The sequence below is a fragment of the Mesoplodon densirostris genome, chromosome 1 (assembly GCF_025265405.1).
Source record: "Mesoplodon densirostris isolate mMesDen1 chromosome 1, mMesDen1 primary haplotype, whole genome shotgun sequence".
Lineage (NCBI taxonomy): Eukaryota > Metazoa > Chordata > Mammalia > Artiodactyla > Ziphiidae > Mesoplodon > Mesoplodon densirostris.
This window is the reverse complement of record NC_082661.1, coordinates 39,044,077-39,620,792: the sequence shown is the minus strand read 5'-3', so window position 1 is coordinate 39,620,792 and position 576,716 is coordinate 39,044,077. Positions and strand designations below refer to the sequence as shown.

At 38.9% G+C, this 576,716-nt stretch overlaps 4 protein-coding genes across 6 annotated transcripts; 3 read left to right on the top strand and 1 right to left on the bottom strand.

The window, feature by feature from the left end:
• Positions 1 to 183,925: 183,925 nt before the first annotated feature.
• RNLS (renalase, FAD dependent amine oxidase) lies at positions 183,926 to 471,333 on the bottom strand. Of its 2 annotated transcripts, none has more exons than XM_060102407.1 (7): positions 471,109 to 471,333; positions 470,118 to 470,223; positions 469,372 to 469,514; positions 465,144 to 465,302; positions 246,127 to 246,300; positions 210,034 to 210,209; positions 183,926 to 187,231 (listed from the first exon to the last, which is right to left on the bottom strand). In XM_060102407.1, the coding sequence occupies exons 1-7, from the start codon at positions 471,224 to 471,226 to the stop codon at positions 187,079 to 187,081; spliced, it is 1,029 nt and encodes a 342-aa protein (XP_059958390.1). In that variant the 5' UTR covers positions 471,227 to 471,333; the 3' UTR covers positions 183,926 to 187,078. The 2 variants fall into 2 exon arrangements, with proteins under 2 accessions (XP_059958390.1, XP_059958400.1); XM_060102417.1 differs by lacking the exon at positions 183,926 to 187,231 and adding an exon at positions 193,592 to 193,713.
• Positions 471,334 to 482,820: 11,487 nt separating this feature from the next.
• Positions 482,821 to 496,550, top strand: LOC132501230 (gastric triacylglycerol lipase-like). Its single transcript, XM_060116830.1, is given in 10 exon segments — positions 482,821 to 482,890; positions 482,893 to 482,921; positions 483,139 to 483,250; positions 483,781 to 483,979; positions 485,084 to 485,193; positions 489,140 to 489,276; positions 491,059 to 491,205; positions 492,523 to 492,594; positions 493,226 to 493,297; positions 496,314 to 496,550. Coding segments are annotated over 10 exon segments (1,185 nt in total).
• A 30,063-nt stretch (positions 496,551 to 526,613) lies between these two features.
• Positions 526,614 to 543,207, top strand: LIPK (lipase family member K). 2 transcript variants are annotated; one of them, XM_060116698.1, is made up of 9 exons: positions 526,614 to 526,724; positions 528,940 to 529,054; positions 531,019 to 531,217; positions 532,421 to 532,530; positions 533,658 to 533,794; positions 534,689 to 534,835; positions 536,688 to 536,759; positions 539,160 to 539,231; positions 542,968 to 543,207. In XM_060116698.1, the coding sequence occupies exons 1-9, from the start codon at positions 526,620 to 526,622 to the stop codon at positions 543,205 to 543,207; spliced, it is 1,197 nt and encodes a 398-aa protein (XP_059972681.1). In that variant the 5' UTR covers positions 526,614 to 526,619. The 2 variants fall into 2 exon arrangements, with proteins under 2 accessions (XP_059972681.1, XP_059972593.1); XM_060116610.1 differs by having other exon boundaries at positions 526,620 to 526,724; positions 531,118 to 531,217.
• A 12,759-nt stretch (positions 543,208 to 555,966) lies between these two features.
• LIPN (lipase family member N) lies at positions 555,967 to 572,598 on the top strand. Its single transcript, XM_060116538.1, has 9 exons — positions 555,967 to 556,074; positions 557,353 to 557,470; positions 559,895 to 560,093; positions 561,741 to 561,850; positions 564,949 to 565,085; positions 566,867 to 567,013; positions 568,463 to 568,534; positions 569,068 to 569,139; positions 572,365 to 572,598. The coding sequence occupies exons 1-9, from the start codon at positions 555,967 to 555,969 to the stop codon at positions 572,596 to 572,598; spliced, it is 1,197 nt and encodes a 398-aa protein (XP_059972521.1).
• Positions 572,599 to 576,716: the final 4,118 nt, after the last annotated feature.

Genomic DNA, 576,716 nt, shown 5'->3' with positions numbered 1-576,716 from the left:
TCAGTCCTTTAGCCTTCTACCTTTCATGCAAATAACTAGGCTTCTTCTTGCTTTGAGGGGGCAAAAGGCTTTTGTTTCTATAATTGTGGTCAATAACATTTATTAAATTTAGGAACAGTATTATAAGATGGGGTTTAAAGAGATATTGGACCGAGTCTTTGCCCTCCAAAAACCCTCGTAATCCAGGGGCAGGGACAAAATGTAAGCGAGAAATAGTATTACCAGGCGGCAAGGGGTGAGCGCTACCTGAGTAGAATGGAATATACATGTTAACGGTGGTCAGAGGAAGGGGACATCTCCATATACTAGAGTGGACATGACATAAAAGCTTCAGGAAAGAGGTAGCATTTGGCTTCGGACCTAAAGGAAGTCCAGGGGTTAGAGAAATGGAGACGAGAGTTGGGAGGGAATGCCAGGCAGAGGAGATGGCTCAGGTAAAGGCTCTGCAGGTGGAGGGCAGATGTGCAAGAAGTAATGCTGGTGAATATCACAAAGAAAGGGTCAAAAGCATGAGTGTGTGGGGAAAAGGGAAGAAAAGTGAGAGACATTGCAAGGCTGTGAAGAGAGTCTTGAAGGAAAGATGCCATTGACTGCAGCAGGGATTTCTGGAAGGGTGATTAGTTTAAGGGAAATGATGACTTTGGGACTTGCTCAGTTGAAGGATGAGAATAGAGATAAAGGTGATCGTCTAGCTCCAGAGGGCAGTCAGAGGTGGAGAGAGTATGTGGAAGTCACATTCAAGCCTCATTAGAGCGATCGGACTGAATGAGGTCTCCAAAGATGGAGCAGCTGGAAGCCGTCATCTCAGTCTTGCTTATGCTCATGTGTTGGGTGAAAGGAGGAAGTGGATGTAGCAAAAGACGTGGGGTAATGGCCCTGGTGATGAGACTATCACTAGAAGGTTCACAACAGAAAAGGGAGAAGAGAACGTCAAGAAAATGGAGCCCTGTTCCCCCCTTGACTGCCACAGACAAGCCAAGAATGAACCCTGAGAATAACCCACTGCATATGGCAGTTAGAAGTCATGGTTGACTCTTGAGAAAGCTGTTGTGATCAGGTTGGCTTGGCGGGTGTTTGGAGTGGGTGTTGATGAAATAAATACAGTGAGGATAAACCAGTGTTGTTGGTTTTTTTTTTTTGCGGTACGCGGGCCTCTCACTGTTGTGGCCTCTCCCGTTGCGGAGCACAGGCTCCGGACACGCAGGCTCAGCGGCCATGGCTCACGGGCCCAGCCGCTCCGCGGCAAGTGGGATCTTCCCGGACCGGGGCACGAACCCGCGTCCCCTGAATCGGCAGGCGGACTCTCAACCACTGCTCCACCAGGGAAGCCCCACCCCTGCTTTCTTAAACTGATTCCAAATCAAGCTCGGTGTATTCTTCAAAGATTGACTCAATTCGCCTAAGAACCTTGTTGGGTCCTTCCTAGCACCTTGTTGAGCAAAGTACATGGCACTTTCGTCATGCCAGCTACACCCAGGAAATGCAGGTTATGAAAGTTTAGAATCATGAAATGACACAAGTTGTGCAGTTCAACATGAGCTTATCTTTTGAAAGTTTCTATTTCACAGCTTCTGAGAAGCTGCACTCTACATGACCTGTAATACCGAGGTTTTAGGAGACCAGCTCTAAGAGGAAGAATTGACCAAGTTACCTGTTGCAGCTCCAGGCGACAGCATCTGAGAGTCCAGTTTGGGGTTAAGAAGGGAACACTGTGGGTGCCGTGCCCACAGAGTTTGTTGAAAATGGGTTCTCAGCTTTGTGGCAGGAAGCACTAGGTCACAAATCACACCTCACACCTTTCTCTCGCCGCTGCCTGGGCTCCGTGTGAAATCTGGGTCTGTAATCTTCTCCTTCTGCCTTTCTTCTCCCCTCTACCCAGTGTCAGCACAGTCCAACTGTCATTTGCAGATTATCTTTGCATCCTGTGAAGCACGTCTCTAGTGTTCTTATAATAGCAATGAATTTACTTGTGCAGGTAGTGAATAGCAGCACTCTTTTGAACTCATCATGTGCATTTTATCTAGTACCCCCCTTTGAAATTTTCCTTGGGCACATTTCTATTTTGACATCCTATTACAAGGAAACAATCCTTTCTTATTGTGAAAGACAATACAAATATTATGACCAATAATAGCGCTCGCTGTATACCAGACACTGTCTCAAACATTTTAGGTATCTCCATGCACTTCAACCTCACAACAACACTGTGATGTAGTTATTCAGATTCCCATTTTACAGATGAAGGAATTGAGGCTCAGAGGGGTGAGACATGTTGCTTCAAAATCACATAGCTAATGAGTGGTGGGGCAGGGATTCCAACCCACATCCATCTGACACCAATGCCAGAGCTCTTCAATCGTAAATGATGAAATAGATTGAAATGTAGTTAACTAGAAGGGGAAGGCATCCTTGAGAGTTAAAACTACTTGTTCTGGGTGCTCCCTGATTTTTTTCAGCACAATATTGGCCGGGCATTCTTTAAACAATCTCAGCCGAAACGCCTGCTTAAAGGACTCAGGCACTTCACCTGAATCTTCCACGTGCTGGTCAGGTTTAGAAAAGCAAGTTGGATGAACCCCTGGAAGCCTGTAGTACCTTCCGTGAGCTCATAGAACATCAGAGTGAGGCAGAGGCCCACCCTGACGTATCTCAGAGTTGATAGACAGGGAGGCCGTTCATTCAGTTGAGAAACCATCCCCATAGAGCGCACCTCTGCATGCCATGCCTGTGTTTACGTAATGGAAACAGAAGTGTGGAAGCATCCAGTCCCAGGAGGGAATATTCTCAGGAGACAAAGAGGACTGGGGGGGAGTGCAGTGGGGAGTGACCACCTGTAACAGATGGAACAGGGCCCTAACCCAGCCAGCGAGGTGAGTGGGAGGTGTTAGTTCCTGTGAACTGGAGTTTATCCCTTGACTGACATGGATGAAATCCACAGATGGCAGACTTTCAGGATTCGGGGTAGGAGAGAGGTGCATTCCTGTGATGCTCAGATACAGGGTGCCAGTGACTGCGATTTCTTTCTGGCATTAGAGAAAAGTGTGACAGGGGCAGTTGCCCCATCAGCCGCCTTGTGAAGCCCTGATTATCTAGCAACTCAGAAAGAGCTGGGGACTGACCGTCAGGCTGACCTTGATTGGAACTCCTCCCCACAATTCACTGGCTGACTGATTTAGGCAAGTATTTACCCCTCTAACCCCTTATAAAGCTGGAGATAATACCTAACTTCCTGGGTTGTTGGGAGAATTATGGAGCCAATGGATGTTCCATCAAATATCAGCATCGCTTCTGGCAAATGCCCAGGAGATAGCACTGTTCTGTCGGTGGTTCTCAACCCAGGGTGATTTTGCCCTCCAGAGCACATTTGGCAATATCTGGGGACGTTTTCAATTGTCACCAGTGGGAGGAGGATGCATCAGCATTGACTGGGTAGAGGCCCAGGATGCTGCTAAATATCCTACATGCACAGGACAGGCCCACAACAAAGAATTATCCTACCCAACTGTCATAGAGACAAAGTGGAAGAACTCTGTTCTATGTTATGGGAACGCCCATAATCCTCATAGGAACCCCATGAAGTGGTACTATTATTATTCCTCTATTTTAGATAGGGGAATATTGGAAAGATTGAATGCCTTGGAAATGAAATGACTTGCCCAAGCACAGGCAGCTAGTAAGAGCTGGGATTTGAACCGAGCCAGTCCGGCTCCAGGGTTCTCACATTTAACCACGTATCTTAGGTTGCCTTCTGCTGCAGTGGGTCAAAAGCAGTGAAGGTAGGCGATCTAGAAGCTTCCTTTTCCCCTGTGATAGTGATTCTTAAACTCCAGCAAGCGTCAGAATGACTTGTTGTGCAAATTAAAATGCAGATCCCTGGACCCTATGCCCAGGCCACCCTGACGTAGATGTTTTTGAGGCACAAGGCTCCACACCAGCCCTTGTGAAAGCTTTCACATAGAGCAGCAGCATGATACCAGCCGTAAAATCTTGTTTTCTGAATCTCAGTTTTTCACGAAATACTGTGTGAAGTGCTTAACATAATTTTAGGATGTTGTCTAAGGGAAAAAAGTTTAATGCAAAAGCTTTTGAATCCGAATCCACTGATTCACTCACAGGTATTTACTGAGCACTGCTCTGTGCCAGGCACTGTTCTGTGGACACAAAGATAAATATGACCCTATCAGGTCCCTTTCTTATTCAGTGGTCCTCAGCTCTTTATATCATCACAAACTGGCCTCCTGTCCCATCCCCACATTTCCCTATACAGCCTCTCAGCTCTGTTCATTGCCCACTGTCCCCACTTGCTCATTGCTGCCTCTGTAGCTTTGTCATGCTCTATTCTACTCAAGGCCTCCTCTCTCTCTAATCCATATATCTAACTCCTATTCATCCTTCAAAACCCAGACCAAATCTCATTTCCTTAGTGAAGGCTTCCCTAATCATTCTACTTCAGGACAATTTCTTCTCTCCTATAGTCTCGCAGTATTTTAAGTCGCCATTATTTTTGGAACTGCTACTTCGTATACACATATGGATTCATTTTTATGCATGCCTGGTAGGGGAAAAAAGGTTGCAATCTGGAACAGTTTATTGTAAAGGATTTAGTCACTCTGGGCGGCATGGTAGATGTAGACGTAGAATAGGCATCAGTTTGCCAAATGTAGTTTAAAATTCCTGTGGGTGGATCTTAGAGCCCAGATCTGCAGGCTGTGTGCCTGGCTTACCCACTTGGACCAAGTGCTGCTGCTCAGAATGGCCAAAACCCACAGAGGCCCCAGTTAGTATCTGTGTCTGGCATTAATTCCAAGAATTTCTGGATTTGTCCTTCAGTGATTCTTCCCAGAGTTGTCAGCTAAAGAGAAAGAGGAATACTTTAGCAATAGCTAATGTTTATTGAGTGCTTACTATGTGCTGGTCATTGTGTTCAATGCTTTATTTGTATCGTCTTGTTCAACCCTCACAGTAACCATGTAAGGTAGAAACTATCTCCTCCATTTTACATGTGAAGAAACGGAGGCTAAGAGAGATTTAGTAACTTGCCCAAGTTCACACAGCTGGTAGCAGCTGTAGTCAGTGGAATTCAGGCCTTTCTGTTTTTATTCTTAACTTTTAACACTTCTATGCAATCCAGTGTTGGATGTAAAAACTATTAAGGCCACCCAAGGCTTTCCAATTTTTACATGAATGCTGGGACTCCTAACCTTTGTCGTCTAAAAGCTTTGTATTGAAATAAGGATTATTTAAGAACCAATGCAGTTCCAACTGAAAAGATGTTTTGTCGTATTCAGTAAAAGAAGATTTAAAATAACTGCTGCTTGGTCATACTCCCATTCTATCCTGAAAGCCCAGCTCTGGACAACTGGGAAGATAGGGTGTAAAAGGGCACATGCATTACAATGTTTTCTAGGAAAACTGGTGGGTGAAAGACTTCCTGAGAAATTTCACACTGGAAAGGAATACTCCGCTCTGCTATATTTAAAGGCAGATAATGAAATCTTTTCTTCTGGGCACATGTTCCTTGCCCTGTGTTTATAGTTGTCACTAGTTCAGGTGGCCTGAAATGCCTGATGTTGGAAATACTTGCCATTTCAGATTCCCCATTGGTCAGGAAGGGTGAGAAACGTCTCCTAATCTTATAAAAAGCAGAGTCACATAACTTAGAAAGATGGAGTTTGTACCCATTACCAGAGGGATAGATTTTATGGTTTTTTAGTGTCAATTTGAATAAGCAAACTTGATGGGGATAGCGGTTGCATAATTTTAAAAAACTGTTTTTGTTTTGTTTTATAAAAATCCAGATTTTGAGAGGCATGTGTAGCTGAGATGAAGTGGGCTAACATTTTGGTCCAGAAAGAAATGCAGAAAAGAAGAAGTTCTTGGTGATTCTGAATATTAAGTCTTTGCTTTGGAGTCAGTTGTAATTTTTATGTCAGTTCTTATTAAAGTAATAGCAGACACATACATAATGAAACTTTATTAAATGTGGATGAGTCCCTGAGAGAATCACTAGCGATAAGAAGAACAAAAAATGCTTCACTGGGCTTCCCTGGTGGCGCAGTGATTGAGAGTCTGCCTGCCAATGCAGGGGACACGGGTTCGTGCCCCAGTCCGGGAGGATCCCACATGCCGCGGAGCTGCTGGGCCCGTGAGCCATGGCCCCTGAGCCTGAGTTTCCGGAGCCTGTGCTCCGCAACGGGAGAGGCCACAACAGTGAGAGGCCCACGTACCGCAAAAAAAAAAAAAAAAAGCTTCACTGAACCAGCTTTTAAAATCTCCAATGGTTAAATTCTTCTAGTCTCTCAAAATTCAGCTTCCCCTTGTGACCGCCTGGAGGGGTGAGATGGGGAGGGTGGGAGGGAGGGAGATGCATGAGGGAAGGGATGTGGGAACAGATGTATATGTATGACTGATTCACTTTGTTGTAAAGCAGAAACTAATAAAAAAAAAATTCAGCTTCCCCCAGAAGAATGCCTCCCATTTAAAATTTTTCTTATTAATGTGAAATATCAAGTCATTTTTACTTTTGAAATATTTTTCATTTAAAAAATTGACTAAACCTCATCCTTCACATATTTTCACAGTTAAGATACTTATGATTATGTTGGGAAAGTGTAATTTTGATTTTGCTTCCTTCAGAATTTGCTAATGTGAAAAAAGCATTTTTAAAAAAGATATAAGATTTAACACTTCCCTGGTGACACAGTGGTTAAGAATCCACCTGCCAATGCAGGGCACATGGGTTTGAGCCCTGGGCTGGGAAGATCCCACATGCCGCAGAACAACTAAGCCCATGCACCACAACTACTGACCCTGCCCTCCAGAACCTTCAAGCCACAACTACTGAACCCGCATGCCACAACTACTGAAGCCTACGTGCCTAGAGCCCGTGCTCTGCAACGAGAAGCCACTGCAATGAGAAGCCCGCTCACCACAACAAAGAGTAACCCCCACTCATCGCAACTAGAGAAAGCCTGTGCGCAGCGACGAAGACCCAACGCAGCCAAAAATAAATTTAAAAAAAAAAGATTTAATGAGGGGTCATTTTTTTTTTCTGTTCCTCAGAAGATCAAAGCAAAATGGAATATAATGCCATTCTTCCCTAACTTGGGTTAGGTGTTAAACAGTGCTTCTTTGCTACCTTCTTGCATACTGTTCAGTACAAGGATACTATTTTGGAATACGTGACATAAGGGCTGAACCAATTAAGAATTACTCTTGTTTGCTAGTAACAAAGATCTAGCTACAGTGCTTAAACATATAAGCATGTGATTCTCTTAAAAAAAAGCACAGAGGTAGGGAAGTCTTTGCTTAGTACAGCAACTCCACAGTGCCATCAGAAAACCAGGTTCATTCTGTCTTTCTGACCCACCACCCTTAGTTTGTGACTTCTACTGTTAAGGACTCCTCATGATTTAAGAAGGCTGCTGAAGCTCCAGTCATTACATATGAATTCTTATCAGGAAATAAGGGAGGACTTCTTGAAAATCTTATTAATAACTTTTACTTATATCCCATTGGCCACCCCGAACTGATATATAATATAACGTAATATAATGTGATGTAATGTGATGTAATGTAATGTAACATAATTTTTCAGCTTAGGCATATTACCCAAGATTCTGTTAGTAAGAAATAAAGAAATAATGAGTTACCACCAGCAATCCCTGCCACAATATCTGCGTTTTAGTCTGGCTATTATCCAGCTAGCCTATATTGCAACAACAAAGTAACCCTTACATCTTGGTGACCTGTAACAAAGACATCTTTCTCACTCTTACAAAGCTTGATCCAAGTCCAGTGACTCTGAAGTATAGCTCTCCTCCATGTGATGACTGCTTCCTTTTATGGCCTCTTCTTCTTAGCATGGGGCTTTTGGGATGCTGAGATAAGGGGACGTATAACTGAAGGATCTCACAAGGTCTTTTCACTGTTGGAGCACGGAAGTGACACTCGTCACTTCTGCTTACTGTCTTATGGCCAAAAGTAGTCATAATGCAATGCGGCTAGGACTACCATCTTCCTAATACCCAGGAAGGATCCTATGATGATGACTTTGTCTATGCAATTCAGTCCTATTCCCAAACTAAGCCAGTTGGGTTCAATAGGTCCTAAAGCAATACAATAGCCTGTTTTTCAGTAACCATTTATCAAGTGGTTACTGTGTGCCAAAGCGTGGTGTCACATGCTCAAGGTACAGATAGGGAAAAAAGACACAAATCCTCTTTCAAAGAACTTATCGACTAATAAAAAAGACATACACACCTGTAGAATAACAATTGCAATAATAAAAGTAAAAACCAGGTGCTTTGGGAATTAAAAGTTGGGAGGATTCCTTCTAGTTGATGCCCAGGGAAAGGTTTTTGGAGGAAGTAATATTTAAATGGGGCCATGAAAGATTAGTAGAATTAACCTAGGTGATGTGGTCCAATCAACAGTGTCTCCCTCAAGGAGTTTTCTGAATTAGTAGGAATGTTAGGCAGTAATTTCAGTGTTGCCAGTGTCTAGCTGTTTGATCTTGGACAAGTTTTTCCGTTCTGTAAGATGAGAGAGTTGCATAAAATGGTCTCTGTTGTTTCTTTCACATCTAATAGTCTGCGATTCTCCATTTCTTAAACCAACATTCTAAAAGCCTAATGATGTGGTTGTGGAACACACAGACAGTGAAACCTTCAAAGCAGAAGTGCAGTCAATGCTCACTGACATACTTGGAAAACAGAGAAAAATAGAAGACAAAAAATCTAAATATCAGGTATTAATTGTAATATCAATTTCATTCTGTTGTTTTATTGCAACTTCTCCCAGGATTTTTGATGCACAGGTTTAAAGATTTTGTTTTGCTTTTTTCTTTTGAATATAGTCGCCAAAAAGAACATGGCCTATATTATAGCAGTCTTTATTCTCTTAGTATGCTACCACAAGCATTTTTTCCATGTTATTTCAAATTCTTTAGAAACATGAGAAAATAGGATAAAAATGATATTTAGGTCCATTTCTATGCCTCCTTCTGATAAGCTACTTAAAGGCCAAGTTTCCCTCGTGTGCTAGTGAAGCTTAGTGAAAATAAAATAATATTGTAGTAAGTTTAAACTTGTGGTAGCAGGCATTGGGTTGTTTTTATTATAGTTTGTTCTAAAAGTTATAGCTCACATTTGTTGGACATGAACAACACAGCAGTAACTCTAACAAGTGCTTTGGATAAGCTATTGACTCATTGCTTCCAGCAGCCGATATTATTGCCCCCATTTTGTTGACGAGAAAACTGCAACGTAAAGAGATTATGCAGCTTGCTTAAGGTCTCATAACTGGAAAGTGGCTGAACCAGGACCCACACTTTGGTTTCTGCACTTTGTGGTATCACTACTGCATGGTATTGTCTGTCTCCATTGCAAATGGCAGAAACCGAACTTAAGTTGGTGTAAGCGAAAAGGCGATGTGATTAAAGCCCAGAGGTATCTCTCGCTCCAGGTAGGCAGGATACAGGTTTCCACTGGGTCTCCTTCTTGCCTGTCTTGCTCTTGATCACCGTCTCTTGGCTCTGCTCTGCTCTGTGTTGCCTTCACCTACCGTGAGGCAATCCATGTGGTAGCCTCTGGTGGCATCTCACAGTTGGTGAGTTAAGTGACAAGAGAGCCTTCTTTCCCAAAACATCGCTGAAGTTCAGCAGTAGAGTTTCATTGCCTTGGCTTTTTCACATGGCCATCCTTGATCCCATCACAACTGGTGGGGGATAGAATATCCTGACTGCTCAAGTCTCAGCCACACGACCACTCTTTGAGTTGATGGGGGTTGAGGGGGGGCACAAATTTTAGTTCTGTCCAAATTTTATGGACCGAGAAGGGTGGGTATTCTTCAAAGGGCAACCACAGCACTTTTATCAAAAGAAGGTGAATGGGGGGCTGGGCAGGCAAAACCAACCACTGCCCTCCATGTTGGCTTCTGCAGTTTCTTCTCATGAACTTGTTTCTTTATCCCCCTGCCTCCAAAAGAGCTTACACTTTGCCATGTGGTGTTACCTCCCAAGAACACTTCACTTATGTCTTAGAAAAATAAATACACAGCCAATTTGCAGATTATACCTTCCTTAGTTCTGCTATAAATTATATGACTTGTTCTTGGCAAAGCCTGAAGTCAAAGCTGGCTTTTTCCCACCCCTTCACCAACTCGAAGAATGAGCGGCATTCACTGAAGTTGTGTGCCCAAGGATGGATTTGCCCACCTGAAGGGGATAGCTAAATTTATGGGAAGAATGGCAACTTTTCAAATAGTTCCAAGCATCCAGGCCAGGGTGAGGAGCCTATGGGCAAGTAGGAAATACATTTTTTCTTTTGAACCTGGGCCAAACCTTCACTTACGGTATTTATAAAATTTGTGATTCTGGAGGAAACCCATTATGGTCACCTTCGCCGCATTAAAATTCCAGAATTTTCTCAGCGTGTCCCATGTGGTTTGAGAACAACACAATGTATAGAATTTCAGCAGTGGGAAAAAACAAAACCAGAAATCAAGAAGTATGGGTTCTAAGCTCATCTCAGACCCTAACCAGAAGGGTGGTCTCAGACTGGTCCCTTTGTGTCCCTGGTTCTTGTTTTCCTCCTCTATAAATGAAAGATTCAGTTTATATGGGTTATGAAGTGCCGAACCGAGCAGTCCCAGCTCAGGTATCCATTAGAAACACAATTCACTGGGCCATTGGAACTATTCAAGAGGACTGAACAAGTCTCAGCTGATTGAGTCTTTTCATTATTGTTATGCCAAATCTTTTTGGAGTTTCTATTCCTGGATATAATTAGCCTGCTCCGTACTATATTCTCTTCTTTGCCTAAATATAGAGAATACATTCACTTTAACCATGTAAGGAAGTTCCAGTTAATTTTATTTTGAAAACTTTTAGATTTTAAGATTTTACTTGATGCAACTGACGGCATCTCAAAGTTTGGGTATTCCTGATTCAAATCATTCATTGAGTAAAACTCTCTTGAACTTCTTTAGCTTCAAGATCCCTCTGGTCAAGGATCCTGGTGCTTATTCAGTTTTGAGTTTTAGGCCACTATACTGATTCTTTCTGATTTGGGGAGTAAAGTCTGCCAGGCTTTCCTGCTATGTCCTAAGGTAATGTATTTAAAAAACAATCCTGTCTATTAGGAAACTGAATGTGAGGTTCTAATATACGTTCATTCATCCACCATGTGTTGAGTGCGTATTATCTACCAGGTGCTGTGAAAGGAATAAATTTACTGACACAAATTTAAATATAGTTCTGGCAGATGAGGACCCTTTTTAAAGCAGAGAAAGCATAACTGGGAACTAATTTCTTTAAGGCTGATTCAAGAAAATATAATTCCCCTCATCACTCCTAACATTCCTGTTTCTTACAGCCCGTTATATTTATATATTTTTACATTAAGATATAATTCACATAACATAAAAGTCATGAGTTGGTGGTGTGATGAATTGGGAGATTGGGATTGACATGTATACACTGATGTGTATAAAATGGATAACTAATAAGAACCTGCCATATAAAAAAATAAATTAAATTTTAAAAAAAGTCACGACTATTTTTTAAAAATGTGCACTTCAGTGGTTTTTAGTATATTCATTATGTTGTATAATTATCACCAGTATCTAACTCCAGAACATTTCCATCACCCCAAAAAGAAATGCCATACCCACTAGCCGTTTTCATCCCCACCCTCTCATCCCCTGTCAACCACTAATCTATTTTTTGTCTCTATGGATTTGTCTGTCCTGGACATTTCATATAATGAAATCATACAATATGTGGTCTGTTGTGTCTGGCTTTTTTCACTTAGCATAATGTTTCCAAGGTTGTAGCATGTAACAGTACTTCATTTTTTTTCATTGCCAAATGATATTCCATTATATGGATATACCACATTTTGTTTATCCATTCACCATCTGATGGACATTTGGGTCATTTACACTTTTTGGTTACTATGAATAACGCTGATATGAACATTTGTTTACAACTTATTGTTTGAATGTATGTTTTGAGTTCTCTCAGGTATATATCTAGGAGTGGAACTATTGGGTTATATGGTAATTCTACTGTTTAACTTTTTAAGGACCTGCTAAACTGTTTTTCCAAAGTGGCTGTACCATTTTACATTCCCATCAGCCATATACTTTTTTTAGTTGTTTTTAATACAAAATATTTGAAACCACCCCAGGAGTTAGGCTAGTAGTTTTCTTCCCAGTTTATTGGTGAGGACACTAGGGCCATAAACTGAAAAATGCTTTCTCAGGGCCCAGATCCTAGGTTTATTCATTTATTCAGCATTCACTGAGCCCCCATTATGTTCCCGGCATTGTTCCCAGTTCTGTGGATACAGAGATGAATAAAATATGTTGTCTGTGAAGTGTTGAATCTTGAGTCTGTGAAACTTCTGTTGAAATCTTTAAAATGGTAGCAACTCCCATTTATGTGACTTGGTTTAGATGGAATCTGCCCAGAGTCTGAGGATGGACCTAAACAAATATCCCTTAATACTGGACAATATTTGGATGGTGTTCCTAGTATTCACAGTAAACTATCAATTCATGTTTTATATTCTTAGTGGAGAAAATGTGTTAGCGTCTGGCATTTGCTGTGTCTCTGAAATGAATAATTTTATAGTGAAATCGTCTAATCCCAGGAGTTTGGGAATAAGTGTATAACTTAAGTTGAGAAAGAATAACAACCCTGAACATTTGTATAGTTTTTCACCTTTTCAAAAAAGCCATTTTGTGTATTGTTACTGTGTCTTTGACCACAGTCCTGTGAGGTAGGTCAGGCAAACACACATTATTTCCATGTCATGGATGATCACTGAACCTCAGGGAAGCAGAGTGATTTGCCCCAGGTCGCATGAATGAGCCAGAAGAAGACTCTTCACTAGAGCAGTCATTCCCAAATACTATTCCCTGGACTGGTGTCAGTGTGGGATAGAGTTCACTGATGCATGAGGAAGTGAGAAAAGTAAGGCAAAGTAGTGAGGTTTTCACATCACTAAATTTATTCAATTTAAAGAACTGTCTTTTATTCTAAAATTAAGTACCTCTTATTTCTATATTAGTAAAATGTCTCTTTACTGAAATGTGGTGCTGGTAGATCATAACATTTCTTTATTTTAATTTTTATTTGACAAAACCAAATGTTGGTAACCTTAATTAACAAACTTTAATTTTTTTTTTTTTTTTTTTTTTTTTACTGTTTCATGAAATCTGCCACTGCAGAGTCAGGCCTGGTCCAATCGTTCCTGATTAAATCATTTTATTACTTTCTCCTGGCCACCTTCTTCTAGCTAAAGTAGAAAATGTCCTTTTAGAGATGTAGCCATTTTTCCTATGTATCTATGTCACATGCAACTTTAGTATCCAGTCTTCTGGTTTTCAGCTAAACCCTAGTAGGCTACTATATAACAGAGGTTCAAAGTCTGGTGGGACACCCATGCAGGCAGAATGACATACTCAGTCTTTTGTTTTCTAACTGTAAGTATATATGTTTTATTGTTCAATTTGTTAATTATTCTTGGGATTTTTGGGTGGGGGGTGGTGGGACAGGAGGTTGGACAGGACATTTCTAGTGAAATGCAATTGGCTATATTTGAAAAGATGTAGGAATTATTCACTTGATGAATGGTTCTGCATCTGGTAGAAAGCAAGACTCAACCCAGACAGGTTAATTAACTGCCTACATCACATACAAGGAGAGGAGCTAGAAGTGGAAAGCCTTCTACTTCTAAATATTACTCACCTAGTTCAAAATGTAATCGTGGGAACGACATGCAAATTACCAATGGAACAATCCACTTGACTCTTTAAAACATCAAGCAAAAAGATGTAGCAGGATCAGAGCATTCTCAAGTCCCCTTGATTGCTGCCCTGGGTTTGTGGGAGGGGAGAAGTTGCTGAGTGCCAGATGCCTGCTCTCCTAAATCAGCCTTCCCCAAAGTGAGAAGACTTGTTCCAGGGTTAGGTGGCATGGGGTACTGCATTCACATACACCTGGAGAAAGAGTAACCACGCAAAGTAAATCCTAGTTCTGTAATGTAGGGTTTGGATTAATTACCCGACATTGTAAATATCCAAGAGTGGCACAGCTGCCACACTCCTCAAACTTTTGGACTAGAATCTTCCTCTTGTTGCTCTTGCCTCCCTCCTCCGGTATCCCTCAGAGCTAGCCTTCTGCAGAAGGTAGTTTTTTATGTATGTTCTAAGTACCTTCTCTTTCGATTCTCGTAACAACTTTATAAGTAGTGATATTCTTATTCCCATTTTACAGATAAAGAGCCAAAGGCACAGAGAGGTTAAGAAACTTGCCCAAGGTCACACAGAGGCAAGGTCTGTATTCAAACCTGACAATTGGGCATCAGAGATAGTCTGTGAGTCCCTGTTTCGTGCTGCCTCCTATGGCTAAGCAGCTTTCTTCCTTTTACCTAAATACAGTGTGTTTCCTTACATAAATAGTCAGTAATCTAAACTAGAAAATATACGGAAAGTTTCTAGTGCACTTGGCTGGCTGATGAGTCCATTGCAAGCATAATGGAAAGACCACTGACTTTGGGGTGAAACAGCTGAACTCACCTGTTTTTGCAGCCATTTCCTAACTGCGTGAACTTGACTAGTTGGTTCATTTTAAAAGCCTCAACTTTCTCATTTGTACATTAGAGATAATAATTCCATGATGTGTCCCGTGAAGGAGTCAACCTGAGAATGTAAGTAAAGGCTCAGGAAAAAGATGGTGTGTAGCACACTCTATGTGGTCAAAAAGTGTATGCCCATTTCCCTCCACCCCTCTTTCTCTCCTCACCTTTCTCTGACTCAAATGCTCAGGTAAGCTTGGCATGTCCTCCAACAAAATGGATTGCCCTATACCACCTGCAGCTTTATATGGAACGGGGCGAGAATAAATCCCATGAGAAGCTGCATGACATAGAACAAAGAATTCAGAAAGGAAGCAAGTGTCAAGTATAATGTACTCTGAGGAAATCGGAAACACCATCGAACCAAGAGAGCGGGTCTAGAGAACCCTGAATTATCCCCAATGAGTGTTTATACTAAAGGGAAGTAAAAAATTGAGATACAACAACAGACATTAGAAATGTCTGCTTCTCCCACCATGGAGCACAGGCTCTGAACATGCAGGCTCACGGGTCCAGCTGCTCCGCCGCATGTGGGATCCTCCCAGAGCGGGGCACGAACCCGTATCGCCTGCATCCGCAGGCAGACTCTCAACCACTTTGCCACCGGGGAAGCCCTGCACATGCTCTTGATTGAAGAAATAGAACTGTGGCCTGGCGAGTTCACTCCTGTGTAATGTGATCCCACCACAGGCCTAAAGAATACGCCCTCTCACCCTGGGGCCCTCTTCAGGTAACCTTAGGAATTTACCAAATTCAAGGAGATGCCCTTGCTTCTCTAGTTTTGTTTTAAGAATGTGAACATGAATTATAATTCTTTCTATTACCAAAATGAGTATTATCATAGGGATAGACAGCCTCATATACTCAATAGCTATATTTTCTTATGTCTCCTGGGCAAAAAAAATTATGTTTAGTAGTAACTAAATAGCAAAGGTGATGATTTGGAGAACGTAGTACTTAAAAAAATCCTTTAATGCTCTACTTCAAAGGATAAGGCAACAATATTAAAGACAATTTTGAAAATAGGATTAAAATATCAACCATGATCCTGTCCACTTAAATTTCTGTTTTCATATTTTAGAAAATTTATTTCATATATTTATGTCATGTATTAGATTTTGGTCTTTTCATATACATATATTTTGCATGATTTCAATCATAGGGTATATGCTATTTAGGTACATCTTAGGAATTTGCACATATATTCTGTATAATTGTCATTTGAATGGCTTACGTGGGAAAGGATAGTAGGGGTTCCTCTTAGGAATGGGGAGAGAATGGCTCCCAGGCACAATTATAACAATGTAACATCATTTGCTAAACCATGTCCCTACTGGTGATTGTTACCAGCTTTGCGCAATTATAGATAATGCTGTCTGGCACCTAAGCAAGCTTATACCTACTAGAAACAGAGACCCAACTATAGTATCTTAAACACATTAAAAGGAAAAAAAAAAAAGCCGATAGAAGGCTGTTTGGGGCTGGTCTGATGTTGTAAGAAGACGTCAGTGGCCAAGGCTGCTTCTGTTTTTCTGCTTTGCCATTCATTTTGCCTGCCTTCCAAGTTCAAAGTTACAATATGGCTCTGTGAGTTATAGCTGTAATGTCTGAATTCCAGGCAAGAAGTAGGAAGAAGAGAGAAAGGCAAAAGGTGTCTCTTCCCCACCTCCACTGTCTATTCCTTTTTAAAGAGCCTCCCCAAAGTTCCAGGACAAAGCACCTCATTAGCTGTGTGATCCTGGATAAATCACACAAACTCTCAGGGGTTTAGTTTCTTCATCTATAAACTGACAGCAATAATTCTTACCTCATAAGATGTATGTGAAAGAATACTGTAAATCCAAAAATGCTGCATAAATGCAAGTATTAAATTAAAATAGTATTTGTGGTCCAATGCAGGTTGCAATAGCTGAAATAGTTTGTATCGCTACGCTCTTGTTGCAAAAGAACACATTACAATTATTTATAATCACTCCCTTTCCCCATCCCGAAGTACTTTTGAGACAGAGAGAAAGCAGAACTGAACCATGTTTAGTTCATGTCAAAGGGAAGTTTGAGGATTATGAGATTCCAGACAGTGGAAGAAGTGATCAAACTCCAAAGCCACTTCCACAGGCCTCCATGTGATTGCCATCTGGGAGGGGAATAGTATGTTGGAGAAATGGGCCACCCCTAAACTCAGAGGCTAAAGAACCCTAATATAGGCACTTCCTCAAGAACTCACAGGCCTCTAGGCCAATGAACAAACTGCTGTGGGTAGAGTGGGTCCTGATCTTAGTAATTAGAATTGTAAGCTCCCTGACGGCAGGGATTCTATCTCTATGTCCCTATGTCTTTATTTTTACCTGAGTAAAAATCTATTTATTAATTCTAGCCCCAACTTGAAGACTGAGAGTCATTCTTACATGCGACTTATTTAAGCTCTTGTGCCCCTTAGCCAATCATTGTTGACTGGAGTGACAAAGGACTACCATGGATTGAAGCATATTTTTTTTTTTTTGCTGTACGCGGGCCTCTCACTGCTGTGGCCTCTCCCGTCGCGGAGCACAGGCTCCGGACACACAGGCTCCGCGGCCATGGCTCGCGGGCCCAGCCGCTCCGCGGCACGTGGGACCTTCCGGGACCGGGGCACGAACCCGTGTCCCCTGCATTGGCAGGCGGACCCTCAACCACTGCGCCACCAGGGAAGCCCTGAAGCATATTTTTGAACAAAAATAATTATAAGATAAGTAAGCATGTATAGCATGATTAATATAAATAACACTGCTATATGTCATATGTGAGAGTTGTTAGGGTAAATCCTGAGTTCTTGTCACAAGAAAAAAGTTTTTTTTCTATTTCTTTAAGTTTGTATCTATATGAGATGATGGATGTTCACTAAACTTTCTGTGATGATCATTTCATGATGTACGTAAGTCAAATCATTATGCTGCACACCTTGAACTTAGCACAGTGCTGTGTGTCAATTATATCTCAATAAAACTGGAAGAAAAAAAAAAAGAAAGAAGCAAGCAAGGCCAGAGGCATTTATTGCATCAACCAGGCAGGGGATAGGTGGTCAGGATGAAGGAACAATTATGCAAACCTGGACATGGATTGGAGGGTGGAGGAGGGGTGGTGAGGGGAACAAAAAATGAAGATGACTTTGAGATTTGAGGCTGGGTGATGGGAAGAATGGTTCTGTGACCAGAAAAGGGGAAGTTGGGGTATGAGCTGGGCTGGGGGAAGGAAGATGATGAGTTGAGTGTGCTGAATTTGAGATGCCCAGGGACATGGTGCACACATCTAGGAGTTAGGTGGAAATGTGTAGTTCAAAGGAGAGGGTAGGGATACACACAAGCAAATAAACAAAAACATAGTGAGTCAGCAGCATTGTGGGGTGTTGGCTAGAGCCTCAGCAGTAGATGAACTTTGTGGGAAAGTGAGTAGAGCAGGGATTCCTTGCTTAGGGTCTGTGGATGGGCTTTGTGGGCTGAACTCCTTAATATTTAAAGCAGAATATTATGTGTATGCAACAGTCCACAATTTCATTGGATTATTTATCCTAAACAAGGTTAAGAACCACTGGTATATATAGAAAGAGGTGGAATGAGAGGGTGCTTATGGAATTTTTACATAGTAGGTTCTGCCTAAAATAACCCAGTCAATCTCTGCGTTCCTGACTACCATACCTCAGACTGTGGTGGTAGTTGTCTTTACCATGGCAGACTCTTAGATCAGGATTATTTTTAGAATGTTTCTCCTTTCTCCTTTCCAAGATAATTCAGAAGGGAAAGAATAATCTTTTAAAAAAATGGTCCTGAGATAACTGGATATCCACAAGTGAAAGAATTAATCTGGACACTCTACCTCACACCATATATTTACAAAAGGTAACTCAAAATTGATCAAAGACCTAAATATAAGAGCTAAAAGTATAAAACTCTTAAAAGAAAAAACCTCCTAAAATGCATATCTTTGTAACCTTAGATTAGAATGATTTCTTAGGTACTATAAAGCACAAGAAACCAAAGAATAAATTGGACCTTATTAAAATTCAACTTTTGTGCTTCAAAGACACTACCAAGGAAGTGAAAAGACAACCCACAGAATGGTAGAAAATATTTGCAAATCATATTGCAAAGATCTGATAAGGATCTTGTATCCAGAACATATAAGGAATTCTTACAACTCAACAATGAAAACACAAATAACCCAATTAACAATGTCAAAGGACTTGAATAAACATTTCTCCAAATAAAATAAACAAATAGCCAATAAGCACATGAAAAAATACTCAACATCATTAGTCACCAGGGAAATGCAAATCAAAAGCACAGTGAGATACTACTTCATATCCACTGGTTTGGGCAATCATCATCATCATCATCATCAACAACAACAACAACAGATAATAATGTGTTGGCAAGGATGCAGAGAAATTGCAATCTTCTTACATTGCAGGTGAATGTATGAAATGGTACAGCCATTTTGGAAAAACAGTTTGGCAGTTCCTTACAAAGTTAAACATAGAGTTACCGTATGACCCAACAATTCCACTCCTAGATATAAACTCAAGATAATTGAAAACATATGTTCACAAGCTTTTACACAAGTATTCATAGCAGCATTATTCATAATAGCCCCAAAGTGTAAATAACCCAAATGTTCATCAGCTGATGGGTGAATAGACAAAATGTAGTGTAGTCATACAATGGAACATGTACTATTCAGCCATAAAGAGGAATGAAGTACTGATCCATGCTATAATATGCATAAACCTGAAAATATTATGTTAAGCGAAAGAAGTTGGACACAAAAGGCCACATATTGTATGATTTCACTTAAATGAAATATCTAGAATGGATAAATCCATTGAGACAAAAAGTGGATTAGTGATTGACAGAAGCTGGGGAAGGAGGAGAATGGGGAGTGATGACTAAAGGGTACTAGGTTTCTTTTTGGTGTGATGGAAATATTCTGGAATTAGTGGTGGTGGTTGTGAATATAATAAAAATCACTGGTGAATTTTATGCTATGTGAAATTATATCTCAGTAAAAAATATTTTGATATTCTGTCTTCTCTGATTCTGATTGTTTTTAAATGGGATGGAAATAATATCCATTATCCAAGAAGAAGGAATTGCATGAACAAAGTCACAGAGATAGGAAATTAAAGAGAGATGTCAGGGATACTGGATTTAGAGGTGTGGGTCTGGAGGAATCAGGAGATGAAGCCAAGAAGGTAAGTTGGGACCAGAGTATCAAGTCAGCCGGTCGCTGAATAAGTCATAAATATTCATGAGGACTTACTTGGTGCCAGCCACTACTTTGAGTGCTTGAACAAAAAGACCTGGTGTCTATACACACCAGGTTCAGAAGTCTTGCTCTGATGACATTACATAAATATATAATTCAAATTCAATTAAGGAGTTATCAGGGTGTGAAGGGCTGGAAGTTCAGAGTGCTATGGAAAGGTGATGGTGGGTGCTACTGGGTGTGAGGGAATCCAGGGGAGTTTTCCAGGGGAAGAGGAGGTTTAAGCTGAGATGGTCTGACTTCCAGGTCAGTGAATTCTGACTGAATGTGTCCATAATTGGAAGCCGTGTGTCTTGGGGAATATGTGATCAGAGCAATGCCACAGGAAGATTTAGCCAGCTGTGGTTCTTAAAGTCACCACGCAAGGTTCTTTTGGGTGCCAATCTTGCCCCAAACACCCTGTACTGCCAGCAAAGCGGGGGCAGGAAGAACATTTCTTCAACAGTGACAGTTTGCGAGCTGTACTTAGAGGAGTGTCCTTCCAGATGTTGCTGGAGAAAAGGCACTCGTGACTGTTCATGAAAGCCTGATGGGCTAGCACAGCAGGCTTCTCTTCCTCTCCGCTGAAAGCAGTTCATCAAGGGCCCTTCCTGGCTTTTTTTTTTTTTTGGTCAGGCAGATAGAAAAGTCATCATACAGCTTCATGTCCCAGGGTCACTTCTTTACCTTGAATTTGCTGCAAAGAGAGTTTTGAAAATGAGCTGCTAGATCATGACACATATATCCTTTAAGTGTGTGTGTGTGTGTGTACCTGTGTCAGGGAGAGGTGGAGAGCAGAGGTGAGAACAATATTGTCAAACAAATTCTCTATCTATATCTCTATCAATATCTATATCTATCTATCTCCCAGTCTCTGTGGGAGGTGCTAGAGGACACAAATGTGGATGACACGTGGGCCGGACTCAGGGATCTCCCCATCTATTGAGGGACATAGGTCAAACACTACTATAATATGTATCCAGGACCACTGGAATTCAAGGGAGGGACAGGCTAGTTCCAACAGATGGAGAAAAAAAAAAAAAAAAAGAATTTCACTGGGTAAGAATTCCCATGTCAACTTTAGATTAGAGCCAGAGGCTGACTATTTTTTCCCTTTCAATCCCTCAGAGCTCCTGAGAGGCTCCTGAGCCCCGTGGCTCCTTGCTGGATTCAGCTGACTCACTGGTAAGTCCTGCAGACCTCTGCTTCCTGGTGCCACCTGCATGCTGGTCACTGACGCCTCTTCACTCACATAGAACAACTCTGTTTCTAGGGCTGGTGCTTGTTAGGAGGTCTGGAGCAATTCTTGCCTTTATTTACAAGAACACACCATTGCAAGGAAATCTTGGTGAAAGTAGCAAATATCCTGCCTGTCCTTTTCATTCTTCTCCTCTGTCCCCTCCAGCCCCACATTCTCTTACACGCCATCACCCGAGGTCCTTAAGTCCTAGAACCATTACTTCCTGGGCAAATCTGCTTCTTGAAGAGATGGAGTTTGGCCTGCAGCCTGGGCTACCGGCATTCCTTTTTTTCTAGGGTTGTCTCTCTGGAATGGAAAGCGACCTCACCAGCTGGGGTGGGCACAGTGCTTTGAAAAAGTGGGAGCTTGGGAATGAATCATTGAGGAGCCCCCTGGGCAGTAGGAGTTGCCTCTCTCAGCCAGTAGGATGTAAAGATGCAAAATCACCCGGACCACGCTATTGTACTGGTTGCTATTCGTTCCTTTTGTTTAAAAAAAGAAAGAAAAAAGGCAAAGTGACTGTTTGTTAAGGAAGCTTTTGCTTGGTGGGAAAAAGTGCTTTTCTACCTTAGACAGGAAAGGCGTCAGCAACGGCAGGAGAAGGCGCTGGGCAGTCTTCTCATGGAGCCATCTGGTGGCTCTTCGCTGTAAGCACCGCTCCTGGAGCTGTCTCCCTGTGGGCTGAGCTTGCTCACTCCATGTTTCTCTCCTTGGAGAAATGGCCTCCCAGCTCAGGAAGGAGGCTCCTCTCCACAACAGTGTACCAGATGGCTGCCCACTTTGACTTTCCTCATTGTGGCTTTCAAGGGCCCGCAGGACCTGCCCCTGGGCTTCCTGCCTGCCCGTCTCCTCCCATCTCCAGACATGCTCCTCCAGCTTCAGGCCCTTCTGCTCTCCCCAGGCCCTTTTCACTCCCTTCCCACTGCTCAGGATGCCTTTCTCCAGCATCTTCTCAAGGCTGGCTCCTTCTCATTGCCCATATTTTAGCTCAAATGAGCTTTCCTCAGAAAGGCCTCTCTCTAAAGAAGTCCCTACACCACGTCACTCTCCATCACAGTTCTGGGCTTTAGTATACTCATAGGCTAGCGGTATCTAAAACGACCTCATTCATTCATGTACTTTCCCTTGTTTATTGTCTGACTTAAGTCTATAGGGGCAGGGCTTTGTCTGTTTCATCTCTGTATCCTTAGCATCAAGAAAAGTGCCTGACTTGTATTGGGTGTTCAGTAAATATACATGGAAAAAATGAATGAAACTGAATTCACAAAACATGGAAAGGTGGAAGCCAAAGAGCCCAGAGGGGGTATGTCTGAGGTTGTCCTCCTCGTTCGCTTTTCTTTCCAGATTACAATCTATCGAAGGGTCTATTTCCATGGCTAGCATCCATTTTTCTATGGGATTTTATTTTGGCTGCCAGGAATTTGGTTCTTTCCCACCATCCAACCCTGCTCTCTCCCTTTCTTGGTGCAGTTTTTCCTAATGTATATTCACATACTCTAATAGCTTTCACAGGGGCTGTATTTATAAGGGAAAGCTGTCTTCCACCTTGAGGTGCCATGGTTTTTTGACGTTTCCAAATATTCAATGTAAAAGCATTGAACCATCAAGAGAAATTCATCCCTCATCTGTTCAAACTCTCCTGGTCAGTTTCCCTCACCTTAGAGAGCACTGGACGTGCACATCCACACCCCCTCACAGCTAGCAGCTGCCTCTTCTCCTGATGACGACTTTTCATTTCCCAACCAGCAGCCAAGACTCTACCTGCTCAGCTTCTTCAGGGAATAGCCCTCAGATTCCAGGGGTGGGGTGGGGAGGGGGTGCAGGTCGTTGTTAGTCGGGCTTCCCGGGTCAGAGCCCAGACCTGGCCAATCGTTCCCTCTCAGTCTTTTCATTCTTCTCCAGTCCTGTGTGCGCATGCGTCCACCCTCCCCTGCCCCCAATCGCATGCGTGGACTCTTCCTTCCCATCAATATCTAGAAAAGATGAGCTTGAATCGCCAATCCAATGCACTGTGAATGTCCAGTGGTTTCTCCAGATTCTTTGGGGGTTATTTTCTTCTACTTACCCCTGGCTTCTAACTCCTTCTTTCTTATTTTGTGGCTCTGGTCTTTCTGTTATTCTGTTCCACATTTGGCTCACACCTGAACTTGAATCTCATCCCTGAGTTCTACCAACACAAACAAATAAACAAAAAAACCTGTTCACACAAGGAAGTTTGTAGAGGAGATTTTACAGCTGACATGAGAGGAAGATGTTTTGTTTTGTTTGTTTGTTTGTTTTTATCACAACAGGTTACAACTACATACTGGAAATAAGACATCCAAGTTGTGGACACCTTGGGATTTTTTTGACTGGCCGCTCCACCCACAGAGAGCTCCAGACTTACCCATTCTGATGACTTCTCTCTTTTTCTCATCCCCTCCTTCCTGGGTTCTCCTCACAATTTCCAATTCTTCTTATTAGTTACGCAGAGCAATTCAGCTCTGCCCCAGGCTCTCTTCCCACACTTTTTTTCCCAGCCCATTTTTCATATTCAAACCCATCAAGGTACTCCTTGGACCCAAAGGGTTTCCTATTTATTAAGAGCCACTCTCCTTAGAAGGCAATTGTGCTTAAAACAGCATTTTCTCCTCCTCTGAAAGTGAATTCTCCAAGGAAAGGCCAATGGGAACCTGTGTGCCCTCCCTGTGTGTCATCCAAAGGAGGAATCCACAGAATACCAAAACCGGCATTGCCTTTTAGAGGCCCCTCATTATCTACTTACTGCTCTGCTCTGAGATGATATATGGCTTGAGGATCGGTAGGAGCTGCAGAAATCAAACATCCAAAGTGTTTGGAGTAGTTTTATCTTCACAGGACAGCTGAGAGCCCCTGGGGCTTGTTTGCCCTTTTACTGGGAGTGTCTTTCCATCTTGCGTGAACTAGCAGGTTTCACGAGCTTTTCTCAGCCTGGAACTTAATAAAAAGGAAGCATCCTTCCACCTTTTATCCTGGCAATGGAAGAGCTGAGTGGGTGGCAGAGGACTTACTGGGGCTCGTGTTGTTTTCTGAGCAAGTTGTGCTGGGGAGGGAGCCCAGGAGGGAGAAAGAAATTCGGGTCAGGGAATGTGCATGCTCAGGGGTCCGTGGAGAACCTGTGGAGAAGCAGTCCCTCACTTTGTAGCTGCAGGATCCTGAGCCCAGAGCAGTAAAATGACTTATTGGCTCAAGGTCACACATCAAGGCCGTGTAATTTATGGTCCTCTGTTCAGTTTGGTTAGGCAAGTAGGAATCCCCTTGGACTGCCCTGGCTTAGGGAACAGGCCCACATAAGGGGCGTCAGGGCGGCCATAGAGAACCCGCAGCTCTTTGAATCAAGGAGAAATGAGTCAATTGCTAGTTCTTAACTCTTGAACTTTAAAAATCTGAGTTGTGGTTCAGTATTTGAGGTGGTATGTGACTTTGCTGAGGGGGTGGAGGGTGACAGGGAGGATTCGGAAATGATGATTAGGTTCTTTGAGCCCTCTGGGGGAGGGGAGAGCATGAAAGGGAGGTGGGTTTCTCCCCAGTGGCGGTGGAATAAAGCAATGTTAGTGGGTCAGTTGGATGTCAGTTCTTTCCCTCCTGGACTGCGGTGCAAAGAGCATCCAGTCGAGGTTTTCTTTGGCAGAATGACTGCTGTGTAAACCAGAATCAGAGGGGAAAAAATTGCTGCATAGGATTGTCTGTGACAGAAAATCTGTTGTGACCAACTTAATTCAGCTCAACAAGTCATTCTCAAGTATATGCCCAGCAGAAGGCCAGATGTGTTGTGGGGAACAGGAAGAAAGGCTTTTCAGTACTACTACAGTCAATCTTATTAAGAAATCAAGAGCCGTCTACATGGAGCAGACAGAAAATGAGATTGGAAATCTTAAATGCCAAAAGTCACGGTATAGACAATGTATGTTCTGGAAAATGATGAGAAAAGGGGTCTGGAGGAGGTGGACTGTGAGGGAGCTGGAAAGCCACTTGTTTGGGGGGCTGTGTCTTCTCCTGGATGTGTTTCCTGGTATGAGGCTTTGCCCATAGTAGGTGCTCAATAAAGACCGTCTCAGTGATGGAGAGAGGGCAGGGCAGACAAGAGCAGAGGAGAGTATGTGAAGGTGATCAGAGGGCTGCGAGGACAAGACCAACCTAGCTGAGCAGAGAGGGTATGTGACAGACTTGCAGGGAGGGTGGGAGAGGATGGGGAAAGTAATCCAGTGTCACCATGGGATGTGTGCAGAGTCCGTGGCTTTGTGTACAGAACTTGTGGAGCGGGATTCTACCTGTATTTATAAAAGAGGGTTTGCCAAGAAAATTAGTAATGTAAACAAGGGAAATGTTAGCCCATGGAAGAGGGCAAACCTTAGCAGCAACATTTACATTTTAATAATGCTTCTGCTAATTGTTAGTGAGTATGTCCTTTCACTAGAGGATTTTCAAGATTCTCTAAAGAGGGGCATGTCTGCTCTCTGGTTCATTTGACACTGTGGCTGCATGTGCTCAAACGAAATAAAACCACATTTTGTTTCAGTATTTGTTCATTCAATTCATTCATTGACTTATTCCACCAATATTTACTTAGTATTTCTTTTGTGTTAGGCACAACGCTAGGCTCTATAGAGACTACGGAGAAATACGAAAAGAAATCTGTATTCTTAGAAAATTTAAATAAAATTGTTTTATCATTACACTTATTTTCCTTACTTAAACTCGAACCACCACGTCCCCTCCCTTATACTTTCTCCACCAGCATCAAGGCCTTTTGACAGCTACGTATAAGATTACACTATGTTTAAAGTCCTAGAAGCTAGAAACAGAGACATCAGAAAGTCCCCATCAGGGCATTTCGAAGAGATGGCTGGGGACAGGAAAGATAGACTAGAAGGGCCGGAGAGAGAATGGGGGACTGAGAGAGGAGGGAGAGCAGAGAAGAGGGGGTGAGCAAAGGTGGGGGGCAGAGAGGATGGAGCAGAGAGGGAGGGGGAACAGAGAGGGGGAGCAGGGGGGTGAGGGGGGGACCAGGGAGGGGGGAGTAGAGAAGAGGGGGCAGAGGGGAGCCAGAGGGGGGAGCAGAGGGGGGGAGCAGAGAAGGGGGAGCAGGGGGGTGAGGGGGGAACAGGGAGGGGGGAGCAGAGAAGAGGGGGCAGAGGGGAGCCAGAGTGGGGAGCAGGGAGGGGAGCAGAGAAGAGGGGCCAGAGGGTAGCCAGACGGGGGACCAGGGAGGGGGGAGCAGAGAGGGGGGAGCAGAGAGGGGGGAGCAGAAAAAGGGGAGCAGGGGGTTGAGGGGGGGACCAGGGAGGGGGGAGCAGAGGGGGCAAAGGGGAGCCAGAGGGGGGACCAGGGAGGGGGGAGCAGAGAAGAGGGGGCAGAGGGGAGCCAGAGTGGGGAGCAGGGAGGGGGGAGCAGAGAAGGGGGGGAGCAGGGCGGTGGGGGGGGGACCAGGGAAGGGGGAGCAGAGAAGAAGGGGCAGAGGGGAGCCAGAGGGGGAGCAGAGAGGGGGGAGCAGAGAAGAGGGGGGAGCAGGGGGGTGAGGGGGGACCAGGGAGGGGGGAGCAGAGAGGAGCGATTTCGAGGGAAAGGGTCTGAGACAGGAAAGCAGAGAGCGCAGCAAGAGGCCAGAAAGGAGAAAGGAAGGAAGCAGCTTCCAGGGTGCAGGCGGGGTGGAAAGGGCCCAGAGGAGGGAGCAGTGAGGGCAGAGTGAGGCTCAAGGGATGTGCTTGCTAAGCTACGGTCCCCCCATCCCCCCACGTTGAATAAAAATGTTGAAATTACGCATGTGAGGTGAGGGGTTTTTCGTTTGAATCGCGGTTTTGTGTCTTCAGCCACAGCTAAAAGGAAAGCGAGGTGGAGACCAGAGCGTGGTGGCGAGGCTGGACTCCCAGCGCCACCCCAGGCAGGGCCTGGTCTCCATCCGCGGGGGGTCGCGTCCCCTGCCCCGGGTGACACTGCCTACAGCCCCTTGGGGACACCAAAGGAGCAGGACCCTGCCGGCCCCGTGCCTGCTGACCCTGAGTCTCCCCTGGCGGCCGAGGCCGCCTCCTGCAGCGGCTCCCCTGAGCCCTGCCAGCTGCCGCTTCCCCAAACTGCGACGGCCTCAGAACCGCTCTGGCGCAACCTTGACACCGCCCTTCCTCTTCCGTCACCTGCGGAGGGAGAGCGGGGTCAGGCCGCAAAGGCTGCCTCCTACTGCCTTTCATTTTCTTCAAAACGCCTTCCCCCTTTCCATTGTCCTGTGTTGTATGTCCCCGAGGCTTTCCTAAAGTAAGAGACTCAGGCTAAAAAAAGGCAGACCACACCCGGGGCCCCAGAGGCTAAGAAGGAAGAGTTGCGTGTAAATAATCAGTTCACTTTGCCTTGGAGAACGACCAGGCTGGAAGGGCCCGCAGACAGCATAGTTGTTAGCCAAGAGCTGTGGGCCAGAAGGTTGAAAAATTCCACAGTCTGAGCCAAGTGGTCAGATCACTGGCTGCCTCAATCAGCAAAACTCTGAGGCCAGGTCTGGCCAGCCCAAGAATGGTTGCCATCGTGGTGCGTCTCAGGAACCCCGCACTGGTTTATCTCTTGGGTTATGATTTCAAGGACAGAACCACTGTAGACTTGACAGGAAGCCATGCTATTGCATGTCAATTTGGGGGCTTTTAAAAAAATTACACCTAATCTATTTGAAAGATGCTAAGGTATTAAGTACAGTAAGTCAGGCAATTCCTCTCTGAACCGGGCTCTGCTGTGTACCTCGGACCCTTCTGAGTTCAGGCTTCCACGTTTCTGTGCCTCATTTTTGCTTTACATCGTTAGACTCTTAGGATGCTTTTAGGTATTACTCAACTGCCTGGACAGTCCATTTTCTGAACAAACTCACGTAGATGGCATCTGCCCAGTGCTTCCAGAGGCTCAGGGCTGGCTTGGAGATGATTACATTAAATTATGCTTGCATATCACGTAATAGTTTGCAAACACTTTCCCCATGCAGTATTCCACTGAAGCCTGAAACAACTCTGCCAGATGGGTACAATTATTCCCCATTTGTTGATGAGGAAATGGAGGTCCAGAGAGGTGAGCTGACTACCCCAAAGTCTCAGAGCTCGTGGCAGGTCCAGATTTCCTGCCTTAAACCGTAAGCCTTTCCACCACACCTGTTGCCTGTCAATGACAGAAAACTAAAGATAATAACTAATATGGATTGAGTTTTTACTGTTTGCCAGGCACCATGCTAAGTACTTTAACATGCATTATCTCATTTAGTTTGCTCAACAGATACAAGAGGGAGCTGATGTTATTATCCCTATCTTTAGATAAGAGAATGGAGGCTTAGAGGGATTAAGTAAATTCCTCACCATCACATGAAGTAGTAAAGGGACCTAAATCCAGCATGTTGGATCCTAGAGCTAGTTCCCTAACCCCTGACTGCTTACGCAACAGGCAAGAGTTAGGGCATCCAGGTAAACTTGGGTCGTTGTATTTAATTTTCTAAATGTTTCCTTGTCTCCTGTTTAAAATTTTCAGTGCTCTGGGATACCAGAAACCCTGTTCACCAAATCCTCTGCAGGCAACTCAATTAAACTGGTTGCTAGGTGCCCTGGTTTGGGGTGATGGAAGAGAGCAGGAGGTTTGGGGGGACAGAAGGGATCCTGAGTCTGGCATGGAGAAGGAGGAGGGTGTTTGCCTTTCTGATATGGCCACAGTGACAAGGACTGAAGGGCAGGATGGCGTTGGTGCCGTCACTTCTTTCCAGCCATATGTGCAGTCGCAGTCTTTTTTTATAGTGCCACATAGGGCACTTTCTTAATTGAATTTTTCATAATAATTGATCTGACCTGTATCATTCTGTTAGTTTTAGCAAAACAAATTCTGACAGGTTTTGATATTAGAACTAAAAATATGTTTTCAACTAGCTGAGGAGCCATAAAGCAGGCTGAAATCATGCTAATGATAATGTACAATCTGCTTGCTACCATAAAGTTCTTATTATTTACATGGAGCAAACCATCCAGAGATAATGTGAGCCTTGAGTCTCCTTCCAGTTTTTACTGATCTTCTCTAATCTACCAAATCTACCTCCCCACTAAGGGGAGGGCTGAGAAAAGGCTCCCCAGGTCACCTTGCTGTGCCCTTCCTGTTGCCTCGGTGTGTCACGCGGAGAATTCCTGGTGCCACTGCTCAGGAATCTGTGGGATGGCCATCCTCGATGGGGCTGGAGGGCTATTTCAGTTTAAAAAGCCCATGTTTCAGGGAGGGGAGAGGCACTCTCATGTTCTCAGGGGTTTCTTTTCAGGCATCTTCTCTGAAACAATCCTGGTGACATTCAGTAGGGTGGAGTGAGCAGACTGCCCTCACCTGGGCTCCACCTGCCCTGGCCTCTTCCCATCCACCTCTCCACACAGGGCAGAGATTCTGCAGGGCTGAGGAACTCCATTCCACTCAGAGCCCATGCCCCTCCATACTTCAGGTGCCGGAACCCCAAATTCCTGCCCAAACAGCCCCAAACCCACTTCCGCACCCAGGCTTCTCCTCTGGGTCTGACATCCTGAGGGTCCGCCATGCTGTTGGTATACCCTCCGAGTTCTGAGGGGTGTCAAGAGGCAGCTAAGGCAGGGGGCTCTGGGTGAAGCTTGGACATATGGTTCTAGGGGTCTGTATATATGTGAACAAGGCCCTTCACAGTGTGGGACAGAGCTGGGGGGTGGAAAAGATGGAGTATGGCCTTGGGCTAGGGGTCTCCTCCTACTCATGTTCACTGAGGAACTCTGAGGGGTTCGAAATTTGAACTTGGCCTTCCAGGTCATTATGAAGGTCTATTTGCTAAGGCAGGGGGTTAGAACATATTTTCTTCAGCAGTTTGTTATGTTTACTTATACCTGTTATGTACTTAGACATGTGATATGTGGCTCTCTGTTGTACTCTTGCTCCAGCCCATGAAAAGGTAATGATGGGCCTGAGAGGGTGGGGACTGAGCTTGATGGAACTTATAGGTGGAGGATGGGGTGGGCAGACATCGGACTCCTCCTTCTTTCCTCACTCTCAAGGTGATGGGTTCATGGAAAGAGTCTCACTAAAGAATGGGAGGAGCAGGGGACTTGGCTTCTCCATTTGGATTTGTGATCAAGTAGCCAAGTGTCCTGGGCCAGCTCCTTCGAGGGCCTCAGCTTCCCGGTGGGTAAAGTGAGAGAGGATGGATTAGCATTCCCCCAAGTGAGTTATTGGACCACTTGCCCTGCCACATGACCTATGAAAAAGGGGTTCCATGGTCAATTACATTTGGGAAACAAAATTCTTCTCTGAGAGTCTTAATGCATATTTGCATAATAAAGCCTTCTAGAAATCCTAGAGTTAAAAAAAAACTGGTTAATTTTAATTAACCTTGTTTCATACACCAAGCATTTATTGAGTGCTTACTGTGTGCTAGGGTCTATGTACATCTGTTTAATTATCACACCAGCCCTATGATATAGGTATTATTAGCATACCATTTCATAGCTGTGGAAACCAGGACTCAGAGAGACTGGGTAACTTGACCAGAATCAGGACTGAAGCCTTGCCATCTGACCCTGGGGCTGAAGTCCTCACTCATCCCCAAAGGCAGTCTTGTGATATCTTTCTTTCTTGTGAGTCATTAAGGAATCTTTTTTGTGATTTTCTCTTTTGGTGTTTATTACCACAGGCTAAGAGAAATCTTCAGTGCACTTCATTTTTATTAGAAAGAAACCTTTTTTCATTCTAAACATTTTTTAACATAGGATCAAATATACAAATGGCCAATAAGCACATTAAAAAATGCTCAATGTTATTAGTTTTCAGAGAAATACAAATCAAAGCTACAATGCCATTTTGTACACACTAGGATGGCTATAATCAAAAAGCCCACAAAATAAGGCTTCCCTGGTGGCACAGTGGTTGAGAGTCCGCCTGCTGATGTAGGGGATGCGGGTTCGTGCCCCTGTCCGGGAAGATCCCACATGCCACGGAGCGGCTGGGCCCGTGAGCCATGGCCGCTGAGCCTGCGCATCCGGAGCCTGTGCTCCGCAACGGGAGAGGCCACAGCAGTGAGAGGTCCGTGTACCGCAAAAAAAAAAAAAAAAAAAAAAAAAAAGCCCACAAAATAATAAATGTTGGCAAGGATATGGAGAAATCAGAACCTTCAAACACTGTTGGGATGAATGTAAAATGGTACAACCAATATGGAAAACATCCTTGTGGTTCCTCAAAATTTAAACATAGAATTTACACAGGACCCAGCTGTTCTGCTCCTTGGTATATGTTCAAGAGAAATAAAACTATTATGTCCACTGAAAAACTTGTATACAAATGTTCATAGCAGCATATTTCATAATAGTCAAAAGGTGGAAACAACCCAAATATCCATTAACTGATGAATGATGAACAAATTATGGTATAACCATACAATGAAATATTATTTAGGCATAAAAGTGAATGAGGTACTGATACATGATACAACATGGATGAAACTTGAAAACATTATGCTAAGTGAACAAAACCAGACACGAAAGGCCACATATTATATGAGTTCATTTACATGAAAGGTCCAGAATAGATAAATCTATAGAGATAGAAAGTAGATGAGCGGTTGCCTGGGGCTGGGGAGTAAGGGGGGATAGGTGTGGGAGGTGATCGTCAAAAAGTTTATAGTCCCTTTTTGTGGTAATGAAAATGTTCTAAAGTTAATTGTGGTGATGTTTTCACAACTCTGTTAATATATTAAAACTATTGTTTATTATACTTTAAATGAGCAAGTTGTATGGTATGTGAATTATATCTCAATAAAGCTGTTACCTCCCGAAACCTCCCACCATATTAAAGACAATTTTGAAGAAGAGAGGCTAGACTACCCCAATGCCACAGTCCTTCACGTTTCATCTTTCCTTCTTATCGCTGTTCACTGCACGGCATGAGCATGTGCATGTATTACATTACTCACGCAAATAAGACAGCAGCGTGGCCAGGAGCAACGCTGTCTATTGATTGATTTCTTCGCTGATTCGCTCACTGATCATTCTTTTATTTATCCATTCATCCAGTGCACATCTGTTGAGCCCCTCTGTATGCCAAGCACTAGGTGAGGATAGAGCTATGAGTAAAGTAGACAAGATCTCAGTTCAAAAGAAGCTCTCCCTCCTCTTGGGGCAACGGAAAAGTGCACAGGCAATTGCAGTGCAGTGTGAAAATGCTGAGAAGGGGAGTCTTGTTGCGAAAAAGGTCATGGAAAACTCTCAGAGAAGTGATGCCTCAGCTGACTGCTGAAGGGTGACACGTTTGGGCAATTTCTAAGGTCTCTAAATAGTCAGAGCCGGGACAGTTAGGGAGTGGGGTGACCAAACAAAATAGGACCTGATGGCCATTTTAAGGAGGCTGTGCTAAAACTTGATGGCAGTAGGGAGTCAGTGAAGGCTTTTAAGCAGGGCAATGGTGTTCTTTTCAAATTACTGTAATTGTAATATCCATACTTGCATGGTCTGAATGTTTGTGTCTCCTCAAAATTCATATGTTTGAAATCCTAATGCCTGATGTTATGGTATTAAGAGGTAGGCCTTTGTGAGGTGCTTAAGCCATAAGGGTGGAGTCCCCATGAATGACCTTATAACAGAGGCTCCAGAGAGATCCCTAAGCTCTTTCACCATGTGAGGACACGATGAGAAGGTGCCACCAGTGAATGAAAAAGAGGGCCCTCACCAGAATGCAGCCTGGATCTGGCGCCTGGATCTTGGGTTCCCAGACTCCAGAACTGTAAGAAATAAATTTCTCTTGTTAAAAGCTACCCAGGGCTTCCCTGGTGGCGCGGTGGTTGACAGTCCACTTGCCGATGCAGGGGACGCGGGTTCGTGCCCCGGTCCGGGAAGATCCCACATGCCGCGGAGCGGCTGGGCCTGTGAGCCATGGCCGCTGAGCCTGCGCGTCCGGAGCCTGTGCTCTGCAACAGGAGAGGCCACAACAGTGAGAGGCCCGTGTACCGCAAAAAAAAAAAAAAAAAAAGCTACCCAGTCTGCAGTATTTTGTTATAGCAGCCCAAACTAAGATGATACTATTTTGTATTCTCTAATATTTCATTCAAAATATTTTTCTAGGTTTCTATGCAGGTTTCATAATTATTTTTTATAAAGGCTATATATTTAATCAAATGGACACTATGTTTTATTACAATTATATCTCTATTGTTGAGATATGAAGGGTGTTTTCCCCAGTTTTTCTCTCACAACCCTTCTCTTGTTTTAGTCAACACAGCAATGGACATCTTCATTTTGTCATGCATAAAAACTACCCCCTCCTGCCCATTCCCCATTCTGGTTAACATTGCAATGGACATTTTACTCACATTATTTTTCTAGGAGTTATTTCCAGGATTGACTGTCAAAGGGATTGAAAATCTTTCAGCTCTGACTTGGTTTCACCAATGCACTTTCTAAATAGGCTGTGCTAATTGATACTCTCTTTACTGGCACAAGGTAAGTAGAGCATTTCTTCATTTTCTCTTTTCCTCTTTTTGGTGAAGGGACCGTCTTTCTGGGTGTATCATTTGTCTAAATTCACCTGCAGAACTGTGTAAAGGCTGGACTGTTCATCACCTACAAGACCTGACATACCCAAAAGTAAGAAAACCACATAGAATTTGAGATTATTAGTCAGGGATGGAGTTTGCTTGAGAAGGATAGGGTCAGAAACATGAGTTAAGTAAAGTAAAACCAAGCTTAAATCACTAGTGCTGTTCATGTAGTTTTGCCAAGTTCCTTACCCTATAGTTTTCTGTTAGAATTTGAATTTTTTCCTTGAGGATCATGGTTGTATTATTTTTTAAAACCATTTTGGAGGCTTTTGTCCATCAAGAGAATCCAATAGGGAAAGGCACTGGTCTTTGGTATCATAAAAACCTATTTAGATAGAATGTGGCATTAATGCTTTCCTCTGAAATACTGTCAAAATAAAAATGACATTTACACATTCTTGTTACTACAGCACATAAAAAAAGAATGACCTCTTATTCTGTGGAGCACTACAAGTAATAATGTATTTTTATAACAGCAGTAGCAGTTACTTTAGCTAGATTAATGTTTGTCTTTAGCAGGAAAAGTTGGTTCCAGCTGAAGGAAATTGTCTTGGCTAATGTTAGACATGTAGGAGAGGTAATATATAGCATGTTGGCTTCAGAATGATGGGTTTGAATCTTGAATGTGGAAGTGCATCACTTCCTCTTTGAGGTCTCTCTGCCAGAACACTGGGGTATGGGAAACTTCAAAAGAGTGGAATCTATGCTATACAGAGAGTCAGGAGAAGCAGGATCTAGTCTCTACTCTGTCCCTAATTAATTCATTCAGTATCCGTAAGGTCCTGGATAAAAACTTTTTGAGTATCCTGATAAAGCCCACATGGATTTATTGTAGGAAAGTAACAAGGGATGCTTTAGTACTTGCAAGGAGAAGGACATCGAACTCTTCCCGGAGATCATCTGATCTGTTGGTTAAAACATGTTGGCAATGTCTGGGGCCACCAATGCCAGGCCAGCTTGTTCAGGAGACTGAGGGATTTAGTAATGGGAAGACTTGATGACAGGTACTGTGGAGCATGGTGTAAGTGTCAGGAAACTTGAGTCCTGGTGTGGCTCATCTGCCCTATTATTGGGACTTGAACATCTCAAGTATCTTCCCTGGCTTTTAGGGAAGTATTGATATTTTCAACCATCAAGGGAGTTAGCTGGTTTTGTGGTATCTGTGGAATTCTTCCAGCTTGGGCATCTGGTGGTTCTATGATTTTTTCTGAGGAAGTTCCAGTCTCTGCATTTATTTCCACATGGAATTTTCATGGTCTTGAATGGACTAGCTCCTGGAATCTCATCATAAATAACTGTCTGTTGAGTTAAGGTGACTCCCCTGTGCTGTTTAGATCATACTGCTGAAGTGTAGTTGGGATGGCATATGTTATCATGTATTGTCAAGTGGAAAGAGAGGAAGAAAAAGACAGCATTCATATTTCATTCAGGTTTCTGTAAGGGGTTACACACAGTCCAATGAGTGAAGGGCTTGGAGAACTGGGGGCATTAGGTAGTGGTAGAAGGTCTCTTTTTGTGAAATAAACAGGGTATCAATAGGATATTCAAAGGTTAGGAAGTTGGAAATAAAGAAAAGTTGCAGGCGGTCCAGGTAGAAGACCTATGTCTCCTACTTTGTTGAAAATAAATTTTGGTTGATTCTTAGCTCAGCAGGAGAAGCCTAAATCATCCCACTGACAGGATTCAGGAGATATCGTGTCACGTGAATGTCTATTACTTTTCAGACATCGTGTTCAGCATTTGACTCCTGCACTTTGCCTTGGTGGGTATATGTACGTTATAAATATTATCATTTTCAGGAACAAAGAAGCCCCTCGTGATGTATGAGATGCTTACGTAAGTAGACACTCTGTGCTTGCTGGTTGCATGGTTGAATCAATATTATGAAAACTCCCCTTTCATTATGTTCTTCATTGCCATTATGATTTTTTCCTCATATGATTAGATTTTATTCAAGTCTCAGGGTTGTTTTAGAATGGAAAACAACCCTGAGACTTTTCAACCAGCTTTGTTTAAGAAAGGTGAGTGTGGAAGATTGGGATAGGGAAGTGAGGAGGGGTCACTTTGTCCTAGCTAGATCCTTCTCTCTGAAGAGGATTTGGATGTAGAATTAATTAGGCCTTTAGAGCAGAGCAAGTACATCTTCTTCTGCCCTTGTTTTCTACCTTCTGTTTCTATGAAACCAGCTCGCTAGTCCCAACCGCAAGCTCTAAGATTTAAGAGCTGGTGTGGAATTTGTAAACATCCCATCTTGAAGATGTTCTTCTAGGTTGCAAGAGCTCAGTTCAATGAAGAACACAACTTCCAAACAGCTTTTCTGGGTTCTTGTGACAGCCTCCCACCTGTGGGAGGAGTTTGTATTCATACATTGAGCCTTCTCTACAGACTCCGGTGACAGGTCACATTATTCCTTGGCCAAGGCAGTAGTTTCTTCCCACAATTAGTACAACTAAACCATAAGAGTAAGAGGCTTAGATAATTGTGGTTCATGTACCTGTGGTTTGTCTTTCTGGTTCACAGTCAGGGAATCCCTGGGATTTACCAAATATTCTCTCTATGTAGAAATTAGTTGCTGATACAGGGGAATGAAGATTACATACAGTGATCATTAATTTTACGTGTCAACTCAAGTGGGCTAAGGGATGCTTAGATGGTGGTAAAACATTATTTCCGAATGTGTCTGTGAGGATGTTTGGGAAGGAGATACACATGTGAATCAGTAGACTGGGTAAAGAAGATCTCTCCCATCAACGTGAGTGGGTATCACCCAATCCTTTGAAGGCCTTAACAGAACCAAAATGTGGAGGAAGGAAGAATTTTCTCTCTGTTTGAACTAGGATATCCATCTTCTCCTGCCCTTGGGCATTAGCACTCTCGGTTCTCAAGCCTCTGAACTCAGACTAGGATTTACACCATTGGCTCTTCTGGTTCTCAGGCCTTTGGGTTTGGACTGGAATTACACCACCAGCTATCCTGGGCCTCCAGCTTGCTGACAGCAGATGGTGGGACTTCTCAGCCTCTGTAATCATGTGAGCCAATCTCTCAGAATAAATCTCTTTCTATATATCTATATATATCCTATTGGTTCCGTTTCTCTGGAGAATCCTAATTAATTCACATACTAAAGCTTTTTAAAATTATTACTACTGAGAACAATCAAATCCTTTGATTAATGCACAAGCATTTATCTTCTCAGCATGTAAAATGTGTCAGGCACTGGGGATACCTCCAAATTAAAGAAATGACCCCTTATCTCAAAGCACTCTCTCTGGTGGGTCAGATTAATAAGCAAATCCCAAAGTACAATAGTGTAGTGGGAGCAGAGAAGGGCTACCTTTACTCAAAAAGATCAGGACAGGCTTACCCCACTCCTCACTGGGAGCCAGTCAGAGTTGAGCAGCCCCAAGAAGAACCTGGAGGTGTCAACAGGGAAAAGACCTGAAAAAGGATCCCAAACTGAGGGCAACACGTGCAAAAAGCACAGCCCTAAAAAGAACATACCTTTGTAAGAACCACAAATAGTATGGGATGGCAAATGTACAGTGCATGTGTGTACTTAGGGGTAAGGTTGAATGAATAAATGGTGAGGGATGAAGTTGGAGAGGGAAGCAGAGGCCGAGTCACAAAGGCCCTGCCTTGTGTACCATTTGAAGGAGTTTGATCTTTACTGATAATGTGGGGAAGCATCCAAAGATTTTAAGCATGAGAATGACATTCACTCAGTAATTCAGCAGATACTACCGGGTACCGACTATGTGCCGTGTGGTTTTAGGTCCTGAGTTTACAGCAATAGAGACTGCTGGGCTCGTGGCAGTCACTATATGACGTGCATTTGAGAAGAAGCTGTGTGGCAGCAATGTGAGGGGTAGATTGGGCTTAGGCCAAGTGAGAAGTGAAAATCCTAGACTCATTGTTTTACCTGCATGGAGACTGTCTGGGATGTGTTGATTGTTATTTTCAGCAGCCCCCAGAGTAAGAGAGTAGCTTATTTGCAGTACTTAAAATTTTTTTTGAAACACTGTGACCTGGCTAAGTGCTCATGAGAAGTCTGATGAATCAGCAAGCAGGACATTTATAGAAATAATAGTCACAGTTTTTATATAATAGGTGACTGAAAGATAGAAACACAAGCAAGACAGAAGTTGTACAAAGAGTCTGGGAAGTGACCTGAGGAGATACTTTCACTTAGAAAGTGAAGACAGGGAAGAGGTGTGTTATAGAGCCAGGTGCCCCCCTGGGCAATGGAGTCTAAGCCCACTGGGGAATTCGGGGAGACAGTGTAGAACATAACTGTTTCAACTAAAGGGCTAGGAGGCTGGAGTGTTTATTTCACCAACTCCTAGCCTCTCAGTGGGTAAGGGCTGCTTGCAAGGGCATCAACTTCCAGTTTGCCCTGTTCAGGGACTAACCATACTCCTAAGGCCAGAGGGTCCAGGTGATCACGGGAAGCGGCCATCAGTGAGTTGAGGTGGATGCTAAGGAGACGTAGGAGGGGCAGCGATGGCATCTGTTGTGGGAATTAATAATTCTGGGGTGCTTCTCATTCATTCATTCATTCATAGGTACCGTACTCTGTATTTGCAATAATATGTATAAAACAACAATCCTAAGGATTAGATTAGGTTAGTGGTTCTCAACTGGGCAATTTAGCCCTTCAGGGGACATTAGCCAAAGTCTGGAATCGTTTTTGGTTGTCACAGCTGGGCGGGGGAGAGTGCTACTAGTATCTAATAGGTAGGACAGGGGTGCTGTTAAACATTCTATAATGCGCAGCACAGACCCCACCCCTACCCTGCTGTCCCAACCCCACAAAAACGTATCCAGTCTGAAATATAAGGAGTGCTGAGATTGAGAAACTCTGGGTTATATTAATGCTATTTCAGAAATAAGAACTCCAAGTTTCAGAGAAATTGAATAACATTTTTGGGCTTATAAACCCAGTGCATGGCCCAGCCAGGATTTGAACCAAGGTTTATCTGCTTCCAAAGCCCGCGCTTTTTGATTTATGTTGGTTTGCCTTCCAGAGAGAAAGAAAGAGAGAGAGAGAGAGAGAGAGAGAGAGAGAGAGAGAGAGAGAACTTGAATACCAGAGGCTCACTGAAAAAAACCTCAGCATCAGTACTGGCCATGTCTTCTGGCCCAAGACTTCAAAGGAGCCTGGAGCTGGCTGGAACTGGAGGGAGGTGGGGAGAGAGAACACCTTTCCCATCTCTCCCTGGCTTCTCTCTCCTGGGCAAGTTGGGGCAGGCTCGGTGGGCACAGATCCCAGAACTGCATACCAGAGCTGGCGAGGCGCCCTTAGCTGGAAGCCCTGACTCCTTCCCAATGCACAAGGACGCCCTTCTCTGCCAAAGCTGGCTGGTGGTTCTTTCTGGAATGGCAAATCTCCCCATCCCCCAAGACTTGGGACAATCTTCTGGCAAGCATATGTATTGAAGAGTTACAGGTGGTGCAGACACGGCTTGGAAGAAATCCCAGCTGGGCCTCCTCCCAGGAGCCTTCTGATCACTCACCAGATAACTTTAGCTGTTTGCAGAATCCCAGGAATCTTCACTGCTCCAGGAAACCAGCTTCAAGGGCAGCAAGAGCTTCTGAGAAGCTAGAATAATTCTGGAAGCTGAAACCGATTTGTCCTTTTGTCTCTTTCGGTTAGGACTATTTTTGCAGTACCACTAAATTCTCCTTTATTTTTTTCTTATGGTGGGAATGAATACAAAAATTAAGAGGGAAAAAAATTAAGGAGTGGGAAATATGGAGGAAAGAAGGAAGGCTCAAAATCTGGTGACTTGATCCAGGTACTTCCATGTCTCTGAACTTGACCTGTTTCTTTTTTGGGATGTGAAGTATACATTGCTTTTCTTTAGGCATAGGATATAGGCTCTTTTCAAGAACTTTCAGCTCTGTAGTGTCAAGTCTTCTGGTTTCCAGACCTACATCCTGCCCTAGGGGGAATTCACATCCATCACACATGCTGTTCCTGGTCTGTTTAATCAAACTTTCATTTGATGTTGGTTGGAATTTCACATGTGGATCAAGTATAGAAAAATTAAATGATTCCAGAAGCTTTAGTCTAAAGGGAATCATTAACCTTTGGCATCAAATAAAAATTTAAAACCTAGGACATCTCAGTAATATGCTTTTGGAGGCATTGAGTAGTAGCTAGTTTACTTGCTTATTCATTATTTCATTTCTTGCACTTACTTGCCAAGTAGTCATTGAGTACTTATCATGTTGAAGGCTCTTAGTAGAGGCTGCAGGGATATTAAGGTACATATGATCAAGTTCTTTCTTGTCCTTGAGAGCTTAAAATCTAATGGGAAAGGAGAGATAAAAAGCTATCTCACATTGCAGGATATAAATGCTATAAGAAAAGTATGAAAAAGTGCAGTGATTCTTTTCTGTTCTATGCTATGAAACAACTCTGGCATGGTGATGAGGCAGCAAATGTAGGCTACTTTTTTAAGAAAATAGGTCCTGGAGAGGAAGAGAAAAGAATCCTTTAGTCTGAGGGGTAAAGTTTGGGGAACATATGTTGAGAGTGTTTGGTTCCCAAATAATTGAAGTTGCCTTAAAAACTTCTCATCCTATTTTCCCATAGGTGTCTCTTTAAAGCAGCTAACTTGTACTACATGTCACTGAACTCAAAATGTGGCCTGTGGACCACTGCTGGTGTGCAAACTGTTACCACTCCATGATGAGCTAAGTACAGAAATTGATGGTAATTGTTTAGAAACAGTTCGGCAATTTGACAGTAATTTAAGATTATTGATTCAACTATAAAAAATTGGGGCCTGTATTTTACATATCTTTAAAAATTTTTATTTTCTAGTAGTTTATTTTTATTGTACTTTTCAAAAGTATCGATCTGTAATACATTGGAAATAAAATAATAAAAAGAGCTATTCCTTACCATTGATCATTTGAGAAACACCGTTTAAGTGATTGCTACATCCGTCTTCCCACTAGACTATACGCTTCTTCAGGGAAGGAGCTGTATTTTTCATCTCTATTTTATTTATTTCCTCTCTGATATTTATTATTTCCTTTCTTCTGCTGACTTTAGGTTTTGTTTGTTCTTTTTCTAAGTCTTTTAGGGGGTAGTTTAGGTTGTTTGTTTGAGATTTTTCTTTTTTTTTTTTAACATCTTTTTTGGAGTATAATTGCTTTACAGTGGTGTGTTAGTTTCTGCTTTATAACAAAGTGAATCAGCTATACATATACTTATATCCCCATGAGATTTTTCTTGTTTTTTGAGGAAGGCCTGTGTCGCTATGAACTTCCAAGAACTGCTTGTGCTGCATCCCATAGATTTTGTTTGGTTGTGTTTTAGGAGTTGTATTTTTCATGTTTGTATTTCAGTCCCAAGCCTCTGAGTAGGTGCTCCTTAATTATCAGGGGAGTGAAATGGAAACATATATGGGATTTGTATCAGTCATCTGTGAGTTGTTTTCAACCTTTAAAAAGCCTATTTGCATTTTTCAGCTTGAATTAGCTCTTGGATTCATACATTCATTCCCCGTGAAAGTAGTGCTCAATTTTATTGTCCTAGTGAGACTTTTAAGCTTCAGGGTTGCTGTTTTGGATTTTAGTGTTCTATTACTCCGTGAATGTGTGCTCCTTCACCATATCCATGTCCTCCATGAGCCTGAAGACCAAGTCTTTACCATCCCTATTCTTTCTCCCTCACCTTCCAAACTTAGTATACTGATTGAACCTTTTCCAGTTTTATATTTTTCTTAAAAGGCAGAAACAGGGGCCTTATACATTATTGCCCTTTTTATAATGCCCACTGTTTTACTGACTTTTCATTCATTCATTCCATTGATTCATTCATTCAACCACTTATCCCCCAAACATTTATTAAATACCTAAGATGTGCTTGACACTGTGTTAGCCACTGAGGGTACAAATGATAATAAACAATCTTCCCACTCTTTAGGATTTATAGTCTAGTAGGGGAGAGAGGCCTATAAATACAAAACCATACTAAGGAATGACAGGTACTAGGATGGACAGCTATACAAGACACAGAAGAATCACAACATTCCAAGTGGTCTCTTCTAAGGTGGAATCCAGGAGTGGCATCCCAGAAGAGGTGTTTCCTGAGTTGAGGTGTGAATGTGAGAAGGTGCTTGTCAAGGAGAGGCCCTGCTGGCAGAGAGCACTCGGGGAAGATGGATGGTAGAGGGACTGAGATCACAGACTCTGTGCCTGGTGCAAATTCTGACTATGCCACGTCAAGCTGTGTGACTTGGGCAAGTTAGTTGTCTGAGCTGGCACCCAGGTTCCTTCTAAGTCAGAAGGGAATACTAAGAGCTGCAGCTTCAAAGAGCTCTTGTGAGTTTTAAAGGAATATATACATAGATATACATATATGTGTGTATATATACACATATGTATATAAAGTGCTTTTAACAACATGTGTTTAGGGAATTCTATACATTTTGAAATGAAGTTTTGAGGAGAACAACAAACCAAACAAGCCAGTAGAGTTTCACCAGAGCTCATATCATGTGGAGCTTTCTATATAAGCTAAAGAGTTTCCACTTTATCCTGAAGATTATGTGGGGTTACTGAAGACTCTTAGCAGGGAGTAATATGATCAGATGTGTGTTTTAGAGGGTTGCTTTGGCTCAGAATATGGAATGGAGTGTGCAATACCAGAATTAGCAAAATCACTTTGGAGACTACAGCAATCTTCCTGATGAGACACTATAAAAGCATGGAAAGGGGAAGGGGATGGATTTGGCCATTAACACTGAGATCAAACCAAAAGGACTGAGTGGTGAATTGCATGATGGGAGAGGGTAAGGCATGGTCTAATATGACTCTCCTAGAACCTGACATCGTGGGTAGTTGGGAGGTAGGGCGTGGTAGCTTTCACAGAGATAGGGGCTACCAAAGGGCCAGCTTTGATGGAAAGGTGATGAATAACAGTTTGTACCAGATATACCTTATTCACAAATTTATAACAAATATTAAAGTGAATTAGTGATAGAAATGAGGATTATGTCCTTCAGTGCTTCATAAGTATTAAGAATTATGCCAAGCACTTACTATGCATTAATCTCATTTAATTTTCTCAACAAATATCCCCATTCTTCAGATGAAAACACTGAGGCTCAGACTGGTGAAGTAACTTGCTACAGGTCTTATAGCTAGTGAGTAGAGGAGCAGGGATATGGTCACTCCTCTGGGTGCCTACAGAGACTGCATTTTTATGCCATTACTTAGAAATTGGAGTAAATAGTAGGAGAGTTGGAATTTAGGGAAAATGTCAACTTCCCAAATGGCTCTATCTTTCGGAAGTACTTATTTTATTTTGTCCTAGCTTTCAAAAGCCTGTAGAGACAAGGCAGAAGAAACACCCAGAAATGTTCCCTGTGCCCCAGAGTCTCTGAGCTACTTGGGGTGGTGCTGGCTCTTCCCTGTGGTTTTATAATGCCTTTTCCTCTCCCAGCCTACGTTTAGACTGCTCCAAACAAATGGCAGGTCTGTTATCCTTCCACTAAAGGGGAAAGTTGTCGACTTACTCTATCTTGACAATTGTCTTGCAAAAAACTTCTAAAAATTTAATCATTGGGAATGCTTAGTCACTGAAAAGAATTTTAAAGGGAATTTAAAAACAAATAAACAAATCCTGCCTTACCTACCCAATAAGATGTAGTGGGGGCCCAATGAGATGCTATGTTAACTTTTGAAAATTGTATGCATTTATTCAAATAAATATAGAATATGTTATTAGATCTTGACTCGTGCCTTATAAGCAAGGGCATCTTAGTGCAGTCGTTCTGAAGGAAGTTAAAGGAATAAAGTCTGGGCAGAGATGCTACAGAGGAGGGATGTATAGTGGGTGTGTTGTTGATCAGACACAGAAGATTTCTAGTTCTGTGACCTTGGGCTAATTTTCTAATACCTCAAAGCCTCGGTTTCTTTATTTGAAAGATGGGGATACTCATAGAAGCTCTTTCTAGGGTTACTGGGACTATTGAATAAGCTAATACGGTACTTAGTATAGGAACTGCCGCAGAGTCACAGCAGCAAAAATAATAGCTATTGTATTCTTTTTCTTTTTTTTAATTTTTATCAGGAATGTAGGTTTATTTCATTAGAAAACAAAACAAAACAGATTCATCCCCCCAAAGAGTGCTGTATCCTTTAAAGTGGCAGCAATCACAAGGCACATATGTACAAAATACCTCAAGCAAAATAGAAACTAAACATTAAAAAATATGTTATTTAAAAAGATGTTGAAGACCATTTGTTAATATGAACATATATTATAAAATGACATTTTAATATAATTTTATAATTAATATAATGAATGAAAAGTCAGTGACTCTTCTATTATTTTTCTTGATCGCCATCTTGATCTACCTGATAATTTCACCGGACCAGCTGGGTGAGTTCTTACTTGTCAGCTGCTCTGTGGCACAACTGTTCTGATAGAAGGCCAGGAGGCCGCCTGGTTGCTGACCAGGGATTTTCTTTTGCCCATTAAAGTGCTATCATGTTCTTTATGCAAACCATAAACACACTGGCAGGAAGGAGGCCCTCCCCCAGGAGGTCGCCCTGCATCGGTTTTCCTGCAGCAATGGCTCAAGAGGCAAAGGAGTGGTTTCACCTTACTTAGGGAGAAAAGATTCTGCTGAGTTTCTAAGTCGGGAATTCCCCAAATTGGCCAGAGTGCTGTCCCTTTCATCAGCCATGTTCTCAGGTTCTTCTGAGAAAAAAGAAAAAGAAAAAGAAAAACTAAAAAGGAAAAGGAAAGAGCTCAACTCCTCTCTTGTCCCAAATCGCTTCTTTAATTGGCTGGTTTGAACGTGGCCCCGAGTACCCAGTGGCCGCGTTAGGGTTTAATGACTTGATCAGCTGTTTGCACTAGCACTTGTCCTAGTTATTCGATACATTTTGCTGTAGGTCAAAGTGACTAGACATTCTGGTTTTGCAGGGACTGTCCCTAGTGACATGGCTCCCAGTGTTCCTTTTTAGCCACCGTATGATGTAATGTGGCCCCTTAGTATTCCCCTAGCCCCACGCAGACTGGAGACATGAAGTGATTGCTCTTGCAATATGTTCATTGGAAGGATTAAATATCATCTTCTTTCTTTCTTTAAACGCAGGCTGGAATTAAAATGGAGAAGGTCCAGGGTAGCTTGTAATTGCAATCTGAAAAAACTGGGGACTCAAAAACCAAACCGCAATGTAATTTCTGTAGAAGAGGAGGCACAGATTTGGTTCAACGAGTTTGGAGAGGCAGGAGAGCGGCTTATTAGAGCAAATTGGAAATTAAGAATCAAACCCCCTCAGGAAAGTGGGTCCAAGCCAGTGTTAAGAAGAAAATTAATCAGAGGAAAGCCCTCAAATCAAGGCAAAGAAAGTGGCTCATGAAGTAGAGAGTTCCAGCCTTGACACTCACTACAAAGTTTTGAGTAAACACTGTAACTGGATCTTTGCTGGTTGTTTTCAATTTGACTTCCTACACTTTAAATGTATTATTAGCCAATGGAATTCTAACACTCTAGGATCAGAAGGGATGTTGGTGGTCATCTAGTCTAACTCCCAGATGAGGACATTTTGAAAGTATGTGTACAGGCTGGGCTGTAACTGTGTCCCCATCCATGGTTATTATAATGAGATCTAGAGGATTACACTGGAAACTCTTTGTCCATTTGCAAAATTTAAAGTGTTCTTGATTAGTTTGCTTCCCAGAGCCTTTTTATGTCATTTAGAATAAGATAAACTATGGTGGGGAAAGGTGCTTGAATGTTATCATTGGGTTGCCTGCCTGTCTTTGAGATGTGGCAGTTTAAATGGTTCAGTTATGGGCAAAGTGAGCACCTGTCATTTTAGAAAATGGGTGGCGGGGGGTCGGGGACATCTGACTTAGCCTAGATATTCAAGGTCATCAGAAGCTCACAAAATGCTGAATTAACTGGTAATCACTGTGTAATTTCTGATAGACTTTCTTGGAATTTTTGTATCTGATATCATAGGAGGAAAGAATCACAGCTTAATAATAACAATAATGAAAGTTATTATTATGGCAGCTACTTTTACTGAGTGCTTACCAAGTGCCAAACACTGTTCTAAGTGTGTGTGTGTGTGTGTGTGTGTATACACACACACACACACACACTTTGTATGTATTCATGTAATTACTTGTTTTTTTGTTTTTTTTAAATTAGTTTCTGCTTTATAACAAAGTGAATCAGTCATACATATACATCTGTTCCCCCATCCCTTCCCTCTTGTGTCTCCCTCCCTCCCACCCCTCCAGGTGGTCACAAAGCACCGAGCTGATCTCCCTGTGCTATGCAGCTGCTTCCCACTATCTATCTACCTTACATTTGGTACTGTATATATGTCCATGCCTCTCTTTCGCTTTGTCACAGCTTACCCTTCCCCCTCCCCATATCCTCAAGTCCATTCTCAAGTAGGTCTGTGTCTTTATTCCTGTTTTACCCCTAGGTTCTTCATGACATTTTTTTTCTCTTAAATTCCATATATATGTGTTAGCATACGGTATTTGTCTTTCTCTTTCTGACTTACTTCACTCTGTATGACAGACACTAGGTCTATCCACCTCATTACAAATAGCTCAGTTTCGTTTCTTTTTATGGCTGAGTAATATTCCATTGTATATATGTGCCACATCTTCTTTATCCATTCATCCGATGATGGACACTTAGGTTGTTTCCATCTCCGGGCTATTGTGAATAGAGCTGCAATGAACATTTTGGTACATGACTCTTTTTGAATTATGGTTTTCTCAGGGTATATGCTCACTAGTGGGAGTGCTGGGTCATATGGTAGTTCTATTTTTAATTTTTTAAGGAACCTCCATACTGTTCTCCATAGTGGCTCTATCAATTTACATTCCCACCAACAGTGCAAGAGGGTTCCCTTTTCTCCGCACCCTCTCCAGCATTTATTGTTTGTAGCTTTTTTGATGATGGCTGTTCTTACTGGTGTAAGGTGATACCTCATTGTAGTTTTGACTTGCATTTCTCTAATTAGTGATGTTGAGCATCCTTTCATGTGTTGTTGGCAATCTGTATATCTTCTTTGGAGAAATGTCTATTTAGATCTTCTGCCCATTTTTCGATTGGTTTGTTTTTTTTTTCTTTTTTTTTTTTTGATATTGAGCTGCATGAGCTGCTTGTAATTTTGGAGATTAATCCTTTGTCAATTGCTTCATTTGCAAATATTTTCTCCCATTCTGAGAGTTGTCTTTTCATCTTGCTTACAGTTTCCTTTGCTGTGCAAAAGCTTTTAAGTTTCATTAGGTCCCATTTGTTTATTTTTGCTTGTATTTCAATTTCTCTAGGAGGTGGGTCAAAAAGGATCTTGCTGTGATTTATGTCATAGAGTGTTCTGCCTATGTTTTCCTCTAAGAGTTTTATTGTCTGGCCTTACATTTAGGTCTTTAATCCATTTTGAGTTTATTTTTGTGTATGGTGTTAGGGAGTGATCTAATCTCATACTTTTACATGTCCCTGTCCAGTTTTCCCAGCACCACTTATTGAAGAGACTTTTTCTCCGTTGTGTATTCTTGCCTCTTTTATCAAAAATAAGGTGACCGTATGTGTGTGGGTTTATCTCTGGGCTTTCTATCCTGTTTCATTGATCTATATTTCTGTTTTTCTGTCAGTACCATACTCTCTTGATTACTGTAGCTTTGTAGTATAGTCTGAAGTCTGGGAGCCTGATTCCTCCAGCTCCGTTTTTCTTTCTCAAATTGCTTTGGCTATTCGGGGTCTTTTGTCTTTCCATACATATTGTGAAATTTTTTGTTCTAGTTCTGTGAAAAATGCCATTGGTAGTTTGATAGAGATTGCATTGAATCTGTAGATAGCTTTGGGTAGTATAGTCATTTTCACAATGTTGATTCTTCCAAGCCAAGAACATGGTATATCTCTCCATCTGTTTGTATCATCTTTAATTTCTTTCATCAGTGTCTTATAGTTTTCTGCATACAGGTCTTTTGTCTCCTTAGGTAGGTTTATTCCTAAGTATTTTATTCTTTTTGTTGCAATGGTATATGGGAATGTTTCCTTAATTTCTCTTTCAGAATTTTCATCATTAGTGATAGGAATGCAAGAGATTTCTGTGCATTAATTGTGTATCCTGCTACTTTACCAAATTCATTGATTAGGTCTAGTAGTTTTCTGGTAGAATCTTTAGGATTCTCTATGTATAGGATCATGTCATCTGCAAACAGTGACAGCTTTACTTCTTCTTTTCTGATTTGGATTCCCTTTATTTCTTTTTTCTTCTCTGATTGCTATGGCTAAAACTTCTGAAACTATGTTGAATAATAGTGGTGAGAGTGGACAGCCTTGGCTTTTTCCTGATCTTAGAGGAAATGGTTTCAGTTTTTCACCATTGAGAATGATGTTGGCTGTGGGTTTGTCATATATGGCCTTTATTATGTTGAGGTAAGTTCCCTCTATGCCTACTTTCTGGAGGGTTTTTTTTTTTTATCATAAATGCATGTTCAATTTTGTTCAAATCTTTTTCTGCATCTATTGAGACGATCATATGGTTTTTCTCCTTCAATTTTTTAATATGGTGTGTCACATTGATTTGCGTATACTGAAGAATCCTTGCCTTTCTGGGATAAACCCCACTTGATCATGGTGTATGATCCTTTTAATGTGCTGTTGGATTCTGTTTGCTAGTATTTTGTTGAGGATTTTTGCATCTATGTTCATTGGTGATATTAGCCTGCAGTTTTCTCTCTTTGTGACATCTTTGTCTGTTTTGGTATCACGGTGATGGCGGCCTAGTAGAATGAGTTTGGGAGTGTTCCTCCCTCTGCTATATTTTGGAAGAGTTTTAGAAGGATAAGTGTTAGCTCTTCTTTAAATGTTTGATAGAATTCCCCTTGAAGGCATCTGGTCCTGGGCTTTTGTTTGTTGGAAGATTTTTAATCACAGTTTCAATTTCAGTGCTTGTGATTGGTCTCTTTATATTTTCTATTTCTTCCTGGTTCAGTCTTGGAAGGTTGTGCTTTCCTAAGAATTTGTCCATTTCTTCCAGGTTGTCCCTTTTAGTGGCATATAGTTGCTTGCAGTAATCTCTCATGATCCTTTGTATTTCTGCAGTGTCAGTTGTTACTTCTTTTTTTCATTTCTAATTCTATTGATTTGAGTCTTATCCCTTTTTTTTTTTCTTGATGAGTCTGGCTAATGTTTTGTCAATTTTGTTTATCTTCTCAAAGAACCAGCTTTTAGTTTTATTGATCTTTGTTATCATTTCCTTCATTTTTTTCATTTGTTTCTGATCTGATATTTATGGTTTCTTTCCTTCTGCTAACTTTGGGGTTTTTCTTCTTCATTCTCCAATTGCTTTAGGTGTAAGTTTAGGTTGTTTATCTGAGATGTTTGTTGTTTCTTGAGGTAGAATTGTATTGCTATAAACTTCCTTCTTGGAACTGCTTTTGCTGTATCCCATAGGTTTTGGGTCGTGGTGTTTTCATTGTCATTTGTTTCTAGGTATTTTTTGATTTTCTCTTTAATTTCTTCAGTGATCTCTTGGTTATTAAGTATTGTATTATTTAGCCTCCATGTATTTGTATTTTTCACAGATTTTTTCCTGTAATTGATATCTAGTCTCATAGCATTGTGGTTGGAAAAGATACGTGATAAAATTTCAATTTTCTTAAATTTACCAAGACTTGATTTGTGATCCCAGATATGATCTATCCTGCAGAATGTTCCATGAGCACTTGAGAAGAAAGTGTATTCTGTTGTTTTTGAATAGAATGTCCTCTAAATATCAGTTAAGTCCATCTTGATTAATGTATGATTTAAAGCTTGTGTTTCCCTATTTATTTTCATTTTGGATGATCTGTCCATTGGTGAAAGTGGGGTGTTAAAGTCCCCTACTATGATTGTGTTACTGTTGATTTCCCCCCCCTTTTTTAATTCAAACAGAAAGTCACAAAAATTATAATCATCCTCATCAGTTCACTCAGTCCCATGTAATTAATTTTTTTTATCTTGATGTTTTGTTAGTACTTTTATGAATTCATCAGTTTTCCATTAGAGTTCTGAAAATGCCTATTCATTCAGTTCAGCAGTATAGTCAGTTACCAGAAACCTGTACTTGTCAGAGTCTTTTCCATGAATTCCTTGAAGATGAAACCCTTTTATAGGAACATATTTGCAAAAGCATCAGAGTACACCCAGAATTGTCTGTAAATGACAAAAGACTTAAAAATGACCACAGTTAAAGATTTGATGAAAGTTCATAATAATGCAATTGACAAGGAAATTTAGTTATTTCTGAGATATACATTTTAAAGTAATAACTAGAATTATGACTTATTATACCAGAATATATAAGATTTTTAGAAATTTCATGTAATGTCTGAAACATTTATATTAACATGTTTCCATACAAATAACCCAAAGAAAGTTTAGTATTAGTTGTTTTGTTTGTTTGTTTTTCAACTTCCCCTTTTATGGCTGTTAGCATTTGCCTTATATGTTGAGGCGCTCTTATGTTGGGTGCATAAATATTTACAATTGCTATATCTTCTTCTTGGATTGATCCCTTGATCATTATGTAGTGTACTTCTTTGTCTCTTGTAATAGTCTTTATTTTAAAGTCTACTTTGTCTGAGAATTGCTATTCCCACTTTCTTTAGATTTTCATTTGCATGGAATATCCTTTTCCATCCCCTCACTTTCAGTCTGTACGTGTCCCTAGGTCTGAAGTGGGTTTCTTTTAGACAGCATATATATGGGTCTTGTGTTTGTATCCATTCAGCCAGTCTGTGTCTTTTGGTGGGAGCATTTAATCCATTTACATTTAAGGTAATTATTGATATGTATGTTCCTATTACCATTTTCTTAATTGTTTTTGATTTGTTATTGTAGGTCTTTTTCTTCTCTTGTGTTTTCTGCCTAGAGAAGTTCCTTTAGCATTTGTTCTAGAGCTGGTTTGGTGGTGCTCAATTCTCTTAGCTTTTGTTTGTCTCTAAAGCTTTTAATTTTTCCGTCAAATTCGAACGAGATCCTTGCTGGGTAGAGTAATCTTGGTTGTAGGTTTTTCCCTTTCATCACTTTAAATATGTCCTGCTGCTCCTTTCTGGCTTGCAGAGTTTCTGCTGAAAGATCAGCTTTTAACTTTATGGGGATTCCCTTGTATTTTATTTGTTGCTTTTCCCTTGCTGCTTTTAATATTTTTTCTTTGTATTGAATTTTTGATAGTTTGATTAATATGTGTCTCAGCGTGTTTCTCCTTGGATTTATCCTGTTGGGACTCTCTGTGCTTCCTGGACTTGATTGAATATTTCCTTTCCCATATTAGGGAAGTTTTCAACTATAATCTCTTCAAATATTTTCTCAGTTCCTTTCTTTTTCTCTTCTTCTGGGATCCCTATAATTCGAATGTTGGTGTGTTTAATGTTGTCCCAGAGGTCTCTGAGACTTCCCTTAATTCTTTTCATTCTTTTTTCTTTATTCTGCTCTGCAGTAGTTATTTCCACTATTTTATCTTCCAGGTCACTTATCCATTCTTCTGCCTCAGTTATTCTGCTACTGATTCCTTCTAGAGAATTTTAAATTTCATTTATTGTGTTGTTCATCATTGTTTGTTTGCTTTTTAGTTCTTCTAGGTGCTTGTTAAATGTTTCTTGTATTTTCTCCATTCTATTTCCAAGATTTTGGATCATCTTTACTATAATTACTCTGAACTCTTTTTCAGGTAGACTGCCTATTTCCTCTTCATTTGTTTTGATCTGGTGAGTTTTTACCTTGCTCCTTCATCTGCTGCATATTTCTCTGTCTTCCCATTTTGCTTAACTTACTGTGTTTGGGTTCTCCTTTTTGCAGGCTGCAGGTTCGTAGTTCCAGTTGTTTTTGGTGTCTGTCCCCAGTGGCTAAGTTTGGTTCAGTGGGTTTTGTAGGCTTCCTGGTGGAGGGGATTAGTGCCTGTGTTCTGCTGGATGAGGCTGGATCTTGTCTTTCTGGTGGGCAGGACCATCTCTGGTGGTGTGTTTTGGTGTGTCTGTGACCTTATTATGATTTTAGGCAGCCTCTCTGCTGATGGGTGGGGTTGTGTTCCTGTCTTGTAGTTCTTTGGCATAGGGTGTCAAGCAGTGTAGCTTGCTGGTTGTTGAGTGGAGCTGGGCCTTAGTGTTGAGATGGAGATCTCTGGGAGAGCTTTCGCTGTTTGATATTACATGGAGCTGGGAGGTTTCTGGTGGACCAATGTCCTGAACTTGGCTCTTCCACCTCAGGCACAGGCCTGACACCCTGCTGGATCACCAAGACCCTGTCAGCCACATGGCTGAGAAGAAAAGGGAGATGAAAGAAAGAAAGAAAGAAAAAAGAAAGAAAGAAAGAAAGAAGGAAAGAAAGAAGAGGAAAGAAAGAAGATAGAAAGAAAGAGAAAAAAGTAAAATAAAAAGAAATAAAGTTATTAAAATAAAAAATAAAAAAATTATTAAAAATAAAAAATAGTAATAAAGAAAAAGAAAAAAGAAAGAAAGAAGAGAGCAACCAAACCAAAAAACAAATCCACCAATTATAACAAGTGCTAAAAACTATAGTAAAAAAACAAAAAACGGACAGACAGAACCCTAGGACACATGGTGAAAGCAAAGCTATACAGACAAAATCACACAAAGAAGCATACACATACACACTCACAAAAAGAGAAAAAGGAAAAAAATATATATCTATGTATAAAAAAATTTTAAAAAAAGGAAGAGAGCAACCAAATCAATAAACAAATCTACCAGTGATAATAAACTCTAATTACTAAACTAAGATAAACATAAAACTAGAAACCAGTCAATCGCATACAGCAAACCCCAAGTCTACAGTTGATCCCATAGTCCACTGCCTCAATTTTTTGGATGATTCGTTATCTATTCAGGTATTCCAGTGATGCAGGATACATCAAGTTGATTGCAGTGCCTTAATCCGCTGCTCCTGAGGCTACTGGGAGAAATTTCCCTTTCTCTTCTTTGTTCGCACAGCTCCTGGGGCTCAGCTTTGGATTTGCACCCGCCTCTGTGGGTAGGTCGCCTGAGGGCGTCTGTTCTTCACTCAGACAGGACGGGGTTAAAGGAGCCGCTGATTCAGGGGCTCTGGCTCACTCAGGCTGGGGGGAGGGAGGGGGAGGGAGGGGTACGGATGCGGGGCGAGCCTGCGGCGGCAGAGGCCAACATGATATTGCTCCAGCCTGAGGCGCCTTGTGTTCTCCCAGGGAAGTTGTCCCTGGATCACGGGACCCTGGCAGTGGCGGGCTGCACAGGCTCCCAGCAGGGGAGGTGTGGACTGTGACCTGTGCCCGCACACAGGCTTCTTGGTGGCAGCAGCAGCGGCCTTAGCGTCCCATGCCCGTCTCTGGGGTCCACGCTGTTAGCCGCGGCTCGCACCCGTCTCTGGAGCTCCTTTAAGCGGAGCTCTTAATGCCCTCTCCTCGTGCACCAGGAAACAAAGACGAAAGAAAAAGTCTCGTCTCTTCGGCAGCTCCAGACTTTTCCCCGGACTCCCTCCCAGCTAGCCGTGGTGCACTAACCCGTGCAGGCTGTGTTCACGCCGCCAACTTCGGGATCCGACCGAAGCCCGAGCCTCAGCTCCCAGCCCCGCCCGACCCAGCGGGTGAGCAGACAAGCCTCTCGGGCTGGTGAGTGCCAGTCGGCACCGATTCTCTGTGCGGGAATCTCTCCGCTTTGCCCTCCGCACTCCTGTTGCTGTGCTCTCCTCCGTGGCTTCGAAGCTTCCCTGCTCTGTCACCCACAGTCTCCGCCCGCGAAGGGGCTTCTAGTGTGTGGAAACCTTTCCTCCTTCACAGCTCCCTCCCACTGGTGCGGGTCCCGTCCCTATTCTTTTGTCTCTGTTTATTCTTTTTTCTTTTGCCCTACCCAGGTACGTGGGGGAGTTTCTTGCCTTTTGGAAGGTCTGAGGTCTTCTGCCAGCGTTCAGTAGGCGTTCTGTAGGAGTTGTTCCACATGTAGATATATTTCTGATTACTCCTCCACCATCTTGAAGGTCTCCCTGTTCTTTAATACTTTTAATGGAATGTTTTGTTTTAATATTCTATCCAGTGTTAAAAATTGTTCTCAAGAAGAAGATTGTTCTGTTGTAATGGTGTTCATCTAGTATTTTTAAACTTTATTCCTTTTCAGCAGTGGAGATATTTTTTTCAAATTAAGTCTCAGATGGATTCATAATATATAAAACACATAAAAAAAGAGCCATGCTTAAAATTACACAGGTATCATTGGGCCATCCATCTCTCAGAAGCCATTTTCCTTGTGGCATCAGGAATTGCTTTCTGCTTCCTGTTTGGACCCTGAGTGGTCTATACCAGTTTGGTTCCATTATACCCTCACCTTACACCTTAATGACCCTAACCAGCACCCCTTAGAGGTCTTGCTATATTAAAATATTATCAGGAAACTGCCAAAGGGAATCATAAGTATTATGATATATTGAAATTGCTTATCTAAGAAATTAATACTGGTGGAAATGTCAAATATTGATTCTCCTCCTAAATAAAAAGCCTGGATCTCATGCTCTTCAGCTACCTTGATATGTCCTGTCTTAACTTTTGGTCACTATCCTTTTACTGCTATGAATCCTATTCATTGTCCTTTGCCATCAGACAAGTGGATTTACACACCTTGTCAAACACGTCCTTGGTGCCCTTCCTTCCTTCCTTTTAGTACTTTATTGATTTTTGCCAGTAGTCGAACAAACTAGTTGTAAACTAGGAAGTATCCTAAGTTCCCTGAGGCTCTACTCTAACAGAGCTGGTGAATAGGAATCTTTATAAGATGGTGAGTTGGCCAATTGAAACTCTTCCTCAGTGATGGAGCTAGAGAGTGTCAGGGAGGAAAGCACATTAACCCTGACCCAGAGTAGTTGGTGGCTAGGACCTATTTTCAATGACATGAAATCAGAAGTAGAGTTACCAGATATTCTTGCTTTATGAAGTGGGAATGTCCTATGCTTTTTGCTTCAAAAGTTGGGTGGAATCCAGGTGGCTGTGTAGGAATCTTCAATAATCCATTAGAACATAATTTATTCATATTTTTCTCCCTCTCAAGCCATTTAGGGAGAAAAAAAGCTTTGGTTTATTTCTCCTTTAAGTGAGGAAGATAAAAATGAAACCAACAAAACCAAACAAGTATCTGAAATCCAGTCACTAAAGTGACAACTTAGAGTTTTGCAAATGAAACAAGTCTTTGCATGGATTTGAGAACTTGGCTCCGGAATTAAGACTGAGGGGTAAGCTGATGAGTTCCTAATCATATGTATATATGGAGTAGCATTTCTTAGGCCAACGTTTTCATGTTCATGCCCTGCTAGCAAAGAAGTTATTGTCAAGCTTTACTTTCAAAGTTTGTATTATGAAAGCAATGTATTTCATTTTCTAAATAGAACATTGTATTATAATATTGAATGTGCTTTTTTGAAATACTGTTCCTTGCCCCTACCCCCATATTGTCCCCCGCTCTCCCTCTCCCTCTTCTTGAGGGTCACCAAACAGTGCAATTCAACTGCCCTGCTCATGATACTACGAATCTACAGCCAGTTCTGGCAAAATGTCTCAGGGTATTTTTCACAGGAAGTTCAACAGCAAACTTTGCAATGTTAAATAAAGTAGGGGAAGGTTTGGTAATTCTTTAAAAATATAATGCAAATGCAGCGGTTTAATTTTCTCAATGAGACACTTTTTAAAAATTGTCACTCTGACACAAATTATGTTGTTTGAGATCCATGAGATTCAAATGGACTATTGATATCATTATGATTTTTGACTGAGCAAAATCTTTCATTTAGGTCTCCCAAGCCATAGAAGATTCTAATTTTTTGTATTATGTCTAGTGGCTAGAAAAATAGATCATAGGAAAATGCGGGAAAAGGATACAGAGGCAAATTTTTCCTAAGTCAAGAAATATGCCAAAACAAGAATTCTTCACAACTCCTGAGCGCCTAATATAGAGCTGGGTGTTTAGGTGATGTTTAGTAAATATGTTTAGACCAGCAATTGAAATTTCCTGTATAGCAATATATATTTGAGGACTAGTCTTGCTGTTTTGTGGGGAAGATGTCAGATGAGGTAGCAGAGACACAGAGAAAAGTGGAATAAGATAGATGTTGGTTTTAAATGTGATCTTCTGCCTCTTATTATGTGATCTTGGAAAAATTACTTCCCTCCTGAGCCTCAGTTTTTTCATCTGTAAAATAGAAATTATAATACCTTGCAACATTATTATTTATAAGGATTAGAAAGAGTATGTGTATAGACAACAAGGATTGCCGTATGGCACGGGGAACTATGTTCGATATCTTGTAATAACCTATAATGGAAAAGAACTGGAAAAAGGAATATATATATATATATGTATATATATAAATAACTGAATCACTTTTCAGTACACCTGAAACTAGCACAATATCATAGATCAGCTATACTACAATAAAAACTAATAATAATAAATAAAATTTTAAAAAGAAATAGTATATGTAAAGTGCTCACCCATACTTATCCCTGATTAAGTGGCAGGCACTATTATTATTGGTTAAAAAATGAACAACAATATTAACTGCAAAATTCTTTCATTAGGGAAAGGCTTCCCTGAGCTAACTCCCTCCTAAATCCCTACAGCAGAGTCTGGCTTCACCCCAAATTTCAGAAACATGTAGCCTTGGTGTGAACTCTGGACCCAGTCCCTTTTCTGTAATCCTCATAGACCGCAAGTTCATCTGACCCCAAAGTGCCTTAGTCAAAGGGGAATTAATGGGACATTTGGCCAAAAATTCTGAATGGAGATCTTCCAGGGACGGAACATTCTGGAACCCACAGTGTTTGATATCCTCTTCTCACAGTGGCTGGGGTCAAAGCAAAGCTGGAGGGAAAACTGTCTAAGGAGACCTGGACCCCAAAAAGGCCAAGAGTTTTTAATTCTGAATCTGTGTTGTGAACAGTATGTACTGGCATCATGTTTAGATTCCTTTTGGCACATTGGCTGGTCTTATTAGCAATAAAGTCAGTTTAAAAAAAATGAAACAAATTTTAGCAGTTGAAAAGTAATTCTTTGAAAAAACTCACTTTAATGATTTTAATATTACTTTTTAATGTTATTATATTAATTTTATATGCTATAGCTCAAGTGAGAGCTGTTGTCCCATTTAAAATTTGATCATCTTATCTGCAAATACAATTTTTAAAAACATTGAGAGTCATATAATTGGTAGAAGTATTTTCTGTTAAATTCCCTGGGTGTTTGTGGGCGATGTTTTCTTAAATTGTCATAGAGGGGAAGTACTTTCTTCCATTCATCTTTGGATCAACAGAACCTATTTAGCATAGCGACTGATATACAAAAGGTAATAAATAAAAGTTTGTTGAATAAATGGAAGAGCAAACTAATGAAGTTTGTTTCCAGCATAAAGTGGTGGAAAGAACACTCCATGGAAACCCAGAAGATCTCCATTTGGCCTTGGCTTTATCACAAATTTTCTGTGTGGCTTAGACAAGTGACTTAACCTCTCTGAGGCAGACTCATCTGACATTGAGGCAAAGTAGTGTAATAATACTTATCTCATAGGGTTGTTCTGCTTGACTCATAAGACTGGCATGGGGTGCAGATGAAATAGTGAATATGCTTTATAAACCAGAATGCATGACACAAATGATGATTAAAAAATATATATAGAACTCTTTGCCATTTCTTAAATTCTCAGTCAAGATACCCACTAGTTTCTGAGAGGCCAATCACGTTGGGAATAGCTGATGTTCTCACTTAGGCTGTGTCGTATAATGACATAAATAATAGCAATAATATTGATAATGACTATCATTAATTGAGCAGTTATTACAAGCTACGTCTTGTGCTAGACATGGCACATTATTTTTAATCTTCATAACAGTCCTGTAAGACAGGAGTTATTATTGTCTTTATTTTACAGACAAGAAAATGGGGGCTTAAGTCATATCCATCACTTGGTCTGTCTGACACCAATATTCATACCCTTTCCACTAGGCCATAATGCCCTTTACAAAAAGTTTTACCAGGTTTTGAGCTCCACTGTGATATGAGTTTCTTAACATAGCAGATTTCACTGAATACTCACTACAACCAAAGGGGTAGGGTATTATTATTATCATCCTCATCCAACAGATGACAAAACTGAGGCCTAGAGAGGCTAGGTAACCAGGTCTGTCTGATTCCAAAGTGTGGCTATATTTACACAGTGCTAGAATTTGTGATATTTGTGTGTGTGTGTGATTATGCAGAAACACACAGTGGGATACACCTAATTTTCTATTGTCTGAAAGAATGTAGTCATAATGTGTAACATTTCTCCCCTAGCAGGTGACCTTTTTCTTTGTAGAAAGAAATTAAGGGTAGCATGGCTTCAGGGGAAACCTTTCTGTACAAGACAGAAAAGAAGTTGAAAATAATCTCAGTGGAATTCGAGGAGGATGCTTGCCCTCCAAATTTGTGCTGTCTCTCCGATTTGGGGAAATGCTCCTGTTATGAATCTTATTACCCCAGTAGCTGCAGAATTCATACCTAGCATGCAGGGTGGGACCCACGATCCCAAGCTCCTGGTAGAGTCATTCGTTTGGAGGGGAGGGAACACAGAACAAATGGGCTTGGTCTGAATGCGGTTCTTTCTTTTTTGCTGCAGTGGTGTCCGGCATTCTGTGGAAGCAGCAGCAGAAGCGACAGCTTCCTAGGGGGGTCTTAACATGCAATTCCTGATGCAGAAGTGGCTTTGGGGCTGGTGGAAGGGTCCTACAACAGGGATTGAGCAGAGTTCCTGCCTTTTAGTGCTTGGATTTTCTCATCCTGGTCTTGGGCAGTGCTATTGGATGCCTAACCTTGATCTGCTTTTCTAACACCCCAGATCTTCTGTGAGCCTTTAAAAAAATAAAATTCAAAATATCTTCTTCCTGATTAAATGAGCCAGGTAGATTCTGTTTCTGGCAAATAAAACTCGTGCCAGATTCAGTAGTCACAAAGTTTAGCGAGTAGGAGGGCTTGGCCACCTCAAGAGACTTTTGCCGTAGCTGTGCTCTGAGCAGAGGGTCAGATCTGTCCTCTCCACTGTTCTGTGGCACCAAGTAAGGGGAACCCAAGCCCTGTAATTCTCAGAGTGTTTCCGATGCCGTGGTGTGCTGGAGCCTGCTTGTACTGGCTTCTGAAAGCTGAGTGTTAAATTTTCAGGAATTTTATGAGTCTGTTGACAACACTGATAGCTTGAAATCAACTATGTTGGGAGTATTTATATTACAGAAATGAGCAAATGCTACAAATGAGGCCTCCCTCACTTCCCAGTAGGTTAAACATTTACCAGCCTATCACTGTCCCACTGTCTGGTAATTCTGTACACTTTGCTGCAAGATAGTTTGTGAATGTTCTGCTCAGCCTCATTCAACGTTGATAGCTTTCTAAGACTTTTACTGGGAATTAATCTCAAATCAGAAAACATGCCTTGTAAGAACTTTGCCAGTGTTGTTTCCTAAACCTAGAGAACCCTTCCATTGCTCTTTTGCCCGGCAAACTTCAAGAGCAAGAAACAATATCACCATTTTTCAGGTCTTAACTGACTCCCCAGACAGAATCAATTATTCCTTCTTCTGGGCATAACCTCCTCCCCCTTCAGCACTTGGCATATGAAGGCACTCACTTCATTATTGTTCTTTTTAAAACATTACATGATGCTTACACATGTCACGCTCTTTCCTAAGACATTCTAGTGCCTTAGATATATTCACTTACTAAATTCATATAACTGCCCAACAAGGGAAGTACAATTATTGGGCCTATTTTATAGACGAGAACACAGAGGCACAGAGAGTTAGATAATTTGTCCATGGTCACACATCTTAGAATTTACATAGTCTGGCTTATGGTCTGTGTTCTAAGTACTCTTGTTTTTATGTAGCTGCCTTCCCAGGAGATTGTAAAAGTTTATTGTTTGTCTTTTTGTTTAAGTGCATTTTGAGGGCAAGATCTGAGTCTTACCCATTTTTGGATCTATAGTTCCAAGGACAGAATGTGCTACCACTAGGCACTGTGCACTCAACCCATATGCAGTAGAGGAGGGGATACGTCAGCTCCTTCCTCCTTTTGAAGATTCCTACATGGATGCACAATTCAAAAGATGGATAGGAATAGAGATGCTCTGGAAGAAAAACGGCCCTGTGGACTTTATCATGCTTTTTTTTTTTTTTTTTTTTTGCGGTACGCGGGCCTCTCACTGTTGTGGCCTCTCCCGTTGTGGAGCACAGGCTCTGGACGCACAGGCTCAGTGGCCATGGCTCACGGGCCCAGCCGCTCCGCGGCATGTGGGATCTTCCCGGACCGGGGCACAAACCCGCGTCCCCTGCATCGGTAGGCGGACTCTCAACCACTGCGCCACCAGGGAAGCCCTATCATGCTTCTTGAGGCAGCCTCGTGGGCATCACTGTGGACCCTTAGGCTCTGACCACACCGTTGTGTGTATTACTGAGTTGGGCCATTGATCCCAATTTTCCATCTAGAAAATAAGGTCTCAGTTTCTGCTGCTGTTAGTGCTGAAGTTTTAGTGCTATTAGTGCTAGTGTTAGGGCTGTGATCTAGGGAGGGGTCGGACCAAAAAAGAACAGAGAAGGAAAGCCATTTAATAACAAAGAGATCCTCACTTCAAGGATAACCAGACACTTTCGACTGTGGGAGGTACCTTCAGGGACATTAGGATGGGAGAAGGAGAGACTGAGCTGAGATTTGGAAGGATGGAGCTCCACTCGCTAGAACACCATATTTGCTGGGCAGCACGAGCAGCAGAGGGCACCTCCCTTCCCTGCCACCAAAGCAACAACAGGCTATCTCCGATTAGGCCTTTCAAATGGCAGTCCCCCCCCCCCCCCACCGCCCTGGACTCCTCTTCTGGATGAGACACACTGCTCATCACCCATGATCCCACTCAAATGTCATTGCCTCGGGGAAGTCTTCTCTTTCCCCCTATGCAACACCCACTGCGTAGATTATCAGGGACTTTGTGGAATCCATAAAAGCATCTAGGACTGTGGCTGACACAGCCAGCGCTCAGTAATTGCCTGCTGAATACGTGAGTTAAGACCAAGAAAGAAAGGGATTGAGGAGGCTCTTCCTGTGATGACTTCAAAGAAACCATTCTGTTCTTTACTTGCATAAAGTAAATTCTCCACCTGGTTATGGTCTTGGGGACATAGCCATATGTGCTCCTTTGAGAGCTGGCTCCCATCTCCCATCGCATCTTTTTTTTTTTTTTTTTTTCCTGGCAGAAGATAACTGGGATGTGGGAGATGAAGTCAGGCTTGACCCCAGTGTGAAGTGTGGGTCATGTGTCGGGGGGAATGTTAACTGTCTTCCCTCTGGTGTCCCACCTCTCCAGGCACATCTCTGTTTCTGCCATGACAGTTTCTTTACATGGCCAGGGCAGTGTTTGCCATCCAGGAAGCTGTGGAGAAGAGCATATATCCCAGTATGCACCAAGTCCAAACGAAGCATGCCAAGGGACAACAAGTGATAGCCCCAGGAGCAAAGTTCTGGTCAATTTGGTCTGTAATTAGGCCAAGTTATTTCCTAATTCCACCTCTGGGGTGTCCCTAGGGAACAGTAGTTGCCTCCCATGGCTCTGTTGGGCATTCTCTGTTCTTCCTGGACAGCCCTGGGGTGCAGACTCTGAAGGAGACTGAGGATGGACACAGCCTATACAAGCACTCAGCTCACTGTTTAGTCTCAGTAATAGTAACCACATGGTGCTGCAGAGACCCTGCCATGCCTGGAGGGCTTGGGTCCTATTCTTATTCAACCAGATCTCTGACTACAGCCAGGCTGAAAGTGGCATGGCCTGCTTAGTAACCCTCAATATCCTCTTATGGGATTCTCTGACTCAGAACTCAGACAGGATGTGATCTCAGCTTCTCGCATACCTTCACACACATGGGCACGGTCCTGTGTTTCCTCCAGTTTCAACTGGGGTGGGAAGAAATGCTAAACATGTGTGTGTGGAAGACAAAGAGGAATTTCTTGGGGAGGATCTTTGAAGAGACACTTGGCTACCTCTAGAGGATTGCTTTTCCTTCTTGACTTATTGCCCTATTTGCCAGCTCTCAGCCTTTTACCCAGGAGTCACTACCCAGTAGGCACCTGGCTGGTCTCCCTTCCTTCAGTCTCTTAACTCCTTGACTGCACAGAGGTGCCAGAGCCACTGTACTCAAGTACTGTCCCATTACATCCAGCTCTTTCTATCAAACCAAGTCCTCCCTTCCCCATCCATTCTGGTCAACAAAGTTGTCCATCACCTTACCTGCATTCCCATCTTCCCTACCTCTTATCGTTCTTTCCTTTAGCTTCTCTGCTGCCAGCTGTTCGGTTTCCTTGAAGTTTATCCCATATCTTGTCAGTTCCCCCAACCTAGTGTTGAAGTTTATCCTTACTGGAAAGGCTGTGTGCTTCAAAAGACCCTGAAAATACAACCGTCATCACCATCAACACTATCATTACCATCTATTAGCACATCCTTTTCATCAGGCACTGTGCTGAGGGGTTTACATGAATTAATCCATTTAATCCTCAAGATAATCCTATGATTATCCTCATTTTACAAATGAGAAAACTGAGGATCAAAAACATTGAGTGACTTGTCAAAGGCCTCAAGTGTGTTAAGCTTATACCGCATCAAGGATTTGAACTTAGATTTGTCTGATATCAAAGCCAGAACTCTTAATAATGATAACGTACAGTCTCCCATTGATCCCATGCTTTCTTACCTTGAATTCACTCTGAGTTTATGTATGTAGTTTAGGGTCCATCCTTGGGCATTTGGGTATTGGAGACAAGGAGGAATTTTTTTTAGATCGGATGGTCCAACACCTTTTTTCAGTAGTTGAGAAAACTGAAGATTAGAGGGGCAAAAAAGCTTGTCAAAGAATCTGAAGTAGGTTAATGGAAGAACCAGAACCTGGTCCCAGGTCTCCTGACTGAGGCACATTCAGTGCTGGTTCCAGTATGGCACATAGCATCCTTTTGTGTTTTTGAAAATTTGTTCTCCATAAATTTCAAAATGATACATCTTTCCTACTCAATTATAGTACTAGTTAATTAAGGATAGAAGTCATATTTCACACTTTAAAAATATATTTCCAGTCTTATGTAAAATGTGGAAACTAAGTGGTTTACATGGTGGTCACTGAATGGAAAATGCAGAAGATGCTGGCAGTACCTGGCACATAGTCTTCTCAGTAAGTACTTTTCAAGTGAACGAGTGGATGAATGAAATGGTGTCAGGAAGACTAGAGTTGAATTTGAGCTGGGGGGTGTTTCCAGGAATATGGATGAAGTTTTGCAACAAAGGAAAAGCACCCAGCTTTGAATGCTGCTGACAAGCTGGTCTTTAAAGAAAATTACAACACATGTGTATGAAGAGATGAGTCATTGGAGAAGAGTTATTGAACCTGACAAGCATGGTGAAGAGAACAGCAGTGGTCTCTGACTGCTCAACAAATATGCTGAACATCTGCTTGGCATCATTGAGAGCATCTTTGCCTGCTGGCCAATGGGATGTGCCCCTGTGTCAAGTGGTGGCCTCTCATGTTTGGCATTGTTCATCCAGGGCTCTGAAAGATGTGGTTACTGCAGTGGGTAAAGTGCCAGGTGTTTCAGCACTTTAAGTGAATCACTAGAGCATCTTTTTAAAAGGCTGATTCTAATTTAATAGGTCTTGGGTATAGTCTAAGATTCTGTATTTCTTACAAGCTACCAGGTAATGCTGATGCTGCTGGTCTGAGAAATACTTTGAGTGACACAGTTCTAGGTGCTCCATGGAAAAATACTAGAGAATGCAACAAGTGAAAGTAGCTCTCGTTCACTTCTCAGCATTCTCCTCTGATCAAGGATCCCCACTCTGGACCAGCTTTCCAGCAGTGGGCTGGCCTCCCAGTGGGTTGGTTATGATGCTTCCTTGGGGTATGATTGGATTTAGGGGTCATAGAGATATTATGGGAACACAAATCAAAGAAGCATCAAAGCTCATACTTCCTAGAGATTTACACCTAAAATCCATGCAAGGAAGATCTAAGTCACTTAGAGATTCCTCTTCATTTCTAGGGCCTAGCACATAGTAGGCCATCCTACTAAAAATGCCAACTGAGTGAACAAAAGAAAAGGGAGGAGGCTTTGATAAGAAAAATCTAGAGACATACTACATCTCGCTAAAATTAACTTTATTTATAGGATTAAGAACTAGGCCAGAAAGTCAAGTAAACAAAAATAGATGTTTCAAGAACTGTACCTTAACTCTCAGGCTATTACTTATGGAAAAAATTCTTTCTAAGTCTTCACTCAGAGCCTATTTGTGCTTTTTTATTTTTAAATAAAAGAGTGAAATAGTTAATTATCAATATAAAGAGTGATGTGATATCTCACCTTTCGTAAGATTTTATAGTCTGCAGTTCACTTTAAAAATAGCTTTATTGAGATATAATTCACATATCATAAAATTTACCCTTTAAAAGTGTTATTTGTACTATTTTACAACCTATTTTACAGAGCATGGCTGTCTTTAGTAGATGAGAAAAGGCAAGTTAAAAGGGTTTGGAGAGAACAGGAGACAGATAAAGGCAGGCAAAGGAAAAAGTGCTCATGGTAAGAGACAAGACAAAAATAATATTAAAGGAAGCACAGAGATGTACCAAGAAATCCCAATAATCTGGAACTATTTAGTTTGGTGGAAACCCCTTTATACTATGCTTCAAAATATCCCAAGAGGATGACTGTATACAAGCTGGGATAATAATGGATATTCACGGTGATGTCCTTGAGTTGTCAAGGAGATGTTGAGTTATACTCAATGTACTCTGCTTAGAAAGCCCAGATAGCTGTGATCCATTAACAGATTTTCATTACAAGGGTGATAGAAATATATTTTTTAAAGTTTTGGGTTCTTTGAGGAGTAAGTCCTCAGCTCCACAATGAGTCAGTCCATGGGGATTCCAGAAAGTCAGTGTTTTTCGGTATGAACTTCAAAGCTCAGCCACATACACTTGACCCTGCTGGCTAATGAGAGGAAGTCTTCACCAGCACCACGTGTGTGATCAAGGGCATCTAGGCTTCCATGGTGGCACATCTTCCTCCCATGAGCACCATCCTTCCCTTCCATTTTTGGACCGGACTGTCTCCTGAGATCCTCCTGATCTTAAAACTTAAACCTTTCTAAATGGGAATCAGAATGGTCCTGCGTCTGAGATGCAAAGAAAATGCTGGAAGATTTTCTGTCAAATTTTCCTTTGGTTTAAAAATCTGAAACTCATTTGCTCCTCTGACCCATCCCCAGATGCCATGGGAAGCAAGCACATGGATACACGATGCCAGGATGCCACTGTCTTCAGTGCTCTTATTTTTGATTGTGCAGCAAGCTTCCTATTCTTTTTCTTTGAGGGGCTACACCATTGCAGTGTTAGGCAAGTCATTTTCTGAGCTTTGGTTTCCTCACCTGTAACATGAGGATGATAATACCTGTCCTGGGCACCTCACAGGGTTAGCGTGAGATTTATGGATAATTTAAAAAAGTAGATCAAATGTATTGAGTGCTTACTATTTTTTTCAGGCACCATGTGAAAGGCTTGGCATATATTATCTCACTTAATCCTTACATTAATGCTTGGAAGTCAATAGTTTTATTATCCCCGTTTAACTGTTAAGGATATTTTAGCTCATAGAGGTGACTGGCCTAAGATCACCATGACTAGGAACTGATGGAGCCTAAATTTGAAGACGGGCCTTCTGATTCCAGAAACTAAGTGGGATAATGCCTACAAAAGTGTTTTGGAAGTTGAAGAGGTCTTAGAAAGATATGAAGTTAATTCTGTCTAGGATTATTCTACAGGACCACATTGGAGTCCACCTCCCACCTTCATCTTCCTAACTTGGCCTTCCTGCCTGGCCCTCTTTCCACACCACAGTGGACTTCAGAAGCTTCACATCTTCTTATGCTGCTTTTTCTGATGGTTCTGGACCACAGGCATCTTTGGCTATAGGATCCTGGAGATCATTGCTGGGATTTGAGTCTTCGACATCACTGATACTTGATATATCACTTGTGTTGGCCTGAATCCTCACTGGGGAGAAATGCTTCCCCTGATCTTTGGAAAGGAAGCATCCAAACTGTTTTCTCCTTTATCATTGGAAAATGCAGCCACTTTGCTTCGAGGATCAAAATGACTCAGATGACATCTTGCACAGATCCCCAGTGGCTGCTATTTTTCTCTTCCCTTCCCTATGCACCATCTCATATGGAAAACTGCTGCCTGATCCTCTTAGGTAGGAAGTACCATGCTGATGAGGGCCCCTTAGGGTTGTTGGAATAGTTTCAGGATTTGTGAATATTTCATCTCTTGACTGCCCTTTTATTGCAAAATATCTGTTTCCTAGGGTATGCTTGCTCTACACAAGGAAAAAAAATCCTCAGCCTCAGGTTTCTTCCTGGCTACTTCTGTTTCTTCCCATGGTCAATTCTAGTCATCTTTGCCCTGGTGTGTGACTCAGTCTAAGAGCATCTCAGTTTTAATCAAGTTTATCTGGCTTGTAAACATATATTACTTTTTTTCCTACTATATCTCACACAGACTCTCCCAAACTCTTAGCATGATTTTCTATTTAGGCTCAGAGCCACAGTCAAGTTTACAGTCAAGGGCTGTGCTTTTGATTCCTCTTCTAGCCCTTCTGGACTTCCACCAACCAAAATCTCTGATGCTATCTGTCCTTTACCAACCATCACCCATGGAAGCCTCTGATGCTAGAGGATCTTTCTGACTGCCACGGCCAATTCCTCTTGCATCACCGCCTTGATAGGATGCCATCAGCTCTATACCATCACCATTTCCCTTCCAAGCCCACCATTCCACGTTCTGTTCCCTCCTTCTTTTAACTTGATATGTTTGCTTTTCAGACAAAGGTTAGGAAGAGCTGGTGGTGAGCACACAGCTGCAACCATGAAAGGAAGCAAGGCATCTAGATGATAGCATCACTTTTTCTCTAATCAATAATTCATTTGGAACCAGAGTGTTTGAGGAAATGGAGACTCGGCCTGACATAGCTCTTCACAAACAAAAGAAAATGAGCAGAAGTCTAAAACAAAATACAGTTTGGGACATGGACCAAACAAAATGAAAACATCTTCAGCGTGATAAAGACTGTGTAAACATCTTTACGTTTCAATGGGATTGCTTTTGCAAAATGCAAGAGTATGCCTTATATTTTCTTTTGAAATGTATCTGTGTTATGTAAATACAGCAACCGTGGCTTTTGACTTGTCCTTGTATGAACGGAAGCACCCTAAAATCTTACATAATTTTAATGCTGCAATTTAATGGAGGGCAAAGGCTTAGGGCACGATATCACAGCAAATAAAATGACCAGCAAAGGAGATTATTACTCTTACAGATGAGGATAGGTCTTATCTTCCTCTGGAGAGGACCACCAGGATCAGGAATTTCAGGAATGATTAACTGGCTTCAAAGGTCCAGGGTGCCCATATAACACTCGGGCCCCTTCTCCATAAATGCATTGTTTGTTCCCCATCAGGCCTGTTCCTTGCTTTTTCTGCTCTGTCTCCCATGCCCTAATTTTAGTCACTTCATACTCATGTTTAGTTGCTAAACCTTGGCCCTTTTCATGTCCCTCCCATGACAGGTGACCATCTCAACCATCCACATGAGTCACCCCCAGGTGAGTCCACCAGTTTCCCTACAGAATGGTCCACGGCTGCGTCCCATTTCACCAGCCTTGCTCCTAGGCCCTGCGTCATCAAGGCCAAAGCCTGGTCTGCTCTCTGAAGCCTCAGAGCCCCAGCCTGAGGTCTCAGGGACCTGTGCGTAGCTCCTCTTCCTCAACCCATCCCAACTGGATCCCCAACACCCCTCTGCCCATCTTTGCTCTGGAGGTTCGTTCCCTTCCTTTACCCCCTCCCCCTCCTTTTTTTTTTTTTTTAAAGTAAAACTGCCTTTGTTCTCAGGCAACATTGCCTATGAGGAAATTATGCTTTTAAAACATTTTTTAAAAATTTAACTATAGTTGATTAACAATATTGTGTTATTTTCAGGTATACAGCTTCAGATTCTTTTCCATTATAGGTTATTATAAGATAGTGGATATGGTTCCCTGTGCTCTACAGTAAATCCTTGTTGTTTATTATACAAAGAGTACCATGCCCCTCCCCCTCCCTTTTCCCCTTTGATAAATATAAGGTTTTTTTTTTTTTTTTTTTTTTTGCGGTACGCGGGCCTCTCACTGTTGTGGCCTCTCCCGTTGTGGAGTACAGGCTCCGGACGCGCAGGCTCAGCGGCCGTGGCTCACAGGCTCAGCCGTTCCGCGGCATGTGGGATCTTCCCGGACCGGGGCACGAACCCGTGTCCCCTGCATCGGCAGGCGTACTCTCAACCACTGCACCACCAGGGATGCCCAATATAAGTTTTTTTCTATGCCTGTGAGTCTTTTTCTGTTTTGTAAATAAGCTGATTTATATTATTGTTTTAGATTCGACATATAAGTGGTAGTATATAGTATTTGTCTTTCTCTGTCTGACTTAACTTCACTTAGCACGACAATCTCTAGGTCCATCCATGTTGCTGCAAATGGCATTATTTCATTCTTTTATATGGCTAAGTAATAGTCCATTTTGTATATATATATATATATATATATATATATATATACCACATCTTGTTTATCCATTCCTTTGTTGATGGATGCTTAGGTTGCTTCCATGTCTTGGCTACTGTGTATAATGCTGCTATGAACACTGGGGTGCATGTATCTTTTGGAATTAGAATTTTCATCTTTTCTGGATATATGCCCAGGAGTGGTATTGCTGGATCACATAGTAACTCTATATTTAGTTTTTTAAGGAACCTCCATACTGTTCTCCATAGTGGCTGCACCAATTTACATTCCCACCAATAGTATAGGAGGGTTCCCTTTTCTCCACACTCTCTCCAGCCTTTATTATTTATAGACTTTTTGATGATGGCCATTCTGACTGGTGGGAGGTGATACCTCATTGTAGTTTTGATTTGCATTTCTCTGATAATTAGCGATGTGGAGTGTTTTTTCATATGCCTGTTGGCCATCTGTATGTCTTCTTTATTCCTGTTTTTTTTTTTTTTTTAATATAGAAGGTTTTGCCAGAGTTGTGGGCAGGTTTTCTCACACTGCTAACTCTCTCTTTGTCCTTCTATTTTCCTTTGTGTGTCTGACTCTCAAAGTCCTACAGATGCACCTTACCTTGTGTGAAATATCTGCTGTGAAGTAGTATTGTCACTTTATAGTAAATAAAAACAATTTTTTTTTCTGTGAATATATGAAGGGGCCAGAGCTTGAAATTCAAGAAACACCTAGAACCTGAGAACTGTAGCCTGAATGGGGAAGGGGATGTAGAAGAATGGGGGAACAGAGTTAGGCTTAACGCTCCCCTTCTCCGAGTGCCCCCCACCTTGCTTTGTTTCTTCTTCCAGCTCTCCTCCGTTATCACTACTATTCCAGCCTATAGTTTCTAAAGAGCCACCACCTCCAGCCCTCCATGCAGTGCAGACCCTGGCCCAGCCCCAGGCAAAATCAGAGCCCTTTCTAAAAAGCAAATGCAGGTTAATTTTCACAGCAGAGGAGAAAAAAATTAAGAAATTAATTAATTACTGTTCTATCGAAATTTCTACTTTCAAAGATAAATATTTCTTTGATTATGCATTCTTGAGAAAGCATTTGCTAAGACAGGCTCCTGTTTATGAAACAGAGGGTTTGCAGACCATGAGGACCAATCTTCTCTTACGGATGACCATGAGAATGGCAGGACGTGTTATTTAAGGAACACAAAACAAAAATGAAAAAAAAGCTTTTGGAGGTAGAGACATATACTAAAGCAGTCTGTTAGTTGTTCTCCCTACTGTAGAAGTATAGAATTTAAAGCGTGTTTTACACACATACCTGCACACAATCAGCTATCCCTCCTCTTTGTGGCCACTGGAGCCATTGGGCTTGGGTTCTCTCTGTAGGACCACTCGTTGGCCATTTCGTTTGGGGGTGGAGATAGGGGTATTTTCTTGCAGGGGGAAAAGGGTCTCATATCAAAGGTTGTATATTCTAAATTTTCAATTGCCTTCATTAGAAGTGGCACACTTCTCACCGTTTGGATGACTTAAGAACTTTGGCAAGGCTGCTCTACATATATTTTTAGTCACATTCATCATGAATATTCCCATACCTAGAGATAAGTTTGAAACAAAGTATTTTGTCGTTCAGTGGTTCAGTGACACTCTCTTGACCAAGTTTGTCTGCGATGTATATATGTATTATTTCTTTGGCCTTGACTTTTTTTGGCATCTAGATTTAGCTATTGGCTCTGCAGATTCTAATAATAATTTAGATCAAATTTTAATTTACTTCTTTATTATATATTTGGGAACTGCTAAGAAAATAGCCTATTCATAGCAAGATCCACATACAAGATCGTCTATCTATATAGTGTTTTGTTTGCTGCCTACTTCTCTTCAAACAAAGTGATATCCAAAGGTACCATGCTTCATCCCAGTGACAGATGCCTTTTCAAGCTCCAATTTGACAAAGAAAACTTTTTTTTTAAATATAAAAACGACCAAAACCAAAAAATCAATAGCTCATACTTTCTTGCCGTGCTGTCATTTAGAAGTGATTGAACAGATATTGTTCATAGTGAGGTGGTTTGAGTTTTTTCCTGCCAAGGATCCTCTGTCAGGAAGGAAAATCCTCTGATTTCCTTTTTGGCTTTCTTTGGCACAGTGCCATAGTTCATCAAAAGAGAAGACTGTGATCAAAATAATGCTTGAGTTTTAAGGAAGATATTTCATTATATCTTTTACAGTGCAAAAGATAATTTTTGAATCACAGATGATGGAGCAAGAAAATTAGCAAAATAAAAATAAACAGACGTGTGGTTCTCAAATAGCAGATTACTGTTCAGGAACATTCTTGAGTAGGGTTTCTAACTATCTCAGGAAAAACTCAGGGTACAGGACTGAAGGCCACAGCCATGGACACCCTAGGCATGGTTGCTCCAAATAAATTATGGATTTTGCCTAAGGCAGTGACCCTCTAACCTAGCATTATCCAAATTACATCTGTACAACATTATTCCTACAAGATGAGTAAAGTTTCTATGGTCGAAGGTATTTGAGACAAATTCACAAAGCTGTTAGCAGTCAGGAATCATTTAAAATGTTGTTTAACCCAATATTTCTCAAAGCCACTCCCCACCCCTCTTTTCCCATATCAGACCTATTATTATCCTATGGAGGTAGAGCCCCACTGATGATACTTTGGGAAAAGGCTGTAACTCTTTATTCTTTGGCTCTCTTGTGTGGGTCCTGCAACCTGCATGGACCACCTGGTTGTTTTTATGAAGAGGGATGTTCTTAAGGCCAGACAACTTTCTTACAATTTGATTCTTACAATTTTGATTCTTCTACTCATTGGCCACATGACATTTATCATTTGTCATTGAAACAAAGAGGAAGAAAAGTGGAAGATGCCCTGATGCTACTAAAACATTGTGGCATCCTCATCAAATCACTGGGTATTCCATTCGCTCTTTCTTCAACAGTGGATTTTGGTGGCTGAACACCAGATTCTCTCCCTTCCCCATGGACTCTCCCAGCTCTGAGCTGCTGTGATTCTGAGGCACCGTTTCAGGTTCCTCCTGCCCTGCCCCACCAGCAACCCCACATCCTCATACCCAGGAAGCGTCTCTCTAGGGATTTACAGTCTGGCAACATTTTTTTTCTTGGAATCTTCAATAACTGGTTAGAGGAGGTCAGTGGGCCCTCTGCAAGTCTTTAGAGAGCTCCAGTGAACATATTTTTGTTGGATTTCTATCTTTAGCTTGCAATTTTCTGAGCAATCTTTCTTCTCTGCACCCGAGGCTTAAAGTTCATTTCCATGATATAAGTGGGCCACCAACCCAGGTGCAATGTCATCAGGTGTCAAAGTGCATATTTCTTCCAGACAGTAACTGAGTTTGTTATTCAAGGTTATATCTCAAATTAAATGAAGGAAAGAAAAAGAAAGAAAATCTCATGGCCATCTCAGCTACTGTCTGGAAATGAGACTTTCTTTCTTTTTCTTTCCTTCATTTTGTTTGAAATATAACCTTGAATAATTACTTTTCTTTTCCAATTTGATTTCAAATAAATTGCATACATATAGAAAATGTGAAAAATCATACACACACACACACATACACGTGAATGTATTCATGGAGGAAACTAAAAATTACCCATAATTTCATGACACGGGAATAATAACAGTTGACTTAGGGTCTTTACCTTTCATATAGCTCTGTATATATGAAAGAGTGTGCTTTTGCCAGGGACGTGGGGTCCCACTTGCTCTCAATCATGCAGCAAGCTTAGGGGTAGGTCTACAGGAGGTCCATGGAGAGGCTGGGTAGTTAAATTATGCTGGTTAGGAGTTCAGGATTAAGAAATTTGTTTACCAGCAGATGTAAACCACCATAATGAGAATTAGTTTTTGCTCAGACTTGCAGCAAGAAGGATGAGAGTTGAGTCTTCATCTGCCTTCCTCTTCTAGGTTGTCTCCAACCCGGTTCAGAAGTCAGCAGGAAAGAGGATTGTTGTTTATGGTCCCCTGGAACTCCACCATCTCTAACTCTAACTCTCCATCTCACCTTGAGTCTTGTTGGACTGGCTGAACTGAGGACTGGTGCAGTAAGTGCTAAAAATGTGCCCCCCACCCACCTCTCCCTTCCCTTGGAGTCTATTTGCACATTACAATGCAAGGGGAATTTTGTTTTATTATGGTGAGGAAGGGAGAGTTTGGATTGATGGGGAGAGCAAAAAAGCTGGTATGAATAATATAGTGTTTTATCCCTGCCCACCTTTTACTGGATTTGAATGTTTATGGTTAGAGGGATGAGGGTCCCAAATCACAGAACCATTCAAGAGAGACTGTCAATCTCTGGGCCAACCAGAGCTGCTTTGGGCCCTAGTGACAAAGTGTGGTCCAGAATTGGAGAGGAGGACATTTTTTCAAGCTCTGGCTCAAACCCGGCAGTAGTTTGGCACTCTAAGGATTGGAAGTGAATTCTGGGCACAGATGATGGGGTTTTGACTGTGAGCAATGGTGACAATGATGTTTCATTGTCAGAGGGCATTGACAAGTAGACCAGCATGCTGAATGCTGGGAGGATGCTGATGGTGGGATACATGAGACACTATTTTGGAAACTTCCTAAAATTATGGGGGAATATTTTAAGAGGGTCTAATTTCTAGGTATTATCCTGGTAAGGATCTGGGTTGTGGCAGCCATCCATTTATCTGATAACTATTATTGAATGCATACTATAAGCCAGATATTCTTCTAGGTTCTAAGGTATCAAAGTGAACAAGGCAGAAAAAGTGCCCTTTCCCCAAGGAAATCAGACTCTAATAGGAGAGTTAGGGAGATAAATTTGATGATGGTGTTGGTGATGATTACTTTTATTTGTCTGGTAAGGTCTGGGACATGTATATGTGTTTCTGTGTGTATTATATATGTGTGTGTATATATACACATATAGTACATATACCCATATGCATTACAAAAATTTATTTTTGAATTTTATTTTATTATTATTTTTTATATAGCAGGTTCTTATTAGTTATCTATTTTATACATATTGGTGTATATATGTCAATCCCATATGGATTACAATAATTTTTATAAACATAATATATCATAATAATTTTTTGTAATTAAATAATGTACTTGAGTACCATTTTTAATAGCTACGTAACATTTCTGCAGATAACCATGTTCTCCCTTCTATAAACCATCTTTTATGTTGGACATTCGATGTGTTGTATTATAAATGATGATGTTTAATCCCAATTTTCCTGATTACAGCCCCACCCCTCAAGGTCCCCAGGATATTCTTTGCACCCCTGGAAGTTGATTGGCCTGTGCTCAGGAACAGTCCCCCTCCCTCCATCTTTTCTGATGCCCAGTTGTTTTGGCCATTGGGATGGCCCTTCTACATGGCTTGAGGAGAACTGCAGCCTCTCCCACTGCTCCAGGCAGAGTATTTATTGGCCAGTGGCTGCCACAGTGCTCATGATAGCAAAGCTGTGCAAGGTCTTGCGCTTGAATAGGAAGAGCAACTCTCTCATCTACGTGACTTGCGTTCTCCGCAAAAGTTCCCCAGGCAGTGTTCCTTGGGCCCCAGAGTGTTGCAGAGTTTAGTGAAATTACTTTCTCAGTTTCCCCTTCTACCCTCCCTCTTCCTGGGCCTCAGATATGACTCTAAGGACTGGATGGGGATGGATGTTAGATAATAACCTTCATTCTGCCTCAGCATCTCTATACCCCTTGAAGGTGCAAGCCTTTATCCTAGGCTAACCTTGACCTGCCTGGTTTGTTCCCTCTGGCTGAGCGCTTCCCAGGATACTTTTCAGCCTCTCTCACCACCCTCAACCTGAACTTCTGTACCACTCGACCAGTGTCCCCAGACAAGCCCGGCTCTTTCTGATCCCCAGCAGGGAACACAGCTCCAGTTCTCTTGCAGCCAGCTCTACCAGTGATCCAAACATACCAGACCTTCCTGAACCCCCAGCAGTAAACATAACATGGCAAGATGATCTCCCTGCTCTGATGATCTTAATAGTATTCATATGAATTTATATGTCCCCGATTGTTTTCTTAAGCTAAAATTCCTCGAAGTGAAATCTCTGGGCCCAAGGCTATGAACATTTTTAAGGATTTTGATACCTATTGCCGCATGTGGCCAGACATCAGGCTTGCTTTAGTATCAAACGTGTAGAGAATACAGGCCCTGTTCTGTTTTGAGCAGAAGGGCATCTAGTGCACAGAAATTATGTAAAACTGTTAGCATCAGTCCTCTCTTTGGTAGAGTAACTCAATCACCAAAACTAACAATCTTCAAAAGCTCAGGGTCATTGGGGGAAAAAGTCACAAGCAAGTCTCTTATTTTTTTCCTTCCTACTCAACCGCCACCTCCCCTGCCCCACCCTAGTGGTCACACGGTGTCACAGGGCTTTGGTCCGGCCAGGTGGGAGGGCTGTTCTCTGACAGCCTGGGAAAGATGGGCTCAGAGTTACTTGTGCCAGACACACTCTGAGGGGCAGAGTCACTGTTCCGTGAATAGTCTGGAACTGGCGCTTTCATAGGACAGGGCTGCTGAAGGATTCCTGCGTGTCCCATCAAAGGACCAGGCCCTTTGAATTTCTTCATCTTTCTGGAAGCATTTGCTAGAGGTGTCCTCTGGAAATAGCACACATGGCCTGAAAATAGAGTCTGCTGATTGGAGGGGAGCATGGCTATCACGGGCCCTACTTGGGCTGGAAGTCCTGCCTGCTGTGGGGACCAACTCTCCTGGTTCACTCAGGACAGTCCTGGTTTTAGCACTGAGAGTCCAGGCAAACTGGGGCAGCTGGTCACCCTGTTCCCAGATAAGTGCCAGGCCCAAAATTTCCACTTTGGGAGACTAACAAGTTAGACAATTGGAAGGTAGAGATAATGACTCTGGGGCAGTCTGGTTAAAATGTGGTGACAATAATTGGAGGCTGGAAACCAGAAGCCCTGCGCTGAGTTCCTCTCTTCTTCTTGCGAGTTCTGAGATCTTGGGGAGTTCACACTCTTCCCTGTGTTTCATTTTTTTTTCACCTGGAAAACCCGAGTAGTAAGCTTGCCCTGCCTGCCTCACAGAATGCCTACGAGGATCAAGCGTGAGGTTGCCCAAGAAAGCACGCTGTAAACTGTAAGAGCTTGGCCAGCATAATGTGCTTTTATTGTTCTAAGGAGTTTATGGTTAATGACACGTGAGTCTCAGTGGTGATTGATTCTATTTTTTCTGAATTCCATTTCTCAGCCTCGCGTCTAGTTCAGGGTAAATGAACACACATGTCAAACGTCATAGACCGACTGGAGCAGTGTCTGAGATGGTGGCGAGAGGGTGGGTTTCTAGCAGAGCTGCAGCGAACCTTGCAGAGCAGCTCTGAAGGCATCCCGTGAAAAGGCGGGGTCATTACTTCCGGTGCCTCTGGGCACCTCCACCATCTGTGGGTCTTCTACCCTCTGCTGTCTCAAAGAAGGAAGGATGAGTTTGGGGTGAAGGTGGATTGAAGATTAGTTTGACTCTGTCAGTCACAGAACAAGCTTTTCCAAAGATCCATCAGTAAATGACTCAAGAATGGCAAAAGGAGATGGGCTGCCTTTTTCCTTTCTCTTCTTTATTTTTTCCATTTTGTAAGAGCCCAATTTAGTGAAATGGGTCTTAAGTGGGTTGTGTTTTAAATGAGACACTCTGTGGAACACAAAACATGGTGGGCCATGTGAATTGCTTTTTGTGTTCTGAGTTTTGGGTGCCCACATTTGCCTGACTGCAGTTCACTGCTTGAGAGAGAGAGGCATAGCATGGAAAATGCTATAGGCACTACAGAGGGCCCATTATCTCAGAATAATTCTTCCCTTTTAGAAAGTCACCACAGCCAGGCTGGGGGCACAGAACAGATGTGGCTCCTAGTCAAGAATACTTAGAACCCAAAGCAGAAATCCAACTATGGGAAGAGCTGACACCCAGGACGAAAGGCCATTGTTGGCATGGTCCTTATTGAGCTGTAGTGTCTAGCCCCTTGAAATGCAAATGCTGTTGTTTGCAGTACAAAAGCACTGATTTTCCCTTCAACAGAGCTTGTACTATTAAAATAGCATGTCTTGTGTGTAGTTGCCGCACATTCTTTCCATTTTTTTGTTTTCCTGTGTGAGTCAGAATGCAGATTCTCGACAAGACCAAAAAGAAAGCAAGCCATCTCATTTACATGGGCACGGAGTATCCACATCTGGATAGAGTTAGAGTGAGCGGGAATTATTTGCAGCATTTAAATATAGGCGTGCAGAGCTGCTTTCTCTTGACCATATGAGGCATTCACATATAATTCCATGAAAGAAAAACGTAAAAAGTCTACTTCTTATTAAAAGGGGCTGTTACCAGAGTGATTCAGCCATTACAGGAACGGACCCAAACTTACAGGAACTGACCCAAACCTGGAGGCAGACAATGAGTGGCATGAGGCCACCAGACTATCACCACCCCTCGGATGCCCAGAGTTATACATCATTGTTGGAGGCCTGCTAGAACCCACCGTGTCTGTGCCAGGATGCTTGCAGGATCTGAGTTCTGTCCTACTTGGAATTCCCAAGCCTGGTAGTGAGCTACAGATGCTGGGAAAGCCGGATGGAAATCATTGATCATATCAGGCCCCATGCTGGATGAATCTTGGGCATATTAATGCCAGCACCAACAGACATGTTTTCAGTTCAGATAAAATGGGGAAAGAGAGAATACGAATAGCAGACACACAGGTACCAGGAAAGAGAATATAAATAGCTGACATAGGCACTAGAAAGACAAGGGGAAAGATAAATGGCTGCCTTCTGAAACTGGGGCTCATCAATACCTCATTACTGGTATCTAAGGAAGAACTGTATGGATTTTACAACTGAGCAGATACCTTCATCAATGTGTGGATGGTGGTGATATTGCTAAAGACCTTAGTGAGGAAATTGGTGGACAAATATAGAAGATTATATCATTAGAGGGCTAACTAGGCAGAAAGTAAGTATCATTTCGTGGGCTTGTTCTCAAAATGACTCACAAAGTGTTAAGACAATGCTCAGCTCTATGGATTTGCTGAATCCCACTTTCTCTATGTTAGATTTGTGTCAGGTGCCATCTGGTAGAATTTTAGGCATCTGGCCTTGACTTTGATATCCTTCCCTGGGTCCCCAATAGTCTTTTGAAGCATTATGGTAATGTTATTGTCTTTACAGGTGACTCCATCAGAATTCCTTTTAGGGAGGGTATCTATCTTTATTTAGGAAAAATTCTTGATGCTGTCAGTGATAAAAGTGAGACTCCGAGGGCATAGTTCAAAGGGCCGAAGGAAAGGGAAGAGAGCGGACCTGCTCTACCCTGGACACAGGCTGAAGAATGAGAGAGTGGTGATGGAGGAGGGAGCAGAGAGGGTGAGGAGAGAGAAGACCACGAGATTGGAAAAGGCCCCAGCCCTGCGGTCGTTGGGTGGCAGGAAGATAAGAAGAGAGATGTCTACTATCCAATTTGAAGTTGCTGTTGTTGCTGTGATGGAAATCTTGCCTCCCCAAAGCCATGGCTTCACAAAGTCAACCTCCCAGATGCAAATTGACTGAGTAAGGCATTTGGGGGATCAATGAACTGATTGAATTTGATAAAATAATGAGTTGGGAGATAACGTATTAGCTGTGGAAATAGGAATTTGGAAGCAGAGGTACGGTAAAGGCTGTTAGTTCATTCTTAATATCCATTCTTTCTCTTTCCTATCATTAAAAAAAACCTGCTGAACTTTAGCTGGGAACATTGTTGTCCAGGTAGAGACTACATTTCTAAGCCTTTGTTAAAAGTTATGTATGAACATGTGATTAATGGATGGCTAATGGGTGGGGTAGAAATAATATGTATTATTTTTAGGTTGTGCCTTTAAAAGGAATGAACATGCACTTCCCTGACTCTTTCCTCATTTTTGTTGGCTAGTAAGTGTTGGAAGAGTTGGAGCACCCACCTCAGACTCAAATAGGGGAGTCCCACGTTAAGGGTGATAGCACTGCTCTACTCGTCCTGGACTGTCAGTGTCTGGACTGTTCTATGAGAGAGAAATCCAATCTGAGACATCATCAGTTGCAGAAGTCCTATTAAGTCAAGAAGAAAAACACACATAGCCAATTAAGCTACAACACAATGTGAAGATGCTATTGATTATAAGACACATTCCCACTTCAGAATTGCTTAAAAGTGAAAAGAATTTTATTTTAAAATTGTTGAAATGTGATAAATCTGTCTTGTTTAAGCCACTGCACTTTGGGTTTTGTTGTGACAGCAGCTTATGCTATATCCTACCCAATACAGAATGTGCTATCAGAAGGGGCGCTGCCATAACAAAGCCAAAAATAAGTGGCTAGTGATTAGATAGCAGGAGGCAAAGAAAAACATTGCAAACTAGGAATCTGGTGACTCGTGTTATGCCATGGCAGAATATTTGGGAAAATTGTCTACAATGAAACCTTGGAAGATAAAATGGTTGGTGATAGATCCAGAAATTTTAGTGAAACTGGTTGGGAAAACTCAGAATGTTGATGTGTTCAACAAACCTCTCGCTACTTCTAGACTGATGACCTCAGGCTAATTACAAAAAGTGACTCATATTCTAAAGGGGCAGCTTTGGCAGGTGATAATATAATAGCCTCCAGACTTCCCAGTCACATCCCAGTAAGAATTCTCATCCAGATAGTGGGAGCCGATTCAGAAACCAAAATCTGATGAAGGGTTTTCTATCCCACTGAAACATATTGTTTCAGATGATTTCAAGGGAGCTAAAATTAGAGACAGAGAGAGAGAGAGAGAGACAGGGGTGGAGCACAAAGATGAGTATAAGATCAGTTAAAAAACCCCCACAACTCTGGATGAGTTCTTTGGCCATAGTTACATATGCATGGAATCAACTGGAACCAAACAGCCAAAAGCATGTAATTCTTCCATTCCTCAAAACAGCCCTAATCCCCCAAATACATCCCAAGCAGGAAGTGAATTACAAAAGCTGTACAGCTCCCAAGGAAGGTCTGCTCTTCGACACTCATTTCAGAATAACAGAGAAGGAAGAACTTCTTAGTGGGCAGAAGCAGGATCAAATCAAGGACATTTATTCGGTCAGGGGAGGGGAACTTTGGTCATTGCTGTGGACAAGTGGCTGCTGTGTTTTTCCATTTTCCCTTTTCCTAATGGGAATTTTAAATTGCAGTCTGTTAGTTTCTACTCTACCACTGTACATAGGGTGAGTGTGTGTGTATGAAAGAGGCAGATAGAACTTTAGCGGAACCCGAGGAGCTGCATCTTGACCATGGAAAACATTGCTCCTATTGGACAGAGCCCAGACTTGGAGCTAGAAACAGCAACCAGATGGGACATTAGGCTGAATCCCTCAGGGATGGGGCAAGTATGTCCCAAGCTATTTGTGGGAAGAAGGGTGTGAGTGGATGTTGGAGTGGTTGGAGATGGGGACCGGGGCAGGGACTGCTGGTTGTCCTCCATCATCCATTCTCTCCTCACTTGACTTATAGAATGTCCTTTTTGCAGTCAGACCTATGACAGCCTAGGTAACAAATGCAATTCCAAGCCTCTTTTGCAGCCAATTGTGCAATGCAATAAGTTCTAGGTAATGAGATGCAAGCAGACATTACATGTACCACTTCTACGTCATGACTTTGTAAGGCATGAGAGTGAACTCTGCATGTCATTTCCCTCTTCCTGCTGCCTGGGATGCCGATGTGGTGGCAGGAACTGGACTAGTGACCTTGAACTCAAGCTCATGCATTGAAAATGGCAGAGTGGCTTTACCTTCCTTATTCTGGCAACCCCTGGACCATTACTTGAGAGAGGATATACTTCTGCTTCATTTAAGCCACTGCTGTTTATTATAGCAGCTTAGACTGAACCCCAAGAAACAGAATCATTAACCAAGAGCATGCCCAGCCCATGAATTCACAGAAATCTTCGGAAGGGCTTCTGCACTAGAGATTCAAACCAAATCTTATCTATATCTCAAGGGGCAGATGAAGAGAGAAGATAAAATCTAGATCTCCTGTGGGCCTTCCATGTCCCAGATCAGACCAGAAAACCCAGACAGGAAGTGGAAATGCTACTATTGCCTTAGCAGCTGAAAACTGGAGGCAACGTGACCTTCACTCTCTTCTCAAAGATGACGGTAATTTTTAGATGATGGTAATTTTTATATGCTAAGTGTCATCAGGCCCCTTTCTGCCTCTATTGCTTATAAGCTAATATTTTACTTCTGTCAGGGAGAGGAAAAGAGGTCATTTTTCTTTCCTCACAGAAAATTTTATCCAATAGTTTATAAACGAAGAGAAATGCAAAAAGATATTTTACTGCTAAATTTGTCAGTCACTGGACTAAACTGAGAAAGTTCTGTTATGGTTTTCTTGAGAGATCTTACACAAAACAATAATTAACATCTTGGGATTCTTGGAGCAGTCTCTCTATGTACGTCACCAGGATGCTGTAGCCACAAGTAAAATGGAAAATGTAACTTGCTTTGCTGACTCCAGACAGGCTTTGATAAGGGCGACTGAAGTAAGTCTGAGCATACGGCCGTGAAATAAATGCTGATCCAATTGCTTATTTTCCCCTCAAGGGAAGCTGGACTGACTTGATGGTTAGGGGCAGCAGTGGGACTGGAGCGTGGTCTCCCAACATCCAACTCACAGTTCTGCCTCACTCGGTCCCTTTAGAACTTCCACTGGGGACCTTATCAGGGAAGAGACAGTGTAGGACTCCCACTGAGATTTTCAACAGATTGCTTGAGAGCTCTGAGTTGAAGTTTGTGATATCCACCCCTCCTTTTTAGAAGAAGCTTCCGCTCTTGAAGGTAGGTAGCCTTCTAGGCATTGAACAGATATTTATAGAGCATCAACTATGAGTCAGGTCCTATGGTAGATGCTGTAGATACAGCAGCAAGGAACAGACAAAAATCTCTGCCCTCTGGAACTTAAGAGTAAACACAATAGATAAATTATATAGAATGTTAAACATGCAGTAGAAGAAAAGAAAACAGACAAGAGGGATGAGGAGTGCCAGGCTGGGGGTGGGGGCATAATTTTAAATTGGGTGATCAGGGCGGGCTTCCCTGAGAGGTTATTATTCCTGCAAAGTCCTGGAGGAAGTAAGGGAATGGACTGTGCCACTATTTCAATGAGGAAGCCCCTGGTTGAGGGGAAAAGCCAACTCAAAGGCCCTGAGGCAGAAGGGGGCCTGGCTAGTTAGCAGAACTTTAACTTCTTGCACGCTTTATAAATGGTCATGACTCTCTTAAGGATGCTTTCTTTTCTTTTCTTTTCTTTTCCCTTTTCTTTTCTTTCCTTTTCCTTTCCTTTCCTTTTCTTTTTCTCTTCTCTTATCCTCTTCCTCCCTCCCTCCCTCCCTCCCTCCCTCTCTCTCTCTTTCTTTGACTGATAATATCCTAAATAGTACTGATGCCTCCTTTACATGGTTCTCTTACAAGTGCCATTACTATCACATATCAGACAGTGTTCCAAATGCTTTATATGTTTAATTCACTTAAACCTCACAACAGTTCTAAGAAGTAGGTATTATTATATTCATTTTACAAATTGGGGCACACTGAGGTTAAATAACTGGCCCATGGTACAGCAGGTAGTAAAGATGAGACAAGATTTGGACCCAAGGATTATGGAACCCTAGGATTTTGGTAGGAAAGAATATACTTTTTTATCATAATGTTATAAGATGCCCCACCAGTCTGCTACTTATTGGACATAGTCTGCAGTCGAGTTTGAGTTGAGGTCAAAGGTCTTTGCTAGGTCTTCTAAGAATTAAGCCCACACTTGCTGACTGATTCTAAGTATGATCCCCAGGGTGGAAGTGGATCTTCCATAAACAGGAATAGTTGCCGAAGGGGAAAAAACCCTCTGTTTTTCTTTAGAACAAAAACATCCAAGTTTCATGGGAATGCACCACATGATTTTTGTGAATTGAAGTCAATTTGGCACCAACAGAAATAACCTTAGGAACAAAGTTTGTATACAGTGTGTTCTTACGGAAACCACAGTTAGAACGTAGAGTAAACTGTTAAAGATAGACTCTTCTTTCTGGAATTGCATTAGCTGTCTTTGGGTGGGGACAGCAAATTGTTTCGTTTATAAGCTTTGTACATCAAAAGCTAGATCTGCTTACACTTTAAAACCAAAAGGAGGAGAAAGACTTATTTTTAGCTATCTGAAATTTAAACCAAACCCAACATTGACATATGGAAGTCTCAGGCTACACCATGTCAGAAAATTTCTCAGAGATGACATTGAACAATAATATATTATTGCAGCTGTAGAAAGTCAGTGAGGTTCTTCTCTTATAACTTGGTTTAATGGCTACTGTGCCACTGGGGTAAAGATATTGGATGTCTCAGAGTTGGGGCCACCTGTGTGGAATTGGTGTTGTCATACGGAAACTGAGTTGAGTCCCATGAGAATGGGAATATCACTGGATCTAGGAGGAACATTTTCTTGCGTTTTGGGTGGGTCAATCAGCTGGCCAAAGGGCTATATACTGCATTCAGCTTGTAAGAGAAAGGTTTAATTTTTAAGTTGTGTGTGTATGGGGGGCGGTGGTGGGTAGAGGATATACTTAAGAATTTTAGGTAAGTTTAAAAATATATGTTAACCTTAAAAAATTCACCAGTAATCGTCAACCTCAAATAACCCCTCAACATTTTTGGCTAGACCTTTCCACCTAGATAGATATATAAATATTGAATAGTTGTAGAAATAGGAACAGATACATAGACATATCAAACTATAGATTATTTTTACTCTATAAAAATGAATGAAACCATCCATACTATTGGGCAGCCTTTTTTTTTAATGTTTTTCAATATTTCACTTAGCATTTTTCCATGCCATTAGATATTTTTCAACACCATTACTTTTATTTATACTTTTATTTAAGTCCGTGCATGTTCCATGCATTACTCAACTGATACCTATTTTGGTAGGCCCCCGAAGATCAACATGACCTTATCTCTGGAATCTGTGACTATGTTAAATTACATGACAAAACTAATTTTACAGATGGAATTACGGTTCCCAACTTTCAGATAGAGGGATTATCTTGGATTATCGCGTGGGCCGAATGTAATCACAGGGGCCTTTCTCAGAGCAAGAGGGAGGGAGAAGCACAGGTCATAGTGATGTGATATGAGAAGGACTGGTCCCACTGTTACTGCCTTTGAAGATGGAGGATGGGGGCCATGTGGGTGGTCTCTAGAAGTTGGGAATGGCTCTCAGCTGAGAGCCAGCAAGAAAATGGGGATTCAATCCTACTACTGCAAGAAAACAGGGACCTCTTCTCCCCTGCAACCTCCATAAGAGAATGCAGCCCGGCTGACACCTTGATTTTTAGCTCAGTGAGACTCGAAGCAGAGAACCAGCCAAGCCCACTGTACCTACTGAATTGTGGGACAATAAAATTGTGTTGTTTTCACCCACTGAGTCTATTGTAATCCATTATAACAGCAGTAGGAAACCACTACACCACTTGTATTTCTAGGTCATTTTCAATTTTTTACTAATGAAATAATGCTGCAGTGAACATCCTTTTAGCTAAACCTTGAGGTACATCTGATTATTTCCTTAGGATACGTTCATTGAAAGGGAACTACTGGGTCAGTGGTATATAAAAATTTCAGGCTTTTGATGTGCAATAAGAACCTTGTCAAGTTTAAAGAGCATGCTTTTCTGATTGGGTATGGAGCAAAGGGCTAAAGGAAGCCACCGTTCTTTTCAGCTATTGGTTCCAGCTGTTGGTTTCCAGTGTATACAAGTATAACTTTTCTCTTCTTAGCTGGTCACAGCAGCCTTTGTGTTTTCTGTGCAGGTTGAAATACCTGCTGCCTTAGTGGCATAATGGCCAACTCAAGAGCTGTTTGAGAAAGTCTCTATGGTGAAGCTGCTCCCTAAATTTGGAACATTAGTCCAAGTGCATCAGACCGAAGTTTGGAATCAAAACGGAATTTGCTTTGCTCTTCAAATACCACTTATGCAGGCATTAGGGAAGGGTGAGTGTGTGTGGGGGGTAAGTCAAATATCCATTACTAGGCAAACAACTTGAAGTATGTTTCTTTTCTGGGGTTCTCTCCATACATATTAGTCAGAGTTGGTCATAGGCTAACTGCCTCTTTTATGAGCCTCAGGGGTAGCTGCCCTCAGATACATTCAACCACATCAGAACTCAGAATTGTTATTTGGGAGGTTGTTCATCTGGATGAAGAATTTAGAAAAAAAAAATACCCCCAAGGTCACTGGATGTACCTCAGCCATGGTCCCAGGTCTAAGCCAGCACTCATCTTTCATGTTTGGGATAGCTTAAAGTTTAAATCAGCATTTGGTTTCAGATCACGTATTTAACATTTTGGCTGTTTATTCTTTTCTGGAGGCATACACTGATCACACTTTTTTTTTTTTTTGGATACAGAATGCGTGGGGATAAAACTTTAGGACTACTCAGCTATTTTCATATCTGAAATAATGAACAGTAAATAATGTAGTAGCCACATAAAATTTTTTCATTTTATAAAAGGACCCATTTCAGTATTCTTTTAAACAATACTGAAAGTCTCTGGGGAATCTATTGGGTTGGCCAAAAAGTTCATTCGGGTTTTTTCCGTAAGATGGAACATCACACTTAATTTACAAAACTCAGAACTATATATAAGTAGTGTATAGTGGGGGTACATCTCTCTCTTTTTCTCTCTACTTCTGTCTCTCTCTGTCTGTGTGTGTGTGTGATTTTTTTTTAACATCTTTATTGGAGTATAATTGCTTTACAATGATGTGTTAGTTTCTGCTTTATAACAAAGTGAATCAGCTATACATATACATATATCCCCATATCTCCTCCCTCTTGCATCTCCCACCCACCCTCCCTATCCCACCCCTCTAGGTGGTCACAAAGCACCAAGCTGATCTCCCTGTGCTACGTGGCTGCTTCCCACTAGCTAGCTATTTTACATTTGGTAGTGTATATATGTCTATGCCACTCTCTCACTTCGTCCCAGCTTACCCTTCCCCCTCCCTGTGTCCTCAACTCCATTCTCTATGTCTGCATCTTTATTCCTGTCCTGCCCCCAGGTTCTTCAGAACCATTTTTTTTTTAGATTCCATATATATGTGTTAGCATATTGTATTTATTCTTCTCTTTCTGACTTACTTCACTTGGTATGACAGACTCTAGGTCCATCCACCTCACCACAAATAATTCAGTTTTGTTTCTTTTTATGGCTGAGTGATATTCCATTGTATATATGTGCCACATCTTCTTTATCCATTCATCTGTAGATGGGCACCTAGGTTGCTTCCATGTCCTGGCTATTGTACATAGAGCTACAACAAACATTGTGGTATATGACTTTTTTGAATTATGGTTTTCTCAAGGTATATGCCCACTAATGGGATTGCTGGGTCATATGGTAGTTCTATTTTTAGTTTTTTAAGGAACCTCCATACTGTTCTCCATAGTGACTGTATCAATTTACATTCCCACCAACAGTGCAAGAAGGTTCCCTTTTCTCCACACCCTCTCCAGCATTTATTGTTTGTAGATTTTTTGATGATGGCCATTCTAACCAGCGTGAGGTGATACCTCATTGTAGTTTTGACTTGCATTTCTCTAATGATTAGTGATGTTGAGCATCCTTTTCTGTGTTTGTTGGCAATCTGTATATCTTCTTTGGAGAAATGTCTGTTTAGGTCTTCTGCCCATTTTTCGATTGGGTTGTTTGTTTCTTTTTGACATTGAGCTGCATGAGCTGCTTGTAAATTTTGGAGATAAATCCTTTGTCAGTTGCTTCATTTGCAAATATTTTCTCCCATTTTGAGGGTTGCCTTTTCGTCTTGGTTATGGTTTCCTTTGCTGTGCAAAGACTTTTAAGTTTCATTAGTCCCATTTGTTTATTTTTGTTTTTATTTCCATTTCTCTGGGAGGTGGGTCAAAAAGGATCTTGCTGTGATTTATGTCAGAGTGTTCTGCCTATGTTTTCCTCTAAGAGTTTTGTCTGGCCTTACCTTTAAGTTTATCTTTGTGTATGGTGTTAGGGAGTGTTCTAATTTCATTCTTTTACATGTGGCTGTCCAGTTTTCCCAGCACCACTTATTGAAGAGGCTGTCTTTTCTCCCTTGTATATTCTTGCCTCCTTTATCAAAAATAAGTTGATCATATATGCATGGATTTATCTCTGGGCTTTCTATACTGTTCCACTGATCTATATTTCTGTTTTTGTGACATTATCATACTGTCTTGATTACTGTAGCTTTGTATTATAGTCTTGTGTGTGTGATTTTAACTTCCCATGATGTAGAACAACTATTGCTTTTGGCACACCAGAAACTCATTTCTGAGAAGTAACTTTATCAACAGCAAACATTTTTATTATTTTTTAACTGGGACTCCAGTAAGTGAGTGCCCTTGGAAATGATACCATTAGCAAGTTCAGTGTGGAAAGACAGCCTAGTAGAGTGCCAAGAACACTGACTTGGATTTGGACAGACTAGCTTTGAATCCTACATCCCTGAAGTTGCTCAGATACTAATTGAGGGTAAACTGTAAAGTTCTTATTATTTAGGAATGTCACATCAAGCTAATCTAGTGATATAAGGATTCAAATTGCAATCAATAATGTATCTAAGTTTATCTGTAAAGCTCAGCATTCTGGAAGGCTCTGTTGCAACCATACATCTGCCCTGAGAAGTCTCCCTCTGTGACCCTGAGGCCCTCCAGGTCTCCCACCAGGGTACCAATGCTCAGAGGCTGTGGAGAAAAGGCAGAGTGTTTTCAATGACTCCATGTTCTTTGTGGATGGGTGCCCTCTCCTTGTTCAGTCTTGAGGCTATGGAGATAAGGGAAGAACTAGGTTTTTAAAATCTCCTGTTGCTCTGCCTTTCCTTCAGCATCAGCTGATCAGCAATATAGTCAATGAGGCCAAGGTTGTATAATAAATAATAGAGACAGAGTTTGTCAAAGAGCTCATAAATTCAGACTGGATGTGCCATCAAAAAAGTATTGGAGAAGGAAGGGATCTAGAAGTACTGGTTTTGCCATTAATATCACTCACATTCATTAATTAATCATTTGTCTCTATCAGTTTTGACTTTTAAGTCCCTATCATCTCCACTCCATTGGTCACTAAGATATATGATCATTTTACCTTTGAAATATCTCTCAGTCTATCCCTTTCTCTTCATTCTCACTGTCACTGGACTAGCTTTGATCTCATTTAAAATATTACTTCTTTCCTCTTTTTTATTATTGTCTTCTTTCCTCTTTTTTTATTATTCTTTCAATCCATTCTTAATACTGGCAAGGTTATTTTGTTAAAACACAGATTAGACAATATGCTGTCTCTGCCTCAAAACTTCTAAAGGATCTCCTTCTACATAACATATTCCAAACTCCTCACCCTGGTCCTTAGTATTTCCCATGATGTGGTCCCAACTTACTTTTCACATCTTATTTTGTCAATTTTGTCACATAAGGATTTAGTGTAAATTGAGTGTTGTTTTCTTTACTCATTGGTCACATTCTTTGACTAAGCCCTATGACTCAATCAAATATGTTGATGTCAGTGCTATCCTAGATATTTTGAGACCTGCTATGTAATAAGTTAGAGAAAAAAGAAATGTCAGGCTTAAGCTAACAATGAGAGGTCATTTTAAAAAATACAGTATTAAGTCTGCATCATTGGGCTCCAAAACCAATAAAAATTTAATCAATATCCTTGGAAATAAAAAAGGTGCATTGAAAAACATAGCCAAAAATATCTCCTGGTCTCGATTTTTCTAATCAGTTTTAGTGGAACAATCTTTTCTTACCAAGGGTCTGTTAATATTTCCAGGAAACAAGTCTCCAAGCTCTTCTTTGCTGGGAAGTATTGCTGAACTGCGAATTTCTAATGTAACAAGTCCAGAGATTATAAGTGAAGACCAGCAGAGATAAGGAAAGTCACAGTTTGAGGAATCCCAAAGTAAATAAATAAAATTAGATCAGCTGTTAAAATGAAATGAGAACATTCACCAGCTTGGTTGGCAAACACAAAGGCAGAGGGTTTAAGCAGACTTGAAAAAAAGCCATCACTTTTTAATAAACGAGCAGATACTAGGAACTTAAATAAGGGGTTCTGGGGACTGCAGGCAATGGAAGCAGTTATGTTAGATCATGTATTTCAGCAGAAGAGTCGCAGTAAAATCTGCTAATCCCATATTTTTAAACCATCAGGATGGAGTTAACATCTCCCATAAATGTTATAATGTATAAATGCATAGCCAAGCACTAACACCTCACTATTAAATTCACATAACACCCTCCCTTTCCTCAAAGAACATGTATTTTACACATGTCATGTCTGTTCATCTCTCGCCTCATTATGAAAACCCAGAGGAAAAATGATGAGTGACTCAGTCAAGGTCACAGCGTGATGACAGTGCTTGGGAGCTGGAAGGGAACCCAAGACACCCCATCTAGTGCCATACGCATGAATTTACACTGCTGGGTACGGCAATCACATGCATGTTTAAGTGATATCAGTGCTAAATGGTAACAAATGTAATGCTTCCCACTTAGGATATGTTCTTGGCTAACTCTGTTGGAAAATACTATATGGAGATTTCTCCATGGTAAAAAAAAAATTTTTTTTTGAGCAGTTTAAACAGAAACGAACAAGATCTGAAGCCCAGAATATACCCATGCCCATTTTTCCAAGGGTGGCAGTGGCTCTAGCAACCTCGCTTTATGGATGCTCTTACGTGTGAAAGCAGAATTGCACGGTTCAGGTATTTTTTCAAGAGAGAATTATCAAATTCACGTAAGCAAAACCACGTCCCGCAACAGAAAGTAACGCCACATCACGAACTGCTTGAAGAAGAACAAAACTCTTTTTACAACATTGTGCACTCAAGTCGCATAGCTGCCTAACCAGGTTGTCCCCAGAGCTGGGAAATGTGCAGGCACCGCAAGAGCTGGCAGCAGGCCAGCACATCGGAGCCTGATCCTTTTACAGGCTGAGAAATACTGAAGTCTGCTATGAAGGCTCTTCAAAAAGAAAGAGGACTTGAGCATCCCAGGAAGGTAAAGGGACTCCGGAGGAATTTGTTGTGGGTATGAACTAACCAGTTCTTAGCACTGATCAGAGTCTATATAACAAGTTAAGAGGGGGCTGGAGAAAACCTCCTGAGGAGAATGAGGGGGTTAGCCTTCAACTTCCCCCAGCATACATTCTGATGGACGCAGATGAGGGTGAGAGGGTGAAACAGACGTTTACTGCTCATTGTAGATACACATGCTCCCCACATCTCAGCCCCCCTGCAGGTAGATGGCCCATAGGCTGAAACATTTAAAAGCTGATACAAATGAACTTATTTACAAAACAGAAATAGACCCACAGACATAGAAAACAAATTTATGGTTACCAAAGGAGAAAGCATGGAGGAGATAAATTAGGAATTTGGGATAAACATATACAAACTACTATATATAAAATAGTATAGCACAGGGAACTACATTCAATATCTTGTAATAATCTATAATGGAAAAGAATCTGAAAAAGAATATATATATATATATAGATAGATAGATAGATAGATAGAGATAATAGAATCACTTTGCTGTACACCTGAAACATTCATTGTAAATCAACTATACTTCAATAAAAAAATTTAAATTAAAAAAATTAAATTAAAATAATTTTTAAAAAGCTGATGTGCTGGGCCTCCCTGGTGGCGCAGTGGTTGAGAGTCCGCCTGCCGATGCAGGGGATATGGGTTCGTGCCCCGGTCTGGGAGGATCCCATATGCCGCGGAGCGGCTGGGCCCGTGAGCCATGGCCGCTGGGCCTGCGCATCCGGAGCCTGTGCTCCGCAACGGGAGAGGCCACAACAGTGAGAGGCCCGCATACCGCAAAAAGAAAAAAAAAGAAAAAAAAGCTGATGTGCTTCCTTGAGCTTTCTCTTCCGTTGCCATGGTGACCTTAAAACTATGTGTTCCCAGTTTCATAGCTATGGGATGCAAGCAGACTGAGTCTTAGGCTGCCTTGGAGGACCCTAGTACAGGCAGAGGCCTTGTGGGACTGAGAAGTAAGCCTTTCTGGGCTAAACCACTGAGATTTAGGGAAGCGTTTATTATCACAGCACAACCTAGCTTATTCAGTCTAAAACACACAGGACTGAGATAACTTTCTTGTTGTAAGGGAACTTGAATAATTATGACTAATATCTCACTTTTTTTCTGATCTGTTTCTCACCTTCTCACTCTTAGGACACAGGGTTAAGTTTGTAAAATCTTGGTCAGTCCTTTCACATGGACAATAAGACGTACGTTTGGTATTAAATTTGCATAAAAACAAACATGTGCCCTTGCAATACTGGCCCTGAAATATTGGGTGTGCCTCTATTGGTCACAGGCCTTTTTCTTTACTTAAAAATAAATCCTCCGCTGTTTCTTTACCTTAAAGTCTTTTAAAATGTACTTTGATTTGCTTGACATTCTGTGGATTTCACTCTTCTTTTCGATAAATTATTCATCCATGGCATCTTTGAAAACATCCCTTCTCACCATGGCAGCATTAGGGACTTTTTTTTTTACTAAGCTGTTAATATGACATTTCTGAGGTCAGATGTATTCTACTACAATATCTATTTTTTAAAATCAGGCTTTACAAGCAGAGTATTATATCAAAGGTGACTGTGCTTACATGGCTTTTCCCTCTGGACCAAACCCTAAAAGGCACTAGAGCTACGAGGACGCACTATGTAAAAGGTCCACACAATACAACCAGTGGCTGAAGTCTCACATAATTAAAGTCTCAACACTAATTTGTATTCCTTTTTGGACTTATTTAAAAATGAATTAGTTAGCTTTTTAGAAAGCCAACTCCAAATTCTAAGAAATACACAAAAGAGACAATTATTATGACAGTCACCAGCTGAACAATATAAGTAGAATAATTTAGAATTCATTGTTCATTTGACCTTTATTTTGCTAGTTAAAATGATCACACTTTTGGAGTCTCTTCTTAGTTGCTCTATGAAAGCAAAACTGTACCTTTTCTAGATGCCAGAGTCTTACTTTTAGATTTGAATAGCCCCCTAAAATGATGTCGATAGAAACTTTTCTTTGCCGGTAGTCAACAGACATGAGTTCTAGTTCTTAAACTGAGTGTTTGATGATGACTAAGTGATTATCTGAAATTCAGTTTCATCATCTCCCAAGTTTTCTTAGTTCTAATATTCTCAGCTTTCAGAGTAGTGATGTACATTCCAAGGACACAAAGAAAACCACCTATATGTATGTATGTATGTATCTATCTATCTATCTAGATGAATGTGTGTGGATAGAGAGAGATAAAAGAATATACATTTTTAAAAACATTTCAGATATGACTTTAAAAGCTTTTAAGGGAGGTTAACATTTGACTACTATTTTCTTAGGTCCTTCACTTTATAATTATTTACATTTTTCACTTGTGATTTTGAAGTGTCAATAACATCCTTACATTCTATGTATTTTAGGTTGACCAACAAAGAAAAGTAACAATTTGGGTCTCTAAGGGGTTGTAGTAATAACTTTGCTATCGAGAAAACTTGTGATGAGATTTAACCTGAAACTATGAACATTACTCTTCCAAGACAATGGAAGTATATGGAAGGAAGGAAGGAAGGAAGGAAGGAAGGAAGGAAGGAAGGAAATTTCCATTAGGCTGGATGGGAAGCTTCCTGATGTCAGGGACTGATTCTTGGTTTTATTCCCCCACATTCACAGAGCCTTGCCCTGTGCTTGGTGCATAGCAGGCAGTCAATAAATATTTGTTGACTGAATGACAATTTCGTAGTGACTGACTGGAACAAAAGTTTTGGCATCGAAACAATGAATGACTGATTTTAAATGGTTCGTCTCTTTGACCAGGCATGCAATGCAGCGAAGTACTGGGGGATAGACGTTTATGACATCTATGCTGTTCTTAGGGTGTAAGAGATGTTTTTCTGTTTATTCTTTTATAAAGTTTTTGTAGTTTCACACTTATGTTTTTAGGACCTGGAAATTAGGGATATGGTAGGAGCCTGCTATTTTTCTTTCTTTTTTTTTTAACATCTTTATTGGAGTATAATTGCTTTACAATGGTGTGTTAGTTTCTGCCTTATAACAAAGTGAATCAGTTATACATATACATATATTCCCATATCTCCTCCCTCTTGCATCTCCCTCCCTCCCACCCTCCGTATCCCACCCCTCTAGGTGGTCACAAAGCCCCGAGCTGATCTCCCTGTGCTATGCGGCTGCTTCCCACTAGCTATCTATTTTACGTTTGGTAGTGTATATATGTCCATGCCACTCTCTCACTTCGTCCCAGCTTACCCTTCCCCCTCCCCGTGTCCTCAAGTCCATTTTCTAGTAGGTCTGTGTCTTTATTCCCGTCTTGCCCCTAGGTTCTTCATGACCCATTTTTTTTTCTTTTTTTTTTAAGATTCCATATATATGTGTTAGCATACGGTATTTGTTTTTCTCTTTCTGACTTACTTCGCTCTGTTTATTCTTTGCACCTTTACAGGTGTCCCAATGAAGCACAATGGGCATATTTAAAATACTGACCACCTGCGCCTTTAACACGGCACCCCGCACTCCCCACATTCAAAGTACCATAAGGATGCCCATGTCTGTCTCCTTCTGTGGGCCAGGGATGAACAAATGATAGCAGGAATGATTTCACACAAAGGCAGAAGGATAAGGGCCTCTGCCCTGGGATCGGCCCTAAGTTTGAGGTTCCCGTTCTGTGGGACTCTTTCTTCAACTTCTCTGACCTGCTGAGCTCTGGACCTTTTCTGCTTCCATTTTAGATACTAAACTCCTCAAGATACATTTGTCTCCCTGGATTTTCCACCCATCCTCTGCTCTGACATAGAGGGAAAGTGCCTCATTTTCTCTTTCTCTCTCTTTCTCTCTCCCTCCCCCTGGGCTTTTCATTCAACATCTGCTCTGATCTTGGTGATCTGACTGAGACTTGAGCCATGTCTCCTGCTGCCTACACCCCAACTGACCCAAGCAGATAAGACAAACATAGGCAGAGCCATTAGAGACTCAGGCACATAAAGGGAAGGTCTGTGTGGATTACAGAGATTAGGGAAGATTTTTCAAAGGAAGTGGAATTTCAAGGGTGGATTAACTGTTTTCCCTCTTGCTGCTGTTACAAATGTTGTGTGAACCCATGCATAGTAAAATGGGACCTCTTCTGTATGCTAGAATATTGAGGTTTTCTACTTTCCATATATTATAAGGTTTTTCTGTTTCCCTTGTATGCTATAAACATTTTGTGATTTGAATGGGTTGGGCATAGGATTCTTTTTTTTTTAACATCTTTATGTTATCTTTATGTTATGTTATTGACATATAACTGCTTTAAAATGTTGTGTTAGTTTCTGCTGTATGACAAAGTGAATCAGCTATATGTATACATATATCCCCATATCCCCTCCCTCTTGTGTCTCCCTCCTACCCTCCCTATCCCATCCCTCTAGGTGGTCACAAAGCACCAAGCTGATCTCTCTGTGCCATGCAGCTGCCTCCCACTAGCTATCTATTTTACATTTGGTAGTGTATATATGTCCGTGCCACTCTCTCACTTCATCCCAGCTTACCCTTCCCCCTCCCCGTGTCCTCAAGTCCATTCTCTACGTCTGCATCTTTACTCCTGTCCTGCCCCTAGGTTCATCAGAACGATTTTTTTTTTTAGATTCCCTATATATGTGTTAGCATACGGTATTTGTTTTTCTCTTTCTGACTTACTTCACTCTGTATGACAGACTCTAGGTCCATCCACTTCACTACAAATAACTCAATTTTGTTTCTTTTTACAGCTGAGTAATAACCCATTGTATATATGTGCCACATCTTCTTTATCCATTCATCTGTCGATGAACACCTAGGTTGCTTCCATACCCTGGCTGTTGTAAATAGTGCTGCAATGAACATTGTGGTACATGACGCTTTTTGAATTATCATTTTCTCAGGGTAGATGCCCAGTAGTGGGATTCCTGGGTCATATGGTAGTTCTATTTTTAGTTTTTTAAGGAACCTCCATACTGTTCTCCACAGTGGTTGTATCAATTTACATTCCCACCAACAGTGCAAGAAGGTTCCCTTTTCTCCACACCCTCTCCAGCATTTATTGTTTGTAGATTCTTTGATGATGGCCATTCTGACCTGCGTGAGGTGATACCTCATTGTAGTTTTGACTTGCATTTCTCTAATGATTAGTGATGTTGAGCATCCTTTTGTGTGTTTGTTAGCAATCTGTATATCTTCTTTGGAGAAATGTCTATTTAGGTTTTCTGCCCATTTTTGGATTGGGTTCTTTGCTTTTTTGATATTGAGCTGCATGAGCTGCTTGTTTATTTTGGAGATAAATCCTTTGTCAGTTGCTTCATTTGCAAATATTTTCTCCCATTCTGAGGGTTGTCTTTTCATCTTGTTTATGGTTTCCTTTGCTGTGCCAAAGCTTTTAAGGTTCATTAGGTCCCATTTGTTTATTTTTGTTTTGATTTCCATTACTCTGGGAGGTGGGTCAAAAAAGATCTTTCTGTGATTTATGTCAAAGAGTGTTCTTCCTATGTTTTCCTCTAAGAGTTTTATAGTGTCTGGCCTTACATTTAGGTTTTTAATCCATTTTGAGTTTATTTTTGTGTATGGTGCTAGGAAGTGTTCTAATTTCATTCTGTTACATGTAGCTGTCCAGTTTTCCCTGCACCACTTATTGAAGATGCTGTCTTTTCTCCATTGTATATTCTTGCCTCCTTTATCAAAGATAAGGTGACCATAGGTACGTGGGTTTATCTCTGGACTTTCTATCCTGTTCCATTGATCTATCTTTCTGTTTTTGTGCCAGTACCATACTGTCTTGATTACTGTAGCTTTGTAGGATAGTCTGAAGTCCAGGAGCCTGATTCCTCCAGCTCTGCTTTTCTTTCTCAAGATTGCTTTGGCTATTCGGGGTCTTTTGTGTTTCCGTACAAATTGTGAAATTTTTTGTTCTAGTTCTGTGAAAAATGCCATTGGTAGTTTGATAGGGATTGCACTGAATCTGTAGATTGCTTTGGGTAGTATAATCATTTTCACAATGTTGATTCTCCAATCCAAGAGCATGGTATATCTCTCCATCTGTTTGTATCATCTTTAACTTCTTTCATCAGTGTCTTATAATTTTCTGCATGCGGGTCTTTTGTCTTAGGTAGGTTTATTCCTAAGTATTTTATTATTTTTGTTGCAATGGTAAATGGGAGTGTTTCCTTAATTTCTCTTTCAGATTTTTCATCATTAGTGTATATGGATGCAAGAGATTTCTGTTCATTAATTTTGTATCCTGCAACTTTACCAAATTAACTGATTAGCTCTAGTAGTTTTCTGGTAGCATCTTTAGGATACTCTATGTATAGGATCATGTCATCTGCAAACAGTGACATCTTTACTTCTTCTTTTCCGATTTGGATTCCTTTTATTTCTTTTTCTTCTCTGATTGCTGTGGCTAAAACTTCCAAAACTATGTTGAATAATAGTGTTGAGAGTGGACAAGCTTGTCTTGTTCCTGATCTTAGAGGAAATGGTTTCAGTTTTTCACCATTGAGAACGATGTTGGCTGTGGATTTGTCATATATGGCCTTTATCATGTTGAGGTAAGTTCCCTGTATGCCTACTTCCTGGAGGGTTTTTATCATAAATGCGTGTTCAATTTTGTTGAAAGCTTTTTCTCCATCTATTGAGATGATCATATGGTTTTTCTCCTTCAATTTGTTAGTATGGTGTATCACATTAATTGATTTGCATACATTGAAGAATCCTTGCCTTTCTGGGATAAACCCCACTTGATCATGGTGTATGATCCTTTTAATGTGCTGTTGGATTCTGTTTGCTAGTATTTTGTTGAGGATTTTTACATCTATGTTCATCAGTGATATTGGCCTGTATTTTTCTCTCTTTGTGACATCTTTGTCTGGTTTTGGTATCAGGGTGATGGTGGCCTCATAGAATGAGTTTGGGAGTGTTCCTCCCTCTGCTATATTTTGGAAGAGTTTCAGAAGGATAAGTGTTAGCTCTTCTCTAAATGTTTGATAGAATTCCCCTGTGAAGGCATCTGGTCCTGGGCTTTTGTTTGTTGGAAGATTTTTAATCACAGTTTCAATTTCAGTGCTTGTGATTGGTCTCTTTATATTTTCTATTTCTTCCTGGTTCAGTCTCGGAAGGTTGTGCTTTTCTAAGAATTTGTCCATTTCTTCCAGGTTGTTCATTTTATTGGCATATAGTTGCTTGTAGTAATCTCTCATGATCCTTTGTATTTCTGCAGTGTCAGTTGTTACTTCTCCTTTTTCATTTCTATTTCTGTTAATTTGAGTCTTCTCCCTTTTTTTCTTGATGAGTCTGGCTAGTGGTTTATCAATTTTGTTTATCTTCTCAAAGAAGCAGTTTTTAGTTGTATGGATTTTTGCTATTGTTTTCTTGATTTCTTTTTCATTTATTTCTGATCTGATCTTTATGGTTTCTTTCCTTCTGCTTACTTTGGAGATTTTTCTTCTTCTTCTTCTAATTGCTTTAGGTGTAAGGTTAGGTTTTTTATTTGAGATTTTTCTTGTTTCTTGAAGTAGGTTTGTATTGCTATAAACTTCCCTCTTAGAATTGCTTTTGCTTGCATCCCATAGGTTTTGGGTCATCATGTTTTCATTGTCTTTAGTTTCTAGTTATTTTTTGATTTCCTCTTTGGTTTCATCAGTGATCTCTTGGTTGTTTAGTAGTGTATTGTTTAGCCTCCATGTATTTGTATTTTTCACAGTTTTTTTCCTGTAATTGATATCTACTCTCATAGTGTTGTGGTCATGTTCCATGTGTTGGTTTGAAAACTCACACTGTGGAGCCTTGTTGCCTGGATGACACAGGCAAATTTCCTTCCCTGCTCCCCCTGCTCCCTCACTGTGTATCTCAACTGCAAAATAAACCCATCCTATCTGCCTCTTAGGTATGATTCAAGGATGACATGAGCTAATATTTTGTAAAGTGTTTAGAACTGTCCCCAGTACATGGTAAGTGTTTGTTAAATACCTCAGTGCTCATGAAATGTTGGTAGGTGTGCTATTATAAAAGAAATAAATAAAAATATCTGCAAGTACATAAATTCATTTGGAAAATCTGGGTTGATCAAAGTAAAACACTTTTTTTTTCCTTTAGTACTTAAAACATTTAGTGTGCTGCTCTTCAGGAGAATTTTGAAACTTCCTTGGAGACTGTGGAAGTCATAAGGTATTATTTGGAATTTCCCAATCTTACTTGACTATGGAGTTGTTTTTGTGAAACATTTGCTATGGTCTCAAGGAACTCAAGTGTGTCTCACGGAACACAATTTGAAATGTGGCTCCAGATACATGGAATCAGCACCCTAGCTGTTCAACCTCATCAAAGGTCTCCTCTGTTGGTCTGGTCCTCAGACTCTCCTTATCCAGGGGGATGCCTGCCACTTGCTGTGCTGTCTTCTCTTTATTCTTTCCATATTTGTATAAAATCTTCCTTTTGTATTTATACTTTTACTTGAATAATTACTTGCCAATTTTAAAGATTGAGAATAGCTTAGATGGAGGCACCCTGTTGAAGGAAACAACCAAACATCAGTCTCTACTGACATGGAGTTAAACATACTGCCTCAGCCCAATTACATGGCTCAGTGAACTTATCTCTAACTATCCCCAACTGATAGCAAAGTGCTGGCTTTGTTAAGAAGGAAGGGTGGTCTGTGAGCTCCTGGGATTAATAAGAGCCAGAAATCTGGCTCCATGATGCTTAGGATGGTGGTGTTTTTGTATAAGCTAGAAATTCTTCTCCCCATACTCCTGCTATGACCTGCAAACAACCCAATGCTCTTACCTGTCACCCAGCTCAATATTCAACAGGCCCCCCCAGAAAGCCAAGTCTGCAGCTATAAAACGGATACAGAGCAGGAGGTGAAGGTGTGGGGCTAGACCTCCCCGAAGTCATATGCCTATTAACTCTGCCCAAGAACTGTTTAGAGCCCAAAGGATTGGATTAGGGGGAATTCCCTGTTGGTCCAGTAGTGCTGGGGCTCTGCACTCTCACTGCCGAGGGCTCAGGTTCCATCTCTGGTTGAGGAACTAAGATCCCACAAGCCATGTGGCATGGCCAAAAAAAAAAGATTAGATTAGGGATTAGAGCCTCCTAGGATCTAGGACTTGGGTGGCCCCTTATTACTTCCAGAATAAAGCCCTATACATTAACCAAGCAGTCAAAACTTTCCCAAAGTGGGCCAACCTCACTTCTCTCCCTCACATATCAATGAGACCTTCATCTTCACTCCTTTGGGATCACCACCCCCACCATCAACACCCAGTACTTTATTGGCTCTGAATCATTGCTTAAATAACATTGTTTCTATGCCTTTGGTCAAACTCAGACTTATTTTAAAGACCAAACTAAAAACTATCATACCTGCTTCCCCAATTCTTCTTCCTATGCCCACCTACCCCCTGCCCATCAGGAGATTCAAGATTCCCTGTTCTATTTACTGCGGTTTCATATGCTCCATTTTGATTCCATTTCTCTCTACATCATGGCTCTTGGTGTCAACATGATCTCTACTCATAGAAAATAATTTATTTGAGGGCAGGGACTGTGTGGTTTTACCCATGTCTCTGGCCACATCTGAACAAGTTTTAAAATATCTGCTAAAATCAATCATTTAGAATCACTGATCTACTATGTTGTGGTTTCCTTTGTGTCAAAATTCAACATGCATATGTCTACGGGGAGCCATTTATTTTTCTTTGACTTATGACTTAATCTCCTTTGGGCTAATTGTTTTGCAGGCACAGGTGATTTTCTTTATTCTTCTAAGCTTACTAAATATAAAACAGTGTTTAAATGCCTAAGAATGGCATTCAAGACCCTCTACCGTCTGGGATCAATATACCTTTTGAGCACATGGAGAAGGGGTGTAAACTCTCCACATTCCCTTTGAAGAATCGCTGGGTCTAAAGCAGAGTTTCTCCATCTCAGCATGATTACCATTTTGTGTGGGGTCACTTTGTTGTCGATGGCTGTCCTGTGCATTTCAGGAAGTTTAGCAGCATCTCTGTCTCTACCCACCAAATGCAGTAGCACCCTTCCTAACTACCCCCTCCTCCTGAGGTTGGGATAACCAAACATATCTCCAGAAATTGTCACTCCTGGCTGAGGATCACTGATCTAGAGGTCTCCAATGTTTTATTCTGAATCTTGGGATAAAATGGCTCATATCTACCTGTCTAACAACTCAGGTGATATCTTTCTCATCTTGAACCAAACTGGGAATGAATGTCACCAGGGTTAGGCAAATGGTTTCTGAAAAGCAGGAACAGGCAATGTACTGTCATTCACTGGTACAGGCAGAAATAGGCCACAATCCAAGTGACATAGGGGTAAACCAAAGAAAACCAGAGAGCAAGTTAGATCAGCGTTTTTGAGTCCTGTTCATCGTGAACCACATCTTTTGGAGAGAGGATTAAAAATGGAGATTGCTGGGCTATTCTCTGGACCTACTCTATTGAAATTTGGATTTTTTTACAACTCCCAAGGGGATTCTTATACACCCAAGAGTTTGAGAACCATTGTATTAGACAACAGTGCTTATTTATTTATCTTAAAAAATATTTATTTTTAAAATAACTAGGGACAGTGTATTAATAGCACACACAGAAAATTGAACTTGGCCTCAATATAATAAAAAATACTATACCTTAACTTTGTTTTCTTTCTTTCTTTTTTTTTCTCTCTCTCTCTCTTAACTTAACTGCCTCCTAATACAATCCATATGTCCTGGAAAAAAGAAATCATCCTCACCAGAATGTGAGGTTGGTCGGGCATACTTGAGTGAGTCTATCCACCCCTGACACCTGGTGGTGTTGGATCCAAGTTCCCTTCTGCACAATGTGGACACCCAGTGCCCTTGCCACTCCCTTTTCCAATCTGCTTGGTCTGTGCTGCTTCTTTTTTCTGACCCAGGAAGAGATATTTTTGAGACTTAGAAGGAAAAAGAAAAAGAAAAAGCTCAGATAAGGTGCTCTTTGGCAAAAGAATAGGATAAAATGCATTCTAATTGCTTCTAAATGAGTTATCTGATTTGGGTCTGTGTTTTTATGAGCAAAGCCCCAAACTTTTTTTTTTTTTTTTTTTTTTTTTGCGGTACATGGGCCTCTCACTGTTGTGGCCTCTCCCATTGTGGAGCACAGGCTCCGGACGCGCAGGCCCAGCGGCCATGGCTCACGGGTCCAGCCGCTCCGCGACATGTGGGATCTTCCCGGACCGGGGCACGAACCCATGTCCCCTGCATCGGCAGGCAGACTCTCAACCACTGCGCCACCAGGGAAGCCCAAAGCCCCAAACTCTTAACCCCCAGTTCCCCAGATGTAGTGCAACTAAAGTCACAGCAGCTCAGAACCTAATAAACAGATTGTAACTACTTTCTGTAACTACCTTTGTCTTTCTTTGCTACCTTCCCTTGCCTGGTATCAGTGCCAGGCCCACTGTAGGAAATCTGTAACTCCTTGATGATTGGAATTCAGGGCTGCACAACCCTGTAGGCCTCTAGTTTGGGGCAAAAAGACACCTGGATGTTGGATTTTCCTACAGTCTGTAAGAGATGGGGAGCAGGGGGGTACCCAGACACTGCATGGACCCCTAGAAAGTGTTTTCCTAGTGTCCTTGCTCCCTGGGAACTGAAATAATTGGTATTGTGGTGCTTATCTGAATAAGACAGAAAAACAGAAAGTGATGCCAGGGGAGATCTCTATTGAAAAAACAGAGCAATCCAGTTTTCTACTGGAACTGTATCTCCCTAGTTCAAAAACAACCCCGTCATTAGAACTGCATAGCCAACACAAGGAAATGTAAATACAGCTATATCCAGTAATGGGATACCACCAGAGGCTGACCCTGACTTCTGCAATAAAACCTGGCCCCAGTCCTTTCAGATTTATGTTTCTAGGGTCTTTCCTTTTTTGTTTCATTAGCATGCTTGTTCCTATTTGTCAAGCAGTTAGGCTGGTGTCTGGGTGTTTGTAGGTTATAGGGGTGTAGATAAAACATCAAACGGGGACTCTGAGACCCCAATGTAGAAGAACACATTTTTCACAGCCGTTTACCAAATGCTACTTTTATAGATGGTTGAAACGTGAGACTGGAGGGCTCTCTCTTTTTAGCCAGGCTTGCCTAATATTCTGGCATCCTACAATTTTGTATACTTTTTAAGGAAAAGGAAAAGGAAAGTGGGAGGGTGAGAGGGTTTGTCTTTCATTATCTCCCTTGGAGAAGTGAGGAAATGTGTTTTATTCATAGGCAAATTTTTCTAGCAAATCTTTTAAAAGTTAGTGGGATTTTATAGATCCTCTCTGCCCACTCCACCCCCTCTATGTTAGCCACTCCCCATTAAAGTCAGAAAAAGTCTTTGGTAGACAGAATTATTGGCCTTGATTCTTGTCCACACCCTTTACTGTGTGGCTTTTCAGTCCTTCCCACAAAAGGCAGAGTGAACTTTTCCACTGCTGTTGACTTACTTTGGCCAATGGAGTGTGGGTGACAGGGACCATGTTCCAGTTCTGCACTTGTGCCTCAAGAAGCATCATTGCTCCCATCTCTATGTGAAGAGATTTCCCCAGGGAGCTGCTACCCCTCTACCTGAGGCCTGGATGAATGCATAGGTAACCTGCAGTCCAGAGCCAAGTGCAGCTGGATCTAGAGCCACTTAGCTGAGCCCAGTAGCTGAGCCCAGCTGAGATGAGCCAATACCCAGTTGACCTGTAGACCTCTGAGCAAGAGTAAATGATTATTGCTTTAATCTGCTGAATTTTGGAGTGAATTACTTGTTAAGCAATGCCCTTAATCCCTTTATCTCCCCAATTCATGCATTAATTCTCAGCTTAGTGTGTTTAAGGGTGAATGGATAATTTTTTCTGGCTCCTTCAAAATGCTGCAAGAGCTGGTTCTATATGTTGGCTTTGGTGACAACACATTGTTAGCGACCTGCTCCTCTTTTAATGAAGAATGACTCAGGGGAAGGGACTACAGTTTCCAATCTCTATGTCCACAGCATTGAGCTTGTGCAGGAGACGGTCCAGTCTTGGAATTAAGTCAAGCTTCTGCCACTTAATCACTGGGTAACTTTGAGCCCACGAACCTCTCTGAATCTCCATTTTGCCATCCGTTGAGGTAGTTGGGAGAAAGTAGAGATAATATACATAAAGTGCTCCACACATCATAAGTGTTAAATAAATGACAGCTATTAAATTTGTGGAATAAATCAATGAATGCTGTTTTTTGTCAGTGTTGGTGACCCTTTATCAGGTATCTACCTCTTACTTACTGCCAAATAGGGCTCCTTCCCTGAGTTATTTCCAGTGCCTGTCTGTCTGGGTCTGATATTACATGTCAGCACCGTGTCTTCCTTCCCTAGTCCCTACTCAATAAACTCCTTCATAGTGGTGTCAAGCAGTAGACCTAGCTTTTCTGGTCAGTGGGTCCTGGTCAGCAGCTGCAAGAATGATAATAATAGACATTGAATGTTTACTAGGTGCCCATACTTTGCCAGACAAGGCATACCCCACTGCAGAGACAAGCAGGAACCAAAGCAGGATTGTGGGTCCCTCACCTCCCATTTAGATTGACTCCATTTTTGGTGAGAAGCAATGGGAAGGGACGATGTCCCTGATGACCTAAACAAGACGGCAACACCCAAAAAGAATTCAAACTGGGAGAGACTGAGACATCATTCAGTGACATGTTTAAAATCTTCCCTTTCCAACTACCCAGTGCAGTGGGGGAACTCCTGAGGAATATTATATCAGAAATGAAAAAATTAAGAAACTACATCTCCTTTGCACACCTGAAGAGCAGTATGAGTGTGTGTGAGTCCATGATGTGGTAATAATAGTAACAATAACTGTATAAACACATATCAAGTGTTCACTTCATGCTGAATACTCTGCAGGCATAGTCTTATTTAACCTTCAGCAAGCAGCCCTGCCAGGCAGACCTTTCTATTGTGGTCTTTTCCTTACTTCTGAAGACACTGAGTTGCAGCTAAGCTTAGTTATTGGTCCAAGGTGTCCTGGCTGGAAAGTGATGCAGTTCCCAGCCTAGATGACTCCAGAGCCCAGATGCCTCAGGATTCCAGCATGCTGCCTCCTTATTGCTGTAGCATTTTCTGTCTATGTCCCAAATGCATCCATTCATTCCTTGTGCCATACTTATAGGACAAATGGTGCCATTCCATTTCTTTTCCATAGCAATGCTTAAAGAGAGCATTTAATTTCTATTGAGCACTGATTTCTTTTCTCTTGGGAGCTCAAATACTCTTAAGACTGAGAACGAACTAAAGGGAGCATTTGTTGTAGTAGATTATTCATGGTAAAGAATTTGCTGCACCCAGAGCAACAAAGATCCATTTGTGTGCAGACTGCAAGGGTGGCATCTGTGTCACACTGAATACCATAAGCAGAGCACTGAGAAATGAGCTTCTCCCCAGGCCCCATGGAGTGGTCCTCAGTAACGATGCTTTGTAGATTGAGTTTCTGGATACTTCTTAGCCCTTCCCCTGCTGTTCTTTCTGAAGCAGCCAAGAACTCAGCAGTATCAAAGCTAAAAGTCAATTACACTAAAATGAGTCTTTTTTTTGCTTGTTTTTAAAACTTAAAAAAAAATTTTAACAGATATCAGTTTCTTTTTTTTTTTCTTTTTTTTTTTTTTGTGCGGTATGCGGCCTCTCACTGTTGTGGCCTCTCCTGTTGCGGAGCACAGGCTCCAGACGCGCAGGCTCAGCGACCATGGCTCACAGGCCCAGCCACTCCGCAGCACGTGGGATCTTCCCGGACCTGGGCATGAACCCGTGTCCCCTGCATCGGCAGGCGGACTCTCAACCACTGCACCACCAGGGAAGCCCCAGTTTCTATTTTAATATAGGTTTTTGGTCTGGAAACAGTGTCTTCATGAACCTGAGCTTCTTCAGCACTCAGCTTCTTGTTTGAGTATGAAGAACAATCATTGGATATCCAAAACAGCCCTCTAGTTTTAAGAAAGCTGAATCTTTGCAGCTTTGTGAAAGAACAAACTTTTTTTTTTTTTGGAGTCATTGCCATTGGGTAGATTTAATCATGTTGGAAATTGATTTTTGTTTACATGCTGACTGTGGCAGGTTGAAGATAGCTTGACATTTTCTGATTCTCCTCCCATGGAGCACAAGGTTCTAGTTCTCCACTTGAATCTGCACTGGCTTATGATGTTTTGACCAATAAAATACATGGAGGTGATGCTGTGCCAGCTCTGGGCTTTGCATTTAAGAGGACCAGCACCTACAGACTTGGTCTATTGGAACACCAAGGCCCCATGTAGAAAGTCTGGCTGCCCTGAGGCTGCTAGGCTGTGGGAAGCAGGAGGCACACGAATGTCTGGAGGGTGAGTTGCCAAGTAAGGAGTGAGAGAGAGACAAAGAGAGATGGAAGGAGGGAGGGAGAGAGAAAGAGAGAGAGCAAGCGAGCAGGGCACCGAGGCATCTATTAGGTGGGTGAGAATCTCAGAATCCCAGAAATGGATCCTCCAGCCCCAGCTGGAATCAGAGATGAACCACCAGGCTGAACTCTTCCTAAATTCTTGACCCACACAATTGGAAGCAAAATGAAAAGGTTGCTTTTAGCCACAAAATTTTGGAGTAGTTTGTTACACAGTAATAGATAACCAACTTTTCAACTGCTAATGATCATTGTAGCGAATCCTAAGAAATTTTTAAGGCGTATCTTGGATAAAACAATCATTCTTTGGATGTTAGAGCTGGAAGGGGTCAAAGACATCATCAGTTCCAATACTTTTATTTCACAGAGGAAACTGAAATCCATAGATGTTAAAACAGCAGGGCTGATAGCCACTTAGTGGTAGAGCAAGGGTGTTAACCGCTGTTCTAACAGCCTTGTGACGACTCTCCCAGATACGAATGTTTCTTGGTCTTCAAATTTCTTATGAGGATATTTACTGCTGCCACTAAATTCAGAATCTCTCATCACCCTCTTCCCCCTTCCCAGTGCCTGCGCTCCACGGCAGGGCTCCCCCCTGAGGGTCCATAGTCTAGTCTGGGTACCCAGAAACCTACCTTCCTTCTTCCTCCACCTCATCCAGGAGCAGACCTTACTCAACGTCAGATGTAGACAGAAAGGACACTGTGATTCACATTGTCAAGTTTCCCTCCTTCAGAACAGGCACCTGGGCCGAAAGCCAAGAAAGGGCAAACCCGAGGACAGCAGGATGAGGGCAGGCTGCTGTGTTATCTGCCTCGTGACTGGGTGCCTGGGTCCCTCAGGTTCGTCCCTCACTTTTCCACAGCTGCTCATGTGTCGCAAATGAAAGCCCCGGATCCCACGCCTGCCACGCCGGCGCACACAGCTGTGTTTCTGTGGCCATGTGCTCTGTCCCGAAGTTAACCACGTCGCTTTTAAGTTCACAGGACGTCACAGGAGACCCAGTTCAGCTGACTTCCCTCAGTTTAAACTGCTCTTGGTGGAGAAACCCCTGAAGAAAAGACCTTTCTGGTATTCTTTGTCATTGTTCTAGCTGAGATCCAGAATAAAGCAGTCTCCACTACACTTGCCCCAGCCTTACTCAATGAAAAGGGACTTTACCTTTCAGAGACTAAATAGTTTCCAAAACTGGAAAAAAAAAAAAAAAAACATCTGTGCAAATGATGGGACTCAGGCTTAGTGGGAAAATTGGGAAAAATAGTTAAAAATTACCCCCCAATGAACAGAAGGAAAGAAAAAAATATAAAGAGAGAAAAACATAATCCTTAGACTAGCATTTTTCAGAGTGGTTCAAGGACCATTTGCACTGGAATGACATGGGATGCTTGTTAGAAATAAAGATTGCAGAGCTCCATTCTGGACCTCCTGAATCGGGCTCTCTGGGGGTGGAAATATACATTTTCAGCAGCTCTCCAGGTGGTTCTTATGCTCACTGAAGTTTGAGAATGGCTGTGTTAGATTTATTTTACAAACAAATTTCATGAAACATTTTCTGAGAAGTCCATGCAAATTTTAGCTCTGATTTACAACTCCCTTCCTAATGCTTGCATGTGCATGTGTGTATATGTGCGCATGCGCCCGCACGCACGTTTTATAAACCTGTAATGGGGATGGGGGAAAGGGGTGGAGGCAGACTAATTTAAATCTCTCTATGTGTGGTTTTTAGACTCAAGACTCACCCCCCTCCACTTTGCCTTATCTTCTCCCTTTAACACTTCTTTTATGCATGAAACATTCCCCCCTTCGGGTTTTCTGGCCACAAGGGAAATTCCCAGGTGCAAGAACCTTCAGTCCGCAGCCTCAGGAAAGACTCTGATGTGGATCTTTGAAGATGGAGGAACTTAAATATTAAAGGATCCACCAGGTGCCAATAGAGCTGAGCGGGAGTCCCAAAGGGGAATTTATTTTCAACATAAATACTAATAATATAGTAATTGTGAAGCGAATATTTTGTAGTGTGTGGAGTGCTCTGATCAGCCTTGCCCTTGCTCTCTTGCGGGGATGTCAGGGTGGGTGAGGCAAAATAGGAAAATATGGGAAAGTGGTGACCTGGGGAATTTGTGCTGAACATGCATTCCTTTCCGTCCTTCACCCCTGACAATTTTTGGTTCCAGGCCTCATCCTCATTAACCCTTCAGTAAAGGAGCCTTCTGCAAGTGGTCCTTCACATTGCAGAAGGGAAAACCTAGAATTGATTACACAATTGGAAAGGCATCTGGCAAAAACACCTTTCATTCCTTAGACATAATGAAATAGCCAAATATTGCTTAAATGTATCCATTTTTCAAGATGGAGCTCGAACGCCAGATTCTCCATGAAGCACTTACCGCATTACAAATAGTATTATTATATTGTTAGCTTTTTATAGTTTATGTTGTTATACTATTTTATATATAATATGTATATTATATATATAGTTTGTAGTAATATTATTGTACTGATTAATATTATAACATTAACTATATTCTTATAGAGATATAATAATATGCTAGTTTTAATATGCTAGTAGTGTTCTTACCCTGTGTATTAATACCTTTAGCAATATTACTATTATCAAGTTAAAATAATAGTAGCTGGGTAATAAAAACAGCTGCAACAATAATGGCTAACATTTATTGAGCACTGACCAGATGTTATGTCCAGCCCCAAGCATTATCTCATCTAATGTTAAGCACCATCCTATGAAGTGAATACTCCAAGTACTCTCACTTTGCATACGAGGAAGTGAAGTTTCTCCCAGCCAGAAAATAGCGAGACAACGATTTGAACCCAGAGTCCATTTTCCCAATGAAGAGATCACCCCTCCCCACCCCTTGGGTCCAGACCACGATCTGCACTTTTGCTGGAACACTTGATCACCGTCTGCCTCTCTTTATAATGATTTATGAGTTGCCAGCTCCTGGAGGGCAGAATGCGATTTATCTCTGAAAGCTTCAGAACCCTTAGCCCTGTGCCCTGAACATACAGATAAGTGCTGTTCAAATGCCTGTCTGACTCGGTTAAAATTCCACACTCCCAACAGGGTCAGGCTTGCTGGTGACAGTGGCAACCCATCCTCTCCTGTGTGCAGCACCAGGAGAGCACTGATTATTTACAACTTATTTCTAGTGACAGTAGAAAGTATTTCCTTCATGATTTCCATGCTCGTTTCATTCAGCAAGGACCAAGGCAACTGTTATCCAAGCATTCACAAAGCGTCAATCAGATTTAAAATGAGTTCCATTAAACTATACAATAATAATGAGAATAGTGATCACTGAGCACTTACCACGTGCTGAGAACTATGCTAAACCCTCTGCAAAATTAATCTCGTAATCCTTATCGGAACCCTTTGAGGTAGATATTTTTATCTTTTTTCCATAGACGAAAGTTGAATAACATGCCCAAAGTCAGCCAGCTGGTGAGTTGCAGTGTTTTGATTTGAAATCCTGTTTGACTCCAAAGTCTATACTTTTAATCATTTAATCACTATTCTAATCAACCTATTCTTCCCTTCCTTCTTTCTTTCCTTCTTCCAAAAATATTTAATGAATGCTTCTTCTGCACTGGGCCTGTGTCAGGTGGGTAATGCACAGGTGAGCCGATAAGACATGGTCCTTTCCCTAACAGGGTATTAGGAGAAATCAGAGGTGAAATGAATAATGATAAAATATGGTGGTTAATGCTCTGATAGAATCTACAGTGTTTTGACAACAGATGCATAACAGCCATGACAGCAGCCTGGGTACCTGCTCAGACCTTGAAGCTCATTGAATCCTCACAGCAACCGTTTGGGCTGCGTGTCAGTAGCCCCCTTTGTATGTGACGATGCTGAATTTCAGAGAGGTCAGAATAATTGCTCAAGGCCACACAGACAGCAAGTGGCAAACTTGCTATAAATTCCAAAGCTTGTGCTTTCCTTACCAGACAAAGTCACCCGGAACTAATATAAAGTAAACTAACACGAAACGGCTGCCTTTCTCCATAGTGGGCAATGTGTTTTCTACTAAATAAAATGAAGTTAAATTTTTTCCTAGCCAAACTATCATCCCTCCACATACTTCAGAAAAACAATGTCCAAAATTCCTGCTTTTTGATAATTCTTTCTGTGAGGATATGAAGGAAACCCTTAAGTTAACAGATCTTATAATTTCTTCAAGTTCTGCCGTAATGGAGTTTGCTAGGACAGTTATTCCTCAGTTCATGTTTATTCAGATTTTAAACCTTCCCTACCTTGGATTAAAAGCAAGAAGCAGTAGCTTCATTTTGGGCTGTGATGAACTGATCAAGGACCAGTACTAAAGGCTGAAAAAAAATACAAAGAAATATAAAGGTCCTTGAAATACGAGGTACTTGATCGCTGGGGCAAAATTAAGGATGTGAGGTTCCACAGGGTACTTGGGCCTGAACTGTTGATACACTGGAAGTTTCAAGGCATTTAACCTCTTTCTGGTCCTCTGAATTTTCTTTTTTTTTTTTTTTTTTTTTTTTTGTAAAATAAGCACAACAGCATGGAATGGCTTCAGAGGAAGGATTAACTGTCCTAGTGCTTTGAGAATACCACATATGCCCTGGAAGAGGAGATGAAAGGGGTTCAGAGGCAATATTCTCCTGTAAGGGCAATGGAAAACTTTTACTTCTCTGAAAATGCTTTTTACAGGAGCTCAGGACTGCTTTTTTTTTTCCCCCTCCCTTTTTTTGTGGTACGCGGGCCTCTCACTGTTGTGGCCTCTCCCGTTGCGGCCCAGCCACTCGGCGGCATGCGGGATCCTCCCGGACCGGGGCACGAACCCGCGTCCCCAGCATCGGCAGGAGGACTCTCAACCACCGAGCCACCAGGGAAGCCCCAGGACTGCTTTTGAACCATTACTGAAACAATCAACAGAGTAGCAGAGTCACCTATGTACGTTTTGCAAGTTTTACAGTCATTGGTCCAAATCAGCATCTCAGCTGTAATAGAAATTTTATGCGTGTACGGAGCACTGGGACTCAATAGTTGTCTTTGCTCCTTTTGAGTTCCTGACATTTAATGCTGTAGTGGTTTCAGAGGGTCCAACAAAGCTTTTTCCCAATAGAAGTCTCTGCTAACTTCCCGCTCTCCCTCGCCTGTGGTCTGCCCATCCACCCAGAGACATTCTTAAGCCCCAGCACTCTCAGGACACATCACACATTCTGAACTGCACCCTGAATTTTCGTGGTATCTGATTACATTTTAAAGAACTGTTCTCGTGAACAGTATTTGGATGTGAGACAACTAATTTCCTGCATCATGTGTGGATTTCCAGAACAATGCCAGAGGGGCTAAGAACACTCTTTCTCTGTTAACTATACAAAAATGTTTTTAGCATCTGCCCAGGGCCAGAATTTTATCTTCTCCAACATATTAAAAACACTGCGCTGGAGAGCCTGTGTTAAAGAAAGAGCATTTAATTAGTCAAGTGCTTTTGAAATCATCTTTTTGAGTTCTGAGATAGCATTGAAGAATAAAGGCTCCCAACTGGCACTGACCCTGATTACTTGAAAGCAAAATTTAAGCGGAAAAGTCTGGTTTTCCTCTGCCTCTTTTCTTTTAACCCCCTTCTCTCCACGATTTTCTCATTAGTTAAAGGTCAGCAATAGTTGGCTGATGTGGTAGACTGTTAATACATTGTGCTAGTGAAGGTCATTTTCATCTGACCAGTGTCCAAGCTAGTTCAAATTCAGAAGAACTAAGCCATCATTTACTGTTTTTCTCATTACTCTATAAAAGTATTCAGACATCCAATATTTTTTTTAAAAAGAAGGCATTGATCTTCTGTGTAAGGAAAAGACAACCCTGAGTGAGACTTATCACAGTTTCTTGTGAGAGATGATGTGTTGTGAAAAAGTTCAGCAAGGAATTTGTTAGCCTTGCATGATATAAAATTTGGGATCTGAGGGATCATGTTATAAGTAAGAGGTTATAAACAGGTGACCCACAGGCTACATGGAACCCATAGATGTGTTTTGTTTGGTCTACAGAGAACGTTCATCCAGCCTTTTAAAATGGGAAGAAAGAACATATAGGAGAACATCATTATGACCTTGGGCTAGCCCAAAATTTCCTAGATAGAACACCAAAATCATGACTCATGGAAAAAAAACATAAGTTGGACTCTGGCAAAATTAAAAACTTGTGTTTTTGGAAGACACTGTTAGGAGAATGAAAGATGAGTCATGGATTGGGAGAAAATATTTGAAAATCACGTATCTGATAAAGGACGTGTATAGAGATTACATAAAGAACTCTTGAAACTCAATAATACAAAAATAAATAACGCAATATAAATGGGCAGAAGATTAAATAGACACTTCACTAAAGAAGGTATATGGACAGCAAAAAAACATAAAAAGCTATTCAACTGAAGTGGTCGTTAGGGGAATGCAAATTAAAACCACAATGAGATATCACTTCACAACTATTAAAATGGCTAAAATTAAAAAAAAAAATGGCTAAAATTAAAAAGACTGGCCATACCAAGTGTTAGCAAGCATGCAGAGTAATGGAACTCTCATACACTGCTGGTGGGAATGTAAAGTGGTAATAGTCATTCTGGAAACAGTTTGGTAGTTTCCTAAAAGGTTAAATATTTAGCCTATATATATATGCTTATAAAGTTGTACATTTTATTTTATTTTATTTTATTTTATTTATTTATTTGGTATGTGGGCCTCTCACTGTTGTGGCCTCTCGCGTTGCGGAGCACAGGCTCCGGATGCGCAGGCTCAGCGGCCATGGCTCACGGACCCAGCCGCTCCGTGGCGTGTGGGATCTTCCCGGACCAGGGCACGAACCCGTGTCCCCTGCATCGGCAGGCGGACTCTCAACCACTGCGCCACCAGGGAAGCCCTATTTTATTTTTTTAGTGAAGTATAGTTGATTTATAATATTATGTCAGTTTCAGGTGTACAACATAGTGATTCAATATTTTTACAGATTATACTCCGTTTAAAGTTATTACAAAATAATGGCTATATTTCCCTGTGCTGTATAATATATCCTTGTTGCTTATTTATTTTATACAGAGTAGTTTATATCTCTTACTGCCTATCTTGCCCCTCCCTCCTCCCCTCACTGGTAACAATTAGTTACCTCCAACCCCCTATAGCTATGTGGGCCTGTTTCTGTTTTGTTAGAGACATTCATTTGTTTTACTTTTTAGATTCTACATATAAGTGATAACATACAGTATTTGTCTCTCTCTGTATGACTTATTTCACTTAGCATAATACTCTCTAGGTCCATCCACATTGTTGCAAATGGCAGTTTTTCATTCTTTTTTATGGCTGAGTAATATTCCATTATATATACTTACCACATCTTCCATTCATTTGACATGCTTATCAAGTTGTATATTTTAAATATGTGCAATTTATTATTTGTCAATTACATTGCAATATAGCTGTTAAAAATTGGCATATTACATCTAAATTTTTTGGATATTGGGTTTCTCTTACAAACTAAACAGGACACCGACAGGCTAGAGCAGGGGAGCCATGGCTTTCATTTGACAGGATGTCTCTCTTGTGTTCACTGTGAACTAAACTAGTTCTGCTTCACTTATTGAGGTTGCCTGCTTGGCCTTTGCAGGCTTTCAACTCTAGATCCCTAGGCTGCCATGCCTCTTGCAGGCATCTGAGTTTGCAGATGTTCTCCTGCTTCCCAGATTAAGTCCCCTTTAGATAAGTTTTTCAAGTGTAAGCCTGGTGTCAAAGATCACTAAGACAGAAGGGAATTAGGGAATTTTTGAGGCTGAAACACTTGTCTTGGGTCCCACCTGCAACCTGAGACAATTGTTCCCTTACCTGCTCAGGAGGCTGATTTCATCTCTTCAGCTCATAAATAACGGTGGTCAGTATCAATCAAAGGAATGCTTTATTAAAAGAAAAGAAGAATTGATAAGGCATTTCTATCTTCCATAGCTAAAATCACAGGGCTTAAAAGTTGATCAGGGCATTTCCCAGTATGACACTCTGTCAGTCCTCGGATGAAGAGTCTCTTCATTCTGGGACTCGATTGGCCTGACAGTCTCCCACAGTCCCCATTGCTGCTTCTAGAATACCTGTTTGCTTCACTAGAGCCTCTGACGAATCGCCTTGTGTTCCCTAGATTTTGGCACAGGGAACTCAGGAATCCCTGTGCTGATCTGAGCGATAGTTATAACCCTTCCAGAACTCAGAGCCAGATTAAGACTTCCCTTTTTTTGAGCTCTATGCCTTCTGTTTATGGCTCAGCTGCCTCAGCAGACTTGGAGACCCCAGAATGGGGTCATCGTGTCTGCTCAGCCGGATACAGCTCAGTCCTTTGATGTCAGAACTTGGTCTAGACCACAGGCTAACAGCACACTAAGTGATTGAAACTCCCTCAAACCCCAGTGTGCTTTCCATCTGTCTATAGTGGAATTCTGTAACACTTCCTCAAGGGACCACTTCCTATTTACTCGGGTGCTGATTTATTCCTGGGTTTCTCTTTCAGAAGAGTCTCAGGCCTTTACCATCTTTGGGTATTCATTCCTCATGGAGCCTACCTTCAAGTTTCTACATCTTTATTTTTCTTTTTTAAGAGCTGATCTTGCCATGTTGACTACAAGGAAATTTCCCATCATTTTGAAAATCAAAGCTCTGCAGTAATCTCGGTTTTCATTAGGCATCTGCCTCCATCTAAAATCTGCCTTCTTTAAATTAAGGGATTTCATCCGAGACTGGAGAACATCCTTGACTTTCTGTTTCTATCAAAACATGTATAAATGCTGCCTATCTAAAGAAGTGTATGATATTTCTACAAATGCAAATGGTGTAACACAAAGCTTGGAGACTGGAAGTGAAAAGGGAGTAACTCAGCTTGAATCCGTTTCTGGCCAGATGAAATTTAGAAGACACCCCTTTTGTTATTATTATTTTATTCTTTTTGAGTGAATAGTTCTAGTCCCTTTGAAATGAGTGTCAGTTGGTAAGCAGAAGCATGCATGAGTACACTCTCTGTTCCACACTCATGGAGGGAAAAAACAGTGGTCTAACTAAAGCTTAAATCGTGAGAATGTATACACAGAGTCAGATATGATGGCTTTAAATTAATCACGATGGTGGCCACGTCATATTTTTCAATAAAGGGGTCAGCTTCCACTTTCTGAAACATGTCTGGAACTCTTCTTTTTTGTTAGTTTTTGTAAAACCTGCATTGGACTATTTTGAAGGTCCTCAAGAGTGTAAAACTCTTTTTTTTTTTTTAAGAGTTTGATTTTGGGGACTGTTATGGGTTGAATAGTGAACCCTCAAAATTCACATCCACCTGGAACCTCAGAACGTGATCTTATGTGGAAATAGGGTATTTGCAGTATAGTTAAATTAAGAAGAGGTCATAGTAAATTAGGATGGGCCCTAAACCGTATCAAATGGGAGTCATTATAAGGAGAGTAGAAGAGACACAGAGACAGAGATGCACAGGGAGGATGCCATGTGATGATGAAGGCAGAGATTGGAGACCTACGTCTACAAGCCAAGGGACATCAAGCATTATTAGGGACCATCAGAGCCAGGAAGAGGCAAAGAAGATTCCTCCCCTAGAGCCTTTAGAGAGAGAGCATGGCCTTGCTGAAACCTTGATTTTGGACTTAGCCTCCAGAACTGTGAGAGGATTTCTGTTGTTTAAGCCACCCAGTGTGTAGCACTGGGTGACAGCAGCCCTAGGAAATTAATATGGGAACTAAGTTGGATGTCTGAAGGAGTAATCAAGCTGAGTAATTCTGCTGCTAGTCAAAAAAACTCCATGATTACCTAACAAGACTGATTTTATCCTATCAATCTAAAACTGAACTTAGATGACGCAAGGAATGGCTGCCTTTGGTGGCCAGCATGCTAAGAATGGCGCTTTTTAGCATTATTTCATTGATCCTCCTAAAACTGTAGTGTAATAGCTTATTTCCATTTTATGAGAGTAAAAAATCTAAGGAGTTGATAGGTTAGGAAACTTGACTATGCTCGTGCAGCTGGTGATGGTCAGAATTCAAAGTTTATGCTTCTTTAACTACACCACCCTACGTCGCAATGTCTGAAGAAGCCTTCCAAAAATGTTTGAGCAATAGACATATCTCTGAACTAATTGTACCATACCCCAAGGTGATAGATTTGCAGAACAGCTCTCTTGAACAGTAAGTTCTGGTATTTTTGTTTAAAAGATTCCCTGTCATTACTTTATAACTACATCTTATCTATATTATGTTAGATTCTTTGCCTGCCTAACTTATATTATCACTCCCTGAGGAGGGACTGGGACTTCTTTTCCATCTTGCACAGAACTGAAGAAGCTGTCAACGCTTAGTAAATAATCAGTATCCAAGCCAGCACAGTGATCCCTACAAATTATGACCCTTGGGCTAGAAGACAAAAAAAAATAATTATCCTGTTGTGCAATTTTCCACTCTTTTAGTAATCTTAACAGTGTGGGTCATGTTAGTCCTAGTTTAATATTATAATCCAAACAACATTTAACTGAACACAGAGTGAGGCTAGGGGATCACCTAGGCCATGTATTCTAAGACAATTCATGGTAGCCAGTTGGGCTGTTTTGACCTTTCCAGTATTTGCAGACTGGCTGGTCTTTCTGTCCCTCCTCTGCCTACATGGCACATACCACGCACATAATAATAGAACAATGGTAACATTTTAAATTTTTTCTTTTTTAATCTTGTGGAGAAGGACCAGCTGAGCCTTGTGGGTTGGGTAAGTTGAGGACCAGCTTACGTGTTTGCTGGCATTCCAATCCGAGAGGAGTCGGGCTTAAGTGTGTCCATGTCCTCTACTCAAATGTGAATCTTTGTCATTCTCTGTCCCCAGAGAAATTGGCTCACCCCATGTGGAAGGGGTTATTTACAAACTGCCTTCAAGACTTCACATTTCCCTTTTTCTATGTGTGAGTGTGTCTGGGTGAGGCATGTGCTGGTGTTTATGACGTGGCGCAGAGGGAGGATGGCCTATGTTTGGTTCTAAGGACGAACTTTCAGTTGAGCTCAATCTGAAAATCCTCAAATATTAATAACTCCTCTAAGAAGCATTTCTAGACTATGCACTTGATTTCATGCCTCCTTCTTTTAAACCCTTTCTTTTTCTGAAATGAAACCTTTGGCTTCTTTTCCTTCATTCTCCAACCTTCCCTTCCTATAGAATCAGTTGTACCTATTTTTTTCTTGTGAATATCAATTTCATCGTCTCTTGTCACACTTTGTATTCAGAATGGTTTAATAATTAGTTGCTTTCAAGGTAAAATTCAGAAGCCTTGGCTTATCCTTCGAGGCCCACCATAATCCTCAATCGCCTCCTAACTTGCTTGTATAAAATTCATTCATTCATCCATCCATCCATCCATCCATCCATTCATCCACTGAGCAAAACTTTATCGAATATCTAACAAGTGTCAAACATTGTATTATGTGTGGATAACAGAGTGGCAACACAGAGAAGACTGGTCCTTCTTCTCATGCAGCTTATAGGCTAGTAGAAAAATGGAACAATAAACATGATCATGCAGTGCAACAAGCTCTATGATAGAAAGCATGGGGGGCTATCAGAGAACATAGGAGAGACATAGAACCCGGACGCTGAGGCTAAGGGACTCTACAGAGGAAGTGCAATCTAGGCTGAAATCTGACCTGTAAATAGGAGTCAGCCAGGTGAGAGCCAGGGGAAAAGTTTTCTTGGTGAGAAATACCATGTCTGAAGCCCAGAGGTGAGACCATAGCACACTTGGGAATTGAAAGAGGTTCAGTGTAGCTGGAGGGCAGAGTGGTGTAGGGCTGGAAGGTGGAGACTGGGGGCAGAAAACAGATCCTGCTGGACTTGAAAGCCTAGTGAGTTGGGACTTTGATCTAAGGTCAGTGAGGAACCACTTTAAACCCTTTTAAACAGGTGAGAAAACTGATAAGATTTATCTTTAAAAAGATTATTCTTGCTCCCTTGAGGAGAGTGGATCAGAAGAGTGCAAGATAAAGGGACTGGAAACCCACCTGCAGGCTACAATCCAGACAAGAGATGACTGTAGGAACCAGGAGTAGAGAGAGCAAGAGATATAGACAGATTAGAGATGTTTAGGTGTCAGGCAGGTCCCAAATATGTCACACAATTGCACTCACACTCTACGTTCCCTGCCAGGCGAGCCTCACTCCTTCTATCCACAGATTCAAGTTCTACTACATTGAGGCTCTCTCTATGTGAAGTCTTCTCTAACTTTCAACCCCAGTACGTGTATGAATGCTTGTAGGATTTTTTTCTTTTCACAAAGAAAATTAATTTACAGTGTCAGTTCTTGTTTCCTTAGCATACTTATTTTCTCAAGCGGATGGCGAGCAATATGGGCAGAAATCATGTTGATACATCTTTTTATCTTCCTCCCCCTCAGTATTTCCCACTTCATCTTGTGCGAGGTGGATGAACCATAAATATCTGTCCTGTTGACCAGCTGTGTTGCTACTCCACTTCCAAAAATTCTCCAGGTGGTTCTCTTTCAGGTTTCACTTTAAACGATGCAACCAACCAATCTAGTAGTTCAGTCATTCATTTATTCATTAGCTTGTGCTTTAATTCATTCACTCAGCATATACTTATTAAATGCATGATTCAAGAGCTGATCTTTTGCCTTTTACTAAACTATCCATTTTATTTGGGGTACTGTGCTTTTTATCACAGAGCCAGACCACTTCTCCTGTTTGCCATAAAAAAATGAGGATTGAATGTACTGGAAATGTTTTTCTGCTATAAGCATAGCTGAGCCCATGGTACCCAGATGAGCCATCTTATGGCATGGGAAGGAGCTAAGGTGTGGACTGATTCCTTTGGCTTCCTAGATGGAGCGTTAGCCTTCTGTAGTTAGCAAATGTTTTGCCCAAGGGGCTTAAACCTTGGTATTTGAATGTGTTAATTCTGAGTTAATCCTGTCTTGTTTTTTAAACTGTTTCTAATGTTTACCCAGTAGAAGCAGAATTAAATGGCACCAGATACTCCAAAATGCATGAATCGGAAGAATGGTAGAGCCCTAAGTCAAAGTTCTTAACGTAAAGAAAAATTTTGTCTTTTGCCCCTGCTGCCCGCCCAGCCCTCAGTCTGCCATCACCCTGCACTCCATCCTGCCAGGAACAGGCACCGGACTAACTGTGGTTTGGTAGTGAAGCTTCTGAGTTCCAAGATTCTTCTGAACTGTGCTTGCTGTGATTTTTATGCTAGCATTGCATCAAAGCTCTTTTTTGGCAAATAATTTGCCATATATGATTAAAAATAATTTGGGGGGCAGGATTTCTACCAGGAATTGAACAAACAATGTACTGTCTTATGCTGGTTCCAAATGCCTAATGCATCTGCTTTGTACAGTCCCTGTTTCATAAAACTACAATTCCTCATTTGTCTGAGTTCTTTCTGCTTGTGTGCTAACAGAGTCACACCCCTTTATTTTTGGACCTAAAGGCACCTTCCCAAGTTTGGGAAAGCCTCTTACTTGAAGTCACAGAAGCCCTAATTAATGCAGTTGTTGCAAGCTTCCTTGTTCAACATTTAGCAAGCTACCCCATCGCTTTTCCCGATCAGGGCAAAAACTCTTGTAAAACGGCTGACTCCTCAGCCAGTTGGCTGAAGAGACCTCCCAGTCCCCTATCCATTTTCCTGCCAGAGCCACCAGCTTGGAGTCTGATACCTTTCCTAGTTTCTCTCTAGAAACTCCCCAGTTGAACAGATGTGGCCACAGAGCAGAAATCAGATTTTATATGTTTAATTATTTTTATCTGAAGGTGCATCCTGAGTTTGTGAATCAACCTGTAGAAATTTCTAGGTTCAACAGGCTTTTGTGCTGGGCCTCAATCTCTCAGCTGCGACCCTAGAAGTTTTCCTGATTTGCTGATGTCTCATTTAAACTTAGATATTTCTTGATTTTGTTTGTTTGCTTTTGATACCAGATCTTTATAGCGTTAGGTCACGTTAGTTGGCACGTAACAAAATCCTAGCCTAAACTGGCTTGAACAAAAAGGCAATTTATTGGCTTACGTAACCTGGAAAGTTCAAGGGAGGAGGGAGGGTGCAGCTGGATTCAGGGCTCACAGGGGATTCTCAGGACTCAGTTTCTCTCCATTTCTGGGCTCTGCCTCCTGCTAGTTTCTTTCGTCCCATGTTTCACGCTCAGGAGTAGTAGCAGTTGGCAGTAGTACCGTAGATACATCCTCTAATTTTCAGGTCCTGTGGAAAAAAGTGTCCCAAGATGTTCAATAAAATTCTGAACCTATCATTAACCAGAGTTTTTTTCACATACTCATCCTGAACACATCACTTTGGCTAGGCTTAAGCTGGTTAATGTAGAACATCCTGATGTGGTAGTCCTGGTAAAGAGTCCTAAACACAGGCTTCCCTGGTGGCACAGTGGTTGAGAGTCCACCTGCCGATACAGGGGACACGGGTTCGTGCCCCGGTCTGGGAAGCTCCCACATGCCGTGGAGCGGCTGGGCCCATGAGCCATGGCCGCTGAGCCTGCACGTCCGGAGCCTGTGCTCCGCAACGGGAGAGGCCACAACAGTGAGAGGCCCGCGAACCCCCCAAAAAAGAGTCCTAAACACAACAAAACAGAAGAACTACCCACCTCAGCTCCCAGCTGGAGTGGGGAACCTCTTTTTCTCTTTCCTTTACCCACAAAGACTCCAGGTTGGCTTTAAAGGAGAGCCAACCCTGTAAAACCACTTAAAACCCAGTTATCAAGGTCTGAATGAACCATCATTATAAACGTGTATATTATTTTTACATTCATTGACACTACTTTGTTTTTCTGTTTCTTTATTGTAGCAGAATTTGTTTTTCAGTTTTCTTTTCAGTTTTAGCTTTCTTTCCATTATGCCATATTTTAAAAATGGGGTAGTCTAGACTACATTTGCAAAATCCTTCTTTTAGAAAGTTCATTTGTCATTTTAGATGCCATTTGTAGAGGCTGAACAAATGAGTAGAATGTATTAGCTTTTATCTTTTAATAAAGATTATATAAAATTCAACTGCTAAAGAGATCTGCTAGCATTATTTTAAATGTGACATTTTGTCTGAATTGAGACTAAGCAGAGATTAGCATTAAAAAGTCCTATAAAAGTGTTTGAGAAATTTCACTTAGTCAAGGTACTTTATATAGGCCTCCACAAAATTGACCAAAGCATTCTTCTTCCAAATCTTTGCTCCTCTCATCCTTATATGCTGGTCTAAGAGAACACCAAAACTTATCCATGGTAATTATTCTTAATTTTGTTTTATAGGCCTAAAATTCCAGTTATACCACACACATGAAATTTAAATAGAAATTTAAATAGAAGTGAGAAAACTCCTACTGCCTCTATTATTATTATTATTACAATTGCTATTACTAATAATTATACTAATGATGGCTACCAATTATTGATTGCCGACTGTGCTAGTGACCAGAGAAGGTACTAAGATTCATAATTTAATTGAATATTGTCAACAACCTATGAGATAGGTAGTATTTATTCCCATTCCTGGGTGAGGAAACCAAGGTTAAGAAAGCTCCTCAGATTTCACACAACCAGTAAGTTACAAGCCTTGAGAGTTAAATACAAGCTGCCTAATTTCAAAGCTCACGATTTTTATTCAGCTCCTGTTAACTGATCGACTAGTCTTTAGGTCTATGCAACAGAAATAACGTTGCCTTGGGAAGTCCTTTTCCCTGGCCCTGATTGATCCATTCTGGAGAGAGGCTTCACTTGGATGGCAGCTAATGTGTCCCATGTGGCTGCTCTTCACATTTAGACCCTTCTTTATGTCAGTCCTCACACAGGTAAGCCATCTGTAAATTTTGCTATTTGATTATTACTTTGTTATGTTTGCTAAGGAAGCGATTAAGGATCTTGCTTAAGATGAGTCGGGAATGGTTGTAGTGTTCACAAAAGCTACATATTTCTATCTTGTGTCTTAATTGCTGGATAAACAGGGAAGAATCAATCCATTCCTGGACTTCAACACACTGTTATGACCAGGAAGAATTCCATTAACAGTAGGCTCAAAGTACCAAAGCTTTGAGCTTTGGGAAAGGCTGGGAATGGGAAAGGCTCTTCAAGGAGAGCAGCTTTGCTCAAACGGCCTTAAGCAAGCAAGGGAGTTCTTTCAGCTAACATCATTGCCAAGTTCAGCAGTGTCAACTTCAGGCACAGCTAGGTCTAGTGGCTCAAATAATGTCATCAGACATATGGGTCTCTCTACCTCTCATCTCTGCTTTCCTCTCTTGGCTTAGTACTCCAGATGCCAGGAGGACCCAGAGAGGCCTCATACTCACATTCTATCAGCTTTCAAATCCAGCACAAAGACAGTATCTCTTTCCTAAGAGTACCAGCCAAAATCCTGAGAAAGACACTTTGGCTTCCTTGGGTCATACACCCACCTCCTAAGTCAGTTACTGAAACTGAGGGAGAGAAATGGCCGGGCCTTTGGTGTGTACTGTCCTCTGGAGCATGGGAGTGGGTTGAATCCCTCCAGAACCATAAATTCTGGAAATGTGTAGAAAGATGGTTTTCTAAAAGAAAGTCAGGAAGAAGGGAAACCAAAGCAAGAAACCAACCAACCAAACAACAGCCATAAAAACGCAGGTGTCCATCATACTTTTTCTAGAACACAATTTCTCTATCTGGAAATAAATCCAATGTCAGAATCCTGAGCTTCTCGGTACCCACTGCTGGAAGGAAGCAGGCAGAGAAAGATGTGGTATGTGGGCTGCTGCCCAACCATTAGTTAGGGTAACAGAGATGAACTCTGTGCATTCTAGTGACCCAGGAGGCCTGGAGGCTACAGTAACTAAGATGAGAGTGTGTTCCAATTGGGAATGTTTCCCAGTTAGGGGGATGGGTGAGAGAGAGCAGGATCTGTCCTGGGGATAAACAGATTTATGTTCAGGCATCCATTTGGGGTGATTATTAAACAAGACATTTAGAACACTTCCAAGCCCCTGCTGGGCTGTGCTCTTAAGATGTGACATTTGGGAGATAACACCCACTGTTACTAGTGACTAGAAAATAAGGATGAAGTGGCAAACTACATCAAACAATACAGGACAGTCAGGAACAGGAGTGATGTGGGTGGCACTGAGTTAATTAGAGGGCTTTTGGAAGGGTGTGGATTCACATAGTTGGCGGAAATCACTTTTTCATCAGTTGGGTAAAAATATTAAAAAGATTTAAATTTATGTTTCAACATTTTCAATAAAAAAGAAAGATAACAATCCCCGCCCCCCAAAATCTTGTTTTCCCACTGGTAGAAAGTGATCCTCACTCTATGAGTGGTATTTGATATAGAAAGCCAAGAAACCTTTGGTTCAGTGTAGGGGATACTAGGAACATAGTAATAAATAATAGAATAAATTACAGGCCATCCAGGAAAATAAAATAGATGGCCTCAGCTATAAAGAGAAACCCAAGTTAAGAAGATGCTCTTGGAGTAGAGTACGTATAGATCAAATAAAAATTCTTACGACTTTTTTAAACTCAGAAATTTAATTCAGTTGGATGTTAGAGAAAAACTTGTTGCTTTAAAATTTTAAAAAGGGAGAGAAAAAAATAAAAAGGTACCCTATTTTCTGGTTTCCTGTACTGTGAATAGTGCCAGAGATCTGGGCTCCAGGGCTAATGGATGCCACCTGGAATGGGTGCCCAGGCCACTTACAACCAGCCCTCAGCAGGGGCTAAAGTCAGCACCTCCTCCATCCTCAAGTGGATGTTGGCTAAAGCAACCAGCCCTGTGCCTGTTAAAATATAACCTAAGGATGGCGTATGGGATTAGAGTGGGAGCATAAGACCTCAGATGTTCCCAAGAAAAATGAATCGTATAAGGCCTGGCCTTGGATGATCTGCAGCTCATTAATCCCCCCTTTCCACAGTGGTGGGCGGGCTGCTGGCGATGTGGGCCGTAGATGGGAAGCACACTTTCCTGGGGTTTTGTTCTATTCTCCAGGCTCCTCTTAGGCACCAGAAGTATTCATTTCCTGGCACACGTGGGGATTTGGAACACGGGTGTCCAATTCGCTCTTTGGACAGCTTGGACAGCTGGCTGGGCCCTGGAATATTTGAAAGGGCCAGTGGGAACCCACTGTTATGCGAGATTATGCCTGACCCAGCCGTCCCGTCTTTCTGACTCTGCAACACAATCGTGGCCCTCAATTGACCTCTCCTTCCTCGATTCTCCTATTTCTGACCATTCCAAACGTTGCTGCCAGATACGTCTTCTTAAATCACCATCTAAAGTTGTGGACCCTTGTCTCGAAGGTTGGCAGGGACTCTTCTTTGTTTCCAGGAGAGTTTTGAATATCTCCATCTCAGTCAGGCCAGTGTCCCATCCCCAGCGTCCTTCAAACACTCTGCTCATGCCTCCCTCCGAATCTTTGCCCACCTCTTCCCCTGGGCTGGAATGTTCCCTTGCACCCCTCACCCCCCTGCATCTACCTGCCCTATCCAGACCACCCCAACTCTCAGGGTTTTCGTCAACAGATTGCTTACATTGTACTGTATCGACACAGCTCTTTGGACAATTAATTGTGCCCTTTTTCCCTTTTTATTTTTAGCACATTTTTATATACTTACGTTGATGAGACTATCAATTTCTTCCTCTCTTGTATCTCCCAGAGCAATGATCACACAGGAGATATTTTTAAATTATTGAGTAAATGAATACATAACTGAGGGGCATTGGGAGCACTAAAAAAATTCTTGTGATTCGAGTAAAACAGGTTAGAAAAATTACAACCTACCCTCAACCTTGCTATTTCGAAATCTGAATTTGATCTAGTAGTAGGTCAGTGTGCCCTTTGTACCACTTGTTTTAATTTGCAGCAAAAAAAAGATACTAGAAACATCTTTCATCAGCAGAATATTTCTACTGTCCATCCTTTACTTAGAAACCTCTAGTGATTTTCTATCAGTACAACATTAATAACAAGCTAGCTCCTAGAATTCTCTGTTCTCCTGACTCCTTGCTTTGATCGGCTCCCGCAAACTCATCTGGTTCCAGCCTCATTTTCAAGGAGGCTTGAGCAGCCATCGTTGCTGCGTGCGGACTTTCTCTAGCTATGGTGAGTGGGGGCTACTTTTTGTTGCGGTGCGCAGGCTTCTCATTGAGGTGGCTTCTCCTGTTGCGGGGCACGGGCTCTAGGCGTGTGAGCTCAGTAGTTGTGGCTCACGGACTCAAGAGCACAGGCTCAGTAGTTGTGGCGCACGGGCTTGGTTGCTCCCCGGCATGTGGGATCTTCCCGGACCTATCGGGGCACGAACCCGTGTCCCCTGCATCGGCAGGCGGACTCTCAAGCACTGCGCCACCAGGAAAGCCCCCCCACTCCCCCCATGAAGTTTTATCTTTAAAGCTGTGTAAAAGCTCCTTTAAAGCTGGAGTACCAAAGTGGGGGAGGTTCAGAAATCTGATTTACCATTCGGTGTCTATGACTTGTTGAGATTAAAAAAATAAACAAAAGCAGGCATATTTGAAACATTAAAGACACATCAATTACTTCCAGCTTGTGCTATTTCCTTTTGAACTCTCATCTTGTGAATGTTATTGTCTCCCTGCTCCTGAGTGCCTTTGTCCCCTTCTTGGGTCTGAGCCCACCCTTCAAGGGAATCTCCCCCAGGGAACAGGAAGCCAGGGAAAGTGTAGCCGTCCCTGAACCAAGCTGGCGCCCTGATGGCTTAGCAAACCTTGCCTGCCACTCCCTTCCCACTGACGGAGCTGGCTCTCCACATGAGTGTTGGAAATCAGAGCCACGGTTGGATGGAGCATCTTGACTTTCATGGCGGCCAAGCAGCCTAAGCCCTCCACCTGACGGTCCCTGATTCATAGGTGAGGGGGCCGAAAGCCCAGAAAGAGAATAGTGCTGGTGACAGCAATTGATATGCATGAGCAGAGGCTGGAATGCATCCCTAGGTCTCATTTTCGCCTTCGGTTATCCCTTGTTTGAAAATCTGCTTTCATTCGCTTGGAGTCAACTCCAGGAGGAAGGGGAGCCTTACAGGATCTCTGGGTGATCAGGGTCAAATCTTCAAGGGGGACTTAGCCCAGGGACAGCTGAGGTCAAGTGCTGAATTCTATGATCTTCCCTGGGACTTCAGTCTCGGCCAGGACAGTACCCAACTCGTAGTGGATTTGAGCATCTGTGAGAAATACAGAGGTTGAAAGAACAGTATTGTTTAAAGGGACCTGAGAAACCAGTCTTCCTTACATAGATGAAAAGACTGGGGCCCAACACGTATGTAAAATCCTTCCTGGATTTTCTTATTCATTCATTCATGTATGCTGCAAAGATTTATTTAGTGCTTACTACGTGCAAGGCAGAGGGTCCAAGGTCCCTATGCTGGTTTGTAGCACACTGAGACCAGAACTCAGGGATCCTCATTCCTGGCCCAGTATTGCAGTATTGTTTTCCCTACAAAATGTCATAAGCCAGCATGTTAATTAGTTACTTGGCCATTCATCAAGCTCCTACTAAATTCTAAGCACTCCTGTGTGACATAATTATTTCAATCAATTTTATACCATCCTGAAAAATGCATGATGAGGAAACAGAGGCTCTGAGAGGTAGCACACCATGTTGGGATCCTGCACTAGCAAGCGGTAGAGTCGGGATTCAGTTGGGAGTCCATTTGACTACAAAGTCCAGGCTCCATTTTCACCACGGGGCATTAGCTTCTCAATTGCTTCCAATACTCCATGCTCTAACGGGGTTGACCTCACTCCCCACCAAGGGGATCCCCTCCTTTTTATCAACAAACCTTTGGGAATGCAGTTCCCCTGCTCGGCATGCCCTCCTTTCTTCCTCTCTCCCTTAGTCTCACTTCTCCCTTGGGGCTCACACCTTGATTAGCTCATACTTCAGGAATGTTTACATATGATGAAATCTGGCCACCAACTTTTAACTTAGCTGAGCTTACTGTTTAGAGAGCCATCATTCCTTCAAATGTGTTTTATTTTGTCAGGTTTTACTGACAAGCCCGGGTCAGACTGGCAAACTGTATCGCTACATAAACGTTTGTCAGTGGCCCTTTAGAAAACGGAGGAAGACCTTGACCTGTCTTCTGTCCTCTTGTCTGGAACAAATTGCTACTTGCCTGGGGGAGGGTTATTTGCAATTATTCAGCCAAGTCAGGGAATGCTCAGAATAATCAGATATTCTGACGAATAGGGTTACATTACACGGATCATCAGCTTTCAAGGAATTAGAATGAAATACACTTAACACAAATACTGTACCAAACATAATATAATTTTCTTGCTGGGTTTGGTGCTGATCCTGTGAGCACCAGTTATCACTGTCAGGAGTTGAGGTGTTACGGAAAGAGCCCTAGAAACCACCTGCTAAGTGATTCTGAGGCATTCCATCTCTCTTTTCTGAGTCCTGTTTCCTCCTCTATAAAAAAAACATGTTGGATTAGATTCAGTTTGGTATACATGTTGCGTGCGTGCCTTCATACTCTGCTCCTGGGCCCATGTCAGACATCACTAATCAACTGAGGCACTTTTTCCTTTGATCCCTGACAACCTCAGGATTCCTTTACACCCAATGTTCCAGCAGCAGCACTCAGTGAACTGGAGTTGGCACATGAAATGAAGTCTATTTGCTATGGTCGAACTAGATGATCTCTAGGGTCTCAGCTTTTATAAGTTGCCTGGAGCAAGTGCATGGTGGGTAGAAAGCTGGATGGTGGATAGTTTGTGGTATTATCAAGCATTAAGTATTTGACCACTCAACTGAGACTTTTCCCCCCCTCAATCCACTGAGACCTAGGCTAATGTGGCTACTGAAAGCTATGGCAGGAATCGTATCTAAAATCCTGGGTGGGTAGGTCTGAGTGACTGGTGACAAGAGAGGTCTGTTCAGCTTGACTCAATGCCTAAGGCTGAAGTCAGCTGTTAACTTCTCTTGAAGCCCCCCTCCTAGAAATAGGCAAAAGTCATTAAGCCCACATCTGAGTTCCCTCTGCCTGCAGCACTAGGCTGGGATGTGTCATTCTATGTTATGGTTAGTGCGATGTGAAATACAAAACTCCTAGTGGATTATAAGCTTCTTGGAGTCAGGGAGGAGCTTCTAGTTATCTTTTGGATTCACAGCTAACAGACTGTTTAACCTCTGACAAGTTACTTAACCTTTCTCTGCCTCGGTTCTTAATTTATTAAACAGGGAAATAATAATAGTATATACTTCTGGGGTTCGTGGTGCCCATCAGACGAGATCATTGATGTAAGTGCTTAGAAGACCACCTGATATATTCTTGGTTTTTTTTTTTTTTGGTACGCGGGCCTCTCACTGTTGTGGCCTCTCCCGTTGAGGAGCACAGGCTCCAGACACGCAGGCTCAGTGGCCATGGCTCACGGGCCCAGCCGCTCCGCAGCATGTGGGATCTTCCCGGACCGGGACACAAACCCATGTCCCCTGCATCGGCAGGCGGACTCTCAACCACTGCGCCACAAGAGAAGCCCTAGACTCTTCTATCTTTTGAAGCATATTCACAAATCATAAAAGTACTTTTGTGAGAACACATCATTCTCATCTCATTGTGTCCTCAAACAAACTTGTGAGTTCAGGCTCAAGGCACTCACACCTACATGACTAATGAGGGGAGGCTGAGGCCCAGAAAGGTTATGTGACTTGCCTAAGGACACACAGCTTGTATGGGAGGCACAGAGCCTATGCTCAGACTCCCATCTCCACAATCTCCTCTATTCTCTCTCCTTCCTATTCTCTCCAGAAGCATAGTTCAGTTTTAGGTTTCCCAGCAGTTTTTTTTTTCTAAATAGCATCAAGAAAAAGCAATTCTATTAATATATTAATGTAAAGAATGAGTTGATGAGTGCCTTTTATCTTCCTCAAATCCTCCAACCAAAATATTTCCACAAAAGGAGTTTACAAAACATGCTTGAGCATGATTGGAAAAAGAGGACCGGAACAGCATAAAATGCTTAATGAAATAGATGCTTGAGCATGATTGGAAAAAAGAGGACCGGAACAGCATATAATGCTTAATGAAATGTATAAGGGATAGAACTGGGCTTTTATTTGAAACGCAATGTTCATTTTGCTGCCAAATAAAATAAAACAAGTATGAAACAAGAACAAACCACTGTTGGACGTGTTTCCCTGAAGACTTGGACACAATGTGAAACCAGGAATTTATATGTTGCCTTTTTTTTAAAAAAAAAAAGGAACATGTACCTTTTGAGTAGACATGACTTTTAGTTTTCTTTTCCATGGTGGGACTAATTTTGCAAGAGACCAAAATCGATTCATCCCTCATTCCTCCTGGAGACCAGGACATACAATAAACCCATTTTCCAAAATGGCACCCCACCATGACTTGAAATGAGTGGGACTGGGTTTGGTCACTTGAGAGCCCCCATTCTCCTCATCCTATGGCTTCCCTCATTAAGATGAGTTGACCCCAAGGGGAGACATAGCTGGCTAAGCCAACGAGATCCCTTTCTTTAGATATTTTCAATTGCAGAGAGGAGGATTCCAGCTGGTGTAAATACTTGAGTAGGGAGAACATGGAGATCAGAGCTAAGATAGCTACTTTGGGCCACGTTCAAAATGAGCATGCAGAGAAAAAAGGTGAGGAGAGAAAAATGGAGTAGAGACAAAAAGGGTAGTGAAGGCATGAGAAGATATGAGAAAGACTGTGTAGGTCTTGAAAAACAGAGGGACTATTTTTCGAACACAGATTCCAACTCCAGTCTAGGAGATCTGGCTGGACTTCTTGTCCTAAGAGTCCATAAGTTTCCATAAGTTGCCCTCATGTCTTGGGGCAGAGTATGATATTCTATTTGTCGGGTAAAATATTCATTAAATAACCCTGCTTCTTCCTTGGGCTACTTTGAGTGGATTTTTGCTCCTTACATCCAAAGAGGCTTTGGTTGGTATCATACAGCTTTCTCTAGCTGACGTACAAGTTGGTGGGGTTCATTCCAATGATCAGATGAGGGTTTTTTTTCCTTTCTTTAATGTGATGATTTATTGTACATTTTACATGTTCCAGAATCTGTGCAAAATATTTCACTGCATGATCTCATTTAAGTCACACAACAATTGAGGTTAGTACATACAATTTATTACACACAATCAGTAATAAATAGTACTTTAACCCAATTTTATAGAGTAGAAAACTAAGGATAAGAGTAAGAACAACTGGGCTTCCCTGGTGGCACAGTGGTTGAGAGTCCACCTGCCGATGCAGGGGACGCGGGTTTGTGCCCCCATCCGGGAAGATCCCACATGCCACGGAGCGGCTGGGCCCGTGAGCCATGGCCGCTCAGCCTGCGCATCCAGAGCCTGTGCTCTGCAGTGGGAGAAGCCACAACACTGAGAGAACCGTGTACCGCAAAAAAAAAAAAAAAAAAAAAAAATGAGTAAGAACAACTGGTTTGACCCAAGGTCATACAGGTAGTACATGGCAGAGCTACTATTAAAACCTAGAACTGGGCAGGTCATTTAACATTTCTTTTTTTTTTTTTTTTAATTAATTTTTCTATTTATTCTTGGTTGTGTTGGGTCTTTGCTGTGCACGGGCGGGGTGAGCGGGAGCTACCCTTCGGGGCCGTGCACAGGCTTCTCACTGCAGTGACTTCCCCTGCTGTGGAGCACCGGCTCCAGGCGCGCGGGCCTCAGTAGCTGTGGCCTGCGCGGGCTCCAGAGCGCAGGCTCAGTAGTCGTGGCGCATGGTCTTAGTTGCTCCACAGCATGTGGGATCCTCCCGGACCAGGGCTCAAACCCATGTCCCCTGCCATGGCAGGCAGATTCTTAACCACTGCGCCACCAGGGAAGTCCCATTTAACATTTCTTTGCTTCAGTTTCCTAACTGTAAAATGGGGACAATAGTATCTACAAAGAAGAAATGTTTTGAGATCTAAAGTCAAGAGGTAAAGACATAAAAGTGTCTAACATGGTGCCTGACACTCAGTGCTCAATGAATCTTTGTTTAAAATAACAATAAGGCCAGGGTTCTTAACTGAAGTTCACAGATGGGCTCCAGATCTGTTTACTCCCCACCAGGTTACATGCGAATTTTATGTATATGACTATGTCCACTCTTTTTTTTTTTTTTTTTTTTTGCTCCTTGAGAGAGTGTTTGCTTTCAACAGTTTTCACCCAGGTCAATGCTGCCTCAACCCCACTCCCAAAGTGAAAAATATGTACTTTAAAGGAAGATTAAGATCCTCCTTTGCTTCCACTCATTACTCACTCAACTCCAAGAAGGAAGAGTTTTGCAGAGTCACGGTGAGCTAGGTGGAGTTTTTGTGTGATAATGAAAAAAAACAATGCTTGACTTCTACGTGGGAGTCCTGGCCCTTTTGCTTATATTTCACACTGCTTCTCTCACTTGGTGATCTGTGTGGCTAAAACTGTTAACACTGGGCTGTCTTGTATTGGGAAGATATTTGAGGAGAGGTGGGGTCTCTTAGGCCTCCCCATCCCAGGCAAAATAAATCCTCACAGGTAGATAGGTCTGAGCCCACATGTTGGGAGATTGGGGCCAAAGCCTCAGGGGGTAATAAGTCTTCCTTTGTCAGCTCTCCTTATCACGCCCTCATTGGTGGTAGCTTTTCAGCAGGAGAGAATTTGAGGTCAAGATCCCATCTGATATTTCTCTGCCTCTCAATAAAATAGTTTAGCAATTTCTTATCATCCCTTGTGATTACATACGCACACGTAATAGCAAAGTCTCAAGTGGAAGGTTTCCAACCGTTTGACTGACTTTAGTTGATAAAGATCTAGATAACTTTATTTTCTATTATAGCTTTAAAATTTAGGAAAGTAATTCCATGAATAAAATCAGCCATTTTGTCTCTTTTTAACATATAACCCAAATAATAGCACAAAACATTTATTGAGCACTCATTTTATGCCAGTAACTAAACTAGTGTGTTACATGCGTTCTCTTTAATTCCTAACCGCCCTATGAGATTGGATATATTATTATTTCCACTTGTAGACTAAGAAGCCATGCCTTGAAGAGGATACACAACATCTCCAAAGTTACCTGATGGGTATCTGACTGGAAACTACAGGGACTAAACTGTTATTGCTGTGCTTCATGCTATGGTAGGAAGTGTGTGATGTGTGAGTGGAATCCCATCTGTGAGGACATTTGGGTTTAATTTTCATGTCTCTCACAGCTGGAAAAATCAATTCTCAGTTTCTCCACCCAACAAATCAGGTATCCTGATACCTGCCTCCTCCTACATCAAAGATGAGGCCTCTCTCTGAGTGTGCACACATGCTCCCCAAAGACAAAAAGTTATCTAGCTTAGTTTTTACAATCCAGATTCTTAGAGATCAGCCAGCAATGACATACTCTCTGAACTTGGTAGGAAAGAAAATCCAAATTTGTTACTCTCTATGGAGCCAGCAAGTATTAGAAATTAAAGTTTTACTAACATCCTCTATCTTCTTAGTTCTCTACTCATTACACTGTAGAATTGTTGTATTGGTCGGCTGGAGTTGCCATAACAAAATATCATAGACTGGGTGGCTTAGACGACAGACATTTGTTTCTCACAGTTCTGGAGGTTGGGAAGTTCAAGATCAATGTACTGGCCAATGTGGTTCCCGGTGAGGGCCTTCTTCCTGCTTTGCAGATGGCCACCTTCTTGCTGTATCTTCACATGGCAGAGAGAGGGAAATCTCTCTCTCTTCCTCTTTTTCTACAGCCACTGATCCCATCATGACCTCATTTAACTCTAGTTATTTCCCAAAGACCTCCCAAATAATATCTCTAAATTGGGGTTTAGGGCTTCGACATATGAATTTTGGAGGGCCACAACTCAGAACACAGCAACTGTAGTTTAAAACAACTGAGGACCAACAAAGGGTTAATAACATTATTTTACTGAGTAACTAATTATTTAAAATTAATTAAATTTCAGTATTTAACACAAAAATAGACTAAAGGAAGGTCCTTTAAATTCACTTAGCTATAGAAAATACACTGGTGTCCTTTTTATTTTCATCTCACTATGGACTGACAAAACTTTGTCATAAAATGAATTTTGTAAACCATTGCTGTTGAAAGGTTTTGTATGACTTTACAGTTGAAGAGACAGAAAATTTGCTTTATTTAAAAAGAAGTGTTTTGGAGTTCAACTAATTTGTGCAGAAAGTTTTCCTAATTTTTGAACTGTTGGAATTCTGCTCTGAGGCACTGCTTAGTGGCAAAGAAGTTGGGAACACTCAGTCATTGACAGACATTATAATTTAAGACATGTTTATTCAGCCCAAAGTCAAGGACATCAAAGTGGACAATTTTAGCTCTTTATCTATGCATGGTTCATATAACCCTTGGTTATCCAGTGTAAAATGTTAATTTTAATCTTCAACAAATAATACTAGATAAATAGAATATCAATCTTTGATAAGTAAAACTAGACTCAGAGGTATTAACCCCTGCAAGTAATGTCAACCCCAACTAACTATATATCTCTGGATACAGTTGGAGAAGAATGTCAGCTATTTAAGATTCATAAGGTCCCAGCTCCAGCTGGGACTTCAAATCATGTTTCCAGAGCACAAGAACACTTGACAAAGTTGGAGAGAAAAATTTTTTGAAAATATGTCACCAGGCAGCTTGGGAGTGATTTAACAGAACCATCCTACAGGGTATGAATTTAACCTTTGATCTCTTAAATGAAGGTCAGCAAATTTGTTTTTACTCTGCATCTCTTATAATCAACTCAGTGTCTGGGTAAATCAGTTTCTAAAGAGGAGGCTGTGTTTGCAGATAAGTGATACTTTCACCCTCCAATTTTTAACCACTTAACCCTCTCTTCCCTGAATTAAATTCTACTGCTATTCTCAAGTTTTTGTGGGAAGGGAATCTAAAAACTTAAGATGCCATATATTAGAAAGGGGGAAATGCCATACTGCTGCCTGCAAAAGAAATAAAATGTCCAACAGAATGTTTTAGGGAATTTTTTTTCCTTCTAGGAGATGAACACATGAAAAGATACTGGTTTTTACCTATCAGTTCACCTGAAGTCTTCTTGCTAATCTAGGACTGGCAAAGTATAGCCCATGGGCTAAATCCAACCCATTGCCTGTTTTTGTAAATAAAGTTTTATTAGAACACAAACACGCTCATTCACTTAGGTATTACCTCTGGCTGCTTTTGTGTTACAATGACAGACTTGAGTTGTTGCAACAGAGATCATATGTCTCACAAAGTCTAAAATATTTGCTCTCGGGGCCTTAACACAAAATGTTTGCCAACCACTGCTTCAAATCAAAGAAAGAGGCTTGGAGTGGTGACATTATGAAAATACATTCTTAGCCCAGATATGCCAATGGCTTGGGGGTAAATGAAGACGGACACCGGTGTTCATCCAAATATTCACTTTGCAGAAACAGTCTGAGAATGACATTAAGGTGATGAAAAGAACAATAGTTGGGGATGCATCCTAATGAGGTATAGACATAGTGACTAAAATTATTCCTCTGATTCTCCAGCAGTCTATCTAATAAAAATATGCTACGGTGGAGATGAACCCAGAATCTTCAGCTAATGTCAGCCATTTGGGAATAAGAGTTCCTTCTCTGCAGCAGATGTGTGGCTCAAAGTTCACCACGAGTGCACTCACAGAGAGAGCACAGCATGTGCTGTTCAGCGAGGGACCAGCACTGGCCTGTCAATGGAATAACTAATTTCGTTAAAGGACTTGGGGAAACAGTGGGGGTTGGGAGCTAGGCTAGAACTGGGAAAAAACAATTTTAACCCTTTCTGGGAACGACTATTTTACTTCTTAAATAATGATGATTCTGTCCAAGAAATGCCTATTGAATTTAAACCAGAAGAATGCCATGTACTCTGTAGCCATCCTTGCCAGTCATCCTACATGGATAGCTGCCAGGAGGTTGACACACAAAGGCGATCGTTGCATGCATGGTTATTTCAGTCATAGACACTCGTCATTCCTTGAAATTGCTCCACTCTGAGGATTCTAAACTCCAACCTCCTCTTGCTCATCTCAGAAGTCAAGTGCCTGGGCTGATGTGAGTAGGCTCCCTCGATTTCCTTCTCCAGCCCAAACTGCCAGGTATTCATCCTGGGTCTGGATTTTCACTTCTCTCTTGGAAGAAGAAGGGCAGAGACCCACCTCTGGGCATGAGCATTGCCATGTTCTCTGCCCTCTTTGGGACGTTGCTTTGTCATCTGCAGGTGCTTCCTTTCTAATGACTCTTTCTGTTTCCCTAACTAATATGCTTGGGTCTCACTTGCCCTAAAAATAAGAAAAACCAAAACCAAAAAATCCTTTCTTGAACTTAATGATTTTCTTTTGCCATTTTCCTGGCTTTCTTCCTTTTCACTATCTGTAGCAAGGATAGGACTAGGTCATGCTGTAGTAACATACAGCCCCTACATCTCAGCGGCTTTCCACAACCACCCAACTTCTGTAAGGATGTACCTACACTGCTGCCACCTACTTCCTCTGTCCACTCACTGTCATCCCCACCCACATCTTCTAAAACCTGGCTTTTGTTGCCATCATTCCACTAAAACTACATTTTGTTGTTGTTGTTGTTGTGAAATTTTTTTTCTTAAAATGGTTTCTTTGTTATCTAGCTAACCATATTTTCCCCGCTATTTCCTCCTTGGTTTCTTTGTAGAATTTGACCCAGACTTTAATCCCCTTCTTCCTGAAGCCTGTTCTTAGTTTGCATGATAGTGTTTTTAGGATTTTCCAACTTTCCCATGTCCTTTCTATATACTTTTTCTCTGTCTCCTTCACTCATTTCTCCTGCTCTTCCTCCTGCTCAGTGGAGGTTGTCCAGGCAGATCAGACTCTTCTCTGCACTCTCTCTGTGCTCTCCCTGAGGCTTTATTTAGCCTTTAGCTTGGAGCATGGAGCTCCTAGCTAATCCATCCATTCATCCCTCCATCCATCCATCCATCCATCCCTTTTTCCAGATCTTGAACTACATTTGAAACTTTCACTTGGATTACACTTGCAAATTAATGTAAATTCACAGCCTTTCTGTTAAACCAGCCCTTCTCCTTCCTGTTCATGGAACTGTATCAGTTAAAAAGCTGTGGCTACAAGTGACGGAATATCCCAACTCAACTAGTCTAAAATATAAGAAAATTTATTATCTTAAGTAATGGGAAGTCTAGGGGCTTCTTTTGGTTCTGACCTGCTCTGTGGCTCCTTTCCTGGTAGGGAGACTATTATAACATCCCTAATGATCATATTCACATACATTGGCCTCCAGAAAGAGGAGCCAAGTTTACTGTGTGTGTGTGTGTGTGTGTGTGTGTGTTTTGTTTGTTTGTTTTTAGAGCAATGAAATCTGTTCCAGAAGTCTCCCTAGCAATCTTCCTTTTTGGTTCTTTAAAAAAATTAATAACAGCTTTATTGAGATATCCTTTGCATAGCATATAATTCGTACAATTCAGTGTTTTTTAGTACATCCACAGAACTGTGCAGCCATCACCACAATCAATTTTAGAACACTTTCGTTGCCCCCAAAGAAAGCCTGTATCCATTAACAATCACTTTCGGTCCCCCTCTCCCCAAAGCCCCTGACAGGCACTAACCTACTTTCTGCCTTTACGATTTGCTGATTCTAAACATTTTGCTCAAATGGAATTACACAATATGTGGCTTTTTGTATCTGGCTCCTTTCACTTATCATTAATGTTTTGAGGCCCATCCATGTTGGGGCTCCATGAATCAGTATCTCATTCTTTTTTATTGTGGAATAATAGTATTCCACTGTATGGACATACCACATTTGTTTATTCATTCCCTAATTGATGAACATTTGGGCTGTTTCCACTCCTTTGTTTCTTTTTGCCAAGAATTTCCCCATATGCTCATGCCTAATCCAATCGCTGGGAAGAAAATGGAGCCACATGGATGTCTTGGACAAATCAATACCCACCCCCTGGGGCTGAGGTTAAGTGCATCTTCTCTTAAGCAGTGGCCACTTAGAGAAGGGTGAATATTTGAACAAAAGTGGAGGAGGGGAAGAGAGATAGGGAATGTGGGATAGACAAAAAACAGGGTCTGCTAAAGGCAACAATCAATACATTTTTAGTCCGAAAATTGGCTCTTTCTTCTTCCTGACCAGTGATAGCCAATTGGTAACGAAACTTGTATGTTCGATCTCTGCAGTTCCCTCTCTCTCTCTTTCTTCCCTCTCCCTGTCCCCTCCCTTGCTGGGTGTCCCCTCCCCTGCCCCTTCATTCTCCTATTCTCATCTGTTTTTTTCTAACAACCTCCTGCTTACACCAGTCCTTCTCTTGTACTCTTTATCCCCTCCAGTCCATCTTACACATCTTGGTGAAAGTACTCTTTTCTCACCAGCATTCATCTACTAGGAGTAATGTCTCAGCCCCTGCTCAAAAGTCTTCTGCAGCTCCCTTGCCTATAAAACCAAGTCCAAATTTATCACTCTCACAGTTAAGGTCAGCTTCATAATAACTTTATTTATCTTCTAAGTTACAAATCCCTTTTTCTATTTATGAAAGTCCTACCCACTCTTTAAGACATCTCAAATAATAAGAGCTAACATTTGTTAAGCTGTGGTTATGTCTCAGCACTGTTCTAATAGTTATTGAGATAATTCCATTGATTGCTCCTAAGAGGTCTATGAGATCCCTCTCTCCCTCTCTCGCCTTCTCACTCTCTCCCCCTCTCTTTTTCTCCCTCTCCCTCCCTCTTCTCCTTCTTCTTCTCTCTCTCTCTTATTTCCACTTCTTCAACTAGACTTCCTGACCCCTAGTACATTTTTGTGGTTACCTAATTCATATCCATTGGGTGATGTGATCATTGGCTTCAAAGGGGTTCAGTCTACCAGACTGAATGGGGCAGGATGCTGAAGGAGAGCGATGGCGCCATCCTTCAAATGAGTTATCCTTTCCAGGTGTACAGGGTTTAACGGCCTTCTAGAATCTGCATTCCCAGATTTCCAAGTCCCAGGCTTGAGTAGACTCAACTCTAGGTGTCACCTGTCATGTGTGACATGCCAAAGAGATACAATAATAACAACAGTTAATATTAAAGGAGCACCTACTATGTGTCAGGCATGGTGACGAGTACTGTACATGCTCCAATCTCATGTCACCCTCACGTCAACACTGTGAGTTCCTTCATTTTACAGATGTGGAGACTGGGGCCCAGAGAGGTTAAGCAACTTGCCTGATGTGTCCCAGGCAGGACATAGCAGAGCCAGAATTCCAAACCAAGCCCACTTGACTCCAAACTCCTTCCTCTTTACCTCTCAGACCCTCCACACTGCCTCCACAGTTGGCAAGCCTGATTGGATCGCAGTCTGCAAGCAATTAGCGAAAACAGCTCTCCAGCAAATCTAAGAAACAAGCCAATCTGTAAAAGGGGAGGGGAAAGCCATCTTAAAAGAGAGAGCTTTTTTCCTCTCCAGCTGGTTGAGGGGGAGCAGTTTGCCACAGGCTGCTGAGGGCAAGGAAGGGGCGGAATGTTCACTGAATGTTCATTTTCCCAATTGTTTTTCTATGACATTGAGCTCACACTCCAGGGAAAATGCAGGGCCTGAATTGAAATGTCGTCCAAAGCCATTCAGCCAGGGCTTTAAAAGAAGCTTTTGTTGGTGAAAATCCCTTTACTGTCCTGACTCTCCCTGGGCTTAAGGTTGCTTGATAAAATACAGGATAATCAGTTCAATTTGAATTTCAGATAAACAACAAATATTGTTTTATTATAAGTATGTCCCATGCAATATTTGGGACATACTTATACTAAAACATCGTTCATTGTTTATATGAAATTCAAACTGAACTGGGTGTCCTGTATTTATCTTGGTAAATCTGCCAACCCTGTCTGAACTTCAGGGAGAAGCCTGTTCCCTTCTGCCCTGATGGCCAACCAGAATCCAACAGGTTATGTCAGAATCTAAGGACGCATTCTAGAAGCTGCATGCTTATGCTTATTCTATGTTGTCCCTTTAAGGAAACTTTTAAAAAATGATGTAGGCTTTGTATATAATAATGACAATCAATAAGACTAATAATCCTTTCAGGATCTGGGAAATGCCTGGAGGGTTTGGGGAAATCAACTTTCCACTCAAGTTCTTGGAAGCTTCTCAGTGTAATTTGTATTTAATAAAGAGCAGCAGCATCGCTGCCACAGCATCTTGGGAGAGCATCCCACAGAGGAAGTGGGAGAAGGCCCTCACTTCACTGGAGCGGAGGCCTCTTCCTCGGTATTAGGGTTGAATTCCAAGCTCAGCAAGACCAAGTGACAATGGAGGACCAGGTACAGGAGAGGGAAATGGAGGATGGAGAAGGAAAAGGGTGCAGGAGAGGGAAGAGGCTTTGGTGCACATTCAACATCGGTTTCTCTCTTGCGGTGCTCCCTGCTTCCCTCTTAGTGATAAATCTGAGAGCACATTCTTGGCATTGAGACTCTCCTACTTGGACCCTTCTCTTTTCTTGGTTCCTGGCACAGTGAACTTGGCCATTTGCTGCAGGGATGGACCATTCCAGGGAGTGCCCCTTCTAACCAGCAGCAGCCCAGCTGTCAGAGCAGCTTCTTCAAAAGGGAAGACACCCTGGGAGGGAGACTGTTTGCCAAGCAACTAAGTGGCCATGTTTCCAGGTGTTTAGTGTATGTATGTGGGTGTGCGCAGCGGCGAATACAAGAAGCCATTGTGTTCTGCACGCTGAAGCTGGCCAAGAGCCTGGTAGCCCGGGTGGGTCACAATTCACTGCAACTCAACACATTTTTATTGAGCTTCTAAGTCCAATGCCCTGTGCTCAGCCTGTAGAAAATGTAAAGATAAGATTGATCCCTGCTTTCAAGGGACTCAAAATCTAATTGGGGATCAGGCAAAGAGACAGTAACATGACATGCAGAGCAGGGAAAGTATCCTCAGAGAGGTAAAAGCCAAAGCTTTTAAGATGTTCGAGAGAGTGAAAACATTTGCATGGAAGAGAGATCAGGAAAGATGCAATGGAGGAGGTGGCATTCAAAACGAGCCTTGCTGGATGGGTGAGATTTCATTAAGTCGGGCATGGAGAAGATATATTTGAAAACTGGTGTTTTATTGTGTTTCATATGGAAATAAATTCATTCTTAACAGGTCTAAAACGAATTCCACTAACGGTAAGCATGGTCATACCAGGGGGCAGTATTCAAAGCAGACTAGTTTGACCAATTTTATTATAATGTTTTCTCCTCTTGAAGTAGCCTTGGTGGTATCGATAACTGACATGGTTGGCTAGAACAAAGCACCAAGCCCATGTGCCAGACGCGGTGCTGTGTGGTTTATATACTGCATCTCAGTACGAACGAATGGCAGCCTCCTGGATAATATTATCATCTCAATTGCAAGATTAAGAATATGGTCGGGCTTCCCTGGTGGCGCAGTGGTTGAGAGTCTGCCTGCCGATGCAGGGGACACGGGTTCGTGCCCCGGTCCAGGAAGATCCCACGTGCCGCGGAGCGGCTGGGCCCATGAGCCATGGCCGCTGAGCCTGCGCGTCTGGAGCCTGTGCTCCACAACGGGAGAGGCCACAACAGTGAGAGCCCCGCGTACTGCAACCAAAAAAAAAAAAAAAGAATATGGTCAAGATGGACCTAAAGATTATCATACTAAGTGAAGTAAGTCAGAAAGAGAAAGACAAATATCATATGACATCATTTATATGTGGAATCTAAAATATGATACAAATGAACTTATTTACAAAGCAGAAACTGACTCACAGACATAGAAAACAAACTTATGGTTATGAAAGTGGAAAAGGAGGAAAAGGGAGTGGGGGAGGGATAAATTAGGACTTTGGGATTAGCAGATACACACTACTATATACAAAATAGATAAACAAGCTCTTACTGTATAGCACAGGGAACTATATTCAATATCCTGTAATAAACCATAATGAAAAAGAATATCTATATATCTATATATCTATATATATCTATATCTGAATCACTTTGCTGTACACCAGAAACTAAGATAACATTGTAAATCAACTATACTTCAATTTATAAAAAAGAAAATGATCAATTCAGTTTATACAAATCCATCCCATCCACCCATCCACTCAGATTCAGTTATTCTTCCATTGGCATTACAAAGCAATGTCTCTATTATTTTTCTTCCTTCAAGTGTTTTTCATTGAGATACAATTTTTGGCAAGGTGTAGATTCAGTAAAAATGACCAATATGGATTAATAGATAGCTAATTTCTGTATTTTTAAACTTATATTGTAAAAGTATTGCACAGGTGGAATCTTATTTGTAATGCATTTCACTAAAACACAGGTTTTGGTTTTGGGAGTCATGTGCCCTTTTGAGCTCTTGTTATCACTGAGGGCTGCTGTATGTATAAATATAACACATTTATATTAATTAAGAAATCATGTATAGTAAGTTTTTGGTAGTTACTGACCAATATTTGTCCACCTCTTTAGAAATTTTTGAACTTTCAGTAGAGTAGGTGATGATTGCTACTGAACACATGTATTATACTTTAATACTTTAATAAGATATAGGAAGGTTTCTAATATATTTTAAGGAAACTGTGGTATAACATTGTTTGAAAGTGGCTGGGTTTTGCTTAATTGTGGCATAAAGTTCTAGAAAAGAAAGGCCCTGGCTCCTTTAAGAAAGAGGTGGAGAGTTTTGGCAGCCTGTAAAAGCTGTTGGCACACTCCTTGGAGTAGAAGCCACTTTCCAAGTCAATGAAGTCTTGATAAAGAAAGGAGAAGTAGAGCTCTGAGCTGGTTTTATGGGGGCCTAAGTAACCATTTCCCGATTTAGAAAAAAAAAAAAGTTTCACAGGGAAACACTATCATATAGGCCTTGATGGTTTAGCTTTCTTTATAGCTAATCATCTTCAAGGGATCAAAAGAGTTTTTCATTTTTTTTTTAACTTACCGGCAAAAGGAAAGGATACCCTTGAAAGTAGCCCTCCAGATATAATGATGAGGGTGGGTACCAAGGTAGATGGTTGCCTTCTCGCAGGAGGGCTCAGCACAGAGGCTAGTCAGATAGACAGCGGTACAAATCAGGCTCTGCGAAGATCTCAGGCAAGTGACTTGTTCCCTTCACATTTGAATTTCCCCATCCAGTAAACTGGCCTCCTGCTGCTACTTCATAGGGCTGATAGGAGAATGTATTTTCTTGACAAATAGGTATTGAACACCTCTCATGTATCAGCCCTCCTCAAATAAAAGAGACAGCTCCTGCCTCCATGGAGTGATTAAATGAGACGATGCCTTCAGAGTCCACCGAAAGGAGTCAATACCTGCTGTGGGGAGGCTATTGTCCCAATGATAAGATGTGCAAGTGAATGTAAAGACCCATTTCCCAGACTTCTTTTGGAAGAACATCCCCATCTGAAGCACTGATAAGAAGAGTGATTTAGAAGTTCTAGAGTTTAGGTAGACTCCCAGAATGAGTTTTCCTTAGGCCTGGAAGTACGATGGCATTGGGCAAAGTGGGGCAAAGATCCCCAAATTATATTTCTAGGGTTGGAATTTCTTTTTTCCTTTCAACTTTCTTATATTGACATACTTGTTATGTGTACGAGTCATTAGCTAATAAGTGGTTAAATCACGTATGTGGATACTTTAACAGAGTTTCTTCCTTCCTTCCTTCCTTCCTTTTTCCTCACTTGCTCTCTCTCTCTTTCCCTTCCCTCTCCCTTCCTTTCTTTCTTAATACAAAAAGCATCAAGACTAGATCTTGTACTCTAAAAAAACCTGATTAGCTCATCTACCAAGGATCTCTCATAACTAAGGCTCCTCAGAAATGGCTGTCATGGGCCTACTAGAAATTAATCAACATCTCTGTAAACAGAAAATGTCACTGCAGTGTTGCAATATTTGTATACTTGCTGTCTTATTTTACTGCATAGAACACATTATTCCCTCTTAAATACTGGTGTCTAAACCTAACTTGAGACCACAGAAAAGGTCTTCTAAAAAATATTTTTTCTAAGTACAGTCTATAAAAAAGTAGCAGAGAATGACGCTTTTTGTGTACTGCAACTTCAGCTGCCATATGGTACAGACCAGACTGTATTTTTAATATCTATTAATGAACAAATTGATCTGTCAACAAACAGTTGTTGAGTATGTACTTTGTGCAAAAACTCATGTTGGATCCTGAGGGAGTTACCCCCAAGATTTACATAAACAAAAAATAAGACAGAATTTTCCCTTTGGGGACCATGAAGTTGGGAAGATAACAAAAAGTTAATTAACAACTCAAAGCCAAGTGATAGTTGTCCCCTCCAAAAATGACAAAGCAGAGAGTATTGGGAAGGCTTTGTCAGGGAAGTTGTTCTTCAAACGCAGGTAGGGTTTAGGGAATTCATTTTCTAAAACTTGTATAATGACAAACCAGGGACAAATGTCTTCTTAGCAATCTCAGCTGACATGTGGTACAAAACAGACTGTATTTCTCATATTTATCAGCTAACAAATTCCTCAGTCAACAAGCATTCCTTGAGTATCTGCTTTGTACAAGAACCAATGCTGGGTCTTTTAAACTTGTTTTTTAATTTTGGAACTTAATGAATTTCAGAACATATGTGTTGAATATTTGGAGGACAGATTTTTTCAACCTCTGTAATGTTCTGGGAGAACTTGAGCTCAGCTTCCAAGAGCCAGCCTCCTCCCCCACTTCCCAGAGCCTCTGAGGCGATGCACTCAGCACCCCCAGAGCATAGATCACTTGAAAGCCCAAAGTGTAAGAATGATGACATTCTGCTGAGCCCTTCTCCACTCACAAGCAATTTGCGTCTGAGTGAAAGGGAAGTTGAGGCTAGGAGACGTGTGAATCTTGAGGGGCTACTTCCTTAAACTTCAAAGCAAGCAAAGTTCCAGGCATCAGACAATGGAATTACTTTAGTTTAGAAGGAACTCAGTGCACAATAACCTGGTAACTCCCAAAGTGAAAATACGGACTTGCTCCTTGTTCATTCCCAGGTCCATGGATCCAAGCCATGAATGAAGAGTTCTTGGTTCATTAAGAAGGACAGATTTTGGGGTATGCTGTGGAGCCACCCAGGTTTTATGAGGCTGGGGGTGGGTTACACAGAGTGCCACAGAGTGAGAAAGGAAGATGTTTGGAAATATTTTTCTGCTTCGAGTGCTGAGATTGCAAGCGTTTTCTTAGCCCTGTGGAATTCCTCTAACAGCCTGGGGATTTCTAGGTTTCTAAGAAGTTTGAGGTGGTTGTTAACCTAATACACAGTTGAATGGAGCCAAGACAGCCTTCCTATGCCAGCCGTGTGGTAGGATGTCTTCGTAAAAGGCTCTTTAAAATCAGGCGTGTAAGGGAATCCTTCTTTCCTGAACTAGGGCCTCTGAAACTGGCTCAATGGTTCTTATCCTCATCTTCCTGCTTGCTTTGCTGAAGCACAGTGTAAGCAAATAAATAACAACGAATTGCTTAATGATTTTCATAAGGGTTCATATTTTCAAGGCAAGGGGCTCTCCTGAAATGTTTGATCTACTCCATATGACTCTGTTTTCCAAATGGCCAGCACATGTCGAGGCCTGCTGTCCTCTGGGTTACAGGAAGACGCCTTTGATGGGTTAACCACAGAGTAACTGAACTCTTTTTCAAGTCCCTTTCAAAAGTTCCTTTGTCCTGCTGTGGATCCTGCCACTTGGATGGTTTCAGCAGGAGACTGCTCCTGGCAAAGGGTTTAGTACATTCTCCCTCTGGGTTTGGTCCTTAGGTAATACAATCTGTAATCTGGTGTCCCAAAGGTTTAAGCACCAGGCAGTTATGAAATAATTACCAAACTCTAGATGGGTCACTCATACTTTTCTGGCACTTTCCACCCAACTCCACACCTGGATGAATTTCCTTAAAGCCCAATGAAGCCATCATCATTCTCGTAGGCAAGACTGATCTTACTCTTAACAAAACTTGTTGGCAGCTGCCTGATGCTGCCTTCTGTAGGTTGTGACTGCTTTCAAGGTGGCCCTCCATGCTCTATAGTCTTGTCCACTGGGTCCACTGCATCCAGCCTGGGAAAAGAATGAACAGTGGGATGTTTAACCAATGATTTTCCTGACACTTTGCATATACATAGCAAAGTGGTGATTTAGTTTGGTTTATTTCTATAGATTTTGATATGATTCAAATCACAGCATACTGAGTGGGACATAACATAGATATTAACAAGTTGGGAGGGAAAATTGAAGAAATGAAGAGGGAAGAAAAAGGCAATTCTTGTAGCTGCCAGCATGTGGACACAGTGCTTTGGGCACATGGGAATCCTTGAGGACCAAAGTATTACATTCTGTGATTTTCTATACAAATTAAATCTGTTGTGAACAAAGCTTAACTTTTAATTCAAAAATGTAATAATTATTTATAAAAACATAATGGAATATATGATAGAGCAAGATTTAAGAAAAATGAAAATATCTTTCCCTCTTTGCTCTGTTTTCAATGTTAAAAATATTTGTATCACGAATATTACCATTACTAGGTACTTCTTAACCCTAGATTAACTATATACTTCCAAGGTAGACTTTATTTTTTCTTGTTTGCTGTGATGCTGGGTACCCCAAAGCCTCAGCTCCTTACGCATTCATACAATCTGTAAACTGCTGGTAGCTTTGGCCTGGTTCAGTAAATATTTATCAAGTGGTGACTTTGCCAGGCCCAGCTCTAACGTGGGCTTCAAAAGCAGGTAATGCTTTTCTCTCTCTCTCTGTCCTGTTATTAATTGAAATCCAGTGATGGCAAAAGCTCTTTTTCAGGCTGCTGAGTAGTTCTCTTAGTTATGTTACCCTCATGCAAGAGGACTTGCTAATTTCAGACAAATCTTCAAACTGCATTTTCAATTTTGAGTAATTGAATTACCATCCACACAGCCACCTAGTGCAGAAAGCTGGGAGTCATAATGAACTCCTGTCTCCTCATTACGACCCTCCTCCCACGTCCAGTCAGTCAGCAGCTTCTATCCGTCTTCCTCCTAACTGTGGCTGAAATCTGCTCTCCCCTCTGCCTCTACCATCGGGACTTTCCTCCAGCCTCCGAAGGCTGTGTCTCATACCTGGATTTGTCATGATGACCTCATACTTGTTCTCTTTGCCTCCATTCTCTTTCCTCTTCTCATCCACTCATTTCCTTTTTTGTACAAAGCTTAGATTGTCTTTACCTGAATTAAAATTTATTAACGAATAAGTCATGGAGCTATGATTCATACCAGTTGGCAAAGATTTTTTTAAAAAATTATGAACAGGTGTAGAATTTCCCTGAATGTTTCCCATTGTGAATTGTAATATGTCAATGTGATAAATTATATGATTGATTTTCTAATGTTAAACAATTCTTGCATGCCATGTAAAATGTACTTTATATGACATTTGTATATACACACTCATTTTGGATTTCTTGCTTACATTTATTCAGTAGTTTTGCATCTTTGTCCATATGTGAGATTGATTCTTATTTTGTCCTTCTCTGGCTTTGACATCAGGATTATGACTTTATAAAATATGTTGGCAAGTTTTCTCTCATTTTCTATTCCCTAGCATGGTTATTTGTGAGGGGTTATTATTTCTTCCTTGAAGTTTTGGAAAAAAATTGTCCGCATACTCTTCTGGAGCTAGTAGTCTTTGTGGTGTACTTTTGACTGTGGAGTTAATTTTTTCCCCTTATTGGTTATGGGTTTATTCAGTGTCAATTTCTTCTCAAGTTTATTTCCATAATTTATGCTGTCTAAAAATTGTATGGAGTATCTAAGGTTTCAAATATATTGCTCTGAAGTTGTTCACGTGATTCCCTTATGATTTTTAAATATTTACTTTTTTCTGCTTCAATGTCCCTGTTCATATCGAGTACTGTTTATTTCTGCCTCTTAAAAAAAAACCAATCATGCAGGAGTTTGTCTATTTAATTACTTTTTTGAAACAACTGGCTTTTCATTTTGTTGATCAGATGACCAACCATTCATTCTTGACAGCACCACAAGAGTAATTTTTTGGAAACTCAAATCTGCTTTTGAAAGCCCATCAGTGGCTCACCACACCACATTCTAGACCCAGCCTCCTAACTACTTCGCCAGTTCATCTCTCCACACTTAGCCTGTCTGCTCTCTCCTCCAGCAATATCAGATTCCTTCTGGGCCCCAAAATGTCAGCTCATTTCATGCTCTGTGCCTTTGTACAGAGTTTTCTTTTTTCCTCCATTATGCACTTAGTCAAAGTCTTCAAATTCCAGCTCAAGTTTTCCTCCTTTGTGAAGCTTTTCCTCACCTTTTCCTTCTCTCTCTAGGTCATTATGTCCCCTCTACCCTGTTTCTGTGCCTTGTGCCTGTTCCTATTTTTCATCTCTCATACTGTTTTGTTAATGTGTCTGCTTCCACTTCTGGACCATGAGATCCCTGAGGGCAGGTGCAATCCATTTTTCATCTTTATTATTACTAGCACATTTTTTTTGAATTTTTGAGTTCTATTTCATTTATTTTTTTATACTGCGGGTTCTAATTAGTTACCTATTTTATACATATTAGTGTATATATGTCAATCCCAATCTCCCAATTCATCACACCCCTCCTCCCCGCCTTGGTGTCCATACATTTGTTCTCTACATCTGTGTATTACTAGCACTTTTAACTTGTTTTTCTTATCTCCATATCTTTCCTTTTTTCAAAAAGAAAGAGAAAAAAGTAGAGAAAAGATGATACTGTCTTTTTCCTCTACTTTAAGAAAGGTTGGCATCCACATCCTCCAACTTAGATGCTAACTAAATTAATTTCCCTCTTCCTGCTTTGTCAATGTGCACTTAGCACCAAGTCACCTGTGTACTAACATCTCTAACCTTCCAACTTTTCAAACCAATATTTTCCTCTTATAAGATCCAAACTATTTTATGTCTGGACATCTCAATGCATTTGAAATATCAGGGTATATATTGTCTTCTTCACAGAGAGTTTATTTATGAACATGTGCACTATTTAATTAAAAGCGATGCTAGTATTTCATGACCCACACCACTACCTTCATATTTAGGCGAAATATTGCAAGTAGGTAATTCAAAGAAAGCGCTGCTTCAGCTCATAGTTTTTCTCATCTAGGAACTTATACTTTACAGTAGTCGACCCAGATATGAATACACAAAATAAGATGTTATTTTTAAAAGGCAGTTAAGTGGTTCTGAAACATGGAAGTTAGAAACCTAGATTTGAATCCCAGTTCTACCACTTACACATCAAGCAAAAGACTATAATCAGTTTTAGCACCATCAGTAAAATAGTGGTCATGATACCCCCTAGCTACTTGTGAGGGTTAGATCACATAATGTGGGGGAAATGCCTTGCCCAGTGCCAGGAACCCAGCACAGTGATGCTCACTACCTTTTAGCTGGCATGATAAAAAATCACCAATATACCTACCGTGCAAATGACAATTTCATATTTACAGCATTATTACCGAGGCATTCAACGTCAGCCTAATTAAAGAAAATCCTACTTTCCTTGAGGCTGTGCTTGCTTTCTGAACTTTTGGGCCTGGAGCAATACCTTTTGCTAATCCATTTTATTTTCATTGTTTTAGTCAAAGGACAATTAATCAGACACTGGGATTTGGGAGTCTTGAGTCCCATTTTGAGCATGCACAGTCTGGTGACCTTGAACAATGAGTGGAATGATGCTGTTTTGGGAACATTTTTTTGCATCGCGCGGAAGGCAAAGCATTCGTCCTCTCTCTCCTTTCTGCCTGCTCAGCACTAACTTGTCAGGACATCGATGTTTTAATTCACAAGAAAAATCCAATTCATGTAATATCCTTATCCCTCTATGAACCGTGGGGGAAAGGCAAGTAACCAAGCCTAAATGTTCAGCCAAAAACATTTGCCAATATCCCTTTAAAGTAATAACCTCTCCACAAGGCCAGCAGCCCTTTAACTGACACCTCATTTTGCGGCTGGAAAGAAAACCTTTTCTGCACTCTCTGCTCCACCTAAACTGCTCGGGAACTGCAAGTCACTTTGTTTCTCCAATCACCCTCGGCAGCTACATGCACCTTACCCATCCCTTCACTGTCTAAATCAGGGGCTGAGGAAAAGTCCCCGTGGGAAGCGTGAATAGCTAGCAGCTGCGTTGGCCTGGCCAACTGAACTTCAGCTTGCTCCTTGGCTCATCCCCAGGACTGATAAAGCCTTTGCTAAGCTTTAGATTTCCCAGGCTTTTGTGAGCAAAACGAAAGACTGCTTTCGTCTGTCCTGATGGCCTCTCCGTGTTCTTTGGGCCTGTTAACTCTTGTCTCGGGTAGCAAGAGAGTGAGGGGGACTGGGCCCGCAGTAGGGTCCACAGGCTTCCAGCCTTCTTCAAGTTGTCATTCCAGTGACACACACCAGATCCGAGTAGGACAGAGCTGCCCAGGGGACCGCCCACCCCTCCTCCCGCTCCTTCCTCAGCCAAGAGGGCAGCCAGATCTCTTGTCAGCCCGATGGCATGACAGGGCTCGGGGTGGGGGGGGGATGAGGGGGGCTATTAGGAGATGAGACCCACGCAGCATGAACCTCGGGTCCAGCCCACACTCCTCCAGGGAGCGTAGCAATAACCAGAAGGGTGCAGACAAGCCCATCTCTTGGGTTTGTTCAAAATGATTTCCTTCCAGCCATTGTTTTTGGAATGCTTTGCTGCGTTTCTTTAGAGTGGGCAGATGGCAGGATCCTGGAGGTGTAAAACAGCTACAAAAAACAAGATGATTCAAACAGAAGGAATATGTATAAACCCTGCTGGATCATCCTGATATTAATCAGGAGAATTGGCTTTTTTTTTTTTTTGGTTTCTTTTCCAGGATGTTTAAAGTTTTCACCGCCCCCTGCCCTTTTGAAAAAGAAGAACACAATGTATAAATAGGCCACTTTTAGGGCTTTGGCTGGGAAAACTGGTGTCGTTTTTTGTACTCAGCTTATCTTGAGGATGAGCCCAGTTGAAAGACTTTAGAAGACCATTTGCTTTGAGTCGATGGAGGAAAGCGAAAATGGAACCCCCATAGAGGCAAGCTGAAGCTGGGCAGCCAGGGCTGGTGCCATCCAAAATACAGGAACCGTGCCTGAAAGAGATAATTTCAAGTTGAGCTGTGGTTTACCACAGTGTCCTCGTGATCAGTCGAGTGGTCAGATGTCAGGGGTGACTGAAAATAAGTTCATTTTCCCACAGTGAAAGAAAAAAGAAAAGAAAAAAAAAGAGCAGCTTTGCGCACACGAAACCAATACTTGCATATGTCAGAGTCTGGCTGGAGCAGGCTTGAAAATGTACCATCATCCTTGTGACTTTTGCGAAGACAGCTGAAGAAAACACAACCGTTATTTGCTTTTGATTAGCCTAACAGTCTCCCCACCCCACTCCCCCCTTTTTTCCCCTAAATGATCACAAGTAGTCCTTCCTGGTGTGATTGCTGTGTCCCATCATTCATTCTATTTGGAAGATCTTCTGGGAGCGAGGGTTACGCATTTGTCACGACGTTGCCAGTGGGGAGAAGAGAAGGAATCACAGACTGATCTCAAGTTGAAGGCTTTGGTGATCAGGTGCAGCCAGACCTTCCTCCTTCCATCTCTGGCGCAGCCTGACTTTAGGGCGGCAGCTGCCCAGGCATCTTTTCCTGCTGGGTGTGTGCAGGAGGACTCTGGGAATCAAAGCGTTAAAGTGTCATCTGCAATGGAAAAGATGGCTTAACCACAAATGCATCCTGTGCTGGCCTAGTTATGTGTTACTGTATGTGTGTGTGTGTGTGTACTTTTTTTTTTTTCCATTTCAAAACTCTTCTCTTTCATGAGCTCATATCCTAAAATGTCTCCTTTCTAATTCAGTGAGAGGGATTCCATCCACAGTTCACTGCTCAGAACAGGGTGCTTTCTCCCATCACATCTGCCAGAGAAGCACTGAACATCTCAAAGGTGAAAACCCAGAGCATCAAATCATTGACTGGAAGACCAAAGGCTTGATTTGGAAATCACACACCAGGCAACCGGAAATCCCACTGTCCTGGTGCCTTTTCTTTCTCTTTGTCTTTTCGCTCATAATGCATGCATCCTGACCTGATCTCACTGAGCCAGCAGCACCTTGAGCAATTCAGTGGCTGTAAAATCCCCTGCCGACTTTGTTTTGGCTGCAATTGCAACCCACATATGGGAGAATTAAGCTAAAACATCACAGAGCTAATAGCGCGCCTCTGTGCAGTGGTAGCAGATCAGTAGAAAAAGGTGACATCATGGATATTCCAGAACTTCAGGTCTGCAGTGTGAAGTGGCTTCCCTGCTGTACATCAGAGTCAAAACCTGGATTGAAGACAAAAACAACTCTCTCTTCTCATAAATATCTGCTCTGGAGCTCAAAAAATATTCTAAGTGCAATGGCTCAGAAATTGTCCCTTTCCTTGGAGACCCATCTGATTTTCCAAATCCAGTCACAAACTTTTTAATAGCATGTCATGAACCTCTCAGCTCATTATTTCTCTTCAAAGGCCTCTGGTTTGTCAGCTTAGAGCCTGTGAAGTGTTTGATGATGTGCTGTACCATAAATAAATGCATAGTACATGCTAAAATCCATCCTTCACTACTCTGGCTTTCCCACCAGGAATACTGCCATGTAATCAGGGCAAATCATGTATGATTTGCAGCAATTGCTCTGGATTGGTCTTTTTCTTTTCTTTTAAACACACCCAGTGTGTAATGTAGGTAATAGAACAGATTTATCATGTTTATCTAAATCCCGTTTTTTCTCTTCCTGTTCCTTCCCCTCTTCCCCCACCCCCCTCTCGTGTTTAGGACATTGGAAGTAAAGAGGGTAGGAATATAGACAGGCCCCCTAAACTAGCAATCACAGCTTTAACCATTCCTTACTGCAGGAAATCGACAGATTGGATAATTTACCATGTCTCTAAAGCCCAGTGTTCCCTCTGATATTTTGAAGTTGTGAGCAGACAACCATTTTACATGTGTAACCAGCCATGAAGGTTAGCATACAGAGTGGAGGTTATTGTTGTAATCAAATAAAGCTCACACAAGCTAATCTGACATGTGTTTTGACTAATTTTTTATTGCATGGTAATTAGGCAAAAATGGTAAGCAATTGACCCAAATAACTGTCATTTGTATTGTTTTGTTGCAAATAATGTGACATTAAAATGGTTTTGGGAAGGGGGGGCAGGGACATAGGAACACATGAATCCTACTCTCAGTCAGACTCCTTTTCCTGCAGTCACAGAGGGAAATATACAGGGAGGGAACAAGGGTGTGCAAAGGAGCTTTTTCTTAATACCTGGGGCTGTGGACACAAAGCCCATTGCATGGCCCAAGGAAGCATCGCTAGAAAAGTTGCCTTGGCTTGGGCTCCATGCTGTCCCAGGACTAGGACCCAAACAGTTCAGCTCTTGCTTATTGGCTGTGGACTAGCAGCAATGGCATCACCTGGAATCTTGTTAGAAATGTAGAATCTTGCAACTCCTCACTCCCCACCCCCACCCCTCAACCCTGCCACAGCCGAACATAGATTATAATAAGATCTTTGCTGATTTCTATGCCCACTCAAGTGTAGGAAACACAGGCCCAGTCAACTTACTCTGTCTTCCTTCTCTAGATCAGTGGTTATAAAAGTGTGGTCCCTGGATCAGCAATATCATCAACACCTGCAAACTTGTTATGAATGCATATTCCTAGGCCCCAACACAGACCTACTGAATCAGGAACGGAGGGCACGGCCTAGCATTCTGTGGTTTAAAAGGCCCTTTGTGTGACTCTGAGGCCATTAAAGTTTGAGAACGACTACTCTGGGCCAAGAGTTCTCAAGCTTTCATATGCACTCAAATCACTTAGGGACTTTGAAACCTTCTGATGCTCAGGCTGATTCCAGGTCAGTTGAATCAGAATCTCCAGGACTGAGCCCCTGGCGTTAGCGGTCGTTAAAACTTCCCCGATGTAGAGCCAAGTTTGAGTGCCAGTGCTTCTGAAACTTCGGTGACCTGGTAAAAATACGGAGCTCCAGGCTCTCTCCTAGTGCAGTGACCCTGGGCTTCAGGTGATGAAGCCAAAGTCTGAGAATGCTTCACCACTGCTTCTCAAAATGTGGTCCAAAAACTAGCCAGACCAGCACCCAACCACCTGGTTGGAGCTTGCTGAAAATGTAATTTTCCTGACTCCACTGCAAAGTACTATTTGGAAATCTCCTGGATGACACCCAGATGAAGCCCGAGTGATTCTGATGCCCACTGATGATTGAGAGTCACTAGTCTAGACCACCTTCCCTAATGTGTTTGTTTTTCAGGCTGAGCTTATCAGTGCTGGCCTCGTGAAAGAAAGACTGCTGAGAAACAAGAGGAGCTATCCAAGTACAGGTGTATTTATCCTCTTCCTACATGGCTCTTTCTTTAAGAAATGTGGTGCATCCAGTGTCTTTGGTTTTGACCAACGGTGCTCATAAAGAGTGGGGTAAGAAGAGTCATGAACTTCTTCTGAACATTAGAGGCAAAACCACTTTCCAGTTTTCCGGTATCTCTAAAGAGAAGTCATTTGAGTGTTTCCCATGTCCTCACATCCACAGCCAGGACAGGCTCACACACTGTTATTTAATTAATTTAGTACTCATTGAGATGCTACCAAACATGCTCTGAAGCGGTGGAGTTTGTATCATGGCAGAGATGGTTTTAAGCACAGAAATAACCCAAATAATCATGTAATTACAATCATGTGAGCACCACAAAGGAGAAATACAGGGGGCCATTAGAGGGCGTAATGCAGGCCCTAACTTACTTTTGAGTGGCCTGTGTAAAGCTGGGACCTGAAGGGTGAGGAATTACCCAAGCAAAGAAGCCGGAAAGCCAGGCTAGAGGAAAGATGTGTGCAAAGGTCCTGAGCTCGGGAAGAGCTTGATGAGTTCAAGGAGGTGAAGGAAGGTGAATACAGCTGGAGTGAGGAGAGCAAAGGGAGACAGTGGAAGGAGAGATGAGGCTGGAGTGGGCCAGGGGCTGGTTGATTCAAGGCCCTGATAAAGACTGGGGATTTAATTCTAAGAAGAGACTGAAATGCACACAAGTGATCAAGCATAACTATGGTACACCCAACAGAACTACTTGGCCTCATCTGTGGTAACAGAGAAGGCTCCCCTGATTGAGTGGCATGTGAGTTGAATTTGATGGATGAGTAGAAGGTAGCATGGTGACGAAGGGAAAAGTGGGTGCTAAACAGAGGCAACAGCATGTACGAAGGCCTTGAGGTAGGAAGAACATGGTGAGTTTGTAGAAATGAATAGCAGAGCTGGACAGGCCTGGCATGGAGTCCCCAGCCTGCCATTTACTGTGTGACCTTGGGCCAACTATACTCGCTGAATCTCAATCTTCTCATCTGTCAAAGTGGGGCAGTAATAACACCTACCTCATCGAGTTGTAGTGAGGATTAAGTGAAGTATGTTAAAACTATGGTACAGGGCTTCCCTGGTGGCGCAGTGGTTGAGAGTCCGCCTGCCAATGCAGGGGACACGGGTTCGTGCCCCAGTCCGGGAAGATCCCACATGCCGTGGAGCGGCTGGGCCCATGAGCCATGGCCGTTGAGCCTGCGCGTCTGGAGCCTGTGCTCTGCAGCGGGAGAGGCCGCAACAGTGAGAGGCCCGCATACCGCAAAAACAAAAAACAAAAAACAACAATGGTACATAATAAGTGTACTAGTCAGCCTTCTCCAGAGAAACAGAATCAATAAGGTAGATAGATGGATAGATAGATAGATTTATTATAGGAATTGGCTTATGTCATTATGGAGGCCAGAAAGTCCCACGATTTGCCATCTGCAAGCTGGAGACCCAGGAAACCTGGCGGAACAATTCAGTCCACGTCCAAAGGCCTGAGAACTGGAGAGGCAATGGTGTGAGTCCCCATCTGAGCCTGAAAGCCAGAAAACCAGGAGGACTGATGTCCAAGGGCAGGAGAAGTTGGATGTCTCAGCTTAAGTGAAGACAGGGGACGTGCCCTTCCTCCCCCTTTTTGTTCTGTTCAGGCCCTCAACAGACTGGAGGACGCCCATCTGAGGGCAACGAGGGCGAAAGTCTTTCCTCAGTCCTCTGATTCAAATGCTAAGCCTTTCCAGAAACACTGTCACAGATACACCCAGAAATACTGCTTTACCAGTTATTTGGGCATCCCTTAGCCCAGTCAAGTTGATCTATAAAGTTAAGCGTCACAAGAAGTTCTTGTGGTAGGCAGCATCATTGACCCACACAAAGATGTCCGCATCCTTATCCCCAGAGCCTGAGGGTATGTTATGTGCCATGGCAAGAAGGAGAAGTTTCCTAACCGCTGACCTTAAAGTAAGATTACCCTAATTACCTGGGTGGGCCCGATGTAATTACAAGGGTCCTTTGAATGTGGGAGAGGGAGGCAGGATTGTCACTGTCAGAGTGACGCGATGTGAGAAGGTTCCACCTGCCCTTGCTGTCTTTGCGGATGAAGAGGCCACTAGGCGAGGAATGCAGGCAGCCTCTGGAAGCTGTAAAAGGTAAGACAACAGAGTCTCACCTGCAGCCTCAAGAAAGCAACATAGTCCTCCTGATACCTTGATGTCAGCCCAGTGACACCCATTTCAGACTTCTGACTTCCAGAACTGTAAGATAAGAAATTCGTATTTAAAGCCACTACGTTTGGGGTGATTTTTTTTTTACAGTGGCCATAGGACACCCGGGAGCTAGAATCATCTGAAGGTTAGTTCCTCACATGTCTGTGCCCTGGCTGGGGTGACTCAAAGATGAGGACTGCCAACGACAGCACCCACACAGGGCTTGACACAGCACGACAGCCTCAGAGCACTCAGTCCACTTACATGGTGGCTCAGGGCTCCCAAAGAGAGTGTTCCATCCAGCATCAAGCAGAAGCTCCCTTTTGTGTCCTAGCTTCTGAAGTTACACAGCATCACTCTCCTCCTACTCTGTTCACTGAAACAGTCACAAGTTCACCCAGATTCAAACAGGGTTGGCTGCAGTGGGGGGTGGCAGGGACACATCCCTCAATGGGAGAAAGGTCAAAGAACTTGGGGGCCATGTTTTAAAACCACCCATTCCTGGATTAGCAATTGACAATAGGAAACTGCTCCATTTTCCTTACTTAGAATGTTTTCTGTTTTCCTGGTTGGACCCTGAACATTCAGTTCAGTTATTTTCTCTATTAAAATTCTTTAAATTCCCCTGATTAAAATTGGTCGCTCCCACCTTTGTGCTACCAGACTCACCATAACATTTGGAGAAACTGTTCTAATCACGTACATGTTTCTCTCCCTCACGAGTCCATGGGCTCCTGGAGGATGAATCTTATTTATCTCAGACTCTTTCATTCTTAGCACACACCTGGAACATAGTAGACAGTAATATTTGATGAGTGAATTAATGCATATTTTCCTCTAACTCCACTGATCACCAAAATCATTTTGCACTCAACACCTGGAGAAAATTGGTTGGAAGCCTCCACAGAGCTTTGTAAAGATTTTGACCCCTGATACTAAGCAGAGGTCATGAACTCAAGTGCCAGCAGGGCCTGGCATGTGTCTGAGTGAGTCAGGCAGTTATAGAGGAGAGCAGGGGTGAGGGGGGCTGTGGCCAGTGTCCTCCTGTCTAAAAAGGCTACCCCGTAGACAGCCCTTGTCAATTCATGCTGTCAGTGAGTGAGACTGTGGCTTGGTGTTTCAAGAACTTCTGACTTTGTAGGAGAAGCTAGAATCTTAACTTGTATATAATAATCTCCTGATTTTTAAATCTTATGAAGTAATTCAAAAATTTAAAAACTGCTGTGTGGGCCAACACTCTGCCAGCCAAACCAAATATAAACTTTGGCTGAGACCACACATCTGTGTCCTCTGATTTAAAGTTCCCTGGGAATGATCCACAGATAACTTCATTAACCCAAACTTTAATGGCTTGAGATCATCATCCTAAAAATACAATTTGTGAAAGAGGCACGTAAGTTTGTTAACTAGTTAGACTCTGTGACAAAACAGACAGTAATCTCAAAGGATAAAAGAGCAAACTGCACATTGATTTGCTCCATTCTGCCAACCTTGATTGTTTTAAAAGCTGTAACCCTAAAATTCATGATGGTTTTATCTGTTGAGGTCGAAATATTTCCTCCATGTTTTGCCTTTGATGAAAATGCTTGCATAGTCAGAGAGAAGGTATAGATTGCTATCTAGAGATTAGATCACCCTTCCATGATTACCCAGCCCCTCATAAAGATGGCAGTCAGGTTGATGCTTCTAACTTAAAGAGAACCAAAAACGTAAATTCCAGGTTATAAAAGGAGAGCACTGGACTGGAAGTCCGGATAACTCCCTTCAATGCCCAGCATGAGGTAGGCACTCAGTAATATTTGCATAAATTTGTACATGAAAGAATGAGCAGCAGCGGAATTTTGAACAGGTCATCTCAACTGGTTGTGTCCCTCAGTTTCCTTATGTGTACAATGAGAAATCTGAAACGGTTATTTTACTCATCATTGATAAATATGCCAAGCACACCCTAAGCCTCCTAACAAATAGGTTCTCATTTAATTTCTATAAGCTCTAAAAACCTATAAACAAGGGGTTCCAAAGAATGGATTGGGTGGTTGTGTAACTGCCTAATAGAGAGCACTCCCCTGTACTCTTGAACCGGGTGAGAGTGAGCAGAGATCTTAAATTCACCAAAAGTCAGACTGCAATCACCCCCATGCATGAGCTCACACACGCAGGCATGCACACATACACACAAGCATGCATGTGCACAAAGACTCTTAAAGCTGAAATGACACTTTTTCATGTTTGACGTCTTCTTGTGACTTAACTCTGTGTGTTAGGACAGATACTCTTGGAACTTAAATCTCTGAACCCCCTTTGAAGATTCCTTCCCTCCATAGTTCACGTAAGCTTTGTCACATCTCAGGTACAGGCTAGGGAGAAATCTAAGTGGGTCACCTAAGCTTTTGTCTTGCCTATAAATCCTCTTCCAACGGTGTGCCATACGCAGAGCATTTATCCCCCATTCGAAGCACGTCAGAGACAAATAGCAAGAAGTGCTTTATTATACAGAGTTGAATCCCTCCTTCCAAGTGTATCCACCCCTGTTCATCTTTATGGTTTTCTTGTTTGTTTGTTTGTTTTGCAGTACGCAGGCCTCTCACTGTTGTGGCCTCTCCCGTTGCGGAGCACAGGCTCCGGATGCACAGGCTCAGTGGCCATGGCTCACGGGCCCAGCCGCTCTGCGGCATGTGGGATCTTCCCGGACCGGGGCACGAACCCGTGTCCCCTGCATCAGCAGGCAGACTCTCAACCAGTGTGCCACCAGGGAAGCCCTTTCCCTGTTCATCTTGACAGAGATGAGTTTGCTAGTCAACAATCAGATAAAAATCAGCCAGTGAGCTTCTACTCGTAAGCAGCAGCTGGGTCACCTGGCCTGCCCCGTACCTCTTCCTTTACTTTTTTCCTCCACCCCGGACGCTTTCCCACCTCCCCTCTCTTCTCTCTCTGGTCTTGCAGGAGTTATTTATCCCACTCCCCCTGCTCCCTGGCACACAGTAGGTATTCTACATATTCGATGTATTATTCAGATTAACTTGACCAGTTTGTTCTGGCAGAAAGTTCTCTAAACCGCCTATCAGAAAGTCAGATTTGGTAATAATTCCTGGAAGAAGGAAAGCCTTTGTTTTCATTTCTGAGTGTCCAGCTCCTCACGCCATCCAGCTCTCCACGGAGACGTATAGGCTTTTGCTACTTTGGCAAACTCAGCTCACCACTGGGCTTCGTGATATGTGGTGGGTCAGAGGCTGTGGCTGGAGGGTCCAGGGCTATAGTTTTGTTTCCTGTCTTCCTCTGCCCACATCCTTAATTTCCTTTAGGACTCCTCAGATCTAATCTTTGCTCTCGGAAACCTTCTCTGACCCTTCAAGATCCGGTTAAGTTTCTGTCAATGCACTAAGTCCTTTGTCCTTAATCCCACGAGCATTTATCATCTTGTACTGTCATGGCTTCTGTAGGTATCTTTTTCCCTTAATGGACTGTAGACACCTTGGGGCCAGACTGAGTCTTATTCACCATTTTATACTCAGCTCCTAGTGCACTCCTGGGCACAGAGTAGGTGCTCAATTAATTGATGACCTCACTGAATGGATGCCTCTTTCATAAATGTGTTACGTCGATAACTTTGCAGGTCTACACTCCATAGGACACAGAGGCCTCAGGCTACAGATAAACACTGCTGAAATTTCACAAGTTGGTGATATTAAGAGTTTCAGTTAAGACAATAGTTGTGGACTTATGGTTACCAGGGGATAAGTGGGGAGGGATAAATTGGGAGATTGGGATTGACATATACACACTACTATATATAAAATTGATAACTAATAAGAACCTACTGTATAGCACAGGGACCTCTACTCAATACACTGTAAAGGTCTATATGGGAAAGGAATCTAATAAAAGAGTGGATATATGTATATGTATAACTAATTCACTTTGCTGTACACCTGAAACTAACACAGCATTGTAAATCAATTATACTCCAATACAAATTTTTTAAAAAAGACAATAGTTGTGGAGACAGAAAGGAAGTGTCTCTAGCTTGATCTTCTAATGCTTGGGCCTTGCTCCTTAGGGGGCAGTGAATTTCTCTGGAGCTTTGGCCTTATATAGTTTTGCTGAAGATAAAAGCAGAGTTTAAGGAAACATTTGGGCAATGTCTCAGGGCAGCCAACTTGAGCAATTTCAAAAACAATGTTTCTACTCTGCAGCTCAGGCTGTGGATGTGATTTGCCCACTGCATTTCAGAGCCTGGGGCACTGTCCAGGCAGGAGTCTCAGGGGTCTGTCTCTGGGGTAGGAGTGAAGTTCTCACAATGCTCTCAAAGTTGCTTCATGAGTCTTTGGCTTTAACATGACAGTGACCATCTGTCCTGCCCAATCCTTGGGGGAAACGCTAGGGGCAGCAGCGCACTGACATTCAGGCTGAGGAAGCCGGGTGCCAAAGCCGAAATGGAGAGACTTTTCCAGGGTTATCCTCACTGGGTCCAGGGGTGGGACCTGGGGACAGAGTGCCAGATGGGCCCAGAAGCTGCTGGGGTGAGCCTGGGCATGTTTGTTTCTATAGAAATGTTTCTAGAGGTCTGTAGGGTCTTTAGAAGTTGGCATCAGCCTTGGCCTGAAAACCATGTGGTGCGTTTCACAATGTTTCTGATGCCTTTTTATTTACCAAAGGAGTTTTCTGGTAGCTACCCTGTCTTGGGCCTGAAATTCACTGATGTCCTGTGAAAGTACGATGGAGACTTCAGAATTCTAAGCCAGGCATCTGCCTTTCCAGGAAGAGAGGGTCTGGTCGCAGTATTCATACACTGTGAGGAATAAGAAGCTTGTCTCCAGTGCCCTTGGCACGTCCCTGCTCCCTCCCTCCTCTTCCTCAGGCCTGGATCTGTCCCCTGGGGCCTGGCTCTCAAGCCAGTTAGCTGTCAACTAATCCTTGCTAAGGTGTTAGGTGGCAACTGGCTCAAGGGTTATTAATCCTTTTAGGAGCTTTCCACATTAAACAAAGTTTTGTTACTAAATCAAGGGGCATTAAAAAAATCATCACTGCAACATAAAGACAATTTCTTTACGTTCCCTATAGATCTTTACATTTATAAGTGAATCTAGTTGTGATTACAACGTGTATGCAATATTTGTTTTTTTTTTCACACAGAAGGACATTTCATACATTTCTTCACATTTCTAAATGCCCCATTTTCATTATCATAGTAGTTTGAAGGTACCTTTTATAACATCTGTACATCTCATGATGATTTCTACCCCCCCTACCCGACTGCCCTCCCTCTCTGCCAGCATCCCTGCCAATAAAGTGGGCCCCAGGTAGAGGAGGCCAGCGTATAGCTGTGACCTATGCCTGACCTACGCCTGAGCCCTGCCGTGGCTGAGTGAGCAGGACTAGCACCAGATTCAAGGGGTGTCCATCAGAGTCTTTCCCCAGAAACGTGAAATTAAGGCCAGGAAAAAAGACTTGTGTAGGTCTCTTTTCAGGGACCTGAATCTGCAATATGTCAGCTTAGGAGCTGAGAGGTGGGTTTTCTCCACCAATGACGTGGAACTGAGAAGAGAAGAGGCCAAGAGAGGAGAGGAGAGCAAATGTGCAGACCAGGACAGAGGTATCCTGAGGCCCAGGTACATTCCCCCCCTTGGTTTCTGTGAGACACACCTGTATTTTTTTTATCAAGGCAGGTTCATTCTTAATCATTTGCAAATGAAAGAGTCCAAACGAAGTATAGTAATGATATTATTGACTACATTGAACATTTGCCATGGGCCAGCTACTTTACTCACACTGGCTGATTTAATCCCTTCAACTACCTAATGAGTTAGCTCAGAGATGTTTAGTAATTTTCCCAGGATAGTACACCTTGGTGAATTATGGACCAGGATTTGAACCCTGATCTGTCTGGTGCTACAGTCTTTGGTTTTAACTATTACCTTAAGTGACCTCCTAAGGTAAGTGTGTCATCCCAGAGGTGGGATGAATAGAAGGAAGAACCAAAATGCCCTCAGGAATACATTTCAAACACTCTACTTACAGAAAGAAGACATTTTGAGGCAGAAGCCCCTCCTTGCTCAGCCCCCTCAAACAACTCTATGTAGATGGCAGTGCTCTTCCTGTGTCCTAGCCCCTGGCTGTCCTCTCCTGGGCTTTGGTACCTTTGAGAGGGCTACCCTCTCTCCAACAGCAAGAGAAACCTGTGTTGAGTCAGTTCCCTGCATACAGGTGCTATCCGTGTGTGGATTATCCAGGGTACATTTGCAAGGGTTCTCCTCATACCATCAACGCCACACCAGAACCACCTTTCCTTGCCTCTGGATGGTATATTCTTAAGCTGTTCAAACTAGTGCCCATCCCTCTTGCATTTATTCACTATCTAGAAAATGTCAGTTGGCCCCAGTCTCTGGGCCTGTCCTAATATTGGGAGTACAAACAGGACAAATTAAACGCTATCTCTGCTTCCTTAGAGATCACAGTGGCATCTGAAGACACTGCTTAACAAAATCATACATTCATACCAGGTGTGAGGCACCCACGGGCTGTCTTGGGAGCTCAGTGAAGGGAGTAACTCTGTCTGAGGAACTAGGGAAGGCTTAATGGAGAAATGGACTTCGGAGGCTGTGAGCTTTTGTACTAACCTAAGCAAAGCAAATCCACAAGTTGTAGTCCAATGTGATCAGTCATCTATTGGGAACCCATAGTGAGTTGCGAGGCTGTGTCTCCCCTTGTCTCCCTTCAAGGGCACCATGATCTCAGGAACTGACAGGATGGGTTTCAAAGCCCCATAATGCACTAAGGATTTCTAGCCAATCATCCAAGAGTATTGTCTCAGCAAAGAGAGAGTGTTTGAGTGAAGCCCTGGCTTCATAGTTCTCCTCAACAGTGGTACATCTCTTCAGACACATCCATCCAGTGGAGGGCGAGGATGGTTCTCCCATGCTTGACATCTTCAAAGATGGCAACTAGGAATCATGACTATGTGCAGAATTTCTCTTCCTCCAGGATGGGTACAGAGGAGCAAAGTTACACCTGCACCAGAAAGGGTAGAAAATAAGAGTTTCCGGAAATTCAGACAAAACGAGTCTGTGGGGACTTTTTTTTTTAATTCCAGGCAAATGACTGGATCAGAATACAGTCAGTGTTCCAGTGTAAAGACTCTCCCTTCTGGCTATTGATCTTGCAGTAATTCCAAAAGCTCTTTGCAGGGAAATGGTCACTCTTTCCCTTTACATAACGTTCATAAATGTGCAGGCAAATTAAATGTGTCATAGATGAAATTACCAACAAGAGTACCACCCAGCTGTCTCATGTGAGCTTGGTTTATGTATCCAGCGTTCTCCAGCAAGCATCACAAATCCACATAATGTTCCTGAGTGCTAAATCTGGAGCTCTGATTTAGCTGACAGATGTTTAAAATCACTTTTAGTTGGACAACTCCCTGAGGAGGACACAGCTGCAGATGTGAAAGAGCGCAAGTTCTTCCAGTTAAGGTCGGCGGGAACTCAGCCTGAAAGCCTTCCGTCTCCATCTGCCTTTCTCAGACAGGATAAGATGGGTGAAGGAACATGTTCAGGCTGATTCCACCCACCTTTGGCCAAACCTCATCCTCTTGTTGAACTGTTGCCAAGATAGATGCAGAAGTTGCTTTTGGGCGAAGTATGGGTGCTCCAGGCAGCCTTAAATGAGTACAGAGGGGGCTACTAGCTCTTTCAAAGCAGGCACAACGCCACGTTTCGGAGCCTGCTTTGCCCTTATGGTGGCATCTTAGGCCTGCAAATGAGTATGATTCTGGGATTTTGCACTTCAGGATCCGTTATTTAGATGTCGATGTCTCTGGGTAGGTTGAAGTCCACGTGCTGAAGGAAGATGGAGAGGAAGATGGTGCCATTCTTCTCCGCTCCCTCCTCCGCCATCCCAAACAGTTCCTACTTCATTTTTTTAAAAACAACAAATTTAAAATTATCCTAGAAATTTCTTTGCAGAATCACATATTTTAGACTTGTCTCAACACTCAGACTGAAATGGATTTGTTTAAAAAAAATTGTCTGTGTATTTGATGTGGGAGACTAGTGACCTTTGGTATTTCGTGTTAAAAAGAAATGTTTGATGTCTAAAATTTCCCTACTGAGCTTGCATTGTTTCTGGTCCCCTTCCGTGATTTTTCCATCCTCCATCATTCTCCACATTCAAAATCAGTTCTTTATTTACTCAACAGAGGTTTTGACATAGTTATGAGCTCATCCTGATGGCAGCCTCAAATCAATGTAAATCACATTATAATGTCAAAACTGATGTGATGTGAGAGTAAGTTAAACGACTGTAAACCAATTTTAGGACAGAGCCCAAGAGACACTCTTACACTGTCAGGAGAGCGACAGGAAGGGATTAGTGGATGGATCTGCTGCATTCAGGGATTTTGCACTTCAGGATCAGTTATTTAGATGTCCCTGTGTGTACCAAGACTTCACTCCCAATGTAAAGTTCTTGTACAGTCATCCTTAGGCACCACAAAATACCCTCAGCAGAAATTGAGGGGCAGCTGGCTAGGGTGACAGAGTGGGTTTGGTTCATAATTTTTATGCACAAGGATGAACACGTATTATGTCAAGTGGGTGAGAAACTGGGAACATACTGAACTCAACAAGTGCCAATTAATCCTGGGAGCCTTGTTTGTAACTGGTTAGGCTGAGAGGCCTAGAGCTAGGGATTCAGGCATGAGATGAGTAGGGGATGCAGCAATAGACTCTAGGGTCAATGAGGGAATCTCAGATGGATTCCTGTGCTAAAAATTATCAAAATCACACTTCCTGACTTCCTGGAGGACGTGCATTTTACTACATGACTCAGTCTATGATATTATCTTAGAAACCGTGGATTTTCATCGTCTGGAGTGAAAGTGGGAGATTATATACCAATCCATTGCCATGGATAACCTTGGGAAGGTGGAATTGGAAGAAGAATGAGGAAGGGGATTCATCTCAAAATCAGATCTGTACTGTTTGGTTTGTTACAACAAACACTGATTCTTTTACCTAAAAAAATCCAATAGAATAATTAAATCACACATGTATAAACACACATTCCTCCTCCCAAAAGAAATTTCACTGGATGAAGAGTCAGGAGACTTAACAATTGCCTAGGCAAATTCTTTGACCTCATCTCTCAGGAATCATAGTATTTCTGAGAGAATAAAATGCATCAGTTGATATGGATAGTACTTTGAGAAGTTGAAAGGGAGTCTGGAATGTAAAATGTTATTGTCATTATTCTTGGTAGGACATAAAGGGTAGTTTATAAATATCATTGACTGACAGTGACTTTAACGGTAATTACCGTAAGAGAGTCTTTTAGGCATACATTTTCAGAGGACTTTGGACACCGAAGATAAATGTTTAAAACTATGCATTCTGGATCCTATTACATAAAACCTAATTTGACTTGTAGAAAGAACAGTCTTTAAAGTCATGTTTGCACCCTGACTTCATAACTCATTTGTTTTGATACCTTTGAGCAAATTAGTTAATGTCTCTGAGCCTCAGTTTCCATGGCTATAAACAGAGGATATAATAATGCCTTTCTCCTAGGGCCGTAGTGAGAAATACATGAGATAATTAATATTAACTGTATAACCCTGATATGTATGCTAATCATGACTGCTCATTTCCATGCAAAGCACAATTATTATTTGATGATGGCAAATGGTCATTCTTCTCTTTTACAAGTGGACAAACTGAAATAATGGGGAAAGTGATAAACCCAAAGCTGCAAGGTGAGTTAAAGTGATGGTTAGTAATAAATCCCAGGCCTAAGATTTGGCCATTAGGTCATAATACGAACCATTTGATCAAATTCTGTAGAGGTACTCCTACCTTGGAGTGTTAGGGGCTTGTGATGTCTGGATGTTGGAAAAGACAGGCTCATCCCTTCGCCAGAGACCTGGGATCCTTGGCATAGAGGTCATGAGGAAGTGGGGGAAATAAAGTGCAGTCTCTGTTGCTCTGTTACCGATAAGCACAAATCTCTCAAGCTAAAGAGCATTGTGGATGCCCCTAGTTTCCCACACATGGGAAGCAGGTAGGGGAGAACTTGCTTAGCTATCCCCTGAAGGAATAGCTGCTCTACCAATTCCTGACAGTGGCTGGAAGCTGGAAAGGGAGCAACAATTGGGATGCTCAGTGTGGAAGAAGATTGATTTCTTTTCCCCTTCTCTATTCCTTAGTGGTCTGGAAGACAAGCTCTAATGTTATACTTAGCAGAGTTCGAATCCTCACTCTGCCACCTACCACCTGGGTGGCCTTAACTCATTTATAAAAAGAGGATAATATTAGACCCTCTTGGTATTAGTCAGAAAAGGCTAAGTCACACTGCAGTAACAAATACAAAATATCAGTGATTTAAAACCACAGAGATCTATTTCTCACCCATACTATATGTCCAGTGTGGGTCAGCAGAGGGTGACTGAAGCTTCCCCACCTTATGATGTTGCCTGTCCAACACAAGACTTTAGGGCCCACCACTGCAGGGGAAAATAGTACCTGTTCTTGGGTAATTCTATGTGGAGGTGACATATATCACTTCTGCTTAAATTTCATTGGCCAAAGCAGGTCATGTGGCCATGTCTAAATTTAAGAAGAGAACCAGAAGCCTTGGTGAGCACTGGTAGTATCCACCCCTACCACACCCTCCCTTTAGGATTATTGTAGGGATTGAATGTTACTGATATTGTTACAGTATTTTTAGTACCCACTAGAGCCTAGGCAGTAAGTGATTAAAAAGATGACCAACATTGGGTCTCTGACTTTAAGCAGTTCAGAGTTAAATGCAGGGAATAAAATTAAACCAAGAGCCAAAATAAAATGTGGCAAGTGCTAAAAGCCCTGAGAACTGTGCATTGAGAGAATAGAAGAGGAATCAAACTCATCCTTTCTGGATGAATGTGTGGGGAATGTGCAGTCTTCATGGGAAGTTTCACTGTGAAGATGACACACGTGAATTTTGATAAATGAAGGAATTCATATGGTGGTGAATAGGAAGAAAGGCAATCCAGATGGAGAAAGCAGCCTACACAAAGGCTCAGAGCAGTGAGAGTTGTTAGGGACTGAATGTTTGTGTCCCCCTCCCAAAATTCATGTGTTGAAATCTAATTCCCAAGGGGAGGATATTTGGAGGTGAGGCCATTGGGAGGTAATTAGGCCATGAAGGTGGAGCCCTCATGAATGGAATTAGTGCCCCCTCTTTCCACCTTGTGAGGATACAGCAAGAATTCGGCTGTTTGCACCCTGGAAGAGGGCTCTCATCAGAACCCAACCATGCTGGCACCTTTATCTCAGACTTCCAGCCTCTGAAACTATGAAAAATAAATTTCCTTTGTTTATAAGCCACCAACTTATGGTATTTCATTACAGCAGCCTGAGCGGAGACAAGAGTGCATAATGAGTACTTTCTGGGAAATATAAAGAAGAAGGGTTCATACTGGGGAAGTGCAGGAGATGATGGTGATAGGTAGGCAGAGCCCAGACCAATGAAAACCTTGTATGTGTACGTCATCAATAGAAATTTTTCTAAAAACAAATCACAGGATTACTGATTCTGTGCCCAGTGGTATGTCTTAACCATGGGGCAGCATGGGGCAGTGGAAAGTCCTCTATCCTAGCCCCATAATCAGTTCAATTAGTTTTCTGAATGAATGATGCTCATCAGCTCTGTGACTTTTGGTATTTCAGGGTCTCACTGCCTTCATCTGTAAATGAAGGGGGTTTGAACTAGATAAATTTTGAGTTTCCTTCAAACATTGAAGTCCAAGGAACGTGACTCAGATATGCACTCTCCATGGTGCTTCAGCCCCAGGAAGACTGCCAAGCCAGTTTGACCAGATAATCTGACACAACCTCCTTAGTTTCCTCAGGCATGGTTCCTGGTTGGCGACTCATTTTCAGGGGAAGCACAACTTTCTGATGTGGGTAATTTGATAATGACGAAAGAAGTATAAAACTTATGATAAATATGTAAATTCAGGCACTGCCAAGCTTATTTTTTGGGTTTCAACAATTGCAACCCAGGGGAAAAAATGTCTTTCTAATCAATTAAATCACATATTTCAAGGTCTCGTATGTCTCAGAACTCCTGACTTGACTTGAAGTATATGTTTGATCTTGCACTATTTACAGGTGCCTAAAGGGGATTCTGATCAAGGCATTAAGTCTGTGACTTACAGAACATCTAGCCTTATATTTGGTACTTTATCAAGACATTGTAATTATTGTACTCTCTTCTGGCCTCTGTGGAGTCTGCCTGCATTAACGTCTGATTGACCTAGGCTAATGGAAGCCCTCTGGCGTAATGGTTAAGAACACAGCTTTCAGAGACAAACTGTTTATTTTCTCAGGGTTTCAGTTTCCTCATCTGAAAAGTTTCTAACAAGCAATGAGAAAATTGCTTAGAGCAGTGCCTGTCACCTCTAGTAATGTTAGCTATAATTATAATTATTACTAAGAAATTGAAAGTGAGGCAGATCAATAGAGATACAAGGATAACGTGGAGAGGATCTGAGCAGGTGGGGTATGACTCAGATGCAGAGGAATTATATGGTGGTTGGGAAGGGAGCAGTTGGGGTCTCTAAGCACTCAGAACAGCTTTGTTTTCCAAAGTAAATACTAAAATCCTAATCCAACCAGATTTTCATATATTTGCATTTGAAGAATAATTATTATTCTTCACGTTAACATTGTTGGCAATAATGGCATTATCACAATCAAAGCGGATTTACTGGGAAGGTAACGGAGCTTAAGCTTCAGCCTCCCTCACCTGCATGGACCCCTTCTAAGGCCCTGTATTGAATTTTGTTTTCATATACATTTTTCTTTTTCTTAAAGAGGGCTGCCTCCCGCCAAACGTGTAAGCTCAGCCTCCCCCAGAGTCTGAATCAGCCCTGATCACAATGACTGGGAGATAGGGAAGTGTGGTTAAGGGTCCAGGCTCTGGACTCAGAATGGCCTGGGTTCAAGTCTCAGCTCAGCCCTTTGCTCCCTGGGTTAGTTCAGGCAAATAAGTTAAGCACACTGAGACTAGATATCCTCATTTCTCCAAAGAGGATTATAAAAATACTACCTTCTTGATAGGGTTGGTCTAAATATTAAATGGGATCATGCAGAAGTGCACAATTAATATCGGATGCTGTAACTGGTTTATCTTCCCTTTTGAGTAAGAGGGGGGTCTGAGTTTACTTGAGTAGAGAATTGGTCTGTCATCTCATTAGGGTTTGCATCATGCAATACTTTTCTTTGAATCCCTTTTCCCTCATCTCTCAGGCATCCAATGGCTCAGGTTAGAGAAATTCACATAGAAGACATCATAAAAATTGTAGAGATGATTGTCATTTGTTGGGCTTTCTGATATGGGGCATTTTATTGACAGAAGATAGGCTGGTACAATCTGGTGTGTGTAGCATTCCGAATGCTTTTTTTATGAGGCTGGTTAAGACAGGTGACTGTGAGCCATGAGATCCCTTGAATGGGCAGACAAGTCACTTCCCAGGAAAGTTCACCGTCTCTGATGACAAAGATCTGCTTCTCTGCAGTCTTCCTTGAGAAGGTGAACGTTGAATTTGTAGCAGATTTGTGCAAAAAAGCCCTATGGAGAAAGAAACACGGGCCAGTGGAAAAGGCTCTCAAGGCTTATGCTCTTCAGAGCTTTGGAACTCAAATGGAAATGTCTGGGTCACTGATGAGGCTGCTCCCGAAATAACTCCCCTGATTTCTGGCCAGAACAGAGGGCTTTTCCCCTTTATGATTAACACAGCATGTTGGATGCCCAGCAGTCCCAGAATACTTTGCACTCTTGGCATTCTAATTCTGTTCCTTTTTAAAGTGGTGAAATTATCCTCTTTCAACCAGGCCAACAGTCTAGAAGTTGCGGGTGAGACCTAGTCCTCCAGACAGAAAGATACTATTCTGGTTTTGATGGTTTTATCATGTCACAGTTCAGACCCCTACTTTCAAGGCAATCTTCTTTCTTTTAACTACACACCCCACACACCTTATGCCAAACTGACTTCCACTTTTAATATCCCCGCAATGCCATATGTGGCTGCCAGGAGGGGTATCACTCGGATCTGCCTTCCAGAGAACCTGCTGCGAGGAAGGTAGTTGGCTGGTGGTCAGTTGCTGAACTGAACAGATTGGAGACACGGGAGTTGGGCCGTTTCTGCCTGAGCCCTTTCTTCCTCTACCAGGCAGGTGGTCTTTGCTCTGGTGCCCTGGTGCTCACAGGGCCAGCCTGAGATAATCTCAAGGTTGCACTACCCGGTCTTCCTCCTTCCTTCTCTCCTTTCAAGGTGTCAGACCAGCATCGTCGTCTGAAAGCTCTCCACACCTGCTTCTGCTCCTTGTACTCTTTGCCCTTCACAGGCATTTTCCCTTCTATGTCTCATTGGATCTCAGTGTCTGCTTTTCAGAATGCCAAGCTGATAGGTCATAAATTCTGTGTTTAATGAATTAAAAATCTCACAGAGTGAAGACCCTGGTAGTTTGGCAGATATTTGAAGATACATTGCTGCCAACCCAAGAAGCCACATAGAAGCGAGGCTGCAAAACACAAGAAGTGGTTGGATTCCTGAAGGAAAACACTACCCGTACATACGCTAACCCTAACTAGGGAGAACGTGTAACCTACACACTGTAGACATTTGAACAATATAGTCAGACCTCCACATTTTGGGTTTGGGTACATTTTTAAAAGATGCCTAATGAGGGAAGGGAGGCATGAGAAGGAGTGAGGAGGAAGAGGGGAACAGAATCTGGAAACAGAGATGGAGAAGGGCAGACAGGACCAATGTCTTTTTAAGGGGTTCAGAGGCCACACTTGGAAAGGATGAGAGCCTGCCAGGGCTGGCTCTTCTCAGGGAAATCTGGATCTTAAATGTCTTGGGAAGGAAGGAATTCTATGTGCTTACCATCATAGGGAGAAACTTTGCTGTAAGATTTGCTCATAAGCAGAAAAGGGTCTATGAATGGTTGGCAGTGGTCAAAGGACGCACTACAGATTTACACTTTGTTTTAGTATGTGCTTTTCACAGACTTTTGAAATTTATTTTGATTTTTCTATTAAAGCAACCCTAATTGGATCTCTTTTTTACCTGCCACCAGTTCTAGGTTGGATTATTTCAATGTCTAACTTCACTGTCTAGGGGACTATTGACGGTTTGGGTGGGACTATTCTTTGTTGGGCAGAATAGGCCTGCACCTCTCAGCCTGTGTCCACTAAATGCCAGTGGTGCCCCTGCCAACCAGTCATTGTAAGAACGGAGAACTTGCCATACATTTCCAAATGCCCTCCCCTGCTTAAGGGATGTGGTACTGTGTCTGGTTGAGAAAAAAGCAACTGCCACTGACTAGATATGGCCCTAGTATGAAAAGGGGTGGGGAGAAGGTTGGCCCTATAGCTCCCACATGTTGTATATCTCTCTCACTTCATTGAAAGTTCCTTAAGGACAAGGACAACAGATGTCACTTTTGTCCTTAGTGCTGACCCAATGCCTGCCACATAATAGGTGGTCATGGGCCATGGGATCAGGCACATTGGGGTTTAAATTCCATATCTGCCACTTTCAAGCTATTTTACTTTTTATTTTATTTTATTTTATTTTTTGGCCGCACTGTGCAGCATGTGGGGACTTAGATCCCCAACCAGGGATCAAACCCATGCCCCCTGCAGTGGAAGCACGGAGTCTTAACCGCTGGACATCCAGGGAAGTCCTAATGCCACTTTCAAGCTATTATGACATTGGTCATCTCAGTGTTCTTATCTGTAAAATGGAGATAATAATAGTACCAATGAGCTGATGCATGGAAAGCTGTAGATACAGTGCCTAGGGGAAAACATTTTCAATAAGTAGGAATTACCATGCTACTACTAATAAGTAGTGTTGGTGGACTAAACATATACATCAGAAAAAGCAACAATTCTTCCTTTCTAGGAATAGCGCCATGGTCATTGCATAAATTAGAACTTGTTATGTTCCAAGTGATGTAACCTGAGTCAGGTTGGTTTAAGCCAAATAAGAATTTATTGATTCACATAACTAAAAAGGCCAGGGAGGGATTCGGGCTCAAATGATGGCTTCAGGTGTCGGTTCATCTCCATTTCTTGGCTCTACCTTCTAGTGTGTTGGCTTTATTCTTGACCTTCCTTTGGGAGTCCTGGCAGCTTCCTAGACCTGCCCTCTACAGTGACATGGCTACAGAAGCTCTGGTGTCAGATCTTCTCAAATCCAAGTCCAGTGGAAAACTCTTGCAAGGTCCCAAGCTTCAATCTGATAGAATGAGTTTATTTCATATTTATTTTACCTCGATCCAGTTTCTGTGGCCAACACAGCATGAAGCACTGATTAAGTCAGGCATAGTGGTGATGCCCCATCTTGGACCACATGGACTGAGGATAGGAAAAGAGAAGGTATTCAAAAGAAGTCTTTGGAAAGAAAGGCAATAGGTGTTAAGGAGACAATTGACAAATGTTCACTGGAGTCAGCAAATTGTTGGAGTCCACAATAAAAGATCAGTGAAACACAAGGAGGCATATCCTCTTTGGGGGAAAAAGCAAAATCCAGGTGAATCAAAACCTATCAGATTTCTTTGACAACTTTAAAGAATATTTTATAACCATGAGATTGAATAAAATGTTTTCATGCACAAGACTCTAGTTTAGCATTCACAAGGAGTGGGTGTGAATTGACAGTTCTCTGAACAAAGGAGTATTTACAATGGGATTCCTGAGAGCAGGTTCTTTACATGTGAACAGAATTAGTATACTAAACTAATGTCCTGTGCATGAAAGAGTTTTATTAGTTTTTTCTCCCTTAATTTCATATTTTTTCATTGCTTGTCTGATGCGGTGGCAGAAAACCAAAGCGACAGTGACATTAACTAGTTCTGAGTGGTCATTCTCACCCATCATCAAACCAAGGCCTGGGCGAGCTCACTTCTAGAGGGTGGATTTGCTGAAATAGGACACTTGGGGTTCACAAGGTTTAGATAAGCCATTTGGATGACTGCCCCATGATGGGTCAAGGACAGAAGTCACAAATTCTGAGGGGCACCTGCCACAGGGTCACCAAGTTCCAGAATCAGCCAGCAAGGATCTCAGAAGTCCTTCTTAGTCATGGTTTAAACTGTACTTTGAGGAACTCTCAGAGGAACCCAGGGGGAGTCCTGTTTCCACCTGAAGGGCTGCTCTTCCTGTATGCGATTCATTTTTATTTACAAGACGATAGATGATTTTGTCTGAAAAACAACTTCCATGACTAAAGCATACTTGGAAATCCACTTATTTCACCCAAATCCTTTATATTCTGAGAAGAGGACCCAGAAGCCTTCTAAACTTTGAGGCCATTGTAGGTTATGGGAGATAGATGACCTCTTTGACAAGAGGAGAGAGGGGTAAAAAACAAAAAACCCAACGACATCTATGTCTACGTATATAATCTCTATCAATTAATTGACCTTTGTACTGCCTGGTGATTCTAAAAACCAAGAGATGCAAATTTCATCTGTTTGAATCCCTCCTGTGGTCAAGGTCTCCTTCCTACTAGACTCAGGGTCAGGTTTAACTTCCAGCTTCTCTCCACACCTTTTATTCTGAAGATTTAGCTGACTTTGCCTCAGTCTTCAGGCCAGACACTCCAAGAGCAATTCGGGGCCACTCCCTGGCTGTTAGATACTGGCTTCCTTTAGCCTCAGTTGCTGTCTTGTGCCTCCGAGGTTTCTAAACCAAAAGTGGTAGCCAGGAGTGTCTTTCCTATGCTGTGACACTGTCTCGAGAGGGGACCCCATGCTTCCGTCTGCTCAGTGCTTCCCTCCAAGAGCAACTTGAGTCCGATTCTGCTCAGCATCCTCGGAGAAAGTTGCACAATCCTTGTCAGCTAGCAAACACTCCGTAATGTTTGCTGATTTGCATCCATAAGTGAAATCTACCAGGAAAGAAGGCCCTTGTGAGATCCTGAGGTTCACTTATTTGCTAGTTAGTGAGAGAACACATTTTTCAAATACTAATATCTCACACTGGATGGGAGATAGGCACCATCCCAACTCCCAGGCAAATACCTTTTCAGGGTGACCCTTGCAGAGCCCCAGGAATGAGCTCATTTCTCAGAAGGGGGTTCTCCACCTAAACAACAAACCCTTGCTTTGGGGAATAGAACAAGAAATTCCTTTGAGATTTCTCTTCTCACGCTTCTAGAGAGCCAGTCTTCTGCAGGCGGAGATGGCTTCCAGGCTGTTCATACATAAACTGTGGCTGGAGGGCTGGTGGCCTTTTTGATATTCTGAGGTCTAGCAAAGATTTAGCTCCAAGGGGTCACCAAGAGGTCATGGTCTCCATGATTTCCTCTGTTATTTATCTTTGGCTTGCGGTACTGGAGCCTGCTTTTGATAGAGGGCATTTCTACCACAACTGCACAGAATCAAGAATTTCAGTGCTTTGGTCTGAGGTGGGGAAGGGTTGGCTTCTAAGGCTGTGAACATGTCACCGAGTGTATCTGAGAGTATCTCATTTTGCCCTTTTCTGATGAGCAAATTCATTTTGGGGGGTTTACCAACAGCAATTCCCAGACTCGGGTCAGGAAAGGAATCGTCCTGGTGAGGTCAGCAGTTTTTAGTTTGAGTAATTCCATTTTTCAGTTCTTTAAGAGATACTCCTCTTGCCATGAGACGGAGATGAAAGCAGCATTTCTCAGGCCTCCACACTGCTGATGACTCACCTGTGACTGCCCTCAGTGCAGCCAGGGGACCATTTATGCTGCACTAGCCTTTGGATTTCTCTTCTTAGTGACAACAAAACTTGCGCAGCCAGCTCACAAGTCAACCGCAGGAGCATCCCTGGTCTGGTCAGTTCAGCAGGCTCTCAGGTCTCTGAGAGGACTCCTCAGCGCATTTCATGTGGGTTTGCTAACCCCATCCTGTTTCATTTTGATTTAAGACAACCGTTATCTCTCATCTGGGTCAGAAAGTATGGGCTGCATAGGATTTCAACCAGACACAAGGGGCCTGAATTAAATACCCAGCACTTTGGCCTGGAAAATTGGCTGTGTTATGCCCTGTGTTCTTGTTCCCCAAAAAAGCATCTCAGCAAGTGGCAGCATTTGGTCTCAGAAGTTCCTTTCTCGCGGTGGCTCTACCTCTGCCACAGAGTGCCAGGACAGACAGTGTGCTGTGCTATGCTGGGTCCTTCAAAGAAAACGATGTGACATGCTGGAGACATTGCCATCTGTGGGAGAGTGCAGCTCTGGGCTCTATGCAGAAGCAAAAGGAAGTGCCATTACGTCAGGAATATGACCAGTGAGTCAAATTCCCAGAACAGCCTGATGCTTCTCAAGGCAGTGGATGTGCCCCAGCATCTCAGCACACCCAGATTTGGATTAAGGGAGAATTGTTGGGTACAGGGGCTAGAGAGGAAAAGAGAAGTGATTTATTTTATATATCATTTTCCAGCAGTGGTCTTCTACATGAAACCCAGTTTACTCAGTGACCCAGGGCATGCAAGCAAAAGTTTTATGAAATAATAGTGACTCTTACTATTTGTCAGCCTTCTTATTTTCTCTTTCTGTTTTTTTCCCCTTTTTCTTTTTTCTGTTCTTTTAATTTAAAAAAAATCTTGGCATACTAAATTGCTATTATAAACCACTACGGGTCAAAGCCCATATTTTGGAAAACAGCACTGCATTAGTGTATATAAGCAACATCTCAGGAAATTTTGTATAATATGGATCCCTGGGCCCTTCTCCAGAGATTCTAATGCACTCAGTCTTGGGTCCTCCAAATCTGCATTTTATGTTAACCCAACTCTAACGTGACCAGTGTGAGGGCAGGAAAGTGTTTGGATCTCTGATATATATCCCGTGGTTTGAATACAGAGCCTAGTACAGAATAGGCCCTTGATCAATGTTGGTTGAATAAATGAATGAATGCAAAAGCATGCCTGGTGATTTAGATTTAAGTGGCCTAGGGATTACCATTGTGTTTGCTTTGTCTTTTAATTATCTTTTTTTGGGGGCGGGGGGTTAACAGTTTATTTTAATAAAATTTCAAGCTGACTGAAAAGATTCAAAAATAGGATAAAGATGTCCATTTATCTTTTACTTAAATTTCTAGTTTAGCTACATTTGCATTTTCTCATCACCTTATCTAATTTTTTTTTCTTCTGAACCATGGGAGAGTTAGTTGTAGACAAAAAATTCCCCTTTACTACTAAATACTTCAGCATGTATTTTTCTAAGAACAAGAACATTCTCTTACTCGGGTTACAACGTGAGGGGCCCCTAGACTGGAGGTTAAGTGCCGAAATTATTAAACACTGGGCAGTGCTGATCTTCACATGACTCCGCTCTCCATCCCAGCCCCATCCAGCATACTTCCCTTTTTATCTGTACTACTCTCCTTGGTTTTATAATGTAAATAGTCAGACAATCTCCAGACTTTTGAGTCTCAGACTCGCTTTGAGTTCCCACACTGGAAGCAACCTTAAATCTTCTAATCTGCGGATTCTCCAGTGCAGAAATTATCTAGCCGCCTCTGAAACCACTGGAGAAATTTAAAGAAAATGCACATTTCCAAAGCTCAGCCTTGGAGCTTCAATTCAGATAGGTGGGGGGTTGTGTGGCCCAGAAATCTGCATTCTAAGTCCTCAGCCCCCGTCTCCCTTGCCTTCCCCCAGCTGGTGATGGCTCAGCCAGAGCAGATAGAAGCCCCCAGAGGTCTGCTGCACAGGGGAAAGTTCTGCTTCTTAGAAATTTCTTTCTCATATCAGCTTCAGTTGCTTTTCTAATGCTACTGGTCTTGGTTTTGCCCTCTGAAGTACCTTAAAACAAGGTCAATAGGCAGCCTGTCTGCTCCCTGTAAAAATACAGAAAAAGTATAAAAGTCACTCAAAATCTCACCACCTTGAGAACTTTGTTAAGATTTTTATATTTTCCTATAGCCTTCATATGTGTATATATATAATTTATATATATATAAGCGCACATTATACACACCTTATGTTTTAATAGAATGAAGATCATAATACATTGTGGTTTTACTGTTATATATTTTGGGTTTTCTCTCTTAACATTATATCATAGAACTATTCCAGACAGGAAAGTATGCTTTGAGAGCACATTTTCAAATGACTGCACTAAATTCCACTGTTTTGATCTATTGGAATTGATTCAACCATTTCCTATTAGTGTTTATGTAGGTTGTTTCCAGTTTTTCACTATCCTAACTAATGCTTAAATAAACATATTACAAATTATTGTCTGCATCCTTGATTATTTCTTTAAGCTAGATTCCTAGAAGTATAAATATTGAGTCAAAAAACATGCTTTAAAAATGTGATATATATTGCCAACTTACTATGCAGAGGTTGTGAAAATTTTAACTTCGAACAGTTTTGATCTCTTTTTAGAAGTTAGTAATTTTTAAAAGATGTCAATTTGATAGGTTAAAACTTGCATTTTGCTGTGGTTTCTAACCTACATTCCTTTGTTTACTCATGAGGCTGAACATGATTTTTATATATTTATATATATATAAACACATACATATATACACATATGTATATATTTTGATTACTTACCAGGCAGAGCATATTCGTGTGTGTGTGTGTGTGTGTGTGTGTGTGTGTGTGTGTGTATTTTTCCCATTTTTTGGGCCATTTCTGTTAACTAGGAAATTAAGGGGTAAAGAAATGGACTGAATCTATTTTTCTGCTGGAGAAAGGGGGCCTCATGCTTCTCTTGTAGGTTTGTAAATATCCTCCTACCCCCTTTTTTACACGTAATAAATATCAATTTGTTCTTCTCTTTTTTAAAACTGTGGTAAAATATACACAACGTAAAATTTACCATTTTAAAGTGTACAGTTCTGTGGCATTAAGTATGTTCACATTATTCTGCAAGCATCATCAGCGTCCATCTCCAGAATTTTCCCATCCTCCCTAACTAAAACTCTGTACCTATTAGACACTAACTCCCCAGCCCCTGACAACTACCATACTACTTTCTGTCTCTATGAATTTGACTACTCTAGGAAACCTACATAAGTGGAATTGTACATTTATCCTTCTGTGACTGGCTTATTTCAGTTAGCATGACGTCTTCAAGGTTCATCCATGTTGTAGCATGTGTCAGAATTTCCTTCCTTTTTTAAGGATACGTAATATGCCATTGTGTGTATATACTACATTTTGTTGATGCGTTCATCTGTTGATGGAAGCAACTTGGGTTGCTTCCACCTTCTGGCAATTGTGAGTAATGCTGCTATGGATATGGGTGTACACATATCTATTCAAGTCCCTGCTTTCACTTCTTTTAGGTATATACCCAGAAGTAAGATTGCTGGATCATGCGGTAATTCTCTTTAAATTTTTGAGGAGCCATCATGCCATTTCCCACAGTGGCTGTACCATTTTATATTCCCACCGGTAATGCACAAAGGTTTCAATTTCTCCACATCCTCACCAACACTTGTTATTTTCTGGGGTTTTTTTGTTTGTTTGTTTTTGTATTTTTTTGTTTAGTTTGTTTGTTTGTTGTTTGATAATAGCCATCTAATGGCTTGGAAGTGGTGTCTCATTGTAGTTCTTTTCTCTTTAATCAAATAAAATATGACAGCCTGCCCTGATTTCCGGCAGCTAGATGGGAAATTCAATCTCAGTCATTTGGAAGGGGAGTCTCCCTACTTCCTAGAATCATACCAGTGCTTGGTGCCAGGAAATTAGAGGACAGTCAAGTAATATCAAGGTCACCACAGTTGCCTGTGATAGCTCCTTGTCCACACCCTTCATGGCTCTTTGCTTCCAGGGAACATGTGTAGACTTGAAATGCATTGGGTTCTGGTGCCATAGTGGTCTTGCTACCTCCTTGAGGATCTGCTACCGAGCAGGCTCCCCAGTCTCTTACCCCATCCCAACCTGGATGTACTCATTTTAATTATGGGAAAATTTCATCAGTTGGCTTTAAGGTATTGTTCACAATATTTCTTTTTTATTAATTTTCAAATTATTAAAAACATACAGAGTAGAAAAAATATATAACGTATTCACTTGAACCCACAATTTTAATACATTTTAACATAATGCCTTATAAAAACTCTTGCACAGGTGTACAAAGAGACATGTGCAGGACATTTATTATAACAATGTTTGCAAGAGTAAAAATTTAAAGCAACTTAATGTCCATCAATAGGAAATGGACAAATATATATATATAACAATTTCTTTATCCATTCATTCACTGATGGACACTTAGATTGTTTCCATATCTTGGATTGTAAATAATGCTGCAATGAACATGGGGCTGCTTATATCTTTTCAGTTTAGTGCTTTTAATACTTTAAAAGATATTTAAAAATTTTTTAATTCTTAAAAAAATTGAGCCAAAGTTTTAACATTTGTTAATAAGTTTTCTCTATATTAGGGATATTAATACTTTTACTATGAGCCATTTACAAGCGTTTTTTCATAATTGCTCTGTAAGCTTTTAGTTTTGTTTTCTGGGGGGTTTGAATATTTACCTAAATTTTCCTTTCTTTTTAAAGAGAAAATGTATATTTGTTTATATTTGCCTCTTTAATCCATCTAAAAATTATAGTAATATATGGTATAAGAATAGTATCACATTTGATTTCTTTTTTCTTTCTTTCTTTTTCTTTTTTAACCAAATAGTTAGTCAATTTTCCTTAAATCATTTGTTAAATAATTCTTCCTTTCTCATTAGTTTTGTAATGCTTCCTTTGTCACACTAAGTGCTTTTATAGCCATTATTTCCATTGATTTGTGTCAATTCTAGAATCAATAGTGAATTGTTTTATTTATCTAATTTTACAATATGTCTTAATAGCTAAGTTCAATGCTTATGACCTGCTTGCTCATAAACTTATCAGTTACGTTCACCTGTCAGTTTTTTCCAGATGAACTTTAGAATTATTTTTTCATATTAACAAAATCCCATTGTGATGATGTTTAATCTATAGATTAATTAGAGGAAAATGGAAAAATTCATAATATTCAGTATTTCCCTTCAGGGATATGGTATATATTTCTACTTATTCAAATTTTAAAAAATATTAAAAATTTTTAAATGTTTGCTTGTATAAATTCTGTGTATATCTTCCTGGAGATATTCCTTTGTATTCTCTGTTGTTTGTTAAAAATATATAAAGATATATTTGCATCGATTATTATGGCATACAGAAAAATTATCGAGCTTTGAGTATTTATAATTCAGCCTCTCTAGTAGTGACTAGAAGTGTCTTATTAATTCTAAAAATTAGTTCACCTGAGTTTTCTAGGAGTATAATCATATTGACAGCAATTAGTAACCATTTTGCCTTTCTTTTCCAATGTTCACATCTCTTAAATATGTTCCATGCCTTAATGCATTCCCTAGGAATTTCAAAAACATCGATGCAAGGATCTTTGATGTCTTTCCAATTTAATGTAGATGATTCTAGTAATTTGTTCTTAATTGTGACGTCTGTTATAGTTTTAAAATAGCTTTTATCCCTCTAAGATAGCATCCTCCTTTTATGAGTTTACCATAGGTTTTATCAGTAATATATGTTAATTTTATGACAATTTTTAGCATCTGTTGAAATAATTATAAGGTTTTCATTATTGCTACTACCAATATAGTTTATTAAATGAACAGATACCCTGGTTATAGGCACATTCTTTTAGCTCTTTCTTCTAATATAGAGCTAATTTGTCAAAGTGCTGTTCACCCCAGATAATAAACTCTTCTCAATGAAGTGACACGTGCCAGTTTTTGTTTTCTCCACAATGGCCTCTGTATCATTGACACTTTATTTTTTGACAATCTTTTGGTTTGCAGTAAATAGTTTAACTGCTTTCCAAAGGGTAAATAAACATGGTTTATTTGAATGGTTAAAATATACTGTGTGAGTTTGAAGTTGGTGACTTGTCTTGTAGAAGTGGGTCCTATACTAGATCTAACTCTTGTCACCTTTAAATCAATTCTAATAAAAAGAATACCAAGAAAATAAAAATGTGAGCCAAGAAACCCTGAAAACATGTTGTTGGGAGGTGATAAACCAGAATGCAGAACATACTGCCACAGGAGCTATGCTGATTGTTTACACAGGGAAAAGCATCATTGTCCTCCCCTCCCCACTCTGGCACATGTGTGCAACAAACACACCAACTACACAGAGAGGGCCTACTTAAGTATTATATTTCAAGGGTTCTTTCTCTTGGATTTTTTATAATGTAGTGCTCATTTTCACTTAAGCTTTCCTTTTTTCAATCATTTAACCATTCAACAAAAACTTATTCAGTGTCTACTATGTGACCTACTCTGTGCTAGGTTTTGGGGATATATTTTAGACAAGTTAGACATGATTCTTGTCTTTATGGAACTTACATATTAATAAGTAAGACTTGAAAGCTTTTTCATTTTCATTTTTTTGTCTCTTGTCAGACTTCATAAGCTGTTAGTTTTTCATTTCTTTTGTTACATCTTTTAATTATCTAACACGGCTTCCTAATTGCTGATGGTCTGAATGTTCTTGGATTATTCATTCAATATGTGACAGGCACTGTTCTGGGTACTGAGGATTCCAAAGTGAAGAAAAAAAGACAAAAAACTCTGTCCCCATAGAGCTTACTACATTCTAAAGAAATCCTGATTCCAAGGCTTTGCAAGATTCATTCAACTTTAATATGCCATGTATACCAGAGGCACTTAAAAAAAAAGAAAAAAGAAGAAGTGAACCAAGCATTCAGAAAAGACAGAAATGCAGAAGTTGATGCAAGAAAGGATTTCTAGTTAATAATGATTTAAATTGAAATTCAGTTAACCTCCCTCTCCAGGTAATTCAATTGTCTAGTTTTTAACAAATTTCAATATATATGACTCCAGCTTTTCATAAAAAACACAAAAGACTCATCAGGCTTCTTTAGTCTGGTGCATTTCTTTGCTCAAATTTTTGGCTTCATAGGCAGAAATCTTTAAACAAGAGGCAAAATGATAAGTGAAGTACAAGTGTTTATTAGACAGTTTCAAATGGTAGAGCAGCTCTCCCATATTCTCCCTCCCTCCAAAAAGGACTTCCCAAATAGTGGGAGGCAGCATAATGTAGGGACTTTCTGAGATCACCTATTGACTGAATAGAGACCAAACAGGGAGAATGTAGGTACTGTTGTAATTATCTCCTCTACTGAGGATAAGGTTGGTACATTTTTCTTCTATGAGATAATTCTGTATCAGCAATGTTTTACTTTGGTACCTGATGCAATTAAAATAAGAAATGTTCGTTAGTTGAATCCATTCATTCATCGGATCAACAGATGTTTACTGAGTACCTCCTATGTGCCCGCCCCTCTGCTTCTGTGGATCTTGCAGTTTTGGTGGCAAGTAGATATTGAACCAGTTAGTACAATACATATGTGATTGGTATCACAAGAGTGGGGAGACTAGATTGGCTGAGGAAAAACAGGATCCTGTGCAAGGTATGTTAAGGAGCATTACAATAAACCATAAAGCATTTATTCATTCATTCACTCAAGGGTCAGTAAGAATTTCTGAGGAAAAATGACTCTAACTAAGGCCAAAGTTACAGTGGCACTTCAGTACAGTCCCCACTGAGTTTAATGAGTAATGACCTGGCTTCCTAGCGAGATTTAAAGCTACCTAGAGATGCAGTGATGGTTATGAGAGGGAATGATTTTCCTAAGTCATATTTCTCTAACAATAATAGTAATAATAACAGCTCACATTTGTTATTTTCTATGTGCAGAGCACAATGCTAAGCACTTTACATAGCATATTCCAGAACACTCAGAATAACCCTAAGGCAGGTAAAATTAGTAGCCCCATCTTATAGATGAAGCTCCTGAGGCTCAGAGACATAAGAAACTGGTCCAAGGTTACACATCTAGAAAGTGGTAGGTTCAGGATGTCATAGAACTTACCAGGAGTTGGGCTTTTTATTTTTTTATTTTATTTTTTCTTTTTTGCAGTACGTGGGCCTCTCACTGTTGTGGCCTCTCCCGTTGTGGAGCACAGGCTCCGGACACGCAAGCTCAGTGGCCATGGCTCACGGGCCCAGCCGCTTCACGGCATGTGGGATCTTCCCAGACCGGGGCACGAACCCGTGTCCCCTGCACCGGCAGGCGGACTCTCAACCACTGCGCCACCAGGGAAGCCCGGAGTCGGGCTTTTTAAAATGAAGGCCAGGGACAGGAAATGAATCTGCATACTTAGCCAAACATGTCAAGAATGTGAAATAACTCACTCCCAGTTTTCACAGCGTTTCAGAGATTTAAGTAAATAATCTTCAGCAGAATCCAATCCAAGCGTGCAATTCTTTGCATTCAGCACACATACTTGCTGAGGAGAAGACACCGTTCATTGCAGAGAATGCCTGTATTTTACTTCATTCCTACTCCTGGTAATGACCTAGCCCTGGTTTCTTTTCAAGGACCACTTTAGAGCAAACCCCCTTTTCCCCAAGTGTCTACTTACCAAAAAAAGAAAAAAGAAAGTGGCCCACAGCTGGTTTCGGGTAGCCCCTGCTGTTCTGTTTCATGAAGGTTTTGAAGAAACCTAGAGCTGTTACCGAGTTGCACCATCATTTAATCAATGGACAAACTCTCCTTACCGTCAACTCTCCTACATGTCCTACGCAAATGCAGAGGAAACTGGCCTTCGCAGGGGCCTCAGAGGCACCAGGAGGATCTGCTTATACTTTCTTCCTCCCTTTTCTTCTTTCCCTTCATCATCACTACCATCATTGCTATCATTTATTAAGCACTTACTCTGTGTCCAGTACTCGCTTAAGGTTTTATATAGATTTAAGCCTCAGAACAATCTTACGAGGCAGCTACCACCAACTCATTTTTCAGTGATGAAGGAGGCTGTGAGGCTATTTAACTGCAAGGTCACACACTGAGGAGCAAAAGTCTGGATTAAAACACAGATCTATTTAACTCCAGGGGATGTGTTTTTAAGCGCCAAGTGGTACTGCTCCTCTAAAAGGATTTACAATGGGGCAGAGGATCGCGGAACAATGGACCGGATGTGTGGATCTAAGATATGCCTATATTTACATAAAGCAATAGGATGGAGATTGAGATGTTATTAATCTGAGGTCCATAGACCCCGGGTGTTTAAAAATAGATTTTGGAGGGTTTGTAACCCCCTAAAACAGGAGTCAGCAATTTTTTTCTTAAAAGACCAGACAGGAAATATTTTAGGCTTTATAGGCTATACGGTCTCTGTTGCAAACACCCCTCCCTACTGTTGTAGTGCAAAAACAGCCACAGATGATACACAAACAAGTGGGCAAGGCTATGTTCCAATAAAACTTTATTTACAAAAGCAGGCAGCTAGCCAGCAAGCTCTATGTGCATCGTTATTTTTGTTGCTGTTATTAGGAGAAAATCTTATAGCTTTCCATAGCTTCTCTAGTAGGTTCAAAATCCAAGATGGCTAAGAACTGGTCTAAATGGTCTCCAAGTTGCTCTAAATTTAGACATTCCAGGAGTCTATGATTCTGCATGCCTTTTCAATTAACACACTCTTTAGAAATTCTTTTTCCTTAGCAGGTTCATTTGATGGATTCTGCTGTGAACTCTTAAGTGGACTATAATTACTGTCTGTTGAGAAGGAAACACAGGACACGGTACCATTTCAACCCTCCCTGGCTTACCTGGCTGAAACACAAGGACATTCCAGACTGGATTATAGCAGCTCAGTCCTGAACCAGCTAGTCTGAGGTTTGCAAAGGCTTTTTCCTTTTCCCAGAGACTACATTCTGTGTTTCACTGAGCCTTCTCCACAGAAAGTACTCACTTATCCTGACCACTCTGATACACAGTTTGGATTCCTAGAGTCAGCCAGGTCTGCCCAACTATGGTGTGGAGGGGAGGGATGCTGTCAGAAGTGTCTTCTTGATGGATCTCTGCTTCTGTTTGGAGACCCTCTCTCTTCCAAGGAAACATGGTTCTTTCTCTTAGGATTCCCAGTTTCATGAGATACAGCATCTTATTTACTATCTGCGATTCCACCAACATGTACCTTTACCATGCCTCCTACTCTATGGGACTTGTCTTCCCCTAACTAGCATCTTTAGGTGAAGATGGCTAATTATATTCCATTGTGTCCACCACAGAGCCTGATACCATGATTTGCACATATATTTTAGGTTATTAGCACTGAGATCCCTGAAAGCTACAGATAGTTTTGAATTCTTGCATTACTTTTGAAAAATCAAAATAATGATTATCCTATCAACTTGAATAAAATGCAGCATTGACTGCTTTAAATTTTAGAGAAAAGAGATTATATTAAAGCAAAAAGTTACAAATGCTATGAGTCATAATGTGATGCATTTATATTCCAGATTTCTGAGAAGGGACACAGGATAAGAAGTGGGAGGGAAAAATAAGAGGGGAGAAAGAAATGGTAGAAACTAATAGAGGAGAGAATGAAACAAAGGGAATAGAGAGACAAAGAGGAATACAGAAGGAAATGCTGAATGCAGAGGAAGCCTGTTTGCTAACCAACTACTGCTGCGTTGAGATTCAGTGTCATTAGGATACAGCCATTTTTCACAGCAAGTGCCCCCCAAAGAAGGAAATAAACCAGCAAATGAAAATAACAGGAATGTAAATCACTTAGCCAGTACTTACGGAGACTTTATTCTATATTAGACTCCTGTATACATCACATCAGGATTAGTGTTAGCTCTCTGAAATGAAACATCAATAAGAAGACCACATGGTGCTGACTGCACCTCCAACTAATATTTCAGTTCAGCTTTAATTATCATGTTCATCTGGCACCGGCATGGTGCCACGTAAATAGAAATGGGTCATGGGAGGCCTGGGTTCTTGTCCTGCATTTGATGATGTGACCTTGGTTGGCCAATCTCTGTGCCTCAGTTTCCTTATTTGTCAAATGTGAATAAGAATTCTCTGCTCTGTTTATTTCACAAGATGTTAGGAGGATGGAAATATATGTATATAATATATATATGTGTATGTATAAAATGCCAGATAAATGTAAAATTGACCTTGTTCTTTTTACTTAACAAGGTAGTAAGTAGGCGGAGGGGTGGTGATGGTGGCATTTTGCACAGAAGACTTGGTGACTCAATGACATGTCTTTGTTTCCCTCAGTAATATATGGTCTGGGATTATTACTGCTTTCTCGATGTTTTTAGGCATACTTTTCCCCTTCAGAAACGCCAAAGGTGAAAAATACTATTTGACTGCTATAATTTGTCACCCTCGCTGCCTGAGCAAGATGTGTATAGACAGTTTAGTAATTAAGCTTTTCAACCCTGCATCATAAAGTTTTATTCCAGCAAAGTCTATATTTATCAGCTAACATGTATTAAATCACCCCACTGCTCAAGCCGTTTCTCACTTGAATATGCTCCTTTCAAAACAGAGCAGATTTCCTTGGCTGGTTTAACAAAAGTTCTTGTTTGGCAGCACTGTGGTGCTGTGGGGTCCTGTGGAGCTGACATACATACACCTTGGTAACTCTGCCAAAAGGTGCTGACCCCTATTTCTCAGGGGACTTAGCTGCCTTTGCCCTGGGTCATTTAGGGCATCCTGGCCATCTGAGGTTTGATGGCTTCTAGCACAAGATAGTCCCATATCCATTTCAATTTCTAAAAGGAAGAGGTAAATGAAAATAGAAAAACAAACTTTTGAAACATTTTCTTTCCTTATTTGAGCATCAGGGAATTGGTCTGTTTCTATCAGAGATGGATCTAAATGTAAAATGAATTTTAAAAATGATTAAATTAGCAAAGTAACAATGATCTACATACTAAGCAGGGTTGAGTGCATTCTCGCATTGCCATAGTCTTCTTTAAGCAGATGCACAATTATTAGGGAAACACACTTCGAATGAATAGATATTAAAAGTCATCAGTAATGGCTTAGGATAATTTCTGTAGGTAACCCACTCCACCTTAATAAATCATTTTCTCTCTCTTCTTGGGAGTATATACACTCATGAGATGAATATAGCATTGCTTTTAAATCTTCAGTATGCTTTCACTCAAATGGCTCCAGAATTATATTAGTTAAAAACAAAATAGTTACTTAATCTATTTGAATGTACTATTTTACCATATTTTAAGGGTATAACCAGAATAAAGACAGATGTTAATCAAATATAGGCCAAAATGATGAAAGAAATCTCAATATTTTTATCATATCATACCAGAGATCACAGTAATTTCCCTTTTCCTTTCTATGCTTTCAAAAATAAGTGATATTAACCACATGTAGGCATTTCAGTTTTCCATGAATTGATTGCTAATAGGAGATGTATAATGACATTCCATAGAATCACAAAAGCCACTCTGTAGTTACATAAACAAATTTTGCCCGTGCCTGTGTGTGTGTATGTATGATAGTGGGCACGTAAGTGTGAGATTTTAAATACTACCAAGCTACGGAGTCTTTGGTTGAACTTTTCTCAGTTTGAGAGGCTGCAACAATTTCTTTCCTTTCAAAATGGCAAAATGGAACTAACCATTTCACTTTCCAAATTAGCAACAGGTAGTTTGTTTGGAAGGCTGGGGATCAATTTCTCTCCAGCCAGCAAGTCATGGGGTTGTCACTGAAGCATGTGGGTGATATGCTGAACCGCTAAGTTGGCAAATATTGAACTGTTTTAAGTGCATCTATTTTCTGGTTCAGTAAATTTTTTTGTATTAAATTCATTAAACTTGACAGAGTCTAAATGCCACAGCACATACTGCAGAGGACATAAAAGTAACAGCACTAGCCACAAGAGATAGCAAAAGGTAAAGATCAATATAATTTCTCTCAGATTCTCTTTACTTTTTTTCTTTCCTATTAAGACTGGATTTTTTTTGCTAAGGTTAAAAAGTACTGTGTGACTTGGAAAGTCAAGTTGAATCTGGTTATTTTCTGAAAATTTGAAGAGACATTTCTTTGTCAGTCAAGTTGCCCTCCAAACCGCGTTCTTAGAGATGATGACATATGTGACCTACAATTCAGGATCATTTAATAACTTGGAAGAGAAATGAGAAACAAAAATTACACTCTGTTATCCACAGTTTGGAGGAATCTTGTAGTTTGGCAATTTGTAAAAATACTGAATCAAGGACATACTTGAAGATTTATAATGAGGTCTTGATAATGATTATTCTTCACTTGGGATTGAAATGTTCAAAAGAATAATAAAGGTTTCTGAACATGAACTGTTACTTTGATTTGACATAATTTTGGGGGAGAGTCATTTGTTTTTCTTAAGCACTACTTTGCCTCCAACAAGGAGTAGACATGGCAATTCAGAAAAGTGGAGAAAAGTATAAAGTACAAGGAATTTCATTCTAGCATGAGTTGTAACTATTGAAATTATAAAATTGATTTTATACTCCATATGAAAAATAACAATCAGTAAAGAACAATTTTCCGGTAATTTCTCTCAACAAAATATAAAACAAAATAATCAATGACAGAAAATTGTGAAAACCCCAAAGTACATGTAAAAAATAAGAATACAAGTACTAAATATGATTCTTTAAAGCTTCCAGAACACATAAGGCAGAAGTGATGCAGCCATCAAAGTTGGACTGAGTAAATCCATCCCCTCCACACACAAGAAAAGGTTTGAGATGAAGAGTCATTTGACCAGGAGAGTTGGCAGCAGCATTTGTAACCTGAAAATGTTAAAAAAATAATTGAAATTGACATTCTATGCTCTGTTGTGCTGTCACGTCAATGCCCACCTGGGGAACGTTCCTCTACCTGGAGAAATCAAGGTGTTTCACAACGAGCAACGGAAAACTAAGCCAAGGCCCCTTGGCTAAGTTAAGGATTAAGTGCAAACAATATACATTCACAGCTTGACTAGCGAGGCTACATCACAATTTATAAAGTGCCAGATTCGTGCTAATTGTCATTCAGCTTGAAATTTTTCACCATTGGGAGGAAAAAAAAAGTAAGGACCTCCTCCTTCCTCTATGAATGAAAACATTTTCCTCAACCAATCAGTCACAAGGGCAAGGACTACTTTTCCTTTATTCCCACTAAGTAGAACACCATATCCTTTTAATGTCAATTATGTACTGACTTTCAATCTTGGTAAAGAAGATAGCCTGAAAACATAGAATATTTCCAACTAGTTCCATAAATTGCTCCTCTGTGCAAATGTAACCATATCTGGTCTCCCTGGAAGAGCTCAAGAAGTGCATGATTCTCGCCCAAGTGTTTACATTGAAATTTTTAAATGTTTACTTTTTCAGTTATTTGATAAGATAACCAGAAGTGTATTGAACTTCAAAATTAATAGGTCATGATCTGCTAAATTAGTTGAAAGTACAGTTAATCTTTTCATTAGGGAGAACAAAATTCATGAAATCATTCACCTATTATTGAGAACGTGCTATGTGCCAGACAAGGTGGATTCAAAAGAGATTTAAAGGGTCATGTCCTTAAGGAGTTTCCAGTTCAGCATGACTGCTGGCATATAAGTGTCTACGGCCTAAGACAGAGTGAAAGGCAAGGTGCTATAAGAATATATGGGAGGAGGCCAGCACACCTGACAGAGGACAGAGAAAGCTTCAAAGGGGCATGGCTGGTCACTTCATGTGAGTTCTGATGGACACATAAAAGTTTGCCAGGGGAGGAAACAGGTATAGGGCTTTCCAAAGAGAAGGAGAAGCATGTGTAAACGTCACAGACTATGGGTGCTGTTTAGGAATCTGTGGGGCAGGTCACAGTGTCTGTGTGTGTGTGTGTGTTGGGGGAGAGGGCTGACAGGAGGAAAGGACATAACTGAGAGGCTAAATAAGAGGAATATTGTGTTTCAAATTTTAAAAACACAAAATTTATAAATAAAGTCTATTAAGAATTTAGAATTTACTATATATGCACCAAAAGTAGGGAGAATCAGCTGAAGTCTGGGACTTATTTTATTTTGTACAACCAGGTTTATAATATTTGAAATGATGAAAAAGGCATAGAGGTTATTTCCTGGAAAAATTATTCTCTAAATTGGAATGTATGTTGCTAACAAGCATTCAAAGCCAGTGGAATGAGCTGGAGATGAATGTATTTATCTTGGACACTGGTGGTTTGGCTACTGAAGCACCAAAAACTCCCTAAAAAACCAGATTACACAAAGCTATTATAAAGGCAATCTCACTTGGGACTACTTTCCCGCACAACTTCAGGGGGCGCCATTCACATAAACTACAACATGGCAGTTCTGGTCTCTCTTATACAGTGTTTTCATGAAGAGTAATAGAATAAGGCCCATGAGGATTTGCTTGTTTAAAAATCACACCAAAAAATCAAGAAATGTATAAATGCTATTTGGATTATGCAGCTGATTTAGGTTTTTGATAGGCTGAATTAGTATATGCTTTTATAATTTTTTAAAACCAGAAAATCGGGCTTCCCTGGTGGCGCAGTGGTTGAGAGTCCGCCTGCCGATGCAGGGGACACGGGTTCGTGCCCCGATCCCGGAAGATCCCACATGCCGCGGAGCGGCTGGGCCCGTGAGCCATGGCCGCGGAGCCTGTGTGTCTGGAGCCTGTGCTCCGCAATGGGAGAGGCCACAACAGTGAGAGGCCCACGTACAGCAAAAAAAAAAAAAAAAAAACAGAAAATCTTTGCATAGATATTTTTATTTATATGCCATATTTTGCTTTAAAAAAGGAGGTGGTACAATCATTTCCTTCTTGAATCACTTAAGATATAGACCTTTAAAGGCCTGTATCAGATACAAATGTTAAAAGTATCCCCTCACTTTTCTGGAGGTCACTTGATAGCAATATCATCTATCATAGACATAGCAGATAATCTTTTAAGAAAATTAGGTCATAGTTTTAATTTATGTTGAATAATAATTTCTTTTCCCCCCAGCTTTATTGAAGTATAATTGACAAATAAAAATTGTGTATATTTAAGATGTACAACTTGATGTTGTATTATATGTATACATTGCAAAATAATCATCATAGTCAAGGTAATTAATGAGATCTGCTCTCTTAGCAAATTTCAAGGGTACAATACAGTATAATTAACTATAGTCATGTTGCTGTACATTAGATTGCTAGAACTGATTCATCATATATAACTGAAATTTTGTACCCTTTGACCAACATCTCCTTATTTTCCCCTCCCACCAGCCCCTGGCGATCACCATTCTACTCTCTGCATCTACGCATTTGACTATTTTAGATTCCACATGTAAGTGAGATCGTGCACTATTTGTCTTTCCATAGCCAATAATCTTGAAATGGGTAGAAAAGATCTTTGAGTGGCTAAAATAGCACATAGTACAGACACTGAAGCACAGACTTGGGTGTTCAGTCGGAGCTTTTTAATCTCCTGCTTTAGATGGAATTTAAACAAGTTGGATGATTTGATTTGTCGGTGAAACACTAAGGGAGAAAGAAAACTGCTGGGCTCCTATATATTAGTGATTTTAGAACATGACAATTCGTAGTCTGAAAGCAAGGGATGCTGTAGAAACACTCAAAAACCAGACAGGGCTGGGAAAAAGCCTGGCAGTCTGGGGTCACTTAGTGGAGGGCAAATAACTTTCTGGCTCTTAATAGTCCCCCAGGGTACTAGCTATTAGTTTTCCTGAAATCATTAATGCTCATGATGAAGGCCCCAATATTCCAGAATCAACTCTAATATGCATAAAGTATTAATTGTTGGCATTTCTCGAATGTTCACTGCATACCAAATGTGTTACACGCACACCCCACTTAATTCACACAGCAACCTATGAGGTAGTTGCTACTATTCTCATTTTATAGCTGAGAAAGCTGAGACTCAGAAAGACTTTCCTGAGGACAGAAACCTCGGAGGTGAAGAAACATTCAAACAAAGCAGAACTCCTGAACTCGCCCCTCCAACCCCTTCAGAAATGTTTCCATAAAGACTTAATTTAAGTAAAATAAAACAAAAATGTTTAATAGTCATCTGGAAAATTCACATAAATGGGATAACTCATTCATACATATTCATATACATATACCTATATGTGTGTCTATGTTTATACACACACATATATAAGTCTCCATTTGTAGTAAAGTTTTGATACATTCCAGCTGACATCCCTGTATGGATAAACCATGGTACTATTAAACATTAGACAAGTATTAAGCAGGAGGTAGCTTAAGGAAAAACGTTCTGCCTAGGGGTGAGGTGGTAATTTATCGGTGCTGTGTAATTTCATTTGATGAGTGGTAAGTGCCAGATGCCAGATCACATGGCTGGAAAACTGGGCCACTGATTAGCCAGTCTGCAGTTGGGATGAAATCAATCTTGCTGCATTTAGGTGAATTCGCCCATTTTACAATTACCCAATGAGGAAAATATGAAAACATGAAGGGTGTGTTGGCAACCTCCTTCACCCATGTGAAGTAGAGAGACCTGCAGTGGAGCAGCACGTAATTGTCAAAGCCACAATCTCTCACAGTAATGCAGCCTTTGGCTTACGCTTCCAGCCACAGTGAGGAACCACAGCTCAATGACTGTGTTTAAGAGAGATGTCGGGGCTAAAACAACCCCTTGGAAATCCAGGATGCTTGGGCTCACATGTGTGCCAGGGTGGGTAAGAAAGAACTCAAACTGCAGAAGCTGATACTGCAGGTCGCTAATATAATGGTTCTGTATATTTAGGTGATGACTAGACTGGACATACAAATTCAAAGCAGAAAAAGCAGTTTTACAGCTAAGTGATTTAAACCCATGTGTGTCTTGTGACTCCTCTCCACCTGTAGAATAAACTGCAAACTCCTCAGCCCCCCATGGAAGGCCCTTCATAACCCAATCTTAGCTCCATCCAAGCCTCCCCTCTTGCTGCTTCTCTCACTTCTGCCATGTGTCCTATCTACATTCAAACTAAGGTTCTTCAAGCACATCCTCCTTTGTTGTGCTTCTGTGACTTTGAACAAGTCATTCTGCTTAGTGATGTTGTATTGTTCCCTCTCTTTTCTGCCAAGTAATTTGCTTATCCTTTAAGAACTAGCACAAATGTCACCTGCTCAGAGGTCTTCTTGCTCTGCCAGGCAGGGTAAGTGCCTTTTCAGCATGTTATTTATATCTATTATGTTACTTGCTATTTTGCACTGTAATTATGTCCATGCCTGTCTCCCTTCCTAGACTGCATGCTCTGAAAAGTGAGGACTGTGATGCACTAATCTTTGTACCCAAGGCTGAAAATGGTGCCTAGACCACATGAAGTGTGCAATAAATGTTTATTGAGTTTAAAAAAAGACAGAATATCGTACACATAGTTGATCAAATGGTGTTCATAGGGAACCAGCTACACAAGAAGTGTTGTTCAGTGGCTCCCACAGAGCTGGCAGAAGCTCAAATGGAAGAGCTATTGTATTTAGAAGGCTCTCAGTAATGATAAATGTCTCTGCGAACTGCTTTATGTGAATGTCTCCTATGTCATGTATTAAATTAAACTACAGAAATTTGCTGATTCTGTAGGTCAGAAATGGTAAACTACTGTCAACTTTTATATGATTTAACCTAATAGTTTCTTTTTATAATGATTATTAATTGTGAAAAGTCACACAAAAATAGTCCCTTGGGGGTGAGAATGAAATTAAAGATGAAAAGAAAGAGGGAGGCAGACAAGTAGGCTAAATGGGTATTTCCACAAAATTATAGTTGATGGTTAGCAAAAAAATTCAGTGACACACATGACAATGTACCTTCTTTCTTCCAAACCTATGTTGACAGCTAAAGCTTGTCCTTGGATTGTCAGAAGTCTACCCATAGAACAATCTCATTGATTTGGCCTACACGGTGGCTCTATTTTAGGGTGACCAGTTCTAGTTGGCCATTCAGCCCATTTGTTTACTTTCTGAAATATGGCACTAGGTGATATTCAAGTGAGCTAGGCAAGAATTAAGGTCTCATAAGCTTTAATCCTAGCTGTGCAACTAACTTGAAAGAACTTGGACAACCTATGAACAATCAGGTGCTTGCTGCAGCTTGTTATGGATGTAGATTATACTTCATTTCATTGAATCTAAGGCATCATCAATATTTTAAGTACCAATGAGAAAAATTTTTAAATGGTGTCAGCATGACACAAAGCTTTATTTTATACTTACTAGAGAAGTTCTTTTAGAATTATCTACATGTAGATCTTTTGCAAACATAAAAAGGAAATCAAAGAGGAATACGTTGGTTAGCTTTTCCAGAATCTTCACATTCAGAGTTTGACTTCTGTGAAGCACTCTTTCACTAAGGGTGTCAATGTCCATGCTCTTCCCCACACAACCTGTCCTCTGTGCAGCCTTGAGTGCTGGCCATGCACCATTTCTTACAAGAGTGCTCCACTGAATTGTCCTTTCTGGGGTTTTCCTCCAAGACGCTGATACCTGTTCTTCAAGTTCTGACTGTACACTTTCTCTCCAGTGGGAAAGAAAGGTTTTTAGGTAGCAACCAAGGCTCATATTCTTTTCTCAAATGGTCCTTAAATTATTTGTTACTTTAAATATCAAGGGGTTGCGGTGGTGGTCCCACTGTTAGACCACTAACAATAACCAAATTCACATGTGTGAACACTACATCCTGACGGTCTCCTGGTGCATACCGATTTGATGGCATCTTACAATTGATAAAATACGGCAAATATTAAATAGGGTAAGAGAAGAAGTACTTGTTATGCATTTACTAACTTACTAGTTAGTAAATGCATAACTAGGATAAAGATACTGAATGGCAGGATCCTTTAAGCAGGGCCTTTTCAGGAAAGAAGCATCTCAGTGTCAGGATTTCTAAGGTCTTCAGCATTGCTGGTTTAAACCCTCCATTTTCTCAATTCACCCAAATGAGCAGTCTCAGGTGAAACTGACAGAGATGGACTGGTTATCACAGAATCGATTTGTTCACTTACAAAGCTAAATTTACCGATTCCAGAACCGAATCTTGTTGTCTGCCCAGACCATTCATCTTAGTGGGCAAATTTCCTCAACTGTAACATAGATTATAGGGGTGACACATGTGCAGTATCTCCTGACAGACATCACTAATCGATTGTGGCATTCTTCTCCACTGAGCCCCGAAGTGGCCTCAGCATCCTTCTCACTTCATCGCTTCAGGCAGCCACTACCAGTCAATTGGAGTTGGCACTTGAGAGGAATCCTATATACCAATCCTGGATTAGAAGATTGCAGAGCAAACATGTAATTAGAAATAAGAGAATTAAATATTCTTTACTGTTTTTTCCCCCGCTTCTCCCGTTAAGCCAGGAGAGTCTGATGCATTGCCTTTGTCCAAAGCAGAGATATTTCAATGCCAAGAATTAGAATCACATCGGGAGCCATTTCCTCTAATGATGCTGGAAGCTCAATTCCAATTCCTTCTAATAACCTTCTAGTAACCTCCTTCTAGACCATTGCCCTTCCATGGGTCACATCGGGTCTTTAACTGCTGGGTGAAAATAAAATACATATATTTTGTCTACAACCATAGTTCTATAAAACTGTGTGTGACAAGTATCAGGGCTTGTAGGAAGATAGAGTTGGTGCAGGTAATTCAAAACCTAAAGAACTTTGAAAGCACTAACAAAAACAATAAAGTAAAGTGACTAGCAAGATTAATAACATTTTCCCAGCCTCTAAATCTAGGGACATCTTTGCAGCCTAAACTCTGGGGCTTATGCTTCCTCCTTTGAGATGTAATAGGTCCTGAGGGGAAGCTGCTTCTAAAAGAGACCAATTTGACCAAAATTAAAAATATCCAGGATATAGCCTTCTTCATCAGCCCATCATTTTACCAAAGGGGAAATGTTATTTCATCAGCACTTACACTTTTGCTGAAGAGCATAACGTGGAAAACCCAGTGGTTCTTGAGGCCTCTGTTGCAGCCACTATGGCACTAAAGGAAGAGACCTCTGGAGATTTTCAGTTTTTTTCTTAAGATTTTCATATTTACTGAAGCAAATATTTGTTTGCTTGTGAGAAAACGTAAACACGTACAAAACCAATACGAATCCCCTGTGGTACTACTGCCCTCCTATGTCTCAATTGCATTTGAAAGAATTCACATTAAAAAAACGCTCTGGTGTTATAAAAGACTGTAGGTAATTTTATTGTTTGCTTATGTTGCTCTACATTCTTCAGGGTCACTTTATTTAAACTTGGGTATGCCTGAGTCTTGACAGCAGATGGAGATGTCTAAACCATCACTTGTGCTTTTGATACACACACTACATCTTTTTTTTTTTTTTTTTTTTGCGGTACGCGGGCCTCTCACTGTTGTGACCTCTCCCGTTGCGGAGCACAGGCTCCTGATGCGCAGGCTCAGTGGCCATGGCTTACGGGCTTAGCCGCTCCGCGGCATGTGTGATCTTCCCGGACTGGGGCACGAACCCGTGTCGCCTGCACTGGCAGGAGGACTCTCAACCACTGCACCACCAGGGACGCCCCACACTACATCTTTTGAATCGGGTTTTAATCAATTCCAGTGTCAGAGGGTGACTCTCCTTAAACTGTCCCTGGATTTCAAGGGAATGCTATTGTCTCCTAGTTGCACACTAACTTGATTGGGGTAAGCTCTGAGTAATAATATCTTTGTGTTGGCATTTCCCCTGTCCATTGTGTTTGTGAGGTACTGACCACACTGGCAATGTGAATAGCTAGGAGGCCTGAGATGGTATGGAGCTGATTCATACATTTCCTCACTTCCTCTACTCTGCTGCCAGTGTAAACCTGAACCCATGCCATAGTACATAAACAGCAGAAATTGAATATTTGGTTAACTTATTCTTTTAGAGCCCATATGCAAAGCTCAAAGGTAGTGGTTCCCAAAAGTCAATCTATGGCAAGAAGAGAAAAAATAAGAATTAAGAACTTTTTCATAGAGCAAACTGTATTCTATTTATAAATTGTTATGAGGTGATATCTTTACTACATATTTTTGGGTGGGTTATTCTTTGCATTAAATGCTTGTAGCTATGTTTTACTTTTTAAATTCTTAATTGCAGAATAAAAAGATAGCAATATTATGTTGGTTCCCAAAATAGTTAGAGGGATTTTACTAGTCCATGAAGTAAACATGCTTGGAACCACTGCTCTGGGGTGAGGTGCTTGATGTGGCTCAGAGCAGAGTCTCTGTCAGCCTGAGGAATGTTGCCCATAAAAGAGGGGTTGGGGAGAAGCAAAGGTCGACTTTGAAAAACTATCAGTAACCTCAGGTAACACTGGACAACCTAAGTTTGGACTTGGTGAGTGGATGAGTAATTTTAAAAAATGGAATAAAATCTTGTGTAAAACTTATCTCCCAGAAACTTGCACAACCTCCCTTTTATACAAATATTAATCTAGATAGACCTAGAATCTGGGGTAAAACATTTTGTTTGTTTACCTGAAGCGAAATTTTCAGGTAGTAATCATAAAGGTGTGGAGAAAAATAGGAATGGGGGAAAAAGACTTAATCAAATGTGGAATACATACATACCTCCAAATTGCAAGTACCTAGAAGGTAAATGTGGTTTGTATTGATTCTCTGTTTACATCTTCCCACTGTTACCATATTCCCAAGGCATTGATTATAAGCATCTATATATGCCTGTTTACCAAAACAGGGAGAAATGTAAATAAATGAAGGAGAGACCATAACTTATGCTGATGTCAATTGAAATGTTTGTTTACATATTTATAGATGGGGAACTAGTCCAGGCACTCTGAAAAAGATGCGACTGTAGTGTTGTGACAATACTGAAAAATACTACTGACCCCTAAGTAAATTTCTGTGATACAGGAAAGGGAGAGCTGAGAAATGAAAGTTGAATACAGATTTTTTTAACAGTACAAAATGTTTTCTATTGGCCAAATTAAAAATGTAATATGTCTATCCCTTTCTCTTATTTTTTTTAAGGTCCCTCTGGAGTTTGATGAAAAGGCAGTAAGATGTCGTTGATTCCTCTACATTTAATTCACCAAATTATAACTTGGTAAGAGATATTTGATGTTTAAAAGCCTTTTGAGTCCTCAGAAATAGAAAGCTATGGGAACTGTGTTTTATTCATTCTTGTATTTCCAGCATCTCCATTTACATCTCCATTGTACATGGTTGGTATCGAATAAATGTTTGCTCAAAGGATGTATGTACACGGGCCAACAGAAAAACTAATTCAAACTTTTGAAAGCTTTAAATTCTCAGTGTTCAAGTGGTCTTTAAATGTGGTGGAATTTTTTTCTCTATGAAAATAACTTCCCTTGGTTTCTCTGTCTCTGAATTTTTCTTGTTCCTTCTGTGTCATCACACCTCACCATTCTAACTCCTTTCTTGAGCAACTTCATTGTCCAGGAAACAACTATTCTGGTGTCCAAAATCCTTGCACTGACACTTATGTCATCACTCCTGGAAAGCTGAATTCTCTGTCTCTAGCTCACATTTTGTGGAGTCCAGGCAAAGGCACTAGGAATATTTGAATCAGTCTGAATTTCAAATAGGTAGTAAAGATGGTTTCATACCCAGATAATTCACCCTCATCTCATAAAATGTCATTGTATAAAGAATACCTTGAAAGGGGTATAAAATAGAACTAGATGAGTGTGTATGTGTGAATGCCTATGTGTGTGTATAAAGGGATATACAGATGTCTGCCTTTATTTCAAAAGATGGAGACCATAGTGACACAGTCTATGCTATTTCCATAGATTATAGCTAAACTGCACTGAGACTGCACAGACATAAAGTCTAAATAATCCTTTAAATAACTTTTTCCCTTGGAGATGGTAAATACATTCTTGAAAGCTACAGGTGTGACAAAGGATAAAAAACACATTTTTTCTGGATGACCTAGCCAATTTATGTCTAATTTTTTTATCTTTTAAAAATTCTTTCTTAGAAGAGTCAACTCTCCATGTGCAGATTTTTGTGGCACAGCCAGAAATCACAGACATATGGAATATATTTTTTACATTCTTAAGAAAAGTGTTGATAAGGATTATTTCTTAACCATATACCGCATATTATTGAAGATAAGTGATACTCAGAACTGGGATAATAATGACACATTCAGGGTGCTGATGATACCACTTAATCTATTTTTAGGTATATTTCCTTAAAAAATATTGTACCTCTTTTGGTCACTCATGTTTGAGGCTCTCAATCCTATACTATGTTATAGTACTTAATATTCATAAAGAGCTTTATCAACACATGGTTGATTTCCCGCAGAGATGGTACATTTTAAATTGGTTCTTATGTGTTATGTGCATCATCTTATCTTGCCTCTGTTCTACTCATCTCTCCAGCGTTCTATTATATTTAACAGTGATTTCATAAACCCGTTTCTTTGTTGTGCTTTAGGGAAAAGTTTGCTTGTATTTTGGGCTTCTGGCTACAGAGCTCTGTATCTGGTACACAGAGAGCTGCTGTAAAATTACTATTGGTTGCAATATCCTAGGTGTGAAGAAAGTGATCTGGTTTGGTCAATTCTCAGTGTAGCTTTTCTCTTTATTGGTATTTGTCTATTCTATTTTAATAAAACATTGGGTAGATGCAGGCAGAAAGAGCCACAAATCAGTTCTATGATCCATGTAGCAGCTTTAGTGCGCTCGAACTGCTAAGGACATACTTTGCTGAAATTGTATATTCAATTGGTGATGTCTACATTGAATTCTTTTAGACCTATTCTGTCTTTTAAAGTCCTGAAAACACTGGAGCAGTCTACTTTGATGAGGACTTATTCAGAACAAGCACACAATAAAGAATGAGATACTGTTTTCTCTATAGTACTGTGGCAGTAATAATGGACAAAACAACAGTCGTATTACATTTCCCTTTAAAGTTTTTAATTTAATAGAAAGTCGTTCTGTCCTTCAGCAAGTTTTAGTATATTCATTCATTAACTCTTCGAATATTTGTTGTGCCCCTGGTAGCTGCCGAGCACTGTATAAGGTGTGAGGGTACAAAAACCAGTTCCTACTTACAAGGTGATTTAACAGACTTGAATCCTTTTGTTTTCATCTAAATATAAATGTTGCATCACAATCTCTCAAACTATCCAATTGCTTGGGCTCCAAGGATGTAGAGGGCCAAAAATGCTTTTGATTTTGAGTCGAGAGAGAAACTTAAAAACATCGTCTTTCCTACTCAGCTGAGCCTAATCACTACTTCTCCCCCACTTAAGTTAATAGCTGCTTAATTTCCCACTAATTCAATCCTTCTTCATCCCTTCTCCCATTCCCTTTCCCTTCTTCTTGACAACCCAGAAGCATGGCCATTATTTCTTTCTGGTTCTCATTCATGTTGAACAGACCCAATAGCTTTTTGGTTGGGTTCTGAAATTATGGCAAAAAGACTGCAGCCATTTTGATCATCAGGTCTAGAAACAACCTTCTTTCTACTTTTAATACTGTGAAAATAAAAGGGTCAATGCTTGTGCTCCTCAGACAATAATGGAGTTAAAAACACAAGTGGTTTTTAAAGTCAGATTAATTGAGGTATACTTTACATACAGTAAAATTCACTCTTTTTTATGTGTACTGTTCTATAAATTTTGACAATGTACAAAGCTGTGTAACTACCACTATAAAACAATATAGAGAACGTTCTCATCAGCCTCCCCCAAATTCCCTGTGCCTCTTTTTTTAGTTAACCCCATTCACCCAATCACAGCCCCTGGCGTGAGTGATTTGTCCCTACAGTTTTGCCTATTCCAGAAAGTCATACAAATAGAATAATATAGTATGTAGCCTATGAGTCTGGATTCTTTCACTTAGATAATGCTTCTGAGATTTACTCGTGTTTATTGCAAATATTATCAGTTTGTTCCATTTTATTACAGTGTAGTTTTGCATTTATGGATGTGCAACAGTTTTGACCATTACCAGGTAATTAATATTTGAGATATTTCTAGATTTTGCCTATTATTAATAAAGCTGCTACAAACATTCACATATAGTTTTGATGTGGATATATGACTTCATTTCTCTTGGGTAAATTCCTAAGAGTGGGGTTGCTGGATCATATAGTAAGTGTATATTTAACTTTGTAAGACACTGTGAAACTCTTTTCCTAAGGGGTCATGCCATGCTGCACTCCCAAGGTGATACGTGAGAATTCCAGGTGCTCCACATCCCTGTCAGCATTTGGGGATGAGTTTTTGATTTGAGCCTTTCTAGTAGGTGTGCCATGGTATCTCATTGTCATTTTAATTTGCATTTCCCCAAGGACCAATGATGTTCAGCATATTTTTGTGTGCTTGCTTGCCATCCACATCTTTTTTTTTGTGGGTGGTAAAATACACGTAACATGAAATTTATCATTAGTAGTCACTGGCAAACATTTATTTTCTGTCTCTATGAATGTGCTTATTCTGGATATTTCATATAAATGGAATCATTCAAGATGAGGCCTTTGTGTCTGGTTTCTTTCACTTAGTGTAACATTTTCAAGGTTCACCCATTCTGTAGCATGTACCAACTTCATTGCTTTTTATGGCTGAATGATATTCCATCTTATGAGTATACCACATTATATTTATCCATTCATCAGCTGGATTGTTTCTACCTTTGGCTATTGTGAATCATGCTGTTGTGAACATTTGTGTATACAGCTTTATGTGAACACATGTTTTCAATTCTTTTGGGTTTATACCGAGTATTGGAATAGATTGATCATACTGTAATTCTATGTTTATTTTATTCAGGAACTGCCAAACTGTTTTCCACAGTGGCTAAACCATTTTATATTCCCACCAGCAAGGTACGAGCATTCCAATTTCTCTATATCCTTACCAGCACTTACTTTTCGTTTTTTAAAAAAATTATAGCCATCTTAGTGGTTGTGAAATGGTATCTCATTTGGTTTTAGTTTGCGTTTCCTTAATGACTAATGATGTGGGCATCTTTTCATGTGCTTGTGGACCATTTGTATCTTCTTTGGAGAAATGTCTATTCAAGTCCTTTGCCCAGTTTTAAATGGAATGGTTTGGCTTTTTGCTATTGATTTATAAGAGTTCTTAATATATTCTGAATAGTAGACCCATATCAGACAAGTGATTCACAAATATTTTCTCCTATTCTAGGGTTGTTTTTTCACTTCCTTGCTAATCCTTCTGTGCACACAAGGTCTGAATTTTGATGAAGTCCAAATTACCTACTTTTTTTTCTTGTTACTTATGCTTTTGGTTTTATATTTAAGAAACCACTGCTGAATACAAGGTCATAAAGATTTATCACCTATGTTGTCTTCTAGGAGTTTTATGAGTTTAGTTCACATATTTATGTTTTCAATCCATTTTAGGTGAATTTTTGCATGTGGTGTAAGGTAAGGGTCCAACTTCATTCTTTTGTATATGGATATCCTGTTGTTCCAGCACTATATGTTGAAGAGACTATTCCTTTTCCATTGACTGTTTTGGGGAACCTTGTCAGAAATCAACTCACCACAGGTATGGGTTTATTTCTGGGCTCTTGATTCTATTCCATGATCTATATGTCTATTCTTATGTCATTACCACACTGTTCTGATTATGGTAGCTTTGCAGTAAGTTTGGAAATCAGAAAGTGTAAGTCCTCCAACTTTATTCTTTTTCAAGATTGTTTTGGCTATTTGGGGTCCCTTGCAACTCCATGTGAATTTTTGAATTAGCTTTTCCATTTCTGCAAAGGCCACTGGGATTTTGATAGACACTGTAATAAATCTGTAGGTCACTTGGGATAATATTGTCATCATAAAAATATTAAGTCTTGCAATCTATGAACATGAGATATCTTTTATTTATTTATTTAAGTCTTCTTTAATTTCTTTCAGCAATGTTTTGTGGTTTCATTGTAGAACTCTTACACCTCCATGGTTAAATTCACACCTATCCTTTGTGAAGTGCTCTTTCAAATCTTTTGCCCAGTTTTAAGTAATTGGGCCATTTGTTTTCTTATTACTGATTTGTGAGTGTTCTTTATATATTCTGGATACCAGTCTTTTACCAGATATATGTTTTTGCAAACATTTTCTCCAAGTCTATGGCTTGTCTTTTCATTTTCTTAACACTGCCTTTCAAAGACATTTTTAAAATTTTGATCAAGCCCTATTTATCAATTTATTCTTTGATGGTTTGTGCTTTTTGCATGCTATCTAAGAAATGTTTGCCAAACCAAAGATTGTAAAGATTTTCTCCTATGTTTTCATCTAGAAGTTTTATAGTTTAAGGTATTATATTTTGGTCTATGATCCATTTTTAGTTAATTTTTGTATACAGTGTGAAACTTGGACTTTTGAATGTAAAAGTGACATATTCAGTTTCTATTTTGCTGCTCACCCATTGTGTCATGTTAGGCAAAGCAGTCAATTTGAACCTCAGTTTCCTCATTTAAACAAAGATGCTTCCTGATCTGTCAGAATTGTTGTGAGGATCAAATGAAAACAAGTATAAAAGTACTTTCTAAAATCAGAGTATAAACGTTAATTATTATTTTTAACTGACAGCAGCCAACAGAATGATGGTAGAAGAATGTGTCATAAATGGAGGAAAGCCAGATCTCAATTACCATCAGTAGAGTGAGTGTTTAAAAGCAATAGATTTTAAATAGACCTGTGTTTGAATTACATTTTTGCCACTTCCTAGTGGATGAACCTCACACAAGGCACTGAGCTCTCAACTCCCCAACTTTCTGACCTATGCAATGGGGAAGGAGTATAAACCTTCACAGGGTAGAGATGAAGCGAGTTACATACAGAGCCTAGTGAGCTACACAGAGTAGGGGATTAATAAATGGAGTTTTTGAGAGAGAGAGAGAGAGAGAGAATGATTATGCATATACACTGTCTAATAAAATGATGATGTAGATTGTCATGGTTTATATGAATGCTATAACAGATGACGGCAAGATCAAGATGAAAAGCAAGAATGTATCTTGCACTCTCCTGCCTCTGGAAAAGTGTACACAATGTTAGAACATCATTCCAACATCATTCCCTTTGCCCCTCTGACTTAATCTTGTAGGATTTAGCTCAAATGACATGTTCTTTTAGGAAGCTATTTATTACCACTTTCTCCTCAAATCTGCTCTGTGTGCACACAGTACATTGTGTATCCCTTTCTTAAAACAAACTGTACCATATTATGATTATCTGCTTATTGGTCAGCCTTGTTGATTATATGGGAAGGTCCTTGAATGAAGGGAGCTGTCTTTGAGTCTTTAGAATCCAGTATAATGTCTGGCACATAGTAGGAACTCAATAAATGTATGCTAAATGAAAAGATGAATATATATTATTAATTTCTAATGTTGGTATAAATAGCGTTTGTTAACTGAACTTTTTAGTTCAGCTTGTTAGTTTTAGAGCATAATACTGATGTCTATTCTAAACAGACCAAGTGGACTTCCCTTTATGGGAAAGGCCTATTTCTTTTAGGTTGTCCACACCCATATAATAACATCCATCATCCAGTTTTCAGTAGTAATACTGGGCGCAGATGAATATATTTTGCATTTGTACAGGAAAAATGACACAGCCTCCTTTTTAAAGTTTTCTGTAAAGTAATGCTGTTCAAAATAGCTTTTTTGGAAAAGTGTGATGCTGACTACATGGCAGGGTAAGTTCCTGTCATGAGTACTTGAAAAAAAATGATTTAATTAAATTCATATGTGTTAAAACGTTGAATAGCTCATATAATATGGAATTTTATGAAAAGGGGAAATACCTGCCCATATAAACTTCAATTAAACTGTGACTGAACATCCCTAATTCAATGATCAGAATTTCTCAGCTGATGATCTCATGCATATGTAGTTACCTCAGAATAAAATGAAGCCACTGGCTAGTTCTGTGCTAGTGAGAAATAGGTGAGAGATTACTCAAAGGAATGCTCAGGACTGACACCTGTTAGATTTCCTGCTCTTGGTAGATTGGGTCATGCCATAGTCCATCAATCCCAAAGGGCCTGTTTTGGCTCTCCATAGGTTACTTACAGCACATAGGCAAGAGTGTTCTTGTGGCCATAATTTCATGCCAGGAAATTTTGACTCATGTCATAAATTGTGTTAAATTACCAGACAAGATAGTTTCGGAATGAATGGCAAGAAGCTGAAAAATCTATAGGCTGAAAAAAACTGACAAGAGTTCCTTGTCCTTGTGTCCACAGGGATACACCACTTTTATCTCATCTTGTCTGATGTTAACAGTCCCTATGGTATGACTTAGTGTCACAGCCCCTGGCATTGAGTCAGTCCTTCTGAAATATCCTTATCCAGAACTATCTGTGTATGTGAAACAAAGAGAAAAGACAGAGACTCTGAAAAGAGAAGAGAGTAAGAAAAAATTAAAAAGTAGGATAGCATGTGGGCATGAAGAGAGGTACCAGAAAAGAGAGCAAGAGACACACAGAGCCCATCTACTAAGAAATAACCATGGAATCACTCCTCTCCTCCTCCTCCTCTTGCTACCCCTATTTAATAATATTAATTGAGAACTTGCTTTGTGCTAGTTTTGTAGTAAATGTTTTCTACTGTGTTCTCTCCTTTTATTCTGACCACAACCCTATGAGGGAGGTTCAGTTGTACCATTTACAGATGGGGCCCTAAGGCTTAGAGTTACAGTCTAGCTTGCTCAAAGGCACTGGGAGAGCTGAGGTTTGAACCGAAGTCTGTCTGACTCCAAAGTCCAAGATCATAATCACACCACATTATCAAAAATCCAGGAATTACAAGACACAAATATGGGAGAAAAGTCTTAGTGGCAGAATGACCAAAAGAGCATGATTTTATCCTAGAAATAAATTACAAAACAAAACATCTAATGTATTTAACTGATAAACACAACTGATTATTGTCTTTCAAAACACTTATCCTAGAAGGCCTTATGGTTAAATCTGTAGTGCACTGGCCAATGTCTTTTAGGGGTAGCAGCTTTTAGAATCAGCTTACTAGACACATTAAAACAGATTAAATACAAAGAGCTATATTTCTTTAGTTCCATAAAAACATTTAAGAAAATTGTCAAGATTGGCCATCCATTTTATTAAAAAGATTTAAGTCCAAATGACTTTGGTTGTTTCTAAAACATTAAATTCAAGCTTAGCTTTCAAAGACCTGATTCAACTGATTACATGCTGAGGAATATGTGTCCGGCTCTGAAAGAGATGATCTTGTTAAAATAAGGGTGTGGCTTATTAGGGTGACTGACTATGTTGAAGGGGGCAATCATTTGGACTCATAATTTTGGTATATTCATACAATCAATCAGTCACTGCTTTTCAGTTTCAACCTGCCTAAGAGAAGAAAATGAGGATGAAATAGAAAATACGTAAGAAAGAAAAGGAAAAAATGGAAATATCAATTACCACCTGATCTTCCAATGCTGAAATCAGACACAGCTACCGGCCAGAAATTAATCTCATGAGGGAATAATGTAAGTATGTGGGTGACCTCAGGCTTTTCTGTGTACACATCCCCCTCTGCCACCAAACACAAACCTCTAAAGAAAATTCTGGCCTTAAGCTGTTGCACATTTCCTCTTTTCTCTTTTATTCCTTCTAACTCCTGGGCAGTACTATGTCAACCAAGGTAATCAACTGGGGAAGACCTGAGGAAGCCAAAATGGGGAATTTGCATTGAAAAGGTCTAAGATTTACTTATCTAAGAGTCGGAAAAAAAGAGAGTCAAAAGTGAGGAATGTGGGGCTTCCCTGGTGGTGCAGTGGTTGAGGGTCCGCCTGCTGATGCAGGGGACGCGGGTTCGTGCCCCGGTCTGGGAGGGTCCCACGTGCCGCGGAGCGGCTGGGCCCGTGGGCCATGGCCGCTGGGCCTGCGCGTCCGGAGCCTGTGCTCCGCGGCGGGAGAGGCCACAGCAGTGAGAGGCCCGCGTACCACAAAAAAAAAAAAAAAAAAGTACTGCTAAGGATGATGAATTTTGGATATTCTTTAAAGTTCTATAAAAGATACTAGTAAAGATGAGAATTACTTTACATTCCTTTTGGTTGTTGAATTTTGTTTCTTAGACCACAACACAAGACTGGGCTAATGAGGGGTTCTTGATTTGTTTGGGTTATAGGAGTATAACATTTACAGCAGGTGTCCTTAATGCTGGATTCATGGGAGGACTTTTAGGTTGTTTATATTGATACATTTTCATAATTAGATGTGATTTTGTGTTTATGTGTACATGTATATTTTGAAAGGATGAGCATCTTCATATTCATAGCTTTGATCAGATTCTTACAGAGTTCACCATCCTTCTCCTTAAAGAATATAAAAGGACTACCATTGAGGAGAGAGAATGTACAGTCTCAGGGCAAAAGACCAAGTGAAAAGAACATAACTATAGAAGATAACTAATTTCTAACTTTACAGCAAAAGCTTAACAGTCTAGTCCAAATCCATTTATTTTTGCCAAAGATACCAAGGTATTCATTTACCACCTGACTCTCCTCCCCCCCTCAAACTCCTCTCTTGATCTCCTTGGTATTTGAAATAGATTCAGTGATTTTTTAAAAATAAAGTAATCCATGAATGTGCTAAGTGAGAGAAAAAGCCACTGAAATTTTCAGGAACTACAGAAAGATGGGAGAAAATCAGCATTAAACTCGCAAGCAAATCATACATTTATTATAGTTTGGGAAAGGCATCATGATAGACTTGAAACAAAGGAAGGCATAGCAAATAATAGTGGTGAGAGTATTAGCGTTATCATACTGATTAAGTGGCCCCTGTCAATGTACATGGAAAGGTGTTTTCAGTTATTACTCTTCTGCTGAACGGATTAATATATCATACTTGTTACAGAAATCTTAATTCAATGCATCACAGCCTAGGCATCAAGTTATATTAACTGGATAAACATTTAAATAATGGAAGGCAAATATCTGCAAAAGGGAGGAACTGAGAATCATGAAAAATCTGCCATTGCTTTGTTATGTTTGTTTGAACACCTACTCAAGTGTTTTATTCAGACCCCAAACGGGAGGCACAGAGCAGCTCCCAAGTCTTTCAAACACTCCTTCTTTCTTGATCTGCCTCTTTCCTTAAAAGCAGCACCCACAAAAAAGCAGTGTTATCTTACTCAAGACAAAAAATTTGACTTAGTGTCTTAGGAGAAGGCTTTCAGCAAAGATTAGTCTCTAGGATTCCATGGGCAGAGTATTAGACATGTCCTAGGCATTCGTTAAATGCTTATGGAATAAACGACTAACCAAATGAATAAATGAACAACCATCTTTCACCCCCCCCTGCTGCCACTGTGGATATATGACATTAGAGGCAGGAGAAGGCACGAAGAGCATCATCAGGGAAACAGAAAACTGCCCCCCCACAAAATACTCCCTTACCTCTTTCAGAAAGCAGCCACTTCCTAAAGTGGCTGCTCTTAAAGCTTTAAAGGGCCGGTGGTCTCCCCAGAGGTTTTATGAGAGGAGTGGGAGATACTGCCTCATAAAGGAATCTACCAAAGAATTCTGGGGGAAAGAAGGGTGTGCTAGGCAGAAATAAGGCTCTCCCCACCAAGATGTCTACATCCTAACCCCTAGAACTTGTAAATGTTAAATGTCAAGAAAGAGTTAAGGATACAGCTGGAATTAATGTTGCCAATCACTGGACCCTGAGATGAGGAGAGTGTCCTAGATTATGCAAGTGGGTCCCATGTAATCACAAGGGTCCTTTAAGGAAGACTGAGGCAGGAGAAAAGGTCAGAGTGATGCAATATGAGAAGGACTTGACCTGCTGTTGCTGACTTTAAAGATGGAGGAAGGGGTCTCAAGCCAAAGATTGGGGGCAGCTTCTAGAAGATGTAAATGGCCAGAAAATGGATTCTCTCTTAGAGCCTACAGAAAGAAACACAGCCCTGCTGACACTTGGATTTTAGCCCACTGAGACCCATCTTGAACCTCTGACCTCCAGAACTGTACGATAATAAATTTGTGTTGTTTTAAGCTTCCGAACTTGCAGTGATTTGTTACAGCAGCCATTCAAAACAGAGGGTCAGTGAAGAGGAGGGAAGGACCTGAGAGGCAGGTAGACTAGTTTTGTCATTACTAGCCATGGGGCCTTAGGGAATTTATTTCCTGTTTTTGAGGCTTTGTTTTTCTCATGGCTGTAGTGGGTTAAAACTAGCAACCTCATAAGGCTACTTTTGATGTTAAATGAGATCACATCTTTGAATCGCCCAGCTCCAGGCCTGTTGCACTATGCAATGTGGGTGTTCATCATTGTGATCTCTCTTCCTTTTTTTCTTCCCTACCCTCCACAGTCACTGAGTGCCAGGATGCAGGGTAGGCAATACAAAAGAAGAGAAAAATAAAATGCATGGAGATGGGGAGTCCAGCCTGAGAGGCCTGGGATGGGGAATCCATACCAACCACTGCTTCCTGAGGCAGGGACCCCAGTCCTGTAGTCTATCTAGGATTTTATAAAATGAGGGTTTGAAGGGCTGTATCATTTGTTTGTCAGTGAGAAAGAAGGGAAGGAAGTGGGTGGAGTGGGAAGAACAGGAGAAGGTTTGGGTGAAGCAGGACAGAGGAAGGAGGAAAAGAAATGAAGGGTGAGACCCAGGCTGGAAGAAATAAAGGGCAGGATTCTCCTGCAAGGGGCATCAGAAATGAGGGAAACTTCAAAATCAGTTGGCTGTTCTTTCTTTTTTTCCCCTCTTTCCATACCATTCTTCCCTTCAGTTTAAGCACTATATAAGACCATATTCATACACAAACATTCATGAATTCATTTCAGGTAGAGCTTGTGTGCTGGGATGGCAAGGGAAAAGGGTGAATTGACATTTATGTTAAATTTCAAGGGTTAAGATGAACCTTTTAAGAACATTGGAGAAGCATTCTCTTGGGAATAATAACTGAACACTAACTGGCTAAATGTTATTAAGTCTCTGGACCTGTCACTAATTAGCCTTTTGCCTAAGGTGATATGGGAGATCTCTCTATTGAACAATGTAGGTAAGATCTCTGCTATAATGACGTTATGTTCTGTAGAATGTTGGTCAAGGTACTATGAATAGTGGAAAATACAAACCTCTAAATTTGAATGACATCTTATTCCCCTCCAGGCTTTGCAGCCAATGTAGATTCCATGACTTTAAATGTACTGGGATAATTTCAAGGGAGAACATCCAAATTGTAATAAAAATCATTGTTAGAGTTTGGATGTACTTTGTGTTCAAAGATTTTTTAAATTAAATTTTGTGACATTGCACAACTTTGACTAAGTCATTTTGTGGGCAAGTCATATCTATTTCTACTAACACATTAAATTTTAGGAAATAAGTAGATTTTAACCCACCTTTTCAGTTTATTAATAAATTATTTTGAGGAAGTCACAAGAAGAAACTCAGAAACTATCATTTCTTCTAAAAGAATGTATATAAATTGCGAAGTGACTTTCTGTGTAATATATCTACCTTCAAATTATATCAACAAGATTATTTCCTTGTTTTCTTTTTCAGGCCAATTTAAGATTAAGTTAAATATCACTTAAAGACATTAGCTATTGAGATTTTAAAAATTGTTTTAACAGGAAAAAGTAAAGTCTTTTAAAGTGACCATGATGTGTTTAAGTAAATATTTTCCCAGAAGGTTCAGTGTATAATTTAACTTGAGAAGATATGGGTAAACACATAGACCTGCTGCAATATTTTAGGAAGTAATTTACCATTTCCTCTGATTTTGGAAAGTCCTTTAAAATAAACAAAATCTGCTGCGATTTCTCACAACCACTTTTTTTAAAGGCTTCACAGCTTTGGTAATCAATAGTGCTGGTGGTAAGTCAGGTAATCAATGTGCTCCGAAATCTTCAGAAAAAATAGACAAGTCACTGCTTCTTTCCTCCTTCTGCCCTTTGCTCCATTGTCCCCAGATGACTTCACAACTGAGTTTACAGATCAAAAGACTTTTTCTATGAATACTCACAAACTTCTGCTGAAGTATGCAGAGATTTTCAAAAAAGTCAACATTTACTTAGTGTAAAGAGATTTTAAGTTTGAACTAGTAGAGTGATCAGCAGGTTTATCTAACCCTGAAAAACAGCTCAACTAGCTGTTGCAGGTATTCATCTTTCTCCCCCAAACAGCTCTACTGGCAGCAGTCAAAACCAAAGTGGGAACTTAATAAAAATGAAAATTGTGGTAGCAAAATACACTTACAAGGTTAATTCGACATATTGCAAAAAATTGGGAGGTTATAGTGGTTTCTATATAACCACAGTATTGATTTAGAAAAACCCCAGAGAAACAGCTGCATTTTGATATATAACCTGCTTTGCCTGCATAGGAAACCCCAGATCTTCAGGGTATATAAGTCTTGAGATGCTAGAATTTGAACATAACATTGGGGAAAATTATATGTATCTCTTACTGAGAAATAATGGGATAATAAAACCTGCATGTAAACTTCTTTATTAGGCAAACACATATTTGCTCCCAAGATCATGTTAATTTCTTTTACTAGCGAGTGTCAAAGGATGAGAAAAAGTAAAGTCAGGTCTGATTGAGAAAACCGTGCACATACCACTGGATTCTCTGATTACCTGTGAATGTCTCCATTTCTGGCATTTGGTAGCAACTGGCTGAGGCAAACCAGGCAAAATATTTTCCAGCTGCTGGAAGATTAACTCCTGCACATCTTCAGTGCTGTGTTCCAAGTATGTAACTCCAAATGGGACAGTGGTGTGAATCACAAGGGAAGGTCCGATTTCCGATGACTCTAGTGTAAGAGGAACATAAAGATACACTTTAGGGCTTCCCTGGGGGCGCAGTGGTTGAGAGTCCGCCTGCCGATGCAGGGGACACGGGTTCGTGCCCCGGTCCGGGAAGATCCCACATGCCGTGGAGCGGCTGGGCCCGTGAGCCATGGCCGCTGAGCCTGCGCGTCCGGAGCCTGTGCTCCGCAACGGGGAGAGGCCACAACAGTGAGAGGCCCGCGTACCGCAAAAAAAAAAAAAAAAAAAAAAGATACACTTTAAAGTGGGTAACATGTTAGTGTCTCTCAGCATTTCAATCCGGATTTAAGAGTTGATCACAATAATCAGACAATAAATGAAGGGAAAACAGATTCTAATCTTTGAAGCATAAAATTAGGCTACTTCTGAAATTCAAAATCAGGCTTTACTGACGTGGAGGACAGATTCAAGATGCGTTTTAGAGAACAAATTTTCAGGTCTTGTTAAAGAACCTGAAGGAAGGTAAAATGACCTAATATGTACTGCCTTGGGTATAATTAAATTTATTGGTATGTTTATCTCTCTCAACCACTAAATCATAAGCTTATCAGGGCAGGAACCATTTCTTATACATAGCCTATATTCGCTTTAAATTCTGAGAACAAAGTAGATGTTCATCTTCTTAATTTTATGTTAAATGGATTGCAAAAATATCTTGTTGAAATTATATAAATGCCAGAATAAAATACCTTAAAAAAAAACCTTTCTCAAAACAAGCTTGACCTCATAATGTTCTTCATCTTTTAAGCAGCATTAAAAATCTGGAAAAAAAAGTCTGCCTCATTCATAACATGGAGATACTTTCCTTTTTTGTTTGCCATTGAATTTTTTTTTGCTATATTTTCACAATGAAAAATAACAAGTGCTTCATATCTTTCACTCTTTAGTAGAATATAGAAAATTGAATAAAGTTTGACATTGAAAGCAAAGTGACTGAGGCATTAGAGGATACAACCTTAGAAGGAATGTTAACCAAGATTTCCTGTTATTATTTTTTGTTTAAATCATGCAGAAGAGAAAAGTTGAGGGAAAACTAAATAGATATGAAATGCATGAAATTATAATATGAAAGTTGGTGCTCCCCCCTGCTGAAAGAAGAAAATACTAAAATCTATAAGCTATTGACAGGGGTTGGGAAGACTGATACTGAAAATTCTTTAAATTGGGATTATAACATTCTTTTCGGGGTTGTTACAAAAGGCAACAATCTCTTTGAGATAGGTTTGTACATCTTTACACAGAAAAAGTAATTTTACACAGAACAAGCCACTTACTTGCTGTGTGTCCACTCAACCTCTTTACTTTGTGTGTATGTATGTAGAATGAGAATAAGTTAGCATCTACCACACTGTTCTGTGGTCTGGATTAAATGACATTAATGTGTGTGAAGTGCTTAGCACAGTTTCTGGCACAGAGGAGGTGCTTAATAAATGTAAGCTATGAGAATAAAAGCAATAAATCAGATATATCCAAGGGAAAAGTTCTCCTGGTGTTGTGCAAATGATAGGTGTGAGTTATTTTTTTTGTTAAAGTACTTCATTTTCCTGTTGCGCTCTGGCTTATGAAGTTTACAGCAAAATACTGTTAAAGAATTTGGGTCTCTCAGAGAGAATGCAGTGAGCACTTTAAAGTGGCGTGTTCTCAAACATTTTAATATATATGAAGTGGGAGATCTGACTTCAGAATCTGTGCTGTAAATGCAGCGGTAAGAAGATTGTCCAGTTTTCACCTCACAGTAGCTGGAACAACTTGAAAGGGCAAAGAGGGGACCCTCTCTTTGAACCTTCAGTGTTTAACCTGCCAGTGTCTACTTTACTGGTACCACACGGGAGTGCAAAATCTCAAATCTTTCACTGAATACCACCACTGTGAGAAACCTACTGCATACTGCCTCAGGGAGTGTTATCTATGTTGTCAGTTAATACATTCAGGGAGGCTTGTTCACAGAAAGGGGTGGCAAAAATGTCACCCCTCTTCCATGAGGTTCCCAACCTTCCCAGAGACAGAGAAAGCTCCTGGGTCAGCATTTGGAAGCAGGAGAGTTGGGGTTCTGAGTTGACTTATCTATGGCAGTCTTCAAAGGGAAACAAACTCAGCTGTGTGCATGAGGTTGCACTGACCCAGCCATTTGTTCTAGCCGGGAGCTCGTATAATTACTAAGGGTAGTGATGGTGCGTTGCCAGGTTTCTCCCATTTACATTAGCCATCCACTCCAAGGAGAGCAATAAAAAAGGAAATTTAAGACCAAAAATGAAACAGCTCTTGCATAACAATGAGAGAACAACCTGGCTACTTGTTTTTATTGGAATCAGACAAAAATTTTTGAGAATTTCAATTAAAATTTGAACAGCTGCAACCTAAGACAATGAGTTTTAAGGGAAAGACCCTCAACCCCCAAATTAAAGGGTATTTTCAGAAGCTAAAGTGCAAAAATACAAATAGCCAACTGGAGTTTAAACGTGACCAAGGCTTGGAACTAGAGCACTATAAAAAGCCACAAATATGTTAATAGGATTCAGAGCGCAAACTCAGTGTAATCATTATTCCTTGGTTCCTGAGAACGTAATGATGTTATCTTTCTTTTTCTTTTCTTTATTCAGTTTAACAAGCATAGCACTTTGCTTTTGGCATTTTAAATGTAAAGTTCATAGTAAGTTGACAACTATTTCTGTATGTTGGGAGATCAATGGCTTCAGTCAGAAGATAAGTTATTTGAACCTTTGCATCCTTAATAGCCCAGTGGTCTTGGACAACTTAATCTCTTAAGCTCCACTGTCTTCCATCAATTAGAGGGGTGTAATACTACTTACCTTATAAGGCTGTCACAGGATTAAATGGGTTTGGATACATAAAAGCCTTCTTCAAATATAAAGTGCTATACAAACATAAGGCACCCCTAGATAATATTTTTGTTTTGACCTCTGTGCTGTGGTAAGAACAGCTTTAGAAAGGGATGACAGAGTTGACTTATCTGAAAGTATTAAGACTGATTCTTATATTAACACCCCAGGAAGAGTGGCAGACTATTCCTGGGTAGAGGCACAGCAGCTTTTTTTTATTATGGTAAAATATATATAATATAAAATTTACCTTTTAAACCTATTTTAAGTTTACAGTTCTCTGGCATTAAGTACATTCACATTGTTCTGCAACCATCACCACCATCCATCACTAGAACTTTTAAAATCTTCCCAAATTGAAACTCTATAGGCATTAGAAAGTAATCCCTCACTCCCTACTTACCCCAGCTCCTGTCAACCACCATTCTATTTCTGTCCCTATTAATTTGACCACTCTAGGTACCTCCTATAAGTGGAATCACACAATATTTGTCCTTTTGTAATGGGCTTATTTCACTTGTCTCCAAGGTTCATCCATGTTGTAGCAGGTGTCAGAATTTCCTTCTTTTTTAAGGCCACATAATATTCCATTGTGTGTATATACAATATTTTGTCAGTGCATTCACCTTTTGGATATTGTGAGTAATGCTGCTATGAACATGGGTGTACCATTATCTGTTCAAGTCTCTGCTTTCACTTCTTTTGGGTATACACTCAGAAGTGAGATTGCTGGATCATACAGTAATTCTGTGATTAAATTGTTGATCAATCACCATATCATTTCCCACAGCAGTTGCATCATTTTTCCATTCCTACCAGCAATGCACAAAGGTTCTAATTTCTCCACACCCTTGCCAACACTTGGTATTTTATTTTTTTAAATAGCTATCCTAATGGGTATGAAGTGGGCACTGCATTTTTTTTTTTATTCTGCAGTTTTGGGTGGGGGTCAAGAAGTCAACTCAATTTGATTGCAGGTAATTCTTTCATATCTGGATGCTTATATTGTTTTCTCTTTGCCTTTGGTGTTTTGAAGTTTTACTTGAATATTTTGAGGTTTTAAGTTTCTTTTTGCTTACTTTCTTTGACTTCATTGTGTTTTCTGAATCTGAAGACTCATTTTTGTCATTAATTTTGGAAATTGTTCAGTCATTAGTTCTCTCCATTCTCCCTGTCTGGTAGATACAGTACTCTACTTAGAGATATGATAGATATTCTCATTCTATCTTCATGTGTCTTGATCTCTTTATAATGTTTTCCCTCTCTATGCTAGATTCCATGTAATTTCTTCTGATTTATCTTTCGGTTCACCATTCTCCCTATATATGTGTTTATTCTGATGTTTAATTTGTCCTTTTAATTTCAAATTTAAGTTATTTTGCTTTTCATTTTAAAACATTCTATTTTTCAAATCTGTGTGATCAGTTTTGATAGCTTCTTTCTCCCTAGTCACATTGTCAGTACTCTCTTTTACTTCTTTAAACACAATCAATATACTATATTATCTTTAGTTATTTAAAAATCTGCAATCTTTAGGAGTTTGAGTGTTTTTGTAGACATATAAACACACACCAATCTATTAACATTCTTCTATTAATATTAATAGATATATATTAATAAGTACATTTTTTCATATTAATAGGTGTAATCAATCGTTGTTGCTCATGATGGTGTGTTTCCTTATGTCTTACATGATTTTTTTTTTTTTCTATTGTGAGCCATGTTCCTATGGTGAGCCTAAAGTTCCTAGGAACTTTGTCTCAGAAATTCTTTGAGGGTTCCGGGTAAGATGGCGGAAGAGTAAGACGCGGTGATCACCTTCCTCCCCACGGATACACCAGAAATACAGCTACACGTGGAACAACTCCTACAGAACACCTACTGAACGCTGGCAGAAGACCCCAGACCTCCCAAAAGGCAAGAAACTCCCCACATACCTGGGTAGGGCAAAGCGGAGAGATCCCCACACAGAGGATCGGTGCCGAGCGGCACTCACCAGCCCGAGAGGCTTGTCTGCTCGCCCGCCGGGGCGCGCAGCGCTGGAAGCTGAGGCTCGGGCTTCGGTCAGAGCGCAGGGAGAAGACTGGGGCTGGCGGCGAGAACTCAGCCTGAAGGGGGCTAATGTGCCACAGCTAGCCGGGAGGGAGTCCGGGAAAACTCTGGAGCTGCCGAAGAGGCAAGAGACTTTTTCTTCCCTCTTGGTTTCCTGGTGCGCGAGGAGAGGGGATTAAGAGCGCTGCTTAAAGGGGCTCCACAGACGGGCGCGAGTCGCGACTGAAAGCGCGGAGCCCAGTGACGGGCGTGGGACGCTGGGGCTGCTGCTGCCACCGCCAAGAAGCCTGTGTGCGAGCGCAGGTCACTGCCCACACCGCCCTTCCGGGAGCCTGTGCAGCCCGCCACTGCCGGGGTCCCGGGATCCAGGGGCGGCTTCCCTGGGAGAACGCACGGCACGCCTCGGGCTAGTGCAACGTCACGCCGACCTCTGCCGCTGCAGGCTCGCCCCGCACTCCGTGCCCCTCCCTCCTGCCCGGCCTGAGTGAGCCAGAGTCCCCGAAGAGGCTGCTCCTTTAACCCTGTCCTGTCTGAGCGAAGAACAGACGCCCTCCGGCGACCTACACGCAGAGGCAGGGCCACATCCAAAGCTGAGACCCAGGAGCTGTGAGAACAAAGAAGAGAAAGGGAAACCTCTCCCAGCAGCCTCAGAAGCAGCGGATTAAAGCTCCACAATCAACTTGATGTACCCTGCATCTGTGGAATACATGAATAGACAACACATCATCCCAAATTGAGGAGCCCGGAGTCAGTGCTGTGCCTCTGAGGTGGGAGAGCCAACTTCAGGACACTGGTCCACAAGAGACCTCCCAGCTCCACATAATATCAAACGGCAAAAATCTTCCAGAGATCTCCATCTCAACACCAGCACCCAGCTTCACTCAACGACCAGCAAGCTACAGTGCTGGACACCCTATGCCACACAACTAGCAAGACAGGAACACAACGCCACCCATTAGCAGAGAGGTGGCCTAAAATCATAAAAAGTCCGCAGACACCCCAAAACACACCACAAGACGTGGACCTGCCCACCAGAAAGACAAGATCCAGCCTCATCCACCAGAACACAGGCACTAGTCCCCTCCACCAGGAAGCCTACACAACCCACTAAACCAACCTTAGCCACTGGGGACAGACACCAAAAACAACGGGAACTACGAACCTGCAGCCTGCAAAAAGGAGACCCCAAACACAGTAACATAAGCAAAATGAGAAGACAGAAAAACACACAGCAGGAGAAGGAGCAAGATAAAAACCCACCAGACCTAACAAATGAAGAGGTAATAGGCAGTCTACCTGAAAAAGAATTCAGAATAATGATGGTAAAGATGATCCAAGATTCTATTTCCCAGATCCAAAATCTTGGAAATAGAATAGACAAAATGCAAGAAACAGTTAACAAGGACCTAGAAGAACTAAACATGAATCAAGCATCGATTAAAAACACAATAACTGAAATAAAAAATACTCTAGATGGGATCAATAGCAGAATAACTGAGGCAGAAGAACGGATAAGTGAGGTGGAAGATAAAATAGTGGAAATAACTGCTGCAGAGCAAAATAAAGAAAAAAGAATGAAAAGAACAGAGGACAGTCTCAGAGACCTCTGGGACAACATAAAACGCACCAACATTCAAATTATAGGGGTTCCAGAAGAAGAAGAGAAAAAGAAAGGGACTGAGAAAATATTTGAAGACATTATAGTTGAAAACTTCCCTAATATGGGAAAGGAAATAGTTAATCAAGTCCAGGAGGCACAGAGAGTCCCATACAGAATAAATCCAAGGAGAAATACGCCAAGACACATATTAATCAAACTGTCAAAAATTAAACACAAAGAAATCATATTAAAAGCAGCAAGGCAAAAACAACAAATAACACACAAGGGAATCCCCATCAGGTTAACAGCTGATCTCTCAGCAGAAACTCTACAAGGCAGAAGGGAGTGGCAGGACATAATTAAAGTGATGAAAGAGAAAAACCTGCAACCAAGATTACTCTACCCAGCAAGGATCTCATTCAGATTTGATGGAGAAATTAAAAAGTTTACAGACAAGCAAAAGCTGAGAGAGTTCAGCACCACCAAACCAGCTTTACAACAAATGCTAAAGGAACTTCTCTAGGCAAGAAACACAACAGAAGGAAAAGACCTACAATAACGAACCCAAAACAATTAAGAAAATGGGAATAGGAACATACATATCGATAATTACCTTAAATGTAAATGGACTAAATGCTCCCACCAAAAGACACAGATTGGCTGAATGGATACAAAAACAAGACCCATATATATGCTGTCTACAAGAGACCCACTTCAGACCTAGAGACACATACAGACTGAAAGTAAGGGGATGGAAAAAGATATTCCATGCAAATGGAAACCAAAAGAAAGCTGGAGTAGCAATTCTCATATCAGACAAAATAGACTTTAAAATAAAGACTACTAGAAGAGACAAAGAAGGACACTACATAATGATCAAGGGATCGATCCAAGAAGAAGATATAACAATTGTAAATATTTATGCACCCAACATAGGAGCACCTCAATACATAAGGCAAATACTAACAGCCATAAAAGGAGAAATCGACAGTAACACACTCATAGTAGGGGACTTTAACACCCCACTTTCACCAATGGACAGATCATCCAAAATGAAAATAAATAAGGAAACACAAGCTTTAAATGATACATTAAACAAGATGGACTTAATTGATATTTATAGGACATTCCATCCAAAAACAACAGAATACACATTTTTCTCAAGTGCTCATGGAACATTCTCCAGGATAGATCATATCTTGGGTCACAAATCAAGCCTTGGTAAATTTAAGAAAATTGAAATTGTATCAAGTATCTTTTCCGACCACAATGCTATGAGACTAGATATCAATTACAGGAAAAGAGCTGTAAAAAATACAAACACATGGAGGCTAAACAATACACTACTTAATAACGAAGTGATCACTGAAGAAATCAAAGAGGAAATTAAAAAATACCTAGAAACAAATGACAATGGAGACACTACGACCCAAAACCTATGGGATGCAGCAAAAGCAGTTCTAAGAGGGAAGTTTATAGCAATACAATCCCACCTTAAGAAACAGGAAACATCTCAAATAAACAACCTAACCTTGCACCTAAAGCAATTAGAGAAAGAAGAACAAAAACATCCCAAAGTTAGCAGAAGGAAAGAAATCATAAAAATCAGATCAGAAATAAATGAAAAAGAAATGAAGGAAACGATAGCAAAGATCAATAAAACTAAAAGCTGGTTCTTTGAGAAGATAAACAAAATTGATAAACCATTAGCCAGACTCATCAAGAAAAAAAGGGAGAAGACTCAAATCAATAGAATTAGAAATGAAAAAGGAGAAGTAACAACTGACACTGCAGAAATACAAAAGATCATGAGAGATTACTACAAGCAACTCTATGCCAATAAAATGGACAACCTGGAAGAAATGGACAAATTCTTAGAAATGCACAACCTGCCAAGACTGAATCAGGAAGAAATAGAAAATATGAACAGACCAATCACAAGCACCGAAATTGAAACTGTGATAAAAAATCTTCCAACAAACAAAAGCCCAGGACCAGATGGCTTCACAGGCGAATTCTATCAAGCATTTAGAGAAGAGCTAACACCTATCCTTCTGAAACTCTTCCAAAATATAACAGAGGGAGGAACACTCCCAAACTCATTCTACGAGGCCCCCATCACCTTGATACCAACACCAGACAAGGATGTCACAAAGAAAGAAAACTACAGGCCAATATCACTGATGAACATAGATACAAAAATCCTCAACAAAATACTAGCAAACAGAATCCAACAGCACATTAAAAGGATCATACACCATGATCAAGTGGGGTTTATTCCAGGAATGCAAGGATTCTTCAATATACGCAAATCAATCAACGTGATACACCATATTAACAAATTGAAGGAGAAAAACCATATGATCATCTCAATAGATGCAGAGAAAGCTTTCGACAAAATTCAACACCCATTTATGATAAAAACCCTGCAGAAAGTAGGCATAGAGGGAACTTTCCTCAACATAATAAAGGCCATATATGACAAACCCACAGCCAGCATCGTCCTCAATGGTGAAAAACTGAAACCATTTCCACTAAGATCAGGAACAAGACAAGGTTGCCCACTCTCACCACTCTTATTCAACATAGTTTTGGAAGTTTTAGCCACAGCAATCAGAGAAGAAAAGGAAATAAAAGGAATCCAAATGGGAAAAGAAGAAGTAAAGCTGTCACTGTTTGCAGATGACATGATACTATACATAGAGAATCCTAAAGATGCTACCAGAAAACTACTAGAGCTAATCAATGAATTTGGTAAAGTTGCAGGATACAAAATTAATGCACAGAAATCTCTGGCATTCCTATATGCTAATGATGAAAAATCTGAAAGTGAAATCAAGGAAACACTCCCATTTACCATTGCAACAAATAGAATAAAATATCTAGGAATAAACCTACCTAAGGAGACAAAAGACCTGTATGCAGAAAATTATAAGACACTGATGAAAGAAATTAAAGATGATACAAATAGATGGAGAGATGTACCATGTTCTTGGATTGGAAGAATCAACATTGTGAAAATGACTCTACTACCCAAAGCAATCTACAGATTCAATGCAATCCCTATCAAACTACCACTGGCATTTTTCACAGAACTAGAACAAAAAATTTCACAATTTGTATGGAAACACAAAAGACCCCGAATAGCCAAAGCAATCTTGAGAACGAAAAATGGAGCTGGAGGAATCAGGCTCCCTGACTTCAGACTATACTACAAAGCTACAGTAATCAAGACAGTATGGTACTGGCACAAAAACAGAAAGATAGATCAATGGAACAGGATAGAAAGCCCAGAGTTAAACCCACGGACATATGGTCACCTTATCTTTGATAAAGGAGGCAGGAATGTACAGTGGAGAAAGGACAGTCTCTTCAATAAGTGGTGCTGGGAAAACTGGATAGGGACATGTAAAAGTATGAGATTAGATCACTCCCTAACACCATACACAATAATAAGCTCAAAATGGATTAAAGACCTAAATATAAGGCCAGACACTATCAAACTCTTAGAGGAAAACATAGGCAGAACACTCTATGACATAAATCACAGCAAGATCCTTTTTGACCCACCTCCTAGAGAAATGGAAATAAAGACAAAAATAAACACATGGGACCTAATGAAACTTAAAAGCTTTTGCACAGCAAAGGAAACCATAAACAAGATGAAAAGACAACCCTCAGAATGGGAGAAAATATTTGCAAATGAAGCAACTGACAAAGGATTAATCTCCAAAATTTATAAGCAGCTCATGCAGCTCAATAACAAAAAAACAAACAACCCAATCCAAAAATGGTCAGAAGACCTAAATAGACATTTCTCCACAGAAGATATACAGACAGCCAACAAACACATGAAAGGATGCTCAACATCTTTACTCATTAGAGAAATGCAAATCAAAACTACAATGAGATATCATCTCACACCAGTCAGAATGGCCATCATCAAAAAATCTAGAAACAATAAATGCTGGAGAGGGTGTGGAAAAAAGGGAACACTCTTGCACTGCTGGTGGGAATGTGAATTGGTACAGCCGCTATGGAGAACGGTATGGAGGTTTCTTAAGAAACTACAAATAGAACTACCATATGACCCAGCAATCCCACTACTGGGCATATACCCTGAGAAAACCATAATTCAAAAAGAGACATGTACCAAAATGTTCATAGCAGCCCTATTTACAATAGCCCGGAGATGGAAACAACCTAAGTGTCCATCATCGGATGAATGGATAAAGAAGATATGGCACATATATACAATGGAATATTACTCAGCCATAAAAAGAAATGAAATTGAGCTATTTGTAATGAGGTGGATAGACCTAGAGTCTGTCATACAGAGTGAAGTAAGTCAGAAAGAGAAAGACAAATACTGTATGCTAACACATATATATGGAATTTAAGAAAAAAAAATGTCATGAAGAACATAGGGGTAAGACAGGAATAAAGACACAGACCTCCTAGAGAATGGACTTGAGGATATGGGGAGGGGGAAGGGTAAGCTGTGACAAAGTGCAAGAGCGGCATGGACATATATACACTACCAAACGTAAGGTAGATAGCTAGTGGGAAGCAGCCGCATAACACAGGGAGATCAGCTCCGTGCTTTGTGACCGCCTGGAGGGGTGGGATAGGGAGGGTGGGAGGGAGACGCAAAAGGGAGGGGATATGGAAACATATGTATATGTATAACTGATTAAATTTGTTATAAAGCAAAAAATTAAAAAATTAAAAAAAAATTCTTTGAGGCCTGAGTTTAAAGATTATTCCTTTGGAGAGGTACTTTCATTTCTGCCAGATACCTTGGAGGCAATACTGCATATGACTACTTTAACTGCATTTTTAGAACATAGTAGCAGAATGAATTCTGGCACCAAATCTGCCTGAAGGTGGATATGTGGTTTGGCATTTCAGGGGAGACATTTTATTTCTTTTTTGTTTTTTTCCACTCCACTTAAAGATAGGCAAGCATCCCCACTGTCTCCCTCTGCCAGATAGGATATAGCAGATACCGATAAGTTCTTTAAAGCCAAAGAAGTGTACGTGTCCATGCGAATAAACTTTTAAATCTAAAAGAAACAGGCTAATTTTTCTTGGAAAAAAAAGTTACCAAAATTAACTCAATATAAAAGAAATCAGTATAAACTAAAATAAAAGAAATTGAAAACACAGTCAATAAATAATTAAAACAAAAAGACTCCAGGGGCCTCCCTGGTGGCACAGTGGTTGAGAGTCTGCCTGCCGATGCAGGGGATACGGGTTCGTGCCCCGATCTGGGAGGATCCCATATGCCGCGGAGCGGCTGGGCCCGTGAGCCATGGCCGCTGGGCCTGCGCGTCCGGAGCCTGTGCTCCGCAACGGGAGAGGCCACAACAGTGAGAGGCCCGCATACCGCAAAAAGAAAAAAAAAAAAAAAAAAAAAGACTCCAGGTCCTAAGTGTTTTACTTGTGATTTGTTTGAAATTGTCAAGCTTAGTATAATGTTGATTACAGACACACACATCACATTTACACATATAAACACACACCAAACTATAGGTCATTCTTCTATTAATGTTAATAGGTATGTTCTTTCATATTAATAGGTACAATGAAAAGAAACATGCTAATCTCAATATGTATTTAAAAGGCATCCATTAACAATTAATATCAATTCATGGAAAAAAGATGCAACATGAAAAAAAGTGACTTTCTCAGAATGAGACAGAATATCTTCCTTAAGCAGTTGGTCTATATCATACTTTACTATGAAAATAATATAGATTTTCACAGTAAAATCAGCATAAACCAAGGATGCTTAGTAATATCAATGATATTTAACATTGCTCTGGTTAATGCACTAAGATAAAAAATAAAAATAACATTTATAATTAATAGAAAGAAGGAAAATCATGATTTAAAATAATAATAAGCCAACATAAAATCCATGAAATTAATTTTAAAAATTTGATATTAAATTGATTTCCCTATATACCAACAATAACTAGTAAGAAAAAAGTAACTCTTAATTAATTCTACAAGTTTTTTGGAATTTAAAAATCAATTCTAAAGGAAAAATAAGGCAATGAGAATATTTAAAATTTAAAAAAAAGATCAGTGAATGGAGACTTATTTTGCCATATATTTAAATGCATTATAAAGACACGGCAGTCAAATCAGCCTAGTACTGGCTGACAGTAATAGTCAATGAATCAGAATACATCTCTCTGGAAAAAAGTCCTAAAAATATAGTAAGTATTTAGTATAGGACAACAAACTTAACAAAGCAATGGAGGAAGAATGTTTTACACTGTCTTAGAAAACTGGATATAAGGACAGTTTTAAATTAGAATATTCCCTTCCCACTTCTGACCCAAATTTATCACCATTTCTGACTACCTTCTTCCAAAATTATATGAGGAATCTACACTGTACACTCATATAGCAAGCTCAAACTTACTGAGACATCCTTATTTACATGCAAATACTTCAGAGACATTTTCCATCTGTTAAACTTTGTTTTTAGCCATATCTACCAAGGGGCAGAAGTTGGGTTCCCCTAAAACCAGCTCTAGATTCCATTTCTGACAGGGAAGTAGAAGATTAAAGAAACTTAAGGAATGGCAGACACCATAGCTGCAGACCAAGAGGATCAAAAAATGGGTAAAAATGTTTCTTTAATTACTGATTCAATCAAATGAGCATGTGGGTGTTTAGTGCAGTTTGGTACCAAGAGAAACTCTGTTAGGGCCTTTCAGAAGCCTACATCTTAGTGGGGGAAATGGCACCTAGGCAAAACAGTTAGAGAGCCATTATCTCTAACTGGTATGGTCTTGACAGTGTGTGCAAATTAAGTTCAGGAAACAGATTCCTGGGAAGAGAGAAAAGGGACCAGGCGTTGAGAGCCACACAGTTTGAAGGGGTGGGTGGTCAGCTCTCCTTCCTCCTGGCAGTGGCATTGGTGGTAAGTTTCCCTCTCCCTCCCAATGTGGAACTGGCTTAACTAGACTTGCCCTCTAGCCAGGAGAGCTCTTATTACAATTTAACTCCTTCATATGGCTCCGGAGCCCAGCAGCAAATATAATGGAGAGTAAGTCAGTCGCATCAGTAAATCCAACAAAAAAAAGTAACTCACTCTTGATGATGAAAGCATAGCAGAGGGAAAGGGAAGGAAAAAGAGTGGGGAGGGGAAAAGGAGATAGAGATGGAGGGATACGTACTCCTGTTGTCTCTCTTTCCCCTTCCAACCCAAACAAGCATCTAACAGTCTGCCATTTGGCATTCCACCTCCTTGGCAGCGTGTCTGCTGTTGTGTGTGTCTGCTGCTGCTGGCCCTGAATCAGGAACTAGGCCTCACTATTCAGAGGGACCACCTGCAGGTTTTATTTGCTTTTTAATAACCATCTCAAACCTATTTCTTGTATATAAGTTATAGAAGCTAAAATTCACTTACAAGAGCCCTACTCATGTCCTGGGCAACTTCATTACCTCCAACTTTATCTGCAGGAGAGACTTCTCCATCACTGAGTTGGAAATACTAGCTTAAAAAAAAACTAATATACTTATTAGTTTCTTCTCTTCTTTTGGTCCTTGACTTGTTTATTCTAGGCCTGTGGCTACTAATATATCTAGGGATGTATGCATTTGCCATTTTAAATAGAGGCTAGGAAGGAAAGTTTTAAAACTGATACACATGTATGTCTGTAATCCTTGTCATCCCAGGCTACATATGTTTGGATTTCTTATGTTTAAAAAGACACACAGACATTCTCTAAACAATTCTGTATAAGGTAACCATTCTGAAAGGCATTTAGTTAAATATAAACAAGTGTGTAAAACCCCACACGATGAATTGAAAATAAAATGAGAATTCCCCAAAAGTTCATACTTCCAGTTTCAGAAGATGTTTCCCCATAGCTCCAGTATAAACAAATGTATACAAATTCAGGAAATAATCTTCCAGCAAACAATGGAAAGTTGTTCACAGAAGAGTATGTTTGCCTTCTCCAGCCAGCTGAGAAAGTAAATGATAACATTCACCAGTAATCCAAACTACTTGAATAATAAACATGTTGCCTATTTCCTCAATACCTAAGAGGACTGAATGCCTGAGGCTTTGGGTTGGGGTCAGGAGGGTGGGAACAGGGGCTGGGATGAGCCACTGGGGATAATTCTACTGATTAGAGGGGCATCCCCCAGTCCTGAGAGTGGAGTAGGTATAAGCATCAAGGTTTTGAGCCAAATCCTCAAAATAGATAAGGCTTCAGAATAAACAAGGTGATCAGTGGAAAGGATGAGGGATGGCAGGCAGGGCTGGGCCTGGGGGACAGGCAGGGAGTACTCCTACTTACAGGGAGAAAAAAAAATACATTGCCTACAGAAATTCATTTTAATATTTCTTTTCCTACTGAATTGGCTTTGGGTCTCATGAAGGAGTTCAAGTCAGTTCACAAATGGTGAAGATCTGCCTGGTCATCCGCTTAATAGATTCAAGAGACAAGGCATGGTATAGTACAGTTAAATATTGACCTCCAGGCTAGTTATAAGGTTCATATGAGCGAATATCTGTGTGGTAGACATTGCCTGTTCAGTGTCTACTGGCTCTTCTGTGGCAACAGTAGCTAAGTTTTTGTTTTAGAAGATCAACCCTCCCCCACTTTCAGCCCAGATAAAAGTGATGGAAGTTAAACTGATCAATTAATCCATTCCTAAGTGATTAATTTAGCAATGGGTACATCACTCAAGGCAGGCCAGTCAAGTCAGTGAGATTCAATTCCTGGACTAGTGTTGAGCTTTTGAGGAAACAGGTTCTTTTTTTGTAAGACTTGGCACTGAAATGCTTGGTACTATGAATGAACCCAATCCGGAAGAAGGTAGAGTCAAGAAATAGACAGAAACTAAGTCTTCGTGATGTTGACTGAATCAATCCAGACATGTCTGCAGCTTTACTCCTGGATTTTTCAGGAACAATACCAATAAATTCCACCCCCTCCTATTTTGGGGGGGAGGGGATAAGCCAACCAAGTTGGGTTTTATGTCATTTGTAACCTAAACTAAGTTAAATGTGTGAAGATCTAGTACTAAGTCTAGCACATGTATGCTTTTTCCTACAAATGCGTTTCCTTTCTTTCTTTTCTTCTCCTCCTGTCTGCCCTTAATCTTACTTTATATCTCCAATATATAAAGAAGATTAGATTTTAGCAGTTTCTTTAGAAAACTTGACCAATAATTATGAAAAAAAAAAAAAAACCCAAAGCACAAAAACAACCTTCTTCTGGGCCTCAGTTTCTTCATATGTGAAGTAAGGGGTTATAAAAGTTTATTATCTTCAGATCCCTTTCAGCTTTAATTTTCTGTGACTATAAAATGGAGGTCCAGGCAGTGGTGACAATTTGAGAAGTAAAGCTCATCCTTTCCCTAACCACTCCATGCTGTTACTAGGGCAGAAACTCCTGGTCCTCAAAGAAGAGACTAAAACTAAGAATCCATAGGACCAATGTGATGAAAATACTTCTCTTCATCTGAGCTTTCTAAGCCTTGAGTTTGCCCTAGATTTTAGGGCTTTAATTTCCATCCCACTTTTGAGTTTAAATCCAGTGAGCTATTTTGTAGTATGGTAAGAAAACACACTACATTGTTTAAGAATTCCTTGGTCTGGATTCAGCTCTGCTACTACCTAGAACAGTTCTTGACATTCCACAGACTGGAATTCACACACTGAAACAGATAAATAATTCACAAATGTTACAGCTCTGTGGAAAATCATGTGTTAACTAACAATAGTTAAATTAACATATCCAGGATTGAGAATATTTTTCTTTTTAAAGATATATTAAGTAGGAATCAAGTTTATTCTGAAAATAACATTACTTTTGCTTACATGTATTTTAATATATGTGATCTTGAGTGTGAGAATGCTAGGCCTCTTGAGATTCCTAATAACTTGAGCTATCCTCGTGAAGTGTGTCATGAGTATGAATAGCATTTGTCATGTGAGTGATGGTAGGAGAACTGGATTTCCAAGGTTCTTTCCTTCCCAGGATTCTCAATGTTGGGCTGGTGGTAGAGGAAGGCACTGAGAATTTGGCTCACCCAAATATGGGAAGGGGGTGAGCGGAACATGTAAAATTTCAAATAACACATTTGATGTTATTATCTCATCTTTAGAAATGAATTTTAAAAGCCACTGTTAATTTAAATATACAAATGACAGAAAGTAAAGTTAAAGAAGAATATGAGAAAGAATCTAGTTTCCAGGTATCAATCAAACTCATTGTGTTCTAGGGTAGGTGCAGGGGCAAGAGATAAATCTCCATGGGGAGCTTTTATTAGTCTCTCCAGCAAAGAGATTTTTACTTTGATCAAAAAAGTATGATTCAGAGACAAACAAAGCTCAGGTTGAAGTCATCGTTTTATTTAATTTCTCTAAGCTTTAGTTTCTTCACTTATAAAAACAGGGATAATAATATTTACCTCAGAGAGTTGTTGTAAAGATAAAATGTAAAAAACAAACAAATAAACAAACATAAAAGCACTTAGCACAGTGCCTGGCTTAATAAAGATTATGGGTATGGAGTTTAAAAAGGTTGAACAATATTGTTCTGGTTTTTCTTTTCATTCTTTGTTATTGTTCAAACTCCTGACATAAGCTGTTCTAAATTCAGGCTATAGAAAAGTTCTCTTTGCTTCTTACATAGAAATATATTGTACTAGAGGAGAAATACATTTTCTTATTTGTAATTTGAGACATAATTAGCACACATACAAGCAAATATGTATACACTGACATAGCAAGAGGGAAGAAGAGGGTGACTCAAGGCTGTGGGGCAGACTCATGTTTTCCCCCCAAACCCAGATATACATTTTGGAAATCAGAGCTCAAGACTCATAAGTATTTCTACATTATGGAGGGTCTTAGATAACATTTTCCTCCATGAGACTTCTTGATTATTCCAATCACATTTAATTACTAAATTGGAAATTCCAGGTTTTTTTTTTTTCAAATAATTCTGACCTTTTCAGAGAAAGCAATTTCTTAAAGACTTCCATTATGGAAATCCAAGGAGGCAAGATTTCCAGATTCCATGGCAAAGATAAATCCTTGCAGATCAACAGAATCCCTGTGGCAGAGTGTCTCAGGAGGTTCTGTGTCAGGGAAGATTTCCACTTGGTCAAGAATTCATGTTTGAATCCATCCCTCTCCATCATTCCTTAGGCTCTTGCCTTTGTTTGGAGGAAGCAGATCTGGTTTTGTGAGACAGATCTCTCCAGAGGAGTACCTTTAGACAAGCTATACAAGCATTGCTCAGAGATATTGTGGGTTTGGTTCCAGACTACCACAATAAAGTGAAGATCATAGTAAAGTGAGTCACATAAATTTTTTGTTTTCCCAGTGCATATAAAAGTTATGTTTACTCTATACCATGGTATTAAGTGCACAACAGCATTATGTCTAAAAATATGTACATATCTCAATTTTAAAAATACCATATTACTAAAAAAATGTTAACCATCATCTAAGTCTTTAGCAAGTTGTAATCTTTTTGCTGGTGGAGGGCCTGGCCTTGATGCTGAAGGCTGCTGGCTGATCAGAGTAGTGGCTGCGGCAGTTTCTTAAAATAAGACAACAGTGAAGTTTGCCACATCAATTGACTCTTCTTTTCATGAACGATTTTCTCTGCAGCATGCACTGCTGTTTGATAGCATTTTACCCACAGTAGAACATCTTTCCAAATTGAAGTTAATACTTTCAAACCCTGCTGCTGCTTTATCAACTACATTTATGTACTATCCTAAATCCTTTGTTGTCATTTCAACAGTCTTCACAGCATCTTCACCAGGAGTAGATTCCATCTCAAGGAACTACTTTCTTTGCTCATCCATAAGAAGCAACTCCTCTAAGTTTTATCATTAGATTGCAGCATTTTAGTCAAATCTACGGCCACCACTTCTAATTCTAGTTCTTTTGCTATTTCTACCACATTTGCAGTTATTTCCTCCACTGAAGTATTGAAACCCTCAAAATCATCCACTATGGTTGGAATCAACTTCTTCCAAATTCCTGTTGATGTTGATATTTTGACCTCTTTCCGTGAATTACGAATGTTCTTAATGGCATCTAGAATGGCAAATCCTTTCCAGAAGGTTTTCAATTTACTTTGCATAGATCCATTGGAAGAATCACTATCTATGGCAGCTGTAGTCTTACAAAATGTATTTCTTAAATAATAAAAGTCAAAATTACTTATTGATCCATGGGCTGCAGAATGGATGTTGTGTTAGCAGTCATGAAAACAACATTAATCTCATTGCACAGCTCCATCAGAGCTCTTGGGTGACCAGATTCATTGTCAATGAGCAGTAATATTTTGAAAGGAATTCTTTTTTTTCTGAGCTGTAGGTCTCAAAAGTGAGCTTAAAATATTCAGTAAACCATGTTGTCAACAGATGTGCTGTCATCCAGGCTTCATTGTTCCATTTATAGAGCACAGGAAGAATAGATTTAGCATAATTCTCAGGGCCCTCGGATTTTCAGAATGGTAAATGAGCATTGGCTTCACCTTCAAGTCACCATCTGGATTAGCCCCTAACAAGAGAGTCTGCCTGTCCTTTGAAATTTTGAAGCCAGGTATTGACTTCTCCTCTCTTCCTATGAAAGTCCTAGCTGGCATCTTCTTCCAATACAAAGCAGTTTCACCTACATTGAAAATCTGTTGGTTAGTGTAGCCACCTTCATTCATTGTCTCAGCTAGATCTTCTGGATAACTTGCTACAGCTTCTGCAACAGCACCTGCTGCTTCACCTTGCACATTTATGTTATGGAGATGGCTTCCTTCCTTAAACTTCGTGAATCAACAACTTCTGCTAGCTTCAAACTTTTCTTCTGCAGCTTCCTCACTTCTCAGCCTCCATAGAATTGAAAAGAGTTACGGCCTTGCTCTCGATTAGGCTTTGGCAAACGAGAATGTTGTGGCTGGTTTGTACTTCTATCCAGACTACTAAAGCTTTCTCCATATCAGTAGCAAGGCTGTTTCACTTTCTTATCATTTGTATTCACTGAAGTAGCACTTTTAATTTCCTTCCAGAACTTTTCCTTTGCATTCACAACTTGGCTGACTGTTTGGTGCAAGAGGCCTACTTTTTGGCCTCTCCTGGCTTTTGACATGCCTTCCTCACTAAGCTTAATCAGTTTCAGATTTTGATTTAAAGTGAGAGATGTGTGACTCTTCCTTTCAGTTGAACACTTAGAGGTCACTGTAGGTTTATTAATTGGCCTAATTTCAATATTGTTGTATTTCAGGGAATAGGGAGGCCTGGGGAGAAGGAGAGGGATGGGGGAATGGCCGCTGGGTGGAGCAGTCAGAACACACACAACATTTGTGGATTAAGTTCACCATCATATGGGCACAGTTTGTGGCACACCAAAGCAATTACAGTAGTACCATCAAAGATCACTGATCACAGATCACCATAACAAATATAATAATAATGAAAAAGTTTGAAAAATTATGAGAAGTACCAAAATGTGACACAAAGACACAAAGTGAGCAAATGTTATTGGAAAAGATGGCACTGATAGACTTGCTTGACACAGGGTTGTCACAAACCTTCAATTCGTAAAAAGTAAAATATCTGCTAAGCACAATAAAGTGAAGTGCAATAAAACAAGGTATGGCCATATAAATAAGGAGGACAGACCCAGGAGACTGATTTCAAAATAGAGAATTGTTTCTACCTTCTTCAATGGAGCAGATATAGCCTCAGAGCTTATTACTGTCTCTTTAAAACAAGGCATATTTTTATATCCCTGTAAGTGTAACTCAAGGATTACTAAAGACCTGACTAAGAATACTGACCAAATGAAAAGACAGTGTGCTACAGAGATATCGATACTTCAATTCCACAAACACTTGCAGAAATAAAATAACAAGGACACAAGAGAATATCAGATTAAACACTGTTGAAATTTTGCTGATAAGGAATTCTAAGTTTTTATCGTTATGCTGGAATATGTTTAAATATTCCCTGTCAAAGGTAAGCAGTAGAAGAGCTGTCTTATTCACCTGAACACCTAGAACAATGTGTGGCCCATAGCTGAAATGCAATAAATATTCAATGTATGACTGATAAATAACTTGTGGAGACAATTTGGGGAGCAAAGAGAACATATAGATATTTCTTTTCTTATAAGGATCATTCCCTTACAGTCAAGTTCTGGACTATAATATTTTACCTTTGAGAGGAAATGTACCATAGAATTCTTTTAAAATGACCAAAACTTATAGATTATATAGAAAAACCATGGTCATAAAATGAAATTATTACAAAATGAGCATTTTCCTCTATTACACATTAAAAGTCTTTGTAGAAAAATGTCTGGGGGAGACATGAGAGTAAGACCCTAAAGATTACTAACAAGTGAGAATATTAACATAAATGAGGTAAATTAAAATTTAAGAAAAGCTTTTTTAATTTGGTAAAATATATCATCTATAGTATACCAATATGTGTGGTTTATAGTACCTTCATATAGCCAATTTTGTTTAATATTAGGAAATATATTTGAACTATTTTTTACACTCTCTGGCAGAGATAGTTCACTCTCACTAAATAGTTCATGTGCTCCCTGAGAATTCCTAGTCTATGTGGCAGTTAAGCTGGAGCCATATAACTAGTCTTGGTCAGTGGACATGAGGGGAAGTGAAGTGTGTTCCATCTAGTCCAAGGCTATTAAGAGCTATTATGTGCCCTCCATTTCTTTCTTACCTTCATGCTGACTTTAGGGGCTAATGCTTCAGTTAGCAGATCTGTAAGATGAAGTAGAGATGCCCAACCTGCAGGCGACTTTGTGTAAAAGCCACAATGTGTCAACCGCAAATGCCTTTGTAGTACCAAGATTCTGAGGTATGCCTATGAATTACACATCCCTTATTTCAAGTGTAGAACTTTAAAAATGATATACCTTGGAAATCAATGGACTTAAAGCATTTCATATTTTAGATCTGAGCCCAAATTGTTATCTTTTGTTTTCCTCTGTCATGTTTTGATTAGATCTCCTTAACTCATTATTCATTTAACACACATTTAATTGAGAAATTACTATATGTGAAGCACTGTGCCATGTGCTGGAGATACAAAGAGGAGCAAAGCAAATTCAGTCTCTCCACTCATGGACCTTACAATATGAAGGTGAAAAAGACATTAAACAAATGATTACACAAATCAGTGTGTAGTTACTGAAAATTAAAATATAAGGTGTTAAAGAAGAGTATAATAGGAAAACCTAATTAAATTAGGAATTCAGGAATGGCCTCTGTGGAAGTAACATTTAAACTGAGACAGTCTAGGCAGAGAGAACAAAATGGACCATGGTCTTAAGTGGGAAAAACCATGGCAGGAATGAGAGGTGGGACTGGAGAGCCAAGTAAGGTAGGGAGGAAGGAGCTAGTGAAATAGGCATGTGCTAGACCAGGGGCTGGCAAACTAATCTGGCCTCCACGTGTGTTGGTAAATAAAGCTTTACTGGAACATAGTCATGCCCATTCCTTTATATAATGTTTATATCTTGTGTGACACCAGCAGAGCTAAGAAGTTGCAACAGGAGACCGTATGGCTCACAGAGTCTAAAGTATTGACTAGCTGGCCTTTATAGAAAAAGTTTGTGTCCCCTGTATGAGATCATTCAGGATCTTGTAGGTCATGATAAGGATCTGAGATTTAATCCTATATGCAAAGGGAAAGCAATAAAGGGCTTTAAGTGGGAAAGCGAATGGCATAAACAGATGTGTTTGAAGAAGATCATTCTGGCAATGTGACAAATGAACTGGAAAGGGGCAAGTATGGAGAGACTAGTTAAAATAAGATGGTGCTTGGGTTGTGACAGCAGTGATGAAGAGAAGTGAGTTCAATGAAAGAGAAAAAAAAAGCAAGGATGATTCCTGATTTGGGGCTCAAGGAGCTAGGAGACTGGTAGCTCCATTTTTAGAAACAGAGAACAAGTTCTGAATTTCCAAGGCAGGCAATCAAGAGCCAGCGCTTCACATGTTAAGTTTGATTATAACATATATAGATTTTTTTTAAAAAAAGGAATAAAATAACTCTGGCAATCATATTCTGAATTCTACTTGCTTTCCAGGGCTGGAATAATCTTTCCTCCAAGTTCCTTGCAGTAATTCCTTTAAAAATTCCATAGATTCTACCCATTTAACGAATGGGGCCACATTTAGTGGGACTGCTTATATTTCAGGATCTGTTTTGGAGAAGTTTTTTCTTTGGTTAAGACCTCCCAAGTTTTAGGAAAACATCTATTTATCATGAGACACAAGGAAATTTTCAGCCTGTTGCAGCTTTTATTGGCACTGCCAAAAGGAAAAATGGAAGAGTTTCAATAGTCCTTTAATTGGGCCTACCCAGGTCCCCAGAGCAGGCGATTTGTCCTAACTCGCACTTGGTGTTCCAGACCTCGCTGGAGTTCTTCCACAGTGTGTAAGAAAGCCCTTGTTTTCTATGATGACAGTCAACTAAAATGTGCCACTTTCCCAACACTCACCAGCAATAAGCAGTCATCCCTTATTATACATCGTTATTCTGGCCTACTCAGCATCATGCCCTATATGAAATTTTGTGTGTTGAGTGGTATTATGATTGGACTCTTTTCCTGAAATTGGGCAAGCATACTGGTCTGCTCTAAGGATATCACTTTATCACTGTAGTTGCGTAATTGGGTTCAGCTTTAGACTTTTAACTGCTCAAAAGGATACCATGACCAGAAGAAATATATCTCTGGGTTGGAGGATTTGGCCTAATATCAATACTTTGCTCTAGTCCATTTGGTGCATTAAAGAGAAAGTTTTGCTTTGACATTATAAAATGTTGAATTTGAAAGACTGAGACTAATCAGATGAAGTTTTTAATTATGATGTGTCAAAATATTTCTGGTGCTTTTGATAGAGGAAATTTACCAGTTTACTGTAGACATTCTTATCTCCTTTACTAATAAGACCAGTGAAATTATCCTTCCTGTTATATTTTGACAGGAAAAAAAAATTGAATCTGGGTATTTTGGCCAAAGTTCTTAAATCAAAGGGACTATAATCCTTTTAACAATATCCTTTATGATGTTGTGAGCTACTCCTAAGAAACCAATATTATGAATATAGACAGTGGAAAAGGGAACAAACGGGCATTTTATTTTTAATAAAAAAGAGTGGATTAGGTTCAAATGAGCCCAAGGTTCTAAAATGCTTTTCCTGACTCTTTTAAATAAGGATATAGAATATCAACAACAAAGAATTCACTAGGTATATGTATAATAGAAATCTATTTCAGTGAAGAAAACTATATTTTAAATTCAAGGATGCTTCATTCTTACAAACATGAATTTGGAATATTTTATACTGAAGAATTCCCCTAGTCCCACAGAGCAGTTATAAATATTAATGGAATTTCAATAGATTCTTTTCAGATTCCGATGTTTAATATTCATTCATATTATGCAGGGAATTCAAGGTCCTGTGCAGTACGTGTAGATGCTTCTCATTATCTAAATGAGCACATATATGAAGTCTGTAGGGGCAATGATTATTAAAAATAGCAGGGTCCACATATGATCTTAAAGGGCATATCAAAGCCTTCTCAGCTCACTTAATAACAAGAAAGTCATTGGTAATAAAACCAAACGACTCTTTAGGCTAAATTGATTCAGTAATGTCACATCTGGGCAAAATGATGGATTGGTGATTCTGGACAGAGTTAAAAATGCTAACTGATATAAAGTATTTATGAAGCACAATGAAGCGATTTCCTGCGGTGAGATTCTGCAGTCACACTTTGAAACCTGCTCTTGAATTAGTCTCAGCCTTTGATTTGCTGACAACTTACTTCATAGTATCTAACTCCTCTCGGATATGCTGGAGTGTAAATTTGGGGGGAATTATTCAAAAAGGGATTTGAGATTCCATAAAAAAAAAAAGAAGAACCACAGTTAATTTAATGTTCTCTGAGTTTAACACCTTATTCGGGAAATGAGATATTGTTTAACTACCCTAACGTGTAAGTGTTTTTATTTTTAACAGAAGATAATATAATTTAACTAAGCTTGCATTATTGGCATTATCCTTCCCTTTTTTCTTTCTCAAAATGAAAAAACGTTTATATAGCTGATAGACTGAAACCATAAAATAATTTATGTGACAACTGTAAAGACAGAATTTACTATGTTCCTCCAGTGTGCTAGGCATGGGACTAGGAGTTTTGGATATACTATTCAACTCTTATTACATTTCTGGGAGACACTATTAACCTTACAGTACAGATAAGTGAAGCTCAGAGAGACCGAGAAACTTACTCATGGTTACAGAGCTATTAGGTTGAATCACATGAAAATGCTGGTATTTGAACATTTTAAATTACAAAGACAGCAATATAATATAGTTCAACCTAATTCTAAGTATAGAGTTATAACTTGAAACTAGGTTTGTGTGATTGCAAAGTCCATGGAACCATGGAACAGAAACATACTTGATAACACTGGTTATTTTTGACCATCCATGATAATAAAAACCAAATCATGAATTATACAATAAGGAATTCACCACTTACCAAGTTTGGGTTAATATGAACTCATCATTTGTGGCAAAGTTCCTATGCAAGATATCATTTTAATTCCATTGAGATACAAAAAAGAGATAACTGCTAAACCATGGAAGAGAAATGGCACATTTGCAGAGCTTCTCACATATTTTCTAAGTTAAATATCTCAGCTGGAGCACAGTTGTTCTTCAACCAAGTATTTTAAAAAATCTTTCACAAAAAGAATGGTGGGATCCTTTGAAGTGTAACCTTAGAAATCAAGGTCTGTGTTACAGGGCATCATTCAAAGCAGATGCATATTCCCTAGAGACCACAGTAAACTTGTTACCAAGAATACTTGGATCTCTTTGGGAAGACAGCTTGATAAAACTTCCAGGTCTTACTGGCAATACCTCTGATACTATGTAATCAAGTATTCCCCATGTAATAGGCATGGGACAGGGTCTCCAAAAGAGGCTTCTGATCATTCTAATTGCCAATAGCTCACATATGTTTTTTCAACAGCTTGCAGATTTGGCAACTAGAGAGCTCATTCATTTTATATGATTTAGAGGGCCGTAGTAACAGATACCTAGGTTGTCTTAGGGGTGAACAATTTGCTGACTACCATTACTTTTCCTTGCCTGCTAAGTGGGTGACCAGTGCTGAAGTATTAATTCTCAATGTTATTTCGGAACAAGGGAAGGGCATCTCAGAGCTGCATAAAGGGCGACCGGCTCAGCAAATATTTCCTGAGCACCGAATACACACTCCTGTTATGCCACGATGTTAGAGTCTCTCTCTTATATTTTCAATCTTGATGAAGAGAAGAGGGATTAATTAATGGATAGCACGTGTGATAGACAGCGGCATGTATTCCCGCTAAAGGAGAGAGCTGCTCATCTGGAGAACGCAGCAGCTCTGCAAACAGGGCATATCAACTCTTTAGCCCATGAGGCATTCAGATTGATCTGAGGAAGAATTCTTGACAGTGAGAAAAATGGTGAAATCTTTTCTGAGGGAGCTCTAGGCAAAGGAAAGTTTCCATCTCTTTGGTATAGTGTTGTTGTGGTCCCAGATAAAAAATGGACCAGAATGAAGACTTGTCAAGCTCTCATCCAGTTCAACAAGTCTTTACTGTCTCCCAGGACCTGAGGCTCACAAGCTGTCTGAGAGTTACACAGTTTTACAAGACTATTCTCAATCTGCAGAGGTTTTGAGATGCCTCCAGAATGATGAAAGCCAGGCCCTTGTCTGGGAAGCAGAGCAGAGCACATCATTTTGAGCCCTGGCTTAAGACCCACGGTGTTGACAGCTTCGCTTCAGGCTGCAGTAAGGACTTAACTTCAAGATACTTCAAAACATTCAGTCCCATAGAGAGAGCATTTTCCCAATTTCCAGCTCCCTCAACAGATTGACCTGGTTGCAGGTATTATGGAAACAGTAAGTTGAGCTTGCGTTACTGGAGGTCCAGAGGATGAGAAGTTCTGTCTGCATTCAAAATAAGGCTCTCGGGCCTCCCTGGTGGCGCAGTGGTTGAGAGTCCGCCTGCTGATGCGGGGGACATGGGTTCGTGCCCCAGTTTGGGAAGATCCCACATGCCCATGAGCCATGGCCGCTGAGCCTGCACGTCCAGAGCCTGTGCTCCGCAACGGGAGAGGCCACAGCAGTGAGAGGCCCGTGTACCGCAAAAAAAAAAAGTAAATAAAAAATAAGGTTCTCAAACAGATGTGAGGTTTTTCCATAGAGACAGCAGATTCCAAATCTCTGAACAGGAACTAATGTGAAGAAACCATAAAGTTCCTAATAATTTCACCCTAGATATTCCAAAAAGTGTCTGGACTGTGTTGATTTACAAAATAACTCTCCAATAAAAAGCACCCATCGATTTAAAACAATTGCTCAATCCAGAACTATACTGAGGTGGTAGGGACTTGTGGGAGGAGGGTCACAAAGTAAATTATATAGCAAACAAGTTACAAGTCTACATAGCAATCCCTCAGGTCAAGCCAGAGTCTCTACTACTCTATGTAGTATTCTCTTTCCTCTTTCCCTTCTCTGCTCCTTGCCCTCCCCTTAGTCTCAGAGTATCTGAAATTTTTTCCTCAATTAAGCAAAACAATTTAGCTCTCCTTGTTCTCACTCTCAAACTGGCATCTAATCTCTCCTAGGTGCTTGGAAGACAGAAGAGCCATCACTTAAAGGGATCATAATTACAAATAGCAAAAATTAGATGTCATTACATTTAATACAGCAGTGCCTTCATTACACGATACCTACATACCAAGTTACTTGACTTTTGTTAGTGAAGAGGTCAGAGGGACGGTGGCAGTTCCTACCTGTGCACCTCTGCTGATTTTTCCCTCCTTGAGGTAAACTGGCCTTCCTCACCTCCTTACAAAGCCAACAGAGGGTTTTCCTTTGCTATTGCCTTTCTAAATTGGCAGCAATGATGGCAGCCTCTCAGTTTTTCTGTTGTTCTCATCTATACCCTGTAAATTTCATATCCATACATTTATTCTTCATAAACAGTCATCTGATTCTCATTCCCCTCTTCTCCCCCTAATAGTGGATCCAAACTACATTCAGTCACCAACACATCTGGCTCTTGTGTTCTGGAGGAACTCTTGGACAACCTGAAGATCTTTTGTAAATCTCAGCCTGACAGCCACACGTTTAGGCCAATACCACAAGTGAAAATACCACTCTCAGAGGGCAGGGCAGGCAGAACACAAAGGTGGAATGTTGGCACAAGAAGAGACTTGCAGATGTAATGTTCAAGACTCACTTCCTAGTGTGGATGCTCTATACATCTGCATTTTGGAATTGTTTATAATTGCAGAAATACCAGGCAGCTGTAGACTCTAGACTTTCTTTATCCTTTTGCTCACTGCTTCTTGGACATTGCACAACTTATTTGTATTTATTAAACTTTTTAGCAGCCCCAGGAGAAAGTTAAATAATAGGCTATGCTAAAGTTTCTGATTTTTTCATGGATTTAAATGTTCCATAGTCCCCATTTTTCATTTCTTCACCTGAAGAAAGAAGATTATTAGATTCATGTTGACAAAAGGTCCCAGGTCTAAAGCATCCTTTTAAAAGATCATAATATCGTCATGAGGCAGCATGACTCTCCCCAGTTTTGATCATATATGTGAGTTGTTGCTCTCTATACTCAGTGCGTCTATTTATATTTATGAGGACTCATACTTGACTCCAAGTCACTAGTCCAACAGAGCCTCATGTATCAATTTCCTTCAGAATTTCTCATTTGAGTAGACTTCATAAACGTTATGTTTTATGAGGGCAGAAACTATGGAATCCTCATTTCCAAGCAAAGTGCCCAGCACACAGAAGCATCCAATACATATTTGTAAATAATTATTTGACCGAATAAACTGAGAATGGAAAACATATAAATAAAATATTTGTGAATTCAATTTTTCTGAAGGAAACTTCCATAAGATATATATTTTTCCCAGTAATATACTCCTTAGGATATTTTAAAGGTTTATTTTTGATGTTACATATTTAGCTTCTTTTCCACTTTCCCTCTGTCTCTGGCATTGATTTTCAGACTGAGTTCACTTGCTTGGCAAGTGGGAGGACAAGTGTTATCGTGGATGTAAATCTTTCCCATTGAGGATAGCTTGATAGGGAAACCAGCGGCTGAAAGGGATCTGTTTGTTTTTACTTTGTGTGCAAATGTTCTCCTTACAAAATGGACTGAGTTATCTCATTTTCTAAAGAAAACCTATTTTTAAAAGTGGCAAATATTATGTGAAATAAGATATTATGTGAAATAAGAGTAATCTATTTTATATTTGTGCCTATTACTTTAAATGACAACATATGATATTCATTTTTAATGTATACATATGTACATATGTTTTATGTAAGTACATTTATACATTACACACATACATATATATGTGTATATATATATATACATATATATATATACACACACACACACACACACACACATATTTTTTCCTTTCTGAGAGAGCAAGGAAAAAGATTTGATATTACAATCATGTAACATTCTGTGGCATCACTGTAATAGTGAGATGGATATTTGTAATTAGTATTTGACTGCTGTTTATTAAATTGCCTTAACAGATTCATATGGACAGCATCAGTTACATAATTGAATTACAAATGACTATGTCTATAACACAAAAAACCCAATATTATGAATTTTGTAACTGGTTACTGCTTGTTATTTTAAGATGATGATTGCTGTTTTATCTGAAAGCTCTGTTTCTGGAGTTGATATTTTAAAGAAAAAGCTTGAACTGGAAACCTGACAGTTTTTCATCATCCCAGGTCTTTTCCTTTCCTTTTCTCCCTCTCGTCCCTTTTTCTTCTCCCTCGTCCTTTTTTGTTCAACTTATAAAGTGTTACCTATCTGGATTGCATTTTCTGCAAATTTGAGGACAAATAATTGCACAATGTTTCAAATCCAAAAGCAGATATTTTGTGTGGTCAATTGCATGGCTATCACCTAGTTGGAATAATCATGTACTCCCCTAAGTGAAGACAAGGTGACTGGATTTATGGCCCCAGGCCCATCCCAATTATTTACAGAATTTCATATCATGCTCCTAACTTTTATAAAGAGTTGATGTAACAAACAGCTATATGGAATAATCTTTTGTAAAAGAGCCTTTAAATGCATTATGCATTATATTAGTGTTTGTTACTCAAGGATCCTAACAATACAATCCTTGAACGTATAAATTCCATGTGATGCAAAAGTTTATTCACTTGTTTTCTTTTTGGATGAGTCGGATTGTTTTCTTTAATGAGATATTTAAAGCTATGTAATTATGGTCATTGGCCATCACATTTCTAGAGTTGCAGATTGTATTAATCTCCTCAGATTGCTGCCTATTAGTGATTGTACTGATCATTAACACTCTTCTAGATGGTGAACAGGGAAGGATGCTAAAATTCTGACCAATCATTTTGAGGGTTACTTATACATTTTATTTATTTAAGCCACCCTGACTCCTATCTGTCCTGGTAACGTAGGGTTGCATTCACTTAAGTCAGGCTTTTATATTTATGCCTTTTGCTTTGGAGAATGTAATATCTGAATTAAAGACTGGAATTATTAATTATAATATTAGGCACCATAGATACTGACATTATTTGCTAAGTGCTATGTGAAGCTCTTTATATGTTTGAATCACTTCATCTTCGACCCTTTAGAGTTGGTATTATTTTCCTCATTTTATTGATCAGTAAACAGAGAGTTTAAGTAATTTATCCAAGGTCACACAGCTAGTAAGTGGTAGAACTGAGTTCAATATAGGAAGTTTGACTCCTGGCCAGTCTGACTCCAAATTTAAGATGTTGGGAAGGATCTCAGAGATCTTGGGAGTTGTGTAAAACTATATATATATATATATATATATATATATATATATACCATTTTCCCCTCAGTTCCTGGCACAGAGGTCCTAAATCCCTTGGAATTTCCTAGGTGATAGAAGTGTCTTTTGTTCTAATGAGGTAACTCGTGGGGGACTCCTAGATAGCTTCAGGATAGGGGATAGGGGTTGGTCACCAGAAAGACCAAGCCATGATTAGAAGCTTAGAACTTTCAGCCCCACTCTCTATCCTCCATGAAGGGAGAGGGGCTAGAGTTGAGTTAATGAGAGATCATGCCTACATGTTGAAGCCTCCATAAAAATCTCAATAGTATGGGGTTCAGAGGGCTTCTGGTGAACACATCCTTTCTGGAGGTGTCACACCCCAACTCCACAGGGACAGAATGTCCTGCACATGGGACCCTTCTGGACCTCCCTCTATGTACCTCTTCATCTGGCTATTAATTTGTGTGCTATATCATATCCTTTATTATACAATAAGTCGGTAAGTGTAAATAGGTGTTTCCCTGAGTTCTGTGAGCCATACTAGCAAATTATCAAACCCAAGGAGGGGTCATGGGAACACCGGTTTATAGTTGGTTAGTCAGAAGTACAGACGACAGCTTGAAACTTGCAATTGGTATCTGAAGTGGAGGCAGTCTTGTGGGGTTGGACCCTTTGCCTGTGGGATCTGCTGCTAACTCCCTAGAGATAGTGTCAGAACTGAATTGAATTGCAGGACACCAAGCAGGGGTTGCAGAATTCCTTGAGGTGTGGAAAATCCATACTTCTGGTGTCAGAAGTGTTGTGAGTGTGGTAGGAGTGTGAGAGTAAAGGAGGAACACACAGGAGTGTTTTCCCTATACAGGAGATAAATGTCTTTCACTTGTCCCACTGCTCCCCATGCCCTCTGCATGACAGACATTGCCAATTGTTGGTAGAATCCTCTTCTACTGAGTCTAGACCCAGTCTTGGAATTGTTCTTAGTTTTTGCCCCAGGTGATGATTGCCTGTTAAATGATTGGCACCTGTGTTGAAATCTATTTATCATCTATGTAGATCTAATCTGCCTCTTTCACAGAAGGACTTATGCTAAGTGCTCCAGCAGAAACTGGCTAGATGTTCACCAACCCACTTTTTATTCTTCCTACATGCACGGGTAGACTATGATTCCAGCTTTCCTTCCAAATAGGTATGGCCACATAACTGTTCTAATCAATAAAACATGACCCCTCCTGATATGTACCATTTCTAAGTCTAACGCTAAAAATATCCTATGTGCTCTCCTCCATTCTTTTCCTCATCCACTTGTTTGATTCCTATGAGCACAGTGACTCTATAAGCCACCTGAGGAAGCTGATAGAGTCAAAGGGTGGAAGGAGTCTGGGTCTCTGAATCACCTCTTTGATGAAAGCTACCTTCCAATCATAAACACCTGTTTGGGTCTTATGTGAAGAAGAAACAGACTTCTGTTATGTTCAGGCCATTACAATTTTTGATTGTGTTTGTTACAAAACCTATTGTTACAAAACAAGGGTCATACAAGATCACATTATTAGCAAGTTTCAGAGCCAGAATTTGAATCTGAGTCTTTTAAAGTCCAAATTCTTCCCACAGTGATAATCTTATTGATCATTTAAAATATTATCCATGATAATTCACATGACCTTACTTCAGACCTTATTTCAACTTAAATTGTCTCCAGTTATAACCCTACCAAGTTTTGAGTTCATCTGCAAAAAGTCTTCTTCCACCTCTAAAAAAACTCAGTATCTTCCCACTGATGACTCAGGACTAGACTTCCCCATACTCTCATCTGGCTTACAATTCCTGCCCAAGTACGAAGCATAAATGGTGACATCAAGTCAGGCTTTCTCAAGTGTGTCCTAGGGAACAATTTCTGTGGGATGTTATCAGGTTTGGTGCCTAAATAAAATATTCCATGGTCAAGTACATTTTGGAAATTCTAGATTAAATAAAGTGAGAAGGTGTCTTCTCTATAGGAATATCTTTTAATAGGATAATATGCCCTGAGATTCTCTAAAATGGGAGTAAAGTCAGTAGTAGCATTTTGCAAACTTATTGATGACAGAGACTCTTCACAAAGAGCATATCAAGGAACTGATGTTCCATTGAACACATTTTGGAAAGCACAAGCCTAAGTGTATTGGGTCGTACCCATAATCGCTGGTATGAATCTAATACATCTTGGAATTTAGCCCCTCTGCTCAAGGAGACTTTTGTTTCTGGTTTGTGTACTGTCTATTCCTGACATTTGACAAATGATTACTCATTGACCTTTGTCTGGTTTGGGCTACTAATCCTGTATCCTCTGGCTCTCTTCAAGACTTGACAACAGACTTTATTTTGTGGACAGCTCTGCCACCCTTTGTCTGTCTTGTTGCTGCCCTACCTGACAGAACACAAATGTTTCCCTTCATTGATTGTGTGTATTTATAGTATTAATTCTTGTTTCAATCGAACACCCCAAATAAAGGGTAGAGTTGGGTAGTGTTAGTAACATAAAGAGACAATTCTTACTGGCCTACTTAAATATCAATGTCAATTAAATACAGTGGAGTTACACTATATGAACATTTATATTATGTGAATTCAAGTAGATATACTTAGCACCCTGGCCCCAGATAGTGAGAAAAAATAGTTTAAATGCAAGGCAGTTAGTTAGATTTTATGTTAGGGAATGCCATTACTGGGGGTCTCCTATATTTTAAAACTTGCATAATCCAAAATTAATTTTTCATAAAACTGAAAAAGGAAGGAAGGTATTTCTTTGTTGTCTGAAGTGGCACCACCATGGGCTGTAGCAAAAACATGGTTCCCAATTCACCTGGTGCTCAAGATTTAAAATTGTATGATTGTTAATATAAAAGAAGATTCTTTTGGTATTTCTATTATTTCAAAAGCTGCCAATCTTGTGAGAATTTATTAATATTTTAATGTTGTACTCTTTCAAATTTGCATAACTCTGATTTTATAAATTGCTACTACATAGTAGTGTGGGTGCTTTCACTCACCATCCCACTCCATTTGCACAGCGATTTAATCTGTTAGGAGATATGACTGCTATTTCTTTCTTTCCTGTGTGCCTTTCATAGTAGAAGATATCACTGTCCTACAAATGCAAACCAACAATTTCATCTGGCCTCACCTGAATAAACTGAAATCTATTGAATGCTGGCAAAATGCTATACTGAATTTACTGAACATTATGTTAGTCTACAAAATGTCACGTAGTTTTAAGATATTTTCAAAGATAATTTTGAATATACATGATTCTTCTCTTTATGTGCCAACTTTACAATTTTATCTCTCACATAAGATATGAATCTACTTGAAGATAATGGACATTATTTGTTGCCAACCCAGCATCCACTATTCCCTCCTTTCTTCCTAACAAACCCCTATTTTAGTCAGGTATCTACCCTCATATGACTAAAGGGCAGATGATCCTGATACCAGTTCCAGGAGTAGATCTTGATTTGTCTAGGGTTGTAATGGTAGTCCCACCCCCCTGGCCAGTGGTTGGTTTCAGACTGGTTGAGTAACCCAGTTATGACCTATGAGATACAAGATAGTCAGTTGAGGGGTTTCTGGAAAGACTTCCTTAATTCTCAGAAAGGGACTAAGATAGTAATAGTCCCTCTTCTTTCTAAGCATGTTGCTGGGTCTGGATGTGACTCCAATAGTTATTGCCATCTTGCTACCAGTCCTCTGAGGATGTCAACATTAAGAGTGGAAGAGAGCAGAGATGGATAAACCTTAGGTCCTTGAAGATGTTGCTCTGTTATTGAATCAATCAGTCATGAAGTCTCCCCAACTTCTTCCTTTTAGATAATATTATCAGTTAGCTTGGGCTGCCATAGATTGGATGGCTTAAACAAAAGAAATTTATTTCTCTCAGTTCCAGAGAAGGGAAGTCCAAGATCCAGGTGCCAGCTGATTTGGTTTCTGGTGAGGACTCTCTTCCTGTCTTGCAGACGGCCTGCTTTTTAACCTTCTCACTCTCCTCATATGGCCTTTCCTTGGTGTATGCCCAAGAATAGGGTTCTCTCTCTTTCTCTTCCTCATTTTATAAGGCCAGCCTTATAATTAGGATTCCACCCTTATGACCTCATTTAACCTTAATTACCCCCTAAAAGCCCTGTCGCCAAATATAATCACATTGGGGGTTTGGGGCTTCAACATATGAATTTGGGGGGATACAAATCAGTCCATAGCAGATAATATAACAAATGTCCATATGTTGTTTAAACAAGTTTAAATTGGTTTTTCTGTTATGTATTACTAAATATACCCTAACAGATGTCATATCTTATGAAGCAATACACAAAGGATAATGTCTAATTCATGACATATAACAGAAGATCAAGGGCTATTTTCCTTTTCTCAGAACAAAGCAGTTGTCGAGTTAAAAATGGTTAGTCCATTGCTGTTACAGGGCATTTCATGAACTGCTGATTGTACATATATGTGGTATCATGTTAACATAAACAGTCCAGCCCTTAGGGAGTTTTAAGTTATAAAAGAAACATTTTTCTAAGATCATGTGCTCTGATATAAAAACCATACTCTAGCCCAGTTCTATCATTATAAAGTTCTGGCAAGCCAAGAGACATTAGTTGGTGATTTTATCAGGCAAGACTTCTAACTAATGCTTGATGAAACCATCACTGCACCATAAAACACCGTAACAAATTGCAGTGACTATTCCTTTCAAGAATTTAGTCATTTTAGATCATTAACGTTTATTTCACAAAAAGCAATTTCTTAGCAATCACTACAATCCTACAAATAAGAATATACTTTCACCTTTATGCATGAAATGAATCAGTTATGTTTATTCTTGCAATTCAAATCTAATTTTAATAACTATCTTCAACAAAGAAGGTGGGGTGTAGACTTTATCCCATTCTAGTAAAGCTCATATGAAACATTTCACCTATTATTTTAGTTACATTGTATACAAAGTAATTTTATGTAGTTTTCCAGATGAAAATTAAATAAATACAATTATATTGAAGTGAAGGATTTTCATAACATAGTAAAATTCACTTTTTATATCTAGCCTGGGATGTGGAAAGAGCAGCACTCGTCAAATTTTAAAAACAAAACCAAACAAACAAAAGCAAACTCCACCAAGAAATAAATGATGAGAGATAAATTTGCATATAGATGGATCCATATTAAAGCAATAGAACTTGGGCCATTTTGAAATCTTAAACCTTCTGACACTATTTTCATAAACTCAGTAATACAAACCATGTGGTGAATGATTTTCTGAAAAACTTTACTGGTTTCACTGTGTATTTTATTATTGGCCAAATGTGACATTAAATTTTATCCCCTGTGGCTTGGAGTTAAATGCTTGCTCTGTTCAGAATGGCAACACTCAATTAAACCGCATTTTTCATGATCTACACCCACCATTGTTACTGTATTTAAGGGAAATAATGGGGGTACTGACCTATATTGCGTTTCTTATTATCAATGGAGATGAAGCGAATGCAGGGATTACTGGTGATGTACTGCCCAGCCCAAGGGACATCAATCTTCATGCCAGCTTCATAAAAGAGGCCCAGCGCGTAGCGAGAGGAGTAGCTCACAGACTCCAGTTGCTGCCTTTGGCATTCACTAATTACTGTGGAAGAAAAAGTACAGGGCATCAAACTTTAAATTATCTTTCCTTTTAGTACATCAAATACAAAACTCCTTTAAACCAGTTCCAACTGTTTCTACCGACTCCAGCTCACTTATGATGAATTTTGAAAGGTAATGTAAAATAGCATCAGCTCTAATTTCTTTGCAGAGTGATTACTGTCCTTGGCACACTTGTTTTCATCAAGCTGTAGGTCCAAACTCTTTAGACTGACATTTAAGTCTCTCAAAATCTGACACCAAGTTGCTTTTCTAGCTTTGTGTCCTACTTATTATTCTGGGACTGGCTGGCAACATTATAGATTCCATACACTGAGCAGGGTTTTTGCCAACACTTAACACAAGCATTTCACCCTATTTTAACAACAACCGTATAAGGCAGAATATTATTCCCATGTTACCAGTGAGGAGACTAATGCTCCATCTCTTATGGTCTTCTTTAAGTTCTTCCATGTCATACAGTCATTTGTTTGCCTGTCATCTTTCTGTCAGTGGACTATCATAGTTTCTTAAGCACAGGGACCATACCTTAGTCTTTTTTGTTACAGTCCTCTACCCTATTAATTACAGAAATACAAAGGATGAAAGTATAAAGAGATAGAAAGGCAAACACAGACATGCAAAGTTAGTTAAAATGTAGGAGGTAAATAATCAACAAATGGAAAGACTGGGAAAGGAATTAGGCAGGTTTGGGTTCAAATCCTGACTCTACCTCTTACTAGGTAGGTGACCGTGGTCAAGCCACTTATTCTAATTATAGTCCTTTTGTCTGTAAGTGGCAAAAATAGTACAGGATGCATTAATCTGTTGTGAGGATTACATGAATATTGCATAGCACAGTGCTTGGCATACGGTAAGTGTTCATTAATGATTTTTTCTATTATAGAGAGAAAAATATTTAGCAAAATGGGACAATGTTCCATCCTGGGATGAAGAACGAAAAGACTTCCCTCATGTTTTAATTTCCATCTCCAGTCTTCCTACCTTTAAGGGTCTCAGGGAGCTGCTTGTTCATGTACTACATTAATAATTTGGGTTTCAGAGAAGGCAATAGTTCTATTCTGAAGGCTTCAGTCAAGCCAGTTCAGAAATGGAGCATATGAAAAATTCTCATTTAATTGGTGAAAAATATCCTAATCTAAGTCAGTAGGGATTGGCAAATCTCAAGGAGGGTGGTAACTTTAGCTAAACATTAGAGAAGTGGCTTTAGGAGGAAGAGAGAAAACAAGAAGGATACTCAAATTATTTAAGCACAATAATAATCCTACACATTATCACAGCATATTCTTGGCTACAAAACATTTTTAAAACTAAGACCTCATTTAATCTTCACAAAAGCCCTGCAAGATTTACCATTCTAATTTTACATCTCTGTGAAGCTGAGATTCAGAGAGGTTAAGTAATTTGCCCTAGGTTACACAGCTTCCAAGTCTGTGTCAAGATGAAGCTAGAATTCCCGCATCAGAGTCATGCCCGTCTTCTTTACTCCACACTTCCCCTCCTGATCTGTAAGTAAGTCTGAGCTTCAAAATGAACTTTAGCATTTCTTTCTCTTCTGACATTAATGGTTATTTTGCACTCAGAAGTAAAAGCCATCATTCCCTTTAAACATCATTTTCCATCTTATTAAAAGATTTATCTACTTGATGAACAAATGATCTTTTGACACTGGCCTTGTTACACTCAGTGTATCCTGGGCTTCATTTTATTATTTACTCTACTTTTAGAGTTATGGGGCCTGGTATTATGCTCACTGTTTTCTGAGCTGGAGGAGGTGAAGGAGACTAACACTAGCAGTTGAGCACGTATTGTGTATTTGGGGCGTTATCACTAAGTTTCCCATTTTTTCAATTAAAAAAAATAAACCTACAAAACACTGAAGTCAGTTATTTAGCAACTGAAAGGGCCTAAAACTCTTTTTTGAAAAAAAAATTTTTTTCTTTTTACCAAAACCAAAGGGTCAACTAGGTTGACAACCAAACTGGACCTTTTCCTCCCCGCCACACACATTTGCACATTTAGCTAGTTTTTAGACAAGCTGCCAAGTGGCAAATCCCACTGGGAAGACTTTGAAAAGGTAATTGATATCTATATAGAAACAGAGGTTAACCTTAAACACCCTTGTCTGCTTCAGGGGCTCTACAATTCATTCTGAGAACAGGGAGGTGAGACTTTTGACTGAAACAATTTCAACTTCTGAACATATTCATTTACAAAAAAAATTTACCTTCAGCGCCCAGAAAGTTTTTAATTGTTGCAGGACCTAACAAAATGGTTTTATTTTGTTTGAAAATTTTTTTAATGCAAAATGCTGGAAGGAGCAGTCCTAGGTCATGGATATACATATTTTGGCAAGAAAAATAATAGGTTCTTTACTATTGTGTGTTCAAAAGGGCCATATATCCACAAAGTAAGGCTCATATAAAAGTGCCTGATTCCAATATAATGAATCTTTACCTGGACATCATCCTCATTTAATTCTGAGCCACTAGGATTCTATAATCTCTGTAATTATATACACACAAACACACATGCATGTATTATATATATATATATATATATATACACATATATATATAATATATTTTATGGCTATCTGATGTAAATAAAGTGGCTATAAATTGCATTGAATGGGGTAGCTTACATTCATACTTCTGTCAGTTAGGAGAACTGTCCTTATCCCATTCTCCTTGTGCCTATGCCTGTGTGTGCACACATGTATGTACATGTGGGTATGGGGGAGAGGAAGAACAGAGGGAGAAAGGAAGAGGGGGGAGAGCAAAACAGAAGACCTGGACTGAACTCCTCAATAACATCAAGTGAGTAATTTCATTTTTTTGTTTTCTAATGTAATTTCAGTCTTTTAGTATCCTAACATATAAAAGAGGGCTAGACATACATATTCTGCCTTATTTCCTATGTGGTTTGGTGATGATCTCATTCATTAATTCATTGCCTACTTTATGATGCCAGGTATCGTTCTAGATGTGAGGGATATAATAAAGAAAGCTAAAGTTCCTGCTGTCAGGTAGCTTACATACTAGTGGTAGAGAGACCAATTATCAATAAATAACTAAGTAAATGGTATGTCAGTTGGTGATAAGAACTATAAAGAAAATTAAAGCCGGGTAAAGGGATGAGAGTGACAGGTCTGCGTAGTGAGGCTACTTTAAATAGGCTGTCAGGGATATATGTCTCCTCTGAGGATTTTATTCTGATTGACAGGGGAACCATTACTACTGGTTATAAGCCAAGGACAGATATGACCTGGCTTCCATTTAAAAAATTATCTTTCTGGCTATAGGTGAAGACTGCAGGGATGCATGAGAGGAACTGGGGCAAATAGCTATTGCAGTAGTCTTAGGTGGGAGGTAACAGTAGAGAAGGTCACAAGTGGTTACATTTTGGACGTAATATATGTGTGTGTATGTGTGTGTGTGTGTGTGTATACACATATGCATGTATAAATACATACCCTTGAATTATATATATTTTATAAATATATGTGTGCATGTATTATATATATACGGATGGCACACACACACATACATATATATAATGTAATTTTAATTGAGGTTTAATATACGTACAGAAAAATATGCCTTGAATTTTCATAAAGTGAATGGACCAGTATAATCACCAGCCAGATTAAGAAACAGATCATTACCAGAACCCCAGAAGCTACCTTCTTCCTGCTTTACAGGTACTCCTTGCCAAGGGTAATCAGTAATCCTGAATTCTAACACCATAGATTAGTTGAGCTGTTTCTGAATGTCACATAAGCAGAATGATGTTGTATGTACTCTTTGTGTCTGGCTTCTTTCACTCAATATCATGCTGGTGATATTTTAATTGCTGTTACATGTAGTTGTACTTAATTCTCCTTGTGGGATAGTATTGCTTATATGTATCTACTACACTTTATCCTTTCTACTGTTGATGGACATTTGGATTGTTTGCAGTTTTGGGTGATTACAAAGGTACTGTGAAGAACATATGTATGTGCTTCTCTTGGGTATATACTAGTATAGGAATTCCTGGATCATGGGGTTCCCTTATGTTCAGCTCTGGTAGCTACTGCCAAATGGTTTTCTAAAGTGTACCAATTTGTACTCCCACCAAGGGTGTATGAAAGTTTAGTTGTTCTACATCTCCATCCACAGTTGCTACAATCTGTCTTTTTAATTTGGGATGTAGTGATATCCCATTGTGGTTTTAATTTGTGTTCCATGACGACTAATATTTGGAAGCTCTTCCATGTTTATTTGGATATTCTTTTATGATTGCCTGTTCAAATCTTTGCTTATTTTTCTTCTCGGTTATCTGCCGCTTTCTTATTGCTACCTAGGAGCTCTTTATATATTCTGGATATGAGTCTTATATGTGAATTATAAAAGCTTTTTCCCCCTCAGTAGCCTGCCTTTTTACTCTCTTAATAGGTGGTTTGATGAACAGAGTTTTAATTATAATTTAGTACAATTTACCGTTTTTTCATTTATAGTTAGCCCATTTATGTTCTGTTTAAGGACTCTGCCTACTCCAGGGTCTTGAAGATATTCTCTTATTTATTTTCTCTCAGAGCTTTATTGGTTTACCTTTCATAGGATTTTGGATATATTTTGAAGATAAATCAGCCAGAATTCCTGTTGGCTTGAAAAGGTGGTGTGAGGGAAAGAGATCAGATGAGAATACATGGGACACTACTTTTCACCTACCCTAGTTAATAAACAACTTTGTTGTTCTATAATTTTAAAAGTTACAATATAAAAATAAGACACTACATTATAAGCAACTTGAGGAAAAAGACTGTGCCTCATGAGCTTTGTGTGTCCAGATCCCAGGACAATGACTGATGCAATGTGGGCATTCCATAAATATTGATGAATACATATCCATTTTAGAATATTTGGAAAGTACACATAGGTATAAAGAGGCAAAAGGGAAAATAATAAACACTATATTCTCATTACCCAGAGAAACAGCTATCAATATTTTGACACTTTTTCTTCAGTATATTCCTGACTTTTTTCCTCAAACATGGCTGTGACCATATCATACATACAATTTTATATACTGCATTTTACAAAATATCTCATTGTAAACATAATTTTTAATGCCCCCATACAATTTTAAGGAATGGATGTTGTGTAATTTGAATTTAACCATTTCATTAATGTTGGACATTTGTTTCCTTTTTTGTCCATTATAATTAAAGCTGTTATGTACATCTTTGTGCATAGATCTTTATTTACATTTCTGATTATTTCCTTAAGACAGAATATTGGAAGTGGAATTACTGTTAAATTGACATTCAGAAAGATGCACCAATTTACACTTCCAACAACAGTGTATAAAAGACCCACTTCACTGTTTCCTTGCCTGTGATTATTACCTTTTCTCTTGATAACTTAATAGGAAAAACAGATCTCATTTTAGTTTTAATATATATTTCTTTACCGACGAGACTAAACATTCTTTGTATATCTACTAGTGCACATAGTCTCTTTTGGAAAAAATCTGTTCATGTTGTTCTGCTAATTGGTCTATTAAATTCTTCATGTTTTTAAGTTGATTTTTATCAATGGGTGATATATTATAGAGATTCTCCATTTATTGTACATTATAAATTTTTTCCTATGTGCTGTTTAACTTTTAGTATTGTATATGATATCATAATATTTATTTAGATAATCTATCTGTTTTCTCCCCTTCTTTCTTTCCTTCCTCCCTCCCTCTCTCTCTCTCTATTTTTCTTTCTTTCTTTCTTTCTTTCTTTCTTCTTTCTTTCTTTCATTTCTGAAGGTCTGTGTTTTCATAAAAAAGTACTGCTCTCATCTGAATTTCTCCTTACCAAAGGCTGATGTTTTGGGGCATGACAATGAATATTTCAATATCAATAGTAAAATAAACACCTTTAGCATTAACTTGGCATTCATTATCAACATTGTAGTTAATGGTAAATGTTCACATTGATCATCACTCTGTGCTAAAAGCAGTAACCTCCTTCTAGAAGTTTTGTTGTATGTAGCCAGTTATAGAGGATTGCTAATCTCCCAATTTGCTACCATATATAAAGAATTTCAGCTCAGGGACAGTTGAAGTTAGGAAGTCAATTTGTATTCTAATTATTCAAGCTCTGCATCAGGGGATACTGGTTGCTCTTGATTTGCTTATTATTGCTTTTATCTTTTATACTGAATTCCAAGAATGTCAACAAGTTTTATGCACGAATTCAATTCCTAATATTAGACCATCTAGTTCTGTGGGTATATGAAGCCAATAGTATTTTAGCTAGAGTAGCTGGTTTCTCTTTACTCAAAGTGGTTGTAGCAATAGTGTTGAAAGACCCATTTTCCATGAATAGCTCTCCTAGCAGGCCAGTAGAATGTGAACTTTCACCATTCGTGAGTCACCCCTCTCGTGTACAAGCATCCCAGAGTCAGTCTCGTTTCACTTCACCTGGAATAAATTGAATGTTCACGTGGACTCTGTAGGTATAGAAGTCATAACTCCTGGAAGCACATTTTCAAAAGTAGTTTTCTCAAGCAATAAATCTAAAGTTTATTGGGGACAGACTTCAGCAGTTATATCTATGTGGGATTTCCCCAGGGAAATATTTCTTTCATCCTGAGAGGTATCTCTGGAGTCAGAAAAATTTGGGTTTGAGTTCTGGCTCTGACACAGAATCTGTGTGATCTTGGTCAAACTGCTTAATCCCTCTAAGCATCTGTTTTCCTATAAAATGAGAATGAAAACAGTGTTGGCCTAAAGGATTGTTAAGAAAATTAAATGAGATAATCTCAAGTGCTTAGCACAATGCTTGGCAAATAAGTGTATTGCAAAAACCCAACACTATAGCTCTTGAATTTAAAAGCCTTTAGAGGTGTCTATATGTATAACATACTTTATAAAAAGTTTTAAAAAAGACTTTAGAGGCAACATCCTAAGTTTCAAGCATATCAGGATAATACTAAATCAAAGATATCTCCTTGGTAAGTGGAGTATACATACTGGATACACTTCACTTTTCAGAGCAGAGGGTTAAAAAAACAAAGCTTTTCTTTGAAAAGTAAGGAGTATTAAAGATGCTAAAACCATTTCAGATAATAGTTTTTGAAAAATAAAATAAATTGTGGGCTTATTTAGCTATCTAATTTAGAATGCTGACTGTTTCAAAGGTTTATCTTTTGAAAGGAATGAAAACCCATATTTTGCGTCATCATTATTCTAGTATGTCAGCATTACATGTTCTTAATCCTAATCCTATCCCAGGATTATATAAAAATGAAAGGTGACAAACAAATAGACTTCTCTGTATTGTCTTTTGGTCACTTAATAAAAATATACTGATTAAAAATTTTGGATTAAGCTGGTTTCATACTCATGTGTTTAGGGAGAATGCTAATCATTATCTGAATACAAATTTTAACAGGTGCATTCCATCTAGTTGCTATATGTTGCTGTTTTTTGGAAGTTATTAGAGCATATTAAAAATCATAGGCATCTTAGGACAATTAAGTTCATATCTAGTAAGAGAAGTTTATCATGTTTCCCAAATTCTGTGGGATCCTAAAATCAATGCATTAAGTGGCATTAAAAGGGGGAGAAAAGAAAGATACTTCCTACTTGCACTTCACCAGATGAATCAGAAAGTGAAGGAAATGTAAGAATTTAGGTGCTGACGTTTATTTGTCCCAGCGGGCATTCCAGAGTTGTGAGGTATTTGAGGGGATAGATACTAAATGGCTGTCTGGGTCAATACTGCCTTAATGAGAACATTTGCACTTCTCACAATTGTAAAGTTTCCTTCCCCTCATCTTGGTGACCAGTTATGCCACTATAAAAGCATTTGGTTTTTTGAAGTTCACAGGGTATTAGTATGTTGGAATATTATGTAAATTTAAAGAAGTCATAAACAGCATTTATTGTCTTGGTAAAAAAAATTGCATAAAACACTGAGACATAAAGATACTAAAGTTTCTAAGATCCAATAATACTTAATTGATCGTGACTTTATCTTACTTCGTGGTAAAAATAAAAATAAACAAGTATTATTTTAGGAGCAAGTTCTTAGGCTTCCATGATTAAATAGGCACGTCTGCTATAAAATGTCTTTGCAGTACTGTGAAAGCCCAAACTGTTAGTACTGTTACCAGCACTGGTGATGAATCAGGTTCCCTCCTCCTCCCCAGTGATCCAGGAGGGATTTTTAATCCCTGCTGTTTCCCATCTCTCTAATCATAAGGAACAATCTGTCAAGGACAAAAAAAACATTGTTTTCTCTCTGGTCTCTGTTTCTGCTTTCTTGCCACTCTGTGAAAAAGAGCACTTAGCTATACAGATGTGCCTGTAGTTGGCTCTTCATAAAGTCTTTGACTTTCTTGCAATCATATGAAGTCTCTGCTGTTTCACAAACTCACTACCCACCCTCCTCTTTCTCTGGATGGAGGTTCTGTGAAACTAAAATGATAGTCAATTTTTTCTATAGCAACTAGTTCTAACTATGGGATTAGAAAAATAAACATTTTTTAATGTAGAAGCTGTTTCCTGAAGGAACGTGGGATTATCTAACTCAAGCATTGTTTACTCTAAGTCCACTATGCATCCAGCACTATGCCAGTCACCATAAAATACCTCTTAACAAAACAGTTAGAAGACTAGGATAGATTTTGGACCGAGACATTAAATAATTTTACCCTGGTTATTATCAATTTTATCCCTGGGAACCTTCTTTTTGGATTTCAGAATAGAAATGTGATTGGCTTTTCCTATTCTCTTTGCAGAACACGTACAGTAAGTCTGGAAACCACAATAATAAGGTTGGAAAATGCTTGCCTTGTTTCCATACATTCTAACTTTTTAGATTATTATGCCATCACTCTTATCGTAGGAAAAGTGCTGAGTTTCAGATGAGAAAGAATATAATAATAAAGCATTGTGTGTACTCTTACACAAAATGTCACAGAATATCATGCATATTTACAGCTGCTCTTCCCAGCCTATCCACTTAATTACTTTATGGCCATGCCATTCATGAGCAATATAGTCATTCTAAAATTCATAATAGTAAAAACTGTATTACATGTCACCTCATATTTTTATACAGATATATATTTTTATATTTATGGCTAGAGTTAATTTATACAGGGGAAATGACTTGGAGAATTAATATTGTAATTCAAAACTTTCATAGTTTTAGAAATTAGAAAGCAATATTTGCTAGGATCTGGAATCTGCAGTATTAAGGCAAAATGTCAGTCTGGTGGTGTAAGCTCTAGGACACTCAGAAGTATGTTCACCTTGTACTTTCCAAATCTGCTAGCATCTTTTCTGTTTACATAATAACAACTCCCCACAATGCTTAGCTAAAGCCAAAGCAAATAAAGTGGACTTGGGAAAAAAAACTGTAAGTGGCACCAGACTTCATTTAGTGGAAGTCTACAGCATTTTACTTATTTTAAAACCAGCATACTCCCATAACTAATAAAAATCTCAATTTGATGAAAAGCACAATTGTTTTAAAAGTTTTTTTGTTAATTTACCGGTAAAATATTGTTCATTTTTCTTTGTTATCTTTGTTTTGTTCCCATTTAAGTTTTTACTGCCAGGTTTCAATCATTTCCCCCTATTTCTCATCTTACCTTCACATCACTGCGAATGTTTAACATGAAAGATTTGACAGAGGTTATCCTTAACTGAACACTTGCATTTCTGAGCCTCAGCAAAAACCTTTCTTTGTATAAATAAGTGCATATCAATATAATGTGATACACATATTTCTCCTTACTGAGCGTCAGTTTCCTCAATCTGTTAAGTAGTGGTATGACCTAGCTTAAAGGGTTGTTATGAAGATTAGAAATTTTGTTCTAAATATTATTTTAAAAAGTTTTAGAAGTTTTATATTCTAAATATTATAAAATTATATATACGCTTGGCACAAAATAGGGACAAATAAAAAGTAATAATAACAAGTATTGTTCTTGTTCTTGTCTCAGGGAAAGGGATTAACAAGATAGCCTTAACTGATATAGAAAGGTACAGGAAAGTATAGGAAGATACAATTGTTAAAAGTACATTTAGAAGTGGGAGCAAGGAAGGAAGAAAACAAAGAATTTTTCCTAGTTCATCTTTGGAAAGATATAAGTTTTATAGCCAATTTTATAGACTCAAGGTGTTTGCTTCTGATCTATAACTTAACTTCATTTAAGCACTATTTTATCAAACTTATTAAAAAAAATTTTTACCAGGTATGGGTTTTTACTAGGTATCTGTTATTAATCAAAGTTAGTATATAATTTAAATCTAATACAGTTAACCAAAGTACCTCTATGGCCTGGAACATAGTAGGTAGTTTTCTTCCTTCTTATGACATATTCCAGACTCATGGTTCTACCATTTGTGGTCAGAAACATAAATTCCTCCTTTGCTTTCCTGTCCTCACATACCTGTTTACTCTTTGCTTGCAGGTAAATGTGTACACCTGCTAGGGCATGATCTCCATGATGGGATGACAAATGGGATCTTATTGTATTATTTAAAGAGCCACCTGTGTCTGCTAAGGGACATTAAAATGGAGCTAGTCTCATTGATTACAAGGAAATTTAGAGTAATATTATTGGATTACTTGCTGAAATCTTTTCAGACATATCTGGTTTCACCCTAGGTTATGGATGTCTCATGTATATGAGAATTCAATTGTAGATCCTTTTTCCATGCTTCCACCTACCCACCTCGTCCTCACCTCCAGCTTAGGCAGCAAACATGCTGTCCTGGTTAGATGGACACCTGATGACTTACACTTGCCACCTCCTTTCCTCTACTACAAACCCAAATACCTCCTCCCACTAGTCCTCCTCCTCATCCAAGTTGTCCTGTAATCTCTTCTTAGGTCACCAACTGCCTTCTCTTCTCTTCCTCTTTTATTCTATTTATGAACAAGACATGGGCCACTACCACAATAACAGAACAGAATAATTCCTTGAGCCCCATTTTCAATAAATTGAAAATGGCTTTAATAGTTGGTGATGGAAGGATAAGGAAAGTCACATGTTTTGTAGAGATATTAGAAGTAATAAATGACCTAACTTGTAAGAGTTCCCTGGAGCCCCCTTCAGAATCTCACAAATGTCTCCATCTACCTCCTCATCTGGCTTTTCCTCAATAACCAGTGTCCAATATAAATAGAACAATTGTATTGTTCTCTATTTTATTTGAGCAAATGAATAGTATTTCTATTTTATTAATGGTAAATAAGTTCTTGTGGGCAAGACTGAGATAGCAGATTAGAACATTGTTTCTATAAGAATACACATTCCTAATTCAAAACAACCAGATTACCAACAGAGAGTTTATAGACTAAGAACTGCCTGGAGTGGGAACTGATTTACGCTCTGGTTTCTCACTAAGTACCAATTTTACTATGCTAGCTTGTCCTCTTTGAAGATTCAGGGACATGGTACACAGGGAGAAAATCAGAATAGTCAGCCCATAAGAAAGTTAATTCACCTCTACTTCGAGTAATGCATATTGAGAAATTGAATTGAATGATGCAGTGAATAAAATATTTATTTCTTATATGTAATATAGATGAATCAATGTCACTCTGAGAAATTTAACTTTTTAATTTGCTAACTTGGTATTTGTATTTTACCAGCAAGTGCAAAAGAATAACCTATCGTTCTCTTGCAAGTGTCAAAGAGATGATATTGTGGGGAAAGCAGCTCCAGCTATTACTCCAGGATGGCTGGAAAAAGCAGGCACTCTTCATTTTTCTTTGCTAGTCCCTGAATCCCCTGTCTTTATTTCTATGGTGCCAAGAACCAAAATCATGGTGGGATTATGAATTTGCATAACAGTATATACAGCAATCCAGTTGTATGAAATCAATTCAAATCTTCTGCTATGTACCGTGTAGTTAACTATACAATTAACATTATGTAAATATCACAGGTGCAGTAAATAAACATAAAATCATACATTCACATTAATAATATTAAAATAACACAGATGGCTTTGGTAAAGAACACAAAACATTTTCTTTTAGGAAAAAAATTTTCTCTGTTCTAGTAGTCATGGTAAAAATACTACCTTATATGCTAATGCACTTAACAGGTAAAAAAAATGACATAATACTTTAAACTTCACCAGAAATAGCAACCCATTAGTTACAAATCATTTATTAAACTTAAGAAACTCTTTTATATAGGAAAATTCTCTTGAAGCAAAATGATATTTGTATGGCTTATTAAAATCATAAAATTATCTGCATGAGTTTCTTGCTTTCTTGAATACAATTCAAAAAATTCTTTAAAAAGCTCAAATACAAAATAAGGTGTATTCTGCATGTTTCTCTCTCTCTCTCTCTCTCTCTCTCACACACACACACACACACACACACAAACACACACACAAACCATTTTTGTTATTCACTTCTAAACTTAACTCCAACTATAAAATATGGCGAAAAATGAAATTTTATGTTCAGTAGTGTGTATGCTCTAATGTTGAAGAGTGAGTTAAGGACAGAGAATTTCTTTGCTTTTGTTTACTTAAATGTGAAAATGTATAGCTATTTAAGTGGAGTGTGCAAAAATAGTAATTTTTCATATTCTAATAAAATGGTCAGTTGTTTTTTTTTTTTTTTTGCGGTACTCGGACCTGTCACTGTTGTGGCCTCTCCCGTTGCGGAGCACAGGCTCCGGACGCGCAGGCTCAGCGGCCATGGCTCACGGGCCTAGCCGCTCCGCGGCATGTGGGATCTTCCCGGACTGGGGCACGAACCCATGTCCCCTGCATCGGCAGGCGGACTCTCAACCACTGTGCCACCAGGGAAGCCCTAAAATGGCCAGTTTTTAATAACATTTTGAGCAATGAAGAAATTCACCCAAGACCAAGTTTTTTGTTTTTTTTTTAAACTAGGGAAAAACACAATGATAAAATTTAGCCTAATGTTTTTATTTTTCTTATCTTCCTTTTTATCCGCCCCCCCCACTCTTTCTCCCAAAGAATGAATGAAACTGGGAAGAATTATCAATCTGTTGTGTGTAAATGGTCTCAAGTTATCTGATTTGCATTTTCCTGATAACCAGTGTGGTAGATAGATTTTCCCCAAATGGGTGTAACGATATCTCCCATCCTACATTCTCTTTTTACATCCCTTCTATCAAGAGGTAAGGTCTATGTGCCCTTCCCTTGAATTTGAGAAAGCTTGTGACTTTTGAACTAGGTCATAAAAGATAATATAATTTATGCCTGGTTATCTTGGGATGCTCAATCTTGGACCCCAGCCACCATGTTATGAAGAATCCCAGGCCACTTGAGAGGGTACATAGGTTTCTGGTGGACAGTTCCAGCCTACACCAGCATCAACTCCCAGACATAGGAATGAAGATGCCTCCAGAAAATACCATCCCCCAGCTGTAGAGTCACCAGCCAGCTTTTGAGTCTTTCCAGCTGAGATCCCAGACACTGGAGCTGAGGCAAGCTGTCCCCATTGTAATCTGTCCAAATTTCTGACCTGCAGAGTTGCCGACGTAATACAATGGTTGTTTTATCACTAAATTTTGGCGTGGTTTGTCACACTGAGACAGAAAACTGCAACAACCAGGGAGGTCGATCATCTTTTCATATGTTTATTGATCATCTGCATTTCTTCTGTGAAATTTGCCTTTTGACTCTTGGGCTGTTTTTGTCTTGTTTATATTTTCTGCATATAATCCTACACTTGTTATAGATATTGTAAATGTATTCGACCAGTTGCTTCTAGGTGATAGGAAAGTTTGCGTTTTATGTAGTCAAATCTTCCAATTCATTTTCTTTTTTCTCTTTTTTAATTTTCATTTATTTATTTTTTAAATTTTAGTTATTTATTTTTGGCTGCATTGGGTCTTCATTGCTGCGTGCGGACTTTCTCTAGTTGTGGCGAGTGGGGGCTACTCTTCGTTGCAGTGCACGGGCTTCTCATTGCTGTGGCTTCTCTTGTTGCGGAGCATAGGCTCTAGGCACGTGGGCTTCAGTAGTTGTGGCACGTGGGCTCAGTAGCTATGGCTCACGCGCTCTAGAGCACAAACTCAATAGTTGTGGTGCACGGACTTAGTTGCTCCACGGCATGTGGGATCTTCCCAGCCCAGGGCTTGAACCCATGTCCCCTGCATTGGCAGGCGGATTCTTAACCACAGCACCACCAGGGAAGCCCTCATTTTCTTTTTTAATTTTGAAATTTTGTAGCTTCAAGGAAAGGCTTTCCCAAATGAAAATTACAAAAATATTCTATATTCTCATCCTGTAATTTTATACCTTTATTTATGACTAACTCTTTATTTATTTATTTACTTATTTATTTATTTATTTTTTTTTTTGCGGTACATGGGCCTCTCACTGTTGTGGCCTCTCCCATTGTGGAGCACAGGCTCTGGATGCGCAGGCCCAGTGGCCATGGCTCACGGACCCAGCCGCTCCCAGCATGTGGGACCTTCCCAGACCGGGGCATGAACCCACGTCCCCTGCATCGGCAGGCAGACTCTCAACCACTGCGCCACCAGGGAAGCCCCTAACTCTTTTTTTTAAATTGAAGTATAGTTGATTTACAATATTGTGTTAGTTTCAAGTGTACAGCAAAGTGATTCAGTTTTATATATATATATATATATTTATATATGTTATATATATAAATATATATATTGTAATAACTTATAATGGAAAATAACTTATTATGGAAAACAATCTGAATATTTATATATATAATATATTATATATATTATATAATAATCTGAATATTTTATGCATATATATATATTCAGATTATTTTCCATTATAGGTTATTACAAGATTCTGAATTATGACCAACTCTTCAATCCATCTTTAATTTATTATTTTATATGGTATGAAGTATGGGAAATTGAACTCCTTTGAAGTGGATAGTCAGTTGTCTTTATATCATTTATTTAAATAATCCATTCTTTATCCACTGTTTTGGAATGCCTCTTTTATCAACTAAATTTTTAATCATATGTCGACTTCTGGACCCTATTCTGGCTCACTGATCAATTTGACCATTTCTATAAAAAATGCCATTTTATTTTAATTTCTATAGCTTTTTGGTATGTCTTAACATCTGACAGAGCAAGTAACCTAGCCTGGTTTACTCCCCATGCCTCCTGACACTCCAAATTTCTTGGTGAATTTTAAACATTTCATCTTTCAGATGAATTGCAGAAACAACTTGCCAACTGTCTTAAGAAAATTGTTCTGAGTTTATAGATTAATGTGGGGTTAAATGACATTTATTGTATTGAGTCTCTTCTTGACCATGAATATGGTATACTTCCTTATTCATCCAGGTCATCTTTTAGGTCATTCAGTAAAGTTTTAGCGTTCTCTTCATCCAGTCATGTACAATCCCTTGTTTGATTTATTTCTAGGTAGTCTACTGTTTTTGTTATTCTTGAGGATAGAAGTTGTTTTTTTAAATATTATATTTTCTAATTGGTAATTGTTATACTATAATAAAAATACTGAATTGTGTATGTGTGTATTTATACATATATGTATCAAAATATATTTTATATTTCTTATATTTAGCTTTCTTTTCTTTTATTTACTACTTTATTAGTGTAATAGGTTTTCAGTTGATTCCCCTTGAATTTCCCCTTGAATTATAAATGACCATCATGTCATCTACAAATAATGACAGGATTACCTCTTCCTTTCCAAAATGTATATCTTCAATTTCATTTCTTTGCATGATTGCATTGGCTAGTGTCTCCTTTACCAGTGCTTCTTGAACTTTAATGTCCATGAAAATCACATGAGGATCCTGTTAAAGTGCTGCTTCTAATTTTAATGAGCTGCCAAGTGATGTAGACCACATTTTGAGTGACCAAGTCCTCTACCCTGTTAAGTAGTAGTGATGATACTGGTCTCTGTGTCTTACTTATGATCTCAGTAAGAATTCTAATTATCTGCCCCGTTTATGTAGATGAACAAATTTAAATATATTAAGGACCTTGCCCATGTGGCAAATGTCAGAGCAAGGCTCAGCCCTAAATGAGCAAGTTCAAAGCCTTTGTTCTTTTTTTTTTTTTTTAAAGCTTCAAGTGAGGGCTTCCCTGGTGGCGCAGTGGTTGAGAGTCCGCCTGCCGATGCAGGGGTACGCGGGTTCGTGCCCTGGTCTGGGAGGATCCCACATGCTGCGGAGCGGCTGGGCCAGTGAGCCATGGCCACTGAGTCTGTGCGTCCGGAGCCTGTGCTCCGCAACGGGAGAGGCCACAACAGTGAGAGGCCCGCGTACTGCCAAAAAAAAAAAAAAAAAAAGCTTCAAGTGAGCTTTATTAGGGGGCGCTCCTGGCCGAGGTTCACTGGTCCTAGAGAAAGGGGCCAGAGAAGTCACCAAAGCCTTTGTTCTTAATATTTACTATACACTAACTTTCTGTGATAAAAGAAAGATTAGTATATGTCTAAGAGAGCCTGTTTTAAAATGCAGATCATGTATCATCTACTTTAGAAAATTTTGCATCAAATTTTTTAATTAACTTTAATATTTAGTTACTTAGAACAGGGGTTGGTAAAAGATATCCCATGGCCCATACCTGACCCCTACCTGTTTTTGTATGGTCCTCAAGCTGAGAATGGTTTTTAGATTTTTAAATGATTGAAAAAAATCAAAACAAAAATAATGTTTTGTGACAAATGGAAATATATGTATTCCAATGTTGGTATCCATAAATAAAGGTTTATTGGAATAAGCCATGCTCATTATTTTACATATTGTTCATTGATGCTTTCCTCCTACAGTGGCAGAGTAAGTAGACTGGTTGTGACATAGCTGGTATAGGTTGCTCTTATTTGTGGTGCTGCTTAGGTGCACTACAAACCACACTGATGTACTTATGATTTGACTTTAGGTGCCATGCTGTATTGTGACATCTTTTATTATTATTTTTAAATTACCACTGCATACTCATCATGTCCAAATAAGAAGAGAAATGTCAACTTCAAATGGCAAGCAGAGTGGTGTGTGGATGATTCTGTTATCAAATTAGATGGCAAATCATTGTGCTTATTGTGGAATGATACTACAGCTATGCTAAAAAATATACTTAGGCAATACTAGATTTAAATACTAATCACAACTAGCAGGAAAGCAATTGGTCATAAAATCAAAGAATTTTAGATGGAATATCTCATCACAGCAGAATTTTTTTTCCTTTTTTTTTTTTTTTTTGAGGTATGCGGGCCTCTTACTGTTGTGGCCTCTCCCGATGCAGAGCACAGGCTCCAGTCGCGCAGGCCCAGCGGCCACGGCTCATGGGCTCAGCCGCTCCACGGCACGCGGGATCCTCCCGGATCGGGGCACGAACCCACGTCCTCTGCATCGGCAGGCAGACTCTCAACCACTGTGCCACCAGGGAAGCTCCTTTTTTCCTTTTTATATAAAAATTAAAAGTGAAAATGAGGCTTCAACCAAAGCAAGTTTCTGTCTCCTTTGTTTCCTAAGCAAGGAAAGCTATTTGCCATTGGTGAGTAAATTAAATTGTGTTTGACTGCAACAGTTGAAGAAATTGTCTAGACAAAATAAACTTGTTGGGGCTTCCCTGGTGGCGCAGTGGTGGGGAGTCCGCCTGCCGATGCAGGGGACACGGGTTCGTGCCCCGGTCCGGAAAGATCCCACATGCCGCAGAGCAGCTGGGCCCGTGAGCCATGGCCGCTGAGCCTGCGCGTCCAGAGCCTGTGCTCTGCAACGGAAGAGGCCACAACAGTGAGGGGCCCGTGTACCGCCCAAAATAAATAAATAAACAAATAAAATAAACTTGTTTAAGACTCGGCTTTCCAGGGAGAACAGTTGCTTGAAGAGTTCAGAATATTGGGAGCAACATCAATAGTCAATTAAAAAACAAGGCAGGGACTTCCCTGGTGGTCCAGTGGTAAATAATCAGCCTTCCATTGCAGGGGACACAGGTTTGATCCCTGGTCGGGGAACTAAGAGCCCACATGCCGTGGGGCAACTAAGCTCACATGCCACAGCTACAGAGCCCACAAACCCTGTAGCCTGCGTACCACAACTAGAGAGAAGCCTGAGCCACAATGAAAAATCCTGCTTACCTCAACTAAGACTCAACGCAGCCAAAAAAATAAAGACAACAAATAAATATTTAAAAAAGAAAAAGAAACGCAAATGATTTTGGGTGGTTTTGCCTGGCTCTTGATGAATTGACATATGTTACTGATACTGCTCAGTTGTTATTTATTTAAAGAGTCAATCCTTTGAAGATACTGAACAATTATCTTCTATGAACTGTCTGCATTGTAAAAACTATAGGTGAGAATATTTTTTAAGAAATTGAGAGAACACTAATTCAGTACAACCTGAAGGAGAATCTTCTAAGATGTGTTCCAAATGACAGTGGTAAAAATGTTTTTAAGCAGAAAAAAGGCTTAGTTATACAAATTTACAAAGCTTATGAACTTGTAAGGCATTTTAAACCTATGGATATTCATTGTATTATTCACAAGCCAGTGGTTTGTGGAAAATATTTTAAGATACCATGTATAATTGAAACAGTGTTAATGGTGAGCTTCCTTTATTTTTGTAGACTTAACCATTATAAATTCTGTATTTGTCAGAGTAGAATTTAAATCTGCTATTTCTATACAATATAGCAGATTAATTGCTGAGCAGTGGTAATTTTTTTGTGATTTTTTTGAGGGTCAAGGTTGAAATTTTTGTAAATGGTATGTGCTACCATCAACTACTATCATTGGACATTGAATGGATTTGGAAATAAGCTTTTGTTGAAGAATTGATACTGCTTCTTAACAAATAAAACCTAAAATTACAAGGCAAATCAGCACTTAAAAGCAAAACTTATACTATAGTCATTTCAATGACAATTAATGTTGTTTGAATCATATGTAATGTCAAGCTGCTTTATACACTTCTTGTGCTGTCAAAAGTTAAAAAAAGGAGCAAGGCCTCCATTTCCACATAAATATGCACCAGATATATTTTCTGAGTTCAAACTACAGTTCCAGCGGCATTTGTTTGGACCTTGATGTAAGTGCAAATGAAATTTCCATATTTCAAAATCTACTTAACTGTGCAATTGAGGAGCTTCCACCTCCCCTTCAATTGGAAGTAATTAATTTAATGACATGCTAAAAAGCAAATATCAGGAGACGAATCGGATAGAATTCTTTAAATGCCTTCCAAGCAATGAATGTGCTCAATTAAAATCATATGTTCAGGGCCTCCCTGGTGGCGCAGTGGTTGAGAGTCCGCCTGCCGATGCAGGGGATACGGGTTCGTGCCCCGGTCTGGGAGGATCCCATATGCCGCGGAGCGGCTGGGCCCGTGAGCCATGGCCGCTGGGCCTGCGCGTCCGGAGCCTGTGCTCCGCAACGGGAGAGGCCACAACAGTGAGAGGCCCGCATACCGCAAGAAGAAAAAAAAAAAAATCATATGTTCATAGACAGATATTAGTATATTTGGCAGTACCTATCTGTATGAAAAGACATTTTCAAAAATGAAATATGTAAAATCTCATTATGAATCAGCATTAACAGATGGACATGGGCAACTGATTCTGATGACAGGAAACACTAACTTTGAACCCCAATTAAGTGAAATGATATCCATCCTCCACAATAAAAGAATTCCCTTCTTCTCATTAGGAGACCTATATTACAGAAAATTGTACTCAGTTGTTATTATTAAATTTTCAATTAAAAAAAAAGATTTGTGGAAATTTGTTCTTTCTCTTGTTATGAAACTGCCTAAATTATATGCTTGATTTTGTCTCTTGGCCTGCAAAGACCAATATATTTACTCTCTAGCCCTTACAGAAAAATGTTGTCAATCCCTGACCTAGAATATTCTGTTATGTCTCTTGCCACAAGTGCCAAGTAAAGATAATTCTCAAAATCATTTTATAAGCTCATGTGTGTTGAGTGTTCACTATGTACAAAGCTTTATCCTTGTGAGAGAGGCACTATTATTTCCAATTTATGGCATGGAGCCTTTCCTAATGTTGTATATGCTAATAACTGAATTAACCATGATTAAAACCTGGTGTTCCTGGCTGTAAAGCCTAGGCTGTGGGACCTTGTGGAAATTACTTAACGTCTCTAAACCTCAGTTTCCACATCTGTAAAATGAAGATTATAACTACAGTATCACCTATATCATAGGGATGATCTAAGTATTACATTAATATATGGAAAGCCCTTAGAATAGCTCTAGTGGAGAGAGCTATTCTTTTAGCATGTCATTAAATTAATTACTTCAGTCAGAAATGGACTGAAGGTCCAATAACAGGAAAAAGATCAATAAAATAGTTTATTCTTTAGAAGGAGCTGATGGAGAATAATTCCCAATTCAGCTGGCAATTAGAGCTTTTCACTTGTTACAGAATCTGTGCTATTGGTAGAGGTTTGTCAAGAAAAAAACCCTAATATATTATAAACATGCAAAAATTAAACATTACATTTAAATCTGACTAATGCAGATATACTAAAGTCGTTGAGAAAGCCAGTTGGGGTCATACCTGGCTTATTCTAACCTTTGCTACTTATTAGCTGTGTGACCTTGGCCAAGTCACTCAACCTCTTTTTTCCTCAGTATTCTCCTTTGTAAAATGTAGATTATAAGTAGTTTACCATTCAGGAATGATGTGAGGATTAAAAAAAAAATCATACATCAAAATAGCTAATACAAGGCTTGGTAAAAGAATGAACTCAGTAAATGCTAGTTCATTTCCCTTGGTCTTTCTAAACTGATCCAAAGCAAAACTAAACAACAACAAAATCAACCAAAGTGAAAAACTCCAAACAAAAAAACCCCATCTTATTGATTGGGTGTTGGAGGATTGGGAGACTATTGGGAAGGAAAAAAGTGAAAGGACCCTGCTAGAGCTGCCAGATAAAATACAGGACATCCAGATAAATTTGAATTTCAGCTAAATGCCAATTTTTTTCTTTCTTTTTTTTTTTAGTATAGGTATAACCCAAATATCGCATAGGGCATACTTACGCTAAATAAATTATTAACTGTTTATCTAAAATTCAAATGTAACTGGGTGCCAGGTATTTTTATTTACTAAATCTGGCAGCCTAGACATGACAGAATTTAGTAAGAAACCTCTTGCCCTGCACAGCCAACCACCCCCAGAATTCAAAAGAGCCGACTGTGTTTCCAAGTCTCTAACTGCAAAAGCTTCAAGGAAAAGGTTGACCCCACCCTCTCTGTCTGTGCCAAGCAAAGGGCCCAGACGGGAACCCCCATGTGACCGATTCTGCCTCCTGCGCGCGGCTCCGTGGGAGCTGGAGCAGAGGCTGCTGGGAAAACCGTGGCAGCCGGCCCACTGTCCCCTTGGGTCCCTCGGCCCCAGGCTTTCCTTCGGGCGGGGCCCTGCGGTTACAGTGCGGTGACTCTTTGTCACTGCACCCCTGCCACGCCCCAATTAGTCCACCTGGAGGTGGGGGCGGGGTGAGGAAGAGAGAAAACAGGTTGGAGGAGGAAAGAAAAGGCTTATCAATTTAACATTTTTCTTCGCTGGGTTGTGCTTTGCTGTTCTGGTCTGCAAAACTTTAATTATTACTTTGATGCAGGGTGGCTGCCGATTGTCATTGTCAGGCCTGATTTAGTAGCCTGCTTGCACAAAGTCCGATAGAGATTGCTTTTGTTGCACTTTCGAACAGCTCGTGAAGGTGGCTCTTTTACGTTGAGGAGGAAACTCTGTGGTTAAACTGTAGCCTAGGTATTTTTAGAGCCGTTACCATGTTAACCGAATTTCGTACATTTCACCTGCAGGATATGCAGTAGTACTTAGGGCCTTCCTTAAACTCTAACAAAAAATATGATTTAACAGTTATTAATGCTGTGCTTAGGACCAACTACATGATATTAGAAAAGCTACTCACCAAATACGTGGGCTGCCTAAGAATTCCTTTTTGGATGGGTGGTACTATGCCATCAGGGAGTATTTTTTTCCTTGATACGGAATTATTTGAAGGAACCTAACCAAAAGGCTAAATAAAACTGGTTAGCTCTAAAGGTCAGAGCCTGAAGGCAGTGACCCATTTGTTAATCATTAAGCTTTTCTAAGCAGGCTCTGACAGAATTCTGGCCTCCTGCCACTTCTCTGGTCATCTTAAGCTGCAAATTCTTGTACTGTTTCAGTTTTTAAGTAGGTAGCAAAGGTTATGAGAAAGACATCACTTGTTCGTTATTTTTCCTTATCAAACGTCTTTAGGGTTTTAGAAAGAGCTGTTCTATGTTAAGGGAATCTTCTTAACATCCCAGCTATACAGCATTTAAAGATGGACCAGCAGATCCTCTAAAAAGGGAGGGTCTCTAGCTATTATTCCCATGTTAATTAGCTTCCAAAGATAAACAGGAAGTGAGAGAACACCCACTTAGCCATTAGGTATTAGTTCCCAAATCACTGCTATCCATGGTTTTCTTCAATAATCCTAGCACTGAAAGTTGAAGAAACAGGAGCATGATAAGCACAATGTGTTTATCATCTTCTGTCATCAGTTAAAAATTGTAAGAGCTTTAAAATATTGTGAATGTATTTCGTGAAGCCCAATGAGGTTCGAGTGATATGATGTTTTCATTCCCAAATTTAATGCCAGTTTATGCTCTAGTCTATCTGAATTAAAATTGATTTGTACACCGAAAACCCCCATAAACAAAACTAAATTGTATGTAGCCAAGGGACATTAAGCTGCTAAAATACTTGCTACAATATTGAACATGGAATAGTTGTTCTCTATTTCTTAAGGGAAAAAATACAGTCAAATCTTGCTTATCCATAACCCAAACTTCCGGAAGGCTTAAGTATTTGGAATTGCTCCAAACCCTGAACGGGGAGTGGGGAGAGGGATGCAGAGGAAGGACAGGGAGGGGGAGAAGGGGCGAGGGAGAGGGAGAGGAGAGAGAGAGAGAGAGAGAGAGAGAGAGAGAGAATGAGAACCAGCAGAAAGCAAGCAAGTCAGCTTTTAGAAGTAGAGCTGAAGCCCTAGCAACACTGAAAAGAGACCTGGAGGTTACATCTGATTGGCTTACCAGCCAGAAGGAATGGTGAGCTCTGATTGGCTGGTGATGATGTCTCCAAATAACCAGCCTTTTTCAGGAAAGCAATTTATGTGGCAGAAGGGACAAGAGACAGAAGAAGCAGGCAAGAAGAAAGGAAAGAGAACAGGACAAAATGAATGGCAGATTATTTGTAGCAGAGGTGATGACTGAGATTAAAATGAGAAAAAGAATAATAACACCTATTTATGGTACTGCTTACAAGTTTACAAAGTGCTTTTACATGTAATCATTGATATTGTCTTTTCAAAGACCTGCAGGGCTCCCAGAAGTTAAAAAGCATGCCCTAGGTAGCTCAGCTACTCAGAAAAATAGTGGCGGTTTTCTGGTCACAAATCCAACACTTTTGATGCCACACAGGTGTTGTGGAGATGATTTGAAGTTGTCCTGCAGGACAGAGAGTAGTAAATGCTCTGAATGTAGAAAAGGAATCAGAAGCCACATCAGCCTGCAGTTTAGTAGGAAGGGTAAATGGAGGTCGTGGGGCGGGGGGCGGCTCTCTGCCCTTCATAACCTCAGACCTTGAAAACACAGACATAGGGATCATCTCTTGGGTATTTGGAAGAGGAGATAGTAATGGTACAAATGAGACTTGTGTCTTGTGAGCTCAGAGGGCAGTTCTGAATCTATTTCAGTGGGGTGTATCACTGTCTTCTTGCACTTATCATGTAGAAATTGGGTACCTAACTATTACTTCCCACCTCTTGCTTTGAAAGCCATTCCTTTCTCGGGCCTAGTAAATAGCATCCACATTTACCAGTTGCTCAAGCTAAAAACCTGAAAGTTATCTTTGTCTTTGTTTTCTCCCCATATCTAATTTATCCACCATGTAGATTCAATTTCCAGAATGTATCTTGAATCAGGCTACTTCTATCCATCTCTATGGTCACCACCATTTTCTCCTCCTGGACCAGTGCAATACCTTCCTACTTGATTTCTCTAATTTCTTGCACCCCATCTTCTCCAACTTGTGTCCCCTTCCCTTCAAACCCATTCTCTGGATCATGCCACCTTCATGCTTAAAATTTGCCCTGAGAGTATAACTCAAAATCCTTGGTATGATTTGGCCCCAGTTTACTGTGCAACACTCTGCAAACTCACCACTGTAGCCAGTGAGGCCTCATTTCAGTTACTAAAACATACTGCGGTCTTTCCAGCTGAAGAGCCTTCAGTGTTGCTGCTCCCTATCTCCATATCATCAATGGCTGGCTCTTTCTCCTATTTCATGTAACCTACACAGATAGGGCTTCTCACACAAGCCTGTCTAAGTAAGACTTTCCCTTCCTTCTCAGTCATAGTACCTTTTTATTAACTTCTGGTGACTCCTGAAATTACATATGTTTTTATTTGATTCCTTGCTTATCCTCCTCTTTTTATATGTCTTCCCCCTACTCGTCACCTAGCTCCATTAAGGCAAAGACCAAGTTGATTTTCCTCACCACTGTATCCCCAGAGCCCACAACAGTAGTATGTGGCAGATAGTCTTTGCTGAATGAATGAATGAATGAATGAATATCAGGGAATTAACATACCCTGTGTGCCATATCACCTATGCACTCATGGAGCCATGGGCACGGTACACTGTGTTTCCTGTTTGTGCCCTGTTATTTGTTAATTCCTGTTGGAGGTGTGAGCACTGATTCAGCTGCCATCATTTGGGAAGTTTTGTGGAATCCCAACACCATGAATTCTGAAAAAGGGAATGGAATCCTGTCTGGGTTGGGACTTGAAGGATATTATAAATTCACCCCCAAGGTCTATTAGTAGTAAACAATTGAAATCCATGCTGAAATTGGTGCTTTACCAAAGACAACTATTTTGTAGCATGTAGGAAAGTGTGAAATTGGTTTGCCTCCTAAGATTCATGTGCTGAAAGGCATTCATTCTTTTTTAGAGCTAGAAAAGTAGAGGTCCCCACTCCCCAAGTCAAGAAAACTGCCATTTTCTTGACAATTTGTGGAGCTCATACATTGGTCATGATAAAGCCTGTGTCTATTTTTGATTTGGCAAAGTTGTGCCTATGAATGATGAACACAATCTTAGCAAAATGAATCATTCTACAGAGATTTTAAAATCACAGTGGAATCAATGTATTGGTCAATATATTGCTGCTTTAATTACATTCATTTCAACATTCTCTTTTTGGGGACTTTCTTATCTGACCTACTGCAGGTCCCTTTCAAAATGAAGTTTACCATGGTGCCCTCTGGTGGAATCCAATCTGGACATTTTTAAAACTAAAGCCTTATCTAGTGAGAATGCATCCCTCTATGTTAAAGAAAAGGAGCAACTCTAAATAAAAATGTCCACAAACTATAAGAAGGGTTCTGTTGCTATTGAGGGACTGCAAGAAATACATGTCTCAGAATATCTGCTTGCAAATTCAGGGATACAGACTGCATGGATTGCAAAGGAAAGGCCATTATATAAATGTATGTAATTCCAGTTCCGTTAGAATGAAGGCTCGGAGCTACAGCATTTCACATCACCTGGCAACGTGGAAGCTGACTAATTAGGTATTATATTCAGAAGGTCAAAAGAAAGTTGTAGATATTTCAGCACTTGCAACAATATTCATAAAAAGTCATGAACCCAAAAGGGAAGTAGAATTTGGTTGCATTTTACTGAGAACCAGTGGAGATTCATTTCATAGGACTTTTGTTATTAGATTCCTCATCAGAGGTGATAAAACCATAACGTGTCCATCAAAAATGGCAAGGGTTACAGTGTTGGTTCCTTGACACTGTTGTGACTGTGAAATTTAGTGACTCCTTCATAAAGCAGCTCTCACTTATCTCCACAAGGGGACAAAGTGAAGGTCTCTTGGAGACAATCTGGGTTACATATCACAGGGAGCCTACTCAAGGCATCTCAGTACCAGCCAATTATAAAAAGATGTCAATGGAATTACAAAGCCCTTAGCTGAGGACTTAGGGTCTTAAGATGTAGGGAAACAGTGTTATTCCACATAAATCAGTTCTATATTTGTTCATTTGAATGTACTAAATAAAACCCTCATTTAAAATAAAAGTTAAAAAGGAAAAAAGAAAACAAAGTGATTGTGCATCAAAGTGTCTGCAAATTATTTAGTGATTATTTCAGCATTCAGTATTCCTGAAAGGTAGAATGTAGGGCAGAGTAAATAGTGAATTGTGAATATAGCACACTTGCATTTGATCAGCTTGATGGTTTTCTTACTGGGGACCTTTCTTTGAAAGTTTGTGCATATCAGATTAAAACAAAAACAAAAACAGCTACTAAATCCTCTAAAGCAGTGATTTACAAAGGAGTGGTACTGCCCCCTAGGGGGTGTTTGGGAACCTTTTTTGTCAGGAGGGTGTCTCAAAGAGTATAAATGATTATGTGGCTGTTACTGATATTCAGTTGGTAGTGACCAAGGATGTGAGGAGCAGTTCCACATCATGCTAGATTTTCCCACCAACCATTCATGTAGATTAATTTTTTAAAAAACCTGTATGTAATTATCTAAGCCTAGGACCAAATTCAGTTTTACATAAAAACACTAATATGCAAGGTTTTAATATACACTGAATTTTTCGGAAATGCTAGTCCAACGTAAATTGAGGAAAGACTGTACTTTGTTTTGTTTGGAATTTTATAAAGAATTGTTCAGCATTTTTGAAAATTGTAATATCAATGGTTATATGTGGTATGTGAGTACTCTAAGAGCACAACCATAATCATTTCTGTTTGTAATATCCAATTCAAAATGATTCTACAAAGACGTGTGTTTGACTCTTTCATTATATCTTCTAGTGTAGTCATAGCCAAGCATTTTCTATTATTCATATGTTCGTTATATTATAATTAATTATATTGATAGTTTTGAAGTTATGTGTATTGGTAGGTTATATTATCCATGAATTTCATTTTAGGAAGTAAAGGGTACCATTAAACATTATTTGTTATTAAAAGAGTATGCTGGAACACATGAAAGGATGCTCAATATCACTAATCATTAGAGAAATGCAAATCAAAACTACAGTGAAGTATCACCTCACACCAGTCAGAATGGCCATCATCAAAAAATCTACAAATAATAAATGCTGGAGAGGGTGTGGAGAAAATGGAACCCTCTTGCACTGTTGGTGGGGATGTAAATTGATACAGCCACTATGGAGAACAGTATGGAGGTTCCTTAAAAAACTAAAAATAGAACTACCATACGACCCAGCAATCCCACTACTGGGCATATACCCTGAGAAAACCATAATTCAAAAAGAGTCATGTACCACAATGTCAAGTGCAGCTCTATTCACAATAGCCAGGACATGGAAGCAACCTAAGTGTCCATCGACAGATGAATGGATAAAGATGTGGCACATACATACAATGGAATATTACTCGGCCATAAAGAGAAACAAAATTGAGTTATTTGTAGTAACGTGGATGGACCTAGATTCTGTCATACATAGTGAAGTAAGACAGAAAGAGAAAAACAAATACTGTATGCAAACACATATATATGGAATCTAAAAAAAGAAAAAAAATGGTTCTGAAGAACCTAGAGGCAGGGCAGGAATAAAGACATAGATGTAGAGAATGGACTTGAGGACAAGGGGAGGGTAAGCTGGGACAAAGTGACAGAGTGACATGGACATATATACACTACCAAATGTAAAATAGATAGCTAGTGGGAAGCAGCTGCATAGCACAGGGAGATCAGCTCGGTGCTTTGTGACCACCTAGAGTGGTGGGGTAGGGAGGGTGGGAGGGAGACGCAAGAAGGAGGAGATACAGGGATATATGTATATGCCTAGCTGATTCACTTTGTTGTGAAGCAGAAACTAACACACCATTGTAAAGCAATTATACTCCAATAAAGATGTTAAAAAATTCAAAAAAAATAAATTAAAAAAAAGAGTATGTTGGATAAAAAATAAAATTAGATTAATTTTTTAAAAAAAGAGTATTTTGGGGTGATATTGAAAAATACCAGAATAAGGAACTCTAAAAACCCTCTCCTCTATAAAAGCAATGAAAATACTGGCAAAAATTGTCAGAATAAACTTTTTCAGAACTCTGGGAATTAACCACAGGCTTGCAGCAATCAGAGAAGCTTTTCTTCAAGAAAAAGGGCTGAATATCAGTAAAAATAGTGAGATTAGTTTGATTTTACCTTGCTCTATTCCCATCACACCCCTTCCCAGCTCTGCAATAATCTTGAAAACCAAGAGCCTGCAATCATGGTAAAAACCAGCAGCCTGGCAACCAACGGAGGGCAATACAGGGTTAGAGTTCCTTCTAAGCTCCATTCCCAGAAAAACTATCATTACTTGACCTGTCTGATAGTTACCTGGAACCACCAGAACACTGTCTATATTTAATTTGACTCAGAGCTTACCCACTCACTGTAAACAGTCTTTTTCTCAGTAGAAATAGTTTTCTATTATTTGTAGAAAGAGTCAGGGGCAATTGTTTAACATTACAGCTGTGAGATGTGGTAGATAATAATTGGGGCAAATAACAGAAGCTTAAAATGAAAAGCTAGGGAAAGGCATGTGCATAGGGATATTTGAAGAGCACAGACATATTCCTAGTAATCCAGAAGGCCAAGCACATGCATAGAGATGTGACCACATCCAGGGCTAAGTTCAGAAAAGAGCTGAAAAGAATCTAAACTCTCACTTCTGCCTAACCTTGAGGCTCTGTGAAAACAGGGAGTAAAAGCTAAGGCAGAGCTGCTCACTGCCTGTTAGAGTGTTGAAGATTCTCCCAAACACACACAGAGCCTGGGGGGGACTCATTGGCTCCAGGCATTTAAGGAAATCTTTGTCCAATCATAAGCCAAATGCTAAGCTAGCCAGCAGAACCTCCAGTGGCCACCCATGACAAAGAAATCAGACATTAAAAAAGTTAGTTTAGAAAAATCAGCAAAACAAACAGCAACTATGACAAACCATTGGGAGGTGGGAGAATCTGATTTTTAAGAGTTGTCACATTATATTATTTAAAATGTAAGTTTTCAACACAAAATTAGGAGACATGCAAAGAAACAAAAAGTATGGCTCACATAGAGGACAAAGTCAATCAATAGAATCTGTCCCTGAGAAAGCCCAGACACTGTACTTACTAGAAAAAGATTTAAATCAGCTATTTTAGATGTGTTCAAAGAGCTAAAGAAAATTATATCTGAAGAAATAAAGGAAAGCATGAGAATGACTTCTCACTAAATAGAGGAGATCAATAAAGAGACAGAAATTCTAAAACAGAGTCAAATGAAAATTCTGGAGTTGAGAAGAAAAATAATAGAAGTGAAATTTTCACTAGAGGGGCTCAGTAGAAGATTTGAGCAGGTAGAAGAAAGAATTAGCAAACTTGAAGATAGATCAACTGATATTATCAAGTCTAAGGAAGAGAAAAGTAAATGAATAAAGAAAAAATAAACAAAGCCTCAGAAACCTGGGAAACACTATCAAATTACCAACATATGTATAATGGGAATCACAGGAGGAGAGAGGAGAGAAAGGAGTAGAGAAAATATATAAAGAGATAATGTCAAAAACATTCCAAATTTGATGAAAACCTTTAATCTACACATCTAAGAATCTCAACAAACTTGAAGGATAAAATCAAAGAGAGTCACACCTAAACACATCATAATAAAACTGCTGCAATACAAAGACAAAGAGAACTTTGAAGTGACAAGAGAGAATGACTCAACATGTAAAAGGGATCTTCGATAATATTAGCAGCTGATATCTCATCAGAAACCATGAGGTAAGAATACAGTGGCAATGACATATTCAAAACGCTGAAAGAAAAGTACATCAACCAAGAATTAAATATTCAGCAAAACTATCCTTCAAAAATGAAGGTGAAATCAAGACATTTTCAGAAAAACAAAAAACTGAGAGAATCCACTGCTAGAAGACCTGTCCTATTAGTATGAGTAATACTAATACTTCAGAATAAAATGAAAGGTCACTAGACAGTAACTCAAATCCACATGAAGAAATAGAGAACACTGGTAAAGATAACTATATAGGTAAATATAAAAGACAGTATAAAATATTTTTTTGTTTGTAACTGTTTATCTGATTTAAGACAGCTTTAGGGCTTCCCTGGTGGTGCAGTGGTTGAGGGTCTGCCTGCCAGTGCAGGGGACATGGGTTCAGGCCCTGGTCTGGGGGGATCCCACATGCCGCAGAGCAGCTGGCCCAGTGAGTCACAATTGCTGAGCCTGCACGTCTGGAGCCTGTGCTCCGCAACGGGAGAGGCTGCGATAGTGAGAGGCCTGCGCACCGCGATGAGGAGTGGCCCCTGCTTGCCGCAACTAGAGAAGGCCCTCGCGCAGAAGCGAAGACCCAGCACAGCCATAAATAAATAAATAAAATTAAAAAAAAAAAGCAAAAGAAATCTGAATGAAGTATGGTCTTAAAAAAAAAAAGACAGCTTTATAAAGCAATAAATTCTAAGTCTGTGTTTATGTGCATGCAATGTAAAATGTAATTTGTATGACCGTAACAGCACAAAGTAAGGGGGAGAGAATGGAGCTATATAGGGACAAAAGTTTTGTGTACTAATGAAAGTAAGCTTGTATTAATCCAAATTAGATTGTTATAAATTATAATGTTAACTGTAAGCCCAGAGAAACCACTAAGAAGATAACTTTTAAAAACCATAGTAAATGGGGCTTCCCTGGTGGCGCAGTGGTTGAGAGTCCACCTGCCGATGCAGGGGACACGGGTTCGTGCCCCGGTCCGGGAAGATCCCACGTACCGCGGAGTGGCTGGGCCTGTGAGCCATGGCCACTGAGCCTGCGTGTCCAGAGCCTGTGCTCCGCAACGGGAGAGGCCACAACAGGGAGAAGCCCGCGTACCACAAAAAAAAAAAAAAAAAACCATAGTAAAAGAAACAGCAAGGGAATTAAAATGGTACACTAGAAAATATCTACTTCATACAAAAGAAGGTAGTAATGGAGGAATTGAGAAACAAAAAAGACATTAGAAAACAAGTAGCAAAATGGCAGACATAAATCCTACCACCTCAGTAATTACACTAAGTGTAAATGGCTTAAACATTCCAATTAAAAGCCCAAGATTGTCAGATGGTTAAAAAACCTGATCCAACTCTGCTGTCTACAAGAGACAAACTTTAGATTCAAAGACACAAACAGGTAGAAAGTTAAAGGATGCAAAAAGATATATTATGCAAAAATAGAACTGGAGTGATTATACTAATACCAGAAAAAACAGAGTTTAAGACAAAAACTGTACTAAAGACAAAGAAGGATGTTTATAATAATAAACATATATGCATCTAACAACATAGTACCAAAATACATGAATCAAAACCTGCCAGAAGTGAACAGAGATATAATGGTCAGAGACATCAATACCTCACTTTTAGTAATGTATAGAATAATCAGACAGGAGATCATTAAGGAAATAGAGTAAGTGAACAACACCATAAACTGATTAGACCTGAGAGACATACTGAACACTCCACCTAACGAAAGTGGAATAACACATTCTTCTCCAGTACACATGGAACATTCTCTAGGATAGAACTATGTTAGACAATAAAACAAACTTCAGTAAATTTAAAAGGATTGATATCATACAAAGTATGCTCTCTGATCACAATAGAATGAAATTAGAGATCAATAACAGACAGAAATTCAGAAATATGTGGAAATTAAACAATGCACACCTGAATAACCAAAGACTCAAAGAAATAAGGGAAATTAGAAAATACTTTTCCAGCTTTATGGGATGCAGATAAGCAGTGCTTACAGGGAAATCTGTGTCTGTAAAGCCCTATATTAAAAATAACAATGACCCCAAATTAATAAACTAATCTTCCACCTTAAGAAACTAGAAAAAGAAGAGCAAATTAAACCCAAAGAAAGAAGAAGGAAGAAAATGATAAATATTAGAGTGGAAATAAAATAGACAATAGAAAAATGACAGAGAAAATCAATGATCTACAGATTCAATAAAATCTCTATCAAAATCTCAGCTGACTCCTTTTTTTTTTTCTTTTGGCAAAAATTGACACGCTTATTTCAAAATTCATATGGGAATTCAAGGGATATAGAATAGCCAATGCAATCTTAAAGAAGAAAAAAAACAGAGGATACACTTCCCAATTTCAAAACTTACTATGGAGCTGCAGTAATCAAGACAGTGTGGTACTGGCCATAAGACAGACATATAGATCAGTGAAATAGAACAGGGACTCCAGAAATCAATCCATGTGTCTATGACAAATTGATTTTGACAAGGTGCTAAGACCATTCAATGGGAGAAAGAATGGTCTTTTCAACAAATGGTGTTGGGGCAATCAGATATCCACATGAAAAAAAAATGAAGTTGTGTTTTGTTTTGTTTTGTTTTGTTTTGTTTTGTTTTTGCAGTACACGGGCCTCTCACTGATGTGGCCTCTCCCGTTGCAGAGCACAGGCTCCAGACGCGCAGGCTCAGCGGCCATGGCTCACAGGCCTAGCTGCTCTGCGGCATGTGGGATCTTCCCAGACCGGGGCACGAACCCGTGTCCCCTGCATCGGCAGGCAGACTCTCAACCACTGCACCACCAGGGAAGCCCGAAGTTATGTTTTAATATAGGTTTTATTATTATTTAGGTATGGCAAGACCAACAGATCAGGAGATGATTGTAACAGATAGTTTGTTATACTCACAGATCCCAAGAGAAATGGGCATGCTACATTATGGGGTACCACACAAGGAAGCATCAAATTCAGTCAGGAGGTAGAGGGAGGGGGGAAATTGTGGGCAAGACCATTTATTGTGGTTTCTCTGGTAAGTAACAGGTAAACCAGGATAAACAGGTTTAAAAGTGGCTAATTTGAATAATTTTAGCAGGCTCTGAGGCACAGGGGCTGTCCCTAAATTGTATGGTACATGGCCCTGGGGTAATTAAGACAGGTGAATAGTAGCCCAGAGTGTGAGAGCCTGATGAAAGATGTGGCTGAATATATGGGCTTTGGATTGGCTGGTTTGCATTTGAAAGGAACACTCAGGGGTGAATTGTTTATTATCTCTAAGGATTGGCTAATCCTGGGTGGGGCAATTTTTCTAGGATTAGCAAGACCCCAGATGCTGAATCATCAGAATACAGAAAATAAAAGACATGGTTAATACAAATTGGACCCCTATCTCACACCATACAAAAATTAACCCCAAACAGGTCAAAGATATAAATGTAAGAGCTAAAACGATAAACTCTTAGGAGGAAACACAGGTATAAATCTTCATGACCTTGGCTTAGGCAATGGTTTGTTAGACGCTAATAGTGTAAGCAACTAAACTAACAATAGATAAGTTGGACTTCATCAAAATGAAAAACTTTTGTGCTTCAAAGGACACTATCAAGAAAGTGAAAAGATACACACAGAATGCTGAACTATTTGCATATCATATATGATAGACTTTTATCTTAAAAAAATAAAGAACTCTTATAATTCAATAATAAGATAAATAACTCAGCAAAAAAGTGGACAAATTATCTGAGTAGACATTTTTTCCAAAGAAGATGTACAAATGACTAATAAGTATATGAAAAGATGTCAACATCATTAGTCATTAGGGAAATGCAAATTAAAACCTCAATGGAATAATACCACTTCATACCTCCTAGGATGGTTATAAAAAGGGACAATAACAAGCATTGACAAGGATGTAGCAGCACTGAAACCTTCATACTTTGCTGTTGGGAATGTAAAATGGTGGAATGCATTTGGAAACAAATTTGGCAGTTCTTAAAAAATTATACATAGTGTTAGATATGACTTAGCAATTCCACTTGTAGGTATGTACCAAGACAATTGAAAATATATGTCTACACAAAAACTTGTATATGAATGTTCATAGCAGTATTATTCATAATGGCCAAAATATTGAAGCAATCAAAATGTGGATCAAGTGATGAATGATAAACAACTGATGAATGGAATATTATCCAGCCAGAAAAAAGAATGAAGTCATGCTACAACATGGAGGATCCTTGAAAATATTACTAAATGAAAAACAGGCTGACACAAAAGTCCACAAATTGTATGATGCCACCTATATAAAATGTCTGGAATAGGCACACACATAGAAACAGAAAGAAGATTAATAGTTGCCAGAGGTGGGAATGGGGAGTGACCATTAATGGGCATAAGTTTCTTTTCAGAGTATGAAAATGTTCTGGAATTAGATAGAGGTGATGGTTGCAAGTCAAAATACAACCTTGTGAAGGTACTAAAAACACTAAATTGTAAACCTTAAAGGGTGAATTTTATATGTGAATTATATCTCAATTAAAAAAAGAGGACATTGGGTTGATATTAGTTTCCTATGGCTGCTGTAACAAATTACCCAAAGCTTGGTAGCTTAAAATAACAGAACTTTATTTTCTTACAGTTCTGTAGGCTACAGGTTTGAAACCAGTCTCGCTGGGCCAAAATCAAGTTGTTGGCAAGGCTGTGCTCTCTCCAGAGGCTCTAGGAGAGAAGCTGTTCCTTGCCTCTTTCAGGTTCTGGTGGCTGCCAACACAATGGTCCTTGACTTAAACTTGCATCACTCTAATCTCTGCCTCTGTGGTCACAGTGCCTCCTCCTCTTCTGTGTTTTGTGGTAAATCTGCCCCTGCATCTCTCTTATAAAGGCACTTGTGATTTGATTTAGGGTCCACCAGATAATTCAGGGTAACCTCTTCATCTAAAGACTTAACTTAAGCATGTCTGCAAAAATTCTTTTTCCTTATAACATTTACAAGTTCCAGGGATTAGAATCTGATATATTTAGGTATCTATTATTCAGCATACTAAAGGGTTTGATTGAACTAGGAACCACCAATCTATAAGATCACAGCTCCTTAGAATGATTTAGAGGAATCCCAATTTTCCTCCAACCTCCCTTTGCAGCTTCATCTCTTCCCCTTGGATTCTCTGATCTAGCCACACTGAACTTTATGCCATGCTCTGTCTTCCTTTCATAGCTTTGTGTATATTGCTCCCTCCATAAACATACTCTCCTCTCTTTGTCACACTCCCAATCTTTCAGGTCCTTATTAATGACCTCTCTGTAAATCCTTTCACAGCTTCTCTAAGAAAAAGTGACATCTCTATCCTCTTTACTGCCATAGCACTTCTATTTTGACACATATCACTTGGTATTTTATTAATCTGTTTACATATTTGGTTATCCTACTAGACCATGTTTCTTAAAGCAGGGACAATATGATGTTAATCTACATATGTGTTAAGCAAAATGCTTGGCATATAAAAGGCATAAAAACACATGTATTTTGAATGAATGAGTTAACAGTTGATTATCAATGGTCATTGTAAGTACCCAAGTAATCACTGCTCATTAAGAACAGGCTTGAATTAAATTTTACTCATTCAGGACTTTTGCTGCTTGTGGAAATATCTTGCTCTCTCAATTTTTGAGAGTTATCCCAATGGTTCTATGTGACCTAGATTTGTTTGGAAGAACATTTGATTTTTTTTACAAATATGGATATGTAACTCAAATTGCTCAGTGTGCTATTTAATATAATTTCTTGAATTTTACTTCTTGAATATTATCATATTTAAATAGCACTCAATCCTGTCCTTTAACAAAATGTTTTAATTTTCCTTCATAAAACAAGAATTCAAATTATTCTAGATGTTAAATTCCAGGAACGCCCCCCCCAACTATTTTTCCCTCTTTGTCCATCACCCAAAGACTACCATTGACTTGTAAGGTAAATTTTACCTTTGGGAGAGACATCAGTTAGCAGAAGTGTACTTCTGATTATTCTGAGAAAATAAACTGAAAATTCAATGCAACAAAAACATAAATAAAAATCAACATGCTTTCCATAAACCAGAAGGATATAAATTCTTTCTAAATATAGTAATATCAAATAATGTATCCATTCTCAGTAAATTAGCCATAATAAATATTGAGACAGGATTTTAATCATATATTTGGAATTTGGTCCCAGAAAATATTGGAATAGTTGGACAGAATTCAAATACCTTTAGCATTTACAGTCTCAGACTGTCAAAACACCACACACTGGAATGGGGGGTTCTAATTGAATGAATTCTCTAGTAAACTAAAAGTTAGGCAGAAATTCTTTTTTCCTGATAATTCAAGATTCTTCATTGCCCAAGTATCATGATTATCATGAGCAATTCTCTAACAGTTCTGCTATAGGATAAAAGGTGTCAGAGATATAATTGAATATGGCCAGGCCCTAGGAAATACCATATAAGATGGTGTTTTGCATCACCTTTTTGATGTTGATTTGCTTTTTTTTTTTTTTTCGGTACGCGGGCCTCTCACCGCTGTGGCCTCTCCCGCTGCGGAGCACAAGGCTCCAGACGCGCAGGCTCAGCGGCCATGGCTCACGGGCCCAGCCGCCCCACAGCATGCGGGATCCTCCCGGACCGGGGCACGAACCCGTGTCCCCTGCATCGGCAGGTGGACTCCCAACCACTGCGCCACCAGGGAAGCCCTGATTTGCTTATTTTTTAAAAGAAAATGCAGGGAGGATTCTGGGCAGATACAGCACAGAAGTAATTATGTTCTATAAAAATAAAACAAGTAGGGTAGCAAAATTAAAAGCCTGCAGACAACATCTCAAACAAAATGAAGTGACAAAGTATCACACAAATCCTCACATATGGCTGCTGAAACCGGGAGAATGCTCTGCATAATCCAATTCATAGTTAGTGCAAAGCATCTGTGATTCATTAGATCTGAAGGTGATGGACCCGTCTGGGCCATATAAATTCTCAAAATTAACAAATGAAAGCTACCTAATAAGACAGAGTCTCACACTATAGAGAAAGTTCTGGGAGGAGAACCCACTGAACACACAGGAAAGAAAAGGGCCAGTCAAAAGTGGGATAGACAGCAGAGAAGGCAGATCTCAGAAAGTATGAGGACATATTTTTGATCACACCTTTCAAAAGAAGGAGTTTCTCAAAATCTATTTTGCCTCACACCTCCCTTCTCAAAGTATAGGAAATCTCATTCACTGAAACTAAGCAGCAGAATAAAACTGTTCATACGACGTCATTATAAGACAAATGAGAAGAGGCAGAATAATTTCCCTACAGATGATACAAACAGGCCAGAGAGTTATATGATGGAAGTTCCAGAGGAAGCAAACTAGAACAACGAATAGAACAAATACTAAGCATAGTTTTTTAAAAAAATATGATCAAAACTACATATTGATAGAGTGCATAATGTCCCTGGAACAATCAACCAAGAACAGCCATTGCTGAGATATATTCTAGTAAAACTTCAGGAATTTAATCATCTTAAAGCTAAAAGTTTCTTTAAAAAAATAAATCTTTTGAGTATCCAAACAAAAAGACCAAGTCAATTATAAAGAAAAGAAACTCAGATTATTATCAGACTCTTTGATAGCAATATTTTATGCAGAAGACAATGGGGTATCACATTAAAACACTCAAAGGAAGAAAAATGTGAGCCACGGATTTTATAACCAGCCAAAATGATTTTCAAGTAAAAAGACCATATACAAACTGTTAAGAACATTCGAGAACTCAGAAAATATTAATTACCTACACTTTTACTGAGTAATGTCTAAGAGAAGAAGGTTTAGATAAGCAATTATTGAAGAGATATTGACACAAGTAATGATGAGCAGCCCACTAGTTAATGAATTGAATTTTCTTTAGAAATCATCTAGCCAATAGACTAAAATATCACATTTTCTAAAATCTCTAATGAATTAATGGATCTTGGCAATGATCATTAATAGTCGACAAGAGCTTACCTCCTGATAGAAGAATACAGTATCACTTACAAAGTGATCTCTCTAAATATAAATCTGAGTATGATCTGAATATGATCAATCTTCTCTATCTAACTATCAATTTATAGGAAACACTGGCTTCAAATGAACATGTTAAGTAACACCATGGAGATGCATTCAGCAAAATGCAGACTGTAGAAACTATAAAGGGTAAACACCCCTGGTTTCTTCAACAAAAAAAAGGCAAGGGAGAAAAAGAAAGGATTAAAAGGAACTTAAGAGACATATAAATCCATTGCTTATATTGCAATTGCAGTTATATTGTAAAATCTTATTTTGATCTCGATCAAACACACAAACTGTTACGCATACACAGATATGAAAATTAGGGAAATATGAACAGTGACTAGCTATTTGATAATATTAACTAATTATTGACAGGATAGTTGATATTTAGAAATTATTGTTAATATTTGTGGGTGTATTTAACTATTTTGTTTATGGTTTTAAAGAAATTCACACTGAAATACACATAAAACAACAAGATGCCTGAGATTTCCATAAAATAACTGTGGGGGACATGGGGACCTAGATAAACAAGTATGACCATGTACTAATGATTGCTGAATCTGGATTCACTATTCTACACTCTCTACATTTATATACATTTGCAGATTTATATCATAAAAATTAAAAAATAAAAGTTCAGTGGGGAGAACCTATTTTGATTAATTGAAGAGTGCTTGTAGATTTTTTTTTTTCTGGCTAACTGAAACACATAAAGTCTTCCCGTATAACATAGGATAGAATTCTAGTTTGTAATGCCTATACTATTCATTAGTAACATTGTGTAATTTACAATAAAAGCAATTTTCTATTAAACTCCTTCAAATTTACAATTTCCATACCTTTCTCATTTGGCAGTCTTACTTGGAAACTTTGTTAGTGTAACATAAGGCAGGTTTAAAGGCTTCAGTGAGTTGTAGAAAGGGCATGCAACCGAGAATCGTGTGACCTTGGTTTCTACCCTGTCTCTGCCCCTGGGAATCTCTGTGACCTGGCACAAACTGTTTAATCATTCTAAGTCTTAGTTTCATCATCTGTATAATGAAGGAGTTGGACTTAACCTTTTCTGCAGTTCAGACCTCTGCTATCTCTATTTTTTTTTTTTGGACATTTTATTCCGAAAAACTATGAAAGGATTTTCCTAAAAACAGATAGGAAGGAGTTTAAAACTGTTTTCTAAACCCTTAAGTCATGGGCCAAATAATATTCAAAATGGAACAGTAATTAACCCAGAGAAGGAAACATAATTTTGAATTAGAGAAAAGGGAAAATTCAACTGAAGTTTAAAGAGAAAAATCTGAAGATCATAACAAATCCTGATCTTATCAGGAAGAAGCAAAATGGTGCTACAATGGAAAACTCAAGCTTGTTAACACAAGGTACATAAGTAACGTAGTAAAGAGAAACCACGAGGTAACCTGGACACTTAACTCAGCATCGCCCCAATTCCACCTAGTTTATTCTTGGGTAATTTTAGTAAAATCCAGTATACTTGGGATTATCCAAAACACAAACATACAAGCATTGAAAGGGTTACAAAATAGGCAAAGCTAAGGGAACTAGGATCAGTTGGCCCAGGGAAAAGAATGCTGGAGTAGAGGGAAGCTATAATAACAACCTTCAAAAAGGCAAAGAAATATTATCCAGATGAAGATAAGGAGCTGTTTTAGTCAGCTGGGTAGAGTCAGGGCTTATATTACAGAAGAAAGAATTATAGTTAGGTTTAGGAAAAACTTCCTGGCACCTGGGAAATTGGAAATGTTTCTTCTCTGGAGATCTTTAAGCAACGGCAAGGCGACTGACTACCTTGAGATGATTTTAGTGTAGGCTTCTTGAAGTTGTGAGGATAACTAAATGATGCATGTCTAGTGATTTACTTCCAAATCTCATAGATGTGGGTGAAAATAATTGCTTTGGTGTGGACTGCAGATACAAATCTGGCAGACATAGATCAGGCCTCATTTCCTTCTCTGATTCTTTCAATTTCCTGCTCCCTTGAACTATCATAATTGTCAACATCAAAAAGTTCTTATTTAGCTCTAGGTGCACGTGGAATATGCCAGCCCACTGCCAATAAAAGAACATAATCTCCATCCTCTTGAGTATCTAGTTCCTCTCCCCAAGAAAAAATGCAACGTAGTCATAGGGATGTAATGTACAGCACAGCACAGAGCATAGAGTCAATAATATTATATTAACTTTGTATGGGGTATAATCTATGAAAATATCAAATCATTATGTTGTACATGTGAAAAAAAAACTTTTGTTATAAAAATGCAACACAGAAAGGCTGGCTTATGGTTTTCATTGCTGATTTAGTTTGATTTGTGATTCTTTTTTCTACAGTTACACTCTCTTAGGTTCCTTTATGGCTGAGAGGGTAAGAAAAAGAGAGATGACTGTGCTATGTATGACTGATGTGTTAGGAGAGAACTAATACTACTAGTGCAGAGGAGGAGAGGGGCATGAGAATTAAGATCATAGGTGACATGATCATAAGAGGAAAATGGAGGGAATATAGTAGGAGTTAGTGTAAATAAATGAAGAAAGGCCAACTTTAGCTTCTTTAGTAGGTCAACAAATATTTATTAAGTGCTAGGAACAAAATGCAAATTCACAGTTCTAGTCTTCATGATGCCTACCACTGCCCTGTTACAGCTGCTGGCCTAACCAAGGGGATCATAATTATTGGGGCTAAAAAGGACAGCCATGCCCCTGCTTTGAAAGTCATTTTTAGAGCACTCTGATTTCAGTTTTAGTATTTGACTCTGTAATACAGGGAAATCTGCTTTTTTGTGGGCAAAACATGAATGACATTGGTGACCTGACTTGCAGACTTGGTTAACACACAGCATAAAATGCTTCCATCTAAGGAAATAACTACTAGTATGAACTTTGGCTCTTCTGTCCTCTCTACTGCTTTGCTGAATTTTTTTCATACTTGCCTTTACCTCCGTCCCCTACTCCCAGTGCTAGCAGTGTACTCAAAAAAGATGAAAGAAGAGGCCAGCTGTTCAAGAGATGTACACAGATCACATAAATGCAATTGTTTAAGGTGTTTAAACTATACCTTCAGCACCTCAGGTAAGGGTGTCTGGAAAGTGGCCAAAATACATCTTAAAAAGATAATTGTGGTGACTTACAGGGAAAAGGGTTGTTCACTTAGATGTGAAAGTTTTTCTTTTCCATTTCTTTTTTCTTTAATCTGTAAGCATTATGCAGTGAGATGAAACTTCTCCCTTTCCACATTTTAGATACCGAATAATACTGAATTTTCAATTTGGTGTTCTACATAATGTAAGTTTTTAATTTGGAAAATTCTTTTTGGCTTATTGTTCAATAGTTACTTTTATAACTTTCCTTGTTCCAAAAAGGATTTGAGTGGGCTTATTGGTAAATTATGTTTCTTTATGAAAAGTGCGATTTGTTTTAATTGTGTGTGTGTGTGTGTGTGTGTGTGCACGCACGTATATGTGTGTTTTAATAATGCATTGAGGAGAAAAAACCATAGTGGAGACCCATGTCTGAAAATACAATTTAAATAAATAAAATAAAATTCAATTTACAAAAATGTTACTTTACACCAAATTGTTCAACTGTTCAAGAAGTTATCTACTATGTAAAATTATTTGCACATATGGTATGGATAAAAACAAACAAGAATCTATACACAATGTCATTTAGTCATTTGTTGAATGTTCACTGATACCACCATTTCCAATCAGAGGGATCAGGAATGACTTCTCAGTTTCAGGTATTGTTTGTGAACATTTTCAGAGTAATGCGATTAGGAAGTAATTTAATTAGCCTTATTTTCCATTTGGGATCCAAAATCAGGAAAAAGAACATGTGCAAGAACACACATCTCAAGGCATTTGAAAAGCATTTCTCCACCCTGTGCCATAAGAACAAAATTCATGTACTAATATTAGATGAATCACGATTCCTTTCTTACTTCTGCAAGAGCCATCACATATATGAATCATTAATTTCAGTTTCAAATGATTTAAATAGAGCCCAGAAAGATTTTATGAGTCATTAGAGCCTCTGACTTAGATAGTGATTTTGTATCTCACTCTCTACTTTCTTATAAGAAATCAATTCTAGACTGCAGGCCATCTCCCCTATATCTGACAATGAATGTCACTTATGATATTCAAATGATTAAATAAAGCAACAGAGCCAAATTAATCACTTACTATGCATATAAAATGCCCTTTACTTTAAGCTTCCAAACTGAAGGAACTCTGTCAGTTAGTTGTTTGAAAAATTGCTGGTGGAGTTGAAATTCATTTTTGATAACTGACAGCTTTTTGTTTTCAAAACTTTTTAGTTTTCATTTTTTAAGAGAAATTACCTGGAAGTCTGTCAGCTCAGTAGCTCTGGGTTCTACACTCTAAAGAGCAGGCTTCACTTATTGATATTTGTCTTAATACCTACTGCCATATCAAAGGTCAGCAAACTTTTTCTGTAAAGGGACAGATTGTAAATATTTCAGACTTTGTGTGCCATACAGACTCTGCTGCAAGGACTCAACTTTGACATTATAGCATGAAAGCAGTCACAGACAATACATAAATGAATGAGTGTGTCTGTGTTCCAATATGACTTTATTTGCAGAAGCAGGAGCCTGGCTGGATTTGGCCTATAAGCTGTAGTTTGCCAACTTTTGGTCTATATAATGGCAATATTCATGAAACAGTGGAGAATACAGGAAAGGTTCTATGCCAAATTTAAGGTCATAGGAGTAAAAATTCAAAGACTTTTTTCTTTTAAAATTTCTTTTTCCAGTTTTATTGAGATATAATTGGTATATAATGTTGTATTAGTTTTAGGTGTACAACACAGTGATTTGATATATGTATAAATTATGAGATGATTACCACAATAAGTTTAGTTAATATTCGTTATGTTGCATAGTTATAATTTTTTATGATAACTTTTAAAATGCACTCTCTTAGCTTCTTTCAAATATACAATAAAGTATTGTCGACTACAGTCACCATGCTGTACATTCCATCCCCAGGACTTAGTTATAACTAGAAATCTGTACCTTTTGATCACCTTCACTCATTTCACCCACACCCCACCATCGACCCTAGCAACCACTAATCTGTTCTCTGTATGTATGAGTTCAGGTTTTTTAGATTCCACATATAAGTGCTCCCAATAATTTATGCATGAACATTTAATCATTGTTCCATGTCCTAGAACTTATATATACTCCTATTCATTCTTTGCTTTTGAAAAGGTAGAATTTGTTTCCTCACTGGACCATGGGGAAAATACATGTTGCACGTGTGTTTGTTGTTAGGCGGACTCTAATTCCGTTTCATACCACCTTCATCATTGATTTTGCAAATCTGCCTACTTACTCCTGGTTGATGCATTTTCACATACATACTTCATACTGGCTCAAAGTCCATGCTTTGTTTTCTTTCCTTTTTTTTTTTTCACTTCCATTCCTGCCCAAACACTGAAACTCATTGTTTACATAATTAGGTCAACAAACATGTATTGATCATTCTAGGTGCCAGGCCCTATGAAAAAAATGGGATACAGATACAGTCCCTCATGGAGTGCATATGCAGTTAGGAAGACAAATAAGCAAAATTAATAGGTAAAACACAATGTATGAATTAGATAATGCTGAAGCATGTCAGAGGGAGAACTAACTATCTGCTTTAGGAAAAAATTTAAAAGATGTATTGATGAGCTGAATTTGAAGAACACACAGAAGTTATCCAGGCAGAAAAGGAGGGAAAAGTCTTTCCAAGTAGAGCAAAAGTCATGTGCAAAGGCATAGAGGTGTGTGAGCACACAGAGTGCTCTGGAAACTACAGGTAGTTCAACATGGCCAAAATGAAGGGTGTGGGAGGCTGTTATGGTTAATGATGCTGGAGAGATGAACCTGGGTCACACCATGCTTAGGAGTCTGGACTTTGTTCCACTGAAGAATTTTAAGAAGGAATGTGGTATGATCAGATTTGCATTTCAGAAAGCCTGCAAGTGAGAACTAAAATGGAATCAATGAGAGATGTAAGACAAGGGAACTGTTGAGAGGCCATTCAAATATTTCAGGGAGGAGATGAGAAGGACCTGAAGTAAGATAGTAGTAGTGCAGATGGAGGGAAGGGCAACCAAAATAGAACTCTTATGTTGATCTTATTATTCTAGTATGTACCAGGCATGATGCTTTACCTTCATGAAATCCTTACAACAATAACATAAGGAGGATGTTGAATGAAACTTCAAGCACCTCATTTTACAGACGAAGAAACTAACTTGGTTAAATAATTTGCTCAGGTTTACAAGACGACAAACATGAGATTTGCACTCCTATCTCTGTGGCTCCAAGCTCACTTTATAACTTTTTAGGAAATACTACACCATTGATAAGAAGACCAGGGAAGGTGGGAGTTTTGACAAATAGAATGATCAATAATATCAAATGCCTCAACAGAAATTAAAAGATGAAAGACCTGAACAACATCCAAAGGATTAGAGAGTCATGGATGACCCTAGAGGAGGGTAGTTTCCTTGGAGCAAGGAGGCTTGAGATCAGATGGCACAGGGAAGAGAGATGAATGAGAGGTGAGGTGGTATGGGAAGAACCACTCTCTCAAGACACTTAGCAATAATGAAAATAATCTTAAATATTCTGTAGCTTCCCAATTACTCTCTGTAGATTATACCTCAAACTACTGAGCTACTTGACATTAAAAAAATCTTTACCCATGCTTAGAAAGGTATCTGTTAAACAGTGGGTGCTCTCTAAGTGTCTGTTGAATGAATAAACTTTTCTTCTTTACAACTGATTCTGAAGAAAAACTAGAAATATTTAAAGTCTATGTTTTGGGTTGCATGTATCTTTTTGAATTATGGTTTTCTCCAGGTATATGCCCAGCACTATTCATTGCAGCACTATTTACAATAGCCAGGACATGAAAGCAAGCTAAATGTCCATCAACAGAGGAATGGATAAAGAAGATATGGTATGTATATACAATGGAATATTACTCAGCCATAAAAAGGAATGAAAAAGTGCCATCTGCAGAGATATAGATAGACTTAGAGACTGTCATACAGAGTGAAGTAGGTCAGAAAGAGAAAAACAAATATTGTATAATGTCGCTTATATGTGGAATCTAGAAAAATGGTACAGATGAACTTATTTGCAAAGTAGAAATACAGACACAGCTGTAGAGAATAAAGTTATGGATACCGGGGGGGGGGGTGGGATGAACTGGAAGATTGGGGTTGACATATGTACACTGCTATGTATAAAATAGATAACTAATGAGAACCTACTGTATAGCACAGGGAACTTTACTCAATGCTCTGTGGTGACCTAAATGGGAAGGAAATCCAAAAAAGAGGGGATATATGTATATGTATAACTGATTCACTTTGCTATACAGCAGAAACTAACACAACATTGTAAAGCAACTATACTCCAATAAAGTTAATTTAAAAAGTAAAATAAAGTCTACGTTTTGGACACAGATCTGTTGATGATGTCCAGCCCCAGAGAAGAATATTCATTCGCTACGGTGTTTGAGGAATCTCTTTGGTTCCTTTAAAGCGGGGAGAAAATGTCAACTCCTGTTATTAAGAAGAAAATATAAAGCCAGATCCTTCGCCTGAGGTCACATAATGTACCACGGCAGAGGTTGAAGACAAAGATCGCCTGGTTCCCATTCAAATGCTTCCAGATACCATGCTCCCAAATCCTTCTGCTCTGGCAGTAAATGTCTTTTTCTTTCCTTGATCTTCTTCTTCTGCTCCACTCCCCTTCACTAATCTAGATATTATGTTACAGTTCTGGTAATAGCTTTTGCTGACCTGCAGTTTTTTCCTTTTTTCTCACATACAAACTAGATCTCCATTCCCAACATTGCCTGACATTCACTCACTCATTCATTCTACAAATACTAAGTATCTGTGTACCAACATTGCTTTTGGCACTGTGAAAACAGCAGTGAATGGCAGTGTGTTCCCTTCCCTCACTTTAAAATGAGCCCACGTTTAAAGGTTTCCACCTACATGGTGTTACACTGACTTGATCTTACATCAACCTGATCTTACACCATCTCTGCTTTGTATTTATGGTCTTCTTCCAAGTAGCTGACCAAATGTTCACTGCTCTATTTGGAGCTTGGCCCAAACTCTTAAGCATCACTGAGGTGAAATGGTGGGGGGCATATTTTCCATTTAACCTTAAGGGCCTCTTCCTTCCTCTTTCAGATAGCTCCTTTCAGTGCTTCAGTGGTTTTTTTGGTTGGCAAATCAGACTCTTTTGCTTTGTCTCCAATTCTCATGTTCAGATATGTTTCAGACAATTTATCTGGTCAGATCTGACCCATTCTATTTTCTATTCCTTTTGCAGACAGTTACAAAGTTTTCCCATGTCAATATCTTCTACTCATAATTTGAGTTTAATAGGTCAGCCACTGAGAATTCTGACCTTATTTTGATCTTCTCATTTTATATTTCATAACAAAGGAAAACAGTCTCCACAGTCACATCTGTACCAAAATTAAAGATATAGAAAATACTTTCTATCTACAAAAATTAATACAAATAACATGTCATTTTCTTATTTAGGCTGATTCTATGTATATACACCTTCCACTTTAAAGAAACTGTAAGGAGTTTAGTTCTCTTAGTTTATTTTTTGATGTCTGGTTACCATGATGCAAGTATTCTGAATCCATTTGGAAAGATACACAGAAGGCTTACAGTTGGGTCTTCTGTTAATCTAAGTTTGTCTTGAGAGACTGTATCATTACCACTCCAGGAGTGTAATAAAAAGCGTTCCATGAGCATCAGAAAAAAAGATGGTCAAAAAGTCTTAGAGCTGAAGGGACATTACCCAAACTCCCTAATTATCTCTTCCCCCCTGGTAACCATAAGTTCATTCTCTAAGTCTGTGAGGCTGTTTCTGTTTTATAAGTTCATTTGTACCATTTCTTTTTAGATTCCACTTATAAGTGATATCATATGATATTTCTCTTTGTCTGACTTTACACACTGCTATATTTAGAATGGACAACCAACAAGGACCTACTGTATAGTACAGGGAACTCTGCTTAATATTATGTAACAACCTAAATGGGAAAAGAATTTGAAAAAGAATAGATACATGTATATGTATAACTGAATCACTTTGCTGTATACCTGAAACTATCATAACACTGTTAATCAACTATACTCCAGTATAAAATAAAGAGTTTAAAATAAGAGATAAGGAAATCCAAATTGCATAATTTTACATATGAGGAAACTGAAGCTGGAAATGATGAGGTTGTTATTTAAAGACTAGTTCAGGGCATAGCTTCCACTTCTTTTCTTTGCTCTACAACGCTTACTTCATGGGATCTTAAAATGCTATATCTACATGTGTGTGCGTATACATATCCCTCATCAGATTCTTGAAGAAGATTAAGGTTACTATTTGAGATTTATTTTAGAGGTTCAGCTTTGACTATGATGTCTTCTTCTGTGAAATCCTGAAATATATGTGTGTATTTTGCTTACTGTATGAACAGGAAAATTTAAAAAGCAGAAAGGCTCTTTTCAAGTTTTAGTCAAATGCAGTCACTAGCAACTTTTTGGACCTTGTTAACTCTTATTTTAATGACATATAGGGTGGGGGTTAGGAGTTGTAAGTATTGAAAAGACTCCCTTGCTCAGAAATGACCCCTCTAATCAACCTGCCCATTAAGGATTCATTTAGTTAACCAAACTTATCTTTTAAATTGATTGTGATTAGCTCACCAGATTGCTTCTGTGCCTCTTAGATCTAGTGCAATGAATACACTGAAGTTTGATCTTGGGCAGGGAGGAATGCTTTTGAGAAGGGCAGGCAGAAAATCAGGCTGTGGGTGGCTAGAACTCTGGGAGAGATGGATAGAAAGGAGACTACAAAAGTACCCCAAATCTCTAGTTTTCGAGGCTGCCTCCGACCAAAGTACCAGATGGAAAGCACACAGACAGTAAAAAGTATGTGTGAGCAGTTACGCAGATCATGCTCTGGGCATAGTTAAAAAGGTCCAACTTTGAACAAAGATATTCCATGGTGTTGGAAAGGCAACCGAAGATCAGGGTGAAAGTTCAAGAGCATAGGGGCAAATGAACCCATAATAGATGGTTTTATGAGATGGTAAAATATTTATTTCTCTTTGCCTGTTAATGATGTCAGCTCCCACCTCTCTCCAAATAAACAATCCATGCTGGAAATAACTAGAGCTCATTATGAGCATAGAAAGGGTATATGGCATTTGAAAGCACTGGAATTCAAGAGTGCATAGGTTGTGTTTATGTTCAAAAGATAAATTTTGACTGGATTGTCTGGATTGATGATATATCCAAAATCTCAACCATGCCATTTATTAGACTGAGTTGATTTGTACTTTTTTGAATGGCCTTTCCCCCCAATTCCATCAATAAGGTGACTACAGTGTCACTGGTTTCTGTGCCTATAGAAATACTTAAAGAATAAAAGTTGACTTCATATACATTTGTTGGTTATATGATTGAGCTAGTTACTTGATCTTTCTAAGCTTCAGTTTTACTATCTGTAAAATGGGAATAATAGCAGTCCTGTCTCACTGAGTTGCTGTAATTTCATTAGGATTAAATGAGATGTACACATACAAACCTTAGAATAGAATCTGGTACATAGTAAGCACTCAGTTAGTGTTAGCCCATTACACTCTATAAAGGTCATCTGTTCTTGTTCCCAGGCAAGAATGTACGTGAATTGGTTAATCTGAAAATAAAAACAGGTGGAAGAGAAGGACCTATTAATAAGGTTTCAATGGCAACAGTTCTGGTCCTCAAAGTTTCCCCATCCTGTGGCTGACCTGACTTCTGCACTCTTCTGTAAATCTAACCTGTGGGGCTCCTCCTGCCTTCCTCTCCTTGGACTTTCAGTATTCTGACCATGGTTAGCATGACAAAGCCTATTTCTGCCCTTCCATAACCCTGACCTTGATTTTTGTTTCTGTATTTGCATCAGAGCAACTCTATCTTAGAAGTTGAGGCACATTAAAAACTCCCACTCTCTTTTCCTTAGAGAAAATGCTGCAGTGAATTCTAAGTAGGTGAAGGTTTCAAAATTATTCAGTTGCCACCTGATAACCTGACCTCATTTTTTCTCTTTGCTCTTAGAAGAGGAACATGAGAATTATGTTAAATTGGCAAGGTCTATTAAATTTTTTTGATAACTTTTTTAAACTTTATTTCTACCTGTATTCTTCAAATGTTTTACAACAAGCCTGTGCCATTTTTTTGTAATGTAAGAAAACCTTCATTGGCAAATATAATCATATTACCCTTCTGCTTAAATTTGATATGTCCTATGTCTCCTAGCTCCCACCTTGTTGAAAACTGTATAAAAAAACAATGGGGCAATTTCACAAATATTCTTATGTCTCTTTATGACAGTAGAGTTGCTGAATGACCGAATGAATTCTTGGGAACCCAGGAAGCAGTGTATTGAAGCCCCAATATTATCTTAACCCTGTTAACATCTGGGGCTTAGTTGAGGGCAAAGATCATATCTTAAAGAATTTTATGTTTATTGTTTATAAACCAGATTCTCATCCTATATAGTTCTATGAGAATTTCCGCAAGGGAGGTTTCTGAATTCTTTCACAGGTTTCCCTGTGGGAATTCTCATGGAATTATATAGGACGAGAATCTGGCCTTCCTAGGCTTTATGATATGTTTGGAGAGGGGAGTGGGAGTTCAGCTAGGTTATTTTTATTTTCTGCTGAATTCTTCTGGGGGAAGTTGTACTTTTTGAATCACGATTGTATGTGTTTTAAAATTTCCAAAGACTTTTAAACAGCAGCGTCTAAAGAATGCAGTATTGTTTAACAGCTTAAAACTTGGATTTGTACATGTGGTTTGAGAAGATATTTCCCAAACCTTTTAAATTGGTCTTTCTTCTTATATGCTTTCTTTAAGTAGAAAATCTTGGTATAATATACCATATTTAACTTGGAATTTAGATTTAAAAGCCTTTGATTAATGAAGTAGTTATTTTTTTCACTGACAAGAGTCCACATTTATGGCGAATTATTATTAGTAAAACTTTACATTAGAACAGCTGTAAATAGTCTACTATGTTAATATGACAGGCAAATTAACAAATAGTGTAACAGCGTGAAACATAATACAGCATGTTTCCCAAAAGGTCAAAGTGCCAACAGTACTGAATAAAATGATCCTCTTGTGTCTTGAGATGACTTGAAGGCCAGCTCCTGAAATATGAATTGTAGCCCTTTAAATGTCTACATTATTATGGCAATGCTGAGGACTTCAGCCATAATTTCAATATCTCCCCTGGAGAACAGGAACAAAGAAAGTGCATTAAAAATGTTCTTCATTTTCACTTCATGAAATTTCAAGCTTAGGACCTCAGCAAGTCATTTTCTCTGGAATCTTTATGATTTGGCTTTTTGTTGCCCACATAATTTTATGTACTGTAGACAAATTCTTTTTAAGATGCAGATATGAATACAGTTTTATATTCATGTGTTATATAATTACTCACTTTCCCTTTTGGAGTTAGTGATCTGAAATGGATATCCATGGACTTTTAAAATACATGAAAATATCCATAAAACATGAAGCTAAGGTTCAGCAATCAACTAGTAAATTCAGAATGGAAACAATGAGGTTTTTTTTTTAATTCCTTGCTGGAGATGCAGAAATAGGTAGCCACCTTTTTGTCTTGATAAAGCTAATGATTCATCAGAATTTCCTTTATTTCATGCCTATATGTGCTAGATGCTTTCACATGTTATTTCATTTTCTTCTTGCAACAACCCTGGTAGGTAGGCATAATTAATCCTGCTTTACAGTTGAGGACATAAAGGTTCAGAGGTAAAATGACTTTTCCCAGGTCACTTAACTGGTGTGTGGCACGTTTAAGAACTGAATCCAACTCTAACACTGAGCTCTGTCATTATAATACCGCACAAAGCTTAGAGTATATTAGGGCTTCCCTGGTGGTCCAGCAGTTAAGACCCCTTGCTTCCACTGCAGGGGGCATGGGTTCGATCCCTGGTTGGGGAAGTTCCACATGATGCATGGGGCAGCCAAAAAAGAAGTGAGATAGTTATTTTGGGGGGATTTAGAAAGCATGCATTGTTAGTCCACCATATTGTGCCATGTCTGTGCGCACTTATTTCATTAAGACATTATTGAAAATAGCAGTGTGTCCTCAACTTTGGCCATCTAAAATGATGGTATTTGTTTCACCAAAGGCTTACAAAATCTGTCTTAAGGAATATCCTGAATGAATGGTTAAAAAGGCTCTCATTCAAGGTAAGAATCAAACATACACTCTCCATATTCTGTTTCCATTAGCAGGATTCTCATGGAATTGCACAAGCAGTGCAAGTGACCAGGATATTAAGTTTGTTAAAAACCTCCATCTACTAGTTCTTTTTTTTTTATCTTTGCACAAACTATTTTTAATCTTGAAAATAAGCTAATGCACTGATTCCCTACAGCCATCACTGTGACTTTTAAAAAGATGTTCCTGAGTTGTCTGTCATGGCTTTTCTGGTAGCTGTTGCAAAGGGAGTCCCTTTAATTGAGCCACAATGTCAGCTCAAAAGTGCAGAGATATCTGGGGTGGGTACAGTGACAGGAGCCATGGTGAAGCCCAGTGTCCTATGGTTGTTATTAGGGTTTCATCCTGTAAGTGGTTTTAGTCCGAGTTCTGGATTTAGAACCCTCCTTGCACTGTACCTCTTTCTTTGGAGATTCTGAGGCTCTTTCTATTGACCTGATTTCTTCTTCTTCTTTTTCTTCTTTTCTTTCTCCTTCATTTTCTTCTTCTTCTCCTTCAGACTCCTTCTTTTTATACTTCATCAATATTTCCTCTAGCTCTTTCTCCAGTTCTTTATTTCTTATTAAGGGTATAATGAAGTTTTTCATTCACATTATCAAACTTCTCCAATGCTTGTCTGACTCTGGTTTCAACCTCTATTAAATTCTCCTGCGTGCGTTCAATTATACCCACTGCATCAAGATACTTTGGGGCCAATGTACCTTCATTAGCTGATTCCCTCCAAGAAGACAATACATCTGTTCCAAATAGAGGTTGGAAATGGACATTTTCGTGTACTCCAATGACTTGAATGAATTTTTCCTTCTCTGTAGATGTTGAAGGTTTCTCTTCTTCCTTTTCCTCCTCAAGTTTCTTATCCTCCAAATTTTCTTCTTCATCCTCTTTAAGAAGCTTGTCTGCTTCAGGCTCAGTTAATTCTTTTACAGTGTCAATTCAGTGGACAAGAAAATGCTATGGCTACTTAGAGTCACAGAGTAGGAGCACTTAATCCAGATCTGGTATTGGGTGGGGGTGAAAGAGAAGGTTAATCAGGAAGGTTTCCTGGAGGACATAATGTCTGAGTTTCTTCACCATCTACTAGCTCTTGCTGAGCGCTCTCAGGTATATGTGTATACACCAAAGCATAAACTACACATTGGGTTTATGTTCCTGGGCTAAGGAGTCTTTACAAATGTAATGGAGAACTTTAGGAGTGATGCACTGAGGCAGATAATCTATGAGACCCAGAGAAGGAGCCTTTATGGAAAGGTCTGTGTTCTTAAGCACATGGACATCCCCTTAAAACAAATTTTCTTTTATTTTTATTTATTTTTTTCATCTTAAAAAATTTTTTTTTTTGGAGTATAGTTGCTTTACACTTTTGTGTTAGTTTCCACTGTACAGCAAAGTGAATCAGCTATACGTATACATATATCCCCTCTTTTTTGGATTTCCTTCCCATTTAGGTCACCACAGAGCATTGAGTAGAGTTCCCTGTGCTATACAGTAGGTTCTCATTAGTTATCTATTTTATACATAGTATCAATAGTGTATATATGTCAGTCCCAATCTCCCAATTCATCCCACACCCCCCATTCCCTCTTTTTATCCATACTTTTGTTCTCTGCATCTGTGTCTCTATTTCTGCTTTGTAAATAAGATTGGCTATACCAATTTTTTCAGATTCCACATATATGCGTTAATATACGATATTTGTTTTTCTATTTCTGACTTACTTCACTCTGTATGACAGTCTCTTTCTAAATGACTTTACTCTAAGAGGCTGGCGGGCTTACTCTCTCCTGCTGATCCCTGATGGCTGAGTCTCAGCTTAAGCAGAGCTGCTCAAACACCACACTGGTTGACCTCAAGGAACAGTGTCAGGGTTAGGGAGATTACTTAGGACTCCTTGTAAGTCTGACAGTTCCTTAGATTTTTTGCTAAAGTCTATTGCAGGGTGAATGTGGCTCAGAATAGGGCTTTAACGGCCCCCTCTCAGCCACAGACATGCCATCTAAGTATATACAGTGCCTTTGATATGCAAATGAAATTTCAAGGAGGTCTCCTAGCTCTTCCTTCCAAGCAAACTGCTGCTTCTAAAACCTCTAAGCCCAGAACTGGCACTGGCAAATAGGGAACATAATGCAAGAATTCTGCCTGAGAGATCAGTCACATTGCTACTGCCAGAAGATATACGTAAGCGGTCTGTGGTGGGGCCGTTCACTTTCTCAGGATCTGAGGATGCCGCTGTCCATCCAGAACTCTCTCTAACCTCTTCATGGAGGGTAAGAGGTGAGAGGAACAGAGGAAAAGAAGACTGGGCTCACACTTTCTTTTTCTCCAAGTCACTGTCTTTATCTTCCAGCTTTAATTCCTGTTCCTCCTTTTTATATATTTTTAATTTAATTTAATTTAATTAATTTTTTTATACAGCAGGTTCTTATTAGTTATCAACTTTATACATATTAGTGTATATATGTCAATCCCAATTCATCGCACCACTACAAGCCCCCCACCACCACTTTCCCCCCTTGGTGTCCATATGATTGTCCTCTACATCTGTGTCTCTATTTCTGCCTTGCAAACCAGTTCATGTGTACCATTTTTCTAGATTCCACATATATGCGTTAATATACGATATTTGATTTTCTCTTTCTGACTTACTTCACTCTGTATGACAGTCTCTAGAACCATCCACATCTCTACAAATGACCCAGTTTCGTTCCTTTTTATGGCTGAGTAATATTCCATTGTAAATATGTACCACATCTCCTTTATCCATTCGTCTGTCAATGGGCATTTAGGTTGCTTCCATGACCTGGCTATTGTAAATAGTGCTGCAATGAACGTTGGGGTGCATAACTCTTTCTGAATTATGGTTTTCTCTGTGTATATGCCCAGTAGTGGGATTGTTGGGTCATACAGTAATTCTATTTTTAGTTTTTAAGGAACCTCCATACTGTTCTCCATAGTGGCTGTATCAATTTACATTCCCACCAACAGTGCAAGAGGGTACCCTTTTCTCCACACCCTCTCCAGCATTTGTTGTTAGTAAATTTTCGATGATGCCCATTCTAACCGGTGTGAGGTGATACCTCATTGTAGTTTTGATTTGCATTTCTCTAATAACTGGTGATGTTGAGCAGCTTTTCATGTGCTTCCTGGCCATCTGTATATCTTCTTTGGAAATATCTATTTGGAGAAATGTCTATTTAGGTCTTCTGCCCATTTTTTGATTGGGTTGTTTTTTTTAAAATATTGAGCTACATGAGCTGTTTATGTATTTTGGAAATTAATCCTTTGTTCATGGATTCATTTGCAAATATTTTCTCCCATTCTGAGGGTTGTCTTTTCGTATAGTTTGTAGTTTCCTCTGCAGTGCAAAACCTTTTAAGTTTCATTAGGTCCCATTTGTTTATTTTTGTTTTGATTTCCATTACCCTAGGAGGTGGGTCAAAAAAGATCTTGCTGTGATTTATGTCAAAGAGTGTTCTTCCTATGTTTTCCTCTAAGAGTTTTACAGTGTCCAGTCTTACATTTAGGTCTTTAATCCATTTTGAGTTTATTTTTGTGTATGGTGTTAAGGAGTGTTCTCATTTCATTCCTTTACATGTAGTTGTCCAGTTTTCCCAGCACCACTTATTGAAGAGACTGTCTTTTCTCCATTGTATATCCTTGCCTCCTTTGTCATAGATTAGTTGACCATAGGTGCATGGGTTTATCTCTGGGCTTTCTATCCTGTTCCATTGATCTATGTTTCTGTTTTTGTGCCAGTACCATATTGTCTTGATTACTGTAGCTCTGTACTATAGCCTGAAGTCAGGGAGTCTGATTCCTCCAGCTCCGTTTTTTTCCCCCTCAATACTGCTTTGGCTATTTGAGGTCTTTTGTGTCTCCATACAAATTTTAAGATTTTTTTGTTCTATTTCTGTAAAAAATGCCACTGGTAATTTGATAGGGATCACACTGAATCTGTAGACTGCTTTGGGTAGTACAGTCATTTTCACAATATTGATTCTTCCAATCCAAGAACATGGTATATCTCTCCATCTGTTTGTGTCATCTTTGATTTCCTTCATCAGTGTCTTATAGTTTTCTGAGTACAGGTCTTTTATCTCCTTAAGTAGGTTTATTCCTAGATACTTTATTCTTTTTGTGCAATGGTGAATGGGATTGTGTCCATAATTTCTTTTTCTGTTCTTTCATTGTTAGCATATAGGAATGCAAGAGATTTCTGTGCATTAATTTTGTATCTTGCAACTTTACCAAATTCATTGATTAGCTCTAGAAGTTTTCTGGTGGCATCTTTAGGATCCTCTCTGTGTAGTATCATGTGATCTGCAAACAGTGCCAGTTTTACTTCTTCTTTTCCAATTTGTATTCCTTTTATTTCTTTTTCTTCTCTGATTGCCCAGGCTAGGACTTCAAAAACTATGTTGAATAATAGTGGCGAGAGTGAACATTCTTGTCTTGTTCCTCATCTTAGAGGAAATGCTTTCAGTTTTTCACCACTGAGAATGATGTTTGCTGTGGGTTTGTCATATATGGCCTTTATTATGTTGAGGTAGGTTCCCTCTATGCACACTTTCTGGAGAGTTTTTATCATAAATGGTGTTGAATTTTGTCAAAAGTTTTTCTGAATCTGTTGAGATGATCATATGGATTTTATTCTTCAATTTGTTAATATGGTGTATCACATTGATTGATTCGTGTATATTGAAGAATCCTTGCATCCCTCGGATAAATCCCACTTGATCATGGTGTATGATCCTTTTAATGTGTTGATGGATTCTGTTTGCTAGTATTTTGTTGAGGAATTTTACATCTATATTCATCAGTGATATTGGTCTGTAATTTTCTTTTTTTGTAGTATCTTTGTCTGGTTTTGGTATCAGGATGATGGTGGCCTCATAGAATTTGTTTGGGAGTGTTCCTTCCTCTGCAGTTCTTTGGAAGAGTTTGAGAGGGATGGGTGTTAGTTCTTCTCTAAATGTTTGATAAAATTCACCTGTGATGCCATCTGGTCCTGGACTTCTGTTTGTTGGAAGATTTTTAATCACAGTTTCAATTTCATTACTTGTGATTGGCCTGTTCATATTTTCTATTTCTTCCTGGTTCAGTCTTGGAAGCTTATACCTTTCTAAGAATTTGTCCATTTCTTCCAGGTTGTCCATTTTATTGGCATAGAGCTGCTTGTAGTAGTCTCTTAAGATGTTTTGTATTTATGCGGTGTCTGTTGTAACTTCTCCTTTTTCATTTCTAATTTTATTGATTTGAGTCCTCTCCCTCTTTCTCTTGAAGAGTCTGGATAAAGGTTTATCAATTTTGTTTGATAAGAACCAGCTCTCAAAGAACCAGCTTTTAGTTTTATTGATCTTTGCTATTGTTCTCTTTGTTTCTATTTCATTTATTTCTGCTCTGATCTTTATGATTTCTTTCCTTCTACTAACTTTGCATTTTCTTTCTTCTTCTTTCTCTAGTTCCTTTAGGGGTAAGGTTAGATTGTTTATTTGAGATTTTTCTTGTTTCTTGAGGCTTGTACTGCTATGAACTTCCCTCTTAGAACTGCTTTTGCTGCATCCCATAAGTTTTGGTTCATCGTGTTTTCGTTGTCAGTTTTCTCTAGGTATTTTTTGATTTCCTCTTTGATTTCTTCAGTCATCTCTTGCTTATTTAGTAATGTATTGTTTAGCCTCCATATGTTTGTGTTTTTTACATTTTCCCCCTCTAATTGATTTCTAATCTCATAGCATTGTGGTCAGAAAAGATGCTTGATATGATTTCAATTTTCTTAAATTTTCTGAGGCTTGATTTGTGACCCAAGATGTGATCTATCCTAGAGAATGTTCCATGTGCACTTGAGAAGAAAGTGTCATCTGCTGTTTTTGGATTGAATGTCCTATAAATATCATTAAAATCTAGCTGGTTGAAAACTACTAGAGTTAATCAATGAATTTGGTAAAGTTGCAGGATACAAAATTAATGCACAGAAATCTCTGGCATTCCTATATACTAATGATGAAAAATCTGAAAGTGAAATCAAGGAAACACTCCCATTTACCATTGCAACAAAAAGAATAAAAATATCTAGGAATAAACCTACCTAAGGAGACAAAAGACCTGTATGCAGAAAATTATAAGACACTGATGAAAGAAATTAAAGATGATACAAATAGATGGAGAGATGTACCATGTTCTTGGATTGGAAGAATCAACATTGTGAAAATGACTCTACTACCCAAAGCAATCTACAGATTCAATGCAATCCCTATCAAACTACCACTGGCATTTTTCACAGAACTAGAACAAAAAATTTCACAATTTGTACGGAAACACAAAAGACCCCGAATAGCCAAAGCAATCTTGAGAACGAAAAATGGAGCTGGAGGAATCAGGCTCCCTGACTTCAGACTATACTACAAAGCTACAGTAATCAAGACAGTATGGTACTGGCACAAAAACAGAAAGATAGATCAATGGAACAGGATAGAAAGCCCAGAGTTAAACCCACGGACATATGGTCACCTTATCTTTGATAAAGGAGGCAGGAATGTACAGTGGAGAAAGGACAGTCTCTTCAATAAGTGGTGCTGGGAAAACTGGATAGGGACATGTAAAAGTATGAGATTAGATCACTCCCTAACACCATACACAATAATAAGCTCAAAATGGATTAAAGACCTAAATGTAAGGCCAGACACTATCAAACTCTTAGAGGAAAACATAGGCAGAACACTCTATGACATAAATCACAGCAAGATCCTTTTTGACCCACCTCCTAGAGAAATGGAAATAAAGACAAAAATAAACACATGGGACCTAATGAAACTTAAAAGCTTTTGCACAGCAAAGGAAACCATAAACAAGACGAAAAGACAACCCTCAGAATGGGAGAAAATATTTGCAAATGAAGCAACTGACAAAGGATTAATCTCCAAAATTTATAAGCAGCTCATGCAGCTCAATAACAAAAAAACAAACAACCCAATCCAAAAATGGTCAGAAGACCTAAATAGACATTTCTCCACAGAAGATATACAGACTGCCAACAAACACATGAAAGGATGCTCAACATCTTTACTCATTAGAGAAATGCAAATCAAAACTACAATGAGATATCATCTCACACCAGTCAGAATGGCCATCATCAAAAAATCTAGAAACAATAAATGCTGGAGAGGGTGTGGAAAAAAGGGAACACTCTTGCACTGCTGGTGGGAATGTGAATTGGTACAGCCGCTATGGAGAATGGTATGGAGGTTCCTTAAAAAACTACAAATAGAACTACCATATGACCCAGCAATCCCACTACTGGGCATATACCCTGAGAAAACCACAATTCAAAGAGAGTCAGGTACCACAATGTTCATAGCAGCCCTATTTACAATAGCCCGGAGATGGAAACAACCTAAGTGTCCATCATCGGATGAATGGATAAAGAAGATGTGGCACATATATACAATGGAATATTACTCAGCCATAAAAAGAAATGAAATTGAGCTATTTGTAATGAGGTGGATAGACCTAGAGTCTGTCATACAGAGTGAAGTAAGTCAGAAAGAGAAAGACAAATACTGTATGCTAACACATATATATGGAATTTAAGAAAAAAAATGTCATGAAGAACATAGGGGTAAGACAGGAATAAAGACACAGACCTCCTAGAGAATGGACTTGAGTATATGGGGAGGGGGAAGGGTAAGCTGTGACAAAGTGAAAGAGCGGCATGGACATATATACACTACCAAACGTAAGGTAGATAGCTAGTGGGAAGCAGCCGCATAGCACAGGGAGATCAGCTCGGTGCTTTGTGACCGCCTGGAGGGGTGGGATAGGGAGGGTGGGAGGGAGACGCAAAAGGGAGGGGATATGGAAACATATGTATATGTATAACTGATTAAATTTGTTATAAAGCAAAAAATTAAAAAAAAAAGCTCCCTAGATAGTAAATAAATTGTATACGATGGGAAGTAAAAAAAAAAAAAAAAAAAAAAAAAGAGCCTTGAAAGCCAGTAGTTTTCATATTTTCCTTTCAGTTTATATGTCTTAAAGAGTGTTAGGTGACTTTGTGATGTCAGGTGATCTATGCTTTTAGATTCCCTACTCTTCCCTTGGAAGTAGGATTTCCAGGTAAAATACAGGATGTTCAGTTAAATTTGAATTTCAGATAAACAACAGGCTTTGTCTTAGTACAAGTTATATGCTAAATATTGCATGTATTTTTATTTGCTAAGTCTGACAACATTACTTGGAGAAAGATTGGCATTTATTTTCCTTTTCAAGTAAAAATAGTATAGATTATTCTTGTAGAGAGGAGTATTTGGACCTTTACAATTTGGAGGAAATTCCAGGATCCATGGAGGAAATTCCAGGATCCACGGATGAAGAGCCAAAAAGAAGAAAAAGGAAACAGAAGCTTCTAAAGATTCATCAACAGTGAAATCTGAATGCATTGAGCTGGGTATGACAATATATAGCATTGTATGCCAGTCATGATTGGTGAAAAGAGATTTGGAAAAGCTAGGGATAAATTGGAAATACGTGCTTTTGCCTTGGAAGTCTGTTGCTCTGTCATTGCAATAGCCTAAATGGTCTCTAAAATCGCCTTACCCATTACCAGTAGTAGCGTTGTGGAAAAATCTGTGCTGTACCCTAGCGCCCAGATTTTGGCTCCTTAAACTATTCTCCACTAAAAAGAACCAGGGCTCCTTGGAGGGTAGCTGGCACCAAATCTTGGGGCAGGAGAAAGCAAGATGAGCCTGGAACATCTTGCCATTTCCAGAAAGTGAGAATGCTGACTGGGGGTACAAAGGACAGAGAGACCTGAGGAAGGCTCTTATCAGGCAGAGTGACATAGTGAGTATTAAAAAACAGGCTTGCCTAAAGAAGCCTCTCACTGGGCAAAGAGTGAAAATTGAGCATCAAAAAAAGAAAACTAGCAAGAGTTGAGGTCAATTGGAACAGTTGAGTCCATTAAAAAAATGATAAATCCATAATGATACTAAAAATGTACAAGTAGTGTGACGCATGCTAAAAGATGCCTGTAAGGCATACAAGAATGTCTAATATTGTCTATTAAAATGCTATATATTGATGAATCCAACTTATGCAACTCCTACACTCAACTTTTTTGTCAGTGAAGAAGTTAATACCAGCGGTGGAGATGTGGACTCTATGATTAATTAATATATAAAATGTATTAGTTTGAACTTGAAGAGAGAAAGATGTGGTGGACTGCAAAGGCGAGCTTCACTCTGTAAGGAGATACAGAAGGACATATACAACAAGTAGGAGTAATACTCTTCAGAATAACAATTTAGAATTTAGTTATAGAATTTGAGATTCTGTTGAATTAGAGAGTTTGTAAAGGCTTTAAAGTATTTTGTATGTTATATTGCTTGAAAGGAAATGTTATAAATTAGTGGATTTAAGATTTCTTGGTCAGGGAAATACATGAAGATACAAATAAGAAGGAGGATTCAAAAAAAAATCTAGCTGGTTTATTGTGTCATTTAAAGCTTGTTTTTCCCTATTAATTTCCTGTCTGGATGATCTGTCCATTGGTGTAAGTGAGGTGTTAAAGTCCCCCACTATTACTGTGTTACTTTTGATTTCTTTTTTTACAGCTGTTAGCAGTTGCCTTATGTATTGAGGTCCTCCTGTGTTGGGTGCATAGATATTTATAATTGTTATATCGTCTTCTTGGATTGATCCCTTGATCATTATGTACTGTCCTTCCTTGTCTCTTGTAACATTCTTTATGTTAAAGTCTATTTTATCTGATATGAGTATTGCTACTCCAGCTTTCTTTTGCTTTCCATTTGCACGGAATATCTTTTTTCATCCCCTCACTTTCAGTGTGTATGTGTTCCTAGGTCTGAAGTGGGTCTCTTGTAGACAGCATATATATGGGTCTTGTTTTTCTATCCATTCAGCAAGCCTGTGTCTTTTGGTTGGAGCATTTAATCCATTCATGTTTAAGGTAATTATTGATATGTATCTTCCTATTACCATTTTCCTAATTGTTTTGGGTTTGTTTTTGTAGGTCCTTTTCTTCTCCTGTGTTTCCCACTAGAGAAGTTCCTTTAGCATTTGCTGTAGAGCTGGTTTGGTGGTGCTGAATTCTCCTAGCTTTTGCTTGTCTGTAAAGCTTTTGATTTCTCCATCAAATCTGAATGAAATCCTGCCTGGATAGAGTAATCTTGGTTGCAGGTTCTTTCCTTTCATCACTTTAAATATATCATGCCACTCCCTTCTGGATTGTAGAGTTTCTGCTGAGAAATCAGCTGTTAACCTTATGGGAGTTCCCCTGTATGTTATTTGTCATTTTTCCCTTGTTACTTTCAATAATTTTTCTTTGTCTTTAATTTTTGCCAATTTGATTACTATGTGTCTCAGCATGTTTCTCCTTGGGTTTATCCTGCCTGGGACTCTTTGTGCTTCCTGGACTTGGGTGGCTATTTCCTTTCCCATGTTAGGGAAGTTTTTGACTATAATCTATTCAAATATTTTCTCAGGTCCTCTCTCTCTCTCTTCTCCTTCTGGGATCCCTGTAATGAAAATGCTGTTGACTTTAATGTTGTCCTAGAGTTCTCTTAGGCTGTCTTCATTTCTCTTCATTCTTTTTTCTTTATTCTGTTCCATGGCAGTGAATTTCACCGTTCTGTCTTCCAGGTCACTTATCTGTTCTTCTGTCTCAGTTATTTTGCTACTGATTCCTTCTAGTGTATTTTTCATTTCAGTTATTGTATTGTTCATCTCTGTGTATGTTCTTTAATTCTTCTAGGTGTTTGTTCTTTAATTCTTCTAGGTCTTCGTTAAACATTTCTTGCATCTTCTCGATCTTTGCCTCCATTCTTTTTCTGAGGTCCTGCATCATCTTCACTATCATTATTCTGAATTCTTTTTCTGGAAGGTTGCCTATCTCCACTTCATTTAGTTGCTCTTCTGAGGTTTTATCTTGTTCCTTCATCTGGTACATAGTCCTCTGTCTTTTCATTTTATCTATCTTTCTGTGAATGTGGTTTTTGTTCCTCAGGCTGCAGAATTGTAGTTCTTCTTGCTTCTGCTGTCTGCTCTCTCCTGTTCCTTCTTATTCTTTTGCCTTTTTAAAGATGTAGCAATCAGAAGGGGGAGAAAAGCCTATTAAAACATTCAGATGCCTTTCGAAAAAGATTAATTTCTCCCCTTCCTAAATTGAAGAAGTGTTTTTCCCTTCCTTGAGATTCTGTCCTGTTGCATGTGTGCCACTTAATGGAAAGAGCATCAGATTTAGAGCCAGGGAAAGTCCTGGCGTGGCCCTAGCTAGATATGTGGTTTTATCATCGTTTGGTCATTATTTCATCATTTGTAAAATGGCGGTTTAAACTTATCTAATTGGATTTTGGGGAGAATTAAATGAGATAATGTCTAATAAGAGGGCCTGGTATACAGTAGGCACTTATTTTATAGAGCCAATATTATTAGCCTGGAGAGGTAACTGAACTTCGCTTTTCCTCTAAGGATACTCCCTTTTCTGAGTTTCAGGTGGACAGGAAGCATTATTAATATTGCTGATGATATTTTACCCATATCTTGTGGTTTTGTGCATTCTGTCCTTTCTGTGCAAAGGCCTACTCACTTAGAACAAAATGAAGCGACTCTTCATTTACTTCTGGAAGAAAAAAAAAGCCTTTAATCAAACTAGCAAGCATTAACAATTAAGGATCCAAATGACTTCTGGTTACATAAGCTTTAACAATAAGTCATTCGTAATATAGGTCTGTCTCTCAGGCAGAAACTCTCCAGAAAGTCTCCACACCTTCAAAAAGTTTCCCACATGTGTTCCACTGCCTTCTCCCTAGACTGTGCTGTCTACACACATCTGGAGTTGTGAACCTCTTAATTAGATCCCCTGCCTCCAATCATCCTCCTTTCTAATCCATACTGTATCTGATACAATATGTATACTCCTTTGCCCCCATTACACATGAGATTAATCAAGATCTCCGATGACTGCCTTATTGCCTACAGAAGGAAATTCCAATTTCTTAGCCTGTCAGTTAAGTCTCCATACAACCTAGACATAACTTTTTGTTTCAATATTTTTCCTGTTCTAGGCAGTCTGGTCCACTAGTTTGCCTCAACCATGTTTTCTCTGACCTTTCCTGCTGGCCACTCTTCTGCCCAGAATGTTCCTCATCTTCCCCTCCTCCTCCTTTAAGAAGACCTCACAAAAGCCCACACATCATTGTTCTGTTTACTGTTCGTTACACAAGGTCACACTGTATTGTAATTAATCTTTTATGTACATGTCTTTTTGCTTCATCTTGACTTGGTTCCTCAAAGGCAGAATTTTTTTTTTTTTGTAATCTCTTTCTAAGCCCAACACTTCTACCGTCCTTCATACGTAGCTAACTCTTGATGAGAATAAAGCTCTGGAGGGAAAAGCTCTACCTTTATTTAATTAACTTCTGCTCTATTTGAAACAGTCACTTAAATATTAAATGATAGCTCCAAATATTAAAGGTGGTCTTCCTATAGGATGAATAAGAATGCACTATTCCTTGCTATCTAATCTTGTTTTCTGCTAACCTTGCCTTACTCAACGCACTCATGATTTTAAAACTGTCTTATGTTTTTTTTTTATTAGTTTCTGCTTTATAATAAAGTGAATCAGTCATACATATACATCTGTTCCCACATCCCTTCCCTCATGCATCTCCCTCCCTCCCACCCTCCCCATCCCACCCCTCCAGGCGGTCACAAAGCACCGAGCTGATTTCCCTGTGCTCTGCGGCTGCTTCCCACTATCTATCTACCTTACGTTTGGTAGTGTATACATGTCCATGCCTCTCTTTTGCTTTGTCACAGCTTACCCTTCCCCCTCCCCATATCCTCAAGTCCATTAAAACTGTCTTATGTTGAAGGACGGGACATATGAATTAGAAGCCTAGAAGAAAAAAGTAGTTTCCAGGAGGTATATAATTTTACTTCAGATGGTTACTGTTTCAAAACAAATCTACAGCATATAGCAAGTCACTAAAAATATATATGGCCTTTTCAGTATTTCTTTCAAGGATTTGGAAATGGAGTTTTTTGTTTGTTTGTTTGTTTGTTTTTTGTGGTATGCGGGCCTCTCACTGTTGTGGCCTCTCCCATTGCGGAGCACAGGCTCTGGACGTGCAGGCTCAGCGGCCATGGCTCACGGGCCCAGCCGCTACGTGGCATGTGGGATCTTCCCAGACCGGGGCACCAACCCGTGTCCCCTGCATCGGCAAGCGGACTCTCAACCACTACGCCACCAGGGAAGCCTGGAAATGGAGTTTTTGATGGCCCAGATTTCCTTTAATTGAACATCTGCTGTTGAAGTGTGCTGCTTCCTTACACTTTCTTCCAGATATCTGGAAATTCTGAGCATTAACTAATTTAAGCTTCATCAGGGTTCTGTTTACTAATTGTCACTAAATGTCAGGACATATAGCTGATCTTTGGTTTGAAGTTGTTCCTATTTCATAATTCAGCATTCCTTAAGTGAGATGCTTGATAGAAATCCCACAAAAATAAGATAAAAAAGGCAAAGAAAGGAATGATTTCCTTTTTGTTTTGTTATGGCCATTTTTTCCAATTAGGTAGACTTTTATAAAGGAGACACTTTTTAAAAATGCAAGGAACCTTGGTGATAAATCCAAAATCACAGAATACTAGTTCTGTTTTAAGGTAAGATATTTTATTTTTTCATGCTTTCAGAATATTTTACGTAAATCTGATTTCTATTTTCCCTAATAGCACTGTTGATGACCCTGAGCTGTAAAAAGATGGCATGATTATGCTTGCGTTGAATTTGCATTTATGCTACACACAAGCTGACATGCAACCTGTCAGCATTTTCCAGATCTCTTATGCCGTGAGGACATGCTCTATTTATTTGGGCCCAGGAGTATTATTAATAGGGACTGTGATGCAACCACTGCTCTTAACACATCTTTAGAAACTAATTTTGTGGAAATGGACAAAGACTGACTTTGTTAAGGTTAATTACTTAGTATTTGCCACATCTGAAGGAACACTGACTGAGAGAGTTGCCTTATTGAACAAGGAGTGTGATCCTGAGGTTATGGATTTAAAACTCTCCTGAAATTAGCACTGCTTATAATTGTAATAGATAATTGTAATAGATTTAAGTCGTATACAACAGTTTCAAACTGAGACTTGTAAATGCTCACAAAGCCTACTGATTGAATAAGAGGAATGAGCTGACTGTATTGGCAATCTTGGTATTTATCTTTTAAACCTTATTTGTTGCTTAGTCTGTTTTCAGTCAACTGGGCTGTGCATTGGTATTGCACATTCTCCTCAATTCCTTGGGTTCTTGAATGTGAATTCCTGCTGGGATTGCAGTGCTGCCTACAGCAGGTATGGACTTTCCCCTGGAAATACTCTCAGCTATCCATAATAGGATGGCGTAGGATCAAGAGCACAGCTTGGCACATTGGTAAAGAGTCCGGGCTCTTGAGCCAGGTGGCCTGGTTTTGAATCTGGCTTGACCACCCACTAAATGTGTGACCCCAGGCCAATTATCTGTCCCTCCTGTGTCTGTTTTCTCATCTGCCATGTGAGGCCTTGCCTGAACACCCCACCTCCTGCCGCAACCACCCATCATTCTCCTTTACTCTGTTTTATTTCCATTGCTTTTATTGCCACCTGGCACATATGTGCTTGTCTATTTGTTTGTTTACTCTCTGACCCCCTCCATTGGAACTGAAGGTCCATGAGTGCTGGAACTTGTCTTGTTTACCCAATACATATAATCGTGCTTGGCACACAAGTCAATCTACATAAATTGATGGAAGGATGAATGAATGGATGAATGGATGGAAAATGGAGATAGAAGATGGATGGGCAAAATATCGGTTCTCTGTGATGCTCCTGGAAGACTGACTAGAGTAAGCAGAGAAAAACTGGAAGTTCATCATAGGAATAAAGGAAATAATCCAGGAATGGGATGAAAGAGAGCTTCATACTAATGGAAAGAAGAAAGGGATAGATGGCATTAAAGCAGTTTTATGGAAGCGCATGAACAGTGAGTCTCTCAGATGCCGGCCATAAGAAAGGCAGCGTGCCAAACTGAACCGAGGTAGAGGTTCATTGAAGGAGATGGCTCTATGCCTAGCTGATGACTTGAGGCAGCCCACACCAGTCCTAAAGTGTTCTGTCAGATCCTAAAACAAATGGGACGTTATTCTTTCCTCGGTGGATATACAATCAAAGGCAATGTTAATAAGGTGATGAGTGAAGGAAGCTGCTGATATAGCTCCATGCAATGCTGACACATTACCCAGGTGGTAATAGTCAGCCAATGAATAGATATAAAAAATTTTAAGGCAGGAATGCAGAGTAAGGAAAATGCATGGGACCAGATGCTCTTGGCAACTGGGGCAGAAGAAGTGTCCAGTGTCAAAGACAACCTTGGTCCTTGGCACAGATCAGCTATCATTGTGGCTGCTCTGAGATTTGGAGCAATGGTTGGTAATGCTTTTCCTTTCATCTGCGTTTGGGGAAGACTCATTCACCAGGATTTAAAATATGAACAAGAACTTACATGACCTTCCAGCATGCTGCTTATTTACAGTTCTTTACACTGCTTTGGATTTGGTAGCTCCATATATTGTGATAATCAGGATGCTCAAATATATTGCCACACACTGTAAATCTGGGTGATATCCACGCCACAGTCATTAGCACTATATTCCTGACAGGTTTGAAGAGGAGGAGGGAACTGTGCATATAACACTTCACCCCCATCTACACCTTCCCCACACTTCTTCAGAACAGATGGCAGAGAGGCATTAGTTGGCTCATGTTTTGTTTTGAAATGTTTCATTGTAAAATAAACAATTCTGCAGTAGAGTTTTTGTTAGCACATGCAACTAGATTTAAAGTTAAATATCCTTACCCCACTATGCTTGCCCCAAAGCATGAATCAAACAAAACTAAAAAGATGCATCAAACCAAATAAAGAGAAAGCACAGAATCAAAAGGAACTAATAAAGATGAAATTCTACCTGCAACTTACATCTTTGTCCTGATGTGTTTCAGCACATCGAATTTCCCTATTTGCTCACAAATTAATGTTTTAATTGTGCTGAGTTAGTTTTATTTTGCATTGCTGTCTGATGGTATAGACCAAGTCACCCCAGTAGCAATTATTTATTTATTATTGCACCAAGCAGGAGGTGCAGTGCTAGGTATAGAAGACACGGCCATTGCTTTCAAGGGATCTAAAATCTGGTTAAGTATTTTTCTTGAAAAATGATAATTAAAAATATGCAACAGTACATACTAAGTGACAGCTATTGGTTTAGACAGCAGCTGCTATAGTAGGTCAGAAGGTGAAACAACGTACACTTAGAATAGAGAAGGAAATGTTCACGTGAGATGTGAGTTGAGATTCAGATAAGTAGAGAAGGAGACAAAGGCATTCCAGAAAGAAAGGACAGTGAGAGTAAAGGCACAGAGACAGGAAAACACAAATTATGTTGGGGAGGTGGCAGACAATGAACTATGGCGGGAATGGTGACACTAGGGAGGTGGGAAGTCCCAAAATAGAATGCATGAGACTTTCCCTGAAAATTTAAAAGTTCCAGGATTATCCCAAAACTTACTTGGACATTTACTCTGTTGCTGAACAGAGGGCTAGCATACTATATTTTGAATGTGACTTCATTCATTCATTCATTCATTCAGTTATGTGGCAGTTTACTGAACATTTCTGGGTATGCATTAGGTGCTGTAGATACAGTGAAGTTAGGATATGGTCCTTTGACCTCAAGAAGGTGACAGTTTAATGTGGAATACAGAGAAATGCATGTGAATTACAACCCAGGTTGAAAGTCATAGCCAGGTCAAAATTGGAGTACCTTTGATAATTTACGAAAACCCTGTTTTAATGAACCCTCATGTGAATAATGAGGAAGCCCAGGGAGGTACTCATCATTATACCTTCAACAGAGTACAATTGTACTGACAACATATGGGGCCGGTATGTTGTATATAGATAACACTTTGCCCTCCTTCTTTTATTATTGGGGAAAAAAAAAAGAGATCAAGGGGAAAAAAGCCCTCACAATAGAAAGTCAGGACCCCAGAATAAACAGGTGCTTTCAGAAGAGAAACAATGAATACAGTCTGTTACTCCTAATTGCTAGCATTTAATCATAGCGCTTATCGAACACGTATTACTTTCCTGGCACTCTTCTAGGTGTTTTACATGTATTAACTTAATTATCACAATAACTCCAGGAGACAGGTATTATTATCCTTTTTTATAGGTGCCTAGTGATTAGATAAAGTTGCCCCAAGCACAAAGTCAATAAGAGGAGGAGCTAGGATTCAAACTCAGTTGTGTTCTTTTTTTTTTATTTATTTATTTTTCTTTTTGCGGTATGCGGGCCTCTCACTGTTGTGGCCTCTCCCGTTGCGGAGCACAGGCTCCGGATGCGCAGGCCCAGCGGCCATGGCTCACGGGCCCAGCCGCTCCGCGGCATATGGGATCCTCCCAGACCGGGGCACGAACCCGTATCCCCTGCATCGGCAGGCGGACTCTTAACCACTGCGCCACCAGGGAGGCCCTCAGTTGTGTTCTTAAGCAGTATGCCTTACAGCTTTCTCACATGTGGGAAGATCCCACAGGGTAATGGTGGTGCAGGGGAAGGTGGGAGGGACTTCAGAAAGATATCAAATAAAGATCATTTAAACCCAAGGAAAGTTAGAATGGGTGGAGCAAGTCGATGTGACAGCCCATAGTTTTTGCTTTGTTTTGTTTTTACATTTTCTCATTTTATAACACTGTAGTTAGAATTAAATGTAAACAGGGAATGGTCTCTTTTAGATAACTCATAATGGTACTTAATATTGATTGAACATCTATATGTGCCTGGTACTCCACACAGGTACCATTATTATCTCCATTTTACAACAACAACAATGAAAACTGAAGAGACTCCTATTACATAGAAAGAGGTTTGTTTAATCTTTATCACAATCTACACAGTTAGCAAGGACTGGAAGACAGGTGGGTCTGACTAATCTTTACCATCACACTACATATTAATTATATGTCCAGGTTATCGGCCTTGTTAATTTGCTGGGTTTGTCTTTCATCCACTAATCTGTTAGGATGCCAAAAGCCCTGTGCTGGAGTGGAGTTAGGACATGGCACTGAGCGGATAAGGGTAGCTGGCTCTTTATGGCATTTTAGAACCAGAAGAACTATTTGGGAACAATTTGGGACAATCCATACCTCTGCCTCTACCATAAGTGTGGAAAATTGTGGTCCTCTTTCCAATATCTAATATTTAAATATTTATCAATGAACTATTCTTTCTCTTAAAGAAATTTTACCTACCTGACACATTTTAAGTTATAAGTTCCAGAAACCGAACTGAAAATCACATCTTATTTCAAGTTCCAAAACAAAGAACCATAATCATCAAAAGTACAGGATTTGGAGGTTGCACTATTTCTATTAAATTTCTGATGCCCAAATAAGAATTTATTTACTGTTTGATCCAAATAATGATACATTCCTGAATAAACGTATACAATAGAGAGAAATTAGTCATATTCTTAAATTCATTAAGGGGAAAGTTAAAAATTATGCTTATTGGATGTCTCCTACATGTCTGTCATTTTACACATTTTACAGTAACTCATTTGGTTCTCACAATGACATGTGTATTGTGATCTCATTTTATATATGAAACACTTGAACTTCAGCATGGTTAAATAAATTCCTCCTGCCCAGGTCAAACAATTAACAAGTGGCAGAGGCAACTTAGACACACCTTGGTGTGCTCTCTCTCCCTCTCTCTCTCTTTTTAACTACGTTGGCCTCTACTAGGAGAAAGAGAGAAACCAACTCTCTTTTCTTGCCAGCATTGTTATAAAGACTAAAAACACCCACAACAATAGAGAAAGAATAGAGAGGTTTATAGGCAGAAATAATGCAAATCAAAAAGGATAAAAACTGTTGCTCGAGTCAGACAAAACATGTACATGAGGCACTTGAAGTAAAGTATTTTACTTCCACCCATAGTTTTCCAACCTCTTGCTCCATTTCTGTTTCTCCGGATGCCACACAAGTATGACACTAAATTTGTTTTCCAAGGGAAAGGACTAGGATTACTACTATTAAGAAAATATAATTTTGCATTTCTCTGGATAGCTTTATAAAATGCATCCCCCCTTCCAAATGTTAAATGCTGGGCTATAATGTGAAAGGCTCACTTTTTATTCATTTACATTTCTCAAATATTGTCTTTTGCAGTAAGTATACTGGTCTAAATTTGATAGATAGTGTCCTGTTAAGGACACTCTATTTCGGCTTTCAAATGGCTTACCCGTGTCTAGAAGCACAATTGAAGAATAATCTGACTGAGACTGATAAGACTGCTCATGTGGTTTTGACCCCTAGAGAGGATAGTGGGTGGATATTATCCTTTCTACTTTGTGCCATTCTCAGAGGACAGTCACAGATGTGTAAACAAATGTGAAAGAGAAATAAAGGGGACAGCCAGATTGTCAGAGATCCATTACTTTACCCCTGGGGTATGTGGCTATTACAGAACTGGGGCAAATGCCAAGAGCACTGAATTCAAAGGGAGGCTCCCTGAAGTGAGTCATCTATTTAGACAACATCAGAGGAATATCGGGTCAGCTCCTACTGGGTGAAGAGGTTACACCATGGGCATTTGGTAGTCACTTTGGGAATTGCATTAATTTACAGCAACCTGAGCACAGAGTGGCAAAGTGTCATTAAAGGCTAAGGCAAATTTATTTCTATACAAGATATAAAGGGCAGTTGGTCATGCATCTTTTCCTGTTAGCCATAGTTACAAACATGGATGGTAGCCATGATAGGTTTGAAAGATAAAGGATAGATATCTAGTTCACTAAGTAATATCCTGGTGTCTCGAGAGAGTTGATGCTGTCATTAATCTTCTCTTCTAGCAAAAACTGGCTTCGTTTTAAAAATCAGGGACCAATTCACCATTCTGTATAGAGAGGCAAAGTGAGACAGTAGAAAAACAACCAGACTCCAAGATCAGGGAACTTGTGTTAGAGTCTGGCCCTACCACTTTCTAACAATGTAACCTTGGGTAAGTAACTGAATCTCTCTGAGCCTCAGTTTAGTCATGTGTAAGGTGGGCATAATAAGATTATCCTCCTTATAAAAGTTGCTGTATAATTAAGATGATATATAGAAAGTCCATCTGTAACTTTAACAATGTTATTCAAAAGTTAGGCATTGCTGTTATATTTAAAAGTTAAAAAAAGAAAAAGGATTCTTAGGCAATGTAAGTCAATTTCAGTTTCCTAAACAAGAATGTTGAATGAACCTTGAGTTCAAGTTGATCTGTCTTCCAGGGCTAAGAAGGACAAGGGTGGTTAGAGTCATTTGCTGAGCTCAAGTCCCATTCACTAATTTGTTCTTTTCTGGATTATGCTTTTGGTGTTATATCTAAGAAATCTTGGCCTAATTTCAAGCCACAAATATTTTCCTTGAAAATTTTTTTATAATTTTAGGTTTTATATGTAGGTCTATAATCCACTTTGAGTGAATCTTTTATACGTTTTGAGATATAGATCAGAGTTCTTCTTCTTTTCTTTTCTTTTTAGTGTATAGCCATACAACTGATCCAGCACAACTTGTTGAAAAGGTTATCTTTTCTCCACTGAATTGTTTTTGAATCCTTGTCAAATATCAATTGTCTATCATAGTATGAGTGTGTTTCATGTTTGGTAATTTCAATCATTGTTGCTTTTGTTGTGGTCATCCATTTACAATGCTTGGTGTCAGTTTATTTATCTCTTGTAAAAATAAAATACAGTGTGTGTGTGTGTGAAAAAAAATCAATTGTCTATATGTGTGGAACTATTTCTATTCAGTTCCATTGACAAGCTTTCTATTTTCATGCCAATGTCACACTGTTTTGATTACTGAAGTTTTATGATATTCTTGAAATCAGGTAATGTTAGCTCTTCAACTTCATTCTTTTTCCAAGTCGCTTTCATTATCCTAGGTCCTTTGCATTTACACATGAATTTTAGAATCGGTTTGTCAATTTCCACCAAAAATCACACAGGGAATTTGATTGGGATTACATTAAATCTACAGATCAATGTGGGGAAAGTACCAAGTCTTCCAATCAATGAAAAAGGTGTATCTCTTTATTTACTTCGGTCTTTATGTCTGTCAGCAATGCTTTATAGTTTTCAGTGTATGGGTCTTGCATATCATTTGTCAGATATATTCCAAAGTGTTTTCTTTTTTATTTTTAATGTTACTGTATATGTATTATTTAATTTTTTTAAAATTTGATTGCTTGTTGTCAGTATATAAAAATACAATTAATTTTTGCATATTGATCTTAGAGTCTGCAATCTTGTTAATAAACTCACTCTCTATTTTTGTAGATTTTGGATTTTCTATCTAGATGCTTATATGATCTGTGAATAAAGACAGTTTTATACCTTCCTTTAAATCTAGATACTTCCTTCCAATCTAGATACTTCATATTTCTTTTTCTTGCTTAATTACAGTGGCTAAACCCTGAGTATAATGATGAATAAAAGTGATGAAAACAGTCATTTGGTCTTTTATTATGAAGTATGATATTGGCTGTAGGTTTTTCATAGATACCATCATCAGATTTAAGAAGTTATCTTCTATTCCTTGTTAGCTAAGAGTTTTTAATCAAGAATGGATATTGAATTTTGTTAAATGCTTTCTTTGCACCTATTGAGATGAGCATAGATTTTTTAAAGTTTCTTAACATAGTGAATTACATTGATTTTTTTGCAAGTTAAACCAACCCTGCATTTGGGAGATAATGCCCATTTGGACATGATCCTTTTTTTTCACAAAGTTGGATTCCATTTGCTATAATTTTGTTTAGAATTTTTGTTTCTATGTTCATAGCAATATTGGTCTGTAGTTTTCTTTCAGTGTCTTTGTGTGGTTTTGGCATTGGGGTAATAATACTGGTCTCATAGAATGAGTTGGAAACTATTTCCTCAACTTCAATTTTCTGGAAGAATTATGTAGGATTGCTATTTATTTCTTATTGTTTGGTAGAATTTCCTCAGTGAAACTATCTGAGCCTGGAGTTTTCTTTATGAGAAGGTTTTAAACTGTAAATTCAATTTTTTTAGTAGATCTAGGGCTATTCAGGTTTTCTATTTCTTTTTGAGTGAGCTTTGGTAGTTTGTTTCTTTCAAGAAATTTGTCCATTTCATCTAAGTTGTCACATTTACAGGCATAAGCTGTTAATATCTCTTTATTATCCATTTAATATCTGTAAAATCTGTACTGATGTTACCACTCTAATTACTGATATTGGTAAATTGTGTCTTTCTTATTTTCATGATCAGTCTGGCTAAAGGTTTATTAATTTTATTTCATCTTCTCAATGAATCAACTTTTGGTTTCATTGATTTCTCTATTGCTTTTGTTTCCTATTTCATTAATTTCCACTTTGATCTTTATTATTTCCTTTCTTCTGCTAACTTTGGCTTTATTTGTTCTTTGTTTTCTAGCCTCTTATAGTAGAAGCTGAGGTCACTAATTTTAGACCTTCTTCTTTACCAATTTAGGCATTTAGTGCTATAAATTTCCTCCTAAACACTGTTTTAATAGTATTTAACACATTCTGATATGTTGTATTTTTTAATTCAGTTCAAAATACTTTATAATTTCCCATTTGATTTTTCCCTTGATCCATGGGCTATTCAGAATTGTGTTATGTAGTTTCCAAATATCTGGAAAATTTTCAGAGATATTTCTGTTATTCGTTTCTAATTTAATTCCACTGTAGTCAGAAAATACACTTTGGATTACTTGAATCCCTTTAAATTTACTGAAAATATTTTAATGGCCCAGAATGGGGTCTATCTCAGTAAATTTTCCATGTGCATGTGAAAAGAATGTATTTTGCTGTTGTTCACTGGAGTGTTCTATAAGTCAAGTAAAGTTGATTGATAAGTATTATTCAAGTGTACTACATCACTGATGATTTTTTGTCTCTCTGTTCCATAAATTATTGACAAAGGGGCATTGATATCTCTGATAATTATTGTGGAGATCACCATTTCTCCTTGTAGTTCTACCAAGTTTTTTTTTCCCCCTATGTATTTAGAAACTCATTAGGTATATGTGCATTTAGGACTCTTTTGTCCTCTTGAATTGGCTCCTTTATCATTATGAAATAACCTTCTTTACCCTATTAATATTTTTTGCTCTGAAATCTAATGTTAATATAGCCATTCAGCTTTTTTTTTGATTAGTGTTAGCATGGTATATATTTTTTATCCTTTTTACTTTTAATATATATATGTCATTATATTTGAAGTGTGTTTCTTTTTGGCAGCATATAGTTGTGTCTTGATTTTTTTAATTCAATATAACAATCTCTGCTTTTAATTCGGGTATTTAAACAGTTTACATTTAATGTCATGATTGATATGGTTTGATTTAGGTCTTTCACCTGCTATTTGTTTTCTGTTTTTCTCATTTGTTCTTTGTTCTATTTTCTCTCTTTTCTTCTGGATTAAATGAATTTTTTTTTATGATTCCTGTTTCATTTCTTTTGTTGGATTATGGGCTATAACTCTTGGTTTTGTTATTTTAGAGATTGTAAAGCACTTTTTAAAGTCAAAAGTTTTCAATTCAAATACCAAGGAGCATATAAATCTGACCCCCTTTAAAAAGTCTGTGGTATGTGTTTTGTCTTCAATTTTTGAAGAGGTACTGAAATGAATGGGCTGAAAAGATCACACTAAAATGAATGTCTGCAATTTATAATCTTTTAAATGGAGCCAAAATGCCAGAACACACTTTACTGCTTTTAAGCCAAATTCATCATAGCCAGTACAGAGCTGAAGTGAGATTTTGGAACCAGCTGAAAATTCTTCTTTTTAAATAATATATAGCTCTTAGTGATGCCATGCTGAATTTCTTGATAAGTTCTGAATATCAGAAATTGTGTTTACCCAGGCAAAACATTAATACCTGACACTGAAAACAATGAACTAAAAAGTTATGTTAATCTAGTAGTCACAGAAAGCAAATTGTTATTTCAGTAAAATAAGGAGAAACACTAGATTCAATTTTACATATCTTTGTGATTTTCTGCTGAACATACAGATAGGTGTGATGAGTTGAGTTGGGTGCAGAACAGAGAAATTCCAAGAGTCCTGTGGTGTTAGTGAATCCTGAGACCCATATATTTATAAGGTGAACATCTTCATCTGAGGGATGAAAACTAGTATTAGAAAACCTCAGTGGTCCAGACTTGCTCTTCTGAGTATTGCTGGAGAAGCAAGGCAGTGTGGCATAAGCATGCAGATTCAGAAACAGATAACTGGAGTATGAGTTTTCCTTTCATCACACTTAATCTGTGTTTGTGTTACACAGGATGTCACTTAATTCTCAGAATGTTTCCTTACTTTAATAACTAAATATCATACTTTAGCTATAATCTAAAAATCATAATATTTACTTTACAATGTTTTGATGAGCATTAAAAGAGGAAATTTTATAGACAGCTATGATTAATTAAGCAATAGCAAATGTAAAGTATTGTTTCTATTATTTGCTTCCTTTGTTTTACATTAAAGCAAAAACAGAAGTAAGGCAGTAGGGATGTAATAAATAAGATAAAATTCCCTTCTTGGAGCCCAGATATTCATCTCAATAGCCCTGTGAACATATGATAATTGTTGTTATTACTAGTATTGTTAACAACAATAGCTAATGAGCTAATGAAGGGGTAAGAGTGGACTTAGATCTAACTTCTTTATGCAGAGGCAATGGAATTTCACTTCAGTGATGCCACTCATTGTTGATACCTAATGCTTTCTGCTTTCATACTCTCCTACCCAGAGTACAATGATCTAGGTAACAGTACCCAAATCAAAATAATGTAATACAGTGTGCTTACAATTGTTTCATTAAAGGCTCTCCATTTTTTCTCCAGTTGACAATAACAGTCTCTTAGAAGTCCTCAGTGCAATGTGGTTTGTGTTATTTGAAGTGTCTACTAGCACTATTAAAAATCAGCATGGTCTACTAGACCCCTCAGTTGATTAGACTCTTCAGTAAACTTCTGATCTGTCAGTGTTTTCTCTTTGATACAACTAGTTCTCTGTCTTTTATTTCCAAGTACATTGCAGAACTACCTTAAAACGAAGATGCAAAACTTTTGGAGATTTGAGCCCATATTGGAAATCTTTTGCAAACCTAAGGGCTAGTTCTTTGATGTATACTTGCATAAAACATCAATGCATTATTGGATGTAGTCATATCAAAAACAAGCCAGGTCTTGCCATTTGTAATATCCAATAGAGTAAGGGTATGTGTGTGTGTGTGTGTGTGTGTGTGTGTGTGTGTGTGTGTGTATTAACAAGATGACTTTGAAAAAGGGCTAATAACAGGACCAAGGAAATTGAGGTAGTGAGGCTTAGTATAAAGGTACCCAGAAAGGTTGAGAATTAGGAAAGCTGGGTTCTACTTCAGGTTCTATTCTGTGAGGTCTCGGAGTGCAGGGGAATAAAGCTTTTCTTTTATCCTGATTTCTTATTATGTACCAAACATTACTTGCTGCACATGTAGAAATATTTGCTACATGCCACTATTAGCTGTAAGTTCCTGGGCTAGGCACTTAACATTTCTGAGTCGGGTCCCTCATCAATCAACTGGAGACAATAGTCATAAAACCTTACAGGCTATAATGTGTGAACTAAATGAACTATTGAATGTGATTATATATAAACTGGAAAGCCTATAATGAAAATCAGAGTACATATTGGTTGGGAACACAGGCTCTGGCATCAGAGGACTTGATCAGAATAGATAGGATCTCAGATTTTTATCTGCATTCTTTAAGCTAATTATAGTTATTTCATCTGTGAGGTGGGAGTAAATATTGGTTCAAAATGTTAGATAGAATCCAGGAATCCTACTGTCTCCTATACAAAATCCTATGAAATGACAGAAAAGGTATTTTTAAAAAGAATTATAAAACCATGCAGCATTGGAAAATAAGGACTTGTGCTACCAAAAAGCTAGAGATTTTCAAGCATTCCTGAAAGTTAGAAATCAGAGACTAAGATTGGAGGAAACTATGCCCCAAAATATGCGGAGCGCACCCTGTGAAGATGAGAGCAGTTAAAAAATGTGCTCTGTGCTTAGGGAGAGATACATGTAGCAGAGGCATGTCTGAGTAATTTGCAAACTAACTTCTGATCAGCCATCTTGTTACTTCCCCACTTCAAATCCTCCATTTGCTGAAACAGTGAGAAAGGGCCCTGTGACTTGGAAGACAGGCACGACCAAAGATAACCAGAGACCTCTAAGAGGGGCAAGGCAACCCCAAGCCCAGAAAGAAAGTTCCCAGCACACTACAATGAGCATATATTTCTCCTTTCCCCTTCATTCAAGAGCACCTGTAATTAGAACCTGTATCTTCTTCCCTCAACCCTCCCCCAAAAGATTTTCAAACACAAAGTGTCAACACAAATAAGAAACAAATTAGTAAATACTTGGGGTAAACCAAAAGCAACATGAAAAATATGAACAAAGGTCAACAAATTATACCCCCAAAAAGTACATAAGGAAACAGAATTAATAGAACCAGCAGAATACTTCAATACTTAAATAAACATAACATTCTAAGAGAGAATCTAGAGGATAACAGCACCATAATACAAGAAGAGACTGTTATAAAAATGAAATAATTAAAGAATGTGGAATTAAAAATTTCCAGAAAACATAAAACATGTCTCTGTAGATGGCTGGAAAGCAAAAGGGACACAGTTTCAGTGCAAAAGGAAATGAATAAAAAGGTACAGAGTGGGAATAATAATAGTGGCTCCTATTAGAGGATTAAACAAGAGAAACCATGTAAGATTGCTTAGTTCAGTGGCTACCACATAGGAAGGTTACAATAAAGAGCTACTTTATAACTATTTTTATAGCTGTTATAACCATACTACATAATTCTTAGTTACTAATTTTACCACTGTTATTACATTATTTTATCACTAAAATGAGATCTCAATTGTTGATTTCTCTGCAAGGTCCTAGATATAACACCCTAAGAGCTGATGACATTGAAAGGAAGATAGAGGCAGAAAGGAGCCAAGAAATAGGATGCCAGGATCCTGGGGCAAGGTGATGACATCCATTAGATAGTTTAGGTGAGGGAATGTAGGAAGTAAGGTGTGAGGATAAGAAGGAAAGGGAAATGGGAATATAAAGAGGAATTCCTCCCCTGATGTTTAGGGAGGAGCATCTATGGGGCTTATGTTGTAGGTTCATTCTGGGCTCAAAAGTCTGATGGTACCAGGGGCCAGATGGAGGCCCCACGTCTGTCAGAGGCCACACAGAAGGCCAACATTAGACTCATCCTATGGCTTCTCATTCCCTGCCCACCAAAACATCCTGTGGATTCTTTGGATCAGAGATAACCTTGGACCAGATGGGTCTCCCAGGATGGTTCTGAATTAGAACAAAAATTTCAGGCCTCTGTCCTATAGCAATTCCACAGAGTAAAAAGGTTTTATATTTTATTTCCATCAAGGTTGACAAAGCCACTCACAATTTCTTAATCAATTAAAGCTTCTATCATCTAATATGGATACTGGCACCAAAGTAATCTTCAGTTTGCTTGTGAGAAATGCTGCCAGGCTACAAACCATTTTATGCATTCACAAATCCCTAATGCAGGCAAACTAAGTGCTTTTTAAGAGTTACTTCTTTAAAACTATCCTTTGGGCTTCAGGTTGGTCTTTGTCCCTCAGAATTCTATCATTTACACCATACCTAAATAACTTTATATCAAGAGAGCTATGCAGGACAGCTTGGGACCCATTTCTAGATGTTTTAGAAAGAACTCACTTAAGACAATATTATATTTCATTATCATTAAGTGTCCAATAATAAAATCAGTTTGCAGATACCATCTCCATTTCCATATATTATTTATACAAGCTTGAGGTTTGTAATTTCAAGACCAAAATTGTTGATAGAAATTTGCATCTTATTGAAATGGCATAATTTATTGATGAAGAACACAAATAATAGAGGTGATGCTTACAGCAGTTGGAGGCTAATGTATAATTTACAACACTAAACGACTTCACGAACAGGAGTGAAAAGTGCATGTTAGGCCCTGCCTGAGAAAATACTAACTATAAAACTAATGCATTTGAGCTTTATTTTTTGTAACAAGGAAAATTTGTTTGTGGGAAACTGATAAGACTATTGGCTTTCAATCTGTGAGTGTACAAAGAAGCATCAATTGGCCTGAAGAGAAAAGACAGGCACAGTCATCTTTTTGCCTACCTGCCTCTCAGTCCTCCAGCTATACCAGCCTTTCATTAACATCTGCATGTAGAAAGGACATCAATAAAAGATTGTGTTTAAAGCCTCATAATTGATGGGGCTAATTTTTGTATCAACAATGTTACTCAAAACTAGAAAAATTTACAATTTGAAATAATTTATTTAGAATCAAGATATTATAATAAGGATTGCTGCAATTATTGTATCCAAGGTTTATGTCTTAGGGGGAAATCCAATTCAAAGTTTACCCAACATAACAGCTTCCAGATCCCAGGATAACAGACTGTGTTGGACACTGTTGGAAGTCTTCCCAATTCTTACTCCCACACCCTACTTTCTGATAAAACTTTGATTCCATTTGACTACCCAGTTTAAGATGTCAGTCCTGTTGGCATCCTAACAAACACCTCCATGGATACACAGTGCTTTAGCTTAAAGCAGTCATTAAGGGCCAGGATTGCAGGTCTGGTGTTAGATTGGTAGGAGAGATAATCTGTGGCTGGTACTCTTCCAATCAAAGTACCTAGACCGACTTGGATTTCAATTATTTGCAGGGTCTGCCCAGACATGAATATAAAATGTTAATCATAATAGTATTATTCAAGATGCAAAGAAAGAAAAGCCCCATTCACTTTGACTTAAATAATAAGGAAATTATCTCACATAATGCAAGCCCACAAGGAGAAAAGATTTCATGTTTGGCTAATTCACTAGCCATACCATATCCCCCTGGGCTAAATTCCTTTTATTTGTCTCCTCTATAATCTGGTGTTGACTTGTTCCTAGGGCTGGTTCCTCTCCTCCTCCTTAGATATGTGCTCCTAGCAATGAGAACTACATACTTCCTTATTCATGTCTCGCATGAGAAAGAAAACCCCTGCCCCAACTATGCAATAAAAATCCTTCCTGTGGTCTGAAACTAGGTCACATGACCAGCTAACTAGACTTATTACAGTCATTACAGGAGAATCTGATCCTGCCTAGCTTAGAAATTCAAGACTGTCTCTGGACCTTGGGATGTGTTTAGCTTCCCTTCAGTCTCCTGGGCTGCTTGGGGGAGGGGTGGATACCTGAACAAATTCAGGTTCTGTTTGGAAGAAGGAAGGAGGGGTGGAAGCTCGGTAGGGAATCATCAGTATACATGATCTAAGGATGACAATTCTTTAAATTGTAAATTAGCATAAATAACCTCTTTTACGGAATTTTGAGTTAAGAGAAGGAAAATCACTTTTTCTTTTTATAAACAAGCATGTGGTAAAAATAATACAAATATGAATACTTCAGTGTTATTTTTCCTTTGGATTAAATGAGTTATATCATGATGACTTATGAATTGACAAATCAAGGAAAAATCCTTCTTTTTCATGCTTAGTAATGTACTTTTGGGAACCTATGACAATTTACAAACCCTCAGACTGAACAATTTCTTTCTCAGAAAATCCATTTGAATTTTCCCTTTGAAACCTTCCAAATTCCTATCTAGGCAGCACTAATTTAGAGTGAGCTCTTCCTTCCCACCTACTTATATAAAAGTTGATGGTGATTCACTGAAATCCTGCTATGCTGATCATGGTGATTAAGGGGGAGTGGAGTGCTGGGAAGTGGGCATTTTCTCCAAATTAAAAAAAAAGTAGATACTGAAAGGCAAATTGCTTATGGGTCTTAAAAGTCTCCCAGCATATTTGCAGCATTCAGTGCTATCCTCTCTGTATGGAGAAGGTAAAGACATGCTAACTCTGGAATGCCTGGTATTCCATGATTTGGAATATTAGGAATCAATTCTATTTCCACTGTCAAGCATAGGTGTGCTCTGTTCAGTCACAGCCTGCTTGGTGGGCACAGCAGTGAGGAGTGCATTTCCAAGTATGTGAAGTAATTCAAGGGGTATATGTTTCATGGAGAAGAAGTCATTTTCTAAGTAAACACAATCAAACAAACATCTAAGATGGGCTAGAGATGCAACGGCTGTATTCAAATGTTACTGTGTTTATTCCATGACTAATAAACATAGAAAGGAAATGGCAAACCTTGACAGGTCTTAATGGGGTTCCTCAGTAGCACAGCTCCCGGCTGTGATGCTCTCACTTACCCACGCAGCCAACTCGAACTTTTTGTGTGCAGGGAAGAAAATAGCTCCTTTGAGGCAGAGGCGGCAGGGTTACTATACCCTACGGTGATACCCTCGCAAAAGCTTCTCTGCCACAGAATGACAAGCTCACATAATATGACAAGAGCCTGGAAACATTTCTTTGGAGTTTGTTAACTGTTCAGAAGCCCTTCTGCAGAGATCCTCCTGGTCCTCAGTCATATGATATAAAACCGAGGAGGGGATATAATTCTTTTAACACGTAGGTTAATACAATTTTATGGAGGATTTTGTTGTTGTTTAGTTGTTTGGTTTTTTTTTTAAAGGACATCCAGAGAAAACAAACAGTTTACTGCTCCAGGACATTTCTCTCTTAAGTACCTTTTGCATATATTATACAAAAACATTATTCATTTAGGAAGGGTGTCTGTATATATGCCTTACTAAAATGAGTTTCCTTATATTACATGTCATAATTGGACATTTACCTGATCAAAACTTGGTTTTAACACCTCTGAATCTGGTTTAAAACGAACCCCCCCCAATTGATACATCACCCTGACTCTTCCTTCTTGTTAATCTTCTAGAAAAAGCAGAACTCAGTACTTATTCTTTCCTTAAGCCACAGAGTTCTGTGTTCATACTTTCCACTTGTTCCCTCATTACTTTTCCATCCTTAATTTACAGGAGCCACATCATAAGCACCTGCTGACTTAGCCCTCCTTCTTATCTCTTTTATCTCCTGGATTCTGTGCCTGTCTCTGCTGGCTCTCCTCTCCTCCCACTAGTTCCTTTTTACTGGTCTCTGAGGGTTCCTCTTCCTTGGCCTGCACCATGTTCCACAGGATTTTCTTCTTCGCCTTCTGTTTCTCCATGTTTTCACATTCCTCCTGATGGATCACCTTGCCCACACTCATGCCTCTAACAATCACATCAATGCTTCCAGCTCCACTGAGTCACAGATCCTAAGGTGAAGCTCTCCACTAGACACCTCTACTTCATGTCCCTCAGGTGTGTCAAATTTAAGACAGCCAAATTTGAACTTGATATTTCCCCTCAAATTTGCCCTTCCCTAATTCAGAGATTAAAACTGCTATTTTCATAATCACTGAGTGACTAGAAACTTCAGCATCATCATCCCTTTCCTCAACTCCCAATTCCAAGGCCTGAAGATTAGACCTGCTATACATCTTCCAAATCCTCCCCTCTGTATTTCGTCATCTGTACTCAGGTTCTTACCACTCATCTAAATTTTGCAGTAATCTTATAACTTTTGTCCTAATTTGAGATCCACCTAAATATGTAATTCATTCTCTACATTTTTGACACTGTGGCCAGAGTGACCTTTCTAAAATCCTTTTTAAGGATTTCCTTAAAAATCCTTAAATCCTTTTATATCTTTATAGAACTAATTTTCTTCATAGTTTTCAAAGTTAAGTTCTTTGTAATTCTTCACAGTTTTCAAAGTTAAATTCAAATTCCTATTAAGCATAAAAGGTCCTTCTTGAACTGTTTATTGAATACTAATCTCTCTTCTCTGATCACCAAAGACTCTTTACTTTTTCTAGGCACAATTAAATAGATGTAATTCCCAACTATGCTCCCATTTATTGATACATGTGGATCCCTATGGATGGAATAAAACTCTCCTTGACATGTTGAACTCATTGAATCTTTAAAACTCAGCTCAAGTGTCACCTCCCCTAGGAAGCTATTTTGGATCCTCATTCTGATTTATATTCTTCTCCTCTGAGTCATCTTGGTTTACTTTCCACTTTCCTTTTACTACTTAACAGTGATTTTTATTAACTCATGAACTCATGAAGGACAGGGACTGTCATTCACCTTTTTGTCAACAGCTCTTGGTATTCAATACATGTTTGCTTAATGAATGAATGAATGAATAAACCCAGGTGCTCTGAGGAAGTCAAAAGACTTTTCTGCCTTATTCTCTGCCCTAAATAAAAAAATTTAATACTGAGTCAAGAAGTTAGAAGACAATTTATAAATGGAAGGGCATATAATTAAATATGGAAAGTTGATATGGGCCACTTGTGTAGCAAAATAATATTATGAAATCCACTGCATTTTTCCTTTTCTTACTTAATTAAAAAAAATTTGGTCTTTCTAACAATAAACTAAAGAAGATTGAAGTTTTGTGCTTTAGGGAAGGGAGGACACAAAGGCAACATCAGGAACAAAAAGTGCAATTTTTGGCTTTGAGTTCCAAAATAGGTCCTTGAAATTAGAGTCAACAGTTTGAAAGCCAAAGAGCTTTTGATTCACAAGAGCTGGGCCTTTTGAGAGGAAAAAATATATATTTGTAAGTTGCAGTAGAGTCTGGAAGACTTAAAATGTATAAGTTACATCAAGAATATTATAGTAGGGGGCCTCCCTGGTGGCGCAGTGGTTGAGAGTCCGCCTGCCGATGCAGGGGATACGGGTTCGTGCCCCGGTCTGGGAGGATCCCATATGCCGCGGAGCGGCTGGGCCCGTGAGCCGTGGCCGCTGGGCCTGCGCGTCCGGAGCCTGTGCTCCGCAACGGGAGAGGCCACAACAGTGAGAGGCCCACATACCGCAAAAAGAAAAAAAAAAAAAAAAAAAAAGAATATTATAGTAGGGAAAGCTACAGACTTGATGAAAAAGGACAGAAAGAAGAAATCAACACCTTTCTTGGGATAAAGGGTGGGGCTTAGAGAGAGACAGGCAGAAGAGAGGAGAGAAGCTAGACATGAATATGGGATGCCTTTTCTCTGTCACCCATCCAAGGCTGAAATCTTTCAGAATTACATGACAAAAGATAAGTTGGTAGAGGCTGGGAAGCCTGTGCATATCAGAAAATTCCCATCTTATCATGCCATCTGTGAGATAGTGTCTATGCAGATGGATCTGAGGTCCGGTTAAAGGATTTGAATTACCCCAGCAAGAGGTAGGGAGACCAGCTGAGAGATTTCAGAGCCCTTTGTGGAAGGTCCACACATACTGAGAGGGCTATCAGACTAGAAGTCATGGGAGGACCATGAATATCAGAGGATGCCAACACAACAATACAGACCAAATGAAACCCCCAGAGTTCAGTGAGGAAAGAGGAGGCCTGCAGACAAATACCCTCCTTGGAACTCAGATCATCCATCACCCAAGAGAAAGAGAAGAAAAGGATGGAAAGGAAACTTGAATCAATAACCATGCTCACTGTTAATCAGCATTTGTGTCATTAAAGCACATGCTCTTTCTAAGGTCTTTCTCTATATCTCCTTGTTTGATTTGAGTTTGTTTGTTCAATGCTTCCCATATATTCTTTTGGATATTACCACTGTACTCTGTTTACATGGCTGCCTCTGCTACTAGTCTTTCTTAAAGGCAGAGACTCTTATCTTTGTATTCCCACTATTTACTATCACAGAGCAATTTGTCAAAAAATATTTATGGAATAAAAAAAAAGAAAGAATATATTGATCTGGAATATAAATAGTGCTTTGAATTAATGATGTAGATTTCCTGATGGCATATAGACAGGAGTAGACGCTATGGGAGTGGATGAAACTGCTGATGGATTATGCATAGAGTAAGAAGAGAAGATGGCTTTTCATAGAACCCTGAGAAACACCAACTCTTAGGGGTAAACAAAGAAAGAAGAGCCCATGAAAGAATGGTTGGTAAGAGAAAAGGAAATCAAGGAAGGGTATTATCCTGGAAGCCCAGGTAGAGAAAAATCCAAGAAGGGAATATTCAACAGAGCCAAATAACAACAGGAAATAAATTAAAATAAAGGTAAAGAAATACCTATTGGATTTGATAATTAGGAGGCCATTGGTGACTTTTTCCAGTGACATTTTGGTGGCATCATGGGAGGAAATACATTCAAAGTCAATTTTGTAGCTCAAATTTTTCCTATAAGTGGTTGCTGCACTGATATCTGGGAAATATGAGGCACCAACTTCAGCTTCCTGTTTAAGATGTTCTCTAATCCCACTTCAGCTGGGGACTTTGTTCTTTAGGAGTCTATTGGGGTTTCATTAATAATGCTTTTATATCCACATGGCTTTTTGATCTATTTTCAATGGTTAGAATTTAGAGAGGTCAGGTATATGATTATAACCTTCAAACCTCCCACAAGGTCAACTCCTTACTGAAAGTTATAAAGCCTAACCCAGAATTACTCAGAGCTCAAATAAACAGAGGTGGTTAAGTCACTCAAGGGAAACATATTAAAGTCAATTACAGCTCAATATGAGTAGGTTTATCAGATTTCTTTCCCCTGTGACCAAATAAGCAAGAAGGAGAACTTGTTCCAAAGTGTGGGGATAAAGGCGGGGGTGTACCCGGAGGTTGATGGAGAGCAGAGAAGCCAGGAACACAGATAACCTGTGCCTATTTCACTGAGAGTTAGTTAATCAAGTCTGGACATGTTTCTTGCATTTAAACTATTTGATTTATACAAATACAATTCAACAAATATTTCTTCAGTACTGTTATCTGTCAGGCACTATTTTAGGAACTGAGAAAATAAAAAATAAACAGGATGGCAACTGCCCTCAAGGAGCTCAGACTAGTAGCTAAGAAAACATACAAAATTACCATATGATTTTAAAGGTATTATAAGAGTGGTACCTACAAAGTGGGATGGAGACACAGAGAGAGCACTGCCGTTAGCCTGGGAGGGAGGTACAAACGGGAATGCTGCAGGTTGATAAGAACAGAGTGCAAACAGAGGTGAGAAAAATCTTTTATTTTCTAGGAAAATCTATAGAATTATATGTTCTAAACCTTGTAGGGCAACAAGTTCTGGGTTATTAAAACCTATTCAGAGAGGGAATTATTCCTGTAATTACCTCTAACTTCATGGCCTTATAATTCACTTTAAGCCCTCTCCTTTCCCTTTTTTCACAGAGGAAAAAAGTGGGAACAGATAGTTAACATGGTATTTACATTTCTGTTACAAGTGTCTCCCAACAATTCTGTTATCTTCCAGAAAACAAAACAAAAAACTCCCCAAATCACTTTATCCCAATGCACACCCATTCATCATTTAGTCTTTTTGTTTTAAAATGAATTCTAATCTACCTTTAGTGAAAGGCTCCCAAGGGGCTTTAGCTCCAGTGAACATGAAACAGTTTTACCTGATGGGTTTAAGGGATGGAAGAAGATGTACAAGAAATCAGCAAGAACATTCTTTGATAAAACTAGTCTTAATCAAAATTCGTAAGATTTGGAAAGGGCATCATGTTTGTCTTACTGCCAGGGGACTCTCTTATTTCCTGTTTCAACTAAGTAACTTAGGAATGGTTATTTCCACGGTATTTCTCCCCGTGCTAGGCACTAAATCTCAACTTACCCCAAACTGTGTTTCCAAGAGGGTTCAATAAGCACCCAAATTCTTTAGCAGAATTAAAGTTCTTACAGTTTTCATGAGGTACATTTCCAGCTTGCTTTTGTTGCTATTACATCTTCCCTTGATGAGATATAATTTTATATATATATATATTTCTTACAATATACTAAATTAGTAATTACTATGGAAACTGTATTCAAAATTCACAAAAATATTGAGAGATAGAGAATAAAAAGTGAGTATGAGATAACTTTAGAAATAGAAACGACTATAAGGAATATTTATTGGTAAGGCAAGACTAAGGTTCTATGGCTTTCCCAAGGTCAAGTAGCTATTTACCAGCAGAGCTGAGAAGAACCAGCTGAAGGAAACAGGTCCCCTGCCAGCTACATTATACGTAGGGATGCCTACTACACAATGCCAAGGGCAGCATTCACACAGAATGGCAACAACACACCCTGAATGTACAGCAGAGACCAGGCCTGGAACCAACGCCAGTGGGGACCTGGATGAGTCCTGTAACACAGTGGCCTCAGAGCCACCAGAAATCCATCAATTATTTCATTATTATGTTTAAGATGCCTTGCTAAAAAAAAAAAAAAATCAAGGTGGGAGGTATTCTGCCATTTCTGGTTCCTCAAGAGAACCAGGGTTGGTTTCCTCAAGAGAAGTGGGAGGTCTCGAGGTTTACCAGTACACCTCACCATAATAACTCTTATGATTTAAAAGTGTTTTTCTCACTGCTGTTCTGCTCAGTATCAGTGGCTTTAGGAAAGATCCTACTGAGTCATACTTGTAGGATTTATATAGCATAACCCTTCTAAATGGTTTGATAAAGCAGAATAGAAAATAAAGGCAGCCTTCCTCCTCCGCCACATTAAAAAATAATCCACAAGTTTTAGGAAAAGTCCCAGCTCTAGCTGAAATCCTTGAAGACCTGTGAAGACTCCGAGTTTTCCTCCCCCACCATTACCCAGGAATTTGTGCAGCAGCAGCTTGAAGAATTTAAATTTGAGGCAGCCATCCTCATTTGTGCTGTTGTTTGAGCGACATGGTTCATACTACACACCCCAGTGGCTGCCCCCACCAAACATAACATATAACGGTTGTTTTTATAAAGAGTTTGGAGATTTATGTAGCTAAAGGAGGTAATAAAGTGTAACAAAATCATAATACTAAATGTTACCTCATTATCTGAAGCCTTGGTCCACCTCAAGGAGGAGAACATCAGCAGGGGGCAGGAACAATGAAGATGAAGATGATGCAAATCATTAAAAAAAAACATTTGCTGCCTCAACTGCATAATAAAGCCGATCCAGCCTGCTGTAGCCCTACATTCACAGTAAACTTAATGAATTTTCTGCTGAATGAGTGCAATGGCATTCAGACCAATGTAATGCACTGTCTTTGGTGTGAGGTCCATTACAAGAAAAAGGATGTGGGATCTACGGGGTTTCTGCTGTTGATATTTTATGAACTTTAGCAGAGGGTTTATGTTTTAACTTGGACCCAGCGGGTGCAGTTTATTAGGATAAATTCTTCCATTAACTGTCAGTCCTCAATATCTAAATGTCTTTGTGAACACAGCGTCCATATTTGACCTCAGAGGCAGCAGGCGGTGGAGAGGACGCATGCCATCTGCTTGTGTTGAGTGCCCTACCACAGACGCACAGGCAATCAGTGTGCTCATCTTCCATTCTGGAGACTTTGGGGCCAACCAGACTATCTGAAGATAATACGCCCTCTTATATGCACCGTTCAGCCTGAATGGTAGCCTTCTGGGTATCTCTCCTGATTCCCCACCCAAATCCTTTTCCCCCTTAAGGAGCTTGTCCTCCCAGGACATCCATTATGGGGTAAGCATAAGAGGTGCCCCTGTGCCCCTCTGGACTAGCCTTGCCTTCCAGCATGGCATATTAGCCAAATGGGTTTCAAATTGTTTTCACTGGTCTTGCCCTACAATTCTCCATCTAGGTGCTTGGCCACCTCCATTCTGCAAACGCCAGGCACATGTGCAGCAGAGACCTAGCAAAATCTACCATGTGCCATATGAAACAGTTGGCTCTTTTTGTCAATTCTGTTGGGCAAATACCAAATGGAGTATGGAGCTTCTTTTTTATGAAGCAAAGGCCCTTGCACACAGTTCTTTCCTCCTCTGGTAAGACCTTCTCCCTCCTCTCTGTTCCTCTCCATCCTTCCATCTCCAAACACTTCCCAGGACCATGCCCACCCAGCCTCCAGGGCCAGCCTCTCAAGAGTTCTCCCAGCCTTACTCAGCATTAAGAACCACTGGGAACAGTTCTCCATTTTCTGCTGAATTCTTATTGTGCAGCAAGGACATACTACTTGGTTGGCTAATTTTCTTTTTCTATATAGACACCTTGAGTACAGTGTGCTAAAACTCTCTGGAAAATGGGACCTTGTCTAATTTGTCATTCTCTCTCCCTATAGAATACTGCACAAAGACTTCAAAGAACAGAACAGTATTTGTCTATTGATTAAGATAGAGAAAAAAACCTTGATAACAGTCCTCAATCTCGCTTTGAAAAGAGCAAATGTGATCCTCAATTCTAGTTTTGCCCAGGTTTATATTTTAGAGATGAGCCTCTGGCTAGAAGCCAAAGGGCACATTTCTCCAGGGATCACTAGAAGATGGCTTATAAAAATGAACAGCAGAAGGCTTTTTGAGTGAGGGAGTAAAAAAATGAAGGAAGGATGGAGGGAAGGAAGAAAGGAGGGAAGGAAGGAAGGGAGGAAGACAGGGAGGGAGGGAGGAAGGAAGGAAGGAAAGACTACACCGTAGCATGGGCCCACAGAGCTAGAACTCCCACTTAATGCTTCCAATATTGTTTCATATACCCAAAATTCACTGTTCAATGGAAACTTATGGTGTGAATCTTTTTCTTTCACTTTGTTGTTGTTGTTGCTGTTTGGATGGTAGGGATAGAGAAGAGAGAGGATCTGGTGGTGAGGGTGGAGGGTGGGGGAGGTAGGAGAAGAAGAAGGGGAAATGACTGTTTTCAAAAAGATTCGCAGTAGATAAGGGGTTTTCCCCTCCCTTTTCCTTTACTTTTTAAATTTTGCTATTAAAAGATGCATTTTACAGCATCCCTATTTTCCAGCAGTTATGTCCTTTGATGGAAACATGTTCTGATGTTTATAGTCATTAAGTCTGTCAGTGGGTAAATTCAGTGTTCAATTTAGAGACAAAGCCATGAGACCAAACCCACCACTTTTTATTGGAAATGTCAGGACTAAGGAAGAGAGGCAATTCATTAATTTTAAGCCTATATGGAGCAGTTTGCTCTTTTTTGTCTGTTCGGTATTATGCCAGAGAAGAACTGCTGTGTGTACCTCTGTTACTAGAACGGTCCAAGCATCTCGGGAGCTTGCTAATCAATTTTAGTTAGAGTCAACAGAGCCCCAAGACATGGTTAAGAAACTCCAGGTTTTCAGTGATGAGAGCTGAAAAGGAAAACAAATGACGGGGCCTACTCTTCTGTTTCCACACTGCTGGGAGGAGGACAAATAATGTTTCCTGGTGACAGAATGTGATGTACCAGTGACTTCTCTCCAGCCCATCTTCAGCTCTCAGGCCAGCCCTCTGTTCACTGAAAGGCACTTGTGTTCCTACATAACGGTGCTCACGATTAAAGGGCACTAGATCACTTCAGACATTTTACAGTACTAAATACAGTTAGGCACAACTGAAATTGAGGTGACCTCTACAATTCCCAGCTTGGAACTATATTAGCCACTGAATAATTACCTCACATCCTAGACACATTTTGGTATCTTTTAGCCTGGCCCTGGAAACGGAAGGCAAAAAGGGAACAAGCAAATACGGAGGGAGCATTTGTTGAGTTCAGCATGGTGCTGAGTCGTTTACCAGTTTATTTAATTCTCACCAAACCCCACTGAAAGATGGGTTTTTATGCTTCTTTTACAGAAGTGGAAACTGAGGGTCAGAGGGGTAGAAGAACTTTGTAACCCTACAAGCAAGTGGTGTGCCCAGGAAAGACACCTGAAAAGCATCACTCCAGGGAAATCTGTTCGTTAATAGACAAAACAGAAATCTGATCAGTATATTGTTTCTTACTTCCATTTTCTTTCTGGCTACATGAAGAACAATGATACCTACTTCAAGCATTTGTTACAAGGCATAAATGAAATAGCACGTGCTATCTCTATGTTTGTAGTTCCCTCTGCCTGACGTTTTTGCATAGCTGACTCTTTTTCTTTCTTGGCTCAGCTTAAATGTCATTGTCTCCAAGAAGTCAAGCCCTCCCAGGTTACCCATCTAAAGCATCCTCAACCTCTTGACTTGCTATTACATTTCCTCTTATCATCTTCATAACATCTATCACAATTTGTAATGATCTCATTATTATCCATCTACCCACAGAATGAAGCCTCCTTGAAAAAAGGACTGTTTCTATGTTGCTTATGCTCTACACCTAGGGCTTAGCACAGTGCCTGGCATGCAGTTGCTGCTCAAAAATACTGGTTGAGTGAGAGCATGGATGAATAATAAATCACCTAGACATTTAGAGCTACTAAATACACAGAAGTTCCCTTCTATTTCCTCTGACAATTTCTGGGTTCACTTCCGTTTGACCTCATTTTTCATCGTGGTGACCAGTGATCCTGAACCATGTTACACTGAGATCCAACTGAAGCAGGAGAGGAACGCTAGCTTTGCTCCTGCTCTGTAGCAAAAGGACTTGGGCTGTTTTTCTCTTGTTATGGAAAAGAGGCCTTTCTATTTTGGGCCTGAGTGGAGAAAATGTAAGTGGGTAGAAATCGAAGATCTGCTAACTCCTGTGTCTATAGAGGGGTTGAGAGACTTAATGATGGGAGGGAAGAAATGGCTCCTATTGTACAAAGAAACTTGCCCTGATGGTCCCCCATCTTCCTTAGAAAGCTTCTGAAATGCTTCTCCATGGTGCCAGTCTGCCCTTAGCTTACAGGTCATAGCAACAGTCAAAAGCCTTCCTTGGATCCTGAACTTCTAAACTTAGGTTCTTCCCTCAAGACTTGGATCTATCCAGAGCTCAGATGGGGAAGGGAGGGTTGCCTGTTCTCGGACTGAGGAGTGAGAGGAGGCCCTCACGTGCTTTCAGCTGGGCTCTGCAAATTCAAAGTCAAGTGGGGGTGAAAATGGATGGCCTGACCACCTCATTAAAGTGTCTGCCAAAGTTTAAGCAACAAGGCTTTCTCCATGAAAGTCATCTTCTCTTTTATTTAGGTAACCTTTCAATAATTACAGCACAAAGCATTACTCAAATGTTCGTGGTCCCTGTGAAGCTTTCCCTGGCTTTCCCAGGCACATAGAAGAGCTCTCTGATTCCCCACACCACCATCTCTGTGCCTTTTACAGGACTGACTTACCTTACTCATATTCTTATGCGTCTTGGACTAGTTTATGGTTCCATGGAGGTAATGTGTTTCATACATTTTTGCATCCTTTAATCAAGATCCCAGTATCTTGTCAGATGCTAGGAATATAGCAAGTGCACAATATATAGTTGTAGGATATAAATTTGAATAGTAGAATTTTGGAGCTAAAAGGGATGCCAACTAGTGGTTTGGTATTTTACAAAGCCCAAAGAAAGATGAAGTTATTGCCCCAGGTGGCTATAAAGTAGCAGATGGGAGATACTCTAATAAATATTATTTATTACTTGGAACTAAATCAGCATGATAAAGACTTCCCAAAAGTTTTAAAATCTAAAGCAATTCAAAATACTTTCTATCAAATTTTAGTGTTTAGATTTAAAAAGAACTTTCACAGGGTTTCAAAGATCGTATGTTTTATACTTCTGAGAATTTGTCAAATAATGATTGTCTTATAAATAAGTGTTAGTTTTTCTATAATCCTTGAAAATACCTGCTTGATAAATACTAATTTGGGTTAATATTCACTACTTTATATTTACATATGTTGATAAAATGTTGACAAGATACTAGGTGTATAGACTATATTAGATAAAATTTGAAGTGGGATCACTTCTAGTTTTAAAATGCTATGCATCTATGAGCTCTTCTATGTTGATTCCATCTTTAATGAGCTTTTATTGGCTGCTTAAAATATTCCAAACATTATGTGCTGGACACTGTACCAGTTACTGGGGAAATAAATAATATACTTTAATAAATAAGACAGACAATCCCAGTCCTCAAATTACTCAGTCTAATAGCAGAGTCAGGCATCAAAACAAACAAACAAATATTCTAATGAGTGCAGTTTTACAATGGAGGCATGTACCTAATACTGTGAGAACACAGAGAAGGGAATAATAACCTGCTTGGGAGGAGTTAGAGAATGCTGTCTTCTAAATAACCTCCTAAATAAATTGGATTTGGAAGTTGAGGATTAAGAACTTATCATAAATTAACTCAGAGTAAATGAAAATATTTGTCTTGCTGAGAAAAAAAATAGATGAGAGGAAAGCCTACAAAAATCAAGGTAGTATCTCAAGGTGATGAAACAATTTATTATATTCTTAATCTCCAGGTAGTGTGGTCTTGAATTATAGGGACTTTATTTAAAAGTACATGATGGATTTAATGGTATTAAATGATTAATTCAAAGTAAATACTTGTCATTTGTATTTTTTTTCTTGATAGATGGGAAACCATATTGCCTATATTTAAGTTTTTCTTGTTTGATGTAACTAATCAAAGAATTAACCTTTTCTTAAATAGACAGTGTTACGGGTTGAATTCACATGTTGAAATTCTAAGCATCAGTACCTCACAATGTAACCTAATTTCAAAACAGGGTTGTTGCAGATGTAATTTATTAAGATGATGTCATACTGGAATAGGGTGGGCCCCTAATCCAATATGACTGGGGTCCTTTGATAAAAAAGGGGAAATTTGGACACAGACATGCATACAGGGAGAATGCCATGTGAAGATGAAGGCAGAGATTGGGGTGACGTTTCTATAAGCAAAGGAATACCAAGGATTGCCAACAAACCACCATAAGCTAGGTGTTATGGACTGAATGTTTTTGTCCCTCCTCCTGCATCCAAAATTCATTTGTTGAAATCCTAACACCCAAGGTGATAGGACAGTGTTAGGAGGTGAGGCCTTTGGGATCTCGAAGAGATCCCTTGACCCTTCTACCATGTGAGGAGGCAGCCATCGTTTATGAACCAGTAAGTAGGCTCTCACCAGACACTGAATCCTCCAGTGTCTTGATCTTGGACTTTCCAGACTCCAGAAGTATGAGAAATAAATTTCTGTTGTTTATTAGCCACCCAGTCTATGGTATTTTGTTATAGCAGCCCAAAGAACTAAGACACTAGGGAAGAGGCATGGAATAAACTCTTTCTCACAGCCCTCAGAAGGAATCAACCCTGCTGACACCTCAGTCTTGGACTTTTAGCCTCCAGAACTGTGAGACAATAAATTTCTCTTATTTAAGCAACTCAGTTTGTGGTAATTTGCTACAGTAGCTGTAACAAACTAATACAGACTATAAATTCTTTTTAGGGACATGGTGAAGGACAATAGAAATTTTGAATTGGATTCTATACAATACTGGAACATTAACTCAATTGAGAAAAAAGTCTAAAGGAGTTAAGAAAGTACTACTCCTTTTCCGGTTTTTCTATCTAGTAACTCCCTAAAAGCATTCAAATATATAACATATACTTTTTAAAATTTTTAATTTTAGGTCAGTCTAGCATTTGGCTAGAAAATTAAATACAGTTTTTATATCTCTTCCTGCTAGGTTCTTGGAAAGCTACTCTTGTGGTTGTGTGTGTGTTATTCTTTGGAAACTTAAATCTGTGAGGGCTTTGAGCTCTCAAAATAATTGGCTTTTACCAAGTAAATTTTTCTTTAACTTTTCCTCCTAAGGTACAATATTGACCATTATTTCAAACAAATAAACTTTGAGGATGTGGAACAATAGAAAGAGCACTGAACTGGCTGTCTGGAGACCAAGTGTCTAGCCTCAGTTTTGGCCCTAACAAACTGTGTGGCATTGGACCAGTGCTTAATTTTCAAATAGCTATCAGATCAAGAAAAACTTGGGTCAGAGTAGCTTTTGATATTGGCCATGACCCACAGTTTGCAAAAATTTCTATTGGAAATGGATATGCTTCAAAAGGAGAAAGAACTAACAGAAAGCTCATAAGAAAGGCACTGCAAATCGATATCATCAGCAAGGAAAATAAATGATGGCGAGAAAAATATCCCTTTATTTTCTTCCTTTTAACAAAAGAATCCCTGCTTATCATTTCCCCCTCCTCAGTGTACAAAGGCAACCTTAAAATATGAGTGAACAAAAGCAAGTGATTCAAAGCTAGTGTTTTGTTGTCTTTAAAGTTACAGCAGTATCAAATGATTTTATAGCCCACTGGGGCCAGAAAAATCACTTGGAAGCAGAGTGTACCTAAGTGAGCAAGTTGTACTACATAAAGTGGCAAATGATCTTAGACAATTACAGAAACCTTTGTATATCAATCAGTACCCTGGAGACGGCTGACAATGTTGGCACATACTGCTAAAACTGTCAGCAATAAGATGTGAGGAAAACCCAAACCAGAACTTTTAACAAATTATGAGGTTCTGAAAAAGAGCAGAAACCTCTGTGGTAATGGCTTACATTAACAATACAGCTGCCTCTTCAAGATCCCCAAGTCATAAAACACTTAACAGTGAGGAACTGAAAGAAAAGCATGTGCACACTACAGGGAAAGCAAGATCAGGAGAAACTGCCTTCGTATGGGAGTATGGTGGCTGCCAAGCAAAATGTTGGAGACTGGCAGTCCCTGATGTGAAAACAGACTCAACCATAACACACTCATAGGTAAGGGCCACAAGGGGCCCTCATCGTCTCATCCACATAGCATGGTACCTAAAGGTGTTTCAAACTGGGATGTCTGGGTTTGAACCACTAGCTGCAATGACATGAGCAAGTAGCTCAGTTTCTTTATATGTCAAATATGGATGATAGCAGTAGTGAAATATTATGTAATACTTATATAATCCATCATATAGGCTGTTGAGAAGATCAGATTAGTTTATGTAGGTAAATCACCTCGAAGAGTGCCTGGTAATTGAATATCCAATAAATGTTAGCTTTACTACTTCTGCTCCTATTGCTACTACTAGACAATGTCCTTGTCAAATAAAACAAGACCATTTTTTCCCCAAATATTCAGATAAAACCAAAAAGTACTATAGAATAATGGCAAATAAATTCAAGAGTTGTTATTTAGGTTCAAGTCCCTATGTTTCCACTTTGTTCATGTATTAATTTTGATTTATACAACAAATATTTATTGAACATGGTGCTAGGGCAGTGTGCTATATACTTGGGTTCCAACAATGAATAAGATATATAGTCTCTAAACCCAAAGGCATCACAGCCTAGTAGGAGAGTAGACAGACAGAATTCTGAGGAGTTATGTTTGAGCCAAGTGGAGCATACAAAGGGAGTACAAAGAGTGAGGAGGGAGGAACACTTGGTCCAGATTGAGTGGGTGGGATGATGGTCAGGTGTCATTCCCTAGAGGTGACATCTGAAATAAAATGTGAGGCAATACTGTTTTAGTTAGAATAAAGATGGCCAATCAAATTGGGTAATACCCAGAACACCTTGGTTTCCCTAGTATCACTGACAAGGAGCCTAATGTATGGTTTTTAAAAATTAATTAATTAATTAATTGATTAATTAATTATTTTTGGTTGCATTGGGTCTTCGTTGCTGTGCGCAGACTTTCTCTAGTTGTGGTGTGCGGGCTTCTCATTGTGGTGGCTTCTCTTGTGGAGCACAGGCTCTAGGCATGTGGGCCTCAGTAGTTGTGGCACATGGTCTCAGTAGTTGTGGCTCGTGGGCTCTAGAGGGCAGGATCAGTAGTTGTGTCGCATGGGCTTAGCTGCTCCGTGGCATGTGGGATCTTCCCAGACCAGTGCACAAACCTGTGTCCCCTGCATTGGCAGGCGTATTCTTAACCACTGTGCCACCAGGGAAGTCCCTAATGTATGTTTCTAAAGTTAATGCCTACTTTTGTTTTTTCTTCTATTGGTGGTTGCTTATGGGATCTTTATGTGTCATGATTTTATATTTGCTCTTTCAAAGGAAATATTACTTTTAATGATTACAGCATATATTAGTAAAGAGTAATTTGCTTCAATCATACTTATGTAAGGTCTTTCTGGATGCATGAAATCCTATAGGGCCTGGGGTTGACCACTACTGACCAATAAATCAGAAAATTTTCTAGACTTAGAGCCCTAGGGCAGAGCTACTCTGGGCACCAGTGTATAACTGGGTCTTTGCTATGCCACAGTCAGGCAGGAGGTAAAAGTGATGATGCTTACATCCACTGTGAAAGGGAGAGAAAAAAGATAGGGAAAAGGAAACACTATGAGCAGATGGGATGTTAATGAGAGACAATAGATGATGTATTGTGAGAAGTCTAATATTGTCCTGCTCAGTATGCCATTGGAGGAACAATCTAAACCAGAGAGAGGAAAGAGTTCCTTTCTGAAAATGAGGAGAAGTTATCTCAGAAAAAGTCCCCAACACCAATAAGCAGAAATCAAGATTTTTGTCATGAAATTGACCAACATTTATTTTAACACGTACTTATGACAGAGACATTTTAGAAACTCCTTAAGAAATTTTCAGTGGAAGCCTACAAATAGTGAATAGGTTTTCTATTTTTCAATTCAGCTTTCTTCTTTTGTAACCCACCTTTTAAAAAATGTGCAACAGACTGAGGATCTTCAAAGAACAGAATTCTGTCCCACCTTAGTTCTGCATATAAAAAATAGCAAAGAACATTTTTATTCCTTCTTATTGAGTTGTGACTCTCAAAACGCATTTCCTTAATTCCAAGAGTCCACCAAACATTTGATAATTTAAACATTTGGTTTAAAAATATGCAAACATACTAGGTTTCATTTCTTAGAAATCAAGACCACTTGAAGAACAAATAGAGAGAGATGCAAAGAATGCCTGAGCATAGTAGATATTTCATTCCTCTTAAAACCACACTTCACTTGCTCAATGAAAAAAAATGTCCTTTTATTTTTAAAACCTCTTTCAAGCTGAAATTGCCTATGTCCAAGCCATAGCCTAGAGCAAAATTTTACAACTGAGTAACAAACCTCTTAAAACTTAGGTTTATAATGTAAATGCTGTCCAAGAGTTAATTACAGTGGGCTCCAATAGGGTATCGTTTTTTTCATCAGCTTGGAGTTTGGACACAACACCATCTTGAAGTGACCATATTTACCCCGAACTTCAGACTCTATTATTTCATTTTGTTGGGTTGTATGGCAAAAGCCTGTGAGCAGGGCCCTCCTTTCTTTACTTTATAGGCTCCGTTTGCCCAAAGGTTTCAGAAAAAGAAAAGTTCCTGCAAGAGAAGCTGGCATCAATAACAGTTTTAAATTAGGACGGTCTAAGGGCAAAAAAGAAGTCCTGCTTGCTCTTAAGGGAGAAATCACGTGTACACTCTTAAGAAGGACAAAATTTTTTTAAAAAGTTTAAATCTTAACTGTCTTTAGACTTCTTTTAGGACTTTGACAGGGTAGGGTTTACTCTTCCTAGGAGGTCTGTTTTCTGAAAGAACACCTGGCACTTCATCAACAGCTGTAGAATTTAGCCTGAGACCTAAGAGATTGGGCGAGATATTTACCAACCTTCTGTCCTAAGCCAGTGCTTCTCAAATACTAGAATCACCTGGGAGAATTAAAAAAAAAAAAAAAATCTGCCTGAGTCCCAACATTGGAGTTTCAGATTCAATTAGCATAGAGTGTAGCCTAAGGGTCAGGAGACTTAAAAGCTCCCTAGTGGATTTTAAGGGGCAACCAACACTGCTCTATGTCCTTCTACTAAATGGGGAGACCATGGACCAGCAGCGTCAGCATCACCTGGAAGCTTATTAGAAAGGCAGAATCTCAGGCCCCACCCCAGACCTGATGAATCAGAATTTTAACAAGATCTTCAGGGATTTGTTTGCACACTAAAGTTTAGGAAGCACTGTCTTTTACTACTACCATCCCAAATAACCTCCTGACAGTCTGAGAGTCAGTCTGACAAGAATTCTAAAGTACTCACTAAAAATATGACCTGCCTTACATTCTATGAAATAAAAATAGTAGATAGGGAGTGTTCTTCATCTGATTAGGAGTTGGAAGAGAACAGCAGGATGGGACTGAGATGGGTGTCTGAAAGCTTTCTGAGCTCTGGATACAGGGCAGATACAGAGCCAGAAAGTAGGACAATGGGAGGCAGGGGAGAAGGGAAGGGAAGCCAGTGGCTGAAATGAGTTATGACTCATCAATGTTTATAATGTAGCAGTCATTACATATTTTGAAAATCATCTCTGTTTTTCTGTTTCAGCCCACCTCCAGAGCATTCCTTGTCATTACCTGAAATATGCCAGGCTCTTTCCATCACAGGGTCTTTGCACTAGATTTTGCCTATGCCTGGAATGCCCTTCTCCAAATCTTTGCATGATCAACTACTCCTTAGCATACAGATCTCAGCTTGTCACTTCCACAGCAAACCCTTCCTTGACTACCGATTCTAAAGTGCCCACCCAGCATTTTATAACATCATCCTCATTTTAATTCTCTTCATTGCACATCTTACATCTAATAACTTTCTTATTTGTTGGCTTATTCTCTCTCTTCACTCTTTAAAATTTATACTTCAGGTGAATAGGGACCTTGTCTTATCCAGTGCTGTATCTGCATTCACTCACTCATTCAACTGGTATTTACTATTTATTGGCCATCTATAATGTGCAGGTACAGTTCTAGATGCTGGGGATAGAGTACTTTTAACAGTGCCTGTCCTATAGTAACTGTTCAATAAATATTTATTGTCAAATTAACTCATACTCTTCTAAATACAAACATTTTTTAAAAGGCCATTATAGACTATTCAAAGTGCTCTGAACTGGAGAATTGCAGATGCAGTTTCTAGCTATGGAGAGTGCATATTCTACTATAAACAATAGACATATATACACCTAACAATAATACAACCTGAAAAGCACTGAAGTAGCCTTCAGAACAAAAACTATGGGGATGAGAGGGGTGAGTCAAGAATTCTACTTAGGAAAGTATTCTAGTGTACTTCGAAAGGTAAACCAGGTGGCACCAGGCAGAGAAATGACAGAACATTCTAGTCACAGGACCAGGCTATGCAAGAAATGTTAAAGAAAGTGAAATGGGTGAAAAGGCTAATGGAGCTGGAGGGAAAGTTACATTCAGGAAGAAAGTGACAGAAATAATGCCAGAAAGTCATATGGGGCTCAAATGTGACAAGTATATCATCAATGATATTTTGATTTGGTGTACTTTTATGAAAAATAATTTAGCTGTATGTATCAGGAGTTTTTAAGTTATTCATTCTGTTTGACTCAGTATTCCCACTTTCTAGAATTTATTTAAGGAAACAATCACATATCTGGACAATAATTTATGTTTAAGAATGTCTTTGGGCCTGTGGTGACCTAAATGGGAAGGAAATCCAAAAAAGAGGGGATATATGTATACATACAGCTAATTCACTTTGCTGTGCAGAAGAAACTAACACAATGGAGATTGGTTCAAGATGGCAGAGTAGAAGGATGTTCTCTCACTCCCTCTTGCAAGAACACCAGAAACACAACTAACTGCTGAACAATCATCGACAGGAAGACACTGGAACTCACCAAAAAAGATACCCCACAGCCAAAGACAAAGGAGATGCCAAAATGAGACGGTAGGAAGGGTGCAATCACAATAAAATCAAATCCCATAACTGCTGGGTGGGTGATTCACAAACTGGAGAACACTTATACCACAGAAGTGTACCCACTGGAGTGAAGGTTATAAGCCCCACGTCAAGCTTCCTAATCTGTGGGTCTGGCAACAGGAGGAGAACTTCCTAGAGAATCAGACTTTGAAGCCTAGCGGGATTTGACTGCAGGGCTTCGACAGGACTGGGGGAAACAGAGACTCCACTCTTGGAGGGCACACACAAAGTAGTGTGCACATTGGGACCCAGGGGAAGGAGCAGTGACCCCATAGGAGACTGAACCAGACCTACCTGCTAGTGTTGGAGGGTCTCCTGCAGGGGCAGGAGGTGGCTGTGTCTCACCATGAGGACAAGGACATTGGCAGCAGAAGTTCTAGAAGTACTCCTTGGCATGAGCCTTCCCAGAATCTGCCATTAGCCCCACCAAAGAGCACGGGTGGGCTCCAGTGTTGGCTTGCCTCAGGCCAAACAACCAACAGGGAGGGAACTCAGCCCCACCCATCAGCAGACAAGTGGATTAAAGTTTTACTGAGCTCCACTCACCAGAGCAACAGCCAGCTCTACCCAACACCAGTCCCTCCCATCAGGAAACTTGCACAAGCCCCTTAGATAGCCTCATCCACGAGAGGGCAGACAGCAGAAGCAAGAAGAACTACAATCCTGCAGCCTGTGGAACAAAAACCACATTCACAGAAAGATAGACAAGATGAAAAGGCAGAGGGCTATGTATCAGATGAAGGAACAAGATAAAGCCCCAGAAAAACAACTAAATGAAGTGGAGATAGACAATCTTCCAGAAACAGAATTCAGAATAATGACAATGAAGATGATCCAGGACCTCGGAAAAAGAATGGAGGCAAAGATCAAGAAGATGCAAGAAATGTTTAACAAAGATATAGAACAATTAAAGGACAAACAGAGATGAACAACACAATAACTGAAATGAAAAATACACTAGAAGGAATCAATAGCAAAATAAATGAGGCATTAGAACAGATAAGTGACCTGGAAGATAGAATGGTGGAATTCACTGCTGCAGAACAGAATAAAGAAAAAAGAATGAAAAGAAATGAAGACAGACTAAGAGACTTTGGGGACAAAATTAAACGCAACAACATTAGCATTATAGGGGTCCCAGAAGGAGAAGAGAGAGAAAAAGGACCAGAGAAAATATTTGAAGAGATTATAGTCGAAAACTTCCCTAACATGGAAAAACAAATAGCCACCCAAGTCCAGGAAGTGCAGAGAATCCCATACTGGATGAACCTGAGGAGAAACACGCCAAGACACATAGTAATCAAAGTGGCAAAAATTAAAGACAAAGAAAAATTATTGAAAGCAACAAGGGAAAAATGACAAATAACATACAAGGGAACTCCCATAAGTTTAAGAGCTGATTTCTCAGCAGAAACTCTACAAGGCAGAAGGGAGTGGCATGATATACTTAAAGTGATGAAAGGGAAGAACTACAACCAAGATTACAGTACCTGGCAAGGATCTCATTCAGATTTGATGAAGAAATCAAAACCCTTACAGACAAGCAAAAGCTAAGAGAATTCAGCACCAACAAACCAGCTCTACAATAAATGCTAAAGGAACTTCTCTAAGTGGAAACAAAAGAGAAGAAAATGGAAACAAAAGAGAAGAAAAGGACCTACAAAAACAAACCCAAAACAATTAAGAAAATGGTCATAGGAACATACATATCGATAATTACCTTAAATGTGAATAAATTAAATGCTCTAACCAAAAGACACAGGCTTCCTGAATGGATACAAAAACAAGACCCATATAGGAACTAGAGAAAGAAAGAAAACACAAAGTTAGTAGAAGGAAAGAAATCATAAAGATCAGAGCAGAAATAAATGAAATAGAAACAAAGAAAACAATAGCAAAGATCAATAAAACTAAAAGCCGGTTCTTTGAGAGCTGGTTCTTATCAAACAAAATTGATAAACCTTTAGCCAGATGAATCAGAAAAAGAGGGAGAGGACTCAAATCAATAAAATTAGAAATGAAAAAGGAGAAGTTACAACAGACACCGCATAAATACAAAACATCTTAAGAGACTACTGCAAGCAACTCTATGCCAATAAAATGGACAACCTGGAAGAAATGGACAAATTCTTAGAAAGGTATAAGCTTCCAAGACTGAACCAGGAAGAAATAGAAAATATGAACAGGCCAATCACAAGTAATGAAATTGAAACTGTGATTAAAAAATCTTCCAACAAACAAAAGTCCAGGACCAGATGGCTTCATGGGTGAATTCTATCAAACATTTAGAGAAGAACTAACACCCATCCCTCTCAAACTCTTCCAAAGAACTGCAGAGGAAGGAACACTCCCAAACAAATTCTATGAGGCCAAAACCAGACAAAGATACTACAAAAAAAGAAAATTACAGACCAATATCACTGATGAATATAGATGTAAAATTCCTCAACAAAATACTAGCAAACAGAATCCGACAACACGTTAAAAGGATCATACACCATGATCACGTGGGATTTATCCGAGGGATGCAAGGATTCTTCAATATACACAAATGAATCAATGTGATACACCATATTAACAAATTGAAGAATAAAATCCATATGGTCATCTCAACAGATGCAGAAAAAACTTTTGACAAAATTCACCACTTATGATAGAAACTATCCAGAAAGTGCACATAGAGGGAACCTACCTCAACATAATAAAGGCCATATATGACAAACTCACAGCAAACATCATTCTCAATGATGAAAAACTGAAAGCATTTCCTCTAACTAAGATGAGGAACAAGACAAGGATGTCCACTCTCACCACTATTATTCAACATAGTTTTGGAAGTCCTAGCCACAGCAATCAGAGAAGAAAAAGAAATAAAAGGAATACAAATTGGAAAAGAAGAAGTAAAACTGTCACTGTTGGTAGATGACATGATACTATACACAGAGAATCCTAAAGATGCCACCAGAAAACTTCTAGAGCTAATCAATGAATTTGGTAAAGTTGCATGATACAAAATTAATGCACAGAAATCTCTTGCATTCCTATACACTAATGATGAAAAACCTGAAAGAGAAATTAAGGAAACACTCTCATTTACCATTGCAACCAAAAGAATAAAATACCTAGGAATAAACCTACCTAGGGAGACAAAAGACCTTTATGCAGAAAACTATAAGACACTGTTGAAAGAAATTAAAGATGATACCAACAAATTGAGAGATATATCATGTTCTTGGATTGGAAGAATCAATATTGTGAAAATGACTATACTACCCAAAGCAATCTACAGATTCAATGCAATCCCTATCAAATTACCAATGGAATTTTTTACATAACTAGAACAAAAAGTCTTAAAATTTGTATGGAGACACAAAAGACCCCGAATAGCCAAAGCAGTCTTGAGGGAAAAAAACGGAGCCGGAGGAATCAGACCCCCTGACTTCAGACTATACTACAAAGCTATAGTAATCAAGACAATATGGTACTGGCACAAAAACAGAAATATAGATCAATGGAACAGGATAGAAAGCCCAGAGATAAACCCATGCACCTATGGTCAACTAATCTATGACACAGGAGGCAAGGATATACAGTGGAGAAAAGATATTCTCTTCAATAAGTGGTGTTGAGAAAACTGGACAGCTACATGTAAAAGAATGAAGTTAGAACACTCCCAAACACCATACACAAAAACAACCTCAAAATGGATTACAGACCTAAATGTAAGACCGGACACTATAAAATCTTAGGGGAAAACATAGGAAGAACACTCTTTGACATAAATCACAGCAAGATCTTTTTTGACCCACCTCCTAGAGTAATGGAAATCAAAACAAAAATAAACAAATGGGACCTAATGAAAGTTAAAAGCTTTTGCACAGCAAAGGAAACTACTAATAAGACAAAAAGGCAACCCTCAGAATGGGAAAATATGTTTGCAAACAAATCAATGGACAAAGGATTAATCTCCAAAATAAATAAGCAGCTCATGCAGCTCAATATTAAAAAAAACAAACAACCCAATCTAAAAATGGGCAAAAGACCTAAACTGACATTTCTCCAAAGAGGACATACAGATGGCCAAGAAGCACATGAAAAGCTGCTCAACATCACTAATTATTAGATGCAAATCAAAACTACAATGAGGTATCGCCTCACATCAGTTAGAATGGCATCATCAGAAAATCTACAAACAACAAATGCTGGAGAGGGTGTGGAGAAAAGGGAATCCCCTTGCACTGTTGGTGGGAATGTAAATTGATACAGCCACTATGGAGAACAGTATGGAGGTCCCTTAAAAAACTAAAAATTGAATTACCATATGACCCAGCAATCCCACTACTGAGCATATACCCAGAGAAAACCATAATTCAAAAGGCACATGCACCCCAATGTTCACTGCAGCACTATGCTAGGTCATGGAAGCAACCTAAATGCCCATCAACAGACGAATGGATAAAGAAGATGTGGTACATATATACGATGGAATATTACTCAGCCATTAAATGGAATGAAATTGGGTCATTTGTAGAGACGTGGATGGATCTAGAGACTGTCATACAGAGTGAAGTAAGTCAGAAAGAGAAAAACAAATATCGTATATTAACACATATCTGTGGAACCTAGAAAAATGGTACAGATGAACCAGTTTGCAGGGCAGAAATTGAGACACAGATGTAGAGAACAAACGTATGGACACCACGGGGGGAAAGCTGTTGGGGGTGGTGGTGTGATGAATTGGGAGATTGTGATTGACACGTATACAATGATGTGTATAAAGTGGATGAGTAATAAGAACCTGCTGTATAAAAAATTTAAAAATAAAATTCAAAAAAAATATAAAATTTAAAAAAAACGAGAGAGAATTTTAATGTGCATTAATAGGGACTGGTTAAGTTATGGTGCAGCCATATTGTAGAATCCACGTAGCTGTTAAGATTGAAGTGGATCTGTTTCTACAGTGGATGTGGATCGATGTCAGTAATATTGTTGGGTGAATAAAGTTGCAGAGCAATGTAAAAAAAAAAAGAAAGAAACTAACACAACATTGTAAAGCAACTATAGTCTAATAAAAATTAGCCTATTAATGGAAAACAAAACAAAACAAAACCCCAAAAAACAAAAAAAAAAAACCCTCCAAAACCAACCAAACAAAAAAGAATGTCTGTGGTTAAATGGTTAACAAAAGCTTTCCCCTTTCTTCACGAGAATTTGATCTTTAGTTACCTGTGTAAAAAATTAATAAGCAGAAACCTAAATTAAATACAGTTGGGAGACCAAAAGAGGGGTGTCCTCATACCCTGTAATGATAGCAGAGTCCAACAGGAAGGAAGACTCCTCTTCCTTCTTGGCAAAGACTCAGCCAAGAAAAAGCCATGGCCTCTTTGTTTACCCTAGCCCTCCCAACTTCCTTTTCCCCTCTATAAAAGAGTTCTTCCCTTGCTACGTAGGGCCCTACACGTGCCTTGCCATGACTGCAGATCCTGAACTGCAATTCTCTGCTTATTCCAAACAAACTCATTTTTGCTGGAGAGATAACTGGCTGTCTATTTGTTTTAGGTCAACACCTGGTAACCTGATGAGGGGGCATGTCAAGTATGTTGACAACTAGTCAACACAACTTGTGGGAAAACTGACCCTGGACAGGTAAGTGGCATCTATACTAGGAGAACTATAAATAACTGATAGGAATCATAGCTTTGAGCTTCCCCGAGTGTGGCTCTTGTAACTGAACATGTCCTTTACAAGGCCCCTGAAACCTATCCCTTTGGATTTGCTGTAAGAGCTACTGGCTTCTTTGGGGGGGAATAAGGCCTTTAAACCAGGACAGATCCCACATTTACCTAATGTGCATCTCATCTTTTTGCACATGAACTACTATGGATCACTGTAAGGACTCCTATAGGAAAGGGATGACCATCACTGCCCTTCTAGCAAGCCCTGTTCCTATCCTATACCCTTTGGAGTAGAATGATGTCAAATGTGGCCTTGTGAGTCTGAATGTTGAGTTGAACCAAGAAGAAATCCTGATGCTGAATGTGCAACCTAGAACTTTTTAAAACCAAAACTGAGGACAAACTAAATGCCTAACAATAGTTCATTCACAACATGGACTATATGCAGCTCTAAAAGCTCATGTTTTTGAAGAATAATGTCAATGGAAAATAAATTTTCATGCTATATTAACTGAAAAAATATAATGTGAGAATAAATATATGGTATGTATATACAATATTTGTTTTTATGAAACCCACAAGGAGTTTCAATCAAAAAGTACAGAAAAAGAGAGTAAGGCAGCGTATTAGACATCCTGTATTTTGTCACCTTTTCCCTCCTCTCTTTTTCTTGGGCAACTAATTCTCCCCACTCTAATATTTGTGATTTTTGCCATTTTGGCCGTCATAGAGCATAGTGCCCTGGCCACAGTACTCAGTCTATGTCCCAGGCTGGTCAATCAAGATATCTTATCTCCTTTTCCATAGTGGCTGTTTGGGGCATGTTGCTCAGGTAGAGTCAATTAGAATCATTCCTGGGCATCTTTAATGTTCAAATTTTGGGACAACTAAATTGAGGCTCTTGATTCCTCTTTGGACAAAGATGAGAAAATCGCTGCTGCCAGTGACCAGGTTGCTAAGGTAGAAGAGGAGGCAACAGTTACCTTTAATTCTGTGGGCTTGGAGGTATAGACAGTCAAGAGGAGTTATATGGTCACATAATCCAAGAAATACTGAATAAAGAAGGGCTTTTTTTTTTGCAGGTCTTATTTAATAAACATATTTCCACTAGAACAAGGAGAGCATGCAACATGCAGTGTCAAATTTATTTAAACAACAAAACTTTTCTTTTTTTGCTTTTTCTTTTCTTTTTTGAGAAAAGCTGCTAGCATGTCTGCTGATAAGATTCATTTTTAGAACACAGAAAAGAAATGCTACTCTAAGAAAATAATGGATCAGTCTATTATTTTCTTCTTTGTGCTTTGCTTCACTTTCTAAATTTTCTACAACTAAAAAATTATATTTAATAAAATTTTCTAAATTATCTACAACTAAAAAATTATAACATATTTATATATAAAAATATAATGATATTTAATATATTGTCTGCTTCTATCTGTGAAAGGATGCAGGCACGCTTTCCTTTCATAAATATATTACTAGCATTACTAACATAGTAATACTTTTTTTGCCCAAAATTTAGGATCAAGAGTGTCTCCCCTTTTACCAATGGAGGCACACAATTTTTATTTTTAATCTGAGATCCCTGTCTTCCCTGTTTTCATATCCTTGCATGAGGCTAGCCAAGTTTCTCATGTAATCATCATTCTAGCATATTAGGAGAAAAGAAGTTGTTACCTGTTCAGTAAATTAATGAATCTTACTGCATTTTTTAGTTCCTATGCAAATGTGTGTATATATAGATATGGCTTACAAAAATGGTAACATATTATACAATATTTTCATAATTTAATTTTAATTTTAAACTTAATAATATATGATAGGCATCCTTCCATGCCAGTATACAGGGCTCATTAACCACTCTTTATTAGCCTAGTATGAATTGTAAGGATGGAGTCATACAGGCCTTAGCTACATGTCCTCATTTAACCTCTAGGTGCAGCAGTGTTTGTCTAAGTGGGGATAATTTACCTACATGGAAGAGTTGTTATAAATTTAAGTGGAATACTGTAAGTACAGCACTTAGCACAGGGCTAGAACAGAATGTGCTCAGTAAATGGGAGCTTTATCATTGGGATTAATAATAATTAAGGGATTATTCTATTAATATTGCCATCAATGGATGATTGGGTTATTTCTAATTTTTGCTTCTGCAAACTAGACAGCAACACATTCAGTACGCCCTTGTGTAAAGATTTCTATAAACGCCAAAAAATGGAACTGCTGGGTCGACAGTATGTCCATTTTAAGTTTTTCTAACACTGCCAAATTTCTTTTCAAAAAAGTGTTTTCAGTGGGCACTATCACCAGCAGAGGATGCTACTTGCTGCCTGCCTTTCTGGATAGGCAATGTGGCAGGGAAGGGATTTTAGCAGGAATTTGAAAATGACTAGGCTATGGTGAGGCAGAAAAGAGAAGGCAGTCCTATGGGGGTGTGTCGGGTTCTCAAGACAATCCTTTGGTTTGATGATTCATGAGAAGCACTCACAGGACTCAGAAAAGCTGTTATATTATTGGGTTATGTTTTACTACAGTCAAAGGATACAGATCGAAATCAGCAAAGGGAAAAGGCACAGGGGGGAAGTCCAGGAGAAACCAGGTACAAGCTTCTAGGTGTCCTTCCCAGTGGAGTCTCATGGGGACAAACTTAATACTCCCAGCAACAATATGTGACAACCCATGTGAAGTGTTGCCAACCAGGAAAGCTCACTTGAGCCTTGGTGTCCAGGACTGTTACTGGGGGTCAGTCACAATAGACATGTAGAGCCCACTTGATTGCTCTCAGCTACTCAGAGTCCAGCCACCCACTATAGCCAAAACAGGTTTTCACCATAAGTCACATTTTCAGGATACACTTATCTGGCCAAACTGGTATGCCAAGGCCTCAGGCATACAAGTAGGTTTTTACCATAAATATAGTAAGGTCCAAGGCCTTAGGCATACAAAAACACTTATCAGAAAGAAAATTTCAGGGGCAAAGAGGTTATCTCCCAGGAGCTGGCCATGGCCTAGAACTGAAGACAGGCATTTCTTTGGAAGGTGCATGGTTTGAACAACCCAGGCCTGCTGAGTTAACCCTTTTCTGCCCATGGGGGAATGGCATGAGCAAAGACAGGGAGATGGAAACGCATAAACCACAATTAAGGAAAAGAGTGTAAACTCGTATGGTTAAAGAGGAGAGCAGAGGGAGATTAAGTGGAAATGTAGCTTGGGTCAAGAGTCTTCAATGCAGATAAGCATGGGATTGGGGACTATTAATTGATAGTGGTTTAAAAACTGAGTTGGAGTAAAAAGAATCTGGATTCCAGGGAATATGCTGACAAGCCAGAAATAGGAGGTCCTAAAGCAGTGTGATAGCCATGGAGATTGAAAGGACCTGTGCAAGAAACAGTGAGAAGCAACCACAGTAAGACTTCAAGAGTCAATGAAAACCGGTGGACAAAGTATGGGGGAAGTAGTGTTAATGCATCTTCTAGGACTGTAAGTTCATGTGGTTATAGGTAAAAGCCTCTGTTGACAGAAATAAGGATGTCAGGACAGCCTTCAGATACATTCATATATCTGACAGCTATTTATCAAGGGCTCACTAAATGCTAAACCAGTTGTCTTCAAAGTACAGTCCATGAGCCACCTGCACTCCATCACCTGGGGAGCTTGTTGACAAAGCATATTACGCCCTTCAAGAGCTACTAAATTCAGTTCTCCAGGACAGGGTTTGGAAATCTGCATTTTCAATAAGCTCTCCAGATATTCTTATCATAACTGAAGTTCGAGATTCTCTGTTTTCAGCAGTTCCCAGAAAATCATTTGTATATCTGATTTTAAATATATCTCAAGTTGTGAAAATAGGAAGGAGAAAAAACAGTATAAAGAAACAGACACTTTTTTCTTTCAGGCAATTCAGGATGGGAGTTTCAAAGTTAGATACGAGAATGAAGCTGAAACTGCTACTGCACTCTTTTGGGGTGGCAAAAAAAATGGTGGTGGGCCTTGATGTTAGGAAAGGATGGCTAAATTGTGAAGACTTGGGCAAGTTCAAGTGTATGGTCCAGGCATGCAATCTATGATTATGAAAAGCACAACTCTCCTTTAGCAAGTGTAACAAGGTCATTTGCCCAGCACAGCCTAAAACTGCTACAAAAAAAAAAAAATGACATATATTTTGGAAATAAGCACATTTAAAAGATGCCTTTATATGTGAATCTTATTTAAATGTGGACAACGCTTTAGGATGTTTATGAAAAAGATTTTTAAAAAAGAAGCAGCAGGGGCTTCCCTGGTGGCGCAGTGGTTGAGAGTCCGCCTGCCGATGCAGGGGACACGGGTTCGCGCCCCGGTCCGGGAAGATCCCACATGCCGCAGAGCGGCTGGGTCCGTGAGCCATGGCCGCTGAGCCTGCGCGTCCGGAGCCTGTGCTCCGCAACGGGAGAGGCCACAACAGTGAGAGGCCCGCGTACCGGAAAAAAAAAAAAAAACACACAAAAAAGAAGCAGCAAAGATTACAAGTGACAGCTCAGAGCTTGGTATATAAGACTAATTAAATAAAAATCCAAGTATATATATTTTCCTCTCTACTAACCTCTTTACCTAGCTTTTCCCATCCCCCCTTTTTTCCTTTCCTAAATGAGTCCTTTCCACTCCTGGTAGACAGTAAAGAAGACAGGATGCTCCAGATAAGGCAGCTTTCTTCATTTAATATAATGTTGATGGTTTCTTTCATTAAGTTTTAGCATCCTTCTGAAAATCTGGCAAACACTATGATACATGCTGTCTCCATTAAATGTATTAAAAGAACATTCAATCAGGAAATTAGCTAACTATTCTTTAAATAAATTATATTTGAGATGTTACATATAAAATATGATAATTCTGAGAGGAAATCAAATTATGCATAATATTTTAATGTACTGTGTTGAATAGAGTGAAAAAAGCATAAGCTCTAGAGCCAGACAGATATCAGTTTGATTTATGGCTCCAGATTCAGGGAAGTTATTTAGGCTTTCTGAATCCATTATTAGATTCTCATCCATTATCATCGTTTCTGAATGGGGCATCACTGGCATGTGAGGCAGGATAACTCTGTTGCATGAGGTGGTTCTCAGCATTGCAGGACAGTTCTCACCACTACACTCTTTGTTTTAGCTATTAAATACTAGTAGCATTCCCAACTCCAGCTTCAGGACAACCAAATGTTGCTACAAATTTGCAAATGCCCCCAAGGAGGATGCCGATGCTCCTTGTTAAGAGCAAGGGCCTTAAATGGATTACAATATCTCTTCAGTTGGCAGCATTTTCCTGACACTTCTGAGTAAACAAAGAGGTAGTTAAGAGAATGCATTGAGGTCAGTCAGACCTGGGCTAAATCCCAGCCCCATCAATAGTGGCTGTGTTGCTTCATCTAAGCCTGAGCAACTCATCTATACACTTATGATAGGAGTAATACCTGACGCAGACTATTATTGTGAGAATTCACTGAAATAATGTGTGCTCAGCACTAAGCACTGAACCTGGTGCAGAGTAAGCCCTCAGTCAAGCCAGCCATAGTTCCTACAGTCATTATTGTTATTAAAGCCAGATGCCTGAGACTAAGGAGAGGGGAGGTGGCAAGGAAATAAGACACCTTGTTTAAGAAGTTCTGCAGAAACGGGAAAGTGGGAAATAAAAAGTAGCTAGAGAGCGTAGAGTTATCAGCTTCCCTCCCACCCCCCCCACCCCCTAAGATAGGAAAACGCTGTGTATATTTGAAGACAGAGGGAAGATAGAAAATGGTGAAAATGAGGCTGAGACTCAAGAGTATAGAAAGGGCGGCTATGTGAAGCAATGTGATGAGGAAGCCAGCAGGCTTGGGCACACAGAAATAAAAGAGATCACTGGTATTCCACTGGGGCTTTTCCAAACGTGAAGCTGTGGAGTCTGCCTACTTTCATGGGGATTTTCACCTATTCCACACTTTATTAGCACCTCACTCTCAAAGTGATGGCCAGCAATCAACAGAGCTGCTTTAATGTTATCAAACCAGGAGAAAAAAAATAATCTCGACTTGAAAGATGTGCTGCTTTAATAAGGGAGACCTATCTACTAGGAGGTGAAGCAATCTCGTCCCCATAACTTGTTCCTGGCACTGGATCTTGGCCTCAGAGCTGACATCTGATAGCCTTTCAAAGACCACTTTTACATCTTCTTTCTTTTCTTTTTTTTTTTTTTTTTGGATGCTTCCACTCCATTCATTATATTTTTTTAATTTTTATTTTATTTTTTTAACATCTTTACTGGAGTATAATTGCTTTACAATGTTGTGTTAGTTTCTGCTGTATAACAAACTGAATCAGTTATATGTATACATATATCCCCATATCCCCTCCCTCTTGCGCGTCCCTCCCACCCTCCCTATCCCACCCCTCTAGGTGGTCACAAAGCACCGAACTGATCTCCCTGTGCTGTGCAGCTGCTTCCCACTAGCTATCTAGTTTACATTTGGTAGTGTATATATGTCAATGCTACTCTTCCACTTCGTCCCAGTTTACCCTTCCCCTTCCCTGTGCCCTCAAGTCCATTTTCTATGTCTGCGTCTTTATTCCTGTCCTGCCCCTAGGTTCATCAGAACCATTTTTTTTTTTAGATTCCATAAATATGTGTTAGCGTACGGTATTTGTTTTCCTCTTTCTGACTTACTTCACTATGTATGGCACACTCTAGGTCCATCCACCTCACTAAAAATAACTCAACTTCATTTCTTTTTATGGCCTAATACTCCATTGTATATATGTGCCACATCTTCTTTATCCATTCATCTGTCGATGGACACAGGTTGCTTCCATGTCCTGACTATTGTAAATAGTGCTACAGTGAACATTGTGGTACATGACTCTTTTTGAATTATGGTTTTCTCAGGGTATATGGCCAGTAGTGGGATTGCTGGGTCGTATGGTAGTTCTATTTTTAGTTTTTTAAGGAACCTCCATACTGTTCTCCATAGTGGCTGTATCAATTTACATTCCCTCCAACTGTGCAAGAGGGTTCCCTTTTCTCTACACCCTCTCCAGCATTTACTGTTTGTAGATTTTTTGATGATGGCCATTCTGACCAGTGTGAGGTGATATCTCGTTGGAGTTTTGATTTGCATTTCTCTAATGATTAGTGGTGTTGAACATCCTTTCAGGTGTTGGTTGGCAATCTGTATATCTTCTTTGGAGAAATGTCTATTTAGGTCTTCTGCCCATTTCTGGATTGGGTTGTTTGTTTTTTTGATATTGAGCTGCATGAGCTGTTTGTATATTTTGGAGATTAATCCTTTGTCAGTTGCTTCGTTTGCAAATATCTTCTCCCATTCTGAGGGTTGTCTTTTCATCTTGTTTATGGTTTCCTTTGCTGTGCAAAAGCTTTTAAGTTTCATTAGGTCCCTACATTTTCTTTAAGTACTTTTTCAATGACTTCTTTAACCCTCAGTTGCCCTTTCGTTTTTCCTCTACCTTCATGAGTAGCACTAAAAAACCTTTTCATGTCTGATTTATTCCAATGTCCCTTCAGATCCTAATTTTACCTTTCTATGCCAAGAAGAATTTTCCAATCATCCCTCACATAAACTGCAGAGGTTCATTCCAGATTCTCTGTGATGACCAAGAAATCATAAGAAAAATGTAGTCTCTGACTTCTAGGAGGTGGGGCTTTGTCTTGACCAATCGGTCATATTTTTTTTTAACTAAAAGAAAAAAAAAAACATGATATTAGAAAAATGGTAACATTGACTACAGTGGTAACAGTATAGGCCATATTTCAAAAATTAAAAATAAGGAAAACAAATCAAGTTTGGAGAATCATAATGCTGTACTAAAGCTGTGTAAGAAATAACTGAAAAGTTAAAAATAGCTATGGAATATTTTTTTCATAGTGTTCTCTACAGGACACTCTGCAGATACTCTACAAATCCAGGGTTTTATGAGATCAGAGACTCTGCTTACCCTTCTCCTACCCAGGAGGTTTGCAATGCAGTCCCTGAGGAGTCCTGAAGAACCCAGACTTATAAGTTCTTCCCAAACTTATTTAAGGGTAGTATGCACTTTTTATGGAATACCTATTAATATCCCACAGAACTGGTGTTCTGTTGACCAATGTGGTGAAGGACCAGAATTTAGTTTTTGTTTTGGTTTTGGTTGTTGTAACAGTTTTTCATTTTTTAAAACTTCCAATCAATTGATGACTAAGATTTTTGTTAAATACAGAGGCATATGTTTGGATGTCATTGCAATGTCAAATTACCAGGAAAATTTCTAAGCCCTTACTTTCAATCTCTGACTTATCCTATCCTAGATTGGTAGCAAAATGTTTGCAGGTGGGCACTGGTCCATGGATTCCACAGAGAAGCAGCTGAGTCATTCACTGTGTACCACCCTTAAACTTGGTGGAATGCATATAGCTAGGAAGAGGACAAGGGAGTACATAAAATAAGCTCCCCCATAGTCCAAAATGAGTAGGTGACATTTTGAAAAGCAACATGCTTTTATCTTGAGGAATGTTCATCAAAGCCACTTTCTAAATCAACAGTCTCGTAATACTTCAAAGCAGAAGTCTGGACACAATATAAACTACCCTCATTGATTACTGTTTGAGAAGAATGCATCCTAAACATGAATCACTTCCCCTATAGATGTAGGTATCAGAGATAAAGAAAAGATAGCCAAATTCTTTCCATTATCTATTTTTTAAAAATCTGCATAAATGGGTTGAGAGGTGAGTGAGAGAAGCCAGTTCTCCATTTTTTGTTTGCTAGGGTACTGATGTTCACAAAACATGCAAGGCCAAGGCATGGTTAAACAGCAAATGCAATGTTGTTCCTTAACTAGTAAGGTTTGCTGGAATTCACATCTAATTAAATCTTTTTTGAACAAGGGATATGTCTCTGTAAGTGCTTTATGCTGTGTTCCTTTGCCACAAAAAGGTTGACTGCAATAATAGTATGACTTTTTTGCAGCAGTTAATTTACTATAATATACATGAAACTCAAATTTTTGGATTAACCCAAACAAGAATAACTTAAGCAAATTTTAGTTTTGTATCAATATCATTAAATGATAACTATTTATTATTAGAAAAAGAACAGGAGAATGGCGCAGTGTGGCCTAAACTGACAGCAACAATTCAGGGACATTCCATGTCTAGATTTGCCTCTTAAATAGCAATATTCAGTATTTGTTCACAGAAAAACTAATAGAGCAACAAAGCAGGTGCCTATTACCTTGAGGAATTTCCACCATGGAGGCTAAAAATGATGGTGATGATGGTGACCACAGGGATGACAATGATAACAGTGATGGAAAGGAAAACAGTGAACAGGGATACTGATGATAGAGATGACAGTGCTGATGGAGATAAAGGGGATTCAGAGATGATGACAGACAATAACAGCAGCATCTCACCCTCCCTGATCATCCTCTGTGTGCCTGGAACTGGCCTGAAGGTTTTATATGCATCGCCCCACTTAATTCCCACAATCTTCCTATGTGGTGGGCACTGCCATTGTCTCTGTTTCACAGCTGAGGAATTTCACGGTCAGAGAGGGTCAGTATTTTGCTGACTTCACACAGCTATCCTGTGCAGGAGCTGGGATATGACCCAAGTTCTGTCCAGTCCTAGAACACACACTGTTGCTTTCTAGTCTATGCCACCATCCACTAGGTAATACTCTCTACGAGTTCAAAATACATGTTGAATGCATGCATGGAATTTTATGAAGCCATGTGGTCCAGACAGATTAATGTTTAACCTGGTTAGATTTTATCTTTTTTTTTTAAACCTACAAACATTAAAACTTGAGAATCAGCTGCCTCGGGTTCTTTGTGGACTAAGGACCACTATCAATAGAGACTTTAGAATCTATTCCAAAAGACTCTCATATTATCTTTCAAACATTTAGAAAAACATTTACTTTCTCCCATTTAAACACTTTCCTTGTGCCCGTTTCTTAATGTCTGCTTCCAGTGCCACAGTCTTCCTAGTCTCCAAGTTTCCCTGGCTTGAAAACATGAGGTCATCTGACTCATCCCTCTCTCTTACTCCTCATATCCAATCAGTCTTTTTTTTTTTTTTTTTTTTTTTTTTTTTTTTTTTTTTTTTTTTTTTTTTTTGCTGTACGCGGGCCTCTCACTGCTGTGGCCTCCCCCGTCGCGGAGCACAGGCTCCGGACACACAGGCTCCGCGGCCATGGCTCGCGGGCCCAGCCGCTCCGCGGCACGTGGGATCCTCCGGGATCGGGGCACGAACCCGTGTCCCCTGCATCGGCAGGCGGACTCTCAACCACTGCGCCACCAGGGAAGCCCTCCAATCAGTCTTTGATACTTGGCAATATATTGTCAACACTACGGTCAGATTCCTTTCCTTTCTATTCCCACTGCCATCACGCCATCATGAAATCATCACCTCAGGCCCACTTGCTGATTTTAACTACATGGCTGGGTTTAATCATATGACATGGTTCCTCACTTCCTGTCATCTCAAGTCCAAGTAACTCACTCTGTCACTAAAGATCCCTTTACATGTGGTCTCACTTCACCCCAACATTACCTGCCTCTAGTCATCAAAGCATTCCAGGGCAGGTTGGTATCCTTAAAGGCTCCCCTCTCTTCCCCCAAATAAAGAATGAACCCACAATATGCAGGCCTCATCCATCCTCAACTCAGCCTTTCCAGCTGCAAATCCCTTATTACCGCCAATTACCTTCTGTGGTAACACTTCCATTACTCTGAACCATGTGACTATTCTCACATGCTCTCATACTTACCCTGCAGCCCCTTCTTGGATTGGTTCATTTGTACCTCTCCACTAAGACCCAGGAATAACAGGCTTCCTCTGTGAACTTCAGCTTATCCTCTGCACAATCCATCCTTCCTCGACTCCTCTTCTATAGCATTTATCACCCAGTGTTGTCATTCTCTGTGCTTGTCGAACTCTTATCTGCTGCTTTTTCATATCACAGCAAATGGCACAGTACATGGCCTATAGGAGGGTCTTAATAAATGCTTATTGAATGAATGAATGAACTGTTCACTCTAAATATGCTCTCTTCACTCCTATACAACCCACATATAATGTACTCCCTTCCATGTTCAGGCCATCTCTTTAAGAATGCTGGAACTACTTGTCTAAACAAGTGCAAACTGGCTTCTCCCTTTTCCTGACTTCACATACCTTTAACTACATTACCTTGTATTGTTTCTATCTATCTATATAGATTCTATCTCTCCAGCCATGTGAGGAGCCAGAGTACCTGGGTTTGAATCACAGTTCTGCCATCAACTAGATTCTATTGAATCCTTCTTCTGTAAAGTAAGGATAATAGTAGCTAGTGCATGGGGTTGTTGTGAATTTTACATGAACACATAGTACTTAATAAATGTTAGCTACAATTATTATTAGGCCATTCAATATATTTGATTTTTTTTTCTTTGTGTGTCCTATCATGGCATCTAGAACCATGTTAAGTATGTAGTATTTATTCAATTTAATTATATTTAATTATATCAGAACAAAATGTCAGTTGACTTTCTTTGGAATTAATTTTTCCTTACTTGGTCCTTAACAGTAATGAAGCATCTTCCACACAGAATGATTATAATTTTGGTAAACAAATAAACCCTGGAAACTAGAGTATTGCAAAGCATTTTCATGTTTCTACCTGAAGGAGTGAGACACATTTTATTAGCCTAGTTTTCACCTGATTAAAATTATATTCAGTTCCCTGATATGAAAAATGAAACTAATTTGGATATTCACCTCATAGCGTGATTGTGAAGGTGAAATAAGGTAATCCATGTAAATGACAAGCATCAGTCCTCTATAAATGTTAGTGGCAATTTTAGAAATATGAGTATCATCATCATCATTATCATTGGTTTTGTCTAAGCAAAGAAGAACCTGAACTAGAAATGAGCTGTTGATTCTTGGTTTAATTTTTAAAAATTATGCTCCCATGTCTTAGCCTTTCCCATTTCAGGAAAAGTAACCCAAATTCCTTTTATTTGCCCTTATACAGAACCTATTTTCAGAATGAAATAATGACATTTTCAGCAACATGGATGGACCTAGAGATTATCATACTAAGTGAAGTAAGTCAGGAAGAGAAAGACAAACACCATATATCACTTATATGAGGAGTCTAAAATATGACACAAATGAACTTACCTATGAAACAGAAAGAGACTCACAGGCATAGAGAACAGAAAGGGGGAGGGGAGGTGGGGGAGGGGTGGAGGAGAAGTTTGGGGTTAGCAGATGCAAACTATTATATTTAGAATGGAGAAACAACAAGGTCCTACTCTATTGCACAGGGAACTATATTCAATAACCTGTAATAAACCATAATGGAAAAGAATATTAAAAAAGAATGTATGTATACGTATAACTGAATCACTTTGCTGTACAGAAGAAATTAACACAACTTTGTAAATCAACTATACTTCAATAAAAATATTAAAAAAATTTTTAAAAACCTGTTTCCCATTCATCATTTTTTTCATGTCAGCCATTCTTCTCTGTACATTCCCTTAGTTTCTATCTAAGGGTATAATAGAAAAAAAGAATGCAGCATATGAAGAAAAATTCACCAACATATCATAATAAAAAGATTCATTTAAAAAACGTGTATATCACATTCTTTTTAATATATCCTTGCATTATATCAGCTTTTTGCACAACCCTACATTCATCAAGTGTTCACCCATGATTTAAGCTCTTTTTCTCTTAAATTTATGATTAGTCAGTCTTGATCCATCATATTCTTATATTACTGCATTTCTGCATTACCAGAACTTCATCTAATTTCTGTAGGCTTATTTTCCTATTTAATAACATATTTTGAATGTCAATTCTACCTTTGAGAGCATTAGAAATGTCACCTCATATGGGACCTTTAAATCTGGTAAGCATATTCTGTTTCTTAGGTCATCAATTAAGTACAAGTTCTTTGACATAGTTGTGGGTTGAATGTGATAGGTTCTTAAAGTTGATGACTAACCACTGATAATCATCCTTTAGGAGAAACCTTTAGTAAGATTCATACTTTTCTAATATTTTTATGAGACTTTGTCCCTAAGATTTAGGGGAAACCTTTAGTCAATTAACATTTTTCTATGATTATTTTGGAGCTAAAATCAGTTTTGTTCATTCCTGTATTTCTTGTGTATGTGTGTGTGTATAGTTTTTTCAAATATATTTGAAATAAATCAATCAAATATACTGAATGGCCTAATAATAATTGTAGCTAATATTTATTACTATGTGTTCATGTAAAATTCACAACAACCCCATGCACTAGCTACTATTATCCTTACTTTACAGAAGAAGGATTCAACAGAATCTAGTTGATGGCAGAACTATGATTCAAACCCAGGTACTCTGGCTCCTCACATGGCTGGAGAGATAGAATCTATATAGATAGATAGAAACAATACAAGGTAATGTAGTTAAAGGTATGTGAAGTCAGGAAAAGGGAGAAGTCAATTTGCACTTGTTTAGACAAACAGGTCTTATCTACAAGTAGTAGAACTCATATTTGGTAATATTATTTTTACCAGGACATAACTAGTAACATTTATATATTTTATGTTTTTTAGTTGATTGAAATTAACCAACTCGTTTCCATGATTTGTTCTAGTTCTACTTTAAATTCTGTCCATTTTTGCTTCATGTATTTTGGGGCTCTATTGTTAGGTATATGTATATATTTATAATTGTTATATCTTCCTGGTATACTGACTCTTTTATCACTTTGAAATATCCCTCTTTCTCTCTAGAAATATTTCTTGTTTTAAAGTATATTTTGTCTGATATTATAACTACTACAGCTTTCTTATGGCTACTGTTTGCATGACATATCTTTTTTCTATATATTTACTTTAAATAGATTTGTTTGTCTTTGAATCTAACTTGTGTCTCTGTAGAGAGTATATAGCTGGATCTTACTTTTTTAAATCTAATATGACAATCTATGTCTTTTAACTGAGATGTTTAGACCATTCACATTTAATAAACATGGGTGGATTTACATTTTTCATTTTGCTATTTGTTGTCTATATGTATCCTGTCTTTTTTGTTTTATTCCTTCATTACTGTCTTTTTTGTGTTAAGTGTATTTTTAGAGTACTATTTTAATTTCTGTGTTGATTTTTTTAAATGATTTTATTTGGAGTTATTTTCTTAACGGATGCTCTAGGGATTACAATATGCATCTTGACTTATCACAGTCAACTGCAGACTACTAATAAATGCATAAAATATAGAAAATTGGCTCCTTTATAGTTCCATTCCCTCTCCATTCTTTGTGCTATTATTGTCCTATATATTACATATATATGAATGTATATGTATATGTGTAAATGAAACAGTATAGTATAATAACTACCTTATAGAATATTATGACTTTTGAAGAAGTCATGAGTAGAATTATGCTTATATAGCCTTTTATATTAACATATATTTATCATTTCCAGTGTTTTTCATTTCTTTCTGTGAATTTGAGTTATCTTTTAGTGTCACTTCCTTTTAGCTGACAAGATTTCTTGTCCTGTGGTATTCTTGTAAGGCAGATCTGCTAGCAATGAGTTCTCTCAGTCTTTTTTTTTTTTTTTTTTTTAATCTGGAATGATTTATCTCATCTTCATTTTTGAAGGCTAGTTTTGCTGGATATACAATTTTTGGTTGGCATTTTTTCTTTCAGCACTTTGAATATATCGTTCAACTGCTTTCTGGACTCCATTCTTTCAAATGAGCAGTCAGTCATTAATTGCATTAATTCTTCTCATGTCATGGGCTGTTTCTCTCTTACTGATTTTAAGGTTTTCTTTTTTTCTTTGGCTGTCAACAGTTTGAATATGATGTGTCTAGGTGTGTATGGTTTTGCATTTATTCTTTATAGGATTCATTGAGTTTCTTGAATCTGTGGAGTAATGTTGGTTTTCAAATTTGGAAAGTTTTTGGCCATTATTTCGTCAAATGTCTTCTTTCTCTGCTGCTTTCTCTCTTTCCTCTCATTTGGGACTCCTATTGCATGTATGTTGGTATTCATGATGTCCCAGAGATCTCCAAGGCTCTCCTCATTTTTCTTTTCCTTTTTTTTTTTAAGTTTCATGAAATTTAATTTTATGTTCTGTCTTTGGGAAATCACATGAGGGAAAAATCTATTTTAGGTAATATTAAACATTACATTATCCATGCCATGAGAATGAGGATTTGCCCTGGGAAGTGACCAGTACTTGGCTTCTGAATATGGCATTCAAGTTCCAACTTAGACACTGAGAAATCTACCACACTGGACTGCACTATCTTCTTTATTCCTTTTTATTAAAGTATAGATGAAATGCAATATTATATTAATTTCAGGTGTACAACATAGTAATTTGACATTTATATACGTTACAAATTTATCACCACAATAAGTCTAGTAACCATCTCTCACCATACAAAGTCATTACAATATTATTGACTATATTCTCTATGTTGTATGTGTTATATCCCCATGAGTTATTTATTTTATAACTGGAAGCCTGTACCTCTTAATCCCCATCAGCCATTTTGCCCAACTCCCAAACCCCTTCACTTTGGCAACCCCAGTTTGTTCTCTGTATCTATGAGTCTATTTCTGTTTTGTTCTGTTTGTATGTTTTGTGTTTTAGATTCCACATATAAGTGAAATCATATGGTATTTGTCTTTCTCTGTCTCACTTACTTCTCTTAGCATAATACCCTCTAGGTTCAGCCATGTTGTCACAAATGACAAGATTTTATTCTTTCTTATGGCTGAGTAATATTCCATTGTCTATATATACCACATCTTCTTCATCCATTCACCTACCAATGGACAGTTAGGTTGCTTCCATATTTTGTCTACTGTAAATAATGCTGCAAAAAAACATAAAGGGCATACATCTTTTCAAATTAGTGTTTTCATTTTCTTTAAATATCCAGAAGTGGAAATGCTTGATTGCATGGTAGTTTTATTAATTTTTTGAGGGACCTCCATACTGTTTTCCACAGTGGCTGCACCAATTCACATTCCCACCAACAGTGCACGAGGGCTCACTTTTCTCTACATCCTTGCCAACACTTGCTATTTGTTTTCTTTTTGATAATAGCCATTTTGACATGTGTGAGGTATCTCACTGTGGTTTTGATTTGCCTTCCCCTGATGATTAATGATGTTGAACATCTTTTCATGTGTCTGTTGGCCATCTGTATGTCTTCCTCAGAAAATCAAAATCCCTTTGCTCATTTTTAAATCTGATTGTTTGATTTTTTTGATATTGAGTTCTGTATTTTATATATTTTGAATATTAAAATCTTGTCAGATATATCATGTGCACATATCTTCTCCCATTCAATAGGCTGCCTTTTCATTTTGTTGATGATTTCCTTCATGTGCAAAAGCTTTTTAGTTTGATATAGTCCCATTTGTTTACTTTTGCTTTTGTTGCCCTTGCCTGAGAAGACAGATCCAAAAAAACATTGCTAAGACTGAAGGCAAAGAGCACACTGCCTATGTTTTCTTCTAGGAGTTTTGTGGTTTCAGGTCATACATTTAAGTCTTTAATCCATTTTGGGTATATTTTTGTATATGAAATAATAAAGTGGTCCAGTTTCATTCTTTTGCATGCAGCTGTCCAGTTTTCCAAACACCATTTTTGAAGAGACTGTCTTTTCCCCACTGCATATTCTTGGGTCATTTGTCGTAAATTAATTGATCATATAAGTATGGGTCTATTTCTTGGCTCTCCATTCTGTTTCATTGATCTATGTGTCTGTTTTTGTGCCAGTGCCTTATTGTTTTCATTAGTATAGTTTTGTAATATAGTTTGAAGTCAGGGAGCATGCTACCTCCAGCTTTGTTCTTTCTTAAGATTGCTTTGTCTATTCAGGGTTTTTTTGTGGTTCCATACAAATTTTAGGATTATTTCTTCCAGTTCTGTGAAAACTGTCACTGATATTTTGATAAGGTTACATTGAATTTGTAGATTGCTGTGGGTGGTATGAACATTTTAACAATATTAATTTTTCCAATCCATAAACACAAAGTATCTTTCCATTTGTTTGTAGTTCTTCTCTGTTCCTTTCTTCTCTAATTCTCCTCCCTTGTGATTTGATGACTTGCTTTAGTGTTATGTTTGTATTCCTTTCTCTTTATTTTTTGCCTATCTGTTTTAGGTTTTTAATTTGTGGTACCCATGAGGTTCATGTATTACAACATATGTATACAGCAGTCTATTCTAAGTTTATGGTTTATGTTAAAGTGCATTCTAAAAGCACTGCATTTTTACCTCCACCCCAGTTTCATGTTTTTAATGTCATATTTTACATCTTTTTGTTTTGTATATTGCTTAACTAATTATTTTAGATATAGGTAATTTTACTACTTTTCTCTTTTAACCTTCAAACTAGCTTTATAGGTGGTTGACCCACTACCTTTACTATATGTTTACCTTTACCAGTAAGATTTTTTTATAATTATCTTGTTTCTAATTATGGCTTCTTCCTTTCCATTTAAAGAGGTCCCTCTAACATTTCTTGTAATGTCAGTTTAGTGATAATGAACTCCTTTAGGTTTTGCTTGTCTGAGAAACTCTTTATCTTTCCTTCAATTCAAAATAATAATCTTGCTGGGTAGAGTATTCTTGGAAGTAAGTTTTTTCCTTTCAGCACTTTAAATATATCATGCCACTCCCTTCTGGCCTGTAAAGTTTCTACTGAAAAATAAGTGAATAGTCTTATGGGGGTTTCCTTGTATGTAACTAGCTGTTTTTCTCTTTCTGCTTTTAAGATTCTCTCTTCAACTTTTTTTTTTTTTTTTTTTTTTTTTTTGCGGTACGCGGGCCTCTCACTGTTGTGGCCTCTCCCGTGGCGGAGCACAGGCTCCGGACGCACAGGCTCAGCAGCCATGGCTCACGGGCCCAGCCGCTCCGCAGCATATGGGATCCTCCCAGACCGGGGCATGAACCAGCGTCCCCTGCATCGGCAGGCGGACTCTCAACCACTGCACCACCAGGGAAGCCCTCTCTTCAACTTTTGACATTTTAATTACAATGTGTCTCAGTGTGGGTCTCTTTGGTTTCATATTGTTTGGAACTCTCTCTGGTTTTTGGACCTCGATGTCTGTTTTTTCACCATGTTAATGAAGTTTTCAGTCATTATTTCTTCAACAGGTTTTCTGTCCCTTCTGGAACCCCTATAAAAGTGAATGTTAGTATGCTTGATGTGTCTTAAAGGTCCCTCAAACTATTCTCATTTTTAAAGTTTTTCTTTTTTCTTTTCCAATTGGGTGATTTCCACTACCCTATCTTCTAGATCACTGGTCCATTCTTCTGTGTCCTCTAATCTTCTGTTGATTCCCTGTGACGTAGTTTTCATTTCACTTAGTATATTCTTCAATCTGATTGGCTCTTTTTTTATATTTTCTATCTCTTTGTTGAAGTTCTCACTGAGTTAATCCATTCTTCTCTTGAGTTTGTGAGCATCTTTATGACTATTATTTTGAATTCTTTATCTGGTAAATTTCTTATCTCTGTTTTATTTAGTTCTTTCAGGTATTGTCTTATTCTTTTGTTTGGAAGGTATTCCTTTCTCTCTTCATTTTGCCTAACTCTCTGTATTTGTTTCTATGTATTAGGTATATGAGCTACATCTCTCAGATTTGAAAGAGTGGCTTTATGTAGAAGGTGTCCTGTGAGGCTCCATGGCACAATCACCTGTGGTCACTGAAGCCAGGTGCTCCAAGGGTATCCTCTGTGTGGGCTGCATGCCTCCTTCTGTTGTGGTTGGGCTGTGACTGCTGTACGTTCAGTGTTGGGCAGGGCAGGCCCCAGCACAGCTGACTGAGAGGTCCAGCCATGACTGCTGCTAGTGCATGATTTGTGGGGCTGGTCCCTGGTGCAACTGGCAGCAAGGCCTTTTGAGACTGTTGTAGGCACACTGGTGTGCAGGACTGGCCCCTGAAGTGACAGCTGTTTTAGAAAGGCACTGGTGCCAGCTAAGGCTGCCTGTCAAGATAGGTTGTGTCTAGCCCCCAAGGTGGGAGCTGCTTTGGAGGGGGACCAGCACTGATTGGGACTGCTTTGGAGGGGCACCACCAGATGGAGTGGGGCTGGAGCTCCTTTTTTTTTTTTTTTTACTTAAAATTTTTTTTTTTTTACTTTTTTACTGTTTCCCTGGAGCTGCTTTGAAGGGGCCAGACAGGGTGGGGGGGTTGGGTCCTCATGGGAATGCCAGGGCGGTCACATGGTGTTAGGTAGGTTGAGTGAGAGTGACAGAAATGGTGCCTGCCAATGCCAGGTCAGCTAGGTGGAAGGAGAGTACAAAAAAATGGCACTCACCAGGGCTTATGTCTCCAGGGAAAGTTCCACTAGATCACTGCCCCTCAGGTACCCACCCTAATATTAGTCAAGGAATCTCCTTGTATGACCCAAGTGCTTTTCAAGCTGTTGCTTCTGTGCTGGAACTTGGAGACAGTGAGTTTGTATGTGACAGTCTTGGTTTCCCACACCCCTCCATCTCTCCCAGACATAAGCCCTGCTGGTTTTCATAGCCAGGCATTATGGGGGCTTATCTTCCTGGTGCAAGTCCCCTAGGCTGGGGAGCACCATGTGGGGCTTGAATCCCTCACTTTTCAGGGAGGCCCTCTATGGTTGTGATATCCCTCTTGCTTGTAGGTCACCACAATGCAGATGTGGATTCTGAATAGACTGCATCTCTTCTCCTCCTTTGTGCCCTTTCACTTATATCCTTTGCTGTAGAAAATCTGCTCTGCTAGTCTTCAGGCCTTTCTCAGGGAGAGCTGTTCTGGATATAGTTGTACTTTTGGTGTGTGCATTGGAGGAGGTGAGCTCAGGATTTTGCTACTCTGCCATCTTGATCTGGAACTCTCCATTTTTCTTCAGTCCTTTTTCTCTGTGTTCTTCATATTGGATAACTTCTATTGATCAGTCTTAAGTCCACTGATTCTTTATCCTGCCATCTCAAATCTGCTCTTGAGTCACTTTAGTGAATTTTTCATTTCAGTTGCTGTACTTTTAACTTCAGAATTTCCATTTGAATCTTTTTCTTTTTATAATTTCTACATACTTATTGAGATTTATTACTTGATTCATATTGTCATAATTTCCTTTAATTCTTTAAAAATGATTTCATTTAGCTGCTTTGAAGTCTTTGTTTACTAAATCCAACATCTGGGGATACTCAGAGACAATTGCTACTGACTGCTCCTTTCCTTAGTCACACTTTCTAGTCTTTTAATTTTTTGCTGAAAACTGAACATTTTAGATAATATATTGCAGCAACTCTGGATTCTAACTTCTCCCCCTGATGGCAGTGGTTGTTGTTGCTTTTTATTGTTGTTGTTTATTTTTTGTTTAGCAACTTGCCTGGGCTAAATCTGTGAAATCTGTCTCCCAGTGGAGCGCAGGCACTGATGTCCTTGCTCAGTTTTCTTTTATTACTCTTGTTCTAACTTTTAAACTTAGATCCCTAGGAGTCACCCTTGTGAATGAATAATTTAATGGTCAGCCAATGATTGGACTGAGGTTGTGCTCAAACACCTTGAGTTAGTAAAGCTTCTATTTTCTGATGGATAGATCTAACATTCAATAGTTTTTCAAGCATGAAGCTTCTCAGATTATTATATGATTTTGGTTTTCTACAGAACTTAAATGGTTTCTTGTTAGTTTTTTTTTTTTTTTTACAAGTTTTGTCCAGTTTTACAATTGATTTTTTTGGGAAGAGGATTTGCCAAGCTCTTCCCTTCGCCACAGCTGGGAGTCCTTGAAATCAGGATTTTTACTTCATCTTTGTATTCCAACACTTAAAACACAATAGGTTTGCAGTGAATGTTGGCAGAATTTCACTTTTAAATTTCCTTTATTTTAAGATGGATACATTTCCTAAAGGCTACGTAGAAAAACTTCCTGTTAACTGTGATTTTTCAAAATGATAGCTACTGATTCCCTGATGACATTTATAGGTTCTCTAAATGTCACATGAGGCACATCACAAAAGCTGCTTATTTGAATAAATTTAATCCTTCTTGGTACTCTCCCCTCCACCTATTTATTGATATATAACATTGTATAAGTTTAAGGTGTATAACATGATGGTTTGATACATGTATATATTGCAAAATGATTATCTTGGTGTTCTTTAACTATTTCTTCTTTTATTCCAGTTATGTTTTTTATATTTCTGTTTCTCAACGACCAAATACAATTTTGCTTGACAAGTTCTAGGTTCCATTCTGTGCTTACTTCTCTTTGTTCACAGCCCTTCCTCCTAGAGAATCAATAAACTCACTACATAATAAGAAAAAAATAACCTTCATATTTTATACTGTGCAAGTAATTTTACTCTAAGTTACACAAGAACTTTACAAACTGGTAGTAATAATGGAGAATCTTTTGCAAATTACCTAATTTTGCAAATTAACAATTAAGTGAATATAATAAAGATAATTAGGGATACTTATCACAATATGTATTCTTTATTTTATCAAGAGTAACATAGTTTTAATTATGCCTTGTTGAAGATACTCATAAATAATATTCAATTTATTATACTTCACAATTCTGAAAAGTATGTGTTGGTAACACACACATCAGCTTTAACTTATATCAACTCTCTTATAAGATGTGAACCGAAAGCAAATTTTCATAAGAATTATTAATCCTAAGTATGAATAACATAAAAGTTTCTGAGGGTTGTCAGTAATAGCTTGTTTTAATCTCAATATCTACCAAGTGAACTCTATTAGATAATTTAACAAATTTCAAAATTCTAAATCTTTATTATAATGACAAATCTTCTTCAAAAAGATAGGCTTCACTCTTGAGAAATGCACTTCACATATGTTGTGAGTGTTCACTGATAAAACACATTAACAAATTTAGAAGGCAGCATTTGATATTTAAATGTGCATATTTGTACTTTCCTACTATTGCCAATCATCACTTGTCTATGGAAATGTGGGGCACAGAATGGGGACAGGAAAGATAAGTGAAATCCCTAAACACAGCATTCAATCTCTTTTTCCATAAAGGCTTTTAATAACAGGGAAAAAAGAATTTATTAGTTTCATCTCATTTCTTCTCTCTACTCCTGTCTACCCCAGAAGACACTAATGAGAAGTGAAAGTGCCAGAAGTAGAGAAAAAAATTGCAGAAGAGAAAGAACAAAGTGCCTAGATAATACATACAGCAGCTAATGATTCTATGAATAATTTATTTATAAACAACCCTTTTCTAAACTTTCCATCCATCATTTTTTCATTAGTAACTGAAGGTAGAGACAAATAGCACACTTTTAAAGTTATTATATCTTAATTTCTTTGAAGTTGGACTACAAGCAGAGAGGGAGAAAAAAAAACACAAGGCAAATAAAGCATGACAAATTTTTTAAATGGCCAGGTGAAATATATGTATTCAGGTCTTTAATTTCTCTCAGCAATATTCTGTGGTTTCAGTGTATGTATCTCACACACAGTCAGATTTATCCCTGAGCATTTATTATTTGATGCTTGTTCATGGGTCAAAAGACTCAATATTGTTAAGATGCCAATTCTCCCCAAATTAATCTATAGATTAACAAAATCCCAACCAAAATCACAGCAATCTTTTTTGAAATAAATTGAAGAGCTGATTCTTAAATTTATTTGGAAATACAAAGAACCCAGAATTGAGAAAACAACTTCAAAAAGGAAGAACAAAGCTGGAGGGATAACATTACCTGATTTCAAGATTTATTATAAAGCTATAGTAATGAAGACAGTGTGGCACTGGTGTAAAGACAGACAAGCAGGTTAATGGAACAGAATAGAGGGTCCAGAAGTTGACCCACACATATACAATCAATTGATTTTTGACAATGGTGCAAAGGCAAGTCAGTGGAGAAAGAATAGTCTTTTCAATAAGTTGCTCTGGAACAACTAGATATCCATATGTAAAATATGAACTTTGTTCCATACCTTATACTAGATATAAGAATTAACTCACAGTGAATCATAGGCCTAAAATCTATAACATTTCTTGAAGTAAAGTTTGAGAAAAATCTTTGTGACATCAAAGATATGATTATAAAAGAATAAGTTCATAAATTCTGCTCCTTCAAAATGAAAAAACTTCTACTCTTCAAAAGATACTGTTAAGGAGAGGAAAAGATAGCCACAAGCTAAGAGAAAATATTTACATGGCATACATTTAATGAAGGAGTTGAATCTAATATATATATAAAGAGTTCTCAAGACTCAAAAATAAAAAAGAAGCAACCAAATAAAAAATGCACAAAAGATTTGACATTTTGCCAAAGATATACAGATGGCATATAAGCACATGAAAAGATGCACTGCATTATTAGTCTTTATGCAAATGTAAATTAAAATCACAATGAGATACACACCTATTAGAATGGCTAAAATGAAAAAGACTAACTATATTCCGAGTTGGCAAGAAGGTGGAGGGAAGGTGGAAGAACTGAAACTCTTATACACTGCTGGTGAAAATGTAAAATGGTATAATAATTTAGAAAACCATTAGACAGTTTCTTAAAAAATTAAGCATGCACCTAAGATATGATCGACTCATTTCACTCCCAGGTATTTATCCAAGAGAAAGGGAAATTCATATTCATACAAAGACTTGCACACAAATGGTCATAGCAGTTTGATATAACCCCGAACTGGAAACAACCCAAATATCCATCAAGAGATGAATGAATAAATGCACTACTATATACCCATACATAGAATACTAATAATCATTTAAAAGGAATGAACTATTGATACCTGCAATAATGAGGATGACTTTCAAAATAATTATGCTGAGTGAAAGAACAGACAAAAGATAGTACAGACTGTATGATTCCATTTATATAAAATTCTAGAAAAGGCAAATGTATCTATAGAGACAGAAAGCAGATCAGTGGTTGCCTGGGAATGCAAGGGCTAGAGGATGGGAGGAGGAATGGATTACACAGAATCATGTGGAAATTTCGGGGAATTATGGGTATACTCACTATCGTAAGTGCTTTTGTATATAAAATTTATACATATAAAATTCATCAGGTTGCACACTTTAAATATGTACAGTTTATTGTATGTCAAATATACCTCAATAAATTTGTTTAAGGAAAAAAATGGCCACATGTCACCTGTTAAAAACTTCAGGATAACTGTAAAGGAAAGACCAATGAATAAATTAGAGAAAATAAAATATTAAAATATGAGAAAGTGGAATGAAAAATGAAATAAATATGAAAAAAGAGAAGTTGAAGGCTAAGAGAGCAAAAGTACCAGAAGCCAAATTTTCTGTGATTACTGTCACAGCAATGAGTGTGTTACATTCTTATGTAAAGACAGAAAGTGAAGTAATTTGGCTTCAATTAAAACATTTAAGGGAGGAATTTGGGTCATAGTTGCAAATGGCAAAGTAGCCAACATTTAAAATAAAGTGTATGCATCTGAATATTTAAAAGATTTTTTAAAAAATCTTTGTAGTCAGTTCGGACTGCCTGGCCTCTTTTAAATTGCGATGTGCTCTTCATCACAGACAAGTGGTTAAAGTGAGGATCATTATATGTAATAAGACATAATGTATACAGCAGTCTTGCCTTGAAATCTGAGAGTTCTAAGTCCTGGTCACAATTCCATTATGGATCAGAAGTCAGCTTGAGAGCAAATGATTTGTCTTTATGATATCTTCCAATTTAAAAATGGGAAAAGAGAGGCCTGTGTCCTTTATGGGAGAGGTCAATTAGGGTTTCCAATACTTTCAGTTCCCTGGAGCTAGTCACTGCCCAGGTGAAGTTATTAATTAAATTGCATCTTTGCCTTTATCATTGCTATTCTCATAACATAAATGGTAAGTGTCCTCTTACTCCCGTTGCTTCTAAGAAGACTGCTTTTGTCTGTTCAGAAAAGAAAAGAAAGAAATCAATCCTCCAGTACACTGACTGATTACCTATGTATTTCAGTGGCACTTTATCACCATGGTACCCAGGTTCTCGAACCCTGGCAATAAATTGGGAACAAGAACATCAAACCATAGCTCCCTGTGATGAGGCCAGTATGAATTCTAGGACACGAGTCCTTTGAAGCTGTTCCCTTTGTGTAAACAAGTAGAAAGCCAAAATGGACGTGGAGCCTATGTTTCCCAAGGTGATTTAAATTGGAACTTAATAGCAAGGACCTCATCAATTTGAGTTCCCCATTTTCTCACAAGAACAGATACCTCTTGCAGCGAGGGCCACGTCAGTGCATTAGTCCTGTTGCAGAGATGCTCATGTCGGCAAATTCAACCAAACAGTCATATCTGCTGGATCTGTAAGACTCAGCTCATCCTCTGAGATTTTAAGACCATCAATTTGTATTCTAGTTTCTTTTACATCAGAGCAGGGTATTCAGGCTGTAATTTCTTGTGAGACAAGAGAAGAAAATTCAAAAGTCTGGCCTTGATTGAACTACAGACTCTTTTATGAATTACTGATTTTCTGTATTGAGCAACTAGAGGTGAGATATTGCTAGCAGGCTGTCCACTGTACGGCTACAGGGACCAGCTGTATTGGAATATTGATTAGAATAACAGGAGAAGTCTCTTAAAACTTCTGAAACTAAACTTTCTGTACGGATTTTTGGCTAGATTTTTTTTTTTTTCCGGTATGCGGGCCTCTCACTGTTGTGGCCTCTCCCGTTGCGGAGCACAGGCTCCAGACATGCAGGCTCAGTGGCCATGGCTCACGGGCCCAGCCACTCCGCGGCATGTGGGATCCTCCTGGACCGGGGCATGAACCCGTGTCCCCTGAATTGGCAGGTGGACTCTCAACCACTGTGCTACCAGGGAAGCCCTTTGGCTAGATTTTATAGGGAAAAATTATGTTGTGAAATGGTAATTTCAATTTGTGCTCTTAATAGTCATTCAAAAGACATGGTTTAAGCTGATTTTGGAGCAAGCTGTAGCAAAACATTTACCTTTAGAAACTGAATTAGTGAAATTATTTTGCAGTGCCTCAAGATAATTCTCCACAATGTGATCTCTAAGTTTATTAACTATCAAATAGTCTGAGGTTATTTTAAAAGAAGTATATGTATTACGCAGTTGCTTTAGTTGTAGCTAATTCTCTATTGCATAATTTTCAACTGAAGGACTTTCTCATCTATAACTTTTTAAGCTTATGAGTGGGAGCTCCTATAATCTTTACATAAAAGAACTGTGTGCACACAAAGTGAACGTTAGCCGCAACTATGACAACAAATTACTAAACGAGATCAGATAATACAGAAAGTTATTTTTTTTTAAGTCAAGAATCCTGTTTACTGTAGCAAATATAAACATACATTTTCCAGGCGTATATGTTCTAGCTCTCCTAAAAATAACTTTATGGATTGCAAGTTACAGTAACAACCTACTTAAAAATATGATATATTTACTTTTTAAACTTTATTTATTTTGATACACAGCCTTTTCAGATTCTCAGAATTCTAAGGTTGTACCATGGAGCATCAAAATATCAATCTCTTTTACCTAAAACTGGGATTTTCAAAATTTAAAATTTTGTTTTTCTTGTAAAATTTCATGAAGTGACTAAAGTTACATGATTAGGCCACAGCATGCAAACCACCTAGGAGTTGTAACATATTAAAGCCTAAAACAGGAGAGAAAAAACAACCAAAACCCTGGGGCATTTCAAAACCTTATTAGAAATATTTTCCTTTGTTGTGAACCCCAAAATTGGATTGAAATGGACTCTATTCTATCAGTTTCAATTGTCTCTTGAATACACATGAGCTAACTAACTAACTAACTAACTATTCCCAGAAAGCCTATTTAGTACTCTGGCCTGTATTTCAAAACTGTACTAAAGGTATCCAACTAATTTTTTATTAATAAATTATTCATTTATTAATATTTCCTCATCATAATCAAGCAGTGCTGAGAGTACTATATTGACAGCCCCCTGCATCTGTAGAATATGTAGAAGGAAAAGGAGCATTAACTACCCATTACAATTATCACTGATAGCATTGCAGATCTTGAAGAGGTAGTAATGATGTGAAAAGAAAGCACTGAAGGACCATGACAATGAAGGCTAGTCCAATGTTTCCTAAAGTGAGGGTGCTAGTTCTTAGAGATGTTAAAGGGTATTAGAGTAAAAGAGAATTTTCAAAATAAGGTAAAATAAAATAAAAGCTTAAAATGGTTTTAAAAAAAAGTAGGTTTGAGAAGAGTTGGGATAAACAAAGTTAAATAGTTTTCCATACAGCAGAATTTTATAAACAGGCATTATGTATGTCCAGAGGAAAATAGACTGTGTGAGAACCTCCCAATCTCATTTTATCAGGAACTCGACTCCCAGTCCCATCATCCTCCAGCCTGCAGAACATTTCCCAGGATACACTCTGGGAAAAGATGCTCTACTTCATTTTAGAAAGTAATGTTTGACATAGCATCTAGTCCTCTTAAGAAACATCAGAAAAAGTCCAAAACATGGCCATTAGGGGTAGCTCTGGGGAATGGCATGCAAGCTGCCAATGTATTCACAGGAGTAAAATGTAAAATATTGACTTGTTTTGGGGTTTTTTTTTCCAACATGACTTTTCTCCCAAGTTTTGTGGGTGTGCAGTTACCTAATCTTTTTCAACCTCATCATCCCCAAATATTTACTAAAAGACTATCTGTAGATGGTTCCTGAAAGAAGGAGAATGATCAAACTTAAAGACATGATATTTTCTCTTCTCTCCCAATGTTTACAGCAGTCCCCTTTCCTCCCTGGATAAAGTTTTGAGTTTAGGATTTTTAAATTTGGAAAGTGAATAAAAGTATGAAACTAGTTAAATATATTTCATAACTTAAAATATTTGTGGACAAGTGTTATCTACAATAACTGACATATTACATTAGTCGACTTTTTCTGTTATGTAAGAAATTAAATCAATGTAATGGACCTTTATTTTTCACTAGCTCACCAGCACAAGTCATCTCTGGTCCTGATATGTGTTTTTCTGCAAGCCGACTTTAAATAGACCATTATGATAATCTGATGAATAGTTAGGAGAGATGATAAATGGATATTTAATGGGAGTTACATTTATTATATTTTTTTCACCAATGGTGTATATTCTGATATCCTGGCAAATTAGATAAGAAATGTAGTAAATGGATATTTAATAAAGGCTTAAGCATATTATAATCTTGTTTTTCCCCATATCATGTAGAGTATCTTTTGATGTTAACAGAAACTATATACAGGAACAGAGGGAAGCACGTAAATTGAGCATCAGTTATTAGTCAGTGAATAGCTACAATATGACATCAATTATTCTGTGATTTTTTAACACTCAGCAAATTATTCTCCCCTAGATCTCTTACTAATTTGTAAGTTTTTCATTGTTTTTTTTCCCCTGAACATTTCTTTATTTTTTAAATGATGAGTGCTATACTTGTTCTTATAATTTACAAATCAGCACAAGACCACCGTCTTATTGCAGGGTTATATCTATGAATTTAGGTCTTTTAAAAAAATGTGGGTTAATAATTTCCCTTCTTTCTCTCTCTCTCTTTCCCCTGTCCTGTTTTCTGCCCTCCCTTTTTGTTATAACTGCAACAACTTGAAAGGCACAAATCTCAACTATCCTGATTGTCTCCTTAGGTGTAATGGAGGAGGTGAAGTCATTCAAAGTTGTATTTGTTCATGTTGCTTTTTACCGCTGCTGGTGACTGGGTTATAAAAATATTCCCAAACAGTTCTGAACACTAGCAGAACACAAGCAAGATGGAAAACCCTGAAAGACATTTAGATGACAATGTCTTGACCACTGATTCTAAAATTAAACTAAAATAACACTGATTATACCTTGTCGTTATAGTATAAAATGAATGCCAAGAGCTACCCCACATATGCCCAGTAGACACATACACAAAAGTCAGATAAGGGGATCTTGCACTGTTGGTGGGAATGTAAATTGATACAGCCACTATGGAGAACAATATGGAGGTTCCTTAGAAAACTGAAAATAGAACTACCATACGACCCAGCAATCCCACTACTGGGCATATACCCTGAGAAAACCATAATTCAAAAAGAGACATGTACCAAAATGTTCAGTGTAGCTCTATTTACAATAGCCAGGACGTGGAAGCAACCTAAGTGTCCATCAACAGCTGAATGGATAAAGAAGATGTGGCACGTATATACAATGGAATATTACTCAGCCATAAAAAGGAACGAAACTGAGTTATTTGTAGTGAGGTGGATGGACCTAGAGACTGTCATACAGAGTGAAGTAAGTCAGAAAGAGAAAAACAAATACTGTATGCTAACACATATATATGGAATCTAAAAAAAAAAAAAGAAAATGGTCAGAAGAACCTAGGGGCAAGACGGGAATAAAGATGCAGACCTACTAGAGAATGGACTTGAGGATACAGGGAGGGGGAAGGGTAAGCTGGGACAAAATGAGAGAGTGGCATGGACATATATACACTACCAAATGTAAAATAGATAGCTAGTGGGAAGCAGCTGCATAGCACAGGGAGATCAGCTAGGTGGTTTGTGACCACCTAGAGGGGTGGGATAGGGAGGGGGGAGGGAGGGAGATGCAAGAGGGAAGAGATATGGGAACATATGTATATGTATAACTGATTCACTTTGTTATAAAGCAGAAACTGACACACCACTGTAAAGCAATTACACTCTAATAAAGATGTTAAAAAAAAAAAAAAGCTAGCCTGACAGAGGACCTGCTTTCAAAGGCTAATATTACCAGTGATGATGGGGATTTATCAGAAGACCATTAGATCTGGGACTGGAGAACTTGGCCCAAGTCCCGGTCCCATTGCTTTACTAGCTGTGTAATTTGGGACAACTCTGACAGGTGCCTATCAAAATCAGTAATGAACTTTTCTCTAGGCCATACTTAATTGTTGATTCTTTTAAATTAAACAATCAAGAGGAAATTTCTGGAAACCAGCTAAACAGTTACTCTGCTGTCCTTATATTCTATATTCAAGAGAATAATAAGCAACATTCAAATATTACCAATTTCTTTCTTTGTCTGAACAAATTTGGACACAACCCTGCCACCCGCCCCCCCTACCCCACCTTAACGTTATGCAGGTTAGACATTGAGATTTGCCTCCAATTCAGCATCTGCTTTTATTGGGGAAGGTGTTCTATACCTTTTTAATAACCTTTCCTACAACAGATACAATCCAATTTCCACTATCTAATTTTAGATATGTTAAAACATCCTGCTCTGTTTTTAAGAAGCAACATTGGACAAAGATTTTTTATAGAGATTTTTCAATCATTGCACTTTTTACTTGCTGCAAAAATATAAAATTTATCTTTCTGAGAAAGATGCACACAGATGTTGGTATGACTTGAGAAAAATAGTTAATAGCTTGAATTTGTTATCTTCTTCTTTAGACCCAAGAAGGAGGGGAGATCATTAGATAAACTGAGTGTGACAAGGGAGCTTTGGGTCTGTAAGTCTTAGACAACGGGTTGTATTAGATGTGTAAGTTAAACATTCCAAACTTCAGTTATTATGTTTGTAAAATGTAGTACATAATACATTTGCTCTCACTACCTCCCAGACATTGTGTCAAAATAAATAATCTTCATTTAAGTGAGTGGAGCATACAGAAAAGAAGGGAAATCAAAAGGGGCTACCAATGGCGGACGGAGAGGAGGGAAATTTGGGGAGGAAGGGGAGAACGTAGAAATGGAAATGAGAGAGGGCAGTGTATGGGTAGAAGTGGGTATTTAGGAAGGAGTAGAGAAAAGAAAAGGGGAGAAATGGGAGGAAAACTTGGTCTGGATTTAGTTACGGGAAAGCCTAACTAACAAAGGAATTCAAGATCAAGGGCAACAGGAGTGGAAATGAGAGGGTGTACCTTAGCATTTTTTCTTTTGGTTTAGGATTTTGATGAGTGTCATCTTCAAGTGGGAATTTTGAAAGGAAGAATGGCAGAGTGTATTTGAAAAACTGGGGCAGGACAGAGGAAAGCAGCTTTAAAAATTTGTGATGGGAGATGCAGAAGACAAAAAGGGAAAGAAGGCAAACATTTTTAACTTGTCTACTTTGCCTTCCATATGGGGTGCAGAAGGCAAAGGGGATAGAAGGAAGAGGGGAGAGAACATTTATGCAGCTTCTGGAAGGGGAGAAGTACCCCAGAAGTACACTCTAAGGAAAAACTATTTGAAATTATCTATGAAAGCAGAGGGCAATTGCCCAATAGACAGAGTGATTACAAACTATATTGCATGAATTAAATGCAGTAATTAAAACCCCTGGAATTAAGGAATTGATAGGATTTTCAAATTGTACATCTGGGATCCCTTGGTGGATTATATTATGAGAAAAGGATCCAAAACTTCCAAGAAAACTATTTAGAATTTCATTAACCTAGCAAAGGCTAAACCCAGTGCACACTTCAGGAATAGCATAGGAGAAGAAAGACTCTGTGGCCTGATGATTTACTTCTTTACATACTGAAATGCAGAAAAAAATAGCCTGGTTGGCTTTTTGACTACAGACTATGAACTTGAGCCAGGACTTGAGAACGAAAGACAGAATGCTTTTAAGAATTTGATGAGGGCTTCCCTGGTGGCGCAGTAGTTGAGAGTCCGCCTGCCGATGCAGGGGACACGGGTTCGTGCCCCGGTCTGGGAGGATCCCGCATGCCGTGGAGCGGCTGGGCCCGTGAGCCACGGCCGCTGAGCCTGTGCGTCCGGAGCCTGTGCTCCGCAAGGGGAGAGGCCACAACAGTGAGAGGCCCGCGTAACAAAAAAAAAAAAAAAAAAAAAAAAGAATTTGATGAAACCATAAACTCTCTCCCAAGAAAAATGACTAAAATCTGTCACAATTTCAAAGCTTTCAAAGGCTAACTGTGATCATGTGCCACCTCCCTTTGCCACATGCATCACACAACAAACTAGATTCCTTTTCATTTTTTAAATTTTTTGGCCACTCCATGCAGCATGTGGGATCCTAGTTCCCCAACCAGGGATCGAACCCACACCCCCTGCATTGGAAGCCCGGCGTCCTAACCACTGAACTGCCAGGGAAGTGCCCTGGATTCCTTTTTAAAGTATACTTGATTTCACGGAAGAGAAAGGTTAAAGCTGGGAGAGGCAAATACATGCTAAATAGATCAAGAAATGGATCTCAAAAAAAATTTCAAAAGAGAATTTCCCTATGGTGTACAGCTAGGGAAGTTTTCAAGCTTGAGAACTACAACTTACCTAGTATTTTTTAAGAGGGCGACTATATGGAATTTTTGTGGGAATACAGATATAGCTATGGAGATGGCCAGACTGTGGGGCATTCTAAAAGGGAGGAAAGAATAGGTACACTAAAGGTTGAGAATCTCAAATTGAATATATTGCTTCCCTGGGAAACATATCAAAATGAAAATGCAAGGAAAGGGAAAAATGAATAGGCTATATAATGAGCCCCAGTGAGAATGAACTTGACTGCTAGCAGCTACACAGGCTGGGGGAGGATACAGAATATGAGGTAAATGGAAAATGAGTAAATTAATTTTAAAAAGTGAGTTCAAAGCTGTTTTGAAAGACAAACTGAACTTGTTGAAAATATTGGAGAAACACAACCTGAAGGGAAAAAAACAATAATACAGAAAAAGAACACAAGTCAGTTTGCTGGAAGCAGACGAGAACAGTACAGAATTAGCTTATTTTCATGTTTTAGCGTTTCAAGACAAAAGTAGGTACAACTATAGAGAAGCAGGCTTCAAATTCCAGTAGCCCATACTGAAAGAGACTTTAAATGGCTTGATGAAGGTAATTTTCAAAAGTTAAAATGGGAGAGACACAAAAAAGACATAATAAATAAAATGGCAGATTTGGAGAATAAAAGCTTTGGATTTAAAACAACAACTAACAACAGGAAAGTCTTTTACAAAGAAAGATGTCAAAGCCCTAAACTTGAGAAAGAGAAGTAGACATATTTGAGGATGTGGGCACTAAAAAGAAAGGTTTTTTTGTCAAAAACCAGGAACAGGGAGGAGAAAAACTAGGACAAAGCAGAAATGTCATGCGAAATATCTTATATAACAAACTGATGGCTTATGCCAGTAAAAGTTCTGGGAGAGAAGAAGCACCTGTCCAAAGGGAAGGTGTGAGGAGGAAGAGACACAACAACACCTGGACTCTTAATCTACTATAAAAAGATTTTTGGAGCCAGCTAGGATTTTGGAAGAAACTTTTAGTAAAGTAGATTTATAAAATAGTGTTTGTCTCTAATAAAGATGTTAAAAATAAATAAATAAATAAATGCAGAATTAAAGAACCAAAAAATAAAATAAAATAAAATAAAATACTGTTTGTGAGGCCATTCAGGAGAGAACAAAGTAAAGCCCTGGTCAAAGGAATAAAATGTATCTGGATATAATTTAAGCAAGAATCATTGATGGATGCTAAAACTAGTGAGTGGAAAGATGGTTAAGAAACAGGATATTTACATAGTCTCAAAGTATCTCCCTACAAATTACTTATTAATTACAAAAAGGAAAATAGTAACTTAACAGTGGAGAAATCTGACAAACAGTACCTGAACCAAGTGATCACCACCAATCAAGTTAGCATCACCAGTGATGGGATAAATCAATATCATGTGTTGTCTAAACATAATATTCTGAGAATGATACAATATCACATCCAAACCCAAAATGCAAAACCTGAATCTAATAATACGGAAACATCAGACAAACCAAAATCAAGAGGCACTTTGTATCACAGTTGTTCACAACTCTTCAACTTTTCAAAAATATCAAGGTCATGAAAGACAAAAACTGAGAAACCATTACAGATTAAAGAAAACTAAAGAGACGTGACAACTAAATGTAACATGTGATCCTGGACTGAATCTTGGAGCAGAATAAAATAATTTTTTTATAAAGGTCATTACTGAGACAATTGGCAAAATATTAATAAAATCTGTAGATTAGATAATCATATTGTATCCATGTTAATTTCCTGATTTTGGCAATTGTATTACAGCTATGTAAGAAAATGTCCTTGTTTTGAGGAAGTACACACTGAAATATTTGTGGATATGAGGCATCACCCTGCAACCTACTCTCTCTAACAGTTCAGAGATTGATAAAACAAATGTAGTAAAGTGTTAACATTTGGAAAATCCAGGTGAGAGATATACAGGGATTTTTTGCATTATTCTTACATCTTTTTTTTCTACGTTTGAAATTATTTCAAAATGAACAATGAAAAATTCTCTGGAAAGAACAAACTAATACAGTTGATGAACTTTGATTGGATCCCGGTTCAGGGAAAAAACAGCCATGAGACAATTTGAGAGAATTGGGGAAATCTGAATATGGACAAAATACTAGATGAAATTTGGAATGACTGCGGGTTTAACAATGGTAGTGTGGTTCTGTAGAAGGATGTCCATAATTTTATAAGATGAGGGTAAAAGTGCAATGCATGTGGAAGATTCCACTGTTGCTCACTAGTGGCATCAGCAGCAAGGCACTCACCAGTCTGCACTGCTCTGCTGGGCACAGTATTTCTTTTGTTCCTTAGCTGGGCACTACATTTCTCTGCCAGTGACTGTCTTGATCCCTGGGATGCAAAGGCTTCTATTTGATTCACACTATTAGATGGGTTTTAAAGCAGGATTTCTTGGTTCCAATGAGTTCCAAATTTAGTGAAAATAGCCATTCAGCATCTCCTTATAGTTCTCTCTCTGCCCCTAGGACTCAAGCCTGTGTTTGTAACAGCTAATATGTTACAAGCTCTTACAAAAAATATTTGTTATTGTGACTGCTTTGACAGGGCTGGCCTTTTTTTCAGGGCTGGGCATTGGATGTATTCTCCTCCTTTCCTACCCCCTCACAGGAGGTTTCACAGCTGCTCTGCAAAGAGATTTATTTGGACCACCCCCACAGTAACCAGACAGACATGAATCCCAGAAGTGGACATGGCCTGAGTTATTCCTCAAGAAGATTTTTAGGCTCCTCCCCTCCCCCACCATCTCAGCAATCAATTTCTGTCAGCTCTGTCCTAGCGCGTATGTTCTCATATGCCCGAAGCCCTCAGGGAGCCCTGCTTATCATCCAGCTGAGATCCTGAGAAGTACATATAAGAAATAGGCAGACAAGCAAGAAGGATGTACTACAGTCTAAAGACAAGTGTCAAACAGAAGGAGGGAGTAATAACCTTCTGCATATATTTATAAGATATGCAAATTTTTAGAAATTTTCCTATTGGCAGGAAGAGGCATGCAGAAAGAATTATGAACATGTATAATCATAAATATCCTTTACAATGAACCTGTAAAGATTTAATGAGAGCAAAGCTCTGGTTATGGTTAGAGTACAATTTTAATAGTGTTTTTCTGAGCAGCCATTTCTGTTGATGCACCAAATGGAACTTTTGACTAACAGGACATGAAATTTGAGGGCTCATTCTCAAATATATGTTAGCTCCTGCAGTCGTCTGAACAGGAGGCCATTGATTCATTATTTCACCAGAGGAATCATCTCCCACGCTAACTCTGCTAGAGACAGTGAGCAGGGCCACATGTCTCACTTGGAACATTGGAATTAAGACAATTATATAACTTGTTCCAGCACTTATGTCAGACACGTTCTAGAGCTGAATGAACTCATCTGCTCTTGGGAGGTCTGTATTTTCTAAACTAGAAGTAAACTTTTCTCTGGATAACTTTGGGCTTAACAGGAGTTAGTTCTGGACTATTGTTTAGGAATTCACAATGGGTTAATACTACTGCAGTCACCTGGGTTTTTTAGAGTTGCACTTCAACTTTATATCACTGTTTAGTTTCATTCAGGATAAAAGCAGTTCTTCAAAACTGCAGATACAAGCTAAGGCAAGCAAATCATGTTACTTAGTGTTGCCATTTCTCTGAAACTGAGAAAAATATAATGCTCAATCACTGGTGTTTAATCCAAAGACACATTTTAAATCACCACCCTCTTCAAAAAGTTTAGCTTGACTGTTATATTATTCCTATGATCTTACTCATCCCTTGAAGAAATTACTCACAAGCAGTGTAGTAGTAGGAGATATGTAATAAAAGTATAACCAAGTCTAGAAAGTAGATGAATTACATTTGCTTTCCCTTACCCTACATAAACAGCTATCTATATAGCGACATTATGGTCTTAACTCAGGAGACGATGCAAGATGGATTTATAGATACTAAATACTATACCTAATTCATAAGTACTCAATAAAAGTTAGTTATTATTATTTTGATGCTGCTGAACTAGGAGTATCTTTCTTCTGCTTAGCTATTATTAGAAAAACTTAATATCAACAATATTAATTAAATTTCATACTAAGGAGCAAATCATTTAGATCACTTGGGGATATATTTTACCTGATTGATAGTTATAAATTAGCTGTAAAAGTCATTACCTTTAAATCTGTGTCCTTATCATTAAAATGGGAATAATACCTATTTCATAATTTGGTTGTGAAGAGAAGTGAAGATTCACAGCATTCAATTAAATGTTAGTTTTCTCCCTAAACCCTTATGCCTTCCACCACTATGCCTAGCAGCATACAATCCTATTCACAAAATATATTTTAACTGATGAATGAGGCAACCCAATGGTAACAGCTGGGTTCTCAGCAGCGTAGGCTCTTAATAGTCTCTCTATCAGTATTCCTGAGCAGATCTGAAGAATTAAAAAACTGACTTTGCCCATCACATTCCTGAGCTTTCTCTAAGGTCTACCATGACATTTCAGTGAGTTGATCTTGTGAGCTACAAGGTGTTAGTTTTTAAACTACCTTTGTCATTTGCACATTTTATAGTCAAAGCATGTGGATTTCTCTTTAATCAATAACCTAAAACCCTGGCAATTATCAGAGCAGTCATCTAAAAATGAGTGATTTTCAGCACTTGACAAGACTAGCTTGAAACATCTGATCTTTAGAAAAGCAAACAATGATATTTTCCTTTATATTTTCAAAGCTCTTGTTATATTCTGCTCATCCAGACAGGAAATTTGCTCCCATATGATCTTCATTCCTTGCTGAGAGCCGGTAGCACAATGTGGAATCAGCCCAATTATTGATACTCCTGTTATAACACTTTGTGCATATCTTTCTGCTCTAGTAGTTTGCAAATTCCTTTAGGAAATACAGCATAGTGTGAGAACATCACTTCATCTTTCTATCTATCATACTGCTTTACTCATAAGAGTGCCCTCACTATAAATCCACAGAACAGTGTATATCAAATTGGAGTACACCTATCACTGGAATCAGAAACACCAGAAGTATTTGCTTAAAATGAAGAATTTTTTATTCCACTGATTTATTCTAAATTATAATTGCTGGTTTGGGGACCTGGGAAGATTTTAACAAGCTCTGTAGGTGATTCTTACATACAGTAAAGTTTGAGAACTCTCTCACAGAAGATGGGCTACATGTTAGGAACTTGAGGTTCCTTCTGATGAGCAGAAAACTTGATAGTTATCAGAAGAACTAGTCAATTTGTTTTAATGTTCAAAAACACTTATATTCCTTTACTGCAATAAATCTTGAAGGACAGAAAATTAAAATGAAAAGAGATAGGTTTTCTTTTTTTCCTCCTCCCCTCTGTTTTTTTTTTTTACTTCTCATTATTGGAACACACACACACATACACAACACATATATATGTATAATAGTATGAGCCCTCAAGTATCTTTCCATCATCCAGCCTCAACAATCATCAATTTACAGCCAATCTTTTAAATCAATCACTCCACCCATTTCTTCCCACTCTAAACAGGGTTTATTTGTTTGTTTGTTTGTTATCACTGTCCTAAAACATTACAACAAAAGCTAAGGTACTGAATAGCACAGATGTGTAAGATGATCTACTGAAATTTTATATTGGGAATAGTCATAGAAATTAATTTATAACCTGGAAAAGCATTAAAACTATAAAGCTGAGATTTGATAGAGGTGTAGTTCTACTCTGGAGCAGTACAAGATGGTTGTTAGGATTAGATGAGATAACAATTGTGACATTATATAGTACAAGTGCTATCACAGCAAAAGTGTTTTGAGATTGAAGTCTCTGTGTCAGACAATGTGGTAGTTTAAAGAATATCTGTATGTTCACAAATTTTTGACACTCCTCCCCCCAAGAGGTGGTGCTTATTCACCTTCCCTTTAGTGTCATCTGGACCCAGTGACTTACTTCTAGTTTAATAAAATATACCAGATATGACCAGATGACACTTCCAGTATTAGCTTATGAAAGGACTATGGTTTCTGCCTTGGACGTGTGCATGTGCTTTCTCTCATCATGCATTCTGGAGGAAGACAGCTCTCATGTCAGAAAGTGGCCCAGGGGAGAAGGAAGCCAACTGTCATGTCTTGAGGATACTCAGGTGCCTATGGAAAGGCCCAAGTGGCAAGAAATAAAGGTTTGTCAGCAACCATATAAGTGATCTAGGAAGTGGATTCTCCAACCTCAAGTGAGCATAAAATAACTGGTCCATAGCTTTATTGCGACATCATGAGAGACCGTAAATAAGGCAAGCTAAAAGCTGCTTGCATTGGTTACCACAGCAAAAATTTGGAAGCAACCTAAAAGCTCACCCACAAGACACTGATTGAATTATCTATAATGCAAAATGGGATATATGTACTTCTGAGAAAGAATGAGGAAGATCTTTATGAACTGGTATATTCTGATTCCCAGAATACATTGTTAAATGAAAAAAAAAAAGATGCCAAAGAATGTATATAATATGTTCCTTTTGCATAAGAAAAAGAGTAAATGTACAAATATTTGTTTACTTTTGTCAAAAGAAACATAGGAAGAATAAACCTGAAACTAATGAATACAAATGGGTTTGAAGCTTTTTGATTTTTACATAATTTTGACTTTGACCTTGTAAATAGTTTACATATTCAAAACATAAAATTAAATCAAAACAGTTGGAGAAACAAACCCTAAAATAGAATAAAAAGAGCAACAACTACAATAAACTATATCAAATTGATAACACAAACACAAAGAAAAATAACTTAAGAAACTTTTGAACACAGCCCTCAGACTACATATACTCTAATAAATTCTAAGGACAAAAAAAAATTACAAGGAAATCTTATTTTCTTAGTAGTTTTACTATTGTTGGTTGAAGTATCATTACTGTAATTCTCAATCTATTTTATATGGACTGGAGCAAATGAGCAAATATTTATGCATATACTTAAATTAAAAACATTTTTTGAATGTTTTGAAATTTTTTTTGAGAATCAGAGTTGTTATTGTGGATGACTATGGATACCAATGGGGACTGGAGGAAGATGAGGAAGAACTCTGGTACTGCATTTGAATTCATCACTTCTTAAAAAATTAAATCTTAGGTCTGTCCTCTGAAAGGGTGTAGGAGCAATGACACCCTGGTAGTAATTAAAACCTCCCAGGACCCAGACAATGGCTTCTAAATAATATTCCCAACAAAAAGAAACTAGTTGTCCTTAGAGAAATGGCTGATTCCAGGTCTAGAGCAGAAAAAGTACAAGGAGAGATTTGAACATCTTTTGCCAGACTACAAGAAAGTGCCCAGAAGGGGTTATCACTGGATAAACCTGGGAAAATTTGAGTCTCAAAAATAATAAGAATGGCAATAAATTATAACATATTGAATTTTAAAAATCTTGAACCATAGTGAAACTCAGAAGAGGGGTAAGCAGGTGGGAAGGAGAGGGAAAGAGGGAAAAGGTGAGGGAGAGAGCAGAGAAACAGTATGAGAGAGAGAGAAACCGTATGTGTATGTATGTGTGTGGGAAGGAGGAAGAAAGAGAGAGAAGGAGGAAGAAAAACAAAATATTATTTTTATTTTATTTATTTATTTTGTGGTACGCGGGCGTCTCACTGTTGTGGCCTCTCCCGTTGTGGAGCACAGGCTCCGGATGCGCAGGCTCAGCGGCCATGGCTCACGGGCCCAGCCAGCCCACGGCATGTGGGATCTTCCCGGACCGGGGCACGAACCCGCGTCCCCTGCCTCGGCAGGCGGACTCTCAACCACTGCACCACCAGGGAAGCCCTATTTTTTAAAGAATAATAGAACAGTGACAACTGATTCAGACAAGGATTATCACTAGATACTAAAACCAGACTATTTAGGAATAGAAATTCACAGTTTCTCCCTGCAGATTACTTATTACTTACAGAGTACCATTCCATAGATAACTAAGTACAAAGAAGAATGATCCTTTACAATGGAGAGACCTAGCAGTCACCAACTTAACCAACCAAATGATCAAATTATCATCGGCAGAGGAACAACCTGCCACCTTGTGCCCTTTGATGTGATGCAATTAAGAAGTACACATGTCATCTATGTCAAAAATGTTTAACCTGGTGGTTCTCAAAGTGTGGTCCCTAGACCAGCAGCATCAGCATTAGCATCAGCATTAGAAATGCAAATAGGTCCAACACAGACCTACTGAATCAGGAACTTTGGAAGTAGGCCAAACAATCTACGTTTAATAAGCCCTCCAGATGTTTCTGAAACATGTTAAAATTGGAGAACCAGTGGTTTAACCTGAATTTAATGAGAAAACAATGAGACAAGTTCAGATCATCAAATTTTCTACTGGCCTAAACTCTTCAAAAAAGTCAAGGTTGCAAATAACGAAAAAGTAGAGTCCAGGAGGGGTTGTAGGAGGAAACTTTAAGATTAAAGCTAAAGAGATTAACAAACTAATGCAATGAATTTTAATTGGGTCGTGAATTTAAAGTAATAAAAAATAACCAGTTATGATGTCTGCAACTTATCAACCTACTTTCAAATGATTCAGGAAAAATAAACAAAAACAACAAGCAAAAATAAACAAATACAAGATAAACAGGAATTATCTATATATACAAAGAGAAAATAAATCTGAAACAATGGTAACAGTTGATGTATATAGATGTCATTGAGCTATTTTTCAGCTTTTCTGTAATTTTGAACATTTTCATAATAAGATGGAGAAAAATTAATGCAAAAAATATATCTAGAAACCATAAGAAAGGTGAGTATTCTAAAAACAAAAAGTCAACACACAAAACAATTCCATAAATTCATTTTCACGAAGTGAAATAAAGTATTTTGAAGCAATAAATGCTTGACAACTGAAGTGGCAGAGTTGAGATAAGTGGGTTAGTCACTTACTCAGCTCTGACATAGTTTTCATCCCCATATTTTATAGCCACCCACACGTGGACTATATTAAAAAGTGCTGCACTTCCAATTTTCCCCTTTACTACAAAGGAAATGCAGAGAGAGTTAATAACATCATCAACCATAAGCTTTTAAGGTTCAGCATCCTAATAAAACTGATGAATCTTGACTTGCAGCCTCAGCAGTTAAATTACTGCTATGAAAATCACTGCCAATGGCCAAGTTGCATGAAAGAATAATTATACATGTTTACTGTTAACCATCAGTCAAGTCCAAGAGCTGTAAGATGAAATATGAAATGCAATGAAATGTGAATGCGTAATCTGAGGGCCTACCTGCCCCAATCTCTCTCTCTCCTCCCTACCTCCCACTCCACCTCTCTCTCTCTCTCTCTCTCTCTTTCTCTCTCTCTCTCTCTCTCTCACACACACACACACACACACACACACACAAGAAATGAGTATAATATTTTCTTTGGATATTTTTCCTGGAACTTTAAAAAAGCTATTGAAAAATACAAGACAGTAAGTCCTAAATGACATCCCTAAAAGAAGGGTCCAATCAACTGCAAACAAATCAATAAGGAAAGTGCTATGTTAATGGAAGTATTAAACCTTTCATTTTACAATCATCTGTTCTTGAGAAACTGTACTATCCATAGCAAGATGCTCTCCCCATATTTAAAGTATATGATTTATGGCTGACTTTCTTCTATAGCTTTTATGAGAAAGAATTTTTTAGCTATCCCATGTGAGTTGCTAACATCTGCACTGATGAAAGAATTGAAAAGAGCAAAATTCACCATGGATTACCACTATCAGATTTTTAAAAAGAGAAGCAATACATTGTAATTTGATGTACTGATAGTTTTTGAAGTACCTTCCAATGTAAACTTCAAAAGATCATAATGAATATTTAATTTCAATGTAGCACACATTGAGAGTTCAAAATTATTGGCCACTAGGAAACTAAATCCACTGACAAAAGAATGTAACCACTTATTATATCCACAGGCATGATTTTGAGCTGTGATTATATGTAAATCTAATGTCTCTACAATTGATAAGTGTAGGATTACTGGATATTTCTGCAACCTTAAAATAGAGTAAACAGTCAATAGTGAGAGGAGTTAATCAGTTAATGGATAGCAGTTGCAGCTGCAAAGTGAATTACCATTCTTTGAAAATCTGAATTTTAATCTTGAATGGTCTCTATACTATAAGGAAGAACTATTTTGAAGCCTTTTATTAAGTCTCTTGTCCTGTCTTCAGTTGCCAGCTGTATATCCATCAGACTTGGGGGGAAAGCGCAAATTCCAACTGGTGAACAGCTTGAAATTGAGGGTTCTTGAGTGAAGGTTCTCAAGTGAAACAGGGATCTAGAAAGAAATTGTAGCCTTGTGGCTATGACCGTGTTCTATGCAGACAGACAGACCTCTGTTTGAATAACTCCACCACCTACAAGCTGTGTAACCTAATGAAAATTACATCAGTTTTCCATGCCTTTATTTCCCCATCTGTAAATGGGGATATTTATCTCATGATTATCTCACGATTCCATGAGATAATGTAAAGTATATGCCAGAGTGTCTGACACATAGTGAGTATTCAGTATATTGCTGTTCTTGTTATTTACCGTTATTATTTGATACAATCCTAATGACCTCTACTAGTGTTTCCCCACCAGTAGCTTGTGAATCGTGGGTGATGGTGGTGGTTGTGATGATAGTGGCTGTAGTAACCGTGGGGGTGGGGAGTTAAAAGACCACAGTCTTGGAACTCTGTGTCTGCTGGTCAAAGCCTGTTTGCTAAATTCCCATCCACTGCTTTCCCAGTATTCTACCCTGTCTAGGAATGTCCCTTTGAGACAATGTTTACATAGAAGAAAACTATGCAGAAATTTAAAGAAACATTGGCATGGATAATGTCAAATATTCCCATTCTCAGCTTAATCCCTAAATATAACTGTTGATTTACTATCACTCTCCTCCATCCTTTCTCAAAGGCACTGCATATTTCCCTCTGGGTTTCAGGATGCAATAGTTTTCGAATGACTGTTTTTCCTTTGGCAAGACACTTTCTAAAATTTTTTGTGTGGGGGGGTGGGGAGGGGAGATGGCTCTTACACCTCTTCTAAGATTGCCCCTGTAGAGTTCTCCTCCTGTACTCCTGAACTAAATTCCTCTGTGGTTCTTATTTGGCCTCCAGAAGAACAAATGCAGAACTTCAATGTCACAACACTGATGAGTGACCAGGTGGACTCACCACTTTCTTCTCTATTTATATGATCATGATTTTTGTGACAAGCTGGTCTTTGACACTGGCAAACAAAGACAGGCAATTTTTGCCCATTGTCCTAAATAAAAGACAGAATTGCTTTTGTCTGTGAGCTCCATGAGAAAACAGAACCCATATATTTTGTTCCTCACTGCATTCTCAACACCTAGCATAGTGGCTGGTGTGGGTAGACATTGGGAAAGTATTTGTTGAATAATAGAATGAATGGCAGAAAGTAAGTAAGAGACAAAGTAAGAGAGAAAGGGAAGGCAGAAAAAAAGAAAAAGAGCAATTCTAGTCCCAGTTCGGAACTCAGAATGAAATATATAAAATTGATTGCCTTTTTCAAAAATGCCACAAAATGGTTAAGTTGAATGTTTAAAAACAGTTTAGGTTAAAAAAATGAAGGATTAGGGTACAACTCAAAAGTAAATGCAAAACGTGATTGTACAGGTGAGCTGTTCTCCACCAAGGACACAATTATAAAAAAGTAAAGAGGCTTAAATAGTAACATCTACAAGGAAGAATATCCTTACAACTATGATTATTAAATACCAAAATAGATGCCAATTGGTGATATAATCTTTCTTCCTCAAATATTTTTGAAAACACAAGAGTGATACCCATCTGCCTGGAACAATTTAGGAATATTTCTGCCAAGATGACTTATCAAACCCCATTCCAATGCTAATAAATTTTTCATAGTCTCCTTTCTAGCTATGTCCAAATGGCCAATGTAAGTAATCCCCTAGGATATTAACATTTGGAGTACATGTGCCTACTGAGGCTTTTAATATAAATGAACATTTAGAGAATAATTTAGGATTAGAAGTCTCAACCATTTCACATTTCATGAAAGTGTGTCAAGTTTATGTCAGATTTTTAAGTGAAGGACTATGTTTTCCCCAACAGAATAGCATGGTATGTATATAAATTGAATGCACACTTGGGATAATAAGCAACTGTATGGTGTAATAGAATAGAAAACACCACATTTAAAAAATTATAACAAAAAACATTTGGGCAGATAATTCTAACCATCCTGATAATAACAGGTTAAAAAAATAGCACAGAAAAAGAGAAAAGAAACCTTTAAAATTTTTCAATTATTCAAATTAGCAAGAAATTATTTAAAATTTTAATTTAAATAATTTTAATTATTTAAACTTTCCACTGACTCACATCACAAGCAGCTTCAGAATAAAGCTTTGCCAAACTTCTCCTGTCCCTAAAATGCTTCATTCCATAGGGATCAAATTATAGCAATATCTCTATTAATAAAGAGGATATACTGTATCATCCAAGAAGAAAATAAATAACAGATAAGCAAGTTAATATTTATTAAAGGCTTACCATGTGCCAAGCACAATATTCATTAACACCTAACATACACTTACAACTTTAATCCACATAAAAAGACTATGAGGTATATACAATTATTATGCCCATTTTACATATGAAAAAACTGAGGCTCTGAATGGAAACAATAGGAAACATAAGAATACAGATTAGGGTGAGGGAGAAATCTATCCATTGTAAAATGTGGATTCTCTAGGGCATTATCTCCCTCCCTCCCTATCAAGCCAATCATTGGTAGGTTCCTGGCCTTTAGCTGCACTGAGACGTTTAGGCCCTCATTTCTCAGGAGAATCATTTCTCAGTGATACACAGGCCAGGAGTGATTGCATCAGCTCTCTCACTTCCTGAGTGACCAAGATGTGGGGTGTGAAAGAGAAAAGTTAAGAATAATACCATAGTTTTTGGCTTGAGCAACTGGAGTTAGATAGTAGTGTCATTTTCTGAAATGCAGAAAACTGTGGGAGAAACATGTTTGCAAAGGGAAAAATCAGAAGGGAGTGATAGTAATCTACACTCAAGTACCCCAGGTAGGCCAAGTATGATGAAGGCTGAGGACTGATAGTTGGATTTTGCAACCTAGAGATCACTGACTTCCTTGACAAACTGATAGTCATGCTTTAGATAAAATTTTGTTTCCTATTTTTTTCATTTGCCATTAAACACTCTTTGAAACCATATTTTTAATGCCTGCATAATATCCCATAATATAAATGTACAATGATTTATTTAATCAAATTGCTATTGTGGATATTTAGATTATTTTCAATTTTTTACTTTTGTAAATAACAAGGCAAAATCATCCTTGAATGTAAATCAGTCATACTATATTTAAGTGAATTCAAATGAGTACTATAGCATGCGTTAAAATAGTACAAAATACAAGGGAAATTTTGCCACTAAATAGCATTTACAATTACATTTATTATTTATAACATTTATATTATTTATTATAATATTTAATTCTGTAATATTTAATATTAAATAGAATATTTATAATTATTATTATATTTACAATACAATATTGTAACAAAAAAGGTGGGAAAATCCTGTACGTAGTAATCCCTTGATAGTGCTGACTATTCTTATTAGCTATTATTATTTTCTTTTTTAAAGGAGGGTGAGATTTAGAGAAAAAAGTGTTTGCATACTTTTATCTCAGCAACAAGTCCCCTTCTGCCATAATTCTTGCTGCAGTAAACTGTCAGTGGAAGTTCTATTTGGGAGGTTTTTATTACATATAAATAAGGTTTTCTTCATATGTGCATATAAAATATAAACATGACAATTTATAATGAAAGTGCTCTACAGTTCACAAAACATTTTCCATTCCATTTCTTGACTGATGCTCAGAAAGCAACATGGGTAACAAAAGCTCCCCATTAAGCCCGTTGTCTGAACTTGTCATTTTTTACTCTTCTCTATCCTTCCCCATACATGGTCAAAAAGAAACTCATCTTCAATGTCATCCATGGCTCCTAAATGTCTGTAAGATAGAGTTCACAATTCTTAATGTGGCATCTAAGTTTTCTTCATAATCCAGCCTGTCATTTTCATTTTCATTCTCTCCCACTACTCTCCACAATGCATTCTGCACTCCAGCTACTCTGTACTGCCTGAGTTCTCCAGGGAGCACTTCCCTTCCCACCTTTGTGTCCTTTGCTCAGGCTGTCTCCTCTGCTTGGAATGCAGTTCTTCCTTGCACTACTTGGCAGTGCAAAAGACAAAGGTTTTGGAATTAGATAGACCTATGTGTGCCTTTTTCAGGTACTAGTTGTGTGGCCTCAGCAAATTTTTGATCTTCTCAGAAACTTTTTCTCAGCTGCAAATGGTGACAATAACACCTACCTTGCTGGATGGCAGTGAGAATTATATAAAGTAAGACATCAAAATTTCAAACTCTACTTTTGAGTAGATAGTAAATGCACATGACTCAAAACTCAAAAATGTATGAAAGAATAGATCTCCCTTTCATCCCATCCCCCAGATGAAGTCCCTTAACAGAGGCTATATTTTTTTTCCAATTTTTTGCACATACTTTAAGATATTATACACAAATGGCGGTGTACATACACAGTCTTTGACATCTTTCTTATTTCACTTCATAATATATCTTGGAGAGTCTTCCCTGTCTGTACATAAACATCTGTCTTTTCCTTTATTTATTTATTTATTTATTTATTTTGCGGTACGCGGGCCTCTCACTGTTGTGGCCTCTCCCGTTGCGGAGCACAGGCTCCGGACTCGCAGGCTCAGCGGCCATGGCTCACGGGCCCAGCCGCTCCGCGGCATGTGGGATCTCCCCGGACCGGGGCACGAACCTGTGTCCCCTGCATCGGCAGGCGGACTCTCAACCACTGCACCACCAGGGAAGCCCTTTTCCTTTTTTTAAATAGCTGTAATTAGTGCTCCATCGTATGAATGCACCATCATTAGATAAGCCATTCCCCTATGGATAGACTTGAAGATTACTAGCAATCCTTTTTTCCCAAATATTTTATTATAAAGGTTTTCAAACATACACAAAAGTTTAATTTTGCAGTAAACACTCATACACCCACCAGCTAGATTCTATAAATAACATTTTATTATACACTTGTGTTATCACATATCTATCCATCCCTCCTATATTTCTATTAATTTCAGAATATGTTGCAGATATCATCACACCTCCCTTGAAATACTTAATGTGTAAAATTTACTATTAGATATTAAAATTTTGCTGTTATAGTTAGTGCTGCAATGAAAAGCTGTATAAACACTATTTCACACTTGTGTGGATATTTCAATTAGAAATTGAACTGTTAGAAATTTGTACTTATAATTTTGAGGGATACTGCCAAATTTTCCTCTGTCAAGATTGTAACAATTGACACTTCCACCAGAAATGTAGGTATCTGTTTCTCTTTACCTTTATAATACGTTATCAAATTTTTAAATATCTGCCAATACCAAAGGTGAAAATATCTTTTAGTTTTATACTGTATCTTTTTTTTATATGTTTAAGAGCCACTCATATTTCTTTTTATTTCAACTCTCTAGTCCTTTGTGTATGTTTCTACTGAATTACTGGCCTTTTCATACTGATTAGTAGAACTCTTTATATTTTAAGGAAACCAGCCCTTTGTACTATAAGCTGCAAATATTTTTTCCAAGTTTTTCATTTCTATTTTGATTTTAATATGACTTATTTTCCCAAGCATAACTTTATTTTGTTAATTTACTTCCAAGCAGTACTTAATACTGATTTAGTGTTTCTGCATTACTTATTGCCTCAGTCTCACAACTGCTTCACTCAAACTCTACTGAATTATTTTCAGGGTCTAGGTGTCCTGTGTCTTTACCACCTATGGGATCCTGTACATGCTGTTTCTTTGTGGAGCATTCTCTCAGTTTTCTTCTCCTGGCTGATTTCTACTAGTCATTCAAAACTCACCTGAAGACTGCTTCTACAGTAAAGGTTTACCTTAATTCCCTAATTAAGTGAATTAATTCCCTAAATAAGTGCCTTATGTGCACACTGATCAGAACACTATCCTTCTGTAATGTAATTAACTACTTTCTTACTTTCCCCTCTAGATCTTTGGGGGAAAAGACTGTTATTTATTCATTCATCATTGTATCTTCAGCCTCTAGCCAAGTGCCTGGCATACGAGTAGGTGCTCATAAATGTTTAAGGAAAAAAGTAAGAAAAGAAAAAGAGGAAGGAGCGGGGAGAGTGGGAGAAATACGTAAAAGGTGTTATGGGCAGAACTGTGCCCCTCTAAATTCATATAATGAAGCCCTAACCCCCAGTACCTCAGAAAGTGACTCTATTTGGAGATGGGGCCTTTAAAGTGGTGAATAAGGTAAAATGGGGCCATTACTGTGGGGCCTTAACCTAATCTGTCTGGTGTTCTTATAAAAAGAGGAAAATTGGACACACAGAGAGATACCAGACATGCATGCAGACAGAGGAAAGAACGTGTGAGGACACAGGAAGAAGGTGGCTGTCTATAAGTCAAGGAGAAAGGCTTCAGGAGAACCTACTGATGCCTTGATCTTGGACCTGTAGTCTCCAGAACTATGAGAAAATAAATTTCCATTGTTTAAGTCACCCAGTCTCTGGCATTTTGCTATAGTAGCCCTAGCAAACTAATACACAGTCCTAGAAAACAAATGCAGAGGGTTAGAGGACATAGAAGGGAAGATGCCTGGGTTAGGGTCTATCTAAGTGTAGTGCATTAGAGGCATATGAAAGATTCATATGTCCTGGCAAGTATGTCAAACTGAGAAAAAAACGATTCTTTATTTTCCATTCAGAACAAAGAGGAGAGGGTGGTTTTAAATTAAAACCTCTGTTCTCTAGATTATAATGTGAACATATAATTAAATTTGATCTTGATTGGGTAAGGCTCTCTCAGTTATAATTCTCATGGATTTAACTCATAAACTATAATGGATTTACATGGTGTGAGAATTTAGTCTGATTATAATAAGCCACTCAAGCTTAGGGAGGCACATGCATTCACAGCAATATTGCATTGTTGGGACTGTTGAGAAATCCCTATAATTTTTAGTCTGTCTATAAAGTTGGATGACATTTTATGATTTAGTGTTTCCCTCTTCACTACTGAGTTAGTTTCAAAGAGATATTTTTCTTAGAAAATGAAATTTGACACACTGGCATACTCAACAGCATTATGAAAAAGGAAAAATTAATCATGGGACATGAAGTTCTTGAGAGCTTTTTTGTGGTCGTATGTTTCATCTCTTATCATGGCCATATTTTTGTATTAAAAACTATATGCTAACTTTGAAAAACTGTCTATTTCCCTTCATATTTTGGGTAAGTCAATATATCTATGACAGTATATAAATCATTAAGTGAAATCAAATAATATCTGGTTTTCATCTCAAAATATGATTGAAATGTGTGAAATTATATTCTGTCTGTATTATGATAACTATGACCAGGAGAAGACATGGTTAATTTCCCTGACAGACTATAAAATCACCCAGCCAGGAATGGTGAAAGCTGTTAATCAGGAAGATAACCTTTGAAAGCCTTGTGCCTTTCATAATGGTTGCTAGTTAAATATGAACATCTGGGAAATCATTATGAATTCATTGTGCATAAATCTATTGCCCTATGTACAGAACTCCTTTTTATCACAAACAGACTTTCCATAATAAGGAAAGAATAAATGTATCAACTTTTTTTAACCATACACATATTTGATGTACCATTTATTAACAAAAATTGACATTGCCCTTGGTTGTCCATAACGCTGGCTATAAAATGGGGATAATAATATTTAGCTGAGAATATATCTAAAAGGTTTGTTTTAACAATGCTTCAAGAATTTAAATGCTTTGAATGTGCTAATTTTTATGGTGTCTCAGAGGTTTACTTTAATATTTATTTTATGATATATGAAGTAAACTGAGTGAAATGGCCTTCTGTTTTACACATACATACATACATAACATAGGTTGATAAATTTTCGTGATCTCCACAAGCCAGTCCTTATTCTTCTAATATTTTTTACTAGTAATCTAGAAATAATCTTTCAACACGGGCACTTACACCATTCAGTGAAGAGGTTTCTTATAGACACAAATGCTGAAGGCCTAAATTACTTATGAAAAGTGAAAAGCCAAAGAGAGTCATATAATTTTTAACTGAATAAACATTCTCTCACCTAACAAAACTTGATTATCAATGCCAGAAGATTTTGAGAGGCAATTCTCATGCCATTTGAAAAGGAACACTGAATTTTACACAATGGGAAACAATGAACAGATTACAGCTCTGCCTAATGGTGTTAAGATACTAAAACTCTTCTGTTATAAATCTTAATTTGCTGAAGTATATAACTAGGACAGACCCTAATCCCAAATGAAACTTAATTGAAAGTTGTTTTTAAAAACATGGTAGGAGACATTTCTCTTTTTAATGCTGCCAAACAGAACTGACTCTGGACATTTCTTCATTTCCCTTTCAGCCAACTTAGACCATAATGAGAACCAGTCCTTTTGTTTTTTAATCCAACAGCTTACATAAAATTTAAAATCTAGATTCTTTATTAAAATACATGAAAAAAGGCTTTCAAAAAGCTTGGCATTAAGGGTATACATATTTATCCATAACAGTAAGTAACATACATATGTATTATATAACCCACAGGCAAAATAATAGTGTGCATCTGTCATTTATACTTGTGGATAAGGCATATCTATTCCCTAGAATAAGCTTTCCTGTATTAAAACATTGGAGAAAAAAATTATTTCAATACATCAGTATGAAAAAAAAAATCATAGCTGAAACAGAACGCTAAAATACTATGTAAATTAGGTCAGAAAATCTTAAGAGAGATCCTTATAACATGTCATTTAAAATTGTAATTGAAAAAATATTTGTGTAATTGGTTTGTTACTCATCTCCCCCATTAGTTTGTGAACTGAGGTGTTAAAGTACTTGTTTTGAAGAATCACTGTTTACATAGAGAGAGGGAAAAAGGGCAAGTAAGAACTAATATTTATTGCCTACTTACTACAGGTCAGCTCCTATGGTATAGAAGCTTCATTTCGTTTAATACTCACAATAGCTCTGGACAGAGTGTATCAGAGTCTCCATAAGCAGCTAAGAAACTGAGATAAAAGAGATTAAGGGGCCTCCCTGGTGGCGCAGTGGTTAAGAGTCCGCCTGCCGATGCAGGGGATACGGGTTCGTGCCCCGGTCTGGGAGGATCCCATATGCCGTGGAGCGGCTGGGCCCGTGAGCCATGGCCGCTGGGCCTGCGCATCCAGAGCCTGTGCTCCGCAACGGGAGAGGCCACAACAGTGAGAGGCCCGCATACAGCAAAAAAAAAAAGAAAAAAAAAAAAAGAGATTAAGTGGGGCCTCCCTGGTGGCGCAGTGGTTAAGAGTCCGCCTGCCGATGCAGGGGATACGGGTTCGTGCCCCGGTCTGGGAGGATCCCATATGCCGCGGAGCGGCTGGGCCCGTGAGCCATGGCCGCTGGGCCTGCGCATCCGGAGCCTGTGCTCCGCAACGGGAGAGGCCACAACAGTGAGAGGCCCGCATACCGCAAAAAGAAAAAAAAAAAAAAAAAAGAGAGAGATTAAGTGACCTTCTTCATTAGCAGAGCCAAATCTAGGACTAGATCCCAACCCAGTATTTTTTCCATTTGGCCATGGTACATCCTTAAGGAAAGCAAAGATAAGCCTTTTATAAAGGATTGGCTTTTGTTTTTATAAAGCAGAAAATCAGTACTTTCTCTAGCCTCCAACCAGTGGTTCATAAGCTTTGCTGCTCATCAGAATCATCTGAGGAGCATTTAAAAAGTACCTGGTGGGGCTTCCCTGGTGGCGCAGTGGTTGAGAGTCCGCCTGCCGATGCAGGGGACACGGGTTCGTGCCCCGATCCCGGAAGATCCCACATGCCGCGGAGCGGCTGGGCCCGCGAGCCATGGCCGCGGAGCCTGTGTGTCCGGAGCCTGTGCTCCGCAACGGGAGAGGCCACAGCAGTGAGAGGCCCGCGTACAGCAAAAAATAATAATAAAATAAAAAGTACCTGGGTCCCACAGCCAGAGACCCTGATTCAGAAGGTCTGGGGCAGGTATTTGTACTTTTAAAAATCTCCGTAGGTGAATCTGATGCTTATTCAGGCTCGAAGTTCTGTTCTTTTCCAAGTCTAGCAAATGTTCCATCCCTATCCTTTCCTAAATTATAAACATCTTGAAAGGGTAAGATTAGAAGTCTATGCAAACTAATATCTTCTGTACTTAAGTTCCAGGCACTGTATAAAAGGGTTTCATATATATTACTCCCACCCCCTCACATAATCCCATTTAGTAGGCAGTAGACACTGGAGCAATGCTTACATAGGCCCAGTTACCATTTCTTTAAACTTATGAAAACAATAAAGGCATATCTTATTTCTAAAGCACACCTTATATCTCCCTAAAATATTTCAAACATCACTGTTCAAGATTTAACAAATCTAAAAAAAAAAAAAAAAAAAAAAAAAAAACCCAGGGAAAAAGGCTTTCTCTAAGCCCAAGAAATTTAAGAATTCACATTGTGCTGCTCCCTGACCCTACCTATTAAAACAAAGTATCTATAATCTCTAATGCCCTGCAAAGCCCTTTGCAAATATTTATGGACCCTCAAGGGTTATCTCATGGGTGCTCTTGAACAAGCCCTGTCAGCTACTACATGTGGTCTGGCACTTTCCTCTTCTGCTTTGGATACCCCTCACCCTCATGATACCTGAAATTAGGCCTCTGAGGTCTTCCATGATGTGTAAATGTGTTTATCAGCTGCCTCTGGTTGACAGATGACTGATCTGCCACCATAACCTGCTGGACACTGTTGCCTCTGCCAAGTACTGTGCCCGTTTCCAATGAATACCACTATCTCCTGTTGCTTTCCTGCCAGTGAGCCAGTTCTTGAAGCTAAAGTTGCTTTGGGCTCTCTGAAGTTCACAACATGTAGAAGTTACTCTGTGTTGCATGAAAAGCAGCTGGGTGGCTGGGGATGTCCCATTCTCTGATTCAGTGTTGATTTTTCCACATGAGTACAGAAGCAGTACCGTTCCAAAGGCTTCCAGGACTTTAGTGGGGAGCTCTCTGCTTCTCTTTGTAGTTTCCTCCTCCCTATGTCTCCATACGATTCACATGGGAATTTAAGTGGGAATGGCTGGTAGATGAATCAAATGATAGACACAATATTCTCAGAAGTATCACTCCTAACAATTACTAAAGCTTTATTACTAGGTTAACTTTGTCTAACTTCATCTTCCCTGCAAAGGCGTTCTCTCTCCAGAAGTTCTATTTAGTCTCTCTTATAAACTGTCTTCTGGCTGATCAGTTGCACCAGTCCAACAGATGTGCCCAGACTGTCTGTGATGGGCCTGGCTTAGGTCCAGAGTAGGGACCACCACGATACCAACATCAACATGAGACTGGTTCGTAGAGTATGAGATAAGAAAAGAAAAAGATGATTGCAGTGGTAAAGGGGCACTTTACAGTCTTCTTTGCCTTCCTCTATATCTCATACATAGAATATGAACTAGCCACATCCCTGAATAAATATCTTCCTGAACACATATACAGAAAAACTTCCATCTGGAGGAAAAGTTCTGAATCCACAGTAGAATTATGCTCCCAGAACACTGGTCTATTGAAAACAAAGCTGGGAGAGCTGTAGTAAGGGGTGGGTTATCAGAGGCTAAGACTCTATGTAAACATCAGTTTTTACTAACTTATCAGACAGTCTTGGAGTTTTTTTTTTTTTTTTTCCTTCTATGGATCTGTTCTTCACTTTTGCCTCCATCAAGGTCTATCAAGGTCTTTGCTAGGATTTTTTGTTCTCCCTCATGGGTATCTTTATTTCTTGTCCATTTATGTTGTCTTTTTCAGGCCTTGCTGGGAAATGTGCTTAAATTTTTTTCTGTCCAAATCATTCTATTCCTAAGTTAGCCTTTTTTAGTTCAGATCCTAACCACAGGTACTCTGTTTTTCTTGTCTCAACTTCAAAGATACTGTCTTTTAGGGAATAGATTGGATGGTATTGAAGGAGAGTAGGAGCAGTGACAGAGGCAGGATTGTAAAATAATTGTGTTTAATATTGTGACCCTGCCTTGTTCCTGGGTTTGTGTGTCTTAAAATTTGGGGACTTTATCTTGTAGATGCTGGGGACCCACTGGTGGTTTTTGAGAAGTGTGAAGTGTGATACGATGAAATTGTCTGCCCATAATGGGTAATCTGGATTAATGAAGGGAGATGTCAAAACAGGTTATTAGGATACAATGGAAGGAAAAGGGGACAGAATTTTTAAAATGAGGTTTTAAGTGGAGGATGTATATGTCAGCAATAGAAATGCAGCTATCAGAACTGGCAAATAATTTGGAAGAGAATAAAATGTACTAAATTTGGAATAAAACACATTTCAGGTAATGGTGTTTGAGGTAGCTAATGATATAGAACTGGAGCTTAATAGAGATGGTATAAACATAAATACAGAGAAAAAGAGTTAAAATTGTTGCACAGGGTCACATTACCAAAGAAAAGAACATACAGAACCGAATACCAAGAACCAAATAAAGCCTGGGAACACCCACAGTCACCAGAACAGAAAGTGAAAAAAGGAGATTCAGATTTTAGCCAAAAAGTGGACATTAAAGAGTGACTCTTGTTAAACATAACAAGAAGCAGTAACTGTTGCTTCATTTTTACCCTGGAGTAAAGGCTCAAACAAGCTCTAGCAGGCTTAGTTCACTGGCTGGTACTACACCAGAACATCACGCTAATGTTGTCTTTGAAGACTCTTCTTCTGATTGGGTTTTTTTATACTTCATTAATTATATTTCCTTAAAATGAGTCCAATGCACTCTTGCCTTGGGCTGAAACAAAGTTATATTTATCGATACATTAAAAATGTGCATGGTAGGACAGGCAGTGCTTGAAATATAGGGGTTTAATAAACATATGCCAAAGGAATAAGTGAGGGATTAAATGTGCAAAGCTTTTTTTTTTTTTTTTTGCGGTATGCGGGCCTCTCACTGTTGTGGCCTCCCCCGTTGCGGAGCACAGGCTCCGGACGCGCAGGCTCCGGACGCGCAGGCTCAGCGGCCATGGCTCACGGGCCCAGCCGCTCCGCGGCATATGGGATCCTCCCAGACCAGGGCACGAACCCGTATCCCCTGCATCGGCAGGCGGACTCTCAACCACTTGCGCCACCAGGGAGGCCCGCAAAGCTTTAATTCAGCACAAACTGGGTGTAGAAATTGGAATACTGAATAAAATTCTAAATGGCAATAATATTGTAGAAGTTGGCCAATAGATGCAACAATAAAGACTGAATAGAGTAGATTTTTCTAAGTAAAACCACTCTGAACCAGTAAAGATTTAGCAATGGTATTGAATATCCATGACAAAAAAAAACTTGTGTCCCTATGAAAACTGCAGGTTAAATCTGAGCCAATGATGCTATGCTATAATTTAAAAACCAGGTTTTGTACAAGAGTATTTTGAGCATGTTACTGATAGGAAATACAGGATAATTACCCCTTTAGGCTCAGCACTGGGCAAGCCTTAATAAAGGTCCTGATTAGCTTCAGTTTTAGGCCCTGAACACATCTATAGAGGATTTGGAAGGAATCCCAAGGGGACTGATCAAAGAGATTAAAGGAATAAAAAATGATAAGAAAATTGGCCCCAAAGAGAAACACAAAGAAATGTGGTTTATTTAACCTAAGAAAGAGAAGGCTGATAAGCAAGTAACAGTCTTCAAGTATTTTGCCAATGTGGCGAGCAGCTGTTCTATTTCCCTGTAGGCAGGACAAGAGAAAATGAACTTCCACAGTGGAGGAAAGCAGGCTGCACCACTGGTTTTTTCCCAAAGAACTTCCTCCCTGCAGGGGCTGCAGTGTACTGTTTGAGAGGACCCTAACAGGCAGTGGCATTTCTCTTTCTCTGGTCCCTCCTTAGGGAGGGAATGTGCAGTTATGTATCTAAACAATTGTCCAGGGAAAAGGGAGAAATTCTATAAACAGACAAATCCTTTGCTAGATTTATAGTCCTCAAAATCATCTCCCATACACTTAGGTGTCAAGAGATGTGAGAAGGAATTTTCTTAAGATTCTTAAGAGGGTGAATTCTGAAACTTAAATCACATAAAATATTTTTTAAAGAAAATTTTGCCGTTTATTAGCTATAAGTCTGCTCTGCATATGTCCTACTGCGTCACTCAGAAAATAACTTTATTCAGTTAACTATATTCCTAGCCAAGGGTAAAAGGACACTCTACTTGCCATTATTCTACAAAATTGGAAGTTTGCAGACTTTTTGAAAATAAGTTACAACTCTTCTGAAAGGAATTATTCAAATGTCAGTGTAAGCCTATAAAGAAAAATGACTAGATGATGGCATTTTTATTATTGCCCTTTTCCAATTCTTTTCTCCTTTAGAAGTAAGGGATCACTTTACATCAGGTTCTAAGCTCAGGAACATTCGGCTTCAGTCCATTCTTCCCTCTGAGTTTAGAAAATTACAAGGAACAAAACGAAAGATGACTCTCTCCCAGCTCTTTCTTGGATTCCAGAATCTCAGATTCATGAGTCATTAGACTTTTTGAGTCACAGACTCAATTTAAAAAGAAGCCAAGGGGGCTTCCCTGGTGGCACAATGGTTGAGAATATGCCTGCTAATGCAGGGGACACAGGTTCGAGCCCTGGTCTGGGAAGATCCCACATGCTGTGGAGCAGCTGGGCCCGTGAGCCACAACTACTGAGCCTGCGCGTCTGGAGCCTGTGCTCTGCAACAAGAGAGGCCGCGATAGTGAGAGGCCCGCGCACCGCGATGAAGAGTGGCCCCCACTTGCCACAACTAGAGAAAGCCCTCACACAGAAACGAAGACCCAACACAGCCCTAAATAAATAAATAAATAAATAAATAAATAAATTTAAAAAAATAATAATAAAAAAATAAAATAAAATAAAAAGAAGCCAAGGAAAGTCCTTTGTGGTTATTGTATGAATCTCAAGGCAAGAGTGGCTTCAGAATCACCTGCAGAATAGCAGAATCACTATTCAAATTATAAATTCGCCCTTTCCTCCCTCTCTATTGAGCCAGGACAATACATAAGGGGAATGAGTGAGTAACAAGCTCATACCTCATTCGACCTACATTTGCTTGCTAGATGCATTTCATTTGGGGGTTATGGTCACTCAGCTGTACTTTGGAATAATGCTGTATCCTGGTTGAACAGCAGCTTCCTGGGATGTGCTAATCTTGCAATAATTTCTACTTGGCTTTGGCCCATGTTTCTGTTTTAGCTTTTTAAATTCTATCTTATGGTAATTTTTGACCATATATCATTTCTTCAAACTGATTAATTAAAACAAATTCTTTAGGTGTCTTGGCTTCTGCCCTCTTTCCTTGGCTGCAAGAAATGTCCCTGAGGGTTTCCTGTGCCCTGTTCTTCTTTCTATCCTGTTCTGTAACAGCAATAGAACCATTTGCCCCTCCAACCTCAATTGGTCAGTTTCACATATATGTTGTCATCTTCAAAAGGTTTCATGTATTTGGGGTCCAAATTAGCAACAGAAAACTTGTTTACCTTAATATCTAGCATAATATAGTTAAGTATAGTACAGTATATAGTAAGTACTTAATATTTGTTGAATAGATGTGTGAATGAATGACCTGTGTCATAGTCAAGCTACTGGCAATTTTCTGTTTTATAAAGTTCAAAATAATTTTACTCTGTTACCTATATTCTCAGGCAATTGTAAAAGAACATTCTATTATGTATTAGCTATTTAAATTTAATTGAAATTAAACAAAATTTAAAATTCAGTTCCTCAGTCACACTATTTCAAGTGCTCAATACCCACATGTGGCTGGTGCCGACCACATTAGACAGTGGAGATACAGAACATTTCCATTATCACAGAAAGTTCTACTGAACAGTACTATATTAGACCACTTTCAGATGTATCAATACAGTATTGGCTTTCTATATAATATTGTGCCAAATACTGGCTATATCTAACCTTTCAGTACACTTCAAGAACTAAAACTCCTTGCCCTAGTCCAAAGCAGATCACATAACAGTTTATTTCCCCAATCTGGCAACACAATAAGAAACATCTAAACTCCACATAAAAACTATAGCAAGGAGAAACTTCACTTGTCTAAGTCATCTAAGGAGCAAAAGACGTTGTTCTGTGTGTGTGTGCATGTGTATGTATGTGTTTATATGTGTGTGTGTGTATATAAGAGATACTTGAACCAAAGATTTAAAGCCATAATTAATTTTTTCATTCTATATTCCAACCCTAAATTTCCTGTTGATCATCCCTGGCATGAAATATATTCTACAGAACAGAAGGAAACCTGTGAACCTTTTCTTTTCACAACACAATAAACTTTCTTCACATTTATAAAGGACCTAAGAAAGCCCTAAATAACTTCATGTAGAGCACCTAAATAATAAAACAGTTCAGATGGCTGAATCTATGGCAATGCCTAAAGGCATTCAAAGCTAAAGGGAGAGTATTTTCTCTAAACAGGTTTTTAGCAGGCCTCATTTTTATTAAAAAAATTTTTTTGTTAATACAGAACTATGTTCACAAATAATGCTCCATGAACTTGAAATAGCTTAGATGTACAGTTATATAACTATACCTATCTATATTTATAAACACACACACACACACACACACACACACACACAAACACTGGCATTCAAACTGATCCTGTGATGAAGAAAGTGATCCTCAGGCTTCTAAGTCACTATATCTTATTAAATTAGATATTCAGGTTTGTTATTAAGATTTTACAAATAAATATTTACCCACAAAGAAGAATAATTCAGTTCAAGTGGGTGGTAAAGAATATTATTTTTTATTTATTTGACTAGAGTGCTGCTGTGGGGTACAACTAGGCTAGTAAAAACATTATATGGTCTGGTATATTTCTGTACTCGTTTGCAACATTAAATCACAGTTTTAGCAGACACTAGAGATTATAAACTTCCTAGTAATAATACAAATATGCATTAGCTGCCCAGGTCTCCTCAGTCTCTTAGGAAATCACAATATGACCTTCACTAAAAAGTCTGGCCCAACGCCTACAGAAGCCAAACAAGATTTGTGGGATGATGTGAAATCCAAGTGAATGTGCTTACCAAGGTGCAATGAATCTAGTGAAGCAGTACCTTAACCCTTGTTTAAATCTACTTCATCTTCATAATCTTGCAAAAGATCATAACACCTCAACCACTGCCAATGAAGGTCAAAAACAGATTCTGTCAGAGCAGTGGCTAAGACGGTGGAGTAGGAAGACCTTGAGCTCACCTCCTCCCACAGGTACCTCCAAAATTACAACTATTTACAGAGTCACTATCTATGAGAATGACCTGAAGACCAGAAGAAAAGATTTTCCACAACTAAGATATAAAGAAGGAACTATAATGAGACAGGTAGGAGGGGCAGAGACATGGTATAGTCAAGACCCACACCTCGAGGTAGGCAACGCACAAAAGGTAAGACAATCACAATTGCAGAGGTTCTCCCCAAGGAGTGAGGGGTCTGAGTCCCACATCAGGTTTTCCAGCCTGGAGGTCCTGCACCAGGAAGAGACCCTAGAATGTCTGGGTTTGAAGGCTAGCAGGGCTTGCACATAAGAAAGCTGGAAGGCTGTAGGAAACAGAGGCTTCATTCTTTTTTTTTTTTTTAAGATTCCTTTTTTTTTTAAATGGTACAGTTACTTTTTTATTTTATTTATTTGTTTGTTTGTTTGTTTGTTTGTTTGTTTACTTACTTACTTACTTTTGGCTGTGTTGGGTCTTCGTTTCTGTGTGAGGGCTTTCTCTAGTTGTGGCAAGCGGGGGCCACTCTTCATCGTGGTGCACGGGCCTCTCACTATTGCGGCCTCTCTATTTGCGGAGCACAGGCTCCAGACGCGCAGGCTCAGTAGTTGTGGCTCACAGGCCTAGTTGCTCCGCGGCATGTGGGATGTTCCCAGACCAGGTCTTGAACCCGTGTCCCCTGCATTAGCAGGCAGATTCTCAACCACTGCGCCACCAGGGAAGCCCAGAGACTTCACTCTAAAAGGTTGCACACAAAATCTCACACGCTCTGAATACTACTGCAGAGGCAGTAATTTGAAAGGAGCCTGGGTCAGACCCATTTGCTGATGTTGGAGAACTTCCTAGAGAGTCAGGAGGCAACCAGGACTTCCCCCTGGGTACACAGACACTGACAGCACTCACTTTTGGGAGCTTGTTCTACCATGGGGACGCTGGTACTAGCAAGCATGATTTTGGAGTGCTCCCTCTAGTTTATTAGTGCCAGGCGCTTACCCAAACCAGCCATAGGACCCCACAAACTATGCATCTAGCCATTCCAGGACCTGGCTCTGACTACCAGTGGACCAGTGCCAGCCCCACAATCCTCAAGGCTGCACAGTCAGTCACACCGGAAGCCAATTCTGCCCACTAGCAGAACAACAGCCACTGCACTTGTAGGATCTGGCAGCCAACTGGGCCAGGGAACAGCCCCACATAACACTGCTCCCACAGTAGTAAGCCCTGCCACAACAGAAGGGTCCATGAAGCCCACATAAGGGGCACCCATAGAGCATATAGCTCTGGTGACCAGAGGGGAGTGTGCTGCTGGGCCCCATATGACATCTCCTACATAAGACCACTTTTCCACGATTGAGAAATGTAACCAAGGTGTCCCGGGATCCTGGCAGTGACGGGCTGCACAGGCTCCCTGGAAGGGGGGCGTAGACAGTGACCTGCGCTCGTACACAGGCCTCTTGGTGGCGGCAGCAGCAGCCCCAGTGTCCCACGCCCGTCTCTGAGGTCCACGCTTTTAGCCGCGTCTCGCACCCATCTCTGGAGCTCCTTTAAGCAGCGCTCTGAATCCCCTCTCCTCACAAAGCGGGAAGAAAAAGTCTCTTGCCTCTTCGGCAGGTCCAGACTTTTCCCCGGACTCCGTCCTGGCTAGCTATGGTGCACTAGCCCCCTTCAGGCTGTGTTCATGCTGCCAACCCCAGTCCTCTCCCTGCGCTCCGACTGAAGCCCGAGCCTCAGCTCCCAGCCCCGGCCACCCCGGCGTGTGAGCAGACAAGCCTCTCGGGCTGGTGAGTGCTGGTCAGCACCAATCCTCTGTGCGGGAATCTCTCCGCTTTGCCCTACACAGAACACCTACTGAACGCTGGCAGAAGACCCCAGACCTCCCAAAAGGCTCGCCCCGCACTCCGTGCCCCTCCCTCCTGCCCGGCCTGAGTGAGCCACAGTCCCCGAAGAGGCTGCTCCTTTAACCCTGTCCTGTCTGAGCGAAGAACAGACGCCCTCCGGCGACCTACACGCAGAGGCGGGGCCAAATCCAAAGCTGAGACCCAGGAGCTGTGAGAACAAAGAAGAGAAAGGGAAACCTCTCCCAGCAGCCTCAGAAGCAGCGGATTAAAGCTCCACAATCAACTTGATGTACCCTGCATCTGTGGAATACATGAATAGACAACAAATCATCCCAAATTGAGGAGCCAGGAGTCAGTGCTGTGCCTCTGAGGTGGGAGAGCCAACTTCAGGACACTGGTCCACAAGAGACCTCCCAGCTCCACATAATATCAAATGGAGAAAATCTTCCAGAGATCTCCATCTCAACACCAGCACCCAGCTTCACTCAACGACCAGCAAGCTACAGTGCTGGACACCCTATGCCAAACAACTAGCAAGACAGGAACACAACACCACCCATTAGCAGAGAGGTGGCCTAAAATCATAAAAAGTCCGCAGACACCCCAAAACACACCACCAGACGTGGACCTGCCCACCAGAAAGACAAGATCCAGCCTCATCCACCAGAACACAGGCACTAGTCCCCTCCACCAGGAAGCCTACACAACCCACTAAACCAACCTTAGCCACTGGGGACAGACACCAAAAGCAACGGGAACTACAAACCTGCAGCCTGCAAAAAGGAGACCCCAAACACAGTAACATAAGCAAAATGAGAAGACAGAAAAACACACAGCAGGAGAAGGAGCAAGATAAAAACCCACCAGACCTAACAAACGAAGAGGTAATAGGCAGTCTACCTGAAAAAGAATTCAGAATAACGATGGTAAAGATGATCCAAGATTCTATTTCCCAGATCCAAAATCTTGGAAATAGAATAGACAAAATGCAAGAAACAGTTAACAAGGACCTAGAAGAACTAAAGATGAATCAAGCATCGATTAAAAACACAATAACTGAAATAAAAAATACTCTAGATGGGATCAATAGCAGAATAACTGAGGCAGAAGAACGGATAAGTGAGGTGGAAGATAAAATAGTGGAAATAACTGCTGCAGAGCAAAATAAAGAAAAAAGAATGAAAAGAACAGAGGACAGTCTCAGAGACCTCTGGGACAACATTAAACGCACCAACATTCGAATTATAGGGGTTCCAGAAGAAGAAGAGAAAAAGAAAGGGACTGAGAAAATATTTGAAGACATTATAATTGAAAACTTCCCTAATATGGGAAAGGAAATAGTTAATCAAGTCCAGGAGGCACAGAGAGTCCCATACAGAATAAATCCAAGGAGAAATACACCAAGACACATATTAATCAAACTGTCAAAAATTAAACACAAAGAAATCATATTAAAAGCAGCAAGGCAAAAACAACAAATAACACACAAGGGAATCCCCATCAGGATAACAGCTGATCTCTCAGCAGAAACTCTACAAGCCAGAAGGGAGTGTCAGGACATAATTCAAGTGATGAAGGAGAAAAACCTGCAACCAAGATTACTCTACCCAGCAAGGATCTCATTCAGATTAGATGGAGAAATTAAAACGTTTACAGACAAGCAAAAGCTGAGAGAGTTCAGCACCACCAAACCAGCTTTACAACAAATGCTAAAGGAACTTCTCTAGGCAAGAAACACAACAGAAGGAAAAGACCTACAATAACGAACCCAAAACAATTAAGAAAATGGGAATAGGAACATACATATCGATAATTACCTTAAATGTAAATGGACTAAATGCTCCCACCAAAAGACACAGATTGGCTGAATGGATACAAAAACAAGACCCATATATATGCTGTCTACAAGAGACCCACTTCAGACCTAGAGACACATACAGACTGAAAGTAAGGGGATGGAAAAAGATATTCCATGCAAATGGAAACCAAAAGAAAGCTGGAGTAGCAATTCTCATATCAGACAAAATAGACTTTAAAATAAAGACTACTAGAAGAGACAAAGAAGGACACTACATAATGATCAAGGGATCGATCCAAGAAGAAGATATAACAATTGTAAATAGTTATGCACCCAACATAGGAGCACCTCAATACATAAGGCAAATACTAACAGCCATAAAAGGAGAAATCGACAGTAACACAATCATAGTAGGGGACTTTAACACCCCACTTTCACCAATGGACAGATCATCCAAAATGAAAATAAATAAGGAAACACAAGCTTTAAATGATACATTAAACAAAATGGACTTAATTGATATTTATAGGACATTCCATCCAAAAACAACAGAATACACATTTTTCTCAAGTGCTCATGGAACATTCTCCAGGATAGATCATATCTTGGGTCACAAATCAAGCCTTGGTAAATTTAAGAAAATTGAAATTGTATCAAGTATCTTTTCCGACCACAATGCTATGAGACTAGATATCAATTACAGGAAAAGAGCTGTAAAAAATACAAACACATGGAGGCTAAACAATACACTACTTAATAACGAAGTGATCACAGAAGAAATCAAAGAGGAAATTGAAAAATACCTAGAAACAAATGACAGTGGAGATACGACGAACCAAAACCTATGGGATGCAGCAAAAGCAGTTCTAAGAGGGAAGTTTATAGCAATACAATCCCACCTGAAGAAACAGAAAACATCTCAAATAAACAACCTAACCTTGCACCTAAAGCAATTAGAGAAAGAAGAACAAAAACATCCCAAAGTTAGCAGAAGGAAAGAAATCATAAAAATCAGATCAGAAATAAATGAAAAAGAAATGAAGGAAACGATAGCAAAGATCAATGAAACTAAAAGCTGGTTCTTTGAGAAGATAAACAAAATTGATAAACCATTAGCCAGACTCATCAAGAAAAAAAGGGAGAAGACTCAAATCAATAGAATTAGAAATGAAAAAGGAGAAGTAACAACTGACACTGCAGAAATACAAAAGATCATGAGAGATTACTACAAGCAACTCTATGCCAATAAAATGGACAACCTGGAAGAAATGGACAAATTCTTAGAAATGCACAACCTGCCAAGACTGAATCAGGAAGAAATAGAAAATATGAACAGACCAATCACAAGCACTGAAATTGAAACTGTGATCAAAAATCTTCCAACAAACAAAAGCCCAGGACCAGATGGCTTCACAGGCGAATTCTATCAAGCATTTAGAGAAGAGCTAACACCTATCCTTCTCAAACTCTTCCAAAATATAGCAGAGGGAGGAACACTCCCAAACTCATTCTACGAGGCCACCATCACCTTGATACCAAAACCAGACAAGGATGTCACAAAGAAAGAAAACTACAGGCCAATATCACTGATGAACATAGATGCAAAAATCCTCAACAAAATACTAGCAAACAGAATCCAACAGCACATTAAAAGGATCATACACCATGATCAAGTGGGGTTTATTCCAGGAATGCAAGGATTCTTCAATATACGCAAATCAATCAACGTGATACACCATATTAACAAATTGAAGGAGAAAAACCATATGATCATCTCAATAGATGCAGAGAAAGCTTTCGACAAAATTCAACACCCATTTATGATAAAAACCCTGCAGAAAGTAGGCATAGAGGGAACTTTCCTCAACATAATAAAGGCCATATATGACAAACCCACAGCCAGCATCGTCCTCAATGGTGATAAACTGAAACCATTTCCACTAAGATCAGGAACAAGACAAGGTTGCCCACTCTCACCACTCTTATTCAACCTAGTTTTGGAAGTTTTAGCCACAGCAATCAGAGAAGAAAAGGAAATAAAAGGAATCCAGATCGGAAAAGAAGAAGTAAAGCTGTCACTGTTTGCAGATGACATGATACTATACATAGAGAATCCTAAAGATGCTACCAGAAAACTACTAGAGCTAATCAATGAATTTGGTAAAGTAGCAGGATACAAAATTAATGCACAGAAATCTCTGGCATTCCGAAATACTAACAATGAAAAATCTGATAGTGAAATCAAGGAAACACTCCCATTTACCATTGCAACAAAAAGAATAAAATATCTAGGAATAAACCTACCTAAGGAGACAAAAGACCTGTATGCAGAAAATTATAAGACACTGATGAAAGAAATTAAAGATGATACAAATAGATGGAGAGATGTACCATGTTCTTAGATTGGAAGAATCAACATTGTGAAAATGACTCTACTACCCAAAGCAATCTACAGATTCAATGCAATCCCTATCAAACTACCACTGGCATTTTTCACAGAACTAGAACAAAAAATTTCACAATTTGTACGGAAACACAAAAGACCCCGAATAGTGAAAGCAATCTTGAGAACGAAAAATGGAGCTGGAGGAATCAGGCTCCTGGACTTCAGACTATACTACAAAGCTACAGTAATCAAGACAGTATGGTACTGGCACAAAAACAGAAAGATAGATCAATGAAACAGGATAGAAAGCCCAGAGATAAACCCACGCACATATGGTCACCTCATCTTTGATAAAGGAGGCAGGAATGTATAGTGGAGAAAGGACAGTCTCTTCAATAAGTGGTGCTGGGAAAACTGGACAGGGACATGTAAAAGTATGAGATTAGATCACTCCCTAACACCATACACAAAAATAAGCTCAAAATGGATTAAAGACCTAAATGTAAGGCCAGACACTATCAAACTCTTAGAGGAAAACATAGGCAGAACACTCTATGACATAAATCACAGCAAGATCCTTTTTGACCCACCTCCTAGAGAAATGGAAATAAAGACAAAAATAAACACATGGGACCTAATGAAACTTAAAAGCTTTTGCACAGCAAAGGAAACCATAAACAAGACGAAAAGACAACCCTCAGGATGGGAGAAAATATTTGCAAATGAAGCAACTGACAAAGGATTAATCTCCAAAATTTATAAGCAGCTCATGCAGCTCAATAACAAAAAAACAAACAACCCAATCCAAAAATGGGCAGAAGACCTAAATAGACATTTCTCCACAGAAGATATACAGACTGCCAACAAACACATGAAAGGATGCTCAACAACTTTACTCATTAGAGAAATGCAAATCAAAACTACAATGAGATATCATCTCACACCAGTCAGAATGGCCATCATCAAAAAATCTAGAAACAATAAATGCTGGAGAGGGTGTGGAAAAAAGGGAACACTCTTGCACTGCTGGTGGGAATGTGAATTGGTACAGCCACTATGGAGAACGGTATGGAGGTTCCTTTAAAATCTACAAACAGAACTACCATATGACCCAGCAATCCCACTACTGGGCATATACCCTGAGAAAACCATAATTCAAAAAGAGACATGTACCAAAATGTTCATAGCAGCCCTATTTACAATAGCCCGGAGATGGAAACAACCTAAGTGTCCATCATCGGATGAATGGATAAAGAAGATATGACACATATATACAATGGAATATTACTCAGCCATAAAAAGAAATGAAATTGAGCTATTTGTAATGAGGTGGATAGACCTAGAGTCTGTCATACAGAGTGAAGTAAGTCAGAAAGAGAAAGACAAATACTGTATGCTAACACATATATATGGAATTTAAGAAAAAAAATGTCATGAAGAACATAGGGGTAAGACAGGAATAAAGACACAGACCTACTAGAGAATGGACTTGAGGATATGAGGAGGGGGAAGGGTAAGCTGTGACAAAGTGAAAGAGCGGCATGGACATATATACACTACCAAAAGTAAGGTAGATAGCTAGTGGGAAGCAGCCGCATAGCACAGGGAGATCAGCTCAGTGCTTTGTGACTGCCTGGAGGGGTGGGATAGGGAGGGTGGGAGGAAGACGCAAAAGGGAGGGGATATGGGAACATATGTATATGTATAACTGATTAAATTTGTTATAAAGCAAAAAATAAAAAATAAAAAATAATAATAAAAAAAGAAATGTAACCAAGTTACGTAATACATAGAAATAAACACAGAAAATTAGGCAAAATGAGAAGACAGAAAAATATGTTCCAAACAAAGGAACAAGACAAAACCCTACAAAAAGAACTAAACTAAATGCACATAAATAATCTACCTAATAAAGAGTCCAAGGTAATGATCATAATAATGCTCTATGAACTTGGAGGAAGAATGGATGAACACAGTGAGAAGCTTAACAAAGAGTTGTAGAATATAAAGAAGAACCAAACAGAGTTGAAGAATACAATAACTGAAATGAAAAGTACATGAGAAGGAATCAACGGAAGATTAGATGATACAGAGGAATGAATCTGCAAACTGGAAGACAGAGTAGTGCAAACCACCCAAGCTGAAAAGAAAAGAGAAAAAAGAATTTTTTAAAAAAGGATAGTTTAAGAGACCTCTGAGACACATCAAGTATACTATCATTCACATTATTGGGGTGCCAAAAAAATAGAGAGAAAGGGGCAGAGAACTTATCTGAAAAAAATAATAGCTGAAGATTCCTTAACCTGGGAAAGGAAACAGACATCCAGGTCCAGTAAGCACAGAGATTCCCAAATAACACCAACCCAAAGAGGTCCATACCAAGACACATTATAATTGAAATGGCAAATATTAAAGATAAAGAGAGAATCTCAAAAGCAGTAAGAGAAAAGCAACTAGTTACATATAAAGGAACTCCCAAAGAACTATCAGCTGTCTTTTCAGCAGAAACTTTGCAGGCCAGAAAAGAGTGACATAATATATTCAAAGTGATGAAAGAAAAGAACTTACAACGAAGAATACTCTACCTGGCAAGGCTATCATTCAGATTTGAAGGAGAGGTAGGTAGTGTTACAGACAAGAAAAAGTTAAGAGTTCAGTGACACTAAGCCAGCTTTACAAAACTGTTAAAGGGACTTCTCTAAGCAGAAAATAAAAGGCCACAACTAGAAATATGAAAATTACAAAAAGAAAAATCTCATTGGTTAAGGCAAAGATACAGTAAAGGTAGTAAACCACTTAGAAATTTAGTAGGAAGGTTAAAAGACAAAAGTAGTAAAATCGTCTATATCCACAATAAGTAGATAAGGAATACACAAAACAAAAAGATTAAAAATATGTCAAAAACATTGAATATTGGGGGGGCAGAATGCAGGGTTGTTAGAATTTGTTTGACTTAAGAGACCATAATCTTAAAATAATCACATATGTATACAGGATGTTATATATGAACCTCATGGTAATCACAAATCAAAAACCTATAATAGATACACATACACAAAAAATATAGGAATACAAACATAACACTAAGGAAAGTCATCCAATCACAAGGGAAGAGAACAAAAGAAGAAAGGAACAAAAGGAAATATAAAAATACCAGACAACAATTAACAAAATAGCAATAAGTACATACCTATCAATAATTCTTTAAATGTAAATGGACTAAATGCTCCAATTAAAAGACACAAAGTGGCTGAATGGATAAAAAACAGGGTCTATATATACCCCACCCATAAAAGACTCACTTCAGATATAAAGACACACACAGACTGAAAGTGAGGGGATGGAAAAAAATATTCCAAGCAAATGAAAAACTAAAAGAAAGCTGGGGTAGTGGTACTTATATCAGACAAAATAGACTTTAAAACAAAGACAGTAACAAGAGACAAAGAAGTACACTACATGATGAAAATGGGATCTATTAAACAACAAGATATAACAATTGCAAATACATGCACCCAACACAGGAGCACCTAAATATGTACAATAAATATTAATAAACATATAGGGAGAAACTGATAGTAACACAATCATAGTAAGGAAATTTAACACCCTACTTACATCAATGAACAAATCATCCAGACTGAAAATCAATAAGGAAAAACTCGCCTTAAATGACACATTAGACCAAATAGCTAATAGCTATATGTAGAGCATTCCATCCAAAGCAGTAGAATACACATTCTTCTCAGGTGCACATAGAACATTCTTTAGGATAGATCACATTCTAGGTGACAAAATAAGTCTCAATAAATTTAAGAAGTTTGAAATCACATCAGGTATCTTTTCCAACAACAGCTGTATGAGACTGAAAATCAACTACAAGAAAAAAAAAACAGCAAAAAAAAGAAATATGTAGAGACTAAACAAAATGCTCCTAAACAACCAAGGGCTCACTGAAGATCAAAGAGGAAATTTTAAAAATACTCAGAAACAAATGAAAATGGAAACACAATGATTCAAATTCTATGGGATGCAGCAAAAGCAGTTCTAAGAGGGAAGTCTAGCAATACAACCGTACCTCAGGAAACAAGAAAAATCTCAAATAAACAACCTAACTTTACATCTTGAAAGAGAATAACACACAAAACCCAAAACTAGTATAAGGAAACAAAAAATAAATATCAGAGCAGAAATAAATGAAATAAGAGACTAAAAAATAATAGAAAAGACCAGTGAATCTAAGAGCTGGTTCTTTGAAAAGATAAACAAAATTGATAAACCTTTAGCTAGATACATCAAGAACAAAAGAGAGAGGGCCAAAATACATAAAATCAGAAATGAAAGAGAAGTTACAACCAACACCACAGAAATCTCCAAAGGATCCTGAGATTACTACAAACAATTACATGACAATAAAATAAACATTCTAAAAGAAAGAGATATATTCCTAGAAGCATATACTCTCCCAAGACTAAATCAGGAAGAAAGAGAAAATATAAACAGAGCAATTACCAATAATGAAATTGAATCAATAATACAAAAACTTTCAACAAACAAAAGTCCAGGACCAGATGGCTTGACAGGTGAATTTTACCAAAAATTTAAATTAGCATTAACACTTATCCTTCTCAAATTATTCCATAGAACTGAGGAGGAAGGAATGCTTCTGAACTCGTTCTATAAGGGCAGCATGCTGATACCAAAACCAGACAAAGATACCACAAAAAGTGCTCTTTGTACATTACAAAAATTAGCATATAATTTCAATTATAACCTAAATTTTATTACAAGAAAAATAAGCTTATGTTTATAATTTGTAATTTTTAATTTCATTTTTCAAGTTAAAATCCCAATCAACCCTTTAATTCTTATTTACTCTGAAATTTTGGTCCCTGTTTGACGTGTATTCCCCTTTTCCCTAGTACCAATCATCCTTGGTTAGAGAGGACCACCAAGTTTTGTTTTTGGCTTAGGATATAAGGAAGTGATAGAAGGAGGGTATCTTGAAGGATGGACTGGGTCTTAACAGAAGTGAGGAAATGCTTTCTATAGAAAGAAAGAAAGTTAGGAAAAGACACAGAAATGGAAAAGTGTAGATATGTCAGAAGGAAAAGAAATAGATAAATTTGACCTGAAAGGTTAGTTGAAATCAGACATAAAGGGGCTTTGAGGGCCCACTTTTAGTTGGTAGGCACTGGGGAATTCTTCAAAGTTTATATGCACAGGAGAATAAAATAATCCGAGGTTGTCTTTTAAAGATTACTTTGGTTAGGAGCATTTTGTTTAACCTCCACAAACTTCTGTTTTCTGCAGGTTTTTTTTACTTCTTGTAGTTGTTGAGGTGAAGTAGGATTTGACTAGTAACAGAAAGATCCCTTAAGGGGCTTCTATAAAAGTACAGGCAAGAGGTAAGCAATACAGGGGACCATGACAGAGAGAATGATAAGCCAATGGGATGACATTGCACTACACATAAAGGGAGGAACAGGTTTGGTGAGGAGAGCAGATGCTGAAATTATCTTTGTACAAGTTGAATTCCCAAGCAGCCTGAACCCCAGGTCTAAATCTTGGAGAAATCAGGGTTAAAAATAAAGATTTGGGGTCTACTGCACAGAAAGGCTTGGGGTAAATGAAATTGGTAACAGAGAGAGCAAAGAAAAGGAGGGGATTTAAGACAAAGCCTTGTGTACTGCCTATATTTTAGGAGGAAGGAAGAGGAATAGTTAACAAAGAAGAGAGAGAAAGTGTGATCACAGTTAGAAGGAAAACAAGGAGAGTTCAGCTCCAGAGTAGCCAAGGGAAGATGAGCTTCATATAGGAGACACTGAAATAAGGAGGGCTAAAACTGAGAAAAACTTCAAATGTGATGATGAGGAGGTCATTGGGGATGGCCTTTAAGAGAATGACTTTACCTGAGGATTAATAAAAGAGGTTTAAATTTGTTGAATGGACCTGCTCATAGACTTATCTCCTTAAGCTGGAGACCTGCAGCATTATGTGACAGAGAAGCCCTGGACTAGGTGCCATGAAGCATGGGTTCTAGCACTGAGTCTCCTGAGTAGCCATGTGGCCCTGTAATGGCCATTTAACCCCTCTGGACATTAACCTCCTCACTTGTAAAATAAAAGATGGCAGAGACTTGGGAGAGGAGCTGGAATTGCATACTACCTACAATTACAAGAAATAATAAAAAATAAATTCCTTCTCCAATGAACAAACTTTTGAGAGGTTATTAAAAGCATTGGCTTTAGAGTCAGACACATCTAAAATTGACATTAGCTTGGACGCCTAAGATCTATAGTATTAGACAACTGATTCAACCTCTAAACTGTGGTTTCCTCTTCTGTCAACTGAGGTCAATACCAGTACCTCCCTTGCAGGCTGTAGTAGAAATTACATGAGGTATGAAAAAGTATTAGTATAGTTCCTGGAACTTAAAAAAGGTTCATAAATATTTGTTTTCTGAATGAATTAATGTCTGCTAGTATTCTTAGAGAGGATCAGAAACAAGACAGAATCATGCAAGGAAGAGCAGGTGAAGGGGGTGAGAGCTTGAAATAAAAAGTGAGAGGGAGAGGGCAGAGGTTTACAGAGACATGAATGAAGAGTCAAATATCAGCTGGGCTCAAATGCCAGCTCTGTCACATAGTTGTAGTGTGACTTGAGAAAGTCACCTAATTCTAAATTTTGGGGACAGGAAAAATTTGAAGCAAAAATGGCAGGCTCTTTACCTAAATTAAATCTGAGAATTGGGTCCATGAATGTTAGCTATATGGTTAGCTATATTGGCTCTTTTTTTGCATATTTGTAACACTTCATAATTTAAAATTTTATTATTTTATATAAGTTTTAGGTGTACAGAATTATAATGCACCATCTGTATACACTAAAAAGTGATCACCACTACAAGTCTAGATACCATCTGTCACCATACAGTTGACCTCCTTCACCCATTTCTCCTACTCCCAAACTCCCTTCCCATCTGGTAACCACTACTCTGTTCTCTGAATCTATTAGTTTGTTTTTGTTTAATTTTGTTTGGTTCTTTTTTGGTTTTTTTTAGAGTTCACATTTAAGTGAAAATAGTATGGTATTTGTCTTTCTCCATCTTGCTTATTTCACTTAGCATAATACCTTCAAGGTCCAACCAAGTTGTCACAAATGACAGGACTCCATTTTTTTATGGCTTAGTAGTATTTATCTGTGTATATACCACATATTCTTTATTCATTCATCCAATAATGGACACTTACATTGTTTCCATGTCTTGGCTATCACAAATAATGTGAAATTAACACAGGGGAGCATATATCTTTTCAAATTAGTGTTTTTGTGTTCTTCAGATAAATGCCCGGAAGTGGAATAGCTGGTCATTTGCTGGTTCTGGTATTAATTTTTTTTAAGGAATCTCCATACTGTTTTCTGTAGTGGCTGCACCAACTTACAATCCCACCAACAGTGCATGAAGGTTCCTTTTTCTCCACATCCTCTCAGACATTTGCTACTTCCTGTCTTTTCCATAACGGCCATTCTAACAGGTGTGAAGTGGTATCTCATTGTGGTTTTGATTTCCATTTCCCTAATAATTAGTGATGTTAAACATCTTTTCATGTGCCTGTTGGCCATCTGCAAGTCATCCTTGGAAATATGTCTATTCAGATCCTCTATTCACTTTTTAGGTGGATTGTTTGTTTTTCTGTTGTTGAGTTGTATGAGTTCTTTGCATATTCTGGATATTAACTCTTTATCAGATATATATCTCCTCTCATTAAGTAGGTTGCCTTTTCATTTTGTTGATGGTTTCCTTTGCTGTGCAGAAGCTTTGTAGCTTGATGTAGTCCCATTTGTTTATTTTTTCTTTTGTTTCCCTCATCTTTGGAGTCAGATCCACAAAAACATAGCTAAGACTGATGTCAGTGAGGTTACTGCTTATTTTCTCTTCTGGAAATTTTATGGCTCCAGGTCTTACATTCAAGTATTTAATCCATTTTGAGTTAATTTCTGTGTATGGTTAAGACAGTCGTCCAGTTTCATTCTTTTGCATGTGGCTGTCCAGTTTTCTCAATGAAATTTATTGAAGAGACTATTCTTTCTCCATCATATGTTCATTGTTCCTTTGTTATAAAGTAATTGTCCATATATGTGTGGGTATATTTCTGGGCTGTCAATTCTGTTCCATTGATCTGTGTGTCTTTTTTTGTGTATGCCAGTACCATATTGTTTTGATTACTATAGCTTTACAATATGGTTTGAAATTAGGGAGCATGATATCTCCCGCTTTGTTTTTCTTTCTCAAGATTGTTTTGGCTATTTGAGATATTCTGACATTCTATACAAATTTTAGAATTATTTGTTCTAGTTCTATGAAATATACCATTGGAATTTTGAAGGGATGCTTTGAATCTGTAGATTGCTTTGGGTAGTAGGAACATTTTAATAATATTGATTCTTCCAATACATGAACATGAAATATCTTTCCATTTATATGTGTCTTCAATTTATTTCATCAGTGTCTTTATAGTTTTCAGAGTACAGGTCTTTCACCTCCTTGGTTAAATTTGTTCCTAGGTATTTTATTCATTTGATGCAATTTTAAATGGGATTGTTTTCTTAATTTCTCTTTCTGATAGTTCATTATTAGTATCTAGAAATGCCACAGATTTCTGCATATTGATTTGGTGTCCTGCAACATTACTGAGTTCATTTATCAGTTCTAGTAATTTTTTTGTGGAGTCTTTAGGGTTCTTTGTATAGTGTATCATGTCATCTGCAAAAAGTGATGACACTTTTTTACTTCTTCCTTTCTGATTTGGATGACTTATGTTTCTTTTTCTTGCCTAATTGCTGTGGTTAGGACTTCTAAACCTCTGTTGAATGAAAGTGGTGAAGGTGGGCATCCCTGTCTTGTTCCCAATCTTAGAAGAAAAGCTTTCAGCTTTTCATTGTTGAGTATGATATTAGCTGTGGGTTTGTCATACATGGCCTTTATTATGTTGAAATATATTCCATTTGTACCCACTTTGTTGAGAGTTTTTATCATAAATGGATGTTGAATTTTCTCAGATGCTCTTTCTGCATATACTGAGATGATCATATAATTTTTATCCTTCATTTTGTTAATGCGATGTATTACATCGATTAATTTGAGGATGCTGAACCATCCTTGCATCCCTGGAACAAATCCCACTTGACTGTGAGGTACGATCCTTTTAATGTATTGTTGGATTCAGTTCGTTAATATTTTGTTGAGGATTTTTATATTTATGCTCAACAAGGATATTGGCTTGTAATTTTCTTTTATTTATTTATTCATTCATTTATTTATCCTTCTCTGATATTGATATCAGGGTAATGTTAGCTCTGTAAAATGTGTTTGGAAAGTTTTCCTCCTCTTCAGCTTTTTGGAAGAGTTTGAGAAGGATGGGTATTAAATCTTCTTTGAATGTTTTGTAGAATTTGTCAGTGAAACTGTATGGTCCTGGGCTTTTGTTTGTTGAGAGATTTTTTATTATTGTTTCAACCTCCTTACAAAAATTGGTCTATTCTGATTTTCTATTTCTTCATTATTCAGTCTTGGAAGATTGTCTGTTACTAGGAATTTGTCCATTTCTTCTAGGCTGTCCAATTTGTTGGTGTATAGTTATTCATTGTAGTCTCTTATGAGCCTTTGTATTTCTGTAGTATCAGTTTTAACTTGTCATTCATTTCTAATTTTATTTGAGTCCTCTCTCTTTTTTTCTTGGTTAATCTAGCAAAAGATTTGTCAATTGATTTTTATTTATCTTTTCAAAGAACCAGCTCTTAATTTTACTGATCTTTTCTAATTATTTTTAGTCTCTATTTCATTTATTTGCTCTCTGATCTTTATTATTTTCTTCCTTCTACTAATTTTTGACTTTGCTTACTCTACATTTTCTAGTTTCTTTCAATGTAAATTTAGATTATTTATTTGGGATTTTTCTTATTTCTTGAGGTAGGCCTGTATTGCTATGGACTTCCCTCTTGGAACCACTTTTGCTGCTTCCTATGGCCTTTGGTATGTCATATTTCTATTTTCATTTGTCTCTAGGTATTTTTGATTAGATAGAAGAAATTTCTATGACCCATTGGTTTTTCAGTAGCATGTTGTTTAATCTCCATATTTTTTTCCTTTTTTTTTCTTGTGAATGATTTCTAGTTTCATACCATTGTGGTTGATATGATTTCAATCTACTTGAAAAAAATACTATTAATTGCAACAATAATATCTATATAACATAAGTATTATGTGAGGGTAAAATAAAATAATTGTAAAAAATATTATAGCAGTGCTTTTTCCACACAGTTAGTTCTCAATAAACAGTTGCTGCTGTTATTTACTACTATAAGTATCATATAATTACTAAACCATTCTAGGAGACAGAAGTAAAGTAAAGAGGGAGGAGTAAGCATAAGTATATAATGTGTATTAGTAGGTATGCAGGGTGAGAGGAGGTCAGTGAAAAGGGCAGAAATGAAACTAGCTTGATTGAAACCAAGAGGGCTGGGTAACTAAAATGTTAAGTTTCTGTGATTTAGAAAAAAATTCTACCAACTCAACAGGGTACCTCTGGTTGATTCGCGCTGCTCAGAAATTCTGTTATGTAAATTTTTCATCAATAAAATTGAGAAATTAAAATATGTTGATGATCTCCTATGTATACACAAATTTCTCACCAAGTAAATGTACAAGACTCTTCATAGGAGCACTATTTGTAATAGCATCAACTAGAAAACTACCCCAATGCCCATCAACAGTGAAATGGATAAAGTGTGCTATATCTACACAATGTAATGCTACAGAGCAGTAAGATAGAATGATTTTAATAAGATAACTCTAACAAGTAATGGTAAGTGAAGGAAGCTAAACTCTTGTAAGGGCACATACTGTTTCATTTCATTTAAATGAAGTATATAACAGGCAAATAAAAAATCTAGAAGTCCGGGTAACAGCTACTGGGAAGATGGAAGAGTTAGTGACTGGAAGGGAATGCAAGTGAGGCTTCTCAGGGTGCTAATGTGCTCTATTTCTTGATAGGAGTGCTGGTTATATGTGTGTATGTTCCATCTGCAAATTCATCAAGATGTATACTTAACATATGTGCACTATTCTAGATGTATATTACATTTCAATAAAAAGGTTTTTTTTAAAGGCAGGGAAAAAAGATGGTGTTGATGATGACAATTTTATAGGTGAACTCTTTCCAAATCTAGGTTTCCCAGGAAACTTTGGAGGAGAAAAGAAGAATGATGTACTAGTTGAGCCACTTGAGAGTTTCAGTAGGAGAGAAATGTAACTGACATTCAAGAAATGGTTAATGTAGCACAACTGTATGATCACAGAATCATCTGTGATTCTGACTGGAAAAAAAATTTATCATCGGAGATTAACCTGTGACTTTCACAATTAATGAAAGTGTCTGGCATCCATATAGAGCAAGATTGATTCTGGGCCCAGAAGTTTGCTGATTTTGAAATGGATTTTAAGAAAGAACTTTATTTAAAAGAGTTGACTAGAAACAGCTGCACTTTGTCGTCAGAATAAAAATCCACAACTATTCTAAGATTTCAAAAAATATAACAAACAATGTGCCCTCATTAACCCTTAGAAAAGACATTTCTGACATGGTTGTATTTGATCACCATTTCTCTCTCCTCAAAACGTCTTGTAATGCCTGTCTTCAGAGATGTTTCCAGAGAAGTCTAAAGAAAGCAGAACTTGAAAGAAAGAATAAAATACTCTTTCATTCCTAGTGAAAAACAATGCTAGTGAAATCTGATTTCCTTTTTTTAAATGTTTTGAGCATGTCCAGTTGCAGTTTATCCTTAAGAGGACTTAACTATGGGTCGAGGCATTTAAAAAAAATAGAAAAATTTAGGAGATAGTTTTAGACATTATCCTGTCATTTCCTTTGTTTTCCACATGAAGGAACTGACTTAAGAAAATGTATGAAGAAAATGTATGTGACTGCTGACTTAGGTTACTTAGGGAAATTATAACATCTCCTTGTTAAAAAAATGTTTAAGAAAAAAGTTAACTGGCCCTTTTTAATTATTTGGAATTACTTCTCCCCAAAAGGCAGTGGCCAAATAGGGTGTCTTCCAGATTTATGACTTCATTTTCTTCTCTACTTCCATAAACAATATTGAGAGTCTCTCTTTAATGGGGTGACAGATTTCTGTGCCCGCCAGAAAGTCTAAGCTCTAAACCATAGTGAGCATAAATACAGTTTCAAGGGATTTAGAAATTGTTTCTACAAAGACTAAGTGATGTAGACAGTTGATAAATTAACTAGTTAAGTCAGGCAAAAAATAACTCTAATTTTTAAAATGGAGGGAAAAAAGACCTTCAGATAAGCTGTTTTCTTATTATCTGCAAAACTGTGTGATTGTGTGAGTGTTTACTTTGTTTAAGTACAGCTCAAATGCTTTCTTGTTGAATAATAACACTACCTTACAGTTAAAAAAATTTACAATCTACAAAATGCTCTCACATATAGTACTCACATATTATATTACATATTGAAAATACTAGGAATTTGGGGAATAGGGCAATAGAAATTAAGATGACAATGGAGAATTCAGAAAACCATAGCATAAACTCTAATCTGAAAGCTCTTTAAAGACCATGAGTCCAAATTCATCACACTTCAAAATAAAGAACAGAACCCAGAGATTTGGAATGAGAACTTTTCCATGCAATACGGAGTCACCACAAAAACTTTTAGTTTGGCCTCTTCTCTCCAGAGCCCTACAGTCACTAGAGTATAAGCTCATCTAGCAGGGGTGCTACCTGCTTTTCCACCACATAATCCCCAGCATCTAGTGCAACATCTGGAACCACAGTGGTTACTCAAGTAAAGTGTGTTGAATGAATTAATCTCTGTAAATATCTAACTTGCTTTTTTAGCATGAACACATCTAACACTTTCTTGAATCTAACTTCAGGTTCATAACTTTGGAGTTAATGTAACATACTCAAAAGTTAAATCATTTAAAATAAAGATTTACTAAAGTAAATCTGTATTTACCTTTAAATACCTGTCAAGCTATTATAATGTATCAAATGTTCATAATCTAATTTCTCAATATTCACATTCATTTATTCCATCAATAGATTTCTTTAACCACCATTTACGGACAAAATACTGTGTTATTATTTTAATAATATAAGCCACAAACTAACAAAGATGAGTTAAATTAGATACTGCTTCCACCAGAATAAAGTCAACATAATTTCAAATATGAAATTTATGTTGTGATAAAAAGTATTTCAAGTAATTATCTGGTTTTCAAAATATAGTTTTTTTCCTATTTTGTGAAGTCTTACTTTGTTAACAACACATTTTTACTAACAAAAGATGTAGTTTTAAAAAATGCCTGTGGAACTATTATGCTAGGCTATGCTATCATGACTCCTAAAAAATTACAAGATCACATACTCCTCCAAAAGTCAACAACAAGCATTTCATAAGCTATTATGGAGACTATCAGAACAGCATTTGTATTCAGGTTCAAGGAAGTGAAATTTTTATAAAACAAGGCATCCACTACTCACTATTGGACGTGTTGACTATGAAGTATTATATTTTGTCAACAAATGTAAGAACTAACACATACAGACAATTATGCTGTTTCAAAAGTGATGTTATTATACCAAGTTATTACTATTTTTGTAAACATTTTGAAAAGTCCCCTTCTGGAATTGCTTTTAGAGAACACAGCTCATTTTCTGAATATCTGCGAGGATAGCAAATCTTTTCCCTTTGAAAGTGGAAATAATTTTAGAGGAGTCAAAAATTATTTAGGCCATGGCTAGAGAATAGGTGTGTATCTAAAAGAATGTGTGGCTGCAACAGCAATTTGAAAATTTTTTCCAGGGTGGCTCCAAATTCCCAAATCCATTCTCATGCAGCTTCAAAAAAATACTTTGTTCTAGTTTTATTTAAAAGAATTGACTAGAACTTTCCAAAAGTTTCAAAAAGTATTTTGAGAATTGTGGAACAAGTACAAATTTCCAGAGGAACTCTCTCAAGGACAACACATGTTTTTTAATAAAGTATATATAAATAACTTAAAAACCAAGTCTCATTACTTTGTATTCATGCCACGTATAGTTTCTTCATGTCAAATCTAGATTAAGCAATGTGTGTGGTAATTTGCTAGACAGAAGTATAACTTCCTATCCTCAATCTGAAACAGAGTTTTAGAAACTACAGGTTGCTCTCTCATGATCAGGAATCACATTCTGATATAGTGTGGTCACTACAGGTCTCTTCTTACTGCATTTCTTAACTATAGGTCTCTTCTTACTGCATTTCTTAACTAGCTTGAAATTAAAATTCTAGAATATGGGTTCAATAAAAGAAATGCCAATTTCTACCAGTTGTCTCCCATGACAAGGTTGCTGACTGTGAAAACTGTAGTCTGAGTATTTCCATTACACAGAGAGGGAATATTTACACTTTGTGAGCAGTTTCAGAATGCACTATAAATCAATACACAAATTGAATTCTCTGAGTTTTCTAAATTTCAATCAAAAGTTTAATACTTTTTTAAAAAAACAAAGCTACTTAGATAACAATTGAAAGGAACAACGTGTCTGTGTACGTCTTAACTCTTTTTCATCATGATGCAATTCATTTGTTTCATGTTGATTTTGGCGAATTCTAGCTTTTCTCAATGAAAACAGATACTTGGCCATGTTCAGAAATTAAATGCTGAAACATGATGAAGCATATCCTTGAATTCCCACATATCCTTTTTTATTAATATGTAGTATGTCATACAAATGACCCACTGTGTCTGACACATTCAACCCCTTTGGACTTCGACAAGTAGCAACAAAATAAGAAGCACATGAAACTTTCTAGACTGTTCCAAGAATTAGTCTTAAGAACACACTGTACTATGGTGCACCAGAAATCAGGAAATCAGCGTGGGAAGGTTATGTTTGCAAAAGAAAATAATTCTAACCTTTTTTAGCTTGAGAAGACAACTGACCCTAATAGCAGCTCCTTCTTTGGCCTTACAATTTATATTTCTATATTCTGGTCAGATCCAGGTGTGGGTCAAGTTGACCCCTGAGACAAGGAGAAATATACTTGTTGTGCCACTTTGAGTCAACATATAGTACTAACAAGAACTTCCTACCTTTGATGTTTACTTGAGGATACTTTATGGAGGAGGAAGCCTCAGCGACTGAAGTGTCTATCTGGTGAGGGTGGAGGTTTGAGGGACAAAGGGGTAGGAGTGATAGGAGTGTTAAATGGAACCCTCCACAGCTCACCCAAGGACATAATGAGACATTTCTGAGGGTAGGGGGGCTAAACTGGGGAGAGACACCTTTGCATTTTGCTCGGGGAACAAGTCATGGGACTATCAAAGTCTCTTTCCACTGAGTTTCTGCTTAATTACAAGCCTTGATTAAAGATGGATCCCTGTGACATAAAAATCCAAGGTTACAGTGAATGGAGAGCTAGCACATCAGATTAATGCAGGTTCATTTTATAGTTCCCCCCTCTCTAAGTCCTTAAACCTAGCATCTTGGAATCAGCTCTAGAACTTAAGTCTGAGGCTGCATTCAAGCATGATTATTCTATGCTGCAGGCACAGGAATTCTAGTGAGAACTGAAGGAAGCCCAAGGATCCAAGCATGTGACTGGGAGTAAGAAGCATGGATCTCCCTTTTCAGTTCTGTTGTGGACTCATTAAGTGCACTTGAAAAGATATGCTCCCGTTTGCTTTCATTTCTTCATCTGAAAAGACAACATGTACATCTTCTGGAGAGGGTGACATTTACAAATCCAGCACAAACTTTCTTCTGTCATGGTGAAGCTTTACTTAGTGTGACACCAATGACCTCATAGTGAGGCCTGGGCATGGGGCAGAAAAGGTTAAATGATTAATTTGCCAAATTCAATTGCTAGGAAGAGATGGGACAATTCCAGGCAGTATAAATCAGCTATGCATTTAGAAACTATTATCAGGAGCACTAGACAGCACTGCATGATGCTCTGCAAACCACAAGTGATGTCAAAGCTGCGAGGCTGCAGGGCTGCCAAAGGCTCAAGCATGATAATAGATGCTAAAATTACTGCTGAAGAAGCATATTTGATTATGGAGGGACCCAAGAGAAGTAAAGTCCTTGGAAGGCTTCCCTCTGAGTTTTACAAGAAGTAAGATAAACAGCATCTCCAACTGTAATCATAAAACATAATAAAAATGCTCTGAGCTCTCATAGGACCTGCGAGAACATCTCCCTTGAGTGGTATAAAACCATTCCATTCCTAATACACAATGATGAAGACAAAGTTACCCCCAAATTGAGGCAAAGTCTAGTTCATGACACAGACAACTCCATGAGGAGTCTTTTAAAACTGTGTTTTTAAAAGCGGTGGACTTATTTAAATTGACCCAACGTATGTGTTCCCACCTCTCTGCCCTTTCCCTTTATCCTCAAGCCCCAGTTATACAATCCTTTTGCTCAATATTTCCAGCCTAATTCCTCATGATATTTGATGAACTGATGTGGCTGCTAGCTTTCTCCCAACCCCCACCCTCCCTCCATCCTCTACCCCCTCCCCCATTCTCATACCCAGCTCCCCATATTCCCACTCTAGGTCTTGCCCAAGGTCTCTCTCCTGTCATTTGTGAAGTGGAAAATCCAGACACTAATAACTGTCAGAAAGGAAAAGAAAAAACCCTACATGTGAAGAAATTCATTTCAATATTTTTTTTAAAAAAACTTTCTAAAAGTGGTTATCTAGGAGTTCCCATTTTCTTCTGAAACGTCTTAAACATCACTTCATACTTTCTCCTTATATATTTTAAAATTCAGATGGACCAATAGGTCATCTAGTGGCTGCCTACTACAACCCAATTTATCTTTTTAAGAAATTGTATCTAGTTAAGGAAAACACATAGGAGATGAAGAAGTTTAGATAAAATGTCTCTGGAAAAGCAAACCTAAAATTCACAAAGACATTTATTTATCAGAAACAATTGGTTAAAAGGTACTACACAAAAACACTTTATACACCTTATAAAATATTTGTAAATTAATCATAATAAAATGCAAGACATGCCAACTGCAAAGATTTTCAATGGCTTAAAATGACAACAGAAGGCACCTTAACCACTGGGTTCCTACAAGCTAGTCTACATGAGAACCAGTTCCTAAAATAGGTCACAGTGGCCAACTGATCACATGAAATCTGAATGACCAAAAAGGATTTAAACCCCCCTAAATAAAATATATATTATTTGCTTTGTTTGAGACACCATAAGAGTTTTGCTTGTAATTGGATAAAGTTAGGGGATATTAATAGTGTGATTATGGAGATAGCATTTTATCCAAAATATCTATTTTCTGTTAAGTCTGAAAAATTCAAGCTACAACAGTCAGGGGAAAACCTGACAAGGTTTGTCTAATTATTTTGCTATCAAACTAAAAGTTTTGATTTACAAGAATCTTTTCAGGGTTCTTCTGCATTCTGACAATCCAGAAATGACTTCAACTTAAAATGTCAAATGTGGCATATAAATAAACAACTCTGAGAAGAATGGATGCTCTGCTTTGCTTAATTTTGAAATAACAAACCACCATGGATGCCTGAATAACATACACCACTCTATGAGACAAGGCTTCTATTCCTTAACTGTACTTACATGAATGGTGACTTTTCAGTCTTCTTTCATGGTTTAGGTGGGAAATATCACCACGGAAAGGATACTTTTATATAGAAGACAGAATTTTGAGTTTGATTTTTTTTTAATAAGCATGCTGTTTGTGATGTACAGTGCAGAATGCAGAATTAACATTCCAATCTCACGACCTATACAGTGTGACTGGAATAATCCCCATTTGGCAGCTGTTTGATAAAGGCAGTAACACTCCAGGGTGTGCTATCCTGGATACCTCTGCTTTTTTGGGTCTCTACCATTAGCATCTTGTCTGATAAGGTCCTTTGCTGCAGCACCGTCTGACTGTAGAAGCCACCTTCTTAGCTAGAGCTGTCCGTCCGAACTCATTGTTTCTCAGGCATTTCACAACATTATCTCTATTTTCAATGCAGTAAACTACAAAGAGGCACCCTGTATCTTATCTCAAACTTCACTTTTTTAGAACACTCACCAAAAACTTAAATAAGTAAACAGAGAAAGACTTTTTTTAAGAAGGGAAAAGTAACAATGTAGAATCAATATAAATTTAACAGCACAAGTCAGCATTATACTGCTATTCTGTTAAAGGGCTGACACTTTAGTTCCCAGGAACTTCATTTTGTCAAAAACATCAGTTTTTCCATTCTCCCTAAAATCAATCTACAAATCTAATGAAGTTCTAAGAAAAAGCCTAGAAATTGGTATTCAAAGGCAGAATCAAGAATAGTCAAGACGACTTGTATCAAGCAAGAAGGGAGATGGATGTTATCAGATATTTAGAGTTTTACACTTTACAAATCCATAGTAATTAAGAAAGTATGGTATTGGGCATAGGATGGTTAAAAGGTCGATGGCAGAATAGAAAGCCCATTTATAAGGAGGAAATTTAATACCAGTGTTTTCCTTTTTCTTTCTTCATCTATACCACATTAGAACATTTTGAGGATGATTTTTTTTTTCTTAAAGATCCCAACAATTTCTTTTTTTTTTTTTTAATTAATTTATTTATTTTTAGCTGTGTTGGGTCTTCGTTTCTGTGCGAGGGCTTTCTCTAGTTGTGGCAAGTGGGGACCACTCTTCATTGCGGTGCACAGGCCGCTCACTGTCGCGGCCTCTCTTGTTGCGGAGCACAGGCTCCAGACGTGCAGGCTCAGCAGTTGTGGCTCACGGGCCCAGCTGCTCCACGGCATGTGGGATCTTCCCAGACCAGGGCTCGAACCCGTGTCCCCTGCATTGGCAGGCAGATTCTCAACCACTGTGCCACCAGGGAAGCCCCCTTTGAGGATGATTTTACTCAATTTATACAACACTGCTGTTTCACTAAAGTAGCATTTAATAGAAAATTTGTTTCACAATAATAAATTAATATCCTGACAACCACAAAAAAATCAGTTTTTGTCAGTTTCTGCCATGATATATCTATGTCTATATCTAATTAGAGACAATAAGAGACTTGCTGTTTCAGGAAAAAAATACTCAAATGGATATACTTCGATTAACTGGAAATTTTAAATAAAAATTTCTTTATCAGCAGCAGTAATAAATGATAACAGTTAGCTAAGATGATCATTCTGAAGTATTTCAAAAATTTCAATCACCTATTCACTCATTCAATAATTAATTATTAAATAAAAAATTATGTGTATGGTCACATGAAAGAAAGTGTCCTAAATTTGGGGGTGGTATTGAGAAAAAAATATATATGATAAGTACAATGCCATTGAGAATTAATTATAAAGAATTGAGAATATATTCAATATTTACATATTTTAATGGCAGGGAAATTCTGCAATTACTTCCACATCAAGAATGAAAACTAAAATCCAACCACATAATTATCCAAGTATTGTAAGTATATCTGTCTGTGGCATATTCATATTAATAGATCAAATTTCATATTCACTTTTTATATATACCTATTGTGAAGTCGTTTGTAAACACAAAGGACTATTTTGACACTGTTGCTTGGTCAGAACATTTTAAATTGTTATAAAAGGAAAAAACATGCTTTGCTGATCTTTCCACCTACTTGAACCAGATATGAAAAGAATAAAATTCTAAAATAAAGAATGGTGACTTTTAAAAACTCTCAACAGTTAAAATAAAGATAGAGTTCACTGGTTTAAGTTGAGAGCAACTAAGTAAAAGAATTAATCATTGACCTTTGTTTTTATTGCAGATAGACACAGTTTTTCTTACTTTCATATGAGAAATAATAAGTCAATGAACACCACCGCTAAAGAAACTTCTGATAATGATAGTGGTTAAAAATATTCAGTTATCAGCTTTATGTTAGGGATTAAATAGAAATTTTGTAGTCTAATCCATGAATCAGAAAATTTATGTCATATGTCAATGATTAAACAAGAAATTATCCAGGCAAAGAATGTTGAAATCTTTCTTAACTAGTCATAAACTTATTATTGAGCAGGCTAAATAAAATTTCAGGATAGTAAGTGTTAGAAAATCCAACAATATTACTTCAAAGACAACAAGAATTTTCAAATCATAAACTGATTGCTTACCAAGAAACAAAAACAATGGTTAGACAACAGACTGTATCATGTAAATGACAAGAAAAGAATTATAGAAGGATTATGCTGGACCAACAACAGATGTCTAATAAATACTTACTGAACTAAATTTATTGTATGTGGCTATGTGCATTAGTGTGTTGAGAATGAAAGGTTGAGGAGAAGTGAGTGTGAGCTTTTTCATTTCATTATTCTAAAGCAATGGTCCTTCAGGGGATATCAACACCTTGAGATAATCTTCAGAGATATCAAGTCCTTCCTTCAAGACTTCCTTATCCTATTTACTTTTAAATTGTTTTCCCTCTTTTTACATTGGCTTCTGAGAACACTAATGATCCAAGTACATGATCACTGAGCTCAAAGCAGAAGTAGATATGGAAGGGCTTCCTTCCATCTGCCTGTCCTGGCACGTGCATGTTAGTACTGGTATGCTATCTTGAACTTTATGAATTTGAAAAGCACTCTTCTCTTCAAATAATTAGTAGGGTTTTACAAAATTTACTAACAGACACATCCTTGCAACATGCTAAGTGAAACTAATTGCAGATAAAGTAGATTTTATCTCAAAGTAAATATCTTTCTAAAATATCAGCATTTTGAAACTTCAAAGCAATTTTGGCTTTTCCAATTATGGGTTAGAATATAAATCTTCTATGAAGGGGCAAGAGAATTATCTTATTCAAGGTCTATGCCTAAATAAATTCCTAGTCATTTCCAAGTGAATTGCTCAAAATTTCTTTTAAACAAGTTAGACTATCAGAACTTCACCTAGCAAAACTGTAAGGATGTAAAGATTACTTATTCCAAACTTTCAGAGAAAGCAGTAAACTGGAATTATTTATGAGAGAAGAGAGGCAAATTCCTCAAATTCCTACATAGAGTATTCAGTTAGAAATGAATATGTTCAATATGACTATCATTCTTAGATGAGAATGAGCTAGTTTCATGAAAAACATTATTACTAATGAAAACAATTACTGGGTTTATTAGTTTTCTCTTGCTGCCATAACAAATTACTGCAAACACAGTGGCTTAAAATAATGTATTATCTTACAATGCTGGAGGTCGGAAGTCTGAAATGGGTCTTAGGCTAAAATCATGGTGTCCACAGGGCTGTGTTCCTTCTTGAAACTCTGGAGGGGAATCTGTTTCTTGCCTTTTCAAGCTTCTAAAGGCTGCCCACAGTCCTTGGTTTGTAGCCCCTTTTCATCTTCAAATCCAGCAATCATATCTTTCTGAACTTTGCTCACGTCATCACATCTCCGTATTGGCTTCTGATTCTTCTCTCTAGCTTTCACTTGTAAGGACCTCCGAGATTACATTGGGCCCACCAGATAATTCAGGATAAACTTCCCATCTCAAGATCCTTAACTTAATCATATATGCAAAGTCCCTTTGTCCATGTAAGGTTCCAGAGATTAGGAAGTGGACATCTTTGAGGGGTCATTATTTTCTGCTTACTACACTGGATATCAAAATATGGAAAGTGAAAGATTGTCCATCATGCCTTTCTACCATGGTTCTACTATACTTGTAAACTCATGGTTCATTTGTTCAGTATAAAAAGCAGGAATAGTGAGAAGGAGCGCAGTGTAGTGGTTAAGGCCTGGCCCCTGGATTCAGCCTGCCTGGTGTTCCAATCCAAGCTCCCTCATTAACTCTGTCACCTTGGGCAAATTACCTAAATCTCAATTCCTTCATCTTTAAATTGGGGTAATTGTACCTATCTCTTCATGTTGCTTGTAAAAACTAAGTTACTAAAAAAAAAACCCAAAAAACAAAAAACTAAGTTACTTACCATTTTTGAAACACTATCATATCAGAAGTATATAATATCAAAATACCTATATTATATTGTATTGTTAAACATACTTAAATCTTTCTTTCAGGGTTTCAGGTCAGAGGAACTGTTATAATAGTTCACAATTTTTGCTCATCTTGAAGCTATGGAATCCTTTGAGTTACCTACGTAGGACACCAGTTTTACCAGGAATAACTTGAGATTTTAGTGCAAATTCCAAATAACCATCATATGCTTTGGTAGTAGCCTGAGAAACTAAGAACTGCAATATTGAATATGATCATGAAAATTTAAAGTTGAATCAGAGAATGAAGTTCCTTTTCTTATTAACTATCTTTATTTTAAAATATCTCCAAATCTCTTAAAACAGATCACATAGGCTCACAATTTCCTTATACTTGAATATAGAAGAGTGACTGATGAGGAAGGTAAGTTTCTGAGCCCTAATAAATTACACAGTTGTAGACATTTGTTTCTTTTTACACCTGGATCAATTGTTTTGTGACTCTTCTTTACTGTGCTGTTTTTAAGGACAGAGACTGTATTTAAATATATGACATAAAATATGTGTGTTCAAAATATAGACATTTGATAAATGTTAAATATCACGTCAGTCCCCCCTCCAATAATTTCAATAATTTATGTAGTGCATTTCATTAGAAGTTTTAAAAAATTGTATGAGTAAGCTACTATGAACAACATTGTGGAAATAAAAACAAAGTCTCCAGAGAAATGTCTCCAAAAGCCAAAGTATATTTATCAATACACTCCCTAATCACAGAATCCTCAAAACATTTCTGGAATTTCTTGGCATAATCTCCATATCAGATTTTGCGACTTCTAAGAAAATTTCTCTTATTACTTTCCAACCATATTTTATTTATGACCAAAACCCAGTTTCCTCTGGCTTGGAAAAGTCCACTTTACTTAGTCATCAGTCAAGACTGAGGGCCTGTCTTGAAATATCAAAGGGTGATGACCTATTACCTCCGAAGGTAATATAAGAGTAGGCAAAACTACAATTGTGGAAGAAGAATTCTAGATGAAAATGCTTGAGGAGGCAGCATCACTACAATGAGTCCTACATTAACTAATTTAAAAGATAAACTAAGTAAATTTTTTTTTTTTTTTTTTTTTTTTGCTGTACGCAGGCCTCCCACTGCTGTGGCCTCTCCCGCCGCGGAGCACAGGCTCTGGACGCGCAGGCTCAGTGGCCATGGCTCACGGGCCCAGCCGCTCCGCGGCATGTGGGACCCTCCCGGACCAGTGCACAAACCCGTGTCCCCTGCATCGGCAGGTGGACTCTCAACCACTGCGCCACCAGGGAAGCCCAAACTAAGTAAATTTTTAAAAATTACTTAGGTACATATCATGAGATAACTAGTTTTATTACATTTTTACATCATTATAAATACATCCCTACACATTTATGAGAACATTATATATTTTTAAAAGTCTACACATTCAAAGATCAACATTATAGAAGCATTCATTTAACACACCTATAGTATCTAGCATTCTGCTAGGCTTCAGAATACAAGAATAAAGGCACACTCCTGGCTGTCAAAAAGGTGCCACATTAATAGCATCAATCATTCATTAAGATATGGTTATTCAAAATCATTAATAAGGAGAGTGAACTGATACACATGAATGTATGGCATAACTCTAGTTTCACAATTAGGGGAGAGATACTGGCAGCACTGAATGATTAGATTCAGTGTATTAAGTGCATAATAGATTGTATTCAATGTGAAAAATCCCAGTGAATGCTCCCATGCACACTGGGACACAGGAACACAGGAAAAGCTAGAGTTTTTGTCATATAGTTGTAGCCTGATACTATCTCATCTCCTAAAACTTGGCCCCATATATAACAAAATAAAAAATATTGTCCATCATGTAAAACTATATTTGAAAAATATCCAAGGTGCCTATTATTTAATCTTTTTTCATAATACAAGCTACAAAATAGGGGGCTAAAAAAAATCTTGTTTAGAGGAGATAAACAGAAGGGAGTGAAAAAGCAGTGTAGGAGAGATGAATTTAAAGAGGTAGGGAAATGCCACTCTAGAGTCAAGCTGGAAAGCCAGTGTTACAGCCAACTGATCAACTGATTTACAAAATCAGTGAATGTTTGGTGCTGAAAAAACCTTAAACATCATTTATCCCTATCCTTTCATGTCATGGTTAAGGAGATTAAGGCCCAGAAGAAGAAATGGTGTTTTGTTTTGTTTTGTTTTGTATAATCACAAATTGAAATCCAGTTTTTAAACTTCTCCATGTATAAAACATTATCAGATTTGAAAACAACTAATATTGAAATGTATTATTGTTAGAGTTGGTTCTAAACTCATGAGTTGCTTCAGAATATAGCCAAATAACAATGTTTTAAATTCCATTCCTCCTTCAATACAATATCCATAGTCACACCCATCCCTCCCCATCCACACACACAATTCCCAAATTTTTTTTATTTTTATTTTTTGGTTGTTGCTGTTTCATTGTTGCTTTGGATATACCATTTTGAAAATGGGAGAAAAGCCCTACCCAAATTTTTGCTGTATTTCATTCAGTGGTTTCATTGTACAAGTAGAACTGCTTATAGAAATAAAAAATATTTATGTTTATAAAACTCCAGCTAGCCATCAAAAATATAGTAGTTTGCTTTTCTTTAATGAGAGTTCAGTGAAGGAACAGGATAAGTAGAGGATTCTTTTTTTCCTTTGGTAACTGATTTTTTTTTTCCTTTCAACATAATGTAGGTACATAGTAGGTGATGAGATAGTTGAGGCTAAAGAGAGTGCAAATTGAAGTCTTATTTTCTCACAGTTGTCCATAGTGGTAATCAGGTACACTGAGGATTTTATAATTCAATTAATTCATTCATTCAAGAAATATTGCTTGGGGCAGTGTAAGGTGGCAGAGATAGTATAAGACTCAAGAAACTCAAGTTCAATGGATAAAAAAGGCAAACTAACCATTATCTAAAAATAATAATAATAATAATTGAACCTTGGTTTAAATACAAGCCTTTTTATTTCCTCCCCCAAAATCTAATGTGCTCAGGAAAGGTGCAAGCTTGTTAACCAAGGTGTTTGTAAGCAACAATGAAGTATTTCTCTCTCACTCACCCACATTAACATTTTCTAAACATACTTTCTGACATCAATATTCTATGAACTCATGTTCAAATAACTCACATTTCAAACAGTGATCACACACACACATCTGCCTTTTTACAGAATCATTTTGGATTAGATTTAGATTGAGAAGGGATCTTGGAGTTCTAGAGGTCAATGGTCTCATTTTACAGAGGAGGAAAATGAAGTCCAGATAGACTGGCATTTGCCCAAAGTAACCATTTAGAAGCTGATATTGAGAATTCTACATAGAATTCTACATTCTAATTATTCTAATTCAATTTAAGAGTTTGTTCAGTTTCTCTATGGAAAATAATACCCGTAAGTTCCTCTTTCTCAAATAAGGAACTCGTGCTACACTGAACTCAGAAGGCAATGGCTCAGCAACTGAGCCATATGGGTCAGCTGTACATCTCCTTCATTGCATCATCTCTTTATGCCTGATGTCCTCAAGCTACCAGAGACCACAAAGCACTAAATAAAGACAGAGAACTACTCTACTAAAGCAAGCACAGATTGTCAATGTTTACCACTTATGATTAAAGAAAAGTCAAAATATCAAAACAAATCTTTCGTTAAAAATCAGTGATAGGGCTTCCCTGGTGGCGCAGTGGTTGAGAGTCCACCTGCCAATGCAGGGGACACGGGTTCGTGCCCTGGTCTGGGAAGATCCCACATGCCGCGGAGCAGCTGGGCCCGTGAGCCATGGCCGCTGAGCCTGCGCGTCCGGAGCCTGTGCTCCGCAAAGGGAGAGGCCACAACAGTGAGAGGCCCGCATACAGAAAAAAAAAAAAAAAAAATCAGTGATAAATTTTTATCAAAATTTTAAAAATATTTCCAAAAGCCTAAAGAAGGAAAGCACTCTCCCCAGTACCCCTCCCCTTAAAAAGAATTCTACTTTCAGATGATACAGAAAAATCAACTGATGCAGATGGCAGGATCTGAGAAGTTTGGGGGAACTTTGATCTGTCCATGGACTATCAGTCATACTTATTTATAAAAATGCAGATCTCTATATCTTAGCTTGTTAATGACATCATCGGGCATCCAGATTTTGAGAGTTTGAGATTGTGCTCAAATGAAAACTTCTAATGCTCATGATCAAAATGCACATCCATTTTTCACAAAAAATTTTTTAAAGCATTCAGAATTAGAACGGATCTTGGAAAGAATGTGTGGTAGTAAAATAATGATAGGCTTTGGAGTCAGTATTTTCGTTCTTCTAGCAGGTAGTTTCATCACTTTATTTTTTTAACATCTTTATTGGAGTATAATTGCTTTACAATGTTGTGTTAGTTTCTGCTGTATTACAAAGTGAATCAGTTATACGTATACATATATCCCCATATCCCCTCCCTCTTACGTCTCCCTCCCACCCTCCTTATCCCACCCCTCTAGGTGGTCACAAAGCACCAAGCTGATCTCCCTGTGCTATGCAGAAGCTGCTTCCCACTAGCTATCTAGTTTACATTTGGTAGTGTATATATGTCAATGCCACTCTTTCACTTCATCCCAGCTTACCCTTCCCCCTCCCCGTGTCCTCAAGTCCATTCTCTACATCTGCGTCTTTATTCCTGTCCTGCCCCTAGGCTCTTCAGAACCAATTTTTTTTTTAGATTCCATATATATGTGTTAGCATACGGTATTTGTTTTTCTCTTTCTGACTTACTTCACTATGTATGACAGACTCTAGGTCCATCCACCTCACTACAAATAACTCAATTTTGTTTTTTTTATGGCTGAGTAATATTCCATTGTATGTATGTGCCACATCTTCTTTATCCATTCATCTGTCAATGGACACTCAGGTTGCTTCCATGTCCTGACTATGGTAAATAGTGCTGCAATGAACATTGTGGTACATGACTCTTTTTGAATTATGGTTTTCTCAGGGTATATGCCCAGTAGTGGGATTGCTGGGTCATATGGTAGCTCTATTTTTAGCTTTTTAAGGAACCTCCATACTGTTCTCCATAGTGGCTGTATGAATTTACATTCCCACCAACAGTGCAAGAAGGTTCTCTTTTCTCCACACCCTCTCCAGCATTTATTGTTTCTAGATTTTTTGATGATGGCCATTCTGACCGGCGTGAGGTGATACCTCATTGTAGTTTTGATTTCTATTTCTCTAATGATTAGTGATGTTGAGCATCCTTTCATGTGTTTGTTGGCAATCTGTATATCTTCTTTGGAGAAATGTCTATTTATGTCTTCTGCACCATTTTCATATTGGGTTGTTTGTTTTTTTTGATATTGAGCTGCATGAGCTGCTTGTATATTTTGGAGACTAATCCTTTGTCAGTTGCTTCATTTGCAAATATTTTCTCCCATTCTGAGGGTTGCCTTTTTGTCTTGTTTATGGTTTATGATTTGTGACCCAAGATATGATCTATTCTGGAGAATGTTCCATGAGCACTTGAGAAGAAAGTATATTCTGTTGTTTTTGGATAGAATGTCCTATAGATATCATTAAGTCCATCTTGTTTAATGTGTCATTTAAAGCTTGTGTTTCCTTATTTATTTTCATTTTGGATGATCTATCCATTGGTGAAAGTGGGGTGTTAAAATCCCCTACTATGATTGTGTTACTGTCAATTTCCCCTTTTATGGCTGTTAGTATTTGCCCTATGTATTGAGGTGCTCCTATGTTGGGTGCATAACTATTTACAATTGTTATATCTTCTTCTTGGATTGATCCCTTGATCATTATGTAGTGTCCTTCTTTGTCTCTTCTAGTAGTCTTTATTTTAAAGTCTATTTTGTCTGATATGAGAATTGCTACTCCAGCTTTCTTTTGATTTCCATTTGCATGGAATATCTTTTCCCAAACCCTCACTTTCAGTCTGTGTGTGTCCCTAGGTCTGAAGTGGGTCTCTTGTCGACAGCATATATATGGGTCTTGTTTTTGTATCCATTCAGCAAGCCTGTGTCTTTTGGTTGGAGCATTTAATCCATTCATATTTAAGGTAATTATCGATATGTATGTACCTATTAGCATTTTCTTAATTGCTTTGGGTTTGTTATTGTAGGTCTTTTCCTTCTCTTGTGTTTCCTGCCTAGAGAAGTCCCTTTAGCATTTGTTGTAAAGCTGGTTCGGTGGTGCTGAATTCTCTTAGCTTTTGCTTGTCTGTAAAGGTTTTAATTTCTCTGCCAAATTTGAATGAGATCCTTGCTGGGTAGAGTAATCTTGGTTGTAGGTTTTTCCCTTTCATCATTTTAAATATATCCTGCCACTCCCTCCTGGCTTGCAGAGTTTCTGCTGAAAGATCAGCTGTTAACCTTATGGGATTCCCTTGTACGTTATTTGTTGCTTTTCCCTTATTGCTTTTAATATTTTTTTCTTTGTATTTAATTTTTGATAGTTTGATTAATATGTGTCTTGTCCTGTTTCTCCTTGTATTTATCCTGTATGGGACTCTCTGTACTTCCTGGACTTGATTGACTATTTCCTCTCCCATATTAGGGAAGTTTTCAACTATAATCTCTTCAAATATTTTCTCAGTCCCTTTCTTTTTGTCTTCTTCTTCTGGTACCCATTTAATTTGAATGTTGGTGCATTTAGTGTTGTCCCAGAGGTCTCTGAGACTGTCCTCAATTCGTTTCATTCTTTTTTCTTTATTCTGCTCTGCAGTAGTTATTTCCACTATTTTATTTTCCAGGTCACTTATCTGTTCTTCTGTCTCAGTTATTCTGCTATTGATTCCTTCTAGAGAATTTTTAATTTCATCTATTGTGTTGTTCATCATTGTTTGTTTGCTCTTTAGTTCTACTAGGTCCTTATTAAACGTTTCTTGTCTTTTCTCCATTCTGTTTCCAAGATTTTGGATATCTTTACTATCATTACTCTGAATTCTTTTTCAGGTAGACTGCCTACTTCCTCTTCATTTGTTTGGTCTGGTGAGTTTTTACTTTGCTCTTCATCTGCTGCGTATTTCTCTGTCTTCTCATTATGCTTAACTTACTGTGTTTGGGGTTTCCTTTTTGTAGGCTGCAGGTTCATAGTTCCCGTTGTTTTTGGTGTCTGCCCCAGTGGGTAAGGTTGGTTCAGTGGGTTGTGTAGGCTTCCTGGTGGAGGGGACTGGTGCCTGGGTTCTGGTGGATGAGGCTGGATCTTGTCTTTCTGGTGGGCAGGACCGCATCCGGTGGTGTGTTTTGGGGTGTCTGTGAACTTATTATGATTTTAGGCAGCCTCTCTGCTAATGGGTGGGGTTGTGTTCCTGTCTTGCTAGTTGTTTGGCATGGGGTGTCCAGCACTGTAGCTTGCTGGTCATTGAGTGGAGCTGGGTCTTAGTGTTGAGATGGAGATCTCTGGGAGAGCTCTTGCCAATTGATATTACGTGGGGCCGGGAGGTCTCTGGTGGCCCAGTGTCCTGAACTCGGCTCTCCCACCTCAGGGGCTCAGGCCTGACACCTGGTCGGAGCACCAAGACCCTGTCAGCCACACGTCTTACTCTCGGGAGGCCACGAGCTGGGCGGGTTGCGTGGGGTGTGTGGTCAGTTTCACCACTTAAGAAAGTAATTTTTATCTCCCTTGTCTTCTCCTATGTAGTAGGAATAATAATACTGGGTTGTTTTAGGATTATTGACAAAACATATAAAATATCTAGCACATAAAATATGCTCATAAATTGGACCTATTGCTATTTATTTTAGTTTTAAATTCCCACTGGCCAAATGTTTGAAGAATGGATAACAGCAAGGGAATGAAAGGGAACTAAACCTTAGCAATAAGTGCCAGACATGTGACAAATAGAAGTTAAACAACAGCAGCAGCAGTTTCCTTTCACTGACCACTGATCATGTGCCAGCAATTTATTAGGTGCTTTAATACATTATCTTATTTAATCTCCCCCAGTGCCATGATGAGGTAGGAATTATCACCTCAATTGTATAGAATAGGAATCAGGGAGTTAGAGAGGTTAAGTAGTGTGCCCAAGGACACATAGATAATAAGCAGCAGAGCCCAGACTAGGAAGAAGGGCAGAAGAAATGGTCAGAAGTTGCTCTTAAGCCTAATTATATATTTAAAAAAACATATTTCAGAAGCAACAAGAAGAGAAATGCAACAGACAGATATTCCCACTATGAGCTCCTTAAGAACTGTGGCTAGGGCTCATTAACCTAGGTGAACTCAGAATCTGGGACAATGGGACAATTCCTGGAATACAGAGAGTGCTCATTAGATGTACGTGTATGATAGTTAATTGGAAAGCAATTGGCAATGGGGGCAATAAGATATCACAGTGTCTCAAAGCAAAGTCTTTGGGATGACAGTAAATATAAAAGGTAGAGTAATGAGCACATTCATGCATAAGGACAATAGTCACAAACTAAAAATATCTTTATACATCTACTGTCTGATAATGACTACTGTCTATCCATAGAGCTTTTCCCCCATTATATTATTATATAAAGATTTCAATCACTACGAGTAGTATTATCTTAAAGTGTGTAGGACAATGAGGGGGATATACACACACACACATACACACACACACACAAACACACATCTGAATTTTGGGGGTAGCCTAAAATTCACTCCATTGTATATGGGAAAAAAGTCTAAATGAAAGAAAACTCTCTGTAAAAATTTTAAAAATGAATCAAGAGCTTAATTCTCTTTTATTCAAACAATATCTATAATTTTAAGTCATGACAAGATAAATTCATGATTATGTTAGATTTGGGCAACTACATTTATACAAGTGTAACCTCAGTAATTGGATAGCTTGCTCTTTCGGTGGGTGGGGTGGAATGGGAGTATTATGAAAACAAAGAGAACCTCAGTCTATCAAAATTTTCAAAGAAAATAACACTTTGGCCAAACCAAAATTCCCCACAGCAATAACCTACATACAGCCACATCCAGTGACTAAATTATGTTTATGCTTTTCTTAAGCAACAGAGTTCATTCTGACAATTTATCTACTAAGATTTGTGCCAGAAAACTGCCTATTCATTTTCTATATTCTGTTTGGCAAACAAAGCATGACACATAGCAATATAAAAGAAAAATATAATCCCAATATGCATGTGCAATCATTGTAGAGAAGTGTTCTAAATTGTCTTAGGCCTGTGGCATTGGCCTTCTGAACAGCATTTAAACACTGCCACATGCTGTTCATCTGTGTATCCTGCAGCCTGTGGGCACCAGCCTGGCCCCAACAGAAGAATGAATCATATGCCAAATTTATGAAGCTGTTAACTCTTCAAAAGCACCAATTGATCTTGAAAAAGGAAAGTATAACAATCTTGAGAATTAGTAATTCTTTAAGAATTAGTAATTTCTAATTAAGATTCTATGAAGCACGCAATTGTAGTCATGACATAGCACTCTCTGTGAGCACCCTGTTTTCTGTTAAACAGATTTTATAGATATTGTATTGAATTTACTTATATGTTTGAATTTTTTATTTTACAAATTTTATTACATTCTTTCTTTATCAGTTCTAATTGCATGTGGTACTACATAGGAACCATGTTCACTAAATATATTAGTTTGAGTATATCTTTTGTAGTCTAAAGTAAATTATATACACCTCTTCTAAAAGTAGTGTAACATCCAGATGCCTGTAATGTACTCCAAGGTAGAAATCATGTTATATTCAGTTCTTCTTGTGGCTGATGAAAGAGGAGACTCTGAGAAAATGCTTGTTAAATTAATAAATGGATGAATGAATAAGCATAGTTCAGAATTTCAGAAATTTCTAGCAAATGACTACCACATCCTCAAAGGAACTACCATTGACTTCTTGTCTCCTTTTTATAAAAATAATATATTTAGAAAGAGATTCAAATAAGTTGTCATTTTTACATCCTCTACCCATATTCAGCAACAGCATCAGCTAAAACAAAGGCACTAAATATCCTTGCTGATCTTAGCTACTTCGATAAGAAAACTTGAACCAGGGTGTGCTATACTATGTTCTTTTCTAAAGGCCTTAATTTTAACAAAATCAAGTATAAAACATTCCAATTAAAAACATGTCAGTTTAGTAAATTGAAAAAATCTTAGGTAGCAACAGCATAAACTCAGTATTCACTCACTTTAGTCATTTATTCATTAATTCAAATACTTAAAATATCTAATGTGCTTAGAGGAGATCAAGTGCTAGAGGGAAAAAAATATTCACTGGTCTCATTTTAAAGTCATAATCACTAACTTCAAGTGGATCTTAGTGCTGCCAGGCTACCCTCCTTCACTCTACTCAGTTCACTCCCCTAGATGACTATGTCACACCTCTCCTCTCCCTTTAAACCTTCAAAACCTCCTGCCCCTCCCCAATCTCAGCTGATGATCTTGCTTCTTTTTTCACTGAGAAAACAAATCGTTCAGAAAAGGACATCCACAGGCTCTCATCTCCAAATATACCATCCCGTCCCCACCTGTGCTCATGTGCTCTGCCTTCCCTCCTGTTATAGTGGGAGAACTGTCTGGCTCCCATCTAAGCCCCCATCCTCTATCTCCTCCTCAAGACCATGACTCCTGTAACTGTCAAATCGTGGTCTACAACATCAATTTCCCACTTTCTATTATATTCTTTCCAACAGCACACAAACATGTTATAATGCAACCCATCTTAAAAATATAAAACAATAAAAACATGATCCAACCTCCTTCTCTAGCTACCAGCCCAATTCTTTGTCCCCCTTCACAGAAAAACTCCTCTAATGGATTGTCTAAACCATGACATTCTCAGTAGGAGTAATATCACCCTCAAAGGGCAAAAATTGACTCTTGAAGGACAAACAATTCTTACTCTTTTTATATATAAAGCATATATATATATATATATATACATAAAATATGTAGCAAATATAAAGTATATCTATGATATTATAATTCCATTGGGGTGGGTGGAGGACAATTAGGAAAAAGTGTCTAAAAAACTCTTTAGGGAGATGATAATGAAAAAACCGATTGACAAACACTGGTCTACACCCACTATCTCAATGTCCTCTCTTCCTGTTTCTTCTTGAGCCTTCTCCAATCTGTTTTTCATTCCTAATACCCCATAGAAACTACTACTGTCAATGTCACCTATGCTTTCCATATTGCTAAATCCAATGACCAACTCTTACATGAAACTATAGGCAGCATTTGTATAGCTTATCACTTCCTCTTCCGTCAAACATTTTCTTGGCACCACTGATGCTTAGTTTTCTCCCTATCTGAACACTTGAGATCCTGTATCAGGAAGAGAATCGATGCAAAAACTATTGATTATTGTGCATCTGGCTTGCAACCATTTTTCAACACACCACCTGCTATAACCCAAGCAACCCTCATTTCTGCCCTGTATTTTTATAGTATCAGTCCATCTGGTCAACTCAACTCTGTTACAGTCTAAATTCCACACAACAGCAGGAAAACACCTCCTCAAATCTAAGTTAGATCACGTCATTCCTTCAATGGCTTTCTATCTCATGTGGAGTAAAACCCAATGTCTTTATCAGAGTCCACAAAGCCCTATATAATTGGGCCTCCTGCTTCCTCTCTGCTCTAACCTCTTAGCACTGCCCCGCCTTATGCACTGTACACCAGCAACAATGGCCCCCTTGTGAAACTCCTCATTCCTTGGGGCTTTTCTACTTGCAGCTACTTCTGCAAGGATACCCCTCCAGATAATCTTATGGCTCACATTTTCACTACCTTGAAGTCTCTGCTGCTCAAAAATCACTTTGTCACAGGTCTGCTCATACTATACACAAAAGTACTCCTGGTCACTTTTTATTTCCATATAGCAGCTTCATTTTCTTTCCCAGTACTTACTATTATCTCACACAGATATTTTACTTATTTTTCCTCCTCCCACTGGAATAGAATATTATAGAATAGTATGCCTCCTACCACTGGAAGAGGAGTTCCTTAACTTTTATTGTTTGGCTCACTGCTGTATTCAGCGTGTCTAGAACAGTTTCTAGCACACAGTAGATGTTCAATAAATATTTATATAATGAAAAAATAAATTCAACATCTGAATAAAATATTACAATTGTCATTTAAAAAAAATAAAACTGGATTTTAACTTCTCTCCTTGGAATAAAATTTTATAATCTCATATGCCTGTGGCAAGTAAAATTATAAGAACTCACAGAAATGGAAAGCAAACTCTGCCTTGGATATAGTAATTTTCTTTGTCTATTTCATGGTAGAAATTTTGGGAGAGACTGATATTTAAATAGCTTCCTCAAACCAACAGAGAATTCTACACTGGTAAACATAAAACGTTCTGTGCTAGCTACTCAAGTATTTTTTTAGATTCTCCCTCTCATTCTTTTCTAGAAGCAAACATTCAAGTCAGAATGAAAAATGTCAGACTCTGGAAACTAGATTTCAGAAGAGTGATAGAAGACCAGAATGTCTGGTCAGCAGATAGCCATATCTCATAGATCTGATGCAACAGAATAAGAAACTTCTTAAATTATATACATTGGTGGAAAAGAAAAACAAATTTGAGAAAAAGCTTATCCAATGTAGAACGTTGGTATTCTTCTATTCCTCTCTTGCTCTCTTTTAATCTTAAATGTTTAAGATTCCCTGTTTTGGAATTCCCTGGTGGTGCAGTGGTTGAGAGTCCGCCTGCCGATGCAGGGGACACGGGTTCGTGCCCCAGTCCGGGAAGATCCCACATGCTGCGGAGCGGCTGGGCCCGTGAGCCATGGCTGCTGAGCCTGCGCGTCCAGAGCCTGTGCTCTGCAACGGGAGAGGCCACAACAGTGAGAGGCCCACGTACCGCAAAAAAAAAAAAAAAAAAAAAAAAAAAAAAATTCCCTGTTTTAAAATTAGTAGTTGGTTGTGGTAATATGTTCTTATTTGTGTTTAGCACATTTTATTTGAATCTTCAGATTTTTCTACCAGAAAGCTAAGAATCTTAGTTCTCAAATTTCTTCTCTCTTTAAAATGTCTTTGTCAGCCAGAAAGCTAAGAATCTTAGTTCTCAAATTTCTTCTCTCTTTAAAATGTCTTTGCCAGCTCAGATGGGGAAAAGTTTAATTCAATTCAGTTGATGACTCAGTTGGTGATAATGACGCAATTCAATAAATTATAGCTCTCTGCTCTTTCATCTCACCCCATCTCTAGTTTTGACATTTCTTTTTAAAGCCTTTCTGTTATCGAAGAACTCTGAATGAAAAATAGAGTTCTAAGTTTGGAAGGAAGTACACAGCAGTAAGACAGCATTAAGAAGGGATCTTTTCTTCCTTTAGAGAAGCAACCTTCTGGCCTAGTTTCAAACATCATGCGTCTATTGACAGCATGTGCACAAGAACAAAAAAGTCCAAATATTTACATCATAGGTGCATTTATATCAAGCATGGGGAGATCATACACATTAGTGCTGGGCAAAGAGGCCAAAAGGTACCTTGCCCCAATTACTAGAGCCTAGAGAAAATCTGGATTCCAGATCTGCCACCCAAAAGATATGTGACATCAGAGAAGTTGTCTTAATTTCCCTGAGACTCACTTTCCCCTTGTATAAAATGGGATAAAATAATGCTCATAAGGTGACTGTAAAGAGTAAAAGACATACTGTAGGTAAAATGCTTAATAATAGAAATTCACAAAAACTCTGTTTGATGTTGGTTATCATCATCATCAAGTTAATTCTCTTGCTCTTTTTTTTTTCCCAACACAAGTAACTCGTTCCTCAGAAGGACATTTAAGTAGGAAAACTCCCTCTGTCCTGTCAGGATCTGGAGTGGGTAATAAGCACAAGTATTGATAATATCAGTGCCAGATCACTCTAAACTCCAAGATGAATGAAAGTCTCTGCCACTTCTGCTGACTCTCAAGTTTTGGGAGGGTGGCAGAGAGGCAAAGATTAGCTTGGGGTCCCTCTCAGGCACTTAGAGAGAGAATATAAGATTAAGTGGAACTCTCCGTGTCTAATATTTTGTAAATAATAATAAGGACAAGTAGATGAGGCAGATACAAAAGGTGAAGATCAAGATATAATAAATAAAAGGAATTTAATAGTAATAATTATTTTTTTGGTCTAAAATTGAGATCTCAGTTCATAAGCTTGCAGGAAGCCCAACAGAACAGCTAATATCTAAAGGAGTTTAGAAATTGAATTATTTCCCCTCCTATGGAGATGGTCTGCTGGAAAAAGCAATTAAGCATATTATTCAATGAATAAAGGACTTTTGTTTCCTGTGCTTATAATCAAAATCTTTTCATCAAAATCTCAAGGAAGAATGAAGAATTTAAACTTCTTTTAGTAAAAAGAATTGGTTCTCATTTTTCCATCAAGGATGATGGGAGATTCTAGAAGTTCTAGGAAGGAGGTTGAAGGTATTCATTATGAGTAATATTTTTTTTTTCTTTTTTTTTGCGGTATGCGGGCCTCTCACTGTTGTGGCCTCTCCCGTTGCGGAGCACAGGCTCCGGATGCGCGGGCCCAGCGGCCATGGCTCACGGGCCCAGCCGCTCCGCCGCATATGGGATCCTCCCAGACCGGGGCACGAACCCGTATCCCCTGCATCGGCAGGCGGACTCTTAACCACTGCGCCACTAGGGAGGCCCTATGAGTAATATTTTATCATTATATTCTATGGTACATAATAAGTTCTGAGATTATGCATTTTTGTAGTATAGATTACCAAAGTTCTAAGTTAAGTGTCTGTTTAAGGAGAGTGTATGTGTTAAGATTAGAAGCCTTTTGAACAGTGTTCCCCAAGTCCTCAAATGTTTTTTTCCTCCCAATCCAACTAGGTAAAGTTGTTTCCCATCTCAATGTATCTAGTCAGGTTTTAAAAGGTAGATGCCATATTTTTTGATGAACTAGGACCTCTGCTGTTTGTTCAACAGATGTTCACTGCATTCTGCCCCAAATCCACATTTCCAGCTTTATCTCCCCAAAATTCCCCACTGCAAAGCCTTTACTCCCACTAAGCCAATCTATTTTCAGGCTCCAATATATAAAACAAGTGTTTTTACTTCCAACTTTTTGCTAAGACCTGTTTTCTCCCCAAAGCCTCCTCTTCCTCTCCCTCTGCCTGTCCTTCATGATGTATTTCAGACTAGTCAGTCATCCACTCAGTAAATAGAGACTGAGGCATACATGTGTGAGGCGCTCACAAGCAGTAGGTAAGTCAGAACCAGCTCCCGTCTTCTTATACTTTATATTCTTAAATTCTACCAGGAAAGGTACACATTGCACAATGGATTAAGCCATTAGTTAATTACAATTGTGATAGTGTTAAAACATGAGGTGCAGGAAACTAGGCTAACATGTAATGGGAGAAATAGCCTGGTCTTGGTTGTCGGGAAGACATTATTGTGGAAGCAGTTTTAAACTGAATTTGAAGGCCGGACAGAGGGAGGTCAACAAGCAAACTTTTTTGATAGGGGCATGGTTATTATTAAATTGGGATATATTAATAAAAGCATAGTAAGGAAATTCTTGCCTTCCAGACATTAAAACTGCAATAGTATTTTTGCTCCTTTAATCTGGCTCTCTGTAAAGTTAGGGACAAAAAGCAATAAAGAAGCCACTGGAGAAGGATCTGGCCATCTGCTCTCAGAGAGTTCTGAGAAATTACCAGTAAGAACTGGCCTTACTGCTCTGAGCCCCACTACCCAGTCAATATAGGAAGAAGACTCAAGGGGATATGAAAGCTCTCTCAGGAGTGTCATATTCCAGGAGAGAAGTTTTTTTCCCAAATCCTGTGAGCTGGGAGGAGGTGATTCCTCTCCCTAGGAGGTCCCCAGAGGATAATTTAGAAACAAACCCTGGGGAGGGAGCTCCAGGAAGGTTTGACAAGGACCATGTTTTCTGACTACGTACTTGCTGAACTGCAGAACCTGCAGGGGCTGGGGCAAAGCTCTGCTGGTGCGCTGACTTCGCTGCCTCTAGGCTATAGGAGGGGTTTGTTAACAGCCCCAGAAAGGTTCAGTGTGAAGCCGAAATCTGCCCACTGGGCCAAGAAAACACACCACACACTGTCTACATGGAACCAACACTAAGCATCAGACAACAGGAATGAAGTGCAGGGAAGCCAAGGCCACCTTCTTACCACCAACAAGCTGCCAGTCATAGGAGCAATCAATGTCTCCTGGAGAATATAGTCTGAAGGGAGGGGTGGGTAGATATTCAAAGAGAGACTGAAGGGGTGTGTGTGTAAAACAGACCCCACAATTCACTCTGCCACAAGCCCCTGGTACAACATACAGGTCTACCTGGCACTGAAGTTCAAAAATAAACACAGCTGTGTCTTAAAAACCAAAATGAGACTATTCCAACAGCCAAAAGTGACTAGAAAGTTGGAGCAAATGATCAAGATGTCATTAAGGCACTCAATCTCTAGAAAGACATGGAGTTCAAATAGGGAAGTGTGAGGACATTTCCAGGAAAAAATAAAACTTCCTCATGTTTACACCCATATAGTTCAGACTCCTTAAAAGTGAGTTACAACCACAAAGTGATTATAAAGAAAATAGTGATGGTTTGGCAAAGGAGTAAATAAATGGAACAGAATAGATACCCAGAAACAGATGCAAGTATATAAGGAACTTATCATATAGCAAATGTGGAATTTCAATTTAGTGGGGAAAAGAAACTCTTATTAAATAAATGGTGCAGATAAAATTGGTACCACTATGGGGGAAAATGCCCACAAAGCTAGATCCATATCTCATACCTTATAAAACACATATTATGTCAATAGATAAAGATTTAAATGTAAAGCATAAGAATTAAAATTATTAAAATATAATTTATAATATTTATATGACTTTAGAGTGAGAAAAACAGTTCTTAGCAAGTCAGGAAATCCAGGAAATCTATAAAAGAAAAGACAGACTTGACTAAATAAAAATCTTAACAAATTATTATGGCAAATGACATAAACAAGAGCAAAATACAAATAAATGGTAGTCTGGTAGATATCTGTAATACCATATGAAAAACTTTAATATCTCATATATAAAATGCTCCTAAAAGACAAATAGCCCACTAGAAAAGATAGTGTTGGAGATGACCAGGACATTTACAAAAGAGGAAATCTAAATGTCCAATAAACTTATGAAATGGCTCAATCTCACTTTCAGTCAAGGTAAATGCAAATTAAAGCAAGAATGATGTACCTGTTTTCATTTATCAATTTGGCAGAAATCTTAAAAAGATTAATAAAAAATTAAAAACATCCAGTGCAAATGAGTATATAGAAAAACAGGCATTCTCAAACATTAAGAATGAGAATCATCACAAAATTTTTGGAAAGTAATACAGCAGTATGTATTAAAACATACAGAGCTTTTGACCCCCAAATTCTAATGTTGGTATTTTATCACCCAATTTAGCAATAAACAGGAATAAATAGGAAAAAAAAGAGAAACCACCTGAATGCTATCAATAAACAATGAGATGAAAAACTAAGTTCTGGTACTCCCAAACTAGAGAAAATCATGCAGCTGTTAAATAGAAATAAATTAGATGTATTTATCCAAAGAAATTAATTTAAAATGCAAATTTCAAACCAATACATTTAGAAAGTGCCCATATGCCTGAAGCAAGGTGTGGAAGGGCACTCACTAAACTGTTAACATCAGTTACCTCCAGGGAGTGGGAAAGGAAGACAGCACAGGGAATGAATTACTAATTCAACTTTGGATTGCTTCATTTTTTATAAGATTATTAATCAGCTTTGTCATTTAAAGTAATAAAAAATATATTTGGGGAGAGGAAAAAATAGGACTACTTAATTTTTTTAACTTACCCAATAAAATGTAATACAGTAGACATTCAAAAAATATTTGTGGAATGAGGTAGAGAGAAATAGGAGGGAGATGGAATATGTTTAAATTTAAGTGTGTTTGTAAGGGATAAGAAGATGACCATTAATGGAATGACAAAGCACTGTAGCTCCTATAAATAATGTGAGGAAAGGAATAAGAAATACTTGATAAAGCTGGCAAATAAGAAAGTGGAAAAAAGTGAAAAAAAAAAGTAAAATAAGTAAGTAGACATAGATGTAAAGGATAAATACAATATAGTTATTATTCCAATAAATGTAAAAGTGTTGAATTCTCCTATCAAAAGAAACAGACTTTTCATGTTAGATTTAAAAATTCAGCTAGGTGGTGTTCTCTGTAAATACCTAAATAAACATAAAACAACAAAAGTGATATTACTCACAATCTCTACAAATATAAAAGATTCCAGGGCTTCCCTGGTGGCGCAGTGGTTGAGAGTCCGCCTGCCGATGCAGGGGACACGGGTTCGTGCCCCGATCCCGGAGGATCCCACATGCCGCGGAGCGGCTGGGCCCGCGAGCCATGGCCGCGGAGCCTGTGTGTCCGGAGCCTGTGCTCCGCAACGGGAGAGGCCGCAGCAGTGAGAGGCCCGCGTACAGAAAAAAAAAAAAAAAAAAAAAAAAAAAAAAAGATTCCACAATAAGCCTAATAAGAAATGTGTAAGTTCTTAAGATAAAAGCTACAAAATTTTTCTGAAGGACGTAAAAATACCTAAATAGAACTTTGATTTTCTTGGATGAGAAGATGCAGTACTGTAAAGACATAAATTCTTCCTAAATTAACATTCAAATTCAATGCAATTCAAATCAGTAGTCCAACAGGATTTTTTAATGAAACCTTATTCTAAGGCACACAGAGAGAAATAAAACATTAGATTAACAAATAAAACTTAGAACAAAAGTCATCAAGAGGACCTTATTCTACTCTATATGAAAATAACTGTTTGCATCCAGTATGGAGTTTAGTGCAGAAAATTTTTGTTTCAGACTTGCGCTATCAAAGCTACACTTTGCAAACTTGGAAACCTCCTAAATGCTTATCAAACTGGTTTAATACATAAAGGTAAATCCAAAGAATAGAACACTATATAGTAAAAATTATGACAAACATGAACATTCACTGGCATTGAAAATTTTTTCCTAAGATATTATAAAGTAAAAAAAATATTTTATTTCTACCTTAAAAATACCTAGAAATATGTATTAACTGGGTTAAGATCCATGGGGCTGGAATTATGAATGCATTTTATTTTCTTTTTACTTTCAAGTTTTTCATCAATAAAGTGTATTAATTATAAAATAAAATTCAAATTCAAAAATCACATAATATTAAAAGAAGAAAGATACTGAACAATTTTGTGTACGTCAAGTACAGCATTAGGTGCAAATTAAGGTAGAATATCTGAAGCCAGAGTATGTAGCCAGGGGTTAGAAAGAAAAACAGAGTGAGGGGACAGCCTGAGGAGTTCTGTTTTGCTTGCTAGAGCACCGATGTGAGAAAAGAGGGGGATAGTACGTAGGTGACTACTGAGAAAGTGGTTATTTACTAGGACATCTCTAGAAAGTTAAAAATGTACCCCTAGGATTTTTAATAGTTCATTAAAAACCTACCATCTGTGAATTTACTGAAACTTTTAAATGACTACACTTCAGGCGAACAAGTGTTTCAATTTTTAAAATGTAAGCCAAGTAAGCATTTTTTAGATGCAGTCAAATGAATAATATTTTATTGGATTGAAAACTTCTGTACTTTGAAGTAAAGTGGCATTTCCTTAGTCTAAAACTATGTACCTTAAGGCTTGAAGGTTTCTGTTCTTCCTTTGGTGTTGTATTCTAGAATTTTAATAACAATTTCAGATTCTCCTAATTTATAATTAAATATACATGTATATGTATACATATATCTCTATTGCCATTGTAAATCTCCATTGTACAACTGTGGAGTTTTATATTTCTAGATAAAGGATTTTTCATTTCTTTTAGACTGTATTCATGTATGCATCCTTTAGTTATTATAGTTTGCATTCTTGAGACCTATAGGTTTATTACATCTTTGCTATAATATAGCAACCAGAAATTAAAGAACTCACCAAAAGAAGTCATTTAGGGAAAATCAACTCTCCTTTCTCCACCCTCCAATCTAGGAAAGAGATGCTCACTGTTGTGTTTCTAAAGGTTGGGATGCCTTCCGCCTCACATACAGACGTGCAAAAGTGAAGTGTCTTTCTTTTTCAGAGTCTTAAGTTGGATTCAGCTAGTGGATTCCTGAAAGTGGGAGTGGGTATGGAGTGGAGATGAAATGTTTAAGGGACAGGGAATTGGGGGAGAGAGAGAGAGACCTGGCTCTCACTTGTGTACCCAGCCCAGCTGGGATCTTGCTGCAGAATGCCTTTGAAGAATGTCTCTCACCCTGGAGAGCAGTGGAAAGATCTCAGTGTCAGTACAGTGTTATCCCTTGAAAGGCATCCCTGAGTCCACACAAGGCAATGTGTCTAACCCATGTCAGAGGACCAGGGCTGGCCCAGCCCCACACAGCAGAGGAGGAGCAATAATGATGGCAACCTTATGGACTTACGCCCCACACCTCCCCTGTTTTCTGGCACTACAAAAGCCTGAGGTTCCTGTGTGATCCCAAAGGGAAGGGAGGCAGCTCTAATGATGACTGAGGGTGGGTTTCCTATCAGGTGGATAAAAAGACGCTCTAAGCAGATAATTTGTATATTTAGAGAAATGAAGGAACAGACAATCCTTTGCACCCTAGTGCTGTAAATTCTAACTCAACATGACCATACGATATTCTGGATACAAATACACCATTGTTTTGCACAAGGGCAAAGTAATGTTTCTCACTGTGTTTCCAATATCCTTATTACTGATATCCAAAATCCTTACTAGGATTTTTCTGGCTGCCTTTTTGTGGGCACACATTTGACTGATAATAATGAATCATCTACAGAGACATCTCCCCCACTACCATTTGCTTATTCATAACCAAGAGCTCATTCATAATCAAGAGCTCAGACAAAAAGCACAGAGCCCCCAGGAAGCTCTGAAGAACTCAGAGGCCCAGAGCTGGGTCCTGAAGGACAGAGAACACAAAGGATGTGTCAAATTGTTCCAGGCAACGGGAGCTTTGTGAGTAAATGCACAGATGAAGAATGTGTGGTTCATTCAAGGAACCCAGAGGAGACCAGGATTCTTCAAGAAAGGAGGCCAGCTAGATGACTCTCCTTGTCTCTCTCGACTCTCTTTTTGGCAACTCTCCTGATCTGTGGCCACATGCTCAGCATGGACCACACTTTTGCTCTCATTTGTCTGCTTTCTGAAGTAATGTTAGGGGGCTTGAGGGCTTTGGTCCAAAATTAGCAGTGTTTTATGGGGTAAGGGTAGGGCAGGACTAGCACATTTTCTCCCCGGAGGGTTACTGACATGTTTCTGCTCAGATGAATATGGTTCTCACCTCTATGGATTCATCTGGTCAGAGCAGGAATGCACGTGAGTCTACACGGGGATAGAAGGAGTGGCTCTCACACGGGGAGTCCAGCTCCAGACCCAGTCTGTCTCCTTCTCTCTCTGTGTCTCTCTGCCTCTGTCTCTGTCTCTCTTTCTTTCTTTTTTCCTTCCTTCCTTTCCCCTCCCTTTTCTTCATTCCTTCCTTCTTTCCTTTTGTTTCATAAAAAAATAAATTAGCATTCTGGTTTTAAGGATGTGAGATAGCATACCAAACTATAAAGGAAGATTATTCATTAGGAGACCTTTAAAAATATGCACTCCTGGGCTTCCCTGGTGGCGCAGTGGTTGAGAGTCCGCCTGCCGATGCAGGGGACACGGGTTCATGCCCTGGTCTGGGAGGATCCCACGTGCCGCGGAGCGGCTGGGCCCGTGAGCCATGGCTGCTGAGCCTGCGCGTCCGGAGCCTGTGCTCCGCAACGGGAGAGGCCACAACAGTAAGAGGCCCGCGTACCACAAAAAAAAAAAAAAAAAAAAAAGAATGAGCGGGACACTGTGGGAACTCACAAATACATGAAACAATCAATAATAGGGTAGTCTGACACCGTGTATAACGGTGGTTACATGTATGGGCTCTGGAGTCACACTACTAAGGCTCACATCTCAGCATCACCACCAAGAATGGAAATAATAGTAATTAGGATTGTTGTGAGGATTAAGTGAGTTCGCTTTTATAATATTAATATATAGAGAGTAGCACTGTTATAGAACCAGATGGCAAATCATGAATCATAGAGGTTCACTATATAGTTCATAAAGCTTCCCTGTTCTCCTAACTGGGAGAATGTAGTAAGTGTAATAAGTAATTGCCAAAAAAAAACTAGCTCTGTTTCTTTTGTAAAAAGGAAAATAGGGAAAGGGAGGATGGATAAGGGAAAATCTAGACCACACTGTAATCAAAAGGGAAGTCTTTCATGTAAGAGATGGTACTATATTGATTCTAAGGAGTAGACATGATTTAAAAAGAGAGACAGAGAGAATGAAAAGACAAGCACAAAGAAAGCCAAAGACACAGGGCTGCTAATAGTTGGTATGAATGTGAGACCTGTAGCACAGCCCTAGTTCTGTCACTAATTAGCTATGAACTTTTGAGTAAGTTAATTATCATGGACCTAAATTTATTTCCTTGTGTGAATGGAGTTTTGTGAATTATATTACAGATAGTTTTATAGCCTATATTTCGGTCATCTTCATAGTTCTCTCTAGTTAAAAAAATGTGGAGGAGGACTGCAATATATACTGTGTCCACTAGATGGCAATAGATAGCTTTGTAAATGGAGGTCTTTCAAGAAACTGAAGATGTCTAATAAGCAAACAAGAGTGTATTTAAGGTTCTCGAGAAACAGAGAGATGACGCTAATTCCTCATACTGAGGTCCTTATTGAGATTTATAAGATAAATAGAAATCATATGTTTTTAATCCCTTTGTTTTAGACCCACAGGTATTCAAGGGTCATGTTAGGACATTCTGTTTTAAACCTTTACTGCTAAGATGGGTTATTTCATAACAACGAAGCAAACACAGAATTGCTTGCATGAGGTCCAATTCTGAACTGAGCCAGTAAAACCCCCCAAAGGTCCTTACTCTTAGTCAAAAGTACTAAGTCAATCATTCTTAAACTTTTTCATCATAAAGAGCCGACAATCCAATTATTACAGAATCCAAGGCAATAAATTATCCTACTTTAAAGTGACTTTGGCAACACACTAGAGGTAGACTCATGAAAGAGATCTTTGAAATTCGTTTTTTACTTTGCCTATAGCTATCTAATAAACATTCCAATCCTTTCTATATTACTGTCTCAGACTGTACAACAAAAGAAGCTATATATTGTTACTGCATGGTAGAACTGATACTCAAACTGCTTTCAAGATGTAATATGCAGCTACATTCTTCCTCAGAGAACAATCTCTATTACAGTTCTAAATCTAGGATCTATAAACCATATTCATTACTAGTTTTCTTTCTAACAGTGGCATAAAAGGCTATTTCTCAATCAAATCCAATATCACCTTCAGTCATGCCACAAAGTCAAAAGCTACAGGCATGTCATATCCCCAAAGCTTTGCCACCATCACCAGACTCTGTTTTGTTATAACTCATGGACTTCAAAGCAAGATGAGGTATCCTCCAGAAATCAATGACTTATGTGTCAGGGTCAGTCAGACATGATGAAAGGGAGGAGAATAATCAGTTAAACCTGGCATAGGTAGATACAAAGCAGAGCTATAGAAAAGCTTTCCTTAAGAATCCAGGTAGGGGCTTCCCTGGTGGCGCAGTGGTTGGGAGTCTGCCTGCCGAAGCAGGGGACACGGGTTTGTGCCCCGGTCCGGGAAGATCCCACATGCCACGGAGCGGCTGGGCCCGTAAGCCATGGCCGCTGAGCCTGCGCGTCCGGAGCCTGTGCTCCGCAACGGGAGAGACCACAGCAGTGAGAGGTCCGTGTACCGCAAAAAAAAAAAGAATCCAGGTAACAGGGAAATCTATAGAGACAGAAAATAGATTACTGTTTGCTTAGAGTTGGAGGCAGAGATGAGGGATGGAGGTGAGAGCTTTAGGATATGGGGTGTCTTTCTGAAGTGATGAAAATATTCCAAAATTGAGTGTGGGAATGGTTGCAGTATGTCGTTGGATATACTAAATACCATTGACATATACACTTCAAATGGATGAGTTGTATGGTATGTGAATTAGTCTCAAAGCTGTTTTTTTTAAAAAGGAGGTGGGAGAAGCCAGGTGAAAGGTGAGTCAACAAATCACAATCAGGGAAGAACATGAGACTCACACTCAAGAACAATCCAAGGTAAGGTTTACCAGGCTTGTCACATAATCAATGCTTATATCATAAAAACCTTCTTTTTTCCAGAATGGCCACAAAGAGACTGTTCTTCTTTTGGGCCAAACTACTACATCTCCATCAAAAATACTTACTTCTTAAAGGCAAGGAAAAAAAGAGAAATATTCCATTTTTAAGTGGGTTTTTAAAAATCTGGATTTCAATTTGACCTAGACTAATACAATGAACCAGGCCATAGTATCAGTTTTTAAAACATGCAAATCAGTAGAATCCCTAATACACCCTTTGCTAAGTCAGTTAAACTGAATTCACGCTCTATCAAAGGGAGCCCATTCCCTAAGGTAAACAGTGCAGGCTGAGACTCACAGTTGACGATGTCACCTTGAAGCTGCAGAATCTGAGGAGCTGGCATCGTGAGGACAACAATATCAAACTGCTCAGGGGAGCCTGTTTCCCTGAGGACTTCCCACTTGTCATTTCTCAGGTTGATCTGGGTCACACACTGTCTGAAGTAGATATCAGCACCTGTTCCAAAAGCAAAATCATATTCACATCATCAGGATTTTCCATACGAATGAGAGGGAAGAGAAGAGTCACAGACTGGATCCACTCAGATGAATAAAATGGTAAAGTGCATCTTGTACAGCCCCTGGGCTTCACTTTCTTTACTTTCTATCTCGTTTAATGGGAATCCCTCCCTTCTGGCGCCCTTGGACCTCCCTAACAATGCCTGCTCTGGGGGAAAAAAATACTACTACTACAACTAATAATAATAGAAACCATAGATATCTTTCATTAATCATCTACTGTATGTCAAGACTATGCCAAACACTTGATATACATTATACAAATTCATTTCCCAGATAAGGAAACAGATTTAGAAATGTCACGCCATGATTTAAATCCACATCCACCTGACTCTAAAGTTCATTATCTTTGTAGAGCAAGTATACATCTTAGTAAAGCTGTAAAGAATTCTCTCTAGTAATACCAAGAAAGAGCAATATTCCCTATTAAAAGTATCAATATTCCCTATTAAAAGTATCAATATTCCCTATTAAACCTGAAAAAAAAAACTCTGAAGAGAAATCCAAGTCTCATCGATAGATCGATTACCTTTATGACAAAGAATCAAAATGAAGAGAAATACAATCTGGAATGTTCTCTCATAGCATTTCCCTTATTTGCATTTATCACAAAGATATTTTAATAATTATTTGAGTAGTTATATGATTAATATTTTCTTCCCTTTTAACTTAAAAGCCACAAATTATGCCTGTTTTTTCTATATATAGCATATAGCATATAAAGTACTGGACTTGGCATGTACTAGGTATTTAATCAATATTTGTTTAAAAGACTGAATCATGAACCATAAACTGAAAGATAGGAAAATATAATTGGATCATTAAGTCTCCTTGGTATACTAGTACTTACCTCACATTCCAGTTGTGAGAAAAATATGATGTTAAAGCAAATCTACTTTTATTTGGCCTCGTGAATAGAAAAGAAATAAATAAAAATGGAATAAGGGGGGAAAAGCACAATGAAAGATCCTGTCCATCACTGCATGGGACACCTCGTGCTCCTAGCCACTAAACATCCAGCTTAAATCCAACCTTTGCCATGAAGCTTCCTTTCCGTAGCTACTCCAGCCCAATGTGATCCTTCTCATCTCGACAATCACTGCCTTTACCACTCATTCTGACATTGATCCAAAGTATCTCTATGCTTTAGGTGTGTCTTATCTATCCCAAAATACTCTCTTGGGCTCCTCCATGTCAGGTCTCCATATCTCATATACCTTTACATCTTTCACATTCCCTTGAATAACTCTACAACATAGTAATTACAAATTTTTTAAATCAAATGCAAATATGGTAGAAGGAATGAGGCCCAGGGGTCAATCTCTCAATATATGTAGACCTTGAAATATGTAGACTCAAAATATGTAGACCTTGAACTCAATTATATAAAAATTCATTTTTTAAAAAAGCAGAAAGTATGTCACAAAATGGACTTATTGTTGATTTATATATTATAGTGACACTTTCCCCTGCTATTTTTCTGTATTTTCCAAATTTTCTACCAGTAGTATGTAATTCTTTTTTAAAAGTTACTTTTGAAATAAATATTTTACATAGTGATAAGAAATCTAAAGTACTCACACTCTCAACAGACTGCACAAATTGAAAGAATAAATAGGTTTTTACTAAGAATTGGCTAAGTTAGAATGAATATATGTATATTTATATATCTTAGAAATCTAAAGCTATATCACTATACCTACCTACTATGTACAAGGTACTATTAGATTCTGTTTGAGCTACAAATAATTAAATATGACCTCTTCTGCCAAGAGTTTCCAAAGCAAAATTGGAAAATAAAGCATATAGTCCCCCAAACACGTAACACAAAAGGATGTAGGTACAATGTATTCAAGGAGTGTCCCTCAGCTATAAGAGGCAGGGACTTTGGTTCATGTATCATTAGTGCCTAAAACAGTATATAGTAAGCACTCAGCAAATGTTTATTGGATGAATGGATGTATGCATGCATGGATGGCTAGATATATAATACAATTAGTAAGTACTTGGAAATTTTAGTAAGTATGCACATCTAATTTGGATTAAGTAAAAATCATGATGGAAATGAGATTTTTTTTTTCAAGTTGTATGGTGGCAATATATGAAGCTGATGGTGACATTCTACAAAATATCCAAATGGTGTCACCATCTGTGATGGTTAATTTTATGTGTCAACTTGACTGAGTCATGGGGGTTCCCATATATTTGGCAAACATTATTCTGGGTATGTCTGTGGGGTGTTTTTAGAGGAGACTAATATTTAAATTGGTAGACTGAGTAAAGCAGGTTGCCCTCCCTAACATAGGTGGGTATCATCCAATCAATCAAAGGCCTGAATAAAACAGAAAGGCTGACCCTCCCAGGAGTAAAGAAGTCTTCCTGTCTGATAGCCTTTGAACTGGGACATTGTTTACATTGTTTTATTCTCCTGCCTTCAGACTTGAACTGAAACATCAGCTCTTCCTGGGTCTCAGGCTCACCAGCCTTTGGACTGGAACTGTACCTTTAGCTCTCTGGGGTCTCAGGCTTTTGGACTGAAACTAAACCATCAACTCTCCTGGGTCTCCAGCAGACCTTCAGACTTGCCAGCCTCCAAAATCACATAAGCTAATTCTATATGATAAATCTTTATATATATATATATATCCTCTTGATTCTGTTTTTCTGGAAAATCCTGATGAATACACCATCATAGACTAAATCCTAGATGGAGAAATGGCCTCACCCAGAATGGTATTTACTATGTCCTCATGTTGTATATTCAATCTCACCGGCCCCTCCCATGCCCAGTATCAGGGATTCTCAGAGTTCCCAATTAGTAATATTTGATGATGGAGACCAAAACAGCAACTATTCTAGAAATAGCTTATGAAACAAAACAAATACTCAGCCTTATACCTTTCCTCAGTGATCTTCAGTTGGGCAATTATTTATGATTCATCAAGAAGCCTATTTCTGTTTTAAAAAATAAATCATTTATCATCCAAGATTATTTATCATCTTTTTCAAAAAAATCCATTTTAAAACACTTATAATAAATATAAAGAACAAATGAAAATCCTCATAGAAAACGAGCAAAGGTTATGAATAAGACATTCACAAGAAAAAAAAGTACAGACGTGGTTAGTAAAACAAAGATGCATAAACTCATTCATAATTAAGTAAATGCAAATCAGAACACAAGGAAATACCATTTTAACCCATCACATGGGCAAAATTTTTAAATTTCCATAATATCAGGATGTGTGGAAAGAGACGTTCTCCTTCACTATTGATGAGATATTCTTTAAGAGGAAGAGATGGCACAACCTAGTTACATAAAAAATGCACATACCATTGACACACCTACTGTACTGCTAGGAACTGATCCTACAGATATGCTTTCAAAAGTATGTCAGGGTTAAACATTGCAGTAATATTTGTATTCGCATAAACCAAAACAACCCCTCACCACCTCCCCAAACAATCCACATACTTACCAGAAAGTTAACAGTTAACCAAATAACAATACACACATACCATGTAATACTGAACAGGCATTGAAAAGAATGAAGCACACTGAATTTGCTGATATGAAAATAGACCTAAGATATGATTCACTCTATGATTATGCATCAGTCAAGAATCTCCAGAGAAACAGAACCAATAGGATATATATAGACATAGATAGAGATAGAGATTGATTTATTATAAACATAGATGAGAAAAGTATAGAATGGCTTATGTAAAATAACCTCATTTATGTTTTAAAAAAGAATATATACAAATATATGAATAGGTAAATAGAGACAGCCACGTAGAACAATAGATAGATGCATAAACATTTTTCTGGAAGCATATATTGGAAACAATGATTACTTTAGGGGAAGTCAACTAGCTATTGAGTGGTGAGTAGAACATTTACTTTATTTTATAACTTTCTTTAGAGCATTAGTATTTAATTATGTGTATAACTTTTATTTTAAAATGCTAACTTTAAAAGAAGGTAGAAAAAAATCTATTCTCACCTGATTCTTTCAAGTAGTGGTTAATAATTGAAGAAACTCCTTGAGGTGCCACAAAGTTACAATCTCCTTCTTTTATCACCATTCCTTCAATAGGAGAGGTCAGAGGCTTCAAAACACCACGAGCTAACAGTTCATCATAAAAACTGAAATAAATCAATATGTATAACATAACTATATGCTACACTTAGCTCTAAATACTATATTCTCTTCCAAGAATTCTTAGAGATTACAATCCTAAATAATAACTAGAAATCTTCCTATGAACAACTCAACATATGTTTTGTGTTAATAAAAACTATAATTCAGGTGAAGAACGGAAATGTTTTGAGAATCCATAGTCTTTTGCTAATCTTAGTCAAAGGTCTATTTTCTCATATATTTCAAAATTAAAGTCAGTGAAAATAAAAAGAAAGGTATTCAATACACCAGTTTTAAAGCTGGTTAAGATTGACTTCCATCACAGCTATCTGTCCTCTTCCTCAGCACCAACATACGAACTCTTATTTATTGAGCCCTTACTATGTTCCATGCAACACCTCATCTGATGGTCACAATTGGATGAGGTATGTATTACAGTTTTCCCGCTTTACTCAGGTTAACCTTTTACTGCTAATACGATCAATGATGATAACATAATTTCACGATATTACAAGAGTCAAAGTTTAACCCTGCTAAAAATGGATGATTTGTATCTTTTTACATCCTACAACCAGTAAGACAGATTCCACCCCTTTCGACTAACTCACCTCTGGTGTTTTTTGGCATAATGAGAAGTGCAGGTGATGTACTGGGCACCCAAGTCCACTGTGCTCTGCGGATTATGAGGACTGCAGGCTGTGGTCATTCTTCCCCCTTGAATTAGTCCCCAGGAAAATGTCTTAGTGCATTAGAATGAACCTTTTGCAGTTGACGCTATTCACCCCAGGTTACCACAAATAGATTACTTAGAACTGTTTGAGGAAATATTTTAAAATTTTTTTTAAATTTTTTACTTTCATAATAATTAATACATTTTTAAATATTCTGTTTTCTCCAGATTACAGACATCTAGAAAACGTTTTTTTATACTGAAGATTTTGTCATCTAACATTGTCAGGAATTAATTAAGAGACAATTTGGTCACTGAGTGTGAGATTTGTTTAAAAGAACACATGAATAATGCGCCACCCTTCAGCACTGTGACTGAGGCATCTATTTACCTGAGTAAAAGGAATGAACGAACGGGCAAAAGAAAACAAAATAATGAATGAAATGTCAGAATGAACGAATCAACGAATGCTTTCCCTCTTGCAGTCAGATTTCAGGAAAGTGACAGGATGCTGTCAACTAGATCTTCGTAAAGTCTTGGTCAACGGGCACTTGAGGATTCTCATAATCTAGAGATAAGCCTCCCAGGCACAGAGCGGCCAAGAAAAAAATCCATTTCTTAGCGACAGCGGCAGGCCCAGGCTTTGCAAACTCCAGTCAGGATCCCTCCCAGGCCGCTCAGGCCGCCCTCTGAAGTGCTCTCGGTACTCCCGCCCCACCCCCCGGCCCAGCCGGGGTCGCCGCTTCCACCCGCGCGCCCTCTCAGGCCTCACGGGCGCCGGAAGTCTCCGATCACATGACCAGACGCCCGCCGAGCTGCTGGATTTTCTTCACAGACTTACTCCGGGAGGGCCCAGGCCACTTCAGAAGCCATGGTCCCCGCCGGCTTCTTTTCCCCGCGTTTCCCGTTTCGGCCAGGAGACGACCCACCTGAGTCCCCAGCCTTGTCCCACACAGCGAGGTGCAAAGGACGGGCCGCCGCCTTCCTCAGCAGCGCTGCGCACAGGCTTCCCGTCAGCCCGGCGCCCACGATCAGCACCCGCGCCATGGCCCGCTGTCTCCGCGGCGGGGTGGCCGGCCTGCAGTAGGTGCAACAGCCAAAGCTCAGCGGGTTAGAGATGTCGGCTCCGCGCTCCGGGCCTCACCCGATCCCTGAGCAGTTCCTCGGCTGGCCTGCAGGGGGCGGAGAGGAGGCGACCGGGGCTGAGGGGATGATCAGCGCTGAAGACCAGCAAACCTTGGCCTTCCCCTTGGTTTGAGGGCCAGGAGCTGGCTTCCAAGACAGGCTGGCCCCATCCGATAAGCTGTGAATTCCAGCCTGCCCCTCGCCCCCCAGAACCTGTAAATCATGTAGGTCAGAGTGTGAGACCTCGCCTCGCCACAGGGTAGGCACTGTTTTGCCTACACTGCTGCAGGCAAAAACTTTGAAATGTATATAACTTTATTCATTTCAAATCATTCCCTACATATTTTAAAGTATGTATCTTAAATATATCAAGTTAAATATCATATCAGTATAATACAATTAAATACACCAACTCACAATCATCTTTATTATGAAATGTTAGGACAATGAAAAGCTTATGCCTATAGAAATTGTGCTGTAAAACTAGTAAAAGTCAATCATAAAATGCTAAATCAAGCCCAAATGTGGTGTTGTCTTTTTGTGAAGTTAATGTAATGGATCGGACAAGCATGTGTAGCTATCAGGCCAAACATCAAAGGTCTAGCTTTAAAAACCAAAAACATCAAGATCCAAGCTAATGGTTTAAATCACTTGGTGATGGTTGGCCATTCTACCTTATGTAGCCATGAGAATGATTCGGGGTCCCATGGCTAGCTAGGATTTCAAGGCCATGTATAAAAATCCAGATTCTCCTCATTGGTTTATACATGTTTCCTTTTCTCAGTTTGAAGAAATTGGGCCTGGAGAAGATTGCCATCAAGGGGTCCACCTTAAGTCTCCTTGCTTTCTGAAACACTTGCCTCCTTTTTCACACTGCCCTCCACTACCCAACACCATCTGTCCATGGTAGATAAAAACTTAGCCAAGATGGGCCACAAATACGAGGTCTTGTTTAACTTGTAACTGTGTCCCATGAAATGTAAACAGTCGATTTGCATACATACTATATCTTCATCCTTACATTCAGTTAGGTATCATTTTTCCCAAAGGGATTGTGTAACTTCACCTCTGCCAACAAAGAATTCATGTCAAAACATATCAGATATGCCAAAATGTTATATAAGCTGACAATTGTATCCTCTATCGCATTGTCATTAACTACTTTTATTTTAACTAAAGCAGTTGAGAACATTTCATTTTACTTTTCTAGACCCTGCCCCACAGGTGCTTGGAAAATTTTCTTTCAACCTTTTGTATTTTCTATGTCACCTTCTATTTTACTCTCCCCTACCTCTGGTTCCCTCTTTCAACAGCTCCGGAATTCACTTCACGCATTATGCATCCCCATGGACGGCAGCACTGGCAGGAACTCTCATTAGCTATTCAGTAGTTGTTTGAACAGTTGTAAAAGTCTCCTGGATAGTTCCATGCATTTGTGAGCATCCTAACCTTTAGCTCCTAAAGACACTGTTGTCCAAATCTACACCGTACAAAGACTCTTCATATTACTGGTAATCCATTTGCTTATTTTGTATGGCAATAGCTTCTTTAGAAAATTTGCATGTGATCTCATTGAGATACAGTGAGGTGGTTCCCACATACTACAATGTTTTCCCTAGTTGACATTTTCTGGAAATCTGAAAATTGTACATCTGTTGAACTGAACTATGGAAGTGATTGTTAGTGTACTTGTTTTCTGACTAGATATTAATTGGAACTATCCTGATACGTTTTTAATATCTTTATGCATTTATTTTATCCTACAAGTAAACATAAAGTTTCTGGATCAGCAAGACTATTGTAGCAATAAACACATCAGTTCCTCATGCCTCAATCTGTTCCCCTTCTGAAGCTGTATTATGATTAGGCCCATGGCACAAAGGATTTCTCCTGTGCCATAGGAGAAGAACCCTAGACTTATGAATCCAGCAGTTTAAATAGGAATTGGACAGTTGTTTAGTTGCCACCTCACCTCCTGGGAGAGGGAAAGAAAACTGCTCCACTGGAATGTAAATGGCTGGCTCCATGACCCAGAGTTTCCTCCATCTTTGAATGTGAACAAATTTTCTCAGGAAGAGAAAAGGGAACGTCCCTACCACAGAATGAAAGCAACTGATTCCAGGGAAATAAGATTTATTACTCTTTGAATGGGAGCAAATCATTCTAGGTCTAACACTTTTTAACTTCCAAGGCTTGTCCTTTAATTCAAGTTGAAGATTTATTTGCTCAGAAACTACTAACTAGGCAGAAATATTAAAATATTCATTTCTGCAAAGTACCTTATGTACACCGAGTACACTTGAGTATAGGATCAGACAGCCATAGATATATTAGGTCGGAGATAAGTTAACTACAATCTCCAGATACTACTTTTAAATCTGAGAAGCAACTTAATCTTCATCTACTGAGCACTATCAGGCCACAATACTGAGTTCTATACCAGGTAGTGCAGATTACACAGGTCTAGCATTTTGTAAGGTCATATATGTCATACCTCACCTTTCTGCTAAGCATCTCTTCTATAAACAAGAATATGGATAAATGAAAAAATGATATGTTAACTTCTCTCCCAAAATAATAGTTTTCTCACATTATTTATTCCTTGACAGGGCTTTAAATTAATTACCATTATAATGTATCTGTAAGTCACACAATACAAACTATAAAGTCTTTAGAGTTCATAGGTATATTGCTATCTGTGACTCAGTAAACTATTTTCTCTGTAGGCTTATTCTTTTAAAAATGAATGAATAAGGGCTTCCCTGGTGGCACAGTGGTTGAGAGTCCGCCTGCGGATTCAGGGGACACGGGTTCGTGCCCCAGTCCGGGAAGATCCCACATGCCGCGGAGCGGCTGAGCCCGTGAGCCATGGCCGCTGAGCCTGCGCGTCCAGAGCCTGTGCTCCGCAACGGGAGAGGCCACAACAGTGCAACAGTGAGAGGCCCGTGTACCGCAAAAAAAAAAAAAAAAAAAAAAAAAAAGAATGAATAAGTTCAATGGATTTCATGAAGAATGTAGTCTATTTATATTGGGAGTTTATATGAAAATATGTCATGTGTAAACTAGGTCTAGAAAGATCACCATAATAGATGTTTAGGAGTTAAGCTAAGATAAACTTCAGAGAGTGGGAGAGGTCATAATCTTCAAGACCACGTGAGTGATGCCTCTGCTAGGGCCAGTTAAGTCAGATGGTATCAATAGCTACTGATTCAAGAAAAACAAGATCAAGACCAGGTATTCCAAAGAAAGATAAAACCAAGGTCCAGGCTTCATAACACCCACCCTATCTGCTTGAATTACACCTTTGGAATGAGTGCAAAGATCATTCTGAAAAAAGGCCTCTCTCGTATTCTGTCCACCTTGAAATATAATTGAAATACATTAATTTATACATTCTTTTCTCTTTTTTTATTGGAGTATAACTGCTTTACAATGCTGTGTTAGTTTCTGCTGTACAACGAAGTGAATCAGCTATATGTATTAATTTACACATATTTAAAAGGCAGAATTTTATGAGTTTGACTACATGTATACATCCAAAAAACTAATATCCTAATCGAGATACCAAACATTGTCATCACCCCCAAAAGCTTCCTCGTGCTCCTTACTAATTTATCCCTTCATAGTTGTCCGCAGCCAAACACTGATCTAATTTTAGTCATCATAGATCAGTTTTCACTGTCTATAATTTTATATAAATTGAATAACACAGAGGTATTTTTTTTGTCTTTTTAAGAATAATGTCCTACGTTTATTTGTATTGTATTCAGAAGCACAAAGAAAACAAAGTTTCTTTATTTTCAATTAACGGATGCAACGTTCACCTGAGGCGCCCCCCACCTCCACATACACACACACACACACACACACACACACACACACACACACACACACTCACTCCTGAGTGGCTGGGCAAAGGAAGGTGGTGGAGGCCAATACAGAGTAACAAATTTATTCCAGGATGGTAACATTTGTCCATTATAATAGATCGCATGTATTTTAAATTTACATATTTTCTTTCAGATCATTCAGTTCTCTCAGATCCACCTTGTCCCCTGCTCCTCTCGAAATCGGAGTGCTCCTCTCCAAGCCAACCTGGAGTGACTGTGAAAGTCACAAAGCTTAAGCTTCAAAACCCTCACTTGCATAAGTCCCTTCCAGGGCTCTCTAATTGACTCACAAGGTGATATATTTTTACAAACTTGGAAAATCAATACAGAGTAACCACATTTGATGAAGACCATTGGATGTTTCCACTCTCATTTCCTCTTTGTCACTGTTCCCCTTTGGTTTGCTAGTGCTGGCATGGCCATGGGAAATTTTGGAATTTGCCTATGGACACTTAGCTGAGAATATATATAGTGTAAATATAGGGGAATATATTTTTGTAGTTTGCAGTAATTTCTGTGTAAGTAAATTATTTATAACAGTCTTGAAAGGCTTCTAGGAAAAATGTAGTCAGTTTAGAGAGTACTTAGGTATTTAGGGCGACTTGAACTGTCCTGAAATTTTAAAGCACACATATGACAAAACCTTGACAGAGGGCTTTCCAGATTTGACAGCAATGATTTAAAAAACTCATGGTATTACTAAATTATAAGTTGTGAAGTCGAAACGAACTTTTCTTAAACTGATGCTATTTTTTAAGAAATTAATTTTAAATAGACAAATTTTGAGATATAATGATTCGATTTTTGTATAGTTTGCAAAATGTTCACCACAATAAGTCTAGTTAACATCCATTACCACACATAATTACAAATTTCTTTTCTTTTGATGAGAACATTTTAGATCTACTCTTTTAGCAACGTTCAAATATACAATACAATATTATTAACTAGAGTCATCGTGCTGTACATTACATACCCATGACTTACTTTATAGCTGGAAGTTTGTACCTTTTGATCCTGTACACTCATTTCACTCATCCCTACCCCCCATCTCTGGCAACCACCAATCTTTTATCTATGAGTTCAGTTTTCATTTGTTTGTTTCTTGAGATAACATATAAGTGAGATCATATGGTTTTGCCTTTCTCTATGACTTACGTCACTTAGGATAATGTCCTAAAGGTCCATCTATGTTGTCCAAAATGTCAAGATTCTTTTCACTTTTATGGCTGAATTTTTTAGATAGATTGGTAGGTAGGTAGATAGATAGATAGATAGAGATATCACATTTTCTTTATCCACTCATTCATCAATGGACTTATATTGCTTCCATGTTTTGGCTATTACAAATAATGTTGCAAAGAACATGGGGGTGCATATTTCTTTTCCAGTTAGTGTTTTCCTTTTCTTTAGATGAATATCCAGAAGCAGAATTACTGGATCATTAATACTTCTGTTTTTAATATTTTGAGAAACCTCCATACTGTTTTCCATACTGGCTGTACCAATTTATATCCCCACCAATGGTGCATAAGTGTTCCCTTTTCTCCACATCTTTGCCAAAACTTGTTATTTCTAGTCTTTTGATAATAGCCATTCTAATAGGTATAAGTTGATATCTCATTGGGGTTATAATTTACATTTACCTGATGATTAGTGATGTTGAGCACCTTTTCATGTACCTGTTGGTCATTTGTTTGTCTTCTTTGGGAAAATGTCTATCCAGGTCCTCTGGCCATATTTTTATGTTGAACTGTTTTCTTGTTATTGAGTTGTGTGAGTTCTTTACATATTTTGGATATTAACTCTCTATCAGATATAATTTGCAAATATTTTCTCCCGTTTGGTAGATTGACTTCATTCTGTTAATGGTTTCCTTTGCGGTGCAGATGCTTTTAAGTTTGATGTAGTCCTGCTTGTTTATTTTAGCTTTTTTTGCTTGCCCTTTTGGTGTTAAATACAAAAACATCATTGCCAAGATTGATGCCAAGGGGCTTATTCCCTATTTTTCTTCTAGGTGTTTTATGGTTTCATATCTTACATTAAAGTATTTAATCCATTTTGAGTTAATTTTTGTGCATGGTATAGTATAGTGGTCCAGTCTCATTCTTTTGCATGTGGCTATCCAGTTTTTACAACACCATTTATTGAAGAGACTCTCTTTTTTCCACTGTATGTTCTTAGCTCTCTTGTTGTGAACTGATTGAACATATATGTGTGCATTTGTTTCTGGGCTCTCTATTCTCTTCCATTGATCTATGTGTCTGTTTTTATGTCAATACCATACTGTTTTGACTACTATATCTTTGTAATATAGTTAGAAATCAGAAAGTGAGATGCCTCCTGCTTTGCTCTTCTTTCTCAAGATTGCTTTGGCTCTTGTGGTCTTTTATGTTTTCATACAAATTTTAGGATAGTTTATTTTATTTCTGAGAAAAATGCCATTGGAATTTTGATAGAGACTGCATTGATCCTACAGACTGCTTTGGGTAATATTGAGAATTTAACAATATTAATTCTTTCAATCATGAGCACAGAATATCTTGATGTATATTTGTGTCTTCTTCGATATCTTTCATTAATGTCTCATAGTTTTCAGTGTATAGGTCTTTCACCTCCTTGGTTACCTTTATTTCTAGGTATTTTCTTCTTTTCAATGCTATCGTAAGAGGGATTTTTTCTCATTTCTATTTCTGATAGTTCATTTTTAGTGAATAGAAATGCAACACTCTTTTGTATATTGATTTTGTATTCTGAAACTCTACTGAATTTTTTTATTCTAATTTTTTTGATGGAGTCTTTAGGGTTTTCTATATTTAATATCATGTCATCTGCAAATAGTGAAAGTTTTACTTCTTCTTTTATGATTTGAATGCCTGTTTCTTTTTTTCACTCCATAGAATGATTTTGAGATTCATCCATGTTGTTGCATGTAATAGTAGTTTACTCATTTTTATTAATGAGTAGAATTCCATTGTATGGATATAGAAATATTTTGTTTACCACACTGTCTTGCTTCTAGTACCTTTACAGTAACTTAAGTCTTGAAATCAGAGAGAAATACTCTGACTTGGTTTTTTTCTTTTATTTTCTTTGAATATTCTAGTTCTTTGCTTTTTATATTAATTTTAGTATCGGCTTGTCAATTTCTACCAAAAAGTTTTATAATATTTTTACTGGGATTCTACTGAATATAGAAAAAAATAGAAAAATTTAAGAAAAGTTGACATTTTAACATTACTAAAGTGACATCAGCATCAAGGTGATATAAAATGTCCTTCCTTTTTGTTCCCCTTTTTAACAACTAAAAATCAATATCCATCACAAACAAGAAAATCTCTTTGGGAGTTGTGGAATCCAGCACCATATTACCAGGGACCCAAGAAAAGTCTAACCCACCTGTGCAGCTGGTAGGCAGACACACCTCTGTATGGGCTGTGGAACCAGCAGAAGCCATTGAAACTGTCCCAACTCTTCATAGCTGCAAATGGGAAAACCTGGGGAATGCCGATGTGGGCCGACACCTGTGGATGAGAAAGGCTTTATAGAAGTCCAGCCATCTGGAAAGGAGATTCCAGCACACCACTGGAGAAAAGAAAAATACGAGTTTGAACACACTAGAGAGAATCCCTGTATACCAGTGCTGCCCCTGTACTGTATTGTACACATAACATTTTGGTTAAGGTGGTAGACCTCCTATTAAATGTTCTTAGTAAAACAACATTTCAATAAATAAAACTTCATTTTTTCACATGTGCAATACTTGGTATTAGTTATTTCATAATTTAGGTAAAAACAACCATCAAAACCTTTTGATATTGTACACATAACATTTTGGTTAAGGTGGTAGACCTCCTATTAAATGTTCTTAGTAAAGCAACATTTCAATAAATAAAACTTCATTTTTTCACATGTGCAATACTTGGTATTAGTTATTTCATAATTTAGGTAAAAACAACCATCAAAACCTTTTGATAAAAGTTGTTTTTCTCTCAAATTTTGAAAAGTATACCAGGGGGTCATACTAACTGTTTTAAGGTAAATATGATTCTTTATGGGTTCAAGTGTTCCTACCCAAGTGTAGGGAAAAAATTGATAACTGCCAGAATCAAGAAAACTCAGAGAATGAGGATGTTGGAGGCAGAGTTTCAGGAGGTGACAAATCAAAAAGAGTGAATCTCTAAGGACATATTGGAACCCTATCCTCTTGTGAATTTACTGCTTATGCAATATTTGACTTGCCATTTGGCAAATATGTGAGTTCACTGGAAATGCAGTGACTTCACATTTTTAGGAAAGGTCACCCAAAACACACACATGTATGCCTATATATATATGGGTATTTAGTGAAAGAGAGAAGGAAGAAGAGAATTAAGTTTTTCATTTACCTTCAAGAAAGCATTCAGTGTGGTGACAGTGAGTATGACTCTCTGGTGTTATAAAGTGTACTTAATATACTTCAAAATTAATATATTGATATGTTTTGTGAACTTTATTTCTACCTTAGGTAAAATATAATTTTCCATTGAATTTTTTAACCTTGATTATATGTATATAAAATTTTTTTTCCTAAGAAGTTTCTTCTCTCTTTTTCTCCTTTGGGGATTGATTTCAGGACATTTGAAAAAAAGAAAGAACAAGCAATGCTCTGAATGTATGACAGGAACAGGCTGTATTACCAATGGGCTCTACCTCCTCACTATTCAGTTTCTAACTTGAAATCAAACCTGACTGTTTCTCAACCCAATATGGGTAGAATGGGACTCTATTCATGATCTCTATGGGAAGTGGCAATGAATTTGAAAACATATTCTGTATTTATTAACATATTCAGTATTTATTAACAATATATGTGAGGTATTTTGGAAAAATTCATTTATTTTAGTAATTCAAATAACATTCAAGGAATGTTTATGGTGTTTATAGTTATGAAACAAGGCCAGTTTGGCAGAATTGACCAGATTAGGTCCCTCACAGTCACCAATCCTAGCATCCTATATAAATATCATTCTCCTTCACTCTCCCCCTCTCACCCCTACCTCTTACCTTCCTTTCTGCCTTCTCTCCTAGTCTTCTTCTACCGTCAAAACCTGAGAGCTTTGAATTGAGCTTTTTACAGCCTTGGTCAAAACAACATATACAAATTTGTTTCTTAAAGAACAAATAATCCTAATAAGCCTTGCTGAGGTTCATATAGTGAATGAGAAATAATTTTTATTTTAATTTTTGATAAAAGATAATGGGCCATAGGCAGCTCTTAGGAATAGTAGGGTCAGTCAATTTAAATTTAATTTTAGCTGTTAGTTACAAAGTATGAGGCTAACAAAGAGACTTATTAGGTTTGAGGAGTACTACTAATAGTATAATTAATTCTCATTTATGGAGCAGCAAATGTTTATGCAGCCATGGACTGAGCAGGATGCTGTATAGCTGCCTTGGTACCTAGTCATCCTTCTGTCTGACTATATCTAAAGCTTCAGTTTATCTATGGGATTTTAAGAGCAAGCACATAGGTCCTGAGTAGACCTGGAGTAGAAGGGAATGAGAAATGCATGGACAGTACAGGTAAGAGAGCAAGTAGAATGAGCTGGTACTGCTGAACTATCACTACATTGTAAGTCTCTTGAAGGCAGAGAACATGCCATTCCTTCATGTATCCCTCAGGCTAACCTTTTCCTTGTCGAATAAACATGTCAAGTTTAGAGCAGAAGACTGCAGCTGTGGAAACTACAACCACATTTGGATATGATGGTTTTAAATAGAGGGTAGGGGAAAATAAAAGTCTGAAACTTTGAAAACCTTACAAGGTTGCAAATGGAACACAGTGGAGAATTTCCAAGGTCGGGGTGGGAGCAGGATTATGCTAGTACAGGCATCCCTTAGGAAAAGTATCCATTATGGAGAGGGGAAGAGTTGATGGAGATCGTTGCAGTAGTAATTGAGAGGAATCAGGACACCTAGAAGTTCAAAACAGAGCAATGGTCACTGATTAAGTAGTATGCATCATGTGTAGTATAGCGAGTGAACAAGAGTTATTTAATAGGTCATCTCTGAATCCAGATACTTTAAGGCAATAATATAAAAATTTCTCTGTATTGTCATTGAGTAACATTTAGTCTGCCATTCTGCAGGAATTAAAGGAAGTTCTTACATACAAAACAGACAGACTTCCCTGTTTTATTCACAGTTTCAAAAAAGACAATCATTCCAGGTATTAATTTTCTCTCCCTTTTCTGACAGATGGTGTATCAGTTTCCTAGGACTGCCAGAACAAAGTACCACAACTGGGTGGCTATAAGTAACAGAAAATTATTGTCTTACATTTGGAGAGTCTATAAATCTAAAATCAAGGTGTCTGAAGGGCCATGTTCCCTCCGGAGCATGTAGAGGAATCCTTCATTGCTGCTTCCTGGTTTCCAGTGGTTGTCCAGCTGACTCTTGCCCCTTGGCTCGCAGCTGAATAGATTCAATCTCTGCCTTTATTGTCACATGGTATTCTCTCAGTGTGTCTCTGCCTTCACATAGCCATCTCCTTAAAAGGAGACCACTCATATTGGATTAAGTGTTCACCCTACTCCTGTATTTCCTCATCTTAACTTAAATTACGTCTTTAATAAGCCTATTTCCAAATGCAGTGACATTCGGAGGTATTGAGCTGAGGACCTGAACATATCTATTTTTCGGGTTGTCAGGGGGAAACCAACTCAAACCATAACAGATGGTAAATGGTAGCTCTGATATCAAGGCTACAAGGGTAGGTTGATAAATAAAAGGTCCTTTGGGAAAATAGAATCATGTACAAAGCTGAATAAATTACTAGAATAGCAGAAGTATTGTAAAAACCTACTAATTGACAAAGTGATGAGAAACAAGGAGAACAATAGGACAAATAAGGTAAGAAATGGAAAATCTATGAAGCAAATAGCAAGGCAGCTCAATATCATGACTTTATGTTATATTGTAACATTTACTACACACAAACATTTTTTTATTCCCCTGTCAATTTGTTTAGATTATTATTAAAGTGAAGGCACAACATTTTGAAACTCAGGTAGAGATTTTGCAGACACTCATGACTAAGGCTAGAAACCTGGTTTGAGAAATGGGTTGGAAGGACAGACAATCCTGGGGAGGTGAGCAGACAGGACTACACTGCTGAGTCCATTATGATGGGGCACAGTGTGGGGCTGGACTCCTGCCCTCTGCCTGCCCCATGCCTCAGCCCCCCAGCCCTCTCCCTGTGACAGGCAGGCCTGAGAGTGTCCTTCCTGTGGTTTTGATCCCATGGGAATCCACAGGTTCCAGACAGAAGTCAAAGTCCTTCCTTGATGAGGCCTTGATGAGGGGATCCTGGACTGGACATGCCCTTTTCTGGGCTTTGGTCTTCATCTGAGCACATGATGCACTCCACTGCAGGATTCTTTACACATCTGTCTCTCCCCTCACGATGTGGTGAGTTCTCTGAAGACAAGACCCTGTTGGATCTCATATACCAAGCACTGGATCCTCGGACCTGGGTTCTCCTGCCATCTGCTGGCCTTGATCTCTCTGTGGCGAGTCCTTGTTCTCAGGCTCTCCTTAAACACAAACATCATGCAATAACTTTTTTCCCCTAATAGGTTGAAAATGTGGTGGCTACTTGTAACAATGTGTTTCATCCACATGTCTGGAAATTCATTTTGTTTCCTTGGAAAAAAGCGATGAACCCTGAAGCCAATATGAATATTGTAAGTTATTCATATCACTAATATTTAAAAAATAATACTTCCAAAGATATTGACACTATTGCTCTCATTAATTCTTTATGATTTATTATAAAGTCTGAAAGATTTCTTTACATAGTACATGTTACCCCAACCAATAAGAAATTCTATTTTAAGAATCAAAAGTGGCCAAGTATACTCATGAAGCTAAATGTTTTGTCTTTTCTGCATTCGGAGTCAGATGATTTCCTACTGGGGTTACCAAAGTGAAATGCATAAAGTTATAACTGCAGATGGTTACATCCTTCAGCTCTATCGGATTCCTCATGGGAAGAATGATGCTAATCATTTAGGTAGGATTGGTGTGAGGGAAAAAAATGAGTGTCTCAAATCCTGAATCAAATACATTCCAGTCAAAAATATTCTAATCATAAAACACTACATTAAGTTACTCAAAAAAAAACCTGAACCACCTTGGTCTCTGAGATTAAGCTGAGGGTCTGAGTGATACCAGATTTACATTGGTTTCTCTGATGTGAAGTACACTGGCCCACGATTTTAGTTTGTCATGCTGGGTGGAAACTCACAGCCCCTGAATATAAGACCCACTTAATTAACATGAATTTCCTTAGAATATAATTTTTTCAAGAGCTTTTTGAGGTTTAATTGGCATACAATCAACTGCACATATTTAAAGTGTACAGTTTGACATGTTTTTTCATCTGAGAAACTGTCACCACAATTAAGATAACGTATTCAGAAATATTCACCTCACCAAGCAAACTTTTTTAAATTCTAGTCATATAAAAGCCTGTTTCTATCTTCATGTTTATCTGAGAATAAGGAGTGAGTTTATAAAGGTTTTAACAATTTTCTTCTGTAGGTCAGAGACCTGTTGTGCTTCTGCAGCATGGTTTCCTAGCATCGGCCACAAATTGGATTTCCAACCTACCCAGCAACAGCCTGGGCTTCCTCCTGGCGGATGCTGGATATGATGTGTGACTGGGAAACAGCAGAGGAAATACCTGGGTCAGGACAAATTTATACTATTCACCAGACTCAGCTGAATTCTGGGCTTTCAGGTAAAGAAAAGGGACAATTGAAAATAAATATTGAGTTAAAAAGCATGGGTATTCACTGCTTCCAGTCCAGCCTCATTTTAACAAATTACACTCCAAATAGGAGGAGAAGGAAATCATCTTCATTCTAATCCATTTTTGGATTCTTCCTTACACCTCATTCCAAGGGTAGCCTTTCCTCCAAACTGTCTGTGATTCCAGTAACCATTGTTACGGGATTCCCGGAATATGCTTTTCCACAAGGAATGAGCAAAATGACTGAAGCAAGGAAATTTGCTGCCCCCAGCATATTCTGAAGGAACATCCACAAGGATTACTAGAAGGTTAAACCCAGTTGGGGTTCATGAACAGCACCTGTCATCATCAGTATTCAAGTGGGGGTGGGGAAGACAATGAAATTCTGACACCATGGGGAAATTATCAAAGATTTCCTCTCACTGGCCCTCTTGTGCCATATTCCTAGAAATTACTAATGGAAGTGGAGAAGAGAATTTGTCTGATGACGATGAGGTGCAAAGGTGCTCTTAGAATTTCCAGGAAGTGAAAGAAGCTCGTGTGTCCCAAGTGTAGCAAGGAAGAGGGAGAGTGAGAGGAGAGGAGACTAGAGATGCTGACAAGGGCCAGATCAGGCCAGGCTGCATAGGTCTTGGTGAAGGCCTTGGAGCTCATTCTAAGTGTAATGAGAAGCTTCTGGAAAGTTTTCAACAGGGGAGTGGCATAGCCTGTTCTCATTTTCAAAGGGTTATTCTTGCTGATTTGTAAACAATAAAATAGAGCATCTGTTCATATTACATGGCAGTGGAACACAACATAAAAATGATTATTAAATCTGACATTCAGGTTCAAGGGTAGAAGTATTCCCCAGCTACAGGTACTATTGTGTTTGGATTAAATTGTAGCTGTAATGCTGTGCTTCAGAAAAGATGTCAGCTGTTTATGAGAAGCCACCCCAAAGAACCCCTGACACTCACTAACAGTCTATAAGCAACATGCTTAGAGAATCTAGTTTTCTATTTTTCAAAGGAAACCTTACCTTAAATAGGTTTGATTTATAGAAAGTATAGCAAGGAAATATATTCAATTTTATTTTGTCTTTTTTTCTTGCAGCTTTGATGAAATGGCTAAATATGACCTTCCATCCACAATCAACTTCATTTTAAGTAAAACTGGACAGGAGAAGCTACACTATGTTGGCCATTCCCAGGGCACCACCATTGGTAGGTAACAGCAGTTAGCAGGTAGTTTAGTTCATATAGACCCCTTTCCAGTTGTTATGCAGACATGCTGGTCATCATGCTAATTGCTTTCCATTCATTATATAATGTCTACAGCAACCCAATGATATAAGACCATTATTATTCCTACTATATATAGTGAAACTAAAGAGCAGGTAAATAAATAGTTCGTGTAAGGTAACACAGTTATTACAAATAGGGTAGCTCAGATAGCAGGTCAGGAAATCTGATGCCCAAGCCAATGCTCTGAAACTTTGTACCACACAGGTTCTGGTCTCAGTTTATTCCATTCATTCAACCATATTTATGGAGCACCTATAATGTATCCTAAGAATACAGAAAAAATTAATAGTTTAAAATCTCTGTCTTCCTACTACTTATACTCTAGCAGGAGAAGGTAGAGAAAATAATAAAAATTAAAAAGTAAAATACACACTATGCTAGATAATGATAATACTATGAAGAGAAAAATAAATCACGGGGTCAGATTAGGTAGCATCAGAGGGGTACACAGCAATTTCATACCAGGAACACCACCAAATACTTTCTAAGTAAACGTGAAGGAAGTCAGTGAGCCAAGCTCATACCTGGAAGACTGATATTCCAGGAAGAGGGAACGGATAGCACAAAAGATCTGACACTACAGCACATGCAGCACATTCAAGGAACAGCAATGGGGCTGTTCATTGTGTGGATGAATCAGATTGAGAGAGACAAAGATGAGTTGGGTGGGAACGGTGAGGAGGGCCAACTATTCAGGGCTTTTGAGGCTGTTGTAGGGATTTTTGCTTTCTCTCTGAGTGAAAAGGAAACCATAGAAAAGTTTGAGTAGAGGAGTTACATGATCTGACATGTTGTTGAAGGAAAACAGGGCTGGAGCAGAGAAAGCAGTCACTGAACTCTTCCTGTAACCCAGGGGAGAGGTCATAGTGACCTAGAAGAGGGGGTGGTAAAGATACCTGGTTACGTTCTAGACGTATATATAGATAGATATAGATATAGATATAGATATAGATATAGATATAGATATAGATATTGAGGGGGAACCAGCAGAATTTGCTTATGTAATGGATATGGAGTGTAAGAGAAAGAGGAATCAAGGATGACACCATGATTTATGGCCAGAGCACTGGGATGATGGAGATGCCATTAGCGAAAATGAGGGAGGCAGCAAGAACAGCTGAGGTCGTGGGGAGAGCAGGGGCTCAGTTCTGGACCCAAGTGTTAAGTGCTATTGGAGATCCAAGTGGAACGTCAAGCAGTCAACTGTAGATACAAATCTGGTGTTTAGGAGGGAAGATTGGGCTGAAAATACAAAATGTGAATCATCAGTACATGAGACAGGATGCAATAACCAAAGAATTGAGCTCAGACAGAAAAGAGGAGGGGTCCAAGCACTAAGGCCTGGGCCACAGTTGATTTGGAAGATGAGGACGAATCAAGTGAATAAACTGGAAAATAATGGTGACTGTGGTGTAAGGGAAGCCAGGAATGTCTAGTGTTCCGGAAGACAAGTAGAGAAAGTGTTATTAGGAAAATACTGCAGTCAACTGTGGAAGAGGCTTTGATCAATCATGTGAAATGAAGTCTGAGGACTGACCATTGGTTCTAGCAACCTAGAAGCTATAAGGGGACCTTTCTAACAGCAACTTTGGTGGAATGGTTGGGGCAAAAGTATAATCAAGGAAATTTAAGAGACCATGAGAGAAACTGTAAAGGGAAGAGAAAGGATGAAAGCAGAAGGGGAAATAGGGGATTATATGGCAGAAATAATGCCGTATTTTTTATGCTGATCCTCACTGTCAGCCAGTGACATTACTCCCTACTACAATTCTAAGCAATCTGAATGCCCATATATGGACATATTCAGGAAAGCGGATGAAATAATTGGTAGAAGCCTGTGGAAGTTCTCTTCCCACTGCTTGTTCATCCTAAAGCATGGATCCCACTGGTAGAATTTTAGACAGAAAAAAGTGTCAGCGAGGAAGAGCTTCCCAGTGTTTCTGTCATTGTGTAATATGTTATGGGCCCAAGGAGATGAGGATGTCTGCTATTTTTTTTTTTAATAAAAGCACTTTTAGAGGAAAGGGCAAAAAAGCAGGACTAGGCAGAGGGAGAAGTTGGGCAGTGATGCAGTCCCCAAAAGTCCTCAGCCAGCTCTGTATGAGATGGCTCTTCAGAGTCTTCATCAGTGGGACTAGCTGGCTGGTCCTTTACCCACTTGTTGACCAGTCATTCAATGCAGGATGACCCAGGAAGGGACCTTGGGTTCTCTTGAGCAAATGCAAAATCAAAAGTCTCCCTGCAGCTTCAGCTGAATAAATGCCTTGGACTCGAAGAGAAATCAGGGCAATGAAGAACAGCAACAAAACACATGGTTAACCATGAATTCAAATTCTTTGTTAAAAAGTGAGAAATGTTCTAAATTCCTAAAATTTACTCCTTTAGTTTCCAAAACTATCAAAATTTAAATTTAACCCTTTTGAATGGAAGTCTACCTCAACTTATGACCAATGCCCATGCTTTTTTAAATAGAACATGTTGAACATAGCTTAACTTTTTTTCAGTGATATAGGGCTATAAAATGATTGCATTTAGCTGAAATGCAACAATTTCCTTAGGAGTTATTGATATCAATAGAACTGCTTGTCCTGACACAAAATAACTCCAACCTACCAGTCTCTTGAGTATTTAAATTTTGCACTTTCTTTCATTTGAACTTCTTTTCATTCTTCTTTTTCACCATTGGAGAGTTTGTCATTATGTCACCATACTCATAAATTTTGGGAAATTTTTTCTGCCTTCTAATTTACATCTTCCAATCAATCTGCTGTGCTCTTGAAAGTTAGATAAGTATCCTTGATAAAATTGTGTCTAAAGTGGGATTAAGTTTATTCTGAGAAGTCACCTGTCCTGACCCTGTATGGACCCATGGACACCCACTCAGGCTCCTTGCGTGTGGTTCTTGCTTACTCTGGGTGATCTGTTGGCTGATATCTGCAGAGTTAGGCAACCAGATGAAGAATCCCTTAATAAACAGAGTGGTCTTGGAAAGACCATTCTTCCTCCATTGGGACCAGGCTGGATATTATGTAACTGAGGCCGTTGTATAATTCGGAAAAATTTTGTTTCAGGGCATTATTGAGTCTCGTCAATATGTCATTATTAACAGTAGGGAGAGATTGTCCTATGTAATTCAACAGTAAAGAATTTAAGTTGATAATTCTTTGATTAGAACCCAGTCTATTTATATGCTACCGTTCATGAAAACAATTAAAAGCAGACAGGCTGAGAATGTTTATTGTATATAGATGTTGGAATTATCTCGGCTTCTCATTTGTCAAGCATTTACTATGTGACTAGTTCCTAGTCACTTTACTTTACTTTACATGATTCACCTCAAGTACTTCCTAAACAACCCAAGGAAGCATTCATTATTACATGCATTTTTAGATGTGGAAACTAAGGCTCTTAGAGTTTAGGTGACTTTTCCAATGTCACAAAGCTAATAAATCACAGAACCAGGTTTCAAACTCTGTTTGGACACATTTCAAATTTGTGATTTAACCTTTCCACTTATATACCCTACTCATATTAAATGTTAATTATCTCTGTTATGAGATTAGATCATTTTAAACTGAACCAAACCTGTTGTAATATAACATTTTTGTTACCACATGATTATTCTAAAGTTAGCCTATTTTCTAAAATCAGATAAAACAGTTTATTATAACTTTCAAAAAGTTCTACCCTCATATTCCCAGAGAGAATCTATGAAAATAAAACAAATATACTAAAATCTGATCATTCTGTCAATTTCAGGTTGTCCCAGATGGCACCCTTAGTAAGTCCAAAGTAATGTCACATTGTAAAGCACACACACACACACACACACACACACCTTTCACCTTTTGTTGTTCTTTTTCAGGTTTTATCGCCTTTTCTACAAATCCCACGCTGGCTCAAAAAATCAAAGCCTTCTATGCATTAGCCCCAGTTGCCACAGTGAAGTATACCAAAAGCCTGTTGAACAAACTTTCACTCATTCCTCCCTTCCTCTTCAAGGTATGTGATTCCCTTTAACTGGGTCTAAGATATTGTTTGTGGATTTCAAAGTGATGGAAAGAGAACAAACACCTGGTGGACAATCATGTTTATATTCAAGGGTGGAAATTAACATGTTTATATTATTTCTTGAATAGCACTGACCATGGTCGAATCCCCATTATAGTTTATGAGATCCCCACCGATTTCTTTATTCTTGATTACTTTGTGTGGATTAGCAATGCCTCGGAGAGTTTTTGCTCCTTCCATGGGTGTTTCTTTACCAAGCACCCACACAGGTCTTCAAGGCTGTGATTCCCCCCCAAGACCAGAGAAAGGGATATAAAAGCAAAAGAATCAAATGAGAAGCCTAAACCACCTGGTCCAAGAAAAGTGGGAAGAAGAAGGATAGGAAAGAAAAGGAAGGGAAGGGAAAAGGAGAGAGAGGGGGAAGATAGCAATGGTGAAGTGAGGCAAGGACTTGGGGACCCCTTATCATACACCCTTGGCTTTCCAAGCCTTTTCCTAAGAGTTCCTTCCTCTTTAAATGGGGATTTCATAGGGCAGTAGCAGAGATTTCAATAAACTGTAAATATTATGGAGGCATCCATGGTAGGGAATTAATAATCTTTCCTTTTTCCAGCGTTTTATCACTGACTTCTCCCACCCACCGAAACCAACACGTACACACACATACACAGTCTCCTTTAGGAGAACAGTTTATCTCAGGCTACAAAACTTAGTGATGCCATTTTCTTCTGTGGTTGAGTGCTATTCTTTTTTTTTTTTTTTCACTCAATTAACACGCATGCCTAAAACCTAAGAGATTTTACCTACAGACCAACTACATTTGTAAAGCTTTTACTCAAAATGTAAAATTGTGTGATGACCCTGAATATGTTTACAGGTTGCATTGATTCAGAACTTGTTTGTTTCTTACTCATATTCAGATTTTCTGACAGGCAATGTAGAGAGAGGTTTTTAAAAAAGCATTAGACCTTAGGTCAGAGGCTTGAGGCTTAGATCAAGATTCTAGCTGTAATCCAGTTCTCGCTAGACCAAGATCCTGACTATTCATTAGCCTTATATTCTCACATGTAAAATGGGGATAACAGGGTACAAACTACCAGTTAAAAAATAAGTAAGTCACATGGATATAATGTATAGCACAAGGAATAGAGTTAATACTTTATAATAACTTTGTATGGGGTATAATTTTGAAAATATGGAGTTTCTATGTTGTACACCTGAAACTAATATAATATTGTAAGTCAACTATACTTCAATAAATTAAATAAAATGGGGATAACAAAGTGTCTACTTATTTTAAGAACAATTAGGGGGTGTCCTTTCAATTTTTAAACTACCAAGCCTCTTTGTCTTCTTAAAGGTTTTGCTGAAAATATGGCTTAGAAGTCACCACTTCCCCTCCTGATTTTTTTTATTATTTATTGCTGAAATCCCACATCTTGGCACTTAATTATGATATTCTACCATGTTGTTTTATGAGTTTATTCCCTTACTCCTGTGACCCCAACTAGACTGTAACTCTGTCTTATACTTCTCAGCAGCCAGTGCAGTTCTCAATGCAGCAATTAATACTCAATACTCATACCTGCCCTGTCCATTCCATAACTTTATTGTGGGAATTCAATGAGAGAGAGTATTTAAACCTCTTAAGACAACATATAGAAGTATGAAAATATAATGTCTATTCCCATTTGTACCAGTAAACAAGACAAATCAATGTCTTTTCTGCAGCTTGTTATTTGCAAATCTTTAATGATGCTTTTATTTTATCAGATTCTATTTGGTAACAAAATGTTCTACCCACAAAATTTTTTTGAAAAATTCCTTGGTGCTGAAGTTTGCTCCCGTGAGATACTGGATGTCCTTTGTAGGAACGCCTTGTTTGCCATGACTGGATTTGATAATAAAAACTTGAACATGGTTTGTATGCATTGAAATTTCTATTCTGAATATTTTGAGCAACCCTCGTGATTACTTGTCTCATCATCACTTAGGAATGGTACTTTATTAGAACCAGGAGTCACTTCAGAATTCTGTCCATGATATGCAGATAAGCCCAAGAGAAATCACAAGTCATTGCTCCCAGTTTTATTGCCTCCACTTTTCTTCCATCACCTCACTGTGCCCTGAAGTAAACAGCTTGTAGGAAAAACAAAACAAAACAAAAAACTCCCTACTCACTTCTGATCACCTGAATAATTGGTGTGACATTTAAATTCTGTGAGCGGAGGCATTGAACCAAGTTGTCAGGTTCCTCTGTAGGAAAAATATGTCTAGATATTGAATATTACTTTAAATATTTTTAATGCTGATAGTCATCTCCATAAACTTTCTAACACTTATTTCAGAGCATTTATGTAAGATCTTGTCCACACTCTTTACATTTTATTTCATTTGCTTTGCACCAAGTGGATGTTTAAAAGCACATATGAGGGCTTCCCTGGTGGCGCAGTGGTTGAGAATCTGCCTGCCAATGCAGGGGACACGGGTTCGAGCCCTGGTCTGGGAAGATCCCACATGCCGCGGAGCAACTAGCCCCGTGAGCCACAATTACTGAGCCTGCGCGTCTGGAGCCTGTGCTCTGCAACAAGAAAGGCCGTGATAGTCAGAGGCCTGCGCACCGCGATGAGGAGTGGCCCCCACTTGCCGCAACTAGAGAAAGCCCTCGCACAGAAACGAAGAGTCAACACAGCCATAAATAAATAAAATTTAAAAAAAATAAAAATAAAAAATATATATATAAAAAATAAAAGCACATATGACAAAATGCAATATCAGGAAGTAGTTAAGAATATGGATTCAGGGTAAAAGCCTAAATTCAAATCCTATCTTTGCAGCGCACTTGAACTCCTCCATCTTGATTTCCCTATCCATGAAATGAGTTGTTGTGAAGATTAAATGAGCTAACATATATAAAGTATATAGAACATAGTAGAAAACGATGCTCATAGTATATCACGTTTTGCTCATAGTATATCATGTTTTGCTACTAATAGTATTATACACTGACAACTATTCTCCCTCAAAATTGTTTAGTTTAGTTATATACCCTCGAGATAAGCCCATATAATCACAGTTTGCAAGCCATAAAGTGACATACAACTTTTTTGCTCATCTCCTGCCAGTAATGCTGCCCATAAAACTTGATCTGGATCAGAAAAAGTTGTCTTAGATGTTTGTGAGAAACTGAACATACATCTAAGTGCACATGTGTGTGCTTGTGTGTTTGCTTTCTAGGGTCGCTTAGATGTGTATCTAGCACATAATCCAGCAGGAACTTCAGTTCAAAACTCCCTCCACTGGAGTCAGGTATCATTTCAAGCTGCTAAAACTATTTTTGTGGGCCTAAACCATTAACAATTTACCTAAAGCACAGTCTTAAAATATTCTGTCAAATGCTTCTAAAAGGGAATTTTTCTGGCATGTGACTACCAGATGAAAATATCTATCAATCCATGTGAATGAAAATCCTACAAAAAACAGGTGCTTTGGGTAACAAGAAATAAATGATGATTATGACTTGAAATTATTTCAAGCAAAACTGCATTTAAACTTGAATAAATTGTTGTGGAGGATTAATAGTCTATTTTTGGAATGAGAAAAAAAATTTAAATAATATTTAAATTAAAAGTAAACTACTTGGGGGCTTCCCTGGTGGCGCAGTGGTTGAGAGTCTGCCTGCCGATGCAGGGGACATGGGTTCATGCCCTGGTTCGGGAAGATCCCACATGCCGCGGAGCGGCTGGGCCCCGTGAGCCATGGCCGCTGAGCCTGCGCGTCCGGAGCCTGTGCTCCGCAACGGGAGAGGCCACAGCAGTGAGAGGCCCGCCTACCGAAAAAAAAAAAAAAAATGTAAACTACTTGGAAAAGTTGGCATTTTATTATTTACATAGCCAAGTGACTTTTTAATTCCCTTGTGTCTTTAATTTCTCTACATTAGGCTGTTAAGTCTGGGAAATTCCAAGGTTTTGACTGGGGAACCCCAACTCAGAACCTACTGCATTATAACCAGGTAAGCATCTTAAGTTGAGGTTATTTGCATTTTGAAAGACAAAGATATAAAAAGTTAAAGATGGGGCTTCCCTGGTGGCGCAGTGGTTGAGAGTCCGCCTGCCGATGCAGGGGACACGGGTTCGTGCCCCGATCCTGGAAGATCCCACATGCCGCGGAGCGGCTGGGCCCGCGAGCCATGGCCGCGGAGCCTGTGTGTCCGGAGCCTGTGCTCCGCAACGGGAGAGGCCACAGCAGTGAGAGGCCCGCGTACAGCAAAAAAAAAAAGTTAAAGATGAATTTACGATAACTTTGCAGGTATTTTCCAAAGGAATGTTGTTGCCTAGACCTAGCGTTAAGGAAATTATAAAGTAGATGACTCAATCCTTTGAGTCTTTTTGTCATGTGGAACATCGCACTGGTCTCTAATTCTTCACGCTCCAGTGTCTGTGCTCATTCACGCTGCCCTCAAAGTACCACACCACTGCAGTGAGAACCTTCTCGATCTTATCACCCCTCGCTGCATTAGACAGATCTGCCCTGTATCCCAGACCCCCGCATGCTGTCTTCTCCTTTCCAAAGTGCAACTAACTGTTATAATAAACCAATAACTCCTTTTTTTTTTTTTTTTTGGCTGCTCTGCGAGGCTTACCAGATCTTAGTTCCCCGACCAGGGATCAAAACCAGGCTCTTAGCAGTGACAGTGCAGAGTCCTAACCACAGGACCGCCAGGGAATTCCCTAAACCAATAACTCTAACTGTTCATGGGATAGAGCTAGAATCTCTGGTCTTCTTAAACAATTTCCTATCCTTTGTTGATGGCCAGAGAAGTTTTCTCACCATATTCCCAGACATAAAAGAAGGATGGTATGCTTGCAGTTCAAGGCTGGAAATATTTTTCAGCAGACAAGAGCCTTGTATGCAGGTAGATATATTGAGCATTCCTCCTACTTGTAGTACAAAGAAGCCAGGCTTTGGAGTCCATCGTACCTGAGGTTAATACGAGTTGAGACAATAACTTTTCATCTCTCCCCCAGACTCAGGGAGTTATTGACAGTAATTAATGGGTAATGTCAGCTCAGGATAAACTCTCAGATTGTCACAGGCTAATTCTGAATGAGAGAATTACTCTGTGTTTTTCTGGTAACTCTTTCCCCTTCTACTTCACCCCACGTCCAATTTTTCCAAACAAGTAACAACCCTATTAATTTTCATCTGCTTCAATGACTCAGTATCTACAAGGGATTTATATCTTTTCAACACAATGCCTTTTGTGTGAAAAAGATGGCCCAGCCTCCTTGTTTTTACATCTCTGATGTCTTTAAAGAGGTCTTCTGAACACAATCAGATCAAACATTTGTTGTAAAGACTTTTCCCCCCAACCATCACAAGCTCAAACCCCCCAGACACAGACTCTATCTTTCTACTGGGCTCTAATAACAGTAATCAAAGACTCCATCTTGAAGGGCCAAGTGGGGCATGAAACACCCACTCCCAATTCCATTCTCCCTTCAACCAAGCCAAACTCAGGATGGTTTCAACTGACTGAGGAAGTGACACTAATTTAAGAGCCAGAAGCTAGGTTCTGGAAAACACTTTGAATAGTGGAATATGAGTAAAGAAAAGTAGGTTTATTCTTATGGTTATTCTCCACAATTTTCCCTTTTCTTCAACATATAAAGGAATATAGTAAAGTATTAAAATACTATGAAAAATTGCATATAATAAAATATTTTTCTTTGGTGAATTGGCTATTACATAAGTATAAAGAAAATATTCGTATATTGGATTAGAATTCTTGAGAATATCATCTTTAAAAAACTAACCTAATTCTCTGTGAACTGTGGGAAAGTTAGCAGTGATTCTCTTGTCCCCTTGGCCTGCTTTATGAATCTCTTTAAAATCTATGTGTGAATGGAGATTTTGTAAAAATAGGAAATGGGGCTACTGATAGATTTTCTCAGAATTTGAACGTATATTTAGTAAAATCAGGCAAGTACTTAACAAATACAGCTCCTTAAATGAAATGATTACCTATGGAATGACTATACTGGGAGGCCATACAAAGCAAAATAAATGACTCAGGACATTTTGAGTAACTGTTTGTGTAGAAACTATCTATCACAGTTAAAATTCAGTCAGATTCACTTCCTTCAGCTTGAGTCGAAATCTAAGTTTTTACTTTGTAAGAATTATTATCTAAAGCCTGCCTATTCAAAGCATGGTCCAGGACCAGCAACCTCAGCATCGTCTGGGAATGCAGAATCTAGGCTCTTCCTCCAGATATACTGGATCAGATTCTTCATTTTATTAAGATCCCCTAGTGATTCACAGGGCCTTTAGAATTTGAGAAGCACTGATTTAAAACATTGCATCCACGTTCCTCTGTGGATAAAGGTAACTCTGAGCGATAATTGTTAAGATTTACTTATGAAACTGGGTCATGCCATTTGTGACAACATGGATGGACCTTGAGGATATTATGCTAAATGAAATAAGTTAGACACAGACAGATAAATATTGTATGATCTCACTTACATGTGGAATCTAAAAAACAAAAAAAATTTAAAAACCTCATAGATACAGAAAACAGATTGGTGGCTGCCAGAGGCATGGGTAAAATGGGTAAAGGTGGTCAAAAAATATGAACTTCCAGTTATAAAATAAGTACGACCTGGAGATGTAATGTACAGCATGGTGACTATAGATAATAATACTGTACTGTATATTTGAAAGTTACCAAGAGAGTATATCTTAAAAGCTCTCATTACAAATATATATATAAAAAAACTACATGTGCTGGTAGATGTTAACTAGATTTATTGTGGTCATCATTTCACAATGTATACATGTATGGAATCATTGTAGTGCACCTGCAACTAGTATAATGCTATATATCAATTATATCTCAATTTTTAAAAAAATAGGTTAGTTAATGATATCTAATCTACCCACTGAGTAAGTATTGAGTTTCAAGTGCAGTTACTTATAAAAACTCTGATTCTTAAAACTCTGATTCTTTTCCTCTTATGTTTTAGGCCACACCTCCCAACTACAATTTGACAGCCATGGATGTACCAATTGCAGTATGGAGTGGTGACGATGACCTGTTGGCTGACCCTCAGGATGTTGACCTTTTGCTTCCAAGACTGTCTAATCTCATTTACCACAAGGAAATTCCTATTTACAATCACTTGGACTTTATCTGGGCAATGGATGCACCTCGAGAAGTTTACAATGAAATCGTTTCTATGATGGCAGAAGATAAAAAGTAGTGCTGGATTTAAAGAATTATTCATTTACTTTTCCCAAAATAATTTCTTCTCTTCCACATAGCTTTCTGTACTTTTTTTTTTTTGCGGTACACGGGCCTCTCACTGTTGTGGCCTCTCCCGTTGCAGCACACAGGCTCTGGACGCGCAGGCTCAGCGGCCATGGCTCACGGGCCCAGCCGCTCCATGGCACGTGGGATCTTCCTGCACCAGGGCACGAACCCATGTCCCCTGCATCGGCAGGCAGACTCTCAACCACTGCACCGCCAGGGAAGCCCTTCTGTACTGTTTTAAATGCAATGTTTCTTTCTGACTTTCAAAATATATTAGCATCAACAAACTTTTCATTGGTCATTTTTAATTGAAAAGAATTTTTTTTTTTTTTTTTTTTTTGGTGGTACATGGGCCTCTCACTGTTGTGGCCTCTCCTGTTGCAGAGCACAGGCTCCAGACGCACAGGCTCAGCGGCCATGGCTCACGGGCCCAGCCACTCCGCGGCATGTGGGATCCTCCTGGACTGGGGCACGAACCCGTGTCCCCTGCATTGGCAGGCGGACTCCCAACCACTGCGCCACCAGGGAAGCCCGAAAAGAATTTTTTTAATTAGATTTTTTTCACTTGAAAATTTATCTAGAAACTCTTGAGAGGACACAGTCTTGGGGAGGTGAAATTTCTCTTCCAATCCTCCCATTCAGTTTATCTTCTAAACTCCAGGTAGATAATGAGCCATGAATCATGGGTGTTGCCAAAAGACAGTCTTGGGGTTGAGTATTGATACTCAAGTATGCACACTTGAGATTGAGTAAATTGTTTTCTTTCTATTGTCTATTGTTGCTAAAGCTCAGTCTCTCCATCTGTGCTATGGGGATATCACTTGCTCTTTTGCTTGTTAAACTCCATGAAAAGGCAAATTAGACTGTAAATTGAATTGAGGTCAGCTCACTTTCCTTTTCTAGGGAGAAAAGAACAAGGGTAGCTTAGGAAGCAACAGGCAACCCCCAGTTCAAGAAGGTGGGAGGTAAAGGATTTCTTAACCTCAACATTATCGACATTTTTGGACAGATAATTTTTTTATTGTCCTGGACATTGTAGGATATTTAGCATCATCCCTGGCTTCTACTTACCAGATGCCTTGAGTACGCACACCCCCCAAGCTGTGCCTCATATATACCTCTTAACTTGCACCATCATATTGTTGCTCACATTCCCCTCCAAAATTCTTAATTTATTTTGGGTTTACAAGTACGTATCCATGCTCTGTGCATAACTCATAGGAAGACCAATATATCTGAACAGAGAACTGTGTTGTAATCTCAAGCCTACTAGATAAAATACAATTCACATTTTTAAAAGTCAAGATATTCTAAAATTAAAAGATGTCTAGGGGCTTCCCTGGTGGCGCAGTGGTTGAGCATCCGCCTGCTGATGCAGGGGACATGGGTTCGTGCCCTGGTCCGGGAGGATCCCACATGCCGCGGAGCGGCTGGGCCCGTGAGCCGTGGCAGCTGAGCCTGCTCATCCGGAGCCTGTGCTCCGCAATGGGAGAGGCCACAACAGTGAGAGGCCCGCGTACTGCGGAAAAAAAAAAAAAAAAAAAAGATGTCTAAGCATTACCTAGTTTAACCCCATCATTTTCCAAGCGAGGATATTAAAGTTCATAAAGGTTGAGCACCTTAATAAAGGACGTACAACTGGCATTGTTAAAATCCACACATTCTAGCCCAAGTACTCTTCTCTTTCTGCTGCACAAAGCTGATGTACATAGCCCTGTTGTACTTTCAAATTAAGTATTTCTAGAGTTATCTGAAGGAGGCAATGGGGTGAGGTGGTGCTGAGGTTTTTCTAAAGAATTATTCGGAGTAATACTTGATATCTGAGTTCCTAGGCTCTACACAGATATCTGGTATGAGAAAAATGCCGGTTGAATGTGAGCTTTCTCTGCTGGTGTGAAAGAAAGTAGAAGTAGCTAGATAGACGTTAGAATGAGAAAGAAGGAATAGAGGTGAGAAGAAAAGTAAAGAATGGAAAATATTAGAAGGTATTAACACATACACACTAATATGTATAAAATGGATAACTAATAAGAACCTGCTGTATAAAATAAATAAGTAAAATAAACTTCAAAAAAACAAAAGAAAAAAAGAAGGTACAGGAAGGGATTTGTGCTTTCAGATGCAAACCTCATCCTCATCTGCTTTGTTGTGTCTCAGTTGGTCATTGTTGTAAACCTAATCAAAGAGATCAGATTGCAAAAGCCATATATAATCTTAGCCAAACAGGGAAAAATGTTTAAGGCATACAAGGAGGATGTCACTCTAGAATTTCCTTTTGAAAATAGCACTTAGGAAAGCAAATTAAAATATAGATGAGATGGGGCTTCCCTGGTGGCGCAGTGGTTGAGAGTCCGCCTGCCGATGCAGGCCGCGCGGGTTTGTGCCCCGGTCTGGGAGGATCCCACGTGCCGCAGAGTGGCTGGGCCCTTGAGCCATGGCGTCCGGAGCCTGTGCTCTGCAACGGGAGAGGCCACAGCAGTGCGAGGCCCGCGTACCGCAAAAAATATATATGTATATATAGATGAGATGAAATATCTGCTTAAATAACCCCACCCTAAGTAGTTTTCAGATGGGTTGCTCATAATAGCAGTGAATCCAAAACCTCATCAAGGATATTAAATTATAGCTGAAAAAACTGTAAAGCAAGTCAAGGCATCATAACAAGGAGATGTCATAGTAAGTTCTACAGTAAGTATGGATCTATACTTCAACCTCAAAGAGTTGTTGTGAGGATTTCCATATTCATTTTGAATGACCATGTATTGCATGGCTACTCTGTGCCAGAGAGTTTAATATAATTAGTGTATGATTCATGATAGCACTCAACCAATATGAACCATTATTACTTTTACAGCTCCAAGGCACTATCTATTAAGTTAATTTTGTTGTTCTTACATACCAGACAATCTTAGCTTCAAGCTGGACTAACCTACTAAGTGAGAAGTTCATAGAACAGTCAATATTAAGTGTATGATCTACTGAACAGCAGGTAATTTCTCTGCACACATAAAGCATTGATATTCTGGTTCATTGAGCCCTTCTTGTGATTTTGGTTGGTATAAAGCAATTCCTCAAACCCGACTATCTTTAAGTACTGAAGTCATATTAAAAAAACACAGAAAGCCAAAGTTTACACATAATTATGGAGCCAAGTTAGACCCAATCTGCGGGACCAGTTGGCTTCCATCTAAAGATTTTATCTTACTATACATTTTGGAGCTTAATGAATTATATTTCTCTGAATGTTAACCCTCATATAATTATTTCAAGTTTTATTTCTGAGACTGAAAAAGCATTTGAAAAATACTTTCTTCTTCTCATATTCATGTGGTTTACCTACTCATTCTTCCGAAGTTTTCATCTCATCTATCGTATCATCCACTTGGCTCTCCAAACCAGGGCTCCTTAACTTGCCGTATCTGTGAGCTTGAGGTTTCAGTGAAACACTTATGCTTTTTTAAATGTCCTTAATTCAAGGTCTCTCTACAAGTCCCAACAATCTACTGCTCCTTACTGGAGAGAACACAATCCATGTATGTCAGCACACTCAGTAGCACCAGATTACTTAGCTTACTATTTTATTGTTCAACTTATGTCACTATAGCAAGGACAGTACCTACTAGGTGGAGATTTATGATACCTGGGAGTCAGGTGACTCTGCTGGTGAATCCTTATGTCTTCATCATAAAGATGTTAGATTAGGTTATAGAACACTGAAGAATATATGTTCATTGTGAGTGTAAAAATATTTACAAGTATACATACATATTTTTACAAATGCATATTATATATTTTATGTGTATAAATATATACATAATACATCATGTATAATATTATACATACAAAATTATGCACATATTTATGCACAAACATACATGATTTGCTGAGAATGTGAGTACACAGTCACCTAGGCACACAGTCAGAAAAAGAATTATTTTTCCTTGAATAAATATACTGCCAAACAATTTTAATCATTGAAGCATTAATATACCCTTTCTGAGAGCTTCGGATTTTTCATTTTAATGAGTTTAGGATTCTATGTTTCACACTTTCACTTTGAAACGTCTCATAGCATACATTTACTATTCTTCAGAATTCTAAAGGCTGATTGAATTTAAAACAGCTCAAAACACCAAAGGAAATTAAAAGATTAGAAGATCTGCAAATGGTTTGGCTCTAGAGCAAGTTCAAACCAAAAAAAGAGGAGAGAAGATTTGGAAGTGATATCCTAGAGTTATTTTTTTTTTTTTTTTTTTTTTTTTGCGGTATGCGGGCCTCTCACTGTTGTGGCCTCCCCCGTTGCGGAGCACAGGCTCCGGACGCGCAGGCTCCGGACGCGCAGGCTCAGCGGCCATGGCTCACGGGCCCAGCCGCTCCGCGGCATATGGGATCCTCCCAGACCGGGGCACGAACCCGTATCCCCTGCATCGGCAGGCGGACTCTCAACCACTTGCGCCACCAGGGAGGCCCTCCTAGAGTTATTTTATATGCCTTCTGCTAAATGCCTATCCAAGCAATGATACAAAATATGGCTGAACTTATTATCAAAACAGGGCAAAATTAATCAATTGGGTTCAATTTTTTTTTTTTTTTTTTTTTTTTTACTGGTATGCGGGCCTCTCACTGTTGTGGCCTCTCCAATTGCGGAGCACAGGCTCTGGACATGCAGGCTCAGAGGCCATGGCTCACGGGCCCAGCAGCTCCGTGGCATGTGGGATCTTCCCGGACCAGGGCACGAACCCATGTCTCCTGCATCGGCAGGTGGACTCTCAACCACTGCGCCACCAGGGAAGCCCCAGGGTTCAATATTTTTTAAAAACTTCTTGGTCTAGTATATCTGCCCTACTTGTGGAAAATATTTATATCCATTTAGTAAGCTTAAGTTGTGTAGAATACATTATATTGATATTCATTTAATAAATATTTATCAAGCTAGACACTGTTCTGGATGCAGAACAAAAGACAAATCTTTTGCCCTCATAGAACTTATATTTTAGTGGTGAAGGTTGATACTAAAATATAAACAGATAAATGTATGTATGTATATTATGTTATTGGGTAATATAACCACTGATAATAAAAATATAGCAGATAGGTGAGTAGGAAGCACACAAGGCACTATGTTAAATAAAATGACCAGGAAAGGTCTCTTTGAGAAGTGACACATGAGCAGAGAACTGACTAAAGTGAAAGAATTCCAATGTGTTTTGAGTGTCCTGGTCCAGTAGCTCTGATCTGTCACAGATGTGACTAGTCTTGCAAGCTGGCAAGGTAACCTGCCACAATTTCATGGATGCTGGCAGAAGACAGGAAACCCCCATTTCAAAAATAAAAGACTCTATTACTCATAACACACAGACTTTATGACCTTCACATTCCCCTTGATCTTCAAGATCCATAGGGATAATGTGAAAGCAGGCCTAGATGAACACTGGACATATAGTGCATCTATGTCACAGTGAGGATCCCCATGCTTAGGAAGCCCCCAGTCTCATAAAGGCGGCTGTTAGCAAACCTGTCCAGTCTCTGCCCCAGAGAGAGACATTTTCTTTATCATACTGGTCAAGAACAAACCTGCCCTCTACCCTGGAAAGAGACAGTACTTCTGTCTTTCCAGGCTGTTTGCTTTACAAACATCCTTGAAAAGATAGTCTGGAAAAAAACTGATCTGAGGGCTTCCCTGGTGGCGCAGTGGTTGAGAGTCCGCCTGCCGATGCAGGGGACACTGGTTCGTGCCCCAGTCTGGGAGGATCCCACATGCCGCAGAGCAGCTAGGCCTGTGAGCCATGGCCGCTGAGCCTGCACGTTCGGGGCCTGTGCTCCGCAATGGGAGAGGTCACAGCAGTGAGAGGCCCGCATACCGCAAAAAAACAAAAAAAAAAACTTATCTGAGACGTACAGAAATACTCTGGAGAATAGTCTCTCAACATCAACGTTTAGTGTACATCAGAATCACCTGAAGGGCTTTTACAAACACAAATTGCTAGGACTAAACCCCAGTGTTCCTGATTCAGTAGGTCTGGGGTGAGTCTAAAAATCTGCATTTCTAACAATTTCCCAGGTGACACTGATGCTTCTGGTCAGAAATACTTACTTTGAGAATCACTGTTCTAAATCTATTAAGAAGACACCTTGTGTTATGCTGTTGTTGATTTGCTTTCCTTTGGCTAGGCTTTATAATCCGAAACTCACATTTCTAAATACTTATACCTATTGTAATCTTTATATCATTGACTCTGGTAAGTAACATATTTCTTATTAGAGACACTTCTCATATCTTATAATGTGGTTCAGCTTTGTGGCTTTTATACTTCTATTTCAGACGGACCTTAGCTGTTATTGATGTTGAAAACTCGGCTTCTGTGCACCGGTGCCAAATTGAATCTCTGAGACAGAGTTTTGGGTGAAGTAGAAAGAATAACTTTATTGCTTTGCCAGGCAAAGTGTTAACGCAAGTTTGTGTGCTCAATGTACAGTGAGGCCAAACAAACTGAAACGTAGCAACTTGGAGCAGAGAAAGGTTTATTGCAAGGCCATGCAAGGAAATGGGTGGTTCATGCCCTAAAAGCCCCAAACTCCCCGAAGGGGTTTGGCAAAGCACTTTTAGGTGAGGGAAGGGGGTTGCAGGGTATGGGATCAGCTTGGACACAATTCTCTGATTGGCTGATGGTGAGATAACAGGGTGGTGTCACAGGGGTTAACATTATCAATCCTTAGGCTCCAGGAGGCCTGGGGCTATGTGCTCATGATCCTCAAGTAGTTAACATCTTACATTTTTTTTTGGGGGGGGGCGGTTCACATCTGCAAAACAACTCAGGAATTGGGCATCAAATACTATTATCTAGGTACTTCAGAGAGGAGCTAACAGAGGATACAGGGGAAGGCCTGTCCCGGGAAGGCCCCATAGGGTCCTGCTTGGTTACAAAAGGGGGACAGAGTGGGCTTGTGCCCTCAAAACTGTGTGTCCCAATGTGGGGGGGGGGATCTGGTGAGGAGTTTTATAGCAATGGTTCAAGGGCGGGGTTGCTGATAAGGATCAGAGTGTGTGCAGGGCCTGCATTCCTTTAATCTGGACTCAGGTGGTCTCCTGATGAGCTTCTGTGATTCTCAAGGTTATCAAACTGTGACCTTCTCTCTGGAATGAAGAATGCTTCACGTAGGTAACATCTTCCATTTGTTCAGGGGTTTAGTTCTGCAGAAGAGCTCGAAGATATTGTTATATGTATCCCTTGAGGCAGGACCAGGATCCTGTCCCAAGGCTGCGCTATTGTTTCTTGACTGCCTCTCCCTTGTCTCTGCATCCCCTCCCTTCCCTGATTCACAACTGTTTGAACTTGCCCTTTGGAACTCAGGGAAGGTCATGGAGGCTAAAGTCTATTTCCAACAAACAAGAAATGGTGTACAGAAAGGCTTCCATGCCCAGGAGCCCCACGGGGTCCTGCTCAGTTTCCTTATCAACTTCAGTTTATCCAGATATGAAACAAAGAAACAGTTGAAATAAAACAGAAAATTTTTGCTTGTGATATTATCTTAATAATCTTAATGGTAATTTCATGCCTAAAGTTGATATAATGACATTCCAGTCTATAACTACAAGATGCACTGATTGAAGCACAGAACTGCTGGAGATAAAAAAACTTTCCTCTACTCTTCTATGTTCTTTGACTGGTCTAATAATCAAACTGACATAAGACGTATAAACAGGAGAAAAACAAATTTTTTTTTTTTTTGGTACGCGGGCCTCTCACTGTTGTGGCCTCTCCCGTTGCGGAGCACAGGCTCCAGACGCGCAGGCTCAGCGGCTATGGCTCACGGGCCCAGCCGCTCCACGGCATGTGGGATCTTCCCGGACCGGGCCACGAATCTGCATCCCCTGCATCGGCAGGTGGACTCTCAACCACTGTACCACCAGGGAAGCCCGAAAACCAAATTTAATTATGTACATATGGGGACCCCACAAAGACAATGAAACCCAAGGACAAGGCAGACAATTGAGGCTTATATGCTATCTTGGGCTAAGGAACAGGATAGGGGCCTGGGGCTTCAACGGGAGGAGGTGACTCAACAGGTCGAGGAGGGCAGATGTTTGGTAATTTGATGTTTGTCCTGCCACACAGATAGATCACTCACATAAAAAAAAAGTTAGCTCTTGGTAATAGCTCTCTTTCTGAGTTAGACCCCCTATCTAAATTTTGTTTTACCTTGTTACAGGACAGATCAAATTGAGTCTGCTGGGTGTGGCTGCCTTCAGCTCAAAATAGTCTGCATAACAAAGTGGCATATTTTGGGAGGCTTGTTCTGAACCTCTTCAAATTCTTTCAAGAGTGATGATCATTTTCCATCTACTATAACATATTCTTGGTTTCTTCACCTATAAAAACATTTTGAAGTCAAAATTGAGTTTTAAATAACATAATAGTGATCTCGGAAAGGCAGCAGATCTTATTTCCGTGCCCAGGAATTGAACCTGGGTAGCCTGGATGAAAACCAGGAATTCTAGCCACCAGACCCCCTGGCCCTTGCCCCCAGTGAAAAATGCATTTCTCAAGGAGGCAAAAACTGTAAAAACAGGTGCAAAATTTATTATTAGAGACATAGCGCAACAAGTGGGAGAGCACACAGAGAAACAGCTTGTTTAGTTAAGACAGAAGCAAGGCAGAGATGCACACCCGGAGAGAAAGGGTGTGGGCGTCCTTCCTAATGGAGGAGTGCAGTAAAGCGGCAGTTAAGTCACTTATATAGGGCAGTTCTTCCGGGTCTTTGTTTACCTTTGGCCAATTATCTGGTTTCTTTTTCCACCTGACCCGGCCTAGCCTCCCCAACATTCATGCACAACTTTTTTCCAAGATGGATTCCAGCCCAGAGGCCTATGGGGGGCCTTGGCATCACACATTATGGGGTGGTGCCCCCTCCTTTTTGACCCCCAAGGAGCATTTATGCACAGGTGCAGTGTCTCCCTGGCCCCAAGGATGGGAAATATGTGACCTGTTGATCCTTTACTCAAACAAGGGTTAGCCCCTCTCTGTTCCTGCCATGACTATTATCTTAAGAGGTACACAGGACACAAAGCCTGGCTATTTAACCTGCTTCTGTTGTTACTTCCATTTCAGTGAGCGAACAGGAGACTGATTTTAAATGTCTAACCTGGAGCCCACCTATCTGCTGTTTCAGGAGATGCAAACAGGAGACTAGTTGTAGCTGTCCAGCCTGAAGCCCACTTTTTCCTGCCCCATGAAATGTAAATGGAAGGCCAGTTGTAAATGCCTAACTTGGGGCCCATCTATCTCCTGCCTCAATCGTATTTAGATATTTCAGATTACACACAGATCCGGAAACCTATGCCATTAATATAAAAATATGCTTAATGGTTACATGAGAATTCCTGCAGATCTGGCAGTGTTTTTTGTTTTACAGCTCTAAAATTTAACTGTTTTATGAAATAAATTCCTTAAGTGGCCAGAAGGGAACATGCAGCTAATAATCTTATGAGAAAAACACTTACTGTTGTTTAAAATAGTATTCTCATGTTGACAATCTATTTTCAAAAGAAATGTGTAGGAACTATGCAATTACCCAAATTTGACACTAGAGGGAAGATTTGGAAATTTGCTTCTGTTTTTCCTCTTAATCCAGGGCACATACGTCAATAGTGGTTATGCTCATTTTATGTAGTATGTTAAGACCCTGTGTAAAAATTGTGGAAAATTTATCTTAAAAAATAGGAATTGAGTTTTAGAGAAGTTCACAAACTTAAGGTAGGGAAAACAAGCACTTTGCTAAGCATTAATACTTGATAATGGCATCACAATTCCCACAAAAATACTACAAATGTGACAATATTATACCAATCTTAAAAAGTAAGGATGCTAAAGATAAATTTTGTGTGCAAAATCTTGCAGCAAATAGTGGAAAGGTAATTTTAATTCAGTTCTGCCTGACTCGAAAACCCAAGTTTGTTCAATATTCCACACCACCAAATTCTACACCCCAAATCAAGTCCTAATACAAATAAATCTTTCACATGATACCATGCTACAAGGTACATTTTTTACCTCTGTTATGTTTCTTACCATTTTGTTTTGCACAGTAGGTAAGTTTGATGTATTTTTAATCACTTCTTCTATGTTCATAAAGTCTGTAAATTCAGGGAACCCAGTTTGCTTCTTTTTATATCTTCTCTTCTGCATGGCACAGGCAGAAACATAGGAGCTTTTGTTTAATTATTGATGCTTATAATTATGTGCGTCTATAATTAATGCCTTTACTAATTTTGTGTAACAAAGAATTGAACAAATTTTTCTCCATGTGCCTAATCTGTCCATTTCTTTAATGTGCCAGATTCTCTTAAAATCACATATAATAGCAAACACTTAATCATTACAGCACTTATTCCTAAACTTAATACAAAACTTACAATTCTCTGAGTTTGATTTACTTCATCTCTTATTCGTTATTTTTTTAAAATTTTTTTTAAATTTTTTTTTGAAGTTTTCAAATGTAACACTTGAGAAAATAATTTAACCCCCAAATATCTATAGTCCAGCATAAATCATTATTAGTATATAGCCAATTTTGTTTCATTTATATCCCACCACACCCAGCAACAGATTGTTTAAAAGCAAACTTCCAGACATCATATCATTTCATCTAGAAATATTTTATTATATAACTTTAAGACATAAGGCAATTTAAAAACATAACCACAATATCAATATCACACCTAAACACCAAGCAAATCAAAAATTCCTTAATATTATCAAATATTCAGGCAATGTTCACCTCTCCATGATTGTCTCATAAATGTGTTTTTTACAATTAGTTTGTCCAAATGAGGACATAAACACTCCCGTACACTGTATTTGGTTTATAAGTATCTCAAGACTCTGTTTATCCCAGTTCTTCCTTCCTGTTTTCTTATTTCTTTCTTGCCATATATTTACTGATGGTATTCTCCAATCTCAATAATATAATCCATCCCTGAGAATACTTTATATTAATTCTTTTTTTTTACCAAGTGCAATCCTTTTCCTCTAAGACAGTAAGGTATAACCAATTTATAATCCCATTTTACTTTTTAATGTTCCCTTTTTTTTCCCCAACAATGGCCACATTAAGCTCAATCTATGCAAGTGCTATATTCCTAATAAAATTCCACTCCCCAGCCCCTCTTAAACACATTTTCCTACCATATAACATCAATACTCTTAGGCTCATCCTCAACCTCATGCTAGAGCTGGACTATTGAACCCTTAGTTTTTTGACTCCATCTCTCCTGATTGAATCCAACATAAGAAGCCTCTCACAATTTCCAGCTTTTGATTTAACCAACAGAGGCTTAATTTCTAAATCAGAATCAAGTTGATTTCTGAGTTTCTTTTTAAAAAGTCTTTTCCCTCATGATATGACAGACCTGTAATATTAATAATATCCTTATACAAGCATACCTCAGATATATTGTGGATTTGGTTCCAGACCACTGCAATAAAGTGAATACCACAATAGAGTGAATCACACATTTTGTTTGTTTGTTTCTCAGGGCATAAAATTATGTTTACACTATACTGTAGTCCATTATGTGTTCAGTAACATTATGTCCAAAAAGACAATGTACATTCCTTAATTTTAAAATACATTATTGCAAAAAAAATGTTAACCATCATCTGACAATGCAGGATTGCCACAAACGTGCAATTTGTAAAAAACACCATATCTGAAAAGCACAATAAAGACAAGTGCAATAAAACAAGGATATGCCTGTACATTTTTTAAAAAGAAGCAACAGGCTCAAAATGGAGTCAGTTGTGTTAAGCCCCATGTCTGCAATGAAGACCTAATTGCAGTTACAGCCTTACCCAGGAATAAGATATTTAACCACTCAGTCTGGAATTACCTGGCCAGCACTAATGAGGTAATCCATCCGATAAACCCCTGCCTTCACCCAAAGGAAGATGATCTTGCCTGAAATAATCCTTTCTTTTGTTTATGACTTCCTGCCCCAATCCCTTTCTGCCTTTAAAAACCCTTCCTTTCCTGCCACTCTTTGGAACTCCTTTCTATTTCCTAGATGGGATGTTGTTCAGTTCATGAATTGTTGAATAAAGCCAATTAAATCTTCAAATTTACTTAGTTGAATTTTGTTTTTTAACAGATTTTGTTAAACACAGATAAGGCACCCATGAACCCTTTTGAGTTCTTTGTCTTCTCACCATTTCCAAGGGCCGTATGTAAGTTCCTTTCGTTTCTGAGGTCCACTCTCTTTGCATGGAGCTTCTGATCTAATTGACTTTCCAACACAGGGCAGGTCAGCTTGAGCTGACAGATGGTTCTGATTGGAGCCCAAGCTCTTAACCTTTATTCCAGATCACAATTGTAATTTAATTAATTCTTAATTCTGTCCCAAAATCCACTTGGAAACTGTTAGTGGCAGTTCACAGTTCCCCACTAATGTGGAGCCCCCAGTTCGCAGTCCCCAATCCATCCTTTCCCCAGTCCAAGTTTCCATGGTAGGAGTTGGTGGTGGTAAACACAGGGCCTTCTCTTGGCCAGGATGTAGCAACATCTCTTGGTTACCTGATATATTAAGATACATGTGTTTGTTTGCTTTCTTTTGTATAGTTAAAGGCTACTGCCAATGGGAATCTTAAAAGCCAAAAAGCCACAAAAATTGGTGGGCATGGATTGAGTATTTAGAAGCTGTTAGAGCACTTACCACCTAATCTAAAGACTCCCATGTTAGGATATATTGATCACAGAGTGGGCTAGATTGACACTAGGTAACCCACCAACCTCAAGAAAAATTTTGTGCAACAAGTTACACTGTAAAACATCACACAATTCCCAACCCAGTGGTGCATACCTTTTAAGTATTAGTTTGGCTCTGAGAGCTCCCAAAACTTCACTAAAATAGATAAATAAATAAATAATAAAAGATGGGACCCTTAAATTCTAAAGAGTTAAGCATGCCACCTTCCAGCACACCTGCTTATTTTATGTCTAAGAACTATGGTCCTAGAAGGTATAAATGTCTATGAAAGTGACAAAATCTTACTCAGAGCAACTAGATTTTAGACAAGATCTTTGTTTTGTTTCCTCAGAACTTAGCTTGGTAACCATCAGGTTGGGGACCCCAAGATGTGGCTGGACAGACATATGGGTTCTCCTTATTTGCAGCTAAGAGTCCTACCAAATTACCGGCAGCCCTCAGGGAAATTACCATGGCCATTATGAGGAACATTCCAATTAAATAAGATTATTTAAAAAGCACACTTGCCCTCCCCATATTGGTGCTTTGTGACCACCTAGAGGGGTGGGATAGGGAGGGTAGGAGGGAGGGAGATGCAAGAAGGAAGAGATATGGGAACATATGTATATGTATAACGGATTCACTTCGTTATAAAGCAGAAACTAACACAACATTGTAAAGCAATTATACTCCAATAAAGATGTAAAAAACAAAACACACACTTGAAAATAAGATTCCCAAAGTAAACAAACTGAATGGGATTCTTCATAATTGAAATTGCTTCACTAAAAAAATTGTTGCAAAGGCTAATGAAAATTAAAGACACAAGAAGTACCCAAAACAAAAGACAAGAGACTGATGTCACTCCTACTGCTCTCCTCTATCCTCTTTCTTTTGAGTACTCATTCCAGTAAATCTCTGTCTAAATTGTCTGTCCATTCTAAAGAGACTACAAGATTGTAAATAAAAGGTCACCAAATTAGTGACAGTCATATCTACCCTTAAAGGCACCCTCACATCTAACCTTAAAGGACAGCCCCTGTATGGTCCCTCCCAGGGTCAACAGGACTCTGAAGGATTTTCTAGTAAACTGCTAGTTATTTCCTGAAATAGTCAAAAGAAAACTAAAATTAAAATTAATTTAAAAAACCTTTCCAAATTCTGGTGGGTACCTAAGCTACAGATGGTATCCTGGGAAAACTAACAGAAGCTCACAAAGGGTGAGAATTCTTACCAGAGTCAGCTGTCCCAGATCTCTGTCTGTAGTACCAGGTAGAAAGAGGAAAATAAAATACCTTTTGCATCCTTACTGGGGATATCACGAGTTCAAGATGTTGTTCAATACTACCGGTTTGCAGGGCAGAAATAGAGACACAGAGGTAGAGAAACAAACATATGGACACCAAGGGGGGAAAGTGGCAGGGGCTGGGGGTGGGAGGTGATGAGTTGGGAGATTGGGATTGACATATATACACTAATATGTATAAAATAGATAACTAATAAGAACCTGCTGTATAAAAAATAAAGTAAAATTCAAAAAAAAGTTGTTCAATACTGCAGAAATATTTATTATTTGCCCCAGCTGTAAACAGACAAGATATTTAAAAGAATTTCATTTAAATTTTTGGCCTTTTCCCATAACCTATAATGAAACTATGTTACTACTGCAAAAATATTACAACTCACTGAAGGCTCAGGTGATGGTTAGCACATTTTTGCAATAAAAGATTTTTAAATTTAGGTATCCATTGTTTTTAGACATAATGCTATTGCACACTTAATAGACTACAGTATAGTGTAAACATAACTTTTATATGCACTGGGAAAGCAAATAAAATCATGTGACTTGGTGTATTGTGATATTCACTTTATTGCAAGTGATCTGAAACTGAACCTGCAATACCTCTGAGGTATGCCTGCAAATAAGCTATAATCAGGAAGCCTTCCTTAACTCTTGAAAGTACTGGGAATAGCTAAAACAATAGCTGCCCAATGAAAATCCTTAGACTCACTGGCCAAAGTTGTTCTTGTAATACCTTAGCCCTGAATTATCTTTTAGCTGAGCAAAGAGTTGTCTGTGCTGTGATCAATATTGCCTGCTATACCTGGATTGATGCTTCTGGGGATGTTGAAATTCAGTTACATAAGATCACTGAGCAAACCAGTTAGCTTAAAAAGACTACTCCCTCAATGGGGTCTTTCTTTGACTTATCTGATTTTGATTGGTTTGGGTCTTGGCAACCATAGCCTCCAAGTGCACTCCAGACATCAGGAATTATTCTGTTTATAATAATCATGGTAGTTCTACTGGTGCAATGTACTCTTTCAAAGGCTTTAAATGCATGTTACAGCCACTAAGTTCAAGCATATGGTCTCCTTAAGACAGGAACATCAAAAATGGAATGAAGAGAATGATCAACTAAAACAAGAGTGAACCTGAAACTGTGACCTGGGACTACAACAGAGATTCAACAAAAAAAGTCATGACCTGTGAATACCACACTGAGGATCAGCAAAAACTGGGAGAACTCCAGAGCAGTAGCTGCAAGTGGCACTGGTATCTTAAATTTTGATCACATCTCTCCATTAGTTTGAGAATCTGATCAAAAGTGGTGAAGTGTTTTAAAAAAAAGGCTCAAAATGAAGTCACTTGTGCCAAGTCCCATGTCAGCAAACCAAGACTTAATTGCAGTTTCAACCTTTCCCAGTAATGTGAAATTTAACCAGACCATCTGGAATTACATGGCCAGCATTAATGAGGTAATCCACCTGATAGACCCCTGCCTTACCCCGAAGGAAAGTGGCCTTGCCTGGGGAAATAATTCTTTCATTTTTAAGACTTTCTTGTTCCATCCCCTTTCTGCCCTTAAAAGCATTTCCCATTCTGTAGCTCTTTGGAGATCCTTTCTATTTTCTAGGGAAGATGATGCTGATTCATAAATTATTGAATAAACCCAATTAGATCTTCAAATTTACTCAGTTAAATTTTGTTTTGAACAATATTTAAGAAGTTGTTGTCGGGCTTCCCTCGTGGCGCAGTGGTTGAGAGTCTGCCTGCTGATGCAGGGGACACAGGTTCATGCCCTGTTCCGGGAAGATCCCACATGCCGCGGAGCGGCTGGGCCCGTGAACCATGGCTGCTGAGCCTGCGCGTCCAGAGCCTGTGCCTCACAACAGTGAGAGGCCCGCATACCACAAAAAAAAAAAAGAAGAAGTTGTTGTCGTTCCCTGAATTTCCACCCTCTCATCAAAATATCGGGATATGCTTTCAGGAATAATTAGGATGTAATGAGGAGGTTTTCTTCCTGGACTTGTTTGGTTACTCCTTTACCCATGTCAGAATTTGATTTCATTTACATCACCTATGAGCCAACTATTCTTATTAACAATTAAAAGCTCTTTCTGGAATCTTTATTATATCCATTGAATAAACAACATGGTGGAATCAGAAAGACAAATCTTTCCAGAGGAGCCCTGATCATCAAGGATATAGGAAGGTGGTTAAAAATACCTGCCACTTGTTCTGCAAGTGCCGCAAGATTCCAGTACAGAGTCATTCTTATGTGTTCTCAAGTTATTAAGGCAAATGTGCTCATTCAAAAGTATTTCCTGAACCCAAGCTGCAAATGATCCAAGATATAGTTCTTCCTGTATTTTAAAGTTGAACTCAGTGCATTCCACAATTAGGGAAATGCATTTAGGCTGATTACTGAGCACTTTTGGGGATAACTGTGCTGTCAGTCTGAAGTGACTGAGCCAAATAGCACAGCCAAACATTTGAGCTCTTAATAAAAGTATTTTGACCATTAAAATATTTTAAAATACTTACTTATCTTAAAGTCTTGGTTAGTTTATACAGAAGACCTAAGCATAGGCTCATGAGATTTTTTTCCCCACTGTTTAATCCATATATTTTTTTCTTTATTACAAGGCAGAATATTAGAACATATGCTTTAGAGCTGGACCCAAATCCAGATTCTGATTTGTGACTAACGGTGTCAAAGGGTAGCAAAATTTGTCACCCCAAGATATGACTCTTTGGCATAATGATTATTTTAGGCTGATTATTTTTAAGAAACCGTACACATAGGAAAGGCTCTAAAAACTGAGTAGAAATTACCATTTTGTAAGAGACATTTACATTTATAAGGGAAATCTCCATTGGTAAGGCAGTCTCCCTCTCTGTAGTACTAGAAAGAGAAGAATGACTCTAAATCTCTAGACACTCTTAGGTATGGAGAAGACAACAACTTAACTCTGCATAACTACCTTCCCCTTGTTACTGTGTTTTGCTGTTCACCTCTCGTAATTGCTCCCCCCTTCCAAGATCTTGTTTTGTCTTTAGCTTGAGGTGGTATTTAAGGTCATGGCTTGAGCCATTTTGGGGAGTTACTCAGTTTTCCGGGGTCTCTCCTATGTTGTATACAGGAGGTATACATGTTATGAAACTTGTTTGTTTTTTCTCTTGTTAATCTGTCTTTTATTACAGGGGTCTCTCAGCCAAGAACCTACAAGGTTAGAGGGAAAAGTATTTTTTCTCCCCCTCAGTGTCAATTTTGGATAGGTTTTCTATCATCTCAAAATTTGAGAATGTTTTATAATGATTCTTTCTTTCTAAGTGTGATGATTTTCCTCTAAGATCCCAAGACCTATCCAATTTGTTTTGCCATTTTAGCCTTTAACATAAATGTACCTTTTTTTTCTCCACTGAATGTATATTATTTTTATTACATATCTTACAATGTATTATACATCATGTTTTTCTATTTTATAATTGCTTTTAGTCTATCTGTTCTGCTTTGTAAATCTGTGGTCAATTCTTATACTATGCTACACTTTTAAAAAAATTGATAGCCTTAAAACACATTTTAAAAGATGTAAGTGCCTGTCCCTCAGTTCAGGACCAAGGAAAGAACTTCAACAGGGCAACTTGGAGAGGGTAATGTATATACCCTGCACTTTGGGAAACAGCAACCTGATATCTGACTCCACCTGGAAGGCTAAAGATCTAGAGATTTCCTGACTGGCTGCACTTTAAGCTAGGAAAGAAGAAGTGGGATAGATGTGGGCAAAGGAGAGACAGTCATCATAGGCTTGAATGGCAGAAAATATTTGCAAATGATATGACTGGTTAATGTCCAGAATATGTAAACAACTCATACAACTCAACATCCAAAAAAAAAAAAAAAAAAAACTGATTTAAAAAAAAATGGGCAGAAGACCTAAATAGACATTTTTCCAAACAAGACATACAGATGGACAACAGGCACATGAAAAGATACTCAACATAGTTCATCATGAGAGAAGTGAAAATCAAAACTACTATGAGCTATCACTGCACACCTGCCAGAATGGCTATCGTCAAAAAGGAAAGTTGTTTATAAAAAAGGCCCTATAAAATTTAAAGAAGAGATATTTGGGGCTTGCAAAATCCTAGGTGATTTCACTTCATGATATGCCAAAGCATGCAAGTGTTTTAACTGGGCACTGTATCCCATCCCATTCACAAGCATAATACAGAGTAAGAAAAGCAGGGGACAGAATGAGATTTATTACAAAATACGATATGAAAAGCTCATACACGATGCTATGTTACAATGGCTCTTTTGGATAAAACGGAGGTTGAAAATGTAGGAGTGGAGATCGGAGACAAAGATTAAAGGCAAATTATATGAAATAAGAGTGAACAAAACAGTAGAGGGCCCTTACATGGATAAATAACTCATTCACTATAAAAATTTCCCAATGACAATGATCTGGATTTCCTTTGCCAAAGGATGCACTGCAGAAAATTTTGGTAAGATGTTCAATATCAACTATGCAATACTTGGAAACCTCACCTTCCCATTTCTTTTGCTCAAAATCATAATCTGATTTTCTAGACTGGATTCCAGTTGCTTATGTATTGCCAACATATGTGCTATCTTTCCATTTGGTTTTGTTTTTCTTTTAGAGACTCAAAATGACATGTTAGCAGAATGTATTGCTTGAAAGTGTAATTGACTGTTAAAACCATAGGGGTACAAAACTTTTCTAATAAAGCAAATAAATCTCTAAACAATTTTAATTAAACTGCTGAAACCATTAGAGTAACAGAAGCAAAACCAATTCCAACTACAATTTTGAATCAAATCAACTCCAATCTAATTACAAATTGACACAATCCAGAAAAACTTGAAGATGTTTTAAATCAGCCTCTTCCCACTAAATTCTGGCTGCCTGACCAAAATGCAACTTCTGAGACTATTTGCAGCCATCTCCTATGAGTTGAGTTGACATAGATATTCCTGAATCAATGATGAAAATTCAGGAAATAATTCCGGAATTCTCTTCCTCCTCTTCAGATGATTTTATGCATGTCAAACGTTAATTTTGGATCATTTTAGAAGTTTGATTGGTTTATTTTAAGCAAATTAGATCTGCACTCTTGTAAGTATGAAAGTGTAAAATAGAAATCTATGCAATTCTAAAATTTTTTACAGGTTATCTAACACCAAACCTCCTCTGCCCAGTGCAGACACAGGGGCTGCTTACATGGTAGGAAAGAGACTGGTTAGAGAGCAGGAGAAAAACTCTTTTTGTTTGTTTTGTTTTGTTTTGTTTTGTGTTTGCTTGTTTGGTTGTTTTTTGCCTTTAGCTAGATGGAGATCTTAAATGAGACATTGTTTTTCTAGGCTCTAGTTGAAAGGATTGGAAACAACATGTTCTGTGCTTCCTACCAGTTCTAATATGCAACTTATAGAGCAAGGTAGAGAAAATTTAGGAAAGCTAAAACAGTAATTGCGAATGAACAGCATTACAGGTGTTGTAGTTGGATGATGCAGAGGGTTTAGGTGCTTTATGGATATGCTTATATGACTGGGTCATTGCAGCCATCGTTGGGTGAAAATTATTTTCTGAATGGAGAGTCTACATTCTGCTGAGAAGCTTTCAATCCATTTAGCCCTTGAAGCACACAACTCAGGGACTGGCTTGGCAAGAGCAGGAACTTTGGTCCGTTACAACTCTTTTTTCATCACTGGCTAAGTACTCACCTAACAATGTTGTCTGGGTAGCATGTGTTGCATTTCAAGTCATGATTAATGTGCCTCCAGTTGAGAAATTTCTGGTTTTCAAGTCATGATTAATCTGCCTCCAGTTGAGAAATTCCTGGTTGCAACATGTTCTGGGCTGTATCAAACAGACCATGCTCTATTGACAGCTGTCTCTTAAAGGAGCTGAAATCTATCTGAAGCTCCCAGGACTTGAAGACAGACACCCGGAGACTTCAGAGACTGGGTAATGACTATTGATCTATTTGCAGAGTCTGGATCATGGTATTTCAGTGAGATGTGGAAAATATTTGGAGGTACAGAACTTTAATTGTTGGTGAGGAACATTGTGTTTTGATAGTAAAACATAGCAAGAGTAGAATGTGACCACTCCAGATGGAGAAGATATACTGGAGAGTTTTCCAGGCATGTTATGATGAGTTTCCCCTTTCAGAAAGCTGTAGCAGTTAACAAAGCAGACGTTGCTATTTTTGAATCTCAGTGACAGGTGATATCACATATGGATACCTGGAAATACTATTGAAAGATACTTTTAAGAATTTAAGAGACCTTTCTTTGGGATTGCATCTAGGACTTTGGGAAATAATATTTAAATAATGTTTTTAAAACGTTTAACGTTTTCAAAAAGCCCTTTATTGTCTCATTCCAATGGCCTTGAGCCTGAATATTCTTTCTTAGGAGCAAGGTCATCTGAAGGGAAATGTGGCAGGAATCAGCAGGAATCACTGTACTAAGTGATATGCCTGCTGATGGACCCTTATAGTTTGTGAAGGACCTGCCGTTTCCTTCCTGCTGCTTCACAATGAATAGCCTTGCTGAGTGTTGTGTGAAAAAGTGGTTCATATTAATGTTGATGTTATGTAAGAGTACATGCTCTTCCAGTCCTCATAATTGCAGACCTGCATTCAAGTCCAGGGAGATAAGGATGAGCCAACCTGATGGACTAATAACCCCCGGCCGAGATGTTGAGAGATCAAATGATTGTCCTTTAATTCTATATATCAAAGCCAAAAGGTTGTTATTTTTTGTTTGGTTGCTTTTACAATATACTTATTCTTTTTTTTTTTGCCGTACGCGGGCCTCTCACTGTTGTGGCCTCTCCTGTTGTGGAGCACAGGCTCCGGACGCGCAGGCTCAGCGGCCATGGCTCACGGGCCTAGCCTCTCCGCAGCATGTGGGATCTTCCCAGGCTGGGACACGAACACGTGTCCCCTGCATCGGCAGGCGGACTCTCAACCACTGCGCCACCAGGGAAGCCCCATTTTTTTTTAATACTTATTCTTTATTTTCTGTTTCCAGAATTAAGAAAGAAGTTGTCACCAGATTTTCCTCATGCCTGAAAAAGATATATAATCACATATATCAAATATATAGTCACTTTAGCACACTTAACACTTCAGGCAGGAAATATGATAGTGTGGAATTAAATTTGGGGATAGGAATATGATATTAAAGGAGTCATTTTACTATAAAGCAGCTTGCTTTAATATTTCTTCATTGGCCTATCTTATGTCTAAAAAGAAATTGAGGGAAATTTTATTTCCTCCACAGCTCCTCTTTTGCTATTTATTTTATATTAAAAATTTTAACACAGAAATCTTTCAGAGGCTATTTTGCCAAGCAGAGCAAGTGCTTCTTCCTTAATATTGTAGAAGAGCCATGAAAATTAGCGCCTTCTAGATATTTGCTATTTATTTTTCTTTTCTCTTTTGTGTCTGTTCTTCCCCATTCACCTTTTGTCTTCTGATGCCTCTGGGCTCTAAAAAGCCTCTCAGTGCTATTTGAAGGTCCTATCACAGCTGCCTACTCCTTCTTCCTTTGACACAAAAATACTTAGTCCTCAAATCTGAAATTTTCAGGCCTGGACATCCGATTGTGTAATCATTTCCTTTCTTTCACTTGTTCATAGCCTCATTAATCTTCCTGATTCATTAACTCTTTCACTCTGTGGGTGGGGGAATTCAGAAAACAGAGAAGTAATTTAAATCTAGATTCTGATTAACTTTGCTACCAATAGTTGTGTAACCTTGTGAGTCACTATACTTTGGTAACAGATGAGAATATCAGAGTTTTGTGAAGGACGCTGAGGTAAGGGCAGGACAGAATCTAAGTTTTTGTAAACACCCTAATCAGTTTTAGATTAAAAGTGTCAGCTAGAAAGAGAAATTGTGTCAGAGGCCAAAATATTTTAATTGACAGACAGCAGGCTTCTGGCAAACCCGGTTATTTGTGTCACTGACAAAAATCTCCTTATTAAGAAAAACTATGAGGAACTGCCAAAATGGTTATAACAAGGTGGAAATACTAAAACTTGTGGACTTTGCCTCATAAGAAGACTTCTAGAGCCTTTATTCAGAGTTCACTGCATTTAAATTTACAGCTAATTATTTCTAAGTATTTTTATTTAGTGTAAGTATATTATTATATTTTATATCATAAATATTCACTACAATAAATATTTTAGTATATTTTTATTGTAAGAATAATTCAAACTAATAAAGTCATTGAGGAAAACATGTAACCAAGAAGTAAATTAGTAGAAGAAGGAAAATTGTTATTCCTACTATTTGGATAAAACCATTATCATTTTGCAGTAATTCTTCCAGAGTTTCTGAAGATCATACTTTTTTGATTTGCTTATTTGTTGGAGATATTCAAAAAATAAAATTGTAGTTGTTTAAAATTTGGTTTTACTACTATAGGCCCAAACAAATTTTGCAAAACTCTATAAATGTTTACATATTTTTAGGCTGACATATGAAAAATTTTTATTGTAATTTTAAATAGTTTCAAAGGATGTACTTTAAGATACCTCACAAATATTGCCAGTTTAAATTGAAATTGTTATACAGTTTTAAAAATATATTCAATAGAGTAGTTTTTTAATATCCAAGATCATCCATTGAAAAAAATATTTTAATTAATGGATTAAAATTTTATATCTTGGGCTTCCCTGGTGGTGCAGTGGTTGAGAGTCCGCCTGCCGATGCAGGGGACACCGGTTTGTGCCCCGGTCCGGGAAGATCCCACATGCCGCAGAGCGGCTGGGCCCGTGAGCCATGGCCGCTGAGCCTGCGCATCCCAAGCCTGTGCTCCGCAACGGGAGAGGCCACAACAGTGAGAGGCCTCTGTACCGCAAAAAAAAAAAAAAAAAAAAAAAAAAAAAAAATTTATATCTTTTGCTTTCTTATTGAATTCATATTTCCATTCCACTTTTTTCTTACAGGTGTTTTATATATTTCCATAAATATATATTCTAGTGTCATTTATTTATATGCTTAAAAAGTCTTTTATTAATCAATTGATCTTTCTTCTCTGGAACTAAAAAGTGGATATACATTAAAATTTAAATTGTTTTCACTTCTTATAAGGTGGCATTTTTCTTTTAATTTTTTAATGATTTTTCTTTGTAATTTTTATTAGAATACAGTTGGTCAAAGGATCATAAATAGGGCTTCCCTGGTGGCGCACTGGTTGAGAGTCCGCCTGCTGATGCAGGGGACACGCGTTCATGCCCCGGTCTGGGAGGATCCCACATGCCGCGGAGCGGCTGGGCCTGTGAGCCATGGCCGCTGAGCCTGCGCGTCCAGTGCCTGTGCTTTGCAATGGGAGAGGCCACAACAGTGAGAGGCCCGCATATCACACACACACATACAAAATGATCATAAATATATTAAAAGTTCAATGAATAATTATTAAGCATTAAAATAAAATTTTAGTAGCAGTGAATCTCTTAATGACATGAATGAAACTTTTCCTTTTAATTCATACACCCAATGACAATTACTATTTATTCACAGATGACACAAAATTTAGAATCAATTCTTTTCCATTTATTCGACAGATGTAAATTGCTGAAAAACCATGTTTACCTAATGCCATTCAGCTCTGAACTTTTCGAAGCTCTGAATCACAAATCACAGTGATGCATCTACAAAAACAGTTTTTAATGATTTACCTCCTAACAACTCAAGTAGATCTTTTTTCAGTGTTTTGAAAGCAAAGAATTAGAAACTACAAGATTTGCAGAGATAATTGCTTTTGAAAAAGGATTGATACTTGATTAAACTCTCCTTTTCCCAATACCCATGTCAATATTGTGAAGTGTTCCTTTGTGAGGGACCTCGGATTTTTTTACAACCTGGGACAATTCATCATAGTTAAGATTCAAAAGAGGAGAGAGAGAGTTTCACCTTACCTTTGTAGAGTTAGAAAACAAGAATCTCCTTGAATTTAGAAATCTCGGGCCATATGAATTTTAGGAGAGAATATATATGAGAGTGAAAGATCTAGAATTTGATTTTTTGAAAACTATTTATGTGTGTATGTATTTGTGGAAAGTCATTGCATACCCTGGCATGAAGATTAACCCTCCCTCCAAGCAATAATTTTTCCCCATTTAACATAATATTACAAGTTTGTTTTCATGTTATTATATAGTTTTCATATACATTTTAATGGCTTTATCTACAAAATTTAATTAACATTATAGTTTATTTAAGCAACGCTTTATAACTAAAAATCTGTTTTTAATTTTTTATGATAAATAACAAGCATTAAAGTAATTTTATACAAAGGGCTCTCCTCCACATTCAAACTGAGAATTTATCCTCTTAGTATAAACTTATTGAGCAGAACCTCTGGGACATAAGATAAGGATGTTCTTAAAAACTCTGTAAATATAACAACACTGTTCTTAGTATTTTGGTGTTTTTTTTTCTTAATTGTAACAAATTTTTCCTTAAATTTTTTTTAATAAATTTATTTATTTTATTTATTTATTTTTGGCTGTGTTGGGTCTTTGTTGCTGCGTGCAGGCTTTCTCTAGTTGCGGTGAGTGGGGTCTACTCTTCCTTGTGGTGTGCAGGCTTCTCATTGCAGTGGCTTCTCTTGTTGCAGAGCACAGGCTCTAGGTGCGTGGGCTTCACTAGTTGTGGCACGTGGGCTCAGTAGTTGTGACTCGTGGGCTCTAGAGCGCAGGCTTAGTAGTTGTGGCACACGGGCTTAGTTGCTCCGTGGCATGTGGGATCTTCCGGATCAGGGCTTGAACCCGTGTCCACTGCATTGACAGGTGGTTTCTTAAGCACCACGCCACCAGGGAAGTCCTTTTAATTCACTTTTATCATAGTGTATAATGAATAGAAAAAGAAATAAATATCAAACTAGAATTTCCCAAGTGTATTCCTTGGAAAATATGGGTTAAGTTATGTTTAACTGGTGTTATTCAAATGATAAAATTCTAAGAGCAAATAAGACTATGGAAAACTAAATTAAATAAGTTAAACAGAGTCTTGATTGCAGGACCATATTGAGTCTTAATTATGATATTGTAAATTAAGACTCTCCAAGCAAGTCATGTATATAGCTTGTATATATACATATATATAGTCTAAAAAACATATATTTATGTCTAAATATTGTAATGTATGTTTTCCATGAGTTCTTTTTACAAATAGCATCTTATGAGAGTCATATTTTATAGGAAAGCAATGTGAAATGCTTTAGAGTAATAAACCAATACAGTCTGTGTAGGTTATATATATATATATATATATATATATATATATATATATATATATTATATATAAACCTATAATAAATAAATCTATATTGATTTAGTCTGGGTTCTTGAAGATAAGGGTCTCCTCTTTAAGGACTAAAAGTCCCCTGGAATTTACATCTTCTCTCTTCTTAGTCAAATATCCATATAAACATTAGTGTGAATCAGCAGGAGGTCAATGTAAGATGCATTCATCAGGAAGCTATCCTAGAAACAGGTCAAAGAGATTAGAGGATTGTTGGAGTATCATTAAGTAGAAGTGCCTGAATCAGGTGGATTTACCCAACAATTATAGTAAATATTGTGAGGCTCAGATCAGGCAGAGCAGGTAAACATGTTACAAAGTCCAAGCTCACTGCTCGCCACACGACAGACCAATAAATCGGGAGCCAAGGTGTTGAGGCAAGGAACAGCGGCTTTATTCAGAAAGCCAGGCGTCCGAGAAGATGGCGGACTAGAGTCCTAGAGAACCATCTTACCAGGGTCTGGATGCTAGCTTCTTTTATAGAACAGAGATGGGGGAGGTGAACAGGTAAAGTAAAAAGGCCATAAGTCTTGCATAATATCTCCTGGTTTCACCAGACTCAGGGAGGGGATGTGTTAATTTCTTCTTTCCTGCAGCCATTCACAGGTGGGCAGGGTCAGGATGTTTCCCTGTGAGCTGAACAAAGGTACTTTAGTTTAACATTCAGGCAGAGGGGGCAGGGTTCCCTGAGACAGGCCATTATGTATGCTTATAGCTGCAGACAACATCCTTTCAGTGATTACAGTAACTTGCAACAAAAGCAACAGAAAGCAAAGGTTAAAGTAAAAGAAACAGATCCAACATGGAGTCAGATTTGTTCTTCCCTATTACAAACACACACCTAGAAAACACAGGTAAGCACAGCCCTGGTGAAAAGTGCCTGAACAAAGGCTGTTTGGTTAGAACATACTACTCTTTAGAAAATATAACACAGAGACACCTCTTGCCTGGGTGTGTCACCTTTCCACACCCAGATCCATTACACAGAAGAACAAAACAAAGGTAGGTGAATGGGCTTTATGTCATGGCTGCAAAATACAACGTGTCATGACTAGTACACATTCTTGTTCCATCGCTGGGGACTAGACTTCAGCTCTTCCTATAAGCAGCACACAGCCCTCCTCCCTGCATCATTACAAGCCACACAAGCTCCCCAGCCTGCCCTTTTTAGAAGAGGGTCAGATCTGCTCTAACTCAGGGGTCCCAGGGTCACTTGCCAATGATTGTAACCTAGAGGCCTCAAGTATCAATCACTCAACAGATGTTGGAGCATCTAAATTGTAAATGTCTTGAGAGAAAAGACTAATATTTTTAAATTGCCCTACTACCTTCCCGTAAGATACAGACCTGAACTAAGGTATTAATCAGCTCTCACTGTCAAAAAGATAGTAGCAATGAATTGGGGTAAAATGAAAGCAGGCAAGAAAGATATGATACAAAATAGTGAGTCAATTTGGGATACTCTTTAAGATTAAATGATGTACTCATTCTCTCTTTCATCCATCTGTCTATTTGGCAAACATTTATAGGAAGTGTCGACTAAAAGATATATACACACCTAAAAGTTGAGAGTTATGTTTTATTGAGTGGGCATACTGAGGACTTCAAGCCCCGGAGGCAGCATCTCAAGTAACCCTGAGAAAACTGCTCCTAGGAGGCGAGGGGGGAGCTAGGATGTATAGGAGTTTTGCAACAAAGAGCAGGTAGTAGGAACAAAAGAAACTGTTAATGAAAGAAAACTAGACCTCTCAAGTTAAGGAATTTAGCACGTTTCTATTTATGGGAAGATGCAAGAGTCTGGGCTCACTGAAATCATTCCTTTGATATGCACCTCAGCTACATGGGGCCAGGATCCTGTGTTTTCATATCCTGAGTTTCCTCAGGGCTCACTTTTGGAATGGCTGCAGTCTGATGCCTGCTAGATGGCAGGTATTCTTTGTTTCCTTCCTGAGTTCCCTCAGGACTCACCTGCTCGCCATTGAAGGGCTGCAGTCGCTGATGACTGTGACATCCTTTGTTTACTGATATGGCAGGCAATATTTTATTTCTCAAAACCTTCATGCTGGGTCTCAGAGAGACGAAAGTGAGAATGAAACATTTTCTCCTCTCAAGGAATCCAGTCAGTCTGTCTTTCACAGGTTGGGAATGCACATGAATCCCTTGAAATGAGGGTTTAAAATGCAGATCCCTGGCCACACCCCCATAGATTCTCATCCGGTTTGGCTGGGGTGGGTTCTAAAAGTCTTTATTGTTTTTAACGGTGATTATGATCCCTGTGGTGTATAGGCCACAGGTAACACTAATCAGGTGCTTAGCAGAGAACCCTAGTGTGTCTATTCTGAATGGACTGAGTGGTTAACAGCATAATGATTCAGAGCATTTCCTTTAGAGTGAGACAACCTGAGTTCAGATCCTGGCTCCATCACTACCTCTTTGACCTCAGGCAAGTGACTTGAACGCAAGACCAGGTCTCACTTGAAATAAAATTGGAATAATATATCTTATCCCTTGGGATTATTTTGAGAATAAAATGAGATAATCACAATCATGTCTGATACTTTACTTGGCACATAATAGGTGCTCAAAACAAGTTGTAATAGTAACAATAATTATTGTGGTGGTATTATTATCACTACCATAATATAATAGAGTTTCACCAGAATTTGGCTATATTAATCAATATTAGTTATATATAAATATATTACATTAATATAAAATTACATATGTACTACCTAATTCATATATAGTTAATCATATTAATTATGGTATAGATTAATTATATTAATACATATAGTCAACAGAGATTATAACTTGGATAAATCCAAGAGAGGAGCTCATGGAATTTTCTGTAACAGAATAGTGAAGGCATAATCTGAAAAATCCTTCCATTTCCTACAGGGTGAGATTTGCCATCTCTCTCTTATATGTTAATTTGATATAAAAATCTATTCGAAATGTAGAATTGGAGCAATTTGACAAAGAAAGAGAAAAGAAAAAAAAGAAGTAGGGGAAGTGGTGTTGAAAGCACAGAGAAGAGAGAGAAGTGACTGTTCTGCTTTACAGAACCCCATAGTAGACATTCAGCCCTTCATATCTGTGAGCTCCACATAGAAAATATTCAGAAAAATAATTCCAGAAAGTTCCAAAAAGCAAAACTTGAATTTTCCGTGTGTTACAGCTATTTACATAGCATTTACACTGTATTTACAACCATTTATATAGCATTTACATGGCATTATAATACTTACATATTATAAGTAATAAAGAGATAATTTAAAATATCAGGAGGATGTGGACAGGTTATATGCAAATACTATGACAATTACATAAGGGACTTGAGCATCTGTGGATTTTGGTTTCAATGGTGGAGGTAAGTGGGGGAGTTCTGGAATTGATCTCACCCGGATACCAAGAGAAGACTACGTGTATACACACTTCTTATTTGCCTGGCCTAAGCAAACACATAATCCTGTCATAAGGGCATTTGCTTTGGAGCTAAACTTACTTTGGCTTAAATTTTGTCTTTATCTCTTTCTAAAGGAAAACAAAACAGATTAGCAGATAGTGTGTTTTCTAACATAATTTGAAGATCTTCATTTTATATAGTAGTTAATGGGAAGTCTCCTGCAAAATGTCCCCCTCTGTTACTTTTGCAGTTGTTGTTTGTTTTTAAACTGAAGTAGTTTCAAAGCCAAATGAGGAAAAAAAAAAAAGCCAAATGAGGAATACATGTCATCTTTTCCCCCCATAATTTTCACGATTTTCTATTTGAAAAATAACTTCCTTCTTATGATAAAATAATACTGGATATAGAAAATTTAGAAAGTATGGAGAATCCTTTAAAAATGAGAAAATAATCACCCAAACAGTTACCACCTAGATATAACCATAATTAAAATTTGATGCTTAGTCCTTTTTTCTTGTTATATTTTGTTATCAAAATGTATGTACAAGTTACATTGTTTTGCCCTTAATATTATATAATAGGAATTCATATATCACACAAAAACATAATACTTGGTGGCTGAATAATTCCTTTCTTCTGCTCCCATAATTTATTTTATCAATGTCTTATTTTGGCAAATTTCACTATGTTAAGATAGACAATAAGGGATAATTTTATAAATGATGCTTGTATATATATTTTTTTCTTTTGGATAGACTTTTGGAAATAGAATTATACTGAGTGAGGGGTATAAATATTTTAAAATTCACAATGCATGTTAATAAATCTCTTTCCATTAAGGTTGTGCTAGTGCTCACTCCCACCATCAGAAGAGTACTAATTTATCTGATAACTAGAGATATTAAATGTGCTTTGATTAATACATTTGCCATTACATTTTTCTGTGAATTATATGTCTCCTTTTGTTTGATTATCTATTGGAGATTTAATTGATGTTGGTTTCTTCTTTCCTCGCTTTCTTCTCTCTTTTTTTTCTTACTAAAAATTCACCATTTCAGATTTTTCATGGGATGAGTCTTGAATAATTAAGTATACTACTTGTTAAGACATAACCTAGAAGCATCTTTCTACTCCCTCTCTCAGTAGTGTTATAGAAAGATTACACTGAGTTTCACTTGTAGAATTCTCTTTGATGACAAACATATTAATATTTCCTTTCCCAGGCAGATTCCAAATGTGGCAGCTTTTAACAGCAACATGCTGGATGCTTCTTCTTGGACCTATATATAGTAGTCAAAATGAAGGAAGCTCAACAAATCCAGAAGCTAATATGAATATTGTAAGTCACTCATTAAGGAAAAAAACTAAGAGAAGGAATAATTAAGCTATTGTCATTTTAGATGCAATTGGTATGCCTGTCTAGTTTTTAAAAATTCTAAACTGATTAAATCTGTGTTTCCTCCCTTGTCCCTTGGCATAGCTAACTAACCAAAGAATTGAAAGACCTGACCCAAATTGGGTCAGTAATACTCCCTCTGCTGGTAGTTTGAGCTACCATCTCATGGTGGTTTCCTGAAGAGAAGATTCATGAGTTCCTACTGATGATCTCTATGGAGTATACTTGAGCTCTTCCAGAGGCTCTTTCTAGAGCAGTTCCTTTAATTTGTGAACTATATCCATGTAGATTTTCAGTTTAGTAAGCCAGATTTGGTTTGGGTTCCTTATAAACAAAAGTGTCTTAACATGCAGGAATTCATACCAGAACTGGACTGGAATAAAGTGAAATGGAACAGATCTAGGCAAAAAACAAAAACAAAACAAATGACAAATGTTTGCTAAATGCTTCATTCCAATGGAAATGTACAATTTCTTGTGTACATTGTGCACCCTGAAGTCCTCACCCATATCCAAGTTTGTATTAGAACTTTAAGAATGGAATTGTCGATGTTTTTTAATTAGTGTCTCTTCTTGTTTCTCTCTCCAAAGTATCCAGCAGGTACTCCTAAGCTTCTACCACACTACTGAGCTCACAGTCCATGAAAATATTTTCCTCCTCCTTCCACATTCACAGACACTTTCTTCCTCCCTGGTCTGGCTGCTTTTTGGCTATTCTCTAATGATAAGAAGAATAATAAACATTTATAGAGCACTTACTGTGTGTATAATCATCACAACATATCTGTGAAGAGATACTATTATTAACTTTATTTTGCAGTTAAAGTAAATGAAGCACAAAGGAGTTAAGTAACTTGCCCAAAGCTGCATAGCTAATAAGAGGAAGAGCTGGAATTCAATGTCATACAGCTTGTCTCTAGAGTCTGGGCTCTCATAACCAGTGCTTTATATAGCTGCACAATATGTGCACACCTCTTGTGAGTGCCCGGCCTGGGCAAATGCATAATCCTGTCATAAAGGCATATGCTTTGGTGCTAAACTAACTTTGACTTAAATTTTGCCTTTATCTCTTCCTACTGTTCAGTCTTGGACAGATCATTATTCTCCCTGAAATTCAGTTTTCTCAACTCTAAAATGGATATAATTCTATCTCAAAGACCTGTTATATGGATTAATAAAACAAGGGGGTATTAACCATCTTCTATGTGGAAGATGACCAATAAACGGTAGTTCCCCTCTTCCTTGTATATCTGTGGATGAGGTATCTTCTGTTTTTACCCCTTTAGATCCACTCTCTAGTCTTTACACCTTTCTTTCTGCCCTGTAAGAACTAGGTCAGTTAAATTCCTTTGACCTTTGGTTTTCAGTTCAGTTCAGCCTATGGACATATTGAGCAGGAGATCAGAAGGTGGGAGAAGAGGGAGACCAGATGGTTTACTGCCCTGTCTCCGTCCATAAGGTCATCTTGGGCAAGCTGTCTCCCTCTGCTAAAGGTCACAGCCCCTCTCAATATGGCCCTCTTTACTTGACTTTCTCATTCAGGGTATTGTAACCACTTTCTCCTATCTCCCTTCAGATCCAAGGTTGGTAACAACTCACTTGTTACTAGCCACAGGGTTCTGCACAATGCCGTATGGTTTCCTTCGTAAGATGAACGTGCCATTTTCCATCAAACATTTGGAGAGTGAACTAGAGTGCATTAATAATACCAGGCCAGGGCTTCCCTGGTGGCGCAGTGGTTGAGAGTCCGCCTGCCGATTCAGGGAACACGGGTTCGTGCCCCGATCAGGGAAGATCTCCCATGCTGCGGAGCGGCTGGGCCCGTGAGCCATGGCCGCTGAGCCTGCGCGTCCGGAGCCTGTGCTCTGCAACGGGAGAGGCCACAACAGTGAGAGGCCCGCGTACTGCAAAAATAATAATAATAATAATACCAGGCCAAGAAAACCAGCATGTATGGAAACCCACAACCTTGCCTTACCCATGCCTTTGCATGCATCCTCCTTTTAAAATCCTCCTCAAGTTATCCTGATTTTCCTGCTACATTCTGTTCCAATACAGAGATGAACAGTAGGTTGTGACTTAAAGTACTATATTGAAATGTGGGTATAAAAATCAAGAGATTACATCATGAGGTATACCTTTCCGTTTCCTCTTTTTAGAACCAGATTATTTCCTACTGGGGTTACCCTTATGAAAAATATGACATTGTGACAAAAGATGGTTATATCCTCGGAATTTACAGGATTCCTCATGGAAGAGCATATCCAAGAACAGGTAGGATTTATTTCATTATGAAAGGAATAGTGCCTAAGGAGAGATTCCTGGATGTGATGATAGCAGCAGGGCAGCTTTATTCTGAAATAGAGCCTATTCTCTTCCATAAGTGGAGGCAAATCATCACCACCAACTCTACTATTTCATTTGCGTAACACTTTGGAGTTTTTAAAGCATTTTCACATGCACTGTTTACTCTTTCCTTTCCTCCATCACTTTGTCCTCTTTCCAAACAAACACAGAAACAAAAGAAAACTTGGTCTTACTCTAGAGATACCACTTTCCAGGCTTAAAAACCAAAACTCTAGGGTCATTTGGATACTTTCCTCTCCCACGCTTCCTATACCCAGTCAATAACCAAGACCTATCAATTTTGCCTTCCAAACTTCTCTCTAATCTGAAAACTCTCAGCTTCACTATTGCTCAAGTCCAGGCTTCGACTTCACCATTATCTTGTGTTCCAGCTACTACAACAGCTTTCTAACTGGGATTATTTCATTTGTAATTAGTTCTCTATGCAAGTCACTGGGATTTTATTTTTTCAAGTAAATCTGACCCTATTCGTTCTATACTTCAATGCAGTTAGAGCCATTTCTAGCTCCCTACAATATAGGTTGATATCTATAGAGAAGAGAGGAATCCACTTGGCAAGAACTATTTGCTTTCTTCTCTCATTTCTTAGCTCCTTTTGTTCTTTGGAGCATTGTATAACCAAAATTTCCAATATCAGAAGGGTTAGGTATTTAAACAGACAATCTAGATTTTAAAAAAGAGAAAGAGGTGGAACGGTGCCATTCACTTTATAGAACTGACCATCCCCTAAAATAACTCCATTACCTTTGGAAATACTCACAAGAACTTTGTTTCCCCAAACTTTTATCTTATCAGTTCTGCCAGGTAGCTGCCCAAAGGCATGCTATGAAAGCTGTCTCTGCAATGCGAAGCTGCCTGAGGGCTCAGATGAGAAAGGGGCTATGGATTATGACCACTCTTTGGCTGTAATGTAGCAGAATTAGTAACGCCTCTTCTTTCTCTTTTTCCTCAAAAGATGGATTAATGGATATAAACTTTAGCCTCACCTCCAGATGGCTGAGGCTTTCTGAGAGGCCAATCCAGCCTACTCAATCTCAGGAAGCTGGTCTAGCTCCAAAGGTGACCTAAGGGAAAGTCCTGGGGTACCAACACAGCATCACAAACCATTTATAAAAGACAGAAATATCCTAGTCACTTCTCTTTCTCTTCTATGTTTTCAGCACCACTTCCCCATTTCCTTCTTTTTTTCTCTTTCTTTAGTCAAATTGTTCCAATTCTACTTGTGAGTAGGATGTTTACATCAAATTAACAATTTTACCTTGTGTAAATTTCACTTAAAACCTTGTGTTTTGCTGTCTGACAATGCAAATTAACTAGCATGATGCCAGGCATTCAGGAGACATTCAATAAATGGTATTTTTATTGTCTTTGTTATTATCTTGGAAAAAACTTAGTTTTGTCACCAGATGCTTTTTGAGAAATAAAATGTCGTTAATGTGAATAATTGTAGAGCAGATATTTACTGTGCTGGACAGAACTTTGTGTATTTTAATTGTAATTTAATTCTTATAACTACGCTATAAGATAGCAATTTTTATTATTCCCCATTACAAAATAAGTTAACTAAGGCACAAAGAGGTTAGCTCGTAGCAGAAGAGAGCTTAAATCAGGGCAATCTGACTCCAATAGCTGTATAACAATACAATACATTGCACATAATCCTGATTTTGCAAAGAGAAAAACAAGACATAGAGAAGGTAAATAACTTGCCCAGCTTCAGAAGTAGTTCAAAACCCTAGAACCTCGGCTTGCCTGGTGCCAAATTTTATCTCTTAACTTTCCTTCTGTATGGCAGGGAGTCAGGAAAAAGAATTTTCTTGTAAGCACCAAGGAAGTTCATATAAAAAACTCCTGTTACTTGTATTTTGCAGCTGCAAAGCCTGCTGTGTATCTGCAGCATGGCTTAATTGCATCTGCCAGTAACTGGATTTGCAACCTGCCCAACAACAGCTTGGCTTTCCTTCTGGCAGATGTTGGTTATGATGTATGGATGGGGAACAGCCGGGGAAACATCTGGTCCAGAAGACACGTGAAATTGTCAACCACATCAGCAGAATACTGGGCCTTCAGGTAAGGAGAATACTACCAATGAATAAAGTGTGTACGTTGCTCATTTATATGGATGACTGCTCTTTGAATTTTCCCTTTCCGTCCAAATGCACACTGTGGAATCTACAAGAAGGAAATGGACATTTCTTTTTCTACGCAGGTTTTCTTCACAAGCTCTGAAGAAATGCCCTTATTATTGCATCAAGAGTTGTTTTACATACTCCACTTGGCGTGTGTGTATGTAAAGTATATACGCAAGAACAAAAAATCAAGATGCAAAGATCAACTTTAGAAAGGTTAATTCCAGGACTATCATATTGTCAGTGTGCACCCCAGAAATTTACTTGGTACCCTTACTAAAGAGGAAAAATGAAACTGATCAAGAAATGGGACCAGGAACAAGGTTCTGGTTGAAAATCCTGGGAAACAGACATTCATGATAAGCCAAGATAAGCCAAGCCCTTTAGCATAGATGACACTCCAATTCACTGAGTAGTAAAGGAACTCTACCCTCCATAGGCTGGTGGTGCTGAAATCTGTCCCTGGAGCTGAGTTGCCAGCAGCCCCTGTGGACGCTGTCTTCCTTAGAAGTTAGGCCAGCTGAGTCACAGAGGCAAACCCAGCACCTGTAGTGGAGCTAAGAACCATTCCTTGAAGGTCACTAAAGCTGTTTGTTCCTTGGCCTCAGTCCTGGAAGCCAATTTGCATTCCCTAATTCCACATTCCAGGGCAGTTGTGTCATGGCACAATTGCAAATAACATCATGATTCCCTAGATGAGTGTTTTCCCAACTACATACAGGAGAGAAGCACCTGAAGTGCTTGATAAATATGCAGATGACCAGGCCTCTTCCCTGGACATTTTGATTCAGTCTGTCTGGGCTGAACTCTGCAAGTCTCTTTGCTTTATTCTGTTTTTAAAATAAGCATTCCAGGTAATTTTTCTTTTCAAGGGAGTTTGGTAAATCTGCTATAGAATTAAGTGAAAAGCCTCTGGAGGCTTTTGCAAGTCAGATTTTTCTGATTTCAGTTTCTTAATAAAGTTATTCTTGCAATCAAGGTGATATCCTCAAAAGTTGTACAGACGCATGATATCACGTATTGATTCCAGTATTACATTTGACAAAAGCTAAACATCTAGGTCTGCAATGAATATGTTTAAGTATTGCAAGCCTAAAAATGAGATGAGTTTTTTTCCAATGTTGTTGTTCTTTTTCTTTGGCAGTTTGGATGAGATGGCTAAGTATGACCTTCCAGCCACAATCAATTTTATCATAGAGAAAACTGGACAGGAGCAACTCTACTATGTGGGCCACTCCCAAGGCACCACCACTGGTGTGTTTGGGGCAGGTGTGATCTGAGAGTGTCAGGGGATCTTCTTCATATTCACAAAAGGGGGCAGGATTTCTTCCCTCTGTGCAGTCTCTAGCTTGGGGACTCTGAGTTGGGAAACAATCTTGTCTGGCTGGCTTCTAAAGAGTAAATAAAGTGTGGATGACTTAGGGATTTTCCTCCCAGGACTAAATCTGGAGATTGACGGATAAGCCTGAAAGAGAGACAATTATTTATTTATTCATTTGCATACCCAACAACACTTGCCAGACACCAGGTTAGATACTGGGGAACCAAAGATAAATAAATATGGTATGTATCTCTCCCTTAAAGAGCTCACAGTCTAGTGAGGGACACTTAAAAAAAAAGCAGAGGATTACAAATCTCAGTGATTATATGTCACAACCAGTGTGACTTTTAGTTAGTTCCCAGTGGGTGCTGGGGTAGGCTAGATGTGTGTGGGTGGGCTACGTTGGCAGTGCCATAAGGCACTCTATTCTCTTCACTGTTCTCTGTTCAGCTAGAGACCTTGACAATACCAACAGCATTTACACCAGTTATTTGAGAGCATTGTCATCCATATTTTACAAATGGCTGAACTTAGGAATCCTTTCTAATGGTGATAAAGCCAATTAGAAAGTGTGTATGTATATATATATATATATATATATATATATAAATCTAACCTTCAAAAGAATTATTCTATAAGGATTCTATTTTCCATATTTATAGATAGAGAAAACTGAGACTCATACAGGGGAGGTTAAGTTGCCCAAGTTTTCACATAGCTAGCAAATGGGAAGCCAAAGTTATAGCCCAGTTTTGTCTGATACCAAAGACTATCGTCAAGCTAGAATGGCCCTTGGAGTTTACCTAGACATGCCCCACACTGTATGTTTGAACCCTTTCTGCAACATTCTCTATAAGTAGATTTGCATCCTTCAGGGACAGGAAACTCACTTTATTCTGAATTAGCCAGTTCCACCTTCAGAAATTTAAAAATCCTTCCCTAAAAATGGCATTTACTCTGAGTTTCTTTGTTTTTTTTTTAATATAACTACTTTTACTATAATTTAAAATGAATTAAGAATTGTTCTACATCTATGAATTAGTATCTTCTTCCCTTTCAGCTTTCATAGCATTCTCTACTAATCCAGAGCTGGCTAAAAGGATTAAGATATTTTTTGCATTGGCTCCAGTCACCACTGTGAAATACATCCAAAGTCCTGTGAAAAAATTAACAACTCTTTCCAGAAAAGTAATCAAGGTATGTGACAACTTTCCCCCAAGTTTAAATCTGTAGTAACTAAAACTAGCCCTATTTCCATTGATTTCAAGAGAAGACAGCTTGAGACAAATAACATTTTACAAACATCTAGGAATGCTCGAGGTACACGTGTAGGTTTACTGATGATGTACAATTTTACCAACAGGGTTCAGGGTGCTCACTCTGCTGCCATTCTACCCTGCTGTCTTCATTTTTAACTTAGAGGCTTGTCTCTCATGTCATTCCTCAGTCACAGATACAGCAAAAGCTGATTTGATTGATTGATTGGTTTAATCTAGTAGGTTAAATTTCTCTTTGGTGCCCCCTAGTTTATCAGGGACAGTATCGTGTAGTAGTTGAGATCACAGCATGTGATTTTAGGGTGCCTGTGGGGAGAAATGAACTCAGGGTCTTCCCACTCCACCATTTTGCCTACTCCCCTCTGCACTAGGTGCGTTTTAAATGTGACCTATTATCTACAGGGGAGTTCTACTTAGTGCATATTAATTTTCTATTTTATAGTTGAAGAAATTCAGGATAATAGAAATTAAATACTTTCCTAAGGTATAAGAGACAGAGTCTAGAATCAAACCAAGGCAACCCTGACTCCCAAGGCTTACCAATTTCCTATGGGGACTAGTTTTTTAGGGGAAGTCCCAAAAAACACTCCAAGTAAAAGATCTTGGGAAAAAGCATCAAGAGGTGAGATGGGGGGACCGAAAAGGTGGGTTGGAAAAACTACAGAGACAAAGTTTAATGGGCCTCTTGGTTTCACTGAGGACTAGCACTGAGCAGGTATCACCTGTGTCTAGTCCTTGTCTGAATTACCACTCATTTTCCACCCTTGACATTCACGTTCATGAAAATTGATGGTGTCTTAAATCGATCTTGCAGGTGTTGTTTGGTGACAAGATGTTCTATCCTCACATATTTTTTGACCGATTCATTGCCACCAAGGTGTGCAACCGGAAGATATTTCATCATATTTGCAGCAACTTTCTATTTACTTGGAGTGGATTTGACCCAAAAAACTTAAACATGGTACGTGTAAGTAGTCAGATCCAGGAAAGCAATTGCTTTGTTGCACAGAGGTAAGGAGAGGTCATTCTAAGTTGCATGGAAACCACATTTCAAAGTCTCCTTTTTGTCTCCTGGAATGTAGCTAGCATGTTTATGGCTTCCAACCAAAGCTGAGAGTCCACCTGCTTTAGCAGGAGGATTTGAGAAGTCTCTGCCACTGAAAATTCTCACCAATTCTTGTTGTTGGACAAAGTGCCACCATTTAAAAGTCCTTCACTTAGGCTATGGTTTTGAAATTTATCTTGCTATGCCTGAGCCCTATCTCAGACAGACTGATGTAGAATTTCAGGGAGTGAGCCCAGCCATCTAATTTTTAACCAGTTTTCTACTTTCATAGGTGATTTGGATATAGTCATTTTGTGAACGACTTATGTCTTTTATCCAAAGGGGTAAAGGAATGTCTCTTCAGTAACAGCTACAGACTCACTGTTCAAGTGATACTGAGAGGGATAATTGTTGAGGTTCTTATCAAGTCCTTTCCAACTTAACTGAGAGCCTTTCCTTTCTTAGCTACCTCTAACTGACCCGAAGGGTGGGAGGGAGAAAGAGACGAAGCTACTGTCCCCAGCTAGAGTGGAGACAGGTTTGAAACCAGGGGTGGGACAAAGCTGAAGATGGTCTCCATCTGTCTCACAGACTTCTGCCTAGAGCCTTGCCTCCCTAGGTGGATAATGCTGATTAATATTTTCCTTGATTTCAAGCAAGATTTATAAAAGGCTGTTTATGCAAAGCATGCCTTAGCCACTGCCTTTCACATGACCTTCTTACTTTCTCAATTTACTAGGGAAACCATGCTTGCCTTTCGCTTAGATGGAAGTGTACCGTGTAGAGCTAAGTAAAAAGACCTTTAAGCAAACTCAATAGAGACAATTTCAAAAAACACCCTCTCAGCATGGCCTAAGAGTTTGCTAAAGAAAGACTTCACAAAATGACATCCTAGAACATTCGTTGGGGGCCCTCATTATACATGTATGTAGTCAGATTGCCCTTTTTCGCTCGCTGTTATGGACTGGATTATAGAATATTACAGTGCCTGCAAAGATGTTTACTTTAGTGGAGCATAACCAGGGATACACAAGTAGAATTTGTAGAACTTTCAAAAATTACACATGTCCAGAGCTCAACCCTAGAGATTTCGATATTGTTTCATAGGTTTGGGTAGCTCATAAGTAGCTATATTTTTTAAAGCTCCAAGATGTTTCAGATACTCACTCTGATGGAAAATAACTCTTTTGTATACTAAAGCAAACAAAATGCTGTTGGAAATATTTAAAAATCAAGATTTTTTTGATTCAAAAAGAAATCCAATCATTAATAGAGGTTTAAATACTGGATGGATTATGTCCCACAAACTGTCAAAGAGTCCTGCAGAACATTTACCAAATTTTTAAGAAGCCATGATAAAACATTGAGATCTGTTCTCAATCTTTCATGATGAACAACTTTCTGGTAAGTCTTAGGACTTACCACAGGGTGAAGGAGAAGATCACTGGAGATTTTGTCTCTTGACTGTCTATATTCTTGGACCTGTCTGAGGTAAGGCTGGAAAGAAAAGGTACATTACCTTTTGTCTTTGACCAGCAGGATGCCCTCTGTGGGCTTTACAAAGATACTGCCCAGGACAGAAGTATGGAAATGAGGGAGAAGAAAGTTCTTAAAGACGGGCTTCTTTGGTTAATATGTCTTTAGATGGTATGGTACATGTTTATTCCTTGAGAGACAGAGGAGAGAAAGAAAGAGAAAAAAATACTCAGATTTACTTGTGGTGTGATTATATGATTAGCCTTCAGGTAAGAATCTTTTTACTTTGCAGAGTCGCTTAGACGTTTATTTGTCACAAAGTCCTGCGGGAACATCTGTTCAGAATATGCTGCACTGGGCCCAGGTACATGCTCCTGTTCCTGATATGACACGCACGTATCTCTGCAAGATCCCTGAGGAGCACTCCCAAGAGAGCTCACTGCAGGGTTTTGCAGGTTCTGCTACTGTCAGGTGGATGTTTCTGGAATCAGCATCAACTCATGTTGATTTCCTTTATTCCTTTCTATTCTCCATGGCCTCTGTATCTGGTGTTTGGGTTCCCAGGTATTCTGACTGAATTCTGACCTTTAGATTACTGTGAACTGCCTTTTTTTAGGAAAAGCTTGTGTTTCCTCTTTTGCAAAATCGTTAGCTCTAATAGAGCTTTATATAACATGATACAGCTATTCCAAAAAGATCTGTTTATCCTCTAATTGGGATATGGGCAATTTCAGAGTGTGGAAATATTGCTTAATTCAGAAGGAAATTAAATGTTAGAGAGGGATTAAAATAGATTAAGTGTTTCTGTTTTTACTCTCAGTTTAAGGGTTATGTTTCTTTTGTTACTATATTACTCAATATTTGGCAAGTCAAATTCAGTTGGTATAGCTTTCTGACCAAGTATGTATGAGTGTGTGTATGGGGGGATAGGTCTTCCCAAGGTTTTAATACTTAATTACACATTTTGAGTTTTAAATACTTTAAAACATTTAATAGGGATCTGAGATCCCTAGGAATTTGAATTTTAACCTACACCCTGATAGATTTGTTCCATGCTTTAAAGTTGAGAATCACTACTATAGATAGTCTGAAATACTAGTTGAGGATTTCTGAAATTCTTTGAAGAGTTCCACCCCCAGAAGATAAGCCTTCAAGTTCCTACAGGAAGAAAGATATTCTGGACACAGGGCCTCCTACTGGTGAGGAGACAGGTAGACTCTGATAGGCATGCCTTTCCAGGAAATACAACTTCAATTTCACATTTATTGAGCACTTACTATGTGTTCTTGTTGTCCAAATATACAATTTAATTCTATCTCATTCTTTCTTATGAATTCTCATAACAATCTTTCAATGAAGACATTGATATTCCCATTCTACAGATGTCATAACCAACCCCTTACACATGTCACAGCTGACTCTTCTTAAAGATATCTCTTCTCCTTTGACAGAAAGTTCTGTTCAGAATAGAAATAACTGGGCATGGGGAGATAAAACATTTGGTCATAAGTTATGTAGACAGCTAAGGTACGGATGATGATGATAGTGATGATGGTAGTAATACTAATAAAAAGAGTGATTTCTTGACTATTCCCAGGTGCTACATGCTTTTTATGCATTACCATATTTAATCTTCACAACCCTATAAGAAGAATATTATTGTCATTTCCATTGCACAGATGAGACAATAGATTTAGAGAAGATACATATCTTGCCTGGATCACAGACTTAATAATCCATTAAGCTTGTATTCAAACAAGGTCTGTTTGATGCTAGAACCCAAGTTCCTAACTTGTACACTCTATTGCCTTTCATTGATGAAAACCTACAGAATTTCAACAGCTGCAGACTACTGCTTCTGTCAATATAAATCACGATGGGAACCATTTCAAACAAAAAATCAGAACAAAATCAATTAATCTGAAAAAAAATCTGAGATTCAAGTTAAGGGAAAAAAAAATCCTAGGAGTAGTCTGAGAATAATTTAATGAAGTGCTTGAGGTAAAGGTAAAAATTATCTGCCTCCTCAATCCAACATGGGTGTCAAATAACAGAAAAAGGAACCCCTAGAAGTATTAATGCTTCTACTCTAATATCTGAAGTCTAAAATTTTAAATGAAAAAAGGTTACATATGCTGTCTCAGACACTCAGTCCATGGCCATATTACTGACAACATGGCAGGCTGCTTGGCTCTACAGACAGGAGACAGACAAACAGAGGCTATACCTCAGAAAGCCCTGAGGGTGTTCTTTGAGTGAGCATTCCTTTCAAAAGTAACAAAAATGTTTAAGAATAAGGAATATAATCATAATATCTTAGACCATATGACAAGGATGATAAGGCATAAAGTTTTTAAATAATAATGGCAGTCATTTTTTACTGTAGGAAATGTATAGTTGGTGCCTTTTTAAAATATATATATATAAATTCCTGAAGCCAGAATATTCAAGAATCATTCGATTTAGCATCTTTCAAACATTTTCTATGTATATAACATTGTAATATTTAAAGCCATCACTGCTTGAGGATTTTTGTTGGAAAAGTATAGAGGGGAAGAAAGGATTGTAAGTCAGTTCCGTGAATTAGTATCCATTTTTATCATTTTTATTCTTTGACTTATTAAACTTTATTAACTTTTAGCTCATGTGCTACAGAGTGGGACATTATGTCAAACCGTTTTGTAAATTTTTTGTTAACTGTCTTTAAATGTATGTTGTTTTCTTGCATCATTTTAACATGTTTATTATTTTTATCTTATTATAGGCTATTAATTCAGGTCAGTTCCAAGCTTTTGATTGGGGAAATCCTGATCAGAACATGATGCACTTCCACCAGGTACAATATCAACAATAATCAAACAATTGCATACAGCAAATGAACTTAAAAAATAGTATCTACTCATCAAGCACCTACTAAGCCCCATTCACTATGCCAGATATTTTGTATAGATCAGATGTTGCTTATTGGGTTCTTACCATGTGCCATAACATTATTTTTGATCCTCAGAATGACCTTCCAAGGTAAATATTATTGTCTCTATTTTTCCAGAAGCTCAGAGAGTTTTAGGTAAACAGTCAAAATTATTTAGCTTATAAAGAACCAGAATATGACACAGGAGTTCCTGGATCAAAAGTCCATTCTTCTTCCACTACACTTATTCCTTTTCAAAAAATAGAAATTCTCAGCACTTAATTAAGACCATATTTTAAAGAAAGAATTAAAGATACATAATTTTGTTTCTGGAGCATATTCTCTGGCTTCTTAACTGTCTCTCATAAAATGAACTAACATTTTCCTAATAATTCTTTGGGATGTCATTTACCAGTCATTTTTTAAAAGTACATGAATTATTAGAGATATTCCAGACAGGAATATCACCTTTAGGGAGAAGCAGTCCTATCTGCAAGATAATGATATGTCAAAATATTTCTTGACATTATACATGCAAACTTTTGGAGCAAAAACTCTATATTAAAGCAAAAGTTGTCGTTATTACTTTTTTTTTCAGTGTGTAAGGAAATCCAATGATGGCTTTGGCTTCTTGCTGATAGACTGAGTTTAAATAAACAAATAGTCATCAAAGATACATGGGTTTTTCAAATCAAGGTTATGGACGGAAATTTGGAAATTTTTAAAAAAGAAATTTCAGTGCCACCATAACTACAATAGTGAAAATGTATAATTTCAACTAGTGTGAAAAATCTGATTTTTCTCCTAAACTGCTATAGTTGTATGTGTGTGGGGTGGTGTGTGCCCACACACACAAACTCACACACTGTGTCAAAATACTATTTACTCTTGCAATTAACCAATTCCTTGTCCTAGCAAGAGTATATAGTTGCTTTAATAAAAAGAAAAGCTTTTTATTTTTATTTTTATTTATTTATTTTTGCGGTAAGCGGGCCTCTCACTGTTGTGGCCTCTCCCTTTGCAGAGCACAGGCTCCGGATGCGCAAGCTCAGTGGCCATGGCTCACGGGCCCAGCCGCTCTGCAGCATGTGGGATCCTCCCAGACCGGGGCATGAACCCATGTCCCTTGCATTGGCAGGCGGACTCTCAACCACTGTGCCACCAGGGAAGCCCGAGAAAGAGCTTTTTAGATGATGACCTTACCCTATAAGACTCAAATATCTATTTGAATGAGAGTTGAATCACAAGTATTAACTTCATCACTGTGCTTACAGATTCTATCAAAATACATGGCCATTCAGGTTCAAATATGAATCTTTTGCTTGGAACTTTGGGGGTAAAAAAGAAAGCCTAAAACAGACTGAGAGTGAACAATATACAAGTTTTAAACATCAATAACCTTTCTCACAACTGTAAGTAATATCCCCATAAATTAGGCAGGTGTGATTACCAATATAATCACCAATCCTGTATAACTAAGAAAGTAAAAAAATTATTTCTTGACCAAAAGACACCATATATCATTTGGATCTTGATCTTGATGTTCATTTTTGCTTTGCCATCTTCTGGGCTCCCCTATTCATTCTTAGCAGGGTATTAAATTATTGCAGTAAATGTATTCTCATTTCAGAGGCCCCTGAGACCCACTTGTGCCTTAACACTTGCTAATAGTTTTGCCACGCTGTGCTGTGTTGTTTTTCTATTCTTTATGTCTCTCTATCCTTGCATTTGAATATTTATGCTTTGTATTATTCTGCTGAGAAAACTGTCAAGTCAGGAAAAGCATGCTTCTTCTTTCATCAGTTGCACTTTTGCATTGGGGCCTTGCGCCAGGCTTTTCTGAGTTCACCCTTCCCTCGAGTGTGCTACTGGTCAGTGCTAATCTGCACTCATTTCCTTCTTTGCCCATCACATTGCCTTCTCATAGCTACACATTCCCATTTACCACTTGCTCCTAAGCCCAGGTCCAAGGCCTCCCAGTATTACAGGGTAGGGGAATTATACTTGATATATTTGGTAATGCAAAGACCCATCCAGTGACAGTGAAATGTGGAATGACTATACCAGTGCGCTCTGCCTCATATGTCTCTACTAGGAGAACTCAAGGTGCAGAGTCACTGAGTCAGGGGTCTCCCCCAGGCACATTTCTAGTCCTCTTAGAAACCTTTCCCTAGCCAATGTTACTGTTTCCTAAGGATTTATAACCTGGTCCATGTTACCTTTTCTTCCTAGTCTTGCTGCCAAAATTAACTATGCTGTATTAATCTCCTTGGACTACCATAGACTGAGTGGCTTAAACAACAGAAATTTATTTCTAAGAGTTCTGGAAGCTGGAAGTCCGAGATCAATGTGCCAGCACAGTCAGGTCCTAGTGAGGGCTCTCTTCCTGGACTGCAGAAAGCCACCTTCCTCATGTGTATCCACATAGCCTTTCCTCTATGTGGTTGACGAGAGAGAGAGACATTAATCTCTCTCTCTTCCCCTTCTTATAAGGCCACCAATCCTATTGGATTAGGACCCAAACCTCATGACCTCATTTAACCTTAATTACTTCCTAAAAGCCTTGTCTCCAAATACAATCACCTTGGGGTTAGGGTTTCAACATATGAATTTGAGGGGAACACAGTTTAGTCCATAGAATATGCAACTCTTTCCATTGCAAGTAGTAGAAATCAACTTTATTTTATATTTTAAAAAAATGTTTTAGTTTTACTGAAATAAAAGGTATAGTGTTAAACGCACAATAGCTAGGAACTTACATACCGTCCTCAGGCTCTATCTTTCTCTCTCCCTCTCAGTCTCTTTCAATTCTGCTTGCATATGCTGTTTCCATTCTTAGGCTATTTCCAAGATAGTAGTACAATGGTAGCGGTGTGTACCTAGCTCATATAGCTTTTTTTAACTGCAAACTCAAAGAAAATGGCAATATTTTCTCAATAGCTCTGGTAAAAAGTTCCCGAGAGAACTCTAACCCAATTTTAATAATGTGCCCATCGCTCATGCAATTATACTGCGGCCAGAAGAATGAAGGACTAATTGACCAGGACTGATCATCCTGGACCACTCTGGAACTGGGGTTTTGGGATTTGTTGAATCAGCACAAGAAAGGTTGTGTTACCAGAAAGAAGGGAAACTTGCCAGGGGATTAACATCATAGCCACTCTATTTCTCTGTAACGGGCTGGCTCCTTTTAAACATTCTTTTCAAATGTCTTTTTTGTACATTAGTCTCAATGCCCCCTAAAGAGTCTTCTGAAGGGTTACTAACTCCCCTGAGCCCAGATTTCTGCATATAAGAAGGGGTATTTATATTTATTCTATCCAATATTTTGTTTGAAATGGATACACTCTCAACCCAAGTGCTACTAGAAAGATGGTCCCCCATAGAAATGAGAGCCTCTCTTCTTCTGGGATCCTTTTCTTTTTTTCCAAAAGTGAAAATCAGGAATATAATGGCTGTCTTTTTTTGATCCACAATTCATATTATTGCACAAAAGTACTTTCAAGTATTTTTAACATGTTAATGTTTATATATCATTAAGTATGTCCTAATTGCACATTTTTAACATTTGAAGAACTTCCTTAACAACTGACAGTTAACATTACTTCTATAATGTGGTTTTCTGTGAAAACTATTTTTCTCTCTCTTCAATTTTATTTAGAGTACACCTCCCCTATACAACGTTTCTAAGATGGAAGTTCCAACAGCAGTGTGGAGCGGTGGACAGGACCCTGTGGCTGATGTCAGAGATGTTGAGAATTTACTTTCTAAAATTACCAGGCTTATCTATTTCAAGTTGATTCCACACTACAATCACATGGATTTTTACCTTGGACAAGATGCACCCTATGAAGTTTACCAAGACCTAATTAGATTGATGGAGGACCATTTGCAAAATTAAATACACTTTCCTTTCTCTAAGGAAGCGGGTTTTTGTCATAAGAATGTGGCACACAGACCCTAAGGTGACCCCTCCAATAATTTTCACCTCCCAGTGTCCATGAATTTGTGTAATCTTCTCCCCTTGAGTGTGGGAGGGACCTGAGACTTGCTTCTAGACAAGAGAATTGGCAAACGTGATGAGATGTCACCCACTGATTAGATTCTATTATGTAAGAATCCATCTTAGCAGACTGGAGCAAGAGATTCTCCTTGTTGGCTTGAAAAGGCAAACAGATATGTTGAGGAAACCCACATGGGAAGGAACTGTGTGTGACTTCTAGGATCTGCAGGTGGCCTCCAGCTGATAACCTGCAAAAGATTGGGACTCTCAGTCATACACCTACGAGAAAATTAATTCTGCCTAAAACCTGGATGAGCTTGGAAGCCCATTCTTTCCTAGTAAAGCCTCCAGTTGAGAAAGCAGCCTGTCTAACACCTGGATTGAAGCCTGGTGAGACCCTGAACAGAGGACCCAGCTATGCCATGCTTGGACTACTGACCCATGGAAAGCGAGATAATAAATATACGTTATTTTAAACCACTAAATTTGTGGTAATTTGTTATCCGCAATGTTAATAAACTACTACTATTATTAATAATAATAAATTATTATTAATATCATTATCATTATTATTATTGTATCTCTGGTTAGAAGCTTGAGAAACCCAGTTTCTTAATTCCATTATTTCCCTGTGTCTTATTTCTCTTGTCATGATGAACTTCCTTGAATATTTCTTGTTTTGCAGATCGTTAATGCTTCATTCTCTCAGTGTTTGTCTAAGAGTCAATTTTGCATTTCTTTCTTTCTTCCTTCCTTTCTTTCTCTTTCTTTCTTTCTTTCTTTCCTTCTTTTTTCTTTTTTTCTTATTATTGTAGTAAGGACACAACGTGAGATTTACCCTCTTAATATATTTTTAAGTGTATTTTTAAGTGGATCATCTACCCAGGGGTGCAGGCCTTGACTATAATGCATCTTCACCCCTCCTTCCTGTCTTGTTCCTTTTTTATATCTTTATTTGTGGAAAATATTTTCTGGTAGTTTTCAGGTCATTATCATTGATAGTTGTTCTATAAATAGTTGTATTTTGGTGTGCCCATGGGAGGAGTAGAGCTCAGGGTCTTCCTACTCTGCTATCTGGGTCACTCCCCCCTACAACATTGTATTTCTTAATCAGGTAGGGTTTTCTTGTTTTTATTCCTACATCTTAAAAATATCCTATCTTAATTTATAATTTATTTTCAGTAGTAGTCTCAAGGTACATCACCATCATTCTCACCAATCATATCAATTTAATACTTTTACTTTGATTTTGTATTTCATGTTCAGGAATCTGAACTAGCAGCTTCTAAAGGGGAGAACACTTTAACACGGAACCATTTTTCAGTTCCACTCTAAGCCCACTTTGCACAGGACTTGGGGAGTCACAGTCTCCTTGGTGATAGGGTGTCTTTGTAATCCTTACCAGTCGTTAATATAAAAAGAAATTTACTCTGCACCTTTTGTGTGTTAGAGGCTGGAGATAATCTGATGAAACAAGGAAAACATGGTTCTTACCCTTTTAATTTATATTGAGTTGAAAATATGCTGGGGAATTTCAACCCAACAGGGATATAATAAAAATAACTAACATTACTTGGCACTGGTTAACTTGTTTAGCATTTATCAAAGGCAAGGCCAAAGCCATCTATTTCTGCCCACATCTCTGTGATACAGGTACCATGCCTATCTTATTTTAAGGAATACCACTGATGCTCAGAAGACTTAAATACTAGCTAAGGTCAAATATTCAAGAATTAGAATCAAATCTGGATCTTGAGCCCAGAGTTACCTGAGTCCAAATTCTAGCTCTTGTTACTTCTTTGTTTTGTTCCCCTTAAAGATATAGATGAGGAAACCCAATGTAGATTGTCCTGGTTGGGCAAGGTCCTGCTTGTTAGAGAATTTCTGAGGCTCTGTACAGTGGGTAAGGCCAGAATTTAATACATTTTTAAACTAAACAGGGACACTAAAGCAAAATCACCAGAGCAACAGAAAGGAGTGGTTGAACCAGAAACAGGGACAGGGGATGAGATGGGTAATGTCAGGACAGAAGAGGAATGTGGGTGAGTAAGTGAAACAGGCTACCCAAGTTCTGAGTCAAAACCAGGTTGGCCCAGAGCAAAGCCAGCTCTGGCAGCCTGGTTGGTATTTATCTGACAATCTGTTGATAGGTGTGTTGTTGTAGCTTTTCCATAGTCACAACACTTTAAGGAGCAGAGTCACGCATTTGACCCTACCCAATGTAATTCATATCAATGAAGCCCTGTCCTGCAACACTGGAGAATTACCCAACCCTCAGCATAACAATCCTCCTTTCTATATTTAGTAGAATCAGAAATTTTGGAAAGTCACTATTCTTTGTAAGAAAAGGTCTTTCCTTTGTCTTCAGACCTGAGATTTCCTACATGAGGCTGAACATTTCACACTTTTTAAGTTCCATCCTCCAGATCTAGTCCTTTCAGCGTTGGTTTCAACCAATGCGTCCTGCACACCAATATGGTGTTAGATGGATACATTTGACTTAGTGAAATGAACTAGTTCTGTTAGCCCTTCCTTTCAAGGACATCAAGGATAATACTAATAATTATAAAGATAATCATAACAAAAATCACTCTCATTTCTGAACCACTTCATGTTCTATTCAAAGTGCTTTCACAGCTATAATTACCTTCCTTTTTATTTTTGAGAGGTAACAAGGAATGGCCATGTATAAATGCTCATGTTAGCATTAGCCATTGGAAGTTCCAGATCTAGCTCCACAACTGATTAGCCATGTGACCCCGAAAAAATCATTTATCACTGATTCCAGCAATTTCCTTTTCTACAAAATGGTGACACTCTTCTCTGCCTACCCCATCTTCTGTCACGGAGACCAAAGGTGTACATGAATCATATTTGCATAACACAGCACATGGGCCTTGAAGTCACACTGTTTAAGTTTGGCTCCTAGCTCCATTATTATCTTTATATCCATAGACAAGTTAATTAATCACTCTAATCCAAATTTTCCTATCTGTGAAATGGAGATAATGTTAATACCTTTATTATTGAGTTGTTCTGAGATAATGCATTAAAAAGATTTAACACAATGCCAGTTACAGAGAAAGAGGTTAATGAATATTTTTATAAAATGCTATATAAAGATAACTGCTTGAAATTTTATTCATGAACAAATTCCCATACGGAAAAATAGAAACTTAATTTACATAGGAATTAAGTATTCCAGGACATTAAATGACATATGCAAAGTCATATTTAATCATAAGTCCTACTTTCTTGCCCTCTTGAGATTTTGATATATTTATCTGAATAACATTAAAAATAGAAATCATCTCTACCTATTATTTTGAAACACTTAACATTTGCCAGGCATTATACTAAGTGCTTTCTATACATTATCTTGTTGGATTCCCATAATAGTCCTGAAGATGAACTCCATGTGGCCTCCATTTTACACATAAGAGACTGAATCTTTGAAAAGTTAATAACTTCCTGAAGTGGTGTACCCACTTTTTTTCGGGGGGGAATAACTCCAAAGCTGCATCACTATAGGGGCCAGTGCTGTTAATTAACCATGATGCTATACTACTTCTCACAATGCAGTATTGCCAGAATATTAGTATTTGTTAATCAATTATTCTCCATTTATTCACACAATCAGTTAAATAACCTCTAATATTTTATCCAATGATGTGATCAAAATATAGTTGTTGAGTGGCTGGGAATGCCATCTTTGTCCTCCAGACACTTGATTGGGTCCTGTGGAAACTGGAATACTTCTAAGACATGTAATTAGGGCTTCCCTGGTGGCGCAGTGGTTGAGAGTCCGCCTGCCGATGCAGGCGACACAGGTTCGTGCCCCGGTCTGAGAAGGTCCTACATGCCGCGGAGCGGCTGGGCCTGTGAGCCATGGCCGCTGAGTCTGGGCGTCCGGAGCCTGTGCTCCGCAACGGGAGAGGCCACAACAGTGAGAAGCCCGTGTATCGCAAAAAAAAAAGACATGTAATTAATATATATTTGGCTAAGACTCATTTCTCAAAATTTCCTTAGCATACATAAATAAAGGGGCTGTAGAAGTGAGGGGGAGGGTATTAAATAAGATCTGAGACTTGACAGGGGAATGCTGGCTGGCAGGGCACCGAAAAGCTTCACAGGGAGGCACCTCTTCGGTGACTATGGCATAGCAGACTGGCCAATCCCAACACTTGACCTTGTCAGTGTCCTAGAAATAAATTGCACTTACACATGCTGAGTCATATAACTGAAGCTTACAGGAAGCTGCAAAACATAAACCAAAGCATGTCTTTATAATTTACATTTAAGACTATAATTGTTAAGAGAACTATATCAATTTTTTTTGGCCAAAATAGTACATTCTTTCCCTTTAATAAAACACGTGGGAAGTTCTAGTATAAAAATGTTACTTGTGGGCTTCCCTGGTGGCGCAGTGGTTGGGAGTCCGCCTGCCGATGCAGGGGACACGGGTTCGTGCCCCGATCCCGGAAGATCCCACATGCCGCGGAGCGGCTGGGCCCGCGAGCCATGGCCGCGGAGCCTGTGTGTCCGGAGCCTGTGCTCCGCAACGGGAGAGGCCACAGCAGTGAGAGGCCCGCGTACAGCAAAAAAAAAAAAAAAAAAAAAAATGTTACTTGTATGTGCAAGGGAATAAAACACAGAGGAAGTATGTGGTTTAACAAAAATCATCACCTACACAATCATTCAAGTACACTGAGCCTTTTTCCATAAGGAAATAACAGTGTAAGCACTTTACACGAATTATCTTATTTAATCTTAACAATAGCTTTATAAAATGGTATCATTCTTATCCCTACTGTATAGATTAAGGAATTGAAGTTTGGAGATATCGGGCCACTTGCCCCAAAATATCAATTCTCTAACTCTGGAATCTTGACTTTAGATGCCAAGCTCTTAATCTTTATGCTATAATGTTGTGAGTATTTATTATGAAGTAGCTAGGCATTCAGAACATGAAGAGTAATAAGGTAGACACTGGTCCTTCCCAAGTGGAACTTACAGACTAATGAAAAAGGCAAATATTCTACAGCTGCTTACTCACATAATTAAATCTTTAATTATAATTGTAATGAATCCACCAATAAGAAGTCTACTCTCATCAAGGGGGACAGGGAATTATTCTTTGAGGAAATGAAATTTTGGCTGAGATCTGTAAAATCTGCCAGATGGGACTACAGGCAGGGGACTAGCTCAGGTGGCAAGGAGCTAGATTTACCAAAGGAAACTAAAGAAGCACAGGGAGCCAGGTTGGAAATGGGACGAAATGAGTTTGAAGAGGTAGAGCCTAGTTATACACCTTTCTAGCCATTCACAGAATTTTGAATGTTAAGCCATTAAAGAATTTTAATCTCAAAAGTGCTTAAAACAGAATCAGATCTGTGATTTAAAATGATGACAGGGCTTCCCTGGTGGCGCAGTGGTTAAGAATCCGCCTGCCAATGCAGGGGACAAGGGTTTGAGCCCTGGTCCAGGAAGATCCCACATGCCGCGGAGTAACTAAGCCCATGCACCACAACTACTGAGCCTGCGCTCTAGAGCCCGTGAGCCACAACCACTGAGCCCACGTGCTGCAACTACTGAAGCCCGTGCGCCTAGAGCCCGTGCTTGGCAACAAGAGAAGCCACTGCAACGAGAAGCCTGCACACTGCAATGAAGAGTAGCCCCTGCTCGCCACAACCAGAGAAAGCCTGAGCACAGCAACAGAGACCCAACGCAGCCAAAATAAATTAATTAATTAATTTTAAAAAATAAAAATATAAAATAAAATAAAATGATGACAATAGGTACAATATGGAGAATGAATGAGGTGGTTCTGGGGAATTTAGTTGGAAGGTTGCAGTGGTCCAGCTAGTGATGAAGATAGCTTGGGCTATTATGTGGCTATTGAACTAAGCATGAACAAATGGTTCAATATTGAGGAATCAGCGCTCTTTTGGGTACAATTTGTGTTGATACCTATGGTCTCAAAGCAAAATCTCTCAAGTTAGCTGCTATGTTACTTATACACATATGTACCTGTTGCTCTTTATTCAATCAACACTCTCAGAAGCATTAGATCCAGGAAGCTGTCAAACGTGTAAATGATTTCTAAAAATAACAATTATTTTGGTGACATTTTCTCTATTAGGAAATGTTAAATCATCAAAAAAAACTTTTAAATAATAGTTTGGTGTTTGTTATTGGATAGAGTCAGTGTAACAAGCCATCCTTCCAGGTTTAGCGACTTCAAGAACAGTGGTGGATATCATGCTTTTTTGACAAAGGACTATAGCTAAATATTTGTGCATATGCCTTTTTGCTGGACAATAAGAACTCAAAGCTCATTTGGGGAGCAGAGATCAAGCACTTGAGAAGGTACGTTTGATGGTTCAAATAGTAGGAAGTTTGAGAGGCAGATATTCAATTCAGGTCAATCTATGATACAAAGATATATATTTGGGATGAGTACTATATGAAACAATAAAGAATGTAGTTGAAGAAACATTTCAACAACAAAAAAGAAAAAGCAGCATAAGACTGAGAGCACACAGCTACACTCTCCAATACATGCCATTAGTCAGATGTGGCTATTTAGCACTTGAAATGTGGTTAATACTAATGGAGATGTGATATCACTATAACATAATATTCAGATTTCAAAGACTTAGTGCAAAAAAAAGAAGGGAAAATCTCTCATTAATAATAATATTGATTACATGTTAAAATGATAATATTTTGGATCTATTGCTTTAAAAGAAATAAAAATAGAATCAAATTTTATTTATAAAATGAATTATAAATAAATAAAAATTTGATTTCATCTGTTCTTTATGCTTTAAAAATGTGGCTGTAAGAAATTTTAAATTGTATATGTAGTTCACATTACATTTCTATTGAACAGCACTGGTATAGAGAAAAGAGTAAAGGTAATTATCCCCAAAGAAATCTGGTTATTTGTAGAAAAATTTGAATAATTCTGCAGTTATAAGATTTTTTTAAATATATAGAGAAAATGAGAGAATATAGATTGTGTGAAAGATACCAGATTTGGCGATAGCAGTTACCAAGTTTAAGGATAATTTGGAGACTGAACAGCAGAAAAATTATTATTGAGTAATAATCTGTTATTGTATTAGTGTGCAATGCAATTTATGAATAATAGTGGATTTATTCCAGATTAGTACGAAGCAAGATTGTTCATTCCTATGAATTTACTGTAAAATTTATTATGTAACTCGTAAAAAATTTACTATATTTATATTAAATTAATATTAATTACTATATATTGATGTTAAGAAAAATGTCCTTTGAAACATAATTAAAAGGAAAGAGACCTAGTAGAATTTGCAGCCAAGCTGGTAGTGTCTCAAAGTAAAACATCTGACATGAAGTAAATACTCAATAAATAATTAAGAATTGTTAGTAATAACTTTATCATATTTCTCAGTAACTAAGCAACATTCTCTGGACGCCTAGATTTATCCACTAATTCATTTATTTACTCAGCAAATTTTTGATGTTGATGGTGATTAGGAAAAGGATGAAACACAGATACTATGATATTAAAAGTCATCTACCCATTTTCAGTAGTGCTGGGGAGATTTGAGGCGATTTAACTGTAATTTAACCAAATAAAAATTCAGGAAAGAAAGAGGAGCATATATCAAAACAGCCAGTGTTACCTTTTTACATATTCTAATCATCATTTATTTACCTCATAAATTGATGAAACTATTAATATATCTAAAACTAGATTCAGTTGGAATTTTCGGTAAGCATTCTGTGTGTGTTTAAAAAGAAAATCTCTATTTGAATATACCTCCTACAGGAATTCAAATCAAAATGAGCTGTAGAGCATACCATACATAAACTCTGCACATTAAGTAAGCAGTTAAGCAGTTAAACCTACTTGGAGGAATGGACAGTATAAATTTCCTTCTATTCAGTTGTATGACCCTTCCTCTTCATTCTCACAAGCTTTCACCTTTGCCATCAATTAAGTTCTGACCCTGCCACTCCAGGACCTGGATGTCCTTAAAGACAACCTCCTGAACTTTTGGCTTTTGGTATTAACTTCTCTTTAAATGTAAGTGATCTTTCCTTTGAGCATTTTGGATTGTGACGGGTGTACATTGGATTAGCTTATTACGGCCTCTTTTCAAAAACCTTAATATTTCAGTCATTTATGACAGATAGAACTTTGTATTTGTCATTTCTCTCTGTGCCTCTTTGTCATAGCCATACTGTGTTTGAAGGCGGGTGTAATAAAGTGGAGCTGAAATGGGGATTCATTGACACCAACCCTGAAGAGAACATGTTCTACTCTAGTAGGTAATCTGAAAAACAAACATAATTTCTTATAGATATCATAAACACTGCCAACCTTGCTTTATGAGTGAACAAAATTTTTTAATGTAATTTCAAGTGCCTTTTCTAAAGCCAAAGTGTGCTAATCTATCATTTTACACACACATACACACACACACACACCACTTATGGCTTTCTTGAGCCCTGTTGGAATTTTAGGATGCATAGTGGATTAGATAAATTATCTAGTGGGCAAGTGACAAGTTCCATGTTCCAGTTCATGCAAGATATTTTACTCAGGGCAAAATTTGTCTCAAAGGTGTAAGATTTTAAATTATTTCTTTTCCAAAATTCTCTTTAGTTTCTATTTTGTTGGTTATACCCTAATCTTTTTAACTTTACATTGTTTTCAAGGGGAAAATATGCCCTTTTGATACAAAGTCATGTGTTAAGGGAAAGCAGTCTTTGGGGAGAAAGAAGCAAACTAGTAAACAAAAAAATGAGACATTGTAATAGCAAATGTATTTTGAATTAGAACATTGGAAAGAAAATAACAATTATTTTCATAAATAAGACACCAAGTTCAAAGATTTATGTTCAACAGTCTATTTTCAGCCATCTTGATAATGGACTGGGCAGCCACCATTAACAATTTGTGATATGATCCTTGGGTCAAGATATCAGAAATACCACAGACCTTCTGAAAGGTTGTCCCTTAATCTACATTTTGCCCAAGATCCCTTTCCAGTTCTAATATCATCTAGTTTTATGAAAAAGAAAAAAAAGCAGGGAAAATTTGACCCTCTAGAGAATAGGAGTTATCATTTTACATTTCACAGCACGAAGGAAGAAGTTTCAATGTCTTTTGTTTTAATTCATTTCAACATATTGAATACTTATTCAAATAGCAAGGTTACATAAGAAGAATGACGAAAGCATTTGGAAAAGACTAGCTTCATTTATTTGAGACAACTTTGTGTCTGTACAAGAAAACAGATTGAAAGAATTCTCCAGATTATTTAGATAAACCTCAAAGTTGAGTAAGAATATGAGAAGGTAATGGTGTAGAAATTCTTCTGAGTTTTAAGCTAGTCTACAATCCATAAAGCCCTGAGAAGTTTAACTATAGTCATTCTATCTCCACATAAAGTCATGACAACAAAGCAACATTAATAATCTTAACATTGTGCTTCCTAGAACTCTCCAAAGAGTCCACTGAAATTTTCTTAGAAGGCATTGTTTTTAAAGTCCTCACCCATGAGAGGATCCAGGCAAGTCCATACCCCTCTGCCATTGACACATACCTTTGCCCATTGTCATTCAGGGCAAAGCATGGTTGTCTTTCATCAAAAAGACTGAATGAGTATGGACTGGTACATAAGCTTTCCACCTATTCCAGCAAGCTGAGTGCTTCCTTCCACCCCATATTTGTTTAATTGGCTCAAGTGGAACCGATCTTACGATTTGGACAAATATGAATGTTTGTTTTTGAAAGGATTTGGGGATGAGTCCAAACTAATAGAACTGAAACTTCTTCATGCTGGGTAGGAACTGACCCTTCTTCCCACTGGGAGATGAAAGAGATTCAGTTACTGCTTGGGCTTTACCGGCATAAAAAGTGAAGTAGAGGGCTTCCCTGGTGGCGCAGTGATTGAGAGTCCGCCTGCTGATTCAGGGGATGCGGGTTCGTGCCCCGGTCCGGGAGGATCCCACATGCCGCGGAGCGGCTGGGCCCGTGGGCCATGGCCGCTGAGCCTGCGCGTCCGGAGTCTGTGCTCCGCAACCGGAGAGGCCACAACAGTGAGAGGCCCGCGTACCGCAAAAAAAAAAAAAAAGTGAAGTAGAAAATCGGGGCACTTCTGCCTCCATTATCCAGTATTTCTGGTGGAGCTTATGTTGCAGCAAAAAATAGAAATGAAGTTTTCCCTCTCCTGAGAACAAGGAAAATAAAGGGAACAGTGAACAGGCTAGAGAAGAAACATAAACTGGCCTGAGTTAATCAATCCTAGTTTTAATTTACTAATCTGTAGTGTCTGTAGTTAGATTTGTCCTTCACAACGCTAACCTGTCACCTCTAATCCTGTGTAATTTAGACAATTTACATTCTGCACCTGGTATTTGCTCCCCCTGTAATCTCTTGTAGCAAATCACCCCTTGTAGCTGTTTGCATTTCAGAAAGGAGGTCGCAGACTGTTAACCCAGAGACTACTGGACCCAATTACTGGGTGGCCCAACTCCAGCAGTGACTGTTTTGAAATAATGCAAGAAGAAGAAGAATGCAAGACGTTCACCATTTGGATCCTTATCACTCACTTCGGACTGCGAACTTCCCTATAAGAATCCCTGTAATTCCGCAGGAAAGGGGGGCACCATTCTTGAGGTGCTAGCCTACTGTGTCTTCCCTTTGCCTGGCAAGGAAAATAAAAAGCCTCTCTATTTCTTATCCTCCAAATCTCTGTCTCCATATTTCTATTCGGCATCAGTGCACAGGGAGACAAAATTTGTTGGCAACACTTAGGGCTAAAATGTCTTCATCCTCCTCAGGTCTCTATGCCAAAGTTAACAGCAGGTCGAATCCCTTTGGCCTAAGGATTTTGTTTCCTCTGCTAGTTACACACCCTTTCTGGGCTTAAAAGTGAGTCAGGCTGGCCTCAACTTCCCAACGGAGTTATAATCAATCACTTGCCTGCACATTACATGGTTGACATCAGTAGTTTCACAAACATTGCTCCAGTTGACTTTCAGAATGAACTCTGGTGTTGAGAAGGTTGATATTGTTAACTCTGATTTTGTCTTAGGATACTGAGTACATACTTCCAGTTTTGACACCTTGTTTTGAAAATGTGGCTGAACCCTCCCAACGGTGACAGACGCTCGCTCAGTGGAAACGTGGAGGATTCGGTCAAACTGGTTATTTGTCCCTGGGCGTGTGTCACTGTCCAGGGTTTCTTCATTTCCATGGGCTTCCTGTCTCTCATTTCTCTAGTTTCTAACTGCAATCGTATCTCATTCTTCATTTTGTCGCATGCAAAAGTTCAGAAGTTCTTCATCACGAAGAGTCCTCGGGAACAAGGGAAGCTCACCTAACGAGGTAAGCTCAAAATGTATCACAATCGGGAGACAGGTTGGGAGTGGTAGCCAGGTGTAAGGGCTCTGCGCTGGGGCTGCCTTTGTTCCTGTCCTAGTTCTGTCACCTCTCTGTTCTGTAACCTTGGGCAGATCTTTCATCTCTCTAAGCCTTTGTTAATTTCATTGACAAAACGAGGATGATAACAGTAGCTGCTTTATGGCGTTTCTCTGAGGTTTAAATAACACAATGTGAAGCATTTAGAACAGTGTCTGACACAAGCTAAGCCCTCAATAGTTATTAGTTTCTAAATGTTTTTAATTCTATAACATTTACAAAAGTAAAATCGTCTTCATCCAGATAGCAAATTTATGGAAAGCTATTTAACTTCAAAAGTAAATTCTGAATTTCTAGAAGTCTGTCATTAATTTGTTACAGTAAAGCCTCTCTGATGTTATTCTCTTGTTCGTTCTTAGATTTTTAAAAAATAGTGAAAGCTCACACTGGGCTTAGTGCTTTGTGTGTCACTTAATCCTCCCTACAGCCCTATAAGGTAAGTTACATTATTATCCTAATGCTACCAGCGAGAAAACCAGGAGACAAAGCCACTGAATAACTTACCCAAGGTCAGAAATCTTGTTCATGGTGAGGCTGGACTTCAAACTCAGGCCATTGGACTGCAACTCCCCTATGATGAGTAATCTGCCTTGCGATTATGGTCAGGCTGGTTTGAGGAGACATGCTTTTAAACCGTGCCAAGGAAGAGACACTGCACATTTAAATGTGCAAAATTTGCCTTTGGGTGTCCACAAGAAGAGTAATCACATCACTTAAAACTGATCATAAGTCTGTTTGTTTGAAGCTTCATTTTTCATTGCTCTTGTTTTTTTGGAGGGCTGCTGGATGAGACCGAGGATAACTCCACTTTTAGCTTTGCCATGGTATGGAAACTTGTCCTCTGAATCTTTATGTGTTCTGGCAACTCACAGGTAAGCAAAGATTTAAATTAACTGAAAAGCTTGGATTAAAATAAAACAAAAAATAAGCCTTCATACTAGATTGAATTCATTTCATTTCTGGAAGTGGACTATGTCAGGGAAATTTCTATGTGAAAAAAATAGATTAATAGTGCTCGGAGTTAGCTCACTGTATTTACTCCCTTCCACACTGTCTCAGCTTTCTCAGGAAGTTAGTCAAGTTTTCATTAAGGGACTGTTTTAATTTCGTTAATCAACTTTGACATATAACATTAATCTGTGGTTATTAATTGTTTTATGCCAGGCATTCGCATGATGTGGCTGTTTTTAACAACAACCTATTTGATTTGTGGAACTTTAAATGCTGGCAGATTCTTTAATTTGGAGAAAGAAGCAAATCCTGAAGTGTGGATGAATATTGTAAGTGATGGAAAATTCCAAAGACCATCAAGTAAAGCAGATTAATTGATTGTGAGATATTAACTTCCTGTATGGCAGAAAAATCTCTGATAAGAAAACATAAAACATGGGTGATTTTTAACATTTCTCCAAGAGTTAAGCTAGGTAGATCTTCTTTTTTGGCTGAATAAGTAATACTTTCTAGCAATATAAAGCAGAATTATATTTTTTATAGATAACGTCCTCTTTTGAATTTACATTTTTAAGAATATTAAGAATATCTATTTTAAGCCCTCTGTATGATATATATGACTGTCCTCTACTGGACTATGGTTTTATTATCTTTAAACCAAGAGGGGTCTCAAAAGACAATTGACACATATATATGTATAACTTAATCACTTTGCCCTATACCTAAAACTAACACAACATTGTTAATCAACTATACTCCAATATAAAATAAGAAGTTAAAAAAATGTGGTATACACACACACACACACACACACACACACACAAAATGGAATTTTACTCAGCCATAAAAAAGAATAAAATAATGCCATTTGCAGCTACATTGATGGACATAGAGATTATCATACTAAGTGAAGTAAGTCAGAAAGAGAAAGACAAATACCATATGATGTCACTTATATGTGGAATCTAAAATATGACACAAATGAACTTATCTACAAAACAGAAACAAACTCACAGACATAGAGAACAGACTTGTGGTTGCTGGGGGTTGGGGCAGGGGACGGTTTGAGACTAGCAGATGCAAACTATTACATATAGAATGGATAAACAACAAGGTTCTATTGTCTAGCGCAGGGAACTATATTCAATATCCTGTAATAAACCATAATGGAAAAGAATATGAAAAAGAATATATATAATACGTATATATGTGTATATATATATATATATATATATATATAACTGAATTACTTTGCTATACACCAGAAACTAACACAACTTTGTAAATCAACTATACTTCAATCAAATATATATATGTATAGTTTAAAAAAAAGACAAATGACTTGAGAATATAGTTTTGTCAGAAGAGTGGGTCAATGCTAGATATTATCTCCAACCCCCCAAAAAATGTACTACTAGCAGACATTTTCTAATAGTCTACTTATTTTTTTATCAAGACTTTATGTAGTAAATTAATTTTACAGTTACCTGGGGCTACAGATTTCAGATAATTTACCCCCAAAAACACACACTAGTTGCTTTTTTCTAGTTCCTTTTGATAACCTTTAGAGAAGATGTTTAGCTAATGCTCATATTTTTACTGGGCAGAGTGAAATCATCACCTACAATGGCTACCCCAGTGAGGAGTACGAAGTCACCACTCAAGATGGGTACATACTTAGTGTCAACAGAATTCCCCATGGACGAAGAGACACTAGGAGCACAGGTAGAAGATGTGTCTCTCCTGAGAAGGAGAATTGCATATGACTAAAGTTTATTGCTGGCTGTTCATTAAGACAGTGACTGATTTATCAAAATTGGTTTGAATTTTGGATTAGTCTTTACATTGTTAACAGGAAGTCTCATTATTTTCCAATTCTCTGAAGACAGGCAAGAACCTAAAATTACAAAGAGCAAGACTGATCTTCTTGACTGCCACCAGGCTTTCTTCTTAGGGAGTAAATGCAGAGGTGGAGCCTACATCTTGTTAGCTCATTACTGATTTCTCATGTGGAAAATTGCTGTATTCCGAATAGTGGATTTCCTCACTGTTGGAAAGAGATTGGCTGGGTTGTATGAAGCTGGCTGCGCGGTATCCCAAAAGAGTCTCTCCTGCCCCCTCTAGAATCAACAGGCCTCCCTCTGCAGGATAAAAAAAAACCCAATTAAAAGACAGTGGCATTTGTGAAACTTTTTCCAGGAAGGAAAACTTTAACATTCATGTATACTTTGACCTAAGGAACAGACAGTTCATGCAATGAAAGAGCATGGGATTACTAAGGCTCCATTCTAGAATGAGGAACGAGCCATGCTAAAGCAGATGAATTACACTCTTTAAAAGGGGAAATATAACTGTAAAGCCCCTGAGGAGGGAGAGAGAAGAGCAAGCAAAATATCTGCAAAGGCCCAGTGGCTTTTATCTACCAAATCATTTACCATGAGATGATTCATGGTAAATGAGATCATTTACCATGAATCATCTTATCTCCCATCCACATTCAGAGGCAGCTAAAATCATGTAGTTCAAGAATTCAAGAGTTTCACAATAAAAACTGCGAGTGGGGGGCTTCCCTGGTGGCACAGTGGTTGAGAATCTGCCTGCCAATGCAGGGGACACGGGTTCGAGCCCTGGTCTGGGAGGATCCCACATGCCGCGGAGCAACTAGGCCCATGAGCCACAACTACTGAGCCTGCGCGTCTGGAGCCTGTGCTCCGCAACAAGAGAGGCCGCGATAGTGAGAGGCCCACACACCGCGATGAAGAGTGGCCCCCCGCTTGCCACAACTAGAGCAGCCCTCGCACAGAAACGAAGACCCAACAACACAGCAAAAAAAAATTAATTAATTATTAATTAACTCCTATCCCCAACATCTTCTTAAAAAAAAAAAAAAAAAACTGAGAGTGGGACATGGGTAAGATTACTATCTAAAATATGAGATGCCCAGTTAAAGTTGAATTTCTGATAAACAGCAGATGTTTTTCATGTAAATCTCACTTTATGATGTACTTATATGAAAAAATTATTCATTGTTAATCTGAAATTCAAATTTAACAGGGCATCCTGGGTCATTTTGTTTATCTTTGTTTTGGTTTTTGCTAAATTTTGCAATACTAGGCACGGGTATGGAGGTGTTATGAAACATAAAAGGAGAAAACTTTTACAAGAAAGGCTTTACTTAAGGAGGGAGAATTTGGGGAAGATTTGGAGTTAAAAGACATTTATTAGGTGTATCTTTCTAAATGCTTTAAATGAATTAAATCAATTAAACCTCCCAGAAACCCTATGAAGTTGGCACTATTAATAGTTACCATTTTACAGATCATGAAACTGAGGTAAAACAGGTTATGTAATAGCCTTGAAGTCACACAAATGGCAAATGACAGAACCAGAATTCAAACCCAGAAAGCCTGACTCCAGAGCCTGTGCTCTTAACTACTAAGTTATAGAATCTTCCATCCTGGTTCTCTTCCTCAGAAACTTGAGAGTTCACAGGAGGGCGTTGAGCTGATTTTACTGCTATAGTTTTCAAATACTTTTCAGTGGGCAGAGGCTGGGGGTTTGACTGGAAGTTTGGTGAGGAAATAGTCATTGTCCAGTTATGCTCACCTCCCCCTCCTCCTGGAAAAGGCATAAGACTCCATCAAACGTGATCATCTTCATGTCTCTGTAAGTCAAACCCGGGAGATATGTAAAAGCGAATACATAGTGAATAAATGTAAAAGTGAATACACAGTGCAGAGCAGTTACAAGCACACACTTTGGCATGAAACAGAACTGGGCTTGAGTCCTACCCATGTACCTTATTAGCTGAATGACCCCTTAGGAAAGTTGCTTAACAACCTTAAGTCTACACATGTATAAAATGAGTATCCTCAAAGTAGGAGCTACTTTATAGAGTTATTGTAAGAATTTAATAAGCTCATGCATGTCAACCAATCAGCATAACACCAGGTACAAAGTATATGCTCAAAAAACTTGTTATGTGATTACAACACTCTACACTAATGACAAGGGGAAAAGTGAATGCTGTTTTTGGTTTTTGCTTTTCCCAGTGTGAGTGTGTGTGTGTGTGTGTGTGTGTTTCTATCATGTTCCTGAGATGCTCTATTTATTATAAATTTCTCTCTCTTCCTTCCTCCCTCCTTCCAGGTGCCCAGCCAGTTGTATACTTGCAGCATGCGCTGTTTGCAGACAGTGCCTCCTGGCTTGAGAATTACGCCAATGGCAGCCTTGGATTCCTTCTAGCAGATGCAGGTTACGATGTATGGATGGGAAACAGTCGGGGCAACACTTGGTCAAGGAGACACAAAACACTCTCAGTGAATGAAGAGGAATTCTGGGCCTTTAGGTAAACTATATCTATGAAAGTTCATGAAGGCAATTTGAGACAAGTCCTTTAAATATAATAGTGTGGGTGGTATTAACAATAATGTATGGTACTTGGAGTCACACAGCTCCTTGTAATTTCTATTAACATCTCGAAGGAAATAAATAGCAAGAAGCTCTGATTTCTATTGATTCTCCCACAAGCGAATCATATCATTTCAACAGGGTCATTTTAACATACAATTCCATCCAATACTATACATTATAAGTATGTCCCAAGGGACAGCTTAGGAAAGTCCTGTGACCAAAGTATGCACTCATTCAACCAATGTTTATTGAGTGCCTACCCTATGCACTGTTCTAGGCCCTGAACATTCAAGAGTGAACAAAGTCTCTGCCCTCATGAAGCTTATGTTTATCCTAGTGATGCTATTACAAGTTTTTTCTCTTGGACAGCCAATCAGTTTTGCAAAGAAGATGTGTATCAGTACCATATTTTACCTACAGAAACTGTGGTTGAGAATGTATAGAATACCATTTTCAGGAAAACTCTAACATGAGATCTTTAAAACTTTAATAGGCAATAGAAAAGAATCTTTTGATATGCTGACTGCTTCTTTTAATGAAAGTGTTTTCTGCTGTCACCAAAGGACAGGCTGATGCCAACAGTGGACATCCTTTCTCAGGCTTAAACTCCCTGTTGGTTTAAAGCCTGCTGCTAGAGCAAAACCATATTAATGAAATACTCAGTACCCACTGACAAGTTGGAAGGAAAGAAAGAATAGATGAAATTGTTAGGGTCAGACCTTTTGCCCCAGGGCAAGCATTGGGAAATATTTTGTGTGGTTGGTCCTTGGCTGGGAGCTTGGAGCTTATTTACTATAAGGTATCACAACCATTCTCTTATACTGGAGAGTACCAATCTATATTTCCTCTCATGTTCTTCTAATAAGCAGACCCTTAGTTCCTGAGGTACCTAATTCTACTATATGTTATTTAGGCCTTTTTTGTTCTCTTGTATTAATGTTGGTTGAACTGGTACTATAGGATTTTCGTATATATTGACTATATCTCTATATGGACAGAAATATTAATAATAGCAACATCTGACTGAGTGTCTAATAGCAGCCAGAGTCATTCCTTTAATACTATCCAACCCCTATAGCAGCCCTGCCATATAGCATTATCATGTTCATTTCACAGATAAGGGAACTTAAGCTCAGAGCATTTAAGTAACTTATGAAAAGTTACTCAGCTAGTACATGGTAGAATCATGATTTACAACCAGTTCTGTTTCCAAAGCTGGGTATTAAGTGGCCCTAAGAGCCTTGAAGTTCCCTGGGGGAGACTGAAGTAGAGGCATGCAAACCAGGTAGGGAAAGGACAGCAAAAGAAATGCAAGAGAAGGGAACGAAAAGGAAGAATGACAAGATTAAACTTCAGATAATGTAGTTTACACAAGTCTCAAAATCATTCCTGTTATTAGAAAGTAACACATATAAGTGCAGCTACGAAAGGCTACAATAACCTGTATGTAACTGAATAAATAAAGAAATACAAACCATGTAAGTGGACAGCACAGAATTCTGTGTGTAAAAAATAAACAAGCAAGTGCTCTGAGTTTTGAACTTAGTTGGGAATATTTATAAGTCCCTGTTTTATTTTTCAGCTTTGATGAAATGGCCAAATATGATCTCCCAGGAATAATAGACTTCATTGTAAACAAAACTGGTCAAGAGAAGTTGTATTTCATTGGACATTCACTTGGTACTACAATAGGTATGTTTACAAGGGTCAGAGCCATGCAAAATTCACCTTTGAATTGGAACAGAGTAACTGTTTTACATTTACGGTGTCCTTAATTCTCTGTCCTGTATTGGGCACATAACCCTAGTGCCCTAAGTGTCTGTGAACCTGAATTCCAGAGACTGTGAGTATGTAGGACGAGCCTTTCATCGATTTCTGGTCACTGCAACACATTTGTAATGGTGATATAATTTCCCAGGAATAATGTGTGCTCAAAATCCAAACAGGTATTTCCAAAGAGTAAGTCTCTAGATCACTTCCAAGCTGAAAAAGTAAAGCCAAATGCCATGAAATATCCTTGAAGAACGTTAACTATGCATCAATCATACCTTCCTCACAACCCACATGGAATTTTAAAAAATAAAAAAGAGGGGCTTATACTCATATTTGAACAAATTGAAAAGATATGGTAGCATTTTGTTTGTGAATCACACCACAAAAGCTTACTACAATCAATCAACTGGGCTTATCCATTTAGTGTATGATTTAATATTTATGGAGTAGCAATTAATTGTAAGCACTATATAGATTTTTTTTAAAGCCCAGGAAATGTACTTTGTGTGTGTGGTTCCTAGATTTTTTTTAAAGAAATCAATAGTCTAGCTCCACATAAAAATTTAAAGGAACCCATACTATTAAAAATATAAATTTGTTAGTAATCTTCCACTAAAGTTTTCAGTTTTAAGAGACTGGGTTATATGAAAATGCAGTATTTTAGTTTGGGTGAAACTGTGCAAGAGACAATAAATATTCCTACAGTAGTCTTATTATCACCATTATCATCAAGAGCAAATAGGTGTTTACCAGTGCTTTGTACTGATAGGCAGTTTGCAAATTTAGACTAGGCAGTGAGCATGAGAACGAATACACTAAAAGAGGATCAAAGAACTAATAAGGGGACCCAACCCCATCCCCCAAAAAACTGTCACTAACAGGAAAATAATTACACCCTAATAGCTAACACTTAGGAGCTTTTACTATGTTTAGGGTCCTCTGTTCAGGACCTTTCCTACAATCTCTCTGTCTAAGCTTCAGAACAATCCTACCATTATTATTTCCATCTCATAGAAAAGGAAACAGAAGTTCAAAGGAATTAAGTGGCTCCTTCAAGGGCTCTTAATACATAAGAGGTGGCACATACATTCAAACCAGGTCACTTTGCCTTCACCGACGGGGTGCTTGGGCGCTGTGGAGAAACTGCAGGGAGAAGGACAACTGGAGTGGCGTCTAGAAAAGTGGAGAGGACTTAGATATGCTCTCATATCTGATGAGCAGAGAAGACAGTAAATTGCATCATCAGGGCTCTGCGTTGCATTTAGGGCATGAAATTTTTCAGTGAGCACTATGTGCCTTTTGAGCAGAGAAATTTTTATATGCGAAGGACCCACTCTTTATAGGACATTTAACAAGTCAGGTCTTAGCCCCTTAAATAACAGTTGGGCTCCCCAGTCAGTATGACCATCAAAAACTCACCTCCAGGGCTTCCCTGGTGGCGCAATGGTTGAGAGCCCGCCTGCCGATGCAGGGGACACGGGTTCGTGCCCCGGTCTGGGAAGATCCCACATGCCGCGGAGCGGCTGGGCCCGTGAGTCATGGCCACTGAGCCTGCGCGTCCGGAGCCTGTGCTCCGCAATGGGAGAGGCCACAACAGTGAGAGGCCCGCGTACCACAAAAAAAAAAAAAAAAAAAGTTAATGATATGTGTGTGTATGTGCATGTATAAAAGCCCAGAAGGTTATGCACCAGACTTTTAATAACAAACATGTTGTCAGAATGTTACCCTTTGATACTGAAATTAAAAGGATGAACACTTTTCATCTGTATGCATAAGAAAACAGAAGGTAAATAAAAGGAATATTGCTCATTATCTGGGTAAATTACCCTGTGTAAACAGCAGCTGAGGGCTTCCCTGGTGGCGCACTGGTTGAGAGTCCGCCTACCGATGCTGGGGATACGGGTTCGTGCCCCAGTCCACGAAGATCCCACGTGCCGCGGAGCGGCTGGGCCCGTGAGCCATGGCCGCTGAGCCTGCGCGTCCGGAGCCTGTGCTCCGCAACGGGAGAGGCCACAACAGTGAAAGGCCCGCGTACCGCAAAAAAAAACCTCACCTCCACACATTTCTAGACATCTTCTGGGGGAACAATTATGCCTTATGCCTGTTTCAGTCTTTGTATCAATTACTCAGCCAGTTCCTTTTCTGGCTAAGACAGTTTCAATATTTCAACAAGAAGTTCAGAAGAAAAAAAAACCCTGCTATGGCTGCGTACACACACACACACACACACACACACACACACACACACACACACACACACACACACACACACACACACACACACACACAGTGGAGGGGGGCCCAGGAAAGTACCTCGGGGAACCAAAACATGGAGATACTCCACATAGCCTTTCCTGTGTGAGGCTGATCCCCACCCTCATCCTCATAGTGCTAGGTATGGATGCAATGCTATTACTGAACAATCAGAGCAAATGGAGACATATGGTCCCTACTGGGACCACGGTGGACTGAGGGAAAGCCCGTTCCCTTTTGGATGCAGGGAAGATTCCAGAGGTTTTGGTAAGCATCCAATGAAGCACTGAGAGCAATGAAATCTCATCAACTGTGAGAAAGAAAAACTGTGGAATAACTGCACGATAGTGCAGAGAGAGCTGATTGATTCACCTCCCACGAACTGATTATTTCTAGAGGCTCTGTGACTCACTCTGACATCTCAGAGTTGGTGGTAAAGTGACAATATTGCCAGCACTTACCCCACGCTTGGGAAGTGAAGGTGTCCCCAGTTTACTTGGCAGGAGTTGCTTCAGCGCCTTATCCGTCACTTTCGCCAACCCAGTTAAATTGTCCAGAATAAGAGAAAAATGGAGACTTGAGAGCAGAGAGGGCTGAAGGCAGATTAACTCTGCAGGATAACTTAGAAGAGTTTCCCAATTCATCTCCAAGATCAGTACAGTAAAAGGATAAAAATGACAAAGCAGAGTCCCACTTTTGTTAGTAGAAACATTACCTAAATACTCCTAATTTTTACAAGATTGTCTTGTCTCCTGTTCTCTCAGGGTTTGCAGCCTTTGCCACCATGCCTGAACTGGCACAAAGAATCAAAATGAATTTTGCCTTGGGTCCTGTGGTCTCATTCAAATACCCCACGGGCATTTTTACCAGTTTTTTCCTACTTCCAAGTTCCTCAGTCAAGGTAGGCTCTTCCTTTTGCCAAAAAGTATATGAGGATCTCCTTTTGGATGATAGATCCTTATTGTTTTAAAATCTATTATGAAACAAAAGTAGGACATTTAGATGAAATCTGTAGAAACCAGACTCTGGGATCATGTGCTTGGAGTGTATGTGTCCTTGTGTGTGTTTGTCTATGCCACAATGTCTACAGCTCCCATATGCAATTCACTATACTCAGTTATTAACAGACCTGAGTATAAATCAGAATTTCTAACTGAGCTGACTGCCGTGTCAGTTTAAGATCTACTCACAAGTTTCCTTTTTCCATTCTTATTCCCCTGGGCATGTCAATGAATTCACAGTGCCCAAATGGAAGACATTTTCCAAGTTACATGTGATCACTGATATCCCTGACTTTGATGTTAGAAAAGCCTGAATAATATAACCCTTCCCATATGGCAGCTTGCTGTAATTTACTAAAGCTAAGATTCCAAAGCGTAAATGTCTTACAGCTGAATTATTCATTCAAGTATTTATTGGTTATTTTCCAATTGTTGGAAAAGTAGTTTGATGGTCAATTGTGAGTTTGGGATTTTATTCTTTGAAAGTCTTTTTCTGTTTGCTTTTTGTTTCTCTAAAAAGGTCATTGCAACAATGAACATAGTATTTTATCAAGATTGCCCCTCAAATTTGGAGAGAAGGATAGAATAAATTTTGGGCAAAATGAAGTCAAGGAGACCAATTAGGGTATCACAATAATTCATATATAAAATGAGGTCCTGGTTTGAGGTGAAGAGGTAGAAATGGGAAAAAAAGTATTTGTGAGCTAACACAAGGAAGAACTTCCATGAGGCCTAATGATTGGTTTGATAGTAGTTTTTTGGTATTGTTTCATAAGCTCAAGTGATGTAACTTCCCTTTTTTGTCGTTGATAGTTCTATTTTAAAGTGTGCTGACATCAGTTAGTTTTGGATGTTTACTGCATTTGGGCAGAGTCGAGCAGACAAATTAGTTGAATTAAATTCAGAGATAGACACATCTATGTCTAAATACACCAGGTTTGCATATGTGTGGCTTTGCCTACATAGGTCGGGTCTGAGGCACATATTGTCCCTGACTTATCTCAGTTTCTTATCCTCTACTGTCAAACTTCCCGCCACTTTAAGTCCCATTCTCTGGCCCACCCACCAGTTCATAATATCCGTTGCCCCTAGAAGCTCCAGTCCTCCCATCAGAGATGCCCACCCAAGCTTGCTCTTCCAAAAGTCCTAGAAGTTTTAACTATGCTGCCTCCCAAGACATCAGTTTTTTTTCTGTCCAGTGGCACCCTCCCTTCTGTACTCCATCCTCTACCTTTCAGCATAAAAGCTGGCTACTCTGGAACACTACCAGAAAGGTGATGTGTACACGGGTAATAGGGGAAAACCCTGCTTTTCCTTCCTATTCAAGGCAATATTTGACCTTAAGGAGAAACTGCTCTACCTTTCTTGCCATTTAATGAGAAATATAGGTGATTGTTGATTGGACAGAATGTGGGGGAGCTTCACCATGGAGAAATTAGCTAACTTGAGGTTGAGGGTCCTTACTGCAGTCTCCTTGTAAATTATGTTTGATGATATTAGCTGGGTGGAGACCGATTCATAAATAGTAACTTTTCCTGAATGACTTGGTCTCCTTGACCAAAACAGAAAATAAATATAAAAATATAAGTAGAGCCCTGAGAATTCTCATTTCTGGGATGAAGGGAATGTCAAGAAGTCTGAAAATGGTCCTTGAAAGAATAATTATTTTTTATTTTTACAGAGGATTTTTGGTACCAAAGGTTTCTTTCTAGAAGATAAAATAGGGAAGTCACCTTCTACCAAAATCTGCAACAATAAAATATTACGGGTGATGTGTATTGAATTTATGTCTTTATGGGCCGGATTCAACATGAAAAATGTGAACATGGTATGTATAATGATTCTGGGGCCATTCGATGCTTTTAGAAATTCCAGCTTTTCTTTGATTCATTTTGATGTATCTATTATATTACATAAATTAATGTGGTATTCTAAACTTAAGGGCAGAGATTTGCTATGCATAGAAGATTAGATATTCAATGGACCATGAATGTGAAGACTGAGGAAGACAATAGGCAGCTTCATCCTTTCATACCTGGTCAAATTTAAGAAAATAGTTGTTCCACAGTAGGTAGTGGTTTCACATGTTCACAATCAGCTACCACTTACTACAGTCAACTTGATTTTATTTCAGTACAACACAGTGCATTAAAAAATAAAATAAGATCCTAGAAAAGAAGTACATACAAGCATTAAATTTATTCCATGTATGCCTTCACTTGTTGGCTGAATTTAACCTCAAATAAAATTCATCATTTAACTTGGAACATACAAGACAGAATGGAAAGGAGTGTAATCCCTTTCCAATGAAAGAGCAGAAGTCCTGTTTCATCAACTCCTTGTTTCCTGTTACTGAGAATTCAAGGAGGACGAGGAGTTCAGACTACAGACCAGTGTGGTTGAGTAGTTATCTCTGTCATATTCCAAATGGCAGCCAGTGAGACTGTTACAGTGAAGCTAGTTCCAAAATAGCTTTTCTCGGCCAGCCACCCTACCCCCATTCTTTAAGAGGATAAGTTGTGTTAGACCAAAAACCTTGAGGAACAATTGTTCAAAGCCTGCTTCTTCAAAAGTAAAAATTTTTAGTAGTTTCCTTGATTTGTTCCATTATATTCTCAGACATACAATTATCAGTACTATTTCATGTCTACAGTTTTCATCTCTATTATATTTATGAAGACTGAAGTACAGTATGCATGGAAGTGATTGATTTTTAGCTTTTTTTTGCGGTATTTTATTTTATCCTTACAAGAGCACAGCAAACTGTAGTATGATTTTTAACATGTCCATTTAATAGATGAATATACAAAAACTCAGAGATGATAAATAACTTGCCCAAAGTCACAAAGCTTATCATTAACAAAGTTAGGTCCTGAACTCCAGGATTTTTGATCTATTGATCTGTGATCATCACATCTGTGCACACACACACCCCCAGCCCCCCCCCCACACACACACACTTGCACAGAGTACCTTTCTTGGTTGCTTTGCTCCATGATGTCCATTGTTGCTTCTGCTTCAAAATAAGCAAATTATCCTACAGCTTCAGAGCTGATGCAGGTTTGCTCTCAAGCAGCCCATGCCACCAGTCAGCCCATGGTTCACCCACATTCAAGTGCCTGACATGAATTTGTAATTATCTAGATAATTCTTCCTTGCCATTTTCAAAACCTCAATATTTGTTTATTAGTTCTTAGCATAATTATGATCTACTTCTGAAAGGCATAGTTTTTTCATTGGGTGGTTAATGCTGTAATACGTGTCCTTTTTCCTTCAGAGCCGAATGGATGTATATATGTCCCATGCTCCCACTGGATCGTCAATACAGAACATTCTGCATATAAAACAGGTAGGGTCTTTGTCATGGAAAACGATTCCCTTAATTTTCTTTATATACGAAAGGACAGAGTTAGCATGTCTGTTCTAAGAAACTTAGCAGCTGGCTTCCTTTTTGCCCTTGTCACCATCTTTATGGTTTGATTTCCCTGGATTTTAAGAGAAAGAACAAGGGATGGGGCAGACCAAGTAGGTGACATAAATGAACCCCATCTTAAATCAGAGCTTGTAAAATAGGCCCTGAGCTGAAACAAAAGGTAAACTGGGATATACTCAGAACTGAGCCTTCCCCAGAGAGAGAAATACCTGAGATTTGATTTCCCCCTAATGAGGCTTGGTTTTCCACTAGCTTTTCCTTCAAACCAAGGAGATGATTGCGTCACTTTCTGTCGACCTTGTTTTTCATACTGATAAAATTTATTTATATCTTTCTGCTCATCCCGAAGCCCTATTTTCTTCCCAGCATACAGAGCTTTCCTAAGATTTGCTGTTAACAATCATGATTCTTACTGTGAATATTACTTTTTTGTAAAACATTTAATTCAGCTTTACCGATCTGATGAATTCAGAGCTTATGACTGGGGAAGTGAAGCTGAGAACATGCATCATTACAATCAGGTAAGCTATTCAGAGTGACCCCAGAAGGGTGGCTTTGAAAACTTACAATGAAAAATTATTTGAGAGTAAAAAGAATCCTAGCTGGCAATTGGTCTCATTCACATTGGTTGATAGAGATATTTTTTTAAAGTCTAGTTTTAATATGTATTCATTTCAGAAAATCTAGAAATAAAAGAATTATATACTAAGGGAGTTAAGTCATTTATAATCCCTCCACCCAGAGATAACTATAGTAGATGTATCAATATTTTATTATATTTATTCCAATCTCAACTTCACTCTTTTCCACAACTTTCAATCTTGCTTTTTTATTTATAGTCATAGCAAAACATAACCAATGTTACTGAGGGGGTTTTTTAAACATTATTTTTAATGGCTGCATAATAATGAAAACTGTTTCATAAAAATCTATAAAAATTGACAGAGTAAATGAACACACACTTCTTGATACCAACAGAAGAAAATTAGGATTACACGTAAAAGTTAAGAGAATTTTCCACCCATGAAGTGTTGAATCTTAAGGCAACTTTTTCCCTCTAACTTTATGCACCAAAATTTGTAGACTCATTTAGCCTTCCTATACTTTTAATCAATCCTGTTGCCACCTTCCTTTTTCTAAGTCAGGGGCTGGGCTTCTCAGTATGAACTAAGCACATTTTTCTGATGTTTTCCCAGACTGACATATTTAAGGCTATTAGTGCAAACATAGATTGATGAAATTGTTTCTGAACATCAAACCAGTCAATCAGACCAGTCAATTTCTCAGTAATGGATTGAATTATTAGAGAAACGATTCTACTAGCCCTTAAGACAATGAGAGCTATATATAATTTTATTATTATTTTTAATCAGCTTAAGGTATGATTTACATACAGTAAAATTCACTGATTTTATGTGTCTAACTCAGTGAGTTTTGAAAAATATATTCATTCATATAGCCACATCACAAGCAAGATATTGAATATTTTTATTACCCGCAAAGGTTTTTTCCTGCTTCTCAGACAATGTATATTTACAAATGCATATATTTGCAAATGCTTAGAAAAAGGCCAGAAAATAAATAAACAGCAAATGTTAAAGTGATAACTTTCAAAAAGGGGAAGAAAGGAAGAGTGAAGTGGACGGACATGAAAGAGAAAAGGAGGCTCTCATTTTGGATTTTACATACATTTGTCTTTTTTCATTATTGTAATGAACATGTTATAGTTATATATTGTTTACATTTACAAGAAAATAAAACAAAACACACACACACACACGTAAGACCATTATTGTCAAGTTCAGCTTTATTGAGGTAAAACTGACCCCAAAATATTTAAGATTGAAGTGTACAACATGATGACAAGTATTGAGAGTGTAAATGTCCTCAGAATTTACACACAGTTAGCTAGCTGGTCCTACCCTACTCCAGGCCAATCCTGTTTTATTTGTTTGTAATTTTAGATCATTGGAAGTCAATTTTCATTACATTCAGAAGTATCAACAGTTTGTCCTCTCCTTAAGTTCCCAGCACAATCTCTGTGTCCACTCTATGTTTTTTTAAGAATAAGAGGATTAACCCATGTAAGCCTCATGACAGTAGGAATTTCCTTCTCTTTTGTTCACCAGTATTGTCTCACCTGGCAGAGCACCTGGAACTTACTGGCCCCTTAATACTTATTTGTTGCATGAATGAAATTTTTTAACTTCCCTCTAATCCACCTTAAAATCTCTGTCTTCTTGGGCCTCCCTGGTGGCGCAAGTGGTTGAGAGTCCGCCTGCCGATGCAGGGGATACGGGTTCGTGCCCCGGTCTGGGAGGATCCCATATGCCGCGGAGCGGCTGGGCCCGTGAGCCATGGCCGCTGAGCCTGCGCGTCCGGAGCCTGCGCGTCCGGAGCCTGTGCTCCGCGACGGGGGAGGCCACAACAGTGAGAGGCCCGCATACCGAAAAAAAAAAAAAAAAAAATCTCTGTCTTCTTGATTCTTTCCTTCCTTTCACTCTCAGAAAATGAAGGTCCTCTTATTATGCAAGTTATCCTGATCTTGTGCCCTCGACCCCATCTCTTCTCATATCTTCTTACTGGCTTCTCTTATTATCTTAAATGAACTCCTATCCCTTATGAAAAACAAAGAAAAAACCTTCCCTTAACCCATCAATTCTATCAAGTCATCCTTCCATCACTCTGTTTTTATCAACATTTTTTAATATTTAAAAGGGAAGTGGAGAAGTATCTCCACTTCTCCACTCACTCCTGAACCCTGGAAAATGTAGTTTGGGTCTTCATCTTCTTATTATAGCTACTCTATTTAAAGTTGCTTGTGGCTTTTAATTGCCAAATATAATTGCCTATTCTCACCTATATCTTGTGTTAGTTACCACAGTCTCCTTGCAACTCACCCCCCTGATTGGGACTTACATAATATAACAATCTCTGATTTTTTTCCTTCCCTTTTTGATTGCTCCCTTTGCCCTCTGACTGGCTATTCTCTGTCCCCCACTGCTCTCAAATTGTCAGAATTCCTCCAAAATTCTTCAAATCTCTCTCCCCTTTGTCTTTGGAGAATTTAGCCATCCCTATAGCTTCAGTTACCCCTTTATGTGGATCATCCAAACTGCTTGTCTAGATTTTTTTCAGGACCCATTTCCAACCTATTTCTTCTTCAAGTCATCCCACAAACTGATGCCTATGCAATCATGCTAAGACAGAGCTCTGAGAAATGACCTTGCCTTGTCTCCAAAACTTCTGAAAGATGCCCAGCTGCTTCAGCCTTTCATTTAGACCTTGACTGTCTCCAATCTTATACCCTACAGTATTCCCTTACATATTTTCTTTTCTGGGTACACTGGACAGCTTGCCGTTCCTGACCATGGCATACATGCTATTCCTGCCTGCTGGAAAGCCCTGCCACCTTCATCCTTGTCTGTAAAATCCAACCATTCCTCAAGAGTCATTTCAAATGACTGCTCTTTATATGAAGCCCCAGTTGGAAATAATTTCTTCTTTGTCTTCACTTCCATTGATTGCATTTGGGGAATGTTTTATAGCATTTAATATACCCTACTTTGTTTACAAAAGTTTATTTAGCCATCTTGCCTTGTTCCTTCACACTCCTTGAATATAGAGCCCATTGCATGCTTCCTTCCTGTGGTCATAGTAAATATTCAGTAGTCTCTATTTATTTGAAGTCAGTTTTTGCTCTGGGGAGCTTCCTCTCATGAATGCACTTTCTCTCTCTTCCATAGAGTCATCCCCCACTATATGACCTGACTGCCATGAAAGTGCCTACTGCTATTTGGGCTGGTGGAAGTGATGTCCTTGTAACACCCCAGGATGTAACCAGGATACTCCCCCAAATCAAGAGTCTCCATTACTTCAACCTATTGCCAGATTGGAACCACTTTGATTTCATCTGGGGCCTCGATGCTGCTCAACGGGTATACAGCAAAATCATAGATTTGATGAAGTCATTTCCCTGACTGCAATACATCTACTCTTCAGTTAAAAGTTGCTTCCAAGCCCATAAGAGGCTTTGGGGAAAATACTATCAGCAGTGAGGTTTACTCCAGCATCCTTCACCTTGTTGCTGTCACTGAGGTGTTCCCTTATCACGGCATCCCAGCTAGGAATTATTTCTACTGTGCTGCTCTTTCTCTAGGAAATGTCCACATCTGAAATCTTAGAATCTTCCCCTCAGTCAGGGCTAGGTCCATTTTTTCATCTAAGCCCTAGTAAACTCTTCTCTGCTAACTGTACACTTCAGGGAGGAGTTAAAAGAGGCCTTTCTCTTTCTTATTTCAAATATATATAGTGGTTTCATGCAAATGATACTCATTCCCCATCCCCTTTTTCAAAGGATTGAATATAAACATAGGAGTGCTGGCCTAGAAAAACCTTGTCAAGGGAGTCATTTGGCAATATGTTTTGTGTGGTTGTGATCTTGTGGCTTTCTTGAAATCATAATTAGGGCAATAGTCATATGGTCATCTATAGACAAGCTATGAAATAAGCCTCACCCACATCAAGCATGAAAAAATAGCTGAATGAAAACTAACCAAATTTAAGTATTCCAGGAGTTTGTTTTACTGTTACAAGCTAGGGGGAAAACTAACTCTTAGTAAGCATATGACTCAACTGGAAGGAGTGGAAGGATGTGGCTGTACTAGATTAGCCTACTAGTTATGAACATTTAAGAGGCATTGGACATCAGTTGATATGTTTACAGAGAGAAAAGAAGGCATTGGTTAATACAAGAATCTGGTTAAGTGGGGGTCAGTTAAGAGACCTCCTATGGGATTTGTCTTATTCAGCTACTGCTACAACAATGCTTTGTAATAAACAACTCAGTGGCTTACAACAGCAAACATTAATTTTTTTATGCTCACAAGTCCACAGTCTGGCTGGTGTGGCTCTATTTTACACTGAAATCACCTGGGCTTGGCTCAAAGCTGTGGGTTGGGTCCAGGTCTGCTCCACATCTTCTCTTCATTCTGGAACTAGCAGCTCTCAGGGTTATGTTCTTTGCATGACAGATGTCAAGAGCACAGAAGGGCTAGCTAGATCACGCTAGCACATTTGAACTTCTGCTTGTTCACATGCCTTTGGCTAATTCAGATCACATGACCAAGCCTTACCTCAGTTGGGTAGAATAGTCTGCTTCACCTGCAGTGGGAAGCTGCAAACCACATGGCAGAGAGTGCGGATATATAATGCTATTATACAGGAGTGCAGAATTGGGGAAGATACTCCATTCTACCATATATAGGCATAAAATTCAAAAGACAAAAATAGGGAATACAATAAAAAGTAAGTCTTCCTCTTTCTCCCAACTCTTGTCATACACTCTCCACTTCAAAGACACATAACTCTTACCAATATTTTGTGTATCCTTCTACAGACTATGCCATGCATATTCTAATGGATCCACAGATAACCATTTCGTTTTTTCTCCTATATGTACCATACTATTCATACTTTTCCATGTCTTGCTTTGATCGCTTAGTATATCTTGGAGATCATTCCCCATCAGTTCATATGGAACACTATTAAAGGTTACATGGAAATTCATCATTAACAGAGATTAAGATGAATTAGGATTTTTTGTAATTACACACAGTGTTGTAGAAAATATTGTACAAACATCAGTTTATACTTTATACAAATATCATTTATATCTACAGGATAAATTATTTTCAAACCAGTAATTCTGGTTCAAAGAGCATGTAGAATTTTAATTTTGGATGAAAATATTTTTTAACTTTGTTGGTTGACATGAAATCGCAAATCATAGCTGTTAGGGTGGCTATTATCATTAAAACAAAAGACAACTAGTGTTGACAAAGAAGTGGAGAAATTGGAACCCTTGTACATTGTTAATGGGAATACAAAATGGTGCAGTCTCTATAGAAAGCAGTATGGAGGTTCCTCAGAAAGTTAAAAATAGAACTACTTTATAATCCAGCAATCCCACTTCTGGGTATTTATCCAGAAGAAATGAAATCAGGATATCAAAGAGGTATCAGTACTCTCATGTTCAATGCAGCACTATTCACAATAGCCAATGTAGAGAAGCAAACTAAATGTCCATCGACAGATGAAAGGATTAAAAAATGTGATTGATAGATAGATATAAATATAGATATAGATATAGACATAGACATAGATATAAATGTAGATATAGATATCTCACAATGGAATTTTATTCAGCTTTCAAAAAGAAGGAAATCCTGTCATATTCAATAACATCAATGAAACATGAGGACTTTATGCTGAGTGATAGAAGGGGCCTTTATATATCCTGTTTCCTCTCGAGACTTCTCTGTTTTTAGTCCCCATGCCGCTTGCTTTCCTTAGCTTCCATCATGCTGAAGCAGGTCTTACACATTTGGGAAAGTTGCTTCCCTCTTCTGGGCCTATTTTATCTGTGAAATAAACTAGATGATCTGTTAGGTGTTTGTTAATCTCATTGTGCTTTATTCCTATAAATGTGATTACTTTAAAAATCAGGGCAGATGAAAGCAGAGTTGAACACCAAGTACATCCACACCCCAGCAGCCAGAGAAATTCCAGTGCCTGCCACTTTAGTGTCTTTGCATGACCCTTTCTATGGTTTAGTTCCCCTCTCCCTTCATAAGGATCTGTAGTGCTTCATGCTACTCTCTGTCTGACCCCAGACCTTAAATTTGGATCCACCCAAGCCTGATTCATCTTTCAAGTGCCCCTGGACTAAAATAATTCCAGCCATTTCTCTACTGCTTACATCAAAAATTTCAAAATCTCAAAGGGTGACAATATAAGTAGAGACCCCGCTTCAGTTGGTTTAGGGTGGGAACTGAAATCAGCATCATCAATCAGATGATTCTCAGTCTGATTTTCTTGCATATAAGAGGTAAAATCAAGTCTGAAAACTTCTTCCCCACCTGGTCCAGTAAAATCCAGTGCTTTGAAATGAACACACAGTTGATATATGTATTTGTCATCCAGAGGATAAAACACTGTGTTCTACAGTTGGTGAGCATAAAATATTTTAGTTATGAGACTAGGGAGCATCATGTAGAAAACACAATGAGGAGAGGTCACATTTTTTTCTCAACTGCAAAACAGACAGGTACTACATCATGAAAACAAGCTCGCATGCAAAACAACTCTAAGGGACTTCCCTGGTGGCGCAGTGGTTAAGAATCCGCCCCTCAATGCAGGGGACACGAGTTCAATCCCTGGACTGGGAAGATCCCACATGCCGCGGAGCAACTAAGCCCGCGAGCCACAACTACTGAAGCCCTCACGCCTAGAGCCCGTGCTCCACAACAAGAGAAGCCACCGCAGTGAGAAGCCCGCACACTGCAATGAAGAGTAGCCCCCGGTCACCACAACTAGAGAAAGCCCATGCAACAACGAAGACACAACACAGCCAAAAAAAAAAAAAAAAAAAAAAAAAAAAAAAAAAACTCTAAGAAGATTTGTCAATGGATTAAAAAAAAGCAATAATTTTAAATAATGATTTTAAAAATATGTTCACATACCTTTTCTAAGTAGAATTTTTTTCATATTTATATTCATATACTGTGATAACTCTAGGCCAAAATTTCTCAACCTCAGCATTACTGACATTTAGGGTTGGGAAATTCTTTGTTTTGCAGTCCATCCTGTGCATTGTAGGATGCTTAGCAGCATCCCTGTCCTCTAACACTAGATGCCAGTAACATTCCTGTAGTGATGACATCCAGAAATGTCTCCACACTCCCCTGGGAGATGAAATCACTCCCAGCTGAGAAGAATTGCTCTAGGAAAATCTTGTAAGCTCAGAGGCTTCAGGATTTTGTAATATAAGATGAAAGTGTAAAGGTGGATTTCATAGCAGTGGAATCAGAAAATTCTATATAGTAAGTGATACTGGTAAAATTAAATAACTACTTAGAAAAAAATTAACTCAGATTCAATACCTACCCACACTAAAAAATAAATTTCAAATGGTCCAGAGTTCTAAATGAAAAATATTGTAGAAATATTGAAAAGAATATAAACTATATTTGTATAACCTTGGAGTAGAGAAAAACTGTCTTAAAACTCAGAAAATCCAGAAATCCAAAATGAAAAC

Excerpts from the sequence above, each read along its gene's own strand:
- RNLS (XM_060102407.1), bottom strand. The coding sequence starts at position 471,226 with ATGGCGCGGGTGCTGATCGTGGGCGCCGGGCTGACGGGAAGCCTGTGC. Across the intron at positions 469,515-470,117 it reads TATGCCAAAAAACACCAGAG|TTTTTATGATGAACTGTTAG; the intron begins GTGAGTTAGTCG and ends GATTTATTTCAG. Across the intron at positions 246,301-465,143 it reads TCAAGGTGACATCGTCAACT|TAATTAGTGAATGCCAAAGG; the intron begins GTGAGTCTCAGC and ends TTTCTTCCACAG.
- LIPK (XM_060116698.1), top strand. The coding sequence starts at position 526,620 with ATGTGGCAGCTTTTAACAGCAACATGCTGGATGCTTCTTCTTGGACCT. Across the intron at positions 536,760-539,159 it reads ATATGCTGCACTGGGCCCAG|GCTATTAATTCAGGTCAGTT; the intron begins GTACATGCTCCT and ends ATCTTATTATAG. Across the intron at positions 539,232-542,967 it reads ACATGATGCACTTCCACCAG|AGTACACCTCCCCTATACAA; the intron begins GTACAATATCAA and ends AATTTTATTTAG.
- LIPN (XM_060116538.1), top strand. The coding sequence starts at position 555,967 with ATGATGTGGCTGTTTTTAACAACAACCTATTTGATTTGTGGAACTTTA. Across the intron at positions 557,471-559,894 it reads AAGAGACACTAGGAGCACAG|GTGCCCAGCCAGTTGTATAC; the intron begins GTAGAAGATGTG and ends CCCTCCTTCCAG. Across the intron at positions 560,094-561,740 it reads GAGGAATTCTGGGCCTTTAG|CTTTGATGAAATGGCCAAAT; the intron begins GTAAACTATATC and ends TTTATTTTTCAG.